The 576716-nt window shown below is 43.8% G+C and overlaps 1 protein-coding gene and 1 pseudogene across 2 annotated transcripts; one reads left to right on the plus strand and one right to left on the minus strand.

Moving 5' to 3' along the window:
* Positions 1–9327: 9327 nt before the first annotated feature.
* On the minus strand, positions 9328–464393 carry LOC126187302 (alpha-1,6-mannosyl-glycoprotein 2-beta-N-acetylglucosaminyltransferase). 2 transcript variants are annotated; one of them, XM_049928294.1, is made up of 9 exons: positions 463303–464393; positions 131374–131594; positions 52143–52391; positions 41908–42149; positions 38599–38744; positions 38306–38466; positions 33050–33157; positions 17101–17315; positions 9328–11435 (listed from the first exon to the last, which is right to left on the minus strand). In XM_049928294.1, the coding sequence occupies exons 2-9, from the start codon at positions 131569–131571 to the stop codon at positions 11219–11221; spliced, it is 1536 nt and encodes a 511-aa protein (XP_049784251.1). In that variant the 5' UTR covers positions 131572–131594; positions 463303–464393; the 3' UTR covers positions 9328–11218. The 2 variants fall into 2 exon arrangements, with proteins under 2 accessions (XP_049784251.1, XP_049784252.1); XM_049928295.1 differs by lacking the exon at positions 33050–33157.
* On the plus strand, positions 328974–329091 carry LOC126189950 (5S ribosomal RNA; annotated as a pseudogene).
* Positions 464394–576716: the final 112323 nt, after the last annotated feature.

The raw sequence follows: 576716 nt of genomic DNA on the forward strand, positions 1-576716 counted from the left end.
TATTATATACACCTGTTAACATATCAGTAAACTTTTTTCTTGTGGGCAGTCCACAATTGGCAATCTAGTAGCCAAATACCTAACTGCAAGCATTATTGGATGCCACTCCACAGGACGAAATTTGAAAATACATTCATGAGCTGCTTTGAATTTGCTACAAGATTTGTATGGTGACTGGATAATATTAAATGGCCAAATGCCTCATCATGTGCATGAATGGTTGCTGTGCTACAGACCACAGTTCAAGAAAACACTCATTTGACATAGGAAAATTGCTTTAAGGATTTTGGCAACGATTGGATTAAATTAAAGTAGTGAAATACTGTGGCTCAATCTTGAATGGTGTAAAATTACCGCTTTGTCATTGTTTCCCACAGTAACTTTGCACTCTAAATTTTAATATGTATATGTATAAGCTGCCGTGATGCTAATATTCCGTATAGACTCACTTGTAAATAACACTTATCAAACGCTTCACAAATTTTGATCAAACAAATAAATCACAATGAACTACTGCACTTCAGATCACAGTGAGTGATGTCCTGTTCTATAGGGATAGATTCAACTCGGGTTAGCTTGGCTCGACAGCGGTAAACTCCAGCCTCTTGCGAAAACATCACTGATAGCAGCGAGTGCCATGCACCACATGGACACAACTCAAGTTAGTAACCATCTCACTCGGGTTGTCTCAAAATCCTCTCAATCCAAGTTAACCCAGTTTGGTAACACCCGTCTCTAGGTTGGCTCGGAATGTAGTACAGTACAGTTAATAGGAAATGAGATGGATCCAAGCATGTTGAGTTGTACTGAATACTGGTATTTGTAAATGTTTTCTTCAAATTATACAAAGTGTTTTGATTACTGTGAAGTGAATCAATCGATACACATTAAAAAACTTAAGAGAAATTTCAGTTCCCACATCATTATTACATTTTACCATACAAATATGAAAGCAACAATCCATCCCTCTTACAGGAAGTGAGATCACTGAACTAGACAATCTGCCAAAGAGAAATACTACATCAATAACATCAGAGTTAGTAACTTTCATTGTTTTTTACCAGTCACTTGCTCATTTCCTATTACTGTGCAAACAGCAGCATTATAATTAAATTCTGATTTTGTCATGTTAGTTGCTTTTGCTAATATTGATACTAACAGAGTGAGGATGGCTGTTAAAACACCACCTGACTCTGTGAAGGAGATGTCATCCACACTGACCTATGGCTACCTCCCCTTGAACCTCCCTCCCGGCCCCTACCTCCCACTCCCTTCGCCGCCCAAGTGCTCTGTCCTTTTGAGGGGAAGGGAGGCTGTGGGTAGCGGGGGCTCTGCGGCAGTTCAACCATGGATTGCTTCAGCAAACTCTTTTGTCAGAAGGGCAGAGCTTCGCTACAGCAATATTTTTGAACAGTAGCTATGTGCACACACACACTCTGGTGTATCTCAATATTGGCAATAAGGTGTATGTTGTCTGTACTTACCACCTACATTATTCTACTTTGGTATTCACACCTCAGTCCTCTCCACAAGCCAATTAGCTCACCCACGGAACTGAATAACAGAGCAGCTGAGCAAGAGATTGCACGAGAAAGTGCCTCACAGAGGATTGATATGATGTTTTCTTTATGTAACTTAAACAATGCAACTTGATTTAAGTCATGCTGTTCATTGTTTCAGTCATTATCAAAGTGATTGGAAGGAATCATGTTAGAAAGGTATAAAGAAAATACTGCATTACATAAAAGGTACAGTAGACTACAGGATGCATCATAAAAATGAGGAAAGCAATGAAGTAGTAGCTTATGCTGGTGCTGGCTGGGCCAATAGCTCAGACAATAAATTGACATCAGGTTACGCTATGAAGCTGTTGAGTAACACTGTAAGGTGGGGAGCTAAAAAACAAATTACTGTAGCATTCTCTTACAGAAGCAGAATTTGTATTTGTGGTTTGAGCAGCTTTTGGGGACATGACTTCATGTAGTCACCTGGAACAATATCATTGCCCTGAGGTATCTCAGCTAATCTCTCTGGACCTGCAGTTTGCTCGCTTTGATTGATGTTTGTAACAATATGTTTTGCACCTTGTAGAGCAATAATATATATTTGTATGGAATCGTAGGACCTGTTAGTTGTTATTCTACATAACTATTATGCCGAGTGCCATACTTCCTAGAGTGGTGACCCTGAAATTTAAACTGTGCCACATTTAAAATGTAAAATCGCCCATGTCAGTCTGTTATCCTACAATGCAGTCCTACAATGCTGCAGCTACCTCCAGCTCAACTGTTTCCTGCTCCAAGGGATGTCAGTCTCACCTCTTCGTCAATGCCTGTGAATTCCATGAACTTCCTGTGCCTCAGATTGGTATAGTTGCACCAAAAACTGTGTGAAGTGTCCAATTTGGCAGTGTGTAGTGAACTGATGACAATGCTTCCATTGTTTCTTCTTCTACCACACCAGACTCACGCTACTTCACACAATACTGGCCAACAATGAGAGTCAAATTCTCAGTGTGTTCTTACTAGTGACAGCACTGTAATGATGCCAGGTGACTATTTGCCTTGCAATTTTGCTATGACAATGAATGTGATTCCGGGTGAACAATGACTTCCTGCCACCCCATTTGTCACTACACATAATGCTCCGAGCTTCACCGAGCGAGGTGGCGCAGTGGTTAGCACACTGGGCTCGCATTCGGGAGGACGACGGTTCAATCCCGTCTCCGGCCATCCTGATTTAGGTTTTCCGTGATTTCCCTAAATCGCTTCAGGCAAATGCCGGGATGGTTCCTTTGAAAGGGCACGGCCGATTTCCTTCCCCGTCCTTCCCTAACCTGAGCTTGCACTCCGTCTCTAATGACCTCGTTGTCGACGGGACGTTAAACACTAATCTCCTCCTCCTCCTCCGCTCCGAGCTTCCATGCAGAAAATAATGACACTTATTCCCACCGACACTCCGTTAGTGCTAGTGACTATGTGCATTAACATTCCCAGAGTTTTGCAAAACTATACAGACACCCACCAGAGTGCAATGATAGCTGGTCAACAATGACTGCCACTAAAAGATCTTCAAACTATTTACAGCTATTCACTGCCTCCTGGACAAAACACATGGGTTCAAGTGATTTTTCTGGACATAAAAGTGAACTACCCAACACAGTCTATGTTGTCATACAGCATTTGGTCGCATCATCCACGATATGACTGCCGCTACATCACCTGAGTGGCGTCACATCCCCTCCACCCATTCCATGTTTACTGGCAGCTGCTACCACTACGCATGACACGTGCACACACTGCAACTCCTCCATGCATGTGTAACACCCAGTTTCAGCACAACTGCCTCAGCAGATTGACCGTACAATGCTTTGGGTTGAGGCTGCCCCATTACCACATGTCTCAGCTGACATAGGTGCCAAGGCCTTTGTTTGCAGCTGGATTGCCAGGATCAGCTGTCCTATATCACTGACAACAGATCAAGGCTGGCAATTTGAGTCTGCCTTGTCGAATGAAATGTGCCAACTTTGTGAGTCCTGTCATTTCCATGTGACTGCTTACCACCATGGCCTAGTGAAACAATGGTATCACACACTCAAGGCAGCATTAATCTACCACCCGCAGTCATGGACCGATGATGCCCTGTGCTGGGTGCTTCTCAGAATTAGGACTGCTCGTACAGAACATTTGAATGCCTCACTTGCCGAGGTCCTATATGATGAACCACTGTGCCTACTTGCAGAATTCGTTACTCAGGGTAAAGTTACACTGGACCACAACCTGCTGGATCTAGTGCAGCATTGCATGAGAGTATACACAACATCCATGTGCCACCAACTACCCATCGCACAAAGCCTACAATTTTTATTCACATGGACTTGAAACATATGTTCACACAGTCTCCTGTGCACAGTTGTCAAGCCAGGTATGCATCCCCTCTACGTCAGCCTGTACCACATACTTGAGCAGACCACCAACACATTTGACATTATCATGTCAGGAAAAGCCACTATGGTGTCCTCAAACAGACTGAAGACTGCATGGACTTTAGCCAATTACCCAGTGGCATGCCCTGCATCGACACCTCCACACTCAACAGATACTCACTTCAAAGTACAACTAAATATGAGTGACTTTTTACCAGAAGATATTGGTCACCCTAAGTGACTCACTGTTAGTCACCTCTGCCAATTTCGCAAAGAGGCATGTAGGCACCAGTGTAGTCTCCAGGTCAATCGAACATGCCATGTCCCTGCCTCCTCCATCGATACAACAGGTTTAACATCTCACTTCACGACCAATGGAGCATTCATCATCACTGTCCCTGTATACATCACTCCCACTGCCGACACTGGGAATGAAACCACCTCCACCACTGCCTTGCCTGCCCTAATCATCACACCAGGTACGCTGCTCCCCTCCTCCATCACTGATGATGACATTATGCCTCCTGATGTGTCGCTGGTCATGGACCACCATACTGCCTACACAGGACTGCCATCCCCCTCTCCTCAGCCTTCAGCAGCTCCTCCCACTTCGCACTTTGCCTGTACAATGTGCCCACCGGTGCGTGTCGCTGATTATGACATTTCAGCGATTAACGCCTCCACTGTACCGACATCCCACCAATGCACACATCTTTTTTTCCTTTTGTCACACTACAGGGAGGGGAATGGGGGGGGGTTCTGTGGGAGTGTAACACTGTGGAGTCGCCTGGAACAATATTGCTGCCCTGAGGTAGCTCAGCTAACCTATCTGGCTCTGCAGTTAGTTTGCTGTGATTGATATTCGTGACAACATGCTTTGTATCTTGTAGACAATAAAATATATTTGTATGGAATTGTATGACCCATCAGTTGTTATCATACGTAACTACTATCCTGATTACTGTACTTCCTACAAGCTATTCCATGACTAAAAAATTTGAAAACAATTTGCAGAGAAAATCAGTATTGTATTGCCTCTCTTTGTATGTGGGAATACAATATATGTTAAATATGAATTAGTCGGAGACTTATATTTGAAAAGGAAAATAGATGGTAAGTGCATTGCTACAGAAAATCAGTTAGCTGACTTTTTACAAAATCTTTTTGCAAACAAAAATTTGAAAAATTGTCACAAGGGTTGGAAATGTGTAAAGTTGTAGACTAGTGTTATATATAATTGAGGTGGAGTGAAAGAATACTAATTCTATATTATGCTCCTTATGATTTGTTTGTAATCTTTGGTACTGGAGATTGACTTGCTCTGTAGACTGAATGTGTTTGTATGCCTTGTTGTAATATGTGTCCAACACATTGTTCTTTCTTCAGTGAATAAATTAATTAAAACATAAGTTTCTTGTTTGCAACCACACTCTGCTACTAACTTTCTTCAACATCATTAACACTGACAAGGAGAGAAAAAAAAGAGTACAATTATGGCTAGCAGTAATCAGACGGTTAAAAAGTCCAAGATCCTTTTCCTGGGGAGTTATCAAGGGAGGGAAATCTCTGATACAGAACTCCCTGAACAGGTAATTTCAGGTAGCTAGGATAGACAAAATTGTAACAATCAGTGAAGAAATAAAAGATAATAGCTTGGAAAGCACGCAGGGTAACAATCATAATACATTTGGATTTTTCCATCAGAACATAAGTATTTCTGTGAAATGTGCTGTGTATAACAGAGCACAGTCCTAGACCATAGACATAAATGAATACTGCATTGACAGTTATTTGGGTGCTGTATTTCAGTAATAGACTAGAGAAACATGCAATAGCAGTTATGACATAAAGGCTCATAACAGCAAATGTTTTAAACTTTGTTAACAATACTTGTAAGATTTAGTAGAAGTAATTGGGAAGAAAATGTCTGTTGAGATTTCAATTTTGATTACGTCTTGGATAGTTCTGATCAATGGCACTTGGTGTTGCTGATGTTCAGGTTTGGTTTTATCCACATAGAACATTTCCTATAAGAGTAGAATAATGAATATACATAATAAAAGTAAGCATACAATGTGCGTGCTGCTAAAACTCAGAAATGAGTCCCAGTACAATCAAGGGAGTTGTATGGTGTGATCCATCCATGACGAAGATTACTTTTTTTTACCTGAGGGGCATACTTTTGAAGATATAAGATCTGGGAAGTTTTGCCCTCCAGAAATTTCTAGAATATTCCAGACCATTTGAGAGTATTCTACAACATTCCAGAATGCTCCACAATCATCTGGGATGTTCTGGAAAGTTCAGAAATAGTCTGGAACATTTGGAAAGATTCATGAATCTTTGGGAACATCCCAGAATGCTCTCAAATGTTGTGGAATGTCTGGAACATTGTGTACCATTCAATGCCTTTTTGGTATATTCTGGAATACGCTACTGGTGGGGCTACCCATTGGTAGAGGAATTTACCAGTCGTGGGTTCAAACATCAGTTTCTTATCAGTGATGAAGAGAGGAACTAAAAAAGTAGGGCAGTGAGTGAATAAAAACAAATAGTGATGTGTGAATTGTCAAAGCGATACAGTGACTGAATATAAATCGAAAATAAAGTGTGAAAATTGTGTAAAGTGTACTTTGTGTATTTGTTAATTTTTGGCAACAAAAAATAATACTGCTGATGATATCAACTTTAATATTCAAAAGAGAATTCCCAATGAAGAGAGAATACACAAGTCAATCAATATGATGGTAAATGTTGAAGAAAGAGTGAATGCCTCCATAGAATTTTTAAACACTTTTCAAGTTCCAGGAATGCAAATACACTGCCTTTGACTTAAAATTGGATCTCTGATCATATTCCTCAGAAATCTCAACTCACCAAACCTATGTAATGGAACAAGGATGACCATCAAACAGCTATTGAGTAACGTCATCGAAGCTGAACTTGTGACTGGAAAGTATGAAGGACACACACTGTTTATACGCAGGATACCACTGATCTGTACTGAACTGCCATTCCAATTTGAAAGACTGCCATTTATAATCAAATTAACCTACAGTTTTACAATTAATGAAGTGCAAGGACTAACTTTAAAATATTAAGGTATCAACCTCAAAGACACCTGCTTCTCTCACAGTCAGCTATATGTAGCTTACTCTTGAGTAGTAAATTTGAAAAATTTGTACATATATACCCTGGATAACAGAATGAAAAATGTTATTTATAAACAAGTACTGTAAGTAGTTAGAAAAAATGTCCTATAATTTTTTATTGCTTCTTATACTGTATCCTTTTATTTCAACTACGACAAAATCTCATATCAGCTCCCTGAGAAAAGCTGGGTACCACTGATAGAATATTTCGAAATCAAAATTTCTTTCAAGACCTAGATGTGAACACCATAATGGTCAAATGGCAACTATAAGGCATTTACACCTGTCAAGTTTAAGTGAAAAGGGAAATATACAGTTTCATAGATCCATAAATAACTCTGTTAAAAATCAGGGTATTCAGAAATTCCTGTTACAAACTTCTAGGACTTGTAGAGGGGAATGTGTACATAATATTTTGATTAGGAATGCATGTCTGGAAACCTATCATTTCCATTCTATGATGGTTTCAATTCAGATGTGTAATGCATCCATGTTTTCTGAGGGATAGAGAGATGCTGAGTTGCTCATCCTGGTGTGCGGTAGGGTAGACAGAATGATGTGCACTACGTCAGACGATCACCTGATGTCACTTAATGTCTGGCTTACTGCCTATTCATCTCCTATATAGTAAACATGATTCTGTGCACATTTTCAGAATACACAGACATGCTAATTGTGTACGATGAAGCACGAGGTAATGGAAGAGCTGCTAGTCATCTGTATCACAGATGTGTTGTATAACATAGCAAGCCATCACACAAACGTTTTGCCCGAATTACCCAGTAGCTCTTAGGAACAGGTACCTTCTCACTGATGAGGCAGGATTGTGGTGCTCCATGGCAATGCTGAAATGCCTGAATATGAAGAACATGTACTGCATCACGTTGAACAGAATCCATCAACAAGTACACTCTAACAATTATGTGTACAATGTGTGTTAGTCAAAGTATTGTCTGGGATGTTATGCGGGGAGCAACAATTATGTCTGTACCACTTACAAGGGGTATGTGCTATGCGTCCAGCTGATTTTCGAGAATGCGTTGCCTACAGCATGTGGTTCCTGCACCATTGCATCAATGCACCCCTTTTTCTACAAGGAGTTCTGTTCATATATGAATCTCAGTTCACTAGGGACTGTGCTCAGAATTCACAAAACAGCCATGTCTGAGCAAACAAAAACCCTCGTGCCACACATGTTCAAGGATTTCAGCACAGGTTTGGTATTAACGTGTGGGCAGGTATTCCAGGCAGTCATGTGACTGGGCAAGCTAACTGGTACTGCGTAATTTATCTTCATACAAAACACATTTGACCCCTTCTTGGAAGCTGTAACACATTTTGGTCCATCAGGAAATGTGGTTTCAACATGATGGTGCACTACCTCACTTCCCACGTGCGGTTTGGAGACATGTCATCAGATGATATGGTGAAAAATGGTTAGGCTGAAGTGGTTAAATCATGTGGGCACCACAATCGCCAGAATTAACTCCTGTGGACTACTTCTTGTGGGGTCGTATGCTTTAATTTAGGAGACTCCTGTAAAGACAGAGGAAGATCTGCTGGGACAAGTTCTGGTCGCTGTACTAGAAATTGAAGAGATGCCAGGTGAGATGGAGAGTGCATACCAGAACATACTGCGTAAGTGCAATGTCTGTGAGAACGTTGGTGGTCACCATATAAAGTTGCTGTTGTAATGTGGTGGTACTGTGCTGTACATACAGTAAGCTGGGTCTTTTTTGTTTTGGACTAATGTAAATGTGTAATATTAAATGTTAGTACAAACAAATGTACTTAAGTGATAAATCAGTGTTTCATTATGTTTACTTTTTAATTGTTACCTAACAACTGTACTGCATCACGTCTAATTCAACTCCTTAAGCAGAAGTGGATGAGTTAAACAACTGAGCTTAAACTGACACGAAACAGAAACAGCACATTTCTGGACATGAGTTCCTACTCAAAGTATTATGTACTCATTCCCCTCTACAAATCTTAGAAGTTTGTAGTGGGAATTTCTGAAACCCTGTATACAAAGGGCACACAGTAGATGAGAAATTATGTAAAGAAGATTGTTCTTAATGACAATAAAAGTTTTCCTTTACAATTGTTCAGACAATTTAAAATCAATAAATGAGTAGAATTCACTAATAACACAACACAGAAATGCAATACAATAATAATGTTTTTGCTATGATATTACACTGAAAATAGGTTGAAAATTATGTGGCAGAATGCCAAAGAGTAAATTAATCAGTTTGCTCAGAAATTTTATTTGGTTTCCACTGATATAAAAAGGATAGCAGTGTAACATACACAGAACACCAAAATTTCCATGTATGTACATAATGTAATATAACGGTTTCTTTAGCCAGAAAGTTTTATGCTATTATTTACCACTTTATTGTTTCAATCCATCCGTAGACTGCTTCATGTTAACAACAACAAAAAACGAAAAAAGGTGCTTTTAAATATTCAGATCTATGAAACAAGAGCACTTAAATTTTTATATATATAACAGAAACATATGAACATTATTTTACGTGACTAGATACACAATTGTTATGAATGGAAAAAGATAGGCAATAAAACAAATTCTGGTAAGCAGTTACTGGTAAGACTAATAAATATTGTCAGCAATATACTTCATCAGAAGTAAGCGCATTAACTTTGTGCTTCATTAATTATCTCCTTTGCAATGTCAGAATACAGAACAATATGTAAAACAACTTTAATCTATCATAAAGCTTGCAGATACAATAAAACAAAGACAGATGATGAAGAATATTTGCTACACAAACTAACATCAATTAGCACCATTTTAGCTGTACACACATATATATCTTGCCATGATGATTGGTAAGGAAGCATGAATCTGTTTCCAACAAACAGATTTAATTTGGACCCTCCATGCCTGCAGCTAGATTTATATCTTCTTTAAAAGTTCTCCTCTAAAGTATTTTAAATTTTATGATTAGCACAGAAAATTCTAATCAGAGAATCCTTATGAAGTTTTGCACGTATGAGGCATCTGCTCCAATTTCCAACTCCACTCACGGAAATCACTTTATTACTTACAGACAATTGAAACTACAAGTTTACAGTAGAAAATCATTTTTATACAAATATATTAGTACATTTTTTTCAATGTACCACAGTGTTTTACACAAGCTACCTTTAGTTCTTTCAATACCGATGCTTACTGAAATCTTACACGATATCCTTTGTTTCATATAAATTCACTGATTATTACAGATGAATATCTTAAAAATAATTTGAGCATGGTTACATCACTTTGGAAGCAATATACCTATTTTAAGCTTGCCAAAATGAAAACCAATATTAATTATAAAAGACAGCTATAATATTTTGAAAAGTTTTGGATCACAGAAATGGGTTTTCACCAGGCAGAATATATAACATGTTTTCTATACAAAGCTTTATATAGGATGTGACATAATAATTAGAATATAAAAATAAACCAAGCAGTCAATGATTTGCACTCAATGGACAAGACCTTTTTTTTTAGAATCTAATGCTAACATCTTTTTGACACATATAGATGCACTTTTATACAAATTGTCACATGATCATTAAAAATATGTGCATTTGTGTTTACATTTACACTGAATAGCCTTAGTTCATGTCTTTACACATGGTTTCAATAAAAATTATATACTTTTAATTAGAACAGTACATAAATCTATAACCACGTGCCTTTATGTAGCATACCTCATGGAAAACATTCACAAAAAATCATTTTCACAAAAAATAATGCAGATATTTTGTATTGCCAATGTATCACACTGTTACATTGCCTTACACAAAACAGTTCCAGTTAGAAGAAATGGTGCTTTGCAGACAGAAAAATCTGCATGAAAGTCTTTTTTTCAAGCATATTTGTCACTTTTGTTTGATCATGCACATCTGGAAGCATCAAATATAAAATGTGCATAAAGTCTTATACTTCACATCCAAGAAATTCAGCTAGAAGATTTGACTTCAAATAAAGATTTAGGAGCATGGCACTAAATTGTGAGTCACCACTCCAGTAACTATAGATTAACATTTATTCTCCACATACAGAGAGTTCTAGCATGAAAAGTATTCTGTCCCTAACCCACAGTTCTGGGACAAATGTGTACTACCTGCCTATTTTTGTCATATTGATGCATAGCTGGTGATCTCTAATATCCCCCCAGCCACCATTACCCTTTCGTAGTTTCTGCTTCTTGTTGCCATTCGTAACTGTCAGAGTCAGATGTGTAGGATACAGATGTTTTGCTGCAAATTTCAGGACATGTTGCACCTTTGAAATTACTGCAGTAGATTCACAGTTGGCTTTCTTGTGATGGACACCACTGTAATTAAAGAGCAGTGTTCACAGAATGTGTTGCATAGTTAAATCTTCATTAGTTAAATATAGAAATAAAGTTAGTTTGATGTTATTTTATCAATTTGGTTGCTACTGTTCCCTAACTCATGTTTTGATTTTTAGACTACGAACATAATACTGCTTGCTGCAGTCTCTCATAGTCCAGCTGATCACAAAGGAAATGATACCTAAAATGAGTTAAAGAATAGCACAATTCATTAAAAAAGTAATGGTGATGATTATTCATTCACAATAGAGCTCCATTAGGCTCACATGTTTCCCAAATGTTCCTCCTCTAGTCTTTCTGTAATGTGCACACAAAAAATTAACATTAATACACTCAACATTAGTGATAAATCTGACTGTCTTGCAGGTCAGTGAACGACAGAGCTTGGAGTATTATGGTTATGCACCCTCATGTAACATTAAAAATTCCTATATGTGTCATCAAGAAGGTAAGAAAAATTATGCAACAATTGCATTTGATGTCTCTCACATTTGACTCAGTTATAAGAAGACATGTGCCTTTTATATAATCTTAATACATTTGGCTGATGTGTGTATCAACAAATATGTGCTAAATACTGATGACCCACTGTCACATCCTGTGGCCCAAAGTCTCTAGACAGCCCAATGAATGTCCTCTATGTGACTTCATGCTATGCATCTGATAGTATAAAAATGCATTTAAAATGAAGCAACAGAGGTACTAAGCACACCTGTACAGGTCTAGAAGTTCAAGCATTCTATCAGATATTTCACAGACATCCCTAGATACACAGTTAGCCATATTACTGTGAAATGGAAAAAGCAAAGCAGCTTTAAACATAATCACTATTCTTGTAGACCTATGAAACTGACTGACTAGAGACATCAAACTTTAAGACGCACTGTGTGAGCCAGTCAGTAGACATCTTCATGAATTACTGCAGAGGATTTGTGTTTCAGCTCAGGTGTAGAGATCAGTGACACAACAATCCAATGGGAGATGTCACGGCTTGGTTTTCATGCTTTTATTGCTGTCATAAAGCAGAAACTAAATATGCTATCTACATCCATACACTGCAAAGCATCGTGAGGTGCATGGCAGAGAGTACATCCCATTGTACCTGTTATTAGGCTTTCTTCCCTTTCCATTCATGAATGGAGCACAAAAAGAATGATTGTTTGGATGCCTCTGTACATACAGTAATGATTCTAATCTTATCCACATGATCCCTATGTGAGCAATACATAAGGTGTTGAAGTATACTCCTAGAGTCATTATTTAATGGTGGTTCTTGAAACTTTGTTAATAGACTTTCGCAGGATATTTTACATCTATTTGCTAATTCAGTTCCTTCAGTATCTCTGTCACACTTTCCCATGGATCAGACAAACCTGTGACCATTTGTACTGCCCTTCTCTGTATATGTTCAAAATACCCTGTTAGTCCTATTTGGTACGGGATGTACACACTTGAGCAATATTCTAGAACTATTTGCATGAGTTATTTGTAAGAAATCTTCTTTGTACACTATTTGCATTTCCCCAGTATTCTACCAATAAACTGAAGTCCATCACCTGCTTTACTCACAACTGAGCCTATGTGATCATTCTATTTCATATCCCTATGAAGTGTTACACCCAGGTATTTGTATGAGGTGGACAAGACCAACAAGGACTCATTGATATTATAGTCATAGGATATTACATTGTTTTGTTTTATGAAGTGCACAATTTTACATTTTTAACATTTAAAGCAAGTTCCCAATCTTTGCACCAGTTTGAAATCTTATCAAGATCTGACTGAATATTTAGGCAGCCTATACAGACAGTATTTAATCATAGATAACTGCATCATCTGCAGAAAGTCTGAGGTTATTATTAATATTGTGTACAAGGTCATCTACATACAACATGAACAGCAAGGGTCCCAAAATACTTCCCTGGGGCACACCTGAAGTTACTCCTCTGTGATACATGGACCCCCATCAAGAATAACAAGCTGCGTCCTCCCTATCAAAAAGTCCTTAATAAAATTGCAATTTTCGCTCGATACTGCGTACGACCATACTTTTGACAATAAATGTAAGTGTGATACTGAGTCAAATGCTTTTCACAAATCAAGAAATACTGCATCTTCCTGTCTTGATCCAAAGATTTAAGTATGTTATGTGAGAAAAGTGTGAGTTGGGTCTCACATGACTGATGTTTCCAGAATCCATGTTGGCTGGCATGTCAGAGCTCATTTTGTTCAAGGTACCTCATTATGTTTGAGCTCAGAATATGTTCTAAGATTCTGCAACAAATCAATGTCAATGATGTTGGACAGTAGTTTTGTGGATCACTTCTACTATCCTTCTTGTAGACGGATGTCACCTGTGCTCTTTTTCCAAGAACTGGGCACAGTTTTTTGTACAAGGGATCTACAATAGATTATAGTCAGAAGAGGGGCTAACTCAGATGCAAATTCAGCATCAAATCTGATGGGATTCCATCAGGCCCCAAAGATTTTTTCAGTTTTAATGATTTCAGGTGTGTCTCTACACCACTGGTACTAAAACTTATTCCATTCATCTGTTCAGTGGTACAAGGGGTAAACTGGGGCAGTCCTCTTGGGTTTTCCTTTGTAAAGGAGCATTTGAAAATCAAATTAAGTATTTCAGTGCTATCTTCAATTTCAGTTCCTATCTCATTTGCTAGGGACAGGACACTAACTTTGGTGCCACTAATAGCCTTTACGTAAGACCAGAATTTCTTTGAGTTTTTTTTGAAATCATTTAACAATATTCTGCTATGGTAGTCATTGAAGGTATCAGGCATCACTCTCTTGACAGCCAAACTCATTTGATTCAGCATCTCTGTACCTATAGACCTATGCTTTGTTTTATACCTATTATGCAGTAATCTCTGATCCTTTAGAAGTTTCTTTACAGTGACTGTGTGCTACGGACAATCCCTCCCATTACAAACTGTCCTACTGGGTATGTATCTATCCAGTGCATAGTCAACTATTCTTTTAAATCTAGGCAATAATTTCTCTGCATGCTCCTGCCCTGTGCTGAGAGTTTCAAATTCCTCATTGAGAAATGACACTACTGATTTTTTAAACTGGTTTACTGAGCAGATATATCTTTCTGCTTGTCTTAGTTGTTCTTTGTAATTTGGTATTCACTGTTGCCAGAGCCAAGTCATGGTCACTGATAGTAGTTTTGATGTAGACATCCTAAAGAGGTCATGTCTATTTGCTGCCATTAGATACAATATATTTCCATCATGAGTGGGGTTTATAACTATCTGTTCTTGGTGGTTTTCAGTAGTTTCAGTAGTTTCGCAGGATGTCTTATCACGCGCACTGCTAACAAAACTGTAATTTTCCCAGTTAATAGCTGGATGATTAAAGTGTCCACCAATGATTACAGTATGATTGGGAAACTTACATACAAGTGAACTGAGGTTTTCTCTAAAGCTTTTGGTTGCATCAGGAGACGAGTCTGGTGGGTGATAGAAGGATCCAATTACTATTTTATGTCCATGCTGATACTGAGTCTTGCTCAAACAATCTCACATGCAGCGTCAATTTATACCTCAGTGGATCTACGTTTCTTGTCTACCCCAGAAGTCTCACTGTTATCAATTTCAGATGTCAACCAGCTTTGTGCACCTTGTATTATGTGAGCTTCACTGCTTTTTGGGAGTGCTTTGAACTCTGGCACTTTGTTATGAATGCTTTGGCAGTTAACCATTAAGATTTTAATACTCTCACCTGTGGGAGACATTTCTTTCAATCTTACACTGATACTTCTGGGTTTCCTACAGCTATCATTATCTGGATTGGATGGAGAGTCAGCTAATCTAAAAAAACCCTTGTGTGCACCCCACACGCAGTCAGCTGCCCAAGTAGCAGCCCCTGTTGTATAGTGCACACCTGACCCATTTAGGGGGACCCTACAGTTCTGAGCCCTATGCACAAATCCAGGAAGTTGCAGCCTATCTTGTCACAGAACCTTTGACATTCTCTGGCTCAGTCCTTCCACTCACTGTGTTAAAGTGATAGGTTATCCAATGTATACCTAGCTGATGAATTGTGACTGTCACACTTGAAAGTATTTTTTGGTATACTCCAATTAAAATTACTCTGTGATGGACGTATTGCAACTGCAGGGGGCAGTGTTGCCATCATGGAACCAGCCATGCTTCACAAGACACTGTATGCAACCTTCAAAACAGTGACACAGTTTGAGTGCATGGCACTTGAGAAAGAACTGTGACTGGATGGTGGCTGGCCCCTACCATGTCAAGTACAAAGTAAGTTTAATCAAAGTATAGTTAAGAATTTTAAAACTGCAAGCTATTTGGAAGTTTTTGTTATTGTTTGTTCATGTAAACTGGTACAGTTGGGCATCAGGCATCTTCAGGGTGGGACGACAATGACAGTACACAACATATTGTGATACGTGCTGGCTTGGCAGTTATTCCATACAGTGGCATCACAGAAGACATATTACGCATAATCATCTATCAAATTGGTGTGGGACTCTCATTTGCAGCTGTCTGATGAAGTTCCTGTAATGCCACACTGACTGTATATGCAGTGTTCCTTTACAGCTACTAATTGTGACAGGAGACATAATGTAACTCTTGTCAGAAGAATTACTTTCTGTAATTTAACAGAAAGGTGAAATATATCCAAGTTTACAGATTTCAGCAGGAGAGAGAGAGAGAGAGAGAGAGAGAGAGAGAGAGAGAGAGAGAGAGAGAGAGAGAGAGCATGCATCAGTCCTGCAGTCTTGGTGCTTCTTCCTCCAAGCTTTAGCTTCTGCACGTGCTTAGCAACATTGAGAAGTTTCTTTCACATTTCTTGATCCTACAAAATTATTGTTGAATTGCCATTTCTTGGACTGGAACATGGAAGAACAACACAGTTCAATGTGTGACACTAATTCATGTCTAAACCTGTATATGCAGTCCACAGCTCTTGGTCTTTACTCACATCAATGTTTGAGTTTTGTCTTCGCTATTTCATGAATGCTTAGCACATAAGTGACTTTCGATGTGGGTAACTGTAGCTCCTACAACAAGATGCGTAGTATTATTTGTCACTAATGGATTTCCTGACAACTACGGAAGAACAGTGGCTATCTTTAACACTATGAGGTAGTTGAATTTTAAGGTCCTGTTATGTTAGATATATGTTGTATGTCATATCTCATGCATAAAAAATATAAATATATGGAGCAATTCAAAATGAATACAGAGGTTAAAAATAGCTATAACTATTTAAGACATAGTAATACATCCATTAGAAATACAGAGAATGTAAATGGAATTAAAAAATTAATTGTTCCATCACTGACAAAATCTTCTCTGCACTATCATGACAGAATGACAATTGCTATATTCTAATGCACAGAATATCTTCTGTAAATGATCTGACACAGTCACTTTCAAGGACATGAAGTTTTTCACTTATGCATTACTGTGTGTGTGCTGGCCTTCAGTTCAGTACGATGGTATTTGGAGCTTTCTTTTACATTCTGTGTAATTCTTATCAATTTATTGCTATATATGAAATATTTATAGCCATTTATAATAATTATATTCATTTTAAATTGTCTTGTGGGTGCAACAACGAAATTTTTATATAATGATATGAAAACTGATCTTACCATTCTCCAATGTGAAATACACGAGGCCCTTTCATAACCATTGCATACAACTTGTGTGCCATGCAGCCCTGTGAAATATGTTGCAAACTCCAGTCCCAGTTGTAGTCATCGTAGATGCAGAAAAACTCAGCACAACGTCGAATGTCATTCCAAGTTGTGCGGTTGAATGCCATTCCCATATTATGTTTACTGCTCACCCATGGTGTCACCTCAGCCTATGAAAATCCCAAAACATTACAGTATATTTAAAAATACAAAGCATATATTTGTACTAACAAGTGGCAAACAAAAGGTAAGTGACTGGGTATGTTTTATATGTAATTGCTTTCAAGAGTGGAACTCAAAAAGTTGTTATGAGAAAAGGAACATATTGTGAAGGTGTCAAGAACACAGTAAGAGAGGAAGTGACACATCTAGACTGAGTAAGGAGGTAAGGAGATGGACAGTAGAAACCCAGTAGTACATAAAGAAAATTATTCTTTATGTTTGTTGATCTAGATATGGTGACTCCATCTCATTGCTGGATAATTTGCACAGGTGTGAATGGAAAAGGGGACAACTATATGTAGGTATAGTAGTAACCCACTTGGGGCACAGACAAAGGGCTGTTAAAATTGTGCTATTTGGAGTCAGAAAAATGTTACTTTCTAGAGGCATTAGATTCTGAAATTAACTATAAATTAATTTACTGCCATGTAATTATATTGTTTACCTGTGTTGGTAACTTTGTTTCTGTTGTGTTGTTCTCATTTCTTTCTGAGTCCATTCTTCACGAGAGAATGAGAGGATGGGCAGAGGACGATGACTTAAATCCACACACTGTGGGTGGTGTGTCAGTAAACGATTTTGAAATGCAGTGTTTTTATTTTTCGTCAGGAAGAACTTTGTGAATAAAAAAAGGGAATGAAGATAGTGAAACCTGGTAATGGCAAATTGACAGTTAAAAGGGGTCAGCAACTTTAATGTTGTCATTCAACAGGTTTGTTACCATCACCAGTTTTATGAGTTCTAAGAAGGTCTGGGATTTAACTCAGGACTTTGATATCCCATCTGGTAATCAGGAATATTAATCCACAACCTGACCTAATTATGCTAGTGATAGTTTCTTCCTTCACCTTTGTGCAAACTGAATACCTCCTGATTAAAAGTCATTACAGCAGCATGAGATAGCACACATAGCTCAGGATATTGTAGTATTAATATTGCAAAATTATTAATTTTGAAAGTATTGTAATACATATCAGGATCTTCATGTCAATTGGTTAATAGGCAGCACCATTTTCTGTATCAACTTCTGTGAAATTGCAGACATATGGACATACGACTTTTGAAATTTAACAAGTGCCATTCACTGCTTAATTCATAGTCTGAAGCACAAAGATGAACATGATGCTGCCCACAGATGGCAACAAAATGCCAGGAGAAAGAATTCCTACTGTTCAACCACAGCCTCTTAGCCCGAAAGTTTTAATTAATGAAGATGCTGGCTGTGAAAGCCTACACATTATGATTAAACATTTACAAGTTTTTGTGTGAACTTTTCCTGATTTGCTGTTATTATGGCACAGAAAAGTCAGCTCAGTATGACTCCAGTAATTCACAAAAAGGGGAAGAAAAATCCCAACTGATGTTATCAGTGTATAATGGAATAAATGCTAACAGTCTCTTGAATGCCTCTAGTAAATGCTATGTCACTTTTTTTATGTAGACTGCAGTCTATATGTAAAATGAGAGCAGTTAGATTCAGGAGGTAAAGTAGTTTATACCATATGTTTCCCTCATCCTTTAATCATGACACCTACACTTTTTTATCAGAAGCAAAACAGAATTTTTTTAAAGAATCACTTCATTTACTAAGCACTTAAATTCTTCATTTGTCTAGTCGTAACGTGTATAGTACATGTATAATTACTTAACGAATTTTAAATTTGTCCCTCTAATTACTAAAATTTGTATTTATTTTTCCATACATATTCTTTTTTATTGTTTTAAAAATAAGGTTAGTGGTTCAGAATCAAAAATATTTTTAATTTTGATCTGGCTGTAGATCATAAAACACTTCTTTTCATGAGCTGCAGGTGAGATTGAAAACAGGCCAAACAGACCAGAGAAAATGGCAGTAATAGCTGAGAAATGTGCATGCAAACCACGCTTCTGGTAGTAAGTTGAAAAAGTTGAAAAAGCAGTACATCAAAACACACTTCAGTAGCTTATAAAAGACGCTCTTTTTATAAATACTATAAAAACAATATTGTAAATATGTTTAATTCCACACTACCGATGATTTTTTAAATCAATAAAACAAAATACATATGGTAAAATAAAAACACTTTTTGGCAGTAATATAGATGTATTTTTGAAGTCAATCACTTCTAGTCAGTTTACAATTAAGATGTTAAATTTACTAGAGCATTTTCACAACCATTTGAATATCTCATATTTTATTCTAGCCTTTTTAGCATTTCTAAGAAGTTGTGGTAGTTGCTAGTGGAAACTGAATTTTATGTCACCTACACTGGATCTTAGTATGATACAAAACATTTTTAGTAGACCTGTTGTTGAAACATATGTATATATTTTTGTTGTTTAAGTGTTACAGCATTCTGAAATTGTCATTATAATGGTTACAATAAGTTTATTTCTTTTTCAGTTGTACAGTAACAAGGTTTAAACTACAACAAACTCAAAATTATATTACGAATACTGGAGCTATGTAATAATCACTTAAGCACTTCTCTTATATCTGATGAAAGCAGTAGCAGTAATATTGGAGCTTGAAAGCATGATTACAATCAGTGATATCCAGTTTAGCACAGCTATCTACTGCTGTCATTAGTATTATTTAAGCACAAAATTAAAGTCACCAAGATAGCAAATATAGTAGGCTTTAAGAGGCTTAATAGTTAAATTCAGATTCTTAGCAGAAGCGCTTACTGCTTGCACATTTATTAGTATATAAATGCTAATTAATTATTAAGTAGTTATGCAATAAATGCTGATTATCTGTTAAATAGTTACACAAACCTAATAAATAATTACTAGTATGTTGTTGCCGGTAATAAGTCTGAGCCAGTGTGACTTGCCTCTGCTAAAGCACTTATCATATTGTAGGACCTGGGACGATACAATGAGACAGTCTTGGCAGTTACTGAGACTTATATGAATGTGTGGTGTCTGTTTTTTCAGAATAGTGTCTGTTCTTTCGGACATGTCACTTGAGATCTGCAGCTGTAATACATATTTTGTAAATTGAAGTTAGGAGGGGAAGAAGAAAGGAAAAGAAAGGAAAGGAAAGGAAAGGAGCTAATGATATCAGCTACATAGGGACTCTGTGTGGAATCAGCAGTTGTAAGTTAAATTGTGTGCTGGACTGGGACTTGGACCTGATATCTCCTGCTTAGTAGGCAGGACATACCTGAAAGAACAGACACCACACATTCTTATAATTAATTCACTTTGATGGGAATGAATCCACTACCTTCAGAGCTGATGCACATTTATGTTTGATCTCCAGCAGGAATCTAAAACTAGTGAGCATGGAAGACATTGACGAGGACTGCAGATAGGTGGCATTAGGTGGAAATATGAGTTGGACAGGGAGCATGCCAAGATAGTCTGTGCATTTGCGATAAACACTGTGTCTGGGTAGTGCAGTGTTTAATGCAACTGCCTTGTAAGTGATAGTTCCCAGGTTTGAGTCCCAGTCTGGCACACATATTCACTCATTGCTGCTGATTCTACACAAAGTCCTAATGCAGCTGACATTAGTTCCTTCCATTTTCTTTGCTTTCTCCCCCTTCCCCTTCAGTTTACATAACAGTTACTATAGCTAGCTGATGAACCACTAAAATAAAAAGCTGCATGTCAGAAAGGAATACTATAACTTCCAGTCTGAGATGCAGAGGAGGAAGTTGTTGGCAGTTGTGCATAGAACATAATTGGGTGCTATTTGTATCTCATGGTTGGCACCAACAATAGCTTTGACATGTTTTTGAAGCCCAACATGAAATAAAAGGCTTTATCTTCCTTCATGGAGTGGGAAGCACCGTTAAAATTTGCAGCATTTTTACAAGATCTGAGTGTAGTTTCCCATGTACAGAAGTGGAATTTCTAAATGACAGCCTTCATTTCCCACTTGTTCCTTGGCCTCAGTTTGTCAGTGTCCATTCATGTATTAGACAGCTGAACACGCTACCAAACATGATATCCTTCACCAAGAACCACACTGTTGCTGAACATGCTACCAAACATGATCTCCTTCATTTCAATGACAGCTTCACAGCCTATGCCATATGGATCCTTCTCACCAACATCAGCTTTTCTGAAATGCACAGGTGAGAACATACCCCTCCTGGCCTCAACCTTCATTAGTCACTGCTCCCACCCATCCAGCCCCTTCCATGTTCCCGTTCCAGCACTACACAGCCATCAATCCACCATCACATCCAGTCTTTTTATTTCTTTCCTTTTCCACTACCTTCTCCCCCACCACCCCCCTCCTCTCCTCTCTCCTGCCCTCTGTCTAACTTGCAGCACTTCACTGTCTCCCACCACAACCATACTATTCCTCCCCCTCCCTGCCCCAGCCTCCTCCTTACCCCCACCCAGTCACCACTCCCATCATGCACTGGTCCACCCAGTCGCCACTCCCATCATGCACTGGTGCTGCTGCTCACAATGTGGTTTCAGTTGCATATGTGTGAGTTAGGTTTGCATGAGAGAGAGAGAGAGAGAGAGAGAGAGAGAGAGAGAGAGTGTGTGTGTGTGTGTGTGTGTGTGTGTGTGTGTGTGTGTGTGCACGCTTGAATTGTGAGAGTAGTCTTTTTGTTGTGCCTATCTGTGACTCAGCATCTCCGCTATATGGTAAGTAGCAACTTTCGTTTTCATAGTATTGTTACATTCCATCCTGGATTTTTCATTGTTTGATTAAATCTAAATTCATTAGAACAGTTAGGACAAGGAATCATAGCCTTTGTCACCAGTACCAATATTGGTACAGTACTTGTGACAGATGTTTAGTCGATATTAGATACAGACAGTAGCACAAAATTTTGTTCTATATGGCATCCATGTTTGAAAATAAATGTAAGCATTGCAGAAAGAATGTAACAACTCTAGTCAAGTCAGTGTACAAAGAAGATCCCTGGCATTATTGTGGGCTGCGCTCAGCAGCTTTGCATGTCTACCTCGACCAATCATGTAATGTGATTTTGTAAGTGTCTCTGTGGCAACACTTCATTGTTGTCACAGCTAAATGAACAACTATATTTTTGCCTTTAGCCATTAGCACCACACAGCTGAAAGTGGGCACGAGCACTACTAACTGTCACGGGCCATCTTATGCCGACTCAACTACAGGTATCGTCACTGCTTATTCACTGTAACTTTTATGTAATTTAATGGATTCTGAGCTTTATCTGTATAAACTCTATACTAATGAACAGTATATTGCTCAGTTGCTTTATAATGTCTCTTGCAACACTTATATCAGCCTACAAGCTTTCTGAATGAATGGAAAAACCTGATTCTTGTATTGCCCTGTGAACCACTCCCGCACAGCATTATTGAAATTAGTGCAAATTGTTAAGCACTTTAACTGTGTTTGATTCTAGATTATGATCATTTCTCTAACAATAGGAAGGTATAGCAGATTATATTACACAACAAGGTCAACATACACAAAAGATAGTTATGTAGACAATGAAACATATTGCAAAAACACAAAAGAAATCAAATGGAAAGAAAGTCTCAAATGAAACAAAGCAACTGTTAAAGAGAAGGTGACAGTTTCAAGGAGAGATAAAAGGAACATGATACTATGGCAAATTAAACAAACCTATTCAGAAATATTTTGAAGAAAAAGAAAGAAAGAAAGCAAAATGAAAATTTGACAACAAGAACAGTTTGAACACCACTGACGCTGCACTGGAGTGCTTTTACACTGATGAAGTCAGTGAGGCAATGGTAAGCAGGCTGATCTAGAATAGATGAAGATCCAGGAAGTTGTGGTCAGCACTGGGCAACAGGATGCTTGAGGCGCAGGGGGGAAGGGGGAAGGGGGAGGGGCAGTGATCGTGGCCTCTGGGGAAACCAGAATAGTATACTGAAGATTAAATTAGTAATTTAACCCAAAATGTTGAATGATGGAATTAGAGGCTGGAGCTTTATTTTTATTTTGGAGCAAATGAGCGATTTAGGACTGTACAAAGAAATGAAAAACCTTGGTTGGCCTTCCTCTGTAATAATATTTATTTTCATCTTTTGTTGTGATTTGTCTCCACAATTCAGACAACATTGTAAACTTTCTATCTGAAGCACACTGAAGCTTTACACTTCGTTTTCAAAAAGTATGCCAGGCCATTTTTACTTTTGTTTCCTTCTTTAGCTGACTATATAACTATTTTCTTAAACTGCTCTAAATACAAAAGTTCATCACTTCAAGAGTTCATCATTAACTTGTACTACATTCTTTTCAATCTGTTGACTATACAGTACTATAGTCTTATTAACTGATTAATCTCATTAATTGATTTTCAGCCCTACTTTTCGAAATTGCCATATTAAGTTCTTCCTTGGTCGTTGAATTTTATTTTCACTATAAGAAAACCAGAATATACGGTAAGATGTATTCTGTCTTCATTTTCTCAAATTAAAAATCTGAAGTCTTCCTCCTGGACTGCTAGAAATAATTTTAATGCTCTCCTAGCATGAACTTCCCAGTATTCTGATGAATTTTTATGGACACTGTAACATTGGTGTCTATAATCTTCAGTATACTAACAGTTGAATTAATGCTTGTTTCTATGGAGCAGTTAGGAAATATTTGTTGGGAACTGAGTCATAAGCTTCCTTAAACACAAAGAATCCCAGACAAAGTTAAAATTCATCCTTAACTGCTTTATTCTATAATGTGGTTCACATGCTTAGCAGATTAAAACTGTGTGCCAGATTGAGATTCAAACTCGGGACCTACTGCCTTTCACAAGCAAGTGTTCTACTGAATTAGCTACCCAAGCATTGGTTTGCTTCTGCCGGTACATCATCTTCTGCCTTCCAAACTTCAGAAAACCTTGCACAATTAGTACTAGTACTGCATCAGTACTAATTCTGCAAGGTTCGTAGAAGAACTTCTGTAAAGTACTGGTGGAAGTAAAGCTGCGAGAATAGATCATGAGTCATGCTATGGTAGCTCAACTGGTAGAGCACTTCCCTGCACAAGGCAGTAGGTCACAAGTTTGAGTCTTTCTTCAGCACACAGTTTTAATCTGCTATGAAGTTTCATTTTTTTATTTTTCCAATCCATTTTGAGGTCAGTGCTTTTGCTTTACTACTGGTTTCAGTATTCAACTATTCAGTAGTCAGCTATATTTTTCATTTCATTCTTTTGGTTGTAAAATTTTAATCTGCTTTTTCTAAAATCACAGTGAATGTCTGTGTGCTGGAACTTTATTATTATTATTATTATTATTTGAAAGTTCCCGACAGGCAGAATAAAACTATGTTCTGCACTGGAGCTTTCTTTCAGGAGTGCTAGTTCTGTGTGGAGAACTTATGTGGAGTTATATAGGTAGGAGATGAGGTACTGATGGAAGTAAAGCTGTGAGCACAGATCATGGGTGGGGCTTGGATATCTCAGTTGGTAGACCATTTACCCACAAAAGCAAAGGTCACAGGTTCAAGTCCCGGTCTGGTGCACAGTTTTACTCCGCCACAAAGCTTCAAATCAGCACACACTCCACTGCTGAGTGAAAATTCACTCTGGATTATTATTATTATTATTATTATTATTATTATTATTATTATTATTGTAGAAGTAGTAAAAAGATAATATGTTTTTTCTGAATGATGTGATTTTCAGTTTAAGCTGTAAATGTTTTTATTTCATTATTGCAATTTTGGCCCTTGTGATATTTTCAGCATCTACAAAGACAAATTCTTAAATAGCAGCTTTCTTTTGTAACATGTGGTACATTTTAAAATATTTTGGTACATTTTAAAATATTTTGCACTGTATATCAGTGCACATTTGTACAATGTGATTGGATTTCAGTTCACAAGCAGAGATTGGCCCCACTAACAACATAGTAGTTAGCTTACATTTAGCCTATCATTGAATTTCTGTTTTATAGTTGCCAGAGTGGGAGCATTGTGAAGGGGAGGAATATTTCTTAGTATACATAAATTTATGCAAAATATGTTTTCCAAGCTGAAATGTGATAACAGTAGCATTCAGAAGCACAGAATAAGGCATTATTTAGTTCATGTCAATACCTTGACTAAATTTTTTAAACATTTCTAGTGAACTTTTCTATTTTTATAAGAACAACTATCTTTCACCTACTTCCTACACTGAATCACAATTATGACATCAGTTTTACAGTATATATATAAAAAGGCAGGGAAATAGAAGAAATAATAGAAACTTATTTGTAAATTACTGATGTGTTCGAAATAAGAGATGTATACGTTCTAAGAGTTCAGGAAGTACAAGTGTAAGCAACAGACTGATCACTAATATTCAAATCACTGAAGTAGTTTAAATAAAGTAGATGCAGCATGTAGCAAAACTGACACCTGTTACCTGTAATAGTAACTAACAATTGTAATGATGAATGTGTTCGAATACTGAAAACTTAGGTGATATATATACATAAAAGTTCATTATTGTATAAAGTTGCTGTTAAATTAAATTTTATGTAAAAAGCTATCATGGAATTGGGAAAGTGAGGCTCAAGTAATTTTATGTTAGTGCAAAATCAACAGCACATGCTATTGTTCAAAGACCTACGTAAATATTGTGATCCAGGAGTGGCTCATAATTAAAGGCTCTGTGGTGGAGCCATCCCAAAATATATATTAAAATACATTTCTCAATAATGGATTACAGAATTTAAATTATGAGGAAGCATTTCAGATATTTCTGACATGAATTCATGGAATGACAGTCAACTAAAACTTTATATCCAATATCAAGTGATGTTTTTCTAACAGGCTGTACATTGAAATGCAACTTAGCTCCATGAAGGAGAGGTTTATGGATGCAGCTTCTACAGAGTACAGTTCTTGTGGACTTCAAGAAGGCTCAGCCTCTTCAGTGTAACCATCCCACATCAAGTCTCCATGACAAGCACACAGACTACCTTTGTGATGGAGAAATGGTTTGTGTCCTGTTTTCTCTGGAAATGTTTTATTCACTTTTGTGTTTTCATACAGGAGCTTTCTCCCTATCTCTCTCTCTCAAAAGTGAATTTGTTCCACTGTGTTACCATGCCAGGGAATATGCAACAGCTAATTTCAATGTTGTTTGCTATGTCAATGTCTGACTTGACTGCAATTGGTTATTTATTTATTCATCCAAAAATCACAATCACAGCACAAGACCCACGACATCACTGAAATGTCATGGTTTCAATTTATAAATGTTGCAGACTGAACACACCACGAAACTTCAAGCATTTCAGGCTTAGAATTGAAAACATGAAAAGTATGAACCATGCAGAAAAGCTAACATACACAGCATTAAAGATCTTTCCAAAAATGACTTTCACTACTATTTGTTGCAATAAAGTGTTGGGAAATGTGATGGTGTTAGATAAATACGCTACCTATGATTATGAAACAGAAGGAAAATAAAGTATGTTAACTTTTGGCTGAACCCTTTGCCGACCCCCCCCCCCCCAAATCCTGAGATCTCAGTGGTTGTGACAAACTGATCTGAAGCATAGCCTAAATTCTACACACATCAAAAAAAGTTTCACATCACCCCAGTTTCCTGAACTCCTGAAGACAGATGCTGACTGTGGATATTGTATCACAGACACAGTCCCTTTCACTGTTCAGAGATGTCACTAAACCTGCCCAAAGATGTAAACAACCATGCATGAGCAGCGCCTATTAGAGGGAAGGGGTCTGACAGCTGATCAGTTCGTCATTCCATCAGAAAGGAGATACACAGCTTGTGTTGTCTGTAGTTCAACCATGCCTAGACGGTCAATACCATGGTTCGATGGCATCAGTACTGTTACTTTGTGCCAGGAAGGACTCTCAACAAGGGACATGTTCAGGCATCTCAGAATGAACCACAGTGATGATGTTTGGACATGGAGGAGGTACAGAGAGAGACAGGAACTGTCGATGACCTGCCTCGCTCAAGCTGCCCAATGGCTACTAATGCAGTGGTTGACCACTACCTACGGATTATGGCTCGGAGGAACCCTGACAGCAACACCACCATGTTGAATAATGCTTTTCGTGCAGTCACAGGACGTTGTGTTATGACTCAAACTGTGCAAAATAGGCTGCATGATGTGCAACTTCACTCCCAATGTCCATGGCAAGGTCCATCTTTCCAATCACAACACCATGCAATGCGGTACAGATGGGCCCAACAACATGCCGAATGGACTGCTCAGGATTGGCATCATGTTCTCTTCACTGATGAATGTTGCATATGCCTTCAACCAGACAATCGTCGGAGATGTGTTTGGAGGTGACCCGGTCAGGCTGAATGCCTTAGACACACGGTTCAGCGATTGCAGCAAGGTGGAGGTTCCCTGATGTTTCAGGGTGGCATTATGTGGGGCCGACATATGCTGCTGGTGGTAATGTAAGGTGCCGTAATGGCTGTACGATACATGAATGCCATCCTCTGACTGATAGTGCAACCATATCGGCAGCATATTGTTGAGGCATTCATTTTCATGGACAACAATTCGTGTCCCCATCTTGTGAATGACTTCCTTCAGGATAATGACATTTGCTTGACTAGAGTGGCCAGCATGTTCTCCAGACATGATCCCTATTGAAGATGCCTGGGATAGACTGAAAAGGGCTGTTTACGGATGATGTGACCCAATAACCACACGGAGGGATCTACGTCGAATCACCGTTGAGGAAGGGGACGATCTGGACCAACAGTGCCTTGATGAACTTGTGGATAGAATGCCATGACAAATACAGGCATGCATCAATGCAAGAGGACGTGTTACTGGGTATTAGAGGTACCAGTGTGTACAGCAATCTGGGCCACCTCTTCTGAAGGTCTCGCTATATAGTGGTACAACATGCAGTGTGTGGTTTTCATGAGCAATAAAAAGGGTGTAAATGATGTTTATGTTGATCTCTATTCAAATTTTATGTACAGGTTCCAGAACTCTTCGAACCAAGGTGATGCAAAATTTTTTGTGATCTATGTATTTCTGATCGATAGGTGTTGCAGGTTTCCCCATTATGAAAACACAAGCTGCACCCACTATGATCCATTTCAAGAAATATTCCTTAAAAATGAGAAAAAGTAATTATTTACTGTATAGACTCTTGCCTCAGTGAGTTATATGTCTAAAATAGTGATGCACAAACACCACTCAAGCTCCTGAAATCTATTGTCTCCACTACACAGATATAGTAACTGAATAAACTCGTTTATGGTATGAGATATACACAGAAGTTTTGGAGTAATGAACATGTGTGCTGGCATAAGTACACATCAAATAAAAACCATCTATCTTATTACAATTTGCTCAGACATCATCAGTGCAGCTGAAGACAGTGACTACAGGTATTGATTGTTTAATCTCTCTGATCTTTCAAAGGAAGTATTGTCAATTTCATTGCCAGACGTACATGAGTTGTTAGTTACTTATCCCATGGATCAAATTCTTGATAAAAATTGATGATGTGGATGTGAGAACAGAATAAACATATAACACTTGTATACAACTAAATAAAAACTAAGAAAATAATATTTATATGGCCACATGCTGACCATTTACATGTCTTTTTTAACTGACTATCTCCACTTAAGAGTTTCTATATGCTACATAAGGAGTTGTTAAGTAGAAAGCTCTTTAATTTGCTTTTGAAAACATTACTGTTGTCTGTCAGACCTTTTATTTCCATGGGTATATTGTCAAAGAACTTTATAGCTTTCTGTGCCAAAGTTAGATTCATTGAAGGGTAATATAGATCATTTTTCCTTCTAGTGTTGAACTTGTGAATACCTCTATTACTCTCAAACTTAGATGGATTGTTGAAAACAAATTTCACAAGAGAATGACAGTACTGTAAGTCTATGGTCACTGAACTCAACAAGAAGATTCACATGGCATGTCAGTGAAGTGAAACCATCTTGAATTACTAACATCAATCTGCAGTGAGTCTGATGTGTTTCAGAAGCATAGTCTTCTGGAGCAGTGCTTGTGCATTATAATGCATATTGTGTAGTTATTGAATATGTCATAGTGTTAAATCCTGTACAATTTAATGATCTCACCACTGCTTGTATATTAGGGTGGAGCTTACACCTACTAACCCATGAGGTGCTGAATAAAGACACTCCAGCATTGCTGCTTCTGAGTAGACTACCAAGCTGGACTAAGGTTACCTTCCTTATTTGATTAACAAGATTAGACTTACATTTATAGTTTAATTGCTTTCTTAATTACACTGTCCCAGAAAGTAACTGCAAAACTGACAATGAACATATTTTCACAATGCTTTTATCTTAAAAGTGCTCAATTAGTGCAGACTTGTTTTCTTGCTGATGTCTTAGTTTTGTTTATGTTCAATGTAACATAGCCATGCACAGTGTCATGTCTGTCTTATGTTTGATTTGTCTCATTTGTAAGAACACAATGAACTCCAAATTAATATAGCTCCTGGTTGACTGTAGTGCAGAAGACCTCTTATTTTTACAGGTGGTTAGAGGCAGACTCAGTATTGTCCCCCCCCCCCCCCCCCCCCCCAACTACTCGTCTTTTTTTTTTTTTTTTTTTTAAAAAAAAGCACCAAAGAATGACCATTCTGGTGGGGGCTCTGACAGAATGTGGTACAAAGCAATATTATGTTTCCATGATACCTATTCATAGTCCTTTATCTTTCAGTAACTAGTTGCCAGCATCCAAGGACAACAGTTTGTCTTTAATGATGACAACAGTGCACAGAGCAAGCACTAAATGTGATGATGGTACTTCCTGAAGGAGTGTAACTAGCTGAAAAATCATACCTCTAATGGATACAGAAATTAAGGTATTGTAAGGGCACTGAAGGCAGCCAGATGTGGGAACAAGAGCAAAGAAAAAGAATGTAAAATTATCTTTCCCAAAATAGAGACAAGAACAGTTTTAAACTGGGGAAGGAAATCAGCTGTGTCGATTTCAAAAGTTCAAATCGAGCACAAAACATCAGTAATGGAGGGGGATCTGAAAAATAAAGGAAAGGGTAGCAATCAACTATCACCAACAAAAAATAAATAAGAAATCTTCTGGGGAGTGTGAAAGATAATGCAAGCACTTCCACTTCTGTAGTATTGTATTCCTTGCCACTGTGGCAAACCATATGTTGAAAGAGACAACACTGTTTATCATAATTTTACACTGAAGAAGTATGCAGAGCTCTGGTGGGAAGACAAATCTCCTCTAGATGAGCACAATTTGGGACAAGAGCACATAAAAAGGCTTTGATTGTCTGCTTGGCAGTACAATTGTGGGCCAATATATAAAGCAAGCAACAGAAATGTCATTAATCAGGATAAGGGATTTTCCCTCAGTGCAGCTTTACAACTCACATTGAAAGCAATAATATGGGAGTAATATTGTATTGCTCTCTGTGGGCAGGTAGAAGGTAGCCAGTGCAAGGTATCACCCATGTAAACAGAGTGCACTGAATTTGTTAAAGTGCCCTGGAGTATGTGTTATGGAGGGGGGGGGGGGGGGGGAGAGGAGGGAGAGAGGGGCAGGGGCTCTCCATAGAGGAGACATCAAAATCATGATATACTTTGTTGGGTGATGGAAGAGGAGAATATACTTTCTGAAAAATTAGCAAAATCATGCAGTATTTTATTCACTTTCTGATACTACTAGACAATAACACAACCCTTGAAAAATAGCCTCTAACTGGAATATTTTATTGTGAAATATTTGAAGGTTTTTTGTGCAGAAAGTAAATGATAAATAGAGAAAAGATACTTCAGTACTTCATAAAAAGGATTTACTTTTTTGGGTAATGAGATGACATGTACCTTATAGGGAGCGCAAGTACTAGAGAAATTTGCGATGATGACAGTTTTTGTCTGTGCAGTGCATGAAATATGCACAATCGCCTCTTTAGAACCTTTATAACCCATGTGTTTTCATCAAATACTGTCAAATTTGTCCACAACATAACAAGAAGTCATTGCACATGTTTATTGAGAATCTGTTCAAAACATAGCAACATGTTGTACAAAATAATGCTTCTATGAATGTAACTACCACTATTTTTAAATGTAATGTGATGCTCTTTGTGGCATGAATGGCGTTGTAAGTGAGACAGAGGGAGGATTTTCAGTTTATGAAGGACTGGGTACTTATTATCTGACTACAGTGAACCTATTTGGAATCAGGGATGGAAATACCACACAATTCATGATAATAAATAGACAGTGGTCTTTGTAAAGTTACATAGAACCTTTTTGAAGATATTAAAGAAAAACAGTTCTTGAGCTCTATAAGAGGAGGAGTATTTTTGCCCAATATTTGTGTACATATAGAAAGTAATCTAGAAGTAAGTCCCATAACTACCAGTGTGAGCAGGTTAGTACTAGACATAATTTGTTGTTACTGAAATGGCCTGGAGTGTCTGCTTCTGCCTGTTAATGTCTGACTTGACGCAGTCCACACTGATCTTGAAGGAACATAGGAGACTTCATACCTCGACTGGAACTATTCCTAGTATCTATGGTCTCCATGCTGAATTTCTTTAAACATGATAATTGAACATGCTGGGTGGACTATAAAAACATAATGCTGAAAGACAGACTATGTTTTTGCAATATATAGAAGCCGTATTCCAAAGTGTAATGACTCCAATATTTTAATAAACATATTTGTAACTATATTGGAATCAGCCACACCATAAAGCACTCAGGGAAATGACATTGTGGAAGTTCCAATTTCCATTGCTTTGCAAAATAGCTATCTTCAACTTACAATGCACTGAATGTGGTATAAATCTTTAGGAATGTATGAAATATTTTTAACAATAATGAAAATTCCTGGATGGATCAATATGTAAAATAAGGGAAAGGCAACCACTTACCTATAACAGATCAATGCATGAGCACAGTAACTCATAACAGAAAACAGCATTCACACAAGCCTTCTAGCACTACCTCTTTTTGTAGCAATAGTACAGAAATTCATACACATGCAACCACAAAGACATCCAAATCTACACTCCCATGACCACAGCAAGACTTGTTGCTGTGGCCATGGGAGTGTGCATTCAGGTGTCTGTGCGGTGATGTGTTTGAATGTGTGTACTACTGCTAGAAAAGGAGCTAATGCTCAAAAGCCACTGTAAATGCTATTTGCTGTTACGTGTTACTGTGCTCCATGCATTGATCTGGGGTAGATGAGTGGCTGACTTTCCCTCATTTTATATATAAAAGATTATTAATGTTCCCAGAACCAAATTTTTTCTTCTTGAGATCTACTACTTCACCGTCCTTATTTGTACACCTTTTGTTTTTTCACCATCACCAGCCATCAGTCATCATTACTCCTTAACATGAATATAATTGTTCTGATCTTGATATTTTCAATCGCTCCTACTTGCAAATTTATAAATTAAAAATAGTAATTTCTCCTAAACTTGCCTGAATAGATTAGAGTATGTCTCAATTTAAAAGTTATAAAGTAAATTAATTTATTTGTTTTCATGTGCAACACACAAATTCCTAATAATACTACAGCCAACATTCAATTTTTGCACTTATATCTAAGTCATACCACGTGCATGAGTGCTAAAAGTATTCTACAACTGTAGTTCAATATCCAAGCATAGTTACATACATAGCATGTCAGTGAATAAGCCACAAGAATATTGCAACATGCAGACTTGCAGGGACTTTACTGTCAAATGGCAATATTGGCTACATTTTGAGTGCCATTATTAGCCAGCAATCCTATACCTTCTGGTAATGCTGATAGAGAGAAGGGAGTATCTGGAAGCCCCAGGATGGAGGAATTGAGCCTGCAGAGAAAGACGGGTGGCGTTTCATGGCTCTCAGAGCCTCCTTCTGGAATGTAAGAGAGACAACACAACATACACACACACACATATAGCAGAGGCAAGTGAGAAAGTGAATCAGCATGACAGTGCATGGAAGCTGAGTGAAGCTGCTGCTGAAAAGTTATGTTTCAGTGACAGTTTATGTATGTTATCATTAGGAAAAATTAATGGTGATCTCTACAGTCAACAGCAAATTTCGTATCTTACACAGATTATTAAAATACAAGGTAACTGAAGGGGGACACAGATTAGAATCAACAGTGCAACAGTTATCTGTACATGTACATACAATCTCATTTGTAACCAGGAAGAGGGGACATTTTATAACAAATGGTGTTTATACAGTTATATACAGCTTGAAACATCACCAAACAGAAACTGCAATAGATTTAAAAAAATTCTAACACAAATAAGCAATTTGCAAGCAAAGTTTGAAAATATTGTGTCACTATTAAAAGCTGAAGGAAGCTTAACATAAAGTGCACAACACATATCAATACAACAATTTTATTATAGAACTGGAAATCATTATATTAAGATGTATATAAAAAAAGTCAAGCACTACTGGTGAAACATAGTTTCATACAAAACCAAAGTTTCCCAGAGTAGTATACACAACACTTATTGAATTACTGGTACTGTAAGAAGTCAGAGCAAAAATTACATGGCATGAACATATCCCATACAAAACTATTGGAATGAAGTTAGCATTGCTACTGATTATTTGTCATCTCCCCTCATTCTCTTGACTTGTGATTCACAGCAGGTTAGAGGTATATGTTAGTTGCAGTATCAATGGAACAATGAAGGGCTGTTACTGACTGTTCTGTGTATTACAGAACTGTGCATGTTTCCCTGGATTTGTCAATAGAAAATATTGTAATACTATTGTAGTTGAGACAGAAGTATCATATTACTTCATGTAACCAACATGTTTCAAGTAATGGAGTTAAAGAATATTATTTATTTTTTAAAAACTGGTTCTTCGGTAAACTCTCTTGTCTCCCCCTCCCCCTGTCCAAACCTCTCAGTTCGTAAAAAATATTTGTTCTGCTTACTAGCGGTTGTTCTGTTGTCTTAGGTCTTGAAATGCCAATACAAAAATTCTTATTGGTTTTAATTTTGAAGACTCAACTTTTGCAGGTAAAACCATTCCTTGTATTCTACATTTACGCAGTTTCCATAAGTAACACTGTATATTATGTTATTAACAAAAGGGAAGAAATTTCATTTTTTTAATGCGGAAAGAAAATAAAATTGTTCAAAATGTTCAGATGAAGTTAGTCTTGCAATCATACACATGCACTCCTATATGTAAAAAACATGGTTACCAGGGATAACAGGAGATTACAGTAGTAAACTGATCAGTCCACATAGTACTGCAAACCTTATATGATTAACAATTGATACTGCACAACTAGGGTATTCACCATACACTTATTTACATGATATGCATTCCATAAGCAAACACTGAGTGATACAAGCAAAATAAAATCTACAATTTTATGTATCTATTTAATATTGTTTATTTATGTGGTTATATTTATGTAATATTATGTACTCATAAAATTCAAATATACAATCAATATTGTTTAATGTTGTTATATGACATGAGCACTCATGTGATGTGATGGAATGTTCTTGCTGAATTTCATAGCACCTAAGAATATGTATTATATTTATTAGACTTGCATGTCCTAAATCACAATGTACAAATTACTTTTCTTATGAATTATATTTATTTTAATGTATCATTAAACTTAATTTGAAACTAGTTTTAATATCCTATTATAATTTGACATATATATCTTGGCAAAAAGGAAGTCTTTTACCGGAGTACCATTTAGCTTAGAAATTGTGTGTGTTCTAATTTTAAGCAGAACAACTCTGGAACCAAAACAGATTGGGACAAACTGGAAAGTCATCTCAAAAGCAGATTGACATTTGAATCCCAACTGAACTTGTTGTTGAAGAATGACAGACTCATCCTTTCTGTCTATGGCAGAGTGCAGCATTTATGCTAAAATAACTCATACACTCATGCAGATTTGTTCTTTCTATTCTCAAAATTTGTGTTCTGTATATCCAAGAGGCATTAATTTACAATTGTCCTGAATTAAGTCCAGTATAACTTTCTGGTTAATTGCTATAATAGGAAACAAAGTACATGACAGAATATCTCAGAACATAAGCAGTAAGTGAAGTAACCATTTCATCAGTGTTAAGGTACACAGATGGCCCTGTCTTTTTGGTTCATGGATAGGAATGCTTGTAAGAAAAATTAAATGATCTTGATGAATTACTGATTAAACAAAAGAGGAGTAATTACAGGCAGAAAATTAAACAATGACAATCTAAGCAAGTGGCGAAGATTAGAGGGAAGGAGGGATTGACATGTTGAACATTAAAATTGAAAAAAATACAGCAGAAGTAATGAAAGAAGTGGTATTAATAAATCCTTAAAGCAAGCAACTGAGTTGTCTAATTCATATCTAGAGACACAATACATTGTACATTCATCAGATCGGAAGGTTTTTGGCAATTGCTGTACTGAATCTTATGCTTTATTTTAATTTTTTTTATATATTTTTTTCCACATGTGGAAAATATATGTGCGAAACACACACCCAAGTTTCTTACAAAGACTAAACCAAAGCATACTACTGGTTGACTGTGTGCTGTTTGTTGAAGACATATTGAATGAGGGTTTTTTTTTTTTTGGGGGGGGGGGGGGGGGGGGGATGCATGGAGCAGAGAAAGCCAGCTCCACTTACCCAAGCCCAACACATAGACAACCCTGGGAATAGTGGTGGTGCAGGGGTACATGCTGCCCTTACCTCATACAGTTATGGCACTACACTTGTGCTTACCATCTTGACAGGGAACACCATGGCATTCACCATTCACTCGGTAGTGGCTATGTTATGCTCAAGTATTGTATTGTTACATCACCAATCTTGCCTACAGCTGCACACAAAACACTCCTGGCCTGCAGTCTAATACTTCCACCAGCTTAAATACATCAGGAACTAAGAAGCCCTCATTCAGTACATTGTGAACAAACCAAAGTTGCAACATGAAATACGTATTGCTAGTAGTAGTAACCTGTTTCACACTAAATACTTTGTTAGAAATAACGTTTTCTGTGGGAAATATAAGAGTTAATGAACATCTGGAAAAAAAGATAACAAAGAGGGCAGTTTGACTGATAGCTGGTCACACACAATTTAGTTAATCAAAACTGCGAAGTTGTGGTTTAGATTGACATACTCCAGTCCAGTTGAACCAGGAAACCAATAGATCAAAGTATATGTGGAAACATAGACAAGGTACTTATTTCTAATTTACCAAATTTAATATTAAAATATTTTAGGTAGTCAGATCATTCATTTCCCTGACTTTAAGCAGTAAGTAGGTGAGTGAGAAGCTCTTGTACACTATGAAAATTTGCCATGTATTACATACTATGCTCTTCTGAATAAACTGAAGGTAACATGTTCATTCTTGCTATCTTGTATTCAGCATGCCTATAAGTAATGATTTAAAAATAATTATACCTGGTAAACTGTTTCTGAATTTTTTGTGAGAAACTTAAATAATAAAATTTTAGATTCTTTGTACATCCCTCTTAAAGAAACACGACTTTTAAGACCTTCATTTGTCTGTGCTTTTTTTTTGTGACAGCATAAAACAAGCACATCCTAGGTGCCTGGAATCGGAAGTGTTTTGCAGCAAGAAAGAGTAACAGAACACACATGGCAGTGTTTCCAATCTACTTGACATGGGGCACTTATTGCTGCAACACAATCTGTGGTGGAGATTTTAGAACTGTCTTTTAAGTTATACTTTAAGGTGTTAAATTATTAATTGTACATATTCTTTTTAAAAAGTTTAAATGCTCAAAAACTGCACATTCGAAAGTGAAGTGTAGACCACAAGAGCACTGGAAAAAGAGGAAACTGAAGCACTTGAAATACTGAAATATTAAACTGTTATGTTAACTGAGGATATACTGCAAGGAATATTTGAGAAAGGAAGTCCACAGGAAACCCTTACCAAAGAAGTAAGAAATTAATGGGACCTATACTGAACTATCCAGTATTGGTCACCAAAAGGACCAGAAGAGGGAATAAATTCTGACTGTAGCCCAATTCCAGTACATATCAAACAGATTGTTGAGCACATTGGATGTAGTATGCATGCAAACATGAGCAGATAATCTTAAGTTAGGAAAAATGAAGGGTATTACCAAAATAGTTGAAAGACTGACAAATGTGGAGAGGTACTGCATGTACAAGATGAAGTAATTAAGTAATATGTGAAGGCGTTTTGTAGACATGTAGTAAGGGCAGCCAAGTTGATCAGAATAAGAGATATGAATAAAAGGACTAGCACAGGAACAGATAAGCATAAAAAAAGATCGTAAGAATATAAATGCAGTTTTAAAGAGGGTATTAAGAATGCATATTGATCTACATTTTTCCGGCTTATTTCAGTTTCACAAAAATACAGTTGCTCTATTTTGCAGGATTTTGTTTTAAAAATGAAGTTCTCATAAGAGATGAAATATCAAGACCAAGAAATAATGTTGTAGTTCTGTGAGGTTTTTGTCAGTATTTGTTGAAACTCTTCTCAATACACATGGGTGGATTGTACTTGTGTCTGAAAGTGAATCTTTGTCTTTATAAGTGATTTTACTTTTTTATAAGTCCCTATTGTACAATATAGAGCCAAATTACAGATCTGTTAGTCTTTTTACTTTTATTTTAGGCAATTGATCTACATCATAGCAAGTGATCCCCAATAAACTGTTACCACTACATTTCCAGCTGATCCAATGGTTTCTATAACCTTTGAAAATGTTTGTAAGTATAATGTAACTAATCTGGTATTTCCCTGCTCTCAGTTGGCAATTTATGTATTCACATTTCATTGACAATAAAATGCCACTTCAAATACTACCAGGTTCAAATGTTTTGAGTATATGGTCAGTTGATTCCAGGTCAGTGAAACAATGGATTTCTAGCTAAGTTGGGATACCACATATAATGATCCAGATTTAATACATAAACAAATATTCTGATAGAGGATGCAAATATATTCATTTATCAACAATATTCTTAACAATTTAAACTTGTAAACAAATATTTCTTACTTTCTTTGAATCTCCATAATAATTGTAGGTTTTCAGGTACGTGCCAAGGGAAAGAATGTTGCACCTGTCACAACTGACTTTACAAGTTCTTTCCATGAGATGCATGACATGAATAAAGTCTTCAGCAACAAAATGATCCTCCTCTAGGAACAACACCATCCCTGTAACAATGCACATAGTTAACCTGAAACATTCCCACACAAAAAGTTCAAAGGTCTATTCTCTCATAAGTAACTGTTTTCTGAAAGTTGTAGTTTAGCTCTTCAGTGCTGACTCTTGTGTGTGCAGCATACCTGTATGATTTCTTGTGACATCCAGCTGATTGAACACCCTGTTTGCTTTCCACCACCAGTGGTGCTTTGTTTGAGTGAATTTTGCTTCTCTGTAGTGGCCATATAAGTCAGGGTATAAAGCATTATTGCACATCATTTCCTTGGCCCTGGTAGGAAATAAATGAACAAATTTTTAACTTCATAGTGAAATGACATCAAAATACTTTTTCCATATTGTATGGAAATAAACATTAAGAATTAAATGAATTATTTTTCCCATTTCTTAGTTAACAGTTCACCAGGCTATAATTTCACAATACATGTAAGGAAGAAAAATGTTTTGTTAATTCAATAGAAACTAAATAGAAAAACAGAAAATAGAAAATAAATGTAGATTACTCACAATAAGTCACTCTTAAAACTTTGCGAAGTACAAATGCAACATTAAGAAAATTTAGATGATATAAATCATGTGTTCCTGTCTATAGAAAAATACACACACTGTACTCATGCAATCAATGGGATTGAATAAAAATAAATATTTAAATATATCAACTAACTATGAAAAGGTACATTGCATGCAGTATTACATATACACTTGCTTCAACATTGTTAATGAATAATGAATTCTACAACTCATTTAAAAGTATATGCCTTTTTCCTGAGAAACTGTACAAAGGAATTTGAATGATTATGTAATTTCTTAGAATATTAAAGAAGTGGGCAATCCTCATTCTATGTGTTTACCCCTGATAGGCAACTGTTGCAGTGAATGATAAATTGTTCAAATCAGTACTCTAAAGTTTTGGTTCAGTAAAAAATTAAACCAACATACTCTCCATTCATAAAGTGTCAAAACTCACAAGTGAAACTGAATTATTCCCCTGATTGCCTCCAATAACGGAAATGTAATACGACTTTCTCTCAAACACACCCAAGAGCTCTCCTGTTATGATAAAACTCTCATTATAACACCTGTTTTATGACAAGAGCCTCCAAAAGATAGGCATCAGTCCCTAAATAAGAACTGAAGCTGCCTAATCGTTTGAGACACTATATGTGTTTTCAGAAGCAGTGGGGTTTAAACACCTGTCCATCCACTGGTATTTATAATTTACACGACATCACCCAAATCATTTGAGATAAAAGCTTCTTCCCCCATCTGAGCTAATAAAATCCAGCCTTTTTACATCAATAAAAAATGGAGAAATCATTAAAATCTGGAAAATCCTTTTCCATTTACGTTTCACAAATATAGCTCTATAGGACTGCTAGAGATAAACATATTATCAATGTTGGTTCCAGTCTGGAATTTGCATTATCACAGTAATTGAACTACGATTTTCTCCAGTTTGTTCATAGTCATTTTTCCATTTGCATGTACTAGCTTAGCACCCACTGCTTCACTCACATAGACTGTATGGCCTGCAGAGATATTTTTTTATTTAATTGAATTTTTATTTGTTCACAAATTGAAAAAATTTCTAAGCTTTTCACGCTAAATGAGGCCATATACGTATGGTCTCTTCCAACGTATTTCTGATCAAAATGCGCTTCTGGTAGCGGAGTCTGAAGTTTTTCTTAACCATACCTTTTGCTTTCTTGTGAAGGTATTTCCATAGCAACTTTCACCCACTCACAAATATTTATTTATATTCAACTGAGAAGTGAAATACTAATTTTCATAAATTTAGCTTTAAAATTTTTTAATGTAATGAAATTTTTTCTTAAAAATTTCCATCCCTTATTGTACTCTCTTAGGGCTTAAATTTCCAGAAACACTGAAACAAATATTTTTTTTATTTCCAGCCAAGAATTCAAATACCAGTTTTCAAAGATTTAGCTTTACAAATGCTTTCACAAAGAAATGTTTTCATAAAATGTTTCACCCCCCCCCCTTAGGGGTTGAATTTCCAAAAACACTGACATGCATGTGTTTTATTACTAAGAGAGAAGCCAAATACAAATTTTCATATATTTAGCTTAAAAGATATTTCCATAAAACCTTTCATCCCCCATTTAACCCCCATAAGGTTTGAAATTCCAAAAATAGTGAAACACTTATTTTTTGTTTCTAACTGAGAAGCCAAATTTAAAACTTCATAGATTTAGCTTTAAAAATGCTTTTGTAATAAAATATTTTCATAAAAAAATCTCAGCCCCTATTGCAGCCCCTCAGGGGTTTAATTTTCAGAAACACTGAAACACATTTTTTTTAAATTTGTAACCAAGAAGTCAGATACCAACGTTCATAGATGTAGCTCTAAAAATGCTTTGGTAGTTCTTTAATAATGACATATTTTCAAAAAAGCTTTCACCCACTATTTCACTCCCTTAGAGTTAATTTTCCAAAAATGCTGAAACACAGATTTCTTTATTTCTGACTGAGAAACCAAATACTAATTTTCGTAGGTCTAGCTTCAAAATTGCCTTAATAGGAACTTTTTTTAAATGAAAACTTCATTCCCTACTTCACCTCCTTAGGGTTGAAATTATGAAAAATCCCTTTGTAAACAATGCTTAAAATATAAGATCCATACCTCCTTCAAATTTCAAGTTTCTGTCCTTAGCGGTTTGGGCTGGGCAACGATGAGTCAGTCAGTCAGTCCATTGTCTTTTTATATAAAGAGATTAAGCCAGCAAATGAACTTCCCAGTAAGATAGGGCTGTTATACTGTAGAACAGTATCAAAATGTAGTGGGTGTTTCAATGCTGTTTAACCCAGAATTCTAGTATACCAAACATAATAGTTGCAAATTGCAAAATGTTTTAATGTTAGTCAACTAGCATGACCTTACTTATGGGGACAAAATTACTTTACTTTTCCTCAGCTTGCTATCTTCAATATTTTGTGTGTGTGTGTTTTGCTTTGGTAAACACTTTTCAGATAAACTAAGAACCACAGGCAAAATGTATCTTTTTTTAAACAATTGTGAAGGATTTGTCATTACTGTCTGTGTGTGTTGCCATGTGACTGACTTTTGTGTAGGGTAAATGCTTAATTTTGAACATAAGACAGTATTTCATTCACAGTGTAAATGCATTCACATATTTTCATGGGTGTGTATGGTGGAATTAGGGAATACTCTTAGGTGCAAAAAATAGCGAGTTTAGCTTGTTACACACATGGCCAGTGAGATCAATTTGTGCACAAGTTACGTAATTTTATATTTGCGTAAATATTTTGAAACAACATATCACATAATCTGTTGTAGCTCACACAAAAAATGAAAAATTAGACCATATCTTCTGTTTTATAATTGTAACAGTACAATAGATACAAGGTAGGAATGAGTGTTAAGATTTGGGGTAAAAATATACTATACTTACTGCTCTTTCTTTATGTTGCGTGGACAGTCCCCTGGAGATTCTCCTGGGAACTCCTTTGGATGTGTCTGTATGGAAAAAGGGTAGAAAATCTGCATGACTTTGCAAAAGTCTATGCTCTGCACAAGCTCATTAATCTCTTCATCATAGTAATCATGACTGAAGATTAACAGTACAGTATCTATGTCCCTTGCTTGTGCAAGGCTGACAATTAGATGCCTCAGGTAAATAATCCTTGTGTGCACCTGCAACAGAGATGAGAACATTTGGTCACTGTATTTCTAAATGAGTTTTTACACATACAGCACAGTTCCACTTGGTTACAATCAAAACTAATATTTTCAATAAAAATAATCTTTCTCATGAGGAATGACTTCTAATATAGGAAATCTTACACATTGTGCTACAGCCACATCAAAGGCATATAGATCAATGGGCAGATACTCAAGATATCCTCTTTCCTGTCACACGGGTAGCTACCACTAAGGATGGAGGGATAGTTATCAATGCTCAATCAATTTGATATCCATAATGCAATGAAATAAACTATATTAAGGACACAAAAGTGACTCCACTTCTTCACTGGATTGTTAGTTTTTCACAATGATATCTGGATGGCCACTACCTTGTCAAAAGATTTGAAATAAACTACTAGCCATACCATTCTGCAAGACAGAAGTGCTCAAGGAAGGATTAGGGGGCATTTTCACGACAATTGCATGTATGGCTAGTGTTGTACACGTTGATGGGTGTTAGATTAGAAAACTGAAAGCTATATAGTGGTGATCACAAACTCTGGATTGACTGCAGTTGGACATAGTAAAGATTAGTGAAGTGAAATGGAAATAATAGAGAGACATCTGGTCAGATGGGTGTTGTGAAGTAAGAATGTTACCAGTGTATTATGTAACATAACATTGTTGTGGTTATGAATAGCAAAATGGGTAACACAGTGATAGTTACTTTCTTACAAAATGACAGCAACAGCATTATATAGGTTTGCTTGTTCACATCACAAGCTGACAGTACTAAAATAGAGACAATGCCTGAGGAAATTTAGTAATTACTACTACTGGTTGTAGTGAATATGTTGCCCCCAAATCACAGGGTAGAATGGATACTTGTCTAAACAACTTGGAAGAATACTAATTAGTGTAAATCCAAGTCAGAGAAAGATTTAGAACAAAATGCAGGGCAGCATATGATGTCCAAGTGATGATGCAAAATCAGATAATAACCTACCTTTGAAGATAAGAAGCCAAATTCAAAATTATAAAGAAAGAGGGGTATAGCATTAGGTGGGATGTCAAAAATTCAGGACAGACTGTGGAAAAGTGAAAATTCTGCAGATCAATGACCAACAGCATTAGAAATGGCATTAAGGTTAGAAATAATAAAGATGAAAATAAACAAGTAGGGAAAGGCTGCCATAAATACAATGAAAACAAGTGTGGAAAAAGTCATGAATAAAGAATGAAATGCTCTAGCTCTGTCAGTGAATGTTGAATAAAGAAAATGTAAGAATGGAAATGTGATACATGATTAAATGAACATAACCTATATGATCAAAAGTACCCACTCACTCTAATGTAATATGGAACTGACCACTAGATGTCATTGGAGATGGACCTACCAGTATAAAAGAAGGCAGCAAATATTGTGTCATCAGCAGAGTAGCAGTACCAGCAGAATGAGTCAGTCAGGAAAGCTCAGTGACTTTCAGCCAACTAAAGCTTCTCTCTGTCTGCTAAAGAGATACAACGTAGTAGTCAGGCAATAACTTCCTAAAGCTCAAACACCAATACACTGAAAAATCTAAGTCAATACAAAGAAAACTAATAAAAATCAAAGAGTAAGGCGGATCGTCCATGCGCTCTTTGCCACAAAATAATACTATGTTTCATTGTGCATTCACAGATGTTCTTCTGGTGAGTCCCACACAGCCCCTCCTCCCCCCCCCCCCTGCCACGTAGAGTGGAGCACTGAGAATGTAGGGGCATGGGGTATTTATATGCCACCCGACATCCAGCACTCATGTGTATTGAAGGCATTGCTTGATCTTCTTCAGCCCCCGGTGCTGGCAGTGAGAGTGCTACTTCCTCTTGTGGCTTCGAGACAGTGTCATCCACATCCAGTAGTGTGGAAGGTGACATGTCATATTCAGTGTGTACATCCTCTTCAGTCAGTAACATATGTGTGTGTTTGACACGTTCCAGTGATACCTCTTGGGTCTTGCCATTTTGACCTGTATGCATGGTATGTCCATCTCGGGAGAGAACTCTGCAGGGCTCAGAATATGGGGGCTGCAGTGGTGGCTTGACAGCATCTGTGTCCATAGCATTACATGTGTGCATGACCGTAGACCTTTGTGCGTAAAACTAGTTACCGCCCCAGGCCTCGAGACAGCAGATGGGTGAAGTCTGGCCATACACTCGCACACCATTTGCAATACATAAGGCAATTCGGTCTGTGGTGCCCCAGTATGATTGGTGAAGAATTCTGAGGGCAGTCTTCAGGGTTCACCATAAACTAATTCTGCAGTGGATGCTCCTAAATCTGCTTTTAATGCTGTACGAAGGCCCAACATAACAAGTGGCAAAGCTGATGACCAAGACTGTGCATGGCACATTAAAGCAGCTTTTAATGTTATATGACAGCATTCCACCATTCAGTTGCTTGTTGGGTGGTAAGCCATTGTATGATGATGGTGGAAACCACAGAGGTTGGCCAATTCTGAGAACAGTGTCGATTCGAATTTACGCCCCTTGTCTGTGGTGACATATAAAGGGCAACCGAAAAGTGCGATCCACAATGAAGAAAATACCTGGCCACCATTTCCATGGAAATATCTGACAATGGAACTGCCTCCACCCATATGGTGAAACAGTCCACTGCAGTGAGTATGGAACAGTATTCTTCCAAAGGCAATAGAGGTCCCATGATGTCCAGGTGAACATGTGTGAAACATTGTGTCGTGGGAAGTCTCCTTCCGCTTTGTGCATGTCTCATCCAACCTTGGCCATCTGACAATCTAAGCACTTTTTGTGCAACTACAGCAGTCCTTCTTTATATTGGACTACATGCATCTGTCCGTCATTAGTTTGATGCTGGTGTTTATTCCCGGATGAGCCAGCCCATGGATGCTGTCAAATAATTGCCCTCACAATTTTTTAGGTACAAAAAGTCTGGGTTTTCCCTGTGATAAGGAAATCTGCCATGACGTTCTCAGCTCCTTTTATATACTGCAGGTCTGTCATGAATTGGGCAATGAATTCAGGTTGTCTAAATTGGTATGGTGAGCAGCCATCCATTTTCCTACTGAAGGCAAAAGTAATAGGCTTGTTTTCTGTGAAAACCAAGAATGGCCTAGCTTCCACTTGTGGTCAGAAATGTCTGACAGCTTCATAAACTGCCAGCAATTCCTTATCGTAAGCACCCCATTTAACTTGTGACAATGTATGTTTATGGGAGGAGAAGCCCAGGGGCTGTCAATGGCCTTCAGCATGCTGGTGCAGAGCTTCACCAATGGTTTGCTGGCTAGCATCCACAACAACTGCCAGTCATGCGTGGGGAACCAGGTGTGCCAACATAATTGCCTGATGTAGAGACGGCTTGGTCTTATTGAATAAGAAAATAAGTATTGTACTTTGACAAACTCTGTTTAAGTCTGTTCAAAGCCCGGTTGAAAAAGGAGGAGGGGGAGGAGTAACACATCGTTAGAAAACCTTGGTTCACCTGACCCGGGTGATATTATCTTGTAAGGGTTCCTTGCAAGGATAACAGCAAAGACCTCAATGACAGTGAAAGCGGAGATGCAGATCATCGGAACGGTGGAACTGGCGGAAGAGGCAAGCTTTATAAAGTAGATAAAGCAAGTGTAGAAGGCCAGACACGTATGTGTGGTAACCACCGGTACTCTGGCCAGCGTCTGTTCACCATGTGAGGTGCGGCTGAACACTGAGCTCCAGGAACTAATGTCGATATCCCTGTGGAGACACCTCTCATAGTGTGGAGCACTGAAGGGGAGATGTGAATGACTTCATCATCTGGCTGGTTTGGCATGCACAGGTATACCTGACTAGATGTGTCCTGGCTGGCTGCAATGCAAAACACAGCTGGACCATTTATCGTAGTTGTGTCATGTAAGACACTGGTTCTGTACAGCTGCTAGAGTAGCGAATGGTGTGCAAGATGCCTGCTGAAACCAAACTGGGACTTTGTGGTGCTGTTGGAGATGACGGGAGTGGTAGCACTGGGATTGCCTCTGCATCAGGATCTGCCCCAGCCTGCGACGGGGTGTGGTTGGCAATCACAGTAGTACCCTCAGGTAGGTGGTGGTGAGGACACCATCTTTTGAAAGGCGGGGTGATATGGAGGCACAATCAATGCCGTTGGGTAGCGTATACATATGGTCATCAAGCTGTCAGATGTGTGCAATGTTCCATGCCGGAGTGTCATCACTGTAGTCAGTGAGCCACAGGTTGTTATCAACAAGTTTGACAGTAATGTTCTCTAGGCTGAAGTCTCTGAGATCAAGTATAATGATAAGAGGGTGTGCTGCATTGGTGTTGACCACCCTTGCATTGGGTAGTGATTGGTAGTCACCATCACTGTTGTTCAGGGCATTTGGGATGATGTTCTCCCAGAGAACCCATGGTAGTTTCAATTGGTTAATTGAAACAGTCGTGGTTTTTCATTATCAAGAATGTCAGATGCATGTGTGCCTCTTTTAATAATTTTGAAAGATCCTGTTTATGGTGGCCGCAGTGCTGACCGAACTGTTTTGTCCCCCAGCATGAAGTGTTTGTAGTGTGAGAGCGATTTGTGTACAAAGATCCCAGGTGACAAGTGCGGAATGGGAGGCGGCATGCAGATATGTCTAACGTGGTCCTTTACACACTGAACCGCTGGAGGCTGATACATTTGTTCAGGGTCTTGCATGGGTAGAACGACATAAGCGGAAAGCACCAGTGATTCGTCATATACTATCTCAACAAGGGATGCTTACAGGTCCTCATTGAAGGCACTTCGGGGTGAGGGTCTGTGCCTCTACGAACGCACACTTCAGCATGGAAATTTTACGCGACAATCTAGAGGTAAACGTGTGGTGTGGTCTGCCTTATGACCATGGTATCGTTTTTCTCTACATAGGCGGCAATAACCTCAACTGTTTATCTGGACATGTTGAAACACGTTACATATCCACAGGTCAAAGAATTGCAACCTGGCATCATGCTACAGCATGGTGCTCTTTCTCACTGGGCCTCGACTGTTAAGAAGCCTTTGAACGGCGCATTTCAAGGTTTCAGGATTGGCTGAGAACGATTTCCTGGTCCTCATGGCATCCAGAAGTAAACCTATTCGATTTTTTTTTCCTGGGGTTTTGTGAAGGATGCTGCCCAGATCCTGATGCGGGACCCACGAGCTCGCATCAGAGCAGCAGCTGCACACGTTAAAGAGGGCGTGCAAGGCTGTACATGCGAGGAACTGGAATTTGCTAAGATATCCTGCGTGCTGCAGATCGTCCACAAGTTCAACTCAACCAGTTACTACAACTTTAAGTGTGTGTGAAACTTGTGCCGCAAACGACACCGATATATCCCCATCTCTCAAATGTAGGTGATCAAAGTTGTGAAGATCGTTTTGGAACACCATGTACTGCAAAGATTTGCAGTAACGAAGAGAGATCTAAATTACTGTTAGACGTTCTCATCGTGTTTAACCTCGCTGATTCTGCAAGTATCGAATCTACAATTGAGTTCTCAACAATTTCTTGTCGCTGTATGCCGACAAGCTGATCATCCTGAGGTTGCAAACACCACCGAATGGAATTGGCACTCAGTGCAGCTTAATGAAATCACGTCCTAAAGTATCCTTACACAGTTGCGAGTGACTGATGGGAATGAAATTCGAGGGGAAAATTAACGTCCTCAGCAACTGTTGCCATTTTTACTGCCTTATAATTTTGCGCACTTTTGAGTAAACGCGGAAATTGCTGCAATAATCGAAACTTCCGAAGTTTATCGGCATGACTGCATAGTTTTGAAATTATTATGACAGAAAAATACTGACGAGTCAAAAAGTTATGACGTCTGCCCACTGCGACATTGAATGAAACCTGGTAGCGATACGATAAGGGATGTACATATGTAAACCGAGAATAGACGAATGGGGAAGCTTTCTAGCGACGATACGGGCTGCAAATGGGAAAGATCCACTGGCATACGCGACTTTGACAAAGGGAAGATCGTTATGCCCGGCGCCTGAGGACGAACATCTCAGAAAATGGGTGGCTGTTCGCGTATTACCAGGGGCGGTGGCAAGGAGGGGGGGGGGTTATGGGGGCTATAGCCCCCCACCCCATTCCCCAATGGACTATAATATTACACTGGATAAAATGACTTCAGAAATCAGCGAATATATTACTTTAACAAAATGGTTCAAATGGCTCTGAGCACTATGAGACATAACTTTGGAGGCCATCAGTCCCCTAGAACTTAGAACTACTTAAACTTAACTAACCCAAGGACATGACACACATCCAAGCCCGAGGCAGGATTCGAACCTGTGACCGTCGCGGTCGCGCGGTTCCAGACTGTAGCGCCTAGAACCGCTCGGTCACTCCGGCCGGCTTACTTCAACAGATTCAGAAGGAGAGCTGAAACTACGGAAGAAAAAGTGAGTTGATGAAAATAAAAGACCTGAAACAACTGAAGATTTAAAGAACTGTGACAAGCAGATTTTCTGAAATGTATATGTTTTACTTCAAATATTTGGGACTATTCCTGTCACTGCAAGCACTCGTGAATGAAGCTTCTCTACTTCGAGACGAATAAAGACTTATTTGCGTAACACAGTGGGCAGGTAACACTAAATGGATTGGCTCTTGCAAATATCCATAAAGTAAGAGATATGGACATTGAAAATATCATTGACATTTCAGTAAAAAGAAACAGAGACGAATGAGCATGACAAATTGGGCAGAAGACGGAAATAACCAGTGAAATTTGTAACAGATTTTTTTTTTTTTATATCATGTCAAGTTCAAGTTTTTACATTCATGTCATCTTCTGTATCCAGAAAATTAATAAAAACTTATTTGTTGTAAGTTGACCTGTTTTACGGTTTATGTAATTTATAAAATCTCCCACGTTAAAACATGTTTTTTTTTTACCCTGAACTCCAAAAAATTTACCAAAAACTACTTTAAGCAACACCGATTTTACCAATTTGTCGGCCGGCCGCGGTGGTCTAGCGGTTCTAGGCGCTGAGTCCGGAACCGCGCGACTGCTACGGTCGCAGGTTCGAATCCTGCCTAGGGCATGGATGTGTGTGATGTCCTTAAGTTAGTTAGGTTTAAGTAGTTCTAAGTTCTAGGGGACTGATGACCACAGATGTTAAGTCCCATAGTTCTCAGAGCCATTTGAACCATTTGAACCAATTTGTCGGTGGAGGACTCTCCTTTTGTTCAGCGATATTCCATTCCCTCAAATCGCTACCCCCGCATTAGGCCCCTCCCCTTGACCGGCTTCTAGAATCGCCTCTGCGTATTACTATCGTGAGCGTCTGTAGAAAATGACTGGGGGCCGATGAAATCACGAGTAGGCGACAATGTGTTGGACAACCAAACCTCATCACAGAACTTAAAGCTCGCTTTGACCGCTGTGTAAAGCAGAATAGGAGGCAATGTGAGGCAGATCTGACAACATATCTGGTGCAGGCAGGAGTGTTTCAGACCACACCGTTCAACGCACTTTACTGAACATAGGGCACCGTGGCAAACGATCCCCACGTGTTCCTATGTTGCGCCCTTCGTCAGTTACGATTACAGTGTGAACTGGATCATAAATCAATGGGACGTCTAACTTGGTCTGACGAATCACATTTCTTGTTACACCAGGTTGTCGGTCGTGCCCGAATACACTGTGAACAGGGGAACGGCTAGTTGAAATATGCAGCGTGCAACGGATGCACTCCAGTCGGGGGCAGTGTTATGTTACAGGGGACCGGAGCTTCCATAGGAGCTGTGGCAGTAATCGAAAATGCCCTGAGAGCTGTCAACTATAAGTACGCTTAAAATCAGTTGCGACTTTTGACAGTTCAGTAGGGAGCGGGTGGAAGGAAGTAGTGATGGGCTAAACTGCGATTTTCCGATATCAGTAATTTCTGTGAATGCTACTTTTGAGTATCTGTTATTCTTAACTGTGATTTGTTGCAGTTAAGAATCGCAGTTAAGGAATCCAGGTCTTGTATACCTCCGCACTCTACCACTGCTATTTCTGCGGCTTCTGTGACTCTTGCGACTTATGACCGTATGAAAAAGTTACACTTGTTCACACAGAAAATTGCATCTCAACAAAAAGGTCATTAGTAAGTACGTTTTACATTTGTTCTTCCGTTGGCTTTACTTTTGTATAAAAGCAACAATTGTGGAAATATTAATAGTCTAATAAATATGTAAGTAGCCATACAGTACCGTAATAGTTCGTGTTTAGAAAACGAATTCTGACGTATTTTTATGTTCACAGGTATCCGAACTACATTTCAGTCACTCAGTAAAGCGATAATTCAAAATATCATTGTCAACAGATCTGGAGAAATTGCCACTACGTCTTTACACTGTCTTCGTCAGACGAGAGGTTAGTTTCTAAGTGTTTCGATGAACCTAATTACCTAAATGAGATCGTTCTTGCAAATGTGAAACATCCCCTAACTATCCACATCAAGACTCTTGAGAGAGAATCGTGAAGATTCAAGGCAGCTCTTAGAGGATTTGCAGTTAAAAAGTGCCATAATTATGAAAGATGTGTGCAGAATGAGTGATTGAACTGTGTTTAATTGGAGTTGTTAATGCGATTTTAAAGGAATGATAAATGTTAAATACAGTGCGTGAATAATGAAAATCTCATTTTCCCATGTTAAGCCGTCCTATACCCAGGAAAAGCTTATTTATGTAGGTGGTTGTAGTGTCGGCAAAAAGTGTTTGTGTGTGCAGTTGCCATGTAGAACACCAAGTGTAAAATTTTTCTCCAGTCTTGAACTGTGTCGGAACAAAAGTGAAACATTCATATGACTCAATAATATTGTTTTCATTTCATTACACTTAGACAGATGTCTGAGTTCTGCTGCGTTAACATTGCAAAGTCTTGCAGGATGTGGAGTATTAACCAAAACTGTCATATTGGAAGTAGAATCAAACACATTTTTTAGGTTACTTGTCTCCAGATGATATTTTCTGGAGAAAAAGGCAATGCTGCTTCTTATTGCTATAATACATTCAGGGTCACAGCCGAGTTTGACCAACCATAACTGGTGCTGAATGTGCATGTCGTCATATAATATGCAGACAGTACATCGATCTCGTGAGGCACAAGGTTCTTATAACGAAGTACGGACGTCGGTCAACAGATGGCACTAGGCAAAGAATGTTAAGTGCGTTTTGTATTTGCTACTTTCGAAAGGAAATGTCTTGAAAGGAGGATTTAAGATGAACATCAACAAAAGCAAAACGAGGATAATGGAATGTAGTCGAATTAAGTCGGGTGATGCTGAGGGTATTAGATTAGGAAATGAGACACGTAAAGTAGTAAAGGAGTTTTGCTATTTGGGGAGCAAAATAATTGATGATTGTCGAAGTAGAGAGGATATAAAATGTAGACTGGCAATGGTAAGGAAAGCGTTTCTGAAGAAGAGGAATTTGTTAATATCGAGTATAGATTTAAGTGCCAGGAAGTCGTTTCTGAAAGTATTTGTAAGGAGTGTAGCCATGTATGGAAGTGAAACATGGACGATAAATAGTTTGGACAGGAAGAGAATAGAAGCTTTCGAAATATGGTGCTACAGAAGAATGCTGAAGATTAGATGGGTAGATCACATAACTAATGAGGAGGTATTGAACAGAATTGGGGAGGAGTTTGTGGCACAACTTGACAAGAAGAAGGGACCGGTTGGTAGGACACGTTCTGAGGCACCAAGGGATCACAAATTTAGCATTGGAGGGCAGCGTGGAGGGTAAAAATGGTAGAGGGAGACCAAGAGATGAATGCACTAAACAGATTCAGAAGGATGTAGGTTGCAGTAGGTACTGGGAGATGAAGAAACTTGCACAGGATAGAGTAGCATGGAGAGCTGCATCAAACCAGTCTCAGGGCTGAAGACCACAACAACAACAAGATGATGCATGATGATGATAACGATGATAAGAAGAAGGATCGGACTCATCCAGTCTGCTGACTTGCCTGCACGACTATGATGAGCGTGTCATTCTGAACAGGCCCGAACACCTCCTCGTTGTGGATGGTCTGCATCTCGTTGTAGCGCTCGATGCTGCGCCGGATGTCGGAGATGTTGGGCCTGGGGACGGGCAGCCCCGCCGCCGCCGCCCCCGCGCTGCCGTTCGCTGCAGTGCCTGCCGCCGCCGCCGCCCCCGCCCCCGCCGCCACCGTCGCGTTGCGCCGCGGCTTGGGCGTCAGGAACTTGTGCAGCACCTGCGGACCCACACACCTGTCGTTCAGCTCGAGGGCGCAGCACAAAAGGAGATGGCAACAGCTGGCGCATCGCATCAGTCACGCACTCTGAAAACAATTGTTGCAGTATGTCTCTGCTGGGTGCTTAAAAAACTACTGGACGACTATGGGGCTGCATGTCCACAACCATATTAGATTAGATTAGATTAATACTAGTTCCATGGATCATGAATACGATATTTCGTAATTATGTGGAACGAGTCAAATTTTCCAATACATGACATAATTAAGTTGTTGTTGGGATGTTTAAGGGGGACTAAACAGCGAAGGTGATCAGTCCCTAATTAAGTTAATTTAACAACATAATTAAGTTAATATTTGGAGGGCAGTGTGGAGGGTAAAAATCGTAGAGGGAGACCAAGAGATGAATACACTAAGCAGATTCAGAAGGATGTAGGTTGCAGTAGATACTGGGAGATGAAGAAGCTTGCACAGGATAGAGTAGCATGGAGAGCTGCATCAAACCAGTCTCAGGACTGAAGACCACAACAACAACAACAACAACAACAACTTTCTTTATTTATTTTTTGTTTTTTAAAACTTTTTATATTTTTTGTTTGGTTTTTCTTTTTTTCTTAATTTATATCTAAAAATTCCTCTATGGAGTAGAAGGAGTTGTCATGCAGAAATTCTTTTAATTTCTTCTTAAATACTTGTTGGTTATCTGTCAGACTTTTGATACTATTTGGTAAGTGACCAAAGACTTTAGTGGCAGTATAATTCACCCCTTTCTGTGCCAAAGTTAGATTTAATCTTGAGTAGTGAAGATCATCCTTTCTCCTAGTATTGTAGTTATGCACACTGCTGTTATTTTTGAATTGGTTTTGGTTGTTAATAACAAATTTCATAAGAGAGTTTATATACTGAGAAGCTACTGTGAATATCCCTACATCCTTAAATAAATGTCTGCAGGATGATCTTGGGTGGACTCCAGCTATTATTCTGATTACACGCTTTTGTGCAATAAATACTTTATTTCTCAGTGATGAATTACCCCAAAATATGATGCCATATGATAGCAACGAGTGAAAATAGGCGTAGTAAGCTAATTTACTAAGATGTTTATCACCAAAATTTGCAATGACCCTTATTGCATAATTAGCTGAACTCAAACGTTTCAGCAGATCATCAATGTGTTTCTTCCAATTTAATCTCTCATCAATGGACACACCTAAAAATTTTACGTTAGCACAAGACTTTCGAAAAATACGGGGGGCTTCAATAAGTAATGCAACACTTTTTTTCTCGGCCAGTTTGGTTGAAAAAATGCAGAATTTATTCTGAGACATCGTGGAATATTCCCAGTACAGTCCCTACAGTTTCATGAAGTTCCGCTGTACGAAGCCTTCAAAATTGCGTCTGTAACAGAGGTGCGTTCCAAGCAGAGAGCTGTCATTGAATTACTTCTGGCGGAATACCAGAGCATCGCAGATATTCGTAGGTGCCTCCAGACTTGGCAGTGATCAAAAGCACGGTGCGTCATCAGGCGAGGCATCTGTCATTATCGCAACCTGTCTGATATCCCGCCTGCCCGCCGACCGCACACAGGTGTGATTCCTGCAGTGTTGGAGCGTGCGGAAACTCTCATTCGAGGTGATCGACGGATCACAATCAAGCACTTCGCTGATAAACTGGACGTTTGGCAAGTCTGCACACCCGAGAAGAGCTCACAAAACTTCATTGGAGTGTTCTTGCTGATGCACCCTACAGCCAGCACTCGCACACTCCGACTTCCATTTGTTTGTACCAGTGAAGGATGCTCTCTGCGGAAACCAGTATGTGGATGACGATGACAAACTCAATGCTCTATTCTTTATCGATGGCACCTCAAATGGTGATAAACATCGAAAATACTTTGAGGACAAATTCCCATATTGAGTGCAGACTTACGACAAACAGTGTCGTTTCAACATGGTGGTTGTCTAGCACTTTATTCTGTAGCAGCACGCAAAGTACTAGATCGCGTGTACAATCGGCAGTCGACCGGCAGAGGCGGTCTTGTATCTTGGCCTAGAATATCGCCAGATCTTGCTTCACCTGACTGTTGTTTGGTGGGTTAGTTGACGAGCGAAGTTTATGAAGCGCAGACAACGCGCGATAACATGATTCGTTGTTAACACTAATGCAACAATTTACGAGGTGCATTCAAGTTCTAAGGCCTCCGATTTTTTTTCTAATTAACTACTTTTTTTCTAATTAACTACTCACCCGAAATCGATGTAACTGGCGTTACTTCTCGACGTAATCGCTCTGCAGACGTACACATTTTTCACAACGCTGGCGCCATGATTCCATGGCAGCGGCGAAGGCTTCTTTACGGGTCTCTTTTGACCACTGGAAAATCGCTGAGGCAATAGCAGCACGGCTGGTGAATGTGCGGCCATGGAGAGTGTCTTTCATTGTTGGAAAAAGCCAAAAGTCACTAGGAGCCAGGTGAGGTGAGTAGGGAGCATGAGGAATCACTTCAAAGTTGTTATCACGAAGAAACTGTTGTGTAACGTTAGCTCGATGTGCGGGTGCATTGTCTTGGTGAAACAGCATACGCGCAGCTCTCCCAGGACGTTTTTGTTGCAGTGCAGGAAGGAATTTGTTCTTCAAAACATTTTCGTAGGATGCACCTTTTACCGTAGTGCCCTTTGGAACGCAATGGGTAAGGATTACGCCCTCACTGTCCCAGAACATGGACACCATCATTTTTTCAGCACTGGCGGTTACCCGAAATTTTTTTGGTGGCGGTGAATCTGTGTGCTTCCATTGAGCTGACTGGCGCTTTGTTTTTGGATTGAAAAATGGCATCCATGTCTCATCCATTGTCACAACCAACGAGAAGAAAATCCCATTCATGCTGTCGTTGCACATCAACATTGCTTGGCAATATGCCACATGGGCAGCTGTGTGGTCGTCCGTCAGCATTCGTGGCACCCACCTGGATGACACTTTTCGCATTTTCAGGTCGTCATGCAGGATTGTGTGCACAGAACCCACAGAAATGCCAACTCTGGAGGCGATCTGTTCAACAGTCATTCGGCGATCCCCCAAAACAATTCTCTCCACTTTCTCGATCATGTCGTCAGACCGGCTTGTGCGAGCCCGAGGTTGTTTCGGTTTGTTGTCACACGAAGTTCTGCCCTCATTAAACTGTCGCACCCACGAACGCACTTTCGACACATCCATAACTCCATCACCACATGTCTCCTTCAACTGTCGATGAATTTCAATTGGTTTCACACCACGCAAATTCAGAAAACGAATGATTGCACGCTGTTCAAGTAAGGAAAACGTCGCCATTTTAAGTATTTAAAACAGTTCTCATTATCGCCGCTGGCGGTAAAATTCCATCTGCCGTATTGTGCTGCCATCTCTGGGACGTATTGACAATGAACGCGGCCTCATTTTAAAACAATGCGCATGTTTGTATCTCTTTCCAGTCTGGAGAAAAAAAATCGGAGGCCTTAGAACTTGAATGCACCTCGTACATCGGAAATATTTATCAGTCGTTTCGAATCACCCATGTGTGGATAAATATGTGCACCAAAGTGGATGGCGACATTTTTTAGTTCTTATTGTGAAACAATCATTACAAACAATTACCCCGTTGGTGAGAGGTAGAGACACACCTCAACGACAGCATCCCGTTGGTTTCAGGTGAGAGGACACACCTCAAACAACTTTCTTTCCACAATTACTGAAACCGTCTCGTTACAGTTTTTATTTTTCTCGAGATAAAAACCGTTTTTGAACACAACTATGTTATTTGTCAATAGAGCACCATACATACAACGATAAAAGTGTTACATACAAAAATTACGCATTTTTTTCCATGGAACGCGAATCTACAATACAATAAGAATGAGGTGTTTCTGTTCAAGAATTCAAAGCTTCTTCCCCGCCCCACCTCCTGGGGATGGAGCACTGGAGGGAGGATCAACACTGATACAGCATTCTTAAAAATATTGAACAAGCATTTTTCCGTCCTGTAATCCGATGCGTAGTTTTTGAGATATTTTGTTATCTCAAATAGCTCACTCTACATCTTTGCACGACTTGCAGAGGGAGCTACATTAACAATAGCTGTTCACAGTGGTGTTCTCCAACTTCCACGCAGGCAGATATCGTTGAACGAAATTATGTCATATCTGTTCAAACAATTCTGGTGTATTTCGAATAATGTCGCTGGCGGTGAGACCCTCTTCAGTCTCAGCAGCCCTTGTGTGTTCAACTCGATTTCTAAACTGAAGGAAACACTTCACGGCATTCGCTCCAGAACTGCTACAAATTCGTTGGGCAATAGACCGCACCGCTCGAACTGTCAACACAACTAGCACTGCTAAGAGTATCCTACGACTTCCACATCGCTGGCAACAGGTTAAACACAATACTGGTGACTGCTTTGAAGGTCAGTAAAACTTTGAAACATGTATGTATTTTGTACGAGCTGTAAATAATTAGTTGCCACTATTAAAGTTCCAACCCTCGTACTTAGCGGGAGACACTGCTTTCTAGACATTTTTACGCGCTCACTGTGCGCTCAGAACAGAGAAGAGCGACGTGACGCAATCGACAGATATGTTAGAGACACTGGCCAACAAGCATGTGCAACGCTTCATCGGATTTTAGCTGTGATTTCCATTTCGCATCCAATCGGACTTTACTTTCCGAATAGCCTTCGTAATTCCCGCCGTGCTGTTATAATCACGTCAGGAACCTCTCCACATGAATCACATGAGTACAAATGACAGCTCACCCACTGCACTGACATTTTATACCTTGTGTACGCGATACCACCGCCATCTGTGTAAGTCTACACCTTGACAACTATTGAACTAGATGCAGAAAACAAGAAACGTAAATTACTTACAAACTATGGCGTGCACACGCTTTATTCAACATGCAAACGCCACAACAGATATTCGGATTTAGGTTACGACATGTTAGATATGCCTGCCATCATTGGTGATGATCTGGCGCAGACGAACTGCGAAAGTCTGCATGACCCGCTGTCGATGACTCCTGAGTGGCTGCTTTCAGCTCAGCAATGGTTTTGGAGTTATTGCTGCACACCTCTTTAATATAGTACCACAAAAACGAGTCACTTGTGTTCAGATCCGGAGAATGCGGCGCCCAATCGGGGCCCTTGCCAGTGGCTTTTGGGTACGCCAGAGCCACAATGCAGCCCCCAAAGTGTTCCTCCAGGACACAAAATACTCTTCTGCTTCGAAGGGGTCGAGCTCCGTCTTACATGAACCACACCCTGTCGAAATCAGGAACACTTTGGATAATGGGGATGAAATCGTCTTCCAAAACCTTCACGTACCGTTCGGTAGTCATTGTACCATCAAGGAATATTATTATTCCGTGACTGGACATTGCACACCACACACTCACACATTGAGGGTGAAGAAACTTCACAATCGTGAAATGCGGATTCTCAGTCCCCAAATGCGCCAAATTTGCTTGTTGACAAACCCATCCAAATGAAAGTGGGCTTTGTCGCTACACCAAACCATGCTAATTACCATCATGCGCGACGGCTGGTGTGGCCGAGCTTTCTAGGCACTTCAGTCTGGAACCGCGCGACTGCTACGGTCGCAGTTTCGAATCCTGCCTCGGGCATGGATGTGTGTGATGTCCTTCGGTTAGTTAGGTTTAAGTAGTTCTACGTTCTACGGGACTGATGACCTCAGATGTTAAGTCCCATAGTGCTCAGAGCCATTTGAACCCATTTCCCATCATGCACTGCACCCAACCATGCTGCCTGGACATCCTAACACATCCCGTTAAGAAGTTATGGCGATTTTATTTCATATAGTTCAATAACTGTCACCTTTTATATCGCTATCCCAAGACTTTTGTCACCTTGTATATTTTGATCACTCTTCACAGCTGTAGCATGGGGGGGTCTAAGAGGCAGGTACGTATACGGAGAGTACTGAGCATTCCGTATCTGGTGAAACAGGCTTCACCTGAGAAAAGTAGACGGGCAGGAAAATGATAATGGTCCTTAAGGGTCTTCAGCTCCTTAGCTCGAGACATGCGAGATCAACAGTCATTAAGAATTTCTGCTTGCATAATCTGTAAGTGGCAGAGGTGTGGCTGCTGCTGCTTTCCACACAGTAATGGGTGGGATGTCCAAGTTGGTTGACACTGATGGCATCTCCTTCAAGGCTTATCATGCAAGCTCATTGCTGCGCAGGTTTAGCTGAGCGGTCTAGGGCGCTGCAGTCATGGACTGTGTGGCTGATCCCGGTAGAGGTTCGAGTCCTCCCTCAGGCATGGGTGTGTGTGTGTTTGTCCTTAGGATAATTTAGGTTAAGTAGTGTGTAAGCTTAGGGACTGATGATCTTAGCAGTTAAGTCTCATAAGATTCCACACACAATGGAACATTGGCAAGCTCGTTAGAAGTCGGGTGTCCACATCGTTTGTTGGTTCTCCATTTTTTTTTTGTATTGGAATAGCGACTCTCCTGTTCCTCTTAACGAGTTGAACAGCAGAACACCTACACTTCGGATGTCTCCTATACGGGTACTTGACCCCCATAGAACCTGGACAGCTTACATTTGCTTATCCATACATGATACTGTGTGTGCTAATTTCGTGCCGGCGCAAGCTGCCACCAGTGCACCAGTCCGCAAAGAGGTTGCAAGAAGATCGATAACAGGCACTGAATCAAGAACGCCTATCAGGAGAGAGGCCAAAGACAGACTCACAAGCAACGAGCTGCCAACGCCCTCTCGACTGCCAGTATTTAGATCGCCGCGGCGGACTGGAGGGCCCAGTCAGCCCATTCAGTCACAGGCAGTCAGCCCAGTCGCAGTCGGAGACGCAGTCGCAGTCATTCATAGTCACAGCCTCTATCTCAGAGTCAATCAGTACATAGCGACCAGAGCAGAATACATTGACGGACTTGCATTTCACCAGCAGTGAGGCTAACGTGGACTATTACGGAAGAATTTGTACCACAACACATGGACTAGCTTAAAGATAAGTTTCTTTCTGTTCTGGTAAATAAAGAACCCTGTTAACACGTGTGCAGTTGTGTTGTAGAAACAGGATACCGGCCACCAAACAACATCCTCTTCCTTGCTTTCCCTGATAAAAGATTCTACAATGGCAACGACGACACAAAAAATTTCGTGGAAGAATGTAACGCCATTTCACTCGGTCAACGACTGTACATTACAGTTCGTAAACACAGAATGCAGTTTTATTGACCTTTCATTTATTTATTGTTTTGTTTCTTTCTTTTATTTCATTATTGCTGTACGCCTGATAATGTTGCTCATGCAGAATTTTCTAGAATATAACATTACTAAGTGCCTATCCCGTAACCCAGTATGAGTTGCCGGCTGTCTGCGTAACGGCTCCCAGCGGCAACGAAAAGTTATTTTTCAATGTTTCGCGTAATTATTGACCAAATTTAAAATGCAGTCATAATCTGCTCATTAAGAGGTATAATCTTATGTTAAAACTTTAACACTACAAGCCAAGTATTACTGTTAGGAACTGTGTGAAACTTATTGGCAGATTAAAACTGTGTGCAGGGCCGAGACTCGAACTCGGGACATTTGCCTTTCGCGGGCAAGTGCTCTACAATCTGAGCTACCCAAGTACGACTCACGCCCCGTCCTCACAGCTTTACTTCTGCCAGTACCTCGTCTCCTACTTTCCAAACTTTACAGAAGATCTCCTGCGAAACTTGCAGAACCAGCACTTCTGGAAGGAAGGATGATAAAGGCTAAGCCATGTCTCCGCAATATCCTCTCTTTCAGGAGAGCTTCTTCTGCAAGGTTCGCAGGAGAGCTTCTGTGAAGTTTGGAAAGTAGGGGACGAGGTACTGACGGAAGAAAAGCTATGAGGGCGGGGCGTGAGTCGTGCTTGGGTAGCTCAGATGGTAGAGCACTTGCCCGCAAAAGGCAAAGTTCCCGAGTTCGAGTCTCGGCCCGGTACACAGTTTTAAACTGCCAGGAAGTTTCATATCACCGCACACTCCGCTGCAGAGTGAAAATCTCATTCTGTTAGCAACTGAGTGTTTTTCTTGAGACATAGTAACTGAAAGCGCGCAAATACGCGGACTTTATTTGTCTAGTCTTTGAAAATGAGATCGCTTAGCGAGTTCCATCACACTTTAAACATAATTTCAAACCTTTCCGAAACTTTTTTTCGCTGCCCCCTCCCGCCCACACACACAGAATGATGAAGCAAAAAGTCTATTGGTTACTACATTTTCGCTGTTCGCGCAGTGAATCTTTAGCATCAAGCATGAGATTTAAATTTATTACTTCTTTTCTACTAATTCTATTCGCGACATATTTTGCGGACAGTATCCACATATAACGTTGAACGACCTGCAAAATTGTACGACATATAGTTCTTAAGATACGACGTGATAAATAGATGTGCGAGAAAAACTAGCTTTCCTTAAAACAGAGCTACTGATGCTGTTCTACACATGGGAGATCGCTTCTTTAGGGAATCTAGAGAGGGGTGGGGGTCTTCTGGTTTTTATACTAACAAGATGCGCGCTAACTCAAGTGCAGGAGGATTTACTGCCATGCGTACGGTCGGGATCTTTCGTTCGCTTCTGGAATAGATTTTGATGTTGAACTAATTCCAGTACGATTTGATCTCGTACGTTAATCAAGGAAACTATTCAGTTATAGAATTCTCATTTCTGTTGGTGTTTGCAAAACGTTAATTTTATCAACTTAGCTAAGCTAAAGTTGTTTTCGCCAGTCAAGTAGGAACATTTAATAGCCATCACTAGGATCTCTATGCTCCAAATAATATTGATTAGCATGGGCGCAGGGATATTGTAATAATTGTGACCCTAGCCGTAGTTACTTCGACTCCAGGAGAAAGACTGAATGACAGACGAGCAGGGGTGTTGCGGCCTTCGCATTACGATTAGCCGTCTCAGGACACTGCAGTACATAACTGTCCCCACAACTCACGATGGTCGCGTTTGAACGATTTCGCTTCTCTGAAAGTTTGTATTACCATCATAGAAACATCCAGTAATATTGTGGGCATCTTCGTAGCTCAGATTCGACGAGTTTGCCGTGTAGGGAACCCTGTTTCGATTCCTGATATTAGAATAAATGTCTTTCTGGGAGGATCGTAACGTGGAGCACCTTAACTGAATGTTGGCAGTGACTGAGCGGTTTATGAGAGAAGTAACGGATACGGTTTGGGAAAGCCGACATTAGTGACTCGGGAGTCCATACTGACATTTAATGGCGTCATTTAGCAGAGGGTCACACATCGGCCAATGGGCCGATCGTGGAATTGTATTGTTATTAGAAGGATATTTTTGTTCAAATGGAACGACATGCTCTTATGATGGCTCAAAAATGGCTCTGAGCACTATGGGACTTAACATCTATGGTCATCAGTCCCCTAGAACTTAGAACTACTTAAACCTAACTAACCTAAGGACAGCACACAACACCCAGTCATCACGAGGCAGAGAAAATCCCTGACCCCGACGGGAATCGAACCCGGGAACCCGGGCGTGGGAAGCGAGAACGCTACCGCACGACCACGAGCTGCGGACTCTTCTGATGGCATTCGATAGGTCTCGAAAATGGGAGTATAATGAGACAACGCTTGATAGGGTTTGCAGTTAAACATTTTGTTAAAGCACGCTGGAACTGTGCTACCGCTGCGACAGAGTCTGTCGGCGAAAATCAGATTAACATCGAGTGCCGCGCAAACACAAACTAATGGCGCTCTGCCGGCGCGTTTCGGACTCTCATTATCCTGGCACGCAGTAACAAGCATTACAGAACTGCACTCTTCATCACGCGCTATTGAATGTCATAGATAAAAGGCAAAATATTCCAGAAAAAATCCAATTACCTCAATAATTCGGCACGTGAAAAGTTACGAGATCCAACGACACTCTCCTATTTGCAAACTGTAATTCGTTTAAGGCCGTGTTTTGATAACTGTAACCGTTGATGAAATAGTGAAGATGTAACCGTTACACGTAACGTGCTTTATTAAAATAGTAGGGACCAAACTCGTATACCCTTCAGGGGTAGCCCATTTGATGAATTTGAAATAATATGATAGTTGTTGATGTATATATTTTTGCAGGACACAGCTGCAGAGCTAGGCTACGTCTATCTCCAAAAATATTGCTTTACATAATACGAGGTGTATCTAGAAAGTAAGTTTTCCTTTTTTTTTTTTTTTAAAAAAAAGCAAGATAGTTACATGATAAACTTTATTGGGAACAGGTACAGAAAAGTTTGAGCTATTTTTTGACATAGTAAAAGAATTGAGACACTTGTCATATTTTGGGATTAACTTCTGTATTCCTGTGTCGTAGAAGTCTGCCGCCTGTGAATGGAACCAGCGTGTGACAGTGGTCTTCAGCTCTTTGTCGTTGTGAAAACGCTAGCTGGAGGACACGAATTTCTTGTGGTGCAAGAAAAGGTGGAAATCGCTGGAAGCAAGATCAAGACTATATGCTGGATGATCAAGCAGCTCCCAGCCAAACTCCTGCAAAACAGTTGCTGTGAGCCGAGCCGTATGCGAACGAGCATTGCGACGGAGCAGCACAACACACGGAGTGATTCCACGCCTCTTGCTCTGAATGGCATGTCGCATTGTCGCATTGTTTCACAGTAAGAGTCAGCGTTCACTGTTTCACCTCTGGGCAGGAAGTCAATGAGTAGAATGCCCATCTTGTCCCAGAACACCGTGCACATCCCTTTCTGCACTGCCACATTCTGTTTGAATTTCGTCTTGATCGCTGCTTGGCTTCCAGGGTCAAGTGAGAAATCCACGTCTCATGGCCCATGACGATCCTGCCGAGGAACTCGTCTCCATCATCACGATACCGCCACAGAAATGTCAGTGCTGACCCAAAGCGTTTCGTTTTGAGCTCGGTTGGCACCCACACGGCACACAATTTCTTGAATAGCACGTGCTTACTGACAGTTTAACGCAACATGGATAGCGATACCTGCGGGAAATTGCGCTGATATCCGTAATCGTAAAGTGACGATTCTCCAGGACGCGCTGCCGCTCCACTCACCTTATTATGGACACTTTGACGACTTCAGAAAAAAAAGCATACACCAGCGACGCACCATCTGTTTGCTCATGATGTTCTGCCTGAACACCTGACAGAGCTGACGGTGAATTTCGATGGGCGCTTTGTGCGTTAAGGAACCACATCATAGACCGAACCTCGAAGGTGGCGGGAGAACGAATAAGAGACGCCTTTTCGGGGCACTGCTGCCTATGTACTGGCACCAGGCGGGACCTGTCCGGCCGGCATTTGACTGTCACGTCATAGATCTGTCGCGCACGCGTGATTTTCCCGGTTAAAAATATCTACTTCAAAGGAAACAACATCGGGAAACTTACTTTCTGGATGCGCCTCGTATTTACTGATAAAATATGTAAAGGAAAAATCGTTGCCAAATTGGATCCTGAAGCTTCGTACGTAGACCATGAAGTAAGTCACAGGTAATCAGCGAAAGTATTTCTTCGGTTCGACGAATAAGGAACAAACGCCTGTCAGTGTACGTGAAACTTCGGCATGAAGAACGCAGCCTCGCTATCGTGTTAGTTCTTTCACTGCAAACAGTTGCTCTTCCCGTCTGAAGGGTCGTCACGAACTAGCGAAGCCGAAGCGAATGGTGGTTATTGCTCAAGACAAACGTGAAGTCCTTTGTAATTGCATCCAAAGGGTTACTTATTACTGCATAATGCTTCCTGCAGCACGTTTTGAGTTTTACCTGCCTCAAAGGCAGCGTGATATTCTAGCAGCTGACATCATTTTACGCGGTAATTCGTAACTCACGATGCTGATGCAGTGTATGCCATGAAGGACTTCTAGAGGAGACATCTAGAAGAATGTGACTAGCTCATTTTATACGAGCCATCCTATAGAACGAGTTGCGCACTGGTTAAGACGCTGGGCTCGTATTCAAAAGGCCCCCTCTGGTAATCCATATTTAAGTTTTACGTGATTGTCGTAAATCCGGGATGGTCCCTTTGAAAAAGTGCGGCTGATTCTCTTCTCTACTCATTTCCCAATCCGAGATTGTGCCCCGCTTCGTTTCTAATCACCTACATGTCGATGGGATGCTTAACCGTAATACGACGTTGCACTGTCTGTGTTATTCCGAACTACGATGTTAGAACTTTACGTCGTAATTCGGAATAACACAGGCACTGCAATCTCGTATTTATCCGCCGACACCAGATAGCGACTTTAAGTAAAATGTCTTTCGTATACGGGAATATACATAATGGATGTGCGAGTACAGGATGTCGACACATGGTTGACGACATACGGAAGTTTGGGTCTGACCGTGAGTTGCTCGGACAGCCAAATGGTAAGGCGACCGTTCGCGAAATCCGTATTCGAGTCTTCGTGCGGCACAAATTTTCATTGTCATCAGTCCATTATACAGCTGATTGTAGTCCATATTCGCAACTGCGAATACATTTCATATGTTTAACCCTAAATCCTCATTCCTTCCGAACTATCCCCAGTGAAATCAACAAACAGATTTTTTTTTCAATAAACTGAAGCATGGCTGGAAGAAACAAGTCTGGATAATGGCAGAACGTTCTGGCGGAATGGGGGAAGTAACCTGGTAGTTCAACAGATGTTTAGAAAATGAAATATCTCGTAGTCCTACAAGATGTAGTATTGCTCACAACCAGAGAAAGTTCCTGTAAGCATACGCCTGACAACAAAAAAACTCAAACTCGTTCGAATATACCTATGAACCTTCAGATATGCTTACATGCATGGTGTCCAGCAACGTGTGCTTGTGGTCGTATGGCACACACCAACGCCTTTCAGTGTTTTTCATAGCCAGACGAGGCCAAATGAACGATGAAGACCCTACTGGACGTTTTAGAGACTAGCGACTAGACGAAACCACCGCTTGCTGAGGGTTGGGTGCGGTCATTTATAATATGTGTCGTGCGAGGCCTAGAAGGTGAGATGATTCTCCACCAGGCATAAACTAATGAACTCTATCTACCCTATCTAGCATTGTGGTCTTCCGTCCGAGGACTTGTTTGATGCAAGTATCCACGCTAGTCCATTCTGTGGAAGCTGCTTCATCTCTGCGTAACTATTGCAACGTGCATCCACATGAAGCTGATTACTGTATTCAAGTCGTGGTCTCCTTCTGCAATTTTAACAGCCCCCCTCCCCCCCATAATCCATGCACACACACACACACACACACACACACACACACACACACACACACACACACTTCCTTCCTTTACAAAGTTGACGATTCCCTCATGCCTGAGGAAGTGTCCTATCAACCGACAGGACACTTCCCTTGTTCTGTTCCGAATATCTTCATTAAAGTCAGCTGTGGCCGAACATTGTATTGATACAGGGCATTCCATGAATTACAGAGACGTGAAGATTTTAACATCCACCTCTTCTTTTTGGGAATGTGTCTTCTGGGAAGCTATAGAGATTAGATTAGCTAATAATTTAAATAGAGATAATGGTTTTGATTTGGGCAATGCATGGAATCCGGCTCTTGGGGTAATTAAACAGCAGAGAAGTCGTCATGGTGTCACCGCCGCCGATCGTACATCGATAAGCGAATCGAATGTCTGTACGCCTTCACCTCAGGCGGCGCATGTGTAAACGTATTTCCCTGACGCCAACCAGCATCTGTGACCCGCAAGCGCAGTACCGCCGCGGTAGAGCATATAAGGCCGCGCTTGGTATCTTGTCGTCAGTCATGTGACTCGCTCTGAGGATGGCCGGACGATACGCGGCCGAAATATAAGTGGACGAAATTTTATTTGCGCGGCTGCATGCCCGAAATTTAATGGACTATTCATTACGCCACTAGAAGCTGAAAATGCACACCTGCATTAAATATTCGATCTACCAATCTAATTTTCAACATACACTATTGGCCATTAAAACTGCTACACCAAGAAGAAATGCAGATGATAAACGGGTATTCATTGGACAAATATATTGTACTAGAACTGACAAGTGATTACATTTTCACGCAATTTGGGTGCTTAGATCCTGAGAAATCAGCACCCAGAACAACTACCTCTGGCCGTAATAACAGCTTTGATACGCCTGGGAATTGAGTCAAACAGAGCTTGGATGGCGTGTACAGGTACAGCTGCCCATGCAGGTTCAACACGATACCACAGTTCATCAACAGTAGTGACTGGCATATTGTGACGAGCCAGTTGCTCGGCCACCATTGACCAGACGTTTTCAATTGGTGAGAGATCTGGAGAATGTGCTGGCCACGTCAGCAGTCTAACATTTTCTGTATCCAGAAAGGCCCGTGCAGGACAAGCAATATGCGGTCGCGCATTATCCTGCAGAAATGTAGGATTTCGCAGGTATCGAATGAAGGGTAGAGCCACGGTTCGTAACAAATCTGAAATGTAACGTCCACTGTTCAAAGTGCCGTCAATGCGAACAAGAGGTGACCGAGACGTGTAACCAATGGCACCCCATACCATCAGGCCGGGTGATACGCCAGTATGGCGATGATGAATATACGCTTCCAATGTGCGTTCACTGCTATGTAACCAAACACGGATGCGACCATCGTGATGCTGTAAACAGAACCTGGATTCATCCGAAAAAAATGACGTTTCGTCATTCATGCACCCAGGTTCGTCGTTGAGTACCCCATCGCAGGCGCTCCTGTCTGTGATGCATCGTCAAGAGTAACCGCGGCCATGGTCTCCGAGCTGATATTGCATGCTGTTGCAAACGTCGTCGAACTGTTCGTGCAGATGGTTGTTGTCTTGCAAACGTCCCCATCTGTTGACTCAGGGATCGAGACGTGGCTGCACGATCCGTTACAAATGGTTCAAATGGCTCTGAGCACTATGGGACTTAACATCTGAGGTCATCAGTCTCCTAGAGCTTAGAACTATTTAAACCTAAGTAACCTAAGGACATCACACACATCCATGCCCGAGGCAGGATTCAAACCTGCGACCGTAGCGGTCGCGCGGTTCCAGACTGAATCGCCTAGAACCACTCGGTCAATTCGGCCGGCCGATCCGTTACAGCCATCCGGATAAGATGCCTGTCATCTCCACTGCTAACGATATGAGGCCGTTGGGATCCAGCACGGCGTTCCGTATTACCCTCCTGAACTTACCGATTCCATTTTCTGCTAACAGTCATTGGATCTCGACCAACGCGAGCTGCAATGTCCCGATACGATAAATCGCAATCGCGATAGGCTACAATCCGACCTTTATCAAAGACGGAAACGTGATGGTACGCATTTCTCCTCCTTACACGAGGCATCACAACAACGTTTCATCAGGCAACGCCGGTCAACTGCTGTTTGTGTAGTAGAAATCGGTTTGATCTTTCCTCATGTCAGCACGTTATAGGTGTCGCCACCGGCGCCAGCTTTGTGGGAATGCTCTGAAAAGCTAATCATTTGCATATCACAGCATCTTCTTCCTGTCGGTTAAATTTCGCGTCTGTAGGACCACCACGAAGATAACGTGCTACAGATGCGAAATTTAACAGAAAGCAAGAAGATGCTGTGATATGCAAATGATTAGCTTTTCAGAGCATTCACACAAGGTTGGCGCCGGTGGCGTCACCTAGAACTTGCTGACATGAGGAAAGTTTCCAATAGATTTCTCATACACAAATAGCAGTTGACTGGCGTTGTCTGGTGAAACGTTGTTGTGATGGCTCGTGTAAGGAGGAGAAGTGCGTACCATCACGTTTCCGACTTTGATAAAGGTCGGACTGTAGTCTATCGCGATTGCGGTTTATCGTATCGCGACATTGCTGCTCGCGTTGGTCGAGATCCAATGACTATTAGCACAATATGGAATCGGTGGGTTGAGGAGGGTAATACGGAAAGCTGTGCTGGATCCCAACGGCCTCATATCACCAGCAGTCGAGATGACAGGCATCTTATCCGCATGGCTGTAACGGATCGTGCAGCCACGTCTCGATCCCTGAGTCAACAGATGGGGACGTTTGCAAGACAACAACCATCTGCACGAACAGTTAGACGGCGTTTGGAGCAGCATGGACTATCAGCTCGGAGACCATGGCTGCGGTTACCCTTGACGCTGCATCACAGACAGGAGCGCCTGCGATGGTGTACTCGAGGAGGAACCTGGGTGCACGAATGACAAAACGTCATTTTTTCGGATGAATCCAGGTTCTGTTCACAGCATCATGATGGTCGCATCCGTGTTTGGTGACATCGCGGTGAATCCACATTGGAAGCGTGTATTCGTCATCGCCATACTGGCGTATCACCCGTCGTGATGGTATGGGGTGCCATTGGTTGCACGTCTCGGTCACCTCTTGTTGGCATTGACGGCACTTTGAAAAGTGGATGTTACATTTCAGATGTGTTCCGACCCGTGGCTCTACCCTTCATTCGATCCCTGCGAAATCCTACATTTCAGCAGGATAATGCACGACCACATTTTGCAGGTTCTGTACGGGCCTTTCTGGATACAGAAAATGTTCGACTGCTGCCCTGGCCAGCACATTCTGCAGATCTCTCACCAGTTGAAAACGTCTGGTCAATGGTGACCGAGCAACTGGCTCGTCACAACACGCCAGTCACTACTCTTGATGAACTGTGGTATAGTGTTGAAGCTACATGGGCAGCTGTACCTGTACACGTCATCCAAGCTCTGTTTGACTCAATGCCAAGGCGTATCAAGGCCGTTATTACGGCCAGAAGTGGTTGTTCTGGGTACTGATTTTTCAGGATCTAAGCACCCAAATTCCGTGAAAATGTAATCACATGTCAGTTCTACTATAATATATTTGTCCAATGGATACCCGTTTATCATCTGCATTTCTTCTTGGAGTATCAATTTTAATGGCCAGTAGTGTACAATGTTTCGCCTGTACGGGAGTGTACATAATGGATGTACGAGTACAGGTTGTAGACGAGTGGTTGACGACATAAGGAAGTTCGGGCCTGGCCGTGATTCGTGCTCGGATAGCCTAATGGTCGGGCAACAGCTCGCGATAAGTGGGAAATCCAGGTTCGAGTCCCATCCGACACAAATTTTCATTGTCGTCATTCCATCATACAGCTGATGGTTGTCTATATTCGCAACTACGAATCCATCTCATGTACATAAATTTATATTCGATGTTAACCAATTTAGGCCATTCAGAAACGCTTTTCGTACTGTTGCTAGTCTGTATTTTATGTCTTCTCTACTTCGACTATCGTCAGTTATGTTGCTGCCCAAATAGCAAAACTTGATCGAAAACAATATTAATTTTCGTCAGTATCACAAGCACATTTTTTTTTCGCGATTGTCGGCTTAATTATGTTTAACAAACCACCTACAGGTCTGCCACCACGGAACTAGTCGTTTGTACTATAAGCTTCCGTAGATCTAATACGGTAGTAGTGGAAGGTCTGAAGTAGTTCGTTAAATAAACTTAAACCCGTAATTGCCAAAACAAGTTCTTGTATGAAGACGGGAATTCATATTTTGTTAAAGTAATGAGTGATCACGTGTTCACCTGTTTACCTGTCTTTTCACATGGACTACGTCCGTTGTCTTTCTGCATGTGTAACATTTTCCGGCAGCGAACGTAGTGTGCCTTGCAGAAATTCTTGATAAACAGCATCTGTTAACGTCTTCGGTCAAGTTTTCGGACCTACTAGTCTGTAACTCACAATTCCCGCCAACACGCCGCTATGAATCGGAGAAGATGCTTATCGTCAGTTGCCGGATGTCGTTATCGCGAGATGTGTCTCTCTGTGGTAATCCCTCTTCATCTGTAAGTAAAATGCGAGGTGCTAGCTGCGGATCTTCGGCGCCTTATCTCATAAGGAATCGCCACTACTGCATAATATGACAGTGGGCTTGAAGTCGGACCGTATGTGCGCTGTATAGATTAACTGCTCATGCAACATTAACAACGCAAGAGCTGATACATGCAGCAGCTGCAGTTCTTCTCACTCTATTTTAGGATCGTCTTCCGCTCCCCCCCCCCTTTCCATATTTAGCATGTGTACTGTGTGGGACTCCTACAATTCCTTATTCTTAGTGAAAATTACTCTACTTCTGTAAATTACTGGAATAATACTCCTGTTTTTAAGGCGGAACCTGGTATTACGTCTATCGTTCGGCGTTTATGTTAAGGGCCTACTGATTAACACACTGGCATGTCGAGATTTCAAGTGGACTAACGAAGACCACAGTGCATCATATATTAGTCCCATGTTTACTCATCTGTGCGAAGTGTCTTTCAGGTGTGTTCACTTGCCACATAGTTTCATGCTCGTTAATAATACGAAATATGGAGGAAGAGATAATGTAAACAATTACAGGCCTATACCTTGCCACTAATGGTTTAGAAAGTTTTCGAGAAGGCAACGTGTGTGTGAACGGCAACATACCATAGTACATACACTTCGTTCTCACACTTGCTTTTTGTCTTAAAGTAAGGATCATCAACAGATAATTCAACTTATTACTTTGTTTTAGAAACCCTTGCAGTGATAAATGAAAAGTTGAAGACAGTAGACATCGGCTTCCATTTTAACAAAAGAATTTAAGTCTTCCGACCATGTTATACTAATGCATAAGCTGTAACATTAGTGGCACAGCAGAACAATGATCGATGTAACGTCTACAAAACAAGAAAAAGAACTATGTCTAATGTCAGCAAACAGAGAACATACTTTAAACTGACTGAGGATACCACATGCATACGTTGTGGGTCCGTTGCTTTTTTTTTTTTTTTTTTTTTTTAAAAATATGCGTCAATGATCTGTCAAACATGATACGTGATTCAAAAAGTTTTGTTTGCTGATGATACAAGTCGCATTGTGAAAGACAATTTCTCAAATAGGCAGGCTCGACGCCACCAGAATACAAACTGACATTTAAATGCGACAAAATACAGTGCATACAGTTTGTGAAACAAAACTCTCACACAAGCGAAGTCTTATTGACAAAAGGTGGAAAAGTAATGAGTGATGTCGAGCATTTTAAATAGTTACGACTGAAAGCTGGTTGAAAAGCGTTCTTAGCAGTATTTCTTTCAGGGGGTGCAGCAACTAAATGCTGCTGTCTTTACCATGACACTGATTTCCACTGTGCCTGACACTGAAACGCGAAAACTTGTTTATTCTTCATTATTTAGTATATTCTATGGGATCATATTCTGGGGCAACTGTGAGCATTCACAAAGAAATAAAACTACTCGCATTGTCAATGCCGGTGAACATTAGGCTGAAAAATTATTTGCACTTGGTTAAAATCTTTTGATCTTTGAACAGGAAGGTATGGATAAATTCTGCAAGTTATTTTTTTCAATAGCGTTCCAAGAGAACTGAAAAATCTAGAGTGATAATGACCTATATCTAAATTACGTTCAAAGACTTCGTTGGGGTACATTTTTTTTATATTGAGCAGGAGACCATCCTAGCAATTTAGGGACTTGCATTGTAAAGCATTGTTTGTTGTCCATTCTATTGTAATCCATTTTTAAAAATTTTCGTGATTGTCTACACAGTTTTTTAGTGATTTATTTCTTGACTCTCTCTATGACCAAATAGCTTTTGGAATCAGCTAATAAACCGCTTCAGTTGTAAAATATTTATTTGTTCAAATAAATCTTTTAAAACTGAAGCGATTTGTTATCTCATTCCACTGTGCTCAGTTGCGGATGTCCTGTCAACCAAATTTTATGCAATTACCTTTTGCTCAAATGGCCCCACAGAACATGATGAAGTACAGTTGGAAACGTCACTGGCTAAACTAAAAGCGAGTATCACCTCCGACACATCCACTACGAAATAATAGGTTTCCATTTATGTGGTTTTGCCCCGTGGAGCATACATTTTGTTCTGCCATCTGTGCAAACTCAACACGGTACGTGCGGAATGGCAGAACGAGGAAATCGTTAAAGCTGCTGTGACCACAGCCAGTGGACATATTAAAAGAGAGGCAAACAAATCACTCAAAATGAACAATGGAAGGCAACATACGCTACCGAGTACTGACCATTTTTGACGCGAGTAAAAAAATCCGTATCTCAGAAGATAGTTCCTTGTAGACAGACGCTCAACGCAATGCTTTTTTTACTATTTTTGATTGCGGGGCACTTTTGAAACAGCCTATATGCAACTGGCGTGTAGTCCTAACCGAACAAACCGTTTCGTGGTGGATAAGAAGAATGGCGTTCGCATCGCAGTGTCGCTTAGGATCTCACGGAACCTCCGTTCTGTCGACCATTTCGCCGTACGTCGGTGTACTTTTCTTGTTCTAGCAGTAGAGCGGTGTATAGCGCGTGTCCACAAGTTTCCTCGAGCTTCAGCAGAAATTGCTCTTGCGAATTTGGCTAGTTAAAACTTAAGCAGTGGGGACCTGCTGTGCGGTGCATCACGGGCGGAGTTCACAAGATGTCAGATGATGCACGTCGTAAAACGCCCAAGTTTGCAGTAGGATTTTATCTTGGGTCAATAGCGGGCCCCTGACGCAGAAGACGCAGTGTCAACACTCCGATCTCCATCCGGGCGACCGGATCCCGATCCCCGCTGCAGCCATCTTACACATCTTGCTTTCTCGAGGACTCGTAACCTAGATAATTTACTGCATGACTATTAAGTAAGAGAATAAACTTCAGGCGGTGATTCCTGACAGGAAAAGGAACAAAAAAGCTCATATCAACTATGTCCAGAGTGTGCAATACAACGATTAGTACTAACACCTCCGTCCGTTGTACCTCTTTGACTGGAGTAGAACTATCTTGAGTGACGAGTTCCACTTCGAATTGAGCCCCGATTACCAGCGAGGAGACCGCGGCTCGTGGTCTTGCGGTAGCGTTCTCGCTTCCCGCGCACGGGGTCCCGGCGGGGTCAGGGATTTTCTCTGCCTCGAGATGACTGGGTGTTGTGTGCCTTTCATCATCATTTCATCCTCATTCACTCGCAAGTCGCCGTAGTGGCGTTAAAGAACTTGTGGAGCGGCGGCCGAACCGCCCCGCGAAGGGTCTCCCGGCCACCAATGCCATACGCTAATTATTACATCTACATCTACATTTATACTCCGCAAGCCACCCAACGCTGTGTGGCGGAGGGCACTTTACGTGCCACTGTCATTACCTCCCTTTTCTGTTCCAGTCGCGTATGGTTCGCGGGAAGAACGACTGTCTGAAAGCCTCCGTGCGCGCTCGAATCTCTCTAATTTTACATTCGTGATCTCCTCGGGAGGTATAAGTACGGAGAAGCAATATATTCGATACCTCATCCAGAAACGCACCCTCTCGAAACCTGGCGAGCAAGCTACACCGCGATGCAGAGCGCCTCTCTTGCAGAGTCTGCCACTTGAGTTTGCTCAACAGCTCCGTAACGCTATCACGGTTACCAGATAACCCTGTGACGAAACGCGCCGCTCTTCTTTGGATCTTCTCTATCTCCTCCGTCAACCCGATCAGGTACGGATCCCACACTGATGAGCAATACTCAAGTATAGGTCGAACGAGTGTTTTGTAAGCCACCTCCTTTGTTGATGGACTACATTTTCTAAGGACTCTCCCAATGAATCTCAACCTGTTACCCGCCTTACCAACAATTAATTTTATGTGATAATTCCACTTCAAATCGTTCCGCACGCATACTCCCAGATATTTTACACAAGTAACTGCTACCAGTGTTTGTTCCGCTATCGTATAATCATACAATAAAGGATCCTTCTTTCTATGTATTCACAATACATTACATTTATCTATGTTAAGGGTCAGTTGCCACTCCCTGCACCAAATGCCTATCCGCTGCAGATCTTCCTGCATTTCGCTACAATTTTCTAATGCTGCAACTTCTCTGTATACTACAGCATCATCCGCGAAAAGCCGCATGGAACTTCCGACACTATCTACTAGGTCATTTATATATATTGTGAAAAGCAATGCTCCCATAACACTCCCCTGTGGCACGCCAGAGGTTACCTTAACGTCTGTAGACGTCTCTCCATTGATAACAACATGCTGTGTTCTGTTTGCTAAAAACTCTTCAATCCAGCCACACAGCTGGTCTGATATTCCGTAGGCTCTTACTTTGTTTATCAGGCGACAGTGCGGAACTGTATCGAACGCCTTCCGGAAGTCAAGGAAAATAGCATCTACCTGGGAGCCTGTATCTAATATTTTCTGGCTCTCATGAACAAATAAAGCGAATTGGGTCTCACACGATCGCTGTTTCCGGAATCCATGTTGATTCCTACAGAGTAGATTCTGGGTTTCCAAAAACGACATGATACGCGAGCAAAAAACATGTTCTAAAATTCTACAACAGATCGACGTCAGAGATATAGGTCTATAGTTTTGCGCATTTGCTCGACGACCCTTCTAGAAGACTGGGACTACCTGTGATCTTTTCCAATCATTTGGAACCTTCTGTTTCTCTAGAGACTTGCGGTACACGGCTGTTAGAAGGGGGGCAAGTTCTTTTGCGTACTCTGTGTAGAATCGAATTGGTATCCCGTCAGGTCCAGTGGACTTTCTTCTGTTGAGTGATTCCAGTTGCTTTTCTATTCCTTGGACACTTATTTCGATGTCAGCCATTTTTTCGTTTGTGCGAGGATTTAGAGAAGGAACTGCCGTGCGGTCTTCCTCTGGTATTATTACCAGCGAGGACGTGTCTGGGGACGCTGTGGACAGCAGTGGGATACTGTCGTTCGCCACACGCTCCGACAACTACGAGTGACGAACTGTATTGTACTGCAGTGTACTGGGCTGCCATTTCTTTTCACAGCACGACCCCATTAGTTGTCATCCGCGGCACCCTTACAGCACGGCGGTACGTTGACAATATTCTACGCCTCGTTTTGTTGCCCGTCATGGAAAGCCATCCTGAGCTTACATTTCAGCAAGATAATGCCCGTCCGCGGGCTGTGAGAGTTTCTATCGATTATCCTCGTGCTTGCCAAATCCTAACTTGGCCAGTAAGGTCACCGGAACTCTCCCCAACTGAGAACATTTGGAGCATTATGGGCAGGGCCCTCCAACCACCTCGGGATTTTGAAGATCTAAAGCACCAATTGGACAGAATTTGTTTCGATACCCCTCAGGAGAGCATCGAGCAACTCTGTCAATCAATATGAAGCCGAATAACTGCTTGTATAAGGGTCAGCGATGGACCAACGCGCTACTGACTTGCTCAGTTTGAGTAGCTGTTTCTCTTGAATAAAGCATCCAATTTTTCTGAAATTGCAATCACTTGTTTGTCTGTACATGTATATCACATGCTTCGATTTCTGTCCCATTCGCATCTTCATTCATGGTGCGTCATTTTTTTCTTTTCTTTTTTATTTTTTTGTTTAAGAATGTACACTACTGGCCATTAAAATTGCTACACCAAGAAGAAATGCAGATGATAAACGGGTAGTCATTGGACAAATATATTATACCCGAACTGACACGTGATTACATTTTCACGCAATTTGGGTGCATAGATCCTGAGAAATCAGTACCCAGAACAGCCACCTCTGGCCGTAATAACGGCCTTGATACACCTGGACATTCAGTCAAACAGAGCTTGGATGACGTGTACAGGTACAGCTGCCCATGTAGCTTCAACACGATACCACAATTAATCAAGAGTAGCGACTGGCGTATTGTGACGAGGCAGTTGCTCGGCCACCATTGACCAGACGTTTTCAATTGGTGAGGGGCCTGGAGAATGTGCTGTCCAGGGCAGCAGTCGAACATTTTCTCTTTCCAGAAAGTCCCGTACAGGACCTGCAACATGCGGTCGTGCATTATCCTGCTGAAATGTAGCGTTTCGAAGGGATCGACTGAAGGGTAGAGCCATGGGTCGTAACACATCTGAAATGTAACGTCCACTGTTCAAAGTGCCGTCAGTGCGAACAAGACGTGACCGAGACCTGTAACCAATGGCACCCCATACCGTCACGGCGGGTAATACGCCAGTATGGCGATGACGAATACACGCTTCCAATGTGCGTTCACCGCGATGTCGCCAAACACGGATGCGACCATCCTGATGCTGTAAACAGAACCTGTATTCATCCGAAACAATGACTTTTTGCCATTCGTGCACCGAGGTTCGTCGTTGAGTACACCATCGCAGGGGCTCCTGTCTGTGATGCAGCGTCAAGGGTAACCACAGCCGTGGTCTCCGAGCTGAAAGTCCATGCTGCTGCAAACGTCGTCGAACTGTTCGTGCAGATGGTCGTTGTCTTGCAAACGTCCCCATCTGTTGACTCAGGGATCGAGACGTGGCTGCACGATCCGTTACTGCCATGCGGATAAGATGCCTGTCATCTCGACTGCTAGTGATACGAGGCCGTTGGGATCCAGCACGGCGTTCCGTATTACCCTCCTGAATCCACCGATTCTGTATTATGCTAACAGTCATTGGATCTCGACCAACGCGAGCAGCAATGTAGCGATACGATAAACCTCAGTCGCGATAGGCTACAATACGACCTTTCTCAAAGTCGGAAACGTGATGGCACACATTTCTCCTCCTTATAAGAGGCATCACAACAACGTTTCACCAGGCAACGCCGGTCAACTGCTGTTTGTGTGTGAGAAATCGGTCGGAAACTTTCCTCATGTCAGCACGTTGTAGGTGGCGCCACCCGTGCCAACCTGGTGTCAATGCTCTGAAAAGCTAATCATTTGCATATCACAGCATCTTCTTCCTGTAGGTTAAATTTCGCGTCTGTAGCACGTCATCTTCGTGGTGTAGTAATTTTAATGGCCGGTAGTGTATATTTAAAGTGCCTGATATGGCTAGCAACGCAAGTGCTAATAGGTCGCATCTTGTTCTAGGCTGCAGACAAACAGCCTCGCAGGTCACACAGGGGCTGAGTTCAAGACTCAGCATACAGCAGCTGTTTCAATATACGCTTTTCAGATGCCTCCACACGTTTAAATCTGGTGATCGAAGTGGCAAGGCAGAAGGACCTCTCTTTCTTAACCCTCCGCAGGTGAAGATGATATATTCACGTACAGTGGCACGGAAGTGTGTTGGTGCTTCACCATCCACCCGTCATATTAACTGTCGTACTGATGAAGCTACATCCTGCAGCAAAAGAGGCAGATTTTTCTCTAGCAACTCCACATTCGAGTGTCGATTAAGGCGTTCTGGCTAAATAAATGGTTTATTGGAGATTCACAGTTCATTTCCGGACAGCTGTTGATATTTTTTTCCCCTATATGGAATTTCCTTCCGAATTTCGGCCCCTTATTTAATATTCACTATGTACATACCCTGAGAAGCGTGCCCTAGCTTTTCTTCCTTTCTCAGCGAGCACGTAGGAGATGATGGAGCTGAATCTTTCAGTTAATGAGGCATGGTCTTCCCAAATGTAAGTGCCGTACGACTTTCACAACTCATGTAGGTGAGTACTAGACTGGTAGTGGAGTTTTCCATCATTCTGTCCAAGAAACATGAACTGAACATCCAGAATATTCCATTAACGAAGGAAAGAATAAATACGTTGTTTTTAGAGACGACGCCAAACATAATGTTACTCGAGGGGAGAAGAGCGGGTTTAATAAAGGAGAAGACGTAATATTATAGCACTGTACTTAGTAAATACTATGAAATATGCGTGTCATGTACACATGAAACTAATCCACCTTAAAAACATTGCGATACAATACATACTGTGAAAATTGTGCCAAGTTTACTTTTTGTGTAACTGTAGTTTCTCACGCTCACCCAGTGCGTTACATAAAAACTGACAATTACTGAATATTTGCCCCTTCTTGGATAAATTTCTGCGCACATCTATGAGAACAACACGCACTTGAATACCTATCTGCTCAAAACGTTCTACCTGACACACAGAATTGCAACTCACATCATTCATATACCTGCCGACGGTGTGTACATACACGAAATTACACTGACAGTCTACCACGTCTCCTGGATGCTTCACTTTCATTTTCAGGCAATGCATCTAATGATCGCAAACGACTCTTGTTGTTGATAGTGCCCATGTATTTGCACAGCTGTAACTATTCACGTAACACCTTACAGAAATATGCTCTGTAAACCACAGTCTATTGTTCACTGTAGTTTTTCTGCGACACACTTTCTGACGTATTTCCTAGTGAACTGATGACGCCTAATTACAAACCATACATTTCCAAATTGAAGTAATTTTTTCTTCCGTGGTAATCCAGTATCCCCAGCAGGAACGCCTCCGGAAATCAACTGCGGCTCTGTTTACGGAACCGTCCCGCCATTAACATAAAGTGACTCACTGAAATCACAGATGACATACATATGGTTGGGTTGGGAGAGATTCGAACCCAGTTATTCCGAATACGAGTTCGACGCCTTAACCCTGTTTTTACTGGCGAAAAAAAATCATTGTTAAAATTATTATCTTCTTGATATAGTCGCAATATGACACAAGTCACACTAACATAACTACCAATATTTTCAGAAAAAAGTGTTTTGCCATATTTTACTGGTGTGATTTCACAGCGAAATCTCTGGTGAACCATTTTCTGTGGTACACTGCAGAATTATTTACCCAGAGTCGGGCGCATTCTAGATGCTTCTAGATGCTCCCTTTCCAGACATACGTGCAGCTAAAATTCATTTACTCTTCTAGCTTGTAGAACGCACAGCTGTTAACAGCTGAGGCGTAGTGCTTTATTTGCTCTTGCTGTTGGCGATCATATTGATGGCACAACAGTCCTCTCAATACAAACAACTCTAAGCTCCTTCAATCTCATTACTTCAACGTCATTCTATCCACTGTACGAAAACTACAGCCACATCAAGAACATGACACGGTATGCTGCGCCACCATTCCACTTTCACTTCTGCTGGCGATGTTTGCGGATTGCTGATAATTCGGCAGTTCACGTAGTAGCTGAAGTGGCACGTCACTTACCAGGTCAGCAGCACGAGTGCTTCCGTGATATCATTGCTGAAAAGAAAAGATGGCTCCATCCCTACTTTACAATGGTTACAGACAGGAGCTTCACATGATTATCTAGTTTTGTTAGAAAGATGACTCGTAGTAACGACTTGCGCCACACGGAATGCAGTATTAACGGCACATCAACATTCAGTGTCAACAAAAACTGAAGTTCTCAGCAATGTATAATCACCAACGAAAGATTTCAGGCAACGTAGTCCAGGGTTGATTTGGGGGGACCAAACAGCGAGGTCATCGGTTCCGTCGAATTAGGAAAGGATGTCGGCAGTACCCTTTCAAAGGAACCATACCAGCATTTGCCTGAAGCGATTTAGGGAAATCATGGAAAACCTAAATCAGGATGGTCAGGCGCGGGTTTGAACCGTCGTCCTCCCGAATACGAGTCCAGTGTGCTAACCACTGCGCCACCTCGCTCGGTAAGGAAAGGCGGAAAAATGTCCTATTACAGATAGAGTATTGCAGATGGTCGCTGGTGTTCAATAGCTACCAGTAAACGTCGTTGTTACGCTATCACACCACGGTTTAGGCAGTCCTCCTAAAAAGGAAGATTACGAACGGTAACCACTGGTAAACAAATGATTAAAAGATAGTAGAAATGGCAAACAGGATAAGCAAACGAGAGCAACTATGTTTATTAAGACGACAGCGTAAAAGTAAGAAATGAAGTTGTCGTTATCATCATTAGCCAGTTCGATCACATGGTGATGTGGCCATCTTGAGTCGGCGTGCAACATAGGATCCCTGCAGGTTCTTCCATTTTAGCCGTTCTGGGACTTCCCGTTGCAGTTCAATTCGGCTGTCTTTCTTAAGTCTCCTTCCCATCCATCCGGTGGTCTTCCCCCCCTTTTTTTTGTGTGTAAACTGCGCTCCAGTCTAGTACTTGTTTTGATCACCTGCCATCTTTTCTTCGAGCAATACGACCAAGCCACTACCATTTCAAGGTATTCACTCATTCCATCACGTCACTGACTTTTGTTGTCTATCTGATGTCAACCGCTTTCTTTCCGTCTCTCTTTGGTAGCACAAATTTATCTTTCATTCTTGCTTAAGGATATAACGCTAAAGGGAGACATTTCAACGTTGCCGCTCTAATAGACAGCTTATTAAGCTCGTAAATAAATAATAATGCTCACATGGTACAGCGAAAGCTCGTAGCATATGCAGCGATAATCGTCCGGCTGAAGTAACTCGGCGGATTTACTAACCTCCAAGGAAATAGCTATTTCGTGGTCTGTTTGTTTACACATCACGGAAAAACATAAGGGAGTGCCGTATAGTCTGAAAATAGCAGGGCTCGGGAGAAATAAACCCTCGGTTTCACGACAAGTTGCTGGCAACCTACCAACGACTAAGCTTTGGTAATATTGTATTCCGGCGGCATTCTGCTGTCAGAACGCGTAGAATGTAAAGACTGTACCATTTCGCAACCAAATGCTTCTGCGGTCGCTGCAGTCACAACGTGACACATAAACATGCCGAGCAAAAGGTTCAATGACACGGAGGGTGTTTCAAATCTTTTGTTTGTTCCTTAGTAGTGAACATGGTTACCACGCTAATCAGTTTCTTTCTCATTTAGTAATTACAAAGTTCATTGCAATCTCTCTTTCACTTAGAAGGCGAGAGAAGGTAGAATATACTCGTATTACACCGACGGCAAAAAAGTCAAGCATCTGGAAGGAATGGTTTGATGTAGACGCAGTTTCATGCGCTCACATGCCATCGACGGCTATAACGGCAACCAGACTGCATTAGTGCTGTCCCACATGGCAATTTTATAAGTATTATTTCTGATAAGTCAGACGGTTAGTGATCACATACAAAGGATGCTGCGTACTCTTCAGAGACAACGTAAAGTTTTTTTTTTTTGGGGGGGGGGGTATCATTGCGGGTAGAGATGTAAATGAAAATGTATCTGCTTGCCTAATAGATTACCAGAAGGATTTTGATAGAGTAAAGCACGACAGATTGATGGAGATTTTGAGAAATATTGGATTGGCGGAAAAAGGTCTGCGAATCATCAAGAACGTGTACTGGAATCAAACAGCGGTGTTTCGTGCTGATGGTGAACACTCTGAAGCAGTCAAAATTCTCAGGGGAGTAAGACTGGAATATATCTTGTCACCCATACTATTTAATATATACCCAGAATTCATAATTAGTGAAGCCTTGGAAGAAGTAGAAGAAGGACTTTTGATAAACTGAATGAGATTAAACAACTTTCGATATGCTGTTGACACTATTGTGTTTGCTGACACTATTCAAGCGTTACAATTATTGATGGATCGAATTGTAAGAGTCGGCTTGAAATAAACACCACAAGACGAAACTCATAGTCGAAAGTATGAACATGTTCATCAAGATTCGCATCGGGGAAGCAAGAAATGCCTTTCAGAAAATGAATGCTGTCTTCAGAAACAATAACCTAACTATGAGAACAAAAATCGGACATTTGCACTGTTATGTATGTTCTGACCTCCTATATGGGGTAGAGACAAGGACATTAAATAGAAACCCTGAGAAGAAGCTAGAGGCCTTTGAATTGTGGCTTTATAGGCAGATCCTGAGAATATCTTGCACCCAGAGAGTAACAAATGTAGAAGTTTTGAGAAGAATGAACACAACACCTAAATTACTCAGGATAGTGAAATGCCGAAATCTGCAATATCTGGGACATATCATGCGTAGCTAATACAAACAGAATGATTTGCTACAATACTTCAAGGGAAAATCAACAGCAAAATTGGTCTTTGGATGAAGACGGTTATCTTGGTCTAACAATCTTAGATGCTGGTGCAGTATGTCTTCAACAGAACCATTCCGTGTTGCCTGCCGCGCGATGTAGCCGTGCGGTCTAGGGCGCCTTGCCACGGTTCGCGCGGCTCCCCCCCCTCCCCCCCCCCCCCCCCCGTTGGAGGTTCAAGTCCTCTCTCGGGCACGGATGTGTGTGTGTGTGTGTGTGTGTGTGTTTTGCCCTTAGCGTAAGTTAGTTTAAGTTAGATTAAGTCGTGTGTAAGCCTAGCGACCGATGACCTCAGCAGTTTGATCCCATAGGTACTCACCACAAATTTCCATAATTTTCCTTTTTCCGTGTTGCTACCTAGAGGAGAATAGCCACCATGATTGCCAACATCCAAACCAGATAGGCACCGAAAGAAGAAGAGGAAGGGGAGGAAGAAGAAGAAGAATTGTGGGTCTGCATCCAACCGACTGGTCGACTCGTGCAATAAGGAGATAAATAGGGTGTGCAGATGAGAAAGTGGCCAGAGGCTGCTTTAAATGGAAGCGTGAGGAAAGCCATAAGCATCGTCTACGGTCTCGTCGACCAATTCCAATCACGCCAAGTTTATACTCGCCGTATCGTAATCGCTTCACATCTGTCCCCGCCTTCTGGCCACTGCAAGAATCCATGTCACCCCGCGCCATTGATCTGAGCCTAGCTGAAACTTAACTAATGAATCCTGTATGATTACATTATTTGATTTTCGTGCCACTGCTTGGTAAAACTTCGTACTTATTAATGAAAAGTATAAAAATGTTTAAATTGTACAGTATTAATTTGCTTAGTTCAACTAGTTTTCGGATTACAAGTCGATCCAACTATGGCCATCAAAGAGGCTACATTTCTGGTAAATAACTTTGAAAAATACTTTCACGTAGCGAGTGAGAGACAGAATGTTACAAGTTACAACTGTACTGTCGAAGTGCATCTTCACACGTCATGTGTAATAACTTTTTCAATGATGTTCACCAATATTCCGATAGCAGTCTCGTAAGCCGAAAGCCACGTAATAAATTAATACTGTAGAACATACACATTTCTGTGTCTTGAGGACCCCCCTCGGCCAGCAGTATTTTCCATCTGTCTCCGATAGAAACTGTGTGGAACCAGCTAGGAAGTCAACTCCATGCCCGTAGCAATATCCTGACAAAACAGCTGTGGTCCAGCTTACCTCAGGAGGAGGATCCACCATGGTTTAATAACGAGATTCGGAAACTGCTGACAAGGGAAACTCCCCATCGCACCCCCCCTCAGATTTAGTTATAAGTTGGCACAGTGGATAGGCCTTGAAAAACTGGACACAGATCAATCGAGAAAACAGGAAGAAGTTGTGTGGAACTATGAAAAAAAAATTAGTAAAATATACAAACTGAGTAGTCCATGTGCAACATATGCAACATGAAGGAGATTGTAGCATAAGGAGCGCCGTGGTCCCGTGGTTAGCGTGAGTAGCTGCGGAACGAGAGGTCCTTGGTTCAAGTCTTGCCTCGACTGAAATTTTTACTTTCTTTATTTTCGCAAAGTTATGATCTGTCAGTTCGTTCATTGACGTCTCTGTTCACTGTAAGAAGTTTAGTGTCTGTGTTTTGCGACCGCACCGCAAAACCGTGCGATTAGTAGACGAAAGGACGTGCCTCTCCAATGGGAACCGAAAACATTTGATCGCAAGGTCATAGTTCAACCGATTCCTCCACAGGAGAACATCTGATATATTCTATACGATACTGGTGACGGCATGTGCGTCACACGACAGGAAAATGTTGTCGACCCACCTAACTTGTACACTTAGCGAATGGGTAAAAAGATTCTTCTACCTTGCCCGATTTAGGTTTTCTTGTGGATGTGATAATCACTCCGAAAAAAGTGATGAAAACATAGGAGTTTGTCACATAAACTGAAAATAAAAATTTAAACTTTTCACTCGAGGGAAGACTTGAACCTAGGACCTCTCGTTTGTTAGCTGCTCTCGCTAACCACGGGACCACGGCGCTCCGTGACACCCATTCACCTTGATGTTGCCTATCTTCGCATGGACTACTCAGTTTGTATATTTTACTAAATTTTTTTCATAGTTCCACACAACTTCTTCCGGTTTTCTCGATTGATCTGTGTTCAGTTTTTCAAGGCCAATCCATTGTGCCAACTTATAACTAAATCTGAGGGGGGTGCGATGGGGAGGTTCCCTCGTGAGGAAGCAGAGGCTGTTGCACTCTCGGATCAAACGAGAACGCGTAAATGACGACAAGCGAAGGTTAGTAGAGATTCGTGCGTCTGTGGAAAGATCTATGCGCGAAGCACAAAATTACTACCGTCGTCATACCTTAGCAAAAGGTGTGGCAGAGAACCCGAGAAAATTCTGGTCCTATGTAAAATCGCTAAGTGGGTCTAAGGCTTCCATCCTGTCACTTGTTGACCGGTATGGTGTGGCAGCTGAAGATAGCAAACTGATAGCTGAAGTTTTAAATTTTCACATTCAGGAAATCCTTCACACAGGAGAACCGTACAAATGTACCGTCATTCGACCACCGAAGAGACTCCCGTAGGGATGACTTGGTAATAAGCATCCCAGGCGTAGAGAAACTAAGAGAGTTGACAACAAATGTCACCAGGTCCGGTTTTTCAAAGAGTACATAAACAACGGCATTGGCTTCTCACTTAGCTTGCATTTATCGCGAATATTTCTCCTAGCGCAAATTTCAAAGCGACTGGAAAAAAGCGCAGTGGACTCCTGTGTACAAAAACGGCAAAAGAACGGACCTGCAAAATTACAGAACAATATCCCTAACGTTAGTTCACTGAAGAATCCTTGAACATATTATCAGTTCGGATATAATGAATTTTCTTGAGACCGAGATGTCCACCAATCAGCTTTGTTTTAGAAAGCATCGCTCGTGCGAAACTTAGCTTACGTTTTTCTGATTGATATACTGCAAGTTATGGATGAAACGCCACAGGCATATTCCATATTTATACACTTCCATAAATGGTTTGACACGGTACCCCATTGCAAGCTGTTACAGGAGGTTCACAGATGGAATAGGTTCACAGATATGTGAGTGGCTCGAAGACTTAAGTTATAGTTGTCCTAGATGACGAATGTTCATCAGAGACAGATATCGTCAGGAGTGCCACAGAGAAGTGAAATAGAATCCGCAATTATTCTGTATATACATAAGTGATTTGGCAGACGGCTTGTTTGCTGATGCAAAATGACAAAATTTCTAGTCGGTGTGATGAATGGCAGCTAGCACTAAGTGTAGAAAAATGTAAATTAACGCGGATGCAGAGGAAAAACCAATCCTTAATTTTCGGATACTGCATTTCTAGTGTCCTGCTTGACACAGCCACGTCGTTTAAATATCTGGGCGTAACGTTGCAAAGAGTTATGAAGTGGAACAAGCAAGGGAGGATCGTGGTAGGAAAGGCGAATGGTTCAAATGGCTCTGAGCACTATGGGACTTAACATCTATGGTCATCAGTCCCCTAGGACTTAGAACTACTTAAACCTAACTAACCTAAGGACACCACACACATCCATGCCCGAGGCAGGATTCGAACCTGCGACCGTAGCAGTCGCGCGGTTCCGGACTGAGCGCCTAGAACCGCGAGACCACCGCGGACGGCGAAAGGCGAATGGTCGACTTCACTTTATTGGGAGAATTCTAGGGAAGTATGGTCCATCTGTAAAGGACACCGCATATAGAACGCTAGTGCGTCCTGTTCTAGAGTACTGCTCGAGTTTCTGGGATCCGTACGAGGCCGGATTAAAGGAAGACATCGAAGCAATTCAAAGGCGGGCTGCCAGATTTATTATTGGTAGGTTCGAACAACATGCAAGTGTTACGGATATGCTTCGGGAACTCAAACGGGAATTCTTGGAGGGAAGGCGACATTCTTTTCGAGAAACACTATTGAGAAAATTTAGAGAACCGGCATTTGAAGCTGACTGCACAACGATTCTGTTGCCTCCAACATACATTGTGTGTAAAGAACACCAAGATAAGATACGAGAAATTAGGACTCATACGGAGGCATACTCGTTCTGGTTCAAATGGCTCTGAGCACTATGGATCTCAACTTCTGGGGTCATTAGTCCCCTAGAACTTAGAACTAGTTAAACCTAACTAACCTAAGGACATCACACACATCCATGCTCGAGGCAGGATTCGAACCTGCGACCGTAGCGGCCTCGCGGTTCCAGACTGCAGCGCCTATAACCGCACGGCCACTTCGGCCGGCCATACTCGTTCTACACTCCTGGAAATGGAAAAAAGAACACATTGACACCGGTGTGTCAGACCCACCATACTTGCTCCGGACACTGCGAGAGGGCTGTACAAGCAATGATCACACGCACGGCACAGCGGACACACCAGGAACCGCGGTGTTGGCCGTCGAATGGCGCTAGCTGCGCAGCATTTGTGCACCGCCGCCGTCAGTGTCAGCCAGTTTGCCGTGGCATACGGAGCTCCATCGCAGTCTTTAACACTGGTAGCATGCCGCGACAGCGTGGACGTGAACCGTATATGCAGTTGACGGACTTTGAGCGAGGGCGTATAGTGGGCATGCGGGAGGCCGGGTGGACGTACCGCCGAATTGCTCAACACGTGGGGCGTGAGGTCTCCACAGTACATTGATGTTGTCGCCAGTGGTCGGCGGAAGGTGCACGTGCCCGTCGACCTGGGACCGGACCGCAGCGACGCACGGATGCACGCCAAGACCGTAGGATCCTACGCAGTGCCGTAGGGGACCGCACCGCCACTTCCCAGCAAATTAGGGACACTGTTGCTCCTGGGGTATCGGCGAGGACCATTCGCAACCGTCTCCATGAAGCTGGGCTACGGTCCCGCACACCGTTAGGCCGTCTTCCGCTCACGCCCCAACATCGTGCAGCCCGCCTCCAGTGGTGTCGCGACAGGCGTGAATGGAGGGACGAATGGAGACGTGTCGTCTTCAGCGATGAGAGTCGCTTCTGCCTTGGTGCCAATGATGGTCGTATGCGTGTTTGGCGCCGTGCAGGTGAGCGCCACAATCAGGACTGCATACGACCGAGGCACACAGGGCCAACACCCGGCATCATGGTGTGGGGAGCGATCTCCTACACTGGCTGTACACCACTGGTGATGGTCGAGGGGACACTGAATAGTGCACGGTACATCCAAACCGTCATCGAACCCATCGTTCTACCATTCCTAGACCGGCAAGGGAACTTGCTGTTCCAACAGGACAATGCACGTCCGCATGTATCCCGTGCCACCCAACGTGCTCTAGAAGGTGTAAGTCAACTACCCTGGCCAGCAAGATCTCCGGATCTGTCCCCCATTGAGCATGTTTGGGACTGGATGAAGCGTCGTTTCACGCGGTCTGCACGTCCAGCACGAACGCTGGTCCAACTGAGGCGCCAGGTGGAAATGTCATGGCAAGCCGTTCCACAGGACTACATCCAGCATCTCTACGATCGTCTCCATGGGAGAATAGCAGCGTGCATTGCTGCGAAAGGTGGATATACACTGTACTAGTGCCGACATTGTGCATGCTCTGTTGCCTGTGTCTATGTGCCTGTGGTTCTGTCAGTGTGATCATGTGATGTATCTGACCCCAGGAATGTGTCAATAAAGTTTCCCCTTCCTGGGACAATGAATTCACGGTGTTCTTATTTCAATTTCCAGGAGTGTATTTGCGAGTGGAACTGGAAAGGAAATGTTTAGTACGGAATACCCTTCGCAACATGCCGTAAGCTGGATTGCGGTGCATCGATGTAAACGTGGATGTACATGTAGAGCACACAACAACTACGTACTTGACTGTACACGCCTCCCAAGCATATCCGTGCATGCATATAGGCTGAAGGGAATGCAACATCTTTCTTAATGCCAATTTCGTTGTTCATTGCACTTCCGCCTCTCTTTCTAGGTGTTAATTTTTGTCTGAGAGTGTATTTTACGATTATACTTGAAGCAAGAGGGTCTAGCAAATTAATGCTATCAACTAATTTTGTATGCGACATGGATTAATAGATTTCTTGTTAATGTACCATTTGACTTTTATTTGCTTCTTTCACGGAGTCTATCGGTCAGGCGATATGAATGAATGAATGAATGAATGAATAAAGGAATGAATGTGACGAAGGTGAAGGCCAGAATAAATGTCTTAAACTAATAGGAAATGACGGAGCGGACATATCAGTTTGTAACGAACAGGCACGTTATTCGAAAATTAGTTATGTAGGTCATTTAAAACAAATACTTAATATTCAGTACTAAACAAACAGAATTTTAAGGACGACGCACATAATCGCGTATATAAACTTTTTCTGTTTGTCAGTATATTTGAAGATTTTTTAAAGATCTTTTAATAAAAATGGTGACTACATCTTGAAACGAAATGTAAAATTTCATCTTCCTCGATCTGAAAAAAATTAGCGTACTGTGAAATAGATAACTCAACAGTAGTTGTTTTTTTCGATAGAGTTGATTACTTAAGTCCAGGAAATGCGAACGACGGCATCAAACCCACTTTCAGCGCAAAAAACCAAAAAAACAAAAAACGTTACAGTGTGAAAAGCAGTAACATCACTGACGCGACAATATTTCGACGCCTCAGTGACTTTTCGCGAATCACACAACAGACGGATTATCCGCGCACAAAACAAGCACACAATGCAATGCTTGAACAAATATACACTGTTTTGATTAAAAACGGCAACTAACAGATATGAAAGCAACCGTTCAGGGACACTCGCAGCTATATTCAAACCATATACCGATGAGCCGAACGTTATGAGCACTGCCTATACCGCAAGAATGGATTCCGTATGGTGGCGTTGCGGGCTCGTGACGCGGTACCAGAGTATGTGAGCGCAGCAGACATGGACGGGTGGTCGCCCGAGCGAAAATATAGGCTGCAAATCCATTGAGACAAGCGACTTTGACAATGGGCAGATTATTATTATGCAGAGCCTGTGAACGAATATCTCGATAAAGGCGAAGCTGGTCGAATGTTCACGTGATACTACAGTGAGGATATACGGAAAGAGGAAGGTGAACTAGCACTTTTCTTTTTCTTTTTTTTTTTTTTTTGTTAATCTCATTCTGTTCTATATTGTTCGTAGTGGACGTTCTATGACACTTGTTCTGGTTGTTCGTAGATCCGTTTACTCAGTTTTTTTTATTACAGAGGAAGCTAAACCCTCTGACGGAACATGCTGAGCTACCGTGCCGGCCGCACTAGGCGCTACATGATTCGACGCCTAAGACTCTTCACAGAACATGGGGATCGAAGGATTGCCTGCTGTACGAGGTGCATTCAAGTTCTAAGGCCTCCGATTTTTTTTCTAATTAACTACTCACCCGAAATCGATGAAACTGGCGTTACTTCTCGACGTAATCGCCCTGCAGACGTACACATTTTTCACAACGCTGACGCCATGATTCCATGGCAGCGGCGAAGGCTTCTTTAGGAGTCTGTTTTGACCACTGGAAAATGGCTGAGGCAATAGCAGCACGGCTGGTGAATGTGTGGCCACGGAGAGTGTCTTTCATTGTTGGGAAAAGCCAAAAGTCACTAGGAGCCAGGTCAGGTGAGTAGGGAGCATGAGGAATCACTTCAAAGTTGTTATCACGAAGAAACTGTTGCGTAACGTTAGCTCGATGTGCGGGTGCGTTGTCTTGGTGAAACAGCACACGCGCAGCATTTCCCGGACGTTTTGTTGCAGTGCAGAAAGGAATTTGTTCTTCAAAACATTTTCGTAGGATGCACCTGTTACCGTAGTGCCCTTTGGAACGCAATGGGTAAGGATTCCGCCCTTGCTGTCCCAGAACATGGACACCATCATTTTTTCAGCACTGGCGGTTACCCGAAATTTTTTTGGTGGCGGTGAATCTGTGTGCTTCCATTGAGCTGACTGGCGCTTTGTTTCTGGATTGAAAAATGGCATCCACGTCTCATCCATTGTCACAACCGACGAAAAGAAAGTCCCATTCATGCTGTCGTTGCGCGTCAACATTGCTTGGCAACATGCCACATGGGCAGCCATGTGGTCATCCGTTAGCATTCGTGGCACCCACCTGGATGACACTTTTCGCATTTTCAGGTCGTCATGCAGGATTGTGTGCACAGAACCCACAGAAATGCCAACTCTGGAGGCGATCTGTTCAACAGTCATTCGGCGATCCCCCAAAACAATTCTCTCCACTTTCTCGATCATGTCGTCAGACCGACTTGTGCGAGCCCGAGGTTGTTTCGGTTTGTTGTCACACGATGTTCTGCCTTCATTAAACTGTCGCACCCACGAACGCACTTTCGACACATCCATAACTCCATCGCCACATGTCTCCTTCAACTGTCGATGAATTTCAATTGCTTTCACACCACGCAAATTCAGAAAACGAATGATTACACGCTGTTATAGTAAGGAAAACGTCGCCATTTTAAGTATTTAAAACAGTTCTCATTCTCGCCGCTGGTGGTAAAATTCCATCTGCTGTACGGTGCTGCCATCTCTGGGACGTGTTGACAATGAATGCGGCCTCATTTTAAAACAATGCGCATGTTTCTACCTCTTTCCAGTCCAGAGAAAAAAAAAATCAGGGGCCATAGAACTTGAATGCACCTCGTATTACGTAGGATAGATTGTGATCCTTGGCATCTCTGTTGAAAGAACATAATGATGGCGCACGCACAAGTGTTTCGGAGCACACAGTTCATCATACGTTGTTGAACATGGAGCTGCGCAGCAGACCACCCCTAGTGTTCATATGTTGACCCAACCATGGCGTCAGTTACGATTGCAGTGGGCAATCCATCGGGATTCGACAGTTGACCAATGGAAACGTGTCGGCTCTTCGGGTGAATCATACACAACTGACCATTAAAATTGCTACACCACGAAGATGACGTCCTACAGATGCGAAATTTAACCGACAGGAAGAAGATGCTGTGATAAGCAAATCATTAGTTTTTGATAGCATTCACACAAGGTTGGCGCCGGTGGCGACACCTACAACGTGCTGACATGAGGTAAGTTTCCATCAGATTTCTCATACACAAACAGCAGTTGACCGGCGTTGCCTGGTGAAACGTTGTTGTGATGCCTCGTGTAAGGTGGAGAAATGCGTTCCATCACGTTTCCGACTTTGATAAAGGCCGGATTGTAGCCTATCGCGATTGCGGTTTATCGTATCGCGACAATGGTGCTCGCGTTGATCGAGATCCAATGACTATTAGCACAATATGGAATCGGTGGGTTGAGGAGGGTAATACGGAACGCAGTGCTGAATCCCAACGGCCTCATATCACTGGCAGTCGAGATGACAGGCATCTTATCCGCATGGCTGTAACGGATCGTGCAGCCACGTCTCGATCCCTGAGTCAACAGATGGGGACGTTTACAAGACAACAACCATCTGCACGAACAGTTCGACAACGTTTGCAGCAGCATGGACTATAAGCTCGGAGACCATGGCTGCGGTTACCCTTGACGCTGCATCACAGACAGGAGCGCCTGCGATGGTGTACTCAACGACGAACCTGGATGCACGAATGGCAAAACATCATTTTTTCGGATGAATCCAGGTTCTGTTTATAGCATCATGATGGTCGCATCCATGTTTGGCGACATAGCGGTGAACGCGAATTGGAAGCGTGTACTCGTCATCGCCATACTGGCGTATCACCCGGCGTGATGGTATGGGGTGCCGCCATTGGTTACTCGTGTCGGTCACCTCTTGTTCGCATTGGCGGCACTTTGAACAGTGGACGTTATATTTCACATGTGTTACGACCCGTGGCTCTACCCTTCATTCGATCCCTGCGAAACCCTACATTTCAGCAGAATAATGCACGACCGCATGTTGCAGGTCCTGTACGGGCCTTTCTGGATACAGAATGTTCGACTGCTGCCCTGGCCAGCACATTCTCCAGATCTCTCACCAACTGAAAACGTCTGGTCAATGGTGGCCGAGCAACTGGCTCGTCACAATACGCCAGTCACTACTCTTGAACTGTGGTATCGTGTTGACGCTACATGGGCAGTAGTACCTGTACACGCCATCCAAGCTCTGTTTGACTCAATGCCGAGGCGTATCAAGGCCGTTATTACGGCCAGAGGTGGTTGTTCTGGGTACTGATATCTTAGGATCTATGCACCCAAATTACGTGAAAATGTAATTACATGTCACGTCTAGTATAATATATTTTTCCAATGATACACGTTTATCATCTGCATTCCTTCTTGGTGTAGCAATTTTAATGACCAGTAATGTATTTTTGCTACACTAAGTCGACCGTCTTGTCCATATACGTCGTCATCGTGGTGAACGGCGGCTCGAAACGTGCAGAACGCTACGGGGCAATATTATGCTGTGGGAGACATTCTCCTTGCTTGCATGGGATCTGTGGTAGTAATCGAAGAGACGCTGTCAGCTGCGAACCACCTGCATCCATTCATGCTTGATGTCTTCCCCGACAGAAACGTCATCAGCAGTATAACTGTCCGTGTCTGGTAGCCAGAACCGTACTATAGTGATTTGAGGAGCATTATAAGGAATTCACGTTGATGTCTCTGCGACCAAATTCATTTGATGTAAGTGCTATGGAACCCATCTGGGTCGCAATGGGCGCCATCACCGCTTACTCAAAACATCGGCCCGTTATTAATGCGAATTATATGACCTGTGCGTAGACATCTAATGCCGCATACTTCTACAAACCTACCAACAAACTGTCGGATCCCCGATGGGCAGAATCATTGATGTATTTCATTCAAAAGACGGATAAACAAGCTATAAAGCAGGTAGTAGTAATATTCTGTTTCATTAGTCTAACTGTAGCTGTGAATGTGCAGCAGCGAAATTAAATGAGACCCTAAAATTATTTATGGTAGTACCACGGACATAAATATATGCTCTTTAGCCGGTGTACTGTTCGAAATACGTGGAGATATTGGATTTAAAATTTTTTCATGCCGCCCTACTGATCGTTTACGGCATCTGTGGAACTACAGTTTCATTGCAAAATCGTTTCTTGTTCACTAACTAGCTAGTAAAAAATGGTTCAAATGGCTCTGTGCACTATAGGACTTAACTTCTGAGGTCATCAGTCGCCTAGAACTTAGAACTAATTAAACCTAACTAACCTAAGGACATCACACACATCCATGCCCGAGGCAGGATTCGAACCTGCGACCGTAGCGGTCGCTCGGCTCCAGACTGTAGCGCCTAGAACCGCACGGCCGGCGCTTCAGGTATGAATTAAAATCCCAAGAATATTGTTTGAAACATAAGCTGTAACATGCACTCGTGAGTAATTGAGAGCCACGTTGTATCACTTGGGTACACTTTCACTATAATGACGGCATTTCAAAACTTTGTAGATCCATTTCTACGTCCGATTTAAGAGTCGCACGCCGCGAAACACCTTGTAATGTCTATCAGCCACATATTTCTGATGACATTCGTAGGTTGACCAAAACGTCAAAATTTTATTATCATATCATTGAAAGTAATATCATTTATAAAACTGAGTAACATTATAAAGTCACTGATTGTATACAAGTTGCTTAAATAAATAGGAAACAGCAACATGTAATTAAATCTAAAATAATTAATATTTTCCGATAAAATCATAATTAGACCACTTAAACGGTAGAGGCAGCAGTAGCAGCGGAGAGTACATAACGCCTGTCGGGGTGACGCGGAAAACAAAGCAATCGTTGTCGTAATGAGTAAACGGAGCGATTTACCTGACGTCAAAACGTGCATGATCATTGGCCTTCGGCCCAAGCGCGGAAGTATTTCCGATCGGCACTAGGCCTATCCAAAATCGGCGCCGAGGTGACCGTGTTACACCAGGGGCCATATGTGACAGGGGAGAACGACGGCTGCATGGATGTGAACGGCGAACAGACGAGCAACTGACCGCCCCAATGAACCAAGGGGCTACCAACAGTTGCTCCTCAGCTACCCTTCGGGGAACGTTACTTAGAGATGGGCAAAACTGTTCTTTTCAGAGATCGGATCAGAACTGTTCACTCCCTGAAATGAATTAGCTCTTTTTCATGACTCACCACTCATTTACAATAGAAAATAAATGGAAGGCACATTGCCCTTTAAACTTGGTTTATTCCAGTACTATACCTGTAATTTGATCTTATTTGATCCTGTTTTGAAGTAACACAGATAATGAGTAAGAATTTTGTATTGTTTATTGAAATTTCCACGATATGACAAAGTTTTTGATTATTGATTTATTTTGCACTATCGTGGTTTTTTGGGTGATCGGAAAATGTTGTAACTTGAGATTTACATTAACAATATATTTGGCTACAATGTATTAAAATTTCATTAACCTCATACAAATACATCGCAAGCCATATATTTTTAAAGTGAACGTTTCCTTCCGAAGACGCCTAAAATCGCAAAATCCGTACCAGAATAAGAAAAAAAAAATATAAATTTGACTGTAAAACGAAAGTGCTGCATATAGCCTTACGCAGAATAAAACATGGAAAATATTGGTGTATCACATTTTGCGATACGTTTATTGGTTCGCTCGTAATTAAAGCGTAAATTCGAGTGTCCATAATAAAAATCCTGTAGTAAGAGGAGTCGTCAGGAACCTAATCTGATCAGTTGAAACAAATAAAAATAAAATAAAAACAAATGATGTATACATAACATAATAATGTAATATACATAGCGGTATTACTACGAAGAACAATATCCAGTAGAGACGAACTCCGATGCAGAAGCACTGAGTTGAGCAGGTCGAGCCGCGAGCTGTATTACTGCGTGAGCTAAGACTGCAGAGACCAGAGTGACACCTGAGTTGCTTTGCTCAACGCTCTGGCTAGAGTCGAGAACGGTGGGGTGAGCGTTGAGCGGGCGAGTTCCGAGGGTGGGGGGAGCGGTGAACTGCCACCACTCACCCGCTCCGAGACAAATCGTCCGTTCCCTTGCGAGCAGGTTGTTGCAAGTAGTTCCTATGTTATCCACTAGGTGGCTCTCTGTCCTGTTGCTCGCATCAACTGCCCAGAGGGCAGGACGTGCGACTGAAACGATCGCTGACAGAGTGCGATGCGAAGTTAAACTGCGCCAGACACTGCACGCGGCAGACGACGCACAGAGACGGCACGACATATGTGAAACACAAATCCAATGGGGCACTGCACAATGCAGGCAGCCAAGGTAGAAGCAGGGCAGAGGCCGGCGCTGGCTGTGTTGTGTGGCGTGCACTGTGCTGTGACCAGCAGAGGCGCTGCTGATATGCTCCGTCTCTCTCTCTCTCTCTCTCTCTCTCTCTCTCTCTCTCTCTGCCGTGGGAAATGTTTGGGAGCTACCGTTCTTTTTTTCTGAATCACTGATTGTTCACTCCTTTGAAAGACTCAACTCTATGAATCAGTTCAAGAGCGGATCCCCCATCTCTAACGTTACTGCATATGGGCCTCCACAGGAGGCGCCTGTTTCGTGCACCCCACGCTGACTGCTGTTCATAGGCGGCGAACGCTGGAATGCGCAAGCCAGTACCGAAGCTGGATGTCCAATGAGTGGAGAGAGGTGGCCTTTTCAGATCAATCACGTTTCATGCTCGACTGGCGTGAAACGTCTGAACGCAAACACCCTACAACAATCATCGTAACGGTACACGCTGCAGGTGGCAATGTTATGGTCTGGGTGATCTGGTCGTTGTAGAAGGCACAATGGACCAATATGAGCATTCAGCTATCCTTGGGGACCATGTCCACGTCTACACGTAGTTTGTTTTTCCTCAACAAGATGACATCTACCAGCACGACACAACAATGTGTCACGCGGCTCGCAGTGTTTGTGCGTGGTTTGAAGAGCACCAGGATGAGTTTAGAGGCGATGTTAACCTCGCCGTTGTGCACACGTACATCCCAAAAACAATTGAATATATCGCACTCCCTTGGCCATCAAACTCCCTAGATTTAGACCGAATCGAGAATCTTTGGGGCCACCTCGATCGGGCTGTTCCCGCGGTGGATCCTCAACCAAGAAACGTAGCACAGTTGGCCATGGCGCTGATTTGTAATGGCTGCACATCCATGTCTGTAGCTTCCAGAACATCAAGGTTCTGCACATCTTGCAGCAGTCCGTGTTGCAAAAAGTGATTATCTAGGCTTCTAACAGGTGACCGCATTAATGTGACTGGACAGTGTAATTCTTTGCCTGTCAGGTACGAAATGGAAGTGACCAAAGCGTGAAAACCCACTTACTTTAGTTAATACTAGTGTGAGTCATAAAAACCTTAAATATTTTTTTTAATATCATTTATTGTGCAGAAGTCGTATAAGCTGTTTCACTTTTCAACATAATCTCCCCCCACGCTCAATGCAAGCCCTCCAGCGCTTACAAAGTGCATAAATTCCTTTACAAAAAATTCTCTTGGTGGTCCGTGCAACCACTCATACACCGTCTGGCGTACCTCTTCATCATAACGGAACTTCTTTCCTCCCACTGCGTCTCTGAGTGGTCCATACATATGGAAGTCATTTGGGGCAAGGTCTGGTGAGTATGGGGGATGAGGAAGACACTCAAAATGCAGATCTGTGATTGTTGCAACTATTGTATGGGCAGTGTGAGGCCTTGCATTGTCATTTTGCAAAAGGACACCTGCTGACAGCATTACACGTCGCTTTGATTTGAGGCCACAGATGATTTTTTAGGAGATCTGTGTATGCTGCACTGGTGACAGTGGTCCCTCTAGGCGTGTAATGCTCCAAAGTGACGCCTTTTTCGTCCCAAAAGAGAGTCAGCACAACCTTCCCTGCTGATGGTTCTGTTCGAAACTTCTTTGATTTTGGTGATGAAGAATGGCACCATTCCCTGCTCACTCTCTTCGTTTCCGGTTGGTGGAAGTGAACCCAGGTTTCGTCCCCAGTAACTATTCTTGCAAGGAAGGCATCACCTTCTCGTTCAAAGCGCCGAAGAAATTCTTCATAAGCATCAACACGTCATATTCTCATTTCAGGAGTCAGCTGCCGTGGCACCCATCTTGCAGACACTTTGTGAAACTGGAGCACATCATGCACTATGTGGTGTGCTGACCCATGACTAATCTGTAAACATGCTGCAATGTCATTCAGTGTCACTCGGCGGTTTTCCTTCACTATGGCTCCAACTGCTGCAATGTTCTATGGAGTCACAACTCGTTGTGCCTGACCTGGACGAGGAGCATCTTCCACTGAATTCACACCACTTGCGAACTTCCTACTCCATTTGTAGAGTTGCTCCTGTGACAAACATGCATCACCGTACTGACCCTTCATTCGTCGATGAATTTCAATAGGTTCCACACCTTCACTACGTAAAAACCGAATAACAGATGGTTCAGATGGCTCTGAGCGCTATGGGACTTAACAACTGTTGTCATCAGTCTCCTAGAACTTAGAACTACTTAAACCCAACTAACCTAGGGACATCACACACACCCATGCCCGAGGCAGGATTCGAACCTGCGACCATAGCGGTCGCGCGGTTCCAGACTGAAGCGCCTAGAACCGCTCGGCCACACCGGCCGGCACAGAATAACAGAACGCTGTTCTTCCCTGGTGCAATTCGCAAGTGGGGCGGCCATCTTTATACTGATACTGCGACGGTATGTGTGCATCTGCACTATGCTGCCACCTACAGGCCATTCTGCACTCTGTTTGTAGCACGCTTACCAACTTACAGGATAACGGCGCGAAATTTCGATTTATTATTACAAATTTAAGGTTTTCATTTGACTCACCCTCGTACATATGGATGTCTATATATCAAGCCGTAGCAACCCTGTGCGTCTTTGTACGTTCGGAGAAATAATATATACAAACCAAGACAATACAATCGGGCCAAATACTAGCCGACTGAAAGCTGCGATATTGTTATATCTGGCGACTGGGCCGACCGTAACATTTATCTTTCCGTGTTAGTTACATTTTGACACCTTCTGTTACCTTAGTACACCTTTTCTTTTTTCAGTACTTACAATATCATAAACTATGATATATGAGCCCTCGACCAGAAATCCAGACACTGGCCAGAATTAGGTCCAAGATGCGCCCATTTCACTCTATGGCGTATCAAATAATCTCACCGGACAAAAGAATAGTAACCTCTTTAAAAGCGGCAGCAGCACTTCCTGTCGGGTTGAAACAGACTGTTATTGACATAGCCCGACATTCGTCTCCGAGCCCTGTTGGGTAGGATATTTCTAGGAACGCTGTTCGTGCTCCGTGTTACACGGTTTCGTATGGTACACCATTCCTTGTAGATACGTTCCACATTGACACACCAACAAATCGGACAACTTCAGTCTTGCGGTGGGCATGAGCAAACCCAAAATGATAGCTCCTTCCTGCCATTTTGTCATGCCTTCACGTCTACCCCTCTTACTGCTCTGATTCTATTTAATCGACCGGATATACACATCTCATCACTGCCATCACTGACTTCAGTGGTGGGGGGTACTAATTCTACACCGCCTATAGCGTTCCAAAGCGACCAGCGGAGAAATGTAGGAACACGCGAGGCAATACTGATCCTACGACTCATCTTAGAAGTTAGGTTAAGGAAAGACAAAACTTCATTAATAGGATTTGTAGCTTTCGACAATGTTGACTGGAATACTCTCTTAGAAATTCTGAAGGTAATAAAATACAGGGAGCGAAAGGCTATTTATAATTTGTGTAGAAACCAGACGGCATTTATAAGAGTCGAGGGGCACGAAAGGAAAGCAGTAGTTGAGAAGGGAGTGCGATACCGTTGTAGCCTATATTTCCAGAATGAGATTTTCACTCTGCAGCGGTGTGAGTCCTGATATGACGGGGCGTGAGTCATGCTTGGGTAGTTCAGATGGTAGAGCACTTGCCCGCGGAAGGCAAAGGTCCCGAGTTCGAGTCTCGGTCCGGCACACAGTTTTAATCTGCCAGAAAGTTTCATATCCCCGATATTATTCAATCTGTACATTCAACAAGCAGTAAAGGAAACCAAAGAAAAAATTGGAGTAGGAATTAAAGTTCAGGGAGAAGAACTAAAAACTTTGAGATTTAGCGATGGCATTGTAATTCTGGCAGAGACAGAAAAGGACCTGGAGTACACTTCTTGAAACGAGGGTGTAAGATGAACATCAACAAAAGCAAAACAAAGATAATGGAATTTAATCGAATTAAATCAGGTGATGGTAAGGGAATTAAACTGGGAAACGAGACACTTAAAGTAGTAGATGAGTTTTTCTATTTGGGAAGCAAAATATCTGATGATGGCAAAACTAGCGAGGGCATAAAATGTGGACTGGCAATGGCAAAAAAACATTTCTAAAGAAGAGAAATTTGTCAACATTGAATATACATTTGAGTGTTTGGAAGTCTTTTCTGTTGCTGTGTCGTGAGTGTATTGCCATGTATGGAAGTGAAACACGGATCGTAAACAGTTTAGACAAAAACAGAACAGAATCCTTCGAAATGTGATGCAACGCAAGAATGCTGAAGATAAGAAGGATAGGTCATGTTATTAATGAGATGGTATTGAATAGAACGGGAGAGAAAAGAAATTTATGGCACAACTCAACTAAAAGAAGGGGCCAGTTGACAGGACACATTGTGAGACCTCAAGAGATTACAAATTTAGTGTTGGAGGGAAGTTTAGTGCAAAAGTCGTAGAGACTACAGTGAGCAGATTCAGAAGGATATAGGTTGCAGTAGTTGTTTGTAGATGAAGATGGTCGCACAGGATAGACTAGCATGGAGAGCTGCATCAAACCAGTCCCTCGGACTGAAGACCACAACAACAACAACAACAACAACAACAACAAGTGGCGTTGTCCGTTAGAACAAAATCATGACAAAATGGTAGCTACGGGTATCCCGTAATGTTGGGTCATCGCTTATGTACTGTGCTTACAACACCAGTTCAAAGAGGTGATGGGGCGTGGCCGCTAGATGTCATTGGTCGACGACAGTTTGCAACGGCGTGATGCAAATTTAGAAATGTAATTTGAAGTACCCCTGCGTACAACTAAATTAAATACATTACAATGCAATTAAAAGGGAGCTAGAGCTAGAACATGAGTCAGAAAGGAAATATTAGTTTAAATTCTAAAGAGTAGCTGCAAATAAGTGTATGTGTCATATGCAATATAATAAAGTTAAGCTTCGGCACCTTGTCAACCGACAAAAAAAGTCGCGGGCACAGTGGGCATACCAAAAGCAGATCCTCGAACCTCTGACGGCTCGGGGCCTCGACATAATGAAAATGGACAGAATGAGAAATAAAATTAATAAAGCTCTGCGGCTAAATAAAAATATGACAGTGAGCTATCGATAAAATCATAAAAGGTAGCGCCTAGAAGTTGCCTCTGACATGTACGATTCATAAATAAGCGAATTGAAAGCAGTGTATCAAACCACGATAAAAAGCCTGCGGACACAATAGACTCGCCGAAACCGAAGCAAGAAAAATGTGGATGGCAGGGGGAGGAAAAGAGCTCTGTCAAAACAACAAACCCATAACAGTTTGTTATATAACGAAAAATAGTCATTGGGTGTAAATTTCTTCTGTTAAGAAGTTTAGAGGGGTGGCGGTTCCTATTTCCACAAATCTCTGTCTCCTCCCAAATACTTAATAGACGTCCTGTTGTGTTTTTTTAAATACGAAATAATGTATTCATTAAATGCTTAGTTATCGAGCGTGCAGTTTCCCTTGCACGTCATATCCCTTCCGCTACCAGCACCCTAGAGTCGCCTCGCTTATGAGCACGTGTACTCGAGCCACGAAGTACTGCCTTCCCCACTCCCGAGCAGCTGCCAACGTCGCGAGCAACGAGACCTTCCTGACATCACAGTCGACAAGGTAACCTTAGAGAGTAGTGTTGTACACCAACTGACTGTGAATCTGCAAAGTTTTTTCTGTATGTTAACGTACTGTTTGTTTATCGTATTCTCTGAGGCGGCATTTGGTATCCAACCCGCTATTTGCCTAAACGACTGTGGGAAACCGCCTAAAAACCACATTCATGCTTGCTGCTGTACGCAGATCACGGTCGTTAATCTGCTGCGCGGATTCAACCTGAGTCTATCTCACAATCCGTCTTTGCAAGCTAGCGCGCTGCGCGTGACGCTATACCAGCAGGTTGTCATATTAGAATTTTTTAATATTTTATGTAATTAAGACAGAATTTTATTTAGTATTTTGTGCGTCTTCAGTAACTGTAGTCGTATATGATAAAATAATAAGCAACCAGATGCATAAAAGAAATTTAATTTCTTGACCAGTTTTGGGCACTTAGTGTCCTTCTTCAGAGGGTTATGTCTGTCGCATTACTTGCGAGTGTCAATAATAAAATGCATACAGCAAAATGTCGTGGTCCTAAAAATATACAAGAGCAGTAAGTATTACAATAATGAATACATTAATACAATAAGAGCTCTTAGATGCCTACATGTAGTTCGCAGTGTCTGCAAAATCTAGTATAAAGAAGCGAAACAAGAAGTGCAACACGAAGAGAGCTCCAAAAGCAGGCAACTGCAGGGCTAGCAGGAAGTCCAAAACAGTGAGAGGGAATGAGTCACACTCTCGCTATTCTCCATATTCAAGGGTAAAATTTAACGTTGATTTTATACCCAAGACATCGTTTTTGTGAGACGACAGGAAGTTAGCAGCATGAGCAGGCACTGATGGCAGCATGTATGTTGTTAATGTACGCCGGATCTTTGTGATGCCACGCGGATTGGCCGTGCAGTTTGAGGCGCCATGTCACAGATTGCGCGGCCCCTCCCGCCGGAGGTTCGAGTCCTCCCTCGGGCATGTGTGTGTGTGTGTGTGTGTGTGTGTGTGTGTGTGTGTTTTTGCTGTCGTTAGCGTAAGTTAGTTTAAGTAGTGTGTAAGTCTAGGGAGTGACGACCTCGGCGGTTTGGTCCCTTAGGAATTCAGACACATTTCAACATCTTTGTGATGGCTCTCCTTCGAATAGTATTTTCTGGAGGAGAACAAGCAGGTAGTTTGGTCATTTAACAGTAAAACTTGCAGATGACATTTGGAGCTTGAAAGTCACATGCAGCTATTAGGGAAAGGAACATTTCGAAGCACTTACCGCCGGCCGCTGTGGCCGAGCGGTTCTAGGCGCTTCAGTCTGGAACCACGTTGCTGCTACAGTCGCAGGTTCGAATCCTGCCTCCGGCATGGATATGTGTGATGTTCTTAGGTTACTTAGGTTCCAGTAGTTCTAAGTCTAGGGGACTGATGACCTCAGAAGTCCCATAGTGCCTAGAGCCATTTGAACAATTTTCGAAGCACTTACCTGGGCCCAAGAATTTCTCGCACCCTTGTGCAGACAGTATATTCAGTCGAAGAGGTCAAAAAACTGCCTACCTCTTGCGTTGTTCAAGTTAGACCTATATGGAAACTCATTAGACCTATATGGAAACTCAACACACGCTGCCTAAAGTGGCCATGGGAAAGAACAAGTCGAGAGCACAACGTCGCCTCTCTGTGCGAGAATTTGCGATTCAGGAATTTACTGCTGAAAAGAGAAGAATATTGTTAACTTTGATTAGGATTGACCAAGGAATAGAGCAGAACTATTAGAGGGGAGGTATGGAGCTCAAGGGGTCTTGTGATTGGCAGAAAACCTTGTGGGGGGGGGGGGGGCGGTTGCGGGAGTGCTTTTGTGGCGTTTACCACGGTTTGATGCAAAGTGAGGAGAGGAAAACTTGGGCTTCTGATTCAGATTCCGGTCGGGCGAAGATTCTGGTCTTGACTTTTGTTATGAGTGGGTTGACTTGGACGCTTGTCCTGGCGTGAGTTTGCACTAGAACTGATCTTAACTGGAGAGCCTGTGGTGAGGACTTAGCTGTGCCTACAGTTTACACCTCTGGCCCAGATCACGTAAGAAACAGATTTACCGTCCTTACGGTGGAACAGGCAACCGTAAAAATACTTTTCCCGTCGGTCAACAGATGTCGCAGGCGACGCTACAATGCTAACTGACCTGTCCATGTCGCGGAATTGGCAACGCTGTATCTTCGGTGACGTGAATGACGCTGATTTGTGTTCGGCTAGAGCGTTGCGCGCGAAGTGCATTCGTCACACAGCTGACTGTAGACCATGATCGGCTATGGTTTTTCCCGAGTTTTCAGTCGAAGAATGTAGATTAGCTCCTGTAATTCTACAAACCAAGTTTATTGCTACTATAGGGATACTTCTCACAATCATATGCGAAATTAAATAAATGAAAAGTAACACACAAATATTTCTCGTGAGTTACTGTTTAAATGCAGACTGTATTGCAGTCGCATAGGTTTTACACTCGCCTTCCATGCCGTCTATTTCCTCTTTGTTATACAGCTCTTCTGATACGGATTATGGTGGTAAAAAAGATCACGTGCAGGTTAACACTAGAAAGTTTTCAAAACCTCAACGTCTTTGAAATATAATCCGTTGATTTACTGACAAATATTGCACTGAGCAGTGGGTTTCGCGTCCTGACATTACCGACGTAATTATTTATTTTGCATAAAGTATGTACAGGGATTAGGTGAGTTATAACTACACGATATTTTTCACACTGAGACTGTAAATAAGTTTAAGAAACAGATTTTGCTTCCTTTCTAAGTATTTCTGTAACCGTTCTTAAGTATAACCACATTTTGCATTTGCTTACTGTTAGTTGTAAACAAATATAATTTCATGTACGCACTTAACAACGATATCTTCGAAAAAAATAAATATTGTGAAACTTTAAATATCGTGAGTAAAAAAAAAACTCTGTGATGGTAAACATCTTAACTTTGCGGTCAGCACATCTACTATTGTCACAAGCAGTACTGTTTTGCTCAGATTTAACACATTACTTTTTTCTAGTTAAACGTGGTAGAGTGATCAAGGAAAGGCAACGAAACTTATTTGTGCAGCCTAACGGAGGATCTTTATTTGGTACTTAAATACTATATGAATGAACTACATATTTTTTATAATTTTCAGATTTTAAGACAGTTCTACTACGCTTGTCTTTGAACATTTAAAAAAGTCCAAATCGCAGCAAAGATTTCATTTAAAAATTATATGATATGAGTCTTGTACAGGAAGGGCTGCCACGTTATATCAGAATATATGATCGACAAAATGTAGATAGAACCGAATGCTTAGGGCTCTTCATTAATTCTTACTCGTAACTAATTTATTGATTTACCTGAATTTAAAATCCACTCGCGTAACCTTTCTTTATCTTTGACGGGAAATCTGAACATTTTTAATTCAGGATTTGTTCGTCTACTCCTTCCACAGTTGATATACTCGCACGTCCTCGGCATGACGACTCGATCCACTACCACTGGTATGTCAGAAACAGCTGTACTTCACAGACGCCAAATAGTGGAAAGCTGCACGCGTTAAGCCGATGTTGCCACATATTTCACAGAACGGAGTGCCATCTAGTGGTTGATTCCACAAGTAAGGGTGCGACGCTGTTGCCGCCTGGTGACCGTTCCCTGACAAGGGTTGCCTGCTAGACCAAGCGATCGGGCAATCTGTTTCTTACGTGATCTGGGTCTCTGGCATCTCACACAGCTCACTGTGGCAAGAGCAATCTACTCATGACAGGCCGCCATGACGTTGGCGTTGTGCAAACTGCCATACAAGTGAGTCAAACTGGTTCAAAAATGGTTCAAATGGCTCTAAGCACTATGGGACTTAACATATGAGGTCATCAGTCCCCTAGACTTAGAACTACTTAAACCTAACTAACCTAAGGACATCACATACATCCATGCCCGAGGCAGGATTCGAACCTGCGACCGTAGCGGTCGCGCGGTTCCAGACTGTGGCACCTAGAACCGCTCGGCCACCCCGGCCGTCTGAAGATAAGAAACCTCGCGGTTGGCCAATACTTGGATGGATAGCTATCTGGGTGTGCCACATGCTATTGGATGCTCTTTGCTTTCCCTTTACGGCCAAGGGGTGGAGGGGGCGTAAAGTTCCTGATCACCAGACTTTGTACCAGTGTCCCAGATTAAATTCCAAACCTTCCTGTGGTGTTCATGTAGTGAGGGCATAGACACTGTTTATAGTGATCCGTCCATTGGATGGGGACGTTAAGCTCTTGTCATCATCATGCAACGCAGACATGACACCACACTACACGCACCCATTAAAGTCACCTATATTTAAACACAACCCCACATCTCATGAAGGAAAGACGCCATTGTGTGCAAAGGATAGAAAAAGCTTTGCAAATAAGCGACTGCACTTGCCATTTGGGTCTCCAAACCAACCATGCCAAACGATTTTATTTTTTACCACGTTATATGAACCAAAATAGGCAGCTGTTTGGCCACTGTGGTGTTCAGTCAGTCAGAGAAGAGATCTTTCACTCGTTTCGGTACTAGGAAAGGAAGTTCGCGCTTGAATTGAGAGAGTCCGTGGTCAGCTCTTGTAACGAGATGCCACATACCCTGGAGCTCTAACAAATTTTGTTAAATTTGAGTAATAGTAAATTTTCCGAGTTTTTGATGCATCACAAAATGTTCAAGATCAAATGCATATGACGATTTCGGAAATTTCAGTTTCTTCCGTGAGAATTGAAACTTTCTTCTGGGGGTAAAAAATTCCTCCTGGCGTTCTGTGCAATGATAACCTGAAACTATCTAAGTCCAAATGTGATGATCTGTACACTATTTGAGCGAGCATTCGGAACAGTTAAATGTCGTATGTTTTTACACACTACTCACCAAGCCATAGAAAAAGGTTAGTTTTCTAGTATCTGTTCTGCGTGAAAAACGTTAAGCTGATTACTAGAGAGAGAATGCGCTTGCTCAAAGCTTGTTATAAACTGTGGTAATTATGTTTCTTTCATTTCTGTAACTTAAGTGGTAATACATAACCAATATTGTAACTCAAGGAGTCTTCTTCATTTTATAAAATTAAATTTTCCTTTAGACATAAGAGTCTCAACTTTGTAATGATAATGATAGAAACCAAGGAAATGAATTAAAATTTATGCCATGTGCAAGATGTGAACGCGTGTCTGCTGCATAAAAGGCAGTGGTGACAGCCATTACACCACCATAGCAGTGCAGGTAACACAACTGCATGGACTACACTAGTCGAATAGGAGAAAGGTGTGAATTGAACTTCTTGTTGGCGAGGTCACAGGACTAGGGTACTCCATGGATCTGTGTTTCCTTGACACAAATTTTAATTCATTTCTTCAACCTCTATCATTATCTTCTTTCCTTGTTATTTAGAACCGGATCTTATGAAATCCACTGACTTTCTTATTGTAAAACAGTTAAATATATTTATGCACTCTGTTGACAACCGTGGTTGTAACTAGTTATTACAGCTTACAGTTATTACAGCCACCGCCCCATCGCTCTCTTGAGTGTCTGCTTTAAGTTGTTGGAACGCCTAATACTTAATAGAATTAAGGACATCGTGGATGGAATAACCCCTCCATATCAGGCAGGTTTCACAAACAAGCGCAGCTGTTGCGAACAAGTTTTAGCCCTACATCATACATAGAGAGCGGATTCCAGAACAGGATGAAGTCAAGTGTAGCTTTTGTTGATCTGTCGTCGGCATACGACACTGTGTGGCTCCAGGGTCTTATGCTTAAGTTCAAGAGACACATACCTAGTTTAAAACTGGCAACCTTAATGAACAACATGCTGACGAACAGGTCTTTCAAAGTGAGCATCGGCCACAACACCAACAGATCGTATAAAATAAAAAAATGGCCTTCCTCAAGGATCTGTGATGGCTCCAACCCTTTTTAATTTGTATATTAGCGACTTGCCAAATACAATCAGCAGGAAATTTTGCTACGCCGGTGATCTGGCACTAGTTGTACAAACTAAAACACTTGGGGAAGGAGCGAACGTACTCACAGAAGATCTGGAGTCCTTGAATTCCTATTATAAAAAACGGCGACTCTGCCCTAATCCAACCAAGACTGAGGTGTGTGCTTTCCACTTGAACAATAAAATGGACCACCAGGAACTGAATGTGAACTTCTGTGAACAAAGAGTCAAACACAACTTCAACCCCAAATACCTTGGCGTAACACTAGACCGCTCCCTGACTTACAAAAAAATCTAGAAAATGTAAGCCAAAAGCTAAAGAGTCGCAACAACATTCTGAGAAAATTGACTGGCTCGACTTGGGAAGCCCAAGCATCCACCTTACGTACTGCCGCAATAGCCCTGGTATATCCGGTTGCCGAATATTGCTCTGCTGTCTGGCAATCGAGCACTCATACCAAGAAAATCGGCGTCCAGTTGAACGAGTGTATGAGGATAATAACGGGTACTATTAAATCCACCCCAGTCCCTTGGCTGCATACTCTAAGCAATATCCCACCTCCACAACTGAGAAGTGTGCAGCAGCAAGAGAGTGGTCAAAAATTCATGACTCAGATTACCCACAGAATCTACCAATCCACGATGTTTTGAACGAAATATCATCGACCTGCTTTAAGTTACGGAAGCCTATATTGGTTAATACACAAGAACATCAACCTGACATCAAGGAGCAATGGCGACACTTTCGGAATGATTCTGGAATTAACAAACAAGGTATCCAAAATCCTACTCTGGAATTACTGGGCTTTGTCCTGAAGAGATGAACCTGGACTAAATTAAACCGTATCAGAACGGGCCATGCAAGATGCAATGCATATAAGTGGGGTCTATGCGACTCACCAGCCTGTGACTGTGGAGCACCAGAACAAAACGTCCGCCATATTATTGAAGAATGCCCCTTAAGAAGATACGCCGGACCTGTCTCTGAGGTTATATATGTGAAACCCTCTGCTTTGGATTGGCTGTGTAATCTAGATATTGAGCTTTAAATATATGAAAGAGTATCTAGTCAGGCTTGCCAAGCTTTTAACGTGTAGTTATTTTGTCTTGAGTGTTTGTACTTCATCCTTTTGTGCTATTGCTTGTTTTTTACACATGTACTATTTACACATTGTTTTGTTTTATACATTTCGTTTACATATTGTTGTACTTATATAAAATATTGTCGCTGTATTGTCATACGCAAAATAAAATAAATAAATAAAATAAAAAATAACAGCTTTTCTTGGTTTAGGAACATAGTGTGTCGCTTCAGCGCAGGATGTGTTCCGCAGAAACAACTACCTTTATTTTCGATGTTAGTACGATGACAGATAAATAAGCAACTCCGCCGTACTTACGCAGGAGAACATTGAAGTGGATTGTCTCTTGTACCCAGGTCCAGCGCAGATATCGATTACGACAGCGCACCAGATATGCATGTGACGTTCGGCTTGATAAATACGCCAACCAACCGGAGGCACTGGTGGAATGTCCAGTGCCCCGCTGTGCTAAATAAAGAATGCCGATCCGCGCACGCTTATTGGCGTCGTACTAATGATAACAACGCTATTTTGCCTTTAATTCCATTGCAGTAAGTTTGTGACTAAACGTTTAACTTGCGACTGGCTTGGCTGTTGTTTGCAAGTTGTTCTTAGCTACCAATGAGTGCCGCGTTGTTGGCCTTTCCACGTTCCTTCCCGTATCCATTAGTGTTTGGTCTATCAGAACCTGAGCGTGAGGGCAGCTTTGCTGTACTTGGGTGTGGGTGTAGGTGTGTGTATGTGTGTTTCGGGTGGGGAGAGCATTTTTTTTGCATTCGAATGCAACATTGTGTGTATTGAACAGACCGCCTCCACTGAAGTAACGGGTGTTGGGGCAACACTTTCAACGACGTCATTGCGATCTACAATGCGTAACTTGAACAGTCACAGCACAGTTGTTATTAGCAAACATCTTCGCAACCAGGTGAATGCAGAAAGAGAGACTTCACCCGAGCTCGGTGTGCAGACTGTTGACTAACAAATAATGGAAACATACTATGTAATTTTCGTAGACGTAGTGGTGATAACTTGTTGGTCCGCAGCCGATAACGATGACCTGAAAAAAATTAGTTTCGCAGCTACACTTATTAAAGATGATTATTCAGAATAACTATTTCGATGTATGTTCTTCATTTTCAAATGCCTTCGATGGCTGTTACTGACTACTGCAGGCACCTGAAAAATCTGTAACTACCTAGAAGCCAGTAATGACTGAAAATACATTTCTTTGCTGTGAATGGAATTATGAGTATCATGTTATATCATTTATGGCAACAGGACATGTTTAGCTAGTGTAACATCCTGACTGTCGTCTTTCGAGTGTGAAGAATAGTGCAGATTCTACAAAGTTTTTGCTGTAATTTCAGGAGTATTGGCACGGCCTATGACTACACTAACAAGGAGATGCATGTATATGCAACCATTTAGGTATATTCCGAGACGTTAATGCTCTCGTTCTGAAAAGGTTCGAAATTGATTTGATGAGAAAGATGATATAAAATTGTTCCCTGGCTTTCACAAGTGTCGGATTTGAATATTATCGCTCTATTGGAGTCCATACTGGAAGAACTATTGTCCTCTTCCAGCTACACACCTTCCGCTTCTTTTAATCCGGCCCTGATACATTTCAGCGAAGACCTTATAATTCATTGAGGCAGAAAAAGTGCTATGTTCTACCAACTAACATTAAGCTGACGTTACATGAACTGCGTCAATACTGTGTCTTCTAGCTACTATGGTTTCTATCTCACTTTGACTAGCGGCGTGCGTAAACACGTTCAGCGATTTGGTTCAGCACTTATGCTGACGTTTCGGTATTGTGTTTTGTTAATGGCCTGCAGTGACACCTTTTTTTCAGTAAATATGATGTACAAGACGGTTTTGCTTTAAAGTTATGAATTTACTTAAAAATTGCCGACAATTTTAAGAGTTACACAAAAAAAGTTAACGCGGAATGTTGGACAGAGAACTATTATTGCGTTACGTATAAAGGCTTGTTTGAATATTTGCCGCTCAACGAATTTACAAGATGTTTTACAATTTATGTTACACGCTTCTACAGATTGTAGAGGAGACTTCACAGATCAAGGTTTACATAGAAACCCCCGTCCTGAATCGTCATCCAACGATACTACAGAGCGTCAAAGTTCCTAGGCGCCGGCGCCTGGAAATGTATGTACATATAGGGTGATTCCGTGTTGTTGTTACAGACTTTCAAGGTGATGCAGAAGGGTAAAAGTATCAATCTGAGTAAAGGGTCCCTGGATCGGAAACGAACGAGTCGAAAGTAATAAGCGAAAACGGTTCTGATACCTCTAACAGTGGAACAGATGTACCTGTATCCAGCTGTAACACACTTGCCGAGTAACTGGTACCACACAGGGAAGCTGTACCGTACACTGCATGCAGACAAGCTCCTCACACACCCCACACAGTGAGATGATCTACGGCCGATCTCCCACTACTACACAGGGTGTTACAAAAAGGTACGGCCAAACTTTCAGGAAAACATACCTCACCCACAAATAAAGAAAAGATGTTATGTGGACATGTGTCCGGAAACTCTTGGTTTCCATGTTAGAGCTCATTTTAGTTTCGTCATTCCAACGCGATGAAATTGTAAATTTTCACAATCAACATGTGTGGGCTGACGAGAATCCGCACGCAATTGTGCAATCACGTCATCAACACAGATTTTCTGTGAACATTTGGGCAGGCATTGTTTGGTGATGTCTTGATTGGGCCCCATGTTCTTCCACCTACGCTCAATGGAGCACGTTATCACGATTTCATACGGGATACTCTACCTGTGCTGCTAGAACATGTGCCTTTACAAGTACGTCACAACATGTGGTTCATGCGCGATGGGGCTCCTGCACATTTCAGTCGAAGTGTTCGTACGCTTCTCGACAACAGATTCGGTGACCGATGGATTGGTAGAGGCGGACCAATTCCATGTCCTCCAAGCTCTCCTGACTTCAACCCTCTTGACTTTCATTTACGGGGGCATTTGAAAGCTCTTGTCTACGCAACCCCGGTACCAAATGTAGAGACTCTTCGTGCTCGTATTGTGGACGGCTGTGATACAATACGCCATTCGCCAGGGCTACATCAGCGCATCAGGGATTCCATGCGACGGAGGGTGGATGCATGTATCCTCGGTAACGGAGGACATTTTGAACATTTCCTGTAACAAAGTGTTTGAAGTCACGCTGGTACGTTCTGTTGCTGTGTGTTTCCATTCCATGATTAATGTGATTTGAAGAGAAGTAATAAAATGAGCTCTGACATGGAAAGTAAGCGTTTCCGGACACATGTCTACATAACATATTTTCTTTCTTTGTGTGTGAGGAATGTTTCCTGAAAGTTTGGCCGTACCTTTTTGTAACATCGTGTATAACGATCTTGATTGTTCCAGGAATGAAGCGGCTGCAGCAAACTGGGATACATCGCCATCGCTTGCCCAAACTTGCATGAAGTATCGCAGCTAGTGAGCCACTACTGCTCTTACTACCCATCCCACTGTCGCAGAGGTATTTTTCCCACGGCACGAGCCTTAGCACTTTTTTCCGTCTGCTCTTCAAATTGCTACCCTCACTCGCGTTTCGTCCACTATCTATCATCTGATGGACCGTGTTAATGCGTAGTCTTACCAAGACGCACGGTTAACATCACAGCCCAGCTTCCTGTGACACACCTATTACACTCCTGGAAATTGAAATAAGAACACCGTGAATTCATTGTCCCAGGAAGGGGAAACTTTATTGACACATTCCTGGGGTCAGATACATCACATGATCACACTGACAGAACCACAGGCACATAGACACAGGCAACAGAGAATGCACAATGTCGGCACTAGTACAGTGTATATCCACCTTTCGCAGCAATGCAGGCTGCTATTCTCCCATGGAGACGATCGTAGAGATGCTGGATGTAGTCCTGTGGAACAGCTTGCCATGCCATTTCCACCTGGCGCCTCAGTTGGACCAGCGTTCGTGCTGGACGTGCAGACCGCGTGAGACGACGCTTCATCCAGTCCCAAACATGCTCAAATGGGGACAGATCCGGAGATCTTGCTGGTCAGGGTAGTTGACTTACACCTTCTAGAGCACGTTGGGTGGCACGGGATACATGCGGACGTGCATTGTCCTGTTGGAACAGCAAGTTCCCTTGCCGGTCTAGGAATGGTAGAACGATGGGTTCGATGACGGTTTGGATGTACCGTGCACCATTCAGTGTCCCCTCGACGATCACCAGTGGTGTACGGCCAGTGTAGGAGATCGCTCCCCACACCATGATGCCGGGTGTTGGCACTGTGTGCCTCGGTCGTATGCAGTCCTGATTGTGGCGCTCACCTGCACGGCGCCAAACACGCATACGACCATCATTGGCACCAAGGCAGAAGCGACTCTCATCGCTGAAGACAACACGTCTCCATTCGTCCCTCCATTCACGCCTGTCGCGACACCACTGGAGGCGGGCTGCACGATGTTGGGACGTGAGCGGAAGACGGCCTAACGGTGTGGGGGACCGTAGCCCAGCTTCATGGAGACGGTTGCGAATGGTCCTCGCCGATACCCCAGGAGCAACAGTGTCCCTAATTTGCTGGGAAGTGGCGGTGCGGTCCCCTACGGCACTGCGTAGGATCCTACGGTCTTGGCGTGCATCCGTGCGTCGCTGCGGTCCGGTCCCAGGTCGACGGGCACGTGCACCTTCCGCCGACCACTGGCGACAACATCGATGTACTGTGGAGACCTCACGCCCCACGTGTTGAGCAATTCGGCGGTACGTCCACCCGGCCTCCCGCATGCCCACTATACGCCCTCGCTCAAAGTCCGTCAACTACACATACGGTTCACGTCCACGCTGTCGCGGCATGCTACCAGTGTTAAGGACTGCGATGGAGCTCCGTATGCCACGGCAAACTGGCTGACACTGACGGCGGCGGTGCACAAATGCTGCGCAGCTAGCGCCATTCGACGGCCAACACCGCGGTTCCTGGTGTGTCCGCTGTGCCGTGCGTGTGATCATTGCTTGTACAGCCCTCTCGCAGTGTCCGGAGCAAGTATGGTGGGTCTGACACACCGGTGTCAATGTGTTCTTTTTTCCATTCCCAGGAGTGTAGATAGCTAATATGTTGAAGGAGGTGACAGTAGAACTTTTGGTCTGGTCACCAAGTTGGTGCGGGCGTTGAGGGGCCCCATCTCTATAAAAATTTTGTTGTCGCTAATACTGTAGGGTAGGCAGCTTTCAGAGGTAGTAGTATGAATCAAAACAAGCAAAAATGACTAGCAAACGTGGGCTCTAAAATGCATATCTTAAGAGCTATGAGCACTAGTTCAGTAGAGGGGACATGTTTCAGACAGCGAAGATGAACAAGTGCTTAAAGCTCCTCAGGTATGCATTTTAGAGCCCATGTTTACAGACATTCTTTCTTGACTTGGTCCATACTAGTACCTCTGAAAGATGCATACTCTGCAGTCTTAGCAACAACAGTACCGGTACATGTATTCCACTGTCAGAGCTATCAGAACCGTTTCCGAACCAGGGACCTTTACCTCAAATTGATACATTTATCCATCTCCATCACCCTTGAAAGTTTGTGACATAACGGAATCGCCCTGTTTATATATATACACTATGGATGACGTTTCCGGACATGGGTTCCGATGTAAAACTTGAAGTCCCCTCAACGACTTCTACAAGCGTGTAATTTGGCTTGTGAAACACACTGTATATGCGTCTGCAAGAATTGGACATCCCGGCGTGCGTATGGAAAAAGTGGATAGCAATGAAACGATAAAAGTGAAAAGTTGCAGAAGTAGATAACCCAGCGGGGAATCTCCAACAACAAATGACACAGCACCTCAAAGCCAGCCTGATGGTAAGCGAACCATTCTCTAAGCATTATATTTGGTGAAGGAGAAAGAGAACATATCAGACAATATTTGGTGGATCCTACACAAGTAATTAACGTGTCCTGAAAAGGAAAAAAAGAAGACTTCGATAGTATTCATTTGTTTGACTTCAACGTACACAGAACTGGAAATATTTTCGATTGCTTTAGACAGCAACAAGAGCATGTCTGATTTAGTGCTCAATTTGGAATTTAACTACGTCCCTTTGATGAATTTCTATAAATACTAATTGGTGAATCAAAAAAGTATGGAAATATAAATTTTCACGCTTTTCCAATGAAAAATTATTTACATTTTCAACAGCATGTACAAGCGTGTTTATTTTTTCAAATTTTATGTAATATAGTACATAAGTAATTAGAAAAATGTAAAACGCAAACTAAAGCTGTCCTAAACCCGAAGCATGTTTTTCGGGCACCACAGTGCTTTACTAGGATCGCCGTATTAGTGGTGCTATGCCTTTGCCTTTCCCCAAATTTATCCAGTCACAAGGACGCCTGAAATCGAAAGTGGTCAGGCAGACTGACATTTTTCACAAATGCAAATCATTAGCAGAGAGGAAAGAAGCGAAAAGTGACAGAAAAAATACGATCGACTGAGGACTTGTACCCTTACACCCACTTCATCATCGGATTACATATCGTTACGTCAACATCGATATATACGATTACGTAGTCCAGGGATAAAGTCAATCTTTACATTAAATTCATTTATACCACAGCATTACACGGCTAATAAACTGCTCAAAAAAGTTCTGCACCAACATCATTACTTATTTATCGGAAACTTCGCTCTTAATGTGTCCCTTCAACTCTTTCCCGCCGAAACTGATTATTTATAAGTTTCAGGGTTGTCGTTTCGTCTTTACGCGATGTTTTGACGGTTTACTTAGACGTCTACAGACAATATTTCGGCGATGGATGCCAGATGTTAATGTGCGCGGACTACCACACCCATCTCTTGATTATGTATCTTAGGGAGGCATGAATCAACCGAATACATAAGTAGCGACCTGCACCCTATGGGGCATGCTTGGGACGAGTTGAAAACTTGCGGTGCGTCCTCGCAGAAACCTTCGTCACGCACTGGAAGATCTCAGAGGGGTTTCCAGCGGACGGAGGGACTGGTTTGAGTGACACCATGTCCACCATTTTGTGAACAGCAAGCCAAGCAGGAGCGAAGGATGTTGTAACACGTGGGATGGACAACGCGCTATTGAATATTACTGTGCATCTCATTTTACTTGTCCAGATGTGCACTTTAGGATAAATAAGTTTCATTTTGGTTGTCGTGTTGTTTTTATTTCACGGTAGAACAAACCTTTTTTTTTTAGATTTCGTAATGCTTAATATTTAATTTGTTGCTGCCCATGAATCTAAGCCCACCTACTTTCGCGGTTGTGCAAATAATACAAACCTTTTTTGCGCGGATTACACTAAATATGATGTAGCAACTTGTTTTGAATGCTGCGATTCAGCCTTTGACTGCTATGTAGGGGTAGGTGACATTGGAAGATCATCGATGTTGACTTCGATTTCATCATCGACGTATAAACATCGATCGGTGATAACAATCGACCCAAAACATCGACGTTAAATGATGAATTTATAGAATGGCGCAAAAAGTAGCATACAACTACAGCCAACATTCATGGATTTCCAGCACACTAGATTAATTGTAGGATAGCAACTTGTGTTAAACAGTTCGATATAGAAACAGCCAAAGTTACAAGATTCACTTTTTTTTAGCTGATGAATAGTTTTGTGTTACCTGAACCCATTTTTAAATCATCCTGAGAGACAAAACAGTGTTTTCGGAAACAGCACATAAACCATGGGAAGATTATACATAAACGTATAACAAAATCAAGTTTAACCATGAACAATTATATGTTTGTTTTGTCACTGTCCATGGCTAAACTTATCTTTGTTATGCGTATACGTATGGTTTATATGCTATTTCGGAAAACACTCTGTCTGCCAGGATGATTTGAAAATGGGTTTAGGTAAACCTACACTAGTCAGCAGTTAAATAAAAAGTAAAACTTGTAACTTTGGCTGTTTTGTATCGAACATTCATCATCACATTCATTAACCAATAAATACAGCATTGGGGACTGGAATGCGATTGTAGGTGAAAGGAGTTGAAGACAAGGTTACGGGAGAATATTGGCATGGTAGTAGGAATGAGAGAGGTGAAATACTAATTGAGTTCCACAACAAATTTCAGCTATTCAGCTGTTCAAGAATTACAAAAGGAGGAGGTATATTTGCAAAAAGGCCTGGAGAGACGCGAAGATTCCATCTGGATTACATGACGGTCAGACAGGTTCCTAAATCGGATATTGGATTGTAAGACGAATCCAGGAGCAGATATAGACACTTCACACTTTAGTAATTTCGAAGAGTAAATTGAAGTTTAAGAGAACCACACGGAAGAATTCATGTGTAAGAAAGTGAGATAATGAAGTACTGAGGAATGATGAGACGCGTCTGAAGGTCACTAAGATAGGATCTTTCGGAAAAATATCACCCACACAATTCCGAAGACTACAAGAGCTGGTAAGTGCGAGAATTATCGCACATTCAGCTTAACAGCTCACGCTGACAAGAATAATATGCAACAGAATGGAAAAGGAAACTGAGGATCTATTATAAGATAATCAGTTCGTCACGGTAAATAATGACAGCCAAACCAGTTGCAGGATAAAGATTTATTAAAATTCTTGACCAATTCTTTTATTAATCTCCATTGCAGGATGTAATTTTAGATATTTTACTTCTGATGAAGGTATATTTATATATACCGAAACCTTGGCCAAGAATTTTACTAAATCATTATCCTGCAACTGTTTTGGCTGTCATCATTTAACGTGAAGAATTTCAACAGTTGCTGTTTCAGCCATGTTTAAAATCTTGAAACAATCAGTTCGGATTTAGGAAAGGTAAAGGCAACAGAGAGAGAGAGAGAGAGAGTTCTGATGTTGCGCTTGATATGAAAGCACAATAAAGAAAAATCAAGACACTTTCACAGGATTTGTCGATCTGGAGAAAGCGTTCGATAATGTTAAACAGTGGAAGATGTGCGAAATTATGAATGGTATACAGGTAAGCTATAGGGAGAGATGTGTTATTATGCAACATGTACATGAGCCAAGAGGGAATAATAAGAGTAGAAGAACGAAGTGCTCGGTTTAAGAATCGGGTAAGACAGGAATATAGTCTTTCGCCCCAACCGTTCAATCTATACATCGAAGAAGCAATGATGAAAAGAGTGGGAATAAATTTCAAGGTGAAAGGAAATCAATGAGAGGATTCGCTGATGATATTGCTATTCTCAGTGAACGTGAAGAATAATTACAGGATCTGCTGAATGGAATGACAGAACATGGGTTGAGAATAAATCAAAGAAAGCCGAATGTAATGAAAAGTAGCAGATATGAGAAGAGCGCGAAAACATCAAAACTGATGGTCAGGAAGTAGATGAAGTCAAGGAATTTTGCTACCTAGGCAGCAAAATAATCAATGACGGACGGAGCAAGGAGGATATAAGAAGCAGACTAACACTGGCAAAAAGGGTTTTTCTGGCCAAGACAAATCTGCTAGTATCAAAACATAAGCCTTAATTTGAAGAAGAAATTTCTGAGAATGTACGTTTGGAGCACATCACATTATGTTATTGAAACACAGACTGTGGAAAAACCTGAACAGAAGAGACTCGAAGCATTTGAGATGTGGTGTTACAGTAGAATGTTGAAAATTAGGTGGATCCCCCAAGAAATGGAATGAGGAGGTTCTGCGCAGAATCGGAGATAAAAGGAATATATGGAAAACTCTGACAAGAACAAAGGACACAGTAGCCGACTTGTGTGGCCGAGCGGTTCTAGGCGCTTCAGTCTGGAACCGAGCGACCGCTACCGTCGCAGGTTCGAATCCAGCCTCGGGCATGGATGTGTGTGATGTCCTTAGGTTAGTTAGGTTTAAGTAGTTCTAGGGGACTGATGACCTCAGATGTTAAGTCTCATAGTGCTCAGAGCCATTTGAACCAAAGGACACAGTAATAGGATAGCTGTTAAGACATCGGGGAATAACTTCCATGATACTAGAGAGAGCTAAGGTGGCAAAACCTGTAGAGGAAAATAGATATTGGAATACATTCAGCAAATAGTTCAAGACATAGGTTGGTGGATACTGCAATAAGTAATACCACAGTAAGCAGTTCAGATGAAGAGGAGTTAGTATCTTTGAAAAGGTCAATCGCAGATGATGGAAAGAAAAACATAGATACCAAGAAGGTAACTACAAAGGAACCGTGGGGAACAAAATAAATACTGATCAACGAAAGAAGGAAGTACAAAAATGTTCCAGGAAATACAGAAATACAGCAATATAAATCACTTAGGAATGAAATAAATACGAAGTGCAGGGAAGGACGGTTCTAGGCGCTACAGTCTGGAACCGCGCGACCGCTACGGTCGCAGGTTCGAATCCTGCCTCGGGCATGGACGTATGTGATGTCCTTAGGTTAGTTAGGTTTAAGTAGTTCTAAGTTCTAGGGGACTGATGACCTCAGAAGTTAAGTCCCATAGTGCTCAGAGCCATTTGAACCATTTTTTTGCAGGGAAGGAAAGGCAAAATGTCTGCATGAAAAATGTGAAGAAATCGAAAAAGAAATGATCGTCGGAAAGACTGAGCGTATAGGAAAGTCAAAATAAACTTCGGAGAAAGTTAAGGCAAAGGTGGTAACATTAAGAGTAAAACGCGAATTCCACTGTTGAATGCAGCGGAGAGGGCGCATAGATGGAAAGAGTACACTGCAGACCTGTAGGAGAGGTGGACTTGTCTTACATCTACATCTACATCTATACTCCGCGAGCCACCTTACGGTGTGTGGCGGAGGGTACTTATTGTACCACTATCTGATCCCCCCTTCCCTGTTCCATTCACGAATTGTGCGTGGGAAGAACGACTGCTTGTAAGTCTCCGTATTTGCTCTAATTTCTCGGATCTTTTCGTTGTGATCATTCCGCGAGATATATGTGGGCGGTAGTAATATGTTGCCCATCTCTTCCCGGAATGTGCTCTCTCGTAATTTCGATAATAAACCTCTCCGTATTGCGTAACGCCTTTCTTGAAGTGTCCGCCACTGGAGCTTGTTCAGCATCTCCGTAACGCTCTCGCGCTGACTAAATGTCCCCATGACGAATCGCGCTGCTTTTCGCTGGATCATGTCTATCTCTTCTATTAATCCAACCTGGTAAGGGTCCCATATTGATGAGCAATACTCAAGAATCGGACGAACAAGCGTTTTGTAAGCTACTTCTTTCGTCGATGAGTCACATTTTCTTAGAATTCTTCCTATGAATCTCAACCTGGCGCCTGCTTTTCCCACTATTTGTTTTATGTGATCATTCCACTTCAGATCGCTCCGGATAGTAACTCCTAAGTATTTTACGGTCGTTACAGCTTCCAATGATTTACCACCTATGGCATAATCGTACTGGAATGGATTTCTGCCCCTATGTATGCGCATTATATTACATTTATCTACGTTTAGGGAAAGCTGCCAGCTGTCGCACCATGCATTAATCCTCTGCAGGTCTTCCTGGAGTACGTACGAGTCTTCTGATGTTGCTACTTTCTTGTAGACAACCGTGTCATCTGCAAATAGCCTCACGGAGCTACCGATGTTGTCAACTAAGTCATTTATGTATATTGTAAACAATAAAGGTCCTATCACGCTTCCTTGCGGTACTCCCGAAATTACCTCTACATCTGCAGATTTTGAACCGTTAAGAATGACATGTTGAGTTCTTTCTTCTAGGAAATCCTGAATCCAATCACAAACCTGGTCCGATATTCCGTAAGCTCGTATTTTTTTCATTAAACGTAAATGCGGAACCGTATCAAATGCCTTCCTGAAGTCCAGGAATACGGCATCAATCTGCTCGCCAGTGTCTACGGCACTGTGAATTTCTTGGGCAAATAGGGCGAGCTGAGTTTCACATGATCTCTGTTTGCGGAATCCATGTTGGTTATGATGAAGGAGATTTGTATTATCTAAGAACGTCATAATACGAGAACACAAAACATGTTCCATTATTCTACAACAGATTGACGTAAGCGAAATAGGCCTATAATTATTCGCATCTGATTTATGACCCTTCTTGAAAATGGGAACGACCTGCGCTTTCTTCCAGTCGCTAGGTACTTTACGTTCTTCCAGCGATCTACGATAAATTGCTGATAGAAAGGGGGCAAGTTCTTTAGCATAATCACTGTAGAATCTTAAGGGTATCTCGTCTGGTCCGGATGCTTTTCCGCTACTAAGTGATAGCAGTTGTTTTTCAATTCCGATGTCGTTTATTTCAATATTTTCCATTTTGGCGTCCGTGCGACGGCTGAAGTCAGGGACCGTGTTACGATTTTCCGCAGTGAAACAGTTTCGGAACACTGAATTCAGTATTTCTGCCTTTCTTCGGTCGTCCTCTGTTTCGGTGCCATCGTGGTCAACGAGTGACTGAATAGGGGATTTAGATCCGCTTACCGATTTTACATATGACCAAAACTTTTTAGGGTTCTTGTTTAGATTGTTTGCCAATGTTTTATGTTCGAATTCGTTGAATGCTTCTCTCATTGCTCTCTTTACGCTCTTTTTCGCTTCGTTCAGCTTTTCCTTATCAGCTATGATTCGACTACTCTTAAACCTATGATGAAGCTTTCTTTGTTTCCGTAGTACCTTTCGTACATGATTGTTATACCACGGTGGATCTTTCCCCTCGCTTTGGACCTTAGTCGGTACGAACTTATCTAAGGCGTACTGGACGATGTTTCTGAATTTTTTCCATTTTTGTTCCACATCCTCTTCCTCAGAAATGAACGTTTGATGGTGGTCACTCAGATATTCTGCGATTTGTGCCCTATCACTCTTGTTAAGCAAATATATTTTCCTTCCTTTCTTGGCATTTCTTATTACACTTGTAGTCATTGATGCAACCACTGACTTATGATCACTGATACCCTCTTCTACATTCACGGAGTCGAAAAGTTCCGGTCTATTTGTTGCTATGAGGTCTAAAACGTTAGCTTCACGAGTTGGTTCTCTAACTATCTGCTCGAAGTAATTCTCGGACAAGGCAGTCAGGATAATGTCACAAGAGTCTCTGTCCCTGGCTCCAGTTCTGATTGTGTGACTATCCCATTCTATACCTGGTAGATTGAAGTCTCCCCCTATTACAATAGTATGATCACGAAACTTCTTCACGACGTTCTGCAGGTTCTCTCTGAGGCGCTCAACTACTACGGTTGCTGATGCAGGTGGTCTATAGAAGCATCCGACTATCATATCTGACCCACCTCTGATACTTAGCTTAACCCAGATTATTTCACATTCGCATTCGCTAATAACTTCACTGGATATTATTGAATTCTTTACTGCTATAAATACTCCTCCACCATTGGCGTTTATCCTATCCTTGCGGTATATATTCCATTCTGTGTCTAGGATTTCGTTACTGTTCACTTCCGGTTTTAACCAACTTTCCGTTCCTAATACTATATGCGCACTATTTCCTTCAATAAGAGATACTAATTCAGGAACCTTGCCCTGGATACTCCTGCAGTTTACCAATATTACGTTAACTTTTCCTGTTTTTGGTCTCTGAGGACGGACGTTCTTTATCAACGATGATAATGTCCTCTCTGGTAAGCCGTCAGGTATTTTATCGTTTCGCCCAAGGGGGGGTCCCTCTAACCTAAAAAACCCCCGTGTGCACGCCACACGTACTCTGCTACCCTAGTAGCTGCTTCCGGTGTGTAGTGCACGCCTGACCTGTCTAGGGGGGCCCTACAGTTCTCCACCCAATAACGGAGGTCGATGAATTTGCAACCATTATAGTCGCAGAGTCGTCTGAGCCTCTGGTTTAGACCCTCCACACGGCTCCAAACCAGAGGACCGCGATCGACTCTGGGCACTATGCTGCAGATATTAAGCTCAGCTTGCACTCCGCGTGCGATGCTGGTTGTCTTCACCAAATCAGCCAGCCGCCGGAAGGGACCAAGGATGGCCTCAGAACCCAAGCGGCAGGCGTCATTCGTTCCGACATGTGCTACTATCTGCAGCTGGTCACACCCAGTGCGTTCAATAGCTGCCGGAAGGGCCTCCTCCACATTACGGACGAGACCCCCCGGCAAGCACACCGAGTGCACACTGGCATTCTTCCCCGACCTACCCGCTATTTTCCTGAGGGGCTCCATAACCCGCCTAACGTTGGAGCTCCCTATAACTAATAGGCCCGCCCTCTGTGACTGTCGGGACCTTGCCGGAGAATCGGCCACTGGCCCAACAGGCGAGGCATCCTGTGGTGGCTCGGAAACGATGTCATCACCACTAGGAAGCACCCCGTACCTGTTGGAAAGGGGTAAGGCAGCTGCCACGCGGCCAGATCCCACCTTCGCCTTTCGGCCAGGCACGCGAGAGCCCACCACTGTCCGCCATTCACCCTGGAGTGATGGCTGACCGGTAAGATGCTCACTGCCGGAAGACGCAGCGACATCAGGGGTTCCATGTGATTCCAAGGCCACCGAAGTAGGCATAGGTCTCACCACAGTTGCCCCAACGCCACTACGAGCCGACGCCTGCGCCTCGAGCTCGATGAGCCTAACAGACAAAGCCTCCACCTGCCCCCGAAGAGTGGCCAATTCTCCTTGCGTCCGCTCACAACAACCACAGTCCCTACACATGACTATGTTTACCCTACCCTATACGGTGACAAATTCCCAAGATAATCTTCTGATGAGCTACTCTGATAATCAAGAAACACTCACTGAAATACGAGACGCGAAAACTACGCTAGGTTTTCCCAGAAAAACTATTTAAAAGCTAAGCGCAGCAAATAAGTACAAAAACGCTTTATACAAACAGTACTCGCTGCTGCTGGTGCTCTCGCTCTGGCTGTCACAAGACAACTGCTGATTCAAGTGACTAGTGGCTAACGGCCGCGAAACAAACAAAGACGGTTTTAGGGCGCTTTCTGTTCTAAACGATCAAGAAAACACTAAGAAATCTAACACGAAAACTACGTAAAGTTTTATCAAGAACTGTTAGTTACTATGCAGAGCAGATAAACACAAATAGAATCCCTTCCTTAGTGGAAGGTCGTAAACAAAATGCAAAATAAACGCTTTATACAAACAGTACTGTGCTGCTGCTGGTGCTCTCGCTCTCGCTGTCACAAGACAACTTATGGAGCGATACAAGAATAAACGGAAGCCGACAGGGAAAATACGGGAGATAAGTACTAGATTCAGAATTTAAAAGAGGAAGACTTAAGATCAAATAAGGCAGAAGGGGTTGATAAAATTCCATGGATTTCTTAAATCGCTGGGGAAAGTGGAACGACCGAGGGCAGCGGCATTTACGTAGAGTGTCAGTGTTAACAGACAAGCAACACTGCGTGAAATAATCGCAGAAATCGACTTTGGACGTGCGACGAAGGTATCCGTTACGACGTTGGGCGAAATATGGTGTTAATGGGCTATGGCAGCAGACAACCGAGGCGAGTGCTTTTTACTAACAGCACGATATCGCCTGCTGCACCTCTCCTGTGGTCGGGTGGTAGCTCCATAATGGTGAGGGCCGCGTTTAAACGCAGTGAACTGCGTCCTTGGTTCAGCTGAAACGATGACTGGAAATGGTTATGTTCAGCTACTTGCAGACCATTTGCAGCCATTCATGGACTTCATGTTCCCAAACAGCAACAGAATTTTTATGAATGACAGTGCGCCATGTCATCGGGCCACAACTGTTCGCAGTTAGTTTGAAGAACACTCTGGACAGTTTGAAGCGAATGCTTTGGCCACCCAGATTGCCCGACATGAATCCCATTGAACTTTTATGGGACATTATAAAGAGGTCAGTTCGTGCAGAACGTCCTGCACTGGTAGGACTTTCAGAATTATGAATGGCTCTGGAGGCAACGTGGCTCAGTATTTCTGCAGAGGGCTTCCGACAACTTGCTGAATCCGTCCACGTCAAGTTGCTGCACTATGCCGCGCAGAAGGAGATCCGACACGATATTAGGTGGTGTGTCACGGCTTTCGTCACCTCGATGTATGAGACGGGCGATATCCATCAGCCGTTCGGAAAAAAAATCATCCACACAATTCCGAAGATTGCAAGTGCGAGGATTATCGCACAATCAGCCTCTCAAGACGAAAAGACAGCAGAATGGAAAATAAAACTGAGGATCTGTTAGAGGACAATCATTTTGGCTGTAGGAAAGGTAAAGGCACCAGAGAGAGACAGTCCTGACATTGCGGTTGGTAATGGAAGCAGGGTTGGAGAATTGTCATCCTGGAAAAAGCGTTCGGCAGTGTAAAATCGTGCAAGATGTTAGAAATTCTGAGACAAAGGGGAGTAAGTTATACGGAAAGGTCGGTAATAAACAATATGTACAACAACCAAGACGGAACTAACTTTGGAAGGATGTAAGACAAGGATGAAGTATTTCGCCCCTACTATTCAATCTGTGCGTCGAAGAAGCAATGATGGAAATAAAAGAAAGGTTCAACAGTGGAATTAAAATTCAAGTGAAAGTATATCAGAGATGACATTTCTATCCTCAGGACAGCGAAGAAGAGTTTGAGGATCTGCTGAATGGAATGAACAGGCTAATGAGTGCAGAATATAGACTGAACGTAAATCTAAGGAAGTATAAGGTAACGAGAAGTTACAGAAATGGGAATAGAGAGAAACTTATCAAAATTGGTAATCACAAATTAGACGAAATGAAGGAATTCTGCTACCTTGGAAGCAAAATAACCCATGATGGCCGAAGCAAGGTGGACTAGCAACAGCGAAGAGGACATCCCTGGCCAAAAGAAGTCCACTAGTAACAAAGATAGACCTTAATTTGAGGAAGAAATTTCTAAGATTAGACGTTTGGAAGCCAGCATTGTTATGTTGTTGAATCACTGAGTGTGGGAAAACCAGAAAAGAAGAAAATAATCGAAGCAGCTGAGATGATGTGTTACCGAAGAACGTTGAAGCTTGGGTTGACTGACAAAGCTAGGAATGAAGTACTCCTTCGTAGAATCGGCGAAGAAAGGAACATATGAAAAACACGGAAAAGAAGAAAGGGCAGGATAATAGGACATGTGTTAGGATATCAGGGGATAATTTTTATAGTATTGGAGGGGGCTGTAGAGGATAAAAACTGTAGAGGAAGACAGAGATTGGAATACATCCAGCAAATAATTGAGAACGTAGGTGCTCTCTACTCTGAGATGAAGAGATTTGCACAGGAGAGACTTTCGTGGCGGGCGGCATCAAACCAGTCAGAAGTCTGATGACAGTTTTTGCCTACAGACTGTAATACTTCTTATTAGATGTTGGTAATTCCAAGTAAAATCGATTCTTACTGCACACGCCACATTAAGCGTAACACGCAAATCTTCTTAATTTCTGTGAAGTCTTTCGTAAGAACGTAAATGTTAAAAAATATAAAAAGTGTCAACAACTCGCTGACATCGCTCGTTGGCGAATGCAATGATGCTGCACTGCCGTGTCATTTGGTAATCGTCTTTAATATTAATGCAGACAGTGTGAAAATGAAAAATGTGTTGAAAGTATTTATTATTTGTAATAATTGTTTTTAAAGTACCAGAAGAGAGGAGTAAAATTATTCGACAACTGACAGAACATCTGAAAAGCCTTGTGTCTGTATATGTTAGTTTTCTTTACGTATGTATGTAATTTATTGAGTCCCATCAAATGTAATTTTACGTATCAGAAACGGAGAATGTACTTCCATAACTGAAAGCATAATTTATAATTTTAAAAAATTAAAAATATTTTCAGGAAGACTCAATATCAACATTGGTCATAAAATTACAACTGGATCCTTCTCTCGACCAGCAGGCTCACCTGACGTGAGGAATTCTGGTCCTATGTGAAGGCAGTTAGTGGCATGAAAGTTAGTCTTCAGTCCCTAACCGAAGTGACAGGAATTAAAACTGAAGGTAGCAAAAGAAAAGCGGCAATGTTTAACTACGTTTCCAAATGTTTCTGTACAAAGGAAACCCCAAGATTATTGCCCTAACTTAATTCTCGTGCTACTGAAAAGACGAGTGACACAGATATTAGTGTCAGTGGCATTGAAAAACAGCTGAAATCGTTAAAATTTAACGAAGCTCCATGGCCTATGGAATCCATCTGAGATTCTATACTGACTTTGCGGCTGAGTTAGGTGCTCTCTTAAATGTAACTCTCGAACAAACAACCGCGCCCAGTGGTTGAAGGGAGCACATGTCACACCCTTCTAAATTAGGGGTATCAGAAATGATCCACAAAACTTCCATCCAGTATACACTTGACATCCATTTGCTGCAGAATACTAGAAGATATTCTAGCTGAAACGTAATGAAGTATCTTGAACAGAATTATCTTCTACAGGCCTACCAGCATGGATTCCGAAATCATACATAATTTAAAACCCAACTTGTACTTTTATCACATGAGATACTTAAAGATATGGATGAAGGCAGTGAAGTAGATGCAGCATTCCTCGATTTCCGGAAAATATTTCATTTAGTACCACGTCGACACTTATTATCAAAAGTTCGATCGTCTGGGGTATCAAGCGAAATTTATGACTAGACTGGGGATTCTTTGATAGGGAGAACGCAGCATGTTATCTTTGATGGATGATGATGATATTTGGTTTGTGGGGAGCTCAACTGCGCAGTCATCAGCGCCCGTAAAAAGTCCTAGTTTTGACGCAGTCCAATTTTTACACAATGCTATCTCGCCACTGTCACGATTGATGATGATGATGAGGAGGATGAAATGACGAGGACAACATAAACGCCCAGTCCCCGACCGGGAATCGAACCCGGGACTCCGTGATCTTCGATGGAGAGTCATCGGCAGATGGAGAAGTAACTTCGGGTGTGTCCCAGGGACTTTGCTGATAATGTCATACATTAATGTCCTTGCGGACAATATTAATAATAGCTTCAGACTTTTTGCAGACGATGCAGTTGTCTTTAAAGAAAGAAATTGCGCAAATCTCAGTTAGACCATAACAAGATTTCAATGTGATGGAAAGATTGAAAGCTTGCTTTAAAGGTTCAGTAATCTAAAACTGTGCACTTCACAAAACAAACAAAAAAGTAGTATCCTATGATTACAGTATCAATGAGTCTGAGTTGGAATCGAACAACTCATACAAACGCAACCTATCCTGGACTAATGGTCAAGTGTGTGGGACTTATACCAAATAGGACTAACAGGCAATATTGAACGAATACGAAGAAGGGCAGCACGAATGGTCACAAGTCTGTTCGACCCATGGGAGGGAGTCACGAAGAAGCTGAAAGAACTGACTGGAAGACGCCTGAAGAAAGATTGCGTCTATCTCATGTAAATCTTCTTCGAAAGTTTCTAGAACCAACTTCAAGTGATGAATATCACACAGGGATAGCAGAGAAAAGATTAGAATAATTACAACACGCTCAGAGGCAACTAGGAACTCATATATCCCGCTCTCCATACGTGAATTTGGGGAGAAAGCCCTAACACCTGTTACAGTGCGGCGTACCCTAAGCTGTGTATTTCACAGTCGGTTGCGGATTGCATCTCCATAGCAATATCTAACAAGTCGAAAACGTGTTGTACTGGTGTGATTATACATTAAGAAGATTTGTTTCAATGACGAAAAATTTATTGTAGTTACCTGACATTGTCAATACAGAGACATAGTTTATTTATTTTAATGAATGTTGATTTTTTGTAAAATCTTTATTAGCCACGATCGCATATAGGAAATCTGATAACTAGATTCGACCATTACTCGTAATCTTCAGATCAAGATATACACAGTAGTGTCCAAGATAAGAGGACTATTTGTCAACTGCCAGCTTCGAAAAAAATGGCTCTGAGCACTATGGGACTTAACATCTGAAGTCATCAGTCACCTAGAACTTAGAACTACTTAAACCTAACTAACCTAAGAACATCACACACATCCATGCCTGAGGCAGGATTCGAACTGCGACCGTCGCGGTCGCGCGGTTCCAGGCTGAAGTACAGACAAGTACTCTTGTCGTGCTTAGAAAGTAGTGTTGTAAAACTGTCATAAGCTACAGTAGACTGTCGCGAGTTAATGTAGAGTACTGCAGTTTTCCTAGTAGCGCTGGTCAGTTACGATCGTACCTGCGTTACGTGTATGTTGTGTGTGTTGCATATCTTTCAAGCGTTACCTCACAATGATGGCTTTTTTTTTTTTTTTGCAAATGCGCTCACTGTTTTATTACATTTCCCTGAAAATCGGCGGTGGTGAAACGTCTAGAAATTGAGTGAGGGCCAGGTAACTTAAGGAATATTTTCGTTCTGTCTGTTACTTGAAAGTAAATCGCATTTAAAGCAAAATAAAAATTGTAAATATTTAATTCAGGTTCTATTCGAAAATTGTTGACTTGTTACGCGAAACAGAGGGATGTTGTGGTAAAAATAAAGAACCCTACAGAAATTGATGACTGCTCAACAAAAAAGGCAAAATAAAAAAAGCACAAAACAAAAGTATATCAAACATCGCTTCAGTGCTCCGTCAAACATCTTTTTAGAGATGGTCGTGGGACTCGACTGTTCGATACAGGATGTCAGATTAAACACCTTTCAGTCATCTAGTTTCCAAATTTATTTTATTTGGCTACGCCGTCGTCAGGCCCCTGATCGACGTGCAGGGTGATTCTAGCTCAGTTGTGAACAAAACAGGGGCCAACAATACTGGTATTAGTAGATTTTTGGAAATGCGACCACTTCAGCCGTCATCAGTCGGCAGATGGCTGAAAGGTGTTTGGCATCCTGTGCTCTAAACATGTTCTTGTCATTCATAGACAACTTTCATATCTATCAACTATAAGAGGGAACTCTCAAGTTTGACTATGATGAACATTTTCTTGAGTGTAAAATAACAAAAACAACTGCAAATAGTTGTGCATATAATGTGTAATTTCAACAAAAGTAATTGCTTTGGTTAGATAAAGGCGCAGAAGTTAGGCGATCAACTGATTCTTATTGCTTATAAAATGCCGTTTGTATACTGGAAGGACATAAAATACACAATGGACTAAAACCGAATGATGTGTGGTTCTAATTGTGTGCAAAACAAACAACCAAAGAAAAAAAAACGAATAGTCGTTGGCTCCTAGTTTCTCTCTTAAACACTCATTTACGTTTCTTTCCCTACCAATACTATCGGTAATCCTACAGTTTATTACGTCGTTTATGTAGTGTACCGAAATTACCGAACCGCAGGTTTGATAGAGCTGAACTCTAATAGGAAGTGACATTTACAACAACCACACTGCATGGTACTAGTCAAAGTTTCCATGAGGTGGTCGTACACAAACTGAGGATGGCTAGTAACGGTCGAAGCTAGTTTTAGATTATATTAGATTAGATTTTCTTTCATTCCAATTGATCCGTAGTGAGGAGGTCCTCCAGGTGTAGAACATGTCAGAAAAACGAAAATGTTCAAATGTGTGTGAATTCTTTAGGGACCAAACTGCCGAGGTCATCGGTACCTAGACTTGCACACTACTTAAACTAACTTAACCTAACTTATGCGAAGAACAACACACAGTCATACCCAACGGAGGACTCGGACCTCCAGCGGGAGGGGCCGTGCAGTCCGTGACATGCCGCCCTAAACCTCGCGGTCACACTACGCAGCGGTAGTTTTCAGTTCTCCTGTGTGTCATTGTTGCTAATCGAAATTAAAAACACTCAATATTCGGTGAAAAAAATCACTGACAGTAGTAACAAGTAGCCTCGTTTCTCTTCGATATCGAGTGTCCATAATGTGTCTCTGTCATCGATGATGCGATGTGTTTAAGACTGCAGTATCGATATTGAAACATATTACACTACTGGCCATTAAAATTGCTACACCACGAAGATGACATGCTACAGAGGCGAAATTTAACCGAAAGGAAAAAGATGCTGTGATATGCAAGTAATTAGCTTTTCAGAGCATTCACACAAGGTTGGCGCCGGTGGCGACACCTACAACGTGCTGACATGAGGAGTGTTTCCAACAGATTTCTCATACACAAACAGCAGTTGACCGGCGTTGCAGGGTGAAACGTTGTTGTGGTGCCTCGTGTAAGGAGGAGAAATGCGCGTACCATCATGTTACTGACTTTGATAAAGGTCGGATTGTAGCCTATCGCGATTGCAGTTTATCGTATCGCGACACTGCTGCGCGCGTTAGTCGAGATCCAATAACTGTTAGCAGGGGGAATCGGTGGGCTCAGGAGGGTAATACGGAACGCCGTGCTGTATCCCAACGGTCTCGTATCACCAGCAGTCGAGATGACAAGTCATCTTATCCGCATGGCTGTAACGAATCGTGCAGCCACGTCTCGATCCCTGAGTCAACAGATGGGGACATTTGCAAGACAACAATCATCTGCACGAACAGTTGGACGACGTTTGCAGCAGCATGGACTATCAGCTCGGAGACCATGGCTGCGGTTACCCTTGACGCTGCATCACAGACAGGAGCGCCTGCGATGGTGTACTCAACGACGAACCTGGGTGCCCGAATGGCAAAACGTCATTTTTTCGGATGAATCCAGGTTCTGTGTACAGCATCATGATGGTCGCATCCGTGTTTGGCGACATCGCGGTGAACGCACATTGGAAGCGTGTATTCGTTATCGTCATACTGGCGTATCACCCTGCTTGATGTTGCCATTGGTTACACGTCTCTGTCACCTATTATTCGCATTGACGGCACTTTGAACAGTAGACGTTACATGCCAGATGTGTTACGACCCGTGGCTCTACCCTTCATTCGATCCCTGTGAAAACCCTACATTTCAGCAGGATAATGCACGACCGCATGTTGCAGGTCATGTACGGGTCTTTCTGGATACAGAAAATATTCGACTGCTGTCCTGGCCAACACATTCTCCAGATCTCACACCAACTGAAAACGTCTGGTCAATGGTGGCCGAGCAACTGGCTCCTCACAATACGCCAGTCACTACTCTTGATGAACTGTGGTATCGTGTTGAAGCTGCACCTGTGTACCTGTACACGTCAACCAAGCTCTGTTTGACTCAATGCCGACGCGTATCAAGGCCGTTATTAAGGCCAGAGGTGGTTGTTCTGGGTACTGATTTCTTAGGATCTATGCATCCAAATTGCGTGAAAATGTAATCATATGTCAGTTCTAGTATAATATATTTGTCCAATGAATCTGCGTCTGCATTTCTTCTTGGTGTAGCAATTTTAATGGCCAGTAGTGTATAAGCTTTCAAGATCGATATATTGTAATCGATTATCATCGAACATTTCCACTCCTGCGTGGCCAGTAGTACTGTAGTGTAGATGGGCGTGGGCGGCGACTGACCTGAGGCACCATGCTGAGGATGGCGGCGGTGGAGTCGTTGGCGTCCGCGGCGGCGGCGGCGGCGTCTGGCGCGGCGTGTCGGGCGCTGCCCAGGCTGGCGACGTGCAGCTGCAGCCAGACGAACGTGACGAGGAACAGGAAGACGGCGGTGCGCACGCACGACGCCGTCCGCCGCCGGCCGATCGCGGGCGCCGCCATGGACACGCGCAGCCCGCGGCCCGCTGCAACCACACCGCACAAACTGGCCCTCACTGCCTGCCTCCGTCACACCACCTCACGCAAATCACTAGCTATGCCAATCACAGAAGCCAGCACACAAAAGTTAGTAAACACAGAAGCAAGACATCTGCTATAATCTATACAGGCTGTTACAAAAAGGTACTGCCAAACTTTCAGGAAACATTCCTCACACACAAATAAAGAAAAGATGTTATGTGGACATGTGTCCGGAAACGCTTACTTTCCATGTTAGAGCTCATTTTATTACTTCTCTTCCAATAACATTTATCATGGAACTGAAACACACAGCAACAGAAAGTACCAGCGTGACTTCAAACAGTTTGTTACAGGAAAACGTACCGCGCCGCGGCTATTGCCCCGTGCTAATCCATACATCACATGGGCATCTGCCAACTCCGCATTTGTAAACATTGCACTGACTGCAAAACCACGTTCGTGATGAATAGCCGTAGCGCGGAACGTTTGTATCGAGACAGATTTCCAGAACGAAGGTGTCCCGACAGGAAGACGTTCGAAGCAATTGATCGGCGTCTTAGTGAGCACGGAACATTCCAGCCTATGACTCGCGACTGGGGAAGACCTAGAACGACGAGGACACCTGCAATGGACGAGGCAATTCTTCGTGCAGTTGACGATAACCCTAATGTCTGCGTCAGAGAAGTTGCTGCTGTACAACGTAACGTTGACCACGTCACTGTATGGACAGTGCTACGGGAGAACCAGTTGTTTCCGTACCATGTACAGCGTGTGCAGGCACTATCAGCAGCTGATTGGCCTCCACGGGTACACTTCTGCGAATGGTTCATCCAACAATGTGTCAATCCTCATTTCAGTGCAAATGTTCTCTTTACGGATGAGGCTTATTCCAAGGTGATCAAATTGTAAATTTTCACAATCAACATGTGTGGGCTGACGAGAATCCGCACGCAATTGTGCAATCACGTCATCAACACAGATTTTCTGTGAACTTTTGGGCAGGCATTGTTGGTGATGTCTTGATTGGGCCCCATGTTCTTCCACCTACGCTCAATGGAGCACGTTATCATGATTTCATACGGGATATTCTACCTGTGCTGCTAGAACATGTGCCTTTACCAGTACGACACAACATGTGGTTCATGAACGATGGAGCTCCTGCACATTTCAGTCGAAGTGTTCGTACGCTTCTCAACGACAGATTCGGTGACCGATGGATTGGTAGAGGCGGACCAATTCCCTGGCCTCCACGCTCTCCTGACCTCACCCCTCTTGATTTTCATTTATGGGGGTATTTGAAAGCTCTTGTGTACGCAACCCCGGTACCAAATGTACAGACTCTTCGTGCTCGTATTGTGGACGGCTGTGATACAATACGCCATTCTCCAGGGCTGCATCAGCGCATCAGGGATTCCATGCGACGGAGGGTGGATGCATGTATCCTCGCTAACGGAGGACATTCTCAACATTTACTGTAACAAAGTGTTTGAAGTCACGCTGGTACGTTCTGTTGCTGTGTGTTTCCATTCCATGATTAATGTGATTTGAAGAGAAGTAATAAAATGAGCTCTAACATGGAAAGTAAGCGTTTACGGACACATGTCCATCCGGACACATGTCCACATAACATATTTTCTTTCTTTGTGTGTGAGGAATGTTTGCTGAAAGTTTGGCCGTATCTTTTTGTAACACCCTGTGTAGATACGAGGGACGTTAAGTTTTTCTTACAGCCGTTAATATACCGGGTGATCAAAAAGTCAGTAAATATTTGAAAATTGAATAAATCACGGAATAATGTAGATAGAGAGGTACAAATTGACACACATGCTTGGAATGACATGGGGTTTTATTAGAGCCAAAAGAATACAAAAGTTCAAAAAAAATGTCCGACAGATGGCGCTTCATCTGATCAGAATAGCAATAACTAACATAACAAAGTAAGGAAAAGCAAAGATGATGTTCTTTACAGGAAATCTCAGTATGTCCACCATCATTCCTCAACAATAGCTGTAGTCGAAGAATAATGTTGTGAACAGCGCTGTAAAGCATGTCCGGAGTTATGGTGAGGCACTGGCGTCGGACGTTGTCTTTCAGCATCCCTAGAGATGTAACTCTTCAGGTTTTCCCGGTGATGACATCTGGGGCTGTCGGGTGTTCTGACGGATATCAGCGTCGTACTTGCACGATATTTCGGTCACGTAGCTCGTGACCTTCATCAGGTGCGACCTGAGACAGTCTCAGGTCGCACCCGATGAAGGTCACGAGCGACGTGACCGAAATATCGTGCAAGTACGACGCTGATATCCGTCAGAACACCGACAACCCAAGATGTCGTCCCTAGAGATGTAGGTCGATCACGATACACTTGCGACTGCAGGTAACCCCAAAGCCAATAATCGCACGAACTGTGGTCTGGGGACCTGGGAGGCCAAGCGTGACGAAACTGGCGGCTGAGCACTCGATCATCACCAAACGACAGGTGCAAGAGATCTTTCACGCGTCTAGCAATATGGGGTGGAGAGCCATCCTGCATAAACATCGTACGTTCCAACAGGTGTTCATCAGCCAGGCTGGGGATAACGCAATTCTGTAACATATCGGCCGGCTGGAGTGGCCGTGCGGTTCTGGGCGCTACAGTCTGGAACCGAGCGACCGCTACGGTCGCAGGTTCGAATCCTGCCTCGGGCATGGATGTGTGTAATGTCCTTAGGTTAGTGAGGTTTAATTAGTTCTCAGTTCTAGGCGACTGATGACCTCAGAAGTTAAGTCGCATAGTGCTCAGAGCCATTTGATCCATTTGTAACATATCGGCGTACCTCTCACCCGTCACGGTAGCAGTTACAAAACCAGAATCACGCATTTCCTCGAAGAAAAAAGGCCCGGTAACGGCAGATGTGGTAAATCCAACCCATACCGTGACTTTCTCGTTGTGCAATGGAGTTTCCACGACAGTTCTAGGATTTTCGGTAGCGCAAATTCTGCAGTTGTGGGCATTGACAGAGCCTTGGAGCGTGAAATGAGCTTCGTCGGTCCACAACACGTTACTCAACCTATCGTCATCTTCACCATCTTCTGAAATGGCCACACCGCAAATGCCCTCCGCTTCACTAAATCGCCAGGTAACAGTTCATGATGCCGATGGATTTTGTACGGATAGCATCGGAGGGTACACCTAATTGCCAACCAAACAGTAGTGTATGGAATGCCGGTGCGATGTGCGACTGCACGAGCGCTGACTTCCCCGTGCATAGACGAACCCGCTACAGTCTGCATTTCTTCCTGAACTGTCTCACCAGCATTACGCCTTGTGCTCGGTCGGCCACTACGGGGTCTATCGTCTAAACAATCCTTGGCTTCGAACTTCGAAATCATTCTCGCCACAGCTGCATTTGTCAACGGACCTTTACCCGTTCGAATCCCCTTCCTATGGCGATTGGGTTGTAACGCTGAACTAGCACATTCCCCATTCTGATAATACAGCTTCACTAAAAGCGCCTTTTTAGGTAACGTCAACATGCTGCGACTGCTGGCGCATCTGATTCTCTCTCTCATTACAGCTCCTTTTATACACGATTGTCATGCGCAATCACTGACGTTTTGCTGTCCAGCGCCATCTGTCAGACATTTTGTAAACTTTTTTTTGTTCTAATAAAACCCCTTGTCATTCCAAGAATGTGTGTCAATTTTTACCTCTCTGTGTACATTATTCCGTGGTTTATTAAGTTTTCAAATTTATACTGACTTTTTGATCATCCGGTACATACACTGTGCGATCACTAGTATCCGGACACTCTTACGTAATGTGGAACTGACCACTAGATGTCACGAGAGGTGGACCCGCCAGTATAAAAGAAATGTGGGGAGTATTGTGTTGTCAGTAAAGAAGCAATTACAGCAGATTGGGTCCATGAGGAGAGCTCAGTGACTTTGAACATGGACTAGTCTCCAACAAATCCGTCAGGGGCATTTCAGTCCTTCAGAAGCTGTCCACGTTGAATGTTGGTGACGTGATGGTGTAGTGGAAACGCGAAGGAAGAATCACGGCTACACCGAGACTAAGCAGACCTCATGTACCAAAGGACAGGTGCCGTCGCCGACTGCGAGGGATGGCTGTAAGAAACTCTGTACATTAAATTGGACGCCACTTGGGCGACTTACGTGTCCCTATCCTACCCCAGTTATCCAACCGAGAAAGAGGACCTGCAGTTTAATGTAGAATCCGAACAAGGTGCTATTTCTGGCGACTCCTCATACCGTTGAGAGACGAAGGCTAGGTTAAAACGAACCCGTGGTCTGATCGAGATTCGAGCACACGATTTCTCGGTTTGCAGGTGATTTATTGCTGGACCACCAGGCCTTATATATATAATTACGAGTAGTTCGACTATAGGTTTTGATCAGCGAGTTTGCAAGTGTCAAATGTGGGGCATATGTGGCCGTATCTCTTGGCGGCCAATTTTAGAGATACATCACATGAATTCGCAATTACGATTAGGGACTACTATCAGCTGTAGCACACCCATTTGTGGGTGTTGCTGCAGCGTATATGCAATCCAGCACGAGTGAGTTCCGGGTATATAAGCACCGACATGTAGGCAAGGGATTAGTGTGGCGTTCGAACGGAAACTTTTTACTCGCCTCTCATATTATCTACTATGGATGAATTGTTGGGTTTTTAATTTATTACTCATGCCATAACTTTCTTTCTCTGTTATTATTTCACAGAAATGCCAGTCAAATAATAGACTTTTGCGTAAAACTTCTAACGTTCTTTTTCTTTAACTATTTCGAATGGTGAAGCTGTTTTTTTTAGTCAAACACACATCTTTACTTTTTAACGGGATTTTGAATACAATTGATAGATTGCTGACAAAGCCAAAAATTCTCTTCCAAATAGTCAAATGAACAGTTTATATAGCGCCAAAATATGGCATTTACCAGAACAGTTACAAGACAATACTTAAAATTCCAATAATGAATTAATCCAATGTCGAACATTTATTGTGCGATCAGTTAACAAAAAGGCATACTCGTTCTATAACTTGTTGACCAGTAAGTTGACTTCTTTTCATCAGAAACAATATCACTCAAAAACGATATCAATCTTTCAGAAGCCACAGAATGCCCTACCAAACATTTTTTAAAATTGTTTCTAAAACCAAACACTTTAGTACCACTGCTACGACAGATAATTGATACATCGGTTTAAATAGTGTTATCAGTAAGAAAGGGAAAATGTCTGTTATAACTGACAAGGGGAAGGCCTCAGACACGGCCAACCGATTCGGCTCAAATTTGGCAGGTCGCTTGTGTACAACCAACAACGAAGGAATCTAAGGTATTTTGGGTCAACACCCCCGCAATTTTGAGAAAATCACCCCTAAAGGTTATGACGAGCAATCGACTCAACATTGGAGGGATCGACAGATAACTGTAAATAGAGCATTTTTCCTCATCAGGTATGGGGTCCGCAAACGCATACTTTTCCAGAAATCGAGGTAAGAAACTTTTACAACTGCCGCTACTGTACCCACCTAGTAAACACTTTTTGCCGACAGCACCGATAGCGCAACGGCGAAAGTAACTGGCTGGGAATCGGAGAACCCGGTTTCGAATCTCGAAGAAACCTAGCGGATGTTATTCTTTTCGTTTGTATTTTTCCCTATCTCAATTGATAGGGATAGGAGGGTTAATAAGGTAAGTAAATCAATAAGGAATGATAATAATAAGGTAGGCAAATAAATTTCTCAAACCTTTTGTGATAGTAAACAACTAAAATGTTACTCCGGGTCACTTTACGAGGGCTCTTCCAGTCACTGTTACATGTCCTCACTTTTCTTCAAACAACTAGATGGATGGTACTTGTCATATAAACATTCGAAACAAATATACCCACGGCACCAAGAACATCTAATGATTGCATTCTTTCGACAGCTACACTGTTCCTTCTGAAAAGTGCACGAAAAACAAACTTGGTTTACATTTAAAAATGTCTTTTTTTTGGGAATTAATTTTGAGGCATACGACGCATACAATATCATTGTCTGAAAAATCGATGCTGAAAGTTGGTTATGAATTATGCTGTGAATAGTTATTGCATCCTTGCGCTTGTGCAATTCCCGCTTGGTTTCCAGAAGCACACTGCAATTCTGAAGCCTAGAAATAGAGTTTTTAACCTGGCGATAGAAATAAACACCACACGGCTGGCACACAGGTGTGCAGTTTGGCGGTATTACGTTTGCTGTGCACGTCGGCTGACCCTCGCCATCTATACAAATTGTGTCAAATATTGTAGTATTAATTTTCCCACTCCGGAAATCCAATATTAGACAAAACTTGTTATCAGAAGAGTATGGTTTTAAAACAGTCTCAAGAAATGTTCTGTAAATCGCATTCGTCAGTTTCCCGGATTTGAAGCATGTAATGTAAACATTTTACAACAAGTCGGTTAAACGATTGACCTCTTCTATAACCCGAGGAGAAAATGTAACATTCGTTTCTCGTAAACACAGGAAAATCTTAGGCAAAACTTTTCCAGAGTCTGTGATGCCAAATTGCGCCGTGTACGAATGTGTTAGTTTGTTTTTACTACCAACTGCGACAAGGGTTCGTTTTTCTCCCTTATGCGATAACGTGCGTCGAATGTTCACCCGATACTCGCATCCTGTTTGATCGGTGTTGATCACGTAATCGCGATTAAAACTGGTCATCAGTGACGCCGTTTGCGTGCTGAAAAGAGCCGTCAGTTTCTGTATATCCTCTATATTTTGTACCTCCTTATGAGAGACGTATTTAGTGACGTGCGGCGTAACTTCCCGCTTGCCATCGTCTGTGACAGGCTCCCAACTATACAGGGTGTCACAAAAAGATACGGCCAAACTTTCAGGAAACATTCCTCACACACAAATAAAGAAAATATGTTATGTGGACATGTGTCCGGAAACGCTTAATTTCCATGTTAGAGCTCATTTTAGTTTCGTCAGTATGTACTGCCTCGATTCACCGCCAGTTGGCCCAATTGAAGAGCAATGTTGACTTCGGTGCTTGTGTTGACATGCGACTCATTGCTCTACAGTACTAGCATCAAGCACATCAGTACGTAGCATCAACAGGTTAGTGTTCATCACGAACGTGGTTTGGCAGTCAGTGCAATGTTTACAAATGCGGAGTTGGCAGATGCCCATTTGATGTATGGATTAGCGCGGGGCAATAGCCGTGGCGCGGTACGTTTGTATCGAGACAGATTTCCAGAACGAAGGTGACCCGACAGGAAGACGTTCGAAGCAATTGATCGGCGTCTTAGGGAGCACGGAATATTCCAGCCTATGACTCGCGACTGGGGAAGACCTAGAACGACGAGGACACCTACAATGGACGAGGCAATTCTTCGTGCAGTTGACGATAACCCTAATGTCTGCGTCAGAGAAGTTGCTGCTGTACAAGGTAACGTTGACCATGTCACTGTATGGAGAGTGCTACGGGAGAACCAGTTGTTTTCGTACCATGTACAGCGTGTGCAGGCACTATCAGCAGCTGATTGGCCTCCACGGGTACACTTCTGCGAATGGTTCATCCAACAATGTGTCAATCCTCATTTACGGATGAGGCTTATTCCAAGGTGGTCAAATTGTAAATTTTCACAATCAACATGTGTGGGCTGACGAGAATCCGCACGCAATTGTGCAATCACGTCATCAACACAGATTTTCTGTGAACTTTTGGGCAGGCATTGTTGGTGATGTCTTGATTGGGCCCATGTTCTTCCATCTACGCTCAATGGAGCACGTTATCATGATTTCATACGGGGTACTCTACCTGTGCTGCTAGAACATGTGCCTTTACAAGTACGACACAACATGTGGTTCACGAACGATGGAGCTCCTGCACATTTCAGTCGATGTGTTCGTACGCTTCTCAACAACATATTCGGTGACCGATGGATTGGTAGAGGCGGACCAATTCCATGGCCTCCACGCTCTCCTGACCTCAACCCTCTTGACTTTCATTTATGGGGGTATTTGAAAGCTCTTGTGTACGCAACTCCGGTACCAAATGTACAGACTCTTCGTGCTCGTATTGTGGACGGCTGTGATACAATACGCCATTCTCCAGGGCTGCAACAGCGCATCAGGGATTCCATGAGACTGAAGGTGGATGCATGTATCCTCGCTAACGGAGGACATTTTGAACATTCCCTGTAACAAAGTGTTTGAAGTCACGTTCTGTTGCTGTGTGTTTCCATTCCATGATTAATGCGATTTGAAGAGAAGTAATAAAATGAGTTCTAACATGGAAAGTAAGCGTTTCCGGACACATGTCCTCATAACATATTTTTTTTCTTTGTGTGTGAGGAATGTTTCCTGAACGTTTGGCCGTACCTTTTTGTAACAACTTGTATATTACAGCGCTAGGCGAAGGGTGCACATGCTCCGTTATTACTAGAAACTACATACAGTACTCGTCATATGTTACTTACGGAAGAACAGTGTATTCATTCACAATACGCATTAACGATGGAAAAATCACTACATGTATCCGCGAGGTCCGCGGCAGCCTAATGACGGAAAACAACTCTTTCCGATTGACTTCTATAAGACTCGTGCTGGACACCTTCAATCTTCCAGGTTCACAACTATGATATGACGAAGAGGCAACCGGGACAACACAACTCTCCCCGCGTGCGTTCTGTCCCGTGCCTTGCTGTAAACAAGCGTCGAGCGGTTGGCTATCTGTGATCCCTCGTGAGGAATTCGCAGCAGTCTTACTCGGAGTTGCTTTCATGTGACAAGGCTTAAAATTTTAATACTTTAATAGCTCACGGCGTTTGGGAAATTAGTCTGCGTGTCTTATTATTATCATTCCTTATTAATTTACTTACCTTATTAACCCTCCTATCCCTATCAATTGAGATAGGGAAAAATACAAACGAAAAGAATAACATCCGCTAGGTTTCTTCGAGATTCGAACCCGGGTTTCCGACTCCCAGCCAGTTACCTTGGCCATTGCGCTATCGGTGCTGTCGGCAAAAAGTGTTTACCACGTGGTTACAGAAGCGGCAGTTGTAAAAGTTTCTTACCTAGATATCTGGAAAAGTTTGCGTTTGCGGACCCCATACCTGATGAGGAAAAATGCTCTATTTACAATTATCTATCGATCCCTCCAATTTTGAGTCGATTGCTCGTCATAACCTTTAGGGATGATTTTCTCGAAATTGCGGGGGTGTTGACCCAAAATATCTTAGATTCCTTCGTTTTGGGTTGTACACAAGAGACCTGCCAAATTTGAGCCGAATCGGTTGGCCGTGTCTGATGCCTTCCCCTTGTGAGATCAAGCAAACGCAGAAATTTTCCAGTTATTCAGAACTTAAATACCGGTACCGATTTTAACCGATCGATTTTTCCCATTCCTATCTCTTATTATCATTCAACACCAAACTATACGTACGTGCCTTATTTACCTACACCCAAGAGGTAAACACGACACACACCTCTCATAAACGTGTGGAAAGGGATCATTGCGTTTAGAGGAAAAAAAGACTTTACTATTAGGCCGCTGAACCGAATCCTCTCCTAGGCAATAGCGCCACACGACTCTTCACTTTCTTTCGCCTCGTAAACACAACAAAAAATGTATAACAATAAATCACACAGAACAACTTGCACGATTTACAGAGAGATGGCCTCTACTACGTTCTCTCAGACATCAGGCTGAGCACTGGGTAGAATCATGCAACAGAAACAAAGTAACACTAAAGCACAGACAAGTAGCGGACCCTGCACCACTGCGGCACTAACCCTACGTAAAGAAGAGGCGGCAGTGACGTGTTCCTTGCAAACAACGATTAGACGAACACAATGGATCGTTTGATAATGAACTTTCTGAGACTTACTGTAATGTAACCTCATATTATCTACTGTCGCAACGATCTCTGACAGCTGACATGAGAAGTTGTGATGCTTTCAGGAGTATCTCGACATTCTCTCGGGGAGAAGTGACGCCGTCATGTAGAAAGCTTCCCAGAAACGTGTCCAGGCGTTGCACCTCCTCTGCCATAGTGATCTCATCCTGGTGACATTCCGAGAACGTTTTATATTAGTTCAGTTCAACGAGCTACCTGAAGTTTATACGTGGTTGGTTCATTGTGATAGAAGAGACGGAAATGCATTATTTGTCTACATGATTATAATGCAAAAACACAAAAAAATTACTTTAACGATCAATACCGTACCGCACTGAGCTGTTTTCTAATTGCAAGTGTGATTCTACTACATTAACTCTCATGAATCAAGCAAAAAATCACAAAAATAACTCACAATTGTGTGCCACACGAGATACAAACCAGAAGAGAAAAATGATACAGTATGACTAAAACACAAAACACAGTTACTCACGAAGAACTTACGTTCGATTTGTTAGAATTTTTTTGAAATATGTGTTACAACATCGGTGCGTCAGTCTGGTAAATAGCTTCAGCATGAATGTGGTTGCCTCGAAATATAGCACAAAAAGCCATGAGTGATTCTGTTGGTGATGGCAGACAGCTCTCATTGAAATCCACGTAATAATAGCTGATCCTGAAGTCGTATTTAAGAGACAAATAAATGCTCCATTCCACATGCAAATGAGGTTATTAAAATCTAAGTGATCAATTGCCGAACCATTCGCAATAAAGCCCCAGAGTTCGCTCCTAAAAACAGTGGAAATTACATAATATAAAGAAACCGGTTTAAAACTCTAAATTGACATCAGAAAGGTTTGCGGAGAAAATTTCAGTGTATGGGAAAGATAGGCTAATGGGAACTGGAACTGGTGTATTTGTCACAGAAGACAAGATACCCAAGTTCACCGAGATGAATGTAATATCATTTGGGCAAGACATGGAATCAAGGGTGGGCACAAACTTGTAAATGGGTCATTCTATCAACCACCAGACACACCCTAAAATATAATCATAACTTTCGAGAAAACCTCAGCTCGCTAATAATAAATGTTCGCCATTCATATTACCATCATTAAAGGAGATTTTAATCGTACACCGGTCGATTCAGTAGATCGCGATGGAAAACCACCAACTGACACCAGATAATACTGAAGAAACTACAAGCACTGGTCACTATTGAGCGCCCCACTTCCTGCAGGATATATTAAAATTTCACAATTCCACAGCAGTATAGGTGCACCAGCAACACATTGGTGCTTGCGTGCGTGTGTGTGTGTGTGTGTGTGTGTGTGTGTGTGTGTGTACGTAGGTTGGTGTCAGCAGGTGAGGTTATACCGTTGATCTTATTCGGCGAAGTGTGTCGTCTTGGACCACTAGACGCTACGAAAGAGCGCTAGCACTAGAGTGATATGCAAGTAAGAAGTCATGTGGGCGATGCGTTTTGTGAAGAGAATACGTTGGGGCGTCATCGATGTGCTCTCTGTTTCTGTTCACTCCGCTTACTCCAGGAAACTTTTTCATGTAAAATGGCAACGCTGGAGAGTATTTCACATGGGGACACTTTCTTCTGGTTTTGTCTCTCTCTCTCTCTCTCTCTCTCTCTCTCTCTCTCTCTCTCTCTCTGTCTCTCTGAAATTACCCCTATCGCTAGTTAATGTAATATTTGCTACGTCAACTGTGTGTTCTCAGTAATAAATGTTACAATGGCCTCATCACGCCAACGCAAACACCAAAATCAACGTTAAATATCCGATGCGCAACCTTTATCCTCTAGAGGCAGACGCGGTAGAATGACGATTCGCCACAACCCCCCAAACTGCTTCATACTCATATCTCCGAAAAATCCAATCTAGAAGGTGTAGATTGCTGTCAGCAGGTGTTCTGTTGCGGCATAATGCAGAGTCCTATAAGCTGTCACGAACACAAACCTAAGGATAGAATGTCTTCCAAGTCCACCAGACCACGTCTTTCACGGAGACGTTTCCATATGTTTGACGTGCGCAAAAAAAGCAATAGACGAAAAGAAGTCCCATTTGAGGAAGAGGCTTACCACATGATGCAGGGGCAGTAGCGGATTAACAATGAAATTTGTTTTAATTCAGTGCCCAGGCAAACTTTTTAGTGACTAAACCGATTTCGAATTTTTAGTCATTTATATTAGCCCATCGATACTTCTTGGCCGATAGTTGAGTCAACATTAACGTCGGGCACATATTAGTAGGAGAAAATGACTAAACAGTCTAAACCTGTTTAGTCCTTAAAGAATTTACGAGTGAGTGTCAAATAATCTCTATTGACATGAGGTAATGGGCTCGATGAAGTTGCATGCCAATAACATGGCAAATATAAACCAAAACGAATTGTTTCCTACGGGAATTCTGAAAGTGTAAAGAAGCTTTATGCCCAAATGGGCACAATATTGTGCTACATACGCACACTAAATCATATTTACAGGAATATTTGTGATGCCATTTTGGTGTGATTCACGATCGTGGATGGAAACTTGGGGACAGTCAGCTATATGTCATTAACATACTGACTGGATAAGAAAGGCAGCTGTTTTATTGATGGTATTTAAATCACACAATGGATTTAGAAATCATACAATTTAAGAGACTTTAACTATGAAATGGTTCAAATGGCTCTGAGCACTATGGGACTTAACATCTATGGTCATCAGTCCCCTAGAACTTAGCACTACTTAAACCTAACTAACCTAAGGACATCACACACATCCATGCCCGAGGCAGGATTCGAACCTGCGACCGTAGCAGTCGCGCGGCTCCGGACTGAGCGCCTAGAACCGCTAGACCACCGCGGCCGGCTTTAACTATCCCTCCAACATTTTCTTGAAATTGAAAGAAATAATCATTTTGTAAAGTTTTTGGCTACGCGTATCTGTGATGACGTTTGGACGTTGGTGCACCGCAAAGAGCTTTTTTCTTCACTACTAGCTGTTCCCAGCCATTCTTTGCTGCGGCTCAGTCTGATTAAGTGGAAAAGAAAGAAAAGGGAAAGCACATATTTCTAATACGTACGGAAATTGTGCATACATCCTAATCTCCTTCGCCATCCTGCCTCTGTTCGTCTCCTCCCTCTTCCCTGTTGATATTTTAAAAAATATCCGGGAGTCCAATTTATCGATATTTAAAAAAGTATCATTATCGGCAGTAGACATATCGGAAAGAAGTATCCATATATCGATGGAGAAAGCATCGAAGTAACTGGCTATAAAAATATCCGCTGCACACTGCAAATACACTGCCGGTTTTAGAGCTGTATATTTAAGTATGTTTTATTATCAGATGTTCAGTACATCAACATGCTAGCAGCCTGCCTGTCGCCCTTAGAGGAAGAATTGAAAGGAAAACGATGCACGTTGACGCTTGGTGATGACCACTTTGTTAAGATAGCAACTGCATCCAAGTAGCACAATAAAAAGTCCCGATGGACCCGTCGTTCGGTTTCTTCACATATCGGATTTGTCCGGAACACTTCACTTCATGGAGACTTCCCCGTTTTTCCATTTCTGCCAACGCTAGCGACCTAGAAGGTGAAGTGTCAAAATTGCATGGTGAAGCTAAACGTTGCAGTTTCTGTTGGTAGCGCCGATTACGTCAGCTTTTCCTCTCACACGTCTCCGCCCCGCCGTAAAGACCAATCTTATCATTTAGATTTTTGTTCATAGTTTTCAGCAACTGTTTTTGAAAAAAATCCGATGTTTTTTATCGCAGCTGGTGTGCTATTTCTTTACACTGGAAATCATGTTAGTCCACAGCTCCACTTCCCAATTCAACTGGACTTCCTCTTTTGCGCCACATATTCTTGCTTCAGACAGTCAAAGAGAGAGAGAGAGACTGGACGAGATAAAAGCTCTAAAAGTAGTAAGACTACTTTACACAGTGAAAGTAAAATTATGTTCAACTTCAATTTCAAAAGAACTTCAAATTTTTACCGAAAATTGTGAAAAAAATATAATATCGGCCCTCGATATTTCCATTTTGATTTCGATATATTGTTGCAAATAATATTACCAAAGTATATCGACATACCGTTGAGAAAAATGTTGACATATCGATACGTCTGTGTGTCGATGGGAAAATTTTAGTGAGAACTGTCGATCTATCTATATTATATTGACAGCCCTACTTCTAACTCTCTCTGTCCCCTCCCCCCCCCCCCCTCCTCTCTCCGTCTACCTCCTTCCCTCTTCTTCTCCATCTCCCCCTGTCCCATCTCTTTCCCCTCTCTCTTTGTCCATCACCTCATTCCCCACTTTTTCTGTCCATCTTCTCCTCTCTAGCTCCTCTTGCCCCATATCTTTTCTCTTCTCTCTGTCCCCACCGTATCTCCCTTTCTCCGTCCATCTCTTCTCCCCCCTCCATCTCCTCCTGCCACCTTTCTCTGTCCATCTCCTGCTTTCTGCAAGCTATCTCCATTTGCTTCCTCTCCTCTGTCCATCTCCTCTTCACCCTCTCTCTGATCTTGAGCGTTGTTTACTGTTATTGCAAATTCAAATTCTGTAGAAGTGTTCTAATCACAAGCTGAAAAGCCATGAAGACAACTTTCGTGATTGCTAACAAAGTTCCACTACTGTGTACAAACGTTTATTACACTAACGTCTAGAAATTTTAAGTAAATCGGTCGAGTACTTTTTGAGATTTTTGGTAACAATGTTTCTCTTTTATACATTACATTTTTATTTATGTACTACATAATTTTTGAAAATCTATATACACAAAAGAAAGTCGTGTTAGTTACACTATTTATAACTCAAGAACAGCTCGACGGATTTGGCTGAAAACTGGTGGAGAGGTAGCTTAAAACCAGGAGACGGACATAGGGAACTTTTTATCCCGTTCGACTACTATAAAACGTGGTATAACAAAAACGCATCTGGCATGGTATAACAAAACGCAAATGTCAGCTAAACGACGGCTGGACCGATTTGCCTGAAAATTGGTAGAGGGATGGCTTAGAACCAAGAGACGGACATAGGATACTTTTTATCCCGTTCGACCGCTATAAAAGTGGTATAACAGAAACGCATCTGGCATGGTGTAACAAAACGCAGATGTCAGCTGAACGTCACTATAAAACGTGGTATAACAAAACCGCATCTGACATGGAATAACAAAACGCAAATGATAGTTAAAAGTCTATGGTCATTAATTAAAAATTTAAAGAAATAATTCGTATTTTCTTTGAATCATCATTAACAATGCCGCGACCAAGACGATCGAATATTTCTCGACAAAGCTGTAACGCAAGAAGGATACAAACATTGCGAATGGAAGGACTGAAGAAGAACAAAGATGTAGGTGACCTAAACTACATAATTCAGAATGAGATCATTGGTAAAATGCATTCATTCAAATCTATTGATTGTGTAAGAAATGAAGATGAAGCCACCAACTATCCAATTGAATTTTTAAACTCCTTGGATGTGCCTGGCTTACCACCGCACAATTTACGCCTAAAAGTTGACTCCGTAGTAATCATGCTTCGAAACATAAACCAACCAAACTGTGCAACGGTACGCGTTTGGTGGTAGGTAAATTGATGAACAATGTTATTTACGCGACGACACTCAAAGGAAAATTGGAAGGTGAGGAAGTTCTCATTCCGAGGATCCAGATGATCCCAACCGATATGCCGTTTGACTTTAAAAGACTTCAATTTCCGATCCGTCTCGCATTCGCCATGACCATTAACAAATCACGAGGCCAATCCTTGAAAGTTTGTGGTTTAAATCTGGAATATCCATGTTTTTCGCATGGTCAATTATATGTGACATGTTCGCGGGTCGGAAGACCATCTGCGTTGTTTGTTCTGGCGCCTGATAATGAAACAAAAAATGTCGTGTATCACAAGGTACTTAATTGAAGAGTGGAAGCTATGCACCAAAAAACGTAAAGAATAAAGAATCATTAAAATACTTTTTATTTTTTTTCCTAATAAAAAATTGAACTTAACTTCCAAAATCTGACTATTTATTGGATTTAAGGCGCAACAGAGTTCGCCGGGTCATCTAGTACGTATATAAAATCACTCATGTATTCGCATACACCATAACGTCAAAATTTCGAAGCAGGCGTTGAAGAACTTTCGGAGATTTAAGATTCTGAACAAAAGAATATTTACATTTTGTTACAGATTTCGCGCTCCAGTAATATATAAAAACACGCGCGTATTCGAAAGCCACGTTGTGACGAAACTTCAAAGCAACTGGCGAAGAACTTTCTGAGATTCATGATTCTGAACAAACGAACACCTACTATTTTATTTATGTACGTTATTACACGTTTTGCATATAGCAAGTCTGCAATTAAACTGTATAACTTCACATTAATTAAATATCACCAATAAAACTGCTGAGCGAATTATGGAATAACAGTATATTAATTTCTGGTATTAATTTTTAATACGCGTAATTGGGGTACATTTGCGACCCTATATCTTCGAATACATAAACTGCAAACATCGGGCGTTGGCATATCTTAGCCTAAGGTAGTACTCGGCTGAAACATACGGAAGCAAAAAAAAAGTTTTATTGCGTAAGCATATCCAACGTACGAACTCCTACGGGAAACAGAGATCTGCGACCGAGCGAGGTGGCGCAGTGGTTAGCACACTGGACGCGCATTCGGGAGGACGACGGTTCAATCCCGCTTCCGGCCATCCTGATTTAGGTTTTCCGTGATTTCCCTAAATCGCTCCAGGCAAATGCCGGGATGGTTCCTTTGAAAGGGCACGGCCGACTTCCTTCTCCGTCCTTCCCTAATCCGATGAGACTGATGACCTCGCTGTCTGGTCTTCTCCCCTGAAACAACCCAACCCAAGAGATCTGCTGGTAGGGGGTTAATGGGCGGCAGTCGTTACGGTGCGGCGAGTGGAAACGTGGGAATTTATGTCTGACGGAATGTGTGTCTGGATGGCCGAGGCTGTTAAGGCAACCGTTCTAGAGAATCGGGGCACCCGGGTTCGAATACCGGCTAGGTACATAGTTTCAGCTCTCGCCGTTGCATTGCCGTAATGCCCTGTGCGAAAGTAATTATTTCTTTCCTATTTCTTTCCCAGCCTGTTGCTTTCCATTCCTTTCAACCCAATTAATCATGTAGAAGAAGCAAGACCAAACCAACGTGCCACCAGCGCTTCCCCCTCCCCTCTTACTATTCATCCAGTCACAGTTCAGTAGACGACGACTCGACACTATTAATATTCCTGGATCTTCCTCTCTCTCTCTCTCTCTCTCTCTCTCTCTCTCTCTCTCTCTCTCTCTGTCACAGTACTAACTGCCGTCCTACTCTGAAACACGCATTTCTCTCGGACATACAGAAGGATGCAAGCGGGTTCCAGGGTCACTGACCTGTATGCGGTGGTTTGTGCAGCACACGTGCTCCTAAATGTTGCGGTTTTCACGATTTTCCTTAATTTATGGAGAGCAGTGTATCGCGTTCCTCGGAATTTCGCGCCGGGGCTCGGGGATCCCTTACCGGGAGCCATCAGCGTCAATTACGCAGACAAAGCGCTTAGAGCTGTGCAAATGGCGGACCCGGCTCAGGTTATGGCCGGCGTAATCACCCCAAGGCCGCGAGGTGAGTTTCGCAGCGCGCTGCGCCGAGGTGAATGAGCGGGATTTGCAATTCATATAGGCGAGCATTAAGCGCCCAGTGTTGCGACGCGACGCCTGTGGGGCCCGCGCAACCCATTCCTTAGCTGCCCCCCGCCGGCGTGGCTCTGCGACCTCGCTCTTCTTGCGCCTGCAGTTTATGGCTTGTAACCGGATGCAGTAGCGAAAGGCATCCATCATCGGCAACACTTGTCCCCCAGACACGTGCAATAGCGTGCCGAAAGCGGTAGTGTGAAAATGTTATTGAAAGAACGACGTCGTTTCCATCAGGCTGTTATTTTAAAACAGCGCTTAATTGAGCAATACCGCTAATTTCGAGCGTTGCACATCCTCAATTGCATAACAGCTCTGAGCACGTTATACTCATACCGTAAAAGAGAATTAAAAAAGCTATGTGTTGAGCCGTACCAAGTCGATAGGTCGCGGTACGTCTTCTGCATGCCATATTTGCCTCTAGCGGAGGGTGTGCCGTTTTGACGTAACAAAGCGGAGTGCGAAGAGCAGTATACGTTCTGAGTGTTTGCAAATTTTTAAATTCAGATAATATGAAAAATATGAGAAAGATTAGTCTTTGTGCAATTTTGTTGTTTTGTGCGTAATAAAGTACAGTTTACGGCAAGAACGAAATAATTTTTTAAGCATTTTTATGTAAGTGGGAATTTTCGTTCTTTTTTATTTTGTCGGACAAATGTACGAGATCCCTAATACATGCATTAGTTAAGGAATTAACTTCCAGGCTGAAAATGCGACATTCTTACGTTGCACTCACGCAACAACATACGCTCATTATACACTTCCTTCTTAAATGCCCGCTTGTAGTCTATCTTATTTGATTTCGTCACTTTCTCTGACAACGGATCTAGGGTGGCCCTAATTCCTTTGTGGCTAACTTTTCCTAGTAATTTTCTTTTCTAAAGCACTTTCAACAGAGTTCAGGCTGACAATACACAGGAAAGCCGATTCCTGCACAGCGAACAACCAACTCCAAGCACAAACTGCCGTTTGCGGAAATGATTAAACTCAAGCAGTACTACCTACCAACGAGGTCGCTTGACCAGAATACAAGTGAGGCGCTGAGATTCTAATGGTTCAAATGGCTCTAAGCACTATAGGACTTAACATCTGAGGTCATCAGTGCCCTAGAACTTAGAGCAACTTAAACCTATCTAAATTAAGGACACCACATACATCCATGCCCGAGGCAGGATTCGAACCTGCGACCATAGCGATCGCGCGGTTCCAGACTGAAGCGTCTAGAACCGCTCGGCCACACCGGCCGGCCGAAGCTTAAATCCAAGAACCAAGAGGGAATAATAAGACTGGACGACCAAGAACGAAGCGCTCGGATTAAAATGATTGTAAGACAGGGCCCCTACTGTTCCTTCTGTACATCGAAGAAGCAATGATGGAAGTAAAAGAAAGATTCAGGAGTGGGACTGAAATTCAAGGTGCAAGGATATCAGTGATACGATTCGCTCATGACATTGCTATCCTGAGTGAAAGTGAAGAACAATTACATGATCTGCTGAAGGTAATGAACAATCTAATGAGTACAGTATGTGGACTGAGAGTGAATCAAAAAAAGACGAAAGTAATGAGAAGTATCAGAAATGAGAACAGCGAGAAACTTAACATCAGGATTGGTGGTCACGAACTAGATGAAGTTAAACAATTCTACTACCTAGTCAGCAAAATAACCAACGACGGACGGAGCTAAGAGGACATCAAAAGCAGACTAACACTGGCAAAAAGGGCAGTCCTGGCCAAGAGAAGTCTACTAGTATCGAATATAGGCCTTAATTTAAGGAAGAAATTTCTTAGAAATTGTATGGTAGTGAAACATGGACTGTGGGAAAACCGGAAAAGAGAATCGAAGCATTTGAGAAGTGGTGCTGCAGACGAATGTTGAAAATTAGATGGACTGGTAAGATAAGAAATGAGTATGTTCTGTGCAGAATCGTAGAGGAAGGGAATATGTGGAAAACACTGACAAGGAGAAGGGACCAGATGATAAGGATCCCTGTTAAGACATCAGGGAATGGCTTCCATGGTACTACAGGGAGCTGTACAGGGTAAAAATTGTAAAGGAAAACAGAGATTGGAATACATCCAACAAATAATTGAGAATGTAGATTGCAAGTGCTACTGTGAGATGAAGAGGTTGGCCCAGGAGAGGAATTCGTGGCGGGCCGCATCAAACCAGCCAGAAGACTGATTACTAAAAAAATAAGTAAAATAAAATCCAAGAGAATTGCGGCAGGTTCGGATACAGCTACATATTTTTAATAATTGAGAATGAAGGAGCACATTCTTTATAAATATTCACCAAACGTAGGTCGGAACCAAGGAATTTAACGGCATCACAGAATCCCAATTTATCTACGTGAACGAAACACACACGACATGGTTACTTTAAACAGCCATATAAACGAGGCTACTGCGTAGATCGACATTTGACCTGCGTTACTGCTCAATCTACACTGCACCAAGATAAAGAGAACGAAATTTCATTGAAATCAGAGCCATCTTTCCGTCAAGTAGAAAACTTCTCTTCGTAGATATATTTCTTCATATGACGGAGTTCTATTCCGGGAAAAAGAAGAGAGTGATACGTAACCTTGGTGTGTGTGTGTATGTCGTACTCACAGGAAACACGGTAGGCCGCTAAAATTCCGTCCAGGCGCCGCGAACCCGCGCGGCCTCCGCTCGTGCTGCGATCTGGTGGTCGCGGTAATTAATAGCGACGCTGTTCTAATTACTGGCCCCATTCAAGCCGACGTTCGGCCCGCACTTCAGCCGCCTAATTAAGCCAACCCAAGGGCCCTCCTTTTTTCTCGTTTTAGGGAAAGGGAACGGACCGTTTCGGAGAACTTCACGCTCGCGGCTAGAAGTAGAAAAGAGGCACAAGAGCAGAAATTACGTTCCAGTAATTAATGGCACTCAACTCCTATCGCCGCTCACAACTCGCCGACGTTAGTACAATAGCAGTTGTCTACGCTTTGTTCCATAAAGTGGCGGAACGGCAGGAGCACTGCGCAGAGACGGTGAAGTGCTTCCAGCGCTTGAATTCGCAAACAAAGCACATAGGTACTTTGCAAATAAGACGCAATATTCTGAGAGAGACTATACAGAAGTATTCTTTACAGACCACTACTCATCGAACTCGTCTCTTGAAAGGTCTCAACGTAGAAATATCAGGTGACATTTGCGAAGACAATCTAGGCCCGTGCTTTATCATACCTATCATCTTATTTAATTACTATTCAGGACTGCGGATGATTTTTAGAAAACACCACGAATACGAAGATATCTGTGAGACCGAAAGCTTGGGTTATTGAGGAGCTAGAAGGCAAACTATTCTGTTATGCGTACCTCAGTTCGAGAACTGCTAATAAGTAGCTGAAAAATATTGTGCCCTCAAAAAAAGGTTCAGATGGCTCTAAGCACCATGAGACTTAACATCTGAGGTCATCAGTCCCCTAGACTTAGAACTACTTAAACCTAAGTAACCTAAGGATTTCACACACACCCACGCCCGAGGCAGGATTCGAACCTGCGGCCGTAGCAGCAGCGCGGTTCCGGACTGAAGCGCCTAGAACCGCTCGGCCACAACGGACAGTTATTATGTCCTCTTTTGATGTTATAATCGCACTATGACAGCATTTGGTGTGGGCTTCGGAATAATATATTTTTGTGTGTTTAATACTCCTGTTTAAATCGAGATATTCAAGCAAGTATGTTTTATTTTTAAAATGCAACGATATACTTTTTGAGGGCCTTCGAACACTCTTGAGAAGACGAGTACAGTAATATAACGCTCGTTAATGTTGGAGCTGGAGCTTTTCGCAAAAATATCCCAGAAATGTGCTGAAATTGTAACGAAAGGCGACCAGAATCGACTATTTCGGTGTAAGCTTCACCTTCCATTGTTTCAGTTTACCTAGCACGACTGCACTACAAAGAAAACCTATAACATGCTGCCGCCTCTTTATACAACATAAATACAGCTCAGACTGTTGTAAATACCAATGTCAAGTATATTTGAATGGGTTTAGGAAAATCATTTAAAATGTATGTACACACTCATGCTACGGTGAACAGCCTATGTGGAAAACAGTCGAGAGGCTTGTTAGAAAAAAAAGCCTTGCATGAAGCACATTCTCTACGAGATTAAGATCGAGTGATTTTTTGGGCCAGTCGATTTGCGGCAGCGTGCGTGAGTGTTCGTTAAACCAGGGACATATGTGAGCAAATTCGCCAACATGAGTAATATCATGTAGGAAGATGGTAGTGTTCACGGCATGCTCATAATAAGAGAAAGAGCAACATTTGGTAGTCGAGAATATTGAAATAAACGTCCTGCTTCATGTTCAGGATAAACTGACTGAAATTTTATAAAGATCAGATTGAATATTTCTGCAGCTATTTTCAAAGTGGTGGAAAGATGGATCACTTGTTTTAATTCCATATAAATATAAAGTTACGTTCTCTATAAAATGAATAACAGACATAGTATCCTGTGACTATAGTATCAATGACAATCACACAGGTTCACTCGCAGGTGAGGTAGGCAGCAGACTTCTCGTTGTTGGCAGTGTACTGGGAAAACGCAGTCTAAGAAGGACTTTCAAAGAATACTGCTGAAGTGTGTGGAACCCATACCTAATATTGTATTGTATTGTATTGTATGTTAACCGGAACCTAGAAACGACTGAGAGGATTCGTCCCCGCCGCAGCCGCAGTGGTCCACAACCCCACGTCCACTACCGCAGTCCACTTCACCCCTCCTCCGCCCCACACAGAACCCAGGGTTATTGTGCAGTTCGGCCCCCGGTGGACCCCCCAGGGAACGTCTCACACCAGACAAGTGTAACCCCTATGTTTGCGTGGTACAGTAATAGTGGTGTACGCGTACGTGGAGAACTTGTTTGCGCAGCAATCGCCGACATAGTGTAACTGAGGCGGAATAAGGGGAACCAGCCCGCATTCGCCGAGGCAGATGGAAAACCGCTCGACTCAAATCTGCCGGGCGGATTCGTGCCGGGGACCAGGCGCTCCTTCCCACCAGGAAAGCCGTGCGTTAGATCGCACGGCCAACCGGGCCTGGCACCATACCTAATAAACTGAACGCATACGTGGAAGGCCGGCACGAATGGTCCCAGGTCTCAAGTAGTAAAGGGTATTTCAACCAGTCACAATAATGTTAGTGCATATCTAGATTTCGGTTACTGTGTGGCCATCTCCACTGCAGTAAATGAACGTTAAAACATTAAAAACACTTATACACGCACATAGCCCCAAATGGGCTTTTCGTGTCAGATATTTAACAAAGAAATTCGCTAAACAGCCATGAAAGTTGAGAAGTTATTTTATTTTGGTTTCGCTGCCAGTTTCGGCAATTCAGTATGCTATCTTCAGGCTCCATATTCACCTCTCAAAAATTATGGATACTGACATACTGGGGCCATCCGTTTCTTGATGTTGTGAGTTCTCGAGTGCTTCCTTCGAAGACTTGAGTTGCAGTCAAGTCTTCGAAGGAAGCACTAGAGAACTCACAACTTCCAGAAACAGATGACCCCAGAATGCCAATAACGATAATTTTTGAAAGGTGAACATGTACGAGGTGTGAAGATGGCATACTGAATTTCGGAAACAGGTAGCGACAACAAAATAAAATAACTTTTCAATATTCACGGCTGTTTGGCATAATTTCTTTGTTAAGTGTTTGACCAGCCACTTTCCCACGTCCACACTAGATCAACAGACGTTCATGTTGGAGGCTGAGTTGTGACTTAGTGGGTGTTGTTTTTCCGATTTCCCTGTGTGCTAGGGGTTCTCACACTTTTCCTTTGACCAAATTCTTCGTAGTCTTGGCATTTTGACGGAACACCTTGTCTGTTTTGAATCTTAATAAAATTTGTAAAAATGTAAATAAATTGGTTTAATCTGTGACTACTTCAGTTTAAATCATGACTGACAACACAGAAATCACAATATTTTTTTTGAAAAACAAGAAATATGTCGGGAAAAAACCATCATGTTATTGATAGTTTTTCACGGAGCACTTATTTACTCTCCGTGGGAAACCAGTGTTCCGTGGGACGAAGTTTTGGAAACACTGCTGTATGCGGTATACGGTGCCTCTTTGAAACGGCATAAACTTGGGCTACCTTACAAGGGGAGGCCACGACGTTTGGAACGCGGATTTACTGTAAACTTTGTACACTCATAGTACTCCATGAGGACAACAAAATGTGTAAGCAGTAGCGCGTACTTCTCAAGCGTTACTGAGAAAATCGCAAGATAATTTCGGTCGTCAGATATATATACCTGTGCATGGCTATTTTAACCATGAAGCGGCTGCAGCCGAGTGGTGATGGCACGTTAGCTCAGCGTGTTCGGCAGAGAGTTAGCTTCACTTTCTAATAAAAGAACTGAGCGAACTGATTAACAAACGAACTGAACGGGTGTCATCGGACGTCCGCCCTAAACAAATTCAGCGAACAATATAGAACAAAATTTTTTTTAAGAAGTGGTTGGCGTTCAAAGCCGCTGGATCGCTGGATCGAGATCCGTTCGTCAGTTTTTTTTATTTTCAATACAGTCATTTTCTTTATTATTTAAGGAGCGCCGTGGTCCCGTGGTTAGCGTGAACAGCTGCGGAACGAGGGGTCCTTGTTTCAAGTCTTCCCTCCAGTGAAAAGTTTAATTCTCACAGTCCGCTGTTAGCAGCGGTGGGGCAAGGTCGTCGTGCCTGTTCCCCCCTGTTAGCGCACCGCGCGCGCGAGTGTTTACTGTTTACCTTCCGCTGCGTCGAGTGTCACGCGTCCGTGTCTCGGTAGTGCCATGGCGCACTCGTATCGCAAGTCCACAATTAAGATCACATTTCAAGCGGACTACACAAGACCTCGAGCACTTGACATTGAACGTTTCATCCGGGAAGAACTTCATATTGCACCTCAAGACATCATTGGGATCCACTTTTCTATAACACAAAGTGTCGTCTACATAAAAATGATCAATGAAAAGGCGTGCACTGATGTTGTGTGCCGACACGCTCATGGACTTAAATTCAAGCATTCTGATGGTCACACAGGAACTGTCACGATCGACCACACTGGATTAGGCCTTCGCACTCTGAGGGTCTTCGAGCTGCCATTAGCAGTCCCGCCAGATGTTGTGATGACAGCTTTCAAACCGTGCGGCAACGTGCTAAGCCACTTGGCTGAAAAATGGCAAACGTTTGAGACGTACTCCGTCTTAAATGGAGTGCGACAAATTAAGATTGAACTGACGAAGCATGTGCCATCCTATTTAGCAATTGGCGGCTGCAGAGCCATTGTCTTGTACGACGGACAACCGCGTACTTGCGCCGGCTGTGGCCAGGAAGGACATGTCCGATCGGCCTGCATTCAACGCCGACTGACTCAGACACCGGTTGGCGAAGTTCCATCCCCGGTGACGCCTACTTCTTTCCCCATCACGTATGCAGCGGCTGCAACCGCAACAGCTGTTCCTGCCCAGGATCGTAACACCATATTGCAGCCAGTAGTCGATGACAGTGTGGCGGACAGCATATCCCCCTCTACGACGTCATCGGCAGACTTGCCTCAAGACGGTGATCAATTGTACCACCAAAACGAGCCTAAAGAGAAGATGGATGTAGAAACTGAAATTATCCCGACCTCTGCCTTCCTACCAATGGAGACCGCATCAGATGATTGTCGCCCGCGCTCTGACACAGAACAACATGTCCGGAGACAACGGTCCCCTCGAAAACGCAAGAAACGGCGCCATACGCCATCCGATGATTGCCTGCTTCGGATGTGTGACCCGGACGAACATCCGGCGTCGGACGACACTCAGGACTCTAACACCACAACTCACCCTTCCCATCATGATGCTACGGCGGATACAATTTCTGAGCCTCGGTCTGACAACATCACTTCTGCTACTGAACATGCGCGCAAGCGCTCTACTGACAGCACTAATCAACAGTTACCAATTGCTGCATCTGATTCTTGGGCGGATGATGTCGAGGATGAGCCACAGCACCAGGAGGATGCCGAAGGCAGAGATGCTCCCTCGGCTGTACCCAGCACCAACCAACAACAATGACTACGGCTGTATCGTCAGCCTCTGTGGGGCCGCCCCTGCCGCCCACACCTGGCCTCCTACACAACCCAGTTGCCGACCTGGCTGACCAAACGTACCGTCTAGCGACGATTAACATCAACAACATACGTGCCCGACATAAACTAGCGATGCTACAGGATCTACTCAACGCAGCAGACATCGACATTGCGCTCCTTCAAGAGGTGTATGTCGCAGACTTGAAGGGACCCTATGGCTACCAGACTTGGGTCTCACATGCGTCTGCCAATGGCAGTGGTGTGGCGATCCTCCTCCGCGAAGGTATATCCGCAGAAGACGTCGAGTTATCTCCCTGACGCCAGAGGCGTGGCTCTTACTATCCAAGGAGTCAAACTTATTAACATTATGCACCGTCAGGATCTGGTCGGCGTCGCGAACGATCCACCTTTTTCGCTCATACAATCACGCCCCTCTTTATGGGCCGTCAGGACGCCTTGATAATGGGAGGGGACTTCAACTGTAGCCAAGCACCTAAGGATCAGTTACCACATCATTCTCCCTGCGCAGAACTTACGACAATTATAAATAATCTTCAATTGGTGGACTCGTGGGAGCATGTTTGTGCGATCGGCCCGGATTTACTCACTACACCAGCCATTCCTCCAGCCGCATCGACCGGATTTACATCTCGCGCTCCATAGCTGTAGGGACAAGAGCTGCCGAAGTTTGGCCCACAGCTTTTTCTGACCACGAGGCCTACATCTGCGCTATTACCCTCGGCCGCCAGAAGGTAAGGCACAGCCGTGGTCCTTGGAAGTTGAACGTCGCCCACCTCGCTTCTCAGGAATGCCACCGCCTTATAGGAACTCTTGTAGCCGCCGGCGTGGCACCTACCGGTCTACACTGTCGTGGTGGTTACTCTGCGCTAAACCAGCCCTCCGGAAGACCTTGATAGGCTACGGCCGAGATGTTGCAGCATGGAAGAGACATACCATGGACTTTTACTACAGCATCTTAAGGGAATGTACAACACTGCCGTACTCACCTGCACGGCAGGTGTCGGTGAACCGTGCCAAGGCACAGATCATCAGACTAACACGTTACCACCTTGAGGGTGCGATCGTCAGAGCGCGCACTCAAGACAGAGTGGCCCAGGAGGAACCGTACATGTACAACGTCATTGCAGAACGACGGCGCCGACGCAGGACACTGATCCAAGCTATCACGACGGACGACGGACGACGGACGACGCCTTGATACCCAGCGCGACATAGGAAACGCCCTTCATGCTCACTACACTAGGCTGTACTCGGAACATCGACATCCCCCAGAGGTGATCGCCGAAGTCTCTCAACTCACTTATGGCTCGATCTCTCCGACAGCGGCGGCGGATTTGACAGCAGATGTAAGGGAAGAAGAAATCATTGAAGCAATACAGGCTGGGGTGCTCATAAGTCCCCGGGACCTGATGGCCTTCCTCTGGAATTTTACCGGACGTATCAACAATTGATGGCACCAGCATGGACTGATATTTGCCGCGATCTTATGTCTCCCACGACGCAGATACCTGGGGCCTTCCTAGAAGGACTGATTGTGCCCATACACAAACCACGAGGCGGATCCAGGATCAGTGACTATCGGCCCTTGACCTTACTCAACAGTGACTTGAAGATTTTCACCCGGCTTCTGGCGGCACGCCTAAAGCGATCAGAACGATGTGTTGTGTCGCAGGACCAGGCATCGTTAGGTGCTGACCATAATATTCGCACTGCACTGTGCCGATATAGAGATATGATCGCGCTAGCCAAAGCTCGCCAACTGCCAGGAGTTTTGGCCTCACTCGACTTTAGCCAGGCCTTTGACAGAGTCGACCACACATTTTTTATGGAGGTACTGCGACACATGGGGTATCCGGACGTCATAGTTAATGTACTGATGCGTCTCCTACGCGGCGTGACGTCCAAGGTGTTATATATTGGCCGTCTTACGCCGCCGATACAGATCCAGAGATCGGTGCGACAAGGCTGCCCTCTTTCGGCGTCTGCGGCCTCCGACAACGCCTGACTGGGATGTCCCTTGGTGGACACACTTTTTGCTGCACTGCCTATGCGGATGATCTGGTACTCCTTCTTCGCAATAATGACGATGTTCGTGCAGCACTGGCGTTGGTGGCGACCTACGGCGCGGCATCGGGGAGCCATCTCAATCTCCACAAATCACACGCACTGTCTATAGGCAGAGGCCTACCCGACGAGAGCGTCGCACCGCTACGAATCAGTGACACAATCCGCTGTCTTGGCATTGATTTCACATCTGATATGAAGCGTTCAACAGCCCTTAACTACAGGCATTTATTGAATCAGATGAGAGCAGGAATAAGTGACCATCTGAGACATCTAGACCTCCTGCAGCGGACACGATATGCTAACGTCTATTTGGCGTCACGTATCCCCCCATTTTGCACAGATATTCCCCATACCACCTACCCTGGCTCACCGGATGTTGGCGGTTTTGGGATCCTTTGTTAATACGGGCATGTTATTTAAGATTCGGTACGAGTCCCTAACCCTCCCGAGGAGCAGAATGGGTTTAGGCCTTTGTCATGTTCAGAACAGAGCGAAGGCCCTGTTCGTCAGCTTTCACCTGCAACTGTGGCGACGTAGTCCGACGTGCCTCACAAGTCTCTTACTGGAGGCCTTACGACCAATCTCACTCGCACCCCCTGTGATGATATCGGACATCCCAGCACCTTTCTTCTACATTAGCCAATTCTTCCTTGAATTAAGCTACATCCTCACCGCACTACTACCCACACGCTTGATGATGAGGAGGGCGATATATGCTGCCATGCAAATGAACAGGACGCCGAATGTGGTTGAAAGCAAACACCCCACTACAAAGTGGCGCGCTGTGTGGCAGGCAGTGAATGCCACCAATACCGACGTGCAATCTGCATGGTACGTAACTGTTAATGGGAAGCAGTTGTGCCAGTCCCGCCTACATCACATCCACCTCGCTGCTTCACCCTTGTGTGCCACATGCCAAGTGATTGACACGGATGAACATCGTTTCGAATGCGGGACGGCAAAGGACGTTTGGTATTTGGTGCGTCAGATATTGGTTTTTCTCACACGCACGACTCCCGACAGGATAACTAGCCGATCACTTCTTTTCCCCGGTAAGATTTATTTCCCAAGAGCAAAAACGAACTCTGTGAAGCCCGCATCTCGTGGTCGTGCGGTAGCGTTCTCGCTTCCCACGCCCGGGTTCCCGGGTTCGATTCCCGGCGGGGTTAGGGATTTTCTCTGCCTCGTGAAGGCCGGGTGTTGTGTGCTGTCCTTAGGTTAGTTAGGTTTAAGTAGTTCTAAGTTCTAGGGGACTGATGACCATAGATGTTAAGTCCCATAGTGCTCAGAGCCATTTGAGCGGGCTATAGTATGGAGCATCCTTTGTCGTAACGGGACGACTTCCTATTGTTCTGTTTATGTAGCCGAAGAGGAACGGCCTTCCTTTTGTCCATTTGTATAAAAATAAAATAAAATAATAAAAAAACAAAAAAGCGGTTTTAGGCGCTATAAAAAAAAGCGTGTTCGGCAAGGAGTTAGATTCACTTTGTAATAAAAGAACTGAGCGAACTGATGAACAAACGAACTGAACGCGTGTCATCGGACGTCCGCCCTAAACAAATTCAGGGAACAATATAGAACAATTAAAAAAAAAAAGAAGTGTTTGGCGTTCAAGCCGCTGGATCGCTGGATCGAGATCCGTTCGTCAGTTTTTTTTATTTTCAATACAGTCATTTTCTTTATTATTTATATTACAATTGATATAGTGAGGAAAATACGTGTAATCGGATGAAATTTTATTAAATTTTCAATGTTATTTGGCAGTCTGCTAATTTTTATTATCACAAATAATGTAATATTCATAACTATCGACTAGTAAACGATCAAACGCATAAAGTGATACTGAAAATGTATGCTTGCCCGTGATTTGAGAAATCCCTTATACCTGGAAGGAGCCCGAAACGACTTGTTACCTCCAAGTTTTGAAAGATGTACAATTAATCGTCGCTTTCGACATTACGAGTACAAGTTGCAGGATGGTATTTCTCGTAGAAACCTGGAAAACGTAAAGTTTAACGGCACCAGCTGGATTGAACAAATGCTACGTTTCCGCGTTCGCAAGGTCTTTTGACGTTTTCCGTGGAAAAACAAACCTCGTTAACAGTTTCCAAAACGTCTCTTTCAGACGATAGTTTGGAAGCAAACCATGCATAACGCAGTATTTCCTTGAAAATCGGCGCTGATAATTGGTTATGCAGTATCGAGTGCATTTCAATGGCGTCTTCCGAGAAGCAATTTCTCGATCTCTTTCGATTAAATACGAACAGTTTTGAAAACACGGACAAGCATACATTTTCAGTATCACTTTATGCGTTTGGTCGTTTACTAGTCGATAGTTATGAGTATTACATTATTTGTGATAGTAAAAATTAGTAGACTGCCAAATAACATTGTAAATTTAATAAAATTACATCCGATTACACGCCTTTTTCCCATTATATCAATTGTAATATAAATAGTAAAGAAAATGACTGTGCTGAAAATAAAAAAAAACTGACGAACGGAACTCGATCCAGCGATCCAGCGGCTTGAACGCCAACCACTTCCTTTTTTTTTTTAATTTGTTCTATATTGTTCACTGAATTTGTTTAGGGCGGCCGTCCGATAACACCCGTTCAGTTTGTTCGTTCATCAGTACGCTCAGTTTCTTTATTGGAAAGGGAAGCTAACCCTCTGACCGAAAACGCTGAGCTACCGTGCCGGCACCACTCGGCTGCAGCCGCTTGATGGTTAAAATGGCCACGCACAGGTACATATTCGACGACCGAAATTATCTTGCGATTTTCTCAATAACGCTTGCGAAGTACGCGCTACTGCTTACACATTTTGTTGTCCTCATGGAGTACTACGAGTGTTCGAACTTTACAGTAAATCCGCGTTCCAGACGTCGTGGCCTCCCCTTGTTAGTTACGGAAGCACCCACCACGGAGCACCAATAATTTTACCGCGATCGAATTGACTTAGCCCCGACACAATGCACTCACAGCTGCACAGAAACGGTGTTCTGAGTACGACTGACACTTGCGACGTATTGAGGACATCCCACAGGCACCGTTCGTGGTCAAATAAAGTAGCACAACCCGCAGGTTTGGCAAGCATCTGCATGCATTTCTCTTAGTGTTCCCATATCTTTTGTCCAACTCGTGTACAATCCACTTCAGTGCCAATGGTAGAGGTCCAGCTGACCGCCTGGTACCACTTCATTATCTCCTCCCCTCTCCCCCCCCCCCCCACCCTTCAACACAACATACAGGGTGTTACAAAAAGGTACGGCCAAACTTTTAGGAAACATTCCTCACACACAAAGAAAGAAAATACGTGGACACGTGTCCGGAAACGCTTACTTTCCATGTTCGAGCTCATTTTATTACTTCTCTTCAAATCACATTAATCATGGAATGGAAACACACAGCAACAGAACGCACCTGCGTGACTTCAAACACTTTGTTACAGGAAATGTTCAAAACGTCCTCCGTTAGCGAGGATACATGCATCCACCCTCCGTCGCATGGAATCCCTGATGCGCTGATGCAGCCCCGGAGAATGGGGTATTGTATCACAGCCGAGCTTTCTAATGCCCCCATAAATGAAAGTCAAGATGGTTGAGGTCAGGAGAGCGTGGAGGCCATGGAATTGGTCCGCCTCTACCAATCCACGGTCACCGAATCCGTTGTTCAGAAGCGTACGAACACTTCGACTGAAATGTGCAGGAGCTCTATCGTGCACGAACCACATGTTGTGTCGTACTTGTAAAGGCACATGTTCTAGCAGCACAGGTAGAGTATCCCGTATGAAATCATGATAACGTGCTCCATTGAGCGTAGGTGGAAGAACATGGGTCCCAGTCAAGACATCACTAACAATGCCTGCCCAAACGTTCACAGAAAATCTGTGTTGATGACATGATTGCGCAATTGCGTGCGGATTCTCGTCAGCCCACACATGCTGATTGTGAAAATATACAATTTGATCACGTTGGAATGAAGCCTCATCCGTAAAGAGAGCATTTGCACTGAAATGAGGATTGACACATTGTCGGATGAACCATTCGCAGAAGTGTACCCCCCATCGAGGCCAATCAGCTGCTGATAGTGCCTGCACACGCTGTACATGGTACGGAAACAACTGGTTCTCCCGTAGCACTCTCCATACAGTGACGTGGTCAACGTTACCTTGTACAGCAGCAACTTCTCTGACGCTGGCATCAGGGTTATCGTCAACTGCACGAAGAATTGCCTCGTCCATTGCAGGTGTTCAGGTCGTTCTAGGTCTTCCCCAGTCGCGAGTCATAGGCTGGAATGTTCCTTGCTCCCTAAGACACCGATCAATTGCTTCGAACGTCTTCCTGTCGGGACACCTTCGTTCTGGAAATCTGTCTCGATACAAACGTACCGCGCCACGGCTATTGCCCCGTGCTAATCCATACATCAAATGGGCATCTGCCAACTTCGCATTTGTAAACATAGCACTGACTGTAAAACCACGTTCGTGATGAACACTAACCTGTTGATGCTACGTACTGATGTGCTTGATGCTAGTACTGTAGAGCAATAAGTCGCATGTCAACACAAGCACCGAAGTCAACATTAGTTTCCTTCAATTGGGCCATCTGGCGGCGAATCGAGGAAGTACAGTACATACCGACGAAACTAAAATGAGCACTAACATGGAAATTAAGCGTTTCCGGACACATGTCCACATAACATCTTTTCTTTATTTGTGTGTGAGGAATGTTTCCTGAAAGTTTGGCCGTACGTTTTTGTAACACCCTGTATACTTCAGAGATCTCGTGTGTAATGTTGTCGCAGTCTCATGAGATCTACCAGTAAATTGCAGCCTCTCAGCAGACCGACACCGCAGCCGCATAGCGCACAGTATACACTTTACGGAGCAGCGGTGGTGGAGCGGTTAGCAGGCGAGGCACGCGACTACGCATCCTCCACGGCGGACGCAGCCGGCGACATTGCCATTCGGCGGACGGCCGCCATCCCTTTAAGCTGCCAGTGACGTCCGCGTGACGCATCCAAACAATGGCGTAAGGAGCTGTGGCTTCCCGGCTTCCCGGACGTCGCGAGCAAAATCGATCTCTGTCGCCATCGCTAGCGGCTGCTCCGGGTACTGTTCCGGATACAACTCTCTTCTGCGGGGCGTGTCGACTGTAGCATACAGGCGTAAAGCAGCTGAGGACTGGCAAAGATCAACTGCTACTACAGAAGTTCACATACGCTACCGAATATCACAAAACAGCAGCAATTCAGAAGAACTACACAACTGGCCATTAGAATTGCTACAGCAAGAAGAAATGCAGATGATAAACGGGTATTCATGGGACAAATATTTTAAACTAGAACTGACATGTGATTACATTTTCACGCAATTTGGGTGCACAGATCCTGAGAAATCAGTACCCAGAACAACCACCTCTGACCGTAATAAAGGCATTGATACGGGTGGGCATTGAGTCAAACAGAGCTTGGATGGCGTGTACAGGTACAGCTGCCCATGCAGCTTCAACACGATACCACAGTTCATCAAGAGTAGTGACTGGCGTATTGTGACGAGCCAGTTGCTCGGCCACCATTGACCAGACGTTTTCAATTGGTGAGAGATCTGGAGAATGTGCTAGCCAGGGTAGCAGTCGAACATTTTCTGTATCCAGAAAGGCTCGTACAGCACCTGCAACATGCGGTCGTGCATTATCCTGCTGAAATGTATGGTTTCGCAGGCATCGAATGAAGAGTAGAGCCACGGGTCGTAACACATCTGAAATTTAACGTCCACTGTTCAAAGTTCCGTCAATGCGAACAAGAGGTGACAGAGACGTGCAACCAATGGCACCCCATATCACGCCGGGTGATACTCCAGTATGGCGATGACGAATACACGCTTCCAATGTGCGTTCACCGCGATGTCGTCAAATACGGATGCGACCATCGCGTTGCTGTAAACAGAACATAGATTCATCCGAAAAAATGACGTTTTGCCATTCGTGCACCCAGGTTCGTCGTTGAGTACACCATCGCAGGCGCTCCTGTCTGTGATGCAGCGTCAAGGGTAACCGCAGCCATGGTCTCCGAGCTGATAGTCCGTGCTGCTGCAAACTTCGTCAAACTGTTCGTGTAGATGGTTGTTGTCTTGCAAATGTCCCCATCTGTTGACTCAGGAATCGAGACGTGGCTGCACGATTCGTTACAGCCATGCGGATAAGATGACTGTCATCTCGTTGCTAGTTATACGAGGCCGTTGGGATCCAGCACGGCGTTCCGTATTACCCTCCTGAGCCCACCGATTCCCCCTGCTAACAGTTATTGGATCTCGACCAACGCGCGCAGCAATATCGCGATACGATAAACCGCAATCGCGATAGGCTACAATCCGACCTTTATCAAAGTCGGAAACATGAGGGTACGCATTTCTCCTCCTTACACGAGGCACCACAGCAACGTTTCACCCGGCAACGCCGGTCAGCTGCTGTTTGTGTATGAGAAATCGGTTGGAAACTTTCGTCATGTCAGCACGTTGTAGGTGTCACCACCGGCGCCAACCTTGTGTGAATGCTCTGAAAAGCTAATCATTAGCAGATCACAGCATCTTCTTCCTGTCGGTTAAATTTCGCTTCTGTAGCACGTCATCTTCGTGGTGTAGCAATTTTAATGGCCAGTAGTGTACTTACTTTCCGTAGCGGAGGATATTTCCTTCACCAGTAGCTTTTCGCTCCCCCTCCCCCGCTCTCCCCCTCGCCCTTTCGAGTTCCATTCGTGGAATATATGCGTGAAGAACGACAGCAGTACGACCTCTGTTTCTTTATTTTTTTAGCCTAACGCTCATTTCGCAAGATTTTCGTGGGGGGAGCGTGGTTTGCTGGCGTAGTGGCTATGACTACGGAATCCAACCCTTTTACATGGCTGTCAGCCACCGCATCCCCGGCTGGAATGAAGACAGAACAACTACTGAAGCTCTTATAGGAACACAACAGGAAGCAAGGATCTCAAAATGGCGGGCGAAATGTCAACATTTGTAGAAATGGATAGTTGCGAACAAAATAGCTCCCTCCTGGTCATTCTGAGAGATGGACGACATGAGAGGCTCTCAACAACGCTCTAGTACCACGAGATGCAAGACCACTCTGAAGAAGTAGGGCCTTCCTGTGGCGTCATTTCTTTTTCTGCAAGTATGGTGCTGTGCGGACTAACAACCTAAAAAGTCATACAGGTCCCTCACTTGATGCGTTTTGGATTTATCTCCACCACCCAAGTGCACAGAGAGTCACAGGATACCAGAGCTATTAGATGTACGCTGAAGGGCCAAAGAAACTGGTGTAGGCATGCGCATTCAAATACAGAGATAGGTAAACAGGCAGAATATGGCGCTGCGGTCGGCAACGTCTGTGTAAGACAACAGGTGTCTCTGGCGCAGTTGTTAGATCGGTTACTGCTACTATACTGGCAGGTTATCAAGATCGCAGTGAATTAAAAGTGATGATATAATCGGCACACGAGCGATGGAACACAGAATCCCCGAGGTAGCGATGAAGTGGCGATTTTCCCGTACGACCATTTCACGAGTGTACCGCGAATCTCAGGAATCCGGTGAAACATCAAATCTCCAACATCTCTGCGGCCGGAGAAAGATCCTGCAAGAACGGGACCGACGAGAAGCGTTCAACGTGACAGAAATGCAACCCTTCCTCAAATTTCTGCAAATTTCAATGCTGGGCCCTCAACAAGTGTCAGAGTGCGAACCATTCAACGAATCATCATTATACGGGCTTTCGGAGCCGAAGGCCTACTCGTGTACCCTTGATGACTGCAAGACACAAAGCTTTACGCCTCACCTGGGCCTGTCTACACCGACATTGGACTGTTGATGACTGGAAACATGTTGCTTGGTCGGACGAGTCTCGTTTCAAATTGTGGCTACCAGATGGAGGTGTACCGCTAGGGTCATAACCTCATGGATCCATGGCCCCTGCATGTGCGCAAGGGACTATTGAAGCTGGTGGAGCCTCCGTAGTGGTGTGGGGAGTGTGCAGTTGGAGTGATATGAGACACCTGGTACGTCTAGATACGACTAACAGGTGACACGTATGTAAGCAACCTGTCTGATCACCTGTATCCATTCATGTCCACTGCGCATTCTGATGGACTTGGACAGTTGGAGCAGGAGAATGCGACACCCCACAGGTCCAGAATTGCTACAGAATGGCCGAGTTACTTTGGCTCTTCAGTGTCGATGTATCACAAGTTTACAGTATATTGTAAACCATGATCGCCTGCTTCCTACGAGATTTCACGTCTGAACTACGTATCTTCTAGAGTGTCCTCGAGCAACGCGCACAATGAGAAACCTGATGAGGGCGACACCGAATGCACTGGACGTGGCCAATTTCTTGTCAGCCAATGTATAAACTGGTCAACGACCGATTTCTTTTGATGATTATTTATTTTGTCCTTCTAACACGACAGTAACGCGAAGGGTAAATTTTGAATCCCCAATAAGCCTGGAGTTTTTTCTGTCGCTTACCCCTGCTTGCACTCTTGGCATTGGTTTGTCAATAGGAAAAATGTACCACGGTTCGGAATCGACAATGAATTGGTTGGCTAGTTGGGAAAATCAGTTCAGAGTCCGGTGGAATAAAAGGGATCATACCTAGGGAAATAAGGCGGTATTCAAGCCAACCTTCGGGTTGGACGCTGCTTTATCGTCTTTACACGGGAAGAAGTAATATGGAATGTGCACCCTAGAAATTTTAATAGTAAGCTTTCCTTTTAGCATCTGCGACTGGAGTTTCGTGAACATCTCCGCGAAAATCCTGCACTTAGTTGAGGAACCGGTGACGGACCGTGCTACTCTTCTTTGGATCTTCTGTATCTCCTCCACTGCTTCTGACTGATAAGGTTCCAGAGAGAAGAGCAATACTCTAGCATCGGTCGAAGGAGGGTTTTCTAGTTAAATAGGGTTTTACAGCGATCCTAGCAGTCAATCTCAGTCTGACTGTTCACAGACTCTTCTGGAAGATATGTTGCACGGTACTGTCCACATTTCTTGAACGGTGCTGAAGACTAAGTTCAGACGAATGTAGCTTCACTAGTATGAAGACAACTGTTGTTACGTGAATAGTACCGTGCGACTTCCACAGCGCTCAAAGCATTCGACGACGTCAGCACTAGTTCTCGTTAAAGTGGATGAACTGAAAGAGGTTGTTTCTCGAGGAATAAAACAGTCATCAAAAAAGCCATTTGATACATTCCATGAACAATTTTCCCGACCGTTAGCGACCGTTTCAAATTTTATATCGAAGCAGAACTAAACAGGACACCAAGATAAATTGATCAGACAGAAGATTGTGACCGCCGACCTACTAAACAACGACGGCATTTTAACTCCGTGGATTTTACTCACCGCGGAAGAAGACCAACAGGCAGACCAAAGAAGAAGTGGAGAGATGGAATCCATGGGGACTTGCTGCAGATTAGCGAATAATGTGACTCGCGACAGAGGGCAGGAAATAGAATCCAGTGGAAGAGGAGCATTCAAGCTGCGCCCTGTCCTCAGGGCCTGAACGCATTAAATAATTAACAGATTACAGTGTTGGTTACAGCCAAGTCAATAGGTTACTTGCAGCTTCCTCAGGGTGACTTAAGTCGACTTAATGTGGTTTTACGAGGGTGCGTCAAATGAAAACTTTAAATTCGTAATAAGAAATCGAAATGTCGCTCCTTTATCCTGTAAGTTGATAAGCGTGCTACAGCATGCAGAATGGCCTGTAGGTGGCAGCATAGTGCAGTTGCACTCATACCGTCGCAGTATCAGTATAAAGATGGCCGCCCCACTTGCGATTTGCACCAGGGGAGAATAGCGTTCTGTTATTCGGTTTTTGCGATGTGAAGGTGTGAAACCTATTGAAATTCATCGACGAGTGAAGGTTCAGTACGGTGATGCATGTTTGTCACAGCAGCAAGTCTACGAATGGAGTAGGAAGTTCGCAAATGGTGTGACTTCAGTGGAAGATGCTCCTCGTCCAGGTCAGGCACAACGAGCTGTGACTCCACATAACATTGCACAAATTGAAGGGATAGTGAAGGAAAACCGCCGAGTGACACTGAATGACACTGCAGGTTTACTCCAGTTTCACAAAGTGTCTGCAAGATGGGTGCCACGGCAGCTGACTCCTGAAATGAGAGAACGACGTGTTGATGCTTGTGAAGAACTTCTTCGGCGCTTTGAACGAGAAGGCGATGGCTTCCTTGCAAGAATCGTTACTGGGGACGAAACCTGGGTTCACTACCACCAACCTGACTCTCTTTTGGGACGAAAAAGGCATCATTTTGGAGCATTACATGCGTAGAGGGACCACTGTCACCAGATCTCCTAAAAAATCATCTGCGACCTGCAATCAAATCAAAGCGACGTGGATTGCTGTCAGCTGGTGTCCTTTTGCAAAATGACAATGCAAGGCCCCACACTGCCCGTACAACAATTACAACAATCACAGACCTGCATTTTGAGTGTCTTCCTCATCCACCATACTCACCAGACCTTGCCCCCAAGTGATTTCCATACGTTTGAACCACTCAAAGATGCAATGGGAGGAAAGAAGTTACGTTCTGATGAAGAGGTACGCCACGCGGTGCAAGAGTGGTTGCGCGGACTAACAAAATAATTTTTTTCTAAAGGAGTTTATGCACTTTTGACTTGCATTGAGCGTGGGGGAGATTACGTTGAAAAGTGAAACAGCTTTGTATCACTTCTGTACAGTAAATAATATTTAAAAAAATATTTAAGGTTTTCATTTGACTCACCCTCATACAATAGTTTACGTAAGATATAGAAGATATAGGTTGTTCAGAACACTCTTGTGTCGAGTGTTTCTCATTACAACTGTTTCGTAGTTCTTCGTCCTCAAGATCTGATCTTATACTGTCGCTATTAGAACTTCTTACTCTGCTCTCATTATTCCTCTTTTATGCATGCAGATGCGTCTGATTTCCGTCAATAGTAAAATTTTCCAGGCCTTTTGAATACTGCCACGAAGAAATTTCTGTCTCCGTGTTTGTTTCAGTTTCTCCTGAGGTTCCATTTTCATGTTATTCTTCAGAAGTGAGACAGTTTCAGTATTTTCAGGATTTTCAGTCACTTACTTATTCCATATTTTATATTTTTCTCTGCAGCACCGAAACAAACGATTCAGTTTTGTTCACTACGCTGTGATAAATAAGTTGAAAAACATTACAGAGCGGAAGCAATCACAGTCAACGGGAACCGTTTTTCTAATTTCATTTTAAAATCTAAGATAATTACTACAATAGTTGCTTAAATGATTTGCTATATCCTAATCAGTCGCCTTCATATAGGATGCATCGCAGGCTACAGACTTTTCGGTAAGTCACGCAGTTTGGCTGATTGTTTTCCGTCCAAACAGTCCCGTGTTTATCAACGTATGTTCCTGTCTCCCTCATACCGGTCCCTCTTGCAAATTGTTCTCGTTTGAAAATGGCCTAGGTGTGTGCCCGCGTCATAAAGAGTGTTTTTGCGTCTTAGCATGCTATCTTTTCTTCTAAATGAGTTCACGTCGCCTACCAAGAATAGCAAGTGCCACACGTCAGCCACAAGACTGCTCGCAAAAGCCGGAAAGCGGAGCTTAAACGGCGCACGGCCGCATCTGCAGCAAGAGCGGCGCTTACCGTGTGCGTCAGACTGAGGTACTCTTTAGTCGTGCAAACACAAACACAAGCGGGCCTTCCTTAGCAATCCAGTTTGACGCGGCGCCGCCAAGCCTTCCTCCTCGTAGGAGATCCTCCGGAGCAGAGTAAAATGCAAATGTGCTGCGACAAGGGGAGCAACTTTCTGTTCCGCCCCCATGAATATTTAAGGAGCGTGCTCCAGGAACCGCCTAGCTGACAGCTGGGGGCTCTTCCGAACAGGCAAGAAGAGCCTACATATTGTGAAAGGAAATGTTTATGCAAGCACGCCGATTGATTGTACACAGCAGGCGTGGCCACTGACCTTACCTTTGCAGCCTCAGAACCAATGGAACTGATCGGAGAGACTAATAGTTAACATTAATTAAGAAACATTTTCATTTCATTTACGAATACGCGTTTATTTTTATTATGACACTAACGTCATTCGAAAACGTTTTATTGCACAACAAAAAATAAGAAGATACCTTCATGATGCGAACTTTCGAGTGTTCATTTTTTATGTGAGCTTTCTGATAGCCGGCAAGCGGAGTGCGCACAAGTTCAAAAAATGGTTCAAATGGCTCTGAGCACTATGGGACTTAATATCTGAGATCATCAGTCCCCTAGAACTTAGAACTACTTAAACCTAACTAACCTAAGGACATCACACACCTCTCCCGCCGAAGGTTCGAGTCTTCCCTTGGGCATGGGTGTGTGTGTGTGTGTGTGTTATTCTTAGCATAAATTAGTTTTAGTAGTGTGTAAGTCTAGGGACCGATGACCTCTGCAGTTTGGTCCCTTAGAAATTCACACACAATTGAACAATTGACATCACACACATCCATGCCCTAGGCAGATTTCGAACCTGCAAGCGTAGCGGTCGCGCGGTTCCGGACTGAAGCGCCTAGAACCGCTCGGCCACAACGGGCGGCGCGCACAAGTTCACTTACATGTTTATCAGCTAACAGACATCGATTTCTACATTAAATAAACTTCTATACAGCGAATCGCACTCAAGTGGTTCCAAAAATTGAGATATCTTGGCACAGTCTTTTGTTAGCAGATATTTTTCTTCTGGAAGCTTCTTCCAAAATTCAATCGTTGAACAAACAGTTTCCGTTCTTTCAGCCATTCGTCCTCTTGCGCTTCCAGTAGCTCCAAATGTACAGCTGCTGAATCACTTGTTACCGGCTTTCAAACGGGACTGCCATCCGTCACAGGATAAACAGCGAATAGACTTTCCAGGGATCAATAAGGAATATCTTCAGATCACGAAATTTGCCTTTCATTTCTTCAGCAAGGCCAGACATTTCACACAAATAATCTTCCGTTTCCATCTGAACTTCAGAAACTTGAAATGTGCGAATGTCTCTGTGAGAAAGTCTTTCCGAAAAGGTCTTAATTTTTTGTGAAAGGGTAGACACCTTCTGCTCTAGGTCAGAAATAAGTTTTAGATTCTCTTGTAATAACAATGTTTAGCGGTTTTAGATGTTGAAAGAAACATCGGTAATAACGCCATATCTAATAGCCACCTAGTGTTATCAAGTTGAAGGTAAGATTTTCCTTTCTGTTGCTGTAATTTTTATTTAGATCCAGTGATTGCAAAAATCTGTCTACGACATTGGTTACTGATAGCCGTTTCGCTAAGCAATGACAAGATACTTCAGTAAGATCGCCACTGAATCTTTCTTCAATGAAGGATGTGAGTGTCGGAGTGTTCTGACATTTGAGGAGACGTAGTTGGCCAGTCGTACCAACGTGACATGTCGATACTGAAAATATCTGCAGAGTGCAGCGTACGAAGTTGGCGAGAAGGTTGCTCATGTACAACACTGGAAAGTGGACGAGAGCCGCACTGGGCTGAGGCACTAGCCTCTTATGCAGTTCGCGAAACGCATCCTCGCCACCCGTGGTATACACAATATAGCCTCTCGAAGAATTTTTAACGGTCCGCTTCTTCTATAAAAAACAATCCGCTCTTTACAACTGATGGAATTTCCGTGCAGTTATCCGTGTTTTACAGTACTCTTTTCAATTACTGTGGGCTTTTCATGCTTATTTAATCCCCTGGATACAAGTTCCGTGAAACTTCTGTTAAACGCCGACCGGCTGGGATGGCCGAGCGGTTCTAGGCGCTACAGTCTGGAACCGCGCGACCGCTACGGTCGCAGGTTCGAATCCTGCCTCGGGCATGGATGTGTGTGATGTCCTTAGGTTAGTTAGGTTTAAGTAGTTCTAAGTTTTAGGGGACTGATGACATCAGAAGTTAAGTCCCATAGTGCTCAGAGCCATTTGAACCATTTGTTAAACGCCTCACATAAAGCTCGCTCAGCTGTACAGTGTCACTACATTCGCTGCACGTGTCCGCTCCATTCACATATTTCGACGTCTCTGTTATTAACAGGGCGCTTGTTTTAAGCAATTAACCTGTTTATATTTATAAATGACAGACGATTACTTGTTACAGTTCCATTAAAAATATTTTAAAAATTATTCAGTTGGTACTCGTCGACTGTATGTCACAGAAAACAAGCAGACGCAAGTAATTTTATAAAGGTAAAATTTTCTAGATGATTAACAAGGAGCATAGAATTTTCTCGTTTTGAGAGTACTGAAGGGCGATCAGTTTCAATCGTTAAAAACCATTCAGCGGCCAAGATCGCATAAAATATTAATTTATTTAAGACAATCTGTTTCAACAGACTTTGCTGTAATCTTCGGGTCTTAAAAATCATTTTTTTTTGTAAGACATGTTCATTTTACGCTGAACCTCAAGCACAAGATGTCAAGCGGATAAAAAGCAGCACTTTTACTTATTTTAGCGATGACAGACCTTTCATAATGTGCTGATTTTTATCCACTTGACGTCTTGTGCTTGAGGTACAGCGTAAAATGAACATGTCTTATAACAAAAAGTGTTTTAAGACCTAAAAATGACACCAAAGTCTGTTGAAACCGGTTGTCTTAAATAAAGAAATATTTTTTGCGATCTTGACTGTTGAATGGTTTTTAGTAACAAGGATGAAGAAAGCAAGCTTGCAATTTAAACATCCCGTCGATTACGAGGTAGTTACAGTTGGAGCACAACTTTGGATAGGGAAAAGAGAACTGACACGGGACCCACCGTACAAGGTGTATCACAAAGATTCATGCGACAGTATCTTCACCAACGATAATAGAAAGTTGTGGTAAATTTTAAGTTACGTTTCGAATCTAAAAGTTTACCTTGGCGGCAGTTAAAAAAATATCCGAAGCTTGTAGGCGCATTTATCTAAAAGATATGGCCTTGTAAAATCGGCTGCGGTCGCAGGTTCGAATCCTGCCTCGGGCATGGATGTGTGTGACGTCCTTAGGTTAGTTAGGTTTAAGTAGTTCTAAGTTCTAGGGGACTGATGACCACAGATGTTAAATCCCATAGTGCTCAGAGCTATTTTTTTTTGTAAAATCGAAAAGCGCTATAGTCCTACACCTTATTTGAAATTCATCCCAAGTTTCTGTCTTCATCCATTCTGTTGTGAAATCGGATGAATCCTGTTTAACAAGAAGATTTTGTCTCTATACCACTTCGTAACAAGTTAGTATATTTTTACTGCTTTTTACCGTTATTCTTGAATTATCTAGAGAGAATAATAGCTGCTGTTAGTATGATTTGTTGTAATAATCTACTTTGTGCTCTGTACGTCTTTACACCGTTTGTTTTATCATTACATGTACCATCTATGTAATAAAATGTTAGCTGCAGCGTATGTACGTCAAAAACGATGTTTTTTTTAAAGAAAATGGAAGAGGCAAATGAGGCTTGCTAAAAATCAAGAATACTTTCACTGATAATGACCACGAAAGCCTCGAGACTTTATATAGAGAGCTACGCCAACACAGGTTCTCTCTGAGCCATTTACCCGTGGTATACTATACACTATCGACTTACTCCACTGCTGCCAACGAACTGGTAGTCTCAAGGCACTAATAGTTACACTAATAATGCGTTTTCTCCTTACAAGACGTGTGGTCGCAACCATACGCTGATTACTCGCTAAGACTATAAAAAAAAAAGAGAGAGAGAAGAAAAAAACCTCTAGCTAACTGCACTCAGGTTCTCAGCTTCAGAAGAGACGCGTTCAGTTAATTCTACATATGTAAATCAGGATTCAGTGTTATGATAGCGTGCGATTGTCTACATCTTCCAGCAGCTCGCGGAATTCAACCGCTGTGACGCGTGAAAGTTAGAACCACTGAAGCAGTAATGCTTCACAAAACCAACAGCAGGTGTCTTCTGCACAGTAGGCGAGCAGGTTTAAGGAGGATATGACGACCGTCGCAACTGCTCGCGACTACATGTCGCTGAAGACTGATAAACATCCACATGTAGCTGTCGGGACTTATCACTTGCAGTCAGGTGACGGAAAGAACTTCGTTATCGCACTTCCCACTTATCGAACGTGCTAGCGACCCACAGGAAATGTGATATTCGTATTCGCACCGAGATAATGCTCTAGTCAGCAAGAGTCTGCAATAATTCAGTTCAGCAGCACTCGAAGGTATGAGTCGTGCCATTGCGTCGTCTCTGCTTTAAGCGTCTGCCTAACAATTCTCTGATTCAGTTATATGACAGACACCGTTCGTAGGAACATGAGTGGTTGCTAAAGATATACGATCATTATTAGACCCTAAAAGCAGTCAATGAGTTTTGATCAAATGGAACTATATGGTTTTAGAGACTATATGTTTCAAGTCTCAAGTCTGCTTATGTATGCAGACTGAAGTGACGAATGGAAATTTGTACGAAAGCCAGGACTCGAATCCGGGTACTCAGGTCTCCTGCTGATGAGGCAGATGCGTTAACCACTACGCCACCCTGGCACAGTGGCTTGGCACAACTGTGACGACTACACTAGCATGCCTCCTTCCACAATCCAAAGTCCCATTCACGCCTCAGCCCACTTGGTATTCTCTCCAAACTCGAAGAGCGTTGCAGAGGCTCTTCAACTGTATTGTAATTGCACGTCAGCAAAGAACGAAACGAGAGATCCTGCCAGAAACTCAGGCAAAGGTGTTTTAATCAAATGAAACTATATGGTTTCAGAGAACTTTTCCAGTCCCAATTATCTATGACGTATATCTGCAGACTGAAGCGACGAATCCGGGCCTTCATAAAAATTTTCATTCGCGCCTTCAGACTGCTTATATACACCCATGGGTTTTGCTATTTCGGCAGCCATATAACTGACGATGGACGAAGTAGGAAGGACATGCAGATGGGCGATAGTAACAAACGCATTTCTGAAAAGGAAATTTAAGTTTTAGTAAGTCTTTTTTGAAGCTATTTATATGCAGTGTAGCCTTGAACAGAAGTAAAACGTGGATAATAAGCATTTCAGGTAGGATGACAACAGGTAGCTATTGAAATATGATGCTACAGCAAAAAGTTGAAAATTGTGTGAAGACATCGAATAACAAATGATGAGATGCAGAATTGAAATGAAGAGAAAAGAAAGATTCTAGGCGCAACTTGACAAAAATGAAATGACTATGACATTATTGGCCTGGGCTCTGTCTGTGGTAGTTCGGTCGACTTTTGCAAGTCTATGTACACTCAGGCTTAGAAAAAGCAGAACATCTTGAACGACTAGACATAGAACGTTCATTCCACAGGACATGTACATTAGCATGTTCTATGGAAATGATTAGCATTTCAGTCACTTCGGTTCAGCATGTTTCCTGTTGCCTAGCAGGCATAGTGTCTGCCACGGGCCGTGATAACTTGTTCCATACGTGACGGCATCGACAAGAATAGTGTCGTGCAGTATAGCCATTCATGCTTCATTCACTTGGTTTCAAAGTTCGTCTGTGGTGGTTGGCATTGGGTCACAGCGCTGCACCCTTTGTTTCACCGTATCCCACGCATTTTCGATTGGCGACAAAACTGGTGTTCTGGCGGGCCAGGGCACGAAGCTGACATTCCGCGACACCAAGAAGGCACGTGTTCGTTTAGCAACACGTGTGTTTGTTTGTTTGTGTGTGTGTGTGTGTGTGTGTATTGTACCGGGGGCCTAGAAACGACGGAGAGGCTTCGTCCCCGCCCTAGCCCTCAGTGGTTCACAACCCCACAACAGGCCACAGCAGTCCAGTCACCCCACCGCCGCCCCACACCGAACCCAAGGTTATTTTGCGGTTCGGCCTCCAGTGGACCCCACAGGAAGTCTCATACCAGACGAGTGTAATCCAAATGTTTGCGTGGTAGAGTAATTATGGTGTACGCGTACGAGGAGACAGTGTTTGCGCAGCAATCGCCGACACTGTAACTGAGGCTGAATAAGGGGAAGCAGACCGTAATCGCCGAGACAGATGGAAAACCGCCTTAAAAACCATCCACAGGCTGGCCGGCACCCAGGACCTCGACAATAATCCGCCGGGCGAATTCGTGCCGGGGACTGGCACGCCTTCCTGCACGGGATGCAGCGCGTTAGCCTGCGCGGCTAGCCGGGCGGGCATTGTAACATGTGGTGATGCATTGTCTTGCAGAAAAATGGGCTCTGGAGTGTTGTGCAGGAAGGGTATGGCCACAGGTCACAGGATGTCATTCACGTACGTCATACATAGGACACCCGCCGCCTCTGATTTGTGGTTGTACTCAGTAGCACCCCATGCCATAAGGCCCTGTGCCGGCCGCTGTGGCCAAGCGGTTCTAGGCGCCTCAGTCCGGAACCGCGCTGCTGCTACGATCGCAGGTTCGAATCCTGCCTCGGGCATGGATGTGTGTGATGTCCTTAGGTTAGTCAGGTTTAAAAGTAGTTCTAAGTTCTAGGGGACTGATGACGATGTTAAGTCCAATGATGCTTGGAGCCATTTGAAGCTTAAGGCCTCGAGCTGGCGCTGTATGTCTTCTACGAATGAAGTCACTGTGATGCCGCTGCCCCTGCCTGCGGCGAACTAAAATGCGGCCGTCGTTTTCAAACAAACAGAATACGGATACGTCAGAAAACACTATTTGATTCCATTCCTGTCCCCACGGACGTCTTCCATACACCAATGCCGTCTGGCATGTTTCTGTTTCTGCACAGTCACCAAAGGTAGGCGGAGAAGTACATGACGCACAGGTAACCTGTGCCGTAACAAACGGCGATAGACTTTCACCCCTAGCAGTGTATCGTGTGTTCTACTGTTGCGCAAGAGCCGAGGAGAACGCAGACCTGTCCTGTAATGCCATTCGGGTGAGGCGTCGATCTTCAAGGGGGGTGGTGGTGGTGGTGGTGGTGGTGGTGGTGGTGCGACCTGAGCCACGTCGTCGTGTTCTTCGACCTTCTGTGAACCATTCTGCACACACCGGCTGCAATTGCGAAGCACTTCGTCCCACAAGAGCACAAATTTCCCTGATGGATGCACCAAATTCTCTCACACCAATAATGCGCCCTCTTTCAAACTCACTGATTTGAGGTACTGCTCGCGTGTGTGTCTGTAAGACATCCCGCACATCTGCTCAAGTCACACTGACTCATTACCTTCGGCTTATGGCGACAACGAGAGCCGCAGGCACATTTTACCGGTAGGTGGTGTTGCGCTGAGATATCTGTGTTGACCTTGAACTCTTCAATCCCGTGTCCGGCCATCCTGATTTAGGTTTTCCGTGATTTCCCTAAATCGCTCCAGGCAAATGCCGGGATGGTTCCTTTGAAAGGGCACGGCCGACTTCCTTCCCCATCTTTCCATAATCCGATGAGACCGATGACCTCGCTGTCTGGTCTCCTCCCCTCCAAAACAACCCAACCACTTATTCAGTACCTTTAGTTTAGTACCTTGAACTCACGGACCGACATGTTTCAAATGCTAATCATTTCTGCGGAACATACTAATGTCGTTGTGTATATGAATGTCCCTTCTCTAGACGCTCAAGGTGTTCTGCTTTCTCTGAACATGAGTATTTGACGCCACTACGGTGACTTTTGCGGCGATGAGAATGAGATGAAACGATTAACAGGAGGATCAAGGAAGGCAGTTTAGTAGTTGAAGGAAGGTTGGCGGTATGGGGTTGGGTAAAAATTGTAGGGGACACCTGCAGAACGAAGTTCAAATATACTGACGGAAAAAAATTGCATCACAAGAACTTGTGCAATATACACAAAAGTTGGTAGGCGTGTTTCTATATCTGAAAGATGGCGTCTGTTCAAATTTCGCGCCTGTCGGACAAGAGTGGCACTAGTAGCGACACTAGTTTGCTTTAAATAAATTTTGTAACGGTCGTAAATGTTAGTTATCTTTGAGCCTGGACGTGGTGAGTTGATGTTAGTCAACAATGCCCCAAGGCGACAAACACGCCAGCATCAACACCTCACTGAGTTTGAACAAGGTCGTGTGACAGAGCTACGAGAAGTTGGTGTTCCTTCCGCGATACTGCAGGAAGACTTGGCAGGAATGTAGCCACTGTTCATGATCGCTGGCAGTGGTGGTCACGATAATGTACGGTCACAAGAAAACCGGTCTCCGGACGGCCACGTGGCACTACCGAGAGAGAAGACCGTTGTGTTCGGCGTACGGCTCTGGAGCATCGTACTGCATCTGTAGCAGTAATTTGAATAGCATTTAGTACCGCAGTGACACAACGAGCTGTTACAAACCTGGTACTTTAAGGACAGCGACGAGCCAGATCCCCTGTGGTGTGCATTCCACTGACCCCACACCACCTCCATTTGCAACTTCTGTGGTGTCAAGCAAGAGCTCATTGGAGGACAGGGTGGAGGTCTCTTGTGCTTTCTGATGAAAGCTTGTTCTGCCTCGGTGCCACTGATGGTTAGAAGGAAGCCAATTCAGGGCCAGAAACCAACCTGTCTGCGTGCTAGAAACATTGGAGCAACACCTGGAGTTATGGTGTGGGCTGCCTTGTCGTATGACATCAGGGGCACCCTTGAGGTTATCCCGCACATCCTGACTTGGACATAAATCCGATGAGTCGATCTGTCGTGCTTCCATACCGGAACAGCATTACAGGGGGTGTCTTCCAACAGGATAACGCTCGCCCACATACCGCTGTTGTAACCAAACTTGCTTTACAGTGTTTCTACATGTTGCCTTGACCTTCTCGATCACCAGATCTGTCTCCAATCGAGCACATATGGGACATCATCGGACCACAACACTAGCGTCATCCACAAACAGCATCAAAAACGTCCCTGTATTGACCTATCAAGAGGTATGTAACTTCATCCCACACACTGACATCCGGCCCCGGTACAGCACAGTGCACGCACGTTTGCACGCCTGCAGTCAACATTCTGGCGGTTACACGGGTTATTAATGTATCAGCATTTCACATTTGCAATGGCTTATCTCGCGTTTACACTAACTTGTGATATTGAAATGTTAATCCCTTAAATAAGTTATCCAGACAAATGTATTCCAGTAATTTCGTTACTCTACATTAACTATTTTTCGGTCTTCTGATTTTTTTCCCGCCAGTTTAACTGTAAGCTGCAGTAGTTATGTAGAGATTATGTTTGCACATGATACATTAGGATGGAGAGCTGCATCAAACCGGTTTTCGGACTGAGGATCACAACAACAACAAATCATTGTCAACTGCTGTATATAAGGTACCTTTTCTTTACCTTGCACAGCTGTCGCCCAGCTCTATAATTGGCCGGGTCAGTAACTTAATGGGCAGACGAAGGGAATGACATACCACGTGTAGTAAACGGGGAGATTGTTGCCTAAAGCGACAAAGGGAAACCAGTGAAGCCCTAACTATGGAATACTGGCTGGGGTTCGGACCGGAGTCCTCCCGAATGCGAATCCAGTGCCTCAGAAGTGCGCCACCTCGCTCGGTCGTGTCTGTTAAAGCACTACAGTGTTGAAAACAACATCCGAGAAAAGGAGGGGACTTCTACAGCCGTAATCACTGTTTGGTAGCCAATAATTTTTGAACAAAATGAAATGTACTTACGGTTCTTGAGCGATAGTGTAGTGTAATGTCTTCTCATCAGCTGGCCTCCGCGTGTGATACTGACAGAAAGGCTTGCATGAATTAACACTGAAACATATTTCTAGCGCCCATTAGGGACTTGAATCAGAGACTGCACATTATCTCTATTTTTCCCAACGCCTCTCTCATATCGCTTACCGAGACACGCAACCAATTGTGCTGTATCTGATAATGATAAAACACTCAACGCTGTCGCTAATGGCTCACACGGAGACGGCTCCTCCTATAAGCGTTGCTGATCGATCCGAGGATGTGGTTTGTAATTCGATCTACAAACCACAGTTGTGTGTTACCTAAATCTAGCGAGTGAAGTGATGACAACGTGGTGAAAATTTGGACTCGTAGTCTAAAGGAACGGTTTTCTAATTACGGTTTGGACTTCCTGAGTTGGGGGCTAACGCTGGTTTCACATACCGCATGTGGCGTTCACACGACCTTCGTTATATGGTCAGATGTTGAATAATTAAGATGTTCTTGGGATGTGCTGTGGCATATAACGTGATTAATTACCAAAGGATGATGAATCTCTTGAAAATGACTATAGAGCTGAAGCTGTAACAGTACCCAAAAGGAAACAAAAGAAGAGTCTGATAGCGAAAGAGCTATCGCTTAAACAGTTGTACACGACTGTTTCAAAACTAAGAAAAATCATTCTGACTTAGGTTTCCGAGATTTCCTTACGTCACGGAGAGCACGGCCACGAATACTTTTCTTTCCCACCCCTTAACAATTAAATTTTTGCTCCGTCTTTATTGACTTCAGTTTTGAAGGGGTTTTGAACATCATTTTTCGTTCTATATATTTCTATATATGTTGACAGATGTGAAAATTACCGAACTATCAGTTTAATAAGTCACAGCTGCAAAATACTAACGCGAATTCTTTACAGACGAATGGAAAAACTGGTAGAAGCCGACCTCGGAGAAGATCAGTTTGGATTCCGTAGAAATGTTGGAACACGTGAGGCAATACTGACCTTACGACTTATCTTAGAAGAAAGATTAAGAAAAGGCAAACCTACGTTTCTAGCATTTGTAGACTTAGAGAAAGCTTTTGACAATGTTAACTGGAATACTCTCTTTCAAATTCTGAAGGTGGCAGGGGTAAAATACAGGGAGCGAAAGGCTATTTACAGTTTGTACAGAAACCAGATGGCAGTTATAAGAGTCGAGGGGCATGAAAGGGAAGCAGTGGTTGGGAAAGGAGTAAGACAGGGTTGTAGCCTCTCCCCGATGTTATTCAATCTGTATATTGAGCAAGCAGTAAAGGAAACAAAAGAAACATTCGGAGTAGGTATTAAAATTCAAGGAGAAGAAGTAAAAACTTTGAGGTTCGCCGATGACATTGTAATTCTGTCAGAGACAGCAAAGGACTTGGAAGGGCAGTTGAACGGAATGGACAGTGTCTTGAAAGGAGGGTATAAGATGAACATCAACAAAAGAAAAACAAGGATAATGGAATGTAGGCAAATTAAGTCGGGTGATGCTGAGGGAATTAGATTAGGAAATGAGACACTTAAAGTAGTAAAGGAGTTTTGCTATTTAGGGAGTAAAATAACCGATGATGGTCGAAGTAGAGAGGATATAAAATGTAGACTGGCAACGGCAAGGAAAGCGTTTCTCAAGAAGAGGAATTTGTTAACATCGAGTATAGATTTAACTGTCAGGAAGTCGTTTCTGAAAGTATTTGTATGGAGTGTAGCCATGTATGGAAGTGAAACATGGACGATAACTAGTTTGGACAAGAAGAGAATAGAAGCTTTCGAAATGTGGTGCTACAGAAACATGCTGAAGATAAGGTGGGTAGATCACGTAACTAATGAGGAGGTATTGAATAGGATTGGGGAGAAGAGAAGTTTCTGGCACAACTTGACAAGAAGAAGGGACCGGTTGGTAGGACATGTTTTGAGGCATCAAGGGATTACAAATTTAGCATTGGAGGGCAGTGTGGAGGGTAAAAATCGTAGAGGGAGACCAAGAGATGAATACACTAAGCAGATTCAGAAGGATGTAGGTTGCAGTAGATACTGGGAGATGAAGAAGCTTGCACAGGATAGAGTAGCATGGAGAGCTGCATCAAACCAGTCTCAGGACTGAAGACCACAACAACAACAACATATTTCTCTTCTTGCCTTTTCCATACCACGTAGCCGTGTTCGCTAGCATCTACAGAAAACCAAATGGTTAAGTTCTGACAAGTTCTAAAAGACACCTATCATCAAGAAGAGAGCACTAAAATGCGTCAGTAAACAGGCCACAGCATGATGCGATTCGAAGCAGCTGTGGAAAACGAAAATCGCAATGGGCACAGCGGGATTTGAGTTCCGTTCTTGTAGAGTGAGAATCCAGTATACCAGTCACAACCGCAGCTCTGTTGGGAAACGCACCAGAGGTTGCGCTTGACCAGGGCATCTAGTGTGGGCTGTCTCAGTAATGCTCTAGAGGAGACGTTCTCGTTAGCGCCTCTGCCGCTGAGTGTCCCCGGATGTCGGTTGCCTGTCTCCAGAGCTGTGCAAAGTGATGAGCACGTAACGGCTAGGGTTTGACACTGTGTAATAATATGGTACAGTTTAAATCTGCTGAGGAGATAGAGTAATGCTATAACTCCTGTTCCAGTTACAATTGTGTGATGTGTGTCGATAAGGCAGCACGGGTTTTAGAGAGCTTAAAAAATTTGCATTAACTACGGAGTAGGCAAAGCACGCACGCGTTTTTATATATATATCTCAAGAAGTCAGTATAAATTTGAAAACTTAATAAACCACGGAATAATGTAGATAGAGATGTAAAAATTGACACACATGCTTGGAATGACATGGGGTTTTATTAGAACAAAAAAAAAAACACCCCATATTGCTAGACGCGTGAAAGATCTCTTGCGGGCGTCGTTTAGTGATGATCGTGTGCTCAGCCGCCACTTTCGTCATGCTTGGCCTCCCAGGTCCCCAGACCTCAGTCCGTGCGATTATTGGCTTTGGGGTTACCTGAAGTCGCAAGTGTATCTACATCTACATCTACATCTATACTCCGCGAGCCACCTTACGGTGTGTGGCGGAGGGTACTTATTGTACCACTATCTGATCCCCCCTTCCCTGTTCCATTCACGAATTGTGCGTGGGAAGAACGACTGCTTGTAAGTCTCCGTATTTGCTCTAATTTCTCGGATCTTTTCGTTGTGATCATTACGCGAGATATATGTGGGCGGTAGTAATATGTTGCCCATCTCTTCCCGGAATGTGCTCCCTCGTAATTTCGATAATAAACCTCTCCGTATTGCGTAACGCCTTTCTTGAAGTGTCCGCCACTGGAGCTTGTTCAGCATCTCCGTAACGCTCTCGCGCTGACTAAATGTCCCCATGACGAATCGCGCTGCTTTTCGCTGGATCATGTCTATCTCTTCTATTAATCCAACCTGGTAAGGGTCCCATACTGATGAGCAATACTCAAGAATCGGACGAACAAGCGTTTTGTAAGCTACTTCTTTCGTCGATGAGTCACATTTTCTTAGAATTCTTCCTATGAATCTCAACCTGGCGCCTGCTTTTCCCACTATTTGTTTTATGTGATCATTCCACTTCAGATCGCTCCGGATAGTAACTCCTAAGTATTTTACGGTCGTTACCGCTTTCAATGATTTACCACCTATGGCATAATCGTACTGGAATGGATTTCTGCCCCTATGTATGCGCATTATATTACATTTATCTACGTTTAGGGAAAGCTGCCAGCTGTCGCACCATGCATTAATCCTCTGCAGGTCTTCCTGGAGTACGTACGAGTCTTCTGATGTTGCTACTTTCTTGTAGACAACCGTGTCATCTGCAAATAGCCTCACGGAGCTACCGATGTTGTCAACTAAGTCATTTATGTATATTGTAAACAATAAAGGTCCTATCACGCTTCCTTGCGGTACTCCCGAAATTACCTCTACATCTGCAGATTTTGAACCGTTAAGAATGACATGTTGTGTTCTTTCTTGTAGGAAATCCTGAATCCAATCACAAACCTGGTCCGATATTCCGTAAGCTCGTATTTTTTTCATTAAACGTAAGTGCGGAACCGTATCAAATGCCTTCCTGAAGTCCAGGAATACGGCATCAATCTGCTCGCCAGTGTCTACGGCACTGTGAATTTCTTGGGCAAATAGGGCGAGCTGAGTTTCACATGATCTCTGTTTGCGGAATCCATGTTGGTTATGATGAAGGAGATTTGTATTATCTAAGAACGTCATAATACGAGAACACAAAACATGTTCCATTATTCTACAACAGATTGACGTAAGCGAAATAGGCCTATAATTATTCGCATCTGATTTATGACCCTTCTTGAAAATGGGAACGACCTGCGCTTTCTTCCAGTCGCTAGGTACTTTACGTTCTTCCAGCGATCTACGATAAATTGCTGATAGAAAGGGGGCAAGTTCTTTAGCATAATCACTGTAGAATCTTAAGGGTATCTCGTCTGGTCCGGATGCTTTTCCGCTACTAAGTGATAGCAGTTGTTTTTCAATTCCGATATCGTTTATTTCAATATTTTCCATTTTGGCGTCCGTGCGACGGCTGAAGTCAGGGACCGTGTTACGATTTTCCGCAGTGAAACAGTTTCGGAACACTGAATTCAGTATTTCTGCCTTTCTTCGGTCGTCCTCTGTTTCGGTGCCATCGTGGTCAACGAGTGACTGAATAGGGGATTTAGATCCGCTTACCGATTTTACATATGACCAAAACTTTTTAGGGTTCTTGTTTAGATTGTTTGCCAATGTTTTATGTTCGAATTCGTTGAATGCTTCTCTCATTGCTCTCTTTACGCTCTTTTTCGCTTCGTTCAGCTTTTCCTTATCAGCTATGATTCGACTACTCTTAAACCTATGATGAAGCTTTCTTTGTTTCCGTAGTACCTTTCGTACATGATTGTTATACCACGGTGGATCTTTCCCCTCGCTTTGGACCTTAGTCGGTACGAACTTATCTAAGGCGTACTGGACGATGTTTCTGAATTTTTTTCCATTTTTGTTCCACATCCTCTTCCTCAGAAATGAACGTTTGATGGTGGTCACTCAGATATTCTGCGATTTGTGCCCTATCACTCTTGTTAAGCAAATATATTTTCCTTCCTTTCTTGGCATTTCTTATTACACTTGTAGTCATTGATGCAACCACTGACTTATGATCACTGATACCCTCTTCTACATTCACGGAGTCGAAAAGTTCCGGTCTATTTGTTGCTATGAGGTCTAAAACGTTAGCTTCACGAGTTGGTTCTCTAACTATCTGCTCGAAGTAATTCTCGGACAAGGCAGTCAGGATAATGTCACAAGAGTCTCTGTCCCTGGCTCCAGTTCTGATTGTGTGACTATCCCATTCTATACCTGGTAGATTGAAGTCTCCCCCTATTACAATAGTATGATCACGAAACTTCTTCACGACGTTCTGCAGGTTCTCTCTGAGGCGCTCAACTACTACGGTTGCTGATGCAGGTGGTCTATAGAAGCATCCGACTATCATATCTGACCCACCTTTGATACTTAGCTTAACCCAGATTATTTCACATTCGCATTCGCTAATAACTACACTGGATATTATTGAATTCTTTACTGCTATAAATACTCCTCCACCATTGGCGTTTATCCTATCCTTGCGGTATATATTCCATTCTGTGTCTAGGATTTCGTTACTGTTCACTTCCGGTTTTAACCAACTTTCCGTTCCTAATACTATATGCGCACTGTTTCCTTCAATAAGAGATACTAATTCAGGAACCTTGCCCTGGATACTCCTGCAGTTTACCAATATTACGTTAACTTTTCCTGTTTTTGGTCTCTGAGGACGGACGTTCTTTATCAACGATGATAATGTCCTCTCTGGTAAGCCGTCAGGTATTTTATCGTTTCGCCCAAGGGGGGGGGGGGGGTCCCTCTAACCTAAAAAACCCCCGTGTGCACGCCACACGTACTCTGCTACCCTAGTAGCTGCTTCCGGTGTGTAGTGCACGCCTGACCTGTCTAGGGGGGCCCTACAGTTCTCCACCCAATAACGGAGGTCGATGAATTTGCAACCATTATAGTCGCAGAGTCGTCTGAGCCTCTGGTTTAGACCCTCCACACGGCTCCAAACCAGAGGACCGCGATCGACTCTGGGCACTATGCTGCAGATATTAAGCTCAGCTTGCACTCCGCGTGCGATGCTGGTTGTCTTCACCAAATCAGCCAGCCGCCGGAAGGAACCAAGGATGGCCTCAGAACCCAAGCGGCAGGCGTCATTCGTTCCGACATGTGCTACTATCTGCAGCCGGTCACACCCAGTGCGTTCAATAGCTGCCGGAAGGGCCTCCTCCACATTACGGACGAGACCCCCCGGCAAGCACACCGAGTGCACACTGGCATTCTTCCCCGACCTACCCGCTATTTTCCTGAGGGGCTCCATAACCCGCCTAACGTTGGAGCTCCCTATAACTAATAGGCCCGCCCTCTGTGACTGTCGGGACCTTGCCGGAGAATCGGCCACTGGCCCAACAGGCGAGGCATCCTGTGGTGGCTCGGAAACAATGTCATCACCACTAGGAAGCACCCCGTACCTGTTGGAAAGGGGTAAGGCAGCTGCCACGCGGCCAGATCCCACCTTCGCCTTTCGGCCAGGCACGCGAGAGCCCACCACTGTCCGCCATTCACCCTGGAGTGATGGCTGACCGGTAAGATGCTCACTGCCGGAAGACGCAGCGACATCAGGGGTTCCATGTGATTCCAAGGCCACCGAAGTAGGCATAGGTCTCACCACAGTTGCCCCAACGCCACTACGAGCCGACGCCTGCGCCTCGAGCTCGATGAGCCTAACAGACAAAGCCTCCACCTGCCCCCGAAGAGTGGCCAATTCTCCTTGCGTCCGCTCACAACAACCACAGTCCCTACACATGACTATGTTTACCCTACCCTATACGGTGACAAATTCCCAAGATAATCTTCTGATGAGCTACTCTGATAATCAAGAAACACTCACTGAAATACGAGACGCGAAAACTACGCTAGGTTTTCCCAGAAAAACTATTTAAAAGCTAAGCGCAGCAAATAAGTACAAAAACGCTTTATACAAACAGTACTCGCTGCTGCTGGTGCTCTCGCTCTGGCTGTCGCAAGACAACTGCTGATTCAAGTGACTAGTGGCTAACGGCCGCGAAACAAACAAAGACGGTTTTAGGGCGCTTTCTGTTCTAAACGATCAAGAAAACACTAAGAAATCTAACACGAAAACTACGTAAAGTTTTATCAAGAACTGTTAGTTACTATGCAGAGCAGATAAACACAAATAGAATCCCTTCCTTAGTGGAAGGTCGTAAACAAAATGCAAAATAAACGCTTTATACAAACAGTACTGTGCTGCTGCTGGTGCTCTCGCTCTCGCTGTCACAAGACAACTGCTGATTCAAGTGACTAGTGGCTAACGGCCGCGAAACAAACAAATGACGGTTTTAGGGCGCTTTCTGTTCTAAACGATCAAGAAAACACTAAGAAATCTAACACGAAAACTACGTAAAGTTTTATCAAGAACTGTTAGTTACTATGCAGAGCAGATAAACACAAATAGAATCCCTTCCTTAGTGGAAGGTCGTAAACAAAATGCGAAATAAACGCTTTATACAAACAGTACTGTGCTGCTGCTGGTGCTCTCGCTCTCGCTGTCACAAGACAACTGCTGATTCAAGTGACTAATGGCTAACGGCCGCGAAACAAACAAATGACGGTTTTACGGCGCTTTCTGTACTAAACGATCAAGAAAACACTAAGAAATCTAACACGAAAACTACGTAAAGTTTTATCAAGAACTGTTAGTTACTATGCAGTGCAGATAAACACAAATAGAATCCCTTCCTTAGTGGAAGGTCGTAAACAAAATGCAAAATAAACGCTTTATACAAACAGTACGGTGCTGCTGCTGGTGCTCTCGCTCTCGCTGTCACAAGACAACTGCTGATTCAAGTGAATAGTGGCTAACGGCCGCGAAACAAACAAAGACGGTTTTAGGGCGCTTTCTGTTCTAAACGATCAAGAAAACACTAAGAAATCTAACACGAAAACTACGTAAAGTTTTATCAAGAACTGTTAGTTACTATGCAGAGCAGATAAACACAAATAGAATCCCTTCCTTAGTGGAAGGTCGTAAACAAAATGCAAAATAAACGCTTTATACAAACAGTACTGTGCTGCTGCTGGTGCTCTCGCTCTCGCTGTCACAAGACAACTGCTGATTCAAGTGACTAGTGGCTAACGGCCGCGAAACAAACAAATGACGGTTTTAGGGCGCTTTCTGTTCTAAACGATCAAGAAAACACTAAGAAATCTAACACGAAAACTACGTAAAGTTTTATCAAGAACTGTTAGTTACTATGCAGAGCAGATAAACACAAATAGAATCCCTTCCTTAGTGGAAGGTCGTAAACAAAATGCAAAATAAACGCTTTATACAAACAGTACTGTGCTGCTGCTGGTGCTCTCGCTCTCGCTGTCACAAGACATCTCTAGGGATGCTGAAAGACAACATCCGACGCCAATGCCTCACCACAATTCCGGACATGCTTTACAGTGCCGTTCAACATTATTCCTCGACTATAGCTATTGTTGAGGAATGATGGTGGACATATTGAGCATTTCCTGTAAAGAACATCATCTTTGCTTTGTCTTACTTTGTTATCGTAATTATTGCTATTCTGATCAGATGAAGCGTCATCTGTTGGACATTTTTTGAACGTTTGTATTTTTTTGGTTCTAATAAAACCCCATGTCATTTCAAGCATGTGTGTCAATTTGTACCTCTCTGTCTACATTATTACGTGATTTATTCAGACTTTTTGATCACCCGGTATGTGTGTGTACACCACGTGAGTCTCCAGTGCGCTCAGTTTCCTGCTGTCTCCTGTTCTGTGGAGCTGCACCACGAACAGAACAACTGTCGTCTGACGTATTCTTAGCGCTTCTCTCAACTTCGTCCTCTTTCTATAAATACAAGAGGCGCTAGCAATGCGCTCCAATTAGATGTTTTCAGAGAGAGAGAGAGAGAGAGAGAGAGAGAGAGAGAGAGGTGGAAAGGGGGGGGGGGAGGGGGCGGGGGAGCCGTACAACTAACGTTACAGACGAAGAAGGTCGAAAACATTCAGAGGCTACTTCAGAAATACAGTCACTGGGGTTTCCCACACTTCGTGTCAGAGAACCGCTCCCTGCGTCTCCTGCCAACACAGAGGCAATACCTTGGAACGTCTGCGCATCCTGGACAATGGACATTTAGGTGCCAACCTGGATTTGCGGGGCTGTCGGTAACCGTCATACACGTACGGAATACCTGTGTACATACATGTCACACAGTTGCTGCTTATATTTTAATATTTAAAATGGGCGTTGTTGTGGAAAAAACAGAGGAGTTTATATATTTTATTTATGTATTTTTGGATGTGAGGCCCGCCAGTTGTGAAAAACCCCGTTTTTCTCAGTACCCAAACATGTTTCGGCACCACTGTGTCATCATCAGTGGGTTTTCGTTTTTCTTTATTTATTCTTCAATGTGAACATTTTGTTAAATGATTATAAAATTATGTGCATTTTTACTTCAAACAACAGATCATTTCTTTTTGTAAATGCCTTTACATTTGGTGTGCACGAACTTTCTGGATCACTTTTGTTTTAATTACTACAGGTAGTTTGTCATCTGCAACCAAACGATGTTGACGAGAAAGTTTGTTGCTGGGAGTACACTTATCTTCTAGAATGTAATTTAGTTTTTCGCGATGTTTTCGCGCCTATTTTCGTATTTACTTACGTTTTCGTGTGGCAAGCGCTTCCATTCTCCACATCATGCTGAGATGTTGTGATGCATACGTAACTATAACAAGTATTTTCTAAAAATAACGTAGTAAAATACTTTTTCACTACACCAGAACACAGTGTGATTGTGGTTTGTTATGTGTCCCAGTCCAGTCAGTGTTCATTTGTTCACAAGAGAGTTCGGCGCCAAATTTGAATTTTGTTTGCATTTTATCTTTTTGTGTGTGTGTTTTCTGTGTGCTTTCTTAACTGTGTGTGTTGTCTTTTATATGGTATTCCTTTTGTGTGTAAATGGTGCGTCTTTGCAGATTTTAGTGTATTTTTCGTGTGGTTGTGTGTGTGTGTGTGTGTGTGTGTGTGTGTGTGTGTGTGTGTGTGTAGACTTTATCTGTTCGTGCTGTTTTTATTTGTAAAATTCCTTAAACGTGTTAAATAGTGTGCCTTTGCAGAGTGTAGTGTATTCGTTTAAGACCTGCCTTCCTTCTGCTATTGCCTTCTGTATATGGAGGTTTTCCTCAATTGTCAGTTTGCTGTATAGGCTGTGGCTGGGTTTTAGTATTCTTAAGTCTGTTTCTATTGTGGTTGGGTGGTGATTGTTGGCTACAAGGTGGTCAGCAAATGTGCTATGGGAGCTGTTGCTTTTTAAAGCTCTGAGATGTTCCGAATATCTTGTTTTGAAGTTTCTGCTGCATATCAAAAGATGAATATTTATGTAGTTTGTTGACCTGTTACCGGATTATAGGACTACCGTCAGATATTCAATGAAAAACTGTTCAAAAAATGAAGGTTGCTAAGGGAGAGGTGCAAGTTGGCAACTGCAGGGTGTGACAGAGAAACAAATGGACCGAGGTGCAGGCTGGATCGAAGGCAATATTGTGGCTGTAATGGCAATGAAATAAAGGTGGCCGCAACATGCTGCCAAGGGTGTAGATGGATGACTCAAGAGAATTCCAGGAGGTAAGAAAATTTATAGAGAAAGATCTGACAAAAGTTGGGTAGGTGAGGTTGGAAAACACGCGGGAGCAGCATGGACAAGCATGACTACAGACCCCAGTTCATGCAGAAGCCTGGGGGAGGTCTTTTTTCAGCAGTCGACAGGAAACAGTGGATGATGATTATCAGGGAAAGTTGTACATACGAAGCACGGTTGTGGGAAAAAAGGAAAGGTGACACACAAGGGCAGCGATATACAGTAAAACTGTGGACTGTTGACATATTTAAACATAACTGAAAACAATCTGATCAAGAATATCCGGAAACCTATTAGTGGTCGTTAATATGGGGTGTGTTCACGCTTCGTTTATATGCGGCCTGAACTCTGCTGGGGACAGTTTCAATGAGGTGTCTGAATGTCTGTGGAGGAATGGCAGCCCATTCTTCCTCAAGAGCCGAAACCAGAGAAGACCCTGGGGCGTGGTGCGAAGTCGACATTCTAACTCATCCAAAAGGTGTTCCATGGGATTTAGGTCGTGCCTCTGGACATGCCTGTCCATTTCAGGAACGCTTTTTTCTGCATACCGTTGCCTTACAAATGCTGCTTTATGACTGGGGGGGGGGGGGGGGGGAGCATTGTCACGCTGATATAGTTATCGTCTCCGAACTGTTTTCGACAGTACGCAAAACACAATGATTTTCCCTCCGGATTTAGCAGTCTCTGGCGTGTGTTAGCAGGACCACACCTTACGCTGAAAAACACCCCCATACCGTAACACCATTTGCTCTGTATTTCATTTTCGGCACTACACTTGATGACAGGTAACGTACTCCATGCATTTGCCAAACCGGAAACCTTCCATTGGATTACCACAGGGCTTAGCGTGATTGATAACTCCAAGTCACTTGGTTCGAGTCACCGACTGTCCAACAGCGTCGCTCCTTACACCATCTCAAGTGTTGCTTTCCGTTGACCACAGAAATCTGTGGCTTTGGCTTATGAGGAGCACTCTTTCCAATTCCGTACGCACAGTTATTGTGCTACCTGGACCGCTGGTAGAGTTTTGCAACTCACGAGTGATTCCTTCTGCTTATTTAAAGTTTTTTTTCCAGCATCCTCCGCAGTGCTCGAGGCCCCTGCCCGTCAGTACATAAAGGACCTCGTGCTTCCACTTTACACCATGACTGTTAGCAGGGGGAATCGGTGGGCTCAGGAGGGTAATACGGAACGCCGCGCTGGATCCCAACGGCCTCGTATCACTAACAACGAGATGACAGTCATCTTATCCGCTTGGCTGTAACGGATCGTGCAGTCACGTCTCGATGCCTGAGTCAACAGATGAGGACGTTTGCAAGACAACAACCATCTGCACGAAAAGTTCGACGACGTTTGCAGCAGCATGGACTATCAGCTCGGAGACCACGGCTGCGGTTACCCTTGACGCTGCATCACAGTCAGGAGCGCCTGCGATGGTGTACTCAACGACGAACCTGGGTGCACGAATGGCAAAACACCATTTTTTCGGATGAATCCATGTTCTGTTTACAGCATCATGATGGTCGCACCCGTGTTTGGCGACATCGTGGTGAACGCACATTGGCAGCGTGCATTCCTCATCGCAATATTGGCGTATCACGCGGCGTGATAGTATGGGGTGCCATTGGTTACACGTCTCGGTCACCCTTGTTCGCATTGACGGCACTTTGAACAGTGGACGTTACATTTCAGATGTGTTACGACCCGTGGCTCCACCCTGCATTCGATCCCTGCGAAACCCTAGATTTCAGCAGGATAATGCACGACCGCATGTTGCGGGTCCTGTACGGGCCTTTCTGGGTACAGAAAATGTTCGACTGCTGCCCTGGCCAGCACATTCTCCAGGCCTCTCACCAATTGAAAACGTCTGGTCAATGGTGGCCGAGCAACTGGCTCGTCACAATACGCCAGTCACTACACTTGATGAACCGTGGTATCGTGTTAAAGCTGCATGGGCAGCTGTACCTGTACACGCCATCCAAGCTCTGTTTTAACTCAATGCCCAGGCGTATCAAGGCCATTATTACGGCCAGAGGTGGTTATTCTGGGTACTGATTTCTCAGGATCTATGCACCCAAATTGCTTGAAAATGTAATCACATGTCAGTTCTAGTTTAATATATTTGTCCAATGACTACCCGTTTATCATCTGCATTTCTCCTTGGTGTAGCAATTTTAATGGCCAGTAGTGTACATTTACAAGCGCCGGTGGATATAACTTTGACGCTCTGCAGTGTCGTTGGATGACGTTCCCGGACGTGGGTTCCTGTTCCAAGTATTACGTAATCACTTCACTCTACAAGTCATAGAAGTTTGCAACGGGAATTTCCGAACGTCCTACAAAATGTGTTTGTGTGCGCATTTGAACAGCATAAGAGAAAGCAGATGAGAACGGATGTTTTGAAACTAACTGTGGTAACTACCATTATAAGGTGCAGAGTGTCCTGCATAACAAAGCAAAAAATTAATTACTGAATAAAGAAAAACTCAAGATGGCAGAAAGGTGCTGAAACGTGTTTACGTTTACCTAAAAAACAATTGTTTGCTGAACAGGCGGGAATGAAATGCAGTAATTGGTTTGAAAAATGTGTGTACATAGTACAGAGTGCTGATGTATTGGCTGACGGCAAAGGCGAATGCTGCACAGAACATAACGGCTGTAGAAAACAAGATTCAGATGCAGCAGCGTTTGCGGAAGCACCTCAAGCCCGCAACAGAGTCAAAGCGTCCTAAGCCAACACGTGCGCCCCAGCCTGAGTTGGACGCGGTGATAAACTGCGAGAGTAATCTGCGCTTCTCTGGAAGCCGCGACGTCTAAGCCTTCCGCTTTCTGATGCGACGCCTGGCGGAGATACCGGGAAGTCTGCACGCAGCTGGGAAGCAAGGCGCCTCGGCCTGCCTATTCTGAGAACAGAGCCGCTAGCGAGGCCTGCCGTTACAGCGGGACACCTGCAGAGAAATCACGCGTCCGTCCCCCCGGGCTATGGGACCCTCTTCAAGGACTGCAGTACGTAACGGGACAGACAATTTCCGCTCATAATAGTAGTACTGCATGCATGGCTACTTGTGTGCGTGAATATTACCAGCTATACGTTCCTGACCGCGAATAGGTGGTTGCAGACGAAGATATAGGGTAGCAAGCGGTGTATCCCTGACCTCAACTCGTACGCGAAACTAGGAACTCGTTTTTCAAAACAAACTACGTACAAATGTATGCAGGGTGTTATACTGTGTTTGTTTATGCGGTTCTCGCTCAGTGGGGATCATCTTCCGACGCCGTCGCTTGATGTCGCAACAGATAAGCGAAGCCAACAACAGCCTGCGGTCGCGATCCCGTGTTTCTTCTGAACTGTCTCCACTAGCGTGGAGCGTCGGGATGTAATAGATCTGGTGTTCCGACATTCTCTTAACTGAAACGAAAGCACTCGTGAAATGGGTAGCACCGACTACGTTGTGTTGACAGTGTCTTGAGAAATAAATACACCTCTGGCCATTAAAATTGCTACACCAAGAAGAAATGCCTGGGCATTGACTCAAACAGAGCTTGGATGGCGTGTACAGGTACAGATGTCCATGCAGCTTCGACACGATACCACAGTTCGTCAAGAGTAGTGACTGGCATATTGTGACGATCCAGTTGCTCGGCCACCATTGACCAGACGTTTTCAATAGGTGAGAGATCTGGAGAATGTGCTGGCCAGGGCAGCAGTCGAACATTTTCTGTATCCAGACAGGCCCGTATAGGACCTGCAACATGCGGTCGTGCATTATCCTGCTGAAATGTAGGATTTCGTAGGGATCGAATGAAGCGTAGAGCCACGGGTCGTAATACATCTAAAATGTAACGTCCACTGTTCAAAGTGCCGATGCGAACAAGAGGTGACCGAGACGTGTAACCAATGGCACCTCATACCATCACGCCGGGTGGTACGCCAGTATGGCGATGACGAATACACGCTTCCAATGTACGTTCACCGCGATTTCGCCAAATACGGATGCGATCACCGTGAAGCTGTAAACAGAACCTGGATTCATCCGAAAAAATGACGTTTTGCCGTTCGTGCACCCAGGCTCGTCGTTGAGTACACCATCGCAGGCGCTCCTGTCTGTGATGCAGCGTCAAAGGTAACCGCAGCCATGGTCTCCGAGCTGATAGTCCATGCTGCTGCAAACGTCGTCGAACTGTTCGTGCACATGGTTATTGTCTTGCAGACGTCCCCATCTGTTGACTCAGGGATCGAGACGTGGTTGCACGATCCGTTACAGCCATGCGGACAAGATGCCTGTCATCTCGACTGCTAGTGATACGGGGCCGTTGGGATCCAGCACGGCGTTCCGTATTACCCTCCTGAACCCACAGATTGCATATTCTGCTAACAGTCATTGGATCTCGACCAACGCGAGCAGCAATGTTGCTATACGATAAACCGCAATCGCGATAGGCTACAATCCGACGTTTATCATAGTCGAAAACGTGATGGTACGCATTTCTCCTCCTTAAACGAGGTATCATAACAACGTTTCACGAGGCAACGCCGGTCAACTGCTGTTTGTGTATGAGAAATCTGTTGTAAACTATCCTCATGTCAGCACGCTTTAGGTGTCACCACCGGCGCCAAACTTGTGTGAATGCTATCAAAAGCTAATCATTTGCATATCACAGCATCTTCTCCCTGTCGGTTAAATTTCGCGTCTGTAGGACGTCATCTTCGTGGTGTAGCAATTTTAATGGCCAGTAGCGTATTTATCAAATACAATTAACTCTGAAACAGTATTAGATTATTTCTCTGAGGACTTATTCTCATCTGAAGATTACGCCAGAGTTTTAAAAGAAGCTAAGAAAGGATGCTGCTGCGCTCATGGAAGGAATATACTAATTTGCTGTCTTTCGCATGTACGAAAATAAACACTAAAAGTCTGCCATTGAATTCAACATCATAAATACGAGTATAGCAAGCCCACGGATCTACGCTTACAGGACACTCCAAGGTGTTTCGAGGGAGTTATGCTACTGTATATTCCAGTTAAAAAAGCAACTTCGTGCCACGTTGTAACCACTGCTCTGTGACAGCCACATTATCTATTTTTTCATACAGATTACTATGCAAGTGCATACTTTCAAGCCCCAAACGGACAAGCCGGTAACTGTCTCCTTGTTTAGTTAAAACTACCACGTTCTCGACCTGTTGTACGTACTATAATGTATGCTAAATCTCGAACACAGTGTAGGATCGTGTATTTTCCACGGACCACAGCGTGACACATGTCGTAATCATTTCTCTCCTCCCTCTTACATTCCCTAGTGATATGAGAGAAGTATCTTTATCTCTCAGTTTCTGCAATGTCCTGTTCTGCTTTCTTTGCAAGATTACGATCCAAATCAAATGTGTGTGAAATCTTATGGGACTTAACTGCTAAGGTCATCAGTCCCTAAGTTTAAACACTATTTAACCTAAATTAGCCTAAGGACAAACACACAAACACACAAATCCCCAAGGGAGGACTTGAACCAGCCGCACAGTCCATGACCGCAGTGCCCAGACCGCTCGGCTAATCCCGCGCGGGGATTACGATCCGTTGCCACCCTCTGGCCTGTTACGAAGTGTGTGTATGCGTAGTGTGGGTGATTGATGATACTCGTGGGATTATTGTTTTCAGCATGGGTGGTTGTTACAGAGGAGCGTAGGAGGAAGGAACGGAGCGAGTGGGACAGAATCGGAATGACAGACAGCATACAACTAGGCTCCATTCAGTCAAAACCAAGAAAGCTTCCGAGATTAACGCTCCTATTCGAAAGGAGGTATCTTCATAAACAGTGTATGGAGAGGTTCGGATTTCAACGTGGGTCATTGCTGCAAAGACGGATGTTAGAGAACTTTGTGCCACCTTCTCTTGGGGACCATATTGTAGGGTCAACACCTCCACCATCATTCGAATTAGCCATTCGTTTATCCAAGTTTTACTACGGGAACAAGTTGATTTTCTCGCCCTTATTTGTCAAATTTGGGATCAAAGATCCTTTCGATTGTTACTTCGTGGAGTTGCATTTTCGTTTTATTTATTTTTTGCTCTACTTTGAACAATTTGCCAACGCATTCATCATTGTTAGTTGCAAATTACAGAGCATTTACAGATAAGTCTTCTATTAAGTGTTTTTTTAAATTTTTCAGTTAACTTTTAATGTGACACAGAGCACTTGGCAGAGTAATACATACTCCGAATATAACGATCTTTTATCGTCTCTCTCTCTCTGGTGCTACTTCCCACAAGTCTTTTCTGAATATAGCCAAACGTGTATGTATGTGTAAGTTAAAAATAAAAAAAATGTAGTCGTCAAAAGAGACTGGTTTGTACTTATGTAAGCATTGTGTTATTGGAGGTGATATGCTCTTGTCTTGGTTCAAGTAAGAAGCATCCAACGCTTTTTCAATTACATTCATTCCTTGAAGAAAGATTGAGGTTCTCTTTGGCGACGACGACGGCGACGTCATTGGACACGGAGCAGTAGTTGAGGTTAGAGAAGATGGGAGAAATAATTTGGACATGTTTTTTTAAAAGGAAGGAACGCGGCATTTGCGTTACGTGATTTATGAATACCACAGAAACCCTAGGTATAGTCAGACGGTGAGGTTTTAAATTTCCGAGCTCCAGAATGAGAGTCTGGTAGCTCACCATTGCACGACCTCGTTCGCTTCAATTCTTTGAATCGTTAAAATACTGATTTAAATTGTCAGTCACAACATTATTTGTATTTAGTCACATTCTTGTAGAAGCAAGTACGTTTATGGCTTAGAGTGCCATTCACGGATAAAGGAAGAGCGGATAAGCAGGTCGGGCGATCTGTTTGAAGATATCAGGGAACGCCTCTTTCTGATACGTCATCTCGCTCGGTAAGATATCCAATTCGCGTTCAGTATACGCTCTCAGGAGCCTATTTTTGAAACGGTTCGCTCCAGTAGACCACCATCTGAATGAACTACGACTTGCCAGCAGCACCACATAATGGCGAAACTTCTGAAGCTACAGAGAGCTTAATTCTAGCACCAAGGTTAACTAGAGGAAAGCTTCCTCCTTCGGCGAGCAAACAGGCTGGTTTTATGATGCCGTCTCTTATTATTTAGTTGGAGGCAGAAAATTAAAGAAGATTAGGGTTTGGCGTCGCATCTTGGAGGGAGAAGACCGTCTTATGAAAGCTGCAGTGCATCGAAAAATTTATCAGCGGTCTCCGTTCTACACAATATTTTTTTTTTTTTTTTGTATCGTATGCACATAGCTGTATAACAACAGAACACCAATTATGCTCTCGCTCTTACGTAACGTAGTGTCTCGTGAGAAAGTCATCAAACCTGTTAATTATGAACAAGGAGTGCACATTTTTAGTGTTTCGTACTCAACATTTCCTTACAGAAAGCTTAGATAACAGCACTGTTTCATCACCAGAGGGTGTTGCCAAGCATGCACACCAGAAATTTAATGATGATGATAAAGCCTCAAGCTACATTTTCGCCTCGCGTGGTTAGGGTCTGATCAGGTTTAGTTTAGCGGTAGTGCCGGAGCACATAGCTAACTGTAAGCAATAGATCACCCGTGATCGCACGGCTGTCAATAGGCTAAGCCATCCGTGCCAGTCAGAATATTCGGTACGGCCTCCGCCCGTACTGAACGGGAAGCGCACATTAATTACCCCCAATACAGCTGTCATGCTGTGTTTGTAATTGGCTGCTGAGAGAGGGAGGGGGAGGGGGGAGGGGGAGGGGGAGGGGGAGGGGGAGGGGAGGGGGAGAGAACAGCGGAATTCCTATAAAAGTCACACTAATCATAACAGACTTGTGACATAGTTGTTTACAACGCAACTACGAAAGTATGCATTTGTATTCCACGACGTCTGAGCTATACCTATTAAATATGAAGAAAAAAGGATGGGTAATTAAAAATATACTGTATCGTCGACGACAAAGTCAATAGAGATGGAACAAACGCTAGGTTTCATCAAGGATGTGGCAGAATGTCGACCACGGTTTCTTTTAAAGAGACTATTCTTGCATTCGTCTTAAATGGTACATGAAGTACAGAAAACCTATGCCTTGAAACGTGAGATAGAATTTGAACCTTTCATAGTATGGAGCCGGGACACACGTCTCCAACTACGGAAACAATGCATTCGCAGTGGACGAATTATTTCTGTTTCACCTTCGTAATTATTATCAAGCTGATATCAGTACAAAGGATTTTATAATCTCTGAGAGGCTGTGGGTGAGCAAGTACAGCTGTTCTCGTGCTTTGTCCTGTCCCAGTCATGTGTGAATCCTGTCAAATACCTGTGTTTACCGCTTAACGCGTACGAAAAAAAAAAAGGAAGTGGACGGTGCAAATCTTCAGAGATAGGAACTGGAGACGTAACTTCTAACTGGGAGAATTGATTCCTGAAGAAGGACTCCTGCAAGCCACGTAGAATTTCTTTTTCGCGGAGGAAAATAAATATTTCTTTATTGCCTTCTTTCCCTTTTCCTGCTTGAGCTGCATGTACTGTTTTCAATTTTAAATTCTGTCAATGTCAAGCCAGAACCTCTCTGTCAACACGCGCCTGGACCTATTTGCCTTTGAAATTGCTAGCTTTTTTTTAAAAAAAAGACAATAAATACAGCTGATTGGGAAAAAGGAATAAAAAGAGGGCAATAAAGCAATATTTACTTTCCTCCGTGAAATTCGTGTCAGTTGACGTCTCTGTCACCTTTGATCATTATGCCGACTTCAAAACATGCAGAAAAGTGGAGTGTCTGGAAAAAACGGAGTACTTCACCGCATATTTTACGCGACTCAGAACTATGTTGATCAGTACACTGAACTTCCCACAAACTTGTAACATCGTCGCCTGACTTCTTTCCAGATACATACCTCAGTTTATATTTAAATATTACCACCACTTAACAGGTTGTTTTGTACAGCGTTATATAATTAGTATATAGAATTTAGTATAAGAACAGTGGCAACACCCACCGACTTAAGGAGACTTGAATAGGACGGAATAATTTAAAAGCCTGTGGGCAGCAAGCAGATTAGATATAGAATAATTAGTTAGATTAAGATGATCGATAAGGGAGTGGCAAGATTCAAAGAGTTTCTGTGACAGCCATGAAACCTTGCACGCGTGTAGAATAGAAACGGAACAGTAGTGCAATGATGGGGTTTGGATTTCTTTTAGTTGGTAGAGGGCTTTCATGAATTTCATTTTTTATCTTATTATGTTAAACATTTTATTTTGCTACCAATAAATTCGTAATTGTAATGTGAACAATAATGGATTGTGATATAGTTCCATATATCTGTCAAAGTAAATGCGGTAGAAATTTTAGTGGGCTGATCTTGATGAAATAACAATAAATCAATTTAAAAAATATGTTTTGCTGTTCCAAGCAGCAACACTAATTTCCAGAAATGGGATTTCGCTGTGGAGTGAATGAGCAGAAATTAGCACATTTCTTACAGTTTCACTCGTGCCTAGCCTCATGTACCACGGAAGTGTTAGCGAAAACCATCAGAGCACTGGAGGATGCCGAATCTGGTCTGCAGTTGTTTAAGGTTTGTTGACTTTACACCGGGTGCCCTCCTAAGAGTCACAGGCGCATTTTGTCTGATATTTCGGCAATTTCCAGTGTTTCAGTTTTATTTTTGGAGTGTGTTGATGGAGTCAGCCCAAACAAATATTGCTCGTCACGTCCCTAATGCGACACGCACTGTCTGCTTTTTAGGTCCTGCCTGCTCCCTGCTGCCTAGGTAGCAAAATTCCTTAAGTTCGTCTCCTTCGTGATCACCAATCCTGATTTAAGTTGCTCTCTCTTCTAATTTTTGCTACTTCTCATTACTTTCGCTTTTCTTCGATTTATTCTCAATCCATATTCTTTGCCCATTAGACCATTCCATTCAACAAAAAAAAAGTGTGTGTGAAATCTTATGGGACTTAACTGCTAAGGTTATCAGTCCCTAAGCTTTCACACTACTTAACCTAAATTATCCTAAGGACAAACACACACACCCATGCCCGAGGGAGGACTCGAACCTCCGCCGGGACTAGCCGCACGATCCATGACTGCAGCGCCTTAGACCGCTCGGCTAATCCCACGCGGCATTCCATTCAACAGATCCAGTAATTCTTCTCCAGTTCCGCCAAGGCAAGCAATACCATCAGTGGATCTTATCATTGACACCTGTTTATCTATAATTTTAATCCCACTCTTGAACCTTCCTTTTATTTTCTTTATTGCTTCTTCGATGTGCGGATTGAACAGCAGGGGCGAAAGACTGCATCCCCGTCTTACACCCTTTTTAATCAGAGCACTTCATTCTTGGTCTTCCAGTGTTATTGTCCCTTTTTACTCTTGTCGAAACTGTATATCACCAGTCATTGCCTGTAGATTACCCTTATTTTTTCCAGAAATTCGCAAAATCTTGCCCATTTTACATTGTCGATCGCTCTTTCCAGATCGACAAATACTATGAACGTGTCCTGATTTTTCTGCTGTCTTGCTGCCACTATCACCGTCAGAAGTGCCTCTCTGGTGCCTTTACGTTTCCAAAAGCCGAAATTATCGTCATGTATAACAGATCTTCAATTTCCTTTTCCATAATTCTGTACATTATTCTTTACAGCAACTTGGATGCATGAGCTGTTAAGCTGATTCTGCGACAGTTCTCGCACTTGGCGGCACGTGCAGTCTTCAGAATTGTGTAGACTATGGTTTTCCGCAAGTCTGACGGTATACGGCCAGTCTCCATCTACACACTGCAAAAAAAGAAATTGCAAATATCTGCGGAAACAGAGGAAATGCGCTTGATGACTCTTAGGAGGATACCTGTATATCTCTTCTCATTACAGCACTGCTTGTGTTGTATGTTGTTTCCTTCTGACACGATAAATAAATAACGTGAGAAACGGTGTTTTAATATTTTGAAGAATCAGCCTCAGTTGCACAAATTTTCCGGTCTTTAGCAGGTTTCGGCTAAATTAATGTAGCCTTCTTCAGCAGCGTAAAATTACTATAACATGCGAGAGTAAGGCACAGTCAACATTAAACTTAAAACCTATAGTACCGTGGTACAACGTAGTTGCCGTTGCCAATCGATCGCGTGGTGAAGATATGGCGGGGCTGGACTTCAGCTAAGTAGCTTTAGTTCGACTTGGTACCACGGTACTATAAGTTTTAATTTTAATGTTGACTGTGCCTTACTCTGGCATGTTATAGTAATATTATGCTTCTGAAGAAGGCTAGATTAATTTAGCCGAAACCTGGTAAAGGCCAGAAAATTTGTGTAGCTGAGGCTGATTCTTCAAAATATTAGTCTATCACAGTTGCTGTCGGGGCTGTATATGCTAAAAGTTCTTGAACGGTGTTTTCATTGCTGCTTGTCGAACTGCCCACTATCACTCTCCCGCTGGGTGACCAAACCAGTTTCCTTGCAACACTGCACGTCTCCCACGGCGCTGTGTACTGTTGTGGAAGAGAGAACAAGCGACGCCCTCCACTCACAATGCAGGCGGCGGCTGTGCCCTGGAAAGCGAAAGCGCATTCCTGCGCGCGCCGCCGGAAAGGTAAGGGAGTCCAGGCGCCGGCGACTGGAAGGGGCGTGGCCGGCTACCTGTCCAGAGCTCAAGGCTCAGGGCCACCTGCTGTCTGCGCTACTCCTGCCGGCGCCGCTCGTCACGAAGCTTGCCAAGCAACTAGCGGGAATGCGGCCGGGTGCAGCCCTCGACATCCGCCGATATTACGACACGTGACTACTCCGTCATTCCCAAGGCACAAACGAGACGAGTGATCGATGTCCAAGTCAAGCGCTCGGTGGGCAGGGCTGAGGCAAGTAGGAAACCAAAAGATAGCGTATGCAGAAATATTAAACACAAACAAACAAACAAACACAAACACAACGGCATCATAAGGCCAAATGTCAGACGTTATCGATAGTGAACATCGGAGACCAAGTAGCGTTAATTCCATCCCTCTGTTGAGGAACTAAGGGGAGATCAAGATTCCATGCAGGATTTAAGCAAAAACCTCAATCTCTATTTATAAGGTTACTCGGAAGCATTTTTAATTACTCTCTTCCAGTAACGGGAAGGGGACACCAAAATTTTTGTGTTGTTATATTACATAGAATGATCTACACTGAAACGCCAGAGAACCTGGTATAGACATATGTACTCTACATCTACATGATTACTCTGCTATTCACAATAAAGTGCCTGGCAGAGGGTTCAATGAACCACTTCATGCTGTCTCTATACCGTTCCACTCTCGAATGCCACGCGGGGAAAACGAGCACTTAAATTTTTCCCTGCGAGCCCTGATTTCTCTTATTTTATCGCGATGATCATTTCTCCCTATGTAGGTGGGTGCCAACAGAATCGGAGGAGAAAACAGGTGATTGAAATTTCACGAGAAGATCCCGTCGCAACGAAAAACGCCTTTGTTTTAATGATTGTCACTCCAATTCACGTATCATGTCTGTGACACTATCTCCCCTATTTCGCGATAATACAAAACGAGCTGCCCTTCTTTGTACTTTTTCGATGTCATCCGTCAGTCCCACCTAATGCGGATCCCAAACGGCACAGCAGTACTCCAGAATAGGGCAGACAAGCGTAGTGTAAGCAGTCTCTTTGGTAGACCTGTTGCACCTTCTAAGTGTTCTGCCAATGAATCGCAGTCTTTGGTTTACTCTATCCACAATATTATCTATGTGACTGTTCCAGTTTAGCTTATTTGTAATTGTAATCCCTAAGTGCCGGCCAGGGTGGCCGAGCGGTTCTAGGCGCTACAGTCTGGAACCGCGAGACCGCTACGGTCGCAGGTTCAAATCCTGCCTCGGGCATGGATGTGTGTGATGTCCTTAGGTTAGTTAGGTTTAAGTAGTTCTAAGTTCTAGGGGACTGATGACCTCAGCAGTTAAGTCCCGTAGTGCTCAGAGCCATTTGAAACGTTTTTTGTAATCCCTAAGTATTTAGTAGAATTTACAGCCCTCAGATTTGTGTGACTTATCGCGTAATCGAAATTTAGCTGATTTCTTTTAGTACTCATGTGAATAAGTTCGCGCTTTTCTTTATTCAGGGTTAATTGCCACTTTTCGCACCATACAGATATCTTATCTAAATCATTTTGCAAGTCGTTTTGATCATCTGATGACTTTACAAGACGGTAAATGACAGCAGCATCTGCAAACAATCTAAGACGGCTACTCAGATTGTCTCCTATGTCGTTAATGTAGATCAGGAACAACAGAGCGCCTATAATACTTCCTTGGGGAACTCCGGATATTACTTCAGTTTTACTCGATGACTTTCCGTCTATTACTACGAACTATGACCTTGAAAGTCTCTTCGGGTTTGTTGCCGGATCCTAAAATCAACTTGACTCGATATTTCGGCGATCCAACTGTTCGCCATATTCAGGAAATGCTGCTTCTGCTGATGAGTCCCGCTGATAAATGACGCCAGGTTGCAAATCAGCGTCCTATATAGGCCACCGTTCAGTACACGGCGCATGCGCCGCCCATCACGGTTTCTGCCTTCCAAAACAGGGAGGTGGCGTCGCCCTTAGTGAAGCACTGCTGGCAACGATATATCTCAATCAAGGCCGCACCGAAGAACGTTCAGTTTTGATGAGAGATAATACAGGATTCCACGTCTTGCTAAGAGGAAACCCATTGTCTCTGTTGATTAAATTATCAGCCAACCTAATTTCAATCGCCTCTTTATAGACACTGTTCCAAAAACCGGAAATATTGGCAACCACAACAGTTTCCTCAAATTTCATTTTGTGTCCCTCATTTAGGCAATGTTCTGCTACCGCGGATTTTTCTGGCTGTTGTAGCCTCGTGTGACGGCGATGTTCCACACACCTGTCATGCACTGCAGGAATAGAACGGCAAACGTAAGCTTTCCCACATTGACACGGGATTTTGTACACCCCGGGTTTCCTAAGTCCCAAATCATCTTTCACAAAGCCGAGCAGAGCCCTAATCTTAGTTAGAAGGTGGACGGAACACACTCTTAATGTTAAAATTCCTTAAAATTCGTCCAATCTTAAACGATAAGCCTCCAGCATAAGGAAGAAAGGCCACAGTTCTATGTTCCTCTTCGTACACCTCTGGAGATGGTCCAAACTCCAAAGCCCGACGAATCTGTTTCTCCTAACAACGTGTCGGGTCTCCTTTTTCCCGTTGTACTACAGCAACTAGACCCGACCTGGGCTGAACAAGTCTTTGGAATCCCCTGCAGAAATAGTGAGCCATGATGCTGCCTCTTAGGCCGTCGACAATTGCGAAAGTGTTTCCTGTGCAGGATTTTGTACACGAACTGACCTCTCGGTTATGTCCCGTAAATGTTCGAACGAGATTCATGTTGGGCGATCTGGATGGCGAAATCATTCGCTCGAATTGTCCAAAATGTTCTTCAAAACAAACGCGAACAACTGTGGCCTGGTGAGATGACATCGTTTTTTGGGAACATGAAGTCAATGAATGGATCCAAATAGTTTTCAAGTAGCTGAAAATAACCATTTCCAGTCTATGACCGGTTCAGCTGGACCACAGCAACCAGTTAGTTCCATGTAAACACAGCCCACACCATTATGGAACCACCACACGCTTGCACAGCGCCTTGTTGACAATCTAGGTCCATGGGTTCGTGGGGTCTGCGCCACACTCAAACCTTACCATCAGCTCTTACCAACTGAATGGGGACTCATTGACCAGACCACGGTTCTCCAGGTGTCTAGGGTCCAACGGGTATGGCTACGAGCCCAGCCCAGGAGAAGCGCTGCAGGCGATGTCGCTCTGTTAGCAAAGGTACTGGTGTCGCTCGTCTGCTGCCATATCCCATTAACGCCAGATTTCACCACACTGACAATTCCAAGCAAACGCCGCTGTGCTCGGTCGTTAAGTAAGCACCTCGGCCACTGCGTTGTCCGTGGCGAGAGGTAATGCCTGAAATTCGGTATTCTCGGCACACTCTTGTCACTCTCAAAATACTGAATTCCCTAACAATTTTCGGAATGGAATGTCCCATGCGTCTAGCTACAGCTACCACCCCGCGCTCAGAATCTGTTAATTCCTGTGGTGTGGCTATAATCACATCACAGACCTTTTCACATGAATGCAAATGACAGCTTTGCAAGTACACTGCCCTTTTATACCTTGTGTACACGATACTGCTGCCATCTGCACACATCTCGCGTAATGATCACCGAGCGTGGAACTAGAAAATATAGGTTCAGCGTAGGACCAAATAAAACGGAATGGAGGTATGTGATTCTCTCATACGGTGGCTTGTGGAGCGCAGGTGCAACTGTAATACATTCTGCAACGATCCATTAAGATATATGCTGAATGACTCGTCTAATATTCTACTTCCAGCTTCGCACAGCAGAGCAGGTCACAATGACGCGGCCATTGTTGGGGACACAGCAGCGCGCGCCAAAGCTTTCGGTATCAGGAGCAGTAAGGTCACGCTGCCTCAGTGGTACAGGTGAGTGGGACCGGACTGGAGGAGGTGGTCGTCCCCAAGGTCATCGCCAGCGCTCACAAACCGGTCGCTCGGGCCGCCAGCACGCGCCGCCGTGCCCAGCGTATGCTCGCCTCCCGCTGTTCAATTAGCAGCTTGACGCGGGCCTCCGTTCACCGTCCCGTCCACAGCGCGGGTTGAAAGACCGCGCGATACTCCAGCTCACGCAACGGGTGTAACTACAGCCGTGTCCAGGTCGGCCATTTGCAACACAGGCCACTCAGGACAAACACATCTGCTCCATTTATATTTAGCAAATCACGTTATAGTGCGTTTTAGGGAGTACTTCTTACTCTCTCTGTGTTAAGGTCCCGTCCCCATTTCATTCACGAATAGAAAATTATATACATACAGGGTGATCCATTGATCTTGACAGGGCCAAATATCTCACGAAATAAGCGCCAAACGAAAAGAGCGAAACTTGTTTAGCTTGAAGGGGAAAACCAGATGGCGCTATGGTTGGCCCGCTAGATGGCGCTGCCATAGGTCAAGCGGATTATAAGTAGGCTGTTTAGGTTTTTTTAATGGTAACGCCACGTAGCGCTCTGTATGAAAATCACTGGCTGTGCTGTGTGCAGTCTGTGGCTGGTTTGCATTGTTGTTGTCCATTGTAGTGTTGGGCAGTTGGCTGTTAACAGCGCGTAGCGTTGCGCAGTTGGGAGGTGAGCCGCCAGCAGTGGTGGATGTGGGGAGAGAGATGGCGGAGTTTGGAAATTTGTAAGACTGGATGTCATGAACTGCTATGTATATTATGATTTTTCAACACTATTAAGGTAAATACATTGTTTGTTCTCTATTAAAATCTTTAATTTGCTAACTATGCCTATCAGTAGTTAGTGCCTTCCGTAGTTTGAATCTTTCATTTAGCTGGCAGTAGTGGCGCTCGCTGTATTGCTGTAGTTCGAGTAACGAAGATTTTGTGAGGTAAGTGATTTGTGAAAGGTATAGGTTAATGTTAGTCAGGGCCATTCTTTTGTAGGGACTATTGAAAGTCAGATTGCGTTGCGCTAAAAAAACAAAAATATTGTGTGTCAGTTTAAGCACAGTCATGTATAATATTTCTAAGGGGACGTTTCAGGATATCTACTGCGTTTTTTTTTTTTTAAGTAGGAACCCCCAGTTTTAAATTACACATTCCTGTAGTGCGTAAAGAAATATGAATTTTTTAGTTGGACCACTTTTTCGCTTTGTGAGAGATACCCGTCTCATCATCAGTTATATGATTCTCTTAAGGAACATCTCTTTCTCATTCGCAGCGATTCAAAAGCGCTTCACACATTGCGAGGTGAAGGTCTTTCTGGTCTTCACTCGGGTCTCGTGGGACGAACTCGGCGGCAGCACGATCCATTCCGAGATCCTGTGTCAGGATTTCGTGACATGATTCACCTGAAATGCTGCATTCTTCTAAAATCTCTCGGAAAGTCGGTCTTCAATTGGCACGCACAATTTCGTTGACGTTCCTGACATGAGCGTCGTCGGTAGACGGTCGACGGGCGTCATGAACGAAAGTCATATTTAACATCCGTCCGCCCATTTTTTAGCTGTGTGAACCATGTGTAACACCGAGTACAGCTTTAGCACTCATCACCGTAGGCTTCTTGCATCATTTGGTGTGTCTCTGGAAAGTTTTTCTAGAGGTTCACGCAAAGTTTGATGCAGACGTGTTGCTCCTCTGACTCTGCCATCTCGTAATTCGCAAGGTGTAGAAGGTATGTTTATGAACGAAACCCGGGTTCCCGGGTTCGATTCCCGGCGGGGTAAGGGATTTTCTCTGCCTCGTGATGGCTGGGTGTTGTGTGCTGTCCTTAGGTTAGTTAGGTTTAAGTAGTTCTAAGTTCTAGGGGACTTATGACCACAGCAGTTGAGTCCCATAGTCCTCAGAGCCATTTCAACCATTTTATATGAACAAAAGGACAACATGAGTGTAGGAATCCATGTCCGGAAACGTCATCCAACGACGCTACAGAGCGTCGAAGTTACAAGTGCCGGCACCTGTTGTTGTTGCTGTTGTTGTCTTCAGTCCAAAGACTGGTTTGATGCAGCTCTCCATGCTACTCTATCCTGTGCAAGCTTCTTCATCTCCCAGTACCCACTGCGACCTACATCCTTCTGAATCTGCTTAGGGTATTCATTTCTTGGTCTCCCTCTACGTTTTTTACCCACCACGCTGCCCTCCAATACTAAATTGGTGATCCCTTGATGCCTCAGAACAGGTCCTACCAACCTATCCCTTCTTCTAGTCAAGTTGTGCCATAAACTCCTCTTCTCCCCAATTCTATTCAGTACCTCCTCATTAGTTATGTGATCTACTCATCTAATCTTCTGTAGCACCACATTTCGAAAGCTTCTATTCTCTTCTTGCCTAAACTATTTATCGTCCATGTTTCACATCCATAAATGGCTATGCTCCATAAAAATACTTTCAGAAAAGTCTTCCTGACAAATCTATACTCGATGTTAACAAATTTCTCTTCTTCAGAGACGCTTTCCTTGCCATTGCCAGTCTACCTTTTATATCCTCCCTACTTCGACCATCATCAGTTATTTTGCTTCCTACATAGCAAAACTCATCTACTACTTTAAGTGTCTCAATTCCTAATCTAATTCTCCCAGCATCGCCTCATTTAATTCGACTCCATTCCATTATCCTCGTTTTGCCTTTGTTGAGCCCATCTTATAGCCTCCTTTCAAAACACTGCCCATTCTGTTCATCTGTTCTTCCAAGTCCTTTGCAGTTTCGACGGAATTACGATGTCATCAACAAACCTTAAGGTTTTTATTTCTTCTCCATGGATTTTAATTTCTACTCCAAATTTTTCTTTGGTTTCCTTTAATGCTTGTTCAATTTACAGATTGAATAACACCGGGGATAGGCTGCAACCCTGTCTTGCTCCCTTCTCAAACATTGCTTCCCCTTCATGCCCCTCGATTCTTATAACTGCCTTCTGGTTTCTGTACAAATTACAAATAGCCTTTCGTTTCCTGTATTTTACCCCTACCACCTTCAGAATTTGAAAGAGAGTATTCCAGTCAACAGTTTCAAAAGCTTTCTCTAAGTCTACAAATGCTATAAAGGTAGCTTTGCCTCTCTTTAATCTATTTTCTAAGATAAGTCGTAGTGTCAATACTGCCTCAAGTCATCCAACATTTCTACGGAATCCTAAGTGATTTTCCCGAAGGTCGACTTCTGCCAGATTTTCCATTCGTCTGTAAATAATTCGTATTAGCACTTTGCAACCGTGATTTATTAAACTGTTAGTTCGGTAATTTTCACGCCTGTCAGCACCTGCTTTCTTTGGAACTGGAATTATTATATTCTTCTTGAAGTCTGAGGGTATTTCGCCTGTCTCATACATCTTGTTCACCAGATGGTAGAGTTTTGTCAGGACTGGCTTTCCCAAGGCCGTTAATAGGTCTAATGGAATGTTGTCTACTCCGGGGGCCTTGTTTCGACTCAGGTCTTTCAGTGCTCTGTCAAACTCTTCACGCACTATCGTATCTCCCATCTCATCCTTATCTACGTCCTCTTCCATTTCCACAATATTGCCCTAAAGTACATAGCCCTTGTATAGACCCTCTATATACTCCTTCCCCCTTCCGGCTTTCCCTTCTTTGCGTTGGACTGGTTTACCATCTGAGCTCTTGATACTCATACAGGTGGTTCGCTTTCCTCCAAAGGTCTCTAATTTTTCTGTAGGTGTCATCTACCTTATCCCTAGTGATCTATGCTTCTGCATCCTTACATTTGTCCTCTTGCCATTCCCGCTTTGTCGTTTTGCACTTGCTGTCGATCTTATTTTTGAGACATTTGTATTCCTTTTAGCCTGCTTCATTTACTGCATTTTTATATTTTCTCCTGTCATCAATTAAATTCAATATTTCTTGTGTTACCAAAGGATTTCTCCTAGCTCTCGTCTTTTTACCTACTTGATCCGCTGCTGCCATCACTATTTCATCTCTCAAAGCTACCCTTTCCTCTTCAACTGTATTTCTTTCCCCTGTTCTTGTCAATTGTTACCTAATACTCTCTCTGAAACTCTCTAAAAGCGCTAGTTCTTTCAGTTTATCCAGGTCCCATCTCCTTAAATTACAACCTTTTTGCAGTTTATTGAGTTTTAATCTACAGTTCATAACCAATAAACTGTGGCCAGAGTCCACATGTGTCCTTGGAAATGTCTTAAAATTTAAAACCTAGTTCCTATATCTCTGTCTTTCCATTATACAATCAATCTGAAACCTTCCGGTGTCTCCAGGTGTCTTCCACGTATACAACCTTCTTTCATGATTTTTAAAGCAAGTGTTAGTGATGATTAAGTCATGTTCTGTGCAAAATTCTACCAGGCGGCTTCTTCTTTCATTCCTTACCCCCAGTCCATGTTCACCTACTACTTATCCTTCTCTTCCTTTTCCTACTATTGAATTCCAGTCCCCCATAACTATTAAATTTTCGTCTCCCTTCAGTATCTAAATAATCTCTTTTATCTCATGACACATTTCTTCAATCTCTTCATCATCTGCAGAGCTAGTTGGCATATAAACCTATACTACTGTGGTAGGCATGGGCTTCATGTCTATCTTGGCTACAAATATGCTGTTCGTAGTAGCTTATTCGTGTTCCTAATTTTTTTTATTTGTTATTGAACCTACTCCTGCATTACCCCTATTTGATTTTGTATTTATAGCCCTGTATTCACCCGACCAGAAGTCTTGTTCCTCCTACCACCGAACTTCACTAATTCCCACTATATCTAACTTTAACCTATCCATTTCCCTTTTTAAATTTTCTCACCTACCTGCCCGATTAAGGGATCTGACATTCCACGCTCCGATTCGTAGAACGCCAGTTTTCTTTCTCCTGATAACGACGTCGTCTTGAGTAGTCCCCGCCCGGAGATCCGAATGGGGGACTATTTTACCTCCGGAATATTTTACCCAAGAGGACGCCATCATCATTTAATCATACAGTAAAGCTGCATGCCGTCGGAGAAAGTTATGGCTGTAGTTTCCCATTGCTTTCAGCGGTTCGCAGTACCGACACAGCAATGCTGTTTTGATTAATGTTAGGAGGTTCAAAATGGTTCAAATGGCTCTGAGCACTATGCGACTTAACTTCTGAGGTCATCAGTCGCTTAGAACTTAGAACTACTTAAACCTAACTAACCTAAGGACATCACACACATCCATGCCCGAGGCAGGATTCGAACCTGCGACAGGAGCGGTCGCTCGGCTCCAGACTGTAGCGCCTAGAACCGCACGGCCACTCCGGCCGGCAATGTTACAAGGCCACTTCAGTCAGTCATCCAGACTGTTCCCCTTACAACTAATGAATAAGCTGCTACCCCTCTTCAGCCCTCTCAACAGATACCCCTCCATTGTGGTTAAACCTACGGTATGGCTATATGTATCGCTGAGGCATGCAAGCCTCCCCACCAACGGCAAGGTCCATGGTTCATGGTGGTGGGGGGGGGCCTGTAAATGTTAAATGTGTGTATGTACAAGGTGATTTTGTTATGGTTTTCCAGAGTTTCGGGGACAATGGAGAAGGAAACAAACGAGTAAAAAGCTACAAGCGAAGATCGTTCTGGATACCTCTGACAGTGGAATACGTCCCGGTACTGTTGTACCTTCCCTGTACTGTTGTTGGTAAGATTGTAGAGCACGCAACTTTCAGAGGTTGTAGTTTGGGCTGAAAAAAAAAATGTACAATATACATGGCCTGTAAAGTGCGTACCTTACGAGTTATGAGCACTTGTTCAGTGGAGTGTTTCACGCGAAGATGAACGAGCGTTCGTATCTACTTAGGTATGTATTTTGGAGCCCATATATAATTTATATTTTAGTCCATACTATCGCCTCTGAAATTTGCCCATCTTACAATCTTAGCAATAACAGTACCGGTAGATGGATTTCACTGTCAGTGGTATCAGGACGATTATAGCTTTTAATTTTCGACTCGTTCGTTTTCGGACCAGTGTCTCTTACCTCATATTGATACATCTATCCTTCTCCGTCATTCCTGAAAGTCTGTAACTACATCACAGAATCACCCTTTATATGCATACATATTCAGGCGCCGGCGTCTATGATTTCGACGCTTCTTAGCGTCGTTGGATGACGTTTACGGACACAGGTTCCTATCCTCATTTTATTCCTCAAGACATCTTCTTCATTTTATCGAAGTTTTCCGGTGTAATTTCGAAACACCACATACGTAAAGCGAACTCTTAACAGTCTCCTTCCACATCCTCAAAGTCCGCCGCTCGTGGTCTCGCGGTAGCGTTCTCGCTTCCCGAGCACGGGGTCCCGGGTTCGATTCCCGGCGGGGTCAGGGATTTTCATCTGCCTCGAGATGACTGGGTGTTTGTGTTGTCTTCATCATTTCATCATCATCCAGTAAAGTGGCGAAATTGGACTGAGCAACGATTGGGTATTTGTACGGGCGCTGATAACCACGCAGTTGAGCGCCCCACAAACCAAACATCATCATCATCACATCCTCAAGTCTCTGTGGGAGCAATGTGAACGGACATGAAGCACATTCGGCGATATTTTTATGGTCTTGAGTCAGACAGGTATGACGCACTACTCCAAGCGAGCGTGTCATGTCAAGTATCTTCATCTCTGTACAGCTACCGTGACCTCCATTCACTGGAACCGGCTTAAGGCAGGTATATTTTAATCTCCATCTACATTTTCAACCCTCTTCGTCTTTCTCCCGCAGGCCCCCCCCCCCAATACTCCCCTTCACTATTAACTTTTGTTGTAGCCTCGTGTCACCCTCTTCCTTCTTTACAATCCCAAAGACCTTTGAGAATAAATTAGTAAAAAATAGATACACTCCTGGAAATTGAAATAAGAACACCGTGAATTCATTGTCCCAGGAAGGGGAAACTTTATTGACACATTCCTGGGGTCAGATACATCACATGATCACACTGACAGAACCACAGGCACATAGACACAGGCAACAGAGCATGCACAATGTCGGCACTAGTACAGTGTATATCCACCTTTCGCAGCAATGCAGGCTGCTATTCTCCCATGGAGACGATCGTAGAGATGCTGGATGTAGTCCTGTGGAACGGCTTGCCATGCCATTTCCACCTGGCGCCTCAGTTGGACCAGCGTTCGTGCTGGACGTGCAGACCGCGTGAGACGACGCTTCATCCAGTCCCAAACATGCTCAATGGGGGACAGATCCGGAGATCTTGCTGGCCAGGGTAGTTGACTTACACCTTCTGGAGCACGTTGGGTGGCACGGGATACATGCGGACGTGCATTGTCCTGTTGGAACAGCAAGTTCCCTTGCCGGTCTAGGAATGGTAGAACGATGGGTTCGATGACGGTTTGGATGTACCGTGCACTATTCAGTGTCCCCTCGACGATCACCAGTGGTGTACGGCCAGTGTAGGAGGTCGCTCCCCACACCATGATGCCGGGTGTTGGCCCTGTGTGCCTCGGTCGTATGCAGTCCTGATTGTGGCGCTCACCTGCACGGCGCCAAACACGCATACGACCATCATTGGCACCAAGGCAGAAGCGACTCTCATCGCTGAAGACGACACGGCTCCATTCGTCCCTCCATTCACGCCTGTCGCGACACCACTGGAGGCGGGCTGCACGATGTTGGGGCGTGAGCGGAAGACGGCCTAACGGTGTGCGGGACCGTAGCCCAGCTTCATGGAGACGGTTGCGAATGGTCCTCGCCGATACCCCAGGAGCAACAATGTCCCTAATTTGCTGGGAAGTGGCGGTGCGGTCCCCTACGGCACTGCGTAGGATCCTACGGTCTTGGCGTGCATCCGTGCGTCGCTGCGGTCCGGTCCCAGGTCGACGGGCACGTGCACCTTCCGCCGACCACTGGCGACAACATCGATGTACTGTGGAGACCTCACGCCCCACGTGTTGAGCAATTCGGCGGTACGTCCACCCGGCCTCCCGCATGCCCACTATACGCCCTCGCTCAAAGTCCGTCAACTGCACATACGGTTCACGTCCACGCTGTCGCGGCATGCTACCAGTGTTAAAGACTGCGATGGAGCTCCGTATGCCACGGCAAACTGGCTGACACTGACGGCGGCGGTGCACAAATGCTGCGCAGCTAGCGCCATTCGACGGCCAACTCCGCGGTTCCTGGTGTGTCCGCTGTGCCGTGCGTGTGATCATTGCTTGTACAGCCCTCTCGCAGTGTCCGGAGCAAGTATGGTGGGTCTGACACACCGGTGTCAATGTGTTCTTTTTTCCATTTCCAGGAGTGTATATGTTAACATGGTGGTTTTAATGCTTCCGTTGTATATCGTCTCTCCCTTCCTCCCTCCCTTCACACAGCTACATTCACTGCGAGGGACGTTCAGACGACCACGTGAAACTGTCAGAAAAGTCCTTCTTTGTGATGTACAACTTGGGCCTCACATTGGTTTGAATGTTGATTATATCATCGAAGCGTTGTACCTTAATATGGATCTCTGCACTGTGCCGCCTTGGGTTCGCGTTGATGACACCAAGCCTCGTCACCTGTGGCGATTTTTTCCAGAAAAAAATTATCCACTCTTTGCATTTAACACGTTGCGGTAGTCGTACACGGGTTGTTGTGTTTATTCGGTATTCATGGTTTGCGGAGAAAAGATCTGCACACAGAATTCTCTTCTTCAGAGCATTCTGCAGAATGTCTTGAGAACTCGATTTAGATACGTGACGTAACAATGCTGACACACTACGGTCGCATGTGTACTACTTGAAACTGCCTGGTCGGAAAGGCATGTGCTTTTTTACAGTTGTTAGTTCAAGCTGCCAAGGCAGTTACTGCGCTGGTGTCATACGCCAGGAATAAAATCAGTCTCGGAACTTACTGGAAGGACGGTGTATTCATTAGTTACTAGATGTATCCATCTTATCTTCAGCATCCTTCTGGAACAACACACTTCAGAATTTTCTATTCTCCTCTTCTCTGCAATTTTTCTCGTCTAAGTTTCACTCTTCTGTAAGGCTACGTAGATTCCACGACGAGAAATTTATTCTAGAACTTTATCAAGAAGTTATAGTAATAAAAAAATTTGTTTCCGTCTCGACTGCAAATTTTGTTTTTATGAGTATTTGAACGGTTTCTATACCTCATGCACCATCATCAGATGTAAAATGCTTGGCTACGAAATGTAAACTACAGCATCACACAATAGAAGAATTCACAAGCTGTCACGTAGTCGCGGGTTAAAACAGGAAGTGTAGAACAAATTTCTTCAATGATCACAAAACGTTTTGAATGTCAAATCAATCACCTTTCAGCCATCTAATTTCCAAACTGTTATATTATTGGTCTAACAGTTTCAAACATCATCTGTCGACGATGGTGTTTGAAGTGATCGCTGTATCAAGCAGAAATCTACATGTTTTATAAACACATGTACGCAAATGTACATCTTGAATGAAGTGACATGTACTAAAACGACGGAGAAGAGAATGTTTGCCGGTACTAAAAAGTTAAAAATGCTTCCCTTGGATTATGTGGAATATGCATTTCACCTCATTCAGGAGAAGAAATAAAACATGTATTAAGACAAATTACACCTGTCGATGGACCCGCTGGGGCCGAAATGCATCGTGTAGGTAATAAAACACGAAAAATTGTGACTGAAGGCGTTGTTTAATTCATACCTCCAATCTTTTGAATACAGTCACGTTTTAAGCTGCAAAATATGGATAAAATTATACAGATACGAGTCTTTGAATGCTGGCCCCTATTTTGATCAGAACCGAGGTTGGAATCTTCTTAATGGTCTGTAAGGGAGCCTGAAGATGGCATAATAAATCGCCGAAACTGGTAGCCCAATAAAATAACAGTTTGGAAATTAGAGGGCTGAAAGGTGTTTGATTAGACACTGTGTACTGAACAGCCGAGTCTCGTAACCATCTCTGAAAAGATGGAGATACAGAGACAAAACGTTTTGGTCCTTAGACTACCGGATTCGAACAAATACAACTAGTGGGCTGGCAGGGTTGAAGCTGTGAGGACGGTCACGACTCGTGCTTGGGTAGCTCAGTTGCCCATGAAAGGCAAAGGTCCCGAGTTAACCACAGGTTTAATCTGTCAGGAAGTTTCATATCAGCACACACTCCGCTGCAGAGTGAAAATCTCATCCTGGGAACTAGTGGTCAATTTGCACCTTAAAACAATAAAATATGCCATAATGAAAAGTATAACTTTCGTAGATGTGGAAACACACGTTTAAAATACGACGAGGCGTACCTACCTTACAACGTGTCCTAACATAACGTAGCCACAGAAATCAGCTTAGCTTCGTCACACATATTTAAAATTTGGTATCAACTAGGCCACAGATCCGAAGGGGTCATACTGCTAATAGCGCTAATGTTCAAAATAATCTGAGGTACAGTTGTCACGAAATATATTTGTGTCATAGGCACATTAGATGTCGCTAATAAAAGCTTATCATATTCGTTTATTACAAATTGCAATAAAATGAAAAATACAACAGGTAAAATCTGTAGTGGGCTCATAACGGGCATAATTTATTACAATTATAATCAATTAAACCACGAATAAAGCTAATTAAAATTTAAAATACAGAAGAATACGTAAGCTTACGAAATTAACAAAATAATACACGTTTAAAATAACTAGGGAAAGAAGCCAAAAATAAAACAAAAAGACTAAAATATACACTCAGCGCCCTCTGTTTACGTAGCCGCCAGAATGTATTGGACTCCTACCTCCCGACATGTACCAAGAAAACAATAACAAAACATTGTACTATTCAATTAATAAGACTATGTAGTAAATGAATTAACTCATATAAACAGAGAAGGGACCATCAAACAAGACAGTAACGTGATCAATGCAAGAAATACGCACGAGAGGGATTCAGTGATTAATGTAAAACATTATCGAATAAAACAAAGTAGGCATTTGGAATAGAATCGCAGCCGGCCGGTGTGGCCGAGCGGTTCTAGGCGCTACAGTCTGGAACCGCGCGACCACTACGGTTGCATGTTCGAATCGTGCCCCGGGCATGGATGTGTGTGATGTCCTTAGGTTAGTTAGGTTTAAGTAGTTCTAAGTTCTAGGGGACTGATGACCTCAGATGTTAAGTCCCATAGTGCTCAGAGCCATTTGAACCATTTGAATAGAATCGCACTACTCATTGGGCCCTCTTCTTGGCTCCTGTTCAAGCTCTTCGAATAAATCGAAAGCACGACCTTTTAGCACCCAATGGAGAATAAACATACTATTCACAGTGCATGGCCGGTTTCCTCTAAATGCAATCCAAAGGCAGTTTTGTTACTTGGATGTGGATGCTCGTTAAATGTTACATTAAAAGAATGGCTGGTTTGGTAGAAATACTTTTTATCACAATTATTACAATAAATCCTGTATGATGGTCCCTTCTCTGTTTATATGAATTACTTCGCAACTATTACAATAAATCCTGTATGATGGTCCCATATCTGCTTATATGTGTTACTTCGCTGACTGTATAGTATTATTAATTGACTGGTACAATATTTTACTATCGTTTTGTTGGTACATGTCGGCAGGAACGAGAGGCCCTCTACAGTTAAGTTTCTTCCGACTTCTTCTCGCCTATGCTGCGTTCTTACGACTACGCTAACAGAGGGCCGTGATTATATACTTCAGCCTTTTGTTTTACTCATTTGGCTTCTTTCTCTTGTTATTTCATAAATCATATTAGTTTGATAGCTCCATAAGCTTATTCTTGCCTATATAATTACATTTTTATCTAAAATCGCCGGAATAGTGTCTCAGGACCACAAATTGACAAGTTTTCTTTTTAACAACTTTAAAATTCAACTTTATTCGTATTTTCATTTGTTACATTTCATCACTGTAATAACTTCTACACCTTATAAGCCCACTATAGATTTTTACCTATTGTACTTTTCATTTTACTGCATTTCGTGCTATTATAAAATTAACGAATATGAATAAGATTTTATTAGCTACATGTAACGTGCCTGTCACACAAACATATTTGATGACTACTGTATCTCAGATTACTTTGAACGGTGGCGCTATTAACAGGATGACTCGGCCGGCACTATGGCCTAATTTACACCACGTTTTAAATATGTGCGACGAAGCTGAGCAGATTTATTGTGTATTTCTTGACAATGCCACTGTGGCTTCATTATATTAGGACATGTAAAACAGATATGCTTTGTTTATATTAAGCGGATGTTTCCACATCTATGAAAGCTATATTTTTCATTATGGCACCTTTTATTATTTTAAGATGTAATCTGTGCACTGCTTGTATTTGTTTTTCCATGTTTTGGTGCAGATTTGAAGACGGTCATCACTGATCGAAAACGGTAGTCTGATGAGCAAAACATTTTGTGTTCACTGACGGAAGTAAAAGGAATTTATGCTAATAGAATAGTGATCGCTTTGTCTGTGTGACATCGTCATCATTCGAAGAACATTTACGCAGAAAATTCATGTTTTTCATTCTGATTATGCAGTACTTGTGTTACACTCACTTACGAGTCAAAAAAATCTGCAAAGAAAAAGCCTTTTGTTGTGCATTCCATACGCTGCGTTGCTTGTGCAGTTATTCCGAAAAACTTAAGGGTAAGAGTTATACAAATGGTTGTACTGATCCAGTTACACAAGTTTCCTTTTTTTACCCACTACAATAATTATTTCAAACATAAAATAGGAAAATATTAATTTGAAACTGTTGCTGGGTGAAGTGAGAAAGGCGACAAGTGGAGAAATAACTTTTTATTTGTGATTTTTTGAAAAAAAATTGTTGCATGCAGTCGACAAAGAATTTCCGAGTCAGCACCCAGCTTATAGTTCAAGCGGTTACAGTACCCACGACAGTTTTTAATTCAGGCCATTCTTTTTGAAACACACTGTATTACGTTTTCATGACTAAACTGCTGAAGCAATCCTTAATAAGTTTGAAATGGAGATAGCTTGAACGCTGAGGAAGAACATATGCTACTTTAAAAAATGTGTAGTTCAAGAGGATTATTGATTTAAGACTATTACGTGAAGTAGGGAAAAATATTTATTCTTTGAAAAAGACTTTTACTCTTTGACTTTAGACTTGCAGTGGAAGTACCGAACAGTGGGCAAGGGGCACGGATGGAGTCGACAACCCGCTGCTGCAGTATAAAAGCAGGAAAACTTTATAACTTTATCAGGCAGTCACTACTTTGTCTCTTTTCTGAGCTGACCGACATACATTTGTGGCGGAGCAGTTGCAGTTATTTTTCATACAATGTTAGAGTGTTATTATTACAAGGTGCAGTGCGCGTATTATTATTTTCAGAGTATATTCAGACTTTATGTTCAGTGATGAGAATATTATTTGAGTGAATATGTACGACAGTGCGCACTTATTTTCATTTAACTGCAGAGTATGCAGCTTTTTTAATTGCAGTGAGAATCAGGGGCAGTTATTTATTCCTTGTTTTGTCATATAGTAATCTTTCACCTACATCTGCATCTACAAAAGTACTCCGCAATCCACCGTGTGGCGGAGGGTACCCTGTACCATTACTAATAATTTCCTTTCCTTATTCCACTCGCAAATACGACGAGGGCTAAACGACTGTCTATATGCCTCCGTACGTCCCCTAATTTCTCTTGTCCGTTCTTCTCGGTTCTTACAAGGAAACGTACGTTGGCGGTTGCACAATCGTTCTGCATCTCCTACAAATGCTTTCTCTCTAAATTTTCTCAATAGTGTTTCGCGAAAAGAACGTCGTCTTCCCTCCAGGAATACCCACTTGAGTTCACGAAGCATCTTCGCAATACTAGCGTGATGATCGAACCTGCCGGTAACAAAGCTAGCAGACCGCCTGTGAATTACCTCAGTATCTTCCTTTGGTCCTGATGCGGACCCCAAACACTCTAGCACTACTCAAGAATGGGTCCAACCAGTGTTTTATACAAGGCCTCTTTTACGTATGAATCACACTTTACTGAAATTCTCCCAATAAACCGAAGACGACCGCTCGTCTTTCCTACTACAGTCCTTACATGCTCGTTCCATTTCATACTGATTTGCAACATTACGGCTAGATATTTAATCGACGTCCCTGTGTCAAGTAGCACATTATTAATGCTGTATTCGAATATTACGGGATTGTTTTTCCTCTTCATCTGCATAACTTACATTTTCTACATTTCGAGCTAGCTGCCATACATGATTCCAACTAGCAGTCGTCACACAAACTACAAATTTTGTTAAAGTCACCTTGTATTCTGCTACAGCTACTCAACGGCGGTACCTTCCAGGTACACAAAAGCATCATCAGCAAACAGTGTCACATAGCTGCCCCGTCCGCCAGGTCATTTATGTAAATAAAAAATGACAGCGGTCCTACCACACTTCCCTGCGGCGTTCCCGACCATAACCTCGTTTCTGGTGAACACGCATTGTCGAGGACCACGTACTAGATTTTATTACTTTAGCTGTTGTAAGATGGGCATGTCATTTTGATTTTTGTAAGTTATTGATTGGCACGTCAAAGAGAGAGAGAGAGAGAGAGAGAGAGAGAGAGAAAGTTATGTTACTGTTAAACAATCTTTGGTCTTGTTGTGGCACAATATGTGCCTCTGCGAGATCTACATCTACATGATTACTCTGCAATTCAAATTTAAGTGTTTGGCAGAGGGTTCATCGAACCACAATCATACTATCTCTCTACCATTCCACTCCCGAACAGCTCGCGGGAAAAACGAACACCTAAACCTTTCTCTTCGAGCTCTGATTTCTCTTATTTTATTTTGATGATCATTCCTACCTATGTAGGTTGGGCTCAACAAAATATTTTCGCATTCGGAAGAGAAAGTTTGAAATTTCGTAAATAGATCTCGCCGCGACGAAAAACGTCTTTGCTTTAATGACTTCCATCCCAACTCGCGTATCATATCTGTCACACTCTCTCCCCTATTACGTGATAATACAAAACGAGCTGCCCTTTTTTGCACCCTTTCGATGTCCTCTGTCAATCCCACCTTGTAAGGATCCCACACCGCGCAGCAGTATTCTAACAGAGGACGAACGAGTGTAGTGTTAGCTATCTCTGTAGTGGATTTGTTGTATCTTCTAAGTGGCCTGCTAATGAAACGCAACCTGATACAGTCTTAGTTGGAGTGTGGTAGGTGACCGACGTATTACCTAATGCTGTGTTGGCTTGTGATTGTATCTGTTAGATAAAGAAAGATTTACTGTAAAGGACAGCAAGGATGAATGTGATGTATGTATTGAAAGGCGAAAAGAATATAAATTTTGAATATTGTAATTTTTTTGAAGAGAAGAAGTCTGAGGTAAAGAGACGGCAGTACTGTGCAGCTAGTTTGTCGGAATGCTTATTGTCTGCCAGTTAACTTGCCCAGAGCTGACAGAAAGACCACGCCACTTCCCTGAGTCATGCAATAAGATATCATCTGATTGAGCGGTTTGGTTTTTACAGAAATTCATATCATTGTTCACTTTATTAAGCATAGTATTGTTCAGACCAATGTTTTTGAATGCATTCTAAAATGATTGACTTGGAATATCACTTCATAGCAATAGTAGCTCTCCCTATCCCACTGTTTAAAGAGGTTTATCGTTACGCATTACCACATTGCAAAGACGGTTATCATTACGCATTAATACATTGCACCATGTGGTATGCAGCAGTTCGAATACTGTGAAATTTTATTTAAAAATAGAAATCTATCTTTGCTGCTGCCTGTTTGTTGTTGTTTTTTCGAGAAATCTGCAACAATGTTGTCAAGACGCGAAGTAAGTGCAAATTTTGATTAAAAATGGTTCAAATGGCTCTGAGCGCTATGGGACTCAACATCTTAGGTTATATGTCCATAGAACTTAGAACTACTTAAACCTAACTAACCTAAGGACATCACACACACACCCGTGCCCGAGGCAGGATTCGAACCTGCGACCGTAGCAGTCCCGCGGTTCCGGACTGCAGCGCCAGAACCGCTAGACCACCGCGGCCGGCAAAATTTTGATTAGGGCCAGTTAATTGTTTTACGTCAGTTATGAATTTAATATAAAGACAGGCTGTATTCAGACCAGTTACAGTGCAACTCAAATTAGGCTCTGTTTATTGGAAAGTTACCATACAAATCTGTGGGCACACAGTTTTGGTAACACGCAGGGTTTTCATAGAAAGGGAGGTAAAGTTGGGCAAAGTTTCATATAGAAACTTTGGGGACCTTTCGAGCCACTCACATTTCTGGGAACCTAATGCGTTCACTCGTACTTTCGTTAACAATTTGCAGTTGGCTACGTGTCTAACGCTTTTCGGAAATCTAAGAATACAGACTCTGCGTTTTGCCGTACCTCCATGGTTCGCAGGAGATCGTGCGATGAAAGTGCAAGCCGAGCTTCCACTTACGACGATTTCTAAATCCGTGTCGATTTGTTGACAGCAGCATTTCCATCTCAAGGAATTTTGCTATAACCTTCTTATATACAGGAATCACCTGAGTGTTTTTTTCACAGTCACTGGGGGCTTTGCGCTGGGTGAGACATTCACGGTAAACGCAAGATAAGTAAGAGCTCAGTGCCCCCGCCTGACTAGCCGCGAGGTCTAACGCGCTGCTTTCCGAGCGGGAAGGCGTGCCGGTCCCCGGCACGAATCCGCCCAGCGGATTAATGTCGAGGTCCGGTGTGCTGGCCAGTCTGTGGATGGTTTTTAAGGCGGTTTTCCATCTGCCTCGGCGAATGCGGGCTGGTTCCCTTTATTCCTCCTCAATTACACTATGTCGGCGATTGCTGCGCAAACACTGTCTCCACGTACGCGTAGACCATAATTACTCTACCAGACAAACATTTGGGGCTACACTCGTCTGGTATGAGACGTTCCCGGGGGTTCACTGGATGCCGAACCACACAATAACGGTCGCGCGGTTCCGGACTGAAGCGCCTAGAACCGCTCGGCCACAGCAGCCGCCGTTCACAAGAAGAAGGGACAGTACGGTTGGTTACGTGCTAAGATAACAAGCATTAATTTCCATGGCACGTAAGGGAGCTTTCAAAGGTAAAAACTGTAGGGGAAGCGTTGGGCCGTGATTCGAACTCGGATCCCTGCCTTTCGCGGACAGTGCGCTGACAATTATGCCATCCGAGCACACCTCATGGACAGACTTGAAGCTGTAACTCGGCATTCGCCTCTCTTTTCGTTTCAAAGCTTTTTCTGGAATGTAGATACACGTATATTGTAAGTTGCGTGTGGGAAGTTCAGTCAAAAATGAAGGAAACAAAAGTTACAAATAAAATACTTTTACTGGCCTTCAAGCAAATCACTATTAGCTACAACACACTTCTGACATCGGTTGAAAAGCTGTCGCGCATTGTCGGATATCCGTATAATTACAGGAGATGAGATATGGTGCCGCCTATACAGTCCGGAGACCAAGCTGCAGTAAATGGCGTGGCGTTCACTGTTTTCCCCACCTCCCAAAAAAAACGACAAAATTCAAGATAAAGACGATGTTGTCCACCTTTCTCGACAGCAAAGGGTTGAGTCATCATTAACTTCGACCCGAGGGAGGTGGGAACGTGTATGAACACTGTGCTACCGACTGTCGCTTGGTCTCCGGATCTATTGTTAGCACCAGGTCTCCCTTTGATACACTGAGGTGAGAAACGTCATGGGACACCACCTATATCGTGACGGACCTCCTTTACCTGGCGTAGTACAACAACTCGACGTGGCGTGGTCTCAACAAGTCGTTGAAAGTCCTCTGCGGAAATACTAGGCCGTCCTGGCTCTACAGCCGTCCGCAAATGCGAAAGTGTTACCGGTGAAGCAATTTGTGCACGGACTCGCTTACGTCCCGTAAGTGTTCGATGGGTTTCGTGTCGGGCGATCTGGGAGTCCAAATGATTCGCTCGAATTGTCCAGAACGTTCTTCAAACGAATCGCAAACAATTGTAACCTGGTGACTTGGTGCGTTGTCTCCGCGTAGCTGAACATGATCATTTACAGTTAATGATAAGTTCAGTACATTCCATGTAAACATAGCCTACGCAATTATGGAGGCACCAACAGCTCGTTAACAAATTGGGTCCACGGCTTCGTAGGGTGTGCGCAACATTTGAACCCTATCTTCAGCTCTTACCGATCGAAATCGGTAACTCATCTGACCAGGCCACGGTTATCCAATCGTCTAGGGTCCAAGCGACATAACCACGTGTCCAGGGAAGTCGCAGCAGGCTATATCATGCTGCTAGCAAAGGCACACGCGTCGATCGTCTGCTGCCATAGCCCATTAATGCCGAACTTCGCCACACTGTCCTACCGGATACGCTCGCCGTACATCTCACATTCATTTCTACGGCTATTTCACGCAGTGTTGCTTGTCTGTTGCCAAAGACAGCTCCACCCAAACAGCGCTGCTCTCAGCCGTTAAGTGAAGTGCATCGGCCACTGTGTTGTCCGTAGGTTAAGAGGTAATGCCTGAAATTTGGTATTCTCGACACGCTCTTGACACTATGGATCTTGGAACATAGACATCACGCACTATTTCCGAATGGAATGTACCATTTGTCTATCTCCATCTACACTACTGGCCATTAAAATTGCTACACCACGAAGATGACGTGCTACAGACGTGGAATTTAACCGACAGGAAGAAGATGCTGTGATATGCAAATGATTGGCTTTTCAGAGCATTCACACAAGGATGACGCCGGTGGCGATACCTACAACGTGTTGACATGAGGAAACTTTCCAACCGATTTCTCGTACAAAAACAGCAGTTGACCGGAGTTGCCTGGTGAAATGTTGTTGTGATGCCTCGTGTAAGGAGGAGAAATGCGTACCATCACGTTTACGACTTTGATAAAGGTCTGATTGTACCCTATCGCGATTGCGGTTTTTTCGTATCGCGACATTGCTCTTCGCGTTGGTCGAGATCCAATGACTGTTAGCAGAATATGGAATCGGTGGGTTCAGGAGGGTAATACGGAACGCCGTGCTGCATCCCAACGGCCTCGTATCACTAGCAGTCGAGATGACAGGAGTCTTATCCGCATGGGTGTAACGGATCGTGCAGCCACGTCTCGATCCCTGAGTCAACAGATGGACACGTTTGCAAGACAACAACCATCTACACGAACAGTTCGACGACGTTTGCAGCAGCATGGACTATCAGCTCGGAGACCATGGCTGCGGTTACCCTTGACGCTGCATCACAGACAGGAGCGCCTGCGATGGTGTACTCAACGACGAACCTGGGTGCACGAATGGCAAAACGTCATTTTTTCGGACGAATTCAGGTTCTGTTTACAGCATCATGGTGCTCGCATCCGTGTTTGGCGACATAACGGTGAACGCACGTTGGAAGCATGTATTTGTCAACTGGCGTATCACCCGGCGTGATGTTATGGGGTGCCATTGGTTACACGTCTCAGTCACCTCTTGTTCACATTGACGGCGCTTTGAACAGTGGACGTTACATTTTAGATGTGTTACGACCCGTTGCTCTACGCTTCATTCGATCCCTGCGAAACACTACATTTGAGTAGGATAATGCACGACCGCATGTTGCAGGTCCTGTACGGACGTTTCTGGATGCAGAAAATGTTCGACTGCTGCCCTGGCCAGCACATTCTCCAGATCTCTCACCAACTAAAAACGTCTGGTCAATGGTGGCTGTCAACTGGCTCGTCACAATACGCCAGTCACTACTCTTGATGAACTGTAGTATCGTGTTGAAGGTGCATGGGCAGCTGTACCTGTACACGCCATCCAAGCTCTGTTTGACTCAATGCCCAGGCGTATCAAGGCCGTTATTACGGCGAGAGGTGGTTGTTCTTGGTACTGATTTGTCAGGATCTATGCACCCAAATTGCGTGAAAATGTAATGATATGTCAGTTCTAGTATATTTGTCCAATGAATACCCGTTCATTTTTTGCATTTCTTCTTGGTGTAGCAGTTTTAATGGCCAGTAGTGTAACGTTCCCAGTTCAAAATCTGTCAATTCCCGTCGTGCGTTTTAATCGCCTCGGAAACCTTTTCACATGATTCGCCTGAGTACAAATGACAGCTCTGCTAATATACTGCCTTTTACACCTTGTGTACGTGATACTACCGCCATCTGATATGTAGTTATCGCTATGCTGTGACTGTCGTCACCTCAGTGTAACGTGGATATTCAACAACGCATGACGACGTGTTTCGCGAGTCTCCCAAAAAGCGTTTGCTGACAGTTTCCAACAGCTATACAGCCAATGTCAGAATTGTGTAGTAGCTAATGGTGATTACTTTGAAGACCAGTAAAGGTATTCTGCTTGTAACTCTCGTCTTCTTTGTTTTCCGAGGCTATTCACCGAAATTTTCAGGCGCTCCTCTTGTAAACGTATCCTGATTTTTTTCTATAAAGCAAAGCTGTCATCAACCCGAAGACTGGTTTGTAATCTGACGCTTAGCCACGAGGCCACTGAGAGAAAATTTTTTATTTTCGTTCTACAAGTATTTACAAGCTCAGAACCACTTCTCCCGTGGTTTTCCCTTAAGCCAAATTGATGTTTGTTCATTGCTTTTCGTTGACAACTCTCAGTAATTGTCCAACAATTTACCTCCTTGTCGTCTCTAGCCTACTTTTACACTGTTCACAGTCCACTAGACAAACTGGAAGATAAGAATAAAATCGTCCTTTAGGTGTGTGGCCGCCATGTCTACAGTGTCAGTTCGCCGTGTTTGTAGTGGTGCATGCACTTACGGAAATTGGGAAGTTGCGTGATAATTAGCGCTGTCTCGGTGATATAGAATGGCGTAAACTTGTAATGAGAGTGTGTGTAAGGTCGAGAAACCCCTCCACCAGCGCGCCGCTACCTATTACGATCAGAATTGTGTTCCGTAACAGGAAGCAATTTGCTGAAACTGCTTAGTTCCGCGGTTTCGTCTTTTTCGCTGATAATGCTGAAACGCTGACAATTTTCCTACCTTACAGTAACTGCACCTCAGCTCGATTTCCAAGCTATTAAACATTAATTTTCCGGTTGCGTGAAACGCCGGGGGAAAGTTTTGTGCGTCTCTTTACTCTGGAAATTAGTTTCGTTGGCGAAGCACCGCTGATTAGTGCTGGTCTCGCTTCGCGCAACGATTCGTACTTAATGAGACGAATCGTATCGGAACAAACTGTTGCAATGTCTTACGAAATTCTTCGCGAGAAAGCAGATAAAGATAGGGCCTATTGCACGGAGTAAGAAGGTAGGCTTAGCAGGGTGAAAGTGACAGCTAACAAAAAAGTTCGTTGACGGTAGATATATTTTCCCTTGCACTGCCCTTTAAAGGATACTGATGCCATGAAAGGGACAGGACATCATTTCCTGATCTCCAGCGCCTTTCATCAGAAACAACTGAACGAAAACTGTGTACTTCCTAAAGAGTCTTCAAATATTTTATTAATGGAGTTTTTCATCGCTACCTGGTCGAACGTCTTCATTTTTATCAAAGAAAACCACAAATTGCCTCATAACGAGCTGAATAATAAATACATTTCTGCGCCTGAATATTATTCCCCTCGTCATTTCATATTTCCACAAGATCGTGTGCCATCTTGAGGGCAGTAGTGTGAACTGTCCTGTGCGTTTCTTTGGCGGAATCAGGAAACGGTCTGTCATTCGTTAGAGGTTTGTGGAGAAAGTCGTCTAACGCACACACTCAAAAGGGCCTCCATGCTGAATCGAGAAACGACAAGCCACTCTGATTCCATATGGAATTGGGGCATTTACCAATCTCACAAACTGATCGTCTTGCGCGTTATGCTACGCGAGCAGGTCAAATACAGTCTACGAAAGTTCAAATTTATTTTTCCTCTTAACCAATTTTCGGTCTGCAAGGCCACCAGACAACAAAAATCTATCGTCAAATACTACTGCTTCCTAGCAAACAATTTTGAAAGAGAAAAAATGATATGTGTTGGAACCATGCAGATTAAAGTCATTTTGATGATACAACCATTAGAGCTATAGCGATGTCAAAATTGTGTGCCCAATTAGATGTACGACAACGCAAAGATGATTCAAATTATTTTGGTTATAATGTCAGGTTCAAATGGTTCAAATGGCTCTGAGCACTATGCGACTTAACTTCTGAGGTCATCAGTCGCCTAGAACTTAGAACTAATTAAACCTAACTAACCTAAGGACATCACACACATCCATTCCCGAGGCAGGATCCGAACCTGCGACCGTAGCGGGCGCTCGGTTCCAGACTGTAGCGCCTAGAAACGCACGGCCACTCCGGCCGGCTATAATGTCAGGGTTGTCTAAAAAAAATTATATATAAGAACTCTCTCGGTCTACGAATGAAGGCACAAACTATTACTTTGAAAGATTTCTTTTCGATACGAACTCTTGAAGACACACTGTCACAGACATTTTGCGTTGTCACTGCATCGTCTTCTGGAGGACAGCGAGGTGAACATCTACTGTAACTGGTTCCTGGTTTAAACGATGACTTTGACCAACGAGAAACAGTGGGTTTAGGAAAATGACGTCAGATAGTCGACGCCAAATACCGCTGTTCATGATGGGAAGGCTAATGTTTACCATTGCCAAAAAAAATTTGTGGGCAGATACATTGTCCTTACAAAGAAAAGGCCTTCTCCCGTACTAGAAATTAGGCCTTCGAACACTGGCAATTCCGCTGCTTTATGATGACATATGAAATAAATCTACTCAAGTGCGTTTGTAAAATCTACGAATCTGAAAATATACTATGATACTTTTGGAAAATTTGCATCCACACAATCCCGAAGACAGGAAGAGTAGATAACACGTTGTGGCATACTCAGTTCCACATCTCAGCCATCCAAGATCCTGACGAGAATAGAATACACAAGAATGGAAAAAATTGAGGATCTGTTAGATAACGATCAGTTTGACTTTCAGAAAGTTAAAGGCACCAGATAGGCAGTTCTGACTTGGGCTTGGTGATGGAAGCCAAAGTGAAGAAAACTCAAGGGACGTTCGAACGATTTATAGATTTAAAAAAAAAAAAAAGGGTCAAATGGCTCTGAGCACTATGGGACTTAACATCTATGGTCATCAGTCCCCTAGAACTTAGAACTACTTAAACCTAACTAACCTAAGGACATCATACAACACCCAGTCATCACGAGGCAGAGAAAATCCCTGACCCCGCTGGGAATCGAACCCGGGAACCCGGGCGCGGGAAGAACGATTTATAGAAAATAGGTGTACGCTACAGAGAAAGAACGGGAATTATACAATTTAGCGTGAAGAGACAATTTTGTTCTGTAACTTATTTTAAGTGGGCAAAGTTTTCTTTTATGATAAAAAGCGATTTGCATAGTGTGTAAGCTTAAAATGTTGATAACTTTGGAAGTATATTTTCTTATTTTGTCTTGTCACTTCGTTATTTGTTCTCCTCTAGCCTCTATCTGTACAGATGTGTGTAATTATGTAAGTTATCATTTTGGAGGCTAATAAGTATGAAAAAACCGACATAGTGCGTTGTGCTTATTCACTTTCCTGATACTAATGGTGTACTCGTATTTGAAGTTAACGTTGTCGGAGTTGCAATTAGTCTGATTGGACATCATCTGTTTAGCCGCCATTACGGCTATCTCATTGAGATAACTAATAATTGCAGTAATTAGATCCTACCTTTTTTTATCACTAGGTCCGATACACAAGTTCGAACAAGATTGGTGCACTTAAAATATTTAAAATTCGCGTTCGCAGAATGATTAACCGAGTCAGCTACTTATAAAATACAATATTTCGTGTTTTTATTTTTACATTTAATCTGGGCCGTCAACGTAAAATTTCGTTACAATATACATGAATGAAGAGAGAACAATAAGGATGGAAGACAACGAACAAACTGTTGGGATTTGAAAGGAAACAAAAGATTTAGGAGTAGAGTTGAAACTGAGTACGAACAAATATCAATAAGATTCGCTGACGACAATTCGATCCTCGGTGAAACTGAGGAACAATCGCAGGACCCACTAAATGGTTCAAAAAATGGTTCAAATGGCTCTGAGCATTATGGGACTTAACTTCTGAGGTCATCAGTCCCCTATAACTTAGAACTACTTAAACCTAACTAACCTAAGGACATCACACACATCCATGCCCGAGGCAGGATTCGAACCTGCGACCGTAGCGGTCACGCGGTTCCAAACTGAAGCGCCTAGAACTGCACGTCCACTCCGGCTGGCCCCACTAAATGGAATGAACAGTCAAACGAGCGCACATATTACTTGAGGACAAACCGAAGGAAGACGAACGCAATGACGAGTATCAGAAATAAGATTAGCGATAAACTTTTTAACATAAAGATTGCTGATCATCAAGTAGAGAAGTTTTGATATCTTGAAAGGAACGCGTGAGAGGCGAAGCAAGGACGACATAAGCAAAATACACTGAAGCGTCAAAGGAACTGGTATAGGCATACTCATTCAAATACGGGATGTGTAAACAGGCAGGCAGAATATTGCGCTGCGGCCGGCACCACCTATATAAGACAACAAGCTTGTGGCGCAGTTGTTAGATCGGCTACTGCTGCTACAATGGCAGGTTATCAAGATATAAATGAGTTTGAAAGTGGTGTTATAGTCGCTCACGAGCGATGGGACACAGCATCTCCGATGTAGCGATGAAATGTGGACTTTCCCGTACGATCATTTCACGAGTGTACCGTGATTATCAGGAATCCGGTGAAACATCAAACCTCCGACATCGTTGCGGCCGGAAAAAGACCCAGCAGGAACGGGACCAACGATGGCTGAAGAGAATCGTTCAACGTTACAGAAGTGCAACCCTTCTACATATTGCTGCGGATTCCAGTGCTGAGCCATTAACAGGTGTCAGCGTGCGAACGATGCAACGAAACATTATCTATGTGGGCTTTCGGAGCCGAAGGTCCACTCGTATACCACTGATGACTGCACGCCTCGCCTGGGCCCGTCAACACCGATACTGGACTGTTGATGACTGGAAACATGTAGTCTGGTCGGACGAGTCTCGTTTCAAATTGTATCGAGCGGATGGACGTGTACGGATATGGAGACAAAATCATGAATCCATGGACCCTGCAAGTCAGCAAGGGACTGTTCAAGCTGTTGGAGGCTCTGCAATGGTGTGAGGCGTGTGCATTTGGAGTGATATGGGATCCCAAACACATATGCAGGCATCCTCTCTGCTCACCTGCATCCAATCATGTCCACTGCGCATTCCGACGGACTTGCGCAATTACAGCAACACAATGCGCCACCCCGCATGTCCAGAATTGCTACAGAGTCACTCGAGGAACATTCTTCTGTGTTTAAAAATTTCCCCAGATATGAACACTATTGAGCACAACTGGGATGCCTTGCAACGTGCTGTCCAGGAATCTCCGCTCCGTCTCACTATTACGGATTTATGGACAGTCTTGCAGGATTCATGATGTAGGTTCCCTCCAGCATTACTTCAGACATTAGTCGAGTTCATGACACTTCGTGTTGCGGCACTTGTGCGTGCTCGCGGGGGTCCTACACGATATTAGGCAGGTCTACCAGTTTCTTTGGTTCTTCAGTGTAGTACAGCAAATAGAACATTCATGCTCAAAAGAAATATTTTCATATCAGACATAGTACTCAATCTGTTGAAGAAATTTCTGAGGATGTACGCCTGGAGCACAGCACTGTATGGCAGTGAGACCTGAACTGGAAAAGAAGAATCGAAGTGTTTGAGATGTGGGGCTACAGGACGATATTTGGTGCAGTGGTAAGAAATGGGAATATTCTCCACAGAATGGCGAGGAGAGGAATATGTGGAAAAAATTGGCTAGAAGAAGCGACGGGATGATGGGACATACTTGAGGGATGTACAGAGGGTAATAACTGTAAGCGAAGACAAAAGTTTGGATGTTTAGGACGTTGGGTGCAAGGGGTACCGTGAGACTAAGAGACGGGCACAGGAGCGAAATCCGTGGTGAGCGGCATCAGACCAGGCACATGACTGCTGACTCGAAAAAGCTGCAACATAATGGGCGACAATATTTGAAACAAAATTATTCAGAAATGTCGATGAAGATGAATTTGACTTAATGATACAGGATATACAGTGGTCATAATTAACACAATATTTTGCGAAGTACTTGCATGCTTTATCAGTTTGGAATTTCCTTCCAACTATGTTGAATGGTCTAGAATAGTCGAATTTATGAAGCACTTTAAACCACTTTCGGACACTGTTATCAATTTTCTGTGTTTTATTAGTATATGAAGATTGCTGCATCGAAAGATGTTACTAACAAAAACTTGATAACTTAATAATTGGTGTTAAAATAAAAAAAAATAGTGATACGAATTTTTTTAAGAATGACTATTGGTGTTTGTCGAAACTGATGACCAATATTTACAGTGATAGTCAATAAATAAGGAAACATGCACTGAGAGAATACCATAAAAATACTTAAGCAGCTGTAGTCATTGTAACTGACTTTGCGGAGAATCTACAAAGATCATGGAACACAGACTAACAGTAAACTCTTATCCTAAACACTGTGCGAGATGGTGCAATGGTGAGCACACTGGACCCGTATTCGAGAAGCGAGTGATTCAGGTCGGCACCCGGCCAACATATTTGTGTGTTCTAAATCGCTCATTTCGAATGGCAGGATTCCTTTGAAATGGCACGGCGGATTTTCTTCCCCATCCTTACGCAATGTAACTGTCTGCTGCGTCTCTAACGACTGTAACGGAACGGGACGTTAAATTCAAATCTTCTCTCCCCCCCTCTCCAAAGATACATCAAAATAAGAAGAAGGTAGCAAAGTACCAAAACCAGAAATTGTAAATGTGAATCGACGGAAGACAGAAGATATATCCCAAGCTTCTACTTCTTAATCATTAGACTACGTGTGGATGGAGCCAACACCAGAAACTGTGAAACTTTAACAATTAAGAAATCTGTAGCGAATGATAAGCTTCAAACAATTTCCGTTTAAACATCGAACATTATGTAAAACATTCATCTCGACCAGTAGTTTCTATGACTCAGGGAGTGGTCAGTAACTGAAGAATCTCGTTAGAGAAAAGTTTTTACATCTAATGAACAGACAGTGTGGGGAATGAAAATGTCATTAATTATGAAGGAAATGCAAATTGGGAGTAGAGCAGCAAACAAAAAGATCACAGGTGAAGATTAATTTTTCATAATAAATATCGCAGAAAGAAAATTCTAGGAAAATATCGATCCATACAAATATAAAAATGTTAATCAATAAGGAAGTGAAAGACTTAAAAGTACAACACGTCAACTGAAACTACAAATTACTGTAACGAATCACATTTGTCATATTATACTTCCCACTAGGCGTTTCGGAGGATTGTACCTCCTTCACCAGACAGATTTATGTACATAAATGAAGCACGAAAGTGTTGTTTGTAGGACTTTAGGGTAGCGTTGTACAAAGTGTACGTGATCTAAATACGATTTGAAAAACAGCCTGTGACCACTGAAATATTGTGCTGCAGATTACCAAATAGTCGTCCACGCACCACCAAACGATGGGGCATAATGCTACTAAAACAAAATGGTTCAAATGGCTCTGAGCACTATGGGACTTAACATCTAAGGTTATCAGTCCCCTAGAACTTAGAACTACTTAAACCTAACTAACCTAAGGGCATCACACACATACATGCCCGAGGCAGGATTCGAACCTGCGACCGTAGCGGTCTCGCGGTTCCTAACTGAAGCGCCTAGAACCGCTCGGTCACACCGGCCGGCGCTACGAAAACACAGTGGGAAGCACATTGTAAATAAGACCGGCTGCAGACATTTATATTTTCAATTGTTATTCGGTAGCATCAGGACCAAGCCAAACCGAAAAATTTAGATAACAACGTTTCAAGTTGAAGAGACTACGAGGAGAGGATTCATAAATGACTAAAAATGTTGCCAGTAATTCACGGGGCCAACGGCCTTGTCACAGTGGTAACACCGGTTTAGGACTGTTGATATTTGTAAAAATATGTGGAATCCGATATATCGATATTTAAAAAGTATCATTATAGGCCACCGATAAAATGTATCGATATACTGACCGAAAAAATATCGACATACCAACCTATAAAAATATCAGCTGCACATTATGAATTTACTGCCGGTTTTAGAGCTGTAGCGGGGGCGAGGGGGGGGGGGTATTGGGGAGGGGGGATTTAAGTACTGATTTATTATTATATATAACAAGCCAGCAGCCTGCTTATCACCATTATAGCAAGAACTGAAAGGGAAACGATGCATATTGACGCTTGCCGTCTTGGCGCTAATCACTTTGCTAACAATGGTAACTGCATTATTTTATTTGGCTACCAGTTTCGGCGATTTACTACGCCTACAGGCCCCTGACCGACGCGTAGGAAGATTCCACCTCGGTCCTGACCAAAACAGGCGCCAGCAGTACTGGTATTAGTAGATTTATGCTTGCTGTAACGATATATGTAACCATCATCTGCCAACCAGATGATGGTGGAAGGTATTGCTAAAATAAGCAGAAATCTACTAATACCAGTATTGCTGTCCCCTGTTTTGATCAGGACCGAAGAGGAATCTTCCAACGAGTCGGTCAGGGGCCTGAAGGCGTAGTAAATCGCCGAAACTGGTAGCCAAATAAAATGAGTTTGGAAACTAGGCGGTTGAAAGGTGTTTATTATGACATCCGGTGGCAGTTGTAGTGTCAAAATTGCGTGGTGAAGTTAGACGTTGCAGTTTCTGTCGGTAGCGCCGAGCCGCCAGTTATGTCTGAATTTTCCCCCCACACGTCTCCGTCCACCGAGCGAGATGGCGCAGTGTTTGGCACACTGGACTCGTATTCGGGAAGTCGACGGTTCAGACCCGCGTCTGGCCGTCCTGATTTAGGTTTTCCGTGATTTCCGTAAATCGCTTCAGCCAAATGCCAGGATGGTTCCTTCGAAAGGGCACGGCCGCTTTCTTTACCTGTCGTTTCCTAATCCGATGGGACCGATGACCTCGCTGTTTGGTCTCCTTCCCCAAATAAACCAACCACTCAACCGTCTCCGCCCACAGCAAAGACCAGTCTTGTCATTTAGATTTGTGTCCATCATCTTAAGTAACTGTTTTCAAATGATGCCGATGTGAAGAAATAGCACACGAGTTGCGATAAAAATTATTTATTCGCGCAACAGGTGTGCTATTTCTTCGCAAGGGAAATCTTGTTATTCCATTCACACCACCACACCCCAGTACAGTCGGACTTCTTCTTCGTGCCACCTGTACCTGCTTTACAGTCAGAGAGAAAGGACGTGATGAAAGCTCAAAAAGAAGTACGAATCCTTCACACAGCGAAAGTAAAATTACGTTCTACTACAATTTCAAAAGAACAATTTCAAATATTTATCGGAAATCGTGAAAAAAGTGTAATATGAAATAAAAGTCTCGGCGCAGTCGATACTATTTCGATATAAATATATCGGTAAAATCGTATCGCCGATATAATCGGTACTTTCTGGAACAAATGCAGGTATATCGATGTTTTAATAGCAGCCCCACACCAGTTCCCGTCAGATCACCGAAGTTAAGCGGTGCCGGGCGTGGGTAGCACTTGGATGGGTGACAGTCCGGATCTACAACGCGCTGTTGGCAAGCGAGGTACACTCAACCCTTGTGAGGCCAATTGAGGAGCTACTTGATTGAGATGCATCTTCTCCGCTCACCGAAAACTGCCAATGGCCTCGAGACCGGTGCGCTGACCACATGCCCCTCCATATCCGCATCCAGTGAGGCCTGTCATCTGAGGGTGACACGGTGTTCGGTCGGTCCCGTTGGGCCTTGCGAGGCCTGTTCGGAGGGGGGATAATTCACAGTAAAAAATAATAAGATTGTGTAATATGTGCCATTTAGTGAAAGAAAAGAAGACTTGATACGACAGTGATTCCGGCTACGATCGAGACGTTTAACATTTTAGACTATCACATTATTTGCTTAGTGATTAAACGAGACTGGTGACCACGACAGGACTTTGGGGATCGCTAACTTGGCGTGGAAAACGCCTCGCTTGTTGCAGATATCGATACAGAGCGGAGCTGCAAAGAAACAGGTTGCAGCGGCCGGCCGCGGCGTGGTGGGAAAGCGGCGGTGGAAGGCGGTGACTGGCCGCAAGGCGAAAGCGGCGGTCGATGGCGCCACGCTACCTGCGAGCAGTCCGCCTGTTGTACAGGAACGCAACGCGCGGCGCTGTGGACCTCGTGCCTTCCGGCTGGGTACAGGCGGCAGTCTAACCTACTGCCTGCCGAAGTAGGTGGCAGGAGCCGAAATGAGGCCAATAGAAGAGTCATAGAGTATAGGAAGTTAAAAAATATACATACAATAAAACTGACCACGTGCCTGTAGGACTCGCGCACTGTGGGTTCCGTACAAACTTCATTTGTATATAGACAGGTCATCCATCATGAGAACTGAGTATCTCGACGACTTCTACCTGCTATCGATACCGACACTGGCAAGATAATGGCCCCGGCAATTCCAAGAACGTATGAAAATCTGTACAGTAATTACTGAAACTGGGCTGCACATACTATATATACACTGAAGAGCCGAAGAGCCTAATAACATGCAGGGACCCCGCGAGCGCACAGAAGTGCGGCAACACGACCTCACATGAACTCGACTAAAGTCTGAAGTAGTGCTGGAGGGAACTGACACTATTAATCCTGCAGGGCTGTCCATAAATTAGTAAGAATACAAGGGATGAAGACCTCTTCTGAACAGAACGTTGCAACGCATCCCAGATATGTTCAATAATGTTCATGTCTGGGGAGCTTGGTGACCAGCGGAAGTGTTTAAACAAGAGTATTCCTGGAGCCACTCTTTAGAAATTCTGGACGTGTGGGGTGCCATATTGCCCTGCTGGAATTTCCCCAAGTCCGTCGGAATGCACAACGGACTTGAATGAATGCAGGTGATCAGACAAGATGCTTACGTACGTGTCACCTGTCAAGAGTCGTATCTAGACGTATCAGGGGCCCCATATCACTCCAGCTGCACACGTCCACACCATTACAGAGACTCCACCAGCTTGAACAATCCCCTGCTAATATGCAGGGTCCAAGGATTCATGAGGTTGTCTCCATACCCGAATGTCCATACGCTCGATACAATTCGAAACGAGACTCGTCCGACCAGGCAACATGTTTCCAGTCTTCAACAGTCCAATGTCGGTGTTGACGGGCGCAGGCTCTGAAAGTCCACATCGATGATGTTTCGTTGAATGGTTCGCGCAGTGACACTTGTTGATGGCCCAGCATTGAAATCTGCATCAGTTTGCGTGGTGCGCCGGCGAGGCGCCAACAATCAGTGCTCGCCGACCGTTGGCGACACACATGAACTGTCCGACGGAGGGAGACTGGAGCGGGACGACCGTTGGTTGGTCGTCTCATCGGCCGACGTATACTTGGTCCTTTCACCGGTCCTGGTAGTTGGTCGGATGGCGTGGAGGAGCGAGGAAATTTCGATGGCTCGTGGTTTAGCCGGGCCCGCTGGCGGCCTCTATGCGGTGTCGGAGTGTGCGTTGCTGTTCCCATTGCTAGAAGGTTCGAGGCTCACCGATCCTTGACACGGAAGTTGAGTTTTGACTTGATCTACCAGCAATTCACGACTGTTCACATTGTGTCGTCTTGAATTCGTGGTCGGCTGTTAGGATATTTCCATGAGCAACAATGTGTGTTTTCAAGTTGGCAAATTTTAGCTACCCTCCGTTAGAGTATAGCTGTACTTGGTTATTTGAACTGAAGTGCACTAGCAGAGTCTTCTGCCTTGTGGCCGTTAACGTGCCGGTTACGTGCCCTGGCCATTGATGTACTTTTCCTCATCGTGTTGTCGCTGTCCAACATAGTGTGTAGTTTGACAGCTCAATGTATAATAGGTTGTGGGCGCCAATAAATTCTAAGTTGTTCAACTGAACTCCCTGTTGTGTGCAGGTCGGGTGAAGCGGAGGTTGTATTGTTAGTGGGTCTGTTGACTGTCTGTCGGTTGAGTTGTCGTCGGATCGACAATGGTTCGGCCGACTGCCTGTCTCACCAAAGCGAGCGTTAGTGTTTGAATTGCAGGCCGACCCTCGGACTTCTGAGCGCCGTTGGGTGTACTACCTTTTCCTGTTTGTTCTTGTTGTTTATACTTGTATGGCTTCTAGCCGATTTTTAGGTTAAGGTTGTTTTGCCCTTAAGGGGTCAGATGGTTTGGGCCTTCAGCTAAATTTAAGAACTGTTTTACAAAAAGCCTTTGGCATTTTTAAAATTAATGTTATTGAGTCTTAAGTGTTGGGCCTTCAGTCGAATTTGAATTTAAGTTGTTTGCCCTTAAAGTGTCAAATTCTTTAGGCCTTCAGCCTAATTAAGGAACTGTTTTAAGATAAGGCTTTGCCTTTTAAATTTCTGATTTTGGTTGAGCTGTAAGTTATTGGCTCTCACCCTTTCTTAAATCAGAGTGGTGTTCCCCTTAAGGCACAAGATTGTACGGCGCATTCAGCCGCTAATTAACTAAAGCTGTGTTATTTTTTAATTTTTCTTGGCTCTTGTAATGTTTGATCAAATGAAAGGTTGTATGTTCGAGGGTAACTGACAGCCGCTTATTTTGCCCCCCCCCTTCCACAATTTAAACTACTTGTCCTGTCCTGCGGGTTTAGCAGGGCGTCTCAGTACTTGAGATACGGAAGCCTAAAAACAAGTGATAGTTATACTATACACACAGAGAAATGCTACAGCACCCGCGAGTCTTTTGTCCACGTGCCTTTTATACGCGTCCGAAAGCCTGTTATAGGCAGTGATAATATTAAAAATTTTGTAAACCATTTTGACTAGTTACGTATGTCGGAGCGGCCTGAGTTTTCCCCTGCTTAAATCGGACCTTGTAATTTCCATTCTGTTGTCTAAAGACGTAAATGTCATGATCTCATTTAACTACAACGTAGGCTGTCACATTCTTGACACGTTTCGCGTATTGAAACTTCCTGCGCAACTTATTGAAACGGATTTTCTACAATTTCCTACGGATTTCAACATGCTTTCTCGACAGCGACTCCAGACATTGTTGAAATGTTGTACAGTTGGTCGTAATAGTGTGTTTAATGCGGTTTCCTTTACAGCTACAGTGCACCTTCCCAGAACTCTTGCAACAAATTTGTTTCTTTTGCCTTCCTGCTACTGAGTCCAAGTACTCGTTCCATTTTACATCAGTCCGTAAGTATTACACGAAAATATTTGAACAGCACTGCAGACTTTTGTAATAACACTATCCAGATCACTTCACATTTTTCATGTTTTTAATACATGTTTCCAAACTTAGAACTTATGAAAGAAACGTTAACACCAGTGTGTAATAAAACTCCATTGTTACTGGCGTGCTTTCGGGTGTTGGGGCGAGTTATTGACCACATTTTATGCACAATATCTCGCCGATTCACTGAGACGTCTATGCTGCGAGCTTTGTTGTTATGCATACTTGCGTTATAGACCACGATCAGACGGTTAACTATTGTCTTTTTTTTTCGTGAGCTGTTGAAGTCCCACCGCCCTTTTGCTGTTCTACTTTTCAGTGTATGATTGAGGAATTTTTTTTTTCTTATTCAGTCTTCGAGAGGGCATTTAAGTTTTACTTAACAAGATAACTACATTTCTTTGCCAGGTTAAGCTCTAAAACATTTAAATTTCATTCAACTAATGATGTCACCAGTTAGAAGCGTTGTCTTGGATGTAGGAATGTTGTGCCTATTTCTGTGACGTGGCGCATGAAATGACGGATACTGTATTTTTTCATGTGGATTTGCTATGCTCCGTCCTTGATTTGGTCCCATAAATTTTTGGTGTTCAGCTGGCCGGGAATATATCTCGTTCCTGGTCAACGTAGGTGCTCGTGTTTTTCACCGGAGGCATTTATTTTGTACAGCCTTGTAATGGTTCAAAAATGGCTCTGAGACCTATGGGGCTTAACTGCTGAGGTCACCAGTCCCCTAGAACTTAGAACTACTTAAACCTAACCAACCTAATGACATCACACACATCCATGCCCGAGGCAGGATTCGAACCTGCGACCGTAGCGGTCACGCGGCTCCAGACTGTAGCGCCTAGAACCGTTCGGCCCCTCCGGCCGACTCAGCCTTGCAATGATGTAACTGGTAGTCCCTGGGTAATCCCCATGGTGGCCTTCCATATAAAATCGCATGTATGATTGTCGCTTCAACTTAAGTATTTACATCAAGTTTTCAACTCAGTACCAAAAGCTGTGATTTAGCAATGCCCATAAACTTTAAGGCTTCTGTTGGACATGATGCTTGAAGTATTATTTGTGACAAAGGTTACCAGAGGTAATATGAATTTTGTTGTTTCTGCTCATTTTTCCAGTTCCGTTGATCTTGCAGTCTCCTAATATACGCCGTATGTCATCGTCCACTTGTGGGACAGCGAATTGCGCGAGGATAGCTTTGTTCATGGGATATCTTTCATGTATATGTTAAATAATGCAAGCGACAGAATTGATTCGTGAGGAATATCTGCTGATATTGTCTTCATTTACGACCTCTATCTCTGGATTTTAACCGTTGGTGCTACGCAGCTATTTATAGCCGACTTCGACACCATCCGCTACGCTCTTCGATGCGTATTTGTTTTTTAAGAACCCGCACTGTTAAGCGCTGAAACGCACATTCTCTCAGCGTTTTCCACATCTGACGCAATACCCACAATAGTTGGAGTCTGGCTGAGTCCATGTAACGTGCGCAGCTGTCCACAGTTCGGTCTAGCGTTTAGCATCGCTGTCTCCAGTTTGCGGACGCGATTCCCGGGTGAAAGATATTCGGGGACTGAATGTTGGTGTTACCCTAATGTTTTCATCATTACCGACAGGCAAGTCGCCGAAGCAGCGTCAAATAGAAAGATTTGCTCCAGGCGACAGACAATCCCAGAGTGGATATAAAGTTCTCTGGTTTCCAGCCGCGTCAAGTGATTAAAATTGCACGAGCTTTCGGCCAAACACTCTCTGGCCATTGTCAAGTGGTATAACAGCCAGTCGGCTGCTAGTACGCCCCTTGTATACACTAGCTGGCGGCTATCGCGCCATCGCCTTACCTGGGCATGCGTTGACTCTGCGTTTGTTGTGCGCGCTTCCAGCGCGCGATCGCTGGATCCCATACCCAGCTGCAGGACACCGTCAGTATTTACGGTGTTATCGGTGATTTCTTTCGTTTCAATGGCTTCTTTAATAACACAGTCTCAGAGGCGGCTTGAAGCCCATGAACTCTCTATTCAGTGTTACCGACGCGGTACTCCGCATTCTTACAACCCCACATGTCGTCTCCCAGCCATACGTCAATTCATTTCAACAAAACAGCTTGCAGCGCCTGACGAAGCAGACTGTATTGGTGTCGCCAAAACGGCGTGCAAAAAACGGAATCGAGAAGTTACCTGAACAACCACAATCACACTAATAAGCAGTCACACGAATAAACCTAAGAGATAACATGCAGCACCGCCGGGTGGACAAGAATGTGGAAAACGCCAAAAACACAGCATCACCACGCCTAAGAAGGTATAGGAAACCCATTGGTATTCAAAACAGCTTTCAGTAGTCCTAGAATGGATAAATGCAGACCGGCCGGTGTGTCCGAGCGGTTCTAGGCGCCTCAGTCTGGAACCGCGTGACCGCTACGGTCGCAGGTTCGAATCCTGCCTCGGGCATGGATGTGTGTGACGTCCTTAGGTTAGTTAGGTTTAAGTAGTTCTAAGTTCTAGGGAACTGATGACCTCAGATGTTAAGTCACATAGTGCTCAGAGCCATCTAAACCATTTTTTTTATAAATGCAGGTCTTGTTTTGTTTTCATGAGTATCTTATGCCATTCCTGCTTAAAATAGTGACATTTTCAGGTAACTATGTTGGAAGTGGATAGCAATCACACACCATTCTCTCCAAAGTAGATCACATTCACGATAATGTTGAGATCTGGTGACTGTGGTGACCAGGAAAGATGTGACATTTCAGCCTCGTGCTCTAGAAATCAGTCCTGGACGATGCGAGCTGTGTGAACAGGGAATCTGGAACACAGCATCAACACTGAGGAACAAACATTGTGGCATGGGAGGAACAGGATTAGCCAAAATTGTCTCATAATCCTTGGCAGTAGTTCGACCTTGGAGAGTAGCCACAGTGCCCATGGACTACCAAGATCTGGTTGCCCAAATCATCACCGAACTACCTGCCATGTTCCACTTTTGGGATGTAAACTCGAGCTTAAGTTGGAAACAGTGTGAAACAAGACTCAGCTGACTAAATTACTTTCTTCAGTTTCTCCACACTCCAGGTTTTATGGCTTCGGCACCGCCTTTTCCTGCTACGGGCAGGTTTTGGAATTCCATCTCACCCCGCCATTCACAAGTTACGGAGCTCCTTTCATATTGTTTTATTACTGACGGGTTTCGATAGTGTCACAAAATGTTCAATTGTGTGTGGATTCCCAAGGAGCCAAACTGCTGAGGTTATCGGTCCCTATACTTAAAAACTATTTAAACAAACTTATGCTAAGAACAACACACACCCTCGCGTTGAGGGAGGATCGAACCTCCGGCGGGAGCGGCCGCGCAATCCTTGACATGGCGCCTCTAACCGCGCGGCCACTCCGCGCGGCAGCTAGTGTGGCATTCAGTTCTGCAGTGGCTTTTGCAGCTGGCGTCCTCTTATTTTTCTTCACAGTCCTCTTCAATGACCGTTTGTCACGATTAGTCAGCAGACTCTTTCGTCAGCATTCTTACTTAACCGGATCATGTTTTTCCGCTTTCTCTGTATGCGGTACAACTCTTCGATACGGTGTGCCTTGAAAGACCAAACGCATCGACTATGTATCACCAACAATTTGCCCGCCTTCGGACAACTACAGAGAAAGCTGTTTGACCATGTCTGACACCTGCAACGGATTAAGGACATCGAACAGGTGCAGTTCGTGCTCAAATACAACGCTGCAACCCTCAAGTTTGGACAGGATCTAAATTTTGGTTCAAGCATGCGTTTCTCGCGGCCTTTCCATGTTTTTGTCCAGCCCCTGTACTCTAGCCTCACTACTCAGAGCACAATGTAAGTACAATGCAAGCTCAGTCTTGCATAACTCACCCATCCAGCGCTCTGCCTAAAATAATACGGCTGCTGAGGAGAGAAATTTTCTGCTGGCTTTCTTTGACTTCATATTCTTTAAGGCATTCTCGATTTACGAGTCAACCCATTCACTTCAACGGACCTGTAAAACACGTCCACTGCTGCCTTTGAAATTACATCTTTTGTGTGTTCCTTTAATGCAGTTACTGACTTAATTAATGATAAAGAAGTTCAGCTTTAGAGGCACAAAACCAGAGGAGTCAACATCGGTCAACTCTTTCCTTATTTCCGTTATACGATGAATCACACAATTTAAAGGTTGCCATTTAAACTAAATACTTCTGGACTACAATTACGAACAACTTAAAAGGAACCATCGTCCAGAAAATGTTGTGGGGAAGGCGAACCAAAGATAGCGTTTTACTGGCAGAACAGAAGGTGAAGCAAATTGCTAACACAGACTGCTTACACTTGCCTCATCTGTCGTCTGTCAGCTTAGTGCTGTGCAGCATGGGATCCTTTGCACATAGTACTGACAGAGGACATCGAAAAAGTTCAAAGAACGGCACCTCATTTTGTATTATCGCAGAATAGGGGAGAGAGTGTCATGGATACGATACTCGAGTTGGTGGTGGCGATCATATATAAAGAAAAGCCTTTTTCGTTGCGGCGAGATCTATCACGAATTTTCAGTTACAAAGTTCCTCTTCGGAAGGGGAAAATATTTTGTTGACTCACACCAATATAAGATGAAGTCACCATCACAATAAAAGAAACCAGACGGAAAGGTTTTAGGTGTTCGTTTTTCCCAAGTGCTCTTCGTGAGTGGAACGGTAGAGAACTCGTCTGAAAGTGATTCACTGAACTCTGCCAAGCACCTAAATGTAAATTCCAGAATAACCAAGCATATACATGTGCAGAAATAAACTTTTATTCTACGAGGGTCACTCCAAAAGAAATGCACACTATTTTTGTAAAAATACAGTTTTCATTCTGCATGTTTGAAAGTTTTACAGTGTGTAGATACATCCTTCCCGCTTGTTTTCAAACTTAGTTCAACCTGTTCCCGTGAGTGGCGCCTCACGGCATGTCTTCAAGATGGCTGCTACACTTGACGTTCGTCAGAAGCAACGTGCTGTCATAGAAGTCCTGTGCTGTGAAAACGAGACAGTGGGAGACATCCACAAGAGGTTGAAAAAGGTGTATGGAGATGCTGCTGTCGATCGCAGTACAGTTAGACGGTGGGCAAGCAGGTTACGTGATGAAAGGGGGCACGGCAATATTGAGGATTGTCCTCGCAGCGGCAGGCCTCGTACTGCACACACTCCTGACAATGTGCAGAGAGTTAACGAATTGGTGACTGTCGACAGACGCATCACAGTGAACGAATTGTCACGCTACGTTGGGATAGGGGAAAGAAGTGTCTGCAGAATACTGAAAGTGTTGGCGTTAAAAAAGGTTTGTGCCAGGTGGGTTCCCTGGATGTTGACAGTGGCTCGCAAAGAAAAAAGAAAAACGGTATGCAGCGAACTTTTTGAACAGTACGAGAATGGTGGAGATGAATTTCTTGGAAGTATTGTGACAGGCTATGAAACATGGCTCCATCATTTTTCACCAGAGACGAAGAGGCAATCAATGGAGTGGCATCATGCAAATTCACCGAAGAAAAAAATTCAAAACCACACCTTCAGCTGGAAAAGTTATGGCTAAGGTGTTTTTCGATTCCGAAGGACTCTTCCTTGTGGACATCATGCCAAGTGGAACCACCATAAATTCTGATGCATATGTGACGACAATGAAGAAACGTCAAGCTCGACTGAGTCGTGTTCGACCACATCGGCAAAAGCAGGATGTTTCGCTGTTGCACGACAGTGCACGGCCACATGTCAGTCAAAAAACCATGGAAACGATCACAAACCTCTGATGGACAACACTGAAACACCCGCCTTACAGACCCGACCTGGCTCCATGTGACTATCATCTCTTTGGGAAACTGAAAGAATCTCTTCGTGGAACAAGCTTTGAAGATGATGACTCCCTTGTGCACGCTGCCAAACAGTGGCTCCAACAGGTTGGTCCAGAATTTTACCGTGCGGGTATAAAGGCGCTGGTTCCAAGATGGCGTAAGGCAGTTGAGAGGGATGGAAATTATGTGGAGAAATGAAAATATTGTTCCTAAAGGATGTATCTACACACTGTAAAACTTTCAAACATGTAAAATAAAAGATTGATTTAAAAAAAAATTGTGTGCATTTCTTTTGGAGTGACCCTCGTATTTTAAATGGAATCAGTGGCTGAAAGTGGAGAATGGAGTAGAAGGAAGCTAACATATATGTGTCCGTACTCGTATATATTAAGAGGGAGGAGGAGAACTGTACGTAACTCATGGTATGCACGGAGACTATGGATCCGTTCTTCTAGCAAGTGGGTGCCGCGTCTTAAGAACACTTTTCCGCCGGACGCTTGAGACACGCCTCCAGGGCGGACGGACTTAGATGTGTTCCTCTGTGTGCAGGCGGCGCAGAAATACTGCCGCCTGTGTGTTCCTTCTGACGCGGCAGTTTGTCTCAGGGACGCCGCTGTTTGCCTGTGGCGGATGCATCTGGCGCTAAAGGGTCCAAATAATGTTCCACTCTGCGTGATAAAGGTGTCAGGCCAGGCCTTGGCAATGCCCGTAACACGCCAACGTTTCCACCGTCTGCTAAGCATTTGCCACTCTACAAACTTGCCGCTTAGAATGGCACGTTAACTTAGTGTGTTTGTTATTCCACACCGCGTCTGTAAACTTACAACGTGACCTTGAAACATATCAATGTACACACTGACAATAATTACACACATGGAATAACAATAAGATAAGTTGTTGTAGCAGAATTATTATACGGCAAACACACACGTAATATTGCAGTGTAATGCAGTATGTTAAATAAATAAATCAATACATATTATAAAAATGGATATACGTTCGTATGTATGTTCCAAGTCTCGTCCTAAGCACTGGGCTGATTTCAAGCAAACTTCGTACACATAAGACTTACTTTCTGGAAATCTCCGCTGTGGGAGGTAAAAGCAACCTACCTGTCAAAGGGCACGTGGGGCTAGGGGTGAAAACGCACTGTTGCCTACGAAGCGTGAATAACCCTATTTTAGTCGTTCAGTATTTGAGAATGAGAACGCTTAGTGACTTGGAACGAACTTTGCACTTAATTTCAAATCTTCATGAAGTTTTTTCACGCTGGTAGCCCCGACATGATGGAAGGGAAGAAGCTTAGCACTTACTACATTTTCGCTGCTCATGCAGTAAAACTGTCGCGGGAAGCATGACGTTTTAATTTATTACTTTCTTACTACTGACTGTAATCTACATCTACATCCATACTCCGCCTGACGATGTGTCGCGGAGGGTACCTTGAGTACCTCTATCGGTTCTCCCTTCTATTCCAGTCTCGTATATTTCGTGGAAAGAAGGATTGTCGGTATGCTTCTGTGTGGGCTCTAATCTCTCTGATTTTATCCTCATGGTCTCTTCGCGAGATATACGTACGAGGGAGCAATATACTGCTCGACTCTTCGGTGAAGGTATCTTCTCGAAACTTCAACAAATGCCCGTACCGAGCTACTGAGCGTCTCTCCTGCAGAGAGTTCCACTGGAGTTTATGTATCATCTGCGTAACGCTTTCGCGATTATTAAATGATCCTGTAACGAAGCGCGCTGCTCTCCGTTGGATCTTCTCTATCTCTTCTATCAAACCTATCTGGTACGGATCCCACTCTGCTGAGCAGTATTCAAGCAGTGGGCGAACAAGCGTACTGTAACCTACTTCCTTTGTTTTCGGATTGCATTTCCTTAGGATTATTCCAATGAAACTGTCTGGCATCTGCTTTACCGAGGATCAACTTTATATGATGATTCCATTTTAAATCACTCCTAATGCGCACTCCCAGATAATTAATGGAATTAACTGCTTCCAGTTGCTGACCTGCTATATTGTAGCTAAATGATAAGGGATCTATCTTTCTATGTATTCGCTGCACATTACACTTGTCTACATTGAGATTCAATTGCCATTCCCTGCACCACGCGTCAATTCGCTGCAGATCCTCCTGCATTTCAGTACAATTTTCCAATGTTACAACCTCTCGATATACCACAGCATCATCCGCAAAAAGCCTCAGTGAACTTCCGATGTCATCCACAAGGTCATTTATGTATATTGTGAATAGCAACGGTCCTACGACACTCCCCTGCGGTACACCTGAAATCACTCTTACTTCGGAAGACTTCTCTCCATTTTTCATACAGTACTCACATATACCACTGAATGCACCAGCAAATGCATATAATTGTACGACACACAGTTCAATGACGTCATAAACACTGAGATGCGTGAAAAACTGCCACCTCATGCTAGACGTTTAAATTGATTACTTCCTTGCTACTAATTCTATTCGCAACACATTTCGCAGTCGGTAGCCACATATATCACTGGAAGCACCTGTAAAACTATGTCACTGTACAGCACATAGATCAGGTGATACGACGTCGTAAACGTTAAAATGCGTGAAAATGAAACTGCAGGGCTAAATTCTCTAGAGATACGGACGAAATATGTGTACAGTTACTTATGAAATACACTCCTGGAAATGGAAAAAAGAACACATTGACACCGGTGTGTCAGACCCACCATACTTGCTCCGGACACTGCGAGAGGGCTGTACAAGCAATGATCACACGCACGGCACAGCGGACACACCAGGAACCGCGGTGTTGGCCGTCGAATGGCGCTAGCTGCGCAGCATTTGTGCACCGCCGTCGTCAGTGTCAGCCAGTTTGCCGTGGCATACGGAGCTCCATCGCAGTCTTTAACACTGGTAGCATGCCGCGACAGCGTGGACGTGAACCGCATGTGCAGTTGACGGACTTTGAGCGAGGGCGTATAGTGGGCATGCGGGAGGCCGGGTGGACGTACCGCCGAATTGCTCAACACGTGGGGCGTGAGGTCTCCACAGTACAACGATTTTGTCGCCAGTGGTCGGCGGACGGTGCACGTGCCCGTCGACCTGGGACCGGACCGCAGCGACGCACGGATGCACTCCAAGACCGTAGGATCCTACGCAGTGCCGTAGGGGACCGCACCGCCACTTCCCAGCAAATTAGGGACACTGTTGCTCCTGGGGTATCGGCGAGGACCATTCGCAACCGTCTCCATGAAGCTGGGCTACGGTCTCGCACACCGTTAGGCCGTCTTCCGCTCACGCCCCAACATCGTGCAGCCCGCCTCCAGTGGTGTCGCGACAGGCGTGAATGGAGGGACGAATGGAGACGTGTCGTCTTCAGCGATGAGAGTCGCTTCTGCCTTGGTGCCAATGATGGTCGTATGCGTGTTTGGCGCCGTGCAGGTGAGCGCCACAATCAGGACTGCATACGACCGAGGCACACAGGGCCAACACCCGACATTATGGTGTGGGGAGCGATCTCCTACACTGGCCGTACACCACTGGTGATCGTCGAGGGGACACTGAATAGTGCACGGTACATCCAAACCATCATCGAACCCATCGTTCTACCATTCCTAGACCGGCAAAGGAACTTGCTGTTCCAACAGGACAATGCACGTCCGCATGTATCCCGTGCCACCCAACGTGCTCTAGAAGGTGTAAGTCAACTACCCTGGCCAGCAAGATCTCCGGATCTGTCCCCCATTGAGCATGTTTGGGACTGGATGAAGCGTCGTCTCACGCGGTCTGCACGTCCAGCACGAACGCTGGTCCAACTGAGGCGCCAGGTGGAAATGGCATGGCAAGCCGTTCCACAGGACTACATCCAGCATCTCTACGATCGTCTCCATGGGAGAATAGCAGCCTGCATTGCTGCGAAAGGTGGATATACACTGTACTAGTGCCGACATTGTGCATGCTCTGTTGCCTGTGTCTATGTGCCTGTGGTTCTGTCAGTGTGATCATGTGATGTATCTGACCCCAGGAATGTGTCAATAAAGTTTCCCCTTCCTGGGACAATGAATTCACGGTGTTCTTATTTCAATTTCCAGGAGTGTATGTCAAACTTATGTGAAATATATCTGACGTGTGAACGTGGGCGAAACTACGGGTAAAAAGCTCGTCCTAAACACCTGGGACGATTTCAGCCAAATTTGGTACATACACTGGTCACGGGCTGGAAAGAAACACTGTGGCAGTAAGAACCACCCGAGTTGTGTTGGGGTGAGCGTGATGCAGTGGAGTGAGAAGGGGCAGGAGATGGACAGAAAGAGGGGATGGGGGGAGACGGACAGGGAAAGAAAGGAGGAGGAGATGGACGGTACTGAGGGAGGAAGACACAGGCAGAGCAGGGAGGAGAATATGAGCAGAGTGGGGGAGGAGGAAATGTAGAGAGAGGGGGAGGTGGGCAGAGTGAGGAAGAAGGAGGCTGTAGACTAATAGGTAACTGGAATAAATACATACCTGGGCTACGCTGGATACTAAGATGGTAGTGAATGAAATAAACAGCAGTGGGGATATTTTAGCGTGGCAGAGACTGGGGCCGAACTATCTTATCACACTGCAAAGTTGGGCGGGAAGCATTATCGAATGCATTTTGTACTTCGTTTTGCTTTAGGTTTGGTGTTGACCATTTTCTTTTCTCGATCTGAAATGAGTGAACACACGGGCCCTCGTCCACCATGGGTTTGGAGTACGACAGCCAAGGCATCAGAAAGGATCAGCGATCCCTATGACCGTATTATGTCCTGTTTTCGTAGAATCACACGTGACGGAGGTACGCTGCCAGCCCAGCGAGAGGGAAGCGGGTCTTGTTCGCCCGCTCCGCTCTCACCACGCTGTCTGTCTTTTAAGTTCTCGTTTGTTTACACTCGTGTCCGCCCTGCACTAATACTGCGTGCACAAGACGTTGATTTCAGTGTGCTAATATCTGACAGGGAATGGGGCCGATTACACCATCGTTCGTTGTTAGGATCTTTCACAGCAACGCAGCAGAAACACCGCGAAAATTTGAATTAAAAAGCCGGGAAGACAACAACCCCCAGTCGTCTGTACAAGAACCACATTTCTTACATCCCATTGATTTTAATTTTACAATAACAGCAAACACATTTAGGTGAGCCACAGGCATTCCTGCAGATAACAGAACTAATTAGTCAATACAAGAACGCTCAATTTGAGTTCGAAAGTAACCTATTTATCAATGACTGCTTTCAGTTGTTAGAGTAACGAACAAATTTCTCAGCTATAGCCATCTAGTCTATTGTCAACAACAAATCGCAACAATAAATGAGAAAGAATAATTTCCACTCGTGTTGTTCAGTTCAGTAACAGCTTTGCACTGCTGATCACTTTACAAATGGCTCTGAGCACTATGGGACTTAACTTCTTCGGTCATCAGTCCCCTAGAACTTAGAACTACTTAAACCTAACAAACCTAAGGACATCACACACATCCATGCCCGAGGCTGGATTCGAACCTGCGACCGTAGCGGTTGCGCGGTTCCAGAATGTAGCGCCTAGAACCGCTCGGCTAGCCTGGCTGGCCTGATCACTTTACATTCTGAGTCATTTACAAATGTACCTATCAGTGACAACAACCGGACTATAAATCTGTACAGAACTGTACGTAACGTCACAATGTGAGGTACTCACATGATTACTTACCCTGGAAATGGACACATCGATATATTAAATGTCAAAACTAGCCTCCCAAATAAAGATCAAATACAACAAACTAAATAGCCAGTATGAGCGTAGCAGTACATGTATAAAATAATAATAATAATTATAATAAGCACCCGTATCATCTAACACAGCCACACATTGATCAAGACGCATCCAACACATGGCTAAGAAAAGGCAATATATTCAGTGAGACGGAAGGATTCATGATTGCAATACAGGATCAAACAGTAAACACCAGATATTACAGCAAGCATATTATTAAAGATCCCAATACCACAACAGATAAATGCAGACTTTGCAAACAACAAATAGTAACAGTAGATCACATCACAAGCGGATGTACAATACTAGCAAATACAGAATACCCCAGAATACACGACAATGTAGCAAAAATAATACATCAACAACTTGCCATACAACATAAAGTAATAAAAGAACACGTTCCAACATACAAGTATGCACCACAAAATGTACTGGAAAATGATGAATACAAATTATACTGGAACAGAACCATTATAACAGATAAAACAACACCACATAACAAACCTGACATGATACTCACCAATAAAAAGAAGAAATTAACACAACTAATCGAAGTATCCATAGCCAATACAACAAATATACAGAAGAAAACAGGAGAAAAAACTGAAAATTACATCCAACTGGCTGAGGAAGTCATGGACATGTGGCATCAGGATAAAGTTGACAATTGCACCAAATATACTATCAACTACAGGAGTCATACCACACAATATCCACCAGTACATCAACGCAATACAGCTACATCCAAACATATATATACAACTACAGAAATCTGTAATTATTGATACATGTTCAATTACCCGAAAGTTCCTAAATGCAATGTAACATATACCGTACAGTTAAAAGGAAGTCACGCTTGATCAAGGTCCGCGGCACTTTCCATTTTTAACCAGACATAACGTCTGAGAAAGGAAAGAAATAATAATAATAATAATAATAATAATAATAATAATAATAATACCGTCTGAACAGGCTTGAAGACCCAAAGGTACCGATCGGCCGCCGAGTCATCCTCAGTCCTTAGGCGTCACCGAATGCGGATATAAACATTTATTTTTTTAGTCTTCTGAATGGTTTGATGCGGCCCGCCACGAATTCCACTCCTGTGCCAACCATTTTATTTGAGAGTAGCACTTGCAACCTACGTCATCAGTTATTTGCTGGATGTATTCCAGTTTCTGTTTTCCTCAATTTCTATCCTCTAAAGCTCCCTCGAGTACCATGGAAATTATTCTCCGATGCCTCAACACTTGTCCTGTTATCCTGGCCCTTGTTCTAGTCAGTGTTTTACATATGTTCCTTTCCTCAGCGTTTCTGGGCAGAAACTCCTCATTTCTCACATTAACAGTCCACCCAATCTTCAACGTTCTTCCGTAGCACCACAAAAAATGGTTCAAATGGCTCTGAGCACTATGGGACTCAATATGTGAGGTCATCAGTCCCCTAGAACTTATTAGAACTACTTAAACCTAGCTAACCTGAGGACATCAGACACACACATCCATGCCCGAGGCAGGATTCGAACCTGTGACTGTAGCAGTCGCGCGGTTCCGGACTGAAGCGCCTAGAACCGTAGCACCACATCCCAAATGCCTCGATCCTCTACTCTTTCTGTTCCCCACAGTCCATGTTTCGCTACCATACAATGCCGTGCTCCGAACATACATTCTCAGAAATTTGCTCTTCACACTAAGACCTATGTTTTGATACTAGTAGACCTCCCTTGGCCAGGAATGCCCTTTTTACCACTGCTAGTCTGCTTTTTATGTCCTTGCTCCGTCCGATACTGCACGCTTTAAAGAAGCGAGAAATGACAGGAAAAAACAGTCGTTTGCGTATCTTGTATTTACATAATATTTGGATATTGCAGAATTCGTTGATAAACTTTCACATAAGGTGGACCGTTAACAAGCTAATGACAACATCACCATCGCGTAACAACCACCTCCTTAATTTCTTATAACGGTGGCACTCGCTTCGGAAGTAGTCGTTCAGAAAGTTAGTGTTTGCTGGCAAGTAGGCAGTTCTCAGTGTACAGTTCCTTAACAGCAGAAAGTAAAATATTGTACTGGTTTATGCATAGGCTCCTATGTAGTGCGTGACGCTGTAGATGGTGATCCTTCCGTTAGATGGAAGACACTGACTCGGCATACCCCTTGGTGCATTCTAACGAGTAAGCAAAGTGAGGGCATTGGGTTTCATTTCCTCCTTTCCTGTCAACATAAGCAATCACAGTCATCCACACGACAAAAAGAGCCATTTGAGACGCTATGCTAGCTGCGTATAATGGGGCGACTTCCCACAGTAATTCTTTGAATTCGAAGCAATATCAATAAGTATACTTCACAGCGCTCGGTTTAGAATGACTAATCAGAATCCTTGTGAAATTATGATGTTAACACTTCGTTCGCGGGGTGTGGCGACCGTTGTTACTGTGAAAGATGTCAGTTTGCGTTATGCTAGGTGAAATGTTAAGTATTCGCTAGCGTAGGTGGTCAGACGTATGTGAGGTAACGTGAGAGCTCATTCTGAGATTCAAATGTTGAAATACATTCAAGCGTGTTACATGTCTCACGAACAAGAGCCCGCAGTGTGTGAATGAAAGTTCTGCCACTGCACTGTATAGACTGGTATGATGCATGAAAAATACAATGGACCAGAAAGTAGGTAGCATTATGCCAATAAAATGTGGGATTAAATAAAAAAAATCTGTCGATGGTTACGTTGTGTTGCTCTCAGAACTGACCTACGCTGCACTAACGCATGATTATAATTCATATTCGACGTAGTACATCATTCTTGGTATAAGAACATTTGTTTACTTTATTTATTCATAACTTAGTACTAACCTCCAAAGATATATGAAACATGTTCAGTTTATGTAAGCCGAATAGATTGCCTACAAAATTTCTCTGGATTCAAACGTAGTGTACGCCACGTAAACTGACAGCCTATGATGTTCAGCTGTGGCTTCCGTTAAATTAATGGCTTTAGATAATGGTGCCTGCACATGTAATGACAGTTTCGCGATCATTTTGTGGCACAGTTACTAAATGTATATATTGTTCTATTTCTGCAAGACATTTTGTGAAAATGTTCTCATTTATATGCTGTGGCTCCTGCACTATATAACCAAGTTTAATGTACTCATATTTCGAAGATTAGTTCGTTTACAGAAGTCTGGTCATGCTTAACATGTAACTAACATGTCAATAATTTTTAAATCCTAAAAAATTAAAAAAAATTGGTGCATTGTATTTCATGTATACCAGTTTCGACATTCCTGTCATGTCAGTTTCAGGGCTCTCTCCTGATTGACACCAGGTACCACTCGCGCATGTATAAGACAAGGTATGTGTGAATAGTATACATGCTCACGAAGTTAGGATATCTACGGAACCAGATACGGATACTGGTGCCTTGTCTAGTACACATACGAGTGGTACTCTGTGTCAAACGTGCGACAGTTCTGAAGATGACGATGACTGACATGAAGATGACTGATTGCCTAATAAAACAATATCTAATTAATGGCTGTTGGTACAGTATTATTACGTCATCGACCAGCCGCTGTCCAGCGCTCCTGAGCCCAATAAGGAGTAACATGTATTTAGCTGCCGGCCGCGGTGGCTGAGCGGTTCTAGGCGCACAGTCCGGAACTGCGCGACTGCTACGGTCGCAGGTTCGAATCCTGCCTCGGGCATGGATGTGTGTGATGTCCTTAGGTTAGTTAGGTTTAAGTAGTTCTAAGTTCTAGGGGACTGATGACCACAGCTGTTAAGTCCCATAGTGCTCAGAGCCATTTGAACCATTTTCTTGTATTTAGCTTAGCAGGCTGTTGGTAAACCCAAGGGTTGTGCATACCATAGATTCGAGCAATACTTGGTGGCACCAGATGTCCATGGCCATTGCCTTCAGCTAGAACATGTTTTAGCTTGTATAGTGACTGCAAGTATAGAGCGAAAATGTGGCACAGCAAACGATGGTGCACGTTTGACATTTTATATGCGGCGCACTTTGTTAGGATTCTCCGCACACTCGCAATGAGGAAAGAGGTCGCCTCGCATGTCTACCTGGAGCACGCGGTAATTCCACGCGAGGTCTGGGCTTGCTTGCGCAACGCCGTAACGCAACGCACCATCCGCAGTCCTTGACCTGCGGTGATACTGGAAGCTCCGGATAGGCGAGTCACCCATTGGAAGCCTCTTCCCAGCCAGACAACTGTGTGGAACAACTGCATTAAACACCACACTAGAGGTTTTAATGCTCCCCTCTCTCCCCCTCCTTCCCCCTTCCACCCAACAATGAGTTTAAATACAGTTCATGTCCAGTTGATATGTGGTCAATAGACACCAAGTTCTAGCTCAGTTGAAAAGTGGTGGCGGTCGAGGATTTCTCAGAGTATTCGCCTGAAGCGGTTTAGGGAAATACGAAAAATACCTCGGAGGCCGAAAGCAGTTTTGAATCTCATTCCTCCAGAACGCGAGTGTGGAGTCTGAACCACTACTCCACCTCGCACGGTTGGTTCATCTCAGGTAAACTTTCCTTCCGCTGCAATTAACAGGGAGGATAGTTACGATGAATTTTAGCGAAACGTAAAGCTCACTGATAGTACTGTGCGGAGAATTGGAAGTCACTGCTTATGACCATAGTTGACGATGGAGTGGCCCTTGATACGAGTCTAAATTCTTCAAAAACCGGAGGAAATCTCTACAGGCCATTGAACGGCGCGTTGCGATCGCATGTCGTTTATTATTCTTCCCCCTTCTTTCCTTATGTCTAAGCCAATAAATTTATCTACTTTTTCCGTTGAAGTCGTTGGGTGACGTATCCCTGGGGAATAGCAACATTTTTCTGAACTCTTCACGGGTATTGGTGGTTCTGAATGACTTGGATGAATGATTGAGACACTGGACTCACATTCACATTCCAATCCTAGTCTGGACATCTAGCTTTAGAGTTCCTGTAATTTCACTAAAAAGTTAGAATTATGATATCAGTCCTTCCATTACTTATATTTCTAGCGGTTTCCAGTGGACGTTGATGAGCAAAATGCGCTGGTTGAAAATACGTTCAGCGTACTGCAGAATTCTCTTTTTCACTCTACGTCTGTCGTATATTATGCTTGTAACTGTAGTTTAGGGACAACAACCATAGCCTTGACGGTCAGGTGGAGATATGGACGCCTTTCCTCCTGAATGCGAGCCCCGATTCGTGGGATAACTATATTTGTTCGACAGCTTCGTTTTTGGTTGCTGCAGATCGTAGCACTTAAATGTTTCACTGGTGTGGCTAACGATTTATAGTAAATCGTATGATCCAACAATATGAGCCCTTGCTACCTCATCGCGTGTATTCCACTACATTTACTTAAAATGAGACAAATGTCAATCTCTCAAAAAAAAAAAAAAAAAAAAAAAAAAAAAAAACTCTGGATAATTTGCAAACTATCTTGCTGAAATTAACTGCTGACGTTCATTCTTCGCATATATCAGCCCCATAACGCCACAGACGTTATCTAATACGCCGTCGTATACCTGTCTTACCGCATTTCACAACAATTTTCTAGTGAAGCAATCTCCGTTACGCAACTGAGTCATCTGCAAGCTGCTCTACGGAACTTTCGATGTTATCTGCTAGGTAATTTATAAACAGTGTAAACAGTAATGAGCATTTCACTCTTGCTTGAGGTACGTCGACGATACTCTCTTCTGAAGATGTCTCATGATTAAGAGATTGCATTCTGTCCGCCAATACGTCCCCAGTCCACGAATATTCTGGTCCAATAAGCACATTATTTTTCTCCTGTGAGTATATTCATCTATAACACTTCAACTACAATATTTCAGTTAATGTTACGGTTAATATCATACAAAGAGAATATTTACGTTCCAGTCGCGTTCCACAACGGCCGATCAAAGCTAAACAAATACGACCACACTGGAACCATACCAGAATAACACGGTCGTCATTCAGCTCACGTTGACAAAATTCTAGGCTTAATTTTCGGTGAATGCCACTTCTGCATATGAGTAATTCTGTTAAAATTGTGGCTGATGTTATTATCATTTAAACTTCTGTTGCTTAACAATACAATTAAGGGTGAAGCAGCAGATGTCCGATAGGTAACAGATTAAACTTCTGTAATAGTAGCTCGTTGAGCCCTAGATGCCACGCTCCTTGACTTTTTGTTATCAACCACGAAGAATATTTTCGGAGTTTGTTTTACATACTGTTAGGGCTGGCTCTGAGCACTATGTGACCTAACTTCTGAGGTCATCAGTCGCCTAGAACTTAGAACTAATTAAACGTAACTAACCTAAGGACATCACACACATCCATGCCCGAGGCAGGATTCGAACCTGCGACCGTAACAACTGCGCGGTTCCGGACTGAAGCGCCTAGAAGCGCTCGGTCACAACGGCCGGCCATTGAGATTCCAGAAAACGCGGAAGAATACATGTGAAATGTTTACATCAGGCTTATTCTTATGATGAACACAGTGCCCTCATCGGGGCTCTATCCTAAAAGGACTCATCACTGAAGACAATTCTACTCCAGTCAGTCAGGCCCCGGCCGAATGCGCCCGACACCACTTCAAAGGCGATTGTTGGTGTACGGAGGTAAATTGCAGTCGGTGCAAGGGGCGCTGTGAACCCAGCCCCTTTTCTGAGACCTGCCTATTAATGGGCCTTATGGTCACTGGACCGCCAGTTGCACGTCGGATCAATGATAATGAAGAATCCGGGGCTCTGAGTGACTCTCTGACGATTACTGAATCCTCCTGTCGTCTCTCAAAGGTCGACCGCTTCCGCTTGTTTCACAGGGAGAGGAAGCCAAGATGTCTCAACTACAATAAAGTATGATTTTAGGCATACGTTTTATGCCGTGCGTCTCGCGACATCGACTGAGCGATACTATGAGACAACACTTTTATCGACACATTTATCTTGGACAGCACTGGCCAACCAGCTGGTCCGTCTAACCTGCAATGATCTCCTTCCATATCCGAAGCCGAGAAATATCTTTCAGTACTGGAACTGTCACCTGCTACATTGATAACGAGTCAAGCAACAACAAAATCCACGAAGCCATCCAAGCGCCCCATTTTCTCCTTTTTCTTTTATGACGTGTCGTTCTGTAGCCCGCCAGCGTTTGGCACTGACGTGTGAGAAAGCTTCGTGCATTAGTTCCAGTACGTCAGGCAACTAAAATGCCTTGTTATATCTCGCGACAAAACCCGTAACTTGGCTCTAGATCTTTTCTATTGGGTTCATATTGTAGTGACACGACGGTAACAGTAAAAATGTAGCATTTGTATGGTGTGCTTGTTTTCGATTTTTCCACAACAAATACTGCTGTGGCTCGTGAGAAACCACATCTACGGTGTAAAACAATAGACGTAGCCCCAATGAAGCGTATTTGATTGGTCATTTTTGTCCTAAAAATAAATTTGTTATAATTTTTTAAACTTTATTAACAATCTTTAATAAAGTATCGATAATTAAGAACTTATATTTGCAATGACAACTGGAATTTTGTGTGTAATATGTAATTAGCAACATGAAGACGTGAATTTTTCATTAAAAATGATGATTAGATGCGTGATAATTAGCATATATTTGATGAAATTTATATTTAATAGATGTAGATATTCCAGATTAAATGAAAAAAAGAACCCCAAAGCGAGATTGGAACTGTCGACGAATGATTCGCACCGAATTATCATTTAACACATTCCGTCTACAAGCACTTCTTAACATTAGTAAATACAGTTCCTCACGAAACTTTAAAGGTGATTGCTACTGTACACTTGAGAAAAACATTAAGAGCAACCTGTTTCTCGCCACTTTTTAACGCTGTTGTACGCGCATATTTCACTATAGAGCAAGAAGCAAAGTCGGTCATTTTGGCACTAGGTATTGACAGCGCGACAGAGCACGAAGCTACAGAGACGGCGACTGTACACGATTTTTTAAATAAAACTGCATAGCTAAAGTATGATTAAGAAAAAAGTTGATGGCTCTTAATACATCACAATATCTTAAAATTTCATTTACTGTAACATAGTAATAACTAATGAGATATCTAATACACAAGTGGACCTACTTCCAAGAGTGTAACACCACCAGTGTTCGGTGTAAACAAACACAGACGCGGATCAATCATCGCCTTTTTGTTTGTTTGCATTAGGTTTATTCCTACGATGCACAAAGCATAGCGAGGACGTATCTGGAGAAGCCCCAGAGAGCAGTGGGATCCCAACCCGACTGCTGCCCGCCATACGACCCGGCCAACCAGTAACGATGGACTGGGGTGTTATTTCCATTTTATAGCAGGACCCCTTTGGCGGTCATCCGCGACACCCTTATAGCATAGCAGTCCGGTGGCGACATTCTACGCCCCGCTTTGTTGCTCTTCATGGCGAGCCATATTGGCTTGCATTTCAGCAAAATAACGCTGGACCGCATACGGCGAGAGTTTCCACTGCTTGTCTTTGTGCTAGCCAAACACTGCCTTGGCAATCAAGGTCGCTGAATCTCTCCCTAACTGAGAACGTTTGGAACATTTCGGGTAAGGCCCACCATGCAGCTCGGGATTTTGATGATCTAACGCGCCAATTGCACAGAATCTGACACGATCTTCCTCACGAGGACAGTCAACAACTCTGTCAGTGCCAGGCCGAATAACTGCTTGTACAAAGGGCAGAGGTGGACCTACGCGTTACTGACTTGCTCAATTTTTGAATTTCTTTATCGCGAATAAATCATCCGATTTTTCTGAAACTGTAATAATTTATTTGTACATGTACATCAAACCTACCTATCTTCGTCACACTCGGATAACTCTTTCGTAGTGCGTCATTTTTGTTTACAGTGTATATAGTTGAGATTTTCATCCTGAAAACAGTTTCAACTACTTGTTCAAGAAACTGTGCTGTAGCACGGCTGAATTACTGGCGTCTACTGCCAGACACTATCAAACGCTTGCGATGGTCGCTTAATATTAATAAGAAACACTGCAGCTGTATTAAAGTGTCGGGTACTTCAACTGATTGTTTGCTACACAGGAAACACGTGTATATTTTAATAGGAAATGTAATTTCTCCTCTTAAGATATATTGGAAACGTTCGTTGATGAAATTCGTGCTCCGACGAACTAGCGATAATATTGTCTTATGAGGAACATTACATAAAAAAACCTGTCCTGCCGTACTGTATTCACGCCGAGTGCGTATCAATGATACCGACCAGTTCAAATAATTGTATGCTCCCCGACGTGTACGACCACAGCTACACGTAGCTGCACACCAGTGGTCTGCTTGTACTAATTGTGGCTACAGTCCATGTACGGCAGTAGTTTCTTCGCTAAAGTTTTCAGTTTACGTAAGCTTAATAGTTCGAATCGGTACATTAACTGTCTAATGCGGCAAAGAATATTTATGCATGCTGCTCTCTGTTATTAATCTATGTCGTCGCACAATTAAATATTTCATAAACATACAATATTAAAGTTGGTTGAAAGAAATGTCACACAGTAAATCCACTTTATGCTGGTTTATTCTGTACTATTCACGTCCTATTATTGTATTAAGGATGTAACTTTTCCCTAAGCTGGGTGGAATTAGTTACTTTTCCGTCAAAGAGTTTGTAACAAGATCCAGATTTCATTTGCTACTTTAACGAATCTTCAGTACTTTCTCACGATTCAATACGAACATTCACTTCCTATGTCGGTAAATTGCTAACAGTCTATTACTTTGGGGTAAAGTTCAGTCTTCCCTGTATGATAATCAATTTAAGACAAGTCCGGATCTTTTCCTCCGTTGGCTTTACATAGTGATATACTCAAAAGTTGCTGATCTACCTACTTCAAGGTTAATGATTCCTAGCAGATCGCAAAATTTCCAAAAATGCACAAAAACAATCTCGTCGCGCCTACGTACAACCTGATCCAGCAAGCGCCAGCAGCACATTAACAATGTATGACTTTTTTCTTCTGTATTACGCAGTGTCCTCAAAGAGTACTCACAAAGAGTATTCTTTGAGTTCACTCGTTGTATTCCGTGATCAATAAGTACACTACTTTGCGATCTACTATTATTTTAATTTGAAACTAATGGATTGTATTTTTTTTCTTTCCCTTTTCAAAACATTAAGTCAGTTTGTACTGGATTTCTTTTCTATTCAAGTGATGCTATTCCAGTGGGACTTGAAATTTGGATCTTGGATTCTGGGACTTTTATTGGGTTTCGGGCACTATCTTATATTTTCAATTTTGCGTCCAAAGGAAGTGGCGTTACAGCAGGTATGCCATAATTTAATGAAAGCAGGGTCCTTTTCTCACTTTTCAGGTAACGGATTCTGCAATTAAAAAAAAATAGAGATATATACCTCAGGTACGTTTGAGATGAGCCACTCCTGGAGCTAGTTTACGACACCGGAAAAACATGTGAAGCGCCGCTCAGGAAGGCCACGCTGTATGGACCGAAACAAATGGCAGTGGAAAGGGGCGATGCCTGGTGAATGTCGGGTAGGGTAAGACGTCCCTTGGAAGTCCCTTCACGATTTACTTCAGTCAACTTGGCGCCAGCATGCTGCAGAATGACTTAATAATGTCTGTAAGCATACTGCGTGCGTCTCTTTCCAACAGCGCGATTAAAATTGAATAATTGTGTATGGTAGCGATCGGCATTCACCGTCTGACCCTGTTGCAACAGCTCACGCTGCACCACTCCGAGCAGGATGCATTTTGTCATTCAACTAAAAGTCCCGGTTGTGCACGTTGTGGCCAACAGAGCAAGTACTCCGTACAGCTCCACTAGCAAACGATGACTTTCCGCAGCAGATTTCTTAAGCAGAAAGCAGAACAGTAGCACTTCCCGCAAATGTTGTGTTGAATGTACAAAACACGAAACGTTCGTGGCATTAAATAGATATGTTATTTTCACTCCGCTCGAAAGTCACATACAGAGCTGAAAGCTTAAGGTGTCTGCCGCTAAAGAGCTCTCGTGTTGCTGCCCACTGTGCTTCACTAGTAGAAGTACTGCCCATTCTTTGTCAACAGCTAGAATTAATTCAAGAAGCCAATGCATTTATAACGTGAAGACCGTTACGTTCAACGACCGTCGTCAAGTGACGATGCCAACAGTCTTTCTAACAAATCCTCACAGTCTTGGGCCATCTGACGACGTTCAGCTCCATACAGCTGCGGTTGTTCTTATTAATAGTAATATGTCAGTTGTGCAACACAATATGACCACGATCGTCGCTTTCTTTGAGTATCAACCAAAGAAGAAGAAATTATTACTAAGGCTAAGATTATGAGAGACTGTTAATACTTTAATTCTCAGACGATAAACCTCTGATGGCTTCTTCTTATCGACGTGGCAAGATAAGGTTGAGAGCAGTTCAATCGCTGGGTTCAGTATAAATGCTCAGATTTTTCTGACGGTTTTAAACCGTTTCGTGGTCAGATCATTCCTACGCTGTGAGCTATGCTAGTCTGGTACCACGGAGCAATACCACAGTCCTAGCCAGCGCCAGCAACGGACATTGCCGAAGAAACAAAATAGCACAAATAATTACCAAATCAAATGGTTCAAATGGCTCTGAGCACTATGGGACTTAACATCTGAGGTCATCAGTACCCTAGAACTTAGATCTACTTAAACCTAACTAACCTAAGTGGTGTGTTGCTGAAAGGCCAAAATGCACGCGTTTAAGCTCACGCAGACTGGCGTGAGGTCTGGAACAATTAAAGGAGTTGAGTCTAATAAATAAAGTACGTAGTTGATGTAATACTTAACTTTAATCCATAATTGGAGAACATCGCTCTTGTTGATACATTTGCTAACAATCTCAATATAAACTGGTAATGGCTCCTTGCTAGGTCGTAGCAAATGACGTAGCTGAAGGCTATGCTAACTATCGTCTCGGCAAATGAGAGCGTATTTGTCAGTGTAGCATCGCTAGCAAAGTCTGCTGTACAACTGGGGCGAGTGCTAGGACGTCTCTCTAGACCTGCCGTGTGGCGGAGCTCGGTCTGCAATCACTGACAGCGGCGACACGCGGGTCCGTCGTATACTAGCGGACCGCGGCCGATTTAAAAGCTACCACCTAGCAAGTGTGGTGTCTGGCGGTGACACCACACTAAGTACATCACACACATCCATGCCCGACGCAGGATTCGAACCTGCGACCGTAGCGGTCGCGCGGTTCCAGACTGAAGCGCCTAGAACCGCTCAGACACAGTGGCCGGCAGATAATTACCGTCATCCAGACTGTAACTCAAGAAATGCCCACAACGTGACCCTACCTCAAGACAAACTGGCTGCTTTCCAATTATCTTAGCTGGAACGGCTAAATGGGCGCTGCCTCTTGGACAACGAGGAAATTCCAATTTCACAATTTATCACAATACATTTGCCTTTCTTCTTTGGTATTACCGTTTTCCTCAATAAGCCAGCTCCCGAACGATCTGTAAGTTTTCAATCGATCTACATCAAATCTGCAATTCTTCTTAAGGTGCTTGACACATGATACTCGCTATTATGCTATATTATTATTTTTAGTTTTTCCACTATTTGGAATATCTGCACCATTTAAATATTAAATTCATCACATATATGTGATTATCATTTTTTTGTAATTTTTATGAAAATGCACGTCGTTTATTTCTAATTACATATCACACACAAAAATCGAGTTTTTTTTCCAAATATAGGTTCTTAATACTAATCTTTTACAAAATATTGTTTAAATTTAAAAAAAGCATTAACCTTGTCATCTTTATGCATTTTACGCTTCACATAAATGCTCGTAGAACATGCACCTTTGTTTAAAAATTTGCTTGAGTTGGGAATCGAACACGGCACTTCTATGTGTCATACACGTCGACCCAGTCGCGAATTTTGCTCGTACGTATATATTATGCTTTTCTTTTTTCTCTTCTTAGTCACCAGTTCGGTACTGAATTCAACGGTTTTCGATAGCTAAGAAACCTAGTACCACGCTACCTCTGTTAAGAATATTACACACGAGGAGCGATATTTGAATGTCACGTTTTTTAAAAGCTTTTCAAATTTTTAAAAGGGAGTACGTAGTAGTGACTACGTCTGACTTGCCCTAGCAATTTCAGCTGCTTCCATTAGCACTAGTAACTTACTTTCTATCATTGCGAAAGCTTTGAGCAGTAAATCAACCTAATGATCGGTTCGTTTACATTTTATATGCACTGCGTTCTGCGCTGCAAAGACACGCTCGTCGTCACGTTAACGACGCGAAAGCAAACAGGTCGTTGTGTTTACTGGCTGCGGTGTTGCGTTCTACTCTGCTCGTTAACTAGCACGTCCTCGGCGTGTCGTGTTTCAGCAAGATTCACGGTGTGGAAACGACAGTTTAGCCCTAATTCCAGTCTCCAGCACGTGAAATTCAGAGCGCAGTTATGTCGGCCGTTAAACGATGTGGAGGATATCCGCTAACCGTGTAATATGATCGACCTGGAAAGCATTTGACACAGTGTCACAATGCAGAGTGTTAACGTAGATCCGAACATACGGAATAGATTCTCACAAGGGAATGGTCAGACTTGTCATGCCGAAACATGTATTGCTTTTGTTAGCACTGTTATTTAACTGTGCAAAAGGTCCGTATGCAAAATTGTAGCTGCTGACATGAACTGGAAGTCACCTAAAAAAAATCACGAACATGGCTGTGTTTCCTGCTTGGCGCTTGCAGTGACGGCTGACCACCCCTGAAAATGGCTAGTCGGGAGTGTTGTGCGCATGGTTGGAAAGTGCGGCCGTCTTATCGTGGCGTTCCCTAAAGAGGAATATCGCTGCACGGTTTTGGTGGAAAGGGGAAACGAATATTTGTTTCTGTGGCATGCACGTCCTTTTAATTTCTGGTACGTGTTTCGAAACATACCGTCCTGAAACTGGTTAGAGATGTGAACGATGTTCTGTATATGTTCATCTATACTCCGCAAGCCACTTTACGGCGAACATTCAATCTCCCCTCACAGGTGATGGCGGACCCTGTAAATGTTTTGCTGCTTGCCATGGAGATATACCACAGACGTCAAATGAAGCAATCAACAGAAAACACGCGTGAAGACTATGTGTTGTGCGACATGGTTGTTAAACTTCTAGACGAGCATGTGGCTAGAAACAACTGAAACACTCGATATCGCAGACTGTGAATCTACAGACGGCGAAGACGCCGACGAAAGTTGCACTCATGAAGACTTTTCGAGTGATAGTGCCACGTATCACCATCAATAGTGCCACGTATCACCATCAATTATCTCCGAAAGTAACACCAGCAACTACAATTACCTTATCAGACAAAGAAAAAGCGGTGACGTATTGGTTGAACGAAAGTGGTAAGAAACGCCTACGTGTCAGTACTGTTCAAAATAAGTATCGCTTTGTCCGTTCTGAACGTGAATTGTATAGATGGAAAAAGGAAATCGCTGGACGACGTAAGAGTCGACTGGAAATTGCGACGGAGATAAATGCGCGACTTTTTGAGATATTTACAGATGCCTGACAACAGTCATTTAGTGTCAGCGATACAACTTTGCGTGATTGCGCGTTAGAGATTGCCAACGCGATAGGCCCTAAGAACTTACAGCTTCTCAAAGTTGGATTAGTCGCTTCAGAAGATCACACAAAATTGTGGCAAGAAAAATAACAAAATTTGTATCGAGAAACAGGTCGGAAAATGAAGTGACACAAATCGAAATGATAGAAGCTTTTCTTACGAATGCAAAAAATAAGATCGCTAGTTTTAGTGAATCGTACGTGTACAATGCAGATCAGTCAGGTTTTCAAAAAGAAATGCGTGCGAAAAGAACACTGTCATTCAAAGGGGAAAAACGTATTGAGGCGATTGCGCAGTCCACGACTGCACTCACCCATTCATAGACTATAATGCCCATAATTAGTCTGGATGGTTCATTGCTGCCTAAACTATATGTGTGTCTTCAAGAACCAACTGGAGGGATTTGGGCCACGTGTTAAAAGGACAATGTTTTACGCAAACAATCTTGTGGTAGACGCATCGAAGTCTGGAAAAATGGGAAATGAAAATGTTACACTTTTCATGCGTCATGCTTTTCTTCCGTTCTGCGGAAACAAATCTCTTCTCCTTCTAGATTCGTGGTCAGGTCATAAAAGGTCTGATTCATTAAAAGCTGTATTTCGAGCCCACCCTGACAAAGAAGTGGAGATACTTCGGATTCCACCCGGCACGACGAACATAATTCAACCTTTAGACAGAGAATGTTTCCGTCTGTGGAAAGCATTTTACAGAAAACTAAGAGAGAAAATTATTGTGTGCAGATCACTGCAATTTCCTGTCTATCACCGTGACAATATTCTCCAGCTGAAATCAGTATTACATCATCAAGTTTCCTCCCCACGGTTTCAGAATTTGATTAAATATGCGTGGCACTCCTCGAAATATACTGATAATAGGCCTCATTCATTCCTAACACCAGCCCAGTTTTGCCTACGGACATCTAACAACGTCTGTGATTCGCATGGCTGTCATATGTCGTCTTTGCTTGTATGTTCTTGGTGCACAAAAAACCTATGTTTTGAACATTGTATCAATATTTCGCGTTTTTGCGGTAATTACAAGAAATAAAATTTGGACGTGTTTTAAACCGTATACTTATTTGTGTCTATTTCATAGCTATTTGGAGAGAATGTTGTAGATAACATATCAGCCATATTTGTCAACGAATGTTTAATTATAATACGATCGCTTTCACTGTGGGAATCAGCTCTCTCACTGCTGTGACAAGAGAGCGGCGCGTAGCTAACGCCACCTTGTCCCTAGATGGCGTTGGTATAACGCAGCGAGAGAGGTCAGGGTTGTACAAGAGGCAGTTATAAGCGCGGAAACCATGCGACAATAATTTCTTACTTCATAAAATTCTTTACAGACTTCCAGGTCATGTCAGCATCTAAAATTCTGCATACAGACTTCTTGCAATGTTAACTCACAGTGGTAAAAAAAGCAACACAGGTTTCGACGTGACAAGTCTGACCATTCCCTTGTCAGACATGTGAGTGGCTTGAGCACTTCTTAAGAATTGGAACCCAGTACGTTTTCTGGGCGGCGAGTGCTCATGAGAGGTTAAGGTATCGTCAAGGCAGCCCAAAAGGAACGGTGAGAGAACCGATCTGGCGGGGACGATATGCATCAATCTGCGACTGTTTGCTGATGACGCAGTAGTGTGCGGGGAAGTGTCGTCCTTGAATGACTGTAGGAGAATACAGGATGCCCTGAGTAGATTTTCTATTTGGTATGACGAGCGGCAGCTTGCTCTGTAAGTTATGCAGATGAGTAGGGTACACAATCCTTAGTCTTTGAAGACAGTATTACTGGTGTGTTTCTTGACACGTCTAGTAAATATCTAGATGTAACGTTGCAAAGCGATATGGACTGGAACAAGAATGGAGAGTCGGCTTTAGGGAATGTAAATGATTGAGCGATTTATTTAGAGCACACTGGCGAAAAGCAGCTTTTCTGCGTCAGCGACCATGTGCAGAACATTTGTGCGACCCATTCTTAAGTACTCGAGTGTCTGGGATCCTCACCAGGTCAGATTAAAGGAAGACACTGAAGCTATTCAGAGGTATCTACATCCACATCTACATCTACATGGTTAATCTGCAATTCACACTTAAGTGCCTGGCAGAGGGTTCATCGAACCATTTTCATACTGCCTCTCTACCATTCCACTCTCGAATGGCGCGTAGGAAAAAGGAACACCTAAATCTTTCCCCTCGAGCTCTGATTTCTCTTATTTTATTACGATGATCATTTCTCCATCCGTAGGTGCGCGTCAACAAAATATTTTCGAAATCGGAAGAGAAAGTTGGCGATTGAAATTTTGTAAATAGATCTCGCCGCAAAGAAAACCGCCTTTGTGTCAGTCACTGTCACCCCAACTCGCGTATCGTATCACTAACACTCTCACCCCTATTGCGCGATAACACGAAACGAGCTGCCCTCCTTTGCGCTTTTTCGATGTCCTCCGCCAATCCCACCCGGTAAGGTCCCACACGCGCAGCAATATTCCAACAGAGGACGGACACGTGTAATATAGACTGTCTCTTTAGTGGGTTTGTCGCCTCTTCTAAGTGATCTGCCAACAAAGCGCAGTCTTTATTTCGCCTTCCCCGCAATACTATCTATGTGGTCTTTCCAATTCAAGTTGCTCGTAATTGTAATTCCTAGGTATTTACTCGAATTGACAGCCCTTAGATTTGTGCGATTTATCGTATACCCAAAATTTATCGGATTTCTTTTAGTACCCATGTGGATGACCTCGCATTTTTCTTTGTTCAGTGCCAAATGCCACTTTTCGCACCATACAGAAATTATCTCTAGATCATTTTGTAATTGGAATTGATCGTCTGATGATTTTACTAGACGGTAAATTACAGCTCATCTGCAAACAATCTAAGGGGGCTGTTTAGATTGTCGCCTAGATAATTTATGTAAATCAGGAGGAGCAGAGGGCCTATGACACAACCTTGCGGAACGCCAGATATCACTTCTGTTCTACTCGATTTATCGTCTATCACTACGAACTGTGACCTCTCTGAGAGGAACTCACGATCCAGTTACACAACTGAGACGACTCTCCATATGCACGCAATTTGATTAATAGACGCTTGTGAGGAACGGTATCAAAAGCCTTCCGGAAATCTAGGAATATGGAATCGATCTGAGATCCCTTGTCGACAGCACTCATTACCTCATGGGAATAAAGAGCTAGCTATGTTGCACAAGAACGATATTTTCTGGATCCGTGTTTGTTATGTATCAGCAAATCATTTTCTTCGAGGTTGGAGTACAGCATATGCTCCAAAATCCTACTGCAAATTGAGGTCAGTGATATGGGTCTGTAATTCAATGGGTTACTCCTATTTCCTTTTTTGAATATTGGTGTGACTCATGCTACTCTCCAGTCTTTAGGAACAGACCTTTCGTCAAGTGACCGGTTGTATATGATTGCTAAGAAAGGCGCTATTTTGTCTGCATACTCTGAAAAGAACCTGACTGGTGTACCATCTGGACGGAAGACTTGCCTTTCGTAAGTGATTTGAGTTGTTTCGTAACACCTAAGATATCTACTTTTATGCCACTCATGCTAACAGCTGTTCTGGTTTCGCATTCTGAAATATTTACTTCGTCTTCTTTCGTGAAGGAATTACGGAAAATCGTATTTAGTAACTCCGCTTTAGTGGCACCATCATTGGTAACATTTCCATCGCTAATGCGCAGTGACGGTATTGACTGTTTCTTGCCACTGGTGTATTTGTTTTTATGAGTTTGATGAGATGTTTAGCCATGATAGTCAAACGGGAAACTACAGTGGATGAAAAAATTGATGACAGCACAATAAGGAAATTTGATCCGAGGGTAAAAGAAAGAGGGCGTCTTGTCACGGGCCGGGCGGCTCCCCCCGTCGAAGGTTCGAGTCCTCCCTCGAGCATGGGTGTGTGTGTTGTCCTTAGCGTAAGTTAATTTATGTTAGATTAAGTAGTGTGTAGGCTTAGGGACCGATGACCTCAGCAGTTTGGTCCATTAAGATTTCACACACATTTGAACATTTTTTTGTAAAAGAAAGAGGAAATCTAGTTTACTGGGCCTGGCTACAAACAAATGCTTGAAAAATATATACGACTGATGGTTTATACAATAAGCTTTGCGCCTACGGCGGGACACCAAGACAATATTGAGCATAAATAGTTATTTTCACTTTTTCATCTGGGCTAATGCCCAGTATCGCGACACACCGCGGCTTTATTATAGCTTGTAAGTGTGGATTTGGAGAAATCAGCATGAAATACACTGAAACAAGTAGCTCACTTTGAAATACATACAAATATATGTGTAAATAAATCTGGTAAGAAAGATCATAGTTGCCAAGGGAACGACGTACTCCTAGTGTGTGTCTAATAAACGATATTCGCGGTAGCTTTAATATCGATACAAGATTTTTTTTAAATGTATTACTTCCCCAGGTACAGCAGTTCCATTGTATGCAAGGCGTTCTACTGAATTAACGCGCTACAGGAACGTACAAACTGGAGACTGCAGAAGTATTCATTGCTGTCTGTGATTACTCCATGTCGTGTAGCAAATTGTTCCTTCGCATTTAGGACTTACGTGGTTTGTACTGTTCCATCATAGAAACTAGTTAAAAGTGAAAGCAAAGAGTAAAAGCTCGTCTGCCCTGGGACACAGAAATCGCCATACTGAACACCTTCAGGGTACTGTTTATGGCAATAGAATGTTTTTTTGTGGTTTCCATTGGTTCGTCGTGATGTGTGCTGTAAAAGACGATGCGCCGTTACTTTAGTCAAAACGAAGGAGGTATTAGTCACTATCCAGCACCCAAGTCGAAGGTAACTCACACTGTGAAACAGCGTCGCTTTATCATCAAATCGAAATCAAATTAGCAACGAATAATCTTTCTGGAATTGAACATGTCTCTTAAAACACTGCAAAATACTGAATCTAGAACATATATCACAGCGGATACCACCCAGTCTTAACAATTGCTTCTGCTGAACGTTTATTGAGTAGGAACTGTCTTCCAACCCAACATTAGAAAAAAAGACCTCCATCTTTTGGGTAATGTGGTTCACAACGAATAGTGGCATTATCTATTAGCGCTTAACGAGTGGGCTAGAAATACTAACACCAAAAGAGAAAAAAAATCAGTACGTGCCTGTAGTACAGAAATGCATACATTTTATTGCAGTTAAAGCTTCCGTCAAGCAGGAGGTTGGTTTGAATAGCACAGAGCATTACAAGCCATGGTTCTTCTCAAAGTACCATGTTCTTACCTTACTCCTACCTCTGAACTGACTATAAGTAAGAGTTCTGCAGACAAACGTGGAATCTGAATCACATCAGTAAATAATAACCACAGGTGATGTAACAAAAAAATCTCAGACCGTTGAAGATTGAACCCAAGATTTTTACGTTTGTAGCTTATCAACTCAACAACCGAGCCGCGTCCCTGATACAGTAACTACAAGGATTTCACTTTTGTGTTCGTCACTTATTTCCATGCACATTTCACTGACTGGTGACAATAGTAAGGATCGACAAACAACACCCACAAAAGAAATTGCGTTTATGTTAGAAATGTGAACTGCAGAAAAATTTTTGGATATTGGAGTGTGTGGGACATAGTAAACAGAAGTAACACAGGACACTGAATGCACACAAAATAGGGAAGCACGAATGGTCGAAAGATTGCTTCACTCATGTGGGAGAGTCATGGAGATGCTGAAATGCCTGAATGGACAAGGCCCTCGCAGATAGTCGGCAATTATCCTGCGAAAGCTTATTATGCTTCGAGACCGGTATTAAGTGAAGAATAAAAAGAATGTAGTATAACCCACTATCTGTCGCTCCTGTAGGGCTCACGAAGACAATATTAGACTAATTATAGTGCACGTAGAGGCATTATTACCACTCTCCATAGCCAGACTTTATGTTTCCAGTGCTATTGTACACTACTGGCCATTAAAATTGCTACATCACGAAGATGACCTGCTACAGACGCGAAATTTAACCGACAGGAAGAAGATGCTGTGATATGCAAATGATTAGCTTTTCAGAGCATTCACACAAGGTTGGCGCCGGTGGCGACACGTACAACGTGCTGACATACATAAGCACATACGTGCTCATACACAAACAGCAGTTGACCGGCGTTGCCTGGTGAAACGTTGTTGTGATGCCTCATGTAAGGAGGAGAAATGCGTACCATCACGTTTCCGACTTTGATAAAGGTCGGATTGTAGCCTATCGCGATTGCGGTTTACCGTATCGCGACATTCCTGCTCGCGTTTGTCGAGATCCAATGACTGGATCCCAACGGCCTCGTAGCACTAGCAGTCGAGATGACAGGCATCTTATCCGCATGGCTGTAATGGATCGTGCAGCCACGTCTCGATCCCTGAGTCAACAGATGGAGACGTTTGCAAGGCAATAACCATCTGCACCAACAGTTCGACGACGTTTTGCAGCGGCATGAACTATCAGCTCGGAGACCATGGTTGCGGTTACCCTTGACGCTGCATCACAGACAGGAGCGCCTACGATGTGTACTCAACGACGAACCTGGGTGCACGAATGACAAAAAGTCATTTTTTCGGATAAATACAGGTTCTGTTTACAGCATCATGATGGTCGCATCCGTGTTCGGCGACATCGCGGTTAACGCACATTAGAAGCGTGTGCATATCACCCGGCGTGATGGTATGGGGTGCCATTGGTTACACGTCTCGGCCACCTCTTATTCGCATTGACGGCTCTTTTACATTTCGTTACATTTCAGAGGTGTTACGCTCCATGGCTCTACCCTTCATTCGATCCCTGCGAAACCCAACATTTCTGCAGGATAATGCACGAACACATGTTGCAGGTCCTGTACGGGCCTTTCTGGATACAGAAAATGTTCGACTGCTGCCCTGGCCAGCACATTCTCCAGATCTCTCACCAAAGGAAAACGCCTGGTCAATGGTGGCCGAGTAACTGGCTCGTCACAATACGCCAGTCAACTACTCTTGATGAGCTGTGGTATCGCGTTGAAGCTGCATGGGTAGCTGTACCTGTACAAGCCATCCAAGCTCTGTTTGACTCAATGCCCAGGCGTATCAAGGCCGTTATTACGGCCAGAGGTGGTTGTTCTGGGTACTGATTTCTTAGGAACTATGCACCCAAATTGCGTGAAAATGCAATCACATGTCGGTTGTAGTATAATATATTTGTCCAATGAATACCCGTTATTCGTCTGCATTTCTTCTTGGTGTAGCAATTTTAATGGCCAGTAGTGTATGTTGCATTGCAGTCAATTACAGGTTGAAGGTCATACGAGGGGCGTCCAATAGGTAATGAAGCACATTCTCTCTTTCTCACCCAATTTCAGTTCAAGAATAAATGCGGAATTTGTTGTGGGACGCAGTGGAATATTCCCGCTTCAGCCCTAAGGCTCGTTTCACACTGGGACACTTGTGACGGTCACCGGTGACTGTGGCGAACACTCCTGGGCCACTGGTGTCCCACACTGCAGCTGTTGCCAACTGATTAGTTGGTGAAATGGACTCGAGCGAGGAGGAACTGTTGTTAGTACTTGTAATGAGGAGGAGGAGGAGAATGAAGACAAAACGTTCATTACACATACATCCACTGCTATGTGATCGGCTGGAGAAAGGATTGTATTACACCCTTTATGACGATCTGAGACAATCTGAGAAGAAGTTTTTTCAGTATTTTCGAATGTCATAAACTTCATTTGATGAACTACTAGTGTTCTCCTTGTAGATTATTAACCTCCTAGCCTCGTACAGGGATAGAAAATATATTTCGCTATTCTTGTGGTCCGAAAAATACGGTATTAAAGTGAAAAAAGAATATAGAACTTACCAATTTTGTTTCTTTCATCTATGCTCTTTTCATCGAAATCAGGCACAAACTTCGTAATAATTTATTGCCACGCTTTTATTTTCATGACTTTGTTACTGTAGTCATCGCTTTTCATATCCCAAATAACGGGACGACTTTCCACTTCACTTATAAAATCTTCTGTGTTGATGAACTCTAAACTCATGGCTGCACTATGTGGAGAGCCACTGGGCTCAGCAACGGCTGCCTGTCTGTTGGCAACTCTGCACTGCTGTGTCTGTGATCGGTGTCCCAGTGTGAACACTCCAATATGAGCTAATGCATGTCCGGCGGTGACCGCAGCGAACACAGTGTCGGTGTCCGTCACATGTGGCGAGGGTGAGTCACTGCTGGGTCACCGTGACTCGGTGACTCAGTGCAGTGTCCCGGTGTGAATGCTCCAATTCAAACGAAGGTATCTCTATCAGTGACCGTCACCGGTGACCGTCACAAGTGTCCCAGTGTGAAACGAGCCTTATATGGAGTTTCGAATAGGTGGCGGTGCTATACGTAGCCTTCAAAATGGCGTCTGTAACAGAGGTGCTTTCCAAGCAGAGAGTGAACCTGAGTTTCTTTTGGCGGAAAACCAGAGCAGCGCAGATCTTCGTAGGCTTTAGAGAATGTCTATGGAAACCTAGCACTGAACAAAAGCACGCTGAGTCGATGGGCGAGGCATCATTCATCATCGCAACAAGGACGCGCAAACCTATCCGATATCGTGTGTACCAGGCAGCTGCCCACAACTGTGACTCCCGCAGAGGTGAAACGTGTTCACACGTTCTTTCGAAGTGATCGACGGATGCAAACTAACTTCTCCTTCTCCATAACAACGCAAATCCTCACACAAACCTGTGCCTCCGAGAGACGCTCATAGAACTGCATTGGACTGTTCTTCGTCATTCATTCTGCAGCCCGGATCTCACGTATTCCGATTTCCATCTGTCTGGCCCAATGAAGGACGCACTCCGCGGAAAGCAGTACGTGAATGATGGCGAGCTTAATGACGCGGCAAGAGGTCGGCTCCCACGTCGACCAGTAGACTGGTATCATGCGGGCGTGCAGGCCATCCCAGTATGGTGGCGTGAGGCCGTCGCATGGAGCGGAGATTATGTTCAAAAATAATGTTTTGTAGCCAAGAGTGTGGAGAATAATATGGTGTATTGAAAGCCTGAATAAAAACAGCCTGCTTTCAGATAAAAATGTATTGCATTAGTTATCGATCACCGCTGGCACGTCATTCACCCTTCACGGTGGTAGAATTTTAGCTGACTATCTACATCGTGTAGCGCGCTATACACAGAATAAAATGAAAAAGATCTCACAATTTGTAAACAACCGTCACTAATACGTAGTAGTAATTTCTCAAGCTGCAATATGGTCGCAAATAAAACAGTGACCCGAATATGGAATAAATTTCCTTTACTTTACGTCTACCTCCACAAATTTTTTTGTCATCAGACTACCGGTTTGCCGGCCGCGGTGGCCGTGCGGTTCTAGGCGCTCCAGTCCGGAGCCGCGCTGCTGCTACGGTCGCAGGTTCGAATCCTGCCTCGCACATGGGTGTGTGTGATATCCTTAGGTTAGTTGGGTTTAAGTAGTTCTAAGTTCTAGGGGACTGATGACCACAGCAGTTGAGTCCCATAGTGCTCAGAGCCATTTTAGACTACCGGTTTCGGTCTATAATGACCATCTTCAAATCTGTTTTATGAAAACATGTCCTAATCTACTGCAGCCGTAGTGGAATTTGTGTTTAACATTTGACGATGCCACTGTGGCTGCAGTACATTAGGACTTCTTATTATAAAACTGATGTGAAGATGGTCATTATAGACCAAAACCGGTAGTCTGATGACTAAAAATTTGTGACCATAGACGTAAAGTACAGGAAATTTATAGTAGTAATTTGATGGTGATAATCTGCATTAGTTTGTGAACTATTTGTTATAAAAAATTGTATTTGTCTTTCAAAAAGCTCTTTTCTGGCTTTTTTGAGTAAATAACTGTTTATGTAGCTTTTGTTTACTTATGAATCACAAGGGCCTTTTTCAGTTTTATAGATGCTGCAGAGCGTCCGATATTCAAAACATTTTCCAATAACGGCGTCATTCCTTTCTTCTTGGTGTTCCGGTAAGACGATCATGCCCGACCTCACAACCTGCCTTTTGGACTGAGGTCTCAAGTTACTGCTGTAGAGCTGTGATACGTGATCCATGAATTGATGCTCATGAACAGACCCAGACAACTATCCTGTGACTGGAGCGGAACTAGAGAATTCGCGACGTGTCGTACAGCAGGAATGTCCAACGTTTTATACCAAGGCCACGCTGCAAGAAGACGAGTACTTTTTGGCCGCAAAAAATATATTTAACACTAACAATAACCGCTGAGGCAAAAAAGGAAGAATGAAAGGGTGCGCAATCGAAAACGTATAATGTTAACAAACACAGGAGTTTCAAATTGAAAATATTCAGTTTATCATAACTTTACAAAACGGAATTTTATGGACCTTTTTTTACCGGTCGTGTGGTATATGTTCAGCGGAGGCGCGGGTTGGACACCCCAGTCCTAGAGCGTCCAACATGCTCATTCCTGGAGAACTCGCAGAGCTTCGTCATGATACTCTTGAAAAATTTTGGAAACGCATCAGTCTTTTGGTTGAAGTTATTACACTGTTAACATTTTTATGTATAAGCACCACACAGTTCGTAAAAACTGCTATTGTTGTGGATATAGTTTCGACAACATGTCTGGCAAACGATGACGTGCTCTAGAAACTAGATGCAGGAATAAAAGAAATTTAGGAGCTTTTGGCACTTATACATAAAAATATCTCATAAAGCTGTGGATGACAAGATTCTCTAGCATTGGAAACCCCAGATTAGAATATCAACAATGTAGGAAAAAGACAGATTGATACTGTAAAGAAGACAATTTAAGTCGCAGACAGGCACAATTAAAAGATAGCCGGCCGGTGTGGCCGTGCGGTCTAGGCGCTTCAGTCTGGAACCGCGTGACCGCTCCGGTCGCAGGTTCGAATCCTGCCTCGGGCATGGATGTGTGTGACGTCCTTTGGTTAGTTAGGTTTAAGTAGTTCTAAGTTGTAGGGGACTGATGACCACAGATGTTAAGTCCCATAGTGCTCAGAGCCATTTGAACCATTTCAATTAAAAGATACTTTCATAAAGCTTTCGGCCACAGCCTTCATCAGTAAAAGTGAGAAACATACCACTCAGAAGCAAGCACACCTCTTGCACCCAAAACCGCATACTCTAGTATCTGTACAGTAAGTATCAACTGTCTTTTCCTAGATTCTTAAAGAAGAATCTCTTATTGATCTGATTTATCGTGTTACTGTTTTCCTGACAACATGTCAACCGAATAAATGAAGAAGATGATTTATTTGTAGCGACCTCAGTACCCAGATCTCTCCACACGTATTCGTTGGCAACGTCGCGAACGACCAACGCCGGAATGACCGCGCTCTCCAGCAGTCAGTAGGTCAGTGCCTGCTGCGGCTCGAGGATCGTAGTGTTTGCGGCTGTCTGACGCGCGCTACGTGGAATACCCAGCGGGACGGTAACAGTATATGTGATAGCAGTTATTTGTCTCGTTGTTCTACAGACGAGTAAAAAGCCTTGTCCTTGGGTGACGTGGACACTGATAGCCAAAACATTATGACCACTGCCCACCGCGACGTTGGATGCCACCTGGTGGCGTTCCGGCGACGTGACATGGGAACAGAAGTAGACAATGTGGTCAAAAGTATCCGGACACCTGGCTGGAAATGACAAAGTTCGTGGCTCCCTCCATCGGTAATGCTGGAATTCAGTATGGTGTTGGCCCACCCTTAGCCTTGATGACAGCTTCCACTCTCGCAGGCATACGATCAACCAGGTGCTGGAAGGTTTCTCGGGGAATGGCAACCCATTCTTCACGGAGTGCTGCACTGAGGAGAGGTATCGATATCGGTCGGTGAGGCCTGGCACGAAGTAGGCGTCCCACCCTTAGCCTTGATGACAGCTTCCACTCTCGCAGGCATACGATCAACCAGGTGCTGGAAGGTTTCTCGGGGAATGGCAACCCATTCTTCACGGAGTGCTGCACTGAGGAGAGGTATCGATATCGGTCGGTGAGGCCTGGCACGAAGTAGGCGTTCCATAATATCCCAAAGGTGTTCTATAGAATTCACGTCAGGACTCGGTGTGCAGGCCAGTACATTACAGGGATGTTATTGTCGTGTAACTACTCCGCACAGGCCGTGCATTATGAACAGGTGCTCGATCGTGTTGAAAGGTGCAATCGCCATCCCGAACTGCTCTTCAACACTGGGAAGCAAAAAAGTGCTAAAAACTTCAATGTAGGTCTGTGCTGTCACAGTGCCACGCAAAACAACAAGCGGTGCAAGCCCCTTCCATGAAAAACATGACAACACTGTAAAACCACCGCCTCCAAATTTTACTCTTGGCACTGCACACGCTGCCAGCTGACGTTCACCGGGCATTCGCCACACTCACACCCTGCCACCGGATCGCCACATTGTGCACCGTGATTCGTCACGCCACACAACGTTTTTCCGCTGTTCAATCGTCCAATGTTTACGCTCCTTACACCAAGCGAGGTGTCGTTTGGCATTTACCGGCGTGATGTGTGGCTTATGGGCAGCTGCTCGACCATGAAATCCAAGTTTTGCCACCTCACCCCTAAATGTCATAGTACTTGCGGTGGATCCTGATGCATTTTGGAATTCCTGTGTGATGGTCTGGATAGATGTCTGCCTATTACACAGTACGACCCTCTTCAACTGTCGGCAGTCTCTGTCAGTCAAAAGACGAGGTCGGCCTGTAAGCTTTTGTGCTGTGTATGTCCTTTCACGTTTCCACTTCACTATCACATCTGAAACAGTGGACCTAGGATTGTTTGTAAGTGTGGAAATCTCGCACACAGACGTATAACACAAGTGACATCCAATCACCTGACCACGTTCGAAGTCTGAGTTCCGCGGAGCGCCCCATTCTGCTCTCTCACGATGTACAATGACTACTGAGGTCGCCGACATGGAGTACCTGGCAGTAGGTGATGGCACAATGCACCTAATATGAAAAATGTATGTTTCTGAGGGTGTCGGGATACTTTCGATCACATAGTGGATGTAAGAGTAGCAGACGCAAACGGAGGATCACTCAAGCAAAGATACTTGCTGCAAATGGGGAACTCCATTGATCTAATCCAATTTGACAAGGGGAAGATTATTATTAAGCAGAGTTTGTGAACAATTATCTCAAAAACGGCGAAGTAGATGGAATGTTCACGTGCTACTGTCGTAGCATCTGCGGAAAGAGGTATGAGGACAATGAAACTACCGCTAGGCGCTAAATGGTTGGACATTCACGACTCCTCACAGAGCATGTGGTTCGGAGGCATGTCCTGTCTGTGAAGTAGGATAGATGATGATCTGTAGCATCTCTGCCGAAGAAGCACAATGCTGGTGCACGAACAATTTTATCGGAGCAGACCATTCATCTTTCATTGTTCAACGCCCCAGTAGACCACAATTACATGTTCACATGTTGACCCAACGACATAGTCAATTACGACTGCAGTACTCGAGAATTGGGTTCGACTGTCGATCAATGGAAACTGTCTGTTCTACGGGTGAATCACGCTTTTGCTACACTAGGTCGATGGTCGTCTTCACAAACGCCGTCATCGAGGTGAACGGCGGCTCGAAACGTGCAGCGCGCCACGGACGAAGACTGCTGGGAGCAGTATTATGCTATGGGAGGCATGGGACCTGTGCCAGTGACCGAAGATACGCTTGTAACAATAATGTGCCTATAATAATTTTTTTCTTTATGAATTTAGATAAATTTTTCTTTCTGAATTTATGTAAAATGATGTAAATAATGTTGTGGATTTTTTTCCTTTTCGTGTCATGTTAAAGAAACTGTACACAACTTTTGAAGTGAATGTCATTACTTATGTCAGATTTCAAGCAATTTGATAACCAAAGGAAAGTGTATTTAATGTTAAAACTATTGTAAAATGTGAAAATTGTAATTTAAACACTTGGTCCATACGTAGGTAATGCATTAGGATATGTGTAATAGAAAACCTGTGGTGAATACCCTACCTGTAGGGGCGCGGGAAAAGGTGGATGCAGACGAGTGCGGGAAAACGCACACTGGCGCGGTTCGGCACAACGGGCTCAGTAACACAGTCGGAGTTGGGCATCGGTCAGAGGAACATGTACTGTACCGAGGAGGCTATCTAGGAAAAGTGGATTCCATTGAGCCTCGAATGGGCCGATTCCGACGACTACTTGGCATGGCTATATTCTCAGGCACAAAATTGGAAAGATTACGACGCTAAGAAGAATGAAAGTGCCGAGACTGGGAGAGCCTTAGCCGTGCTTGTATGTGTGCTGTGCTGCCCGCTATCTCGCTGCCCGCCATCCGCCGCAACGACGTGCGCAGGTCAAACATTTATTTCATCTTTAGAAGTGTATTTGTGTGGACCAGTGTCGAAACTGTTTTGACTGTTCAATAATAACGTGACTTTTACCAGAATTGCCTTAGCCATCACTTATCCTTATCATTGACCTAGACAGGGTCCTTACCACATATTGTGCAACCCGAGTATCCCGAATTGAAAGTTTACAGTTAGTAATGAATCATCTGCAGACTAATCTATGCTATAAAGACGTTTAAATTCATGTTTGTTAACGCAGATGTTAGTAAAGAACAACAGTGTGATTAAATTGAAAGATAAATTTTGAATTGAGCTAGCAATGTTATTTAATTCATTTGAGACTGAAAGAGTGTTAGTCAATTAATCCAGAAGCGTGACAAAAGAATAGTAATCCATAGGTTGATAATTTTGAGTGTTAATGTACCTTCAGGACTTACTAGTTTCAGTATAACGACCATAACAGTTTCAGGGCCCCCCCCTTCTCTTGCCTATGATTGCACATTTTGAAGTGTACTGATCAGAGTTGAATCGCAAAATTAATTTCTATATTGAACCTAAGTGTATTAGTGTTTTTTCCAATTTTGATAGTGACATTGTATGTGTGTTTTCAAGATTGCTGATTCTAGGGTAATCTATGCCCGATTTCAGTCTGATCAATATACAAAGTGCAGCTCGTAGTAATCATTGCTGTGTGGTGTTGTGTAAGTTTAGCTCATCCAAATTAGTACAAAAGAAGAAAACTTTAGTTCAGTGGATTTTTCCTATGCCAAACTCTGCCATATAACGCAGCAGTACTACGTGTTGTTATGCTTGTACATGCACACACTAGTACAAGAAAAAACTCACTCAATGCCTAATTAGGCTGGCGACCGTATTATTTATCATTGGTAGTATCTACTGTGTGTACTTCTTGTCCATGCGAACGCATAATTATACTTTACATTTGCTTGACGCATCACTGTAGTTACTAACTGAGTGTAGGTTCGATCTTGCTTCCGTTAGGTACACGCGGTCAACTTATGTACTAAATCCTTGTTTACAAGGTGAAGCCCGTGAACTTATTACAGTACAGGCTTTATTGAGCTAACGCACGTCCGACAGGGCGGAAGTGTTACACGCTGACAACTGCGAACAACCTGCATCCCTTATGTCTGATGTCTTCCCCGACGACGATGTCGTCTTTTAGCAGCTTAATTATCCGTGTCTCGGAACCAGAACCGTGCTACAGTGATATGAGGAGCATTGCAGTGAACTCACGTTGATGTCTCAGCGACCAAATTCACCTGCTGTAAATTCTATGGAACCCATATGGCTCGCCATGTTGCGCCATCACCGCGTACGCAAATCAGCGGCCTTTATTTACCCAAATTACGTGACCTGTGCGTAGATATCTAATGCCACATACCTCCACGAACCTGCCAACGAACTATTAGATCCCTGATATGCAGAATCAGTGCTGTGTTTCGTTCCAAAGACGGACAAACAAGCTATTGAACAGGTGGTTGCAATGTTTCGGTTCATCAGTGTACGTATTCAAGCAATGGATTTACAGCGTAGTGCGAAATAATGGTACGCGTCACACAACACCTGTAAGGACGTCTAGGGGCTTCCGCTTCCGCTGGCGAGTATCTGCTGCTTTTATCAATTCCCATGACCCCCATGTTTCTTGGAGGCGTGTCTGTGGGACTCTGAGCAGCCATTGTGTGTCTGCGAGTTTGCGAAACGCCTTCCTCCGCGTGACTCACTGGTCGACACAGGCGTGCGGCGGTTGCGCCGTTTCTCACGGGACTTAACGGCGAGACGCGACAGTGTTTTGGAAGCCTCCGTCTCGTCGGCGCGGGTGTGGTTGTCGGCAGGCCTCGGCAGATAAAATCAGCGCCTCCGCGGTTCCTGGAGGAGCGAGGTAATCACTGGAGCCTTGACGCAATCGCCATTATCCGCAGAGTGCTCGGCGCGAGATGAACGTGGGCCGGCGGCGACAAACGTCGCCATGACGCCCACGCAGCCACGCAGCCTGCCTCAATTAGGAAGTTAACGCCGCGACGCCCAGCATAGTCGTGCGCTCTGAAATTCGTCGGCGGGAAAAGAAAGTACAGCGAGGTCGCTGGCGAGCTTTCACTTCTATACATGTTATAAATGCCACCGCCGCATTTTTCTGTCTACACCGATGAGCCAAAACATTATGACAACGTACACTACTGGCCATTAAAATTGCTACACCAAGAAGAAATGCACATGATAAACGGGTAGTCATTGGACAAATATATTATACTAGAACTGACGTGTGATTACATTTTGACGCAATTTGGGTGCATAGATCCTGAGAAATCAGTACCCAGAACAACCACCTCTGGCCGTAATAACGGCCTTGATACGCCTGGGCATTGACTCAAAACAGAGCTTGGATGTGGCGTGTACAGGTACAGCTGCCCATGCAGCTTCAACACGATACCACAGTTCATCAGGAGTAGTGACTGACATATCGTGACGAGCGAGTTGCTCGGCCACCATTGACCAGACGTTTTAAATTGGTGAGAAGCCTGGAGAATGTGCTGGCCAGGGCAGCAGTCGAACATTTTCTGTATCCAGGAAAGCCCGTACAGGACCTGCAACATGCGGTCGTGCATTATCCTACTCAAATGTAGGGTTTTGCAGAGATCGAATGAAGGGTAGAGCCACGGGTCGTAACACATCTGAAATGTAACGTCCACTGCCCAAAGTAACGTCAATGTGAACAAGAGGTGACCGAGACGTGTAACCAATGGCACCCCATAACATCACGCCGGGTGATTCGCCAGTATGGGGATGACGAATATACGCTTCCATTGTCCATTCACCGCGATGTCGCCAAACACGGATGTGACCATCATGATGCTATAAACAGAACCTGGATTCATCCGAAAAAATGACGTTTTGCCATTCGTGCACCCAGGTTCGTCGTTGAGTACACCATCGTAGGCTCTCTTGTCTGCGATGCTGCGTCAAGGGTAACCGCAGCTATGGTCTCCGGGCTGATAGTCCATGCTGCTGCAAACGTCGTCCGACTGTTCGTGCAGATGGTTGTTGTCTTGCAAACATCCCCATTTGTTGACTCAGGGATCGAGACGTGGCTGCACGATCCGTTACAGCCACGCAGATAAGATGCCTGTCATCTCGACTGCTAGTGATACGAGGCCGTTGGGATCCAGCAAGACGTTCCGTATTACACTCCTGAACCCACCGATTCCATATTCTGCTAACAGTCATTGGATCTCGACCAACGCGAGAAGCAATGTCGCGATACGATAAACCGCAATCGCGATAGGCTACAACCCGACCTTTATCAAAGTCGGAAACGTGATAGTAGGCATTTCTCCTCCTTACACGAGGCATCACAACAACGTTTCACCAGGCAACGCCGGTCAACTGCTGTTGGTGTATGAGAAATCGGTTGGAAACTTTCCTCATGTCAGCATGTTGTAGGTGTCGCCACCAGCGCCAACCTTGTGTGAATGCTCTGAAAACCTAATCATTTGCATCTTCTTCCTGTCGGTTAAATTTAGCGTCTGTAGTACGTCATCTTTGTGATGTAGCAATTTTAATGGCCAGTAGTGTAGTTTTAAAAAAGCATTTGGTTCAATTCTGGAACGCAATTCAGCAGTGATTCTGCGTGCCACGGATTCGACAAGTACTTGATAGGTTTCCAGATGTTTGTGACACCAAATGCCTATGCACAGGTCATACATTTCCCGTAATTTACGGCCGGTTCGTTTGTGGGCTCGAAGATGGCGACCGATAGCGCCCCAGCTGGGTTTCCATCGGATTCAGTTAAGCCTAATTTGTTGGTCAAAACATCAACGTCAGCTCGCTGTCACGCTCCTCAAACCAATGGAGGACGATTCTGCTGTTGTGACACGGACAGTCATCATGCTGAAGCAGGCCACAGCTGTTGGGAAAGACATCAAGCATAACGGGTTACAGTTGGCTCCTAATAATGCTCACGCAGTCCACAGCTGTCGCGGTGTCTTCGATTACTACCGCAGACCCCATGGAAGCCCCAGTGAATGTCCTCCCATAACATAATACTGCGACCCATCAGCCTGCTCCCATGGCGCGCTGCATCTTTCGAGCAGCCGTTCTCCTGGATGATGGCATATCTGGACTGAACAATCGACCTGGTTTAACAATAAACAGTATTCAGCCAAGCAGGCGACACGATTTCATTGACCCACTGTCGAATTCCGATGATCCCGTGCCCACTGTAATCAGAATTGACGATGCTGGTGGGTCAACTCCGAAACACTGTACACTGAACGGTGTGCTCCGAAACGCTTGTGGTCGCCCCACACTGTACTCTGTCGCCAGATCCGCCGCAGATTGCCCCCTAGCCTGCTTTAGAGAGTGGGTAAGCCTCCCATCCCTATGTTCTGTGATCAGGTATGAACGTCTAACTTTATGTCGCCTATTCGTGGTTTCAGCAATCTTCAACCATTTTCCATAGACGCTCACGACAGTATCACGCGAACAGCTGGCCAGCTTCGCCTTTTCCGAGATGCTCGCTGCAGGGACTGGGTCAAAACAATCTGGTTTTGTTCAAAAAAAGGTTCAAATGGCTCTGAGCACTATGGGACTTAACTTCTGAGGTCATCAGTCCCCTAGAACTACTTAAACCTAACTAACCTAAGGACATCACACCCATCCTTGCCTGAGACAGGATTCGAATCTGCGACCGCAGCGGCCGCACGGTTCCAGACTGTAGCGCCTAGAACCGCTCGGCCACTCCGGCCGGCATTTGGTTTTGTCAAAGTCGCTTCAGTAAGCGGATTTCCGCATTTGCGCCACTTATCGACGCTAGTATACACTTCTGTATCGACCGAGGTGGAGCAGTGGTTGCACACTGGAATCGGATTCGGGAGGACGACGGTTCAAACTCGCGTTCGGCCACATTTAGGTTTTTCGTTATTTCCCTAAACCGCTCCAGGCAAATGCCGGGATGGTTCCTCTGAAAGGGCACGCCTGATTTCCTTCTCCGTCCTTAATCCGAGCTTGCGCTCCGTCTCTAATCACCTCGAAATCGACGGGACGTTAAACCCAGTTTTCCTACTCTTACTGCGTCACGTCCCCTCAGCACCTCCAGGCAACATACGACCCCGCGACGGGCAGTGGTCGTAATGTTTTGTCTTACCAGTCTATATGTGGAGCTAATCTCAGGAACTACTCTAAGGATATTGATACAGTTTTCTCTAGTACACAGATTGATTCAAGAGAAATGCTGGTGCGTGCAATTTATTAAGACACAAAGGAATTAAAGACATTAGTTGCCAGTGAACATTAATTTATATTTCAGCTATCAGTCGTCCTTTTTAAATTTTATTGGAAGATCTAGATTTCAGCTAGAAACTAGCCATTCTCAATGCACTATCATTTTTGATCAATGCATGTAATGCCTGTTGGTCGGGCTTCATCCACAGTTCATTGAATGAACTGCGGATGAAGCATTGAGAATGGCTAGTTTCTAGCTGAAATCTAGATCCGCCAATAAAATTTAAAAAGGAGGACTGATAGCTGAAATCTATTATCTACAAGTCAATATAACAGTCGCTGAGTGGAAGAGCCTTCTGAATGGAAGGTAACCTGATAATTAATTTATATCATTGGGGCAAGTTGAAAATTGTGCTGGACATGGATTCGAACCCTTGTCTCCTACTTACTAGGCAGATGCGCTGACCATTATGCCATCCGAATACAGTGGTTACCACAGCCGCATGGACTGCCCTAGCATGTCTCCTGTCAGATCCAAATTCTCAACCTATACCGCTTACTATTGGGGTAGTACCCCTGCTCATCAGCTTCATTACACGCGGCGTCTCTCAGATTTCCGTAATAGATCGAGCTTGTTGTGCTTCTGCACTGATGGTATCATCGGCCGTCATTCCAAAAGTAAGGTCTCGTATTTTTTTATAGGTACAGAACTCTGTTTGTGTGGCAGTTGGTCACACTGTTATGAACAGTGCTTTACGCGCTGTGTGTAAACATGCGCACGCCGCGCTGAGGCGCTCAGTCTTGGCTTGGCAGCCGTTGGGAATGGAGCTCCCGTTGGATGTTACCACCAAGTGCGAATTGCGCGCACTTATTCGGTTTTTGAACGCAAAGGGCACTGCGGCGATAGAAATCCATCGTCAATTGAGTTAAGTGTATGGTGAGTCGTGCGTGGATGTCAAAAATGTTGGTAAGTGGTGCAGAGAGTTTGCAGCTGATCGGACCGAAATTCACGACGAACAAAGGAGCGGGAGACAGTCAATTTCTGAGAAGACAGTGTCGAAGGTTGAGCAAAGCATGTGTGAAGATCGGCGGATCACCCTGGATGATCACTGCACGTTGGTTCCTGAGGTTTCCCGAAGCACCGCACACAGAATTTTAACGGAAACATTGAACTACCGCAAGATGTGCGCAAGATGGGTGCCACGCATGCTGACTGAGGTCCACATGCTGCAAGGAGTTGATGCTTCCCGCGCATTTCTTCACCACCTTGGAGCCGAACAGGACAACTTTCTGGACTCAATTGACACGGGTGACGAAACCTGGGCCTAACACTTTACACCTGTGACCAAGCAACAGTCATGCCAGTGGCGGCATCCTTCTTCGCCAAAGCCGCGGAAATTCAAACAAACACAGTCTGCCAGAAAAAGTCATGGCAACCGTTTTTTGGGATCGGAAAGGGGTATTGTTGGTCGACTTTATACCCACTGGGGCCACAATTAGCTCTGACAGGTACTGTGAGACTCTGAATAAACTCATACGGGCAATTCAGAACCGGGGAAGAGGATGTTGAACAAGGACGTACACAATCTCCATGACAACGCTCGCCCACACATCGCTCGGCAAACAGTTGCTCTCCTGCAAATGTTTCAGTGGAACATAATAACCCACCCACTCTATAGTCCTGACTTGGCGCCCAGTGACTATCACCTGTTCCCTAGGTTAAAAGAGCATTTGGCCAGAAAGCGATTCGGCTCCGACGACGAGGTGAAAGAAGAGGATCATAACTTTCTGAACAGCAAGGCGGCGAGCTGGTATGACATGGGCATACAAAAACTGCCAAAGCGTCTACAAAAATGCATCGACTGAAATGGTGATTATGTCGAAAAATAGCAAAATGTTTAAGCTGTAAACTGATGTAAACCATTGTAGAAATAAACAGGTTTATGTACTTATAAAAAAATAGGAGACCTTACTTTTGGGATTACCCTCTAATATATATATATATATATATATATATATATATATATGGTCAGTCACCTAACGTTACCGCTGGATATATTTCGTAAACCACATCAAATACTGACGAACCGATTCCACAGACCGAACGTGAGGAGAGGGGCTACTGTAATTGTTTAATACAAACCGTACAAAAATGCACGGAAGTATGTTTTTTAACACAAACCTGCGTTTTTTTAAATGGAACCCCGTTAGTTTTGTTAGCACATCTGAACATATAAACAAATACGTAATCAGTGCCGTTTGTTGCATTGTAAAATGTTAATTACATCCGGAAATATTGTAACCTAAAGTTGACGCTTGAGTACCACTCCTCCGCTGTTCGATCGTGTGTATCGGAGAGCACCGAATCACGTAGGGGGTCCAAAGGGAACGGTGATGGACCTTAGGTACAGGCGCACTGACGCACATGTACATTACCATAGGACGTGGAGGACGCATAAATTGGCCAGCCAGTTCTCCTGATCTTACACCTGTGGACTTCTTTCTGTGGGGTACGATAAAGGAGAATGTGTACCGTGATGTGCCTACAACCCTAGAGGATATGAAACAACGTATTGTGGCAGCCTGCGGCGACATTACACCAGATGTACTGCGGCATGTACGACATTCATTACGCCAGAGATTGCAATTGTGTGCAGCAAATGATGGCCACCACATTGAACATCTATTGGCCTGGCGTGTCGGCACACACTCTATTCCACTCCGTAATTGAAAACGGAAACCACCTGTGTACGTGTACCTCACCCCTCATGGTAATGTACATGTGCGTCAGTGAAAAAGACCAATAAAAAGGTGTTAGCATGTGGACGTAATGTACTGTTCCAGTCTCTTCTGTACCTAAGGTCCATCACTGTTCCCTTTGGATCCCTACGTAATTCGGTGCTCTACGATACACACGATCGAACAGGGGAGGAGTGGTACTCAAGCGTCAACTTTAGGTTACAATATCTCCGGATGTAATTAACATTTTACAATGCAACGAACGGCACTGATTACGTATTTGTTTATATGTTCAGATGTGCTAACAAAACTAACGGGGTTCCATTTAAAAAGACTTAGGTTTGTGTTAAAAAACATACTTCCATGCATTTTTGTATGGTTTGTATTAACCAATTACACTAGCCCCTCTCCTCACGTTCGGTCTGTGTAATCGATTCGTCAGTATTTGATGTGGTTTACGAAATATATGCAGCGGTAATGTTAGGTGACTCACCCTATATATATATATATATATATATATATATATATATATATATGTGTGTGTGTGTGGTGCCTGTACTTTGCGGGATAATTTCAGAATTTGGGTCTGACGGGATGCGTGGTAGGGTAGACTACGCTGTTGTAGTAACCACTATAATTTATTGTTTGGAATAATAATGAGTGTAAACGTACACTGCTCTGCAAAACTTAAGAACGCGATAGATAAAGTAACACAACACACTAGCAACCAGGTAGAAATGAATGAAACTGCGGGTGTATATTGCCGGAAGTCTCCCAGCCGTGCACAGAAAGCCGGCCGCCTCGAGGCGTGAGATAAGCGTGACTATAACGCCTGAGAGCGCTCTCGCTGCAACACGAGGCAGTTGAAGGAGCAGGAAAAGAAAGCGTGTGTCAATCAGCGAGCAGCTACGGTGCATTGTGGTCGGTTCTTCATTAGAGCATGGCCCGTAGGCGGCGTCTCAATGGCTCCACATGGGGAAGAATCATCGGGAAGAAGGCCGATGTGTGACGAGTGCAGGCCAGGAGTTTGGTATCGCTCACAGTATTGTTTGAAGTTTCTGGGGAGCATTCCGAAACACAGGCACTGTTGCCAGAAGGATAGCTGGTGGTCAACTACGCTCACATTGTACGACAGGCACGGAGGGACACAGGTAAAAGGGGACAATTGCAACGATATTTAACAGGACTACAAGGCATGCAACCTCAAGCTCTACAGAGGCACTGCGCCTGCTTGGGGTGGTCTCTTTGCCCGACGACCAGTACGTTTTGTTCCGTTGATACCCGCGCATCGGCGGCATCGTTTTGCTATGTTTTCAAGAGCGTAGGGACTGGACCAACAACGAATGCGGTCACGTGCCCTCAGATGAGAGTGGGTTCAGTCTGACGAGTGATTCTGAACGTGCTCTCATACGGCGAGAGATAGGGTGACGTAACGCACCTAGCAACATCGTCGAATTTGTGCGTTTTGGTGATCCATGTGTTACGGTGTGGTGAGGCGTAATGTTGCATGAACGAACTTCCCTCCAAATCTTTGAACACGGTACAATATGCGGTCAACATTATTCTGATAGTGTATTCCTTCCCATGAGGGTCGTTTCAAAAGTGCATTCGGTCCTGAATTCATTTTTATGGATGACAATGTGGAACCGTTTGGAACTCTGTATTTGGGAGAATTCTAGCAACAAGAAGATAGTCGGCCACAGCAACTCCAGAGAGCAGCGAAGCTCGAACGAAGTCTATTCGATGTTCTTTATACGACGTGCATTCAAGTTCTAAGGCCTCCGATTTTTTTTCTCCGGACTGGAAAGAGATAGAAACATGCGCATTGTTTTAAAATGAGGCCGCGATCATTCTCAATACGTCCCAGAGATGGCAGCACTGTACGGCAGATGGAATTTTACCGCCAGCGGCGAGAATGAGAACTGTTTTAAATACTTAAAATGGCGACGTTTTCCTTACTTGAACAGCGTGCAATCATTCGTTTTCTGTATTTGCGTGGTGTGAAACCAATTGAAATTCATCGACAGTTGAAGGAGATATGTGGTGATGGAGTTATGGATGTGTCGAAAGTGCGTTCCTGGGTGCGACAGTTTAATGAAGGCAGAACATCGTGTGACAACAAACCGAAACAACCTCGGGCTCGCACAAGCCGGTCTGACGACATGATCGAGAAAGTGGAGAGAATTGTTTTGGGGGATCGCCGAATGACTGTTGAACAGATCGCCTCCAGAGTTGGCATTTCTGTGGGTTCTGTGCACACAATCCTGCATGACGACCTGAAAATGCGAAAAGTGTCATCCAGGTGGGTGCCACGAATGCTGACGGACGACCACATGGCTGCCCGGGTGGCATGTTGCCGAGCAATATTGACGCGCAACGACAGCATGAATGGGACTTTCTTTTCGCCGGTTGTAACAATGGATGAGACGTGGATGCCATTTTTCAATCCAGAAACAAAGCGCCAGTCAGCTCAATGGAAGCACACAGATTCACCGCCACCAAAAAAATTTCGGGTAACCGCCAGTGCTGAAAAAATGATGGAGTCCATGTTCTGGGACAGCGAGAGCGTTCCAAAGGGCACTAAGGTAACAGGTGCATCCTACAAAAATGTTTTGAAGAACAAATTCCTTCCTGCACTGCAACAAAAACGTCCGGGAAGGGCTGCGTGTGTGCTGTTTCACCAAGACAACGCACCCACACATCGAGCTAACGTTACGCAACAGTTTCTTCGTGATAACAACTTTGAAGTGATTCATCATGCTCCCTACTCACCTGACCTGGCTCCTAGTGACTTTTTGGCTTTTTCCAACAATGAAAGACACTCTCCGTGGCCACACATTCACCAGTCGTGCTGCTATTGCCTCAGCGATTTTCCAGTGGTGAAAACAGACTCCTAAAGAAGCCTTCGCCGCTGCCATGGAATCATGGCGTCAGCGTTGTGAAAAATGTATACGTCTGCAGGGCGATTACGTCGAGAAGTAACGCCAGTGTCATCGATTTCGGGTGAGTAGTTAATTAGGAAAAAAATCGGAGGCCTTAGAACTTGAATGCACCTCGTACACTGATCAGCCAGAAGATTATGATCGCCGACCTACTACCAATATAAACCCGCCCAGGCGATAGCAGCGTCACCTGGCGAGCAATCACTGCTGGTCAGTGACATGATAAGTGCGTGTTGTCCATGGGCAGAATTTGGAAGGCGCGCGATCTGAGTTTGACTGAGGGCAGACTGTGATGGACTGGCGGCTCGGCACGAGCATTTCGGAAACCGCACGGTTTGTCGGGTGTTCGAGGAGTGCTGTGGTGAGTGTCTTCAACACTTGGCGAAACCAAAGTACAACCACGTCCAGATGTTGCGCGAGTGGGCGGGGACCCCTCTTTACAAATGTCGGACGTCGCACGGTGGGCAGTCTGGTGAAACAGTTCCGGCGGCGAAATGTGGCGGAACTGACATCAAACTTTAATGCTGAGCTGAGTACAAGTGTGTGTGAACACACAGTACACCAAAAACTACTAACGATGGGACTCTGGGCCGGTGTGGCCGTGCGGTTATAGGCGCTACAGTCTGGAACGGCGTGGCCGCTACGGTCGCAGGTTCTAATCCTGCCTCGGGCATGGATGTGTGTGATGTCCTTAGGTTAGTTAGGTTTAAGTAGTTCTAAGTTCTAGGGGACTGATGACCACAGTAGTTAAGTTCCATAGTGCTCAGAGCCATTTGAACCATTTGATGGGACTCTGCAGCCGAAGACCCTTGCGTGTGCCAATGTTAACACCGTGAGACTGTCAACTACGACTGAAATGGGCACGTGACCATCGGCACTGAACGAAGGCGCAGTGGAAGAGCATTGCACGGTCTGATGAATCCCAGTAGGTTATTCATCACGCCGATGGGACAGCGCGAGTCCGTCGTCTATCAGGGGAATAGCGCCTTGACGCCTGTACTGCGGGACAGAGCCAAGGTAGCAGTGGCTCCATTACGCTATGGCGAACATTCACGTGGACATCCGTGGATCCAGTGGAACTCGTGCAAGGCACCACGATAGCCGAGGAGTATCTTACACTGGTAGCAGATCACGCACACCCCTCCATGACGATCATGTTTCCCCACGGCAGCGGCATTAATCAACAAGATAACGCACCATGTCACAAGGCCAGCAGTTTCATGGAGTGGTTCGAAAAGCACAATGGCGAGTTCCAATTGACGTGCTGGCCCCCCAACTCGCCAGATCTGAACAAGGTGAAACACATCCGGGATGTGTTAGATCGTGGTGTCAGACTTCATCGCCACCCTCCCAGGAATTTATGGGGATCAGGTGACGCGTGATCAAATGTAGCGCCAAGTCCCTCCAGTGACCTACCAAAGCCTGACTGCTTCCATGCCACGAAGCGTCGCCGCTGTTATCCGTGCCAAAAGTGGACATCCGGTTGTTAGGTAGGTGGTTATAATGTTCTGCCTGATCAGTGCATGCTGTAAATTAAAGTCTCCTCATTGTCTGTATCTGAAGGGTAATCACAAGTAGTAATGCGGGGATTTTGATACTATTTTGATGAGAAATGTTTCTGTATATAGGCCTAATTTATTGGCACTATGCATGACAAGTCGTCCCGCCATAGACGGTGCTACCCAGGCGAAGCCGCGACGGGCTGCTGGTCTTACATAAATATCGAAATTACAGGATTATCTCGCTAGAAGAACAGTGCAGAGTCAGGAAGGGTAAATCCAGTGAAAAAGATCATTGGGAAAAGAAGAGAGTGGAATCACAGCCCATAAACTGTATTTATAGACCAGCCCAGAGCTTCTGACAGAGTACGAAGGAACAAACAGTTTAGCATCAAGGACAGATGGGGATTCCATAAGGATCTTACAGACCTACTGGAAAACCTCTGTGATAAGTGATGCATGGTAACGGCTGCACGACGCGGAAAAGCCACAAAGAGATGAGTTGAATTACCCACCATCTAACGGAGTCAGCGTCACTGCTAACGTTTCACAGTTAAAGATACAAACATAATCTCTCTTAGCGTATGGAAGTTCTGTAGCTTGGTGGCGTCGTCATGACATTATTCGGCCAAGTACATACGGAAGTACCAAACAGCCTAATAATACAGTACTACAGTTCGATGTTATCGACGGATGATGTAGTTGAAAGCTTCAGTGTATAAACAAATCTGACGCGGAAAGTAAGCTGAGAAACATTTATCCAAGAATGTCGCCTCAAAAATCTACCGTCTCGCACGCTTCAGTTAAGTTTTAAGAAGAGGCCAAGAGAATTAATTTCAGAATACATTAACATTTCCTAACCGTAGGGCTGCTCTTTTTTGCTGGTTTTATGTAATTTATACCTTGATAACGTTATTAGAGTTTGGAAAAGAGAGCTTCTTCAGTACGTTTTGATAATGACGTTTTGTCATTGTTTTGACTCTCTACTTCGCCGACGATTGGGTAACAGCTTTAAAATTTGAAAATTCATTGCATAAAACAAAATAATGGCATTTTACTGTCCAACTCAGCAGCAAGTTAGCTGTTAATGACATATCCATTAAACAGGCCGGTTAATTTGCTACCCTTGGTTGCACACTATCATCAAGAAAACTGAAAAAACAATTAGCAAAGTGTGTGGTAAAGTAAGTGGAACAATAATAAACAAAGTAAGGAAGGACATAGTGCAGTGGTTCTGTAACACTATGGAGCTGGAGTGTTGCATCCTTACAAGCAAGGACGAGCAAGTAGCACCTCCGAAATGAAATTTGTTCGATCGGTTATGCAGATGACGAGGGAGGACAGCAAAAGAAATGAAGACACAACGCAAGCACTCTTTGCAACTTCTCTGACGAAATCTTCCAAATTAGGCATCTCCTACAGAACGGTTGATCGAAGAACATTTGCTGAAATCAATCTCCAGGTATTGTGTACAGTGGGAAGAAAATGGCTCTGAGCACTATGGGACTTAACATCGATGGGCATCAGTCCCCTAGAACTTAGAACCACTTAAACCTAACTAACCTAAGGACAGCACACAACACCCAGTCATCACGAGGCAGAGAAAATCCCTGACCCCGCCGGGAATCGAACCCGGGAACCCGGGCGTGGGAAGCGAGAACGCTACCGCACGACCACGAGCTGCGGACGTACAGTGGGAAGACCACAGAGAAAATGGAAAGATCAAGTTTGAAGGTCGAAGAATCTAATGCGTGAAGAAAAGGATGGTAATAAGGATGTATTCGTGAACTTTTGGAAGATTTTACGCAACTTTTCTGTATTCGTGCACAAGATATAAAGTATTCACGTTTTCCTTTTTTTCTGGCAACTCTTCCACACTGTAAACGAGTTTGGAACACCGTTTGGAGTACAGCATCGCCGACTACGCAGGTGCTTCAAACGAGAGCCGATTCAGAACGTATGTAACGCCTGAAGGCATTCAGCCAAGATCACATAAATATTGCTTTATTTAAAACAACCGGTTTCGACAGAAATTGCTGTCGTCTTCAGGCCTTAAAAGATGTTTTTGTTACGAAACGTGTTCATTTAATGTTGGACCTCACGTCAAGTTGTCATGTTGATAAAAATTAGAAAATTATAAAACGTCTGCCGTAACTAAAATATTTACAAACTTAAAACACCTTGTGCAACTGGCCATGTCCATAAATATATCACTCACAGATGCTTGTATCGTCACAAAAACACAGTGTACAGTAGCACGTCTTTTTACATAAGCTGGACATATTTTAAACACCGAAAATCCACCTTAAAGGGCGCATGAGATACAAGTAACGTTGTTTACTAACTGGTGTGCGTGCGGTAGCGTTCTCGCTTCCCACGCCCGGGTTCCCGGGTTCGATTCCCGGCGGGGTCAGGGATTTTCTCTGCCTCGTGATGGCTGGGTGTTGTGTGCTGTCCTTAGGTTAGTTAGGTTTAAGTAGTTCTAAGTTCTAGGGGACTTATGACCACAGCAGTTGAGTCCCATAGTGCTCAGAGCCATTTGAACCATTTGAACTAACTGGTGTGCGCAGATGAGCAACTGAATCAGACACACGTACCAATTAGTACCGATAACAAAGAGGACACCAAATTCGCTGTCCTATCACGGAGGTGTGCAACACTGACAAGTGCGAGCGTAAAACGGTAAAGGGTCAGTCTAAGAGCCCCAGTATGGCAACACCCTCGGGTCCACCCACACACGTTTGATGATGATGTTTGGTTTGTTGGGCGCTCAACTGCGCAGTTATCAGCGCCCATACAAATTCCCAACTTTGCTCAGTCCAATCTCGCCACTCACACAAACACCCAATCATCTCGAGGCAGGTGAAAATCCCTGACCCCGCCGGGAATCGAACCCGGGAAGCGAGAACGCGACCGCGAGACCACGAGCTGCGGACCGCACACATTTGTTGAGTACCCTTTCACCTGAGTGGTGCCTCGCGCCTGCTCTAGCGGCTGACGGCATGCAACTCTTTCGACATCCCTTAGGTGAGCATCGCGAAATCACGGCAACAACGCACTGCTGCTAGTCAAGAAGTTAAGCCGACTAAGAACGCTGATAGAGCGTCTGACAGTACTTCTGTAACCTCGGACATAGGCTTCTCGGATAGAAAACGTCCCCGTAGCCAGCAAATGTGGGGTGGCAATGCAAACTATTCGGCCAAAGGGGTCAATCGGGCTTCTGGCCTCGGGTTGGTGACACTGTGGTGGCGCCAGTTCTCCGGACGTGGGCCGAGGCACTGTTCCTAAGAGCCGGCTTTGCTGTGGGTTCCATTTGAAACCTGCTGCCCTGGAATATTTGCCGATTTTCGCCATCTTGCATATCTTGCGAATTAAATGATCATGAAAATTGCCCCACTGTTACCATTCGATAATCCTGTACTCGGGCAAGCTATTCGTCGATAAAAACTGATTTATCGGGCCGTGTCTACTAACATTCAACTCGTGGTTACTTAAGCAATACGAGTGTATGATCGGAAACGTGATTATAAATTTTTCAGATTTCTTTTTCTGTAAGGGGTCTGGACTGGGCAGCTGCCGACGTTTCTCCACTTGCTCTATACGTCTCCGAAAAGTCTCCTGGTTACAACAGGCAGTATATTCCACCGCATACCTTAGGGTGGCTTGAGGAGCACGCCTCTTAAATCTCAGTCACATTACACGCAGAAGTATTTCATTAGTCGAGTGAGAGGAGTGCTTTCTCCGCGCCAGCACCGCTTTTACTGTACGGCCAGATTATATTGAAATATAAATTTATAGTAACATGGAATCATAAGAAGTGGTTTAGGTACCGAATGTGGAAGATACCAAAGATAACTGTAATAAGTTAGGCTGGGCATTTATTTTCAGAAAGACGCTAATGCTCACTACAGTTCTCCGATGTGTTTATTCTCATCTAAAAATGCTTGGAAATTTAACCTATTTTTTGGATTTATATCATGTTTAAATTAGGTGTGTGAATCAGTAGTTCATATCCTTTTTACACAGTACTTCCATCGATGAAAAATTATACGATTAGTTTTCGTTTTCTAACGAGGCAGGCCATTGCATATTTTTCTTTTTTTCAACCAAGAGGTCTGCTTCACTGAGCGGTCTCTTGTGTCTCCGTAACACAACTTCCTAACTAAATTGTTTACTCAGTCTAAAGTACAGACTTTTTGCCATGAGGAATGCTTTTCCCAACTGAACCTCCCACCGGCAACAAAAAAACAGAACGTTACATTTTTTTGTCTGCAGTCTTTGGTGCATATTGAAATTCCGGCGCCACAGCATCTTAGCACGGCATCGGACGAGCCGCAACATAATAGCGTGGCCAGTTCTATATATCTCCCACAACACCAGGTATTTGCACGAACAGAATGATTCTACTTGTGTCTTATCAATATTTTAGTCATAGGATACTATGTTTGTTTTTCAAAAAGCACAACTGTTGTATTTCTGAACATTTAAAGCAGATTTTGTTTAGTTGTACCACTTCGGAATCTTATCAAGATCTGTCTGGACTGATGAGGTTACGAGAACGTGTAAAGATCAGGTGTCACAGGAAACTGTGCAAGAAGGCGGCTTGCCCCATCTCGTTCTGTACATCAGAGGGTAGCCACAAATGCTGCTTCTTCGGGCTCTCAAATGTTGCCTCCCCATCCCCCTTAGTATTCTCCTGAAATGGCACCCAGTGACTTCCATATTGATAAGGTGGAGATAGCATTCCGTGGCATGCAGTTCCTGATTGGCGACCAGACGATTTTCGTGACGGAACATTTCATGACTAGCCAAAACGTAGACTTCTACAACCAAAATATTTGACAAGTCATCGGGAAAAATGTGTCGCTTTGAAGAGTGGATTGGCAGGGAATGACTAGCACCATCATTAGGAGATTGGTTTCCTCGAGATGGTAACTAAAACTTCATGACTATCCGATGGGTCACCTGGAGCCGACCGACCGCCGTGTCGTCCAGTGGCGTCACTGGGTGCAGTATGGAGGGGCGTGGCGTCAGCACACTACTCTTCCGGTTGTTATCAGTTTTCGTGAGGGTGGAGCCACTGCTACGCTGTCAAACAGCACCTCAACTGGCTGAGTGCACCCCGTTCCAGTCCCCCCAACAAGGAAAAACCCCCAACGGTACCAGGAATCGAATCCGGGTCCTCCCCAAGTCAGCTACGGAGAGGGACGTACAATGGATAGCGCACAGTGCTAAGTAGTCAAGAGCTGGGAAGTAGGAAAGACATTGGACAGTTACTGAAAGTAGCTAAGGAAAAGTAATTATTGACAAACATCAAAAAAATGTTCAAATGTGTGTGATATGGGACTTAACTACTAAGGTCATCAGTCCCTAAGCTTACACACTACTTATCCTAAACTATCCTAAGAACAAACACACACACCCAAGCCCGAGAGAGGACTCGAATCTCCGCCGGGACCAGCCGCACAGTCCGTGCCTGCAGCGCCAGAGACCGCTCGGCTAATACCGCGCGCCTGACAAATATCTACATCTACATTTATACTACGCAAGCCACCCAACGGTGTGTGACGGAGGGCACTTTACGTGCCACTGTCATTACCTCCCTTTCCTGTTCCAGTCGCGTATGGTTCGCGGGAAGAACGACTACCGGAAAGCCTCCGTGCGCGCTCTAATCTCTCTAATTTTACATTCGTGATCTCCTCGGGAGGTATAAGTAGGGGGAAGCAATATATTCGATACCTCATCCAGAAACGCACCCTCACGAAACCTGGCGAGCAAGCTACACCGCGATGCAGAGCGCCTCTCTTGCAGAGTCTGCCACTTGAGTATGTTAAACATCTCCATAACGCTATCACGGTTACCAAATAACCTTGTGACGAAACGCGCCGCTCTTCTTTGGATCTTCTCTATCTCCTCCGTCAACCCGATCTGGTACGGATCCCACACTGATGAGCAATACTCAAGTATAGGTCGAAGGAGTGTTTTGTAAGCCACCTCCTTTGTTGATGGACTACATTTTCTAAGGACTCTCCCAATGAATCTCAACCTGGTACCCGCCTTACCAACAATTAATTTTATATGATCATTCCACTTCAAATCGTTCCGCACGCATACTCCCAGATATTTTACAGAAGTAACTGCTGCCAGTGTTTGTTCCGCTATCAAATATTCATACAATAAAGGATCCTTCTTTCTATGTATTCGCAATACATTACATTTGTCTATGTTAAGGGTCAGTTGCCATTCCCTGCACCAAGTGCCTATCCGCTGCAGATCTTCCTGCATTTCGCTACAATTTTCTAATGCTGCAACTTCTCTGTATACTACAGCATCATCCGCGAAAAGCCGCGTGGAACTTCCGACACTATCTTATATATCCTTCTTACGTATCGATTATGAGTAAAACTCATCAGTGTTCCTTTATGATCTCATGATCATAACATTTTCTAGAGGGCGAAGTAATATACTTTCAATTTGCCCATTGCTTCTCCCACGAAAGGTGACACTCACTCTCACTCTCTCTCTCTCTCTCTCTCTCTCTCTCTCTCTCTCTCTCTCTCACGCACACACACGCACACACACACACACACACACACAAAATTTAGTATTTTCATCATCTGGAAGTACGTTGTAAATCATTTAAAACTTTTTCCCGGCGTGTAGATTGTTCCATGAAATTTCGAGCGAACTGTCGGCTCTCAGTAACCTGCTGCCAACACATTTCGACACAGAGAATTTTGGGCATCTTCAGGTACTGCACTTCCGCTATATACACCTGAAGATGGCCAGAAGATAGTGCGCCGAAATGTTGTGGCAGCAAGTTGCCGACGTCCGGCAGTTTGCCGAAATTTCAAGGAACAGATGGGTATCAGTTTGGAGCGTCATGCTTCGCGGCTGCGCGAATTCCGCGATGGTGCCCAGAATCTGTGCCAGGGTCGGATATCCGACGGCTATACCTGCGAAGCCGGATGCAAATTCCACGGCTCTTCCGGCAGGCGCGAGGTAATTAAGTTGCAAAGGCGTCGGTGCGGCGCCCGGCGCTACGGTCGGACGGAGGTACGAAATTCACGGCTGTGCGTGTTTCATTAACACTCAGAACAGCACACCACGTGCAACTTACCAACCACGTCTACAGAACAAAGTGAGCTTATAAGCCGCACAAGGATATGATGGATATAAAAACAGCCGACCGTTTGCTAGAAAATTTTACTTTTACCAGGTTACGGCACCGGCTACTCACGATTACCTAAAATGATTGTAAATAAACATTAACATAGCGAAAACTGAAGTAACCAATTTCTATTCAGAATAGGTTTATAAGGAGACTGTACTCACAAGTGGTAATTGACAAACGAATTTAAGAACAATAATGCTCTCGTCACATAAAATACTTCATTAAGAAGTAAATACTAAAACCACGTAGAATTAAAGACCCTAAAACTGTCGATAAAACTATAACTACACGGAGTTGCACGGTGCACGCCAATAAGAGTTCCGAGAGATACCAGACTCTGGAGATGGCATCAAACTAAGAGGCACACATGCCGAAATTGATACAACGTGGACACAAAACAAGACGCACCATCTGGTAACAGTCGCAAATAACAGCTGTCTAAATTTTGAAAAATGTTTTAAGTGTCGTATAAGCGCTCATCCGAAATAACAATAGCCAGTATTATGCAAAATGAAAAGATCACACAAGACAATCCATCTACAAATATTAGGTACATTTTTGTACGAAACGGTTACAATGTAATAAATGAAAAAAAGAGAGGAAAAAGATATTTTAGAATCTTCTTTGAGAGAAAAGGGGCTCAACTTTAGGCACTTCTAAGTAACAGCTTTTGTACCATTAAAATTTTTTTTATCACGTAACTGCAACCATTCGTTAAGAATGAAACCGTCGTTAAAAGAAGAGTGTTCAAAATCTATATATATATAAAAGAAAGTCGTGTCAGTTACACTATTTACAACTCAAGAATGGCTGGACCGATTTGGCTGAAAATTGGTGGAGAGGTAGCTTACAACCAGGAGACGGAAATAGGATACTTTTTATCCCGTTCGACCACTATAAAACGTGATATAACAAAAACGCATCTGGCATGGAATAACAAAACGCAAATGTCAGCTAAACGTCACTATGAAACGTGGTATAACAAAAACGCATCTGACATGGAATAACAAAACGCAAATGACAGCTAACCCTCTGTGGTTAAGTATCAGTATATATCATTAATTAAAAATTTTAAGAAATAATGTGTATTTTCTTTGAATCATCATTAACAATGTCTCGAGCAAGACGATCGAATATTTCTCGAGAAAGCCGTAATGCAAGAAGGATACAAAACATTGCGAATGAAAGGACTGAAGAAGAACAACAAATTGCCAGTGAAGAGCGCCGCGTTGGTATGGCTCGACTTCGTGCTTCTCAATCACAAGAGCAAAGTGAGGCAGCCTGTGAAACGGCTCGGTTGGCAATGCGAAATCGTCGAGCGAACAACAGAGATCGACATGTAGATAATTTTCGACGCACAAGAAGAGATTTACCACGTGATGATTTGAATCGAGCAGCGTTTAGACACGATTGCAGCTCTGATTACTGCTTGCACCCGTGCGTTTGCATTGGGCCGATCGAGCGGTTAAAGGCGCTACAGTCTGGAACCGCACGACCGCTACGGTCGCAGGTTCGAATCCTGCCTCGGGCATGGATGTTTGTGATGTCCTTAGGTTAGTTAGGTTTAACTAGTTCTAAGTTCTAGGGGACTAATGACCTCAGCAGTTGAGTCCCATAATGCTCAGAGCCATTTGAACCATTTTTTTAAAAAGTGAAAGTTTGTGTCGAATAATAAATAGTATTACAAGCAAACAGTTTGCTAAACGTGAACACTTTTCTTACAATTAATACAGTTTCGTGAATACAGAAAATAAATGGATCAGTAACTGATGCGGTTTATGGTTTTTCAGGTTTCCGTGGATTGGGTGAGCTAATGCTGTCCGATGAACCGCAAGCTGGACGTTTCAAGGACTAAAATGCCGACATCCTTGATGATGGCGGTTTTCCTTGAGGACACCGCTGTAAAACAGAGATGTATGTTTTAGTACTTTCTCATCTGAGGGAGTCGTACCGAGTGAAAAACTAAACTGTCTTATCGAGAGGTACTCGTACATCGGGAGAAAATTTCCCATAAAATATATTGACTAGCAGAGGACTGAGACAAAGACGTAGTGTTTCACCAAACCTTATCGTTATTCACGCTGTTATCACATAAAAAAAACAGGAAAAACAACAATGTGAGGTGACAGAAGAAATTGAAACTGGGGGAGTGGTTAGATAAGGCCGTGTCTTTCACAAAATCTGTTTAATACATATTTAGCTGAGTTAAAAACAGATCCCAACAAAAGAGAGGCTTGATAATACGAGGAAAGATAACCAAAATCATAAGATTTGCTGATGACGTGGTATTATTACAACGTAAAAATTAAAACGGGATCATTATGTTGAAAGAACTGAAGACCAATTGTGAAGAATATGGAATGGAGATAAATGTGAAGATGACTAAGGCACTGATATTTACACGACAATTCAGGAATATAAAAGCGAATATCTGTGATGCGTCAGTGGAACAAATTGTTGACCATGATACAGAATAACCAGGAACACCACATGTAATCAAGAGATAAAAACAAGGACAGCAGTTCATAAGAAATATTTTACAGAAAGAGTAGTATTTTCTTGGATCCACTAAGTAAACACTTACCGAAAAGAATAGTCATGTGTTTTACATGGGATGTTGTCCTGTATGTTGGAGAAACGTGGACACTAAGGTGGAGAGAGAGGAGAAACGCTTAGATTTTGAGGTGTAGATTAGATGAATAATGGAAGTTGTTACAAGGACAGATTAAATAAGGAATAATAACGTGTTACACAGGATGAAGAAAGGGCAAGCCCTGAAAATGGGCAAATAAATTGCCTAGGACACTGGATAAGAAGAGACTACATATCAAAGGATGCGTTAAAGGGAATAGTGATGGGTATGAGGACCAGAGGAAGAAGAAGGTACCGGCTAATTGACGACATCAAGATGCATGCATCATATACAAATAGGAAAATGGTACCGAAAAACTGGAATCGCTGGAGAATCTTAAACTTGCAGTGATGGTTCCGCCTATTGGGCAGAACGCATCATCATCATCATCATCATCATCATCATCATCATCATCATCATCATCATCATCATTTGGGTAAATTAAAGTTATAAAGAAATGTATATATGGAAGTTTTTATTCGCCGACATTGAAATCAATCTTATATTAGGTATCCACGCGATAGTTAAAATATCCAAAAAATACGAAAATTTCGTTCAAGAAAAGAAAATAGCGACCTTTATAAGACAAGATCCAAAAGGATCAAAGATTGCAGTTAACAATGCCTTAGTACACCAAAAGGTTTCGGATGTCGAAGATGTAGAATAATTTATCACTATAGACAAAATGTTGGCACAAAATCTGAATAAATTCGTTGAATAGGGATGGTGTCCGTTCTTTCGGACATGCAGACGGCCTTACCATATTTCAGTGCGGATGTACAACAGTATCCGAAACGTTGCAGGAATAAAGTTATGCTGCGAGTTAGTGGATTAGGCGACGGTGCTCTGTAGCGTACGGCATACGCCTATGGAGAATTGTTCCGGAGACGGACATACTCGGACGGCCGAGGCGGTTAACGCAGCAAATGAGATATCGTACAAGAAGACAAACGTGGCACGATAACAGACAGGATTAGAAATGTTAACATACCAAAGAACACAGATATAAAGCACTAGCTCATTTAGTACGCATTTCTGCCGCTAGGCGTGTATAGCTCAACTCATTGGCTGTCCAGTGCTGTGTTGTCGACCTGGCTTTTTTCTCTTCATATGCAGTGATTGTTTTTGCTAGTCTGTTTTCTTCTCGTTTCGTTTTTTTATGACAGCAAGTTTAAGTGAACAACGTGCAGCCGTGAAATTTTGTTTGCTACTCAACAATAATGCTGCTGAAATTATTCTAATGTTGAAAAAGCTATTTTAATGTCGAAAACAGTTTACCAAGATGACGCTATGGGAAAAACTCAAGTGTACGAGTGGTTTGCGCGATTTAAAAATAGTTGATCAATTGTCAGACATTAGTGGATTGTCTTGGAGCTCGGTTCAGCGAATATTAATGGAAGATTTGGGAATGAAGAGGGTTACTGCAAAGTTTGTTCCTCAGGCTCTGACTGACAATCAAAAGGAACTTCGAGTTGAAACAAGTCGTGCTTTGAAACAACAGCACTGGTGATGAGTCATGGTGCTATGGCTACGACCCAGAAACAGTAACAGTCAAGCCAATGGTAGATGTCAATGTCAACACGTCCAAATAAATGTCGTCGAGTCAAATAAAACATAAAACCAATGCTGATTTGTTTTTTTGATGCCAAGGGCGTAATTCGTTCAGAGTTTGTCCCCAGGAGACTGGTTTTTCCAACACGACAACGCACCTCCACACACACAGCCATCTATGTTTCGCTGTCCCACGCACCTTAGTCGCCTGACCTGGCTCCAAGCGCCTTTTTCTTATTTCCACGCATCATAAGAGGCATGAAAGGACACCGATTTGACAACACTGAAGCAGTCAAGAAAAAAAAAAAAAACAAGGGGGAAGCTGTGAGCCATTTCCGAAGATGACTACAATAAACGTTTCGATTAGTGGAAGCACCGGTGAGACGAATATGTTTGTTGTAATGGAGAGTATTTTGAGGGGGATAAGTTTGCTTTGTAAACAATTTGAAAATATATAGCTTTTAAAAAAATAATTCCGGTTGTTTTGATACCTCCTTGTATCGAAGAAATAGATAGTGAAAGAGTACCCTTAAATGCCAAAAATCATACAAGATATGAATACCGTAACAGGCAACGCTTTCCGAAATTTCTGGTGAACAAGAAGAAAAATATAATTGGTGCGTTCCCTACATAAAAGTTTGGACAAGATTAAAATACGAAGTTCGTTCTGGAATTCGCGTGACATTAGCCAGTCTATCGGCAATGGTTTCGTAAGAAAGAGTAACGAAGCGTTTCAAATAGGATGCTACAGGCGCTTGTTAAAAATTAAGTGCAGTGAGAAGATAAGAAATTAGGTCACTCTTAGCAGAATCGGCTAGGAAAGAGGTATGTGGAAACACTAATTAGGATAATAGGATAGTTTTTAAGACATTATGAACTGCCCGTTGGTACTGACATCCAGCCGTTCAGCCTTGAATTATTTCGTCATGAGCTACGTCGGCTGAAGTTGAAGAAGCACATTATAGAAGGATATGGGGAGGTGTAACGCGAAAAAAAATGTTGGAGGAGCCTGGAGAGCTTTTAGTGTTCACGAGTATGGAACCAGGATGTTTTCTCAATTGAGAAAACGGAAAGAATAACTGAAAGAGACGAGAAAAAGATTCTACTTGACTATTAAATATCATACGAGCAGCTGCTGTTTCTTTCTCGGACGATCGGCTGACAAATTTGATTGTGAAACTACCATTCGTATGAAATACTGATTACTGTCAAAATATTACTCTGGACGAAAACCACCAACCACAAACGAGCAGAAATCTGATTTGTCACGTCACAGTTTCCCCCGTCCGGAAGCGCCTTGTCAGCCGACATGACAAGCGTGACAACAGAGGAAGCGGAGGTAACACACTCACCACCTCCAGTAAATAATGTTCACGCTACGCAATAAAAGTACTTGTTATGTAAGAATTACATCCAAGGCAATGTCTTCCCATGCGTGTCATCTGAGTAGACGTTTTGTGGAAAGCAGACGTGAATCTTCGTTATGCATTGCAGTTTCGTATGTTGTGCGACAAACAAGGAAAGACTATTTAGGATGCAATTCTTACATATTGAGTATTGTTGTTGTTGCCTGGCACTAAGATATAATTTTCTTCTAGTTTCATAATTACGTATCATTTGGCAGATTATACGTATTGTATAATGATTCTGTCGTCTTCTCTTGTTAATCTATAGACCGCATGATGACCACCAGTGGCTGTTTTAAACAAAAAACTGCGTTCTGAAATGCTTTTGTGATTTCTATCATAAAAAATACAAGGAGATGAATAGTCAATCGCTTATTCTCAGTTGGTAACATGCCGTTTTGCCAATGATTGAAAAAAAAAAATGAGTAGACAACTGATATTATATTCGTCTTTTCGAAACCATTACGAATATGTTTAAAAAACTCGAATAATTAATAACAGAAACGTGCGATATTTTCACCTAAAAGGGCAACTCCTGAAATTCTGAGAACCAATTTTTATAGGGGAGACTTGCCCCCGATAATATACATTCCACGGGCGGACAGCAGGATAATCATACCGAACCACAAAAAATTGGTTACCTGGCGTGACGAAGCTACGGCCTATAGATGGTGGGGAAGGGGTCACACCTGCCTGTGAGCTGTGCGTTAATTTTGTCTGTGCGCAGAGGCCTGTTTTGTTCGCCGTGCATACGTCGTGGCGGAAGATCCATGCGACGCAGTGGCAAAACATTGGAACGGGCTACTGGAGGTCCTCTTGAGAAGGAGGTAGCGCAGTTCGCAAGTGTATCCCACGCTACTACAAGCAAAGTATGTCGCAACTGAGACCGAAAGGCTATTGTCGCAGCGACTGCCTGTACGGATCACGGTTGTGGCAAAATTTTCTATTCTCTGCAGAATAGAAACTGCTTGCGGATAACAAGGTTGGACCTCCCAAATCCGACAGAGAACTAACTCTGAGGATGGAATTTATTGTATGCAAAGAAGCGCCCAAGAGACCCTGCCACTTGCTCTCAAAATCTCTGGGAAAGACCAACAGTGATTGGCGAAGAACTGGAACCATTTGTCACAACTGCATTTCTGTCCGCATGTGAAGAATGTGTAGCGATGTGTTCGCCATAAACCTCAAGATGCCAGTAAACGACCTAACACATTCGTGCGGGCGTATCTACGAGTAAAGTGGTACAAAAGGAGCGAGACTTATTGTATTAATAAGCTGCGCCGGCCGCGGTGGTCGTGCGGTTCTGGGCGCTCCAGTCCGGAGCCGCGCTGTTGCTGCGGTCGCAGGTTCGAGTCCTACCTCGGGCATTGATGTGTGTGATGTCCCTTAGGTTAGTTAGGTTTAATTAGTTCTAAGTTCTAGGGGACTGATGACCACAGCAGTTGAGTCCCATAGTGCTCAGAGCCATTTGAACCATTTTAATAAGCTTCTATTTGTGGTAACCTATCAGTGGTTGATTGTCTTACGAACTTTGTGCCCTTGCACTGTCCCAGGTTCCATCAAAACCGGTCACCTTAGTGTCAGTGGATCGACATTTTACTTCAGACGTATTATATTGGTCCGCTGGAACATGTCATATATGAAGGCTGTCGCTAAACAGGCGAGACTAGTGCAATAAGCTTGTGCACTTTTAAAATATGATCAAATTAACAGTGCTCTCTGCCAAAATAGGACCAGGATCAATACGATTCCTCGTCTTTGTTGTTGTTGCTGTTTTGTGGTTATGAGTCCCAAACTTCTTTGATATATTGATTGACGACTCCATGGAGCGCTGTGTGCACAACGACCATATATGTTAAATTAAAGGGAAGGTCAGCGTTGCCCGTAATATTGATGTCTTATTGATAGCAGAATCGATTTTCGATCATAGTGATCATCTTCAGTGCTGATAACTCAGTTATTGTGATCATTTCTCAGTTTTGGTTATTGATAACTTGATACCAGTGTCTGAGTTTAATTTGTACATATCAGCACTGAAGATGATCACTATGTGACCGAAAATCAATTCTGCTATCAATGAAACATCAATATTACGGCCAACGCTGGCCTTCCTTTTAATTCTTTGATGTAGCTTTCGGTACTAATCTCTTTTTCCAAACTCTCTTCATATCAGCACAGCTGCATGAAGCCTTCTTCAATTGGAACCTGCTTACGATATACGAGCTTTGGCCTCCCTCTACAATTTTTGTAATTTACCCCTAACTCTTCTCTCACTTACCAAATTAAGTATTACTCGATGCCTCAGAATGTGCCCTATCAACTTATCATCTATTCTTTCAGTCAAATTGTGCTATAAAGTTCTTTTCTGACTCTTCATTGGTTATCCCACTCACCCACCCAATCTTCAGTATTATTCTGTAACACCACATTTCAAAAGCTTCTAAACATCTTTTTCCTCACTTATTATTTATTTATTTAGCGTATGGCAGTGCACATCATTTTACACTTCTTACAAATGTTTAAACAAAGATACACATAAAAACAAAAAAATGGTTAAAATGGCTCTGAGCACTATGCGACTTAACGTCTGAGGTCATCAGTCGCCTAGAACTTAGAACTAATTAAACCTAACTAACCCAAGGACATCACACACATCCATGCCCGAGCAGGATTCGAACCTGCGACCGTAGCGGTCGCTCGGTTCCATACTGTAGCGCCTAGAACCGCACGACATAAAAACACATTAAAACATGCAGATGATGCGCAATACAATTAAATAGTGACATCAAGGTTATATATGGTCAACACAATTAAATACAAACATTGAGATTATGAATAAAGTCTTTTGCGGTGTCTGTTGGCATCATAAAATCACTGAACCTGCCACTCTATGCTCTTCTGTCGCACTCGCATGCAGATGATGCGCAATACAATTAAATAGTGACATCAAGGTTATATATGGTCAACACAATTAAATACAAACATTGAGATTATGAATAAAGTCTTTTGCGGTGTCTGTTGCCATCATAAAATCACTGAACCTGCCACTCTATGCTCTTCTGTCGCACTCGCATGCAGATGATGCGCAATACAATTAAATAGTGACATCAAGGTTATATATGGTCAACACAATTAAATACAAACATTGAGATTATGAATAAAGTCTTTTGCGGTGTCTGTTGCCATCATAAAATCACTGAACCTGCCACTCTATGCTCTTCTGTCGCACTCGCATGCAGATGATGCGCAATACAATTAAATAGTGACATCAAGGTTATATATGGTCAACACAATTAAATACAAACATTGAGATTATGAATAAAGTCTTTTGCGGTGTCTGTTGGCATCATAAAATCACTGAACCTGCCACTCTATGCTCTTCTGTCGCACTCGCATGCAGATGATGCGCAATACAATTAAATAGTGACATCAAGGTTATATATGGTCAACACAATTAAATACAAACATTGAGATTATGAATAAAGTCTTTTGCGGTGTCTGTTGCCATCATAAAATCACTGAACCTGCCACTCTATGCTCTTCTGTCGCACTCGCATGCAGATGATGCGCAATACAATTAAATAGTGACATCAAGGTTATATATGGTCAACACAATTAAATACAAACATTGAGATTATGAATAAAGTCTTTTGCGGTGTCTGTTGCCATCATAAAATCACTGAACCTGCCACTCTATGCTCTTCTGTCGCACTCGCATGCAGATGATGCGCAATACAATTAAATAGTGACATCAAGGTTATATATGGTCAACACAATTAAATACAAACATTGAGATTATGAATAAAGTCTTTTGCGGTGTCTGTTGGCATCATAAAATCACTGAACCTGCCACTCTATGCTCTTCTGTCGCACTCTTGGGCGATGTGACGGTGGTCTGTCTCTTGGTTCCGCAGTCACAGTTGGGAGTTGGTGTTTTTCCTCATTTGTAAAGGGGATCTGCACATCTTCCGTGATTTGTCCGTATTATGTTAAGGGATTACCATATTTTACGTGGTAGTTCATATCCGGGCGAGCTCTCAGTGATGCAGGGGAGGGCTTGACAATGCTCAGGGCACCCTCTCGCCACTCTTCCCTCCAGGTCTTTATTGCATACTTTGCAATTTCTTGGGTGTTATCATTGTTGGATGTCTAGATCGAAGTCTGTTTCTTTCCAGGTCAGGCATGTCTCAGTGTATAGAGAGCTGGGCGTTGTCGAGTATCTTCCTATATTCTCGGAGAAGAGCATTTTTCCGACGTAGGTCCGCAGGTGGTATGTGGCTTAGAATTGGCAGCCAATGTGTTGGGGTTCCGCTGACAATTCGCATCGTGCTATTCAGCTGCACGTAGATTTTTTTTTTTTTTTTTTTGCGTGAACACTGTTCATCCAGACCGGAGCGCAGCACTCCGCAGCCGAGTAGATCAGTCCGAGTGCCGACGTGTGTAGCGTGTCAGCCAAGGAGCCCCAAGTAGTGCCGCACAGCTCCTGGAGAATATTATTCCTCGTCTTTAGTCTGACTGCAGTATTTTCCAGGTGTTGCTTATAAGTGAGCGCTCTGTCCAAAGTGACTCCAAGGGTCCGCATCTCGTGGTCGTGCGGTAGCGTTCTCGCTTCCCGCGCCCGGGTTCCCGGGTTGGATTCCCGGCGGGGTCAGGGATTTTCTCTGCCTCGTGATGATTGGGTGTTGTGTGATGTCTTTAGGTTAGTTAGGTTTAAGTAGTTCTAAGTTCTAGGGGACTGATGACCATAGATGTTAAGTCCCATAGTGCTCAGAGCCATTTGAACCATTTTTTACTCTAAGGTACTTTGGATGCTCATTAGATCGGAGCCGATTTCCCTCGAGACGAACGTCAAGTTGTTTGCTTGCTAATTTATTATTGAGATATGTAGTTTCGGTTTTTGTAGGATTGGCTGTAATCTCCATTTACGAAAGTATGTAATTAATGTCTCCAAGTCAGATGTCAAGGTTGTTTCCATGACCCGTAAGTTCTTGTGTTGCCAAGACCCAATCGTCTGCGTACCCAAACTTCCTGGAAGATGTGGATGGCACATCGGCAATGTATAAGCTGAAAAGTCGTGGAGCCAATACGGAGCCCTGCGGTAGTCCGTTGTTCAGGGTTCTTTGGTCGCTTATCTGTTCTCCTGTTAGTACTTAGAATGTTTTGCCAGCAAGCATGGCATCTATAAGTCTGGTAGTTCTCAGGCAAGGGACTGTTCTCATGAATTTGTACAGTAGGCCATGTCTCCAGACAGTGTCACAGGCAGCAGACAGATCTATGAAAACAGTTGATGTTTTTAATTTCCTTTGCTACCCAGCCTCCATGTATGAAGTTAGTGACATAACCTGGTCTGTACAGCTGCGCGCAGGGCGGAACCCGGCTTGTTCCACGGGAACTGACTCCAGAATTTTGGTGGCAATGCGGTTATAGAGAAGTCTTTCCAGGAGTTTAGAGACAGAGCTCAATAATGCGACTGGGCGGTAGCTCTTTGGTTCGTCACTCGGCTTCCCTGGCTTTAGGAGGGCAACGATTTTTGACCGTTTCATTTGCTGAGGGACTGTGCCGTGTGTTATAATATCTGTAAAGAATTCTGCTAACCATCTTTTCGCGTATTTTCCGCAGTTCAGAGAAACTCCTTACTGTTTATCGCACATTTGTCACTTCGACAGAAAGCTACACTGTAAACGAATACCTACAGAAAATCCAAACACTTATATTTATATTCGATGTTAACAAACGTCTCCTTACCAGAAACGCTTTTCTTGCCATTGCCGCTCTGAATTTTATAACGTGTTTACTTATGCCATCGTCGGTTACTATTCTCCTCCGGTATCAACTATATTTAGTGCTTCAAACCCTAATGCAATTTACTCCGCACCACCCGATTTAATTCGTCTACACGTCCCCACCATTGTTTCACTTTTATTGATATTCATCTTAGAATGTATTTTTCAAGACAATATCTATTCCATTCAACTGCTCCCCCAAGTCCTTTGACGTTTCTGCCAGAATCGCAGTCTCAACTGCACGTCTGTATTTGCTCCTCCCACTGTGCAAAACACTTCTGCGTTATGGTTTCCAAGAGGTTGCGCTGGAGCTCTGTTTTCGCCTAACTACTTGTCGACTGCCACTGTGTCTGTACACTTTGATGGAGATTCTAGCAGGTGTGGGCACGATTCAGAGTCTAAAAACTGTTGCGCCACGAAGAATGTGTCCTTACTAATGCGTGCATAGCCGTCTCTTTCTCGCTGGATCTAATCGTTCTTTGTCTGTAGTATGCACTGTATTCCCTAACGAGAGGGTAACAAAGTGTTTTCTTATGCCAGACCCTCAATCCCTATATCGAGATTATTACTATCAAGCAAAATGCTTTCGATGAAAATTCGACATTTTTCCATTGCAAATAGAAGTATTAGTTATACGAAAATTCAGAAAGCTTCTCAAGAATGTTATTGGTACTCAAGGAATTCTCAAGTATGCGATAGCAGACCATTTATCTCGTCTAATAACCTTTTTGACGTGTATGTAACATACAACTCAAAGTTGAATTCTAGATGTATTGCGCCTCAGTTCTGTGGGCAGATAACAACGAGGAAACAAGACCAAATGTGCGCAGAAGTTGCTCACACCATCATGTTTTCTCGGAACTTCGCAATTTATTTTGAGTGAGCGCGCTGTGGCTGGATGTGGTTTTCCTGCAACTGCAACGCGCCGATGCGTTCCAGCAGATGGACCACGCGGTCGATCTTATTACTAAGCGCTCACTCCTGCAGCAGTATACAACGCTGTGGTCTTGGGCAATTACAGTACCGCTGTAGACTGCTTTTCTGCATAGTTTATAACAGCCCCGACACACAAGCGTAAATACAAGAAAGGAGAAACAAGCGCTGTGTCTGGAAATTCCAGCAACGCTAAGGCGTTCGCGGTTCTTGAGTGCAGTTTAACATTACGGACTGTGCGATATCGAAGGAGGAACAACAGTTTATATTATGCCCTTTCGCGAAGGAATAATTTAAAAGCCTTTTTCAAAATGGTTCAAATGGCTCTGAGCACTATGGGACTTAACTTCTGAGGTCATCAGTCCCCGACAACTTAGAACTACTTAAACCTAACAAACCTAAGGACATCACACACATCCATGCCCGAGGCAGGATTAGAACCTGCGACCGTAGCGGTCGCGCGGTTCCAGACTGAAGCGCCTAGAACCGCTCGGCCACACCGGCCGGCAAAAGCCTTTTTAGTAGCTCACTGTACACCGACATATGGAAAGCGTTTCTTGAATTCTGATCTTTACTGGAAATTCTGACATTCCTCAGAATATAGGAAACACTGTTGGTGAGTCGAGCAACACAGTCACTGACTCTTTTGCAGAGTAGTTAATTCGTTTACCACATCAACGGGAGCGTACCTTGAGTGTTGCTGACAGATACTTGTGTGGTGTCACCGCCAGACACCACACTTGCTTGGTGGTAGCTTTTAAATCGGCCGCATTCCGCTAGTATACGACGGACCCGCATGTCGCCACTGTCAGTAATTGCAGACCGAGCGCCACCACACGGCAGGTCTAGAGAGACGTACTAGCACTCGCCCCAGTTGTACAGCCGACGTTGCTAGCCATGGTTCACTGAGAATTACGCTCTCGTTTGCCGAGACGATAGTTAGCATAGCCTTCAGCTACATTTGCTACGACCTAGCAAGGCGCCGTATACGAGTGATATTGAGATTCTATTAATGTATCATCAAGAGCGATGTTCTACAAATGTGGATTAAAGTTAAGTATTCCAGAAGCTACGTACTTTTCTTTATAGCATTCATTACGTATCCTGTTTGAGACCTCGCGCCAGCCTGCGTGAGTTTAAGCGCGTGCCTTTCGGCTTCCTCTCATTGTGTCTAGGCTGTCTTGTCTAGACACAACAACTTGCATGTAGGAAATCAACGGCCTTGCCGCAGTGGTAACACCGGTTTCCGTCAGATCACCGAAGTTAAGTGCTGCCGGGCTGGGTTTGCATTTGGATGGGTGACCATCCGGTCTGCTGAGCGCTGTTGGAAAGCGAGGTGCACTTAGCAATTCTGTGGCAAACTGAGGCGCTACTTGATTGAGAAGTAGCGGCTCCGGTCTCGTCAACCGACATACGGCCAGGAGAGCGGTGTGCTGGCCACATGGCCCTCAATATCAGCATCCAATGGCGCCTGTGGGTTAAGGATGACACGGCGGCAGGTCGGTACCGTTTGGCGCTCATGGCCTGTTCGGGTGGAGTTAAGTTTAGCTTTAGGAAATAGAGCGGGTGCTCCAGTCAATGAAGAACGTTCTTGGGATTTCATTCTCCCACATTGTGCCCCCCCCCCCCCAAGCGTTAGATAATTTCTTAATGGTTGTCGATTGACTATTAACATGGCTATGAAACTGCCAGACTTTGATTTGTATGAAAACTATAATTTAGTCGAACGATATAGGTTTTTTTCTTTAGTGTTATTTTAATAAAAGCACTGCCACATTTTCATTGATCGCCACTATTTCTACAGTGTTCTTGTACTATCTGACTCAAGTTATTTATAAACTCGTCTAGCGTCTCAGTACCATTTATGTAAGTAAGAAATGAAAAATTAAATATTCTCATCTTCATCATCGTATACTAATTTTTTCCAGGCGGCCCAACATACATTTGGCAGATGGTTTAAATACAGTGGAACATAACGCCATCCCATACAAAATGGTCAATAATGATATTTCGTAACCCATTCAAAAGCAAGTGTTAGTATAAGAAGTGATAATTATTTTGATACATGTTTAATATTCTTAACGATTTTTATACGGAGAGATAAATAACTTAGAAGTTCGAAAAGTCATGGTTTAACTATTGCAGTAAAACAGCTGTTATGTACTGAAACGTCCCCTTAGAAAAATTATGAATGACAATGCTGGAAAACCTCTTACGTTATTTGTTTTTCAAACAGTTAAGCAAAACTCAAGGTACTCAAACAGTTTTCTCTTTACTTATTCTGATCAACACTAAACTGACACACAATATTTTTAGCGCAACGCAATGTGACTTTCAACAAACCCTACAAAAAAAATGGCCCTGACTGACAATAACCTATATCTTTCATGAATCACTTACCTCACAAAAATCTTCGTTACTCGACCTACTGCAATACAGCGAGCGCCAATACTGCGAGCTAAATAAAAGATTGTAACTACTGAAGGCACTAGCTACTGATAGGTATAGTATAGTTAGCAAATTAAAAATTTTGATAGAGAATAACAATGTATTTACCTAATAATGTTCAGAAGTCATCATATATATATCTTGTTTCCAGAAAAAGGAAATTTGTTTATATATATATATATATATATATATATATATATATATATATATATATATATATATATATATATATATAAACAAATTTCCTTTTTCTGGCGGACACACGTCCGGATCGTGCTAACATAGTAATATAGTAATCTATCAAAACTCCGCCATCTCTCTCTCCACATCCGCCACTGCTGGCGGCTCACCTCCAACTACCAACACTTCACGAGCGAATATTCCAACAATATCAACCAGCCACAGACTTTACACAGCACAGTCAGTGATTTTCATAAGAGCGCTACGTGGCGTTACCAACATAAAAACCTAAACAGCCCTACTTACAGTACTATCGTACGATAAAAAGTTGTTGCCAATATCTTGAATCGTTAAAGAATATATACTATGTAAGTTGTAAACCACAGGAATGTTCGTCTATATGTTCACTTGTTGGAGTGTAGTAATACCATGGACACTTCTAAATTGAAATTAATCGATTGTCACGCTGTTGCTGCAGTGTTGACATCCATATCTTATCAAGCTTAATGCCTTCATATTTTCTATTAAAATTATTACCGTGTTTGGCAATCTCAATTAAAACATGAATAGACAGGGCGCACAAAATATGTGAAAGTTGGCAATATCAGAGGTCATAGCACAGCCGACGTCACGTGACTGACAGCGGCGCCCTCTGGATAGCTTATATACAAGGCGCTCACTCGTGCTCTCGTTGCAGCTCGCCGATTGTCCTCGGAGGGTTCCTTTCCGCAGTCGAAGGCGAAACGTCAGGGGACAGTATTATGTTCGGACCACGGCAACTCAGTCAGGAAGTGTTAAAAAGAATGCAAGTTGCTGTTTCGATACATGAGCAAATAGGGAAGAAAGCGATTTTTTGTCGCAATAGCGCAAGACAGGAAAATGGGGAGGACAGCATCAAACAAGTATAAAAAAAAAGGACGATGGATTTCTTCACGAGAATACCTCACAAAATTTACACTAATTGCTTCTCAGGTCATCTTTTGCAGTCTTACTTTTTTTCTTCAATGTGCTAGACTGCTTCCTGAGGTATGTACAGTATCTGATCGAAGTATCGAGACAGCCGTACGTCATGGGGGATTGACCACTGGATGTCAGGAGACGCGGACCCGCTATTATAATAGAGGGCAAGGAATATTGTGTTGTCAGTAAAGAAGCAACAACAGGAAAATGGACCGTTCAAGAGCGCTCACTGACTTCGAACGTGTACTAATAATCGGATGTCACCTGAGTAACAAATCCGACAGGGACATGTCAGCCCTTCTAAAGTTGTCAAAGTCGACCGTCGCTGATCTGATTGCGTAGTGGGAAGGAAGAACCACAGCTAAATCAAGACCAGCGAGACCATCGAACATTGCGGGAGGAGGGTGGATCCAAAATATGGCACGAAGTCTGCGGAGGGCGCTAATTCCAAAGAGCTCCCAGCAGTCAAGCTGGCACAATGTCTATGTCTAGGAAGTTAAAAAGAACGGGGTACGATGGTCGAGCAGCTCCTCATAAGCCACACAGTGGAATCAGCGCTAAGCGGTGCCTGAAGTGGTGCCAAGAACGAGGACTGTGGACAGTGGATGAGTCGAAACGAGTGATTTGGAGTGACGAATCACGCTGAGGATTGACAATCAGTGATTTACTGTGCTCAGTCACGCTATACCTTACAGCAATCGGATGGAAGGCTTTGGGTTTGGCGAGTGTTTGGAGAACGTTACGTGCTGCCAAGTGTAGTGGCAAAAATGACGTGTGGAGGAGATGGTGTTACGGTGTGGGAGTGTATTTCTTGGTTAGTGCGTGGTCCACTTATTGTCCTTTAAATAAAATGCTGAATGCTTAAGGATGTGAAGACACTTTTACTGCGTACACCAGAGGAATAGTTCGGGACCGAGAGATGTGGCACAGTGGTTAGAACACTGGCATTGGAGAGGACGGTGGTTCACACCCGCATCCGGCCGTTCTGATTTAGGCTTTCCGCGATTTTCCTAAATCGCTTCAGGCAAATTCCGGGATGGTCCCTTTGAAAGGGCACGGCCTGCTTCCTTCCCCACCCTTACCTAACCCGATGGGACGGTTAACCTCGCAGTTTGCTCCCCTTCCCCCAAATCAACCAACCAACCAACCAACCACAACCAACCAACCAGTAGTTCGGAGAAGAAGACTGTTTGTACAAGCGTGACAACGCATCCTGTCAGTAAGCAGTATGATTCGTGGAAAATAAGATTTCTGATGTGGGTGGGACTGCTGAGAGGCCTGATCTGAATGCAGTGGACCACCTTTCGGATGACTTAGAGCAGGCTCATCCAAGAATTGCGCCCAGCCGGCGCGGCCTAGGAGCGAGAGAGAGAGAGAGAGAGAGAGAGAGAGAGAGAGAGAGAGAGAGATAGCTGCGGAGCGAGCAAGACCGCACAGCACTGCTCTAAGCTGGTCTTTCCCGCGGTCAGAGCCAACGAAAACAAAATAACAGAGGAATCGCAGCTCTGTAAAAGTGGTCGATGAGCGGTGAAACAAGCAAACCATTTACTGTTTGCGTAAAAACTAGTGTTCGTGTGGCAGAATTACTACGCAAAGCTTTAGGAAACAATATCCAAAACAAGAATGGAACAACACCTTAGTAGTTTTCTGACTCACAGGTAGATTCTATTCGTACTGCACATGCACACTCATCATATGTACAGTAGGCGTCTTCTGAAAAATGTATCAATTTCTTAAATGAACTAGAGTCATGAATATCCTATTTTAGAAACAATTTTATGTAAGGAGTATACAGTCTCATTCTTACTGTTAGTAGTTACAAGTAAATATTTTTTGTTATACTTCGTGCTACAGCTTTTTGTATCCCTTTTCAGAGTTTAGAAATCGGATCCTTAGTTTTCTGTTTAGTACGTAATAATTTTAACTACATCTACATAAATACTCCGCAATCCACCATACGGTGCGTGGCGGAGGGTACCTCGTACCACAACTAGCATCTTCTCACCCTGTTCCACTCCCAGACAGAACGAGGGAAAAATGACTGCCTATATGCCTCTGTACGAGCCCTAATATCTCTTATCTTATCTTTGTGGTCTTTACGCGAAATGTAAGTTGGCGGCAGTAAAATTGTACTGCAGTCAGCCTCAAATGCTGGTTCTCTAAATTTCCTCAGTAACGGTTCACGAAAAGAACGCCTACTTTCCTCTAGAGACTCCCACCCGAATTCCTGAAGCATTTCCGTAACACTCGCGTGCTCACCAAGATTGAAAACTTATTAAAAACAGAATTAAGGTTATAAATCTCTTTAATTATTACAGTCAACATTGTTAAAGAAGACAACATTTTACACTTTTTCTTTTTCGAGGAAACGATTTAGTCTAGGTTTGGTACCAATTTTCGAACTGACCTTTGTGACAGGTATTAAAGTGCCGTTCAATCGAGTACTTTTTTAAATACATGAGGTTCCGATGACATACTAAACATTTGGCATGATTTTCGACAGCAGTACAAATGAAATTAATTTACCACTCGGGTTTAAATAGTGCGGACGCACCGCTCCTCTTTCTTTTCGTCTGCTGCTGTTGACCATCCATCTCGATCCACTGCAACCTTACGTCTTGTTGACTGAAGGCTTCGTGTCGCTTTTGACCGCTGCTGGCGCGGCGGTCTGTCGTCCGTACGAAGCGCGCGTACAGCGGCATGGCGAGGTTCGGCGGGCGGTCCGCAACAGCCAGCTGAGCGACACGGCTCGGCCACTGCGACAACATACGAATTCGATCGGGGCGCTGGCCGCGGGCAGTCGCGGGCGCTAGCGCCCCAGGGGCACAGTTTGGTCGAGCCTGACTTAGAGCATAGACTTCGCGTCAGAACCAATTTCTCTGGTTTTGGCTCTTGAGGACGAAAGGGCCGACATTCCTCCACAGACATACTGACATCTCTTTAAAAGTGTTCCGAGCAGAGATTAAGCTATAATAAAGGCATGGGTGGACACAATCCATATTAATGTTCACTAATATGTGTCTGTATACTCGCGATCAAATGTTGTACAGCATTCTACTCAGTGCTGTTCGTGGACTTATGAGTACTTGGCTTAACGTAAATTGCTTGTTTATTAGACACATTGGAGGGCACCATTCCTGGACTAACTCCAGCGCCTTCAATAGGCCACGAAAAATATTCATTTTTTCGTAAATCGGTTTAGTTTGCTGATATGGCCCTTCAATGATTTTCAGCCAACTGTCGGTCCTTCTCTCTCTCTCTCTCTCTCTCTCTCTGTCTCTCTCTCTCTCTCTCTGTCTCTCTCTCTCTCTGTCTCTCTCTCTGTCTCTCTCTCTCTCTCTCTCTGTCTCTCTATCTCTCTCTGTCTCTCTATCTCTCTCTGTCTCTCTCTCTCTCTCTCTCTCTCTCTCTCTATTCGTTTAGTCGGTTCCGACTCTTCGTGACCCCATGAACCAAATCACGCCACTTTTTCCGGTCTTGCACTTTCTCCCGTAGACCTTCCAGGTTGGAACACATTGCTTCTGTGATGCCATCGATCCATCTCATCCTCTGACTTCCTCTTCTTCTAGTTCCTTCAATCTTCCCCAGCATTAATGTTTTTTCCAGCGAGGCATGCCTTCGCATTGTGTGTCCAAAGTAGGTCAGCTTTTGTTTTAACATTAGACCTTCCAGGGAGAAGTCTGGTTTTATTTGCTCCAATATTGATCTGTTGGTTCTCTTTGCAGTCCATGGAACTCTAAGAAGTTTCCTCCAACACCACAATTCGAAGGAGTCAATTCTTCGCCGTTCAGCCCTTCTAATTGTCCAGGTCTCACATCCGTACATCACAACTGGAGAGACCATAGCCCTGACAATACGGATCTTTGTTGCTAGTGTTATATCTCTGGACCTTATAACCTTGTCAAGGTTTGACATCGCCTGTCTCGCCTGTCTACCGAGCAACAGGCGTCTCCGGATTTCATGGCTGCAGTCGCCATCAGCAGAGATCTGGGAGCCGAGACAACTGAACTGTCGGTCCTTACTAGTTCCTACTGAAGCCCTGGCAACGTTTCCGGTCTGTGTGGTCCAGAGAGAGCTCGGTGCTAGGCCAGAGCAGTCTCCTGGCTGGGAACGCGCCGCCTGCCCCTTCGTGGAGTAGAGTGCCCTGAGGGCTCCGAGTTACGGTGCACAGCGCAGCGCAGAGACCTGCCGCGGTCCGCCCACCGCCAGACACAGACAGACACGGACGTAACCGCCGGCGCTCGGCGCTAGTCGCTTCCTCTACCTGTTCTGCTTCTGCCGGGCCCCAGGCCGCAGGAATGTGAAACCGGACCTCCCAGCCACTGCAGGAGGAATCTGCATCTGACAGCTGCTTCCAACAATAGCAGGGCAGCGTCACTAGATGCACATCCCAACAGGAGGGAGGGGGGGGGGGGGGTTGAAGGGGGGACTTGACCCCTCCTAAGGAAAATTTTATTAAACGACTTTATGTTTTTGTGTGTATAAATTAGCAAATTTCTGAGCTAACTTTCGGAGGACATTCTACCACATCATTTACAACTGCGACGCCACCGTGCGGGATTAGCCGAGCGGTCGGGGTGCTGCAGTCATGGACTGTGTGGCTGGTCCCGGCGGAGTTTCGAGTCCTCCCTCGGGCATGGGTCTGTGTGTTTGTCCTGAGGGTAATTTAGGTTAAGTAGTGTGTAAGTTTAGGGACTGATGGCCTTAGCAGTTAAGTCCCATAAGATTTCACACACATATGAAAATATTTTTGTTGCAAGGTGATAGCTAGAAATGGGAAGCTATACTGGGAAGGGGAAATGTCAGACAGTAACAAATTCCGCCCTCCTCCCAGGACTGAAGCCTTCACCTCTAACTGCACTTCACTTCCACACAGTAAATCGTAGAGTGTGGCTGATCGTTATAACATCCCTGTTTGACAGAGCTCTCAGGAAGCTATGGTTTTAACATGATTTTATTATGCAGCTTTTTTGTCTGTACTCATTTTGCAGTTGATTTTAACTTCCCAATGAGGTAGAGACCTGAAATTTTGAACATAGATCAAAAGTGGGTGACAATGAAATATTATCACACTTTTGTCTGAATTATCCACGTAGCTCTGATGGGGGTAGGATTGAAGTGTGTTCGTAACGCCTGACACCTTCAGCAGCCCTGCGGGACCGGCGTGTTGGGCGGGTAGTATCGGAATGCGCTACAGGCGTTATGCGTGGAACTTCACGTCAGCCGACTGCTACACATGTAAGCGCTAGTGTCGTCTGTGCTGTGCTGGCCTCGTGACGCCAAGCGCCCGTTGCCAGCAAATCAGTACTCGTCGTTGCACTACACAGGTAGCTGCACAACGGATCTGCATTAAGTAGTGGGAGTATACACACTGCGGTCTCGTAGCGTTCTCGTTACACACCGTTGATTTTGTCTCAGATTAAGCTATGCTTTGTCACTCTTGCTTTACTCATTTGAACTTTGTTATTCCGCCGTGTCGTTTCCGTTGTCTGTTTTCCTCTTATTGTTGTTCTCCTGTTCACACCTAACAGCCGATGACGGTCCCTGGCAAGCTGGCCAGTCTTTGTTGGTTCTTTGAGTCGTTCTTGATCCTTGTCAGATTCCGGTCACAATGATTTGTAAAAATAACATGCTCTCATGAACATGTTAAAATCTATTGTGAAATAACAGGCACACGACTAAATAGCACAAAATAATTACTTAAATAAAAATGAATTTTTAATATAACACACTTTTAAATCGGACTAAATAGTATGTGCCTCAGTCAGTGGCAAACGACAACTCTTTTGCCACTGAGTGGACCACATTGTGAAGCTTTGTTATTCTGTTGAGGAAAATAATTGTGACTGTAAAAAGGATGTTAATCTCATGGTGTACGACGTATAATGTGTGAAAGCTTTATTGTTTTTCTCTCTCCCTGTGTGATGGTCAAAGACCGAAACCGGTTGGAATAAATAGGAAATCACAATACAGGACAGTGTTCTTCTTGTGGGCCAGCCGCCAACTGTACAAGTCCATTTTGTAAATTGAGGAAACCGCACAATAGTTGCTGCATCAACAATATCGTTGATTCAGCCACTATTGTGCGGTTCCTTCAATTTACAAAAGAGCAGTATATTATACATTCCCTACGACAGAGGTCAGATTTGCAGATAACGTCTTGTACAGAGACAACGTGCAGTATTTTCTTTAAGCGGGATGCAGGAGTCACTTTCAACGCGCAATCCCTCACAGTTGTTGTCACGTGGATGCAAGCAACAATTGTCACTACTGCGGTGCATTGCTCCTCCCAGAGATCACCATCGGTGTCACAGCATGTACACACTACTAAGGGGCAGCATTGATTGCTTCTTCCACTCGAATTGGGGTCTTTCGGTGGCCTATGTACAGGCAATGGCTCTGGCTTGTCAGCAATTCAGCTTTGCGTCTGAAAATGGCGGCCATTTGGAGCGCCGAAATATCATGTCAAAATCTTAGGATCTAGCTATAAAACCTGCTAACACACTACGAATTACTACGGCGAGGAAGTCTATGCCATCACCGGTACTTCGGGCATTATGTGTTTGTGTTGTTGTCCTCATCATTTCATCATCATTCGGGAAAAGTGGAGTGACTGGACTTTGAAAGGATTGGAAATTTGTACGGGCGCTGATAACCAAACAGTTGAGATCCCCACAAACCAAATATTGTCGTCGTCATCATGATGATCACCTCATCATCATCATCATCCTCATCATCATTATCCTCATCATCATCATCCTCAACATCATCGACTTCGTCGTCATCACCATCGTCGTCATCGTCAGGGATACTATCTAGTTTCGTAACACACTTAGGTGAAAAAAAAGACCCTAGGATACGTCCTAATATTGTGTCGGACTTCCCTCTGCTTGGTGTACCGCAGCAACTCGACGTGGTATGGACTCAGCCAGTCGTTGAAAGTCCCCTGCAGGAATGTGGAGCCACGCTGCCTCTGCGGCCGTCTATAATTGCAGAAGTGTTGCCGGTGCAGGACTTAGCGTGCGAACTGAACTCTCGACTACGTCCAATAAATGTTTGGTGGGATTTACGTCGGGTGGTCTTCGTGGCCAAATGATTCTCTCGAACTGTCTAGAATGTTCTCCAAACCAGTCACGATTAATTGTAGCTCGATGACACGGTATTGTTGTTTGGGAACACGAAGTGCATGAATGGCTGCAAATGGTCTCCAAGTGACCGAACACAACCATTTCCAGTCAACGATCGGTTCAGTTGGACCACACGACCCAGTTCATTCCATTCAAATGCAGCGTTATGGAGCCACCATCAGCTTTCACAGTCGTTAACAACTTGGGGGTCTGCGTATTTCTCGAACCCTACCATCAGCTCTTACCAATTGAAACGTGGACTCATCTGACCAGGTCACGGTTTTCCAGTCGAGCTCCGGAGAGGCGCTGCGGGCGATGTCGTTCTGTTAGCAAAGGCACTCGCATCGGTAGTGTGCTGCCACAGCCCATTAACGCTAAATTTCGCCGCACTGTCCGTACGAATACGTTCGTCGTACGTCCCACACTGATTTCTGTTGTTATTTCACGCAGTGTTCGTGGTCTGTTAGCAATGAAAACTGTACGCAAACGCCGCTGCTGTTGGTCGTTAAGTCAAGGACGCCGGCCACTTCTTTGTCGGTGGTGAACGGTAATGCGGTAATATCCGAAAAGATCTCGCATTATTGAATTCCCTACCGATTTCCGAAATGGAATGTCCCATGCGCCTAGTTCCAAACTAACATTCCGCGTTCAAAGTCTGTAAGTAGGCTGTTTATGTTTTCTTATTGGCAACGTTACGTAGCGCTCTGTATGAAAATCACTGGCTGTGCTGTGTGCAGTCTGTGGATAGTTTGCATTGTTGTCTGCCATTGTAGTGTTTGGCAGCGGCAGCTGCATGTGAACAGCGCGTAGCGTTGCGCAGTTGGAGGTGAGCCGCCAGCAGTGGTGGATGTGGGGAGAGAGATGGCGGAGTTTTGATAATTTGTAATACTGGATATTATGAACTACTATATATATATTATGACTGTTAAGGTAAATACATTGTTTGTTCTCTATTATCATCTTTCAATTGCTAACTATGCCTACTAGTAGTTAGTGCCTTCCGTAGTTTGAATCTTTTATTTAGCTGGCAGTAGTGGCGCTCGCTGTATTACAGTAGCTTGAGTAACGAAGATTTTTGTGAGGTAAGTGATTTGTGAAAGGTACAGGTTAATGTTAGTCAGGGCCATTCCTTTGTAGGGATTTCTGAAAGTCAGATTGCGTTGGCTAAAAAATATTGTGTGTCAGTTTAAGCACAGTCTTGTATAAATGTTCAAAAGGGGACGTTTCATAAGTCTTAATTCCCGTCATGTGGCCACAATCACATTTGAAGTGTTATCGCATGAATCACTTGAGTACAAATGGCAGCTCCGCCAATTCACTGCCCTTTTATACACTACAGGTCATTAAAATTGCTACACCACGAAGATGGCGTGCCACAGATGCTAAATTTAACCGACAGGAAGAAGATGCTGTCATATGCAAATGATTAGCTTTTCAGAGCATACGAACAAGGTTGGCGCCGGTGACGACACCTACAACGTCCTGACATGAGGAAAGTTTCCAACCGATTTCTCATACACAAACGGCAGTTGACCGGCGTTGCCTGGTGAAACGTTGTTGTGATGCCTCGTGTAAGGAGGAGAAATGCGTACCATAACGTTTCCGACTTTGATAAAGGTCGGACTGTAGCCTATCGCGATTACGGTTTATCGTATCGTGACACTGCTGCTCGCGTTGGTCGAGATCCAATGACTGTTATCGGTATGTGGAATCGGTGGGTTCAGGAGGGTAATACAGAGAGCCGTGCTGGATCCCAACGGCCTCGTATCACTAGCAGTCGAGATGACAGGCATCTTATACGCATGGCTGTAACGGATCGTGCAACCAAGTCTCGATCCCCGAGTCAACAGATGGGGACTTTTGCAAGACAACAACCATCTGCACTAACTGTTGGACGACGTTTGCAACAACATGGACTATGAGTTCGCAGACCATGGCTGCGGTTACCCTTAAAGCTGCATCATAGACAGGAGCGCCTGCGATGGTGTACTCAACGACGAACCTGGGTGCACGAATGGCAAAACGTCATTTTTTCGGATGAATCCAGGTTCTGTTTACAGGATCATGATGGTCACATCCGTGTTTGGCGACATCGCGGTGAACGCACATCGGAAGCGTGTATTCGTCATCGCCATACTGGCCGTGATGGTATGGGGTGTTATTGGTTACACGTCTCGGTCACCTCTTGTTCGCATTGACGGCACTTTACAGTGGACGTTATATTTCAGATGTGTTACGACCCGTGGCTCTACCCTTCATTCGATCCCTTGCGAAACCCTACATTTCAGTAGGATAATGCACGACTGCATGTTGCAGGTCCTGTACGGGCCTTTCTGGATACAGAAAATGTTCGACTGCTGCCGTGGCCAGCACATTCTCCAGATCTCTCACCAATTGAAAACGTCTGGTCAATGGTGACCGAGCAACTGGCTCGTCACAATACGCCAGTCACTACTCTTGATGAACTGTGGTATCGTGTTGAAGCTGCATGGGCAACTGTACCTGTACACGCCATCCAAGCTCTGTTTGACTCAATGGCCAGGCTTATCAAGGCCGTCATTATGCCAGAGGTGGTTGTTCTGGGTACTGATTTCTCACGATCTATGCACCCAAATTGCGTGAAAATGTAATCATGTGTAAGTTCTAGTATAATAAATCTGTCCAATGAATACCCGTTTATCCACTGCATTTCTTCTTGGTGTAGCAATTTTAATGGCCAGCAGTGTACCTAGTGTAAGCAATATTACCGCATTCTGTATATGTGCACGTCGCTATCCCACGACTTTTGTCACCTCAGTATATGTTGAGACCTAATGTGCACTTTTTTCCAGTGTGATCGGTTATTTGGTCACCTCTTGCTTTAGGATCGAGCACCACAATGATTTGCCTCAGGAGGGATCGCAGCTTAAGATTCCTTACACTATGGTGCGCCTTTTTATATAATAATAGTAATCTGAGACGGCATTAAGGACGCAAAGATACCTGAAGGACATTCAGGTAAAGGGAAAGATGATTCTTCTTGCTTAAGTTTTCCACCACGGGACCTTTGTCGCCTGCGTGTGATATCCGTCCCAGTACTCAGGGTAAATGCCACTGATGGATGACACAAGCGAAACCGTGACACTCCGCGCTACTTAATTTGCCTGCTTACAGAAAATTTATTTTTCGCTTTTGTTTCTCAGCCATTTCAAATACAGAAGTTGTGAGGCATGCACATTATCTTGGTCACTCTGTAAATTGTTTCTTACGTAAATATCAATATGCGTAGATCACACCGAGCAAAAACTTCGTCGCTGAGTAATCTTTGCCTATTGCTACAATATGTTTGTGTTGTTACATAGCCTTTGCCTGAGGGCGCTGACAAAGTTACGCGCATTCTAAGTTGTACAGTATTGAGTAGCAGACGTTTTTTGAAGAATGGTCAGGAAATTTTCTTTGTAAGAATGATACGAAGTAGATGAAATTGGAGTATGAATATTTTTGATGCGATTGTGGAGAGAGAAGCTAAGGAGAGTATTTGCAATTTTTTCTGGAATGTTGAGAGATTGAGGTAAGCACGCAAGCACATAACTGTTTAGTGCCAATGATATTGTAGTAACGAAGTCCAGATAGTGGGATTGTTACGTGTCTTGCCCTAATAGGATGATGAACCCTCGATTAAATTTATTCCTTAAAATTATGTTGTGTAAATACTATTGTGAACATTTAGCTTATTTTTAAAGCATTACTTTTGATTATAGAGTTTCTTTTGAATTTTGTCAGAAGTTATTTCTTACCAGTTAAAATTCCTATCCTTTCATTCTGTTTATTAAGTACGTCCGCTAGCTTATTTTTAAAGCATTACTTTTGATTATAGAGTTTCTTTTGAATTTTGTCAGAAGTTATTTCTTACCAGTTAAAATTCCTATCCTTTCATTCTGTTTATTAAGTACGTCCGCACACTGCATTTTGTGCTATGGAATTTTCTGACGCATTTTTTAAATGTTGCTTTGTTGCTGTATGCTGTGCGCTGCTTTCGGGAAACCTGCAAAAATGTTTGTCGAGACATGAAGTGAAAATACAGTTTACGGCCACAAATTTCTTTGTAAGTTCGGTTGCGCATTTATTAAGTCAAGACACATTCAGCATAGAATTTGTGGACAGTGTTGAGTAAATCATATGAAGTCTTTCTACACCTCAGTCTGAGTTTTTCATATTACATGAGTTTAAGTTAGGTATTAGTTCGTGTAGCTACCAGTTTTGAGAAGTTCTGTCAGACAGTTTTAGGATATATCGTGATATTTGAAGATGTCCTATGTTTGGAAATATTCACTAACGCAACAGTTCAATTTACCAAGTCTTAAAGCATCAATGTGTTCTTTGAATCTAATTTCAAAACTTCTGCCTATCTGTCCAATGTAGAATTTTGGGCATGTATCGCATTTGAGTGTGTATATTCCTGATTTACGGTAGGGACACTTGGAGGTATTTACATCATGGATTAATTTTTGTCGTAGTTTATTATTTGGAGAAAAGCTGTTTGTGACATTTTTCTTTTTAAATAAGTTTGCTATTTGGTATGATATATACAATCTCAAATGCGATACATGCTCAGAATTCTACATTGGACAGACAGCAGAAGTTTTGAAATTAGATAGACAGAACACATTGATGCTTTAAGACTTGGTAATTTGAACAAATCTGCATTTGCAGCCCATATTGCTGAAGAAAACCATTCAGTGGGAAACATTGAGAACAATTTAAAAATTTTACATCTATCAGAAAAAGGAGCCACTATGAATATATTAGAAGAAACAGAAATACACACACACACAAACAGCACCCCAGACTATATCCTTAATGAACAGAGTTAGCTAACACCCCTTTCCTGAAAAATTTCCAAAAATTATTTTCCAACCTCCAAAGCAAATAATATTAGTACGCCTATCTGCAGATCAAGTAGCAAATTTATATGTTACTATATTCTCATGATGCTAAATGTAATTAAATAATGTACTATTTTACCTATACAGTACTAAAAAAAACAATTTTATAATTAATGTAACAGTATCAGCTCAAAAAATCAATGTCTCTGTACAAGTGTAAAAGGTATTTCAGTTGCGTAAGTGAATATTTCCAAACATAGGACATCTTCAAATGTTACGATATATCATAGCATCTTTGATACTCATGGGCAACGGCCTTGCCGCAGTGGATATACCGGCTCCCGTCAGATCACCGAAGTTAAGCGCTGTCGGGCGTGGCCGGCACTTGGATGGGTGACCATCCGGGCCGCCATGCGCTGTTGCCATTTTTCGGGGTGCACTCAGCCTCGTGATGCCAACTGAGGAGCTACTCGACCGAATAGTAGAGACTCCGGTCGAAAAAAACCATCATAACGAGCAGGAGTGCGGTGTGCTGACCACATGCTGCTCCTATCCGCATGCTCAGATGAGGATGACACCGCCGTCCGATGGTCCCGATGGGCCACTTGCGGTCTGAAGACGGAGTGCTTTTGATAGTCATATGTTTGTAAGCTCTTTGTATGTATCATAACATGTGGTGCGTGGTAGAAATCTTCTCGGTGACAAATCTAAATCGTTCAGTGAGAAAAATTTACGTGTGCAACAATAAGAATGCAGTGGGAATGTATTCACATCTGTTGGACGAATGTTATGAAAACAAACACCCCTGTGTATGGCGTGCTTATAATTATGAATTATTTATATTTTAGGACAATTAATCTGTAAAAAACACACCACAAGTCATAAGGAAAGCGTGTAAACCGTCTGAAGATGAATCACACCGATGCGAAACCGGTAACGGCAGCCTTTGAATAAAGGAACTGAAAGTAAATTTGTGGCTGTTGCTCTCCTAACGCCATCAACATTTGTCTTCTCAACATTTTGCTCGGTCTGCGCTGAGCCCACCCACTGTGCTAAGCAGAGTGTCCATTCCACTGAACAGACGTGCCAGTCTTCCCCGAAGCGGTGCGTCGTTTTAATTAAGGGTGAGGTGGGCAGTCAAACATTTGTCCTGCAGGCGGCGACGGCGATTTCGACAGAGGGTCGCGTGGTCGGCCGCGGGCCTGCCGTGTTTGCCGCCGTGGTTAGCTGCGAGGCGCGGACGCCGGCACCGTCGGTTAGCGGGCCGAGTTAGCGGGCTGTGCCGGCAGCAGAGGCCGGCGTCTCCGGCGGCAGGCTGCAGCCTGGAGTCCCTGCCGCCCACACCGGCGCCAGAAATACCTGCGGCCGCGGGGGCGGCGAGGGCGCAGGCAGGGACACCGGACCCCTCACGCATTATTCATCGCCCGTCCGCTAGCCGGCGGTCAGGAGGTGAGCGCCGATTGATTTGGCCAAACTGTCGGCAGGTAACTGGAGCTCTGCTCCAAATAGAGGCACCAGAAATGTCTGACAGAGATCCCGCTACAAAACCAGGCCATTAAAATTGCTACACCACGAAGATGGCGTGCTGCAGACGCGAAATTTAACCGACAGGAAGACGATGCTATGATATGCAAATGATTAGGTTTTCAGAGCATACACACAAGGTTGGCGTCGGTGGCGACATCTACAATGTTTTGACATGAGGGAAGTTTCCAACCGATTTCTCATACACAAACAGAAGTTGACCGGTGTTGCCTGGTGAAACGTTGTTGTGATGCCTCGTGTAAGGAGGAGAAATGCGTACCATCACGTTTCCGACTTTGATAAAGGTCGGATTGTAGCCTATCGCGACTGCGGTTTATCATATCGCGACATTGCTGCTCGCGTTGGTAGAGATCCAATGACTGTTATCAGTATATGGAATCGGTGGGTTCAGGAGGGTAATACAGAGAGCCGTGCTGGATCCCAACGGCATCGTATCACTAGCAGTCGAGATGACAGGCCTCTTATCCGCTTGGCTCTAACGAATCGTGCAGCCACGTCTCGATCTCTGAGTCAACAGATGGGGACGTTTGCAAGACAACAACCATCTGCACGAACAGTTCGACGACGTTTGCAGCAGCATGGACTATCAGCTCGGAGACCATGGCTGCAGTTACCCTTGACGCTGCATCACAGACAGGAGCGCCTGCGATGGTGTACTCAACGACGAACCTGGGTGCACGAATGGCAAATCGTCATCTTTTCAGATGAATCCAGGTTCTGTTTACAGCATCATGATGGTCGCATCCGTGTTTGGCGACAACGCGGTGAACGCACATTGGAGGCGTGTATTCGTCATCGCCATACTGGCGTATCACCCGGCGTGATGGTATGGAGTACCACTGCTTACACGTCTCGGTCACCTCTTATTCGCATTGATGGCACTTTGAACAGCGGACGTTACATTTCGGATGTGTTACGACCCATGGCCCTACCCTTCGTTCGATCCCTGCGAAACCCTACATTTCAGCAGGATAATGCACGACCGCACGTTGCAGGTCCTGTACGGGCCTTTCTGGATACAGAAAATGTTCGACTGCTGCCCTGGCCAGCACATTCTCCAGATCTCTCACCAATTGAAAACCTCTGGTCAACGGTGGCCGAGCAACTGGCTCGTCACAATACGCCAGTCACTACTCTTGATGAACTGTGTTGAAGCTGCATGGGCAGCTGTACCTGTACACGCCATCCAAGCTCTGTTTGACTCAATGCCCAGGCGTATGTAGGCCGTTATCACGGCCGGAGGTGGTTGTTCTCGGTACTGATTTCTCAGTATCTATGCACCCAAATTGCGTGAAAATGTTATTGTGGTGTCACCGCCAGACACCACATTTGCTAGGTGGTAGCTTTAAATCGGCCGCGGTCCATTAGTACATGTTGGACCCGCGTGTCGCCACTGTCAGTAATCGCAGACCTAGCGCCACCACATGGCAGGTCTAGAAAGACGGACTAGCACTCGTCCCCAGTTGTACGACGACTTTGCTAGCGACTACACTGACGAAGCCTTTCTCTCATTTGCCGAGAGACAGTTAGAATAGCCTTCAGCTAAGTCCATTGCTACGACCTAGCAAGGCGCCATTAGCCTTACAGTGCTTGTAATTAAAGTCTCATTTGTATCGTCAAGAGCGATGTACCACAATGATGGAATTAAAAGTTGAGTATTAACTTAGCTACGTACTTTTCTTTAGTGCATTCATTACGTATCCTGTTCCAGACTTCACGCCAATCGGCGTGTGTGTACGCGTGCCTTTCGGTTACCCGTCACTGTGGACTGGCTGTCTTGTCAGCCCACTACAGTTATCACATGTCAGTTCTAGTATAATAAATTTGTCCAATGAATACCTGTTTATCATCTGCATTTCTCCTTGGTGTAGCAATTTTAATGGCCAGTAGTGTATATGAGGTGTCTGTCCTTTCGGACGTGTCCGAATTAGGATAATGGGTAAAATTTAGAATTTTGGTATGACGAGAGGCGTGCTATGGCAGCCCGTGCAGTTGCAATGATTACCGTGTATGGAAGGCACAGTGGTCAGGCCATCTGCCTACGAATTAGGAGGGACTGGTTTGAACCCTAGTGCGGCACAAGTTTTCAACTTTTCCCATTGGTTTAAATCAATGCCCACTAGCAACAAATGCCAGTCATTTAGTTGTGTCTTAAAAATCAGGATGCATGACTACAAGAAAGGGTCAACTGCATGTACGGGGTTGCAGCATTAGAAAATTTGCGAGAGTGCAGGTAGACTCAGAGATTATCAACATACGATGCTGAGACTCCTATCTAATGCAAGTAAAATAATATTATTCAATTACTCCATCAATGCATCTAGTCACAGCATACTATACCTTGGTGTATCAATTGTCTGCGACTGAACATGAGTTCAGGAAGATGCAGACATTTATTGGCAAAAGCGACACTAAATTGATAAAAATTAATAAGAGAGGTCGCTTACAAACCTCGCTGCCTGTCTATTCTTGCTGTTTGTGATCCCGTGCCCATTGCCAAGCTAGACTTTATATTTACATGTGGGATGGATCCGCAGTCTTCATAAAATTATTAAGTACGGTGTTTATAGCTGTCATTGTTTTTTAAAGTTATCACTGTAATTTAGAATATTAGCACTGATCAGTCTGGAACCGCGCAACCGCTACGGTCGCAGGTTCGAATCTTGCCTCGGCCATGGATGTGTGTGATGTCCTTAGGTTAGTTAGGTTTAAGTAGTTCTAAGTTCTAGGGGCCTGCTGACCTCAGTGTTAAGTCCCATAGTGCTCAGAGCCATTTGAACCATTAGCACTGATCTTCAGGCAGAAGTCTCACATTCAAATATCCATCAACTGAATTTACATCTGCATGAGTATTTCTATTTGAGATGTCTCCCTGAAGATACTCGAAATTGAAATCGAAATAAATTAAAAATTAATTATTATTATTATTGGTGGAACAGCTATATTTAACAAAATGAAGGAGGAAGAGGGGAGGGAGGGTGATGGGGCGAGGGACAGTGAGGGAGGGATGGAGGAAGGAGGTAGAGGGAGTGAAGGAGATAGAACAGGAGTGCGAGAGGGACAGAAGAAAAGGTCAAATGAGGAGGGAGAGGTTAAGTGAGGAGGCAGAGGGTGGGTGAGGAGGGGGAAGGTGGTTGAAGAGGGAGAGGGCCAAGGGAGAAGAGATCATGGTGTGTGAGATGGAGGCAGGGGGAAGGACCAATGTGGAGAACAGGACACAGGGTGCGAATATGGAGGTACAAAGGAGGAGGGGGGAAGGGAAAGACGTCAGGAGAGATAGGGGAGTGGAGTCAGGTGTGGAGGAGGGAGGGGGGGGGAGAAGGGAAGGAGGGACGTAAGGAGAGAGATAAGGGTAGGTGAGCAGGGGAGAGGTTCTTCCAACTGTTCGCTAAAAACATCTGTACTTCGAGCGAAAATCTGATGCTCAAAAAATTCGAGAGAGGAAACACTCCTGAATGGACTTAACTCTTTGATTGTGACTGAGGTGCCTGTGTCCCATGGTAGGTTATAGGAGAACCACTGTGAATTTACTGCATGTTACTGCTACATATCGATGCCCCTCTGGTAAAGGGAAGACGCTATGGTTTACAGAATCTTTATAACTACAGCTTACTGCTGTGGATTTTGCTGTCCCGAGGTATCCTTGTTAACCCTCTACCCCACTCCGCTCCGTATCGTCAAATGAAATTAGTTCGCGCGTGTAGATATGCATCCCAATGGGCATATCTGCAAAGCGGACTGCCGTCGCGCCTTCCCCGGCAATTGGTGCCAATGAACTGAACGTACGTTTTGACATTTACCTTGTCATAAACGGTCCCATACTGAGCATCTGCAAGCTGGACAAATGCTCTACCCGCCGATGTGGTCTGTGTCCTGTACGTCTTGTAGTTTTTGCCAATTGTCTTCTGAAATCCCGGAGGTATTGAGAGTAACTCTGTATGTCCCACCCCTCCCCAAGCTGGTAAACGAAAGGGCGGGAAAATTTGTTTCATGTTGTTACTTCTTACTATGGTATTAATTAAAATAACAGTACATTAATATCTTTTACTTCGAAACAAAACTGGTAGTCAAACTAAAATTACGGCAGCGTATGTTTCAAGGCGAGGGGATAGACATACACATCGCATTCTACTTTGCGCAATAATAATTATGTCATTTTTAATAAAAGTTTTCATTTTCATTATTACAGTCAAGACTACTGCTTGTAATTTTTACGCTTTTAGAATTTCTCCACAAAGTGGTTGAATCGTCGCCGTTTACAATTTTTTTTATGTCTGGTTACTCTCGGTGGCATAAATTTATTATTCCATTACTAGAATCAGAAGGTAAAAAAAATTTGATGAGTGAGTCTGCTTTGTGAAATCTAATGATCTAATTTTCCAACACTGAAATATCCAGCTGTCAGTTTTTTACGAGATCTGACAAAAGCTATTAAATTTTTAGAGAATTACGTAGTTATTAACGAAATAATGATGACTATCTAAATAACCGAATACTTTTTCTGAAACGTGTACTGACATTTTAGTTTTGTCAGTGAGTACCAGTTCTTAAAGTTTTCTGCATGAAATGCAGTTGTTTAACACAGACCAGTGCAGTACTATATCCTCCGATGATGTAACGAAAGATGCGTGATAAATTAAATTAAACAGACTCAAAGAGTGGATATAAAAAACATGTAAACATTTCTAATTGTTCACTTTTTCATTGTAAATAATTATAATCTGTACTTACAGACCAAGATGATTTATAGGGTGCAGCGGAACCCATGAGACACGTACCTGAGGAAAAAAGAAAACCTTTAAGAATAGAACAATCTATGCTTCAGTTCACATTAACTTCTATTGTAATTTGAGAAGACAAGTTTGCTCGAAATGGTCCATTAACGTGGATGTATACGTCTAGCTGCAGTTACCCAGAAGGGAGGCCAAATGTCCACGAACAAAATTCTACTTTTGCGGTTCTCTCTTCAGCTGAGCTGTCAGACCATTGTTTAATTTGCATTTTATTGTTAACAGAAATCAATTATTCTTGCACAATAAGTAGCTGGGCTGCTTATGATGTAAACTAAAAATGTTAGCAACGCTAACAAACAAATGTGTGCTTCCACTTGAAATCAACAACATACCACTGACTGCATTTCAGTGCACTTATCTGGAAAGCACATCAGATCTTTTTTAATTATTCTGAAGGTTAACAATAAAACTAAATAAATTCTATTCTACACATAAAGTTAGTATACTGTAGTAAAATAATTTGCATTCCTATATAATGTAGGAAGACCTATTTTTTTTTAAACAGAAGTTTAAAATTATTATTGGGCTCATTTCAATTTCCTTGATGACATAACTATGTTTGGAGATTAGTTCATTAGTTCAACTGTGACGTTACGTTGCTATATTAATAAAGGAGTGCGCCTGACACACATGATCACAGCAATAGTAACTTTGTTAAAGCTATTTTACTTGGCACTATAAGTGTGATTTACAGTTAACTGCACAGATAGCTTAGTAGGGTTCAGCAGATTCATGAAAGGCCAATCATTTATAACTTTACATTCAATAATTCACACTATCAACATTAATACTCTGTCTGAGTCGAGATGTAGCCCTTCTTACCTAAATGAAGACTAACATTATTGTAATATATTTGTATCTGTTTACGTATGAGTGATTGTGTGTGTGTGTGTGTGTGTGTGTGTGTGTGTGTGTGTGTGTGTCAAGTTTATCTTTTACTAGCATGCGAAAATGTGAGACGTTGCCAGAATAACAATACGGCTTGAATATTTTATTCATATTCAATCTATTTTGTTAGGACAACAGCAAATGTGTAGATAGTGGTTGACTGTTGGTTAAGAACAGTGACAATTAGTCCATCATCCATACATACATAGAGAAAAAATAGTATTTAGAGCAGTATTTGAATGTTAATCAGACATAATCTACGTATCTACAGAATCGTTTTGATCGGAAGATCATTAGATGATCGAGACGAATTGCTAATAAAGAATTATGTTATCGGCGGCATTTGGTGATTCTTAAATACGACGTTTTCAGACTGTCTAAATTATCCCAGGTGAATGCCCCAATTATTGACATTTCCTGACAGATTAAGACTGTGTGCGTACGTGTGTGTGTGTGTGTGTGTGTGTGTGTGTGTGTGTGTGTGTGAGGGGGGGGGGCAGACGTGTCAAAGTACAACTCACGACGCGTCCACTTGGTATCAATTTTACGGGTTAATGAAAAGCCGGTCCAGCTGCTGGTAGGCACTTTATTTACGTCCACGACCGATTTCGACCTTCACATCCACGCCATTTTCAAGCGGATCTGAAAATTGTACTCTCGTGAAGCGAAGTACGTGTCAGCAACCGGAGCAGTTCTTCATTAACTGAATGTGCTGTTGCGGGATAACAGCGCTCTCCAGACGTGGAGAAACTAATAAGTTTTCCTGTACCTCTTTCTAGTTTTTTAACCTCTAGAGAAGCAACATACGAGAAAACGTTTCCGCAGCATTTTGAGAACAGGAGATGACTATTCGAAGATTTGCAGTCCGGGTCGTGGATCTGGAGCTGTATTGCCCATGCAGCCCGCATCTCGTGGTCGTGCGGTAGCGTTCTCGCTTCCCACGCCCGGGTTCCCGGGTTCGATTCCCGGCGGGGTCAGGGATTTTCTCTGCCTCGTGATTGCTGGGTGTTGTGTGCTGTCCTTAGGTTAGTTAGGTTTAAGTAGTTCTCAGTTCTAGGGGACTGATGACCATAGATGTTAAGTCCCATAGTGCTCAGAGCCATTTGAACCATTTGTATTGCCCATGCAACACAAAAACAGTGCATTTACCGCTTGAAAATGGAAGGTTCGTTGGGGCTGCAAATATTATTTGACAAAGGTCACGACCGATATTCTTCCTCATTCTTAACCATCCGAACTATCTCTGTGTCTAGAATGATCTCGAAGTCAACTGGGTGTGGAAGTCTGCTCTGTTTGTTTCCTTCTTTCAGTTTTCGGCTCTTGACAGACATTAAAATTGTGATGCCAGGAAAGGTAGCAAATACCGAGAGACTACATATTGCGAGTACAGTGTACAGTATAGTATGACGAGTAAATTACTACATCAGTAGGTGACTTGTGGCTGAACAAAGCGCGAAATTTATATATCGCCTCTGGCAGCAACAATGGCTCTACCCAGGGTGGGCATCGAGTCAACCTGAGCTTTGATGACAGGTTTTGTTGTTGTGGTCTTCAATCCCGAGACTGGTTTGATGCACCTCTCGATGATGCTCTATCCTGTGCAAGCTTCTTCATCTCTCAGTACGTACTGCAGCCTACATCCTTCTGAATCTGCTTAGTGTATTCACATCTCTTGGTCTCCCTCTACGATTTTTACCGTTCACGCTCCCCTCTAATACTAAATTTGTGATCCCTCGATGTCTCAGAACATGTCCTACCAACCGATCCCTTCTTCGAGTTAAGCTGTGCCACAAACTTCTCTTCTCCATAATCCTATTCAATACCTCCTCATTAGTTATATGATCTACCCATCTAATCTTCAGTATTCTTCTGTAGCACCACATTTCGAAAGCTTCTATTCTCTTCTTGTGTAAACTATTTATTGTCCACGTTTCACTTCCATACATGGCTACACTGCATACAAATGCTTTCAGAAACGACTTCCTGACACTTAAAGCTATACTCAATGTTAATAAATTTCTCTTCTTGAGAAACGCTTTCCTTGCCATTACCAGTTTACATTTTATATCCTCTCTACTTCGACCGTCATCAGTTATTTTGCTCCCCAAATAGCAAAACTCCTACTTTAAGTGTCTCATTTCCTAATCTAATTCCCTCAGCATTACCCGACTTAATTCGACTACATCCCATTATCCTCGTTTTCTTTTGTTGATGTTCATCTTATACCCTCCTTTCAAGACACTATCCATTCCGTTAAACTGCTCTTCCAAGTCCTTTGCTGTCTGACAGAATTACAATGTCATCGGCGAACCTCAAAGTTTTTATTTCTTCTCCATGGATTTTAATACCTACTCCGAACTTTTCCTTTGTTTCCTTTACTGCTTGCTCAATATACAGATAGAATAGCATCGTGGGGTGGCTACAACCCTGTCACTCCCTTCCCAACCAGTGCTTCCCTTGCATGTCCATTGACTCTTGTAACTGCTATCTGGTTTCTGTATAAATTGTAAATAGCGTTTCGCTCCCTGTATTTTACCCCTACCCTGAAAGAGAGTATTCCAGTCAACATTGTCAAAAGCTTTCTCCAAGTCTACAAATGCTAGAAACGTAGGTTTGCCTTTCGTTAATCTTTCTTCTAATATAAGTCGTAGGGTCAGTAATGCCTCACGTGTTCCAACATTTCTACGGAATCCAAACTGATCTTCCCCGAGGTGGGCTTCTACCAGTTTTTCCATTCGTCTGTAAAGAATTCGCGTTAGTATTTTGCAGCTGTGACTTATTAAACTGATAGTTCGGTAATTTTCATATCTGTCAACACCTGCTTTCTTTGGGATTGGAATTATTATATTCTTCTTGAAGTCTGAGGGTATTTCGCCTGTCTCATACATCTTGCTCACCAGATGGTAGAGTTTTGTCAGGACTGGCTCTCCCAAGGCTATCAGTAGTTCTAGTGGAATACTCCCGGGGCCTTGTTTCGACTCAGGTCTTTCAGTGCTCTGTCGAACTCTTCACGCAGTATCGTATCTCCCATTTCATCTTCATCTACATCCTCTTCCATTTCCATAATATTGTCCTCAAGAACATCGCCACCTTTCTGCTTTCCCTTCTTTGCTTAGAACTGGGTTTCCATCTGAGCTCTTGATATTCATGCAAGTGGTTCTCTTTTCTCCAAAGGTCTCTTTAATTTTCCTGTAGGCAGTTTCTATCTTACCCCTCGTGAGATAAGCCTCTACATCCTTACATTTGTCCTCTAGCCATCTCTACTTAGCCATTTTGCACTTCCCGTCGATCTCATTTTTGAGACGTTTGTATTCCTTTTTGACTGCTTCATTTACTGCATTTTTGTACTTTCTCCTTTCATCAATTAAATTCAGTATCTCTTTTGTTACCCAAGGATTTCTACTGGCCCTCGTCTTTTTACCTACTTGATCCTCTGCTGCCTTCACTGTTTCATCCCTCAAAGCTACCCATTCTTCTTCTATTGTATTTCTTTCCCCCATTCCTGTCAATTGTTCCCTTATGCTCTCCCTGAAACTCTGTACAACCTCTGGTTCTTTCAGTTTGTCCAGGTCCCATCTCCTTAAATTCCCACCTTTTTGCAGTTTCTTCAGTTTGCTGACAGGTATGGGTACTTAAATCTAGGCTGCTTCAACTTTTAAACCAGAGTTTATCAGTACTGTTGGCTGAGGAGTGGTGACACGTGACCAGATGTTTTCCGTGTGTGAAACATTTGGACAAGTTCCTAGAATGAAATTTTCACTCTGCAGTGGAGTGTGTGCTGATATGAAACTTCCTGGCAGATTAAAACTGTGTGCTTCACCGAGACTCGAACTCGGGAACTTTACGGGCAAGTGCTCTACCACAGAGCTACCCGAGCACGAATTACACCCCGTCCTCATAGATTTACTTCCGCCACTACCTCGTCTCCTGCCTTCCATACTTCACATAAATTCTCCTGCGAAACTTGCTGGACTAGCACCTCTGGAAGAAATTGCGGAAAAATGGCTTAGACATTGGTAGGAGTGAGGTAGAACACTTGCCTGCGAAAGGTAAAGGTCCATAGTTCGAGTCTCGGTCCAGCACACAGTTTTGATCTGCCATGAAGTTTCATATCAGCGCATATTCCGCTGAGGAGTGAAAATCTAATTCTGGAAACATCCCCCAGGCTGTGGCTAAGCCATGTCTCCGCAATGTCCTTTCTTTCAGGATTGCTAGTTTTGCAAGTTTCGCAGGAGAACTTCTCTGAAGTTTGGAAGGTAGGAGACGAGGTGGTGGCGGAAGTAAAGCTGTGACGATGGGGCGTGAATCGTGCTTGGGAAGCTCAGTTCGTAGAGCACTTGCTCGCGAAAGGAAAAGGTCTTGAGTTCGATTCTGGATTCGCCACATAGTTTTAATCTGCCAGGAAGTTTCATCTGGAGAAGTTGCTCGCTGGGGCAATAGTCGAATAATACTTTTTGCATCGAGATGAATCAGGACAGCGCAAGCAATATCCACAGTGTTGCGTTATCCTATTGAAGACTATCGAAGAGACTTCGGAGACAGGAACATCCACCAGCCTTAATATACCAGAAATTGATGGCTACTATGTGAACGAGATGTGATCGTCTTGACCACATACAGCTAATACCATTAAGATAGTTGCTGGATCTGACGAATGCAATGTGAACGACGATCGTTTTCCTCGGAGCCTCTACAAACTGATACTTCCAATGTGATGCTCTATGCAGAGGCGGGACTCGTGGCACAATGTCTGTGTCGAGTGTCGACGGTGGACGCATCAGTACCCGCGTATCTCATCCTGCTGCAACAATGATCACCATGCTGATTGTCCATAGAGCTCCATACGTTGTCGCACTCTCCGTGTTGGTACTGATCTGGGTGCAATAAAAGTAAAGTCCATTTTCTAACCCACGGTATGTGACATAGTAGTGCGCTCCTGCACAACCAAGCAAACAATCAATACGTCAAATGGTTCAAATGGCTCTGAGTAATATGGGACTTAAAATCTGAGGTCATCAGTCCCCTAGAACTAAGAACTAATTAAACCTAACTAACCTAAGGACATCACACACATCCATGCCCGAGGCAGGATTCGAATTTGCAACCGTAGCGGTCGCGCAGTTCCAGACTGAAGCACCTAGAACCGCTCGGCCACATCGGCCGGCTCAATCAATACGTCCTCTCAGGCGCTAGTCGCGTGGAATCGTTGAGATCCTACACGGCATAGAGTATGACCCTTCTCAGCTCATCGATTTCATATTCTCCTGACAGTTGTCATATCCTGACTGACACGAGCAGCAATATCACTGAACGGTAAACAGCAGGACACAATCCTGCTGATGTTGAATTCAGACAAGAGTTGGTAGACGTTTCCACTTCGTACAAGAGGAATTACACGACTTCTAAGAAACAAATAATGCACCACAAAGGAGTTATCCAAATGGGAACAAAATTGTTAGATGTGACGTCCATGTAGAAACAAAGATATGATCACAATTTAAAAAATGGATGATTTATTCAAGAGAAAGAGTTTCACAAACTGAGCAAGTCAGTTTCGCGCTGGTCCACCTCGGACCCATATGAAAGCAGTTATTTGGCTTGCCTTTGATTAACAGAGTTGTTGGGCTTCCTCCTGAGTCCAACTGGCGCGTTATATCGTCAGAATCCCGAGCTGGTTGGAGGGCCCTGCTCATAATACTCCAAATGTTGTCAATTGGGGAGAGGTCTGGCGACATTGCTGGCTAAGGTACGGCTTGGCAAGAACGAACACAAGCAGTGGAAACTCTCAACGTTTGCCGCGGGCATTATCCTGTTGAACTGTAAGCCCAGGAAGGCTGGCCATGAAGAACAACAAAATGAGGCCTAGAATATCTCCGATGTACGGAATGGCTGGCTCGGTTGCTGGGTTCCAGGTTCCAAGAGCTGTCATGGGACAAAACCCTAGATGTATTGCTCACAAACAAATAAACTGTATGTTGCAGGAAGAGTGGCAGGAAAGGTGAACAAGACACAGAATGGCAGGGAAACTTTTAGCTGGGTCCCAAAATGTGGAACTGTGGCAACAGGCTGGCGTGGGGGGAGGGGGGGTGGGATGGTTCCACCATACTCCCTAACATGTCTTCTGACAGGCCACGGTCTGAAAAAGAAAATATGTGAGATGGGAATAGAAGACAATGGCGAGGAAGAGGACTCAAATCATGTAGTCTACACCTGCACACTATACAATGAACCCAGAGAACAGCTGATGGGGACCTGAATCTATCAGGACAAAGGAAACTCTATTAAAGACAAAAGAAAGCTACTCAGCGATAAAGGAATTCGCGGAGGAAGCTTTCGATATTCGGGAAGTTGCAAAGATACTGCATAACATAGAGTAAGTATCACCTAGGTGCCCTAGAAACATCAGGAAGCGACCGAAGAAAGCTACTCTTAGCATAGAGGAACAACAAAAGACGCAAGACCCAATGATTCCAAAATAGCCATAAATTCTTGGACACCTGGAGGACCATGGCTGAGAGTGGAGGGGTGACGCTCTGCCTCTCAAAAAACCACCAATGATACCTCTACATGGATCCTGGGACACCAGTGGCAAGTAGGGTATGTGGAAGGGTGAGTTGACCAGTTCCATGGTCAGAAATAGGCTAAGATCCTGGGAAACTGGTCATCGACCACATGTGGGCCTCGTCAGCCTGGGGACTACAGGTTGTCCTCCTGGGTACCCCTCAAATGTATGAACATGCTCTAAGTGGATGCTATACTGCTGAGGAAAGGGTCGCCGTCAGCAGTGGCGGCGCCGCCTCCACGTGCTTCCCCGTGGGCACCTAAAAGGATGGCTAAAGGCGCCCTTCAATTGGAAGGTCGATTCCCCTATTAATGGGGGTAGTTTTTCCAAGCTGGTTTCCTTCGTCTTGGTGGAGTTGGGTAGTGGATACGTGGGGTGTACTTGAAGGGAGGATGAGCAGTAGCTCGGGGATCCCTGATGTTGATCCACCTCTGGCATGGGGAAACCCAAGTCAGAGCTGCTATGTATGATACTGTTATGCTGTAAGGGTGCCCCAGATAGGAAAGTGGTACCGCTACGAAATGAAATATTCCCCTAGACCATCATTGCTGGTTGTTGGGACGTGGTGGCTGACAGTCAGGCTGGTACCCCATAGCTATCTGGGGCCTCTCCAGGCACTTCTCTGCTGGTCATCGGGGACCAGTTCGAGGCGGGACTCATCACTGAAGAAAACTGTACTTCAGATTCCAGGCCCTGATGTCTGAAGACATCCCGGGCAGCAGTGGGATACCGACCTGGCTGTCACGCACCATACTGTCCGACAACCAGGAGCGATGGTCTGGGATGGTATTTCATTTCACAGCAGGACCCCTCCGGTTGTCCTCCGCGACACCCTTAGAGCATTAGCGGTATGTCGAAGATATTCTGCGTTCCGTTTTGTTACCACCATTCATGGCAAGCCATCCTGGGTTTACATTTCAGCAAGATAGCTTCCGCCTTCCCACGGCCAGTGTTTCTACTGTCTGATTTCGTGCTTGACAAACCATAAGTTTGCAAACAAGGTCGCTGGATCTCTCCCAATTGAAAACGTTTGGAGCATTATGGGTACGGCCAGTCAAACAGCTCGCTATTTTGACGATGTGACGCGCCAATTGCTAAGAATCTGGCACGATATCCTTCAGGAGGACGTTCAACAACATAATCAACAAAACTCATGCCAAGTTACTGCTTCCATAAGGGCCAGAGGTGGACCAACGCGTTATTGGCAATTTGTGAAGCCAATTTCTCTGGAACTGAAATCATTTGTTTGTCTTAACATGAACGTCACATTTACTGATTTCCGTCCCATTGGGATAATCCATTGTGGTGCGTCCCTTTTTTTGTCTTAGAGTGTAGATTGTGTTATTGCTACGTAATTTGTGCGGTTGCACTGATATGCTAATCATTTGCATATTCGAAATGTATAACTCTTCATGGCACTTAGACGTTTGTTACGTGTCGCTTTCATTATGTTGCATGGCACATAAAGCAACTTTGCTGTAACATATTGGAATCCATGACGAAGATCACTTCTGCTTTCATATCAAAGTTAAATAATCGATATCGCTTGGATCGAGACATAAGTGTTTTAGCGTCGGAGACGTAATGTTTTTGGAGTGTTTACAGACAGCGCTGTTTTGTTCCCGACTGGAACTTGCCTTCCATCAGACCCTGACACGATACAGTATGGAACCTCTTCCTATGTTCTGGGGCAGGTATTGCACGACCTGATAACGGCTCGTCCTCGCTGAGGCATTATCAGCAAGATGCACAAGGACATAACCAGGGCCTTGACAGGAAAGCCATGCGGGCGTACGTAACACCTGGTTTCAACTCCTCTGCGACAGAATTTGCAAACGGATCGCACGGCAATGTTTTTAGTGAACTTGCGAAGCCTACAGCTGATGAGACAGGCGATGCAGGCTTCTTATGTGTTTTGAAGGTGGAACACTCTTTGACAATCACCGTGTTGAAATCTGCTCTCTTGTGTTCCTAGCTATGTGGAAAATAAATGCAAAAAACGGAGGTAGAACTTAGTTTCTCGCCTGAGAATATACAAATACTTTCAATAGTTCCAAATTGTTTTCGTGGACTACTGAGTCTGACACAATTCTCTTGCATGTTTTTAAATTCGCCCAAGTGTCTGTCTTCACGACTGAACCGACATCTAACACTCCGCAAGATACTTACGGCGTGTGGCGGAGTGTACTTTGTGCACCATTATCGTTTCCTCGCTTTCCTGTTCCACTCGCGAATGGTGCGCGGTAAGAATGATTGTTGGTAAACCTCGGTGTCAACTCGAAACTAATTTTACCTTCACGATCTTTACGTGACATATACGTAGGGGGAACCATGTATTGGTTAATTCTTCTAGGAACGGACGCTCTTGGAACTTTAACAGTAAACCGTCTGCCACTGGAATTGGCCGAGGATTTACGCGACGCTTTCGTGCGTACTAAATGAACCTGTAACGAAACGTGCTACTCTTCTCTATTTCCTATGTCAATTCTGTCTGGTACGGATCCCAGACTGACGAGCAATATTTAAGTATTGGTCGAAAGACGTTTTTGTAACACACCATCTTTGTAGCTGGACTACATTTCCTGAGGAATCTTCCAATGAATTCTAAATCTGCCGTACCTGCGATTAGTTTTATGTGGTCGATCCACTTTCCCTATGCACACTCCTACATATTTTATGAAAGTGACTGCTTCCAGAGATTGTTCGGCGATGTTGTAATCACACAGTGACAGGCGTTTCTGCCTATGTATTCACAATACGTTACGTTTGTTTATACTGAGCGTCAATTGCCACTCCGTGTACCAAGCCTCTATCCTCAGCAGGTCTTTCTGTATTTCGCTCCAATTTTTTAACGCTGTGACTTCTCTGCACACAAGAGCATCGTCCTCGAAAAGCCTCTTACATTGCTCTTCCGACGTTGTCCACTAGGTTATATATAGTGGAACGTAATGGTCTTAACACTACCTTCTACGCCGGAAGTTACTGTCTGGTCTGAACATTTCTCTCCAATGAGAATGACTTCCTGTGTTCTGTCTGCTAGAAACATTTCAATCCAGTCTCGCATATACGAGATAAACCAGCCGCTTGGTATAATCGTGTGTTGGCAGTGCTACTTCGCATGTATTCCTCGACAAGTATTGCTAATTCTAAATCTCCGACACCTTTTCTGACTGTTCAGTTACAGTAAATACTTTTATTTCACTCTGCCCTAGCGATCAGTTTCTGATCCGCGCCGTTATGAAGTGCACGAGTCAACTAACTGCGATAAACATTCGCGATCTACCGAGGTGCTGTCAAACGTTCACAATGGTTAAAGCGGAGGTAGAAGATTGTCACGAGGGTGTTTCTACGAAGTACGCCACTAAAAACAAGGTCGTGCGGTAATGTTAGGAACTATTTCCGCACAGTGTTCTATTACAATGGTTTGAAAGACGCACTTTACTGTTTCAAATGGCTCTAATTCTCAGCAGCTCGTAATGGATTAGAGTCTACGTGCGGAATGTGCCTAAATTTTTTGCACCAATGTGCACAACCTCCTGCAGATGCGTATGGTCTGCTTCATTATCTCTTACGCCCAATATCCCTTCGCCCATACCAAAATCTTCTTCTAACCAAGATGATTTAATACTGCGATCTGTTAATATACCAAGTAGTTGTCGGTTTCGTTCACTACATACTGAAAAACAGAAAGTAATTTTCAAACAGTCGTGATTGTGTCATCTACTTTATCAGCATATTTAAGTCCTTCTAGTGCGGTTTGAGTAGAGACAGAAATCTGCGGGGAGGGACTGCATCGTACACCCCGCCGTGTCTTCTCATCCTAGTCTGCACAACCCATGCCTTCACTCGTACGCGAGCCATCTACACTCCTGGAAATTGAAATAAGAACACCGTGAATTCATTGTCCCAGGAAGGGGAAACTTTATTGACACATTCCTGGGGTCAGATACATCACATGATCACACTGACAGAACCACAGGCACATAGACACAGGCAACAGAGCACGCACAATGTCGGCACTAGTACAGTGTATATCCACCTTTCGCAGAAATGCAGGCTGCTATTCTCCCATGGAGACGATCGTAGAGATGCTGGATGTAGTCCTGTGGAACGGCTTGCCATGCCATTTCCACCTGGCGCCTCAGTTGGACCAGCGTTCGTGCTGGACGTGCAGACCACGTGAGACGACGCTTCATCCAGTCCCAAACATGCTCAATGGGGGACAGATCCGGAGATCTTGCTGGCCAGGGTAGTTGACTTACACCTTGTAGAGCACGTTGGGTGGCACGGGATACATGCGGACGTGCATTGTCCTGTTGGAACAGCAAGTTCCCTTGCCGGTCTAGGAATGGTAGAACGATGGGTTCGATGACGGTTTGGATGTACCGTGCACTATTCAGTGTCCCCTCGACGATCACCAGTGGTGTACGGCCAGTGTAGGAGATCGCTCCCCACACCATGATGCCGGGTGTTGGCCCTGTGTGCCTCGGTCGTATGCAGTCCTGATTGTGGCGCTCACCTGCACGGCGCCAAACACGCATACGGCCATCATTGGCACCAAGGCAGAAGCGACTCTCATCGTTGAAGACGACACGTCTCCATTCGTCCCTCCATTCACGCCTGTCGCGACACCACTGGAGGCGGGCTGCACGATGTTGGGGCGTGAGCGGAAGACGGCCTAACGGTGTGCGGGACCGTAGCCCAGCTTCATGGATACGGTTGCGAATGGTCCTCGCCGATACCCCAGGAGCAACAGTGTCCCTAATTTGCTGGGAAGTGGCGGTGCGGTCCCCTACGGCACTGCGTAGGATCCTACGGTCTTGGCGTGCATCCGTGCGTCGCTGCGGTCCGGTCCCAGGTCGACGGGCACGTGCACCTTCCGCCGACCACTGGCGACAACATCGATGTACTGTGGAGACCTCACGCCCCACGTGTTGAGCAATTCGGCGGTACGTCCACCCGGCCTCCCGCATGCCCACTATACGCCCTCGCTCAAAGTCCGTCAACTGCACATACGGTTCACGTCCACGCTGTCGCGGCATGCTACCAGTGTTAAAGACTGCGATGGAGCTCCGTATGCCACGGCAAACTGGCTGACACTGACGGCGGCGGTGCACAAATGCTGCGCAGCTAGCGCCATTCGACGGCCAACACCGCGGTTCCTGGTGTGTCCGCTGTGCCGTGCGTGTGATCATTGCTTGTACAGCCCTCCCGCAGTGTCCGGAGCAAGTATGGTGGGTCTGACACACCGGTGTCAATGTGTTCTTTTTTCCATTTCCAGGAGTGTGTATAGAGGTGCATGTTTGAAAACTAGTAGTTACAGACGACCAACGGAAATTCACCATGCCATTCTGACAAGTATATTAAGTTAAGACCAGTATCATAGAAATACGTCTGTAGTTATTTAAACCGCAAGGGAAACATCTAGAAAACCCCGCGCGGTCTAGGGCGCCCCCTCCCGTCGGTAGTTCGAGTCCACCCTCGGGCATGGGTGTGTGTGTGTTGTACTTAGCGTAAAGTAGTTTAAGAAGTGTGTAAGTCTAGGGACCGATGACCTCAGCAATTCGGTCCCTTAGGAATTCACACACATTTGAACATTTGAAACGCAAGAGTATGATAAAAGTACCGCGACTATTCAAGCACAGTGCTTTTCCTTAGAATGATTTGAAAGACGCGCTTTACTTCTCAAGCTGGCTCTAATTTTCAGCAGCTCAAATAGATTTGAGTCTGTGTGCGGAATCTGGCTATATTGTTCGCAGTGAGGAACCACTAGAATGCTGCTCACTTAAAGTTATGCGAAACTGTCGGGATGCCATTGCCAGGACATCATGAGTAATGCCGAGTGTCGTTGAGTTACAAGTGGCTATTTACGTCGAAAGGCGTCAGCAATTAACGCCAAATATATCAAGACTGACGCACTTAAGACTAGCAGTCAGGATTTCCAGGTAAGTCTGCGAGATTTCCAGTCGGAGCTAGGTCCACGCTGTAAACAACGAAGTGGTTTTTCTCTCTCTCGTTAGGCTGCTTTCACACGAGAGTAACTCGTATCATCGGCTGGCATGCAGGTGACTGTTGCCAAACAAAAAAGGATCAGCGACTCTGTCGAGCAGCTTCCCCTTCCACATAGCTCACAGCTGCAGTGTGCAACCTGTCTGTACGTCTTGTGGCTGCAGAAAAAATGGTAATTGTTGCCCGCTTGCGAACCTGTATTGCCTAGCTCTCCCATAAATTTCAAATACTGAAGTATAATGCTGTCAGCGAGTGTCAAAAGTTCTTAGTTTGTTAACTCTGCTTACCATTTTATCTTATCTGTTTTTTTTTAGAAAAAGAATTATCGGATTGCCATAAAGTCCTGTTGAGACCCAATCGAATTCTTAATAAAACTGCCGTTTTCAGAACATTCTGACCATTTAATATACATGTACTTTTTCTAGGGCGTTCAATCTTGCACTGCAGTCGGCAAATATACTGCTTGACAAAAAAATGCACTCAGAAGACGTGAGATAAATTAGACAAAACATCATGCATTGAGAACGTATGCGGTTTTATTTTTGGGGGTACGCAATCGAGTCAAATTGACAAAGAACTTGGTATTATGAGCCCAGGCAAAAGGGAATTACAGACATTGGATTCAAGCTGGTATTGGTTGAAATCAAAGGGAACAGCTGAAAACTGTATCAGACCGGGAATTGGATCCGGGTCTCCCGCATACTAAGCAGATGCTCTGACCACTTCTTTTTTTAACATGTCCAAGTTGGTTTATTTGTCACCATTGAGTACAAAATAGTGTCACGTATTACAAAACCTTCAGTAGTGCAAAACGTATGTATAAACTGTATCGTGGCCAGAATATAACTGATTACAGTATTAATGTTCATTCATATACACTCCTGGAAATTGAAATAAGAACACCGTGAATTCATTGTCCCAGGAAGGGGAAACTTTAGTGACACATGCCTGGGGTCAGATACATCACATGATCACACTGACAGAACCACAGGCACATAGACACAGGCAACAGAGCATGCACAATGTCGGCACTAGTACAGTGTATATCCACCTTTCGCAGCAATGCAGGCTGCTATTCTCCCATGGAGACGATCGTAGAGATGCTGGATGTAGTCCTGTGGAACGGCTTGCCATGCCATTTCCACCTGGCGCCTCAGTTGGACCAGCGTTCGTGCTGGAAGTGCAGACCGCGTGAGACGACGCTTCATCCAGTCCCAAACATGCTCAATGGGGGACAGATCCGGAGATCTTGCTGGCCAGGGTAGTTGACTTACACCTTCTAGAGCACGTTGGGTGGCACGGGATACATGCGGACATGCATTGTCCTGTTGGAACAGCAAGTTCCCTTGCCGGTCTAGGAATGGTAGAACGATGGGTTCGATGACGGTTTGGATGTACCGTGCACTATTCAGTGTCCCCTCGACGATCACCAGTGGTGTACGGCCAGTGTAGGAGATCGCTCCCCACACCATGATGCCGGGTGTTGGCCCTGTGTGCCTCGGTCGTATGCAGTCCTGATTGTGGCGCTCACCTGCACGGCGCCAAACACGCATACGACCATCATTGGCACCAAGGCAGAAGCGACTCTCATCGCTGAAGACGACACGTCTCCATTCGTCCCTCCATTCACGCCTGTCGCGACACCACTGGAGGCGGGCTGCACGATGTTGGGGCGTGAGCGGAAGACGGCCTAACGGTGTGCGGGACCGTAGCCCAGCTTCATGGAGACGGTTGCGAATGGTCCTCGCCGATACCCCAGGAGCAACAGTGTCCCTAATTTGCTGGGAAGTGGCGGCGCGGTCCCCTACGGCACTGCGTAGGATCCTACGGTCTTGGCGTGCATCCGTGTGTCGCTGCGGTCCGGTCCCAGGTCGACGGGCACGTGCACCTTCCGCCGACCACTGGCGACAACATCGATGTACTGTGGAGACCTCACGCCCCACGTGTTGAGCAATTCGGCGGTACGTCCACCCGGCCTCCCGCATGCCCACTATACGCCCTCGCTCAAAGTCCGTCAACTGCACATACGGTTCACGTCCACGCTGTCGCGGCATGCTACCAGTGTTAAAGACTGCGATGGAGCTCCGTATGCCACGGCAAACTGGCTGACACTGACGGCGGCGGTGCACAAATGCTGCGCAGCTAGCGCCATTCGACGGCCAACACCGCGGTTCCTGGTGTGTCCGCTGTGCCGTGCGTGTGATCATTGCTTGTACAGCCCTCAGGCAGTGTCCGGAGCAAGTGTGGTGGGTCTGACACACCGGTGTCAATGTGTTCTTTTTTCCATTTCCAGGAGTGTATTACTCATTTCGACTATGTACAACTACAATCGTCTCATGGCACGTGAAGGCTTCGGGCTCCTCCCTGCGATAATGACCGACACCCAGGTGAAGATTCAATCCCGTGAAGGAGAATTCTCGTGCCACGCGAAGAACAACCGTCAGATTGTGTGTCAGCTCTCCTTCCGAACTACAGCTATTAAAATGTTTCCTCCAGGCCGGATCCGTACAGGCGAGTTATGTATTTTTGGTTGCAGAACCTCTACAGTACACCTAAATTCTTCAAGTCTAGTTTTAATTCCTCTCTGAGATTTTGTCATTTTGCAGTGCAGTGCCACCTGACTGGCGTGTGAGGGACGACCTAAATCTGGGTCTGATGGGCGGTGTGCTAGGGTAGTCCATACAGTTGCGATGACCACTGTGTCTGGATGGCTTCGTGGTCAGAACATATGGCTAGTAAGCAGGAGACTCTGGTTCGAACCTTGGGCATGCACACATTTTCAGCTTTCCCCATTAATTTCAATCAATACCCGCTTGCAGCAAACGTCTGTAATTCCTTTGTATCTCAATTCATAATGGTTCAAAATGGCGTCTGTTCACTCTGACCATATACACTCCTGGAAATTGAAATAAGAACACCGTGAATTCATTGTCCCAGGAAGGGGAAACTTTATTGACACATTCCTGGGGTCAGATACATCACATGATCACACTGACAGAACCATAGGCACATAGACACAGGCAACAGAGCATGCACAATGTCGGCACTAGTACAGTGTATATCCACCTTTCGCAGCAATGCAGGCTGCTATTCTCCCATGGAGACGATCGTAGAGATGCTGGATGTAGTCTTGTGGAACGGCTTGCCATGCCATTTCCACCTGGCGCCTCAGTTGGACCAGCGTTCGTGCTGGACGTGCAGACCGCGTGAGACGACGCTTCATCCAGTCCCAAAGATGCTCAATGGGGGAGAGATCCGGAGATCTTGCTGGCCAGGGTAGTTGACTTACACCTTCTAGAGCACGTTGGGTGGCACGGGATACATGCGGACGTGCATTGTCCTGTTGGAACAGCAAGTTCCCTTGCCGGTCTAGGAATGGTAGAACGATGGGTTCGATGACGGTTTGGATGTACCGTGCACTATTCAGTGTCCCCTCGACGATCACCAGTGGTGTACGGCCAGTGTAGGAGATCGCTCCCCACACCATGATGCCGGGTGTTGGCCCTGTGTGCCTCGGTCGTATGCAGTCCTGATTGTGGCGCTCACCTGCACGGCGCCAAACACGCATACGACCATCATTGGCATCAAGGCAGAAGCGACTCTCATCGCTGAAGACGACAAGTCTCCATTCGTCCCTCCATTCACGCCTGTCGCGACACCACTGGAGGCGGGCTGCACGATGTTGGGGCGTGAGCGGAAGACGGCCTAACGGTGTGCGGGACCGTAGCCCAGCTTCATGGAGACGGTTGCGAATGGTCCTCGCCGATACCCCAGGAGCAACAGTGTCCCTCATTTGCTGGGAAGTGGCGGTGCGGTCTCCTACGGCACTGCGTAGGATCCTACGGTCTTGGCGTGCATCCGTGCGTCGCTGCGGTCCGGTCCCAGGTCGACGGGCACGTGCACCTTCCGCCGACCACTGGCGACAACATCGATGTACTGTGGAGACCTCACGCCCCACGTGTTGACCAATTCGGCGGTACGTCCACCCAGCCTCCCGCATGCCCACTATACGCCCTCGCTCAAAGTCCGTCAACTGCACATACGGTTCACGTCCACGCTGTCGCGGCATGCTACCAGTGTTAAAGACTGCGATGGAGCTCCGTACGCCACGGCAAACTGGCTGACACTGACGGCGGCGGTGCACAAATGCTGCGCAGCTAGCGCCATTCGACGGCCAACACCGCGGTTCCTGGTGTGTCCGCTGTGCCGTGCGTGTGATCATTGCTTGTACAGCCCTCTCGCAGTGTCCGGAGCAAGTATGGTGGGTCTGACACACCGGTGTCAATGTGTTCTTTTTTCCATTTCCAGGAGTGTATATGAGCCCACTTAAAAGTATGTCGTTGCACCCCCACTGGGCTGGATGCATGCACTGATTCGGTTGGAACGGCTGTCATAAAACCTTTGTATTGTGCGATGGAGATAGCTGGCCCACAACTGTTGTAACTGGGACAACTTGATATTCTGGATATTGTCACTGGTACGAAATTGGCGTCCGAGCTGGTCCCACACGTGTTCTACACTGAAGAGCCAAAGGAAATGGTGCACATGCCTAATATCATGTAAGGCCCCCGCGAGCACGCAGAAGTGCCGCAACATGACATAGCATGGACTCGACTAATGTCTGAAGTAGTACACCGTGACACCATGAGTCCTGCAGGGCTGTCCATAAATCCGTAAGGCTACGAGGGGCACGTTGCAATGGATCCCAGACGTTCATGTCGGGGAATTTGGTGGGCAGCGAAGTGTTTGACCTTAGAAGAGTGTTCCAGGAGCCACTCTGTAGCAATTCTTGACGAGTGGAGTGTCGCATTGTCCTGCTGGAGTTGTCCAAGTCCGTCGGAATGCACAACGGATATGAATGTATGCAGGTGATCAGACAGGATGCTTACGTTACCTGTCAGAGTCATGTCTAGACATATCAGGGGTCCCATATTACTCCAACTGCACACGCCCCACACCATTACAGAGCTTCCACTAGCATGAACAGTCCCCTGCTGACATGCAAGGTGCATGAATTCATGACGTTGTCTCCACACCCGTACACACCCATCCGTTCGATACAATTTGAAACGAGACTCGTCCGACCAGGCAACATGTTTCCAATCGTCAACAGTCCAATGTCGGTGTCGACGGGCTTAGGCGAGGCGTAAAGCTTCGTATCGTACAGTCATCAAGGGTACATGAGTGGGCCTTCGGTTCCGAAAGGCCGTATCGAAGATGTTTCGTTAAATGGTTCGCAGGCTGACACTTGTTGATGGCCCAGCACTGAAATCTGCAGCAATTTGCGGAAGAGTTGCACGTTGAACGATTGTCCTCAGTCGTCGTTGGTCCCGTTCTTGCCGGATCTTCTTCCGGCCGCAGCGATGTCGGAGATTTGATGTTTTACCGGATTCCCGATATTCACGGTACATTCGTGAAATAATCGTACGGGAAAATCCACACTTCATCACTACCTCGGAGATGCAGTGTCCCATCGCTCGTGTGACGAGTAGAACACCACGTTCAAACTCACTTAAATGTTAATAACCTGCTAGTCTAGCAGCAGTAACTGATCTAACAGCAGCGCCAAACACTTGTTGTCTTTTATAGGTGTTGCCGACCGCAGAGCCATTTTCTTCCTGTTGGCACATCTCTGTATTTGAATACGCTTGCCTATACCAGTTCCTTTGGCGCTTCAGTCTACCTGGAGCCATGACGCCAAGTTGTGACACAGCAGTGCCTCTCCAAAATATTAGAACAATGGGAGCTCTCCCCAGGTCAGCACCATACACGCCGACGAAGATCGTCTGGTGTTGCGGAGAACTACGATTCATCGCTGAACACATCACGACGTTATTCATCAGCAGTCCATACTTCCCTGCCACATCACCAGTCGAAACACAGCCGTTTGTGTCGCGTTGTTAACGGCAACCAACCACACGGGACGGTAATGCCCCAGCCAGGCTGCTGCTAATCTCCGACCACCGGTGCGGGATGACAGAGAATATTGGACGGAGTGCTTCACGTGTTGCCAGATGTCAAGCGCGGACGTAATGGTGTTACGATGTACTTGGTGCACAATACGACGATCTTCCCTCGTGGTGGTCAGACGTGTTCATCCGGAGCATAGACGACGAGTTTACCTGTCCTCACGTCCACGTTCAGTCCAGCATCAGACACTGTCACAAATGTGGATGTTACGTGATTAAATTCTCCAGTCAAACGGAGATCCACAATGACGCTCAAAAAAAAAAAAAAAAAATGGTTCAAATGGCTCTGAGCACTATGGGACTTAACATCGGTGGTCATCAGTCCCCTAGAACTTAGAACTACTTAAACCTACCTAACCTAAGGACATCACACACATCCATGCCCGAGGCATGATTCGAACCTGCGACCGTAACAGCCCCGCGGTTCCGGACTGAGCGCCTAGAACCGCTAGACCACCGCGGCCGGCCACAATGACGCTCCTTTTAAACTCTCTCAGGTGCTGATAACGCTGACTCAAACGAGTACGCGGCATCTACTCGTCCTTCATAGCGATCACTCGATATCTGACGCTGTTCATGCCCCAAATAATTATACCCTACTAGCGTGGCCAGACTGCTTGTCGTAGAGAACTGCAGCTCTAATCATTTACACTACTGGCCTCTAAAACTGCTACACCAAGAAGAAACGCTGATGATAAACGGGTATTCATTGGATAAAATATATTATACTAGAACTGACATGTGATTACATTTTCACACAATTTGGGTGCATAGATCCTGAGAAATCAGTACGCAGAACAACCACCTCTCGCCGTAATAACAGCCTTCATACGCCTGGGCATTGAGTCAAACAGAGCTTTGATGGCGTGTACAAGTACAGCTGCCCATGCAGCTTCAACACGATACCACAGTTCATCAAGAGTAGTGACTGGCGTATTGTGACGAGCCAGTTGCTCGGCCACCATTGACCAGACGTATTCAATTGATGAGAGATTTGGAGAATGTGCTGGCCAGGGAAGCAGTCGAACATTTTCTGTATCCAGAAAGGCCCGTACAGGACCTGCAACACGTGGTCGTGCATCATCCTGCTAAAATGTAGGGTTTCGCAGGGATCGAATGAAGGATAGAGCCACGGGTCGTAACACATCTGAAATGTAACGTCCACTGTTCAAAGTGCCGTCAATGTGACCAAGAGGTGACCGAGACGTGTAACCGATGGCACCCCATACCATCACGCCGGGTGATAACGCCAGTATGGCGATGACGAATACACGCTTCCAATGTGCGTTCAACGCGATGTCGCCAAAAACACGGATGCGACCATCATGATGCTGTAAACAGAACCTGGATTCATCCGAAAAAATTACGTTTTGCCATTTATACATCTCGGTTCGTCGTTGAATACACCATCGCAGGCGCTCCTGTCTGTGATGCAGCGTCAAGGGTAACCGTAACCATGGTCTCCGAGCTGATAGTCCATGCTGCTGCTAACGTCGTCGAAGTCCCCATCTATTGAGTCAGGGATCGAGACGTGGCTGCACAATCCATTACAGCTATGCGGATAAGATGCCTGTCATCTCGACTGCTAGTGATACGAGGCCGTTGGGATCCAGCTCGGCGTTCCGTATTACCCTGCTGAACCCATCGATTCCATATTCTGCTAACAGTCATTGGAATTCGACCAACGCGAGCAGCAATGTCGCGATACGATAAACCGCAATCGCGATAGGCTACAATCCGACTTTTATCAATGTCGGAAACGTGATGGTACGCATTCCTCCTCCTTACACGAGGCATCACATCAACGTTTCACCAGGCAACGCCGGTCAACTGCTGTTTGTGTATGAGAAATCGGTTCGAAACTTCCCTCATGTCAGCACGTTGTAGGTGTCGCCAACCTTGTGTGAATACTCTGAAAAGCTAATCATTTGCATACCACAGCGTCTTCTTCCTGTCGGTTAAATTTCGCGTCTGTAGCACGTCATCTTCGTGGTGTAGCAATTTTAATGGCCAGTAGTGTATGTGCGCGCAGCGGAGTGGCGAACTTCAATATGCTAATCGACTCGGAACGGCGCAACATGTCCAATTTTTTTTTTTCTTAACAATTATTTCTCAGAATAACCTACCCTGCAACCACCTTACAAGGTTTGCACGCTGTTTCTTGTTGTTGTTGTTGTGGTCTTCAGTCCTGAGACTGGTTTGATGCAGCTTTCCATGCTACTCTACCCTGTGGAAGCTTCTTCATCTCCCAGTACCTACTGCAACCTACATCCTTCTGAATCTGCTTAGTGTATTGATCTCTTGGTCTCCCTCTACGATTTTTACCCTCGACGCTGCCCTCCAATGCTAAATTTGTGATCCCTCGATGCCTCAGAACGTGTCCTACCAACCGATCCCTTCTTCAAGTCAAGTTGTGCCACAAACTTCTCTTCTCCCCAATCCCATTCAATACCTCCTCATTAGTTACGTGATCTATCCACCTTATCTTCAGCATTCTTCTGTAGCACCACATTTCGAAAGCTTCTATTCTCTTCTTGTCCAAACTAGTTATCGTCCATGTCTCACTTCCATACATGGCTACACTCCATACAAATACTTTCAGAAACGACTTCCTGACACCTAAATCTATATTCGATGTTAACAAATTTCTCTTCTTGAGAAACGCTTTCCTTGCCATTGCCAGTCTACATTTTATATCCTCTCTACTTCGACTATCATCGGTTATTTTACTCCCTAAATAGCAAAACTCCATTACTACTTTAAGTGTCTCATTTCCTAATCTAATTCTCTCACCATCACCCGACTTAATTTGACTACATTCCATTATCCTCGTTTTGCTTTTGTTGATGTTCATCTTATATCCTCCTTTCAAGACACTGTCCATTCCGTTCAACTGCTCTTCCAAGTCCTTTGCTGTCTCTGACAGAATTACAATGTCATCGGCGAACCTCAAAGTTTTTACTTCTTCTCCATGAATTTTAATACCTACTCTGAATTTTTCTTTTGTTTCCTTTACTGCTTGCTCAATATACAGATTGAATAACATCGGGGAGAGGCTACAACCCTGTCTCACTCCCTTCCCAACCACTGCTTCCCTTTCATGCCCCTCGACTCTTATAACTGCCATCTGGTTTCTGTACAAATTGTAAATAGCCTTTCGCTCCCTGTATTTTACCCCTGCCACCTTCAGAATTTGAAAGAGAGTATTCCAGTCAACATTGTCAAAAGCTTTCTCTAAGTCTACAAATGCTAGAAACGTAGGTTTGCCTTTTCTTAATCTTTCTTCCAAGATAAGTCGTAAGGTCAGTATTGCCTCACGTGTTCCAACATTTCTACGGAATCCAAACTGATCTTCCCCGAGGTCGGCTTCTACCAGTTTTTCCATTCGTCTGTAAAGAATTCGCGCTAGTATTTTCCAGCTGTGAATTATTAAACTGATAGTTCGGTAACTTTCACATCTGTCAACACCTGCTTTCTTTGGGATTGGAATTATTATATTCTTCTTAAAGTCTGAGGGTATTTCGCCTGTCTCATACATCGTGCTCACCAGATGGTAGAGTTTTGTCATGACTGGCTCTCCCGAGGCCATCAGTAGTTCTAATGGAATGTTGTCTACTCCCGGGGCCTTGTTTTGACTCAGGTCTTTCAGTGCTCTGTCAAACTCTTCACGCAGTATCTTATCTCCCATTTCATCGTCATCTACATCCTCTTCCATTTCCATAATATTGTCCTCAAGTACATCGCCCTTGTTTAAACCCTCTATATACTCCTTCCACCTTTCTGCTTTCCCTTCTTTGCTTAGAACTGGGTTTCCATCTGAGCTCTTGATATTCATACAAGTGGTTCTCTTCTCTCCAAAGGTCTCTTTAATTTTCCTGTAGGCAGTATCTATCTTACCCCTAGTGAGACAAGCCTCTACATCCTTACATTTGTCCTCTAGCCATCCCTGCTTAGCCATTCTGCACTTCCTGTCGATTTCATTTTTGAGACGTTTGTATTCCTTTTTGCCTGCTTCATTTACTGCATTTTTATATTTTCTCCTTTCATCAATTAAATTCAATATTTATTCTGTTACCCAAGGATTTCTACTAGCCCGCGTCTTTTTACCTACTTGATCGTCTGCTGCCTTCACCACTTCATCCCTCAGAGCTACCCATTCTTCTTCTACTGTATTTCTTTCCCCCATTCCTGTCAATTGTTCCCTAATGCTCTCCCTGAAACTCTCTACAACCTCTGGTTCTTTCAGTTTATCCAGGTCCCATCTTCTTAAATTCCCACCTTTTCGCAGTTTCTTCAGTTTCAATCTGCAGTTCATAACCAATAGATTGTGGTCAGAATCTACATCTGCCCCAGGAAATGTCTTACAATTTAAAACCTGGTTCCTAAATCTCTGTCTTACCATTATATAATCTATCTGAAACCTGTCAGTATCTCCAGGCTTCTTCCATGTATACAGCCTCCTGTTTCTTATCACACTGTATATTGTGTATACGCTAAAGTGACTGAAGTAATTGGATCCTAACATCATGTCGGACCAACTCCTGCCCAACGCTGTGCAGCAGCTTGACGTGGTGTAGACTTGACAAGTCGCTGGAAGTCGCCTGCAGGAATACTGAGCCGTACTGCCTTTACAGCCGTCCATAATTGCGAAAGCGTTTCCGTTGCAGGAAAAAAATTGTTGAAATGTGTGTCAATTCCTAAGGGACCATACTGCCCACTGGACTCGCATTCGGGATAACGACGGTTCAGTCCCGCGTCCAGCCATCCTGTTTTAGGTTTCCCGTGATTTCTCTAAATCGCTCCAGGCAAATGCTGGGATGGTTCCTTTGAAAGTGCACGGCCGCCTTCCTTCCCCGTCCTTCCATAAACCGATGAGATCGATGACCTCGCAGATTGGTCTCTTCCCCCAAAACAACTAACCAAACTGCTGAGGTCATCGGTCCCTAGACTTACACACTACTTAAAGTACCTTATGCTAAGAACAACACACAGACCCATGCCCCAGGGAGGGCTCGAACCCGCGGTGGGAGGTGCCGTGTGATCCGGGACATGGGCGCCTCAAACCGTGCGGCCACTACCCGCGGCTTCGTTGCAGCATTTTGTGCACGAACTGACCTGTCGATTATATCTCATAAATGTTCGATGGGATTCATGTCGAGGGATGTGGGCGGTCAAATTATTCGCTCGAATGGTCCAGATTGTTGTTCAAACTAGTAACGAACAACTATGGTCCGGTGACATGGCGCACTGTCATCCATAAAACTTTCATCGTCTTTTGCGAACCTGAAGTAAATGAATGGCTGGCTGCAAATAATTTCTAAATAATCGAACATAACACTTTCCAGTACATTAACATTCCATTCTATTCCAAGTAAACACAACCCCATTGTGGAGCCATCACCAACTTGTACAGCGCCTTGTTGACTACTTGGGTTCATGGCTTTCTTGGGTCCGGACCACACTCCAATGGTTCAAATGGCTCTGAGCACTATGGGACTTAACATCTGAGGTCATCAGTCCCCTAGAACGTAGAACAACTTACACCTAACTAACCTGAGGACACCACACACATCCATGCCCGAGGCAGGATTCTAACCTGCGACCGTAGCGGTCGCGCGGCTCCGAACTGAAGCGCCTAGAACCGGAACCACACTCGAATCCTATCATCAGCTCATGCTTGAGTCATCAGTCTTCTGACAGGTTTCATGGGGTCCGCCAAGAATTCCTCTCCGGTGCCAACCTCTTCATCTGAGATAAGCACTCCCGTCCTCACTTATCTGCTCAATGTTTTACAATCTCTGTTTTCTTCTACAGTTTTTACCCTCTACAGCTCGCTCTACTACCAAGGAAGTTATTCCCTGATGTCTTAACAGGTGCCTCACCATCAGCTCTTACCAACAGAAATCGGTACTCATCTGACAAGGCCGTGGTTTTCCAGTCGTCTAGGGTCCAACCGATGTGGTGAAGAGCCCAGGAGAGGCGCTGCAAGCGATATTGTGCTGTTAGCAAATGCACTCCAGTCGGTCGTCTGCTTCCATGGCTCATTGACGCCAAATTTCGCCGCACTTTCCTAATGGATACGTTCGTCGTACGTCCCACATCGATTTTTGCGGTTGTTTCACGCAGAGTTGCTTGTTTTTTAACGTTGAAAACTCTACGCAAACACCTTAGCTCTCGGTCGTTAAGTGAAGGCCGTGGTGAGAGGCAATGCCTGAAATTTGGTATTCTCGTCACATTCTTGACACTGTGGATCTCTGAGTACCGAGTTCCATAATGACTGCCGAAAAGTAATGCTGAATACGTCTAGCTCCAACTACCACGCCGCTTTCAAAATCTGTTAATTCCCTTCGTGTGGAGCCGGCCGCGGTGGCCGTGCGGTTCTGGCGCTGCAGTCCGGAACCGCGGGACTGCTACGGTCGCAGGTTCGAATCCTGCCTCGGGCATGGGTGTGTGTGATGTCCTTAGGTTAGTTAGGTTTAAGTAGTTCTAAGTTCTAGGGGACTTATGACCTAAGATGTTGAGTCCCATAGTGCTCAGAGCCTTCGTGTGGCCATAATTACGTCGCAAACTTTTTCACATGAATGACGAGAGTGCAAATGACGGTTCTGCCAATGGACTGCCCTTTTATACCTTGTGTACGCAATACTACCGCCAAATGTGTGTGTGCATATTGTATTCCGTGACTTTTGTCACATCAGTATATCAAAAAAATATCTAGCCTACGTGCGTCAGAACATTTATTAGAGTATCGTGTAAAGATTTCAAATAATTCGATGAAGAATTTTTGAGATTTTGTAGTAAAAACGTTTAGACGTCTTGTCTTTATGGAGTAGCATAGGTTGGAAGTCTTTATACAGCAGTAAAACATACCGATTCTACGTCATGCATGTATCACTAACTCCAACCATAGGCCAAGGGATGAAAGTGGAGCCCAATTATATGGTTACTTAATCGAAGAGATTACGTTTAAAACACGTTTGTGCTTCGCACATCCGCAATTATCTCGCAAACGGCTCGGTTGCGCACCCATATTTGCTGGGACGTTATTGCTTCTTTTATCGTATTCTTTCAGCCGTATCAGTTTCATTTATTAATTGTGATTCGCCCTGTATATGCAGGTAAAAATAATTGTGTGCATTGTTTATGAAAAGGTTCTCGTACCACTTAATCGACTACTGCATGGCTTCTAGACGGATTAAGTTGGCAGTCACGGGTGAACGCTTAGAGAAATAAAAATGAGGCGGTCGGGTATCTCATTTTGACGGCTAATTCTCTTGTTTACGCGTCCGTGTCACGGCGTGCGTCATTTGTCACCGCAGCGTTATCACGTGCGCCCTTATGCGAGGAATTTTGCTTCGTTATCCGAATTACTAAAACTCGGTCCGCGCACTGACGGCCTGCGTTTTTTTTTTCCATTGCTATAGTTCGCGCCAGGCGACGGCTGCGTGAAAAAGCTTTTGTACAAACTTTTCGGCAAATAACGCTGCCAGTTACGGCTTTCCCAGAGGGGCAAAAACAACGCTTTTTGCCACCCTCCACCGCAACTTTCGCCTTGGGCCTCTCTCTCTCTCTCTCTCTCTCTCTCTCTCTAACCTCATCCTCCCTTTCCACTCCCACTGCCGTTTCCCTTTCCGCTTTTTCCCTTTCCCCTTTCTGTCGGCAAGAGTGAAAAATTTGCGGTGGGTTTCCCAATGGAAACGTCAGGTCAGAGCCGGCACATATATTTTCATCGCCGGTTCCCTAGCCCGTTATAGCTCAACGGGGTGAGCAATTATGCGGCTTCTGCCGCTCTGGAGGCAGCACTCAGAGTGTATGCGTAATCATATCGACTGATCGACAGACCATTACTATCAGCACAAGAGAGAGAGAGAGAGAGTTAAATCGATATTTCCTGCACTGCGTGCGAGAATTCGCGGGAGGTGGCGATCGATTTTATCATCATTTTGGACGCAGCATTGTCGCCATATCCAAGCCTATTGTTAGCGAAGTAGTGTATCACATGTTTTGTTAAGACGGGGTAAATAAATTCGAAATAACACGTTAAGAAATTGTTGAGCTTTCGTCAGGATTGCCCGAGGGAAGTACAGGTATCACCAGCGAGTTTTGACTCCAAACCACTGAGTCAGCTAAAAGAACACGGTCTGTACTTATAAACACTACTTTTATTACTATCATTCTCCATAGTTCCATTTTCGCTTTCCAGTCTACTCGAGTATGCCTGTAAGTTTACTAATATAATACAATTTCTTCACCGCATTAATACGTTATTTCGTCTGTCCCTGATAACAAATATTTCATATTTTGGGGACGAGAAAAAACAACACTGATTGTCAACCTTGTGTTGTATTTATTTTTATTGAGACGACAATAGTCAATTTGGTAGAAAGCGCTGAAGTCCACTTCAATTTCAATATGGGTTCACTGGGTCTCCCTCTTGATTTTATTCCTTTTTTTACGGTACTGGGTGTTCATTCGGTTTCCTTTTCTTTCAGCAATTTTTCTCTTCTACTGCTGCCCGAGACCTGACGCCACAATCATAGTTAAAAAGTCTTCAAATAAACGTCTCAACAAATTTCGTCCTTAGTCCTTAATTACAACAGCTGTTGATAAAATTCTTTTTATTTCTGACTGCCTTGTTCGCCACTACAATTGTTCTTTCAACATCTATCAGACATCTCTTATCATCAACTAATATACTATCAGAATTCGTTTACTTGCATTTCAGTTACATTTCTGATCATAACGTTTGAGGTCCCTTATTTACGTAGTTTCTACACAAATAAAAAAAAGTTTTGCGCCGGCCACGGTGGCCGAGCGGTTCTAGGCGCTGCAGTCCGGAAACGCGCGACTGCTATGGTCGCAGGTTCGAATCCTGCCTCGGGCATGGATGTGTGTGATGTCCTTAGGTTAGTTAGGTTTAAGTAGTTCTAAGTTCTAGGGGACTGATGACCTCAGATGTTAAGTCCCATAGTGCTCAGAGCCATTTGAACCAAAAGTTTTGCATCACCCCGGCTCCCAGAACTCCTGAAGATACACGTTGACTGAGGATATTGTACGACAGACAGTCTATTTGACTGTTCAGAGATGTCAGTAAACACGCACAAAGATGTAAACAGCCATGCATGAGCAGCGCCTATTAGACGGAAAGTGTCTGACAGCCGATCAGTCCCAGTCATTCTACCAGGAAGGAGGTACACGGCTCGTGTTGTCTGTAGTTCAAACATGCCTATACGGTCAATACCGGGGTACGATCGCGTCCGCATTTTTACTTTATCCCAGGAAGGGCTCTCAACAAGGGAAGTGTCCAGGCATCTCGGAGTGAACCAAAGCGATGTTGTTCGGACATGGAGGAAATACAGAGAGACAGGAACAGTCGATGACATGCCTCGCTCAGGCCGCCCAAGGGCTACTACTGCAGTGGATGGTCGCTACCTACGTATTACGGCTCGGAGGAACCCTGACAGCAACGCCACCATGTTGAATAATGCTTTTCGTGTAGCCACAGGACTTAGTTTTGTTGCCACTTCCCCCAATGATTTTAGAAATTCTGATGGAATGTTATCTATACCTTCTGCCTTATTCGATCTTAAGTCCTCCAAACTCCTCTTAAATTCTGATTCTAATACTGGATCTCCTATCTCTTATAAATCCACACCCGTTTCTTCTTCTTTGAAATCAGACACATTTTCCCCTTCATAGAGGCCTTCAACATACTCTTTCCACCTATCCGCTCTCCCCTCTGCATTTCACAGTGGAATTCCCGTTGCACTCTTAACGTTACCACCCTTGATTTTAATTTCACCGTAGGTCGTTTTGACTTTTCTTTATGCTGAGTAAACCTTTCCGAGAATCATTTCTTTTTTGATTTCTTCATATTTTCCAACAGTCATTTCGTCTTAGCTTACCCGCACTTCCTATTTATTTCATTCTTCAGCGACCTGTATTTCTGTACCCCTGAATTTCCCTGAACTTTTTGTACTCCCTTCTTTCATCGATCAACTGAAGTATTTCTTCTGTTACTCATAGTTTCTTCGCAGTTACCTTTTTTTGTACTTATGTTTTTCTTTCCAACTTCCGTGATTGTCCTTTTGAGAGATGTACTTTTCTCTTCAACTGTATTGCCTAATGAGCCATTCCTTATTGCATTATCTACAGATTTAGAGAACTTCAAGCATATCTCTTCATTCTTCAGTATTTTCGTATCCCACTTATTTGTGTGTTGATTATTCCCGACTAATCTTGTAAACTTCAGCCTACTCCTCATCGCTACTAAATTTTGATCTGAGTCTATATCTGCTCCTGGGTAAGCCTTACAATCCAGTATTTGATTTCAGAATCTCTGCCCGACCATGATGTAAGCTAACTGAAATCTGTCCGTATCACCCGGCCTTTTCCAAGTATACCTCCTTCTCTTGTGATTCTTGAACAGAGTATTCGCTATTACTAGCTGAAATTTATTACGGAACTGAGTTAGTCTTTCTCCACTCTCATTCCTTGTCCCAAGCCCATATTCTCCTGTAATCTTTTCATCTACTCCTTCCCCTATAGCTGCAGTCCAGTCCCCAATGACTATCAGATTTTCATCTCCTTTTACGTACTGTATTATCTTTTCGATATCCTCATGTACTTCCTCTATCTCTTCATCTACAGCTTGCGACGTCGGCATATATACCTTTACTATCATTCTCGGTGTTGGTTTGCCGTCGATTCTGATCAGAACAACCCTATCATTGAACTGTTAACAGTAACCCACTCTCTGCCCTACCCTCCTGTTCGTAACGAAGCCTATTTCCTGTATACCATTTCCTGCTGCTGTTGATATTACCCTATACTCATCTGACCAGAAATCCTTGTCTTTTTGCCAATTCACTTCACTAACCCTACTATATCTAGATTGAGCCTTTGCATTTCCCTTTTCAGATTTTCTAGTTTCCCTACCACGTTCAAGCTTTTGACATTTCACACCCGGATTCGTAGAACGTTATCCTTTAATTGTTTGTCCTTTTCTCATGGTCACTTCCCCCTTGCCTGTCCCCCCCCCCCCCCCCCCCCCCCCCCGCCCGGAGATTCGAATGGGGACTATTCCGGAATCTTTTGCCTATAGAGACCTAGAGACCACAATGTCACTTCTTCAATTACAGGCCACATGTCCTGTGGATACGCGTTATGTATCTGTAATGCAGTGGTTTCCATTGCTTTCTGAATATTCATGCCGTTGATCATTACCGATTCTTCCGCGTTCAGCGCCAGTTTCCCACCCCAAGGACAAGAGAGTGCCCTGAACCTCTGTCCTTTCCTCTGCCCTCTTTGTCACTGCCGTTGGCAGAATGAGGGTGACTTCTTATGCCGCAAATCTTTCTCCGCCAATGTTGATTTTTAATCAAAATTTAAGCAGTGATTAGTTTAGAACCCGGGACCGGTGACGTTTAGAATACCAATCAAACACGCTACCCCTTGTTTTTCAGTTTTGAACCTCGTTTTTTCTCGTAATTGTTCGTTCTGTTTGTTCGGGGTGGACGTCCCATGACGCTTGTTCAAATTCATTGTTGATCCACTAACTCAGTTTTTTCTTCTATTACAGAGGGCAACTAACGCTCTGACCGAACACGGTAAGCTACCGTGCCGGCGCCCCTAGACCGTGGTATTTTCTGTCTCGTGAGATGTAGTAATCGCGTCAGCGAGTAGTTCTAAGTCCGAATGCGTTTCGTTCGTTTATCCCCTACGCAAATAACTCTGCTTCAAGTGTGAAGACGCGTTGTAGGAACACTAAAACATTTGAGGGCAGTAACGGGTTGATCTTCGAGCACCGCTATTTCGGTCGTTCGTGATTCACAAACATCGGATAAACACAACGAACGCACGCATTCACGAACGTCAATGCTAATATCGTCGCTGTTACGACAGAATATGTTTCGCGAGTAGCGAATTTAGTTTCAGTATTTGAATAATGCGCCAGCGAGTTAACAACTGTATCGCGAACTGAACCGCAATGCTAATGGGTAGTCCGTGTTAATTTGCTGATAGTTGTGGGTGTGAATACTCGCAAATTACACTGGCTTGCAAACTGCAAGCGTGTGTTGAGCCGAGCAATCCATTAGCAGAAGTACTTGTATTTTCCACCAAAGCATAAACAGACGTAAAAGACGACCACTCAGCTAGAGCTCATACGACAACATTTAGCGTTGTGCACAGATATTACAAAACGACCCCAAATCTCCGAATTAACACCACTATTTTCGCTATCATCCTCTCATAGACAGCGGAATACTGCCAACTGAAGCACGAGAATTTGTCTACGAAACACTTCCGCTCCTAATGAAAACTTTGCCTTTACACTCGTGTCCTACAAAACACGAGCGCATTTGGCTCGCATTCGGTAAAAATCCGCTTCCGCCAATCCTGATTTAGCTTTTCCTTAATTTCCCTAAATCGCTCCAGGAAAATGCCGGAGTGGTTCGTTTGAAAGGACACGGTCGACTTCCTTCTCCATCCTTCCCTGATCCGATGGGACCGATGACTTCGCTGTTTGTCCCCCCCCCCCCCCCCCCCACCCTCCCACCCCAACCAACCAAGACGAAAATTTGTCACTGAAATTAAAACAGAAAAGAGCCACATTTATTTATTTTAATCAGAGTGGATTGTTATCACTTTAGACTTTAAACGATTCAACAGCAGACGGCAGTGTTCTGACGTCATCTAAATTTCGCCGTTAGCAAGGCAGTGTGGGTTTATATCGCGAGTTTTTCGACACCTCAGGGAAAATCTGTAGTGAAGGTTGTATGAATTCTCTACGGCTGCCCAACGATGTTCCGCCGATATTCGGAGCCGCAAAGTCTCTCTCTGTTAAAATGGAGATAATAAGAGAGGCTGGCTGACTTTCAGTTAGAAATTACTAACTTCCATTGGTTAAAAGTTAATTTTCATTAATGCTTCATGACCTGAGAACTTCCAAGCTTCTCCTTTAAGAAAGATGCAAAAGTTAATCATGAGCGATTACATTATTTCTTATTCATTCGTCAGAAGTTTTGGCACAAAAGTTGTTGTCAGTGGTTTAATACTGACTTTGTTATTCTGGCCTCCTGCCGTGCATGCCACATGTTTTCCTATGTTTTCTGTAGTATTTTGCTGTTACATAAATAAGATTAAATGTATGTAGTTATTAATTCATATCGTCATTTATCTTCTCAAGAGCCGCGCGGGAATAGCTGAGCGGTCTGAGACGCTGCAGTCATGGACTGTGCACCTGGTCCCGGTGGAGGTTCGAGTCCTCTCTCGGGGATGGGTGTGTGTATTTGTCCTTAGGATAATTTAGGTTAAGTAGAGTGTAAGCTTAGGGACTATGCCCATAGCAGTTAAGTCCCATAAAATTTCACACACATTTTTTTCTTCTCAAGCAATGTGCATCCAGATACTCTTTCTTATGTATGGCGCCTTTATGCTATCTGTTCTCCTAGCTTTCACAAGTCCTCGTGAAGAACTCTAAGTCCGTCGTACAGCAACTCGAGGTGCGATGAGATAAAGTCTCACTGAGAAGATCACAGAAACTTGTGAGTAGAGCGTGCATGTACTGTCATTGAAAATGTGGTCCCCCCCCCCCCCCCCCCCGAAGCGGAGTCGTCTGTCTCACAAACAGTGCCATTTAATTGATTTTCATCCTCGTAAAGAGGATGTGTCATTTTTTTTAAACAGACTTGACTTTGGTTCAAATGGCTCTGAGCACTATGGGACTTAACATCTGTGGTCATCAGTCCCCTAGAACTTAGAACTACTCAAACCTAACTAACCTAAGGACATCACACACATCCATGCCCGAGGCAGGATTCGAACCTGCGACCGTAGCAGTCGAGCGGTTCCAGACTGTAGCGCCTAGAACCGCTCGGCCACTCCGGCCGGCAATCAGGAATGCGGAATGATCAACTAGCTTTTCTTCTATTATGACAGTATCCAGATGTCATCAGAAAGCAAAACCTGTTTAACTGTTCAGAAGCCGTTCTGGATGGCTCTTTTTCTTTTGTTTTCAAATATTTCAATCCCTGTAAGACTCTGTCTTTTCTGTTCTGAGTGCATAACAGTTTCTTTCGCGGTTTTCAACAGGGTCACCCATACATTTGCGAAATCTGCTTCATGGCAAGTGTTAGCACGTAGCCGGTAATGTATACTAATGAAGGCGGGAGGACCGGGAAGGGGGGCGGGTCGTCTGTCAACTGTTTTTGTTTTGAACGGCCAGTGTCGGTTGGTCACAGTCAGTGTGCTCCCTGCCGCCGTTGGATAAGCAGCTGCAGCAGCAAGTCGTATACTCCTAGCTCACTCATTTGTTACATAGTTTAATTCTTAATTTCTTTGCGTGTTTTTGGTACTTGCATTGTTTAATTCATAAATTTCGGGCGTATTATAGTATTTGAGAGTTGTAGCATCACGTTTTAGTACTCGAATAGTGTTAAATCGCGTAGTCTCCTTCCGCCGCCGAGCAGTGTGTCAGCAGTGCACAAGTGGCAGCATTACTGCATTTACTAGGCAATCTTGTATTTTAATAACCGCTTCAATTTTGTGTCGTTTTGTTTGCGCTCTCTGTAGATTAGTTCAGACGTTCTTTGCACAGTTTTTAGCATGGATAGGGACTGCAACTGCTGTGTTCGGATGCAGGCTGAGTTGGCATCCCTTCGCTCCCAGCTTCAGGCAGTGTTGGCTTCGGTCACACAGCTTGAGGCTGTTGCCAATGGGCATCACTGTGGGGGTCCGGATGGGGGTTTGTCGGGGACGGCCAGCTCGTCCCACGCATCCCCCGATCGGACTACGACTGTGGTTGCCCGGGATACTGCCCGCATTGAGGCTGATCCCTCACCTGTGGTAGAGTGGGAGGTCGTCTCAAGGTGTGGCAGGGGGCGAAAGACATTCCGGAGGGCTGAACGGAAGGCCTCTCCAGTTTGTCTGACGAACCGGTTTCAGGCTCTGTCTCAGGCTGATACTGATCTTCAGCCTGACATGGCTGCTTGTCCTGTTCCAGAGGTTGCCCCTCAGTCTGCAAGATCCGGGCAGTCGCAGAGGGTGGGCTTACTGGTAGTTGGGAGCTCCAACGTCAGGCGTGTAATGGGGCCCCTTAGGGATATGGCAGCAAGGGAGGGGAAGAAAACCAATGTGCACTCCGTGTGCATACCGGGGGGAGTCATTCCAGATGTGGAAAGGGTCCTTCCGGATGCCATGAAGGGTACAGGGTGCACCCATCTGCAGGTGGTCGCTCATGTCGGCACCAATGATGTGTGTCGCTATGGATCGGAGGAAATCCTCTCTGGCTTCCGGCGGCTATCTGATTTGGTGAAGACTGCCAGTCTCGCTAGCGGGATGAAAGCAGAGCTCACCATCTGCAGCATCGTCGACAGGACTGACTGCGGACCTTTGGTACAGAGCCGAGTGGAGGGTCTGAATCAGAGGTTGAGACAGTTCTGCGACCATGTGGGCTGCAGATTCCTCGACTTGCGCCATAGGGTGGTGGGGTTTCGGGTTCCGCTGGATAGGTCAGGAGTCCACTACACGCAACAAGCGGCTACACGGGTAGCAGGGGTTGTGTGGCGTGGGCTGGGCGGTTTTTTAGGTTAGATGGCCTCGGGCAAGTGCAGAAAGGGCAACAGCCTCAACGGGTGCGGGGCAAAGTCAGGACATGCGGGGACCAAGCAGCAATCGGTATTGTAATTGTAAACTGTCGAAGCTGCGTTGGTAAAGTACCGGAACTTCAAGCGCTGATAGAAAGCACCGAAGCTGAAATCGTTATAGGTACAGAAAGCTGGCTGAAGCCAGAGATAAATTCTGCCGAAATTTTTACAAAGGCACAGACGGTGTTTAGAAAGGATAGATTGCATGCAACCGGTGGCGGAGTGTTCGTCGCTGTTAGTAGTAGTTTATCCTGTAGTGAAGTAGAAGTGGATAGTTCCTGTGAATTATTATGGGTGGAGGTTACACTCAACAACCGAGCAAGGTTAATAATTGGCTCCTTTTACCGACCCCCCGACTCAGCAGCATTAGTGGCAGAACAACTGAGAGAAAATTTGGAATACGTTTCACATAAATTTTCTCAGCATGTTATGGTCTTAGGTGGAGATTTCAATTTACCAGATATAGACTGGGACACTCAGATGTTTAGGACGGGTGGTAGGGACAGAGCATCGAGTGACATTATACTGAGTGCACTATCCGAAAATTACCTCGAGCAATTAAACAGAGAACCGACTCGTGGAGATAACATCTTGGACCTACTGATAACAAACAGACCCGAACTTTTCGACTCTGTAAGTGCAGAACAGGGAATCAGTGATCATAAGGCCGTTGCAGCATCCCTGAATATGGAAGTTAATAGGAATATAAAAAAAGGGAGGAAGGTTTATCTGTTTAGCAAGAGTAATAGAAGGCAGATTTCAGACTACCTAACAGATCAAAACGAAAATTTCTGTTCCGACACTGACAATGTTGAGTGTTTATGGAAAAAGTTCAAGGCAATCGTTAAATGCGTTTTAGACAGGTACGTGCCGAGCAAAACTGTGAGGGACGGGAAAAACCCACCGTGGTACAACAACAAAGTTAGGAAACTACTGCGAAAGCAAAGAGAGCTTCACTCCAAGTTTAAACGCAGCCAAAACCTCTCAGACAAACAGAAGCTAAACGATGTCAAAGTTAGCGTAAGGAGGGCTATGCGTGAAGCGTTCAGTGAATTCGAAAGTAAAATACTAGGTACCGACTTGACAGAAAATCCTAGGAAGTTCTGGTCTTACGTTAAATCAGTAAGTGGCTCGAAACATCATGTCCAGACACTCTGGGATGATGATGGCATTGAAACAGAGGATGACAAGCGTAAAGCTGAAATACTAAACACCTTTTTCCAAAGCTGTTTCACAGAGGAAGACCGCACTGCAGTTCCTTCTCTAAATCCTCGCACCAACGAAAAAATGGCTGACATTGAAATAAGTGTCCAAGGAATAGAAAAGCAACTGGAATCACTCAACAGAGGAAAGTCCACTGGACCTGACGGGATACCAATTCGATTCTACACAGAGTACGCGAAAGAACTTGCCCCCCTTCTAACAGCCGTGTACCGCAAGTCTCTAGAGGAACAGAAGGTTCCAAATGATTGGAAAAGAGCACAGGTAGTCCCAGTCTTCAAGAAGGGTCGTCGAGCAGATGCGCAAAACTATAGACCTATCTCTCTGACGTCGATCTGTTGTAGAATTTTAGAACATGTCTTTTGCTCGAGTATCATGTCGTTTTTGGAAACTCAGAATCTACTATGTAGGAATCAACATGGATTCCGGAAACAGCGATCGTGTGAAACCCAACTCGCATTATTTGTTCATGAAACCCAGAAAATATTAGATACAGGCTCCCAGGTAGATGCCATTTTCCTTGACTTCCGGAAGGCGTTCGATACAGTTCCGCACTGTCGTCTGATAAACAAAGTAAGAGCCTACGGAATATCAGACCAGCTGTGTGGCTGGATTGAAGAATTTTTAGCAAACAGAACACAGCATGTTGTTCTCAATGGAGAGACATCTACAGACGTTAAAGTAACCTCTGGCGTGCCACAGGGGAGTGTTATGGGACCATTGCTTTTCACAATATATATAAATGACCTAGTAGATAGTGTCGGAAGTTCCATGCGGCTTTTCGCGGATGATGCTGTAGTATACAGAGAAGTTGCAGCATTAGAAAATTGTAGCGAAATGCAGGAAGATCTGCAGCGGATAGGCACTTGGTGCAGGGAGTGGCAACTGACCCTTAACATAGACAAATGTAATGTATTGCGAATACATAGAAAGAGGGATCCTTTATTGTATGATTATATGATAGCGGAACAAACACTGGTAGCAGTTACTTCTGTAAAATATCTGGGAGTATGCGTGCGGAACGATTTGAAGTGGAATGATCATATAAAATTAATTGTTGGTAAGGCGGGTACCAGGTTGAGATTCATTGGGAGAGTCCTTAGAAAATGTAGTCCATCAACAAAGGAGGTGGCTTACAAAACACTCGTTCGACCTATACTTGAGTATTGCTCATCAGTGTGGGATCCGTACCAGATCGGGTTGACGGAGGAGATAGAGAAGATCCAAAGAAGAGCGGCGCGTTTCGTCACAGGGTTATTTGGTAACCGTGATAGCGTTACGGAGATGTTTAACAAACTCAAGTGGCAGACTCTGCAAGAGAGGCGCTCTGCATCGCGGTGTAGCTTGCTCGCCAGGTTTCGAGAGGGTGCGTTTCTGTATGAGGTATCGAATATATTGCTTCCCGCTACTTATACCTCCCGAGGAGATCACGAATGTAAAATTAGAGAGATTAGAGCGCGCACAGAGGCTTTCAGACAGTCGTTCTTCCCGCGAACCATACGCGACTGGAACAGGAAAGGGAGGTAATGACAGTGGCACGTAAAGTGCCCTCCGCCACACACCGTTGGGTGGCTTGCGGAGTATAAATGTAGATGTAGATGTAGATGTACCCCGTCGACATCGAGGTCATTAGAAACGAAACACCAGTCGGGCATCTTGTGCTTCGCTCGGGCTCGAATGTGGCAACAGTAGCTCAACATGAGCTCTCAGCCACGCCATTTAACGCAGTCCACAGATTAAAGTCGGGAAAAAAGGGCCCAGCATTATCGAACAGATGTGCAGAACTATAGACCTATATCTCTAACGTCGATCAGTTGTAGAATTTTGGAACACGTATTGTGTTCGAGTATAATGACTTTTATGGAGACTAGAAATCTACTCTGTAGGAATCAGCATGGGTTTCGAAAAAGACGGTCATGTGAAACCCAGCTCGCGCTATTCGTCCACGAGACTCAGACGGCCATAGACACGGGTTCACAGGTAGATGCCGTGTTTCTTGACTTCCGCAAGGCGTTCGAGGAGGAGGAGGAGGATATTAGTGTTTAACGTCCCGTCGACAACGAGGTCATTAGAGACGGAGCGCAAGCTCGGGTGAGGAAAGGATGGGGAAGGAAATCGGCCGTGCCCTTTCAAAGGAGCCATCCCGGCATTTGCCTGAAGCGATTTAGGGAAATCACGGAAAACCTAAATCAGGATGGCCGGAGACGGGATTGAACCGTCGTCCTCCCGAATGCGAGTCCAGTGTGCTAACCACTGCGCCACCTCGCTCGGTGCAAGGCGTTCGATACAGTTCCCCACAGTCGTTTAATGAACAAAGTAAGAGCATATGAACTATCAGACCAATTGTGTGATTGGATTGAGGAGTTCCTAGATAACAGGACGCAGCATGTTATTCTCAATGGAGAGAAGTCTTCCGAAGTAAGAGTGATTTCAGGTGTGCCGCAGGGGAGTGTCATAGCACCGTTGCTATTCACAATATACATAAATGACCTGGTGGATGACATCGGAAGTTCACTGAGGCTTTTTGGAGATGATGCTGTGGTGTATCGAGAGGTTGTAACAATGGAAAATTGTACTGAAATGCAGGAGGATCTGCAGCGAATTGACGCATGGTGCAGGGAATGGCAATTGAATCTCAATGTAGACAAGTGTAATGTGCTGCGAATACACAGAAAGATAGATCCTTTATCATTTAGCTACAAAATAGCAGGTCAGCAACTGGAAGCAGTTAATACCATAAATTATCTGGGAGTACGCATTAGGAGTGATTTAAAATGGAATGATCATATAAAGTTGATTGTCGGTAAAGCAGATGCCAGACTGAGATTCATTGGAAGAATCCTAAGGAAATGCAATCCGAAAACAAAGGAAGTAGGTTACAGTACGCTTGTTCGCCCACTGCTTGAATACTGCTCAGCAGTGTGGGATCCGTACCAGATAGGGTTGATAGAAGATGTAGAGAAGATCCAACGGAGAGCAGCGCGCTTCGTTACAGGATCATTTAGTAATCGCGAAAGCGTTACGGAGATGATAGATAAACTCCAGTGGCTGACTCTGCAGGAGAGACGCTCAGTAGCTCGGTACGGGCTTTTGTCAAAGTTTCGAGAACATACCTTCACCGAAGAGTCAAGCAGTATATTGCTCCCTCCTACGTATATCTCGCGAAGAGACCATGAGGATAAAATCAGAGAGATTAGAGCCCACACAGAGGCATACCGACAATCCTTCTTTCCACGAACAATACGAGACTGGAATAGAAGGGAGAACCGATAGAGGTACTGAATGTACTCTCCGCCACACACCGTCAGGTGGCTTGCAGAGTATGGATGTAGATGTAGATGTAGACAGTGAGTCCATGGTTCACATCAGTACAAATTCCACAGATATCAGGACCATTTTAGAATTACTAATTGTGAGCGATCCCCCCAATAAACTCTATTCCGCTACGCAGTACATGCGAGTGCATCGAGATATGCACTGATCAGCCAGAACATTATGACCACCGACCTAGCCGAGCGGGATTAGCCGAGCTGCCTGGGGCGCTGCAGTCATGGACTGTTCGGCTGGTCCCGGCGGAGGTTCGAGTCCTCCTTCGGGCATGGGTGTGTGTGTGTGATTATCCTTAGGATAATCAAAATATCCACGGGTATGCTGCCGGTCTATAGTGTCCAACGGGCACAATATTTCGGCGATCAAATATGTCGCCATCATCAGGTGAACTGACGGACTGAGCTCCTGTGAACGTGCCGGCACGGAGATCCGTACGCTATGGCTGCTCAGAGGGAACTGGGTTCGGTCGCGGCGGCGGCCGATTTAAATACCCTCCGCCCGCGGCGCGCTCCCTCCGCCGTCCGCGCCCAGCGCCACGGTCGCGCGGTGGAACAGATTGCGACGGCGTCTGAGATGACGTCGGTGTGATGGCTCTGTCCGCCGTGGTCGTCACAACTATACGTCTGCTCGATTTACTCTTGATTAACCCGATCGCTGGTTCCCAAGCCTTGCTAAGATTATAGCCACAGTCCCTGTTTATGAGGTCGTCATTGGTGCGAATTTCGATGGCCTCTCTAACAACGCTGTCCCAGTATCTCGACGTCTGTACCACTGGGACAGCGTTGTTAGAGAGGCCATCGAAATTCGCACCAATGACGACCTCATAAACAGGGACTGTGGCTATAATCTTAGCAAGGCTTGGGAACCAGCGATCGGGTTAATCAAGAGTAAATCGAGCAGACGTATAGTTGTGACGACCACGGCGGACAGAGCCATCACACCGACGTCATCTCAGACGCCGTCGCAATCTGTTCCACCGCGCGACCGTGGCGCTGGGCGCGGACGGCGGAGGGAGCGCGCCGCGGGCGGAGGGTATTTAAATCGGCCGCCGCCGCGACCGAACCCAGTTCCCTCTGAGCAGCCATAGCGTACGGATCTCCGTGCCGGCACGTTCACAGGAGCTCAGTCCGTCAGTTCACCTGATGATGGCGACATGTTTGATCGCCGAAATATTGTGCCCGTTGGACACTATAGACCGGCAGCATACCCGTGGATATTTTGATTATCAAATACGCCGGGAGAAACTCAAGAATCACATCCTTAGGATAATTTAGGTTAATTAGTGTCCAAGCTTAGGGACTGATAACCTTAGCTGTTAAGTCCCATAAGAATTCACACACAACTGAACACTTTTTTGAACCACCGACCTGCTATCGATATAAACCCGTCCAGGCGATAGCAGCGTCACCTGCTGGCCAGACACACGCACGGTGCATGTAGCATCAGTGGGCGAGCTATCCGTGTGTAGAATGTGAAACGTCCCCTTAGAAAAATTATACTAGACTGTACTTAAACTGACACACAATATTTTCAGCGCAACGGAATCTGACTTTCAACAATGCCTACAAAGGAATGGCCCTGACTAGCATTAACCTATACCTTTCACAAATCACTTACCTCACAAAAATCTTCGTTACTCAAGCTACTGCAATAGAGCGAGCGCCACTACTGCCAGCTAAATAAAAGATTCAAACTACTGAAGGCACTAACTACTGATAGGCATAGTTATCAAATGAAAGATTTTGATAGAGAACAAACAATGTATTTACCATAATAGTGTTCAAAAGTCATTATATATATATATATATATATATATATATATATATATATATATATATATCAGTTCATGATATCCAGCCTTACAAATTTACTGCCTCTGTCCAGATCATCCGCTCTCAAAACTCCGCCATCTCACTCCCCACATCCACCACTGCTGGCGGCTCACCTCCAACTGCGCAACGCTACACGCTGTTAACAGCCAACTGCCCAACACTACAATAGCCAACAACAATGCAAACCAGCCACAGACTGCACACAGCACAGCCAGTGATTTTCATACAGAGAGCTACCAATATAAAAACCTAAACAGCCTACGTACAAATGGAGAAGGCGCGCCGTGTATCCGAGTTTACCCGAGGGCAGACTGTAATGGCCTGGAGACACGGCACGAGCATTTCGGAAACTGCACGATTTGTTGGGTGTTCGAGGAATGCTGTGCTGAGTGTCTTCAACATGTGGCGAAACCAAGGTGAAACCAATGGGCAGGGCGGCTACCTCTCTTTACAGATGCCGGCGGAACTAACGTCAGACAATAATGCTGGGCTCAATACATCTACATCTATATCTAGATCCATACTTCGCAAGCCACCTGACGGTGTGTGGCGGAGGGTACCTTGAGTACCTCTATCGGTTCTCCCTTCTGTTCCAGCTTCGTATTGTTCATGGAAAGAAGGATTGTCGGTATGCCTCTGTGTGGCCTCTAATCTCTCTGATTTTATCCTCATGATCTCTTCGCGAGATATACGTAGGAGGGAGCAATATACTGCTTGACTCCTCCATCAAGGTATGAACTTCAACAAAAGCCCGTACCGAGCTAATGAGCGTCTCTCCTGCAGAGTCTTCCACTGGAGTTTATCTATCATCTCCGTAACGCTTTCGCGATTACTAAATGATCCTGTAACGAATCGCGCTGATCTACGTCGGATCTTCTCTATCTCTTCTATCAACCCTATCTGGTACGGATCCCACATTGCTGAGAAGTATTCAAGCAGTGGGCGAACAAGTGTACTGTAACCTACTTCCTTTGTTTTCGGACTGCATTTCCTTAGGATTCTTCCAATGAATCTCAGTGTGGCATCTGCTTTACCGACGATCAACTTTATATGATCATTCCATTTTAAATCACTCCTAATGCGTACTCCCAGATAATTAATGGAATTAACTGCTTCCAGTTGCTAATGTGCTACATTGTAGCTGAATGATAAGGGATCTTTCTTTCTATGTATTCGCAGCACATTACACTTGGCAACATTGAGATTCAATTGCCATTCCCTGCGTCAATTCGTTTCAGATCCTCCTGCATTTCAGTACAATTTTCCATTGTTACAACCTCTCGATATACTACAGCATCATCCCCAAAAAGCCTCCGTGAACTTCTGATGTCATCCACAAGGTCATTTATGTATATTGTGAACAGCAACGGTACTATGACACTCCCCTGCGGCACACCTGAAGTCACGCTTACTTCGGAAGACTTCTCTCCATTGAGAATGACATGCTGCGTTCTGTTATCTAGGAACTCTTCAATCCAATCACACAATTGGCCTGATAGTCCACATGCTCTTACTTTGTTCATTAAACGACTATGGGGAACTGTATCAAACGTCTTGCGGAAGTCAAGAAACACGGCATCTACCTGGGAACCCGTAACTATGGCCCTCTTGAGTCTCATGGACGAATAGCGCGAACTGGGTTTCACACGATCGTTTTTTTTCGAAACCCATGCCGATTCCTGCAGAGTAGATTTCTAGTCTCCAGAAAAGTCATTATACTCTAACATAATACGTGTTCCAAAATTCTACACCTGATCGACGTTAGAGATATAGGTCTATAGTTCTGCACATCTGTTCGACGTCCCTTCTTGAGAACTGGGATGAACTGTGCCCTTTTCCAATCCTTTGGAACGCTACGCTCTTCTAGAGACCTACGGTACACCGCTGCAAGAAGGGGGCAAGTTCCTTCGCGTACTCTGTATAAGTAAGTGTTTATGACCAACACACAGTGCATCGAACATTCCTAATGACGCGCCTCCGCAGCTGACTAGCCATGCATGTGCCAATGTTAACACTGCGACATCGGCGGCTACGACTGAAATCGGCACGTAACAATCGTCACTGGAGCGTTGCGTGGTCTGATGACTCCTGATACCTTCTTCATCATGCGGATGTGAGGGCGCGAATCTGTCGCCTTCCAGGGAAACAGCTCCTTGACACCTTGACGGAGAAAAGCTGGCGGCGGCTCCATTGCGCTCTGGGGAACATTCTTGTGAGCATCCATGGGCCCCGTGGGGCCAAGGAGTATCGTATACTGGTTGCAGACCACGTACACCCCTTCATGACGATCACATGGCATTTTTCGACTAGATAATGCGCCATGTCACAAGGCCAGGAGAGTGATGGAATCGTTCGAGGAACACAGTCGCGAGTTTCAGTTGATGTCCTGCCCCCTCCCCCCCCCCTTCCCACTCCCCAGGAAGCCAGAGATGAACCCGACCGAACACATCTGGGATGTGGTTGAATCTGGCGTCAGAGCTCATCGCCCCCCTCCCCAGAATTTTCGGGAATTGGGGGACATGCGCGTGCAGATGTGGTGCCAGCTCCCTCCAGCGACCTACCAAGGTGTCATTGCCTCCAGGCCACGACGCATCGTCGTCTTTTTTTTTTTTTTTTTTTTTTTTTTTTTTTTTTTTTTTTTTTTTTGTCATCAGTCTACTGACTGGTTTGATGCAGCCCGCCACGAATTCCTTTCCTGTGCTAACCTCTTCATCTCAGAGTAGCACTTGCAACCTACGTCCTCAATTATTTGCTTGACGTATTCCAATCTCTGTCTTCCTCTACAGTTTTTGCCCTCTACAGCTCCCTCTAGTACCATGGAAGTCATTCCCTCATGTCTTAGCAGATGTCCTATCATCCTGTCCCTTCTCCTTATCAGTGTTTTCCACACACTCCTTTCCTCTCCGATTCTGCGTAGAACCTCCTCATTCCTTACCTTATCAATCCACCTAATTTTCAACATTCGTCTATAGCACCACATATCAAATGCTTCGATTCTCTTCTGTTCCGGTTTTCCCACAGTCCATGTTTCACTACCATACAATGCTGTACTCCAGACGTACATCCTCAGAAATTTCTTCCTCAAATTAAGGCCGGTATTTGATATTAGTAGACTTCTCTTGGCCAGAAATGCCTTTTTTGCCATAGCGAGTCTGCTTTTGATGTCCTCCTTGCTCCGTCCGTCATTGGTTATTTTACTGCCTAGGTAGCAGAATTCCTTAACTTCATTGACTTCGTGACCATCAATCCTGATGTTAAGTTTCTCGCTGTTCTCATTTCTACTACTTCTCATTACCTTCGTCTTTCTCCGATTTACTCTCAAACCATACTGTGTACTCATTAGACTGTTCATTCCGTCATTTAATTGTTCTTCACTTTCACTCAGGATAGCAATGTCATCAGCGAATCGTATCATTGATATCCTTTCACCTTGTATTTTAATTCCACTCCTGAACCTTTCTTTTATTTCGATCATTGCTTCCTCGATGTACAGATTGAAGAGTAGGGGCGAAAGGCTACAGCCTTGTCTTACACCCTTCTTAATACGAGCACTTCGTTCTTGATCGTCCACTCTTATTATTCCCTCTTGGTTGTTGTACATATTGTATATGACCCGTCTCTCCCTATAGCTTACCCCTACTTTTTTCAGAATCTCGAACAGCTTGCACCATTTTATATTGTCGAACGCTTTTTCCAGGTCGACAAATCCTATGAAAGTGTCGTTATCCGTGCCAAAGGTAGACATAGCGGCTATTAGGTGGGTAGTTATATTGTTCTGGCTGATAAGTTTCCTCGTTACGCCCAGCTTAAGAGCACGTTTCGACTTGTTAGCATCATCTGGCAGTTTCCTTTTGTGCTTCTCTTTCCATCTCTCTTCATACATTTAGTGTTTTCTTTGATGCCTTCCTATGTCCACTGTTTTTCAGTGGTCTTTTTAGCTTTCTCTGCGAATGAATGGTTTCCGATTAGGATCAGAGGCTTGGCGTTCTCTGAGTATCTTCTGTGTCGTTCATTTCATGTAAGTCAAATGGCTCTGAGCGCTATGGGACTTAACATCTGAGGTCATCAGTCCCCTAGAACTTAGAACTACTTAAACCTAACTATCCTAAGGACAGCCGGCCGATTTGGCCGAGCGGTTCTAGGCGCTACAGTCTGGAACCGCGCGACCGCTACGGTCGCAGGTTCGAATCCTACCTCGGGCATGGATGTGTGTGATGTCCTTAGGTTAGTTAGGTATAAGTAGTTCTAGGGGACTGATGACCTCAGATGTTAAGTCCCATAGTGCTCAGAGCCACTAACCTAAGGACAGCACACACATCCATGCGCCAGGTAGGATTCGAACTTGCGAACGCAGCGGTCGTGCGGTTCCAGACTGAAGCGCCTAGAACCGCTCGGCCACGGAGGCCGGCTTCATGTAAGCCCTTAATTTCTTGTAACCAAGTGATTTTGACCTTTTTTGAATTTATTATATTAAGTAGTTTAACAAGGAGATCTGAACAGAGAATCTAATTCTTTGGCCTTATTGGGAAACAACTCATTAGAACCAAAACAGCGGTAGATCAGCAGTTTTTAGTGAAAGTAAATCTCTTCAGTCACCTAGTAAATGAGCTAACATACGGTCACAGCAAAAATAGAAAAATCGAGCTTCGTGAATTCAGCCAGGTATGTGGCGCAATTAACAGAAACCTTAAAAACTATGAGACAAATTCTACAAAACTATTGTAGTCTCCATTCTGCTCTACGCAAGCGAGCCTCAGATGATTAGCAAAAAGCAAGAACGCCGTATTCAGTCTAAGAAATGAAATTCCTCAGACGAGTTAAAGATTGCGCAACGGAGTAAGGAATCAAGAGTTTAGAGAAGAAATAAATTTCTTTAGTACAAGTGAAATGAACACCTAGACAGAATGAAGAGTGACAGATTCCCCATAAAGGCTAGAAATTATCTCCCAAGGAAGTAGACACAGAGAAGAGACCGGCAACATTTGGTATTGTAACAAGCAACTTCGCTTAGTTCCTGAACAGAAGAAATGCCATTTATATTACCGATACTATAATTTTTTTGAGAATTTTTCGTTCTCCCTTTCCAGTTTCATCAACTTTTGAGTACCCTTCCAGAGCTGTACTTTCTGACGCATATAATGCTTCTGACAAGACAGCTGTCTCGTAATGCTGAAGTTCCGCATTATGGGGTACAACTCGTTTATTGTAGCGAGTCCATGTTATTCTGAACGCTTTCTTGAGTTTAGTAGCTCTTTCTGAAGTGACATTATTGTGTATTCCCAATTATAGTATTATTTCCCCGAGATACTTGAAAGAAGACACACACGAAATTCTCATATCTTATCTACTGTGTGGGCCTGTATACATTTTTATGTTTTCATGTTTTTTTGCTATCTCGTGTACCTTCTATGCGGCACACTTGGTTTCTTCATTATTCTTAGTGAAGATAACTAAATCGTTTGTCCTGACTTTCACGCTTGTCAACTAAAGCCCGTGGTACACAACAGTTGCTTCGGCGTCAGTTTCTGATTGCGCCATTTTGTCATGCACGGTATACTTTAAGCACGGAGGCATACGAATGGTTAAATGCTTCCACATTTGGCCTGAAAGTCAATGATTTTGCCCTTTTAGACGCTGCGTTTCCCCCTACGACAACGACTGCACAGTTTTCTGCGTCCCCCCACCCCTCCGCCCCTCGACATGATTTATATACCCTCCACTGCTAGTGCTGCCACTTACCGTCTGTGAGAGGTTATTGCACGCTGACATCGAACACAGGCGGTGGCCACGTTAATGTGACTAACAGTGCATCTGTACGAACACGAGTGCATTCGCTACCTAATATATTTCAAAACGCTGCGCATAAAAAACGGGATTTTTCCGGGGCTAATACCTTGGGTTCTGTTGTTGATAGAAAGGGAGGGTTACGCGTTTTGGATAGCCCTTCGGCTAGGGACCATTTGTATACCCAGTAGCTCGCCCAATCGTTACCATCTTACAGTACAGGGTCAACGTTTGAATGTTACACACATCCTCTAGCTAAGGCAAACTGAACAAATAGATTGATTCTTTTCGCACTATATGTGGTCTATGGTGCACCTTAATGGCTCATTGAGGCACTATTTACTTCACGGGCGGTTCCCGAGAAAAACCGAAAAACATGGCTTTTGGTACCAAATCCGAACCGTCGATTCCAAGACGGCTATGCACATCAGATGGCTGAAATTTTTACTACACTACAGGCCATTAAAATTGCTGCACCAAGATGAAATGCAGATGATAAACGGGTATTCATTGGCCAAATATATTATACTAGAACTGACATGTGATTACATTTTCACATGTGATTACATTTTCATGCAATTTGGGTGCATAGATCCTGACAAATCAGTACCCAGAACAACCACCTCTGGCCGTAATAATGGCCTTGATACGCCTGGGCATTGAGTCAAGCAGAGCTTGGATGGCGTGTACAGGTACAGCTGCCCAAGCAGCTTCAGCACGATACCACAGTTCATCAAGAGTAGTTCAAAATGGCTCTGAGCACTATGGGACTTCATTTCTGAGGTCATCAGTCCCCTAGAACTTAGAACTACTTAAACCTAACTAACCTAAGGATATCACACACATCCATGCCCGAGGAAGGATTCGAACCTGCGACCGTAGCGGTCGCGCGGTTCCAGACTGTAGCGCCTAGAAACGCTCGGCCATTTTGGCCGGCTTCAAGAGTAGTGACTGGCGTATTGTGACGAGCCAGTTGCTCGGCCACCATTGACCAGAACTTTTCAGTTGGTGAGAGATCTGGTGAATGTGCTGGCCACGTCAGCAGTCGAATATTTTCCGTATCCTGAAAGGCCCGTACAAGACCTGCAACATGCGGTCGTGGATTATCCTGCTGAAATGTAGTGTTTCGCAGGGATCGAATGAAGGGTAGAGCCACGGGTCGTAACACATCTGAAATGTAACGTCCACTGTTCAAAGTGTCGTCAGTGCGAACAAGTGGTGATCGAGACGTGTAACCAATGGCACCTCATACCATCACGCCGGGTGATACGCCAGTATGGCGATGATGTATACACGCTTCCATTGTGCGTCCACCGCGATGTCGCCAAACAGGGATGCGACCGTCATGATGCTGTAAACAGAACCTGGATTATCAAAATATCCACGTGTGTGCTGCCGGTCGATAGTGTCCAACGGGCACAATATTTCGGCGATCATACATGTCGCCATCATCAGGTGAACTGACGGACTGAGCTCCTGTGAACGTGCCGGCACGGAGATCCGTACGCTATGGCTGCTCAGAGGGAACTGGGTTCGGCCTTGGCGGCGGCCGATTTAAGTACCCTCCGCCCGCGGCGCCCTCCCTCCGCCGATCCGCGCCCCGCGCCACAGTCGCGCGGTGGAACAGATTGCGACGGCGTCTGATTTTTGATTATCAAATACGCCGGGAGAAATTCAAGAATCACAGAACCTGGATTCATCCGAAAAAATGACTTTTTGCCATTCGTGCACCCACGTTCGTCGTTGAGTACACCATCGCAGGCGCTCCTGTCTGTGATGCAGCGTCAAGGGTAACCGCAGCCATGGTCGCCGAGCTGATAGTCCATGCTGCTGCAAACGTAGTCCAACTGTTCGTGCAGATGGTTGTTGTCTTGCAAACGTCTCCATCTGTTGACTCAGGGATCGAGACGTGGCTACACGATCCGTTACAGCCATGCGGATGCCTGTCATCTCTACTTCTAGTGATACGAGGCCGTTGGGATCCAGCACGGCGTTCCGTATTACCCTCCTGAACCCACCGATTCCATATTCTGCTAACAGTCGTTGTACCTCGACCAACGCGAGCAGCAATGTCGCGATACGATAAACCGCAATTGCGATAGGCTACAATCCGACCTTTATCAAAGTCGGAAACGTGATGGTACGCATTTCTCCTCCTTACACGAGGCATCACAGCAACGTTTCACCAGGCAACGCCGGTCAACTACTGTTTGTGTATGAGAAATCGGTTGGAAACTTTCCTCATGTCAGCACGTTGTAGGTGTCGCCACCGGCGCCAACCTTGTGTGAATGCTCTGAAAAGCTAATCATTTACATATCACAGCATCCTCTTCCTGTCGGTTAAATTTCGCGTCTGTAGCACGTCATCTTCGTGGTGTAGCAATTTTAATGGCTAGTAGTGTATATTTTCTCAAGATTCCGGCTCAAATGGCTCTGAGCACTATGGGACTTAACATCTATGGTCATCAGTCCCCTAGAACTTAGAACTACTTAAATCTAACTAACCTAAGGACATCACACTACACCCAGTCATCACAAGGCAGAGAACCAAGAGTCCGATCTCGAACAAATCTGAAAATGTTCTTGATACCTGTATCCGTTTCAGAGACGAAGATAGTTTTGGGGAAAGCTATTAATGCTAGTGAGGAAGGTAGAATGAGGCGGCTGTTACACCACCATTCAGTCAGGTTCTTTTAATAAACAGTAGCCCATTACCCTTTTATTTTTGCTTCGATACCAGCATGTTTCCGCTGGTTATCTACACGTGCTATAAATTAACGTTCCCCGCCGGGTTTTTCCATCTATATGTGTAAGTGCAGGCTAATCTCAAGAACTTCTGTAGGGATTTTGATGCTGTTTTCCCTGACAGGTAGATTGATTCACGAGGAAAGTTTGTGTCCATAATTTCTGATCACTACGCCAGATAAGTCGTTCGACCGTTGATGCTTCGTGCTATCTGTGCGAAGCCGCCGCAGATCGCCAGTAATTATTTGAACGCTAAAAAGAAAAATAACAGTAATTATAGAACTAAGTAAGTTTCAGCAATTTAAAAATCGAGCATTCTTTCTATCATCAACAAGTAGATGTGAAATGGAGTTTTTATACGTGAGCTGCTTCAAAACGTCCTACATCTGTGTGGTCAATTTCAGCCTGGAACTCGTTGCGTAATAAAGATTATTTCATCTGAAAAGCTGGTGATACAATATGAGATCTAAAAAATGATGTATATCGTGTTCTTTTGATACAAGACCAAAGACTGAAATAAAGGCAGGTGATCGATTAGCTACCGACCCACTTGAGTTTTACCGGGTGATATCATAGTAGTACAAAATATCCTGCCGTTGCATGTATTGAACGAGCATTGGCAACGGATCAAGATATTATCCGTACAAAGTGGAGCACACTCATTTTTATCTCGAACATATATGCGCGAGACTGGGTTTTAATGTCTCGACTCAGCGTCTGGCCAAAACACTCTTTTACGAGATCGTCAGGACGGCTCGCGTTGTAAAATGAACTGATTTAGAGGATCGTGGGGGAACGAGCGGCTCGTTTCGTTTTATACGGCTGTGCGGTTAGTGGGGGGGGGGGGGGGGGGGGGGGGACCTGCATTCGCAGTCTGCCGCGCCCGCTTCGATCGGGCCCTTGAGAAGTCGATGCGTGCACGAACAAACAAGGCAGTAAGGAGTGAGAGGGTTGTACGAAACACCAAGCTGCGCTCATTAGTTTTAATTATGTCTCTTTTCAGTAGACGAAGTCACAATTCAAAGCGAGAATGCTGTTCTGGAAAGGTTCTCTTATAAATCACGTTCCGAAATCCTTTAACAATACAATCACAGATCAGACGGTAACGAGAACATAACTGAAAAGAACCGACCAAGTGCGAGTAGGAGCCGTACAACTTAATTATGTGTACAGATAATAATAAATATTTCGTGTGGCTCAATGCTCTGCTAAAATTCTTTTTACTGGACGCCACTTTGGCAACTTGTGTGTATTTTGTACCCTTTGTGTGTGAAATCTTATGAGACTTAAATGCTAAGGTCATCAGTCCCTAAGCTTACACAAAAATTATCCTAAGGAGAAACACACACGCCCATGCCCGAGGGAGGACTCGAACCTCCGCCGGGATCAGCCGCACAGTCCATGACTGCAGCGCCTTAGACGGCTCGTTGCGTGTTTTTAATTTGCCCCAGTTATATTATTGTTGTTGTTATTGTGGTCTTCAGTCCAGAGACTGGTTTGATGCTGCTCTCCATGATACTCCATCCTGTGAAAGCCTCTTCATCTCCGAGTGACTACTGCAACCTACATCCTTCTGAATCTGCTAAGTGTATTCATCTCTTGGTTTCCCTCCACCCTTTCCTCCAATACTAAATTGGTGATCCCTTGATACCTCAGAACGTGTCCTACCAACCGATCCCTTCTTCAAGCTGTGCCACAAACTCCTCATCTCCCCAATTCTGTTCCGTACCTCCTCATTAGTTACGTGATCTAACCATCTAATCTTCAGCATTCTTCTCTAGCACAATGTTTCGAAAGCTTCTATTTTCTTCTTGTCTCCACTATTTATCATACATGTTTCACTTCCATACATAATTACACTCTGTGACGTCCATGTCATTTGTTACGTTATATATCAGCAAGAATTTTTCTTTTGTTAAAGCATGATTCTTTGTCTCAGGGATATTATCTTTTCTTATCAGTTTTACTTACAGGCATAAGTAAATATGAAACGGGTTCTGGAAGGGCCTCAATTATCCATGTACCAACTTTAGATTTTGAACGTGACGACTAAAATATAGTTGCCTTTAACTGAATTGAATGTAATTTTGTTAATTTCTATTTATTGATTGCAAAGCAAGGCTCGAGAGAATTTCGATTGTTGCCGTGGAGCGGCCAAGATAAAACTTACTGAACTCATGGAATCTGTATAACTTAAAAAATGAACTTTAACGTAAATTAATTATCTGTTGCAATTTAAAAAAAGTTCTTACAACGAAATCTCTCACATTTACAGTTACTGTTAACACTGAAAAATAAATTACTACTTCAGCGCGTAATGGCCGACCAGGGGCTGCAGCGGAAGATGAGCTTCCCGCAGCGCAAAGTACTGAAAAAAATGCTTATTAAAAATGACTAGCCACTGCGAGCATTTTAGGTGACAACTATTAGAAAGAAATTTTATTTTGTGATAATAATAACAAGTTTATTTTAGTAAAATACAGAATAACTTATATAAAATATGTGTAGCCGCTCAATGGCTGCCTTCCGTATAGTGAAACAAAACAGTCTAAGTACCATAAAATACGTCCTTCCTCCTCGGCCGTACAATCGCGTCTCTTTTCGATCCTTTTTTATTTTCTTAGGCATCTTTTAAATAAAGATGCTAATTTTAAATTATCGCTGTATATCAGTTGTTTCAAGAACATTAATTGTATCTTTTATACTAATTATATTCATAAAATACTTTAGCTACGGTTTACAACCGATAAAAATGTCAATATTTATGTGACGTACCGTCACAACTCCCTACAAATACTTTCAGAAAGGGCTTCGTGACATTTAAATCTATTCTCGATGTCTGTCTCCGACAGAATTACAATGTCATCGGCAAACCTTAAAGTTTTTATTTCTTGTGCATGGATTTTGATTCCTACTCCAAATTTCTCTTTTGTTTCATTTACTGCTTGCCTAATATACAGACTGAATAACCCTGTCTCATTCCCTTTTGAGTCACTGCTTCCCTTTCGTGCCCCTCGACTTTTATAACTACCGATTGGTTTCTATACCGGGTTCCCGGGTTCGATTCCCGGCGGGGTCAGGGATTTTCTCTACCTCGTAATGGCTGGGTGTTGTGTGCTGTCCTTAGGTTAGTTAGGTTTTAGTAGTTCTAAGTTCTAGGGGACTTATGACCACAGCAGTTGAGTCCCATAGTGCTCAGAGCCATTTGAACCTTTTTTGTTTGGTTTCTATACAAATTGTAAATAGCCTTTCGCTTCCTGTATTTTACCCCTGCCACCTTCAGAATTTGAAAGACAGTATTTCAGTCAACAGTGTCAAAAGCTTTCTCTACGTCTACAAATGCTAGAAACGTGTGTTTGCCTTTCGCTAACCTATTACCAATTATTATACTGATAATCGGATTTTTTTTTTTTTTTTAGAAATGGTAAACTGAAGATCGAGTGTCGGCAGATTTTTGAAGGAACAGACAGCAAATGACATGATTGACACCAGAAGTGACAGTACTCCGAAATCAGGGGGTCGGCTATTTGAAATCCTCAAGCACGCTATGAAAACGGAGCTGCTCGGAGGCTCCGAAAAGTGTCGCGAAAGCTTCACCTCCGGAAAAATCTCGGCGGCTGACCAGCACTACTCATAAGCATCAAGAATGCCATCTCTACTGACCTGCACAATGAAACGGAGCTATGGAATGGAAATGAGCGTTTGGCTGGGAGGCCCCTTACGGGGCAGGTCCGGCCGCCTTGGTGCAGGTCTTATTACATTCGACGCCACATTGGGCGACCTGCGCGTAGGGGGGGGATGACATGATGATGAAGACAACACCCAGTCCCTGAGCGGAGAAAATTCCCAACCCAGCCGCGAATCTAACCCGGGCCCGTACGACGGCAATCCGTCACGCTGACCACTCAGCTATCGGGGGGGGGGGGGGGGGGGGACAATTGAGCTATGTAAGTGCACATATAGATGTACCACCCCGTATACAGGCGCTACGTTGTCTAACGGCAATGTTTTCAGGAGATGTTTTATGGATAATGACGGAATGTACAGTTTATTGGAGATTAAAGTTCTGTCAACCACGAGGTCGTTACCGACGTGGCATCAACTCAGAATGGACAAAATTGGAGAATAAAACAGCCTATGTCATCTAGTAAAGAACAACTTCAGTTTTCGCCTCAATCGAAAACGATTTAGGTGAGAGAAGCGATGAAAAAATCTTATTTTTCATCGCGAGGCGGAGAGTTGAACTCGCTCCAAGAGAAAGCAGTTGACCATTTCGTCTGGTGGATGATAAATCAAGGTACTGGCTGTTTTCCAAAGCCTAACACGTCTATTTTCATTTTGTAAGCAAACAGAAACTGAATCTGTCCTTCATGGACGTACGGTTCATTCCGCGTGTTTGCGTAGCCACTGCGAACCTCTCAATGCGAATGGAAAGCGGTTTGGCTATGGTTACGAAGCATACATACTGCCACTCCGGTGACATGGAAGTTCGGTCCTGTTCCTTTGAGTTCACAATACCTAAAATCTGTCTCCAGCGTGCGTTGGAACTATTGATAGTTTTTGGCTGAACCTTCTCGGCGCCTAGCATCTCGTAAGAAGCTTTTGCCACGTACTACGGTTATGAATCACGCGAGCACCTCTCATTTCGACCTCCGTGCAATTTTCCTGTGGTCTTTCATCGCAGATCGTGCTGTAAATGGCACACTAAGACCTGTATCCAGGGTTTCGTAGCACCTTATTTTTGTCAGTCGTAGCTCTAGACGACTCCCGAATGGTCGAGGCCCTAAGAGGACATCTAGAGATCTCGGTCGGTTGAATACAGTATAGCACATTTATCATCGCGTTTCCTTGCTCCCATCATTTTAACATCCACGCAACCATTCACGACTACGATTAATGGGACGCGTTGAACTTTAAGCAGCCAATCTATATCTGACGGAAGTCTCTAAAGGGCACTTGAACCCCCTCTTACGGCAAGACAGTAGCTGTCTTCTACGTACAAATGATACACGCTGATAACACAGCGTATATATGTGGCATTTTGGTGGGATATTACGTCTCAACTAATGCTTTTCCATAGGTTATTGCTGTTTTGCGGCTTTTTTTCTATATGTTGAAAACAATTGTACTCCAATCAACAAATGAGTTTTTCGTAAGATACAGACTGTGTATTGATACCTAATATTTTTATATTAATTATAATTTCCATTGCCATATACGCCTAATGTTTCGGTAGCACGGCATTTTGCTACTTGCGTGACTATGGCTCTGAGCACTATGCGACTTAACTTCTGAGGTCATCAGTCGCCTAGAACTTAGAACTAATTAAACCTAACTAACCTAAGGACATCACACACATCCATGCCCGAGGAAGGATTCGAACCTGCGACCGTAGCGGTCGCGCGGTTCCAGACTGAAGCGCCTTTAACCGCACGGCCACACCGGCCGGCCTGCGTGACTATTATTAGGCTTTAGCACAGCAGGGACACGCAATTGTGAGATTGCAAATCTGGAACGGCGCGTAAATGCTGAAATTACTTTTCTGACTTTAGTAATTTACGACTGATAAAATCTGCAGAATATGATTGTTGCTGCAAGAACTTTCTTGCGTAAAGCGTCACGCTAACCGGTCGGTGCCCGGCGTCTGCGTAACGATGTTATCACTCCCGTGAGATACGTCAGCTGCTACCAAAGGTCACAGAATTAAGACGCTGCTATTTCTCTTGACTTATCGTACACCGAACGCCGCCGATCGCTGCAAAAATTACAGCAATTAATCTTTGCGTAATAGGCTACACCAGAATTTCTACAGAATCCATATTATATATCAGCTAAACTTGGCACATACATCCCTTACTGTGAGGAAACAATCGCTGTCGAGGTGAAAACCACCTACCGATAATAGTTGAGGACATATGACGTCATAAACAATGACATTATGTATGACGTTTAAATTTATTACTTCTTTACTAGTAATTCTATTCGCTACACTTTTTGCAACGGTATCCACATATGCCGCTAAACGTACTGACACGAATATACCGCTGTACGACACATAGTTTAACGTCATAGACCGGCCGCTGTGGACGAGCGGTTCTAAGCACTTCAGTCCGGAACCACACGGCTGCTACGGTCGCAGGTTCGAATCCTGCCTCGGGCATGAATGTGTGTGATGTCCTTAGGTTAGTTAGGTTTAAGTAGTTCTAAGTCTAGGGGACTGATGACCTCAGATGTTAAGTCCCATAGTGCTTAGAGCCATTTTTTTTAACGTCATAATCACTGAGATGCGTGAAAAATGCCACATGATGTATGAAGTGGAGTCAAGGAAATCCATGACATCTGACAGCTCTTTTGATGAATAGCGAGATTTCACGAGAAATCGTTCTGGGTGCACTTGTTACCAGTCACTATGTTACGCCTTTCTTCAGACTGATACTCCATCGATACATTTTTTTTTTAATTTTATTTCCACTACAGCAAAATTTTACTGTAGAGGCTGCTGCTGTTCAGAATTTTGGGATACCAAATGAAAAACGAAACCGGTAGATTATAAATGTTTATTTATAGTCAATTCTTCGCGGTTCTCAATTATAGGGCATATCAAAAAGGACTTTATAAGTACGAAAAATCGTGCAAGTTTATTCATACGACTTACAGACTTAGTCTAGGTGTCATCTTAAAGGAAAATAGATCAATCTTCGAGTGTTTGGTAAGACGTCCGGGATTTCCTAAATGTCCGCTTTCCACCTAAGTGAAAGGTGAGGTGGGCCAATTTCATGGCCCCCACGTTCACTGGACCAGACACCTCTTGATTTTCTCCAGTGGTCAAGGGTACCTTGCTCGTTCCGCCCTTACCGTCGTCTCATCTCAGAGCCAGAATCTAGCTCGCAGCCGAACATGTCACACCTGGTAAGGTACAGCGAGATTGAAAAGAAATCGACTTCAGATGGGATGTGTAGCATATAACCATGGAAGTCATTTTTAACCTTTTCAGGTGTATGCTAAAAAATGACCATTGAAAACCATTTCCGTAGGTTAAATAAGTAAATCAATGTGAGTTTTGAGAGTAGGGCGTCTCTTCTAAGAGCATTCAGGCTCATTTTCCCGGTGTTGTAATTTCGTTCCTGGGCTGTTTAGCTGGATCCAGTCCAAACAATTACTGTCATCACACCTTTCATGCGACGTTCCGTGTAGACGAAAAGGATCAGTATGTTTCCAGTTACAAACAATATTATTTTTAAATCGCAGTTTCACGTGCCCATTCGACAAAGCGCTCCAAAATTCGTCCAGCCCAATATTCGTTTTATCGGCGTGTATTAACAGGGACAGTATAACACGGAGAATAAACAAACGTCCAGCAGCAACTCAGTAGCACTGCAAGCTTGGCGGTAGCAGCCAGCGCTCTCGTTCTGGCGTACTGGTTATTCTTCGTCTTTTACTGTCTCTGTTAATTCATATTGATCAAACGAATATCGGATTAGACTAATAAGAGACCGCACTACTGAACAGGCAAGTAAAATTCCGCTGTAAAAAATATACTGCCTCCTTCCAAATTATAGAATGAAGGAAATAAGGAAAACTGGGCTTAACGTCCCATCGATATCGAGGTCATTAGAGACGGAGCACAAGCTCGGACTGTGTCAAGGATAAGGAAATCGGCCGTGCCCTTTCGAAGGAACCATCCCGACGTTTGACTGGAGCAATTTAGGGAACTCACGGAAATCCTAAATCTGGATGGCTGGGCGCGGGTTTGAACCGTCATCCCCAGGAACGCGAGTCTAGTGTGGTAACCATTGTGCCACCTCTCTCGGTCCCCAAATTATGGATAGTAAAGAGCTTGCAGTAGAAGAGATTTGGTTCACAGTACCGAAGATGAAGAAGTGCTCATAGATCTTCGAATGATCGTTTCTGTCGTAACCCTGAATATGACCGTTCCTCCTGGGACAAATTTGGAATGCACGTGGGAAAGTATGATTATCTCTCTCTCTCTCTCTCTCTCTCTCTCTCTCTCTCTCTCTCTCTCTCTTTCTCTTTCTATTTCTCTCTATCTATCTACACTACTGGCCATTAAAATTGCTACACCAAGAAGATGACGTGCTACAGAAACGAAATTTAACCGACAGGAAGAAGATGCTGTGATATGTAAATGATTAGCTTTTCAGAGTATTCACACAGGGTTGGCGCCGGTACTGACACCTACAACGTGCTGACACGAGGTAAGCTTGTAACCGATTTCTCATACACAAACAGCAGTTGACCGGCGTTGCCTGGTGAAACGTTATTGTGATGCCTCGTGTAAGGAGGACAAAAGCGTACCATCACTTTCCGACTTTGATAAAGGTGGGATTGTAACCTATCGCGATTGCGGTTTATCGAATCGCGACATTGCTGCTCGCGTTGGTAGAGATCCAATGACTGTTAGCAGAATATGGAATCGGTGGGTTCAGGAGGGTAATACGGAACGCCGTGCTGGATCCAACGGCCTCGTATCACTAGCAGTCGAGATGACAGGCATCTTATCCGAATGGCTGTAACGGATCGTGCAGCCACGTCTCGATCCCTGAGTCAGCAGATGGAGAAGTTTGCAAGACAACAAACATCTGCACGAACAGTTCGACGACGTTTGCAGCAGCATGGACTATCAGCTCAGACACCATGGCTGCGGTTACCCTTGACGCTGCATCACAGACAGGAGCGCCTGCGATGGTGTACTCAACGACGAATCTGGGTGCCCGAATGGCAAAACGTCATTTCTTCGGATGAATCCAGGTTCTGTTTACAACATCATGATGGTCATATCCGTGTTTGGCGACATCGCGGTGAACGCATATTGGAAGCGTGTATTCGTCATCGCCATACTGGCGTATCACCCGGCGTGATGGTATGGGGAGCCATTGGTTACACGTCTAGGTCACCTCTTGTTCGCAATGACGGCACTTTGAACAGTGCACGTTACATTTTAGATGTGTTACGACCCGTGGCTCGATCTCTGCGAAGCCCTACATTTGAGCAGGATAATGCACGACTGCATGTTGCAGGTCCTGTACAGGCCTTTCTGGATACAGAAAATTTTCGACTGCTGCCCTGGCCAGCACATTCTCCAAATCTCTCACCAATTGAAAACGCCTGGTCAATGGTGGCCGGGTAACTGGCTCGTCACAATACGCCAGTCACTACTCTTGATGAACTGTGGTATCGTGTTGAAGCTGCATGGGCAGCTGTACCTGTACACGCCATCCGAGCTCTGTTTGACTCAATGCCCAGGCGCATCAAGGCTGTTATTAAGGCCAGAGGTGGTTGTTCTGGGTACTGATTTCTCAGGATCTATGCACCCAAATTGCGTGAAAATGTAATCACATGTCAATTCTAGTATAATATATTTGTCCAATGAATACCCGTTTGCCGGCCGGAGTGGCCGAGCGGTTAAAGGCGCTACAGTCTGAAACCGCACGACCGCTACGGTCGCAGGTTCGAATCCTGCCTAGGGCATGGATGTGTGTGATGTCCTTAGGTTATTTAGGTTTAAGTAGTTCTAAGTTCTAGGGGACTTATGATCACAGCAGTTGTGTCCCATAGTGCTCAGAGCCATTTGAACCATTTGAATACCCGTTTGACAGCTGCATTTCTTCTTTGTGTAGCAATTTTAATGGCCAGTAGTGTAGTTGTCGTTGGAACTCTCTGTAGTATTTTCTTTCCTAAATTGAGTGCATCCATTTTGCTCCCGAGAGTGCGAAGTTCCCGTTCGCTTCTCGCCGCAAAGCGACCCGATTAAACTGTGCACATATTTGTAGAGCAGGGATTTTCCGCGATCCGCGGCCGCTGTTTGTCGGAGATAAGCGGCAGCTGTCGGTGTTTGCCTAGCCTAGACGCGGCTGTCGCCGTCGCCGACGCGACGGCGAGAGCCAGGAGGGCGTGTCCAAGGTGAGCCGCTTCTCGGCGCGGCCCACGTCACCAGCCCGACATGGCGTCCAGGCCGGGGGTCCTGCACCACCCGCCGCCAACTGCAGGTGCCGCAGCTTCCGTCTGTTGTTGTTGTTGTTGTTGTTGTTGTTGTTGTAACTCATACACGTCACATGTAAATCACAAAACATAGCGAAATATTTCAGTCACGACTTCTAATCCACAGTGGACTGGATAACACGCCATGTTCCGAAGACGAGGACGTTGTTCTGCAGCAGAGTCAAATCTTTCTGCTGACGGAAGCGCGTCTGGACCCGAGCGACCGCTACGGTCGCAAGTTCGAATCCTGCCTCGGGCATGGATGTGTGTGATTTCCTTATCTTAGTTAGGTTTAATTAGTTCTAAGTTCTAGGCGACTGATGACCTCAGAAGTTAAGTCGCATAGTGCTCAGAGCCATTTGAACCATTATTTTGAACGGAAGCGCGAAGAGACAAAGGGAATCGCACGAATGTTTCTATCGTAGTGGTTGTGAAGATCCCACTGTATCAGCTCCAAGGTTCAAAATGGCACTGAGTACTATGGGACTTAACAGCTATGGTCATCAGTCCCCCAGAACTTAGAACGACTTAAACCTAACTAACCTAAGGACATCACACAACACCCAGTCATCAGGCTGAGAAAATCCCTGACCCCGGGCGCGGGAAGCGAGAACGCTACCGCACGACCACGAGCTGCGCACTCAGCTCCAAGGTCTGAACATCTAAGGAACATTTGGTGTCCCCAAAACAGGATTTGAATGGACCACGCCAGAACTGGGGCTACCATATTAGTCGTGAATTCTTATTACAACGGCATAATCAATTTGGTTAAACTCTCTTAAATATCCGTGTTGACAATTGTACAATGAAATATGCAGCTAGTACAATACAAACGAATTCCTTTTCAATTTCTACTGCGGCTCCTTGGACAAACAACTTCATATTTTCTCCATTGTACTCTACAGCTTTGGTAAAAGATTGGTTGGTTGATTTGGGGAACGGGACCAAACAGTGAGATCATCGGTCCATCGGAGGAGGGAAGGATCGGGAATGAAGTCGGCCGTGCCCTTTCAAGGGAATAAGCTCGGTATTTGCCTGAAGCGATTTAGGGAAATTACGGAAAACCTAAATCAGAGTGACCGGGCGCGGATCTGAACTGTCGTCCTCCCGAGTGCGAGTCCAGTAAGTTGGCAAAAAAAAAAAAAAAAAAAAAAAAAAAAAAAAAAAAAAAAAAAAAAAAAAATTCTGTGTTTACCACGAATAGGTGTTAGAACTTTAATGTGCTACAAATAGTTTCGACAATTTACGTCATCGTGTGGCAGACTGTAAAGGTTTAAATGATGTAAGCGACGTGTGCTGTAGCACAGCCATTCTCAATCATTCAGTATTTTCGACTCTATTTTCATCGCCTCCCCCACCCTTAGTCATACGTAACACTCACACTCACTCCTCTCTCTCTCTCTCTCTCTCTCTCTCTCTCTCTCTCTCTCTCTCTCTATATATATATATATATATATATATATATATATATATATATATATTGACGCTAAAGCTGTGTGAAGTTGCATACTTTACAAATTACCAAGAATAAGTAAATTTATTGATATTTCGCAACACCGAACCGATACATTGAAAAAAACCAGAATCAATGGCGCTCTGGTCCTCTATCTTGCAGATGGCGTGCGAAAAATTGATGTATTACCACAGGGGAGTGCGGGGCGCAGAGGGAAATCAACACGATCGCTGCGGGGTGCGCGGACATGCGAGGGAAAATGTATACTTTCTACCAATTTCAACATCCTACCTTCGCGAACAGTTGGCTGCTTTCAAGACAAAATATAGTTCTCACCTAGACATGGAGTTTCTATTTCTAATATTGAGCCCTCCTTCGAAAACTTTGTTCCTCAAACCAGGCCCAAGAGAGTCACTAATAGTTGCTAAACTTGTTTTTAATTTAGTGTTGACAAGCTAATTGTTAAATGCATTTTGCAGTACTATTATGGTCCTATTTGTAAGCGAATTATGTAAGGGTAAAAGTGAATTTTAATTTTGTATTAGTTCTTTTCTTTGCTTTAATTTCAGTAAATGTAGCAATTTGTGAGTTAATATTGTATTTTCTTTTCAATGAGGTCGTACCCCTCCCTCCCCCCTACTACAGTTTGAGAACCGCTGCTGCAGTATCAACTACACCTGGTGTATTCCATGACATCATCCAACTCCTAACCACATATTCATGTAACGTCATACGGAAAAGATTGTCTCGAAAATTCACAGACTGTGTAATGTTTCTCACGGTAGAGTCACCCACATTGCTACAATTTACAGACAGGTGCCCCACACACACACACACACACACACACACACACACACACACACACACACACACACTACTAGATCAAGATGTCGAGTTGCCTAAAATTTTAATTTCCGACCACTGACTGCGTGTCTTATAATAGTTTACAATATTCTATAATTCGTAAAATTTTGGAACTGAATGACTCCCTGTGAAATTCGTTGTCGTGTCCGAACCTGTGGACTCCTATTTTCGTCCCCTGTTCTAAACAAATTTCCGTTGCCTCATTTTGACAGGAGGTACTTTTCGTTCTGTAAGACAAATTCACCATGCTTTTACATCGATATTAATACTATTACAGTATCACTTGCATTTCTGCGAATTGGATGAAACAGACTTCTTTTGGTGAGGAGTGCTTCATTCTCTACGATTAGTTTGTGATCTCCAAATACTCGGTTTAGAATTTTGACCCTAAATGTTTGGAGCAACCTGTATCTGACCCGACTGTCAGGTAATCTATTGTGAATGGAAGCGCAAGAAAAGCACGAAGTCCAATCATCGCTTGTCACGCTAGAAAATATTACGCAAAGATCTTCTGATAGGGTTGCCGAACTCTAAAGGGCACCGCATAAAACAATCCTCACAGATACTCCCTGCAACTCAGGTGCAGAGGCAAATGATTGCAAGAAACGCCGAGAGGCGGTGGGGTTGCGTTTTAATGTCGGAGCTATAGGCCAGAAGCTACTGACCGCAAGCAAGAACAGACGTCGCTTGCAGTGGTGGAAACAACAGCCGCTATTTGTCTGCGGAGAGGTGAAAAGAGGCTTTGTGGCGTTATGAGTCACGGCTATGTTGCCTTTACATGGGTGCGCATAACTGTGTTGTATTGACAACGAAATTTGGAATTGGTGGTGTGACTGTCTCGTGCTGTTTAGGCTCCAAAAAAATGGTTCAAATGGCTCTGAGCACTATGTGACTTAACTTCTGAGGTCATCAGTCGCCTAGAACTTAGTACTAATTAAACCTAACTAACCTAAGGACAACACACACATCCATGCCCGAGGCAGGATTCGAACCTGCGACCGTAGCGGTCGCTCGGTTCCAGACTGTAGCGCCTAGAACCGCACGGCCACTCCGGCCGGCCGTTTAGGCTCCAGCCATTATTACTAATCAGTAGTAAGAGAAATCGATGTGGCGCCATCGCTTACACAAAGAAGGCGCTAGGTCACTGATAACGCCCCTTTTCGTCTCAGAAGGCACCTTCGGGTGACGTACTAGTAACTCGTCAAAGTGGCTACTTGCGATGAGCGGGAGGTCCAGGTCAGAATCTCATTATCCATGTTCTGCATTTCTGAGTAGACTACTCGGACTACACTGATAATTCATGTCATTCCATCTCACAGATTTCGTTGTCAATGATCAGAATCATTTAATTTCAGTGAATTTATTTCAACTGGCACAAAATACCCTAATATTACCTTGTAGCGAATTATTGGAACCACGGGAAAGGTTAAGCAGTTTTTCTTGTCACGATTTCGAAACTGCTTAGTGAGCTGATGTCATTTCCACACTTGACCCTGATCAGTCTCACTTCGCGACAGCTGCAATTTTAATATATTTAGCTGTACACGTCCGCAGCTCGTGGTCGTGCGGTAGTGTTCTCGCTTCCAACGCCTGGGTTCCCGGGTTCGATTCCCGGCGGGGTCAGGGATTTTCTCTGCCTCGTGATGACTGGGTGTTGTGTGCTGTCCTTAGGTTAGTTAGGTTCAAGTAGTTCTAAGTTCTAGGGGACTGATGACCATAGATGTTAAGTCCTATAGTGCTCAGAGCCATTTGAACCATTTTTTTAGCTGTACACGCATTTATGATTTTGGTCTTGGATGCCTAGTGATGGAATTTGATACCATTCATGTGATGTTTCGCAACGTAGCAGTGTTAACTTTCCGTGGTCACAATACCTCAGTGATAAACTTGCAGTAAGGAGACAACTTATGGGCCATTGTTTTGGGGTTACGCAATTCTGCCGGGCAGTTTTCGTCATTACTGAGTTGCGATGGCTGCCTCCAACAAACTACAATTTGTTTGTTAACTCAGCGGGAGCTCTCTGAGCGGCTGAATGTACTTTTTTTTTTTTACTAGCCTTCCGCATACTATACGTTCAATCAATCTTCTAGAAGTAAATCTGAATACTGTAGTGTCACGGAAACTTCTGTCAAATGGATCGTCATACCTGCGCAACAAAAGAATGGGTGTAAAGACTGTTTTAAGCCATCAATCGTCATATGTAACTATGCACATTGGTTTCACACAAGGTTCCATCTTGGTGCCATTACTGCTTGAATTAATGGCTTTTCTTCAGGAAGTTTGTTTTGTTTTCCCATGATACAAGCATTTCTTAACTAGAAATATTAATATAGAAAGATTTGTTATCGAGATTTTCACAGGCATTAAAAAATGCGTCCTGTCTAATCTTTGTCACTAAACTTTGAAACGAAACACTATGCGCACCTCAAGAGGTTCGATCCAGCTTATGTTGAAAACTCGATAAAAAGAAATGGGTAGGAGAGGCTGATGATGTTAAAGAAATGGGATTATAGCGCGACAAATTTAGCTAGCTCGAGCATATCACAGAACTTCTGAAACGCCTAAACAAATCTTTATTTGTAATGTAGATGTTGTCAGACACAGGTAATATAAAAATTAATTTTTTACTTTCATTCTTCAGTGTCATATGGGACCATATTTCGGGGTAAATCATCAAGGCCGCCCGGGTTTAGCCGAGCGGTCTTAGGCGCTGCAGTCATGGACTTTGCGGATGGTCCCGGCGGAAGTTAGAGTCCTCCCTCGGGCATGGGTGTGTGTGTGTGTTTGTCCTTAGGATAATTTAGGTTAAGTAGTTTGTAAGCTTAGGAACTGATGACCTTAGCAGTTAAGTCCCATAATATTTCACACACATTTGAACATTTTCTGAAATCATCAAGACAAAATAGTGTTTCCCGAGTCCAGAAGCGTGTAATACGTATTACTTGTGTTGCGAATTCAGGAACGTCATGCAGAGGCCTATTTGAGGAAATGGGAAACAATAATTGGTTCGCAATATATTTATTTCTTAACGACATTTATAATAACTCATACATGCCTTTTTCAATCCAAGAATACAGTTCATGGAATCAATACTAGAGACAAGAATAATCTACATAGAAGATCCAGAAAGGCGCCTGTTGTTGAGTAACACGTATTTTCAATAGCTTTCCAGCAACCGTAAAAAATTTAGCTACTAATGAAGTTCCGTTAAAGAGAAGGATCTAATGGAGGCGAACTACTCCTATACCACTGACGAATTTGAAAGTAAAACCGATTGATATTATTGTTATTATTATCTTTTTTTCCTCAGACTTAAGTCTGGTTAAAAATGGAACTTGACGCGGACCTCGGTCAAGCGTGACTTCCTTGTAACTGTATGGTATATGTTATATTGCATTTATTGCATTTATTGCATAATTATTATTAATATTATTATTATTATTATTATTATTATTATTAAAACCAAACAATATGGATGTTACAAAAAATCAGATCAGCGCATCTTCAGTGTACTACTGGGATGTTGAAAATAAGTGTTGTAATCTTATTTCTGTTTGACGATGTGTGGCTACAATAGATTAAGATTTATTATGTATACCTCAGTGCATTTGGCTATACATTTATACGTTTGTGACAAGTATATAACAATAATTTAAAATTTCTTGTGGCTTAGTTGTCTGGTGCAAGACTTTCAAACGGACGCACGCCATTTCAGCGTCTTACTTGGTGCTAACATACCCAGTTATCCAAGGGGGGGGGGGGGGGAGGGGACCTACAGTTTAACGTGAAACACGAACCACTCGTCGTTTCTGGTGACTCCCACCATCGCTGAGGGGTGAAGGCTAGGTTAAAGCGATGACTCAAAAATCCGTGGTGGACCGAGATTCGATCTCGTGACTTGTCGGTTTCCAGGGACGTGTTTTACCGCTAGAACGCCAGGCCCGGCATTGTGACAAATTTGTTACTGTATCTGAAATGAAATTGAAAATTGAAACAAAATTTAAATCTACGTGGATACTCTGCAGCTCATTCTTAGATGCATGGCAGGGCGTTAATCGAACCACCTTCCAAATAATTCTGAATTATTCCAATCTTGAACAGCGCGCGGAAAAAAAAACGAACACCTAAATCGTTCCGCGCGAGCTCTAATTTCACTAATTTTATTATGACAATTTCCCCCTATATAGGTCGGTGTCAACAACATATTTGTTGGTGATTGAAATTTCGTGAGAAGATCCCTCCACAACGAAAAACACCTTTGTTTTAATGGTTTCCATTCCAAAGCCTGTATCATGTCATTGACACTCTCGCCCCTATTTCCGATAATAGAAAACGTGCTGTTCTTCTTTGTACTTTCTCGATGTAATCCGTTAATGCTATCTGGTAGGGATCCCAGATAGCGCAGCATTACTCCGAAAAAGGACGGACAAGATTAGTGTAGGCAGTCTCTTTAGTAAGTCTGTTACACGTCCGAAGTGTTCTGCCAATAAAACGTAGTTTTTGGTTTTCTTTACTCGGTGACCTGCCGTCAATTAGTACGACATGTGACCTGTCTGACAGGAAATCACGAATTCAGTCACTTAACTGAGACGATTTTCCATAATCACGCAATTTCACTACAAGCCGTTTGTGCGATGCAGTGTCAAAAGCCTTCTGGAAATCTAGAAGTACGGAATTAATTCGAAAACTCTTGTGAATAGCACTCAACACTTAGTGTCCGTAAAGAGAAAGTTGTGTTTCACAAGAACGATGTTTTCTAAATACATGTTGTCTGTGTTTCAATAGACCTTTTTCTTTGAGATAATTCATAATGTTGGAACACAATATACGTTCCAAAATCCTGCTGCATATCGACGTTAATAATATGGGCCTGTAATTTAATGGATTACTCCTACAACCTTTCTTGAATATTGGTGTGACCTGTGCAATATTCAGTCTTTGGGTACCTATCTTTCGGCGAGCGAATGGTTGTATATGATTAAGTATGGAGCTATTGCATCAGCATACTCTGAAAGGAACCTAATTGGTATACAGTCTGGACCAGAAGACTTGCTTTTAATGATTTGTTTCACTAATCCGAGGATATTTACTCCTATGTTACTCTTGTTGGTAGCTGTTCTGGAGTCCAATTCTGGAATATTTACTTCGTCTTCTTTTGAGAAGGCATTTCGGAAGGCTGTGTTTAGTACCTCCGCTTCAGCAGGATTGTCATCGATAGCATTTACAATGCTCTCGCGCAGAGAAGGCACTGATTCTGTCTTCAGGCTAGCATAGTTTACGTACAACCAGAATCTCTTTGGACTTTCTGCCAGGTTTCGAGACAAAGTTTCGTTGTGAAAACTATTATAAGCATTGGAGTGCGCGCTAAATTTCGGGCTTCTGTAAAAGACTGCAAATCTTGGAGATTTTATTCGCTTAAATTTGGCATTCTTTTTTCGTTGTTTCTGCAACATTGTTCTGACCCGTTTTGTGTATCCAGGGGGATCAGCTCCGTTGTTTGTTAGTTTATTTGGTATAAATCCCTCAATTGCTGACGATATTATTTTTTTGAATTCAAGCCACAACTGGTCTATACTTTCATTGTTAATTTGGAAGGAGTGGAGATGGTCTCTCATGAAGGCTTCTTTTTTGAATAGGTATATTTTTCGTTTATTTTTGGATGACTCGGGGTGACAATATTCAACTTCGCTATGACAATCCTATATTCAATAAGCCCTGTATACGTTTTGACGTTCGTTATTAGTTCAGGATTACAAATTAAGGGACAGAAATCATAGATAGTAAAGTATTCAAAGATCAAGAACTACAGAGATTGTTTACTATGACTCCTGATTCCGTAACGCTGGTGTGTGTCTCGTGTTGGTTCTCTGTAGTTAGTTGCTCTTCACACAGATATATTTGCACTGTTCGAAATGAACAATAATTTTAGTTTTGACGTGTAATGATGGCTGCAGATTAATGTTTCGACGTAAGTAATTTTTCTGTTGCTACATTCGAAGCAATCTTGTGACCTTGTACGTCATTTCCTTTCTGCATTTGATACCGTTTTTGTTATGTATACAGGGCCGTGAACATAGTGTATGACGGAAATCGGTCGGAATAAAATCTAAATAAAGTCAGCATTTGATAATATTATAAAAAGGATAGATTGCGGAGATGCTGAGTCACAAATACGCCAACAAAAACGACTGTCAAACAAGTTAGCTTCACACACATGTGACCACTGCTTCTGGCTGCTAGGCACAGGTCATGTGTGTGGGAGTTGCGTTTGCGTGAGGGTGTGTGTACGATGTCTAATTCGGAAGGAAGCCTTGTAGCCGCTCGTTTACCGAGCGAGGTGGCGCAGTGGTTAGACACTGGACTCGCATTCGGAAGGACGACGGTTCAATCCCGCGTCCGGCAATCCTGATTTAGGTTTTCCGTGATTTCCCTAAATCACTCCAGGCAAATGCCCGGATGGTTCCTCTGAAAGGGCACGGCTGACTTCCTTCCCCATCCTTCCCTAATCCGATGAGACCGATGACCACGCTGTCTGGTCTCCTTCCCCAAACCAACCAACCAACCTTGTAGCCGAAAGCTAACTTTTTTTATGGTACTTTTGTTGTGCGTATCTGCGACTCAGCATCTCCGCTATGTGGCGAGTAGCGATCTGTTCTTTCATAATATTATCATTATCCCAACCTGGAATTACGATTGTTTAAAAACAGCATTCGTGTGTTGTGCTGCCTTAACAAGATGTTTACATAAACTATTGTTGGTATCATTTTGAGACGGCGCTTCTTCTGAAGTAAGATTTCAAACAGTCGCTGAATTACGTCCCGGTAGCTGGCCGTGTTATTGGGGGGGGGGGGGGGGGCTGCCCTGCCGGACGGGCGTGTGACGTAAGCAGCGCTGACATGCTGTCATCGCGGTCAACAGCCCATGCCGTTGGACTCTGGAGCCTCCAGCTTCCGCGGCCTTGCACGACCCCCGCCGTGCTGCTAATATACACAGCAGCCAGAGGTACTCCTGCGGCACTAATGTCACAAATAATCCAACATGAAGAGATCCCCAGTGTGTTTATAAATTAGTTATGTAAGACTAACCTTTAATTGTGAAACGGGTACATAATTACAGAAATGTTTGATACAACACTGCGTGCAGTATATCACCAAATTTTATTCCCGCCTTACAGTGTTAGTTGCTGACGTTCCCTCTAGGTGGCACGTGCGTTCCAACAGTCATCATGTAGTCGTACAACAGTGCAGAGCCTGCCCAATGTTGTTCACCATCTCATGAATTGAAATCCGTTTCTACAGTACACAGACATTTCAGACTAAATACAGCAAGCCACCACATCTACATTTACATGATTACTCAGCAATTCACAATTGAATCCCTTTCAGAGGGTTTATCGAATCACCTTCAGGCTTCTTTACCATTCCACACTTGGACAGCACGCAGGAAAAACGGACGCACAATACTTTCCGTGTGAGCTCTAATTTCTCACATTTTATTACGATGATCATGTAGGTGGGCGCTAACAAAGTATTTTCACACTCTGAGGAGAAAGTTGGTAATTTAAATTTCACGAGAATGTCCTGTCGCAGAGAAAAAGCCTTTAATGACATTTTAGTGCTCAGGTGGATGACTTAACACTTTTCATGATTTAGAGTCAATTGCCACATTTTGCACCATACAGATGTCTTGTCTAAATCATTTTGAAATTCGTTTTCATCATCTGATGACCTTACATGACGTTAAATGACAACATCATCTGCATAAATCTATGTGGACTGCTCAGATTGTCTCCTAAATCGTTTATATATGTATCAGGAACAACAGAAGGTCTATAACAGTTCATTGGTGAGCGCCAGATATTAGTTCTGTTTTAGCTCCATCAGTTATTACCAACTGTGACCTTCCTCACGTGAAATCGAGAATGTAGTGACACAATTGGAGCGATACTCCATAGGCAAGGAGTTTCATCAGATGTAGCTTGCGAGGAACAGTATCAAGAGCCTTCTGTAAATCGCAAAATTTGGAATCAATTTGACGTCCCCTATCGATAGCACTGTTATTTAATGGTACAATCGTTTCACTGAAACATTCTGTATACCATATAGAAAGTCAGGTCAGAGTAACGAGAAGTCTCTGACACAGCAATTTAGCAAGTTCGGCAGTCTTGCATTCTTCGTCCGGGTTAATCAACGAGACGTGCCAGCTTATACTTGACTAAGCATAATAATACTACGTGGAAGTTACTACATTTAGAGCCTACAAACTGCAACTGTTGCAAGCTTTAAGAGAACGGGGAAAAGAAAAACGAGCTGAGTTTTGTATAGAAATGGTTAACAAAATGCAGACTGAATATGGTTTTCTTAATAAAATTGTGCACAGAGGCGAATCTGCCTTCCATACCTGTGGTAAAGTGAATCGGCACTATGTTCATATACTGGGTGTGCAGAAACCACGTCACGTAATCGAACATATGTGGGACTCGCCGGAGGTAAATGTTTTTTTGTGCTGTAAGCTGTAACAACATTATATATATATATATATATATATATATATATATATATATATATATATATATATATATATATATTTGCCAAGTGAACTGTAACTGGCATATCGTGCCTGGACATGCTTGAACATAATCTAATGCCTCAATTTCAACACTACATCGGCACAGCATTTGTTTTCCAGCAAGATGACACGCCACCACATATCATCAGGAAGTTGTTGCACATTGCACATCTCCTTGGAATGTGCGACTTGGACTGGACGTGGTGAAACAATAACCTGTCCATCACGATCACCTGATTTAATCCCAACAGACTTATGTGCATGAGGTTTCGTGAAAGATAAAGTGTTTGTTCTCCGCTTTCGTGAAGAATGTGTGATTGAATTTGTACGTGATCTGGGATTGTACTGGGTGCAAAATTCAGTGCAAAGGGCTGAAGTAACAACGGGCCTAACCTAACTAGGCGCTTTGATGACGGATACCACTTTGTTCATATTTATGCCAAATTCATCGATCGTCAGAGCTGGCGAATGATGGTGCACCAGACTCTCGGCTACCCATGACCAGATGTTTCCAGTGCGCGAAAGATCTGGAGAGCGTGCTGGCCAGGGCAACAGTCGAGCCACGTCTGTGTCTAGCTACAGTATCGCTCAAAAGAATTTTGTACAGGTAATAAAATCGAAAAAAAAAAAAAATTCTTCAAGAGAAAATTGAAATGAAAGAACGTTATTACAAAATCTCTATAATGTTTATTTTATTCTCACACACATATTATACAAATCTAATCTTTGCATCAACAATAAAACACAAATGAACAAATTAAATATTCTCACAGGTATTCGCTTAGTTGGTTGGTTGGTTGGTTTGGGGAAGGAGACCAGACAGCGTGGTCATCGGTCTCATCGGATTAGGGAAGGATGGGGAAGGAAGTCGGCCGTGCCCTTTCAGAGGAACCATCCCGGCATTTGCCTGGAGTGATTTAGGGAAATCACGGAAAACCTAAATCAGGATGGCCGGACGCGGGATTGAACCGTCGTCCTTCCGAATGCGAGTCCAGTGTCTGACCACTGCGCCACCTCGCTCGGTGGTATTCGCTTAAAACCAAACAGAAGAAGAGCAATAACGAGGTCTTCACGCAGGATGCTCTTGGCTTGCAAACCCCTTTGTGTATATTACTGTAGAACATCCGCCTGGCCTAGAATCTGCGAATTTCGCCGGCCGCGCCTGAGTTAATCTTCTTCCATTCCTCACACGATTCTTTGTAGAAAGCCTCCTTGTTGGTGCAGTTTTGTTGGCGAAAACGTCAATCTAGCTCGCCCCCAAAAGTGTTCTATGCGGTTTAAGTCTGGACTTTGGCTTGGTCATTCGAATACCTTCACTTTGTGCTGCTTCAGAACTGTTTTCACGTGGCCAGAAATGAGCTTCGAATCGTTGTCATGCTGGAATTACCCATTGCGAAGCATATATTTTCTTCTGTGCGGTGGTATATGATCTGTTAATATTTCACCATATTATAGAGTATCTGTTACCCACAAATTTCGACGAGAGGACCTACACCATTTGGCGAGAAACAGCCCCATACCATGGTATTTCTGCCTTCGTGCTTCATGGTGTGTACTTGGTACTTTCCGTCATTCCTCTCGTTTTTCTGCCGCCAAAACTACTGAAGAGAAGAGAGTAAACTTGATTTCATCACTCCATAGCACTTTTGACCAGTCTTGAGTGGTCCACGACACGTACTTCCTAGAGAATTTACTCGGCGAGTTCGTATTTTTTACACTGAACGGGAGTGTGGGACGGTGACAAATGTCTTCCTGAAGTCAAGTTACACTACATCAATCCAAACGTCGTCGTCTACAGCACTGTGGATCTCATGGAAGAACACGAACACACACACACACACACACACACACACACACACAGAGAGAGAGAGAGAGAGAGAGAGAGAGAGAGATGAATTTCGTAAGATCTATGTTTGCAGGAGACATGTTTGACTTTAAAGAGGGGATTTTCGTTCTCCAAAAACGTCAGAAGTTATTTACGTTATCAAACCAAGGAAAACCTAGTGCTAATGGTCAGACAGAACTTGGAACCTCATTCCCCTCCTACATCTACAGCTACAATCCCCAAGTCTCGGATGGCAGTTCTGGTACAACTACTATCACATCCCGCACATTAAAACGCTCCATACTGCTCAAGGCTTCTCCAATGCCACTGGGGGTTTGTTGAGCATGTCCTTAAGACTCTTGCACCGACTAAATGTACTGCTTTTGGTGGGATTTTCTTCGCATCTTCTACTAATTCTATCTGGTAAAGATCTCAGACTGACGAATGTTTTAAAAGTTTCTTCTCTTGTGCATGAAATACATTGCCTTACAACTAAACGTCTCCATCGCCCTGATCAACTCAAGATATGTAGACTTGGTATTCGACATGCGATAGTAGAAAAGAGGGTAGAGGTGTGAGATGTTGAGGATTTTGCTGTGGTATTAGAATTCTATGAACTTTCTTGTGTGACATTCTAACGAATGTTCCTGGTGTCTCTTGGAAAGAATAGTGCAGTAAAAGAGTGGACGCTATGTTTGGAGTGGAACTTCTACCAGCATTACTGTGCATTGTGTGAGTGCCATTGCGTCGGTCTGAAGCCCTTCGCGCCATATTTACCTTCCAGACAACACTAACCCGAGTTTTTCCGCTGTTTTCGCGCTCATGTTTACAAACGCAGGAAAAAGGTCAACTGCCAACACCATAAACTGTTATATCATTATACACTTTTTTTTCGAGCTATCGAATCTAAAAGTACGTCGTTCTGTAGTTGTTTCAGAATGTCAGCAAAACAAACAGATACAAATATGCATCTTACATCAACTTATTCATTTCTTTGTGTACTATTAAGGGTCATAAAGTTATGATATCTGCTATTACGAATGGCCATTTCAAGTATTTTGTGTTATAAACAATTTCGTTGATACTCGTGATAGAAACGGTATGATTTTACACTGCGTATTAAATTTCATTTTCAGTATCAAGATTTTTTCTTTGTGTAAGATGTTTCTAATATCGCCTTAACATCTGCTATTACTTAAATGGCTCTGAGCACTATGGGACTCAACATCTTAGGTCATAAGTCCCCTATAACTTAGAACTACTTAAACCTAACTAACCTAAGGACATCACACACACCCATGCCCGAGGCAGGATTCGAACCTGCGACCGTAGCAGTCCCGCGGTTCCGGACTGCAGCGCCAGAACCGCTAGACCACCGCGGCCTCTGCTATTACTTGTAGAGAACATGGTACAGATAATGAATTGATTAGAAACTCGTTTCTAGAGACTAAAAACTTCAGTATATTAATCTGTGTATTGGTGAAAGAAATTTGCTTTAATCATGGTTGCTATTAAGCTCGTAACCAAGCAGATCACGTGGTGACAGTGACTAATGATTAAATCCTTCGTCCAGCGGGGCTAGCAGTGGGGAATAGACTGTTTTACACGGCTTCTATGTAAGTTCGGCAACAGTACGTTTCCAGATATGACTTCATATTCACTGAGTCTAATGAGGTTTTACAAACTTTCTATACACGTGGTAATATTTTTGCATTATGTCATGCTTGAGTGCTATGAAGACAGTGGAACTGCAATGGCCTATTATCCAGATATTTCGTTCAAATAAACTTTTCTGTGGAATTATCACCACCTCATTTGGGAATTTTCAACAATCATTTTGTGAAACTGTGGATATTGTACTTTATGTCTGCATTTTACGCCGAGGCATGTTATTACAAAACACTTGGAGAGTAATCGGCAAAGAAAGGGCAAATGCGGACTCAAATGACGTTATGTCCGGCTAGATAAACCTATTGGTTAAAGAAACATTTCTATTTTGACTTCTTTTCTCACGTTGCGCGTCTTAACATCCTGATAACATCACGCTACACTGGTGGAGATCGTGATTGACGCACTTATCGTTCACCCGTTATCCCAAGACGTAGTCTGATGCTGACATTCCAGTTCTTCCATGGAATGGCAAATACTATTTGTCAATAGCTCTGAAAATTCAAAGTGACGTATATTTATAAGTTAATGCACTTACAAACGTGTCTTTACGGTTTGCAGAAGCACATCTTTGAAACACATGATTTATAATAATTTTTCAAAAGAAGACATTGACTGTTATGTGGTGTAGAATTTTCAAATGAACTGAAAATTGTAAAGCCCATAACGGACAATGTTTTCTTTTCGAAGGTACACCGAGGCTGTTGACCCGTGTACAGACAAGACTTCTATTAACAATGATTTCTGGTATCAATGATTTCTGGTATCAATGATTTCTGGTATCAATGATTTCTGGTATCAATGATTTCTGGTATCAATGATTTCTAGTATCAATGATTTCTAGTATCAATGATTTCTAGTATCAATGATTTCTAGTATCAATGATTTCTAGTATCAATGATTTCTAGTATCAATGATTTCTAGTATCAATGATTTCTAGTATCAATGATTTCTAGTATCAATGATTTCTAGTATCAATGATTTCTAGTAACACTGATTTCTAGTATCAATGATTTCTAGTAACACTGATTTCTAGTAACACTGTCACACCCAGGATTGAACAGTTTCTTGAACTTTTGCGATAATACACAATATTAGTTTAATTATTTAATTTGTTGATTAAAATTTGTAGTACAGTGTCAAAATTCGATGATCGGTGTGATCGACGTTCTAATCTTTCGTTAGTAATTAACTCATTTGCCTCGCCAATAAAAAAGCTTCTACGTGGCTACTTTTGAGTAAGCTCTTAACCTCTTTCATAAAATTGACCCAAAGTCGTCGTTACTTGTTTCTGGGCTGAGAATAGTCATCGTTCGTCACTTCAAACTCTTCATGAAAAGATCGTGACTATCTTTCGCAAATAAACTTGTCTCATTCTGATATTAATGTATTTTAGCCTGTCTGATCAACATTACCGTTATACTTCAAAGTTGATGGCCTCGCTATCTTCTGCCTATTCGACATGCTAAAATCGAGGCTTGGACAGGGAAGGTGAAAGGCCGTGCCTTTTTCAAAAGAACCCAGTATCAGCCTCACACGATTTAGGAAAATCACTGTAAAATCGGCATGACCGGATGGAGATTTGAATTGCCGTCCTACCGAATGCGAGCTCAGCTCCTCGTATATTTAGGCCTGAATGCTAAGCTGTACGGATAATGTTCAACAGGCTAGGGCGGTTCTCTACCTTTAATTGGTTTAAATTGCGTCAGATACAAGATATGGCCTCCTGATGAAAAAAATGCGTCAAGTCTACACAGTGCCTAAACAGTATCCTTTCTGCACCTGCCACGAATTTATCGGCCACGGACTACAAGATTTATTTTGTGTAAGCGGTACTGGGCAGCTTTGATGGAGCTTAAAAACCACACTGCGTCACATACTTCGTACTACTTTATTTTTCCAGAATGAGATTATCACTCTGCAGCGGTGTGTGCGCCGATATGAAACTTCCTACAGATAGGAACAGTACGCCTGAACAAGACTCGAACTTGGGACCTTTGCTTTCCTCGAGCAAGTGCTCTACCGACTGAGCTACCCAAGCACGACTCACGATCCACCCTCACAGCTTTACTTCCGCCAGTACCTCATCTGCTATCTTCCGAACTTCACAGAAGTTCTCCTGCGAAATTTGCAAGACTAGCATTCCTGGAAGAAAAGTCCGGCACGTCCTTTTAATCTGCCAGGAAGCTTTATATCAGCGTACACTTCTTTGCAGAGTGATAATCTTATTCTCAGAACATCCCCCAGGCTGTGGATAAGCCACGTCTCCGCAATATCATTTCTTCCAGAAGAGCTAGTCTTGCAAGTTTCACGGGCGAGCTTCCGCGAAGATTGGAAGTTGGGAGACGAGGTACTGGCAGAAGTAAAGCTTTGAGGACGGGTCGCGAGTCGTGCTTGGGTAGCTCAGTTGGTACAGCGCTTTCCCGCGAAAGGCAAAGGTCCCGAGTTCGAGTCTCGGTCGGGCACACAGTTTTACCCTGCCAGGAAGTTTCAAACTTCTGACCATCTACAGGCCCCAAAAAAGGTATTCAACTATGCACCGCAGAACTGCAGTGCCCAATGGAACTCATCAACTTTTCCATTCATTATACAGTTGAACATGTGTAACAGCCATGTCTTCACTGGCACAGGAGTTACGAGCGGCCTTGTGAGGGAATATCTTTCGCCATTTAACACTTCAGACGTAGCAATTAATCGCACTAGGCACAAATCAGTGATAACTGGTAGATTCAGCCGCTTTAATCGAACTCAACACAAATTAACATTGCATTTGGAGAGAAAGCGCTCTCAATATCATGTTATCAAAGCTGAAGACATATGATTGGAACACTAAAAGTTCAACAACACATTTGTGTCGTTCATGAAATAGAAACACATTGGACTACGGACTCTCGTGTTACTTAAAGACTGTTCACTTCTGCCCTCAACCGTCTCATCAGACTGTGCAAGCGAGTACCAGATCATGTCCGTTTTCACCCGTGGACATCAAGAGCGTCCGGGTATAGTTCTGAGTCGCTATGCCCGACGTGCCTCTGTATGCGCAGAATGTGTCTAAAGCACGTGTTGACAACCTGATGATGAGAGCATCGGCTCCTGAAACGCGCTGTTAATTCGTGTTACGTCGAATTCAATTGGCTGTTAGCCAATCAGACCGTAGCGCGTGCAAATTCAAACACCTCGTCGGAGACGGTGTCACCAAACGTGACCTTCGTTTGGTTTCCTAAAACCGAGAAGAGGGCGATAGAAAAATTGGACATGGGACGGTACGAAGGATCGAACCCTAGCCAAAGGCTGAGAAGTCTCGTGCGCCATCATCTACGCTATGAGAACAACTGACACTAACTGTATCCGGCGGGCCGCTTGAATTTTCGCTCTCAACGGCCTGATTGGCTAACTTCAGTGCCACTTAACTCGGTAAGGGCGCAACGTTTCGAATTTTTCTGTTAACAGTTATGTCCAAGTACAATCTTGCAACACGCTTACAAACTTTTCAGACTGTTTTTGACCACCCTGTGAAACAAACAGTGACTCACATCCGAAAAATGAGTATTACTGAACTGAAATGCACTAACTAAAAATTAAATGCTACAAGCAAAGACAGTCTGTCGACTGAACAGTCAAACTTCTGCAGCTCTGTGTTGGTAATGTATCTGGTTATTGCACTCTGTGCATGATGGAGAGGTTGATAAGATCTTTCCTATCACCAAAAATACCTAGTAATAAAACAGAAACTGTTTATCTGTATGTCGTGGAACTTTTTGGAATCAGTCGCCACTTGTCGGGTATGTTGGAAGAACGCATTAGTCCATGATCCGGCTTGTGCACGCAAGTGGAGAAGCAGGCCAAAGACAGTTTAAACATTTGCTATGAGTTACAGACTGCAGGGCTTTGAAATTGTTTAAAACCCATTCAAGTTAGTGTGTGTGTGTGTGTGTGTGTGTGTGTGTGTGTGTGTGTGTGTGTGTGTGCGTGTGCGAGAGAGAGAGAGAGAGAGAGAGAGAATCTAAATATTATTCAGCTGAATGTACCTATACAAATGTATCATTGCAAATAACGAGAACTCCAGCATTGGTCGTGTAAATTTTATACCGTTTTTTTATTATTGTATATCGATTTCAATGTCAGTATGGTCATCTTCAGCGCAATATTAAGTCCAGTGGACTCATATAATCATGCAACAAAATACAACTTCAAACGTAGGTGTTCATAGCAAAGAACTTGGAACAAGCAGGTAAGATTCAAACTGAGTCAGCTGGCCCAGAATACAGAATTCTCTGGAACCACCTCATACCGAGTCTACTGCAGAATTTTAATGGTGTTTTCACGAATACGTGGAAATGAAATTTTACCAGTGCTACACAACAAACATAGTTAATTTTTTGTTTCCGTTTGTAATAAAAAAATGTAAAATGAATATCCGGGCAATGCCGGATTTGTCAACTAGCTATTTATAAAAGAATACATGGCCCAGTAGGCTGTATTTTTAAAATCAACATATGTTGACTTTTCTATTATGTTACAAGTGCACTCCCCAAACCTTGTGCAAGTGTTCCCGATACATCATGAGTAATAGTGGCTGAACCACATCTAGAACTGACTCCTGCATCTCTTGAAGACTTTCCGCTCAACATATAGTGTAGCGTTAGTCTGTTAAGCGAGGCAAGGAAGTTTGCAGTGTAACGTCCATGTCGAAGAAACAAAAGAGGAGTTAAACAATGGTTTAGAAAGAACTCGACCTTGGCTTTATTGAAAACACCAGTCTGAACCATTTCATTCAAACTGATTGCAAATTCGAACAGATATTAAGGACTAAAGCACCTTTTTTTCACACACGTCGGTGCTGTACAGCACGCAATAGAGAGAACCTTTGGACTTGATGCAGTGTCCATAAAGCATATTTGGGGGTGTTTCTCAAAATTTGGTTTCGGCAATCTGCACGTTTTTACCGACAATTTAAATGCACAGAAGATGTTACAAATTTATCAAAGATGTTTTATGCCAATTGTCAAACGTTGGTTCGTCGACAAAAACGCAGATTGGATACTGCAAGAGGATAATGATCAGAAGCACCGCAGCAGGCGTTGCAGAGACAAGAAAACGGAGAGGAGTGTGCAGCTACCGGATTGGCCCTAACAGTGGACTGATGCAAGTCCTATTGAAAATGTATAGTCTTGCATCAAAAAGAAGTTACAAGGAAGAAAGATCTTCACTTTGAAACAGTTTCAACGCAAATTCGAGGCATTCAGAGGTCTCTTCCATGACAATACGTGGAAAATTTGGTTTCAAGCATGCCTCGGAAAAGTCAAACAATTACCGACGCTGTGGGTGACTGGTTGTATTATTAATTGTCACTGCGTTTTTCTCTTGCTTATATACGCTGAAGAGCCAAAGAAACTGGTACACCTGCCTAATATCGTGTAGGGCCCCCGCGAGCACGCAGAAGTGCCGCAACACGACGCGGCATGGACTCGACCAATGTCTGAAGTAGTGCTGGAGGAAATTGACACCATCAATCCTGCTGGGCTGACCATAAGTCCATAAGAGTACGAGGTGGTGGAGATCTCGTCTGAACAGCACATTGCAACAAGATATGCTCAATAATGTTCATATCTGGGGTTTGATGGCCAGCGGAAGCGTTTAAACTCATACGAGTGTTCCTGGGGCCACTCTGTAGCAATTCTGGAGGTGTAGGGAGTCGCATTGTCCTGCTGGAATAGCCCAAGTCCCTCGGAATGCACAACGGACATGAGCGGAAGTAGGTTATCAGACAAGATGCTTACGTACGTGTCAGCTGTCAGAGTCGTATCTAGACGTATCTGGGGGTCCCATATCACTCCAGCTGCACATGTCCCATACCATCACACACCAGCTTGAACAGTCCCCTGCTGACATGCAGTGTCCGTGGATTCATGAAGTTGTCTCCATACCCGTACACGTCCATCCGCTCGATACATGAGACTCCTCCGACCAGGAAACACGTATCCAGTCATCAACAGTCCAATGCCGGTGTTGACGCGCCCAGGGGAGGCGTAAATCTTTGTGTCGTACAATCATCAAGGGTACATGAGTGGGCCTTCGGGTGCGAAAGCCCATATCGATGATTTTTCGTTGGACAGTTCTTGTTGATGGCCCAGCACTGAAATTTGCAGCAATCTGCAAAAGGGTTGCACTTCTGTCACGCTGAACGATTATCTTCGGTCATCGTAGGTAGTTTTCTTGCCGAATCTATTTTTCGGCCGCGGCGGTGTTGGAGATTTGATGTTTTACTGGATTCCTGATATTCACGGTACACTCGTGAAATGGTCGTACGGGAAAATCCCCCCTTCCTCATTACCCCGGAGATGCTGTGTCCCATCGCTTGTGCGCTGACTATTACACCATGTTCAAACCCACTTAAATCTTGATAACCTGCCATTGCAGCACCAGTAACCGATTTAACAACTGCGCAAGACACTTGTTGTCTTACATAGGCGTTGCCGACGACAGCGCTATATGCTGCCCGATTGCATGCCTGTACCAGTTTCTTTGGCGCTTCAGTGTACGAGGTGCGTGTAATTTGTTTTTCTACTGATTAACCCGACCGCGGTCTTACGTAACAGACTGTAGGTGTACGGCGGAATAGTGCATTACGTCCGTTTCGCAACACTTGCACATACTTACAGATGGTTTCCTACAGTGGTCTGTAAACCACAGGCTTAGCAAAGAGCCACCGATGAGTGGATTCCTTGTTGACTTCTGCAAAGTGAAGCTCGCATGAGTCACGAAAACGAGAGGTTTACCACGTCAGCGCCTTTCCCTCTGTCCGCTAAGCGAAATGCAAATGCTCTCTCGCGGGTCTCCTGCGAGCAAAGTCCGGCTCTCGAAGCAGCCTGTGATAGGGCGATATCAGCTGAGGTCTGGGCATACGGCTGCGGTCAGCAGCGGGAAGTAATATCGTGGGATTCCGCAGCTTGAGAGCACTTGCGGTATTGGATTTCTACAGAGAGACTTGCATATGTATATATGTGTGCCTGGCGCTATCGTAGGAGTGCTGACTGACCTAGACCGTGCTGGCTGTGCAAGTCTCGAGTGCCTCAGCAGTGCTTATTCGCACGACATCTCGTCAATTGCTTCTCTGCAAAATCGCGCACGCGCTGCCTTCGCTGCAGAGTCGTGTGGGAAGTTATTTCGCGCTTGCTGATTCGTCAGCCTCAGTGAGCCCGATGCTCTTTGAAGCGCAGATTTGGTACTGACATCGAGAAGAAATCAAGCCCTTGCAAGATATAACTTTTATTTTTCTGGTTTAAAATCTTGCTGTTTCATCTGCATTGATACAGTTTGTACGATTTTAACAATTGCGTACTTTCATGACAGGAAGAGGAGCAGAAAAAGGAACTTTTCTCAACATCTGAAGGGAGACAAAGTGAATTCTGAAGGCAGAGAAGACAAGATATCCAACCAGTTTTTTAGAGCAAGTGGAGACAGAGAGCCACAACGGGAATTAAAGCCAACTTTGTTTGCCGGCCGGTGTGGCCGAGCGGTTCTAGGTGCTTCAGTCTGGATCCGCGCGACCGCTGCGGTCGCAGGTTCGAATCCTGCCTCGGGCATGGATGTGTGTGATGTCCTTAGGTTAGTTAGGTTTAAGTAGTTTTTAGTTCTAGGGGACTGATGACCTCAGATGTTAAGTCCCATAGTGCTCAGAGCCATTTCAAGTCAATTTTTCCAATTTATCAAAAATCACAAACCTGTTTCATTAGAGAAAGGAGCAGCGACGTGATAAATGACAAGGAAAGAATTGTAGAAAGAACTCCTGAATCGTCCACATCCAGATGAGAGGTTACCTGGAGTCACCAAAGAGGAAAACGAAGATGAAAAAGAATGGTAAGCGACTGAAGAGGATGTGAAGGCTGCAATCAAACAAAATCAGAAATAAAAAGGCCCCTGGGGAGGGCAGAATATTGGAAGAATTAATCAAAGATGGAGGTGAGAGGTTGCAGTGCGAAATATATAAATTGATCCAGTTGATATGGAACAATGAGACATTGCCAGGAAAATGGAAAGTGACAATAATATGCCCAATATACAAGAAGAGAAATAAAAAGGAATATAGCAACTGCAGAGGTATCAGTTTGCTGAATGTAACCTACAAGGTACTGTCTATCATTATACTCAGATAATTAAAATCTTTCATAGGGAACAACATACAGGAATACCAGGCTGGCTTTCGACCAAACCGATCGACAACAGATCGTATTTTCACACTACGACAGTATTCGAATTAGTCAGACGTTTCACGATGAAATTTGTATGGCAGTTATCCTTCTTTTGTTCACAGCACATTGGAAATTGAGTTTGATACACTTTGAAGTTCAAGCCAAGATGTATGGGCGCCAGTTAAAACTGTCATTGTCAGCTGTCAACATTTATAGCTGTACTTTGAGCTGTTGGCATCAGATGTTAGCAATACTGCCGTTCACTTACAGAATGTGAGAGAAAGGACTGCACGCGCTCTAGTTTCAACTTTTTTGCGTCTACAACCGTTACGCGCAAGGTGAGTGGTCGGCAGTGAATGGAATCTAAGGTATCTCGCCAAAGTGAACACAAGCAAAAGCGTGTCGCTTTTGAAACTTATCTTTTAATAGACTCATCGATAATTCGACAGACTTAAATTCGGTTTTATGCCAAACCAACTGCAGTAGGTCTGGTAACTTCAAATATAACGTAGATTTGGCGAATGTAGCGAGTCGATAAAGTGTTAAAAATTTGATAAATCGTTTGACTGAAGACGTATCGGACCCGGTGGACGAGGAAGGCATTCAGTGGTTCTGTTCAATCAATCTACTGACGTGGAAATCTGGCACTGAGGAAACAGATAAGGTAATGGGGGGGTTTGCCTTCATGCTGGAGTTGTGTACGGCGCTCTTGGATGTCCTTTCGATCTGTGAAGTTATATGTTTTCCTATTTGGATACATTCATGTTGTTCTCTCTCAGAAAAAAGGGCGTCGACTTCGTCGTTACTTAAGAGACAAAAGATGCTAAGTTTTAGCCTGTCACTAATGCATTCTAGAGATTACTGTAAATTTTCACTGTCCTGCCACTTACGTGTGTGTGTGTGTGTGTGTGTGTGTGTGTGTGTGTGTGTGTGTGTTCAATTTGATACTAAAATAAGAATATGATTTAATACTGAATATTTTTCGAGACGGGAGGGGAGTAGTTATAAATCTTCTGACTGGTTTGGTGCGGCCCACCACAACTTACTTTTCATCGGGTAGACTGTATTCCCAACAAACTCAGTGTATTGATCCAGTTGATTTACGCTGTAAGCACAAAAACTTCTTACGAGTCTCTTCAGTATATTTCAGTTCTTTCAGCATTATACAGAATTTTAACATGTAAGCGATTCCTTAATTTAGGCCAATCAATCGCATGTACAGCTATCAGTTTAAGAGGGGCACGCTGTAAGGAAATTGTTAGACTGTTAACAAAACCTTGACCCGATTGGCTTCCATTACATTACTTGAGACTTACTACATACCGAACAGCCAAAATGATTCGGTGGCGGGGACCAAACAGCGAGGTCATCGGTCCCATGGTGCTAACCACTGCGCCACTTCACTCAGTGATCTCAATAAGAAGGGTAGGGAAGGAAGTCGGCCGTGTTCTTCCAAAGGAACCATCCCGGCATTTGCCTGAAACGATTTAGAGAAATCACGGAAAACCTAAATCAGGACGGCTGGACGTGGGTTTGAACCGTCGTCCACCCGAATGCGAGTCCAGTGTGCTAACCACTGCGCCACCTCACTCACCGATCTCAATAAGACACTTAAATTATGCGCAAATATTGGGCACGAAAGTCCCGTTGCGTGGTTGTTGGATACCGCTATTCTTCGAATAAAAATACTGAAATTAGATACGGTAACATTAAAAGCATTCATTTCGGATCAGTTAACCATAGCTCTTACCGTAGTGTCATCCGATATTATTCCACTTTGCGAATAAAACTTTGATGTACCATACAAAACGACAGTCGTCAAAATGAACTTTTATATAAATAGGAATTTTCGAAGTCTCTACTGAAGAACCTGCCATAGTCAATGAATATCCTTAGTAATTATGTTCATTTTCCGCTGATATGAGATGTTCCTGATTTTTCAAGGCCCTTTGTAAATCACTGTGTTCATCCTTAAGGAAAGGTGGAAGAACTAAATTCCTTATCCTTCCTACCAGAATCGGTTTCCTTAAAACGCTTCATACGGCAAGCTGCACTACTTTTTTAAGTGACCAATTCCTAATTGTAGCAAACGGTACGCCTCTCATACCGTTGATGACGACAGACAAAGTAAAAGCTATCTTCTTTGTTCCAACGTTCACTTAAGATACAAGTCTGACACAGTTAAACGGCAGATGATCCTTTCTCCGAATAGCAGGGTTAGGTTCTTTTTGTCGATACTTTTCCTGATATTTGGAATTAACTGTGTGGCGGAGGGGCAGGTTTTGGCGAATGCTTGTTAGTAGAGGAGGTATTTCAAATATCACCGCAGCTGGCATATTAGTCATGAGAGAATAGTAACTGTATTATGAAAAACAAGTTTAATATTTAATTTAATTTTCAGTCTCCGATGCAAATTTTTTTACCGTATGACTGGTTTCGATCTCCCTGGGTGAACTCTATATCTGTGTAGCTGTGTCAGCAAACCGTCTTATCAGTGTCGGAACCATCAGTGGTTCTGATACAAATACGACAGGTTGCTGACGCAGTTACATTGATCCGAAGATGGGCCACGGAGATCGAAACCAGTCTTACTATAAAAAAGGGCAACTGGAACAGAAAATTATACTATATATTAGAAACGTTTTAAAGTTTCAAATATATCTGGAAGGGGAGTGCTTGCCTCGAAGTTATTAGACGAAACAAGTACATTTACTGCAGGGCAAGTCACCGAAATTTAATAAAATCTTAAGTTTGTACTCATCCTGGGCCGCTCCGTCGTATACGTCATGTAAGGACATTATATATTATACTATGATACCAAGACGCTGCTGTGTTAAATAGGCCTATTTCGGCGTGATTGACATCTTTAGGTTATACCAGATGGTTTTGATACCCATATGACATCGATATCTCAGTTGCTGTCTCACTACTATAAAAGTGTGCTTCATTGATGTTGGTGGAGCTAATATCAGGTGATGAACTTTTGTTGGAGCAATTAATTGTGAAGTTATCCAGTTATGAAAGTTTATTTCATTGCGACGTTACTTGACAGCTGTAGTGACGGTTGAAACGGCGATGCTATATGTTTTACAGCGGCGTCGTGGTCTCTTAACGCAATATATAACGTCCTTATAGAGCTTAAGTCTTTGGAGCAGGCCGCGCGGGGTAGCCGTGCGGTCTAGGGCGTCTTGTGACGGTTCACGCGGCTGCCCCCGTCAGAGGTTCGAGTCGTCCCTCGAGCATGTGTGTGTGTTGTCCTTAGCATAAGTTAGATTAAGTTAGATTAAGTAGTGCGTAAGCCTAGGGACCGATGACCTCAGCAGTTTGGTCCCATAGTCCTTACCACAAATTTCCTAATTTCTTTGGAGCTTCGATGTTCACCACTTAGAAAGGCTGACTTGTGTTGGCATTGTCACGTGTTTCGAAATAGATGGCAGTTTGCTGCATAATGTGTCTATGTCCGAACTGAAGATGTTAAATCTTTTATCTGCCCGTAAAGCTGTAACTTGATTTTCGACTCGCTGACCGTGCTGTAAGCCATTAATTATCCTAAGCAGTGCAGAATGTTTAGAAAAACAGTGGTCATGAATCCTCGCACAGGCAGTTTGTTTACGTTTAACTCCAGCACACAGATAGGTAGTGACTCACATGAACTACTGAACTCAGATAACGTGTGACCAGATTGAGACATCGTTGTTATTATACAATAAAATGGAACACCTACAGCTATCCTTAGGATGTTGCGGTTCTTCTTTAGTAAGAACGATATCCTCACAGTCACTTACCATACACTGGAGCGCCAAAGAAATTGGTATAGGCATGCATATTCAAATACAGAGATAAATAACAGGCAGGCAGAATAAGGCACTGCGGTCGGAAACAACTACAAACACAAGTGTCTGGTGCAGTTTCAGATCGGTTACTGCTGCTACAATGGCATGTTATCAAGATTTAAGTGAGTTTGAACGTGATGTTATAGTCGGTGCACGAACGATGGGACACAGCATCTCCGAGGTACCGATGAAGTGGGGATTTTTCCCGTACGATCATTTCAGAGTGTGCCTTGAGTATCAGGAATCCGGTAAAACATCAAATCTCCGACACCGCTGCGGCCGGAAAAAAGATCCTGCAAGAATGGGACCAACGACGACTGAATAGAATCGTTCAACGTGTCAGAAGCGCAAACCCTTTTGCAGATTGCTGCAGATTTCAATGCTGAGCCATGAACAAATGTCAAGTTAAGAACCATTCAACGACAAATCATCAATATGAGCTTTCGGAGCCGAAGGGCCATTTGTGTACCCTTTATGACTGCACGACACAAAACTTTACGCCACGCCTGGGCCCGTCAACGGCGACATTGGAATGTTGATGAGTGGAAACATGTTGCCTGGTCGGAGGAGTATCGATTCAAATTGTATCGATCGGAAGGACGTGTACGGGTATGGAGACTACCTCATCAAGCCATGGTCCCTGCATGTCAGCAGGGGACTGTTCAAACTGGTGGAGTGGTGGAGGCTCTATAATGGTGTGGGGCATGTGCAGTTGGAGTGATATGGAACCCCTGTTACGTCTAGATACGACTGTGACAGGTGACACGTACATAGGTATCCTGTCTGATCACTTGCATCCATTCATGTCCATTGTGCATTACATCTACATCTACATTCATCTACATCTACATTTATACTCCGCAAGCCACCCAACGGTGTGTGGCGGAGGGCACTTTACGTGCCACTGTCATTATCTCCCTTTCCTGTTCCAGTCGCGTATGGTTCGCGGGAAGAACGACTGTCTGAAAGCCTCTGTGCGCGCTCTAATCTCTCTAATTTTACATTCGTGATCTCCTCGGGAGGTATAAGTAGGGGGAACTTGGCAGTTCCAGCAGGACAAAGCGACACACTACATGTCCAGAATTGCTACAGAGTGGCACCAAACTCCCCAGAAGTCAATGTTACTGAGAATATCTGGGAAGCCTTGCAACGTGCTACTCAGAGAGATCTCCACCGCGTCGTACTCTTACGGATTTATGGACAGCCCTGCAAGATTTATGATATCAATTCCCTCCACTTCTACTTCAGACATTAGTCACGTCCACGCCACGTCGTGTTACGGCACTCCTTGCTCGCAGGGGCCCTAGTCGATATTAGACAGGTATACCACTTTCTTTGGCTCTTCAGTGTAGCTGCATTATTGGGTATTTAACCAAACTGCAAGCGGAACTGCACTGTCACTGCAATTAAACGAGGAATCATTCCACGAAATCTGTGCGTATATATAATCGAAAGTCTTCCGTCGCGTTTTTCTGTATGTACACTATGTGATCAAAAATACCCGGACACTCCCAGAACATAAGTTTCTCATATTAGGTGCATTGTGCTGCCACCTACTGTAAGGTACTCCATATCAGCGACCTCAGTAGTCACTAGACATCGTGAGAGAGCAGAATCGGGAGCTCCGCGAACTCACGGACTTCGAACTTGGTCAGGTTATTGGGTGTCACTTGTGTCACACAACTGTACGGGAGATTTCCTCACTCCTAAACATCACTAGGTCCACTGTTTCCGGTGTGATAGTGAAGTGGAAACGTGAAGGGACACTTACTGCACAAAAGCACAAAGAGCGACCTCGTCTGTTGACTGACAGAGACCGCCGACAGTTGAAGAGGGTCGTAATGCATAATAGGCAGACATCTATCCAGACCACCACAGAGGAATTCCAGACTGCATCAGGATCCCCTGCAAGTACTATGACAGTTAAGCGGGAGGTGAGAAAACTTCTGTTTCATGGTCGAGTGGCTACTCATAAGCCATACATCTCGCCGGTAAATGCCAAACGACGCCTCGCTTGGTGTAAGGAGCGTAAACATTGGACAATTGAACAGTGAAAAAACGTTGTGTGGAGTGACGAATCACGGTACACAATGTGGCGATCCGATGGCAGGGTGTACGAATGGCGAATGCCCATTGAACCTCATCTACTAGCGTGTGTAGTGCCAACAGTAAAATTCGAAGGCGGTGGTGTTTGGTGTGGTCGTGTTTTTCATGGAAGGGACTTGCACTCCTGGTTGTTTTGCGTGGCGCGATCACAGCACAGGCCTATATTGATGTTTTAAGCGCCTACTTGCTTGCCACTGTTGAAGAGCAGTTCGGGGATGGCGATTGCATCTTTCAACACGATCGAGTTCGGCCTGTGGGGGAGTGGTTCTACGACGATAACATCCCTGTAATGGACTGGGCTGCACAGAGTCCTGACCAGAATCCTATAGAACACCTTCGGGATGTTTTGGAACGCCGACTTCGTGCCAGGCCTCACTGACGGACATCGATACCTCTCCTCAGTGCAGCACTCCATGAAGAATGCGCTGCCATTCCCCAAGAAACCTTCCAGCACCTGACTGAACGTATGCCTGCGAGAGTGGAAGCTGTCATCAAGACTAAGGGTTGGCCAACACTATATTGAATTCCCGTATTATCGATGGAGGGCGCCACGAAAGTACAAATCATTTTCAGCCAGGTGTCCGCATACTTTTGATACATAGTGTACTTCTACTACTTCTATACGTATTACAAAGCCCCGCTCGCCTCTTTCTGTGCATAGCTGATGGCTAATTTCAGGAACTGCTGTATGGGTTTTGACAGTTTTCACTAATAGATAGACTGACAGAGGAGGAAGGTTTGTGTATGTAGTTTGTTACCTCTATAGCAAAGAACAAGTCTTCATAAATAAAACATCAAGTTTTTGCAATTTCGTTTTCGCAGTGCGTAGGTGGAGTCAGTTTAAACAAATACTGCCAACCACATCTTTCAAGCGACGTTCAGGGTGGACGGAAAGCGTCTGTTGTTTCCCGTTACAAAACAAAATTATTTTTAAAGCGGGATTTACGTCTCCGATCGATAGAGCTATCTCAAATTAGTCCACTGCGATATTCGTGTTACCTATAGGTATTTATAGGTACAGTAAAACACGGAGAGCAACCAGTACTCCGGCAACGGTGCCACTGTATAGCGGTAGAGGCCAGCGCGTGCCGGGGCAATGCCGTCGATGCTGCAGTACTGGTTATTCTTCGTGTTTTACTGTCCCTCCTGTTGCACATCGATAACATGAATATTGCACTAATTTGGACCGCTCTATCCACAGGAACGTAAAAAATAATTTTTTTTGTAACGGGAAAAAAACCGACGCTTCCGTACATACTGGACGTCGCATGGAAAAAGTGATGAGCTGTGTTTGTTTTGGCTGACTTCTGCTACACATAGAAAAAACAAAATTCCAAATACACTCCTGGAAATTGAAATAAGAACACCGTGAATTCATTGTCCCAGGAAGGGGAAACTTCATTGACACATTCCTGAGGTCATATACATCACATGATCACACTGACAGAACCACAGGCACATAGACACAGGCAACAGAGCAAGCACAATGTCGGCACTAGTACAGTGTATATCCACCTTTCGCAGCAATGCAGGCTGCTATTCTCCCATGGAGACGATCGTAGAGATGCTGGATGTAGTCCTGTGGAACGGCTTGCCATGCCATTTCTACCTGGCGCCTCAGTTGGACCAGCGTTCGTGCTGGACGTGCAGACCGCGTGAGACGACGCTTCATCCAGTCCCAAACATGCTCAATGGGGGACAGATCCGGAGATCTTGCTGGCCAGGGTAGTTGACTTACACCTTCTAGAGCACGTTGGGTGGCACGGGATACATGCGGACGTGCATTGTCCTGTTGGAACAGCAAGTTCCCTTGCCGGTCTAGGAATGGTAGAACGATGGGTTCGATGACGGTTTGGATGTACTGTGCACTATTCAGTGTCCCCTCGACGATCACCAGTGGTGTACGGCCAGTGTAGGAGATCGCTCCCCACACCATGATGCCGGGTGTTGGCCCTGTGTACCTCGGTCGTATGCAGTCCTGATTGTGGCGCTCACCTGCACGGCGCCAAACACGCATACGACCATCATTGGCACCAAGGCAGAAGCGACTCTCATCGCTGAAGACGACACGTCTCCATTCGTCCCTCCATTCACGCCTGTCGCGACACCACTGGAGGCGGGCTGCACGATGTTGGGGCGTGAGCGGAAGACGGCCTAACGGTGTGCGGGACCGTAGCCCAGCTTCATGGAGACGGTTGCGAATGGTCCTCGCCGATACCCCAGGAGCAACAGTGTCCCTAATTTGCTGGGAAGTGGCGGTGCGGTCCCCTACGGCACTGCGTAGGATCCTACGGTCTTGGCGTGCATCCGTCCGTCGCTGCGGTCCGGTCCCAGGTCGACGGGCACGTGCACCTTCCGCCGACCACTGGCGACAACATCGATGTACTGTGGAGACCTCACGCCCCACGTGTTGAGCAATTCGGCGGTACGTCCACCCGGCCTCCCGCATGCCCACTATACGCCCTCGCTCAAAGTCCGTCAACTGCACATACGGTTCCTGTCCACGCTGTCGCGGCATGCTACCAGTGTTAAAGACTGCGACGGAGCTCCGTATGCCACGGCAAACTGGCTGACACTGACGGCGGCGGTGCACAAATGCTGCGCAGCTAGCGCCATTCGACGGCCAACACCGCGGTTCCTGGTGTGTCCGCTGTGCCGTGCGTGTGATCATTGCTTGTACAGCCCTCTCGCAGTGTCCGGAGCAAGTATGGTGGGTCTGACACACCGGTGTCAATGTGTTCTTTTTTCCATTTCCAGGAGTGTATCTGCCGAAACACAAGAGAGAATACCCTTGACGACTCATAGGAGAGCCTATTTCCTTAGATATTACAGCCGATACCTGCGGGGAAAAAATGTGTTTCGGAATGTAAGTCTGCAAATTTCATGCCGCAACGCTGAAAAGATTATAAAAAATGTGGGGATTGTGATTCTTCAGTTTCTCCCGGCGTATTTGTTGCTCGAACAGTCCACGGGTATACTGCCGGTTCATTGTGTTCACCGGGCATAATATTTCGGGGATCAGACATGTCTCTATCGTCAGGTGCGCTGACGAACTGAGCTGAGGGAGGCTATCGAAATTCGCACCAGGGAAGATCTTATCAACCGAGATTGCGGCTACAATCTCAGCAAGGCTTGGGACCCGGCATTGAATGTAATTAAGAAGACTCTCAGCAAAGAAGTACGAACTGGCGACCAGGGCGGACGTAGCAAGCACATCGACGCTACGACAGATTCCGACGCCCACGTCTTCACGACCGGCGGCGCGCGGGCACGGACGGCGGAGAGAGCGGCCCGCGGGGGGAGGGGATTTAAATCGGCCGCCCACCCTCAGGAGCTCAGTTCGTCAGCGCACCTGACGATGGCGACATGTCTGATGGCCGACATATTGTGTCCGTTGGACACTATGAACCGGCAGTATACCCGTGGACTGTTCGAGCAATGTGGGGATTATCCGACCGAAACGCTCGAACTATTTCTTTGGGAGCATTTCATGTGCGCAGTGTAGGAAAGCAATTGGTTCGTAGGACATATCCATTTGGTGAAGGGATTTTGCTCTTAAATTTGGTGTTCAGTAACTGAATTATCTAGAAAGTTCACTTGGGAGATAAAACTTCCAGACATTAAAAAACGTATTAAATGAAGAATGTGGATCCATGATGTACTTAACTAGTCACTTGAACTTAAACAAGTACAGAAATGTGCTATGTTACTCAGTTCAAAATCTATCAAGCATCCGTAAAATGTTGTGTGTGTGCACATTCCTAGTTACAGAAGGTGCTTTTTAACTCTATTGTTTTTATTTGTGACAAGGCAGTTTGTATATTTATTTTCAACAAAGCTGTGTGGAACGTGTTACATAATATCCACTACAATGTGGAAATGGTATGTGGGATAGAGTCATAATCGAAAAGGACATACATATAATAACAAGTTTTTTGAAGATCCGAAGATGACAGTCGTAACTGCTGAAACCGGTAATTACGAGTAAATAGTACTGAATGCGACCCTTGCTATTAAATTTTCCCCGAAGCAACTACGGATCGATTCTTCTTATCTCCAAATATGAGAATTTTCAAACAAGAAATTTACAATTATCAGACGCATGTTCGAATTTAGAGAACAAAAATATGCTAACGGCAAGTGAAAATGTATGCTGCAGTGCGATCCCACGAAGTTCACCTTTTCAGAACCACAGAAGGTTCAAATGGCTCTGAGCACTATGGGACTGAATATCTGAGGTCATCAGTCCCCTAGAACTTAGAACTACTTATACCTAACTAACGTAAGGATATCACACACATCCATGCCCGAGGCAGGATTCGAACCTGCGACCGTAGCGGTCACGCGGTTCCAGACTGAAGCGCCTAGAACCGCTCGGCCACAGCGGCCGGCACCACAGAAGGCCTGCTTTATATACTCGTATGTAGACACACACACACACACACACACACACACACACACACACACACACACACACACGTGTGTGTGTGTGTGTGTGTGTGTGTGTGTATAAATTCCTATCTCAGCCGATCGCGGTAGGTAATTCAAGTTACCATTTAGTTTATGTTTATATTAATGTTTCCTTTCCCTTGCAGTAAAGAAAATTAACTGTTTTAATGTGGAAGGCGGAAAGATTAGGCTTTATCGTCCTGTCGACGCCGTGGTCATCAGAGGCCTCGGTTTGCGAAAGGGTAGGAAAGTTAAGTCGGCTGGGTCCTTGACAAAGGAACGATCCCGGCATTTGCCTTAATCAGTTTCGGGAACTTCAGAAAATGTACCACGTCAGTCTCAAAAGTTCCGAAACTCGATAAAATAACAGAGAAACCTTAAGATGTTGATTTTGATGTTTAAGATGTTCTGCATCGTCTGCTCTCACTTTTTGTCGTTTCGTGATAGGTTCGTCTTGTTGACACAAAGTATCGCCGCCCGTGATGATTTTTCCAGAAATGATTGTCCCCGTTTTGCATTTCAGTCAAGTTGCAGCAGACTTCCACGCGTCTTCGTTCGGGAGTCAAGGTGTGCGGGACAAGCTTTGCACACAGTTTCTTCTTTTAAACTTCTTCTTCTTCCTCAAAATATTCCTGAGCATGTCCTTGAACACCTGTTTCAGAAATGCTGCTCTACTGTGATTGGTTACACAACAACACTGACACACTACGGTCGCACGTCCATTATTTAACAATGCCTGCTCACAACTGGTCGAATGCACATCTGTTGTTTACAGTTGTTAGTTCAAGATACTACTGGAGTTACCTTGCTTGCGTTGCTCATACACCAGGAATAAAATCAGCCTCGCAACTTTTAGGGTGGACCCTAAATGCCTGCATCGACAGACATGGCTCTGAACCTTCACGCTTCCTATTGAGGATGCAATGTTCTACGCCACATCGGTCAGTGGAAGGTAAGGGGTACGGTGCTTCAGTAGCAGAATTTCCTTGAGGCTGTACTCCAAAATGCAGAACACTGTAAAACGAGAAACAACGAACTGAAAGATGACACGACAGATAGTTTACTACATTTCAGCTTATTTTAGTTCCGACGTCGAAAAATTTTAATTACGTAATTGATGTGAAACATAAGGTACGGCAGAAGAAAAAAAGGGTACAATGATGCCATCACTGAGGAGTGAAAATGCTTGCCAATTAGAAGAAACTGAAACATAATTTGTTTTGCATGTAGTTATTGAAGATGGTATGAAAGTCCTCTGTTTCTGCGCCCGTGTGTGGTGTAAAAAGTTTATTTGTAATGGTTAGACACTTCTAAAAAGCTTATTTGTATTCCAAATTTGATATGGGCTAATCAGTCATTGAAAAATACAGTGGTGTGCAAAACTTACTGACGAAGGAAGCTTTCGCATGATGCGTCATTGCCAAGTGAGATAGCTCGATGAAACGTGGACCATACGTAGAAAGAACTGCTACAGTATAATACAAAAAGTACGGGGGTTGTTTTTTAAATAAGGGCCGTTCGCGCGTATAGTCCCGTAGTTCGCGCGGACGCCGCAACAAGCCACCGTGCCACTGGCCGGCATCCTTCCCGTTCACACTGATGCAAGTTGCAGCTCTGTAGCTGACGTGTACGCATCGCTGTGCTACTTTATAATGTTTACGATTATTGAATCGCCCGCCGCGTGTGAGATACGGGCAGTGATACGTTTTTTGACCGCGAGAAGCCTATCAGCTGCAGAAATTCATCGTCAGTTAACAGAAGTTTATGGCTCGAATGCAATGAGTGAAGGTAAAGTGCGTCAATGGGTTAGAGAGTTTAAAAATGGCCGTCAAAACGTCCATGACGAAGAACGATCAGGCCGGGCCTCTGTGATCACTGATGATTTGGTGGCTGCAGTCTAAACAAAGATTCGTGAGGACAGAAGATTCACAATTTCCACTCTTTCTTTGGAATTTCCACAAGTTTCAAGATCGGTTTTGTACAAAATTGTGTCTGAAAACCTAAACTTTAAGAAACTGTGTTCTCGGTGGGTACCCAGACTCCTCACAGAGGCCCACAAAGGGAAGAGATTTGCCACTTCATTGGACTTTTTGATTCGTTACGAGGAAGAAGGGGATGACATGTTGAGTCAAATTGTCACTGGAGATGAAACATGGGTATCCCATATCACTGCCGAAAGCAAGCGACAATCGATGGAATGGCGACACACAGCCTCACCCGTCAAGATCAAAGCCAAACAGACGCTGTCAAAGCGCAAGATTACGGCAACTGTGTTCTGGGACCGGCGCAGTGTTTTGCTAGTGGACTTTATGCCACGAGGAACAATCAACTCAGATGCCTACTGTGCAACTCTAAAGAAGCTCCGGAGAGCAATTCAAAACAAAAGGCGCGGCATGCTGACAAAAGGAGTTTTGCTCCTGCACGATAACGCTAGGGTTCTCACCTCTCAAAAGACTCGGGATTTGATTGATTATTTTGGCTGGGAAGTTTTGGACCATGCACCATACAGCCCCGATCTTGCTCCTAGCGATGTTCACCTTTTCCGGTACCTGAAACACCATCTTGGCGGGCAGCGCTTCAATGACGACGATGAAGTGAAAGCGGCCGTAAACTCTTGGCTGTCGGAGCAGGCGGCCGAATTCTTTGAAGAGGGAATTAAAAACTTAGTTCAAAATGGTTCAAATGGCTCTGAGCACTATGGGACTCAACATCTTAGGTCATAAGTCCCCTAGAACTTAGAACTACTTAAACCTAACTAACCTAAGGACATCACACACACCCATGCCCGAGGCAGGATTCGAACCTGCGACCGTAGCAGTCCCGCGGTTCCGGACTGCAGCGCCAGAACCGCTTAACCACCGCGGCCGGCCCTAAAAACTTAGTTGTACGGTATGACAAGTGCTTAAATAAACAAGGCAACTATGTAGAAAAATAGGTAAAAGTGTGTAGAATCAGAAAATAAAAGTTTTTTTTACAGAAGTATTTGCATTTTTTTTAAAAAATAAAAACGGCCCTTACTTAAAAAACAACCCTCGTAACCGAAAAATATGCGCAATAAGACGAACTGGTTGTCATGCCGAGGAGCCGGGTTCGATTCTCGGTACTGACATGGATTTTCTTGGGGAGAGGGGTGGTACGGAGTGCACTCAGCTTTGTGATGCCAACTGATGATGATGATGATTTGTAAGTGAGGGGCGCTCAACGTCATGGTGATTACCGCCCTGACGAAAAGTCAGCATGCCAATCTCATGGGTGGGGACGAAGGCAATCCCGACATGCGGAGCAGTTTGTAATGCGTTAAAGTCTGCCTCCCTTCCCCATCAGCTTATGGGTGAGGCCTGACAGTTCACAAAACGTCACCACTTTTGTAACACTGGAATCATTATGGGCGAGGACGGTGGACAGAACCCCATCGAGACTGAGGAATGCCCTGATAACAGTATATAAGGCACACTTGGCCAAAATACGCTGTACTGAAAGTGGTACACCACAAAACTCACAGTGATGGATCCTCCAGACGGATGTGACAAAGGACTGTGTTCGATGCGCAGTCTGCTAAGCGGTGAGGCTGACAAAGTCCACCATGTCTGTGTGGTCGAGTTGAGCGACCACAGTGTTTTCTGTCACCTTCATCCATTTAGTCTCCCACTGACGCATGATGCGTCTGTCAGAAAACGAGATGACGGCGTGCAGTGGCTGCTTTGGCGGCCATGTTGTTTTCCTGTATTCCAATGTGGCTAGGTAACCAACAAACGAACACCTCCTCGCTACGGTGTTGGAGTCGCTGGAAGGGGTCACAGATGAGCTGAACCGAGCGGTCTGCTGGATGCATTTGGTGAAATGCTTTTGGTGCACTAAGCGAGTCGGAACAGACAAAAAACCTGGTACGTCATGATGCCAGCTGAGGAGTTACTTGAATGAGGAGTAGCGGCTCTCCGTACGGACGCTGACCGACAGCACCATCCCGAGATGCTTCTTCGAGCGCCGATGTGCTGATCACGTGTCCCTCCATACCGCATCCACATGACAGCGCAAGATAGATGGCAGGGAGGCCTCTAGCCTTAGTGGCATGGACAAGGAACTCTTTAAATCAGTGGAAACTTGCGCCGTATGCGCTCGAGCATTGTGCTGCTAAATAATAGGCCGTTCCTGCGGAAAGTAAGGTCGCTTCTTTCTGTTCATTTCTGTAACATAGCCTGCGACCAGCTTAGAGAGAGAAGCGGACAACGCTCGGACGCATACGGCTCTTTGTGGTTGATTATTCGATCGATGGGGCTGGGAAGTGCTGTATCTCCCACCACTTTCCGCGGAATCAAGCACTTGTGACTTCAACTAGATTCCTAAACTGAAGGAACTCGTTTTCGAACCAACATACTGATTCGACGGGCGGTAGACCGCTCCACTCGAACTATCAACACAACTAGCGCTGTTACGGGTATCCTACAACTCCACATCGCGGGTTATACGCAATACTGGTGACTATTCCGGAGGGCAGTAAAACTTTGGAACCAGTATCTATTTTGTATAAGCTGTAAATACGTACACACGTGGTTTCCGTTTTCAATTACGGAGTGGAATAGAGTGTGTCCCGACATGTCAGGCCAATAGATGTTCAATGTGGTGACCATCATGTACCGTGTGTGCCGTGATGTGTCTACAACCTCAGAGGATATGAAACAACGTATTGTGGCAGCCTGCGGCGACATTGCACCAGATGTTCTGCGGCGTGTACGACATTCATTACGCCAGAGATTGCAATTGTGTGCAGCAAATGATGGCCACCACATTGAATATCTATTGGCCTGACATGTCGGGACGCACTCTATTCCACTCCGTAATTGAAAACGGAAACCACGCGTGTACGTGTAACTCGCCCCTAATGGTAATGTACATGTGCGTCAGTGAAAAAGAGCAATAAAAAGGTGTTAGCATGTGGACGTAATGTGCTGTTCCAGTCTCATCTGTACCTAAGGTCCACCACCGTTCCCTTTGGATCCCTACGTAATTCGGTGCTCTCCGATACACATGATCGAACAGCGGAGGAGTGGTACTCAAGCGTCAACTTTAGGTTACAATATCTCCATTTTACAATGCAACAAACGGCACTGATTACGTATTTGTTTATATGTTTAGATGTGCTAACAAAACTAACGGGGTTCCATTTAAAAAAACGTAGGTTTGTGCTAAAAAACATACTTCCGTGCATTTTTGTATGGTTTGTATTAAACAATTACACTAGCCCCTGTCCTCACGTTCGGTCTGTGGAATCGATTCGTCAGTATTTGATGTGGTTTACGAAATATATCCAGTGGTAATGGTAGATGACTCACCATATATATATTTTATTATGAATTTGGCCAGCTATGGACCGCATACAACTTAAGAGTTATGGTGTTTCTTTTTCTTCCGTTCTTCCCAGTACTTCTTCATTTTCTCGCCAACTGCTCGTCTCTGCTCATCTGTCCACACTCTTTTGGGTCGAGGTTTTGGCGCATCTTCTTCATAGTTTGCGTTTTCTATAAGTAGCCTAAGGTTATTCCTGTCACGTATTATTTCTTCTGTAACACCTATTTTGTTGGCGTCTTTCATTACTGCTTCTATCCATCCAACAGTGTTTTTCAGCTTACTAACGTAATTAAACATTTTCTTTGTAATCCGTGTTTCTTCCATTCTTTTCAAATGTCCATAAAATTTTAGCCGTCTCTTCCTCATTGTATCTGTGATCTTTTCTGTATTTTTGTATAGGTCTTCATTTCTCCTTTTAATCCACCTATTTTCCTTGTTTTTCTCAGGAGCTAGAATTTTCCTTAATATTTTTCTCTCTCTTTTTTCTAGTTCTCTTAATTCGCCTTTCTTATTCAATGTTAGGCACTCTGATCCATATGTTGCTTGTGTCCTAATAACTGAATTATAATGTTTAATCTTTGCTTCTATGGATATTGATTTCTTATTGTAGTAGTTTTGTGTTAAATGATGATATATATATATATCATCATTTAAGACTGATTATGCCTTTCAGCGTTCAGTCTGGAGAATAGCCCCCCTTATACAGTTCCTCCATGATCCCCTATTCAGTGCTAACATTGGTGCCTCTTCTGATGTTAAACCTATTACTTCAAAATCATTCTTAACCGAATCCAGGTACCTTCTCCTCGGTCTGCCCCGACTCCTCCTACCCTCTACTGCTGAATCCATGAGTGTCTTGGGTAACCTTGCTTCTCTCATGGGTGTAACATGACCCCACCATCTAAGCCTGTTCGCCCTGCTACATCTATAGAGTTCATTCCCAGTTTTTCTTTGATTTCCCCATTGTGGACACCCTCCTGCCATTGTTCCCATCTACTAGTACCTGCAATCATCCTAGCTACTTTCATATCCGTAACCTCAACCTTGTCGATAAGGTAACCTGAATCCACCCAGCTTTCGCTCCCATACAACAAAGTTGGTCGAAAGATTGAACGGTGCACAGATAACTTAGTCTTGGTACTGACTTCCTTCTTGCAGAAGAGAGTAGATCGTAGTTGAGCGCTCACTGCATTAGCTTTGCTACACCTCGCTTCCGGTTCTTTCACTATGTTGCCATCCTGTGAGAATATGCATCCTAAGTACTTGAAACCGTCCACCTGTTCTAACTTTGTTCCTCCTATTTGGCACTCAATCCGTTTATATTTCTTTCCCATATATATATATATTAACACAAAACTATATATATATGCTTGTAGCTACTCCACTTTTTTTTCGTTCTGGTAGCCTCTGCACCGCAACAGCTCACAGTTGTTTGTGTCATTTTGGAACACCGTGTAGAGGAGTTACGAAAGGGCGCGCCTGTCCTCGGCAGGTAGTGTGAGCAGCAGAGAGCGCCCGCTGGCTATACAGCTGCGTCGCTCGGTGCCACTGGACGCAGCGGCGTGTGGCGCGATGCGGCGCCGCGTGGGCTGCATGCTGCCGAGTCTCATTAAATTCACGCCCCGCTCATGCATCGATCGCCGACGGGGGATGGTAAGCCCGCCGTGGCACAGGTAGCTCCTCTCCCAATAGCTGGGCGCCAACCATTTAAAACACTTCTCCGCTCCCGACATTAGAGAGAGAAAGAAAGGAAGAGAGAGAGAGAGACGACTTCCAGGTAAAAGCACCGTGCAACTCACTGCCAGTAATCAGCGCTCCTCTTTTGCACCTCTTGGTCCGACGAAAAATACAAATTGCTTCAAAAATATTCACCCGAATTGACTAGGCTATCTTACACGAATAAACGACTAATTCGGGGCAGTGTGCCGGTTGCAGATTCCGTCTCTAAAGGGTTACAGGAGCATTTTAACACTTCGTGCAGCTCGTGGTCTTGCGGTAGTGTTCTCGCTTCCCGCGCATGGGTTCCCGGGTTCGATTCCCGGCGGGGTCAGGGATTTCCCCTGCCTCGTGACGACTGGGTGTTGTTGTGTCTTCTTCATCATCATCATTCATTCTCATTATGGCCAGAGGAAGGCGATGGCAAACCACCTCCGCTAGGACCTTTCCTAGTACGGCGGTGCGGGTTTCCCGCATTGTTCCCTACGCTCCTAGGAGTATGGGACCTTACCATCATGATCATCACCATCATCATGCAGTTACTGCCCCAATTTAATAATTTAAAGTGGTGATATAATCTAGTCATTAAGAGCTACAATTTTACGTTAACGGTTTCGCACAGCAATACAAGTATCACAGCTAGAAACATGTAAATGTCTTGAGGCAGCGCAACTGACGGCGCGCAAATTACCCATATTAACAGAAAGGTAAAACTAATATATAGAAAGGCTGTACAAGTGAAATGAACTTCAAAGGCAGTATTATAAAAAGTGAAGAGGAAGCCGATGAAGGTGAGATGGGAGATATGATGCTACAGAAGAATGCTAAAGATTACATGAGTAGATTGCGTAACTAATCAGGAGGTATTGGAAAGAACTGGCGAGAAAAGAAATTTGTGGCGTAACTAGACTGAAAGAAGGGATCGGTTATAGGATACGTTCTGAGGCATCGAGGAATCGTCAAACAACTTATCAATCCACTGAGAGTCAGAGCACTTATTAGTCGACCACAATATCATCATATCTGGGAGACAAACCGTGAGTTTTTTTTGCGATATTTAAGGAGAATGTACTGAACCACTTGACAGTACATGCTCAACTGTTCTGAAAACATTCACAACGCGATGTGTTTTCCTTAGACACCACTGTACTTGCTTACAGTGACGTTATGACGTGTTTCTTATAACGGCCACTGGTGGCAAAGTGCTGTAATATCGTGGTCGGGTAATAGCTACTTCTGACAAACCTTCACCTCACAAAATTTCAAACCTTCACAAAACTTTTTTTCGCTGATGCAGCATGTCACTAACATAAAAAAGGCTTATACCAATACTCTAAGAATGGACTTAGTATTAAAGGATTGTAGGACAAGTTGTTTTCAGTAGGTTTCTTCTTTTTTTTAATAATTGGGAGCGACGCATTATAACGTCACCAGATTGCCTGCTATAAATCACACACACACACACACACACACACACACACACACACACACACACACACACACACAAACAAACACAAACTGATCAGTGTTAGAGTTTAGATTTAATTAAGAGGAGGTTTAATAAGTAATGCAACACACGTTTTTCTCGGCCAGTTTCGGTTGAAAGAATGCGTAATTTGTTGTAGAACATTCCCGCTTCAGACTGTATAGTTTCATAATGTTCCGACAGGCGGCGGTGCTATACGTAGCCTTCAAAATGGAATCTCGTAGAGTTTAGACTTAATTAACTTGACATCATAAACAGGTTATTTCAAATATAAATATATGCAAGTAATAATAATAGTATGTTTTAGCAAATGTTAAAAATTAAAAATATTCGTTATTAGGGCACTCTTTGTCTACGTAGTGTGGTGAGTTCGGTCTCCGTTCCTTTTCTTCTGTAGTAGTTGTCAGTATGTAAGCAACTGTAGGTGTTCTTGTATTGCATTAAGGACATTCTTGTTCACATTTTTTTTTTACTGTTGAGGGTCCATATTGTGTTTAATTTGTGTGAACAGCCCAAGTAAATTATGTAGAACTTGTTTCGTAGCTATCTCGAGTTTCTTATTTAGAGTGAAGCGAGTCTGTCACTACATATTTCTGATTTGTACAGGACGTCCAGCATGGATCATCTGCCCTGTATATGTTCTCCTTGTTTCCCACTGACTACATGCTGTGTCTGCACAGTGGAGTAAAAATCGAATTGACTGAATTTTATGCGCTAGTTATTTTTCTCTCCTTTACTCAACACCGTGTTTCAAGCTTTCTCTGGGCTGCCCCATCAAAAAGTGTCCTGCCGTTTCGCTTTTACATGGCCGAACTATTGCACGTTCTATCCCCAAGAATTTTAACGCGAAAGAGAGAGAGAGAGAGAGAGAGAGAGAGAGAGAGAGAGAGAGAGAGATACTAAATGTTCTTCGACGTCAGATAATATTGGTCTTCAAGCCAGTAATACACATCACAGAAGTTAGCAGTACTATCAGCTACCATATTGTCGTTACGTAAGTTGCGAAAAGTAACACGAAGAAGAAATCATGCTTAATATTTGAATGGGGAAAGGCAGACTTCTCATCGAAGTTAAAAAAAAATGCTGCTTCTTTGGACTAGTTTCAAATATTGACCTAGAATGGAATTCGTCTAAATGCACATTTAGAATATAGCACTGTTCGGAAGTAAGGTATGGACTGTGGGCTAAGGAGAGAAGAAGAAACTAGGAACGTCTCAAAAGAAATGTCAAAGAAAGGTGTTAAAAATTGAGGATCGCTAGAATTAATAGATTAGGCAAGAAGTAATCGAAAAATCTCACCAGAAGAAGGGCTATGTTAGTGGGGCATTTAAAGCATGATGAAAAAGGTGACCAAGTGCTGGAAGCAGCAGTAAAGGGTAAAAGAATGGAGTGATAGAGATACAGTTACAGGTGAAGTTGGTATATGAGCTTCAGCGAAGGTTAGAAGTGAAAGCGGACGTTTCAGATGGGGAGACTACTTAAAATGAAAAATTTGCTCTCCCGTTGCAATTCGGGCGAACATAATGAGAAATAACAGACGAAGAAAGAGGCCTGTGGAAAGCCCTCATCAGAATAGACAGATTTGTTGGACATTTGCGAAGGTATACATTAACAGGCGTTCGAAGAAATATTTGGGGGGGGGGGGGCGTTGGTCTGTCTGTCAGACTTAGGTTATGGTAGATGTTGGCTGCAGCTGCTGCGTGAAGATTAGCAGAGGTAAGGAAGAGAAGTGGATACACCAACAAATCGGCGTGAAGGCTGCTTCTCTTGCAGCACGGACGGGCTGTTTGTGCCGTGGGTGTTGTGTGCCGTGTTGTGCTGTCCCGCTGGCTCGTGCGGCCGGCAGGCGGTAAAAGCTAACGGCCCCGGGCCCCGGGGACGCCTCCACTACCGTTCCACTGCACCGGGGCAGCGGCGGGCAGAGCCGGTTCTCGCATATCTGTCCACGGAGGTCGTGAGATACCGCATGTGTAACCACCCGCAACGGTGCACCGGGATCTGCTGATACGGCCAGCGCGGCACGTTATCCTGCACGGGGAGATCCACGGACTTTTATTCCTTTTTCAGTCAACAGTCATCAACGATAGATTATAACAACTGTTATACGTCTTTTGCAACTGACTTTTAATTTGTTTAATAACCAAACAGGTTTGCCCTAATTATTTTCGGTACCTTCACTACCCTAAAACAGAAATGATTAATATAATTTATTAAATGAGATTTTCACTCTGCAACGGAGTGTGCGCTGATACGAAACTTCATGGCAGATTAAAACTGTGTGCCAAACCGAGACTCGAACTCGGGAACTTTGCCTTTCGCGGGCAAGTGCTCTACGAACTGAGCTTTCCAAGCACTATTCACGCCCCATCGTCACAGCTTTACTTCTGCCAGTACCTCGTCTCCTACCTTCCAAACTTTACAGAAGCTGTCCTGCGAACCTTGCAGAACTAGCACTCCTGAAAGAAAGGGTACTGAGGAGGCATGGCTTATCCACAGCCTGGAGGATGTTTCCAGAATGAGATTTTCACTCTGCAGCGGAGTGTGCGCTGATATGAAATTTCCTGGCAAATTAAAACTGTGTGCCGGACCGAGACTGAGCTTCCTGGCAGACTAAAACTATGTGCCAGACCGAGACTCGAACTCGGGACCGTTGCCTTTCACGGGCAAGTGCTCTACCATCTGAGCTACCCAAGCACGACTCACGCCGCGTTATCACAGAGCACACTCCGCTGCAGAGTGAAAATCTCATTCTGGAAACATCCTCCAGGCTGTGGCTAAGCCATGTCTCCGCAATATCCTTTCTTTGAGAAGTGCTAGTTCTGCAAGGTTCGCAGGAGAGCTTCTGTAAAGTTTGGAAGGTAGGAGACGAGGTACTGGCAGAAGTAAAGCTGTGAGGACGGGGCGTGAGTCGTGCTTGGGTAGCTCAGATGGAGAGCACTTGCCAGCCAAAGGCAAAGGTCCCAAGTTCGAGTCTCGGTCTGGCAGACAGTTTTAATCTGCCAGGAAGTTTCAATATAATTTATTATTATATTGCTGTACAATTTTTTGTGTTAGATCGTTTGGTTTAGATAGGAAGTTTCACAGCTCGTTATAAATTTACACACTGAGAACTTTGTTTGCCGATTCTATCTTTCACACGCGTCCTTGATTGTTCTGTCTATCGTTCACGTTTCCACTGTAATGAACTGTACTGCATTGTTATGTAGCCAACGTGCAAGGATAAGTGAGGGATATTGGGGCGTGTGGCTAGTATCGTAGAGCGTGGATGCTCGGGTCAGGGGAGATGATATGGTAGTGTGGCTATTCGTACGTGAGTGTGCATTCTTTCACTTTTTTATGGGAAAGCAGGATAACGGATATAAATAAAGTTCTTGTTTGATACGGGTCAGATTCCCTTCATAAAAGCCGATATCGGGCTCTCAGTAAGGAATATGCCCTCTTCGGACACTAATGCAAATTTTGCATCTGTTATTCATGCTGGCTACCAAACTGTTGAGGACTCCTTGGAGTATATTATCCCACTCTTCTCTCAAGGGGGTTTTCAGTTCTTGATGTTCGTTGAGAAACTCGTCTGTCAAGAGCATCTCGGGCATTCTCTATAGAGTTAAGGTCCGGGCAGTACGAAGATCATTCCATGCCTTCAATATCTTCACTTTCCAGTGTGTCCGACACCTCAGCCGTCCCGTGTGGGCGGGCATTGCCGTCCATAAACAGAAAGCCAGTACCCACCGAACCCCCAAGTAAACGGACATGATCCAGAATAACCCTCATGCAATACCGCTGTGCAGTAATTGTATCTCGCGCAAAGATATGCAGCGGTGTTCGGCCACTGTGCATAATGCTTGCCTATAACATGTCGCCTGGGCCATACCGATGACTTAATAACATTCCGTGGAGTGTAACGTGTTCCCCTCTCTCTCTCCACACCAAGTGATGGCCAGAATCACCTTCCACGGTGAAGCGGGACTCGTCGGAGAACATCAATCACCGACTCCAACCAACATGCTCTCGATGATGGCATGGTTGAAGTGGGGCGCATTTAACAGGCTTCCGAGCATACAAACCGGCGTGAGTTAATCGCTGCGAAATGGTTCTGGCGCACACACGTGAACCGGTAGCTGTTGCAAGGTCTGCAGCGATCTCCCTAGGAGTGAGATGTCGATTTCATTTAGACGTTGTTCACATTTTGCACGGAAACAGCTTCCATTCGCGTCATGCGTTACTCTCACCAACAGTTTAACCAGCGCAATTGCAGAAGCTTGGAAGTCTGTCGCTCGCTCCTGATGAAAGAATTTTCTTTACCGATTAAGCTACCTGAATGTACGAAATAAGCATTTCTAGGTCACATTAGCTGTGGCAAGTTGGCACAAGTTGACATTAGGGACAGTGCAGTGTGAACGTTTGATGCAGGATTGTTGGAGACTAGGCTCTTGGTTCTTACTTCGGTGAAGAAACTTTAACACGTAAAAGATAAGATCAGTTTCTTACCGATGTGCTACCTGCCTTCCTACAGAAAGTACCACTCGAAATCTGCAGAAGTAAGTGGCGCCAGCGTGACTAACATACTACTTACTTGTGACCAGGATACGGCTCACTCAGCTTTTTCCTGGTCGCTAGATAGGACGTGGAAGCGTTATCACTTGACCTGGTCGTTCATCTGATTTGAAGTCACTTCTTTCTTTGGGGTAAACTAGATTATCACTTTTTTCTGGGGTAAACTAGATTATCACTTTTTTCTCTGGGGTAAACTAGATTGTCACTTTTTTCTCTGGGGTAAACTCGAAATCTAGTAACAAGATCCTACGACCCAACAGGATTTAGAACATCGCATTGTTACAGCATTGGCAATGATATGGCAAGAATTTGTAAGGTCTGTCCAGAAGTTCGTGCACTGGCGACTGAAATCGTGTATTGCAGTAGAAGTTGGGCATTCCAAACAGTTGATAACATAACTGGGATTTTAAGGAAGTTTTTATGATGAAATTGAGCCGGCCGGGGTGACTGAGCGGCTCTTGGCGCTACAGTCTGGAACTGCGTGACCGCTACGGTCGCAGGTTCGAATCCTGCCTCGGGCATGGATGTGTGTGATGTCCTTAGGTTAGTTAGGATTAAGTAGTTTTAAGTTCTAGAGGACTGATGACCTCAGAAGTTAAGTCCCATAGTGCTCAGAGCCATTTGAACCGTTGATGATGAAATTATTTTGTGATTTCCTTTCTGATACTGCTGCTGGTATAATTTTGCGCTATATGTATGTATCTTGTCACTAGACTAAAGACGTGAAGTTTTTATTTAACAGTCTTTATACTACAGTTCACAGCTGTCGAAAGTAATTCGATTTTTGACGTACAGCTTCCTTACAAGGCACTTGCAGAAACAAGAGCAGAACGGTTACCATTATTAACTGGTGACTCATCCTTAGGTGCTACGTCTTTTATCTTCCAGTTGGTGTGTGTGTCCAACCACATTCAGCCACGTATTATTAGTATCGGTCTTTAACTTTTCTCCATTACTCCGTTTCTGTGAGTAGAATCTCTTAGCCGCTTCAAACTGGAGCGCCTCACCTGTCCGACGCGACAGTTTCATGTAAAATAACGAACTTGCGCCTGCGACAGCAATCGCTTTCGTCTTCAAAACAGCTGAAGCCCTAGTTATATCTCCACAGCAACGTACTGGATTTTGAAGAGTGAAACGACATTGGATTAGTCTCTTTTAGTACTACGTTACCAGCGGCAGAAATTACTAGAGTTCCAGCAGAAAATGCGAAGTTGATAATTAATACAGTTATGAAAATAGACTGTACGCAGTTTAGTGAGGACTTTTTCAAAATTAACCCCTTTAGTCCGTGCGCAAGCGATTGGAGGCGACGTTTGCTTCACATGATACTGCTATTCTAGACGTTAACACTAATTTCATTCTTGTTGCTTTTATATATAGTATGCTATTTCAAACAATACTTCAAAGCATAAATGTAAATTTTCACGCACGAATAATACTTAATAGAAATTATAATCTTTATGCGCTCCTTCAGTTGTGCGTTCTTCAGAAGGAATGTTGCAACGCGACGACTACAAGAAGATACTGTCAACAAACAATATAATTACAAGAATACATGCTCCTCCTGAACGAATTTATAATAAGAGAATAGCAACAATTATAAAAATTAATTGACATGCATGGCATGGTAGTTTCGAAAGCATTGTGCTAGATGCAACGCCACTTTCTCTCCGTGCATTTCCACGTCTTTTCGCTTCGTACTTTCAGTTTCATGCAAACTTTGCTCATCCTTGTTGGTTTTTTTTTTCAGGCATCACATCGATATATGATATGAGAAACAGGCCCAGAACTGCACTTGGAGTCGAAGAAGTGTTTCCCCTAGTGATGGTTTTCCCACGCTTTTCGTAGTCCACCAATCGGATGTGTTTTCTGCATTTATCCGGTACTCGACATATGTTTCCTTCCTCTGACCGTGTATTGTTTATAGATAATGTACGTATTAACAGAGCCATATCCGACAAATAAAAAAAGTTTGGCCCAACTTTCGTTCCCTCAAGTGTGACTCGTGATCATTACGTGGTCCGCATTTGTTTTCACGAATCGGACTCGTCAAAGCACAGCAAGGGGTTAGTTTGGGTGAAAAGAAAATTACGATATATTAAACAGCACAGGTAAATAGGTAGACATCTTAGACGAAGCACTTTTATATAGGGCGGCTAGGATAGAGTGGCTAATTTTAAACATAAATTGTAATAGGACAAGAACATCGACAATTTGAGCCCTGTGAAGTCAGGCTGAACATTGTGTTAAACATGGCGGTAAGGAAGTAGAACTGTTAATATTTCTAAAAATATCGGGAATCCTATATCCCGATATTTAAAAAATATCATTATCGACGCCTGATATATTGAGAAAAAGTACCGATTTATCGACGAAAGGAAAATCGTCATACTTGTATATAAAAATATCGGCTGCACATTGTAAATATAGTGCCGGTTTTAGCGTTGTATAGCTAACAGCACAGTACAGGCAGTGGCACTGGCAGTACAGCACAGTACAGCACTACTGCACTCGCGGTCGCGAAGTGGGGCCGAGGCAGTTTCAGATAAGTTTTTACAGTCTGACGATAATTTATGGCTTTGTAGTTTTAGCTTGGCGATGTCCTCTATGGACAAACGGTAGTTAATTTTATTCTGAAGAAGGTTGGGTTATCCCGACTGAAACCTAGGTAAACTCTGCAACTGTGGCTGTTGGTTTTTAAAAAGTTAAAATTAATATTTATACAGTTGCTGACAGGGCCGCGAAATGTTGAAAATATTTAAATAGTAGGACTCCTTCACACAATGGAAGCAAAACGATTTTCTACTGCAATTTAAAGAGAGCAACTTCAAATATTTGCCGAACATTGTGACAAATACAATAAAATAAAAATATCGACACTCAGTATAGCCCTTCTGATATCGATATATCGTCGGAAATATTATCGCCGATATATAGACATTTTTGGGAAAAAAAATATTTTCTCAACAAGCGTATAAAGAAGATGTAAGCGACTGCACATGACGATTATTTTCTAATAACAAATCACAGTTTGTTCTCGAAAATAAATACGAAAATCATTTAGGCCGTTAGCAATAGGTAGTGTGTCTACGAAAAACTCGAAAATTATAATCGGCGACTAAAGAATTAAACACTAAAATGGTTCAAATGGCTCTGAGCACTATGGGACTCAACATCTTAGGTCATAAGTCCCCTAGAACTTAGGACTACTTAAACCTAACTAACCTAAGGACATCACACACATCCATGCCCGAGGCAGGATTCGAACCTGCGACCGTAGCAGCGTTCTTGTTCTATCCGGTGCTTCATTATAATGTGAGATTACTGTGGTATCGATAGCCACGATGCCACGGCGTAAATATAAGTTCTAAAGTTGGCACTACGACAGACACCGACGACAGCGCACTGTAGCCGGAGCGGGAGAGCTCTGCGAGTTCCGCTCCACATTCTGCCCATTTCATCAACAGCAGACGGCCTGGAAACATAGCTTCATATAGAGACGTGCTCATCATTGCAAAGTTACGTATGCCCTGGAAATATTCATGCGCTAGTAAAACCATTTCTAGGGGCAGTACCGAGAAATTTTCACATTGTCCTGCTCCTACTCACTTCCTGTATTCGGCCTACCCTTCAGTTTACAGGAGCAGACACGCGCGGGATACAAAAATTACCTCCGCTGGAGCGTATTAAAGCGATGCCACCGACTAGGATTTGCACAATATTTGGTAATGACAAAAGAAGGGTGTTGTGGATAAATAAAAAGTCAATGTTTGAAATACATGTATAAGTGAATAAAATAATTGTAAGACGTGTATATTTCTATTGTCGAACCACAATTTATGAAAGATGTTTATTTTTTATTAATAGGATTAAGTAGGAATAATTAATATTTGTCATGTTGGAAATAATTGTGGTAGCAAGGAATCTGTGCACCAAAGTATTGTTGGAAAGAGAGACCGCAAATTGATATAATTTTAAAAAGGGCGGGAGAGACCGCGTATGGATACATTTTAAGAAAGGAGCGGGAAAGACCGCGCATTGATACATTTTTTAATGGTAGCAGGGACTGCCTGCACCAGCAAGCATTGTTGGCAGGAGAGACTGCACTTAAAGCGTTTGTAGGAAACCAGTAGTAAGCGAGATGTGAAGCGAGTCGGTAGCAGGTCTGAAGCGAGAGGTTGAGAGGAGCAGTGTGCCTGCCAGCCACCAGCTATGATTTACAAAAGATTATAAACGGATGTACAGACACATCAGCTAACTATTATCATAAGAGGAACTAATATTATTGAATTATTTTCTTTGCGAAACTCAAGGCTACTGAAGGTATGTTTGCGCAATGCTAGTTGTAAGATTATTGTAAAAAGTAAGTCCCATTTGAACGTTTGTCAAATCATTTCATTACCACCAGTAAATATTTGAAGCGTTTTCAGAATATAATTAATTTTTGCCAGCAATGTTGCATTGCTGATTATAATCCATCCCAGAAACCACCAACGTAAAACTTTGCAAAAAATTTATTGTTCTCAAGAAAAAGTATATACATGAAATACGTAAGTTCAGTCAAATTAATTAAAGAATAACGTCAGCTTTGCTATAATAACGTCAGCTTTGGCAATAAATACAGCCACTTATTATGACAACCCACCAGCAGTTAATAGAGTATAGTAAATCAGAGTAAGTATATTCATGTCGCAGTTACATGTAGCAGTCAGATGGCGATCCAGTAACAGTAAAAAAGGTAAGGAACAGTTTTGGGCAATTGCAGGTAACGACTGAGGGCCACGACGACACAATCTATGTTTCGTCTAAATAATCAGAAAATCACTTTTAATAAGCAGCAATTAAATTTGTATGCGAAGATTGAGAAAGAGAATAAATTTCAAAGGGAAGATTTCATTTGTTGTTATTAAGCAAGAGATAGAAATCCTAAGGAAAGGTTTCATAGGTTATTGTACAAGGGAAGGTTGCGTAAAAAAGAGATATAGAGGAGACGGGAAAGTTTCATAATTAAATACGAAAAATCACCACAAATCATCTACCGCCCTTGACTTTGTCTGTTATGTCCTAAAACAGTACAGTTAGCGTACTTAGACAATACCATCGCGCGCAAGATTTCCGCACAGCCTTTCATCCATACTGTAAGCTAAAAACAGAGCAGTAATCATTGTACTTTGCGAGTGACAATGTTACGGCCAACCTGGACGACTATTGTGCACGCAATATGCGGCTCATTTCGTACAGTTGATAACGCCAGTGTAGCAAACAAATACTTCTGTGAGTGAAGCGTAGCTAATCTAAGTGTTCACGACATCTCGTGTGCATGCAGAGGTCGATTAACCACTGGCAAACATAGTGAATTAATAATGAAATTGATCAGCTGGGCAGTAGCCCGGGATGCGCTAGATTCCGAATCCGATAGCTCTCATGCGCCGCTAATGACATTTCCGACTAACTGAAGTTTTGTGTCGGTATCAGATTTCGACAGAATCTACGCTAAACACCATGAAAAAAAAATGACACTGCAAATAAAATGCTGCAGCTGTGAACACAGAACTGAGGAACTGTTAGCATGCTATCACTCAGTGCCTTGACCTGTCAGTATATAATACGGGAAACATAACATTACACTAAAGTTTCAGAAAAAATAGCGAATCAAACGGCGTGTATTTGGTAGAAAAGTTCACTAGCTCCGGGCAATAGATCCTTGATCTCGTTGGGTGGGTTTGTTTTGTGTACAAAGGATGCTTGGAATAGTTAAAAGAGGTCACTAGCAGCTGAATGGCTCACCTTGAGGGCAACCGAGACAGATCGCGAATGGGATACAATAGCCTACAGCGCAAACACCAGCGTTTGCCCTTTAGACGATCAGTCACGCTTGGGGCGAATAATTTTCTGCTGATTCACCGTTCTCTCCTCAAGGAAACGTCGAGGCAAACACAACAAAACACTTAGCAAATTTTTCAGAATTCCCTATACAACATGCACTTTACAGGGCTCAGAGTATTTTGGACACTAACTGTTCGTCTTCTTTCTCCATGCTTTTTCCCGTTTCTCGATGTGTTTTGGCAACGTTAGTGACAGTCTGTGCCCAAATGCCTTTCCCGAATCCCGGAAGCGGCGCGTTATCGTGCTCGGCTATGTGGGCGGGGCACAAACCACTGATTTCACTGAGAAATAAGATTATATATTTATACCGAGTTCCTTCTGAGAGTTATCAGGGCTAATTTCTTTGGTGTTTCTGCAGATATCAGTAATTTCGTTTGTGCAATGTGTAACTGGAGTCAGCAAAACAAATACTATTCATCATGTTTTTCATGCGACACTCACTGTTGACGAAAACCGTCGGTTTGTTTCCCGTTACAAACAAAACGATTTTTAAAGAGGAATTTTGCGTGCCGTTTCGAGAGAGCTGTCACAGATTGGTCTAGTGCGATATTCTTGTGGCGATGTGTATTAACAGGGACAGTAAAAGACGAAACATAAACAGTACTCCAACAGCGCCTGACCAGCGCTGCCAGATGACGGTAAGTGTCAGCGCGGGCCGCTGCTGGGGTATTGATTATTCCCTGTGTTTTTCTATCCCTTTTAATACATACCAAAAAACCAATATCGCGCTAGACTATTTAGGGACCGAACTGTGGAATGGACAAGTAAAATTCCGCTTGAAAATCATTTTGTTTGTGACGGAAAACAAATGAAAGAGGAGATGAGCAGTATTTGTTTAAGCTGACTCCATCTATCTGCTGTAAAACCGAAACCGCAAGCATCTGTCGCAAGTTGACGACATTTAAGTGGGCCACCCTGAATATATATACAGGGGTGGTCCACTGATCATGACCGGGCCAAATATCTCACGAAATAAGAGTCAAACAAAAAAACTACAAAGAACGAAACTTGTCTAGCTGGAAGGGGGAACCCAGATGGCGCTATGGTAGGCCCGCTACATGGCGCTGCCATAGGTCAAACGGATATCAACTGCGTTTTTTAAAATAGGAACCCCCATTTTTTATTACATATTCGTGTAGTACGTAAAGAAATATGAATGTTTTAGTTGGACCACTTTTTTCGCTTTGTGCTAGATGGCGCTGTAATAGTCACAAACGCATAAGTACGTGGTATCACGCAACATTCCGCCAGTGCGGACGGTATTTGCTTCGTGATACATTACCCGTGTTAAACTGGACCGTTTACCAATTGCGGAAAAGGTCGATATCGTGTTGATGTATGGCTATTGTGATCAAAATGCCCAACGGGAGTGTGCCATGTATGCTGCTCGGTATCCTGGACGACATCATCCAAGTGTCCGAACCGTTCGCCGGACAGTTACGTTATTTAAGGAAACAGGAAGTGTTCAGCCACGTGTGAAACGTCAACCACGACCTGCAACTAATGATGACGCCCAAGTAGGTGTTTTAGCTGCTGTCGCGGCTAATCCGCACATCAGTAGCAGACAAATTGCGCGAGAATCGCGAATCTCAAAAACGTCGGTTTTGAGAATGCTACATCAACATTGATTACACCCGTACCATATTTCTATGCACCAGGAATTGCATGGCGACGACTTTGAACGTCGTATACAGTTCTGCTACTGGGCACAAGAGAAATTACGGGACAATGACAGATTTTTTGCAAGCGTTCTATTTAGCGACTAAGCGTCATTCACCAACAGCGGTAACGTATACCGACATAATATGCACTATTGGGCAACGGAAAATCCACGATGGCTGCGACAAGTGGAACATCAGCGACCCTGGCGGGTTAATGTATGGTGCGGCATTATAGGAGGAAGGATAATTGACCCTCATTTTATCGATGGCAATCTAAATGGTGCAATGTATGCTGAATTCCGATGTAATGTTCTACCGATGTTACTACAAGATGTTTCACTGCATGACAGAATGGCGATGTACTTCCGACCTGATGGAGGTCCGGCACATAACTCGCGTGCGGTTGAAGCGGTATTGAATAGCATATTTGATGACAGGTGGATTGGTCGTCGAAGTACCATACCATGGCCTGCGCGTCTACCGGCTCTGACTTCCCCGGATTTCTTTCTGTGGGGAAAGTTGAAGGGTATTTGCTATCGTGATCATCCAACGCCTGACAAAATGCGTCAGCGCATTGTCAATGCATGTGGGAACATTACGGAAGGCGATCTACTCGCTGTTGAGAGGAATGTCGTTACACGTATTGAAAAATGCATTGAGGTTGACGGACATAAATTTGAGAATTTATTGTATTAATGTGGTATTTACAGGTAATGACGTTGTAACAGCATGCGTTCTCAGAAATGATGAGTTCACAAGGTACATGTACCACATTGGAACAACCGAAATAAAATGTTCAAACGTACCAACGTTCTGTATTTTAATTTAAAAAACCTACCCGTTACGAACTGTTCGTCTAAAATTGTGAGCCAATTGTTTGTGACTATTACAGCGCCATCTATAAAAAGCGAAAAAGTGGTCTAACTAAAACATTCATATTTCTTTAGGTACTACACGAATATGTAATAAAAATGGGGTTTCCTATTTTAAAAAGACGCAGTTGATATCCGTTTGACCTATGGCAGCGCCATCTAGCGGGCCAACCATTAGCGCCATCTGGTTTCCCCCTTCAAGCTAGACAAGTTGCGTTCGTTGTAGTTGTTTCGTTTGACGGTTATTTCGTGAGATATTTGTCCCGGTCACGATCAATGGGCCACCCTGTATATATAGGGTGTCCCACTTAAATGTTTCAGTATAAATCTCTCTGAAACAAAAACAGATATTGAAAAACGCCTTTCACTGGTTCAAATGTAAGACAGGGGTCATGGAAATAAGTACTATGAGACATTCTACAATGGAAACAAATATTAGTTTCAACACACATTTTTTTTAATGGATACCCTGTATTATTTCTTATGCAATCAATAACATGAAAAATCACAGAAAGAATGGCGCTGGTTTCGCCGCACTACGTCAATTACATCCTGAGAAATTGCAAAGCGAAGTTGTCGCTTGAAATAAATGAAAGGCACTCCTATTGCACATTTCGAGATGCAAGCGTGAACCCCACGTTGCTCATAATCGCGATGTGATTGACGCACATAATCTTACTTTCACTGTTGCCACGAGTGATGGATGTAGTAATAGGGCTGCCCGCCGCAAACACCGATACGTCGGGATCACGCTTGCATCTCGATGTGTTTATTTTATTTTATTTTATTTCAAGCTTCAACTTCGCTTTGCAATCTCGCGGGATGTAACTGATGTATTTCTATGCAACCGACGCCATTCTTTTTACGATTTTTCATGTTATTTATTACGTAACAAATAATATGGGGTGTCCATTTAAAGAGAGATAATTTTGTGTTGCAACTGATTTTGCTTACGTTTTAGCGTGTCTCATAGCATTTACCTTTATGTACTCCTGCCTTACACTCATACCAGTGGAAGCCAAATTTCAGATTTCAGTAACTATAATTGTTCCAGAGGTATTTGCGCTAAAACGTGTAAGTGGACCACTTGTAAGTAGGCTGTTTACGTTTTTATGTTCGTAACGCCATGTAGCGCTCTATATGAAAATCACTGACTGTGCTGTGTGCAGTCTGTGCCTGGTTTGCATTGTTGCAATTTGCTATTGTAGTGTTGGGCAGTTGGCTGTTAACAGCGCGCAGCGTTGCGCAGTTGGAGGTGAGCCGCCAGCAGTGGTGGATGTGGGGACAGAGATGGCGGAGTTTTGAGAGCGGATGATCTGGACGTGTGTCCATCAGAGAGAGTAAACTTATGACTTTTGAACACTATTAAGGTAAATATATTGTTTGTTCTGTACCAAAATCTTTCATTTGCTAACTATGCCTATCAGTAGTTAGTCCCTTCAGTAGTTAGAATCTTTTATTTAGCTGGCAGTATTGGCGCTCGCTGTATTGCAGTCGTTTGAGTAACGAAGATTTCTGTGAGGTAAGTGATTCATGAAAGGTATAGGTTATTGTTAGTCAGGGCCATTCTTTTGTAGGGATTATTAAAAGGCAGATTGCGTTGCGCTAAAAATATTGTGTGTCAGTTTAGTGTTGATCAGAATAGGTAAAGAGCGAAAACGTAAGAGGTTTTCCAGCACAGTAATTCATAAATTTTTCTATGGGTACGTTTCACACTCTCTACATAGGATCGGTGCAGAACGATTTTTTGAGACTTTAACCGAATTTAACATCTAAATAATTTGAAATAGAAACTTTCCGGAACACTGACTTTACAGAATGAATCTTTCATTCTTTAGCCGAATGCATGTTGTATTAAAACTACCTGGTGTATTAGACCTGTCTTATGTACTGTGGTATAAACCTGTAACCTTGCCTTTCGGAGTGCAATGGTTTTACCGAATGAAGTAGCTAACGGAGACTCGAACCCGAAACTTTGCTTTTCAAAGGTCAGTGCTCTTACCGGTTAAGCTATCGAGATTGGATAGCTGAGTCGATAACACGACTGCCCTTAGAAACGTAAGGTGTCGGGTTTGCGTCCCGCTCCGTCACACAGTTTTAATCTGCAGGTAGTTTCAATATCGATTTTTGTTACCTGTTAACTGGTGTTCGAGCTGAAGATCGCATATTAATCCCGTCCCCCTATTAAACACGGGAAGATTGCTTCACTTATAGGTCCCGTCGACAACGAGGTCACTGGAGCACAAACTGAAAAAGGTTAGGGAAGGCTATCGGCTTTGTCCTTTCCAAAGGATCCGTCCCCATACTTGCCTTTGATTTGAGGAAACCATGAGACAGGTAAATGTGGATGGCCGGAATGCGATCGGAACCATCGTTCCACCGAATGCGTATCACACCACTGCCCCAGCTCGCTCGGTCCTCATTTCTAAGATCGTCCAGTGCTCTAAAACACTTAGAACTACAACAGCGTTCTGCAGATCACTAAAGAATTAAGAGAACTTGCTACTCAGTTTAACTTCAATGTTTATTTATATGCCATTCAGGAAAATGCGGACATCGCAGTAGAGGCAATTGTAATCTAAGTTGGTCGTCATCTGACGTTTTAAGTACGGAGTTGCGGTGTTTTCGCGAAAAGATCTGTCTGCAAGCAGCCGCCACAGCACTTCGTCCTCAGCGGCAATGGGATATTACTTTCAAGTTGTATCTCGTACAAAAATTACACAAAATATTAGATATCCACATATCATATAGATATCTATAGCATCTGTTGTGGTCTTCAGTCCTGAGGCTGGTTTGATGCAGCTCTCCATGCTACTCTATCCTGTGCAAGCTTCTTCATCTCCCAGTATCTACTGCAACCTACATCCTTCTGAATCTGCTTAGTGTATTCATCTCTTGGTCTCCCTCTACGATTTTTACCCTCCACACTGCCCTCCAATGCTAAATTTGTGATCCCATGATGCCTCAAAACATGTCCTACCAACCGATCCCTTGTTCTAGTCAAGTTGTGCCACAAACTTCTCTTCTCCCCAATCCTATTCAATACCTCCTCATTAGTTACGTGATCTACCCACCTTATCTTCAGCATTCTTCTGTAGCACCACATTTCGAAAGCTTCTATTCTCTTCTTGTCCAAACTAGTTATCGTCCATGTTTCACTTCCATACATGGCTACACTCCATACAAATACTTTCAGAAACGACATCCTGACACTTAAATCTATACTCGATGTTAACAAATTCCTCTTCTTGAGAAACGCTTTCCTTGCCATTGCCAGTCTACATTTTATAACCTCTCTACGTCGACATCATCGGTTATTTTACTCCCTAAATAGCAAAACTCCTTTACTACTTTAAGTGTCTCATTTCCTAATCTAATTCCCTCAGCATCACCCGACTTAATTTGACTACATTCCATTATCCTCGTTTTGATTTTGTTGATGTTCATCTTATATCCTCCTTTCAAGACACTGTCCATTCCGTTCAACTGCTCTTCCAAGTCCTTTGCTGTCTCTGACAGAATTAGAATGTCATCGGCGAACCTCAAAGTTTTTACTTCTTCTCCATGAATTTTAATACCTACTCCGAATTTTTCTTTTGTTTCCTTTACTGCTTGCTCAATATACAGATTGAATAACATCGGGGAGAGGCTACAACCCTGTCTTACTCCTTTCCCAACCACTGCTTCCCTTTCATGCCCCTCGACTCTTATAACTGCCATCTGGTTTCTGTACAAACTGTAAATAGCCTTTCGCTCCCTGTATTTTACCCCTGCCACCTTCAGAATTTGAAAGAGAGTATTCCAGTTAACATTGTCAAAAGCTTTCTCTAAGTCTACAAATGCTAGAAACGTAGGTTTGCCTTTTCTTAATCTTTCTTCTAAGATAAGTCGTAAGGTCAGTATTGCCTCACGTGTTCCAACATTTCTACGGAATCCAAACTGATCTTCCCCGAGGTCGGCTTCTACCAGTTTTTCCATTCGTCTGTAAAGAATTCGCGTTAGTATTTTGCAGCTGTGACTTATTAAACTGATAGTTCGGTAATTTTCACATCTGTCAACACCTGCTTTCTTTGGGATTGGAATTATTATATTCTTCTTGAAGTCTGAGGGTATTTCGCCTGTCTCATACATCGTGCTCACCAGATGGTAGAGTTTTGTCATGACTGGCTCTCCCGAGGCCATCAGTAGTTCAAATGGAATGTTGTCTACTCCCGGGGCCTTGTTTCGACTCAGGTCTTTCAGTGCTCTGTCAAACTCTTCACGCAGTATCTTATCTCCCATTTCGTCTTCATCTACATCCTCTTCCATTTCCATAATATTGTCCTCAAGTACATCGCCCTTGTATAGACCCTCTATATACTTCTTCCACCTTTCTGCCTTCCCTTCTTTGCTTATAACTGGGTTGCCATCTGAGCTCTTGATATTCATACAGGTGGTTCTCTACTCTCCAAAGGTCTCTTTAATTATCCTGTAGGCAGCATCTAAGCATGTTAAAAAGGTGTTCAAAAAGATTTCGGGCTTGCAGCCGGTCGTCGTAAACCTCATTGCACGATATTTCGGCTGGACAACTGCCAGCCATCTTCAGGCGAGCCGAACGAGGACTGCTCACTTGAAGATGGCTGGCAGTTGTCTAGCCGAAATATCGTGCAATGATAAGGTCGTTTTTTCATCCTGAAATGCCGGCCGTGGTGGCCAAGCGGTTAAAGGCGATACAGTCTGGAACCGCGCGGCCGCTACGGTCGCAGGTTCGAATCCTGCCTCGGGCATGGATGTGTGTGATGTCCTTAGGTTAGTTAGGTTTAAATAGTTCTAAGTTATAGGGGACTGATGACCTTAGCAGTTAAGTCCTATAGTGCTCAGGGCCATTTGAACCATTCGAACCATCCTGAAACTCATCAACTTATTTTTCGGAAACTATTGAAATATTTGTTTTCGTTGATTACCAATCTGCCTTACTCGGCAAGTGAACTTTGCAAAGTTCTGTCTCTCATTGAGGTAGATACAGGCTTCAGAAGACAGTTTTGAAAATATGTAATTCGTAATGAGTATTAAGTTTAAAGTCTCTTTCTGCTACAAAAATCGCGTTAAAATTCTTAATTCACGCACAATACACATTTTTAAAGTGTGTATGCCCGTATCAAAAATTTTAATCGTGACCGGAGCTACGCTTTTACTTGAAGCAGGCGAAATTTTCATCTAAGGAATAGTTTCCTTCCGAAGGACTGGCAGGCACAATGTTTTGCGCAACTGAAGTGGCAATACAGTGGAAACCGACAATGTCAGGCTCTCCTCGGTGTTCTGCTACCGGGAGTAGTCCATTCCACTAGCTGCCAAATGCTAGCTAGCTAATTTAACAGGCCAAAGTTACGTCACTGGGGTGGAAGTGACTGAGAATCCAAGGTTAAAAACCGAAGCAGCCATTATCCGAGAAGATTTCAGCCAGACGAATTCCAATTTCAAATGATTTTAAATATAAAATATAAACATCAAATCGCCCCCCCCCCCCCTCTCTCTCTCTCTCTCTCTCTCTCTCTCTCTCTCTCTCTCTCTCTCTCCCTTTTTTCAAAAGTGCGAGAAAGATACAAGGAATGGTACAAATAAGAGAAACGTGGACTTTGTGCTTTCATCAATCTGCTAACAGGTGTTATAACTGCCGTAGCTCGTCTCTTCCAAATTTGTCCATGGAAAACTGTCAGCCACGCGGAGTGGCTGCGCGGTTAGAGGCGCCATGTCTCTGACTGTGCGGCCCCTCCCGCCGGAGGTTCGAGTCCTTCCTCGGGCATGGGTGTGTGTGCGTGTGTGTGTGTGTGTGTGTGTGTGTGTGTGTGTGTGTGTGTGTTCTTAGCATAGGTTAGTTTAAGTAGTGTTTAAGTCTCGAGACCGATGACCTCTGCAGTTTGGTCCCTTAAGAACTCACACACATTTGAACATTTGAAAACCATCAATTTGACGGCCACAACAGACAGAAGAATGTAATGTAGTACCTTTAATGTTCGATTCTCACTTCTGTTACTAGAACAAGTTATCCTAGACTGAACTGCAGTGCTATTATTCGACTTCGTTACACGTTCGCCTCATACCGTTACCCCACGGTTTTTTGTTTTTTTTTTTGTGACATCATACTGGAAACTTTGCTTGAATAACTCAAGATGATTCCTGAGGCTGTCGGTCGATTCATCACACCACGTAAGGATTCAAAGGTAGCCAAAACATCGTAGACAAACAAAAACCGAACGAAGTCGAAACTGCCCTGAGAGAGTAACGCTTAAAGCGTTCAACGAATTTAAAGTAAAATTCCGTGTCAATAATGGTATCGAAACGGAGGGTGATAGTAAACTCCTTATTTTCCCAAAATTGCTTCATTGACGGAGATCTGCTACTGTTCCTTCTTTCAACTGTCGCATGAACGTCAAATTGACAAATACCGAAAGACATGACAGCGGGGTAGAAAAATCAACCAAAATCGTTCGACAGGGGAAAGGCGACCGGAACTGCAGCATACCAGAGGAGAGGACATAGAGTACCAACCTGACTACAGCAGATGTTGAAAGTGACCACCATTCATCTCTTGATGCTTTTGGGTCCTGGTCAACAAGTTGCTGAAGGCGGATCGAAACCGGACTGCTGGAATTGGTGCAATCTCATCCGAAATGTTTCTGCGCAGTTCTCGAGGACTGTGAGGGTTGTAGCGATACGCCTTAGACTTGAGGGCTCCCCACGCAAAGTAATCGCACACTGACCTCTGCTAACACTTCTGTTAGGCATGAAGATTGTGTAAATGTGCTCCAAGGTTAGTCCGGCTGTATGGGCTGTTGCTCCACCCAATTGGAAGTTACTACAGGTCTTTTCCTCCCTCGTTACTGCAAACATCCACTCGTCCAGTCCACTGCTACTTGTCTCACCACGAATATAGAGTATGTGAAAGAGGTTGCTCCTCTAATAGCGTTCCAAGCTACTGAAAGGAAACGAAAGGACATCGAACAGTCGCACACGTATTTAGGGCCACGTCACTGACGTAGAACTGCAGAGCAAGTATTATGTCGGGCCGACTTTCTGGAGACCGAGGATTCTATAGAAAGAATTATAGAATTCACAAATAACGATGTTGTGAAATCTGACTCACTATGTTCGGCCACGGCCACGAGACACAGCAAGCAGTAGATCCCGACGCCCGCGTTAATGCCCTGTTCCTTGGTTTCCGGTAGGTGTTCGGCACTGTTCCGCATTGTCGCATAGCATGCTAGCGTACAGAATCTAAGACCAACTTTGTCACTGAACTGAAGAGTTCCTGGCAAACGGAACACAGCATGTCTTTCTTAACGGAGAGAAATCTCCACAAGTAAAGCAGCTTTAGGTATACACCAGAGGAGTATTGTAGGGCCATTCCCGTTCACAAATTACGTAGCCAGAAGTTCCAACGGGCTACTCGCGGGTGAATAGTAAGAGAAGTCTCAATGCTCGAAATTTTTAACGCCGCTTGGTGCAGAGATCGACAGCTCAAGGTAAAAAATGTACTACGCAGAAATCGGCGGAAAAATCAATATCGTATGATTATTTAACTGTTGTCACATTCATTAAATACACTACTGGCCATTAAAACTACTACACACGAAGATGACGTGCTACAGACGCGAAATTCAACCGACAGGAAGAAAATACTGTGATATGCAAATGATTAACTTTTCAGAGCATTCACACAGGATTGGCGCCGGTGGCGACAGCTACAACGTGCTGACATGAGGAAAGTTTCCAACCGATTTCTCATACAAAAACAGCAGATGACCGGCGTTGCCTGGTGAAACGTTGTTGTGATGACTCGTGAAAGGAGGAGAAATGCGTACCATCACGTTTCCGACTTTGATGAAGGTCGGATTGTAGCCTATCGCGACTACGGTTTATCGTATCGCGACATTGCTGCTGGCGTTGGTCGAGATCCAATGACTGTTAGCAGAATATGGAATCGGTGGGTCAGGAGGCTAATACGGAACGCCGTGCTGGATCCCAACGGCCTTGTATCACTAGCAGCCGAGATGACAGGCTTCTTATCCGCATGGCTGTAACGGATCGTGCAGCCACGTCTCGACCCCTGAGTCAACAGATGGGAACGTTTCCAAGACAATAACCATCGGCACGAACAGTTCGACGACGTTTGCAGTAGCATGGACTATCAGCTCGGAGACCATGGCTGCGGTTACCCTTGACGCTGCATCACATACAGGAGCGCCTGCGATGGTGTACAGCCGCGCGGGATTAGCCGAGCGGTCAGAGGCGCTGGAGTCACGGACTGTCCGGCTGGTCCTGGCGGAGGTTCGAGTCCTCCCTCGGGCATGGGTGTGTGTGTGTTTGTCCTTAGGATAATTTAGGTTAAGTAGTGTGTAAGCTTAGGGACTGATGACCTTAGCAGTTAAGTCCCATAAGATTTCACATACATTTGAACATTTTTTGATAGTGTACTCAACGACGAACCTGGGTGCACGAATGGCAAAACGTCATTTTTTAGGACGAATCCTGGTTCTGTTTACAGCATCATGAGGTCGCATCCGTGTTTGGTGACATCACGGTGAACGCACATTGGAAGCGTGTATTCGTCATCGCCATACTGGCGTATCACCCGGCGTGATGGTATGGGGTGCCATTGGTTACACGTCTCGGTCACCTCTTGTTCGCATTGATGGCACTTTGAACAGTGGACGTTACATTTCAGTTGTGTTACGACTCGTGGCTCTACCCTTCATTAGATCCCTGCGAAATCCTACATTTCAGCAGTATAATGCACGACCGCATGTTGCAAGTCCTTTACGGGCCTTTCTGGATACGGAAAATGTTCGACTGCTGCCCTGGCCAGCACATTCTCCAGATCTCTCACCAATTGAAAACGTCTGGTCAATGGTGGCCGATCAACTGGCTCGTTACAATATGCCAGTCACTACTCTTGATGAACTGTGGTATCGTGTTGAAGCTGTACCTGTGCACGCCATCCAAGCTCTGTTTGACTCAATGCCCAGGCGTATCAAGGCCTTTATTACGGCCAGAGGTGGTTGTTCTGGGTACTGATTTCTCAGGATCAATGCATCCAAATTGCGTGAAAATGTAATTACATGTCAGTTCTAGTATAATATATTTGCCCAATGAATACCCGTTTATCATCTGCATTTCTTCTTGTTGCAGCAATTTTAATGGCCAGTAGTGTATACGGAAGTATGCCTACGGATAAGTGTAAAGTGGAACGACTACATAGAACTAACTGTAGGAATGACAAATGCAAGACTGAGGCTGACTGGAAGAATGCTGATGAAGAGCAATCCACCCATAAATAATCTAGCTTACGAAAGCTTTGTTCGACCCCATACCTGAATATTACTTGTCGGCTTGGGACCCGTCGTACCGGAAAAGGATGGTGGATGAAATGACATCCAAAGAAGGGCAGTGTATTTCGTAACAGATTCGTTTAGGAAGCGAGAAAGCGTTTCGAATATTCTCATTCAATCTCAGTGGCAAACGCTACAAGAGAGGCTTTAAGCATCACGGTTTGTTTTACTCTTAAAATTCAGAGGGCATACGTCCATAAGAAAGTAACCAATATACTGATTTCTCCCACATACATCTCACGAAAAGCTGATGAAGTAAAATTAGAGGTTCGAGCTCTCACGGAAGATAGCCAACAATCCTTTTTCCCGTGCCTGTTCGCGACTGCAGGTACCCTCCGCCACACATCGGAAGGTGGCTGTGAGTATATACGTAGATGTGTTTGTCTCTGCGAAAAACGAATGCGCCAAGCAACCGTTTGCAGCTCAGGCGCCCATCTGAAAGGCTGAGAAAATAGGTCGTCTGATGGAATGCTGAATCTGTAGGCGTGAGATGACGGACCACTGTTTGTCTTACGTCACTCCTCTGAGTCGACCCGATTCCAACGCAGATAGCGCTGGGTCCCACGCTTTAATTAAATTATCTCTCGAGGGCAACATTTTTAATAACAGCGCGAGAAGAGGGAAGCAGTAGTGAGGTTCTTGGTGTTTTTTGTGGTCTAAGCTCTGCACTGGGTCCTCAGAGTGCTCGGTAACCACCGTTTTTTTTCTTCAGTTTCCCTTTACCGAATATGACAGCGATGTTCGTCGCATTCAAACAATACGGAGGGAACAGAAGCCATACTGCCACGCAATTGCGAAACAACGCCGTGTCTAACAGAACCAAGTGTCTGCGTACGCACTTGAAGAGTGAAAATTATGTTTGGTCCTTAAAAAAACTGCCAATCTCCCATTGATGAGTGCTCACTTGGCTAGTGATCACCTAAAATTCACAGGTGCAGTCCGAAACGAATTCGCTGTTCATAGTTCTCGACATAAGACAAATATTATTTTGATATTATAAAATATTATTTTGGCTGCATCTACATAAATATTTATCGTTTACACTGAGCTTCATTTTTTGTATAAGCCGTCCTGACAATATGTTTGTTCGCTATACTTCTGCTACCTAGCAGTACTTTACCTTTGCCTTATGCTTGCCATGACACTCCTTAGATGTCAGTCCGTGTATAACTCAGGTGTTCAGGAATTGGGTTAAGCGACTGTTTTGAGCTGTTGGACTGCAGTAATATTGTTCATTCCTATGTTCGTAAGCATATTTTCGCTTTCTGTATTCATCTAATGCCCGATTTCACGTTACGTTAAGTAAATGCTTGATCGATGTCCTACGCTTATACGACGAAAGCTAAAGACTATGGTTATTGAAATACTTCAAGTGTACAAAAAAAAAAAAAAATCTGAACCACATATTCTTATTTATCTTTGAGTGTTATTATCAAGAGTGCTCATTCTAGTGCAATAGCCGGGCTCTGTGGCTGAGCGGTTCTAGGCGCTTCAGTCCGGAACCGCGCTGCTGCTATGGTCGCAGGTTCGGATCCTGCCTCGGGCATGGATGTGTGAAGTCCTTAGGTTAGTTATGTTTAATAGTTCTAAGTCTAAGAGACTGATGACCTCAGATGTTAAGTCCCATAGTGCTTAGAGCCATTTATTTAGTGCAATGTGGACCGTAGGTAACTAAATCGAAATTGTATCTGTTCCGGATTCGAAATGATTCGATCCCCATGTGAAAGCACGCTTTATGCTCCGTTACATCCAGACGGACAATGGCAACTCCTTTCCTGAAGACACAAGTTGTCACATGTGCGCTTCCGGTAAACTCCATGACCTTAGGATCCTTGCTGAGTACATGTAGTACGGATAAGTTCGGGCTTATCTCCGTCTCCATGACGAACCGAATTAAGATCAAGGAATAAATATAACGCAGCTGCACCTTTTAAGATTCATAACAGAACGCAGCCTTCGATCAACCGTATACTTGTGGAAGCCACAAGCTACAAGACAGCAATCGTAACGCCTTCTTGTGCACGTACAACGTAGAGCAAATAATTTTAATTTTTTTCTCATATGAGACAAAGAAATCTATTCCTCGTCAGGTTCTGTCAACAGCAACGTCCTTGTCAGCTTTGCCGATGCCCACTGAATGTTTACAGATGTTTGTTAAATCGTCAATAACACCCGTTATTTGGATGGGTGACCCCCAGTTCATTCTCAAAGTAATAACTGTCGTTCTGAGCAAATCGGTAAAATATCGCTTGCATCCCCGTGAATCATTCCAACAGCCTGTACGTCAGGAAAAGCTTAACGTCACACTGTAGAAACTGTTCGCATGTGACAACTGTTCGTACAGAATATTCCAACAACGAACATTCCGCTACGAATACTTTTAGAATGCTACTGACTTCGCAAAGAAACAGTAATAACGACTAATCCCTTTACAATTGGGTATCCTTTTCTAGATCAGGGATGCAGAGCTTATGGCTCTGATTTTGGAACAAATCTCAAAGCAACAGTTACTATTCAATTTATACTGCTCGTCAATGAGCTGTGCTTGCATCTTTCGACGATTTACGGACCGTTACACGCATCTGATCACGTTGTTTTTTTGTTATAATATGGATGAAGAAGAAAGTTTACAAAGATATCTTGATTAAAAACACTTAATTTTACGTAAAATTTTTACGTGAAGAGGACGTAACAAGAAGTGTCGTGTTGTAGCTGATTACGAATCACTGCAACTTTTGTTTTAAAAGTAATTGACGAACTCTGCACTGCTTCTATGTAGCAATTTTCACGAGTAAGGGAGAAAACTACTCATTTGTTCTGCGTGAACTGGCCGAACAGCGGGGACTATCCTTACATAAAACGTCACCGCTGCTAAATTAACAGCCATCTACACGCGATCGCTTAACAAAACCGTAAAGCAACTGAGCTTCGTACTTCACCCAAAGTTTGGAGCACCGCGGCGGCAAGCTTATGTAAACACCGGCCAGGTCTCTAGGGAGACCGTGTTGTTACACAGGCAGTTTCAACACACTCATCGAAAAGGCGCAACCAGTGAAAGCGGGGAGAAATTTGATGAAGAGGAGAGGCGGGAAGAAAGCAATGGAGAGGATAGAAACGATGTTATTAGCCTGCTCTCTCCATGAAGCAATCTTCCGCAAACACTGTACACTTCACCATTAAAACACGATTAAGTTTTTGCAACACTGCTCTAACACAAACTACTGTTTTGGTTATTTCCATACACGGATCTAATCACAAAATCATTTCGTTAAAACTGTATTTTCAACCTGGAGATGTGTACAGTCTTTACGGCACTAACATAATACCCAGGGGCAGGAGGATTCAAACCACATTAAATTCCTTCCCATCATTCTACAGTTGACCTAATACGATATCTGATACATTTTCTTTGTTAGTATAGTTACTAGTTGTTCTTCAAACTGTGTCACGACGTCACCGACATGTAGCCGCAGCTATGTTCGATTTCCTGTTTCTATCATCTACCTACCAGTTCATCCAAAGTTTTTATTGTTTACTGTAATCAGAGACGATGCTACCCGCTAGTAACGTTAGTGCAGTGACAACCATGCTGCTTCACTAAATCAGTAGTAGGTAATCTGATCAAAAAGGCAAATCGTTATCGGTACTGATATAATAATACGGTGGAATAGAAATTATTTACCGTCGGAGGTTACGCGTTGCACGTGTTTTATGCAGTAATGTTGTGTTAGTACATCCATATCGACTGCGCAGAGGAATCGCTTCCCAAAAAACAAAACAAAAAAAATAATTAGAAAGCAAAGGAGGATATGTTATTTGTCTGCACACTCCACGAAAGATTCTTTCTCAAACTCTTGAAGAGAGCAATACTTAACACTCGGTAATGTCGTCGCTAATGTGTGCTGTAATAGAAATGGACATCTCTAAACTAGAAAACGATTCTAAAATGCTTTTACGCATAGAAGAAAAACTTCATTTGTAAAACAATATGTACGAGTTGTTAAGCTCTACAGTCCATTTTCCCTGATAATAGATGTTTCCTGTTGCTAAGTTAACAGTGAAGAGATGCCCTTGGCAACTAACAGCAGAGGTTTCCTTCTCAGTCTTAATGATATTCATAAAAATTACTAACTCCTACATTTTTATGGGCAATAATAGTCATGAAGCGGTGTTTAGGCTTTGTGCACTCCATACAACAAATCAGCGGAGACTCGCATACAAAGAAAGAAAACTCTGGCGCAATGGAACGGAACAGAAAATCAACGGGAACTTGGATATAAAGGAAGAAAACTCTGGCGCAATGGAATGGAAACAATGTAGCGCCTAAAGGTCACCTGCTGTACTTGTGCATTAAATAACTCTGTAGCAATCGCTGTTTGGCTGGAAATGGAACGAGGATAAAAACTCAATAAGTTTACAGTGGACAGTACAACACGCTACAAAAGCACCAAATATGAACACTTACCTCTAAAGCACGGCGTGGTGCCTTACGAAGGTACAGTCCGTGGTGCGGAGTCTGTTGCCATCAGAATAAGCGAAGCGTCGACATGCACTGTTAACACTTTTCCAAGCCTGTTCATTGACTACGGCTGCAGGCACACCCACCGGCAACGAAAGCTCTTTCACTACTGAGTAGTAAACTTTCCATAACACTCACGTAAGATGTATATAGAATACTGTTCTATTAACACTTCGACTCACGAAGCAATGGTGTCACGGACAAAATGTTTTACAGCGTCTCATCGTGCAGGTCGCTAGGTAAACATTGCAGAAAGTAGACGAGAAGAAACTCCGAGGAAATTATTGGCAATTTATCTACGTCTGTTTACTTCCCAGCGATCGTATGTTAGTGCATCTGCTGCGAAATATTGTTGTTTGACACCAGGGGTTGACACGAAAGCAAAACCCCTTTTCGGCACAGTTCAAAATATGGCTCTTCTCAGAAAAGAACTGCAAAGTGCTCACAAACTTATATATCAAATTTCCTATGTACACCAATAAATGCTGATACTAACAGCTGTAATGAAATTGTCTCTTGAAATTCACCAATGATTCAAGTCGTTCGACAACTGTCCTTTATGACGAATATAAGGAGTTATTGCTGCATTCGAGGTCATTAATCCGAGCGCCGATCCCAAAGCCGGCTGTGCAGTCCACCCACGCCGAGTGCACGGGTCAGGCTGTCCACGCGCGTCTCAGTGAGCGCCTTTTTCTTCACCGACACACTCGGCAGAGGAGTTAATCCGGATGCGGCACCAAGTGTCACTTAACAGTCATATGAGACGCACGTAGTGACGCAACGCAGCTGCGAAGAGCGGCTCCCGTCAAGATATGACACAGTCACACACTGGCGTTATACACACGCTTTCGAACCCACTTTGCACGTCAGCTCCGCTCGGAGTCTGTCATCTGATCGGCGGAGTTAACGACACAGCGCGATCTGAGAGACGAACTGGAATCTATTACGAACAGCTGACTATCGTAATGTACCCATATTAGCCACGCAGGACCGCGGGCTGCACGCTGCACCCGCACTCGGCCAGGGCTGAGGGCAGACTGGCGTCCCTCGGCTGCGGTCGTCCGGACTCGGCTGTCCCGAATCGGCGCAGACGCAGGAACTGCGCATGCGCACGCACATACCCGGCTAGCCACAGCGGCGCGGTCGGGAGCGCCGCGGCTGCCCCACGCAGAGCGCGGGCGGCAGGTTGCCGCGCTGACGTCATCGCTCGCTTACCTGCCAGACTCGCGGGTACTGCTGGTCCGCGACAATTACCCCCACTTCTGCCGCGCCAACTAGTTGCTTCGTGAAACAGATGGTCCACAAAAAGTACCCTTTGCTGCGCAAGCTAAGAGCTCTGAAGTGGACAAGTAGGCGCTTGTAACTACCACACGACGTCTTAAAGGCCACCAAAAATCCGAACCATTAAATCTATATAAAACGTCACATAATTAGGATATAAAGAATTTTTCGACCTCTTATAAAGAGGTCTTATAAAGATGAACAAAACTATACGTTGCAGTAGCAAGTAGCGAACCAAGTAGTATACTTAATATTGATGGTGTACAGCAGCAACTAGCCACAATATGAATTTAGGTGACATTACTCAGAAAACCGGTTTCGAATTGGTACATTTCATCAGACGGCTTTCATGCTTTCGTCAAAACACAATGTTATGTTGATTTACTGGTGAATTACCGTGAAATGTCCGTCTGGAACATTTGTTTCTACAGTTTAGCAGGAAAACCGTCGAATTTTACCAATGGTTATTTTCAGAATAAAGTAATCTAAAACCATTTTGCTACTGGTTATTTGGTTACTGCAATACACCATTAGTAATCTGAATCACGTAACAGTCATGACCTCCAATCATGTCTTTATTCGACAAAAATGATTCAAGTGGTATATTTTTCCTACCTGAGAGCGAAACAGATCTGAGTTAAAGGCAAGGTTTATCAAAACAAGAACAAAAGTACCTAGTTTACATACTCGTGCATCTTGAAAACATGAAGTGGCAGCGACCGCGGAAGCCAGATTATAAGTGTGAAATAATTTATTCACTACATTACATATTTCAAAGTGCTGGTTTCCGTCATCAATCTTTTTTTGACCTGTCGCAAAGTATTTTTTAAATAATGATAATAACAAGGTATTTTTAAACTACAAATTAACTTCTTCTGTTTCCCTACAACGAGATTATAAAATACGGAATAACGTCCATTAGCTAAAATCTTTAACGGGCCTAAGTGGCAAGCTAAAATGTTAAAGCTGCTATCAACCCGAAGATTGAACACTACAGTGCTTTACTAAACATGATCCTATGAGATGTGGGTGCCTTGCCTTTCTCCGACCTTTGCATCGGCTTATGTAGCCCATTACTGAAGGACCTTCGGATTATCTTGGATTCCAAACAACGAAGCAAAACAGTATTTTTCAGATTAAAAACTTCATCAGAGACGGAAGAAATTACAGGAGTGTGATAAGCTATATGAATAAATTTCATGACAAGAAACGCTGTCCGTTAAAATAAGGTAATCCACAGTGTGAGTTGGGAGGAAAGATACATGCTTTGACGGATGATAGCGATTCTGAATAAAAACGAACAGACATTTAATATACATAGTCATTTATTTTCTGTATTATTCAAACATTGTCATTGTTCACAACGTACCGCAATAGTGTAGAGAACGTTGAGACGAACAGTTTGATATTTGTGGTTTTTCCAGTGGGGAAACTACCTCAAATTGGTCTACATAAACTAACTAAACTACAGCGAATGCGCGTCGTGCGAGGTTTTCAGCATTCGCGTGCTCTCTTCGTGCAAGCTGTTAATCATAGTGAAAAACTAAACAGGACCTTTTTGTGGGAAATTTACTGTAGTTTAATTTTTCAGTGCGACACGTTTTGACTGGTGAGTGCGGTTTTCGAATTATTCAAGGAAAACGTACAAAGGTGGTATTAAATGTGTTCTATCTCGCAAACCATTCGGAATAGGGCGTATGTCCATTTGAAGGTTTTTGTTCAGAATCACTGATGCTATGAGTCCTGAAAGCATGTAACTTTCCTCCTGACTCGTCCTGTATTTTTTCACTTTATTTCACCGGCAAAAACCTGATAAGCTAATTGCCAATAACTGGATAGAGGAATGACAACACGAATCAATGTGTTAACAGGAATGTTTACTTACACCAAACACAAAATTATGAGACCACCTGTATTGTGACGCCGTACCTCACAAGCGGCTTGTAATAAAAATGCGTGCTAATGGAATATCGTCTTGGATTCGTGATTTCCTGTCAGAGAGGTCACAGTTCGCAGTAACTGACTTAAAGTCACCGAATAAAACACAACTGATTTCTGGCTTTCCCCAAGGTAGTGTTATAGGCCCTCCGTTGGTCCTTATCTACATATTTAGGAGACAATCTGAACAGCCGCCTTAGGTTGTTTGCAGATGAGATGATGTTGTCGTTTACCATCTAATAAAGTCTTCAGAAGACCAAAACCAATTGCAAAACGATTTAAATTAGACACTTGTATAGTGTGAAAATTGGCAATTCACCCTAAATAATGAAAAGTGTGAAGTCACCTACATGAGTGCTAAAAGGAAACGACTTAACTTCGGTTACACGATAAATCAATCAAATCTAATGGCCGTAAATTCAACTAAATACCGAGGAGTTACCACTTAAATTGGAAAGAAGACGTAGAACATGCTGTGGGGAAGACGAATCGAAGACTGCGTTTTATTAGCAGAACACTTAGAAAGTGTAACTGACTTACTAAACAGACTGCCTACTCTACGCTACGATTGTCCGTCCTCTTTTGGATTAGTGCAGCGCGATGTAGGATCCTTAACAAATAGCATTAACGGAGTACATCGAGAAAGCTCTAAGAAGGACAACAGGTTTTGTATTATCGAGAAATAGCGCGGGAGTGTCGCGGACATGATGCAAGATTTGGGGTGGACATCATTAAAGCAAAGGCTTTTTTCGTTATGGTGGGGTCTTCTCACTAAATGACAATCACTAACTTCCTCCTACGAATGCGATTCCCCTATAGGGAGAAACGATTAAGGTACTAAAATAAAGAAATCAGAGCTCGGACGGAAAGATATAGGTGTTCGTTATTACCGCGCAGTGTTCGAGAGTGGAATAATAGAGAATTTTTGTGAAGGTGTTTCGACGAATCTTCTGCCAGGCAATTACGTGTGATTTGCAGGGTAGTCAAGTAGCTGTAGCTGTAGCTGGAGATGTATGGAGAAATGAAACCCACAAAACCAACAAAGACGCGGCCTATCAAAGTAGGATATTTCTTACAGACACAGTAGTAATACTATTAGTTTTTTTTGTTCGTGTAACATATACAGAGGGTCGCGGCATTCTCGTGCAGCTGTGCAACGAGTAGAGTCATTTTTGTAGTCAGGGAAGCAGCCGAAGCGGCTTGTTGCGTGTATCGGGGATCCCCCGGAGCGCCAGATGACGCCCCCACGTGACTGCGGACGCAACAGCAACCAGCTGGTAACCAGCAGGCTTCAAATTTCCCATCCCTCCCATCTCCCCCCCCCCCTCCATTCTCCGCCTCCACTACAGTTACTCTCTTTTTGTTATATACACTCTTACAATCTGCGGCTGCTCGGTTACGCTGAGGGGGACAATTTTCGCTGCTGTTAGAAATTTACACAATTTTAGAACGGTACGGACTTCTCCGTTGTGTAATGACTAGCATGCACCTCACTACTTCCCTACTTTATGAGGAACTAAACCGGTATGCATAATTTAAAGAGATTGACGATGTATACAGGGTGGTCCATTGATCGTGAGCGGGCCAAATATCTTACGAAATAAGCGTCAAACGAAAAAACTACAAAGAACGAAACTTGTCTAGCTTGAAGGGGGAAACCAGGCGCCGCTATGGTTGGCCCGCTAGATGGCGCTGCCATTGGACAAACGGATATCAACTGCGTTTTTTTTTTAAATAGGAACCCCCATTTTTTATTACATATTCGTGTAGTACGTAAAGAAATATGAATGTTTTAGTTGGGCCACTTTTTCGCTTTGTGATAGATGGCGCTGTAATAGTCACAAACGTATGGCTCACAATTTTTTACGAACAGTTGGTAACAGGTAGGTTTTTTAAATTAAAATACAGAACGTTGGTACGTTTGAACATTTTATTTCGGTTGTTCCAATGTGATACATGTAATTTTGTTAGCTTATCATTTCTGAGAACGCATGTCTTAACAGCGTGATTACCTGTACATACCACATTAATGCAATAAATGCTCAAAATGATGTCCGACAACCTCAATGCATTTGACAATACGTGTAACGACATTCCTGTCAACAGCGAGTAGTTCGCCTTCCGTTATGTTCGCACGTCCATTGACAATGCGCTGACGCATGTTGTCAGGCGTTGTCGGTGGATCACGATGGCAAATATCCTTCAACTTTCCACACAGAAAGAAATCCGGGGACGTCAGATCCGGTGAACGTGCGGGCCATGGTATGGTGCGTCGACGACCAATCCACCTGTCCTGAAATATTCTATTCAATACCGCTTTAACCGCACGCGAGCTATGTGCCAAACATCCATCATGTTGGAAGTACATCGCCATTCTGTCATGCAGTGAAACATCTTGTAGTAACATCGGTAGAACATTACGTAGGGAATCAGCATACATTGCACCATTTAGATTGCCATCGATAAAATGGGGGCCGATTATCCTTCCTCCCATAATGCCGCACCATACATTAACCCACCAAGGTCCCTGATGTTCCACCTGTCGCAGAAATCGTGGATTTTCCGTTGCCCAATAGTGCATATTATGCCGGTTTACGTTACCGCTGTTGGTGAATGACGCTTTGTCGCTAAATAGAACGTGTGCAAAAAATCTGTCATTGTCCCATAATTTCTCTTGTGTCGCCATGTAATTCCTGGTGCATAGAAATATGGTACGATGTTGTCGTAGCATTCTCAACACCGACGTTTTTGAGATTCCCGTTTCTCGCGCAATTTGTCTGCTACTGATGTGCGGATTAGTCGCGACAGCAGCTAAAACACCTATTTGGGCATCATCATTTGTTGCAGATCGTGGTTGACGTTTCACATGTGGCTGAACAGTTCCTGTTTCCTTAAATAACGTAACTATCCGGCGAACGGTCCGGACACTTGGATGATGTCGTCCAGGATACCGAGCAGCATAGACAGCAAACGCCTGTTGGGCATTTTGGTCACAATAGCCACACATGAACACGATATCGACCTTTTCCGCAATTGGTAGACGGTCCATTTTATCACGAAGCAAATACCGTCCGCACTGGCGGAATGTTGCGTGATACCACGTACTTACGCGTTTGTGACTATTACAGCGCCATCTAGCACAATGCGAAAAAAGTGGTCCAACTAGAACTTTCATATTTCTTTACGGACTACACGAATATGTAATAAAAATGGGGTGTTCCTATTAAAAAAAAATCGCAGTTGATATCCGTTTGACCTATGGCAGCGCCATCTAACGGGCCAACCATAGCGCCATCTGGTTTCCCCTTCAAGCTAGACAAGTTTCGTTCTTTGTAGTTTTTTCTTTTGATGCTTATTTCGTGAGATATTTGGCCCGGTCACGATCAGTGGACCACCCTGTAGATGTGGCGATCGAAATGTTCCGTTCGAAGGCTGCACTGTCAAGAATCGGCAAATTCGCCGTGAGTATTGAGGAAATCATCTCCACCGACGTACCAGGCTGAAAATATGGGTTTGGTAAAATGCTGTGTCCTGCTGTTCGCAGAAGTTCGTAACTGGCTGCTGCACATCCTCGTCCGCCAAGAATCGTCGCCCCTCAACCGCATTTTTAAGCGACCGAATGCGCGATAATGACATGGATAGAGAACAGGCAGGTGCTCGAATGCCTTCAACTTGAGCTGCTGGATCGCCACCAGCACGGAACTTACAGATAATCCATCACTGAAGTGTATGTGGGACTGCGGCTCGTCATAAACTTGTAGAAAAAAGGAATATAGTTTTATAAAGTAATTAATAGTTTCTACACTGTGTTAGTGTCATCTTTTGGACCCTATGCTAACTGAATGATGGTATCCAACCGTCGGTGCATTAGGACAGGTACCATGTGTATTCACTGGTCTCAAGGATTTCTGTGTGTCCTCCAGGCATCTAACAACAACTGCCCAATTGTCTTTAGAAGGCTAGAGTACAAGTCGGTTCCGTCTGGACGCATTTGGTAATGACGTCGCCATAGCTCACGTTTCCGCATTTACCGTACCTAGGTCGGAAAGACACGAATGCAACATCAATCCCTTGCCTATATGTTGGTGCTTGTACAGGGTTAACATTAATAAAACCGTCAAACTGCAGGGATGGGTTCCTGACAGGAAATGGAGGAAAAATAGTCCAATAAAATTTGTCCGGAAATGGACGGTGTGCGTGCCACGACAACAGATCTTCCCGGAACACACGACAGAGCTGCATCACATTTACGCCACAACCGATGTTCAAAGTGGCCTCCATGCGTTGCAATACCAATAATCGTACTTTGGCTTACACAATGTTGGCGGGCCACTTGTCTGCAGCTTGTACCAGGGGTCGTCTCAACATCCTCTAGAAAGCTGTCGTCCAAATCTGGTCTGCGCACAGTTCACCGCCTCCCTGCACGTTCGTCTGTCTGAAAGGACCCCTTGTAACGCCGGAAATACATATCCTCCTATTTCCATCTATGGCACTGCAAATTTGTTTTCCTTATTTTTGTTACCTGAATATATGACATTTCTGTGTCTTTATATATTGTAATTGTTTTACTATTTGTATATATATATTTATGCATTTATGTCGATGTATAATTGGTTGTTTTGTAAATATTATTTGTATTTTACGCTGGGTCTTGCCTAGGGAAAACTATGCTATCGAACGAATACATCGATAGGTCGTGTGAAGAATCAAAGTGTGTAGGATCTTTGGTAGTGTTAACTCTGCCGCGTGGAGCGCGGGCTGAGCAGGGAGAGTCTGGCTGGAGTAGTGCAGTGGAGCAGGTGTGTGGTGTGAAGCTTCCGCGAGTTGCCGCGCTTTCGGGGTTTGGCAGCATGCAATTGCGCTCGACTTGCGATGATAGTTTCTGACACGGTGTTGTGGACGGGAAGCATTAGCTGGCGCACATCATAGGCCCGTTTCGTCTGGTGACCGTGTCGAGAAGAAGGCGCGCCAACATCCAGCTTCTGCAACAGCGACGGCCGACAATGAGTGACTGTCGCCACCTCCTCGATCGACGGCTTCAGACCTTCAATCAACCAACAAGGAAGACTGGAAGCACGTAAATTTTTAGAACTGTATGGCAGACCTCAGATTTTCAAACTTTTAAAATTGTTGCATCACAAAATTACAGCAACTTAGCATGAACGTTTGTTGCTCATTGTCCCAATTGCATTACCAAGCAGGGTCCCTTCCTTTTTCGGAATGAACCCGAGTGTCGTTGAAATTCAAACGATTTCACTGCTTTAATTTCAAAGTTCAGTTAAGGTATTCATAGCTGGCTACAATATTCAGATTACACATGCACAAATTAAGAGTGCAAGTTTTGTTACCGTATTTTAGCTTACCTGTGACTGCAGCTCAGCTTGGTACGTACTAAACTTTACTACTGTTAATTGTTCAGAATCATTTAATTCAAGTTCAAAGTTAAATCCCTTATTTCTAAATTGCTTAGATTCAAGTAGCTTTTGAAATGATTGTTAAGGTAGTCCAAGACTAACCGTATTTTACTGAATTTCGATGTGCTTCAGAAAGAAAGCTCACTATTAACTTCAGTCACTAAATTAACTTTCGATTTTTCTGTTTTATTAATTCTTTTGCTAAATTAAGTCAGAGTGTAGCGAAATTTATTACTTCTGACAAACTTTCAGTTTTCACATGCACGTGTCAACCTTCAGTTGCCACGCTTCTAGTGCTAATTATATGTGTAATAACCTTTCTTTTTCAGTTACTATAGTAATTGTCCTTAGGACTGGCGACCGTAATTTCCCCCAAATCTCAAATATCTAATTACCGCTAGTTAATTGTTACCGTAACGGCCGCACATTTACTTTCTTTATTAACTTTATCCCTTTTCAAAATTAATTTCCACCTGTTTCATTAGCATTTTTCCTTTCATTTAGATGTAACCCTTTCCTCCCTCTTTACCGACAGATTAACTTCGGTGACGATTGCTTTTCCCATATTTCCATTAGGTACACGCGGTTTAACTTTTCACTGTCATTAAAGTCGATAAGTGAGGGGGAGGTTACACCCTGATCACACAAACGCCCAGAAAGGGCTTCAAATGTTGTGTGATTAGGCTGCTGTTTGTGATGGCACTTGTTTTGGTATAGCCGTGTTGCCTCTCCACCTTTTCCATCTACTTGGCTGTACGCAAGTACCATCTCTGCTTGTTCCCGACACGAATACCGGGCCATTCTGCAGCTTACAGTATTCTACGTCGATCACACAGCCTGCAACTCACAAGGAACAAACGACATGTCGTCAGTGTAACTGTTATTCGTCTGCGCCATCTACCTTGGCAATGATACATTTCCATACGCGTGTTAACAGGACCTTTTCCCCCCAATTTCCAGTCAGGAATCCGTCTCCGTGGTTTGACGGATTTATTAACGTTTACCCTGTACATCTGCATGGGAGTCGCGCTACGTTGCATATACACTGCAGCAACACCCTCAAACGGAAACCTTTTGATCGCTCCTGATAGATACTTGTAAATTTTTTCTAATATTCAAATTAATCATAATAAAATGCATACAATAGGTCTGTTTCTTTTTCTCTCCCTTCAGGTTATAGACAAAATTTCTGTTTCTCCTGCAGCCAATGGGTCGAAAGGATTTTTCATGTGTCTTCCAGCATCTCTTCGCCTTTTAGGTCTGCATCCTGTATTAGGAAGTCTTTCGACCATTCTGTTGCTAAGATACTGGACGAAAAAGTAGTCACTCCGTTAATGAAGCACAATGGACCTTTTTGAGAGCAGCAAATGTCTTAGAACAGCCACTAGACGATGATGTGACCTTCTAGCATTGACGTGAGTCATAGCACCGAAGTGATATACCAAGGCGTGGAGGAAAGTAATGCCTTCGAATTTTTTATTTTTAAATAAAAGAAACATGATTAACATTCTACATATTTACAGCCCTCTAACGCTAGAGGGTTTTGAATAATAGCGTGTGAAATGCCAGTGTGTACCATAACTATATCGGTGCGTGAGAAACAGTATGTTGAGTTTTAAATTTGAGGAATTCGTCCACACATCAGTTCGTCCACACATCTGCTTCAGCATGACAATACCAGACCACACGCGAACGCTGCGACATCTCCAACAATCCGACGCCTTGGTTTCACCGTCATAGATCGTCCTACTTACTGTCCCGACTTGGCCCCATCCGATATTCATTTGTTTCCAAATCTTAAAGAACACCCCCCGAGGATTTCCCTTTCGTAGTGATGAAGCGGTGAAAGCAGAGGTGACGTTGTGGCTCCGTCAACGAAGCCAAACATGCTACAGTGACGGTATCAAAAAAATGGTCTCTCGCTGGGAAAAATGTACTCGTCGCTATGGTGACTGTGTTGAGAAATAAATATGTAGGCATGAAAATAAGGATGTAGTATGTTGATAACGTCTGTGTTTTACTGATCGAGTCACGGTCGGACCACGGATTTTTCAGTCTTCGTGATGTGATGAGCCGCCATAAACGACACGCGGTTCAGATTCCACGTTTGACTGTGGGTGAGAAATTGGAAATTTGTAGTAAGTTCCTATGGGACCAAACTGCTGAGGTCATCGGTTCCTAGGCTTATACATTACTTAAGCTAGCTTAAACTAACTTACACTAAGGAGAACACACACACACACACACACACCCATGCCCGAGCGAGGACTCGATCCCCCGACTGGGAGAGCCGCGCGAACCATGGCAAGGTGCAATAGACCGCGTGGTTAGACTGTAGGTCCCCTTTCCTCGATTGGATAAGTGGGGTAGTTTAGGGACAAGCAAGTCGCCAAAGTGGTGTCCAATTGAAACACTTGGACCAGTCCCTCAGGTCACTGAATGATATGGTATGTATGTGGCAATCGTTTCTGTGGCATCGTTGTTGTAAGGTGGGTTGAAGGGGAGAGGTGACGGACAGGAAGAAGCTATCGTACTTGCAGGTGACCGACAGGAAGAAGCTATCGTACTTGCAGCTGCCAATGTCCACACCGTGAATGAAGCTGTATGATTTTGTATGGTGCGTCGACGCGAACAGTCCAATGTTTTTTTCGAACAATGGTGTACAACTAGCTACCGTGTAATACGGTGTAAGAACGGTGATCGAACGAAGACTCTCTTCCCGACAGTGCAATGCCTTGTCAAACCCGACAGGAACTGCTGCTGTCAGTGAATACACGTCCATCTCAACCAGTTTTCTAGATAACATTGCGAAGGGAATTGCATTCAATGGAAGTTTGGAAGCGGATACCTCGCAAAAGGCTGTTGTTCGTGCATTGCATGTCTTAAATGGGACAGAAAGTAAATGGACAGTATCTCACAGGAGGGAGTGTGCTGTGGTCTTATGAGTTGCGGTTTGTCTCCTTGCTAGTGGTGCAGAGCGCCGAACACACCGACGGCGTCATGAGGTGATCAGTCCTCTACGTGTGGAGGGTGTAGCAGCGGGCATGTGGTTGTCTGATGTTTAAGGTGTTGTGGATTGGCAAGAGAGCCAACCCGCTATGAGAGGAAGCCGAAAGGCACGCGTTTTAGCTCACGCAGGCTGGCGTGAGGTCTGGAACAGGTCAAGGAAATTAGACTAGCAAAAAAGGACGTAGCTGTGGAATACTTAACTTTAATCCATAAATGGTGAACATCGCTCTTGACGGTACATGTTTTACAGCATCAATAGTAACTGGTAATGGCGCCTTGCTAGGTCGTAGCAAATGACGTAGCTTAAGGCTATGCCAACTATCGTCTCGGCAAATGAGAGCGTATTTTGTCAGTGAACCATCCCTAGCAAAGTCGGTTGTACCACAGGGGCGAGTGCTAGGAAGTCTCTCTAGACCTGCCGTGTGGAGGCGCTCGGTCTTCAATCACTGATAGTGGTGACACGCGGGTCCGACGTATACTAACGGACCGCGGCCGATTTAAAGGCTACCACCTAGCAAGTGTGGTGTCTGGCGGTGACACCACATAAGGAATGTTTTTCGGAACGTTACTTAGGTCCACTCAATCAGGGTGCCTTGAATCGTAACCAAGATTTTTATTAGGACCAAGCGTTGCACTGTCTTCTACTTGTTCATGATGATAATGCTGTGGACACAGCCGACTTCCATTATGACTACGACCGTGTTCACAGGACTGCATGCCTATGTTCCTCCTTTCACGAAAAGTCAGGCACCCATGGAAATGCCGGGGCCATACGGAACAGTGCATGAAACGTAGCAGTCAACATTCCCGACTATGGCTATTCGCCATGTAATCATCAGTGGGTGACTTTCTATGGCACACCCCCAAGGAATTTGCGATCCCTCTTCCGCACCGAATGCATTCTCTTCTGTTCCTACAATAGGTTAGCAAGGCGAATTGAAATAACAGCGCAGTATTCATTCTCGTGAAATAATGTCGTTCGATGGGAAGTTCCTTCGTTATTATTCTATCGCCACGTAGTGAAACATAATCTAAGACCATGTCTCTCTCGTGCAGATGGTAGTCAGGTATTGCTTTGGATAATCACGTGGCAGGAAATAAAGCAACTACCAGAGAACTTCCTGACAAGTGATCTCATTATTTACTGGTTTGTGCTTGCATGTTTCACTTGGCCTAACATCCACACTTACATTGTGATCTTAAGCGCTTTTCAACACGACAAAATCTGTGTGAATAGTTTTCGTGTTACCAGCGAGACGTTGAAAATGTTCGTCGACTCGTCTGACCTGCACGATTGTCATACCTGGCCTCCTTTGCCCATGTTTGCGATATGAAGGGGAGGTGTCTGACTTTGTCTGTCCGTTGACCAACGGCGACTGCATGTGGGGACATCGTGGAAATCTTTCAATGTAACATCAGGTACTTCTATGCTGCTCTCTACATCCAATCTGCACAGTTTTCTAAGGAAGGATGTGCAGTTGAAACGGGCGGGGCTGTTCGGGTGAAATGCCATTCATTCCTTTTGTTCACATTTATTTCCCATCTAACTATGCCCTTGACGATCATGCATTCAAAAACGATTGATTCCAGTGTCACTAAACTCCTTCAAGACCGCAAAAAACGCCACTAAATACTTGTGCAGAAGTACGATTGTATGTGTTAGGTATGTTGACACAGGATAGAGTAACATGAAGAGCTGCATCAAACCAGTCTCAGGACTGAAGACCACAACAACAACAACAGGTATGTTGACAATGTGGAGACGTAGTGGACGCCTCTGTATCTTTAAGAGATGAAGTCAGTAGTAGATAAGAAAGACACGGGCTGCTCTCTTCAGTAGGTATGCGTTCTTTCGCAGTATGGCAGTGCGGCTTGTGGCGTTGCAGAATGCGTTGGTGGGGAGTGTGGAGACCGCGCCCAGAGGTCAGAGTCATGAGTCACAGAGTCATGCCCTGAGTAGGCAGGCAACGACGGGGCCACAGCTGTGGCTCAGGCTGGGTGAACACAGCAGAAGAAACTCGTCTTCCCACGTCTCTAGCGGTCGGGAAAAAGAATAGCAATGAAACTAATTCCGGAAATTCTTTCTGACTTCTTTTCTCCCCTACGAGTCAACGAGTGACGTGACGCAACGTCTGAGGCAATGGACTCGTATACAGGAGGAGCGAGGTTCAAATCTGTGCTTATCCATCTTGACTCAGGTTGTTCGAGAGAATTATTGGGAATCAGTTGATTAAAAACAAGTAGTCCACTACCAAGCGAAAAGCTATCGAACTGAAACCCATCTGAGAACCAGATTCCGAAATTACACTACTGGCCATTAAAATTTCTACACTAAGAAGAAATGCAGATCATAAACGGGTATTCATTGGACAAATATATTGTACTAGAACTGACATGTGATTACATTTTCACGCAATTTGGGTGCATAGATCCTGAGAAATCAGTACCCAGAACAAACACCTCTTGCCATAATAACGGCCTTGACACGCTTGGGCATTGAGTCAAACAGAGCTTGTATGGCGTGTACGGTACAGCTGCTCATGCACCTTCAACACGATACCACAGTTCATCAAGAGTAGTGACTGGCGTACTGTGACGAGCCAGTTGCTCGGCCACCATTGACCAGACGTTTTCAATTGGTGAGAGATCTGGAGAATGTGCTGGCCAGGGCAGCAGTCGAACATTTTCTGTATCCAGAAAGGCCCGTACAGGACCTGCAACATGTGGTCGTGCATTAACCTGCTGAAATGTAGGGTTTCGCAGGGATCGAATGAAGGGTAGAGCCACGGGTCGTAACACATCTGAAACGTAACGTCCACTGTTCAAAGCGCCGTCAATGCGAACAAGCCATGCGGATAAGTTGCCTTCGATCTCGACTGCTAGTGATACGAGGCCGTTGGGATCCAGCACGGCGTTCCGTATTACCCTCCTGAACCCACCGATTCCATATTCTGCTAACAGTCATTGTATCTCGACCAACGCGAGCAGCAATGTGGCGATACGATAAACTGCAATCGCGACAGGCTATTATCCGACCTTTATCAAAGTCGGACCCCCCCATGAACCATGGACCTTGCCGTTGGTGGGGAGGCTTGCGTGCCTCAGCGATACAGATAGCCGTACCGTAGGTACAACCACAACGGAGGGGTATCTGTTGAGAGGCCAGACAAACGTGTGGTTCCTGAAGAGGGGCAGCAGCCTTTTCAGTAGTTGCAAGGGCAACAGTCTGGATGATCGACTGATCTGGCCTTGTAACAATAACCAAAACGGCCTTGCTGTGCTGGTACTGCGAACGGCTGAAAGCAAGGGGAAAATACGGCCGTAATTTTTCCCGAGGGTATGCAGCTTTACTGTATGATTAAATGATGATGGCGTCCTCTTGGGTAAAATATTCCGGAGGTAAAATAGTCCCCCATTCGGATCTCCGGGCGGGGACTACTCAAGAGGATGTCGTTATCAGGAGAAAGAAAACTGGCGTTCTACGGATCGGAGCGTGGAATGTCAGATCCCTTAATCGGGCAGGTATGTTAGAAAATTTAAAAAGGGAAATGGATAGGTTAAAGTTAGATATAGTGGGAATTAGTGAAGTTCGGTGGCAGGAGGAACAAGACTTCTGGTCAGGTAACTACAGGGTTATAAACACAAAGTCAAATAGGGGTAATGCAGGAGTAGGTTTAATAATGAATAGGAAAATAGGAATGCGGGTAAGCTACTACAAACAGCATAGTGAACGCATTATTGTGGCCAAGATAGATACGAAGCCCACACCTACTACAGTAGTACAAGTTTATATGCCAACTAGCTCTGCAGATGACGAAGAAATTGAAGAAATGTATGATGAAATAAAAGAAATTATTCAGATAGTGAAGGGAGACGTAAATTTAATAGTCATGGGTGACTGGAATTCGAGTGTAGGAAAAGGAAGAGAAGGAAACGTAGTAGGTGAATATGGATTGGGGCTAAGAAATGAAAGAGGAAGCCGCCTGGTACAATTTTGCACAGAGCACAACTTAATAATAGCTAACACTTGGTTTAAGAATCATGATAGAAGGTTGTATACATGGAAGAACCCTGGAGATACTAAAAGGTATCAGATAGATTATATAATGGTAAGACAGAGATTTAGGAACCAGGTTTTAAACTGTAAGACATTTCCAGGGGCAGATGTGGACTCTGACCACAATCTATTGGTTATGACCTGTAGATTAAAACTGAAGAAACTGCAAAAAGGTGGGAATTTAAGGAGATGGGACCTGGATAAACTGAAAGAACCAGAGATTGTACAGAGTTTCAGGGAGAGCATAAGGGAACAATTGACAGGAATGGGGGAAAGAAATACAGTAGAAGAGGAATGGGTAGCTTTGAGAGATGAAGTAGTGAAGGCAGCAGAGGATCAAGTAGGTAAAAAGACGAGAGCTAGTAGAAATCCTTGGGTAACAGAAGAGATACTGAATTTAATTGATGAAAGGAGAAAATATAAAAATGCAGTAAATGAAGCAGGCAAAAAGGAATACAAACGTCTCAAAAATGAGATCGACAGGAAGTGCGAAATGGCTAAGCAGGGATGGCTAGAGAACAAATGTAAGGATGTAGAGGCTTATCTCACTAGGGGTAAGATAGATACTGCCTACAGGAAAATTAAAGAGACCTTTGGAGATAAGAGAACCACTTGTATGAACATCAAGAGCTCAGATGGAAACCCAGTTCTAAGCAAAGAGGGGATGCGGAAAGATGGAAGGAGTATATAGAGGGTCTATACAAGGGCGATGTACTTGAGGACAATATTATGGAAATGGAAGAGGATGTAGATGAAGATGAAATGGGAGATACGATACTGCGTGAAGAGTTTGACAGAGCACTGAAAGACCTGAGTCGAAACAAGGCCCCCGGAGTAGACAACATTCCATTGGAACTACTGACGGCCTTGGGAGACCCAGTCCTGACAAAACTCTACCATCTGGTGAGCAAGATGTATGAAACAGGTGAAATCCCCTCAGACTTCAAGAAGAATATAATAATTCCAATCCCAAAGAAAGCAGGTGTTGCTAGATGCGAAAATTACCGAACAATCAGTTTAATAAGCCACAGCTGCAAAATACTAACACGAATTCTTTACAGACGAATGGAAAATCTAGTAGAAACCAACCTCGGGGAAGATCAGTTTGGATTCCGTAGAAATACTGGAACACGTGAGGCAATACTGACCTTACGACTTATCTTAGAAGAAAGATTAAGGAAAGGCAAACCTACGTTTCTAGCATTTGTAGACTTAGAGAAAGCTTTTGACAATGTTGACTGGAATACTCTCTTTCAAATTCTAAAGGTGGCAGGGGTAAAATACAGGGAGCGAAAGGCTATTTACAACTTGTACAGAAACCAGATGGCAGTTATAAGAGTCGAGGGGCATGAAAGGGAAGCAGCGGTTGGGAAGGGAGTAAGACAGGGTTGTAGCCTCTCCCCGATGTTATTCAATCTGTATATTGAGCAAGCAGTAAAGGAAACAAAAGAAAAATTCGGAGCAGGTATTAAAATCCATGGAAAAGAAATAAAAACTTTGAGGTTCGCCGATGACATTGTAATTCTGTCAGAGACAGCAAAGGACTTGGAAGAGCAGTTGAACGGAATGGACGGTGTCTTGAAGGGAGGATATAAGTTGAACATCAACAAAAGCAAAACGAGGATAATGGAATGTAGTCGAATTAAGTCGGGTGATGTTGAGGGTATTAGATTAGGAAACGAGACACTTAAAGTAGTAAAGGAGTTTTGCTATTTGGGGAGCAAAATAACTGATGATGGTCTAAGTAGAGAGGATATAAAATGTAGACTGGCAATGGCAAGGAAAGCGTTTCTGAAGAAGAGAAATTTGTTAACATCGAGTATAGATTTAAGTGTCAGGAAGTCATTTCTGAAAGTATTTGTATGGAGTGTAGCCATGTATGGAAGTGAAACATGGACGGTAAACAGTTTGGACAAGAAGAGAATAGAAGCTTTCGAAATGTAGTGCTACAGAAGAATGCTGAAGATTAGATGGGTAGATCACATAACTAATGAGGAAGTATTGAATAGAATTGGGGAGATGAGAAGTTTGTGGCACAACTTGACCAGAAGAAGGGATCGGTTGGTAGGACATGTTCTGAGGCATCAAGGGATCACCAATTTAGTATTGGAGGGCAGCGTGGAGGGTAAAAATCGTAGGGGGAGACCAAGAGATGAATACACTAAGCAGATTCAGAAGGATGTAGGTTGCAGTAGGTACTGGGAGATGAAGAAGCTAGCACAGGATAGAGTAGCATGGAGAGCTGCATCAAACCAGTCTCAGGACTGAAGACCACAACAACAACATCAAAGTCGGAAACGTGATGGTACGCCATTTCTCCTCCTTACACGAGGCATCAAAATGTTTCAACAGGCAATTGCTGTTTGTGTATGAGAAATCGGTTGGAAACTTTCCTCATGTCAGCACGTTGTAGGTGTCCTTGTGTGAATGCTTTGAAAAGCTAATCATTTGCATATCACAGCATCTTCTTCCTGTCGGTTAAATTTCGCGTCTGCAGCACGTCATCTTCGTGGTGTAGCAATTTTAATGGCCAGTAGTGTAGTTTCTTCAAATGGTTCAAATGGCTCTGAGCACTATGGGACTTAACTTCTGAGGTAATAAGTCCCCTAGAACTTAGAACTACTTAAACCTAACTAAGGACATCACACACATCCATTGCCGAGGCAGGATTCGAACCTGCGACCTTAGCGGTCGCGCGGTTCCAGACTGTAGCGCCTAGAACCGCTCGGCCTCTCCGATCGGCTTAGTTTCTTCTAACTGTTTATCTTATACACTGATAAACCATAACATTATGACCACTGCCCACTGCGACGTTGGATGCCCCTTCGTGGTGTCGCGGGCACGTGACGCCGTAACAAAAGTATGTAAGTGGTGCAGACACGGAATGGGATCACCCTAGCGAAGATATGGGCTGCAAGTGGGGAAATCCATTGAGATAAACGACTTTGACAGAGGGAAGATTATTATTACGCAGAGCCCGTGAACGAGTATCTCGGAAACGGCGAAGCTGGTAGAATGTTCGCGTGCTACTGTCGCGAGCATCTACGGAAAGAGACAGATGGACAGTGAGACTACCAGTATGCGCTAAATGGTTGTACGCCCACGGCTCTTCGCAGAACGTGGGGTCTTGAGGCTTGTCTGCTCTGTAAAGTAGGACAGATGTTGATCTGTGCCACCTCTGACGAAAGAGCACAACGCTGGTGCCTTCACAAGTGTCTCGGAGCACACCGTTCATCGAACATTGTAGTCCACCCCTACGTGTTGACATGTTCATCCAACGACATCGTCAATTACGATTGGCGTGGGCACGGGACCAGAGGGATTCGATAGTTGATCAACGGAAACGAGTCGGCTCTTCGGGCGAATCACATTTTTGCTCCACTAGGCCGATGGTCGTCTCCACAAGTGCCGTCACGAGGTGAACGGCGGCTCAAACCTTGCAGCGCACTATGGACACAGGCTGGTCGGAGCAGTATTATCCTATGCGAGACATTCTGCTGTGCTTGCAAGGGGCCTGCTGACAGCTGCGAACCACCTGCGTCCCTCCATGCTTGACGCCTTCCCCGACGGCGATGCCGTCTTTCAGAGTATCTTTGTCCGTTTCTCGGAGCCAGAACCGTGCTACAGGAACATTATAGCGAACTCACATTGAAGTCTCGGCTACCAAATTTGCCTGACGTAAATCTGATGGAACGCATCTGGGTCGCTATAGGGCTCCATCACCAAGTACGTAAATCATCGGCCCGTTATTTACGCGAATTACGTGGCCTGTGTGTAGAGAATCTAATGCCACAAACCTACCAACAAAGTGTCGGATCCCTCATACGCAGAATCAGTGATGTATTTCGGTCCAAAGATGGACAAACAAGCTATTAAACACGTAGTCATAAGGTTTTGGCTTATCAGCATACAGCTGCGTGTTCTATCGCGGCCAGAGATAGTTAACAAGAAAGTATTCTGCGTACAGTACCGCATCATATTGTAAATAACTGTCACCATCGCTTCACGCACGGTAACAGTGGCATTCTTCTGGTTCTACTTGTATCTTTCTTGTTGCCCAGTGTCACGTGACTGCTCTGCTGAGCATGAAAATGCATCACAATTTTGTAATGTCGTGCTCAGCAGAGCAGTCCCAATAATATATGACTATGGATAACAAGAAATGTACTAGCAGAGCGAGAGGAAGCCACTGTAATCGTGGCCGAAGTGCTGGTAATAGTTATACAATATGACGCGGTACCATGTACAGAAGACTTTCAAGTTATCTTTTTATCTCTTGTCTGCGATGCTATTGAACTGTGTGTGCTATAGCAACGTACTTCCACTGCGACATTCTTCGAGGACTTCATCGTGGAATTTTCGCTTTATTCCCTACTGTTATTAGAGTACTCGATTCGCTTCACACTTGCAAAATGAACCCTTCACTCTGCCGCATATCAGCAGTGTACGCCGTGGAAGGGCATGAAGGGAGAGCAGGGTTGAGAAGGGAGCTATGCAGGGTTGTGCCGTACTCCCAATGTTACCAATCTGTACATCGAGCAGGCTGTGAAAGAAGTAAGTAGAATTTTGGACAGGGAATTAAAGTTCAGGTAGAGGAAATAAAGGCTTTGCGCTTTGCCGATGACATTTTAATTCTGTCACAAACAGCAAAGGGCTTCAGAGGGTACTTGAACGGGATGGACAATCTTTACAAGAGGATATAAGATGAATATTAGCAGAAGCAAAACGCGTGTAATGGAATGTAGTCAAATTAAATCAGGCGATGCTGAGGGAATTAGATTGGGAAATGAGACACTAAGGGTAGTAGAAGGCTTTCGTTATTTGGGCAGTAAAATAACTTGTGATGCCCGAATTAGGAAGGATACATAATGTAGAACATCAATGGCAAGAAAAGCATTTCTGAACATGGGAAATTTATTGACCTCGAAAACAGACATTAGGAAGTCTTTTCTGAAGGCATTTATCTGGAATGTAGCCACATATGGAAGTGAAAATGCACCATAAACAGTTCAGGCAAGAAGAGAGTGGAAGCTTTTGGAATGTGCTTCTGTAGAGGAATACTAAAGATTGTTTGGGTATATCATGTAACTAATGAGGAGGTACTGAATAGTATTGGGGGGAAAAGAAACTTGGGGCATAACTTGACTGAAATAAGGTGTCCATTGGTAGAACACATCAAGGTATCGTCAGTTTAGTGTTTGAGGAATGTATGTGTGTGTGGCGAGGAGGGAGGGGGGGAGGGTTGAAAACTACAGAGGGAGACCAAGAGTTGAGTACCGGATGTGCGTTGCAGCAGTAATTCGGAGATAAAGAGGCTTGCACAAGATAGAATAGCATTGAGAGCTACATCAGACCAATTTCCAGACTTCCCGTCACCTGGAAACCGTGTGTCACAGCAAAATAGTAACTCAGAACTGTATCTTCAGACGAAGTAAACTTTGCTTTTCTACCTCGTGGAATGCTTCTCGGGATGGTTGCCTAAAAAATGTCCAGCCCTATCCTTGTTCAATTAGTGTTCCGTCTTTGATGAGTAACGACCTCTTCACTGACATTAAGCTAAACCGAGCTTTCCATTTTTGCTTTCACATCGCGGTCTATGCGATGTTCCCGGTCACTACAAAATTCTACCACATTCAGTGTTGGGTAGATCGAGTGTTCTCTAAAAAAGTATTAACAATTTTCAATGTGTCTGCGGCATTCAAGTAATTGGGTAATATTAATAGAATTAGTGGAATTAATTTAGAAAACAAATGTACAACTTTTGTAAAAAACCGAAGTGATCGATAGAATACGTTTTGAGGCACCAAAAACCAGCTAAACTCGTAATGGAGGTAGGTGCTGGAAGTAAAAATTGTAGCGGCAGTCTTAAGCTTTAATACGGTCATAAATGTCAAATACGAGATGCAGGTTTCAGTAATCATACGGAGATGATGAGACTTCTGCCGGCTAGTCTAGTGTGGAGACGTGGACCTGCCTTCGGACTCTATGAGGTGCATTCAAGTTCTAAGGCCTCCGATTTTTTTTCTAATTAACTACTCACCCGAAATCGATGAAACTGGCGTTACTTCTCGACGTAATCGCCCTGCAGACGTACACATTTTTCACAACGCTGACGCCATGATTCCATGGCAGCGGCGAAGGCTTCTTTAGGAGTCTGTTTTGACCACTGGAAAATCGCTGAGGCAATAGCAGCACGGCTGGTGAATGTGCGGCCACGGAGAGTGTCTTTCATTGTTGGAAAAAGCCAAAAGTCACTAGGAGCCAGGTCAGGTGAGTAGGGAGCATGAGGAATCACTTCAAAGTTGTTATCACGAAGAAACTGTTGCGTAACGTTAGCTCGATGTGCGGGTGCGTTGTCTTGGTGAAACAGCACACGTGCAGCCCTTCCGGTCGTTTTTGTTGCAGTGCAGGAAGTAATTTGTTCTTCAAAACATTTTCGTAGGATGCACCTGTTACTGTAGTGCCCTTTGGAACGCAATGGGTAAGGATTACGCCCTCGCTGTCCCAGAACATGGACACCATCATTTTTTCAGCACTGGCGGTTACCCGAAATTTTTTTGGTGGCGGTGAATCTGTGTGCTTCCATTGAGCTGACTGGCGCTTTGTTTCTGGATTGAAAAATGGCATCCACGTCTCATCCATTGTCACAACCGACGAAAAGAAAGTTCCATTCATGGTGTCGTTGCACGTCAACATTGCTTGGCAACATGCCACACGGGCAGCCGTGTGGTCGTCCGTCAGCATTCGTGGCACCCACCTGGATGACACTTTTCGCCTTTTCAGGTCGTCATGCAGGATTGTGTGCACAGAACCGACAGAAATGCCAACTCTGGAGGCAGTCTGTTCAACAGTCATTCGGCGATCCCCCAAAACAACTCTCTCCACTTTCTCGATCATGTTGTCAGACCGGCTTGTGCGAGCCCGAGGTTGTTTCGGTTTGTTGTCACACGATGTTCTGCCTTCATTAAACTGTTGCACCCACGAACGCACTTTCGACACATCCATAACTCCATCACCACATGTCTCCTTCAACTGTCGATGAATTTCAATTGGTTTCACACCACGCAAATTCAGAAAACGAATGATTGCACGCTGTTCAAGTAAGGAAAACGTCGCCATTTTAAGTATTTAAAACAGTTCTTATTCTCGCCGCTGGCGGTAAAATTCCATCTGCCGTGTGGTGCTGCCATCTCTGGGAAGTACTGACAATGAATGCGGCCTCATTTTAAAACAATGCGCATGTTTCTATCTCTTTCCAGTCCGGAGAAAAAAAATCGGAGGCCTTAGAACTTGAATGCACCTAGTATAGCTCAACAAAAACAAAAGATAAAGGTGTGATTTTAAGACGCCAACTAGACTGAGTGCTATTCCAATATAAGAACCATTCACGATGTTGTAGATTGGTAAGATAAGGAATGAGGGGCTTCCCCGCAGAATTGGTGAGAAGACACGTATGGAGAACACTGACACGAGACAGGACGATAGGACACGTATTAAGGCATCAGGGTGCTAGAGGAAGCTGTAGAGGGTAAAAACTGCTGGAAAGACTGAGCGTGGAGTACGTCAAACAAATAACTGACGAAACGCGTGTTATTTTATGTTTACGAGACTGCAGAACTACCAGTGGACGCAGTCACATTTATTAAATATCTAGGGAGCAAGCGCGCAGAGCGCTTTAAAGTGCAACGACCACGTAAAGCGTATCTCAGATGCCAGTCTGAGATTCATTGGGAGATCCTCGGGGAGTGTAATCCACACAGAAAGGAGGTGAGTAGCTTACAGAACTCACCGTTCGCCTAATTCTAGAATATTGCTCGTCAGTCTGAGGTCAGTCCCATACAGGAATGATAAAGGAGAACGAGAAGATCCAAAGAAGGGCAGCGCGTTACGTTACAGGTTCATTTAGCGAGCGCGGAAGCGCCATGGAGATGCGCAGCAGGAGAGGTCTTCAGTCTCACGATGTGGTGTTCTGTGAAAATTCCGAGAACGTACGTCCCTAGAATATTCAACCATATTAAGTTTCCTCCCACGTATGTCTCGTGAAAGATCAGGGAGGTAAAATTAACGAGGTTCTAGCTCTCACGAATGCTTAGCTACAATCGCACTTTCCATGGACCGTTCACTACTGGAACAGAAAAGATGGACATGGAAAAATGGGAAGAGGATCGTTAGTCATACAGAGGGGAAAGGTGAGGCAATTTTGTTTGGGCGCTTTCAACATTTAATTAGTTTTAACCCTTTGTTTGGAGCACATAGAAATATTGTTAAGAAAAAAAAAATTAACGCTAGCAACATCAAGGCGGTTCCACAACGCACATTTCCAAGGGGGTTGGTTTGTGTCCACCCTAAAGGTTTAAAACATGTTGGGATCAATGCTATTTGTCCTAGAACATAGTGTAAAATCAACCACATAAAAGCAATCGTATCGAGATGTTGAGAATCTGTGGAACAAATTCGTTAAATATTGTTGAATTATATTAACAACATACTTTTTAAGGAAGTACACATGGTCCAGAACCTGAAAATACCTTTTACAACACTAAGAAATAACAACACACCTTCAATAAAGTGAACTACTGCCTTTGTGGCCAGCACACAAAATATTAAAAAAAAAATGCAGCTTTCGTTCATTGCTGTTGAATTTTACTCTTCATATACTTTTTAAAGAGATATTGATTTGTAACTAAAGCTTTGGACCTGGAAATATTGAATACGACTTGCTTTGGGGAAAGTGTGAGTGTTGTGAGACTTAAATATTTGGGTTAAGTTTAACTGAAAAATTTAAAACACATATGGAATTTGGTAGAAGAATTCATTGAAAACATTAAATGTTTTTTTTTTCAAAATCTCAAAATATAAAAAAACTGACCAGATTGCAATATTTTCAAAAACTGGGTATAAAGTCCCCCCCCCCCTTTTCTCTTGTTAATTAGATGTATATTCTCTTGTGAACAATGTTACATGCATTGTTTCAACCAACAGTACGTTACCTGTTAGTATCACTGCCCGCAAAATGCACATGTGTGCTACAATAGCAGTACTACTATGTTGTCGCTGTGGCTCGAAAAATGGTTGCGTTAGCACTGTTGCGTGATAGTCTCAAAACACTTCCTGTTTGGTACAAAGCACAGAACGATTACACATTTTCCGCAATTTATGGTTGAATATCCCCGAGGGAAAAGCCCACATCTCCCTTCTTGGTCTATATAATGGGCAGTGACCGAAACTGTATCGCAGTAGATCATTCACCGGCACAGGACCTGATGTTTACTTCTTCTTCTGGTCTAGTTCTCTATCCAATACTCAAAGCCAGTCTTTCTCTTTCCAGAAAAGGTGAGTGCATTTGCAATGTCGCATGTAAGAATTCGCTAACACGCCATCAAGACTTACTCTTTCGTTGTAAAATAAAAAAAGCGCTATAAAAGCAGATGAAACTTCTACACCGGTAACTGATGCTCACGTAACCTCTCAAGGTGTCTGCTAAAGACGCACACTGTTCAGAAACTTTACATCAAAAACAACAGAATACCGATCTCTTAGAAAGCTTAAATGTTGCTTGAAAGCAACATTATCCATCCAAGGACGAAACTTAGGACGTGTTACAGAAACCAGAATGTAATTTTGATGTTTGCTTGAGAGCAGCATTTCCAAATTAAGGGTTAAAACACGTCATCTTTGTCCTAGAACATAGTGTAAAATCAACCACATAAACGCAATCATATTTTAGAATTAGACGTACAGCGAGTGCTGAGAATCTGTGGAACTTGCTTGTAATGAGATGATTCTTTTGTCCTTATTAAAAAAATAATACAAAAAGATATTTCACTTCCGCCCGAGTGCTGTGCAATATTAATATTTCTTAAATGTTCCTTCTTTGTCAATACAGGCAAACTATTATTATGATATTTTCACATATCACTAACTAGTGCTGTGCCTGTCAGGTCAAGTAATGGGTGATTGTCGTTCAAAAAAATGGTTGAAATGGCTGTGAGCACTATGGGACTTAACTTCTAAGGTCATCAGCCCCCTAGAACTTAGAACTACTTAAACCTAACTAACCTAAGGACATCACACACATCCATGCCCGAGGCAGGATTCGAACCTGCGACCGTAGAGGTCGCGCGGTTCCAGACTGTAGCGCCTAGAACCGCTCGGTCACAACGGCCGGCGGTTGTCGTTCACTTAATTCTCAATTTTGCTATGCGATCCGAAAATTTCACGTTTGACGGATTGTGATTTCTCACCGTTTTCAATGTTACTGATTACCAAAGCGCAGTACTGTACTTTTATAAGCAAAAGTTAAATTTATAATGCAGTTTCAACGTGTGTGCCATGAAAAGTTACCTCCACTATTTCTTTGTCCCAGGACAACAAAGTGCAATTTCCGCGTTGTTCCTCACTCTGATTCGTGTACAGGACACATTTCACAATAATGGTAATACATAAAGCTAACAACAATGTAGTTTTTGGAAGAGGTGTCAAAAGCACACTTGCAGGAACATGAAGATGATTTTGCATTGTTAACATTCTGTGCATACAGTAAAATAAAGTTTTCAAGGTTCACACAAAATAAATATTAAGATGTTTTTTCTCCGTCACACGGTTTTATTCGCGTCAACTCGGTTAGCGCTCGAAGCTTAGTACTAGGAAAATTAAATGCATGTAATCGACTCGACATAATCCACTTTCACAAGTTTTAAAATCGCCTTTCACCGTTCTACTCTTTTATCTGCTGAGATACGGCCACGTGAAGTATTATGTGCAGCAGTAAACTATTTTATACCGCCGTATGACACGAAATAAGTCTCTTGCTTAGACTTTTCACGCCACAAATGTTTTACAAGTATCAAGCGTTATTTTGTCTTCGTCGCTTGAAAGAGCAGTGAGCAGAGAAATCACACGGTATGCAATTCTTCCTCCATATGGGGCGGCCTACGGAACCATGAAACCTGCTATACAGGGTGTCCCAGCTATCTTGTCCACCCAAAATATCTCTGGAACAATAACAGCTATTGGAAAACGACTTTCACCGGTATCCACGTAGGGCTGGGGCCCATGAATGTACATATTTGGAAACATTCTAAAACGAAATGATATGTGTTTTTTAACGCAAACTTACGTTTTTTTAAATGGACCTCCTATATTTTTTCTTCAGCAATCCATAGCATGATAAAGTACATACACAATGGCGTTGATTGAATCGCAATATTCCCATTACATCCCGAGATATTGAGACGCGAAGTTGACGCTTGAAACACCCGTAATCGCGATGTGATTGACATGCATAATCACACTTCCATACTTATCAAGAGGTCCGAAACGAATAATACGGTCTGCTGCCATCCTGCTGCGATTACAGGCAGCATAGGGTTCACGCCTGAGCCTCAGGACGTGCGCTAGCAGCGCATATCGGGTGTTTCAAGCGTCAACTTCGCGTCTCAATATCTCGGGATGTAATGGGAATATTGCGATGCAATCAACGCCATTGTGTATGTGCTTTGTTATGCTACGGATTGCTGAAGAAAAAATATAGGAGGTCCATTTAAAAAAACATAAGTTTGTGTTAAAAACACATACGCTTTCGTTTTAGAATGTTTCCAAATATGTACATTCATGGGCCCCAGACCTACGTGGATACCGGTGAAAGTCGTTTTCCAATACCTGTTATTGTTCCAGAGATATTTTGGGTGGACAAGATAGCTGGGACACCCTGTATACTGGAGCATTGGCAGTAGTTCGGTTTGGTTGGCTGGTTGATTTGGGGGCGGGGACTAAACAATGAGTGAGCCATGGCGCTCGTTACTGGCGCGCCAGTCTCTTGCATGTCCATTATCGAGCCTTAGATGTTTCTTATCTTTGCTTGCCTTGTTGTTTTCCGGATTCGCGGGGCGAGTGGCAATTGACGTTTTTGCTCGGGCTACCTGCTGAGACGCCGCGAGGTACGAGGTGGGAAGCAACCACGTATATGTGGAGTTGGTTGTACGCGGTCTGCCGGTTCAGGATGAAGGATATGTATTGGCTGCCTGCCTGTCTGCTCTCCTGATTTTGCTCGCCGTGCCATGCGGCCGCCTAGCTTGGGTTGCTGCCTGGTGTATCCTACACGAGCCATACCGGACGTCCAGCAGAAGTTAAGCAACCTTGTGTTTCTTTTAAAGAAAAGGAGCAAATGTATAAGACTTTTGTAACCAATTTTGGTGGCCTCTTAAGTGTGGCCTTAGCGTTTACACTGCCTTTGGGGAGAGCTAATTCTTTTAAATTTAAATAGTTGGGGTTCCCTGTCCTTTATAATCTTTTGTGGGTTTTATTTGAATTTTCTCTTTGGGGTTCCTTCCTTGTGCCTGGTTAAATGTTTACTTGTATAGCGGGAAGTGACTCCTGGAAGGTGTTTGATGTTACTGCCGTCTCCGGCATTCGTCTTTTCAATTAAGTGTTGTCATCCCTTCGAGCGACCTGGTGTCACTCCTCGTTAATTAATGCTGAATTATGTGTACTTAATTTTGAATTGGCCATTTGAATTAATATTTTGGAGCGCAGTATAGCACTAAGGCAACCTCATTGTTTACCACCTTGTGCATCGGTCTAGTGGCACGAGTTAGCTCCACTACCGGTTTTACTGCTGTGCTCCCTTCAAAATCTTGTCTTGTATACATTTGCCCTATGTGTGTCTGGGAACACTGAGATGAGCTTTAGTGTGACTTCAGTGTTAGTCAGTTAATGGAATCTTCATTTTGGCTTGGCTTCCACTGAAGAGTTTGAGTGGAGCGTAGTATGTTTCATTTGTTATTCATTTAATTACTGTAAGTCTGTTTATTTAATGGGTACAAGACATTTAAAGACAGTTGGTATTAACTCCCCTAGTTGCTGGGTGTTGCTAATTCGTTCCAAATGGCCAACTACGTATTCAATGGCAAGGCTGTTGATTAGTTGGTTACTGTGAGTACAAATTCACGCTATTTGTTTGTTGCGGAAATTGTTGAAGTGTCTGTGTCGTGATTCAATCACTAGCTACGTGTTGGATCTGAATTGATATAAACCTTACATTGCCTCCTTAAAATTTGTTGCCAGCAGAAACCCTTGAGAGAAGTAAGTTTTGTCACTGCTTATGTTAACCTTTACTGGGAGCGATATTTTATGTAGTTAAATTTTGTCTTAAAATGTGTATTTCTCTGATGTAATAAACGAGTGATAAAAGAAAAAAGCAAAGGGGCCTGGTCCTTCCTATTGTGTCCGGTTTGTAACACGTATCACTGAGGTCATCGGTCCCATCATTTGGGAAGGCTGAGGAAGGAAGTCGGCCTTGCCCTTTCACAGGAACCATCCCGGCATTTGCCTGAAGCGATTTAGGGATATCACGGGAAACCTTAAATCAGGATGGCCGGACGCGGGTTTGAACCGTCGTCCACCCGAATGCGAGTCCACTGTGCTAACCACTGTGCCACCTCGCAAAGTGGCAGTAGTTCGGAACCATGCAATATTTATGAGAAGACTTTGTAACACTGGACACTGGACCGCTTTGGAAAGTACACTCCCTGCAACTGCCTTTTATAGGGAGGGAGACAGCTGGACTGCTCCGTAAAGGCTGCTGCGTTTCCCACTGGGACGCCATGACCGTGTACCTTCGGTTCAATAGAAGATTGGTGCTAAATATCTAAGCGTTGCAACAAACGAGTTGGTGAAGTGTTTAGGAACTGGACTCGTATTCGGGAACGCGGCTCTTCAAATCACCGTCCGGCCATCCAGATTTAGATTTTCGGAGACTTCCTTAAAGTCACTTTTACACCTACATCTACATCCATTCCCTGGAAACCTCAATGAAGCGCATGGTAGAGGATACTTCTGACCATACCGCGTATTAAGGTGGCTCCCCGCTCCATTCGTATATGGTGCGAGGAGAGAAGCTTAAATGCCCCTGTGTGCGCTATAATTTAATCTTGTCTTGGCTGTCCCTACGGAGAGGTGTGTAAGGGGGTTGCGCTGTATTTCGACGTTCCTCATTTGATATGGTTTCTCGAAACTTTGCAAGTAGGCCTTTACGGGACTATTGTTGTCTGTCTTCAGGTGCCTGTCAGTTCAGCATCTAAGTCACACACTCCATTGGGTCAAACAAACCTGTGACCATTCGTGCTGCACATCTTTGTACACGTTCAAAGTCCCCAATTGGTCCCGTTTGGTATGTGTCCCACAGTCCTGAGCATTATTCTAGAATGTGTCGCACGAGTGTTTTCTTAAGGGGCTCCGGAAAGGCTCAAAATCATGAAAAGTCCAATTTTTACTTTTTTGCGTTTTCTGAATCTGCAGACTATTACCTTTTAATAGATATATAATTTATTCAATTCCGAAGACTACAACTATTTTTAAATTTTTTTTTGAAATGTGTTCTACATGGGCGTGACCCACTGTGGCGCTGTTAAACTGCTGTCAAATGGTGTTATTATTAACGTCCGTGTTCATCAGGTACATTTTAGTGATGTGAGATAAAGTATGTGTTGTGGCTAACCTGTGATGGTTCAATATATATCGTTGGTGTGATTGTCGATTGTTTCATGTTTATTTACTCTGTCGTTATCTCGAAAATATTCGTAATTAATTCTGTTTCTTGAGTCTCTGTTTTGTTGAAGTATAATAATGAGTAAAAGTAAAGTTATTAGAAATCCTCTGAAGGCTTTTAAGAAAAGGAGAAATGTTGGAAAGCCAAAGGTATGTGTTATTACTGTAAATAATAACATTCTAACATGGTACGAGCGATGCTTGCTTTAGACAAGGAACGCCTTCGGGCTGCAGACAGGGCTGTAAAGAGTCTAGAAATACAAGCAAGAGTAAACAGGAGGAGGAACAAGAGGAAGCTGGAGGAGGAGTTTGCAGAGGATGAAGATAATCCATCCTATGGACCTGGAATGCACTAAAAAGTTAATCCAATCTTTGTCGCTCGATTCCCAAAACTTTTATTTTCTCATACTAATTACATGTTTTCTAAGGATCTTCCAAACATATTTGTTTCAAACTTTCAGTAAATGTTACACAGTACCTTCTACATAATTTAACACAGTCTTTTTCCAAAAAACTGTATATTTTTGAATATATAAATAAAAAATTGCAAAAAAATGTTGTGAATTTTCATTACAATTGAAAAAAAATCATCTTTAATAACTGAACTAAAATTTTGTAAAATCCCTGTGTTAAGTTGTAGCCCGTATTCCAATAAATAATCTGTAAAAAGTTCAACTTCCTACCTCAAATACTTTGTGAGGAAAGATGTAATTTATAAGCGTTATTTTAACATTGCAAGTATAGGGCGTTCCGGAGCCCCTTAAGAAAGCTCCTTTGTAGACTGACTGTACTCTCCTAGTATCCTACCAATGTTCCTCCGAAAGGGCATGCCTGATTTCCTTCCCAACCTTTACCAATCAGAGGTTGTGAACGGTCCGCAAAGACCGCGTCGTCGAAGAGACGTTGGACCGCATTCTTCCGTCTTTCTTCGTTCTGGTTTGTAAAAGATATCACCTAGTGAAGGCTTATTTATTTAGTATTTGCGCCACTCCATGCATCAGCGCTATGCCTGGGACAAGAAAGTGTTCAATATATTTTTATATACACTGCCGGGAAAACTAAGACACTCATTTAGATGTATCCAGTTCACTCTCAGGATTTGTGGTTGCAATAAGGTATATGGAATACATGAAATGATCATATTTACAGATCAATAGCACAAGCGGTTCTGAGGCACCAGGTATGGAACACCCTTATTAGAATGTCGTGTAGCCTCCGTAGGTGGTAATAATAATGACCGTATGGCATTGATGGCCGGGAGACCCCTCGCGGGGCTGTTCGGCCACCGCTGCGCAAGTTCTTTAACGCCACTACGGCGACTTGCGAGTGAATGAGAATGAAATGATGATGAAAGACACACAACACCCAGTCATCTCGAGGCAGAGAAAATCCGTGACCCCGCAGGGAATCGAACCCGGGACTCCGTGCGCGGGAAGCGAGAACGCTACCGCAAGACCACGAGCCACGGACTCCATAGGTGGTAATGCAGGCTCTGACTGGCAGATAATCGATCTTACAGATGCGAATACTCTTGGGATACGTTACGCAACGCCTGCTCGACATGTTCATGTAGTTTTGTAAGAGGTGTTGGTTGGTGAGTCACTTGAGTCACTTCTCGTCCCATCATAACATGTGCTAAACTGGAGGCAAGTCCAGAGAGCGTGCGGCCAGGGGAAGTTTCTCTACGTCTTGTAGAGCACGCAGAGTTTCATGGGCAGTGTCTGGGCGAGTATTATCCTCTCCAGAAACACCAAAAGTGAACGAGGGTTGTAAAAAAAGAAATGTTCAAATGTGTGTGAAATCTTATGGGACTTAACTGCTAAGGTCATCAGTCCCTAAGCTTACACACTACTTAACCAAAATTATCCTAAGGACAAACACACACACCCATGCCCGAGGGAGGACTCGAACCTTCACCGGGACCAGCCGCACAGTCCGTGACTGCAGCGCCTTAGACCGCTCGAGAGTTGTAGCTCACCAAACACCAGACAATAAGGCTAGAGTCCTGGACGAATGCACTCTCGCGAGACAGCGCTAACCAGGTCTATGTCGTATGAGCAAACGACCATCACTTGCATACAGGCAGAATCTGCTTTAATCGCTGATGACCACGGCGCACCATTTCATCTTCCAAGTGATCCTCTGGAGGCACCAGTTGAGTCATGCGCGTCGATGCTAGGCGTGATGGTTCAAATGGCTCTGAGCACTATGGGACTTAACATCGATGGTCATCAGTCCCCTAGAACTTAGAACTACTTAAACCTAACTAACCTAAGGACAGCACACAACACCCAGCCATCACGAGGCAGAGAAAATCCCTGACGCCGTCGGGAATCGAACCCGGGAACCCGGGCGTGGGAAGCGAGAACGCTACCGCACGACCACGAGATGCTAGGCGTGAGTGGAAGATGGGTTAGAGGTGTGCGTGCCTGCAGTCCCATTGCTAATAGCCATTCGTCTTAACGTGTCTGGGTTCACATGCCCCCTTTTCTGTACTGTGGTAGCTGTACAATCTGCCACTGCTGGAACACCCATATTACAATGTGGTGTATCCTCCACAGGCAGCAATTCAGTTACTGACTTTGGCATCCAGTCGATCGTACAGATGGCGAATGCTGTCTTGGAATATGTTATGCCACATCTGCATGATCTCTTCACATAGTTCTCTAAGAGCTGTTGGTTGACAAGTCGCATGTGTCACTTCTTGTCCCCTCATTTCCCACACGTTCACATTGTTGTTCATATTATTTATGGATCATATGTTGAAAACAATAGACTGGCTGGGTGAGATTAAGATATGTGAACACAAAATAAGCAGTCTTGCATATGCGGATGACTTAGTTGTGATGGCAGATTGATTGAAAGTTTGCAAAGTAATATTTCAGAGCTAGATCAGAAATGTAAGGACTATGGTATGAAGATTAGCATCTCCAAAACGAAAGTAATGTCAGTGGGAAAGAAATATAAACGGAATGAGTGCCGAATAGGAGGAACAAAGTTAGAACAGGTGGACGGTTTCAAGTACTTAGGATGCATATTCTCACAGGATGGCAACATAGTGAAAGAACCGGAAGCGAGGTGTAGCAAAGCTAATGCAGTGAGCGCTCAACTACGATCTACTCTCTTCTGCAAGAAGGAAGTCAGTACCAAGACTAAGTTATCTGTGCACCGTTCAATCTTTCGACCAACTTTGTTGTATGGGAGCGAAAGCTGGGTGGATTCAGGTTACCTTATCGACAAGGTTGAGGTTACGGATATGAAAGTAGCTAGGATGATTGCAGGTACTAGTAGATGGGAACAATGGCAGGAGGGTGTCCACAATGGGGAAATCAAAGAAAAACTGGGAATGAACTCTATAGATGTAGCAGGGCGAACAGGCTTAGATGGTGGGGTCATGTTACACCCATGAGAGAAGCAAGGTTACCCAAGACACTCATGGATTCAGCAGTAGAGGGTAGGAGGAGTCGGGGCAGACCGAGGAGAAGGTACCTGGATTCGGTTAAGAATGATTTTGAAGTAATAGGTTTAACATCAGAAGAGGCACCAATGTTAGCACTGAATAGGGGATCATGGAGGAACTGTATAAGGGGGGCTATTCTCCAGACTGAACGCTGAAAGGCATAATCAGTCTTAAATGATGATGATGATGATGATGATACCGAGCGCTGGTTAGCGTCCCCTCAAGAAACACCAAAGGTGAACGAGAGATGTTGCTTCTGGCACACCAGTTCGCGAGGCATGAGTTGGGGCCAGTGTGTGCTGGACGAATGCACTCTACAAGACAGCGCTCGCCAAGTGTACATCGCGCACGCAAACGACCTTCACTTACGTGCAGGCAGAATCTCGTTTCATCGTTGAAGATACATCTTCCAAGTGATCCCCTGACAGCGTCAGTCGAGCTGTGCACGCCGACGCTGTGGCGTGAGTGGTAAAAGACCTAGCGGTGTGCATGCCCGTTAATCCTACTGCTGATAGCCGGTTCGCAACAGTTCGTGGTGGCACGCCTGGGCTAAGAAGCCCTCCTACATTTGCTGTGGTAGCTGTAGGATGTGCCACTGCTGCCCTTTCAATACGAAGATGCTGGCGGGCGTCTGTGCTGCGTCGACGTCCAGAACCTCCTCTACTGGTGTGAGAATATTCACGTGACTACTGACACCAGCATGATTGCACAACTGACGCAGAACGTCCAACTTGGGTGGCCATTCTCCGAGTGGACCATCTCCCCACTCAGAAGACCACAATTTGACCCCTTTAAAACACGCCTGTAGGAAGCATGAATGCATCTCTGTGACGTAATTGCCCGTTTGCTTTGCAAATTTGCAACACACTCGACTCTTACGACTGTGAGAATTTCCTATTGAATGGTAGACACAGAAGGCGCTTTGGTAGCTATACAAGTTGTGGTGTCACCGCCAGACACCACACTTGCTAGGTGGTAGCCTTTAAACCGGTCGCGGTCCGTTAGTATACGTCGGACCCGCGTGTCGCCACTATCAGTGATTGCAGACCGAGCGCCGCCACACGGCAGGTCTAGAGAGACTTCCTAGCACTCGCCCCAGTTGTACAGCCGACTTTGCTAGCGATGGTTCACTGACAAAATACGCTCTCATTTGCCGAGACGATAGTTAGCATAGCCTTCAGCTACGACATTTGCTACGACCTAGCAAGGCGCCATTACCAGTTACTATTGATGCTGTAAAACATGTACCGTCAAGAGCGATGTTCACCATTTATGGATTAAAGTTAAGTATTCCACAGCTACGTCCTTTTTTTTTTTGCTAGTCTTATTTCCTTGACCTGTTCCAGACCTCACGCCAGCCTGCGTGAGCTAAAACGCGTGCCTTTCGGCTTCCTCTCATAGTGGGTTGGCTCTCTTGCCAATCCACAACACAAGTATTCTGTCATTTGGCGGAAGACTTTGAAAACACTGTCGATATATTCACTATCTCCCAGGTGGCATATGCCATCATTGGATCAAAATCGACGTCATCTTTCCAAGTGCACTATTTTTTTCCCAGCAGTGCGTATTTTCCTCTATCTCCGAACGGTTTGGTGGCGACGAGAAAGAACAGGAATGGGGGGAATACCACTGGGGTGAAAAATAAAAAATAAAAAAGTACACGGACAGAATTAAATTTTCACTTCTTGGAGTGAGCGCTGATATGAAACTTCCTGGCAGTTTAAAAGCAGTGAAGTTTTGGAGCGACACTTTCTAGCGGAAGTAAAGCGTGAGGGCCGGTCGTGAGTCGTACTTGAGTAGCTCAGTCGGCTCAGCACTTGCCTGCAAAATGAAATGAAATGAAATGATCGGATGACATTGTTGGCCGGGAGGCCCCATGTGGGGAAGTTCGGCCGCCGTATTGCAAGTCCTTTTTAGTTGACACCACTTCGGCGACTTGGGAGTCAATGATGATGAACACACAACACCCAGTCATCACGAGGCAGAGAAAATCCCTGACCCCGCCGAGAATCGAACCCGAGACCCCGTGCGCGGGAAGCGAGAACGCTACCGCAAGATCACGAGCTGCGGACATTTGCCTGCAGAAGGCGAGGGACTCGATTCGAGTCTCTGTGAGGCACAGAGTTTTAATCTGCCAGGAAGTTTAAAAAAAACAGGTAGACTGTGTGACATTCGCAGACGATATTAGGATATCGTCGGAATCAAGAGAAGAGGCGGCTAATTAAGCCTCCCAGCTCCGAAGACAAATGGCTGCAGCGGGTTCACAGATCTCTATCGTGGAGACACAGTATATGGTGAACATCAAGACAGCTGTTAGATGGACGGAATCAGATGGAAGGAAAACCCAAAAGGTAACACGAACACTAATAAGGAAGGTGACTTTAGCACACTAACTCAGTATGAACATCTGCAATAAGAAGAATCTATTGATCTGGAGCTGCATCTGTCCTCCGTAAGCGCCGGCCGCGGTGGTCTAGCGGTTCTGGCGCTGCAGTCCGGAACCGCGGGACTGCTACGGTCGCAGGTTCGAATCCTGCCTCGGGCATGAGTGTGTGTGATGTCCTTAGGTTAGTTAGGTTTAAGTAGTTCTAAGTTCTAGGGGACTTATGACCTAAGATGTTGAGTCCCACAGTGCCCAGAGCCATTTGAACCATTTGTCCTCCGTAAGCCACTTAACGGCGTGTGGCGCTGGCAGCTCTGACAGCATTACCATTTTCCTCCTCCTGTGTTCCATTCGCAAATGTTGGTCGGAAGAATGACTATTAATACACTTCCGCATGACCCTTAATTTATCTGATTTTCCGTTCGTGGTCGTTTCACGAGACGTATGTCGTAGGAAGTGATACGTTGCCTGACTTTACTTCGATCGTACGCTTTCGGAATTTCTACGGTAAATTTCTCCACGACACGCAGCGCCTCTCTGCGACTGTCACTGATGTTTATCGAGCAACTCTGTTACGCTCTCGCACCGACTAAACGATCCCGTGGCGAAACGCGTCTCTCTTAGTATGATCTTTATCTCTTCTGCTAATCGCACTTGGTAATGTTCCCGAACTGATAAACAGCAATCAAGAATCGGTCGAACAAGTATTTTGTGAGCCTCTTTCTTCACGGATGAATTACATTCCCTGAAGCGTCTTCCAATCGATTTCAATCTGACGAATACCTTTCCTCCAATTACCTTCACGTGGCGTCTCCAGTGTAGGTCGCTCTAGACGGTTACTTCCAGCTATTTTACGGCAGTGGCTGTTTTCATTGAGTTTTCACCAATGGGAAAAATCGAATAACAATGGATATCTACGCCTACTTACGCGCAATATGTTACACTTGTTTAAGTTCGCGGTCACTGCCAGTGTCTGCACTAATCGTCGATCCTTCACAGGTGTTCCTACGTTTCACTATAGTTTTCTGCCATTGCCACCTCCATGGAAACAAAAGTATCATCTGCAAAAAGTCGCATGGAACTTCCGACGTTATCCATCAGTCATAATTAAAGGGACAAATTGGCCTGCAGAAAAAAGCGTTTAGTTTTACAAAATAATGCTTTTTCTACTTTTCAACATAATCCCCTCGAACATTTATGCACTTGTTCCAGCGGGATACAAGCTTCTTTATTCCGGCTGCAAAGAACAAATTTCTCACAAACTTCTTCACGTCCTCGTTGTCCTGGAACCTCTTCCCACGTAATGCCCACTTCGATGCACCAAGCAAATGGAAATCAGTAGGTGACAAACAAGGACTGCAAGAGGGGTGAGGCAGTACTTCCAAGCCCATTTTGTCGATGGTTTCACGGGTTAGTTGAGCATACGAGGACGTGCATTGTCTTGCTGGAGAATCTCACCTCTCCTCTGAGGTCCACAACGTCTCCGCTCTCATGGCTGGCTTCACCTAGTTCGAAAGCAAATCCGAGTAGTACTGGCTGTTCATTGCACGCTGCTCTTCCAGATAATCACAAAAAACTGGACCTTCAGCACCCCAAAACACCTTCAACATGACTTTTCCTGCTGATGCTAGGGTTCTGAATTTTTTCTTGACAGGTGAGTTGGTGTGCTTCCACTCCATGCTTTGATTTTTGATTCTCGCTCATAATAGTGAACCCAGGTTTCATCACAAGTTGAAATTTTGTTGGGGAAGTGCTCACCTTCTCTTTCATAACGTTCGTTTAGTTCTGTGCACACTCTTAACATTGTTTCCTTGTGTAGCTGCGTCAACTCTTTTGGGACCCATCTTGCGCGTGTTTTGCGGTACTTCACCTTGTTACAAACAATGTTATGAACTGCACCAGTACTCACTTGAACCTCGTCAACTATCATTTCCACTGTCACACGGCAGTGGGCACGAATAACGCCATCAATTCGACTTTCAAGTGAGGAAGTTGAAACTGCAACTGGTCGGCCAGAACCGTGTTCGTCAGTCACTGAGTGGCGACCATTTCCGAACTTCTCTACCCACTTGTAAAAATTCGTGCAATTCATACAACCTTTACCATAAACTTTAGACATTCTACGGTGGTGTCTCGCCTTCAGCAAGTAAATAACGAATAACAGAACGTTGTTCAACTAATGTGGACGTTTCAAGCGGACTCCCCATTTTGAGATGTATTTTTGAGGCTGTAAACAAAACAATGTTGATATATCAGCTGATCAGGGCTCACTCTGGTGATGCCAACTTAAAGCCATAAAAGTACCAAACTTGCCCTACCAAGCCGGCCGGTGTGGCCGAGCGGTTCTAGGCGCTTTAGTCTGGAACCGCGCGACCGCTAAGGTCGCAGGTTCGAATCCTGCCTCGGGCATGGATGTGTGTGATGTCCTTGGGTTAGTTAGGTTTAAGTAGTTCGAAGTTCTAGGGGACTGATGACCTCAGATGTTAAGTCACATTGTGCTCAGAGCCATTTGAACCACTTTTCCCTACTAACAGTTTTTTCCGCAGACCAGTTTGTCTCTTTAATTACTGGATGACCCTCGTACATTGTTCAAAAGAGTTAGGGGGACACTTGTATCAACGTTCGGTATGTTAAATCTGTGATGCAAGTGGTACTTATGGTCTGAGCGCATGGCTTCAGATCTTCGCATTCAATATAAGCAACAATTGAAATCATGCGCCATACTTTTAGGCATTACTGTGACCCCTCACAAGAAAGTGAGTACCGGTGGCCCAGTGTTTTCTAGTGAGGTTCACAGATGGCAGTTGTCAGTTATGGGCCTTGCATTCAACCAGGCTCATGCCGTGCAAGTTGTGAGGGCGGTCTATTTGATCCAAACATGATGGACTTTCGGCCAAGCTGCAGATGCCAATGCCTCTCCGTGTGTCATATGTAGATTTTGGACACAGTACATGGGTACAGGTCAGTACACAGGGCGGGTTGGACAAGGTCGCCGACCCATTACAACCCTACTTGAAGACCGATCTGGCCATCTCTGCTTTGCGGCATTGCACGAACACCTCCAGTAGGGCCACTGGAGCCGCTGTGTCCGATAAGACTGTAATGAATAGGTTACGAGAAAGGACCCTGCGATACAGATATCTTGTTTGAGTTTCCGGCTGGACAGGACAACATCTCGTTGCTCGCCTTCAGTTCCGCCACAGCCATGTCAACTGGCAACTTCGCCACTGGCGAAACGTGTTACTCACGGTCGAGACCAAATGTCCTCTGACACGGCCGTGTTCTTGCGCTGAGATCCGTGGTGAACGGTAACTGCAAAATATTTCCCAGGAAATAGACAGATTTCCAAGATTCTTTGTTACTGTGGGGAAGCTTCTGTGTTGACAGTCATACGGATCTTGTCATTGTCAATGCCCGCCTTACCGCTAGACACTACATCGAAAACATCCTGTTGGATAATGTGGCTGCCACATACATGGTGGCCCTTAGTTCCTTCTAACCCCAGGGCCTAAGTGGCGGGCGTCAGCAGGGATGTGTTCTTCAGTCCTGAGACTGGTTTGATGCAGCTCTCCATGCTACCCAATCCTGTGCAAGCTGCTTTATCTCTCAGTACCTACTGCAGAATACATCCTTCTGAATCTGCTTAGTGTATTCATCTCTTGGTCTCCCTCTACGATTTTTACCCTCCACGCTGCCACGATCCCTTGATGCCTCAGAACATGTACCACCAACCGGTCCCTTCTTCTAGTCAAGTTGTACCACAAACTCCTCTTCTCCCCAATTATATTCAATACTTCATCATTAGTTATGTGATCTATCCATCTAATCTTCAGCATTCTTCGTCCAAACTATTTATCGTCCATGTTTCACTTCCATACATGGCTACACTCCATACAAATACTTACAGAAACGACTTCCTGACACTTAAATCTTTACTCGATGTTAACAAATTTCTCTTCTTCAGAAACGCTTTCCTTCCCATTGCCAGTCTACATTTTATATCCTCCCTACTTCGACCCTCATCAGTTATTTTGCTCCCCAAATAGCAAAACTCCTTTACTACTTTAAGTGTCTCATTTCCTAATCTAATTCCCTCAGCACCACCCGAGTTAACTCGACTACATTCCATTATCATCGTTTTGATTTTGTTGATGTTCATCTTGTATCCTCCTTTCAAGACAGTGTCCATTGCGTTCAACTGTTCTTCCAAGTCCTTTGAAGTCTCTGACAGAATTACAATGTCGTCGGCGAACCTTAAAGTTTTTATTTCTTATCCATGGATTTTAATACCTACTCCAATTTTTCTTTTGTTTCCTTTACTGATTGCTCAATATACAGACTGAATAACATCGAGGATAGGCTGCAACCCTGCCTCACTCCCTTCCCAACCACTGCTTCCCTTTCATTTCCCTCGACCACCTGGTTTCTGTACAAATTGTAAACAGCTTTTCGCTCCCTGTATTTTACCCCTGCCACCTTCACAATTTGAAAGAGAGTATTCCAATCAACATTGTCAAAAGCTTTCTCTAAGTCTACAAATGCTAGAAACGTTGGTTTGCCTTTTCTTAATCTAGCTTCTAAGATAAGTCGTAGGGTCAGTATTGCCTCACGTGTTCCAACATTTCTACGGAATCGAAACTGATCTTCCCCGAGGTCGGCTTCTACCAGTTTTTCCATTCCTGTGTAAAGAATTTGCGTTAGTATATTGCAGCCGTGACTTATTAAGCCGATAGTTCGGTAATTTTCACATCTGTCAACACCTGCTTTCTTTGGGATTGGAATTATTATATTCTTCTTGAAGTCTGAGGGTATTTCGCCTGTCTCATACATTTTGCTCACCAGATGGGAGAGTTTTGTCAGGACTGGCTCTCCCAAGGCTGTCAGTAGTTCTAACGGAATGTTGTCTACTCCCGGGGCTATGTTTCGACTTAGGTCTTTCAGTGCTCTGTCAAACTCTTCACGCAATTAGAGTGCAAATGAAAATAGTTAATAACCTAAATTATAAAGAAAATATCAGATTGTTAAGTAATTACTTTGGGCAAAATTACAGTTCGAAAGTGTTTTATTTGTTGATTGGTTAGTCTTGAAAAGCGCGGACTAACGCGGGATAATAATGTTTTTCTATTGACCTTAAAGAAAACTGGCCAATCAGAAAAGAGTATTCTTAGCGCGTCTTTTATCTTAGAGATATAGAGTACTTACAGCAGTCTAAGGGTGTTGGAGCCCAGCCTTTCAATGGTACGGTCGCGTGTAGTATGAGCTCCGAAGGAAGTTATAATTTGACGATTTTAGTTGTGCTACATGCCTCAACAGTGTTTTAAAGTGAAGGCATATTTCTTCCGGTGTTTGTTTTTAGAAAGTACGGATTTTTTAAGTAATTTTGTGTGTGAGAAAAGACAGTAATTCCGTGTAACATATTAAGCAGACATGTGACTAAAAGCTTTACTGTATTAGACACCGGTAAACTTAATACTATGGTGAACATTTTCATTTAAGAACAATCCGCGGGAAATGCGTTACCATAAACTTGCTAACGTGATTGAAAGGGTTTGTGCATGACTGTGTTAAGATTAGCACGGGCTTGGCAGTGAACGCGTACACTATCAAGGTTCAGAATATACCGAAGTTTTGCCAGTATTTCCACCTTTCATTCAAAATTAAGACCTTTCTCCGATTGTTGGAACAGTTACGTTGTATGCACCCTGGTGCAGTACAATAGGTTCCTGCTCGGCTTTTCAACCGCGCGATCTGTTGCAACGAGTTCAGAGGTAGGTGCGGATAATGGGTGAAAAGGAACCGAGCCGCCGCTTATTCCTCTAATCCTTTTGATTACTGTGTACAAGGCAAACAGTACTGGGCCTGTAAGACATTTTTGGAGTACTGAAGAAATGCGTTTGTGTCTCTCTCTAGTTAAGCATAAGGTATTCTGTCTCTTTGAAAGTCCGGATTACAATTAAAAGTCTTGTCCGATGTTCTATAAGCTCGTATTTTGTTCATTAAGCGACAATACGGAACTGTATCGAATGCCTTCCGGAAATCAGGGGACACGACGTCAGCCTCGGCTTATTGTATACGGGGCTCTGGATTTCCCTAGATGTTTATGAAGAGTTTCTTTGTAAAGGAGGTTTATCGTTTCCAGATCATGTTCATAATTTTACGGCAAATTAATGTTAGTGATAAAGGCCTATGATCATGTGCTTCACTTCACCGAGTCGTCTTGAAAACAGCAAAGACCTGTTATTTATTTATTTATTTTCTTCAATCGTTTGGCACTCTTCGTCGTCCCAGTGGCATTCGATAAAGTGCTGCTAGAAGCGTAGTAAGATGTTTCGCATAATCTCTGTACCTCTCCACCTCTATCTTTCTGTCCTCTGTATACTCTTGCAGAATCTCACAAGTATCTAATTTGATTCAGATGTCTTTACGTTACTCAGCGATTTTAGTTTTCTATTGTGCTATCAGTTAACTGCCATTTTTGCGTGAGGATGCTAACGGAGAGAAGAGCCGTGTTTCGACTGTCTGCAGTGACACAATTTCGGAATACTGGATTCAGTATTTCAGTTTCCTCTCTGTCGTCTTCCGGTTCGGTGCCATTATGGTCACTGAGCACTTGAAGAGAAGATTCAGACCCGCTCACTGAGTTCTTTGGGTTTTTAGTCAGAACAGTGGGTAAAACTGTACTTTCGAATTCATGGAACGTTTCTCATATTGCTCTCCTGACGCACATTTTGGCTTTGGTCAGATTTTTTTCTGTCAACTCGACTTGTACTTGGCTTATATCTGTGATGAAGGTCTCTTTGATTTCGTAGTAACTTTGTAACACGGCTAGTGCATCACGGTGGACGTTTACTACCCCTCGCTACATGCTCGGCACATACTGGTCTTGCAATGCTTCTGAATTTTATCCATTTCTGCCCCACATCTTCGTCGTCACAGCTGAATATTTGATGGCGACATCTCAGATACCTCACAATTTGTTGCCTATCTCTTTTGCTAAGAAAATATATTTTGCGATCATTCTTTATATCTTTTCGAACAACTGTAGTAAGTAAAGCCATAACTGCCTCATGATACTCCTCTATACTAATTTGTTTGAAAAGTACGTTTCTTTTAGTTACTAGGGGGAAAGACTTTATCCTCGTGAGTAGGTTCTGTGTCTGCAAAAAGTAATTTTCAGTAAGACATTCCAAATAATCGCACTCGAATACCTGCCTCTGGCACGAGAATTTTATCGCATGACTCTCCCATTCTGCAGACGGCAAACTGAGGTCCCCTCCATTAATAATACCATGATCCGAAAACTCACGATATTCCACGTTTTCTCTCAAACGCTCAGCCACTACGGCTCTTGAGGCTGGTGCGAGCAAGGACAATGCAATGTGTCAGACAGCACACGATTACTATGTTTGGTCCAATAAGGCAAAACTGAAGCAATGATCCATACTGAAAATACGCAGCAGAAACATTCTGCACCGATTAAGAAGAGGATAACTTATGAAGCAGACAACTGCGAAACGAAGCATTCTCAGAATGATGAGACCTCGGCCAACAAGATGTGAGAAGTACGCGTTCCTCAGGTGTTCCAGTTTCGTGTTAGCTTATTGAATGACGTACCTTTGTGTGGGTTTTAGGAGGAAAACATTGACTAATGTTTTACTCTGAGGGCCGCACACCCAGCAGAGCAGGTTTGAGCAAGCAAATTGCATGTGAGTTTAGATGTCACCGTGGACACTATTTACGTGTCGCAGTTAAAAATTTCATTAATTACGAGTACCGGAGACCGCCCCTCCAACAGTGTGACTGCAGCGCGGTCCGCCGGCCAGCTAACTTGCCCACTCTTCTACTGCCACTAATCATAACTCTCTTCCTCTGACCTCGTTTCGACGTTGACAGTTCTTTTAGACAGATAATTAACTGCATCCATCCGCGTGGAGTAACGAAGTAGCTCGTAGGGATTTGTTTGTTACGAAGGTGATTAGTATTTACAATCAAGAAACAAGTATTACTTCGTCGTCCAATGTGTAGTTTATTAATAAGACAACGCGACATGTTTGTATTGGTAATAAAATGCCCATAACACCATGTAGTAGTCTTTTTGTTTCCACAGTTCTAGAAACTGAAGACATCAGATACGTGGTAACTACAACACTGAATCTTCACAACCAGACAGGCCAGAAGCTGCTTGATTAATCACATCGAAGACGACGTCGAATTTCTTGGAAACAATAGCAGATAAATAGCAAAACAATGAATGCTGCTGATTGGGAAAAAGATAATCATAGAATACCGTTTATTCAAGAGTCAGAGTCATATAGAAGTGTCTAAATGATAATGTTATCGCGATATGACTTTTATTTCCCTCACGATACACTATTGTAATTCTGACCTTATAGCCAGAGTAAAATGATTTATTATTTCCTTTTCGTAATGTCGAAAGCATCATGTTAGTTAATTTACCATATAGGAATCACCACGTTATTGTCACTTAATCGGTTGATGAGAGTAGAAAATAAAACCATCATATGGGTTGTTAGTTTTGTATCTTTTATCTCGTGCTACGAAAAATGATTCTTTTTGCTAACCTACACGATACTTTCACTTCTTATTCTAACAAACGATGTAAGCGACATTAAAATGACATTCACTGTATGATCAAATAACGAATATGATCTTCATAACATATACTACTACGTGAAACGTAACTAATTTCAAAAGCACAATTCCTACAGAGCTGAAATTGTAACAGTTTATCCAGAAGCAAATACGAAACAGTCAGAATCATTCAGACAAATAAATAACACCAATTGTGTGATCGGTATCAGCAATGTAAAATCTTAGTATTTAATGTACTGTATAGTCGTAGTCTTTCACTTTTCTAAAATGGCAGCGGATTTACTGTTAACTATGCTAGCATTTTCCCACACATATTTCGCCGTCGTTTCTGTGTTATTATTTAAACCTAGTAATACCGAGACATTTTCCATAACGTGCATTTCCAAGAAGTAAAAAGCTAAATTCGTTAACTGTCACTGAATTACATTAACAACATAATTTTTAAAGAGATACTGGCTTACAAGTAGGGTCCAGAGCCTTAAAATACCTTTCGAAACACTCTTAAAAACGTCAGGACACCCCCAATGGTGTGTACTACTGACTTTGTGACTACCACCAAAACAATCTGAAAAATACAAATTTCTCTCATTGTTGTTGACTCTTACTCTCAAGAGATTGATGTGCAAGTAAAGCCCTGAACCTGGAAATGCTGAATACGACATTCATTGGAGAAAGTGACATTTACTGCTGAGTCTTAAATTTTTGGGTTATGTTTAACTGAAAAATTTAAAACATGTATGGGATCTGGTAGAATAATTCATTAAAAAGAATACGTATTTTTTCCAAAATTTGAAACGTAAAGTAGCCGCATCTGGTGAGCTTCCTTCCCACACAAAGTTATACGCCGCTCGATTCGTTATTCTTGCCGGAACTTTAGTGCACGTTATGCTTGCTGTGTTATCTGCTGACAGAACCTGTTGCTGAACAATAGCATGCTCACAATCACAATCCCCCCTCGCACCACCGTTGACAGTTACGACATCATAGTAGCAGTCTCACTGTTTTCGTGTTATTTACATTTTCTCTCTGTTGGTAGGAAAATGTGTTTCGTTATTAGCGGCGGCGCAGGAGAGCCATGAGATTCGGAATTCCATGCGTCGTTGTCCACTGGCCAACAGATTAATTCCATTATTAATTCACGATGATTGCCAGTGGTTAATAGGACTGTGCATGTACAATAGCTGCCACATCTTCTCGCGGGCTGTCATTTCAGCAGAACCAGAGGTAAGCATAAAAATGGCCCTCTGGACCGCAGCGACAGTAGAATTTTTCACAATTCTCAACTGTGTCCAGCTCGTGTACACAGTAGCTTCTTTCTTATTGTTAAATAGTGGCAATAAAATGTTAAGTGTACTCTTCAGTGTAGAATACAAATGAACATCACGACCACGGTATACTGAGTGAGGCTGGAGGCACGTCGTTTCACATCACCGACCTTAACAAAAAAGACTTCCAGTTTTCAGTTCAATATCAATTTCATTTATTGCCATAAATCTTAGACCTGTTGCATAGAAATTTTAAACAGGTGGTACATATTCAAAACAATAAATTTCCAGTTAAGAAGGTAACAATAATTTTTTTAACGCCTCGAGGATATCGTTTGCGGAAGTGTATTAAGGGCAAAACTGATGGAAGTTGATGTCGGAGAGGATCAGTTTGGGTAAAAAAATCTTAGGTCATACTGACCCAATGACTTATCTTAAAGTCAGGTAAAAGAACGGTAGATCCATATTTAGAAACAATGCTGACCGGAACACACTCTTCTTAAGGTCTAAGGGGTACAATACTCACAGTGGAAAGTTATCTGCACCTTGTACAGAAACTAGACTGTAGTTGTAAGAGTCGAAACAGACGAAAGGGAAGCAGCAGGCAAGAGACACATTTGTAGCTGTTCCTCGATGTTATTACATATGCACATAGGTTACAAGAGCACCTGCACACAATGGACAGTGTCTTGAAAAGAGGTTGTAAGGTGAACATCAAGAAAGGTAATAAGTAAACGTAAAGCTCCGTGTTCTAGCCCTAGGCGGGTCAGTCCAGCCCCACCGACCGCCATGTCATCCTCTGATATTGGTGTCATCGGATACAATTGAAAGCGGGCATGTGGTAGGCACACCGCTACCACCGTCGTTGTCGGGTTTATTGACCTATGAAGCGCTACTAATCGGTCGAGTGGCTCCTCAGTTGCCCTCACGAGACTGAGTGCACCCCGAACCAGTTCTCTCATCAAGGGAAAACCACTGGCAGTACCGAGAATGGAACTCAGGTCCATCATATGTCAGTCAGCCGCGCTGACCAGACAGCTACGGCGGCGGACATTAGCAAAAGTAAAACGATGGTAATGAAATGCATATGAATTAAATCAGGCGATACTGAGAAAATTACATTAGAAAAAGAGATACTAAAAGCAGTTAATGGGTTTTGCTGTCTGGACACTAGAATCATGAATTATAGCCGGAAAAGTGAAAGAGGATATGAAATACAGACTGGCAATAAAAATAAAGGTGTTTGTGAAAAAGAGAAATTCGTCGACGTTGAATACAAATGTAAAATTTCAGGAAGTGTTTGTAAAGGTATTTGTGTGGAGTGTAGGCCTGTACACAAGTGAGAAGTTTAGACAAGAAGCTGTTGAAATATGATACTTCAGAAAAAAATATGAAGATTAGATGGGTGGATCGAGGAGACACGGAATCGAATTGATGAAAAAAAAATTAAGTTGTGGCGCAACTTGACTAGAAAGTATGGATCGGTTGATACAGTACATCCTAAGGCGTCAAGAAATTGTAAATTTGGTAATGGAAAAATAGTGGAGCGAGACCAAGGTTTGATTGTAATAATGAGGTTCAAATACATGTAATTGCAATAGTTACGGAGAGATGAAGAGGCTTGCACAAGCATAGACTAGCGTGGAGAGCTGAATCATACCGAGCCTGGGATTGATGACCACCATAATAGCAATAACAGCAAAATTAATTTCATTTATTTTTCCTGTCGACACAGCTGTGTTTGCTCTCAGAGGATAAAAGAAGTTATAAAGATTTAGTGATCTTCATTTCTATTCGGCCCTTTTCTAAAAAAAATCGTCAGTCTTGTGACTGGATTGTTGTAGCCCCTCCCGAATTTCCTCCCTTTTACCAAACTCTTATCTCAGAGTAGCAATTGCACCCTACACCCTCAGTTATTTGTTGAATGCTTTCCAGTCTCTGCTTGCCCTACAGCTTTTACTCTCTACAACTTCACCGATTACCATGGAAGTTATTCTCTGATCTCTTAAGACATGGCCTACCATATTAGTGTTCCCTAAATGTTCCTTTTTTCGCTGATTATGCAGAAAATCTTCCCAATCTTTATCTTCTGTGTCCACTTAATTTTCAATATCCTTCTATAGAAAAATATCTCAAATGCTTCGATTCTCTTATTTTCCTGTTTCTTCGCACTCCGTGACTCACTACTATAATATTCTGTGCTCCAAACTTACATTTTCAGAAATGTCTTCCTCAAGTTAAGGCCAATTATTTCATACTAGCAGACTTCTTTTTTGCCAGGAATGTCTTCTTTGCATGAGCTAGTTTGATTTTTATGTCTTCCTGAGTCTGTCAGTGTTATTTTGCTTCAATTGTAGCAGAAATCCTTTGTGGTTCCTAATGCTGATGTGAAGTTTATCGCTGATCTTAATCTCATTTCTGCTAGTCCTCATTACTTTCGTTTTTCTTCGTCTTACTCTCATTCCAATTCTATGCTCATTACACTGTTCATTCCATTCAACACCTCCTGTAATTCTTCTTCATTTTAACTGAATACAGAACATCGTTCGCGAATCTTGTCATTGATATCATTTTACCCCACATTTTAATCCTACTCTAGAACTTCTCTTTTATTTCTGTCATTGCTTCTTCGATGCATACCTTCAAAACTAGTGACGAAAGACTGTATCCCTGTCTTATATACATTTTAGTCCGAGGAGTTCGTTCTTGGTCTTCCAGTATTAATGACCCCTCTTGGTTCTAACATGTTGTTTATTACTAGTCTTCCACTGCAGCTTATTCCTATTTCTCTCAGGACGTCGAAGATGTTATACCATTTTACACCGTCAAAGGTTTTTTGTAGTTCGGCTGAACCCATGAACGCAAACAGATTTTTTTTTTTAGTCTGGCTTCCATTACGAAGCGCAGCAACGGATTTGCGTCTTTCGCGTTTTTAGTTTTTCGAGAGTTAAACTGATTGTCATCGAACAAACCCCCAATGTTCTTTCTAATTTTTCTTTGTATTATTCTTGTTAGTAGCTTAGATTCATAAAATGTTACGCAGACTCTGCGATAATTCTCGCACTTACCTACCGGTTCTAAGTTCGAACTTCTGTGGATGGTATTTTTCAGAAAGTGTGATGATATGTCTCCAATGTGATAGATTCAACACACTAACTTGAATAGTTGTTAACTTGCAATTTGACCCTGTGATTTCGGAAATTCTGAAGAACTGTCGCATCTGCTTTATGCGATCGCAAGTGTTTCAAAGCCCTCTTGAACTGTATTTAATACTGGATACCCTAGATTTTCCACATCGACTCCCATTTCTTCTATCACGTCATCACGCAGTTCCTTCCTCTCGTAGAGACGTTCAGTGTAATTTATTCAAGAACCCACTCCCTGCATTTAACAGTGAAATTACCATTGTACTGTTGATGTAGACGCTCTTGCTTTTAATTTCACTGAAAGCTGTTTTAGCTTTTTTATATGCTGAATCAAGCTTTCCGACAATCATTTCTCTTTCGATTTCTTCACGTTTTTCCTGTAACTATTTCGTCTTGGCTTCCTCTACTTCCTGCTTCATCCCTAAGTGCCTTATATTGCTGTATTCATATCTTTCTCTGAATTTTTTGTATTTAGTCAATCGACTGAAATACACTCCTGGAAATGGAAAAAAGAACACATTGACACCGGTGTGTCAGACCCACCATACTTGCTCCGGACACTGCGAGAGAGCTGTACAAGCAATGATCACACGCACGGCACAGCGGACACACCAGGAACCGCGGTGTTGGCCGTCGAATGGCGCTAGCTGCGCAGCATTTGTGCACCGCCGCCGTCAGTGTCAGCCAGTTTGCCGTGGCATACGGAGCTCCATCGCAGTCTTTAACACTGGTAGCATGCCGCGACAGCGTGGACGTGAACGTATGTGCAGTTGACGGACTTTGAGCGAGGGCGTATAGTGGGCATGCGGGAGGCCGGGTGGACGTACCGCCGTATTGCTCAACACGTGGGGCGTGAGGTCTCCACAGTACATCGATGTTGTCGCCAGTGGTCGGCGGAAGGTGCACGTGCCCGTCGACCTGGGACCGGACCGCAGCGACGCACGGATGCACGCCAAGACCGTAGGATCCTACGCAGTGCCGTAGGGGACCGCACCGCCACTTCCCAGCAAATTAGGGACACTGTTGCTCCTGGGGTATCGGCGAGGACCATTCGCAACCGTCTCCATGAAGCTGGGCTACGGTCCCGCACACCGTTAGGCCGTCTTCCGCTCACGCCCCAACATCGTGCAGCCCGCCTCCAGTGGTGTCGCGACAGGCGTGAATGGAGGGACGAATGGAGACGTGTCGTCTTCAGCGATGAGAGTCGCTTCTGCCTTGGTGCCAATGATGGTCGTATGCGTGTTTGGCGCCATGCAGGTGAGCGCCACAATCAGGACTGCATACGACCGAGGCACACAGGGCCAACACCCGGCATCATGGTGTGGGGAGCGATCTCCTACACTGGCCGTACACCACTGGTGATCGTCGAGGGGACACTGAATAGTGCACGGTACATCCAAACCGTCATCGAACCCATCGTTCTACCATTCCTAGACCGGCAAGGGAACTTGCTGTTCCAACAGGACAATGCACGTCCGCATGTATCCCGTGCCACCCAACGTGCTCTAGAAGGTGTAAGACAACTACCCTGGCCAGCAAGATCTCCGGATCTGTCCCCCATTGAGCATGTTTGGCACTGGATGAAGCGTTGTCTCACGCGGTCTGCACGTCCAGCACGAACGCTGGTCCAACTGAGGCGCCAGGTGGAAATGGCATGGCAAGCCGTTCCACAGGACTACATCCAGCATCTCTACGATCGTCTCCATGGGAGAATAGCAGCCTGCATTGCTGCGAAAGGTGGATATACACTGTACTAGTGCCGACATTGTGCATGCTCTGTTGCCTGTGTCTATGTGCCTGTGGTTCTGTCAGTGTGATCATGTGATGTATCTGACCCCAGGAATGTGTCAATAAAGTTTCCCCTTCCTGGGACAATGAATTCACGGTGTTCCTATTTCAATTTCCAGGAGTGTATTTCTCGTGTTACCCAAGGTTTCTCCGCAGTTATCTTCCTTGTACCTATATTTGACTTTGGAACTTCTTTTTAGTCTAACAGATTTAAAGCAGGTTACCTGAGTCGTTACAGTGTTATTCTGTCCCGTCGGCGACAAGATCACAACTGAGGGGATGAATAATTGGGGAAGAACGAGAAAGAGAATCGGGGGTGTCCTACCCAACCGGCAACTACCGTACGCGACTTGGGCAAGTCAGGGCAAAACTAAATTAGGATGGGGAAACGTGCCCATGAACCTCCGTGCACTCGAATGTGAGCTTAACCATCACGCCGCGCCTCGGTCGGTGGTTTCTTACGTTCGAGGCTTTTACCCTATTGTCTGACACCATTATATCCTATGTCCCAAGTTAATAATATCCCTTTGTGGTCCAACGTATCGAAACAAAGTTTCCGGAAATCGATAGCAAGCAAAAGAGTGAATAATTTATTGTGTTTTTAATAGTCGTAACTTTTTCATTTATCGAAATATTGAAACAAAAGAATTTTTTAATGGAACGATGTAGAGTATACAAGGTCCAGTCACATTAATATGACCACATGTCGAAAGCCTTAATGACCTTCTTTTGCAGCGCAAACGTGCAGGAAGAGTGAATGAGGTTCTGGAAGGTACCGACAGGGATGTGTAGTCATGCCGACGTCCATGGCGAGATCTATCTTTGCAACCACGACACCATGCAGCGCGGTACAGATGGACTCAACAACATGCCGAATGGACGGCTGAGGATTGGCATCACGTTCTCTTCACCAATGAGTGTCACATATGCCATCAACCAGAAAATCGTCGGAGGCAACCCGGTCTGGCTGAACGCCTTAGACACGCCGTCCAACGAGTGCAGCAAGGTGGACGTTCCCTGCTGTTTTGGGTAGCATTCTGTGGGGCCGACGTACGCCGCTGGTGGTCATGGAAGGCGCCGTAACGGCTGTACTATACGTGAATGCCATCCTCCGACATGATAGTGCAACCATGTTGGCAGGATATCGGTGAAGAATTCGTCTTCATGGACGAAAATTCGCGTCCCCGTCGTGCACATCTTGTGAATGACTTCCTTCAGGATAACGACATCGCTCGACTAGAGTGGCCAGCATGTTCTGCAGACATGAACCCTCTCGAACATGCCTGGTATAGATTGAGAAGGGCTGTTTATGGACGACGCGACCCACCAACCACTCTGTGGGATCTATGCCGAATCGCCATTGAGTAGTGGGACAGTCTGGACCAACAGTGCCTTGATGAACTTCTGGATAGTATGCCACGAGAAATACAGGCATGCATCAATGCAAGAGGACGTGCTGCTGGGTATTAGAGGTACAGCAATATGGACCACACCTCTGATTGTCTCACTGTATGGTGGTACAACAAGCAATGTTTGGTTTTCATGAGGAATAAAAAGGGCGGAATTGATGTTTATGTTGATCTATATTCCAATTTTCTGTACAGGTTCCGGAACTCTCGTAAGCGAGGTGATACAAAAGTTTTTTAAAGTGTCTATAATTATTGGATACGTAGTCCTCACATTTTCAACCGTGTGTGAAATATTAGAGGGTATCCGTATAGGAGATTCATTTTTTATATATTTATTTATCGAAGCCCATTTTCTTGTCGACAACAGTGGGTCGTTAAATATGAAATATAATTTACGTGACCTTGCATGATAATCTTTTTCTTTCTTCTTTTTTGTTTTAGATGTGGTGCAACTATTTCAACAGAAACTGGGAATGAGGAATGAATTTCACTTCACACGAACGTGCTTGGAACCTAGAGTAAAAAATTTTCTCAGGGCTTTGATACTGATTCAGCCAGACGCGTTTGGAATGCAAAACATGAATCTGCGACCACCCATGCACAACGGAAAACGAAATTGAAAGCTCTTCAAAACAAAAGGAAACGACAGCAATTTCCTGCAAATATTTGTTTGCCAGTTAACTTGGAAACAATGGTTGCAGATAGCAGCACCTCATTTATGATGATTGGTATTTACCGCTACTGAGTGGGAAGCCTTTTACGAACCAAGGCTAGTGGAAGTGATTTCAGATAATACGACGCGCAGTTGCATCGCACGGAGTTGGCGTTAAAGCAATAGGCTCTAGAAACTGACGCAGGCGGCTGTGAGCTAATCGTCGCGTTCGATTGCTGATAAGTGATATCGAAGCCGAGGCCCTGATATCGGGGCTGGACTGGGAAAGTCCGCTCTATGTACAGTCTGCGTTACTTTACCTAGACGCGTTCAGTACGTTACGATACGGATTGTCTATAGGCCTATAGTTTGCAGATTACAGCGGCGTTAAAGGGCGTAACCATCTTCTCAAATCAGACTCGCTCCCTGCTCCTGCACACACATAATCCGGTTCAGTATCTGTTTGAAGAAAGCCGAAAGAGATAATTATGGACCACTAGCAACTGAACCGAGAGACATTTGCCGTCAGATCTCAAAACTCTTTCTTTAAACGGAAAATGCCAGATGGCCCTATGCTCTAACGGCTTCTAGATGCGTTGTACCTTCAATTCACCATGTTTTTCCTCGCGTTATAGGCGAAAGGAGAAAATTAGTAAAATGAGAATACAGAATGTAGTTTCATGCACCTGAACGTCAACTGCCTGATAGCAAAATAATGTGTACAATTGTCATACAAAATATACATCGTAGGCAGCTGTTACCTGTTATAAAGTTGAGGCATTAAGCATTATTTTTTTATTTCTCGTTCAGCTACAGGCAAAGCGTGATACACTTACAAACATCAACATAAAAATTTAAATTAACATTAACAATGATTTACAATAAAATTTTCAGGGTTTCCAGCCACAAAAGTGCTTGGTCACTTATCACATGTATGTCCATCAGATTTCCTCCCTTAAGTCCGTGTACGTCGCACTCAACTATATGCTGCATGGTTTGACTCTCTCCGCACTCACAATTGGGGTCCTGGGAGAAACCCCACTTTTTCAACAAATATCCGCACCGACCAACACCTGTCCGCAGACGATTTAGAGTTACCCACACTCTACGTTGGAGTTGGAAGCCTGGAACTCGTTGAGATGGGTCCTCAATAAGGAAACTGTTATTCACTTTGCTTTCCTGCCATTGCTGTTTCCACAGGTTATCGATATCAATCTGTTGTTTGAGTTCTTTCCAGAAGGGATTTCTTGACATCAATCTGTCAGGGGGAGGAGGTAGGTCCCTGAACTTTTCTTTGTACCTCTGGATTGCTCTTTCACGTCTAATCGAGGGTGGTTCGATATTGGCAAGGACGGGCAGCCAAGGTTTCGGGGTGGGTCTTACTGTTCCTGTTATGAGCCTCATTGTCTCGTTAAGTTGCACATCAATATATCTGACATGCCTACTGCGGGCCCAGACGGGTGCGCAATATTCCGCTACACTATACAGAAGTGCCAGTGCTGATGTGCGTAGAGTTTCAGTGGAACATCCCCAGGTTGTTCCTGCCAGTTTCATTATGATGTTGTTTCTTGTTTTCATTTTTTGGGCGACTTCGTACAGGTGGCTCTTATATGTGAGAGTGCGATCTAGCTTAACACCCAGATATTTTGGCGTTCTATCGTTTTTCAACAATTTACCTTTTATTTGCACTTTTAGCTCACGATTTGCATCTTTGTTACACAAGTGCATTATTGATGCCACGGATTTAGTCGGATTTACTTTGAGGTGCCAGTTGTCAGAATATTGTTGTAGCATGTTTTGGTATAAATAAATACAGATGCAATTGTGAAAATAAAAGAATGATTTGGGAATGAAATTAAAATTCGGGGTGAAAGATTATCATTATGAGATTTGCTAGTGACATTCCTATCTCAGTGAATTCTGTACATAGAGTATCAATTTAGAATTAAGGTTGACGAAGTAAAGTAATTCTGCTGCTTTGGAAACAAAATAACGTTTGACTGACGAAGCAGGAAGGACATAAAAAGCAGACTAGCACGGGCAAAGAGGTCAGTCCTGGCCAAGACAAGTCTCCTAGTATCGAGTATAGGTCTTAATCTGAGGAAGAAATTACTGAGGATGTACGTTGAGAACACAGCATTCTATGGTACTGAATCATGGATGTTGAAAAACGAGGAAAAGAATATATGGAGAATACTGACAGTAAGAAGAGGGCAGTTTGACAGATAGGTGTTAAGACGACAGCCAATAACCTCTACTAGAGGGAGCTGTAGAGGGTAAAAACTGTAGGTGAAGACAGAGATTTGAACACATTCAACGAATAACTGTGGACGTAGGTTGCAAGTGTCAGCTTGAGATGAATGGGTTGGCACTTGAGAGGAAGTCAAACGCCTCATCGAATCAGTCAGAGGAAAGTTTTGAGTCTTTTTTGTAAGAATTTGTCTTTCGCTTTGTCCTACCCTCCCTTTCTGTGAAGCACATTTGACTGCCCCACCCTTTCCCCTTCGCCCCTCCCCAACGCCCTTAGAGCCTTGTAACGTAACAGTTACAGACGAAATTTAAATCTTTTTCTTGTCAATATTGTATTTGGTACAGTTCTTAAATTTCTCATGTTTGACCTCTGTTCCGTATTTCTCAAACTTCTAAGTTTCTGAGTAGTTTTTTTTAGTCGTAATTAATTCCACATCTACATTTTCATCTATTATCTGCGAGCCATGATATGGAGTGGGTCGGACTGTATTGCTTGCTTCAGTGTTACTTCCTGCTTTTCTGTTATTTGTTGAAGATGAACCATTAGCATTCTTCTTATAAATCGTGCTAATGTACAAGCATAAAAAGACGACCGCGAGGTTTCAGGCGAGGCGAAAAGCTTTTGTCATGCAGTCATCAAGGGTACAAGAGTGGGCCTTCGGCTCCGAAAGCCCATACCGTTGATGTTTCACTGAATGGTTCGCACTTGTTGATGGCACAAGATTGAAATCTGTAGCAATTTGCGGAAGGGTTGCACTTCTGTCACGTTGAACGGTTCTCTTCAGTCGTCGTTGGCCCCATTCTTGCAGGATCTATTTCCGGCCACAGCGATGTCGGAGATTTGATGTTTTTACCGGATTCCTAATATTCACGGTACGCTCGTGAATTGATCGTAGCTGTGGCCGAGCGGTTCTAGGCGCTTCAGTCTGGAACCGCGCTGCTGCTACAGTCGCGGGTTAGAATCCTGTCTCAGGCATGGATGTGTGTGATGTCCTTAGGTTAGTTAGGTTTAAGTAGTTCTAAGTTCTAGGGGACTGATGACCTCAGATGTTAAGTCTCATAGTGCTCAAAGCCATTTTTTTCCCCCTCTACGATTTTTACCCTCCACGCTGCCCTCCAATGCTAAATTTGTGATCCCTTGATACCTCAGGACATGTCCTACCAACCGATCCCTTCTTCTAGTCAAGTTGTGCCACAAACTTCTGTTCTCCCCAATTCTATTCAATACCTCCTCATTAGTTACGTGATCTACCCACCTAGTCTTCAGTATTCTTCTGTAGCACCACATTTCGAAAGCTTCTATTCTCTTCTTGTCCAAACTATTTATTGTCCATGTTTCACTTCCATACATGGCTACACTCCATACAAATACTTTCAGAAACGACTTCCTGACACTTAAATCTGTACTCGATGTTAACAAATTTCTCTTCTTCAGAAACACTTTCCTTGCCATTGCCAGTCTACATTTTATATCCTCTCTACTTCGACCATCATCAGTTATTTTGCTCCCCAAATAGCAAAACTACTTTACTACTTTAAGTGTCTCATTTCCTAATCTAATTCCTTCAGCATCACCCGACTTAACTCGACTACATTCCATTATCCTCGTTTTGCTTTTGTTGATGTTCATCTTATATCCTCCTTTCAAGACACTGTCCATTCCGTTCAACTGCTCTTCCAGGTCCTTTGCTGTCTCTGACAGAATTACAATGTCATCGGCGAACCTCAAAGTTTTTATTTCTTCTCCATGGATTTTAATACCTACTCCGAATTTTTCTTTTGTTTCCTTCACTGCTGTTCAATATACAGATTGAATAATATCGGGGATAGGCTACAACCCTGTCTCACTCCCTTTACAATCTCTGCTTCCCTTTTATGCCCCTCGACTGTTATAACTGCCATCTGGTTTCTGTACAAATTCTAAATAGCTTTTCGCTCCCTGTATTTTACCACACCCACCTTCAGAATTTGAAAGAGTGTATTCCAGTAAACATTGTCAAAAGCTTTCTCTAGGTCTAGAAATGCTAGAAACGAAGGTTTGCCTTTCCTTAATCTATGTTCTAAGGTAAGTCGTAGGGTCAGTATTGCCTCACGTGTTCCAACATTTCTACGGAATCCAAACTGATCTTTCCGAGGACGGCTTCAACCAGTTTTTCCATTCGTCTGTAAAGAATTCGTGTTAGTATTTTGCAGCCGTGGCTTATTGAACTAATAGTTCGGTAATTTTCACATCTGTCAACACTTGATTTCTTTGGAAATGGAATTATTATATTCTTCTTGAAGTCTGAGGGTATGTCGCCTGTCTCACACATCTTGCTCACCAGATGGTAGAGGTTTGTCAGTGCTGGCTCTCCCAAGGCTACCAGTAGTTCTAATGGAATGTTGTCTACTCCCAGGGCCTTGTTCCGGCTTACGTCTTACAGTGCTCTGTCAAACTCTTCACGCAGTATCATATCTCCCGTTTGATCTTCATCTACATCCTCTTCCATTTCTATACTATTGTCCTCAAGTACATCATTCTTGTACAGACCCTCTATATACTCCTTCCACCTTTCTGCTTTCCCCATCTTTGCTTAGAACTGAGTTTCTATCTGAGCTCTTGATATTCATAAAGTGCTTCTCTTTTCTCCAAAAGTCTCTTTAATTTTCCTGTAGGCAGTATCTGTCTTACCCCTAGTGAGATATGTCCCTACATCCTTACATTTGTCCTCTAGCCATCCCTGCTTAACCATTTTGCACTTCCTGTCGATCTCATTTTTGAGACGTTTGTATTCCTTTTTGCCTGCTTCATTTACTGCATTTTTATATTTTCTGCTTTCATCAATTAAATTCCATATTTCTTCTGTTACCCAAGGATTTCTAGTAGCTCTCGTCTTTTTACGTACTTGATCGTCTGCTGCCTTCACTACTTCATCCCTCAGAGCTACCCATTCGTCTTCTACTGTATTTCTTTCCCCCATTTCTGTCAATTGTTCCCTTATGCTGTCCCTGAAACTCTGTACAACCTCTGGTTTAATCAGTTTATCCAGGTCCCATCTCCTTAAATTCCCACCTTTTTGCAATTTCTTCAGTTTTAATCTACAGTTCATAACCAATAGATTGTGGTCAGAGTCCACATCTGCCCCTGGAAATGTCCTACAATTTAAAACCTGGTTCCTAAATCTCTGTCTTACCATTATACAGGGTGATTCAAAAAGAATACCACAACTTTAGGAATTTAAAACTCTGCAACGACAAAAGGCAGAGCTAAGCACTATCTGTCGGCGAATTAAGGGAGCTGTAAAGTTTCATTTAGTTGTACATTTGTTCGCTTGAGGCGCTGTTGACTAGGCGTCAGCGTCAGTTGATGCTAAGATGGCGACCGCTCAACAGAAAGCTTTTTGTGTTATTGAGTACGGCAGAAGTGAATCGACGACAGTTGTTCAGCGTGCATTTCGAACGAAGTATGGTGTTAAACCTCCTGATAGGTGGTGTATTAAACGTTGGTATAAACAGTTTACAGAGAATGGGTGTTTGTGCAAAGGGAAAAGTTCTGGACGGCCGAGAACGAGTGATGAAAATGTAGCACGCATCCAGCAAGCATTTGTTCACAGCCCAGGAAAGTCGACTCGCAGAGCTAGCAGAGAGCTGCAAATTCCACAATCAACTGTATGGAGAGTCCTACGAAAAAGGTTAGTTATGAAACCTGAACGTCAACTACCCGAGGCGATGGATCGGCCGCCAGGCAGCCCGTGACAGAGCACTTCATCACTGGCCTCCAAGAAGCCCTGATCTTACCCCCTGCGATTTTTTCTTATGGCGGTATGTTAAGGATATGGTGTTTCGGCCACCTCTCCCAGCCACCATTGATGATTTGAAACGAGAAATAACAGCAGCTATCCAAACTGTTACGCCTGATATGCTACAGAGAGTGTGGAACGAGTTGGAGTATCGGGTTGATATTGCTCGAGTGTCTGGAGGGGGCCATATTGAACATCTCTGAACTTGTTTTTGAGTGAAAAAAAAACCTTTTTAAATACTCTTTGTAATGATGTATAACAGAAGGTTATATTATGTTTCTTTCATTAAATACACATTTTTAAAGTTGTGGTATTCTTTTTGAATCACCCTGTATAATCTATCTGATACCTTTTAGTATCTCCAGGATTCTTTCATGTATACAACCTTTTTTATGATTCGTGAACCAAGTGTTAGCTACGATTAAGTTATGCTCTGTGCAAAATTCTACCAGTCGGCTTCCTCTTTCATTTCTTAGCCCCAATAAGTTAGTTAGGTTTAAGTAATTCTGAGTCCAGGGGACTGATGACCTTCGGTATTAAGTCCAATAGTGCTTAGAGCCATTCTAACCATCTGAATTGATCGTATAGGAAAATCCCCACTTCATCGCTACCTCAGATATGCTGTGTACCATCGCTCGTGCGCCGACTATAACACCATGTTCAAGCTCACTTAAATCTTGATAACCTTCCATTGTAGTGGCAGTAACCGGTCTAAAACCTGCGCCAACCTTGTTGTCTCATATAGGTGTTGCTGATGGCAGCGCCGTATTCTGCCTGTTTACAAATCTCTGTATTTGACTACGCGTGCCTATACCAGTTTTTTGGCGCTTCAGTGTATATCCATTGGCTTATTGTAATGATAGATGCATAGAAATGGCGGAGAATAGAATAAAACTGAATATCATTTAATTACAGTTTGAGGCAAATCCATTCTTATGCTCGATGCAAAAAAAAAAAAAAAAAAAAAAAAGAGACGTAGTATCACGATCGTATCGGAGGAAAATGTTATCAGGTCACAATGCCCAGTGTTCGGATGATACGCCAACCTACACTGCCTGTCGCCGCCTGCATGACGTACTGACTACAGCAGCAGGCAGTGCCGCAGTCACGTCCACCGCCTTCTCTTCTCTCGTTCTCTCCCCACGCTCGCCTTGTCGCGCAGTACACGCGCCGCACTGCCATGCGCGGGCTTCCGCCGCCATTGAAGATCGTATGCTGTGACCGGCGTGGGCGCCACCGGAATACCAATCCGCTCACCCAAGGTCCCGCGCCAACGCCAACAATCCTGCATTGCGAATCACAACTGCTCTATCCCTTGGATGCTTCCCTCTCAAGAAGTAACTCTCTCTACGGTCGGACGACTCGTCTGGCGTAGCCGTAATAAATATACACGTAAGCCTTCGAATCTGTCTAACCATTAATAAAAAAAAAAACCCACATCCAAATTCCTACAGTAGTTCTTCCTATCAGCGTTCACATACAGACAGAAAAAACACAGCGGGAGTTGAGGTCAGCAGGTAGGGGGATCTTCAGTAATATGAACAAACAACATAGCAAACTGTTTCCAATAGACCATCATGCAATGTGGAGCTGTTTCTAAGTAGCTTCACCCGATTTGAAATATTGGGGGGGGATCAGGAAGATTCGTCTGGTTTGACAAGGCTGTATGTCTACATAAATGAGACAGCAACTTGGGGAAATTTTTGTCTTATTCACAGGTCGGAGAAGAACCGTCCGATTTTACAAGGGGATATGTTTTACATCCTTTTTGCAGCTATGTTAACGATAAGGCACAGATCAAGGAGGGGTTTCTTACGTTTATCCATTCCTTTCTCACCCAAATATAATTTCCTATCACTTCCAATTTTTAAGTACAGCAATTTAATAATAGAAATTGCATAAATGAAGTGTTTTAACATAATAATAATAATATCTTGCTTACAATAATGCTTATTAATCCGCTTTAGCGTAGCTTACAAACATGCACTAAGACCACTGTGCAAAAAGGAAGGTACCTTCTCAGAGGAGAATAAAACAGTTTTGGATAGTAGAAGCATCGCTGAACTGTTAATGTACTCCAGAGTTGAATGATGGTCACAGTGATTACTGTAGGCAAAACAGTCATGGTGAAATTGGCGAAGAAAAAGCTAGAAAAATTCTGTGTGACGTTTACTATACACTTTAGAAAGTGAAACAAAGAAATCTGATGTAAAGACACACAGACGGACATTATAAAAAAAATTAAAAAGGGTGACAAGTGGCCTGTTGTGGCCCAGCCGGATGCAGAATGGAACCACGTTCATAATTTTATTATCGTGTAAGGGCTACTACTAATTTACAGTTCGTTACAACTTCAAAATTTATTTATTTATTTATTTACACGTCCAGTTCCGTAGGACCAAACTGAGGAGCAAATCTCCAAGGTCTTGGAACATGTCAGTATACGAAATTACAACATAAAAGTAATAACAGATAAAAATAAAATGTTTGTGAGCTCAAAAAAGTCAAGCCGTAAGTTTAAGTAAACGCAATCAACAATATAACATAGGAATAAGCTTAATTTTCCAAGGAATTCCTCAACAGAATAGGAGTGAACTATAAGGAAGCTCTTTGGTTTTGATTTCAAAGCGCGTGGATTACCGCTAAGATTTTCGAATTCTTGTTTTAGCTTACTGAAAATGGATGGAGCAGTATACTGCACACTTTTCTGCACAAGAGCTAAGTAAGTTCGACCCAATTGCAGGTTGGATTTCTGACGAGTATTAACTTAGGGAAAGCTGCTTATTCTTTGAAATAATCTGATATTGTTAACAAGAAAGAGCCCAGTCTAGTGAACAGGGGTCGACAAGAGGTTCGCGAACTTACACCACTTATTGCCCGAACCGCCCGTTTCTGAGCCACAAATATCCTTTTGAATGGAAAGAGTTACCCCAAAATATAATACCATACGACATAAGCGAATGAAAATAAGCAAAGTACACTAATTTTCGTGTCGAACGATCACTTACTTCAGATACCGCTCGAACAGTAAAAATGGCAGCATTAAGTCTTTGAAAAAGATCCTGAACGAGGGCTTTCCACGATAGTTTAGTATCTATCTGAACGCCTAGAAATTTGAACTGTTCAGTTTCACTAATCATATGCCAATTCTGTGACATTAAAAAGTCAGGTTTTGTTGAATTTTGTTAGAAACTGTAAAAACGTGAGTCTTACTGTGATTTAGCTTGAGTTTATTTTCTACAAGTCATGAACTTATGTCATAAAACCGAGCGAGGTGGCGCAGTGGTTAGCACACTGGACTCACATTCGGGAGGACGACGGTTCAATCCAGCGTCCGGCCATTTGAAACCGAGCCAGTGTTGCACACAACATCCTTTACTTTCAAGCTAGTGCCATCACCAAACAGAAATATTTTAGAGTTACCCGCAATACTAGAGGGCATATTATTTATGTAAATAAGGAACAGGAGTGGCCCTAACACTGATCCCTGGGGCACCCCCATTTGACTGTACCCCACTTAGACCCCACATCACAGCCGTTCTCACATTGTGAATAATAACCTTTTGCTGTCTGTGAAAAGAAGACTTAGTAAAGTCAGTATGCAGCTCAAATTTTTTAAAAACAACTCTTCAGAGTGCAGTTCAGAACAGACTTCAAAATGAGGCTTTTCAAGTTGACAAGTCAAAGAGGAAATGCTATCGTGCTTTCTCGAATGAGAATGAGCAAGAGCCGGGCGGGGTGGCCGAGCAGTTCTAGGCGCTACAGTCTGGAACCGCGCGACAGCTACGGTCGCAGGTTCGAATCCTGCCTCGGGCATGGATGTATGTGATGTCCTTAGGTTAGTTCGGTTTAAGTGGTTCTACATTCTAGGGGAATGATGACCTCAGAAGTTAAGTCCCATAGTGCTCAGAGCCATTTGAACCATTTTTTGAGAATGAGCAAGAGCTGGAGCGTGTCTGTTATTTAAACTGAAAGGAAGGCGGATTGTTTGGACTTACAGTGAATAATGACCTATCGTATTTCCTAATGTCGACAAGAATACGACAACCATACGAGTTACAAATGGCAGAACGGTATATGCCTTGAAAGAAACTCAGTTATCCAGCCCACAGCCGGCAGTTTCAGTTCCATATGAAATGGATATTTCAGTTTGTTTTTCTGTGCCAACTGAAAAGCTAACGCTCTGAACGCCTTCACTGTCAGTCGAAACAATCAATCTCCCATGTCTTTTAAATAATAGGCTCACTCCAAGTGTTGCTCATTCTCATTCGACAAAGCACGATAAAATTTCCTCTTTGACTTGTCAACTTGAAAAGCCTCATTTTGAAGTCTGTTCTGAACTGTTCTCTGAAGAGTTGTTTTAGCAAAGTTGAACTACATACTGGCTCTCTTGAGTTCCATTGCCTTTTTCACAACAGCTGTTGCAGTCTCTTACAAGTTTTCTGTAGTCCAACTTGGACGATAAGTTTCACATTCGTATCTTCTTGTTACCTATGAAAAAAGAAAGGCTATGACTATCGACAATATAAGAAACGTGAAAATATAGTGGTGTATCTTAGAGGTGTTAGAATAAATATGAATGTTGAAAAGTAAGCACTAGGAAAGAATGGTACCACAGTACCTGGGGCAGAACGGAACCTCGCTTCATTCCGCCCCACCCTGTGATGTTAGGTAGAGTTCGAAACCCACAAAGTGTTCTACGGAACAAATATGATTTACACCAGGCTTGGCCAAGACTTGCAGGGCCGAGTCTGCTCAGTGTTCCAGCTTCCCCCACCACTGCGTTGCTCCGAGTAGGTTTGTGCGTGAGACAGCTGTATGCTAAAGGCTGTATATGCAGGAAACTTAGGAAGGAGTGGTTGTAGAACAGTGCGAGTGCTTCTGAAAGGCGTATATTGCAACATACTTTTATAAAGAGGATTTCATAACTACTATTAAGTTTCCATTCTTATTTTTTCACCAAAGCACTAACTTTACTACATAATGCAATGAGTGCATTAGACACTGCTAATGTAATAAGCAGAACTACAAAAACCATTACATACTGCCATTTATCATTAAGTTGTCATGTTTCTAAATTTATACACATTTCGATTGTAGGATACGTAATATATCTGGAACAATGGTTTGTAACACAAACATGGTGTTATGCAGGTTAAAATACGTTACCTGAGAGTTGGTGGGACCTTTTGAATTTCACAACGGAAAAAAGAATTAAACCAAACAATGAAATAACTTTAGCGAGTTGTCTCTGCACTCCAGGAATTTGCTTTGGTGTAACATTTTATAAATCTCGTAAATTTCTGCACTGGACAACAGGTCATTGAATCAGGTGCTACATTCTCATGCCCTCCTCTTTCTGTTTGAAAAGGTCAAAAGAGCCTCTGCCAGTGACATCCTAAATTCAGGAAGATCCATAAAGGTCTCTTTCACAGTCTGGTTTTTACGGCAGTGCTCTCTGCACAGAAACCAGTAACTGATAGGTGAAAGATCTACGAACTGAAATGAAATGATCGTATGGCATTGATGGCGGAGATTCCCCACCTGGGGGAATTCGGACGAAGAGTTGCACGTCTTTTACTTGAAGCCGCATTGGGCGCCTTGCATATCGATGATGATGAAGACAACACAACGCCCATACCCGAGAATAGAAAAATTCCCGCCCAGGTAAGGAATCGAACCCAGGCCCGCTTCATGGTAGTCAGACGCACTGACCACTCAGCTAAGGGGGTAACGCGAAGTGCAGTAAACACAGGGGAGTTATTTGATTTTCTGTTTGACATGTGTGAGCGGTGCACGGCTCGAGTTTATCCAACTATTTGTTGTCATCTTCTATTGCGGTACTGCCGCCTCGTTTCCTTATTCCATTTACTGGCGTCACTAGCTTCTTGCCTTACTTGCCCGTGAGCGGTAGCAGCAGTGCGTATCGATAAGTGCACTGTCCTACCATCTGTGGAGCGACCGATAGTATTTCCGGGTCGTCGTGTGTCTGGCAGTCAGTTGGAGACGGACCAGCAGTGCAGTCGGGACGCAGCAGCAGTGAAGTCGGGGACGGAGCTCCGGTGAGGCGCGGACAGCCAGTGCTCGCCGACCGCTGGCGACACACGTGCACTGTCCGACGGAGGGCGTTTGGAGCGGGACGACCGTTGGTTGGTCGTCTCATCGGCCGACGTATATTTGGTCCTTTCACATTTTCCGGTCCGTGGCAGTTGGTCGGTCTGGCGGGTCTGGCCGGCGCCGTTGGCGGCGCCCACGCGCGGTCGGAGTGTGTGAGGCTGTTCCCATTGCTACGAAGTCCGTGGCTCACCGATCCCAGACACGAAAGTTGAGTCTTTACTTCATCTACCAGCCAGCCCCAACTGGTCACATTGTGTCGTTTGAATTAGTTATCTTGTCGGTGGGTCCGTTGACTGTCTGTCGGTTGGGTTGCCGTCGGATCGTGAATGGTTGGCCTGGCTACCTGTCTCACCCAGGCGACCGTTAGTGCTTGAATTCCAGGCCGACCCTCGAACATCAACTGCCTATTTTTTTATTTGTTCTTGTCGTCTGTACTTGTATGGCTTCTGGCCGATTTTTTTTTCAGTTAAGGTTGTTTTGCCCTTAAGGCGTAAGATCCTTTAGGCCTTCGGCCTAGTTCAAAGAACTGTTTCATGTAATGACTATGGCATTTTAAAAATTTTAATGTTGTTCAACTTTAAGTGTTGGGCTTTCAGCCGAGTTTGAGTTATTTTGCTTTTAAGGCCTCTGTTTCACGTAAGGCCTTTGGTATTTAAAAAAAAAATTATTAACGTTATGGAGGTTTAAGTATTAGGCCTTCAGCCGATTTGAATTTAACTTGTTTGCTCTTGAAGAGTCTGATTCTTTGGGCCTTCAGCTTAACTAAAGAACTGTTTTAAGAGAAGGCTTTGCCTTTTAAATTTCTGTTTTGGTTGAGTTTTGCCTAATTAAGAACTGTTTTACACAAGGTTTTTGTCTTTTTTTAAAAAAAAATAATTTCGTTTAGCCTTAAGTGTTGAGCTTTCAGCCGTTTTTGAATTCCAATTGTTTGCTCTGAAAATCTCATATTCTTTGGGCCTTCAGCCTAAATAAAGAACTGTTGTAAGATACGGCTTGCATTTTAATTTTTTGATTATGCTTGCATTTTAAGTTATTGGCCTTCAGCGGTTTTTTAATTAAAGTGGTTTTGCAGCCGTTAATTAATTCCCAAAGATTGAAGCTGTGTGTTTAAAAATTTTTTTTTGAGCTCTTGTAATGTTTGATCAAATAATAAAGTTGTATGTTCGAGTGTAACTGACAGCTCCTTATTTTGGCCCCTTTCCACAATTTAAACTACCTGTCCTGTCCTGCGGGCTTAGCAGGGCGTTTCAATGTGCATCTTTCATCTTATATACACCGATGTCCAAAATTAAAGCAACAAACCACTATTTCCCAGTCCTGTGTCTAATTCCTATATACAAACTGTCTACAGATGTCTGTACGATCGTGCTCTGCGCGGAAGATAACATTCCGGTCTACCAACGACCACGCCAACGACGACGTCAGGGCACCTGTCAAACGAGGTAGTGTTTAGCTAGTCGTTCAAATCCACAATCGCTGTGAACACAATCATAGACGGTGCTGCATGGCACTGAAGACTCCAACCAGACTCTCTGCGGTGGAGGGACGTAGGAAGAACGGAAGCAAGACAGTCGCAAACTGATGTGGTCCGATGGCTTAACGTGATTCTTTCCGTTATTTTTCGGAAGAGGCGACAGTTCACATAGATGGGATCTACACTCCTGGAAATTGAAATAAGAACACCGTGAATTCATAGTCCCAGGAAGGGGAAACTTTATTGACACATTCCTGGGGTCAGATACATCACATGATCTCACTGACAGAACCACAGGCACATAGACACAGGCAACAGAGCATGCACAATGTCGGCACTAGTACAGTGTATATCCACCTTTCGCAGCAATGCAGGCTGCTATTCTCCCATCGAGACGATCGTAGAGTTGCTGGATGTAGTCCTGTGGAACGGCTTGCCATGCCATTTCCACCTGGCGCCTCAGTTGGACCAGCGTTCGTGCTGGACGTGCAGACCGCGTGAGACGACGCTTCATCCAGTCCCAAACATGCTCAATGAGGGACAGATCCGGAGATCTTGCTGGCCAGGGTAGTTGACTTACACCTTCTAGAGCACGTTGGGTGGCACGGGATACATGCGGACGTGCATTGTCCTGTTAAAACAGCAAGTTCCCTTGCCGGTCTAGGAATGGTAGAACGATGGGTTCGATGACGGTTTGGATGTACCGTGCACTATTCAGTGTCCCCTCGACGATCACCAGTGGTGTACGGCCAGTGTAGGAGATCGCTCCCCACACCATGATGCCGGGTGTTGGCCCTGTGTGCCTCGGTCGTATGCAGTCCTGATTGTGGCGCTCACCTGCACGGCGCCAAACACGCATACGACCATCATTGGCACCAAGGCAGAAGCGACTCTCATCGCTGAAGACGACACGTCTCCATTCGTCCCTCCATTCACGCCTGTCGCGACACCACTGGAGGCGGGCTGCACGATGTTGGGGCGTGAGCGGAAGACGGCCTAACGGTGTGCGGGACCGTAGCCCAGCTTCATGGAGACGGTTGCGAATGGTCCTCGCCAATACCCCAGGAGCAACAGTGTCCCTAATTTGCTGGGAAGTGGCGGTGCGGTCCCCTACGGCACTGCATAGGATCCTACGGTCTTGGCGTGCATCCGTGCGTCGCTGCGGTCCGGTCCCAGGTCGACGGGCACGTGCACCTTCCGCCGACCACTGGCGACAACATCGATGTACTGTGGAGACCTCTCGCCCCACGTGTTGAGCAATTCGGCGGTACGTCCACCCGGCCTCCCGCATGCCCACTATACGCCCTCGCTCAAAGTCCGTCAACTGCACATACGGTTCACGTCCACGCTGTCGCGGCATGCTACCAGTGTTAAAGACTGCGATGGAGCTCCGTATGCCACGGCAAACTGGCTGACACTGACGGCGGCGGTGCGCAAATGCTGCGCAGCTAGCGCCATTCGACGGCCAACACCGCGGTTCCTGGTGTGTCCGCTGTGCCGTGCGTGTGATTATTGCTTGTACAGCCCTCTCGCAGTGTCCGGAGCAAGTATGGTGGGTCTGACACACCGGTGTCAATGTGTTTTTTTTCCATTTCCAGGAGTGTATATCCCGAAGACCAGAGCAGGACCGACCATGTGTAACATCGGAAAGAAAGGAGCGGTTATTTGTCTGTTAGGGGACGACGGTACTGCCTTCTTAATGCACAGCAACTGGTTTTTGAATCTGCGGCATCAACTGGACGTTTTGTATCGAGGCAAACGGTGTACAGAAGCTTTCGGCAGAGTGGCCTTTAATGTCTGAGACCTGCAGTATGTGTACCTGTGACACGTCTTCAGAGAAGATAATGTCTAAAGTGGAACCGTCAACATGCCACCTGGTCGGTCGAACAGTGGGCCAATGTTCTTATCACAGATGAGTGCCGGTTTGGTCTGGAGAGTTATTCTCGACGGATTCGCATCTGGAGGGATCGTGGAACATTTTTCGGGTCGCAAACACTGTGGAAAGAGACCGATATCGAGAAGGATGCCTAATGGTGCGAGCAGGGATTATGTTGACCACTGAAACACCTCTTCATGAACTTGTACGGTGGGCTTATACTAAATCGTTCTGTTGTTTTTCGGATGTGACGACAGTTCATAGAGACAACTCGAACAGTACAAAAACCAGTGACTGTGGAACAACAAGGACGAGTCACAAGTCGACACACACGGAGAACCCAGAAGTGGTCGGCGACCAAATACGCGTCGTCCAATGAACGACCAACCAAGGTCGTTCCCACTCAAGTCATGAGTGTCGGCAACGGTCGGACGAGTCATGGCTGTCTGGACCTCACTGCTGCTCCGTCTCGACTCTACTCCCGACACACGACGATCCAGAAATACTAGCGGTCGCGCCAAAGATAGTACGACAGTACTCTTATCGATAAGCGCTGCATCTGACATGCATGGGCAGGCAAGCCAGCAACTTAGTGGCGACAGTAAATCGAATTTGAAACGGGACGACAATACCACAAAGACAAGATGTCAAGCAATAAATGGCACAAACACGAGCCGCGCTCGGCTCACAAACGAAGACTGATCTATTTTCCGTCTGGGCTGCCGGCGATAAATTGACAGGAGTCTCTTATGGTACGATCTGTAACATACACTCCTGGAAATTGAAATAAGAACACCGTGAATTCATTGTCCCAGGAAGGGGAAACTTTATTGACACATTCCTGGGGTCAGATACATCACATGATCACACTGACAGAACCACAGGCACATAGACACAGGCAACAGAGCATGCACAATGTCGGCACTAGTACAGTGTATATCCACCTTTCGCAGCAATGCAGGCTGCTATTCTCCCATCGAGACGATCGTAGAGATGCTGGATGTAGTCCTGTGGTACGGCTTGCCATGCCATTTCCACCTGGCGCCTCAGTTGGACCAGCGTTCGTGCTGGACGTGCAGACCGCGTGAGACGACGCTTCATCCAGTCCCAAACATGCTCAATGGGGGACAGATCCGGAGATCTTGCTGGCCAGGGTAGTTGACTTACACCTTCTAGAGCACGTTGGGTGGCACGGGGTACATGCGGACGTGCATTGTCCTGTTGGAACAGCAAGTTCCCTTGCCGGTCTAGGAATGGTAGAACGATGGGTTCGATGACGGTCTGGATGTACCGTGCACTATTCAGTGTCCCCTCGACGATCACCAGTGGTGTACGGCCAGTGTAGGAGATCGCTCCCCACACCATGATGCCGGGTGTTGGCCCTGTGTGCCTCGGTCGTATGCAGTCCTGATTGTGGCGCTCACCTGCACGGCGCCAAACACGCATACGACCATCATTGGCACCAAGGCAGAAGCGACTCTCATCGCTGAAGACGACACGTCTCCATTCGTCCCTCCATTCACGCCTGTCGCGACACCACTGGAGGCGGGCTGCACGATGTTGGGGCGTGAGCGGAAGACGGCCTAACGGTGTGCGGGACCGTAGCCCAGCTTCATGGAGACGGTTGCGAATGGTCCTCGCCGATACCCCAGGAGCAACAGTGTCCCTAATTTGCTGGGAAGTGGCGGTGCGGTCCCCTACGGCACTGCGTAGGATCCTACGGTCTTGGCGTGCATCCGTGCGCCGCTGCGGTCCGGTCCCAGGTCGACGGGCACGTGCACCTTCCGCCGACCACTGGCGACAACATCGATGTACTGTGGAGACCTCACGCCCCACGTGTTGAGCAATTCGGCGGTACGTCCACCCGGCCTCCCGCATGCCCACTATACGCCCTCGCTCAAAGTCCGTCAACTGCACATACGGTTCACGTCCACGCTGTCGCGGCATGCTACCAGTGTTAAAGACTGCGATGGAGCTCCGTATGCCACGGTAAACTGGCTGACACTGACGGCGGCGGTGCACAAATGCTGCGCAGCTAGCGCCATTCGACGGCCAACACCGCGGTTCCTGGTGTGTCCGCTGTGCCGTGCGTGTGATCATTGCTTGTACAGCCCTCTCGCAGTGTCCGGAGCAAGTATGGTGGGTCTGACACACCGGTGTCAATGTGTTCTTTTTTCCATTTCCAGGAGTGTATAATTTCAGACCGAGCTCTCAGGTGTTTGGGCTTTCCGTGATGGTGGTCTGAGCGAAGCCCGGAGGCGATGGGCTGGGTCGATATTATCCTCCTAAAGTGGCTGTGGTCGGACCGCCACTAGGCTGGCTTAACGGCTCGTGACCTCTCCATGGCATCAGATATGCTGTTTTGATAAACTAGTAAACAAAACACGAAAACTTGTAGTCAATATCTTCTTCTTCCAAAAGGCTTCGCCTTGATTCTACAGCCACAGTTTCCTCTCTTCAGCAGTACTCTTGATCTCCGTGAATGAAGAACCTCTCACTGATCATATTTTTTTTTTTTTTTTACAGAGGGTTTCGTCGGTTGCCCTATCGTTTTCTTCCCTGCATTCATGCTTTCGACAATAGTTTATTGAAGAATATGACTTCTAATTAAGTGTCCAGTGAGTTTTGCTTTTCGTTAACGTATAACCTTCAGCATTTCTACATCTACATCTACATCCATACTCCGCAAGCCACCTGACGGTGTGTGGCGGAGGGTACCTTCAGTACCTCTATCGGTTCTCCCTTCTATTCCAGTCTCGTATTGTTCGTGGAAAGAAGGATTGTCGGTATGCTTCTGTGTGGGCTCTGATCTCTCTGATTTTATCCTCATGGTCTCTTCGCGAGATATACGTAGGAGGGAGCAATATACTGTTTGATTCCTTGGTGAAGGTATGTTCTCGAAACTTCAACAAAAGCCCGTACCGAGCTACTGAGCGTCTCTCCTGCAGAGTCTTCTACTGGAGTTTATCTATCATCTCCGTAACGCTTTCGCGATTACTAAATGATCCTGTAACGAGGCGCGCTGCTCTCCGTTGGATCTTCTCTATCTCTTCTATCAACCCTATCTGGTACGGATCCCACACTGCTGAGCAATATTCAAGCAGTGGGCGAACAAGCCTACTGTAACCTAATTCCTTTGTTTTCGGATTGCATTTCCTTAGGATTCTTTCAATGAATCTCAGTCTGGCATCTGCTTTACCGACGGTCAACTTTATATGATCATTCCATTTTAAATCACTCCTAATGCGTACTCCCAGATAATTTATGGAATTAACTGCTTCCAGTTGCTGAACTGCTATATTGTAGCTAAATGATATGGGATCTTTCTTTCTATGTATTCGCAGCACATTACACTTATCTACATTGAGATTCAATTGCCATTCCCTGCACCATGCGTCAATTCGATGCAGATCGTCCTGCATTTCAGTACAATTTTCCATTGTTAAAACCTCTCGATATACCACAGCATCATCTGCAAAAAGCCTCAGTGAACTTCCGATGTCATCCACAAGGTCATTTATGTATATTGTGAATAGCAACGGTCCTACGACATACCCCTGCGGCACAGCTGAAATCACTCTTACTTCGGAAGACTTCTCTCCATTGAGAATGACATGCTGCGTTCTGTTATCTAGGAACTCTTCAATCCAATCATACAATTGGTCTGATAGTCCATATGCTCTTACTTTGTTCATTAAACGACTCCTTTTTGCGACACCATCCCATTCTTTTTTGTCACTCCAGCTAGTTCTTCTTGTTCTCCTCCATAACCACAGTTCTGCAGCTTTGAGGCGCTCTTACTCCTGCTTTGGTAAAGTTCAGGTTTTACATCCGTATGTAAGGACACTGCATACAAATGTCTTTATATATCTTTCCTTAGTATGGAAGCTTAAGCGCTTATCAACAGAAGTTTCTTACTTTGTAAGGCGCTTTTGGCCAGTGATATTCTTCTCTCCATTTCGTCGAGACATCCTCTATTTCCCCCCTCATTGCTATGGAGGTAGCGAATTTCGTTGCCTCTTCGAGTTTATCACTACCTACTCTTGCGTCACCCTCACTGCCACTTACTTTCTTGTCTATAATCGTGACTTTTGTCTTTTTGCTACTGATTCTCAGTTTTACTTTCCTTATATCCTGATTTGAGACCCTAAACATTTTATATAGCTCTTTCTCCGAGTCTCCCACTACTGCAGTGTCATCAGCAAAACTGATGCAGTCAATATGCATACCATCAATTTTTACTACAGCCGTCTTTTATTTCATTGTTCTTATTGCCTCTTCGATAGCATATTAAGTAAGGTGATAGAGGGCACCCCGTCTCATTCCTCCTCCACTATAGGTACTTGCAAAAGATATAAATATGTAATAAAACTGTGATAAAAGGCAAAAGGCCGCTGGTGTGGCGTCAGCATAATGTCAACGCTGGCTACGCACCTATACGTCGCTACTGTGCTTGTGTGATCTGATGTTGGGTGCATAGTGGAATGCTGGCATGGATTTTAATCGTCCCAAATGTGAAGATATATAACTCAACCCTCACTGAACGCCAAAAAGTGTGATTGTTATCTGGTTCCAAATGGTGGATGAGGCGTGCTATAACGCTGTGAAGATTATTCTTTCTTATTCGTGTTCAATTCTTGCTGCCTCCAGCTGAGCGACAGGGTAATATGCTGCTTCACAGTTACTGATGTATAATGATGTAGTATCATAATGAGCAATGGAAAACATTTCAGAAACAGGCATTTTAAAATAAACTGTGAATTACCTTACTACCTGTGCGTCTGGAAAAGGGCTCTATAGATACAGAGCTACCTAAAAATGTGGTTCTAAGTATCCTAGACCCATTAATGAAAATCGCATATCACTGAATGTGATTGAATGTGTAGCAACGTATGTGAGTCTCAGACAGTCTTCATCTCTTTCTGTTTTCACACTGAACCTTACATTCTGAATGTAGGATTGAATGATACTACTTTTGGTCGAGATGTTGGCCGTTAGCGCATTGTGACGTGTTACGAAGTGTCAGCTGTGTATCTGTGAATGCTTGTATAGGGCTATTTTTGAACTGTAAGGCAGCCGGCCGGGTTGGCCGAGCGGTTCTAGGCGCTACAGTCTGGAACCGCGCGACCGCTACGCTCACAGGTTCGAGTCCTGCCACGGGCATGGATGTGTGAGATGTCCTTAGGTTCGTTAGGTTTAAGTAGTTCTAAGTTCAAGGGTACTGATGACCTCAGAAGTTAAGTCCCATAGTGCTCAGAGCTATTTGAACCATTTTTTGTACTGTACGGAATAAAAGGAAAATATGGTTCAAATGGCTCTGAGCACTATGGGACTTAACTTCTGAGGTCATCAGTACCCTTGAAATTAGAACTACTTAAACCTAACTAACCTAAGGACATCACACCCATCCATGCCCGAGGCAGGATTCGAACCTGCGACCGTAGCGGTCGCGTGGTTCTAAACTGAAGCGCCTAGAACCGCTCAGCCACATCGGCCGGCAATAAAAGGAAAAGATAGGTCAACGTACGATGCCAGCCCATTGCCTAACATTCTGAAATGGCAGAACGGCGAATCACCACCGTCAGTGTGGTAAGCTCTTATTCCATGACACACTGTACAGATATAAGGAATTCGTTCTCGAAGTTGGCAACAATCTAAGTTTCAGTCGTTGTCGCTGCCTCCTTCTCTTTCATTTGTCGCCCAAACATTGGTACGAAAGTTTCTTCCTGCGCCGGAATTTTAGTCAGCTGCATCCGCGTCGCATGGCACCACACTGCCGTGTGTGGTCGAACGTGACTGCAGACGAATGTGACAAAAAAACACGACAAAATGTCAGAGGTCTGCGTATTCCACTCAAAATTTCGCCTGAAATGCAGCACCGTGTACTGGATGAGTAACACAAGTAGATTATTTTCTGGTTCCTACAGTCTTTCCGAATTAATTATGTATCTGCTCGTTAAACAGAGTGGCTGACGCAAGTAGATCTCATTCAACAGATGGGTCACACACATCATTCCGCTGGGATGAAAATACGATTTGCTTAATTAATGCTGTGCCTGAATTCTAACTGACTTTTCTCACCTGTGAAAAAGTTACGTTAAACCTGGTGGAGTAGTTTAGTAAATCCGATAGTATAATCGAGAAAATGTGTTCCCTTAGGAGTAAGAAATAAGGGTAGCTCAACCTTAAGACTGGTGGAAAATCTATCTATTGTCTTTTCAACAGCATTTTTTCTTTGTCAACGTACATTTACAAACTACAACTTCATCATAAGTGTTTCAGTTCTTCTGTTAGAACGTACATTTCCAAGCCAGAACTTCATCACAAGTGTTTCAGTTCTTCTGTAAGGATCTGGCGTGAGATGAACCCTGTTGATGTAGTAGTGACTTAGAAATTTACTCTGACGAAGTAAAAACGCTGTTGAAAAGATATTAGTGTTTACTATTAAAATTTGCATTTTTTTCACTCTCTCTGTATTGTCAAGAATATCCGTTACGGCTACCACGAAATTGTAAACTAGTGTTTCGATGCTTCTTGAAGCGTTCGCTCTAAGTTTATCACAGAGGCAAACAAAAAAGTTATAATAAATAAAAACTACGACTACAACCGCAAAGTGACTCTCAGTACAACGGAAAACCAGCCAAAGATGCAAATTTCACAAAAAATTGGTTTATTTTCTTGTGATTTTGTGAAGTTTGCTGTAGTAAAATTTTTACGCTTGTAAAAGGTTGGAAGTGATGAAGATTTTTTTAATGTGCTATTATTTTTTTTAATACTTATGTTGTAGTTCACACTTAATGATTTTTTTTACGTGCCAACATGCCATACGAGCTTTTCGTACGCGCCGTATGTGGCGATGCTGTGCTTTACTTTTCAGTGATTTTTAAGTATTTGACTGTTTTTGAGATTTTAAAATAATCAATTTAATTGTTGGCTTTTACTGCTATCCGATTATCTGTTGTATTTTTGATGATTGGAGAAAATTGAAATAAATACAAAAGGCATCCTATTTCCTGGTAGGGCGCGCCCGTCCCGAGATAGGAGTAGACTACCAGTTGGCTGTATGCACTGTAAATGTTCATCTTGTAAATGTAAATCTTGAAACGATACGTTCTGTGTTTTCTGCTGCTGTATCTGATTTCCTCGTGGTAGGAAGCGTGCTTTTTGCGTGTATTTAATCATTCGAGTAATTTCAGCTAGGTAAAGGAAACACTTGGTGTATTTAGTTTATGTATTAGTTTTATCAAGAGTATTTGTGAAATACATCTGTTGGAGTTTGTGACAAATTGTGAGTTGTTTCCCGTTGACAATCTCATGATCGTCACTGAATTTTTAGCTGGTTGAGACAGTTAGCTTACCGTCGTGCTTGGACCGGCATTAAGTGAAGTGACCGACTCTGCTAGCCTATTGACGATCAGATGGAGGAGTGAAGCTGTAAGGGACAGCGAATGTGTGATACGCCGCTGGTGCTTTGCTGCTGATTAGCTCCACTTTTTGACGATCTCAGCTAGAGTAGAGGCAGAAGAATTCACATGTTTCGCTTTAAAAACCAACTCCGGGGAATTTCACAAGGTAATTGATATATCTGTTGTAGCATCTATCAGATGAGGTCTTCATTCTTGCTACATAGCCCTGCCAGGTATACAGACCTACGAATATTCGCGTTCTCCTTTGTATACGCCTAATGTCTGTTGCTCAACGTGCTATGAGTCATACAAAGTTGGACATTATTGCAATATACCCTGTGCTATCGCTTTTTAAGCAGTCTCGGTGGTAATCAGTTTAAAAGTATTCTTCCAATAAATCTAAACTGTCATTTGCTTACGCTACAACTGAAATTGTGATATTCTTTTAATTCTTATACAAATTAAGACGTATTAGTTCATTTGCACAGCACTGCAGGTCATTGTTTAGTTAACGACTACTACATTTTTACTTTACGTATTGAGCAAAATATTTCTCCACTCCAAATGCTAGTTGCAAATCATAGCACCCTGCTGTTACTTTTTAAAGATCTATCTGAAATTTTAGTGCCCACTATTGCCGAAAATATTAAGATTCCGAAAGCCAACATTTTTCAAGAAGTAATTAATATCATGGTCTGTCATTTGAAACCCAATTCTGACGAAGGCCTATTCAGTGCATTACAGTGTTAAGCTTTACACTGCCAAGTAGTTCTACCACCTCTCCATTACTCGATATAACAACCATAACAAAAGCCCTAACAGATACTTAATCATATTTTTCCGAGTACAGCTACATACACAAGAACCGCAATTTTCAGCGTATCTTAACAAATAGATCTATGATTTTTTTAACGAAGAACAGCTAGAAATTTTTTTAGAGCAAATACACCCTTAAGCAAACTGAAATTCTAACTGGGGGGAGTGTACTCAGCAACGATCTATCATCCAACGTAAAAACCATGCGGTACAAAGCCGTCAACAATAAAATAGCATCATCATCATCATCATCATCATCATCATCATCATCATCATCATCATCATCATCATCATCATCATTTAAGACTGATTATGCCTTTCAGCGTTCAGTCTGGAGCATAGCCCCCCTTATACAATTCCTCCATGATCCCCTATTCAGTGCTAACATTGGTGCCTCTTCTGATGTTAAACCTATTACTTCAAAATCATTCTTAACCGAATCCAGGTACCTTCTCCTCGGTCTGCCCCGACTCCTCCTACCCTCTACTGCTGAATCCATGAGTCTCTTGGGTAACCTTACTTCTCCCATGCGTGTAACATGACCCCACCATCTAAGCCTGTTCGCCCTGACTGCTACATCTATAGAGTTCATTCCCAGTTTTTCTTTGATTTCCTCATTGTGGACACCCTCCTGCCATTGTTCCCATCTACTAGTACCTGCAATAAAATAGCAACCGACAAAAAATTGTACAACATTCACCTCAGTATACTTTCATTTGTGAACATGTGGACACGTGGATATGTTAATTCACAGGTTCAGCTGTGTAACCACATCTGTGATCTGGTCTTATATCCGAAGGAGAGTTGTAATCATAGATCGCACAACCCAAATTGCAATGACATAACAGAAACGTTAAGGTCACCAAAGCTACGATTCCCACGATCCAAGAACAACGCAGCAATATGGGTGATCGGACACACGATGAGGCGTGGCGCCTTAGATTACTCCTGTCTAGAGCCTGTGTATCGAGAGAATGACTCGGGCGCGCACAGTGACAGGTGGTCTGTAGAGGGTTCAGTCGAGTACGTAGTCCTAATTTTCATCTGCTAGAGGACAGAAGTGCACAGAGTCATTCAAGAAGTAGGTCAAGAGAATGTTTTTTTTTTTTTGGATTGTTCTGTTTATTTCTTGAAGGCTTTTTTGTTTATGTTTGCACAGTTTTGTATGTGCTTTTAGTAGCGTGAATGATGCGTGAATGTGGTCTTAAGTAAATATGTTGATCATTGTTCTACTGATGAACTTTTTACGATGGGAAATTTTGTATCACAATATGTTAAGTAAGTTTAGGGTAAAAGGAGAACTAATTAGAGCGCAAATGAAAATAGTTAATAACGTAAAGTATAAACCAAATATCAGAGTGCTGAATATTTATTTAGGGAAAAAGTACAGTTCGAAAGTTCAAATGGTTCAAATGGCTCTGAGCACTATGGGACTCAAGTGCTGAGGTCATAAGTCCCCTAGAACTTAGAACTACTTAAACCTAACTAACCTAAGGACATCACACACATCCATGCCCGAAGCAGGATTCGAACCTGCGACCGTAGCTCACGCGGTTCCAGACTGTAGCGCCCAGAACCGCTCGGCCACTCCGGCCGGCCAGTTCGAAAGTATGTTATTTGTTGATTGGTTAGTCATGAAAAGCGCGGACTAACGCAGGAGAATAACGTTTTCTCTATTGGCCTTAAAGAAAACTGACCAATCAGAAGGAGTATTCTTCGCGCGTCTTTTCTCATGGAGATAGAGAATGGTTCCAGCAGTCCAAAAGTCGGATCCCAGCCTTTAAATGGAACGTTCGTATATATATGAACTCCGAAGGAAGTTATAATTTGCCAGTTTTTAGTTGTGCTACATTCTTCAAAAGTGTTTGAAAGTGAAGGCATATTTATTCCGATGTGTTTTTTTAGAAAGCACGGAATTTTTAAGTGATTTTGTATGTGAGAAAAGATAGTAATTCCGCGTGGCATATTGAGCAGATCCATGACTAAAAACTTTAGTGCATTAGACACCGATAAACTTAATAGTATGGCAAAAAATTTCATTTAAGAACAGTCCGTGCTTAGTAGCTGTTCAGATTTCGGGAAATACGTTACCATAAACTTGCAAACGTGAATGAAAGGGTTTGTGTATGACCGTGTTAGGATTAACACGGGCTTGGCAGCGAACGAGTTAATTCTCCGCTTCAGAATGTACCGAAGTTTTGCCAGTATTTCCACCTTTCATTCAAAATTAAGACCTTTTCCCGATTCTTGGAATAGTTACATTATGTGCTACCTGGTGCGAATTGACGTACGGTGGGTTCTTGCTCGGCTTTCCTACCGGCGATATGCTGCAATGAGTTCACAGGTAGGTGCAGATAAAAGGACGAAAGGAACCGCGCCACCGCGACGGCTATCTTACATAATTCAAAGTCGATCAGCCGTTTTTAACGATTATTTTTAATACATAAGTACATAAATCAAGCAATAAGATTACATAAGAATTATGCAATTGGGCAGTTGGCTAACGTTATGACTTTACCACCATAACTAAAAAGAAAAGACGAAGAAGGGAAAAAAGGAAGAAGAATAAGGAAAAAAAGGTGGCTGCAACGATGGACGGTTAAGAATGAAGTGTTCCAAAGTGACGAGCCTTCATTTGTATGATGGTAGAAACCCTATATTCATCATATGGCAAAATCTCGATCATGCTTCTACATTATTTCTTTTAATAGCACTATGCGCAGTAATTTTTCTTTGAAAAATTAAGATTAATAGATTTCGTCAAAAAGGTAGGTCACCGTATCAAAATTTTCTTAACACTTGAGGTCCTACAAAGAACTTCTTTGGCTCCGCTATCATTCATTCACTTGGATAAGTGGTATACCCACCTCCATTTCATTATCAAAACTGTCGTAATTAAGTCTTCCACTGCATTCTGTTTCCCCACCTTATTAATAGTAATATGTACGAAAGTAATGTCTCAGATGTGTAGGGGATCGAATGATTAGAGCGATTAAGTTAGTTAGAGGTAGGAGTTTTACAGAAATTGAGTTAGTTAAAATGTGTCGGAGCCAGAAGTCGTATGTGTGTTACATTCTGTTGCGCACCTCGAGGTATGATGCAGTGGGTCGATGAAGCGCTGAGTTAAGCAACATGAAGGAGAACACTGTGTCACCGACCAGCGGAGGACGTGATAAGAAGCAGCTCTTCCCACGCCAGGGTGTAAACATTGAGGGTGGTATCAGGTCAGATATCCCAGCCATGCAACACCAGAATACTCCACTGACATATAGGGGACGAAGAATTACAAACATCAGCGGCAGAAAGCCTTATTTAAGGACCAGCAACCGGTTTGTCATCATCGACCGTCATGCGGAGTTGGACTGATGCAGAGCGTGTGTCACTCAGTGCCGCCACCAGTTCGGAGTCTTCACTGTCATCGCAGTCATCGTAATAGACACCGTTGTGTTTTCAGGTCTTCGCCTAGGAGGCGCCAGAGTGACGCCGCCGCTGTAGTCATCACGATCGTGGGACGCCGTAAGGAGGCAGCCATCTGTCATGCGAGTCATATGTAAACGCACTGTCGTCATCGTGCTGGAACGCTGCTTCCACAAAAACCGTCATTGGGGCCGGAGTCGGAGATCCTGGCGCGCCGAGGACGGTCGCTGAGACAGGGCACTCGTCTGCCTCAGTGCCATCACAGACACGCCCCCCCCCCCCCCCCCTCCCAGCCGAGATCACAACAGAGGCTGACGGCGCTTGGTTCCAGACGCCATTGTAAGACCCAACACGACCTTAGCATCGCTGCCGAGGCAGCAGATTCCAGTTACTCCAGCACAGCCACAGTCGCAGCAGTGGGCGCATGTGTCAGCATCCGTTGGCCACCTTCCTCGCTGCTGAGAATGTTACAAACCTCGCCCAGAGGAGCAACAACCAGTTTATTGCATTTTGATCAATAAATGTTGTTATTCTGTTATCAGGTACCATCCGTGGACATGCCTCCATCTTCCTGACGCTCAGTATAGAACTCACGTTTGAATCCAGCGACAGGCGTTGGAATTCCGTGCCTCTTGACACTGGTGTCAGGAAGACTGCCGAGTCATTGTGGAGGACGGACCTCGTGGAGTTAGTTGTCAGCAGTATGGAACACTCACAGCGATGGTATGCTACGTAGCAAAGGAAGTTATTGCCGGTTTTAGTTATTTTGGTTTTGAGACTCTGCTTCCTGGACTCGGGTAGGAGCGCCGGCCCTGAATCGAATCCGCCCGGTGGATTACCGACGTCGGCCGGTGCGCCGGCCAGCCTGGACGTGGTTTTTAGGCGGTTTTCCACATCCCGCTAGGTGAACACTGGGGTGGTCCCCACGTGCCGCCTCAGTTACACGACTCGCAGACATCTGAACACATTCGGACTATTCCATGGATTACACTAGATGCAGACAGCTGGGGTATACTAATTCCGTCACAGGGGGTATGGGGTGGAGGCAGGAAGTGCATCCGGTCACCCCTTGAAACTAATCTTGCCAACTACGATCCTAACCATACCGACCCTGCGAAACCGCGGGACAAGGCACCAGCAACAGAACAGAACAGAACTGCTGAAATTTCCCTTTTCCTGTTTTTGCCTGGATAATTTTTGTATTCTTTGGGTGTACATTTCTCTTGATTAAATTGTAGTTGTCGCGAAGTAACTTTCAGCTGCTGAGGTTATTGAGCAACTTAGGGATCAGGCAGATGTAAATGAGCTCAGAGTGGCGGAGAGGCAACACTTACCACCCAACGCACCCATCTGGATGGTACTGCTGCGGGTTTGGTTGCCCAGTTTTCAGGGAAAAGGGGGAAGATGTTTTTCTTTATTTTTTTGTCAATTTGGCTACAGCCACCAAAAGCAGGGGCGGGGGGATGATGTGAGAGCGTTTATTACGTATTGCTAGACTGAAGTTAACGGGAGATGCTAGGGCACATGTTTATGTGTAATGAGAATCTGAGAGAGGCTAAGACATTTGAGGATTTTCAGGAAAGTTTAATAGAGAGATATCGGAATAAGAACACAGAAATATATCGTCGGGAGTTTACTACGTTTTTCGTAAGCAGGATGAATGGACTGAGAATTTCACTGTCCGTATTCGTCAATTCAATATAGGTACCTATGAGATCACGTATGATGGTCGGATTAGTTCCGTAATTTTGCAGCAAGCAGAGCAGAGGGCTCTTGACGCTTTTTTGAGGGGCTTAAAACCGGAAATGTTAAGAAGAGTTCGTTTGGAATTTTCTAAGTATTTAGAGGAGCAATGGTATTGTATTTTCACGGGAGGAAATTGAGTCATTAGCTTGGTCGCTTCAACGTCGGTCAGTGTTTACTATGGACGTAAGTTGTTTTCAGTGTGGATGAAAGGATCATGTACAAAGAGACTGAAGACAGCAACGTTGGAGGCGCTGTAAGAAATTTGGTCACTCAGAACGGCAGTGCCGTAACAGAAATCACCAACAACAGTGGTTTCAGGCCGGCCGGGGTGGCCGAGCGGTTCTAGGTGCTTCAGTCTGGAACCACGCGACCGCTACGGTCGCGGGTTCGAATCCTGCCTCGGGCATTGATGTGTGTGATGTCCGTAGGTTAGTTAGGTTTAAGTAGTTCTAAGTTCTAGGGGACTGATGACCTCAGATGTTAAGTCCCGCGATTTGATTTGAACCATTGCGTGCAGCCCGGTTAACGATGACTTTAGAGAAATGTCATTTTATATTGCAAGAAGTTCGGTATTTGGGACACATACACTAAACCAAGGTTGGCTGAGGCTGTTCAAAATTTTCCAGCTCCCACCAAGGTAAACGAATTGCCATCTCATTTGGGGCTCGCCAAATTTTTATCATAGGTATGTTCCAAAATTTGCAGAAATTGCAAGACGTCTCGTGCAACTGCTACGGAAAAGAGTGATATTTCATAGGACAGCTGAGTGTGAGGTGGCGTTCCAGAAGTTAAAAAATCAGCCGACATCTAGTCCCATTTTGGTCTATCTGGATTTTTAAAAGCCGATTATTCTTTATTGTGATTCGAGCGATTTTGCTCTAGGAGTTATTTTGAGTCAGGAACTAGATGGACAGGAGAACCCTACTGTTTATGACTCACGGAAGCTCAATAATGCTGAATGAAATTATTCCACTTCGGAGAAGGAAATGCTCACAGTGATTTTTGGAATTGCGTCATTTCGTTGTTACCTGTGTGGTAGATATTTAAAGCGCTTAACTGGCTTTTGGGACCTAAAGATCCAACGAGTAGATTGTTGAAATGGGCCGTGCAGTTAAGCGAGTTCGATTACGAGGTAGTACATCGACCAGGAAGGTCGTGCACTAATGCGTACAGAATCAGATGTATGGTACATGCTGTGAAATGCACAGGCATTGACGTAACTGGATGGAGGATAGCACCAAGTGCTGACCCAGACTGTCAGCGATTTCCTAAACAACATCAGTTCTGCGCAGAGGATGGAATATCGTATCAAACAACGCAAAATGGGCCACGGTTAGTGGTAGCATGGGGCATGCATGACGAAGTGTTGAGGCAAGTCCATGATTCGATTTTAGAAGGACATTCATGTCAAACAGCAATGGAGAGAAGGATACCACACAATTATTGGTGGATGATGCACAGGCAGGACGTAGACTGTTATGTGAAAAATTGTGTTCTGTATGCACAAAGAGCAGAACTTAACCACCACAAAATTGAACTACAGAGGTTACTGGAAGCTGCTAAATCCTTCCAAATGGTGGGGTTGGACATACTAGGATCCCTAGCACGAACACCATCAGGGAATCGTTACATATTAACCATTTTTCTCGTTACGTTTCCAGCAACACGATAGTGGCTCAGGCACTAGTCAGCCAGTGGTACTTTGGTTTGTGACACCTGAACCATAATCAAAGATCAGGGCACAAACTTCATGTCGAAATTACTGCAGTAACTAGAGAGGCTGTTGGGCATTAAGAAATTATGGACGAGCACTCTGCATCCTCAAGTTAATGGTCGCAGAGAACAAGTCCACAGGAAAACTGCGAAAATGTTGAGTTTTTACATAAATTCCCACTGTAACAAGTGGTACATCCAATTGGCCTACGTTGTCGCTACATACAACTCGAAAGTTCACCAGAGCACAGGGTTATCCTCATAAGAAGTAATTTTTGAGCGTAAGATGCCCTCATCCTTTGAGTTCTGCAAAGCCACGCTGCAACAAGACATGTCATCAATGAAGGATTTCGCAAGGAGAGTGAAAGTTATCTGGAGACAAGTACAAAAAATGAATACGAAGGCTTTAGAGGGGTCAATGGGTTATGTTAGCGAATCCTTGTGTGCCTAAGGGGAAGGTGAAGAAGTTTTGTCATGGTATAATGACTCTTACCAGGTAATAGACATGACATCGCTGGTTAACATTAAATTTGCAATTTCCACCGTTGATAGTCAACGTAAGCCGAATTCGGCCGTTTAAGAGGCTATAGACAATTTATCTCGTGTGACCACAGCTTCTGCAGAAGGGGCGGGGGTGGAGGAGAAACGACGGATGAGGAGGACAAAAAGGAAAAAGCAAAGTCCAAGAATCAGGATAATATGGCAAATTATCAATATATGCTAAGACCTAGAGCAGGGACGCAGGATTAACATTACAATTGTCTTTCCCCACAGGATGAACATTCCTACCCTGGGACAGGAGAAGACGGAAGCAGCATTCGGGAATACATTCGGTCCATGGAGGAGGGATAGAGCTTGGAGTCTTATCGTGTTAGGCCTATTGTACTACGGGTGTGTTGCCGAAGCATTTAAGGTACATTATGTGACATGACGAGTCGTGTTTTCCAATTAGCCGGGCGTTATTATGTCGCATCACTTGTGGACATTAACGGTGAATTGCAACACTTCGTCACTTGGGGACGAGATTTGGAGACTGAACGAAACGTTTAAGAAATTGGACAGCATGATGACTAATCAGTCGGGGTATAACGGTACACAAGGAGAGTGTCGTTTGTTACGATCGGAGTTTGCAAAGCTACAGGTGCAACTATGGCAGACTACGGAGTTGATCCCGCGGGTTAGATGGGAAATAGGATGGTTGGACGCAGGTGGTAGGATCTTAAAGACAGCGTTTGGTACAGCTGATGCGGATAACATAGCTAACATTCATAATGCATTAAAGGAAGTTCGGAAGGAGGTGGAAAGCAAGCAAGGGCATTGAATTTGCATGCAACGAAGTTCGCCAGTTTGGAAAGCAATGTGCTGGACGACAGTCGGCAGCTTTGCGAGTTCGCCGCTACTTTAACGTCGCATATTATGCCATATGCTGAATCCACCAATCGAGACTTACGTGGTGATAGTGATAGCTTGGACAATAATGATGCACAGTTAATGACTGCTGCATTACTACCCAGTATTGCTGACACCTTGACCGATGCTCACATTGAAAATGTGGAGTTGCAGGAAACACTATTGCACACCATGCACGAGAAACTTAACACCAGTTCTAATGCCACCAGAACAATTGTTGACTTGTCTGTAAGAAATCCAGACTGGTCGGCCCGCACCTTTGAGACTTATTAAACTGGCAAGATGAGTAGTTGACTATGTACTATTGCTTCGCTACCGTTACAAGCCAGCAGAGAGGGACTCACCTGGAAGTTAGCGTACAAATACCACTTGCTGAGACTGCTATTTAGAGTGCTATTTGGTACCCATATACCCAGTAGCAAGGGCGTCTATGCGGAAATATGTCGGACTAAAGGTGCAGGACATCTTAATAGTAGCACGAGACAGACAGATTCATGCGTTAATATCTACACAAGAGCTGTTAAGCTGCCGCACCAGACTGGTTACCATCTGCCCTTCAATGTTAGTGCACACAGTGCCAAAGTCTTCTGGGTTCCGAGAAGGGAGTCTCGGAATGCCCTAAGGACGTATTGTCAGAGGAGGGGAGGGAGTATTGGTAGAGGGTTTAAATGTAAATAGATGTAGAGGCAGAATGTGGGCATGCATTCTTTCCATAGAAGGGCGGAATGTAGAGGGTCGAATGATAAGAGCGGTTAGTTAAAGGTAAGAGTTCTACGGTAATGAAATTAGGTAAAATGTGAAGCAATACTGGGAATCAGAAATTATATGTGCGTTACATTCTGTTGTGCAGCTCAGTGGTATGGTATTGCCGAGTTAAGCAACGTGAAGGAGAATACTGTGTCACTGACCAGTGGGGGATGTGTCCGCCCCGATAGCTGAGTGGACAGCGTGACGGATTGCCGTCCTATGCGCCCGGGTTCGATTCCCGACTGGGTCGGGGATTTTCTCCGCTCAGGGACTGGGTGCTGTGCTGCCTTCATCATAATTTCATCCCCATCCGGCGCACAGGTCGCCCAATGTGGCGTCGAAAGACCTGCACCAAGGCGGTCGGACCTTTCTCGCAAGGGGCCTCCCGGACAATGTTGCCAGACGCTCATTTCCAAGTGGGGGATGTGACAAGAAGTAGCTTTCGACACACGAGGGTGTGAACATCGAGGGCGGTAATCGGGTCAGTTACACCAGCCGAGCAACACTACAATATTCCACCGACTTACTGGGAAGGAAGAACCGAAAACATCAGCGGCAGAAAGCCATATTTAAGGACTGGCAGCCAGCTCGTCGTCATCGACTGTTGTGAGGCGTCGGTGTGATGCAGATCCTGTGTGATTCAGTGCTGCCTCCTCTACAGAGTCATCACTGCCATCACAGTCATCGTAACAGTCACCGTCGCAATGCAGGTCGTCGCCTAGGAGGTGCCAGAATGACGCCGCCACTGTATTCATCACCATCAGGACCATCGGTCAGCAGGCAGCCATCTGTAACGGGTGTCATCGCCTGGGGTGCATTGTGATAACGCACTTCGCCAATGTTCTGGGAAGCTTCCTCCACAAGTACCACGAGGAGGGTTGGAGCCGGGGAGCCTGGTCCCCCAACGCCTGGCTGAGGATGGTCACTTGGTCACTGTGACAGGGCACTGACCTGCCGCCATGCCCCCCCCCCCCCAGCCACGATCACAACAGAGGCTGACGTCATGTGGTTCCAGTCGCCACGGTACGACCCAGCAAGGCCACAGCGACGCTGCCAAGGCAGTGCCGCTCTAGTAGCAGCAGCGGGCGCCTGTATGGGCGACTGCCGGCCACCTACGTCGCCGTCGGCCATATCACGGAGTGGAAGCAAACCTCGCCCAGAGGGCCAACAACCAATGTATTGCAGTTAATCAGCAAATGTTGTTGTTCTGTCATCAGGAGCCATCCGTGGACTAACTCCCACCATTCTCTTCCTCACACCCTGCAGAGAACCCATATTCAAATCTGCCGACAGGCAGTGGAAAGCTGTGGCTGTTTACAAATGATACAGTTGTCTACCATACTGAAGTACTGTCTGAAATATAAACAACATTAATATTCAGTCAGACTGTTATGAGATATCAAAGTGGTGCAAAGATTGGCAACTTGCTTTAAACCTTCTGAAGTCTAAAAACGTGCACTTCGCAAAACGAATATTGGAAAGCTACAATTGGAATCTGTCAACTCATACAAACACCTGCGTGTAATAATTTGTAGGAACTTGGAATGGAACAATTACATAGGTTCAGTTTTAGGTAAGGCAAGCGGCTGACTTCGGTTCTTTGGTAGAATACTAGGGAAATACAATCAGCATACAAAAGATGTTTCTTGCAAAACACGCACTTGATCCAACATAGTCTCGTACAAAATAAGAGTGATAGGGAACAGTAATACCTGGCGTTATTAGTAACCATTGATTAGAACCACTCCTTTTTATTTCGTTGGCGCAACTAGAACATTGTGTGTACTACCGAAACTAGTTGTCAGATTTAATGTTGATATTATTCGAGACGTAGATAATTAAAAAATGTATTAATTTAAAAAAAAATGATTTTTTAATAACGGGGATATTGAAGGCGTACAGAGAAGAGCAGCACACGTGGTCACAGTGAAACGTCCCCTTAGAAAAATTATAAATGACTGTGCTGATAAACTTCTATGTTACTTGATTTTCAAACAGCTGAGCAAAACTGAACGTACTCTGGCATTTCTCTCTTTATTTATTCTGATCATCACTGAACTGACACACAATATTGTTTTAGCGCAACGCAGTCTGACTTTCAATAACCCCTACAAAAGAATGACCCTGACTAACAATAACCTATACCTTTCATGAATCACTTACCTCACAAAAATCTTCGTTACTCGAACTACTGCAATACAGCGAAAGCCAATACTGCCGGCTAAATAAAAGATTCTAACTACTGAAGGCACTAACTAGTGATAGGTATAGTTAGCAAATGAAAGATTTTGATAGAGAACAAACAATGTATTTACCTTAATAGTGTTCAAAAGGCATCATATATTCATGACATCCATCTTTACAAATTTCCTTTTGGCGGACACATGTCCAGATTGTCCGTTTTCAAATCTCTGGCCGGCCGATGTGGCCGAGCGGTTCTAGGCGCTTCAGTCTGGAGCCGCGCTGCTGCTGCGGTCGCAGGTTCGAATCCTGCCTCGGGCATGGATATGTATGATGTCCTTAGGTTAGTTAGGTTTAAGTAGTTCTAAGTCTAGGGGACTGATGACCTCAGATGTTGAGTCATTTCCATCCTGCTATATGGTTGCGAAACCTGGACGTTATATCGCTGTGATCTGAAGAAACTAGAACGCTTCAACCAACAGAAGCTAAGATATATCATGAACCTGAAATGGGATGACTTCATATCCAACACGGCTGTTCTTGAGAAAGCAAAAATGTATAGCATGGAAGCTCTTATCATTGGGCATCAACTCAGATGGGTCGGACATGTCCAGCGGATGAAAAAGACAGACTTCCACGCCAAATACTGTACAGCCAAGTGAGCACAGGTAAAAGGCCACGAGGTGCCCCTCTCAAACGTTATAAGGATCAGGACAAGAAAAATCTGAAAAACTTGAACATCGATCCGAGTAACTGGTCCACAATAGTAGAAGACCGAAGTCGCTGGCGCTCAGTTACCTCAAATGCTCTTCAAAACTTTGAGCTGGAACGTCGAAAAATGGAGGATGACAAACGCGGGAGACGTGAACTCCTCCAGGCTCAGCCACGTCCTCCACCTTCCATCAGCTGTAATGTCTGTGGCCGCCTGTTCCACGGTAGGATTGGATTGCTAAGCCATCAACGACACTTCCACGCCTGAACCGTGACAAAGGAAATCTCAGGAGAGAAATGAAAACTCGGATACGAGTATCAGCCGACGACGACGACGAAGATCTCTCTCCACATCCACGGCTGATGGCGACTCACCTCCAACTGCACAACGTTACGCGCTGTTCACATCCACTGCCCAACACTACACTAGCGAATATTCCAACTATGAGTCCAACCAGCCACAGACTCCACACAGCACAGTCAGTGAGTTTCATACAGAGCGCTACGTGGTGCTACCTACGTAAAAACCTAAACAGCCTACAAACCTAAACAGCCTACTTACAAAACGTATATTGTGCTGGTGAGAGAGTGTCACTGTGAAGCTGAACTGGCAGACGCTGTTCTGAGAAAGGCTGCTTACAAATTTTCGAGAAACAGTTTTAAACGATAGATGTAGCAGACAGGGCGAACAGTCTTAGATGGTGGGGTCATGTTACACGCATGGGAGAAGCAAGGTTACCCAAGAGACTCGTGGATTCAGCAGTAGAGGGTAGGAGGAGTCGGGGCAGACCGAGGAGAAGGTACTTGGATTCGGTTAAGAATGATTTAACATCACAAGAGGCACCAATGTTAGCACTGAATAGGGGATCATGGAGGAACTGTATAAGGGGGGCTATGCTCCAGACTGAACGCTGAAAGGCATAATCAGTCTTAAATGATGATGATGATGATCCCTACGTATCACTCCAGTAGGGATCGAGAGGACACGGCCAGGATTAAACTAATTACAGCTCGTACAAAGGCGTTTGAATAACCGTTCTTCCTGCATTCTACACCGTCCAGTCATATTGATGTGACCACCACCTATGTTCGAGGCCAATGTACAATGACCACTCACAGACGACATGTGGCAGCACTAGCAGTGGACCATATATGAAGCGTATCGGGGGCGGATAACAGTGCAATCATTGTTGTAATGCGGAAACGGAGCGAATTAACTGACGCCCAAAAAGGCATGATCACTGGCTTTCGGGCCAAAGTTGGAAGAATTTCTGAAACGGCTGAATTTCTAAACTGTTCTCTTGCCGCCTTGGTTAAAGTATACCGTGTATGGCAGAAAGGCGCTATCAAAACGAGCTCCAAGGTAACTGTGGTTCACCACAGGCGATAGATGACTGTTGAACAGTGGCTGCAGAGATCTGTAGGGGCGAACAGGGGTGCGACTGTTAAGCAACTGACTACCAGATGAACCAGGGGGTACCAACAGTTTCACCTAAACAACTGTTCAGCAAACGTTGCTGCGTGTGGACCTCCGCAGCGGGCGCCTGGTTCATGCATCCATATTAACTGCTGTTCATCAGTGACGAAGGATGGAATCTGCATGCCTGTACCGCAACTGGACGCCCAGACGCCCACTGTATGGCGGCAGGTCGCCTTTTTAAATAGATCACATCTTGTGCTCCAACGGATAGATGGCTATTGGCGTACACGGAGTGAAACGTGTGAAAGCAAACACGCTGCAACAATCGTCGAAATGGTCCAGGCTAGGAAGGGAGCATTATGGTCTGGGAAATGTCTTCGTGACATTCACTGGTTGAGCTCATCATTCTGGAAGGCACAATAAATTAATACACGTATGCATCTGTCCTTGGGGACCATATCCACCCCTACACGCAGTTTGTTTTTTCCACAGTACTATGGCACCTACCAGCAAGACAATGCAACTTGTCACACTGCTCGCAGAGTTCGTGCGTGGTTCAATGAGCACCAGGATGAAATTACCTTACTACTCTGTCCTCATGCGCCCCGTATTAAAACCCAATCGAGAATCTTTGGGACCACCTCGGTCGGCTGTTCGCGAAAAAGATCCTCAACTTAGAAACTTAGCACAGCTAAGCAAGGCGCTGGAGCCAGCATGGCTCCACATCCCTGTCGGAACCTTCCAGAACTTCATTGACTCTCTTCCAGGACTTGTTGCTGCGGTACGCGCTACGAAAGGTGGTTATTGAGGCTTTTGATAGATTGTCATGTTAATGTGACTGGATAGTGTGTATAGGAATCGAACGGGAAGAAGCCGTAATAGACGCTACAATGCCATTCACTGAGTGGTTTACCATGAATGTAGATGAAGAATGGCCGGCCGGTGTGGCCACGCGGTTAAAGGCGCTTCAGTCTGGAACCGCGCGACCGCTACGGTCGCAGGTTCGAATCCTGCCTCGGGCATGGATGTGTGTGATGTCCTTAGGTTAGTTAGGTTTAAGTAGTTCTAAGTTCTAGGGGACTGATGACCTCAGATGTTAAGTCCCATAGTGCTCAGAGCCATTTGAACCATTTAGGTGTCACATCGGGTATTGCCGCCGTGTGTGATTATCCAGTGCTGAGTTCTGCACGTTAGTAAGTCCTCAATTCGGACGTAGGTAGATGATGTGTACCAACATGAAGTCCTTTTCATGCGTCGATGTCATACTGAGTCTTAAGCTTTTCGATAATATAGAAAAAGAAAGATCAGAGATTGACGTTCCACGGACAGCAAGTGGTGCTCATTAACTTGGGGACGGAAATCGCCCTCGCCGTTTGAAGGCAACCGTCTCAAGAGTTGCCTTAAGCGATTTAGGGGAACCACGGTATACCTAAATTGGATGACTGGACAGAGATTTGCGAATCTAGTGTGTTACAAATGCGCCACTTGGCGCGGTCGTTTAGAGACGTTATGTCTAAATGATTACCACTATCACGGAAGACAGAGGACTAACTAACTTGTTAAAGTTTGAGAGAGGCATTAATCTGGAGTGATTTAGAGAAACTATAAAAACTTAAAGCCCGATATTGTCCTGATTACGGATCCAGTGTCTTAACCAGTAAGCAACGTCCTTGGCTCAAATGGCTCTAAGCACTATGGGACTTAACAGCTGAGGTCATCAGTCCCCTAAACTTAGAACTACTTAAACTTAACTAACCTAAGGACATCACACACATCCATCCCCGAGGCAGGATTCGAACCTGCGACCGTAGCAGCAACGTCTTTCAGGAGTGAGAAAAACGTTAGCATAAGTCAGTGCGACTAGTAATTATTTCGTTGTAGTTCCTTAATGAAGATAGAAGGGTAGCTCGAAAGTTTCCAATCCCGTGTAAAACAGACGAGCAGAGACAGAAAGTTAAGTGAAAATCCATTTTCTCTGGTCGCGCGAGGCGTGACAAGACTGTTGTTTGTGGTAATCTGCTGTGGGAAAGAGACGCACTGGAGCGTGATGGGCCTCCTCTCTGTCTCTGGCTGAGCAGTGAAGAACGTAAAACAGTTGAAAATGAAGCGCCGAAGAACGTTTTACACGCAAGAACAAGAAACAGGAAGCAGTCAGTGCTAATAGCGAGGTAGCGGGCGCTCGGGAACCGGCGCTTCGTCTTATTTTGCTGTTTGTCACACGTGATGTCGCGTTTCCTGAACTTCCCGGTTCGGCACACCTCTGGGATCTGTTAACTAATGCGACGGGTCGACCGAAACGAAGTAGCGCAAAACAGTTCTTTTTGAGGGTGTCTCGCCGTTTTGTTGCCTGATTTCACGTTGCCTTCGCTGGCCTGGATTCCTTCCGGGAACAAAAAGTCGCCGGGTAGCCGGTTGCTGCGAATGCAGGGGCGCACGACTGCGGCGTCCGCAAGAAACTCCAGCGCAGCGCAGAGAGGCAATCTGGATCACGGACGCCGGGGGCGTTCGCCGAGCTTGCGTCGCTGCAGCGCCTGACTTCAGGTATACCGGCGCTACGTTTACAAAGCACGCAACATCCGGAAACAGTTTGTCGCTCTTGTGTTTACATGTTGTACATGAATCGATTTTGCTGGCTCGTCAAAGATTGGTTTCCCGAGCGTCAGTTTTTTTTACACGAAAGGTGTCCATAAACCAACTGTCAGATTTCGTCTGCACTATGTAGTGAGGTTACCAGCAATTTCGTAATAGTTTTAATAAAGACAGAACACTATTTCGCGCCGGCCGGTGTGGTCGAGCGTTTCTAGGCGCCTCAGTGTGGAACCGCACGACCGCTACGGTCGCAGGTTCGAATCCTGCCTAGGGCATGGATGTGTGTGATGTCCTTAGGTTGGTTAGGTTTAAGTAGTTCTAAGTTCTAGGGGACTGATGACCTCAGATGTTAAGTCCCATAGTGCTCAGGGCCATTTTAACCACTATTTCGCTGCGCGGGATAAGCCGAGCGGTCTAAGGCGCTGCAGTCATGGAATGTGGGGCTGGTCCCGGCGAAGGTCAAGTCCTCCCTGGGGCATGGGTGTGTGTTTGTCCTTAGGATAATTTAGGTTAAGTAGAGTGTAAGCTTAGGGACTGATGACCTTAGCACTTAAGTCCCATCATATTTCACACACACAACGCTACTTCCTTATGAATGTCAGTTAACCTACGAGGAGAAGAAGGAATTTGTACAGGAAGAAATGACTAAAAATTTTTTCGGGCAAATTAACGCGCTCGAAACTATTTTATTAACAGAGGAAATAGATCTAAAGAAGAGCACTGTGTTTCATCACACGTTCGCTTAACAAGTGCGTACGTCTGTAGATATTTCATTAAGTATATTGTATCTTTCTTCGTGTACCGTGCGCGAAAGTTAGAAAAATGGAGGTCGCACAGAGCATTCCTTGTGCGCACCATTCGCGACTGGAACAACTTTCGTACGAGTCAGCTGCACAACGATTGGAATTCACGATATCCATTTTTATGGCGCTGTACGATAAGTTCGTGACCTGAAGATGGCAAAATGAATTGCCGAAACTTGTTGTTTCCAGAATAAAATAAAATATCTTAAAAGTGTACGGCAGTTGGTAAAGTTTACTGAATTGAAAAGGAACAGCGGGGAGGCGGGGGGGGGGGGGGGGGGGGGTTGGGTTGGGTTGGGAGGGGGGAATTGACAGTGATTAACAAAGTACTTCTCACCTCTTCTCCTAATGCAGTTCACAGACTATAGATATAGATTAATCTGCCTACATTAAGTGCATTGTGGAAAAAGCGCGAAATCACATTAGGTGGAAGATTATAGGGATTTGGAGGTCGGATGCCACGAAACTTCTAGGCTAGACACTTTCGTATTTCTAACCACAGGAAGAATGAATGCTTTTCTGCCAATCAGATCGATTTTTTTTCACCTGTGTGACCATGTAGTGGTAATTATTTTGTAATTGCACAAGGTATTTTAAATCCGTCTTCGCAACTATTAGAAAATGCGTATGCTTGTCATCAAATGTGTTTCGTTTTACACAAATAAAACATTGTCATTGGATTGTAACTAAAGATATTTATAGTTAGGCTTGCTTTTTTAGATCGAAAAAGCAGTTTCTTACAAAAGGCATTGATTTTGCTTACGGTTTTTAATGCAAGGCTTTCACTCTCATCAAGGAACGCCGTCTTCTTTCATGTTGTTGAGTCATTCGTTGGTTGACACTGTAAATTGTAAGAGGTAATGTTGATGTTGAAGATTTACATGGTGAGTAGCGGGGCGGGAGCGAAAGGGGGGCGGGCAAAGAGATGAGCGAGCAGTGAATGCGGAGTACTGGAATGGAAAGTGAGTTGGAGGAAAATGTATCACGAGCAAGAGGTGCCTACGCACTTTTTAAAAGGGTAGAGCGTTTGCATGGGAACGAATATCGATCTTGGAAGAGGAAATCCGGCAGGCGGAACCTAATGTCCAGAGCAGATATTGAGATACTTCTACTTACATGACAAACCAATAACGTCCGCAGCTCGTGGTCTAGTGGCTAGCGCTGCTATCTCTGGACCACATGGTCCCGGGTTCGATTCCCGTCCGGGGTGGGGATTTTCTCCGCCCGGGGATTGGCTATTTGTGTTGTCCTCATCATCATTCGGGAAGTGGCGAGATTGCAACTGGAAAGACTGGGAATCTGTATGGGCGCTGATGATTTCGACTTTGAGCGCCCCACCAACCAACAACATCATCATCACAAACCAGCAACGGTACTGGCGCCCCATGTAAATGTAATATGTGAGTCATTGTTCTGGCAACACCTTTGCGTGGCGGCTTCAGCGCATTATGGCCCCAGACAGGCGGTACACAAGCTTTCCTACTGCTACGCAAAGTATCACTATCATTTCTTCGTCTCTCCTATTCCATACCCGCGGCCTATGGGGGTTCGAACCTAGCTACTGATTACATTTAGAATAAAAATCATCAACAATGGCCGCCAAAGACTTCTGGCGTAAGTAGTCACCTTCGGTCTGCCAATGGAATTGTTAAAGATAGGTCCAGCGCACTCCCTTGCCCCTGGGGTCAGAAACTGCGTCTAAATGGCGGAAGAATCAGCAATGATCAACGGCATAAGGATGCAGAAGGCAATGGAAACCACTGCATTAAAGACACATAATGCGTATCCACAGGACACGTGGCTCGTAACTGTGGAAGTGCCATGATATTCTGCAAAAAAAGAAAAAAAAAAGAAAAAAATAAAAATAAAAAAAATAAAAAAAAGCCTGATTACTGCCTTCTTCCAGGTCTCCTGGAGGGGAATGCCAAGATGGTAAGTTAATTATGAGGAAAAGAGGTAATAACCAACGAAAGGGAAACGCCAAGATTCGGAGAGTGGAATGTCAGAAGTCTGAACGTGCTAGGGAAGCTAGAAAATTCTGGAAAGGGAAACGCGAAGGTGGAATATAGATGTAATGGGGGCAGGAAGTGAAACGAATAGAAGGAAAAGATTGCTGGACAGAAGAATATAAGGTAAAATCAACAGCAGTAGATAATAGTATAAATGGATGAGGAATCATTATGAATAATAAGGTAGGGCAGACAGTGAGTTACTGCGGACAGTTCAGTGATAGGGTTGTTCTCATCAGAATCGACAGCAAACCTACGCCGACAATACTAGTTCAGGTATACCCGCCGATGTCGCAAGCGGAAGTTGAAAAGATATAGGTAGAATACTAGGATACTGAACAAGTAATTCAGTATGTAAAGAGAGGTGAAAATCTAATGTTCATGGGGGACTGGAATGTGGTTGTAGGAGAAGGAATAGAAGAAAGGGTTACGGGGGATGTGGGCTTGGTAGTAGGAATGAGAGAGAAGAAAGAGTGACTGAGTTCTGGAACAAATTTCAGCTAGTAATAGCGAACAATCTGTTCAACAATCACAAAAAGAAGAGGTATACTTGGAAAAGACCCGGGGACAGCGGCAGATTCCTGCTGGATAACATCATGATCAGAGATTGGGAAATGAGAAATTGGATTTTAGGTGCATCCAGGAGCAGATGTGGACTCATATCATATTTTACTAATTATGAAGGGTAAATTAAAGTTTAAGAGAATCATCCAGAAGAATCATTATGGAAGGAAGTGGGATACTCAGATACTGAGGAAAGACGAGATGTGTTTGAAGTTCGCTAAGGATGTGGATACGTTGATAAGGAATACCACAGTAGGTAGTTCAGTTGAACAGGGTGGACATCTCTAAAAAGCTCATACACAGATATTGGACAGCAAACACAGGTACAAGAAAGGTAACTGCAAAGAACCTTGGGTAGCAGGAGAAATACTAAAATTGATCAACAAAAAAAGCAAATACAAATGAAATCTGGTTTCGCAGGACAGAGCGGATCAGGTTGTGGAAAGGGTACCAAATCAGTTGCTGCTAGTTGCACAATCATACAGACTTTATTTTACTAAAACTCTTAATCATACATGCCCTTAAAAGAATTCAGTAACAATACGGCTGAAGACCAGAACACAAGTTATTATAATTGCCTTAAGGAATACACATCGCTTTTAGTTACAAAATAGAAGAACTGAGGGCTTAAGGCCTGGATAACAAGAACTCTAGTATGAAAATTTTAAAAGATTTTAAACAAATGACCTTTCAGATTTTGATTTAAGGCAGCTGATGGCCGTATCTTAAAATATTTCATGTAGAAATTCGGCTGAAGGTCACATACTGAACATTAAAACAAACTAAATTAATACACGGCTGAGGGCCTTGCACAGTACTTGAGACTAAAAGAAAATCACAATCCAAAACAACAGAACAGTGGTGCTCAGAAGTATTCCAAGAGTCGCCCTGGTGAGGAAGTTTACATAAATTTAGGTGAGACAGGCAGCCAAGCGTAATACTAAATAACTGGATGGCAACACGATCTAGGGGTGGCTGAAGAAGCAACCAACAACCTAATCAATTCCCTTCAACCCGACCAATAGCACGACAACTGAAAACATCAGCGAGGATGAAGATATCAGCAGGACAGTTGGCATCTAAATACAGTCAAGGCACAATAACCACTCAAAAATATGAACAACACCAAGGCTGTTGAACTACACTTGTGCCAGACAGCATCAACACGGCGAGGAAAACACACTGCCGGAAAACTACGCTAACGACCATAAAGTTAACGGCCACAAGGCAGAAGATACCGCTGGTGCACTTCAATAATCAGTTACAATCAATTCAATAGTTAAACACCATACAGGAAGACAGCTGCAAAATTTTGCCAACTCCAACACACCGTGCATTGCTGCTTGCGGGAACGACCCAGGAAGCAACAACCAGCAATGAACGAAGAGGTGTGACAGCAGTTGAGGTTTCATAACAGGTTAACTGATTACTCAACTCCAGTATCTAGATTCGGTGGGCGACGAACTTTGCAGCTCTCGCGGCTAGCGTCTCACAACTCCGACTGCGCCGGCCTGACTGTGCGCCGCGGAGACTTCATCGCTGCTCTTCGCAACCGACCGACTGCCTCACACACACCACCACACGGAAATATAGCGGTCACACCAAAGATGGTACAGCAGTACTAGTATCGATAAACGCTGCTGCTGCCACTGACGGAGGCAAATCAGAAACTCGTTATAGTAGTAACTCAGGGAGCAATAAGACGCCACTCAATTGTGAGAAAATGCCAAAGAAGAAACGGCATCAACGCGAGCTGGCCACGGCTCATCAAAAATGTTCAGTGAAAGATAGAAATACAGAAATAAAAATAACTAAGGAATGAAATGAATAGGAAGTGTAGATAAGTCATGGCGAAATGCTGCAGAAAAAAAAGTGAAGAAACCGAAAAACAAATTACCGTTGGAAGCACTGATTCAGCATATGGAATCGATAAAATAACCTTCGACGAAATGAAAAGCAAGAATCGTAACCCTAATCGTGCAGTAGAAGTCCCACTTAGATGAGAGACCGTATAGGTGGAAAGAGTACACTGAAGTCTTATATGAGGGAGAGGAATAGTCTCATCACGTGAAAGAAGAAGAAATTGGAGTTGATAGGGAAGAGACGGTGGATCCCGTGTTAGTATATAACAGAGATTTTGCAGACTTGAGATAAAAAAGGCGTAAGAAATAGGTAACATTCAATCGGAATTCCCCTGGCTACATAACATCAGACTTTCGGAAAAAAGTGTAGTTCAGACAACTTCGACGATCTCAAGAGCAGATAAATATGAGAACTGCCGTACGATTAGCTTAAGCTACATGCATCCAAGTTGCTGACAACAATGATACAGAAGACTGGGAAAGGAAACTGAAGATCTGTTAGATGACGATCAGTTTGGCTTTAGGAAATGCAAAGGAAAACACCAGAGAGGCAGTCCTGACGTTGCGCTTGATAATGGAAGCAAGACAGAAGAAAAAGCATTCCACGGTGTCAAACGGTGCGAAGTACTGGAAATTCTTATCAAAATAGGAGTAAGCTATTGGAAAAGACGGGGAATACAATATGTGCAAGTACCAAGAGGGGACGATAACTCTGAAAGACCAACAACGAAGTGCTCGGATTAAAAAGGTTGTAGGACAGGGATGCAGTCTTTCGCTCCTACTGTCCAATTGATGCCTCGAAGAAAAAATGACGGAAATAAAAAGAAAGAAAGTTCAAGAGAGGGATTAAACTTCAGGATGAAAGGATATCAATGATAATATTTGCTGGTGACACAGCTATCCTCAGTGACAGTGGAGAAACACTGGAACGGAAGGTCTAATGAGTACACAAATAGTATACGATGGTCCTTCACTAAGTAATGCCCCACATTTTTTTTAAAAAAAGCCATCAATATACATAGACAAACGTCCTTGTTGGTACTTTACATTTCATGTGTTTTCTGTGCGCTGGTGAAGTTTCGAACCCTTTTGGTAGATGGCAGAGCCGTAATACAGCGTTAAAATGGCGTCTACATACGACTCACGTTACAAGCAGCGTGCTGTTATTGAATTGTTGTGTGCAGAAAAAGAAACCGCGGTGAACATCCGTAAAAGTTTTTGTGCAGTGTACGGCGATAGTACAGTTGGGCGATGGGTAAAGAAAGCTACAGGCTCAGGAAATGCAGAAACAGAGCTCCATGGTCAGCCACACTCGAGACGTCCTGTCACACCCACGGCTCCAGACATGCTGAATAGTGCGGATGCCATTATTCGTGCCGACCGGCGCATCACAACTCGACAATTGGCTCTACAGTTGTCGGTCAGCATTGGAAGTGCGTCTACAATGATCGAGACTCTGTCATTCAATAGGTGCTCACGATGGGTTCCACGAATGCTCACAGCAGACCACAACATTCAGAGAAAGGCCATTTCATCTCAGCTGTTGGAGTGTTTTGAGAAAGACGGAGAGGCCTTTCTGTCACAGATCTTTGCGGGGGACGAAAGCTGGGTGTATGCGCCGGAAGCAAAAAGGCAGTCCACGGAGTGGCATCATCCTCATTTACCACAAAAGAAGAAATTCAAGACAACCCCCTCTGCGGGAAAAGTCATGGTGACAGTCTTCTGGGATTGTGATGGCGTCATTCTCGTGAATGTGATGCCAAGAGGGTCAACCGTCAATTCAGAGGCGTACGTGAAAACTCTGAATAAACTCAAGAACCGCTTCCGACGTGTAGGATTGGACAAGAACCAGTAGAAATCTTGCTCCAACACGATAATGCACGCCCACACCTAAGTTTGAGAACCAGGGTACACACCGCCAAACTGGGTTGGTCATCATTGCCTCATCCACCCTACAATCCAGACCAGGCACCCTCGGACTTCCATCTCTTTGAGCCGCTTAAAGATTCGCTACGTGGAACACACCTTGAAGCCGACGAGAGTGTCAGTCATGCAGTGAAAACATGGCTACGCCTACAGGACAAGAGCTTTTACCTGCAGGGAATACATGCCCTTCCACAACGTTGGTGTACGGCCATAGAACCATAGAACGTGATAGAGACTACGTAGGAAAATAGGACATGGACAAGACATGTTGATGTATATTGTCACCAAATTCTGACTCTTAACAATAAATATTTTATGAGAAACAAAATGTGGGGCATTACTTATTGATGGACTCTCGTACTGAGAGTAAATCGAAGAAAGACGAAAGTAATGAGAAGCAGCAGAAATGAGAAGAATGAGAAGCTTAACATTTAATTTGGTGATCACGAAGGGGACGAAGTTCAGGAATTCTTCTACCTTGGTAGCAAAGTAACCCAAAACGGGCGATACAAGGAGGCCAAGGAAAGCAAACTAGTACAGGCAAAGAGGGAGTTCTAGGCGCTTCAGTCTGGAACCGCGCGACCGCTACAATCGCAGGTTCGAATCCTGCCTCGGGCATGCATGTGTCTGATGTCCTTAGGTTAGTTAGGTTTAAGTAGTTCTAAGTTGTAAGGGACTGATGACCTCAGATGTTAAGTCCCATAGTGCTCAGAGCCATTTGAACCATTTGAGGGAGTTCCTGGCAAAAGGAAAACTGTAAAGAAAGAGGGTATTGAAGACATGGAGGGATTAGCACAGAACAGGAGATGAATTCGTGGCGGGCAACATCGAACGAATCAGAAGAATGGTAAAAGAAAAACTGAATAGTGCGACGGAAATAAGCAAACCTTTTGACGTCCACATAGGAGTGTATTCATCAGACTTTGACACCACACCAACGGACCTATCCAGCAGATCTTGCGGTAAGATGTCGAGCGTCCTCCATCGTTTTCTTAATATTCGTGAACACTAAATCAAAACAATATCAATAACATTCATTGATGACAGCATGTACTTCGTGAAAGTGAGGGAGCATTATGTGACTAATGGAAATAACGATATACTGAACACAAAAAAATGGATTGTTTGTAAACCAAAGAAAGACGAAAGTATTGAGGAGCAGCAGAAATGAGGTTAGAGACGAAAGTAACAGCAAAACTGCGTACCATGTAGTAGTTAAGGTGAAGGAATTCAGCTACTTTCGGCAACCAGATAACACATGACAGACGAAAGAAGGAACAAATAAGAAGCAAATTACCAAATAGTTTAGAGGTATACTACTATGAAAAAAAGGCTATAATTTTAGGAAGAAATGTCTGAAACTAAGCGCCTGGAGCAGCGCAGGATCGTGAATTATGGGCCATGGGAAGACCAGAAAAGAACAGAATTCAAGTTTCTGAGAAGTAATAGTGCCGAAGATGATGAAAATCAAGTGGAGTATTAACGTAAGGAATATCTATTCTGTAGAATTTACGAGGAAATCACTGACTAGAAACGCTGAAACAATGGATGATACAACATGGTGAGACATCTTGCAATAACTTCCGCTGTACTATGACGGAGTCGCATAGCAAAATATTGTGGGTTTGATGAGAGAAACAGAAATTGAAATATGTACAACAAATATTAATAATTGAGACATCCTGCTAAACCCGCAGGACAGGACAGGTAGTTTAAATTGTGGAAAGGGGCCAAAATAAGCGGCTGTCAGTTACACTCGAACGTACAATTTTATTTATTTGACCAAACGTTACAAGAGCCAAAAAAATTTAAAAAACACAACCAATTTTGGAACTTAATAACCGGCTGAATGCGCCGTACAAACTCATGCCTTAAGGGCAAGACCACTTTAATTTAAAATCGGCTGAAAGCCAATAACTTAAGACTCAAAGCCAATAACTTAAGACTCAAACCAAAATCAGAATTTTTAAAAGGCAAATGGCCTTATCTTAGATTAGATTAAATTAGATTAGATTAATACTAGTTCCATGGATCATGAATACGATATTTCGTAATGATGTGGAACGAGTCAAATTTTCCAATACATGACATAATTAAGTTAATTTAACAACATACTTAAGTTAATATAACAACTTTTTCATTTTTTTGTGTTTTTTATTTTTATTTTTTTAATATTATTTTTTTAAATTTATATCTAAAACTTCCTCTATGGAGTAGAAGCAGTTGTCATTCAGAAATTCTTTTAATTTCTTCTTAAATACTTGTTGGTTATCTGTCAGACTTTTGATATTTGGTAAGTGACCAAAGACTTTAGTGCCAGTATAATTCACCCCTTTCTGTGCCAAAGTTAGATTTAATCTTGAGTAGTGAAGATCATCCTTTCTCCTAGTATTGTAGTTATGCACACTGCTATTACTTTTGAATTGGGTTTGGTTGTTAATAACAAATTTCATAAGAGAGTATATATACTGAGAAGCTACTGTGAATATCCCTAGATCCTTAAATAAATGTCTGCAGGATGATCTTGGGTGGACTCCAGCTATTATTCTGATTACACGCTTTTGTGCAATAAATACTTTATTCCTCAGTGATGAATTACCCCAAACTATGATGCCATATGAAAGCAACGAGTGAAAATAGGGGTAGTTAGCTAATTTACTAAGATGTTTATCACCAAAATTTGCAATGACCCTTATTGCATAAGTAGCTGAACTCAAACGTTTCAGCAGATCATCAATGTGTTTCTTCCAGTTTAATCTCTCATCAATGGACATACCTAAAAATTTTGAATTATTCTACCTTAGCTATATGCTTCTGATTAAGGTCTATATTTATTAATGGCGTCATACCATTCACTGTACGGAACTGTATGTACTGTGTCTTATCAAAATTCAGTGAGAGTCCGTTTACAAGGAACCATTTAGTAATTTTCTGAAAGACAGTATTGACAATTTCATCAGTTAATTCTTGTTTGTCAGGTGTGATTACTATACTTGTATCATCAGCAAAGAGAACTAACTTTGGCTCTTCATGAATATAGAATGGCAAGTCATTAATATATATTAAGAACAACAAAGGACCCAAGACTGACCCTTGTGGAACCCCATTCTTGATAGTTCCCCAGTTTGAGGAATGTGCTGATCTTTGCATATTATGACAACTACTTATTTCAACTTTCTGCACGCTTCCAGTTAGGTATGAATGAAACCATTTGTGCACTGTCCCACTTATGCCAAAATACTTGAGCTTGTCTAGCAGAATTTCATGATTTACACAATCAAAAGCCTTTGAGAGATCACAAAAAATCCCAGTGGGTGGTGTTTGGTTATTCAGATCATTCAAAATTTGATTAGTGAAAGCATATATGGCATTTTCTGTTGAAAAACCTTTCTGGAAACCAAACTGACATTTTGTTAGTACTTCATTGTTACAGATATGTGAAGCTACTCTTGAATACATCACTTTCTCAAAAATTTTGGATAAAGCTGTTAGAAGGGAGATTGGACGGTAATTGTTGACATCCGATCTATCCCCCTTTTTATGCAAAGGTATAATAATAGCATATTTCAGTCTATCAGGAAAATGCCCTGTTCCAGAGAGCTATTACACAGGTGGCTGAGAATCTTACTTATATGTTGAGAACAAGCATTTAGTATTTTGCTGGAAATGCCATCAATTCCATGTGAGTTTTTGCTTTTAAGCAAGTTTATTATTTTCCTAATTTCAGAGGGAGAAGTGGGTGAGATTTCAATTGTGTCAAATTGTATAGGTATGGCCTCTTCCATTAACAGCCTAGCATCTTCTAATGAACACCTGGATTATTGAAAATATTTTCAACTTCTGACTTCTTGTTCGTAAAGTTTTCATTCAATTTGATGGAAATACTGTCTTCCTGTGCTCTTGGTTGACCTGTTTCTCTTTTAATAATATTCCAAATTGTTTTAATTTTATTATCAGAGTTGCTGATTTCAGACATGATACACATACTTCGGGATTTTTTAATAACTTTTCTTAATATAACACAGTAGTTTTTATAATGTTTGATAGTTTCTGGGTCACTACTCTTTCTTGCTGTCAGATACATTTCCCTTTTCCGGTTACAAGATATTTTTATACCCTTAGTAAGCCATGGTTTGTTACAAGGTTTCTTACGAGTATATTTAACTATTTTCTTGGGGAAGCAGTTTTCAAATGCATTTACAAAAATGTCATGAAATAAATTATATTTTAAATTGGCATAAGGTTCACGGTACACCTCATCCCAGTCTAACTGCTGTAGGCTTTCCCTGAAATTTGCAATTGTTAAATCGTTGACTGAACGTACTACTTTGGAGGACTGTTTAGTATTGCTGAATGGAGCTATGTCATATATTGTAACTAGCTGTGCACCATGATCAGAAAGACCATTCTCAACAGGCTGAGCATTTATCTGGCTAAACTTATCTTGATCTATAAAGAAGTTATCTATCAGTGAGCTGCTATCCTTTACCACCCGAGTAGGAAAATCAATAACGGGTGTCAAATTGAAAGAACCGAGTAGTACTTAAAGTTCATTTTTCCTGTTACCCTCTTTCAGAGAATCTACATTGAAGTCCCCACAAATAATAATTTGCTTCCCCCTGTCTGACAGATAGCACAACAAGGAGTCCAAATTTTTCAGAAATAGATGAAAATTTCCTGATGGGGACCTATATACAGTTCTTTAATTAGGCTGAAGACCCAAACAATCTTACGCCTTAAGAGCAAAACAACCTTAATTTAAAAGAAGCCATACAATACAAACGACAAGAACAAATAAGAAAGGCAATACACCACGCTCAGAAGTTTCCGAGAGTCGGCCTGGAATTCAAACACTAACGCTCGCTTAGGTGAGACAGGCAGTCGGCCCAACCATTCTCGATCCGACGACAACCCAACCGACAGACAGTCAACAGATCCACCGACAAGATAACTTCCGCTCCACCTGACCAGCACACAACAAGGAGTTCAATGGAACAACGCAGAAAGTATTGGCGCCCACAACCAGTTATACATTGAGCTGTCAAAGTACACACTGTGCTGGTCAGCGACAACACGAGGAGGAAAATACACTGCCTGAATTTACGAAAACGGCCAAGGCAGGTGACCGGAACGTTAACGGCCACAAGGCAGAAGATTCCGCTGGTGCACTTCAGCTCAAAATAACCAAGTACAGTTAAACTCCACCGGAGGGTGGCTAAAATTTGCCAACTTCAAAACACACATTGTTGCCTATGGGAATGTCCCAACAGTCGACAGCGAAATTCAAACGATACAATGTGAACAGTCGTGACTTGCTGGTAGATTAAGTCAAAACTCAACTTTCGTCTCCAGCATCGGTGAACCACGACGTCGTAGCAATTGGAACTGCACCACACACAGTGACCGCGCTTAGACGCTGCCAGTGGTCGCGGCCAAACTATGCGCCGCAGAGATTTCCTCGCCGCTCCACGCCAACCGACCAACTTGTCGCACACAGCACAGCCGGAAACTATAAGCGCCAGGCCAAAGATAGTACAAGGTGCGAATATCGATACACACCGCTGCTGCCACTCGCAGAGAGAGAGGATAACAGCATAATCGCGATAACCGCGTGAGACTAAACACAGAATAGCAACCAAGGTTTACTCCAACGCATAACATGAGCCATCCACGAATCAATAATGTTGAAGACATTGCTTGTAAATTCCTCCCTGGAATGAAGAGGTTGGCACACGACAGAAATCAGTGGCGAGCTGCAGCCGAATAGCTCACCTGGTGAGGACGTTACTCTCGAAAGACAAAGATCCGGTTTTATACACTTCTCGAGCCCCTTAGATGCTTGATGCACCTAAGTACTCTCTCGAGATTTAAACTACGGTGACGATATGTTATTCTACATCTACACCCACGTCTACGCAGGTACTCCGCAATCCACCGTACGGTGCGTGGCGGAGGTACCCTGTACCGCTGCTGGTCGTTTTCTGTTCCACTCGCAGAGTGAGGGAAAAACGACTGTCTATATGCCTCCGTATTAGTCCTAATTTCTCGTATCTTATCTTCGTCTTCCTTACGCCCAATGTATGTCGGCAGCAGGAGAATCGTTCGGCAGTCAGCTTCAAGTGCCGGTTCTCTAAATTTTCTCAATAGTGTTTCTCGAAACGAACGTCGCCTTCCCTCCATGGATTCCCATTTGAGTTCTCGAAGCACCTTCGTAACACGTCTTGTTCTAGCCTACCGGTAACAAATCTAGAAGCCCGCGTCTGAATCGCTACGATGTCTTCCTTCAATCCGACCAGGTACGGATCCCAAACACTCGAGCAGTACTCAAGAACAGGTCGCACCAGCGTCCTATATGCAGTCTCCATTACGGGTTAACCATTCTTTCCTAAAATTCTCCCAATAAACCGAAGTCGACCATTCGCCTTCCCTACCACAGTTTTCACATGCTCGTTCCACCTCAAATCGCTTTGCAACGTTACGTCCAGATATTGAAACGACTTGACTGTGTGAAGCACTAGTAATACTGTATCCGAACATTATAGCTTTTTTCTTCTTCCTACTCATCGGCATTAACTTATATTTTTCTATATTTAAAGCTAGCTGCCATTCGTCACACCAACAGGAAATTTTATCTAAGTCGTCTTGTATGTTCCTACGGTCACTCAACTTCGGTACCTTACCGTACACAATGGCGTCATCAGCAAACAACCACAGATTGCTGCCCATCCCATCCGCCAAATCATTTACGTATACAGAGAACAACAGCGATCCCATCACACTTTCATGGGGCAATCCTGACCATACCCTTGTCTCTGATGAACACTCACCGTCGAGGACATTCTGAGGGACTCGATGGCCACATTTTACGAGAATCAGACAGAAATATTTTTTTCTGACTGTAAAGATTACAATGTTGAGTATTTTATCCTGCAGACTGTTTTATCCATCCATAAAGCAATTTAAATGAATTGACACTTTAACACAAAAACTGATTTTAACAATTACTGAATGCCGTAAAATCGTTTCGTAATGTCAAAAACGAAAACTTGTCACCCATTATAGAGAACTTTGAATAATTAGCACTAAAAACCATTAAGAAAGTTGTGCACAAACATGAACCTACCTCTGGATACAAGCAGAAGCATGAGACAACACGCTACAGCCATCTTGGTGAGGGAGTGAGATGAGAGATGCTACATTCTCTTTTTAAAATGCATTTACGTTCTCCTAAGGTTCAGGTACTCGCAGTCACGGTCGTGATGAAAGCTAGTGTATGAGGCAACAGCGTTCCCAACAACGTCTTACTTACGAACTGAAATTATTGTCTGGACAAACAAAGGAGGAAGATTAGAGTTTAAGAGCCAGTCAAGAACGAAGTCGTAAGAGTCGGAGCAGAAGCTCAGAATGGTTGAGGATGAAGCAGGAAATCTGCCGTGCCCTTTCAAATGATCCACCCAGGAATGATTCAGGGAAATCACGGAAAACCTAAATCTGGATGGCAGGACGCGGACTTGAACCGTCGTCTTTCCGAACGGAGTCGAGTGTGGTAACCACTGCGCCTCCTTTCTCGGTATACTTACTTGGAATAATCGTGTAAGAGAATCATTAAACATGATATCAATAATGACCACCACTCCTCTGCTCTCCCCCTGGATACTGACCTGCAAGCAGTTGCAGTTGAAATTCATTCACCTCGGAGGCTTACCGTTTGCTCCCTTTATTTACCCCCTCTGGATGCAATGACCTTAGACGCTCTCACAGATCTTATCGACCAACTCCCCAACCCATTTCTCCTCCTGGGAGACTTCAATGCCCATCATGTCCTGTGGGGCTCCACTTCTCTTTGCGCTCGAGGTCGAATTTTGGAGAGCCTCCTAACATCTCAAGTGTTGTGCATCCTCAACATAGGTACTCCGACTCATTTCTCTACTGCTACAGGGTCATTCTCAGCCATTGACCTATCTTTCTGCTCTCCAACCCTCACCGCCTCTGTTCACTGGGAGGTCATTGACGACCTTCATTCCAGCGATCACTTCCCTATCCGCATTCATCTCCTGGATGGTGTATTTCTGGAGCAGCGGCCACCATCGTGGATGATTGGCAGGGCTAACTGGCCACTGTTCACTCGGTTGGCTGTCTTTGACCGCCACAATAACGTACAGGAATGGGTGGATCACATCACACTTGTGGTCCATCATGCTGCTGATCTGTCCATACCACAGTCTTCTGGCACTCGTAAGCGGCGCCTTGTGCCTTGGTGGACAGAAGAGTGCCGTTCAGCCATCCGGGACAGGCGTGCGGCTCTTCGCCGATTTAAATGCCGCCCAACAGCGGTCAATCTTACCGCCTTTCGAATCGCGAGAGCCAGGGCACGCTGTGTCATTAAAGAGAGCAAGAAAAGGTCATGGCAGGTGTTCCTGGACTCCATCAACCGTTCCACTTGTTCCACAAAAGTATGGGAAGCCATCCAGAGCCATTGCTCAGACGCTGGCAGAGCATTTTGCACAAAGTACTGCCACTGCAAATCAGGATCCAGCGTTTCGTCGCTACCGTGCGACTGTCGAAAGAGCGACCTTGGACTTTCGGTCGAACAGTTCTGAGGCCTACAAGTCCCCTTTCTCCATGCGGGAACTTGAATCGGCACTTACTGAGACTTCTGACACTGCACCAGGTTACGACCGCATCCGGTACTCCATGCTTCGACATCTGCCAGCGGCGTCAAAGGAAATCCTCCTCGAATGTTTTAATCTCATATGGCAGACAGGAGTGTTCCCCACCTCGTGGAGGGAGGCAATCCTCATCCCTCTCCTCAAACCAGGAAAGGACCGCACATGTCCCGGTAGTTATCGTAGTATCGCCTTGACAAGCTGTGTCGGAAAGACCCTGGAACGGATGGTTAACCGGCGTCTGGTCTGGCTGTTAGAGACCAGACAGCTCCTTAGCCGCTTTCAGTGTGGATTCCGAAAATTTCGGTCCACAGTCGACAACCTGACCCTCCTAGAGGCGGCTATTCAGCAGGCTTTTCTCCGTCAGCATCACTGTATCGGTATCTTCTTTGATATCAGTAAGGCATATGATACTACTTGGAGACACTGTATTCTTGCACAAATGCATCAATGGGGCTTTCGTGGCCGCCTCCCCATTTTCATTCGGTCTTTCCTGTCTCAGCGGTTTTTTCGGACCCGCGTTGGTAACACACTGTCTGATCGCTTTGAGCAAGAGAACGGTGTCCCCCAGGGCAGTGTTTTAAGTGTTACCCTCTTTGCCATAGCCATCAACAGCATAACGTCTACAGTGAGGAGTCCAGTACAGTGCTCCTTATTTGTGGACGACTTTGCTGTTTTCTGTTCCTCCTCCAGTGTTGCAACCGTGAGCCGTCAGTTGCAGCTAACAGTGCGGCGGTTAGAGGAGTGGACTGCAAAGACGGGTTTTCGGTTTTCTGCCGATAAGTGTGTTTGTGTTCATTTTAATCGTTCTCGTCATCTTTTTACTTTGCCTGCCTTGCATATGGGGGATACTGTCCTACATTTTAGAGACACAGTGCGGCTTCTAGGTCTAATTTTTGACTCCAGGTTGTCATGGCTGCCACAGCTACGTGACTTGAAAGCCAGAACGCTGAAGGCACTGAACATTCTCAAGTGCCTCAGCCACAGGTCTTGGGGCGCGGACAGGGCGCGTCTCCTTCAGTTTTATGGAGCTTTTGTGCGTTCACGGCTGGACTATGGGTGCACAGTATATGGGTCAGCGAGGTCATCTTATTTGCGGATCCTTGATGCTGTTCACCATGCTGGGATCCGACTGGCCACGGGTGCTTATCGGACCAGTCCCGTACCCAGCCTCTGTGCTGAGTCTGGCGAACCGCCACTTACCATCCGGCGGCAGCTCCTGCTGGTGCGCCAGGCTTGTAAGTTTCTTGCAGCTCCCAGCTCGCCTGCTCACCGTCTTGTTGCCCATCCACCTCTGGACCGCCTTTTTTCCCGCCGTCCCCGGGCTACGTTGCCGTTTGGGATCCGTGTGCAACGTGTACTAGAGTCCCTCGGTGTGGAGTCTGTACAACCCCAAATCCAAGGTTTTAACCGCCTGCCACCCTGGTTACTGAAGAGGCCCAGAGTGATTTTAGATTTATTGCAGTACAAGAGAGATTGCACTCCTGCCACCGTTTTTAATGCAGCATTTTCTGCCATTTTATCTGAGCACCACGACTATGTAGCTGTTTTTACGGATGGGTCGAAACAAGGGGATTCTGTTGGTTGCTCAGTTGTTTTTCCATATCGTGTCCTCAAGGTCCGACTGCCTCAGACTTTTACTGTCTTTGATGCAGAATTTTCTGCGATCTTGCGGGCACTGGAGCACATGAGACATTCTTCCTCTCCTAAATTTCTTGTCTGTTCCGATTCACTCAGTGCCCTTCACTCATTGCAACGTTTGTATCCGGCAGACAAAATTGTCCAGACCATCCAGGATGCCCTCCTCCGACTACAGCGACTGGGGAAGGTTGTAGCTTTTTGCTGGGCTCCGGGGCATGTCGGCATTGCTGGGAATGAAAGGACAGATCTCGCAGCCAAGGAGGCGTGTCTCGATCCACAAGTATCTCAGTGTGCTATCCCCTTGCACGCACTCACCTCGCTGTTGAGCTCACGGGTAATGCGTCGGTGGGAGGATGAGTGGCTGGAAGTGACTGACAATAAGCTCCGTATAGTCAAGCCCACAACGCGTGTGTGGTGTACTTCCTTTCAGCCCCATCGACGGGACGAGGTTCTCCTCACTCGGCTTCGAATAGGCCACAGCCCTTTGACGCATGGCTTCCTTCTCCGGCGAGAGGATCCTCCAATGTGTGGTGCTTGTGGCGTCCAGGTCACTGTCCGCCACGTTTTATTGGATTGCGTTTTATTTTCTGACCAGCGGGTCGCGGCTGACTTGCCAGCGGACCTGCCATCTCTTTTAGGCAACACTCGGACGAATGTGGTTAAAGTTTTAAAGTTCTGTGCCCTGTCAAATGTTTTTACAAAGATTTTAGAGAGAGGATTTTAATTTGCTCACTGTGTGACAAGCTCGCGCATATTTTATGTAAGTGGCCAGCCAATAACAATTTCCTGTGACATTTTTGTTGCTATGTTTCCCCTTTCCTTAGGTTTTACTTTCTTATGTAGCATTTTCCTTCTTTTCCTGCTTTCTTTGAATGTGTGCTTTAGTTTTCTTAGGTCTGTCCACATTCGTTCCTTTTAATGTGTGTCAGGGCGCTGATGACGTCGATGTTGAGCGCCCATAAGCCCCAACACACCGCCACCACCACCATGATATTGTAAACAATTATAAAAGCAAAGCAGCTATCGCCAACAAGAATGTTAATCTGAACACCTCGCTGCTGTCTTAGGCACTGTACTATTGAGGAATTGGTGTCCATCATTTCCTATGACAAGAGTTCTGCCTTCTGGCCAGTTATAGAGGATGGCTCTGAGCACTATGGCAACGGCCTTGCCGCAGTGGATACACCGGTTCCCGTAAGATCACCGAAGTTAACCGCTGTCGGGCTTGACCGGCACTTGGATGGGTGACCATTCAGGCCGCCATGCACTCTTGCCATTTTTCGGGGTGCACTCAGCTTCGTGATGGCAACTGAGGCGCTACTCGACCAATTAGTAGTGTTTTCGGTCAAGAATGCCATCGTAACGACCGGGAGAGCGGTGTGCTGACCCCACGCCCCTCCTATCCTCATCCTCCTCGGAGGATGACACGGCGGTCGGATGGTCCCGATTGGACACTTGTGGCCTGAAGACGGAGTGCTTTTCTGAGCCTAGTTGTAGAGGAGTTTACAGCTTAATGTGGAATATGATTCACAATGTAATTTGATATTTTCGGCAGGCACAGAACATTAAGAGAATGAAGCTCATATTAACAGTGAGAAAAGAGATTAAGAATCAACGGGGAATCGGTCATCTGCAGAGACACTTAGCCACATCATAATCGTGAAGTAACCCCAGAATCCTGATATATAACTGCTTGCACTCATATGGGAGGGGGAGCAGAGAGAGGTCATAGGTGTTCTTTGAAGTATGAATTAAAAAGCTCCTTCAGTCAGAAATTTTCGTGTTTTAGTAAATACATAATGCATTTCGGATCCTGAGGGTCCATCATCAGGAGTAAATTGTCTTAATACACGGTTTATTTTTGCTCTTGGATGAGGTGATCATAAAAATTTGTATGCAAACGTGCGTCTTAAGTGAAGTGATATGCATGAACAGGATGGAGGATCCAATGTATAATGGTGTTAAATAGTTAAAAACGCTTTTCTTGGATTATGTGCAACATGGACTTCATTTAATTCAAGAGCAAAAATAAGTCATATATTAAAACTTTACACCTTATGATGGACCCACGGGGTCCGAAACGCATCGTGTATTTAATACAACACGAAAATTTGTGACTGGAGGGGTTTTTGAATTATACTTCCAGTGTATTTAATATAGTTCCGTTTGCAGCTGCAAAATACGGATAAAATTAAACAGGTATTCTTGTTCTTATACCGACATTGTCAAAGAGGAACATTCACGCACAAGCAATCTGACCTAGTTGATAAAACACTGTACCCACATTCAGGAACCCGGTGTTCACCCCAGCAGATGTCGAGCAAGTAATCTACTTTAGATCTACTCTTCCAGAGATACTCAGAAAGAAAATAATAGTACTAAAAATGACGTTATGCTGCCGTGGAGGTACCACGCAGTGATCTGTATATTCTGGGTAAATAATAGAGTCTAGAGCAGACGCTACATTACATTTTTGATAACCAGTTACAGCCAGTATAGGCCATCTTCAGTTCTAAAAACTTGTCGCAGCACAGCTGCGCGTCGCAGCTGAACTGCAACAGTTTTTAAATCTGATGATGGCCTATGCTGAAAACATAAACTGTAATCTAGACCAAGTCATTCAGACAGTTAAAATTTAAGTACATCCGATCAGCCTGTTGCTATCAAGGTTTTGGGGATGTTTCCCTTGGTTGAAAAGGAGTGTTGTTGTCTCCTTCCAAATATTTCCAGTTGGGCACCTCCTATTTGACCTTCCACGCAGCTTAATGCTATTTGATTGAAAAGAATCGAAGTTCGCAATTGATCGTATCTGAAACAGCTCATCTAATCGTAGGGTAGAAATAAAGACCGCAAGAGATGTTGATTTAAGGTGAGTGTCGGGAACATCAACAAGTATCGAGAGAGATGGCAGCGGTTGTGGCATTGTAGTAGTATTCGGAAAAAGCGAAATTGTTACCATTATGCTGTCATCATTAAATGCTAACGTAGGATGCTTTGATTCTCTAATTAAAATAAAAAAACTGAGAAAACGATTCCTTCCTCATTCTCTTCCAGCAAACATTGCCCTTTGTCTCATTTATGCAGATAGGAAATTTAGATTTGCCCTTTCTTCCGTCCTTATTACCAGTACTCCTCAACCTCCTGGTAGAATTGGTAACGCAGCTGTAGCTGCAAATTGGTTCACTACACCCAGTGTGAAATTAATTAGAAGGAACTTTCAGAGCGACGAGCGAAATGCCACTTTTTCTGTTTGCGTAACGAAGCTCGTTACCCTC

This window comes from Schistocerca cancellata, chromosome 5 (assembly GCF_023864275.1).
Source record: "Schistocerca cancellata isolate TAMUIC-IGC-003103 chromosome 5, iqSchCanc2.1, whole genome shotgun sequence".
Taxonomy (NCBI): Eukaryota; Metazoa; Arthropoda; class Insecta; order Orthoptera; family Acrididae; genus Schistocerca; species Schistocerca cancellata.

Bases quoted from the DNA above. Each gene is read 5' to 3' on its own strand.
- LOC126187302 (XM_049928294.1), bottom strand. From the start codon at position 131,571: ATGGCGGCGCCCGCGATCGGCCGGCGGCGGACGGCGTCGTGCGTGCGC. The intron at 33,158-38,305 runs GTAAGAAATATT...CTTACATTCCAG, and splicing joins ATTATGGAGATTCAAAGAAA to AAGGAGGCTCTGAGAGCCAT. The intron at 11,436-17,100 runs GTAAGATCAGTT...CTTTAATTACAG, and splicing joins GTATTTCACATTGGAGAATG to TGGTGTCCATCACAAGAAAG.